General features: G+C 49.6%; 5 protein-coding genes and 1 pseudogene across 24 annotated transcripts; 1 reads left to right on the forward strand and 5 right to left on the reverse strand.

Moving 5' to 3' along the window:
• Positions 1–2,243: 2,243 nt before the first annotated feature.
• Positions 2,244–6,237, reverse strand: CALHM1 (calcium homeostasis modulator 1). The gene is made up of 2 exons (XM_061403332.1): positions 5,450–6,237; positions 2,244–3,009 (listed from the first exon to the last, which is right to left on the reverse strand). The coding sequence occupies exons 1-2, from the start codon at positions 5,999–6,001 to the stop codon at positions 2,527–2,529; spliced, it is 1,035 nt and encodes a 344-aa protein (XP_061259316.1). The 5' UTR covers positions 6,002–6,237; the 3' UTR covers positions 2,244–2,526.
• A 15,581-nt stretch (positions 6,238–21,818) lies between these two features.
• Positions 21,819–30,021, reverse strand: CALHM3 (calcium homeostasis modulator 3). Its single transcript, XM_061403336.1, has 3 exons — positions 27,664–30,021; positions 25,148–25,403; positions 21,819–22,697 (listed from the first exon to the last, which is right to left on the reverse strand). Exons 1-3 carry the CDS (start codon positions 27,948–27,950, stop codon positions 22,206–22,208), a joined length of 1,035 nt encoding a protein of 344 aa, XP_061259320.1. The 5' UTR covers positions 27,951–30,021; the 3' UTR covers positions 21,819–22,205.
• Positions 30,022–44,482: 14,461 nt separating this feature from the next.
• Positions 44,483–48,316, reverse strand: LOC133239370 (large ribosomal subunit protein eL6-like; annotated as a pseudogene).
• Positions 48,317–48,436: 120 nt separating this feature from the next.
• NEURL1 (neuralized E3 ubiquitin protein ligase 1) lies at positions 48,437–126,321 on the forward strand. Of its 3 annotated transcripts, XM_061403348.1 has the most exons (8): positions 48,437–49,072; positions 85,495–85,535; positions 85,862–86,000; positions 103,933–104,174; positions 104,601–104,922; positions 116,696–117,385; positions 119,837–119,983; positions 120,488–126,321. In XM_061403348.1, exons 3-8 carry the CDS (start codon positions 85,994–85,996, stop codon positions 120,724–120,726), a joined length of 1,647 nt encoding a protein of 548 aa, XP_061259332.1. In that variant the 5' UTR covers positions 48,437–49,072; positions 85,495–85,535; positions 85,862–85,993; the 3' UTR covers positions 120,727–126,321. The 3 variants fall into 3 exon arrangements, with proteins under 3 accessions (XP_061259332.1, XP_061259330.1, XP_061259331.1); XM_061403346.1 differs by lacking the exons at positions 85,495–85,535; positions 85,862–86,000; XM_061403347.1 differs by lacking the exons at positions 48,437–49,072; positions 85,495–85,535; positions 85,862–86,000 and adding an exon at positions 89,745–89,878.
• On the reverse strand, positions 123,983–373,256 carry SH3PXD2A (SH3 and PX domains 2A). Of its 8 annotated transcripts, XM_061403337.1 has the most exons (15): positions 372,732–373,252; positions 313,244–313,324; positions 276,482–276,557; positions 247,300–247,376; positions 237,033–237,124; positions 210,625–210,653; positions 188,116–188,160; positions 181,441–181,572; positions 152,138–152,251; positions 148,423–148,506; positions 143,348–143,465; positions 139,164–139,501; positions 138,148–138,197; positions 135,455–135,574; positions 123,983–133,340 (listed from the first exon to the last, which is right to left on the reverse strand). In XM_061403337.1, exons 1-15 carry the CDS (start codon positions 372,801–372,803, stop codon positions 131,367–131,369), a joined length of 3,402 nt encoding a protein of 1,133 aa, XP_061259321.1. In that variant the 5' UTR covers positions 372,804–373,252; the 3' UTR covers positions 123,983–131,366. The 8 variants fall into 8 exon arrangements, with proteins under 8 accessions (XP_061259321.1, XP_061259323.1, XP_061259322.1 ...); XM_061403339.1 differs by lacking the exon at positions 148,423–148,506 and having other exon boundaries at positions 372,732–373,256; XM_061403338.1 differs by lacking the exon at positions 188,116–188,160 and having other exon boundaries at positions 372,732–373,251.
• Positions 373,257–376,548: 3,292 nt separating this feature from the next.
• STN1 (STN1 subunit of CST complex) lies at positions 376,549–442,486 on the reverse strand. 11 transcript variants are annotated; one of them, XM_061403352.1, is made up of 11 exons: positions 442,260–442,354; positions 441,379–441,571; positions 434,515–434,610; positions 429,582–429,650; positions 424,190–424,354; positions 423,362–423,485; positions 421,909–422,083; positions 415,866–415,988; positions 413,301–413,373; positions 383,186–383,341; positions 376,549–377,871 (listed from the first exon to the last, which is right to left on the reverse strand). In XM_061403352.1, the coding sequence occupies exons 1-11, from the start codon at positions 442,338–442,340 to the stop codon at positions 377,777–377,779; spliced, it is 1,350 nt and encodes a 449-aa protein (XP_061259336.1). In that variant the 5' UTR covers positions 442,341–442,354; the 3' UTR covers positions 376,549–377,776. The 11 variants fall into 11 exon arrangements, with proteins under 11 accessions (XP_061259336.1, XP_061259341.1, XP_061259335.1 ...); XM_061403357.1 differs by lacking the exon at positions 383,186–383,341 and having other exon boundaries at positions 377,276–377,871; positions 442,260–442,348; XM_061403349.1 differs by lacking the exon at positions 376,549–377,871 and having other exon boundaries at positions 382,792–383,341; positions 442,260–442,472.
• Positions 442,487–479,493: the final 37,007 nt, after the last annotated feature.

Raw genomic sequence — 479,493 nt, forward strand, 5'->3', positions numbered from 1 at the left:
GGATTGAATCCTCTGTGGGACAGAGGATTGTGGGTCAAAGGACTTGCCAAAGGTCCTACAGCCCCAATATTTGAATGCAGGTTTGCCTGACCTAAAATTTTACTCTTTCCTTTAAAATTACTCATTTCTTTAAAATTTATTTTTATTTATATTTTGGCTGTGGTGGGTCTTTGCTGCTATGCACAGGCTTTCTTTAGTTGCAGCAAGTGGAGGCTACTCTTGGTTGCGGTGCTCGGGCTTCTTCATTGCAGTGGCTTCTCTTGATGCAGAGCACAGGCTCTAGGCGTGTGGGCTTCCCTAATTGCAGCGCATGGGCTCAGTAGTTGTGGTTCATGGGCTCTAGGGCGCAGGCTCAAGCAGTCGTGGCCCACGTTGCCCTGCGGCATGTGGGGTCTTCCTGCACCAGGGATCCAGCTGGTGTCCCTTGCATTGCAAGGCCGATTCTTAACTGCTGGATCTCTGGATCACCTTCCTTCACATTTATACTTCCCAATAACTCTGGGCTGGCTTTTTTCCTCTGGACAACAACCCTCCCCCCTCCACCGCCCACTCCCAGCTGTTAACACACCCCTGGTCTTCACTCATCTGAATCACCCCCTAGAGTAAGTCCCACCTCTTGGAGGAGGCCTCCAGCCTACCTAGGCTTCCAGGTTTCTCCCTCTTCCCAAATAATTAAAAGGAGAGAGACTGGGTCTCAGAAGTGGGAATAGAGGGAAGGATGCCTGAGGAAGAATGAAAATTATTAACCCAGTGTTGTAAGGCTCAAGATCAAAATGAATTCTCAGATAAAGGGGACTTAGGTCTCCAAGATGTCTTGGGGCAAGAAGCTCATCTTCTTGGCCCTCTGCTTCCCCCTGGACAAAGGAAGCTCTAGTTCCTTATGTCCCCACCTTCGGTCCAGGAGGAAGAAAAGCCCTCAGATTTGGAAATCAATACCCACGTTATCCGCCAAGTACTGAGTGCCTACCACGTGCCATGCACTTTACGTACCTCACCCATTTAATGCTCACACAATCCCATGAGGTAGGTGCCTCATCTCCCTTGTACAGATGAGGAAACTGAGGCAAAGTGAAGCAACTGGACACAGTTTGTAAGTAGTAGAGCCAGCATTTGACCCAGTTCTGTCTCACTTTTGAGTCTGGGCCATTTCCACACTAGGTAGCTCCCCTCCCTCTCCTCCACCCTCACCCACACCTCAGGACAGAGACCTTCAGCACTTTAGAACCCCCTGCCCAGGGGATGTGGTCTCTGGGAACATGGGAAGACATCAGCTTCCCTTTCTAAATGCTCTGGGGATGGTCTGATTTCCACCTGAGACCTGGATGTGAGGGACGTGGCAGGGCCATCTCCAAGGCCTCTCCATGGCATGTGCTATGGTCTGAATATGTCCCCTGCTCAAATTCATATGTTGAATCTTACCCCCAAAGGTGATGGGACTAACGAGTGGGACCTTTGGGAGGTGCTCAAGGCATGGGATTCATGCCTTATAAAAGAGGCTCCAGGGACTTCCCTGTGTGGTGCAGTGGTTAAGATTTTATGTTCCCAATGCAGGGGGCCTGAGTTCGATCCCTGGTCAGGAGACTCGAACCCATGTGCCACAACTAAGACCCAGTGCAGCCAAATAAATACATAAATAAAACGTTTAAAAAGAGACTCCAGAGAGCCCCCAGTCTCACCCACCACAGGACACAGTGAGCTGGCATGCTCTACCAACCAGGAAGAGGGCCTCTATCAGAACATGACCATGGCAGTGCCATGATCTTGGACTTCCAGTCTCCAGAATGCTGGGAGAGGCCTCTGTCATTTAGAAGCTACCCAGTCTGCTGTATTTGTTAGAACAATTCAAACAGACTAAGACAAGGGCCTTCCGTGCCAGTGCTAAGGAAGTGTGCAGTCCGCCTTGATGATGTTGAGTGACCTCCGTGGGGAGCCACACCCTGGCTTCTCCCAACTGGACCTAGCTTCTGATATCTTATCCCCTGTGACCATAGGCGTGTTCCATCAGATGGGGCTGTGTCAGGTCCTTATGGCCCACTTTGGTCTATTCAGCCTCACTCAGGAGACCAGCCAAAATCAGAGGATTCCTGCTTCATGAGGTGGCTGGACTTCCCTGAGCCTTGAGCATAAGGGAACTAAGATCTTAAAAAAGAATCACAGATGAGTGAACGCTGGGGCAAGGCGCTCACAGAGCCTGAGAGGAGATAGTGAACCAGGGGTGACGTGGCCTGGGAGGGGCTGGGCAGATGGGAGCTTGTCTCCCCCCAAAGGCAGTTCTGAATCCCTCTGACTAATACTGCTCGTGGCCCTGTAACTCCAGGACCTTCCAGGATAGTCCCATAGCTGGGGGACTGAGGTCCCCTTCCAACTCCAAATTTCCCGCCTCAAATGGGCAGGTGAGTGCCTGGGCATGCAGGTCTGCTCTGGAGCCTACAACCAGCACCTGCAGCCTTCATCTCTTCATCCACTTTGGGGGTCTGAGGAGCTGTGGGCTCACACCCCATTCCCACCTCTTCACCTGGCCACGGCTCACACTTTGCTGAAGTAGGTGGCCACCTCCTTGCGTGAAGGCCGGGGCCCGCCCCCAGCCCAGCCGTTGCCCACCAGTGGCTCCTCCTGGCCCAGCCGCAGGGGCGGCTTGCACTCATGCCAGCTCGTGAGCAGCCTGTTCATGGTGCCCTGATCGGTGATGCCACGCAGCTTCTCCCTCTCCTCATCCACCCCTTCTGTGGCAGCAGGGGCGGCCGAGCCAGTGGGGCCGGCAGCCAACGCCCCGTGGGCGTGACCCAGCTCCAGGTCGTGGTTCATGGCCTCGAAGAACTGCTGGATACAGACCTTGGCGAAGGCCTTGGCGTGCTCCGTGCATGTCTCATCAAAGAGCTTGCGCTCGATGTCGATGTAGTGGGACCAGTACTTGCTTTTAAGGAAGGCGGCCTGTGTGAAGCAGGGCCGCACAGAGCGCACGACAAATGCCAGCAGTGTGGTCAGCAGCACGAAGGACCAGCCCAGGGCCTGAGACGAGAGAAGACAGAGTCAGCCGGGCACTGCCCTCCGGCCTCCCGAGCCTGTCCAAGCCCCCAAACCACACTCTGTGCCAGGGCCTTTAGGGAAAAGAGCACTGACTACAAAGAGCAAATGCCAGCACCTCATGGCCTCCACTTCTCTCCTGTACAATGGGCACAGATATACCATCTCATGGAAATGAGACCGCTTGAGTGAAATGCCCGGTATGTAGGCCTGGCTCTCAATACACAGGACTTGGCTGGGCAGACCTTGGAACTAGAATGCCTGGGTTTGCCCATCTGCACTGCAGGCATATTCCAGAGATTTGTGGGATCTGCTCCAGGCTGTTACATTAAAGCAAACACGGCAATAAAGTGAGTCACACCATGTTTTTGGGAGCCCAGTGCACATAAAAGTTGTGTTTACACTAACATAACATGTGCAATAGCATTACGTATAAAAAATAATGTATACAACTTAATTAAAAAATGCTTTATTGCTGCAAAATGCTAGCCATTATTTGAGCTTTCAATGAGCAGTAGTAGTAAATCAAAGATCAGAGATCACAGATCACCATAACAAATATAATAATGAAAAAGTTTAAAATACTATGAGAATTGGCAAAATGTGACCCAGAGACAAGACGTGAGCAAAAGGTGTTAGAGAAACGGCACCAACAGACTTTCTCGATGCAGGGTGGCCAGGAACCTTCAACTTGTGAAACACGCAGTATCTGTGAAGCCTGATAGAGGGATGTGCAATAAAACAAGGTCTGCCTGTCCTTAACAGTTGACTGGGAGCAAAGTACCTGCCTTCTCTGTGCCTCAGTTTCCCCACCTACAAAATGGGGCTGTTGATCATAACCATCCCACTGGGTTGTTCTGAGGACTAAAACTGGCAATAAACAGCACAGTGCCTGGTACCTAGTTAGTGCTCAGTAACTGTTAGTCACTATTACTGGCCAACCAGCCCTCACTAACTATGCCTCTTCCTTCAGGAAGCCCTCCTTGACCTCCCATAGTGACGCTTCCTCCTCTGAGTCCTGTACCTCGCCTCTGGCTCCTGCTGCTGTCTGCCTTTCAGTCGCAGCTCTCAGTCAGTGCCTCCCGTGTGGGCTCCGAGCTGAGCCCTCAGGGGTCACAGAGACAAATCGGACAATTGCTCAAACTTGTGCTGAAGAGCACTGGACACTCAGGTGCTGGTTCTATTCTTCCAGTAACTCACTGTGGTGAAGGCTGCTCCCCCAGTTTCAACTTAGGGTCAACCCCAGTTGCACAGAGAAGCATTCGGCCAAATCAGGGTGAGCGAGGCAGGGCAACCACTGTCAGTAGTGGGGGTCAGTGGTTATGGTAGAGCACCCTGGGGCGGGGAAACTGCAGAGCATGTGCTGGATGAGGAAATGTGGGCCCTGCTGGGCTGAATCTCCAAAAGTTTCAGGTAAACCTGGAAATCTCATTTTTATGTGATAGTTTTCAGGTTTTAGATGATGTCAACTAATTCTAAAATTAAACTTTGAATTCAGCCCCTGAAGTCCAAATGACATACTGTAGGCCAGGCAGCCTGCCCTCTGGGGCCCCTTTTAGTCTATGAGGTAATTGTTTAAAGGTCAGGTGGAGGGTAAAGTGGATGACGGACAAGTGTTCAGACCAGAGGAGGCGCAGGCGGGAAGGAAAGCGCTCGGAGTGTGAAGTTCACAGGGGCACCCGGTGACAACGCAAGCCCCAGAGGGGAGAGTTCAGGCTGGAGGGGAAGCCGGGGCGTCTGGACTCATCGCAGCAGAGTGTGCATGCTTCTGTAGCCTTGTCCCCTCCCTGGTAGACCCCTGCCCAGGTCTTCCTGCCCACGCACCACAACTGCTGAGGAGTCCTGAGGGGCTCAGATGAGTGGCGGGCCAGAGTGGCAGATAGCGTGGAAGCAGGGCTCCAGAATCCCCTGTCAGTGGGCCCTCCAGCCCTGCCTTTGGGGCACATCCCAACAGTCCATCCCCTCACTCAAGCCTCCTTCCCCTGAGCAGGGAGTGCCAGCTGGGGCCATTTGCCAGGGAAATGTACCCAAATTGCGCAGCCACCCACCGGCCTCACCACTGTCCGGACCTGGAAGAGGAAAAGGATGCAAATTCCCCCAGGTTTCCAAACTGGAGCTCAGGCAGTTGGGTCCACTCAGGGGAACCTCGGACAGGGCCCAGGCCTCTTTCCCCAGGTGGCACTGACCTGAGGAAAGACACCTGCCTCCGCCTTCAGAAGCCCTGGCCCCCTTTGGGAAAATATGCCCCCACCCCAGGGAACTGCATCTGAGTGGACAGACCCAGCCCTGGCTTGGGGGCCCCCCATCTATTGGGGAAACATAAGCACGCCCTGCGGAAGCTCCACTTCAAGAGCGGGGAAGGAATACTTTCCGAGGGACCCAACCTGTGAGGGGAGCCCCAGCCCAAGGCCGTCTGGCCCCTCACCTGCGAGATGCAGCGCAGGTAGCGCACAGCCACCTCGCGGGCCAGCAGCCAGTCGCCCTCGTAGATCTCAGGGCAGGGTACCCGGGCCAGCAGGCGGGCAAGCTCTGGTGGGGGCAGGCCGGGCACCAGGCTGCCATTGCCCAGCAGGCTCACGGGCACCGCCGTGCAGAATGCGCAAAGGAAGCACTTGCCGTCGAGCAGCGTGACAGCCACCCAGACGACGGGCGCGATGAGGGCGCGCTGGGCCATGGAGCAGAACATGTAGCGCAGCACCGCGGGGTCCTTGGCCCGGTGGCCCTGAGGCCGCTTCCACTCTTCGGCCAGCATGGACACATTGTTGTTCATGACCAGGCCGAGCAGGAAGAGCACCAGGGGCGGCGCCAGCAGGATGCCGGCGCTGTAGGCAGCGTTGTAGCCCGGCAGGCAGGGGCAGTTGAAGTCGAAGGCGGAGTACATCTGGGCACTGGCCAGGGCCATGATACCGCAGATGCCATTCATGAAGGACTCCTGGTTGGACTGCAGGAACTGGAAGATCATCCGGAACTTGTCCATGGTGCCCCCACGGGGCCTGCTGGCCTCCTCCCGCCTCACCGCGGCCTCAGGATGGCCCCTGAGGCCCACTCTGCCCAGCGGGCGCCCACGTCATGGCTGAGACAGGCAGAGCTCTGGGCGGAGGCTGGGGCCGCTGTCTCTTTGAACCTTCTAAGTCAGGTGCTGGCCGGGAGGGCGCAGCTTGACCAATCCCGTGGGTGCAGCAGTCTGCCCTCCCCTGCTCCACCCTTCCTGGGTTTCTCTCTCTCTCCACAGCTGGCTCCACCACTGGGAAACCACGAGGACCACACCTGACTGGGACCAGTTCTCTGGCTGCTGGAGGAGGGTGGGGATGAAGGCTCCAACTCAGCTGGGAAGACAGGCCCTTGGGCAGGGTTGAAGTTTGGGAGAATCTAGGACTGCTGCAGAGGCCTGAGCTCCCGGGCCTTGACCCCTGGGCTCCTAGGAAGCGTGTCACCCTCTTTCTGTCCTTCCCATTGGGTCTTTCATCCATGCTGTGTCAGGATCCAAGAGGACTCCTCCATTAGTGCAGACAATGGTATGATGATGTAGTGAAGGCAGTCGTGGTGGCCCAGTCATAGGTGTGATAATGGTGGTGGGGATGCCAGTTATGATGGTGATGCTGCTGATGGTGGTGGGGATGCCAGTTATGATGGTGATGGTGCTGATGGTGCTGATGGTGGAGGTGATGCCAGTTATGATGGTGATGCTGCTGATGGTGGTGGGGATGCCAGTTATGATGGTGATGGTGCTGATGAGGGTGGGATGCCAGTCATGATGGTGATGGTGCTGATGGTGGTGGGATGCCAGTTATGATGGTGATGGTGCTGATGGTGGTGGGGATGCCAGTCATGATGGTGATGGTGCTGATGGTGGAGGTGATGCCAGTCATGATGCTGATGGTGCTGATGGTGCTGATGGTGGTGGGATGCCAGTTATGATGGTGATGGTGCTGATGGTGGAGGTGATGCCAGTCATGATGGTGATGGTGCTGATGATGGTGGGGATGCCATTTATGATGGTACTGGTCCTGATGGCTATGCTGTTGTTGCTGGTTGTGACGGTGGTAATATTGTGATGATGGTTGTGACAGTGGTCATGGTGGGGATGGATGGTGATGATGGTGGAGATAGTGCTAAAGGAATAAAATAGGAAGCTCTGAATTTGGAATCAGAGGATTTGGATCTGAGAGGTTGCTAGGGCCCCTTCTGCAAGGCAGAAGGAGCTGTGTCCGGTAAGCATAATGCAGGTATTTTTATGTCCTGTCTCCTTGTGTCTCGGTGATTGTGTCTGTGTGTTTGTGGATTACGGATGAAAAATCCTTTCCTGGCTCTCCCTCCTACCTCTACTTCCCCAGGTCAAAAAATAATGGAATGGGTGATGGGGTTTCATGCCTGGGGCTGAGGAACCCAGAGTGTCCATGGGAACCAAGCCAAGGCTCCACCATCAGCACAGCAAAGTGGAAGGGGCTTAGAGGGCTCCCTTTGATGCCACCAGCTCTCCCAGAAGAGTGGGTTAGATCCAGCTCCAACTAGATGGCTCCTGTCTGGAGCGAGATGGGGGGCTGTGGGGGCGGGACCGGAGGAGGGCTGGGACTGAAGTAAAGCAAGAGACTGGACAGGGCAGCTCCCTGGGACGCTCAGATCTGTGTGTCCCTGTGTGTCATGTGTCACGTGTCCATGTGTGAAATTTCTATGGATTTGGGCCTCAATGTCTGTGCGTCTACAGTGTGTATGTAACTATGACCATGCAGAACTCTATGGGTCTTTCTGAGACAGCACCGCCTCCCACCCCAACTCTACCATGTCCACCTACCTCCCATTTGTAGCAAAGCTTTAGTCTCCCAGGCCTCCCCTGAGTCTCAGATGGCTGACTCAGGAGTTCATTGTTATTATACATGGAGAGTTCAGTTCAGTTCAGTTGCTCAGTCGTGTCTGACTCTGTGACCCTATGGACTGCAGCACGCCAGGCCTCCCTGTCCATCACCAACTCCCGGAATTTACCCAAACTCATGTCCATTGAGTCGGTGATGCCATCCAACCATCTCATCCTCTGTCGTCCTCTTCTCCTCCTGCCTTCAATCTTTCCCAGCATCAGGGTCTTTTCAAATGAGTCAGCTCTGCACATCATGTAGCCAAAGTATTGGAATTTCAGCTTCAAAATCAGTCTGTCCAATGAACGCTCAGGACTGATCTCCTTTAGAATTGACTGGTTGGATCTCCTTGCAGTCCAAGGGACTCTCAAGAGTCTTCTCCAACACCATAGTTCAAAAGCATCAATTCTTTGGCACTTTCTTTATAGTCCAACTCTCACATCCATACATGACTACTGGAAAAACCATACCTTTGACTAAGTCTTTTGTTGGCAAAGTAATGTCTCTCCTTTTTAATATGCTGTCTAGCTTGGTCATAAATTTCCTGCCAAGGAGTAAGCATCTTTTAATTTCATGGCTACAGTCACCATCTGTAGTGATTTTGGAGCCCCCCAAAATAAAGTCTGCCACTGTTTCCACTATTTCCCCATCTATTTCCCGTGAAGTGATGGGACTGGATGCCATGATCTTAGTTTTCTGAATGTTGAGCTTTAAGCCAACTTTTTCACTCTCCTCTTTCACTTTCATCAAGAGGCTCTTTAGTTCTTCTTCACTTTCTGCCATAAGGGTGGTGTCATTTGCATATCTGAGGTTATTGATATTTTTCCTGGCAATCTTGATTCCAGCTTGTCCTTCATCCAGCCCAGCATTTCTCATGATGTACTCTCCATATAAGTTAAATAAGCAGGGTGACAATATACAGCCTTGAAGGACTCCTTTTCCTATTTGGAACCAGTCTGTTGTTCCATGCTGCTTCCTGGCCTGCATACAGATTTCTCAAGAGGCAGGTCAGGTGGTCTGGTATCCCCATCTCTTTCAGAATTTTCCACAGTTTATTGTGATCCACACAGTCAAAGGCTTTGGCGTAGTCAATAAAGCAGAAATAGATGTTTTTCTGGAACTCTCTTGCTTTTTCGATGATCCAGCAGACGCTGGCAATTTGATCTTTGGTTCCTCTGCCTTTTCTAAAACCAAATGGAGATGTAGAAACAAAGAATAGCTGGTAACAATTTAGAGAACAGACCAGTCACTAAGCAGTAACTGGACTCCCAGTTCCCTGAAAAATGTAGATAAAGGCCTGACCCACATTCCTAAGTTGCTTTAAGAGGAAGCAGACCCCCACCAGATGAAGACTGTTGACCACTCAGACCACAGACCAGCTGAAACCAGGATTAGTGACGCTTGAAACTTCACCTTGAGGCCAACCGATCTGAGAACCGTGCCCGAGCTAATCACATACCAGGCCCCGACCTCACACAGCCTAAAACTTTGTCCTCTGACCCACAACTTGGAGATGGTCTTAGGATATTAGTCCACCACCTTCCCAGATTGCTGGCCTCCTGAATAAAGCAGGAGGCCAACTTTTCCTTTTCCACCAACCCTTGTCCCTCAAGTATTGGCCTTTGATGCCAAGTACCAGCCTTTTCCTCTAATGTAATCACATGAATGGCCTTTGTGTCTGTGTATCTCCATGTGACCCACGAGGACTGGCACTGACCGGCACTTCCACTGGATAGGCCCTATACCAGCACTCCACACACGTCACCTCATGGGATCCTCATACAACGTCCCGGGGGAGCTGCTATCGTCCCCATGTCACAGAGGGCGGCACTCGGGCTCAGGGAAGTCAAGTCATGACTGTAGGTTCAGGACAGACCTCCTCAAGATGTGCTGCTGTTACCGAGTCCAAGCTCACTCTGCTCGCTGCCACAAAATAGGCCAATAAATCCCAGATGAGATGTCAAGACAAGTGAGTGAATGTTAGTAGCTCAGTTGTGTCCAACTCTTTGCCACCCCATGGACTGTAGCCTGCCAGGCTTTTCTGTCCATGGGATTCTCCAGGCAAGTATACTGGGGTGGGTTACCATTTCCTTCCAGGCTTCTTTGTCCATGGGATCCTCCAGGCAAGAATATTGGAGTGGGTTGCCATTTCCATCTCCAGGGGATCTTCCCAACCCAGGGATCTAACCCAGGTCTCCTGCATTGCAGGCAGATTCTTTACCACTGTGCCATGAGGGCTTCAGTGTTAAGACAAGGGAAGGACTTTATTTGATAGCCAGCTGATGGAGTAGACTGCAGGCTAGCACCTCAAAATAATCACCTTGTCGGGGCCTGGATGCCAGGTTCTTTTATGGATCAGAGATGGAGGTGAGGGGAGGAAATAAAGTAAAAAGACTATTCGGTCCTTGCAGATGTCCGTTAGAACATCACGTCTCAAGTAGGAGGATGTGTTCGTTTCACTTCCTTACAGTCCTTCACAGGTGGGCTGGCTCAGGGTATTTCCCCAAAGCAGGCCATTATGTATGCCTTCAAGAACAAAAGCCTTGAGAGTCCCTTGGACTGCAAGGAGATGCTACCAGGTCATCCTAAAGGAAATCAGTCCTGAATATTCATTAGAAGGACTGATGTTGAAGCTGAAATTCCAATACTTTGGCCACCTGATGTGAAGAACTGACTCATTGGAAAAGACCCTGATGCTGGGAAAGATTGAAGGCAGGAGAAGGGGACGACAGAGGATGAGATGGTTGGATGACATCACTGACTTAACGGACATGAGTTTGAGTGAGCTTCGGGAGTTGGTGATGGACAGGGAGGCCTGGCGTGCTGCAGTCCATGGGGTCGCAAAGAGTCTGAGACGACTGAGCGACTGAACTGAACTGAACAACAAAAGTGGCAAGATGAGGGTTAAAGTCACAGAAGCAGATCCAGCATGAATTCAAAATTAACCTTTTCCTGGTTACACTACTTTGGCATACAGGTTATTTTGAACTAATGGCAGTGGAGACTCTGTGGGCTCCAGAGAAACTACTGCCCCTCCCTTAACTAACTTGCAGAACTTAAACTGAGAATTTTTCCCAAAGAAATTTTTTTCCCTATACGTCAGGGCAAATCTCTGGTCACCGAACATCTGCACGTCTTCTTATGAAATCATACCCCCACAGACTTTACAGAAGCTAATGCTGTGATTAGTCACTCAGTCCAACTCTTTGAGACCCCATGGAGCCTGCCAGGCTCCTCTGTCCAAGGGGATTCTCCAGGCTAGAATACTGGAGTGGGTTGCCATGCCCTTCTCCAGTGGATCTTCCCAACCCAGGGATCGAACCCAGGTCTCCCGCATTGGAGGAGGATTCTTTACTGTCTGAGCCACCAGAGAAGGCCAAGAATACTAGAGTGGGTTGCCTATCCCTTCTCCAGGGGTCTTCCTGACCCAGGAATTGAACTGGGGTCTCCAGTATTGCAGGTGGATTCTGGTGGTGAACAGGAATTCTTGAGCTTGTCTTTCAGAGCAATAGACAGGGGAAGAGCCTGTAAAAACCCCTCTGCTTATAAACTGCCTTCACTTATTAAGCTTGCTTAGTTACTTTTTTCCCTCCTTAAAAAGAAATATTATTTATTTATTTACTTTTGGCTGTGCTGGGTCTTCGCTGCTGCACAGGCTTTCTCTAGTTGTCACTAACAGGGGCTATTCTCTAGTTGCAATGCTCAGGCTTCCCATTGCCATAGCGTCTCTTGTTGTGCAGCACGGGCTCTAGGGATGTGGGCTTCAGTAGCTGTGGCATGTGGGCTCAGTGTGGCTCTCCGGCTCTGGATCACAGGCTTAGTTGATCCTTGGCGTGTGGGATCTTGCCGGATCAAGGATTGAACCCTTGTCTCCTACAGTGGCAAGCGGATTCTTCACCACAGAGCCACTAGGGAAGCCCCCACTTTTTTCCTCTTTAATTGCATATCTTAGTGTCATGTAACCCAACTGACTTATGGAAACTTGGAGTCAGCTCTTTCCAGCGCAAGCCAGCTAAGGCTGGCTGGGACCACCAACCCGAAAACTGGGCCTGCACACAGGTGTTTAATGAAGGACTTTTTGACATCTGCTGCTGCTGCTGCTAAGTCACTTCAGTCATGTCCGACTCTGTGCGACCCCATAGATGGCAGCCCACCAGGCTCCCCCGTCCCTGGGATTCTCCAGGCAAGAACACTGGAGTGGGTTGCCATTTTCTTCTCCAATGCATGAAAGTGAAAAGTGAATGTGAAGTCGCTCAGTCGCGTCCGACTCTTCATTACCCCATGGACTGCAGCCTACCAGGCTCCTCCATTCATGGGATTTTCCAGGCAAGAGTACTGGACTGGGTTGCCATTGCCTTCTCCATCAGAGACTGGAAAACTTTACCCTCAGATCATGCTAAGTGCCTATACTTTTGAGTATTCAGAATCATATAACCCAGGTACACCTCTGTAGGACACCAGTTACCTCATGTTTCCCTTGCCTCCAATCACCTTTCCCCATGCCAAGACCACAGGCTTATTCCATAAATATCCCAACCCCCTTGACTTGGGGGACAGAGATCTGAGGCTTGTTCTCCCATCTCAATTGCCTTCCCTGTGGCAAAAACTCTTCCTCTGCTGCAGATCTTGTCATCTCAGTGTTTGGTTTGCTGTGTGTTGGGCAAACAGACCTGGTTTTGTAACACTTATTGTCCTGTGCATGACTATCCTGTCCTAGGAAGCCCCCAGGCTCCTACCCCATTCCTTAGCTCACAATGGTTGTTAAGTACCTCATTTTATCTTTCTGTCTCTGAATCTCTCATATATGTGAGATTCCCATACATATGTAATTAAATTTGATTTTCTCCTGTTAATTTGTCTTTAACAGGAGAAAATTTCAATTTAATTCTTAAACGAGTCAGAAGAACCAGAAGTGTAGAGGACAGGTTTCTTTCTCCCGGACACTAGTTAAAGGCTACACAACTTGTGGGTGGAAAAGGGGGATTTGAACCCAGGCCAGGTGGGAGTGGGGAGGAGAGGGAGGGGGCAGAGAAGCATTTTTTCTTTTTTTGGCTTTCTTCTTAATGCTAGCATGTCACAAGTAGGATACAGGTGGGGAAGGATATTGCTCCCATCAGCCCTCAAGCTGGGCCTTGGGTAACTGGAGCACTCAGGCTGGTGGCCACTGGAGGACCCTGTTAGAGGATGCTGAGGAGGGGCACTGGTGGGCAGCAGGTAAGAGAGACCCAGCAAAGGGGGTATCCACCCTTGTGCATCTACTGTGCATCAATGCAGACGGCTGACAAAAGGTCTGGGTGGCAGGCAGAGCCTGGCACACAGCCTCCGGTGTGGAATGTGGGGTGAGGTGACCCAGGAGGCTGGGAGCCCAGCAGGAGTGTGGCTCCAAGAGGCTGTCTGGAATCTCTGCCTTCCATCTGTAGTGGACATGGGTCTCTATTTGTAGCTGATGTACCATTTTCATGCTGCCCAAATTGACTTCAGGTGCCTGCTCTAAACACATATACACTCTCTGCAAATCCTAACTTCAGTGTGACTTTAAAATACTTGGAATAAAACAGCTTGATTGGATTCTAAATCCATTATTCTCTGATCACTAGAATTGTAATTACAGTTATTGAAAGTCAATGAATGTTAGAGTCTTTACATACCATTCAAGCCATTGTAGATGTTTATATGGCTGTAAAAATTGGTTTTAAGTTTACCATCCCCTTTGTTGTTGTTTAGTCACTCAGTTGTGTCCAACTCTGTGTGACCCCAAGGACTGCAGCACGCCAGGCTTCCCTGTCCATCGCCAGCTCCCGGAGCTTGCTCAAATTCATGTCCATTGAGCTGGCGATGCCATCCAACCATCTCATCTTCTGTCATTCCCTTCTCCACTTGCCTTCAATCTTTCCCAGCATCAGGGTCTTTTCCAATGTGTCAGCTCTTCGCATCAGGTGGTCAAAGTATTGGAGCTTCAGCTTCAGCATCAGTCCTTCCAATGAATTTCAGGACTGATTTCGTTTAGGTTTGACTGGCTTGATCTCCTTGCAGTTCAAGGGACTCTCAAGAGTCTTCTCCAACACCACAGTTCAAAAGCATCAATTCTTTGGCACTTTCTTTATAGTCCAACTCTCACATCCATGCATGACCACTGGAAAAACCATAGCTTTAACTAGACAGATCTTTGTGGGCAAACTAATGTCTCTCCTTTTTAATATGCTGTCTAGGTTGGTCATAGCTTTTCTTCCAAGGAGCAAGTGTATTTTAATTTCATGTCTGTAGTCACCATCTGCAGTGATTTTGGAGCCCCCAAAAATAAAGTCTGTCACTGTTTCTACTGTTTCCCCATGTATTTGCCATGAAGTGATGAGACCAGATGCCATGGTGACTATGGTTAATAATACTGTATTGTATGTTTGAAAGCTGCTAAGAGAGTAGATCTCAAAAGTTCTTATCATAAAAAAATTTTTTTTAACCATGCACAGTGATGGATGCTAAGTAGACTTATTGTGGGGAACATTTAACAATATACAAATAACTAATTATTATGTTTTACACCTGAAACTAACACAATGTTATCTGTTAATTTTAAGAAAGACCCTTAAAAAATAAAATTAAAAAATTTTGTAAAAGACCCTTGAATAAGAATTGCCTGAGGTCATTTCATGCAAGAAGTCCAATGTTAAAAAGCTGTGCTCACTGAAGAAAGCTCAAATTTCTCATTTTAAGAAGTCTGGGAGATTCCATTTTAATGTTTTGTATCAATTCAATATTTAATATCTTTCCTAATACTTTGTTTTACATCTTCCTTCTTATTCTCATAATTATATTAGATCAAGAAAATAGTAATATAATTGCCTTTTTCCCAACAGGCTTTCAAAAGGTATCTCCAAATTCCCTTGGTTTGCCCCAGTGTCATGTACCAAGGTGACCAATGTCATGATGCACTGGGATTTGAGGAAGGTCGAAGAAGGCAATGGCAACCCACTCCAGTACTCTTTCCTGGAAAATCCCATGGACAGAGGAGCCTGGTAGGCTGCAGTCCATGGGGTGGCTAAGAGTCGGACACGACTGAGAGACTTCACTTTCACTTTTCAGTTTCATGCATTGGAGAAGGAAATGGCAACCCACTCCAGTGTTCTTGCCTGGAGAATCCCAGGGACGGGGGAGCCTGGTGGGCTGCCATCTATGGGGTCGCACAGAGTCGGACACTACTGAAGCGACTTAGCAGCAGCAGCAGCAGGAACCTCCCACCTGGCTAATCTAGGATCGTCTCTTCATCTCAAGCTTTTCAGCAGAATCATATCTGCCAAGTCCCTATTGCAGGTAACACATTCTGGAGATAGGGGACCCTTGGTGGACTTTGGGAGCCCATTACCCTGCCGACTGTGGCAGGATATTTGGTAGTGACTTAGCAATGCTTTGTGTCTTCACCACTTCTCCCCTGAACTCCTTGAGCATGACTGGGGGTACATGGAGAGCAGGATATCAGCCCCACTCAAACGTTTCAATGCATTAACAGCAGACCCAACCACGGCCACTGCTGGGGTGTGCACCAGCTCCTTCTCCTCCTGCCCTCTGGAGTGCCATCTGGGCACCCATCCCAGTGCCAATGAGTCCCCTCCACCTTGAAAGAGTTAAGTGTCATGAAAAGCAGCATGCAAAGGGGGCCTCTGGAGAGCGGATGCTGTACTTTAGGAAAATGCCTCATTTGCATAGGACAGCATGAGTGTGTGTGTAGTGCACAGCGCTCATCCAGCAACTGGGGGGGACACCGAGCCATGAGTCAGATGGGGCTGCCGAGGTGGCTCAAGGACTGTCAGGCTGTTTTATCAGAGGTATGAGGGCTTTAACTGATAAGGACAGAGTGCTATTCTCTTCTGCATCAGTCAAACTGTACTGGAGGTTGTACATTGTGACAAAAAATGGCAGTGCCCAGCAAACATTTCATGGGCTTCCTTACAATTCCCGCCCGTTTCATGTGGCTTAGGGTCATGTGATTGAGTTCTGGCATAGAAGCCCCCACCTCTTACTATTGTCTCTGCTCTTTTTCATCTTTCTCTCTCTGACCCTAGACATCAGTGCAACAGGTGCCTCTGAGCTCCACCCATTCTTTTGTTTGTTTGTTTTTGAAGTATAGTTGACCAGCAACACTAGGTTAGTTCCTGGTACACAGCATAGTGATTTGATGTTTCTATACATTTCAAAACAATCACCATGGTAAGTTGTCCCCATCTGTCACCATACAAAGATATTTCACAATTATTGACTGTATTTCCCATACTGTACATTTCATACCCATGTACTTATTCTTCACAGCACTGATCTCAGTTAGTAATGTGTTTTGGAGGGTGTGTTGGTTTAATATCCAGAGCTCCCATTGGACCATAAAGGCCCACATCTGTTTTGTTTCCCTGCTACGTTCCTGGGGCTCAGAACAGTGTGCCTGGTGTAAGAGATGCTCAGTTAACAAGTGCTGAATATTTGAATGAATATTCATTTATTTTGCAGCTAAAAGTTTGCACCTCTTAATCTCCCTTCCCTATTTCTCCCCTCCCCTAAGTCCTCTCCCCTTAGGCACTATCTGTTTCCTATATCAATTACTTTCTTTCTGTTTGTGACATGTGTTCATTTGTTTTGCAGATTCTCCACATAAGTGAAATCATACTGTATTTGTCTTTCCTCTGACTTATTTCATTTAGCATAAAACTCTCTAGGCATATCCATGTTGTTGCAAATGGCAAGGTTTCATTCTTTTTTATGACTGAGTAATATTCCGTTATATATACATATTTCACATCTTCTTTATCCATTCATCTGTTGATGAGAACTTAGGTTGTTTCCATATCTTAACTCTTGTAAGTAATGTTGCAATGAACATAGGGATGTTGGCTCATGGAAATAAGTCTCAAAGATAAGAAATGCATGTAACTGAGTTCTGGTTCTTGTCACTCTAAAATATGAGAGTGTTTTTTTTTTTTTTTCAGATAAATACTCAAGAGTGGAATTGCTGGATCATATAGTAGTTCTATTTTTAACTTTTTGAGAAATCTCTCTTCTATTTCCCTAGTGGCTGCACTAACACTTACACCCTCACCAACACTTGTTATTTGTTGTCTTTTTGATAATAGCCATTCTGACACGTGTGAGGTGACATCTCATTGTGGGTTTGATGTGCCTTTTCCTGATTAGTCATAATGTTGAGCATCTTTTCATGTGCCTGTTGGCCATAGATATCTTTTCTTTGGAAAAATGTCTATTCAGGTCCTCTGCCCATTTTTTAAATCAGGTTGTTTGTTTTTTTGACTTTGAGTTGTGTAAGTTCTTTGTATCATTTGGATATTAACCCCTTACTGGGATATCATTTGTAAATATCTTCTATTCAGTAGGTTGCCTTTCTTGAGAGAAGATCCTGAACCCTTAGCTTAGTTGAGTCCTGCTGACAAAGGCTTTCATGCCCTCCGCCCGACCCATGTACTTCCTCTTCACAGCACTGATCTCAGTTAGTAATGTGTTTTAGAGGGTGTGTTTGTTTAATATCCAGAGCTCCCATCGGACCATAAAGGCCCACATCTGTTTTGTTTTCCTGCTATGTTCCTGGAGCTCAGAACAGTGTGCCTGGTGTAAGAGATGCTCAGTTAACAAGTGCTGAATATTGGAATGAATACTCGAGTAAGTGAATAAAGGAGAGAAGTGAGCCTTGGACCAAGATGAATTTGTGAGGAGGTAGGAATCTGGACACAAATAGGACATGACAGTCCTCACCGCTCTGGCTCTGTTAGCTTCTGTGAGCAGAGTAGGAAGGGCTGAAGAGCAGGTCCCCCTTTGTGTGCTGGCTGGGTGGGCAGGAAGGGCTGGTGTACATTCAAAGCTCACCACCATGGCGATAGCCACTGGCAGACCAATGTCACCTCTATTCTGCTACCATTGGCCACCCCAGCCATCTCCTACTGCTCTTCTCTAGAGCCTCAGGGCCACTCTCCTCTTTCCATAGCCCTCCGGCCCTCCCCGATGTGAGAGCTGATCAAGCTTCAGGGAGAACTCATTTCATTTGACCTCAAAGAGTTGGGCAGAGGTGGGCTCTCAGCAGAGAAGTATGGATTCCTTGACTCCCATCATAGTCTTTAGGTCCTGGTGCCCTCCTCCATATCAATATTCTAAATGGGAGCAGGCTGCAGACCTCCCACTCTTCCTTTATGAGGCTGGGTGGGGCAGGTGTCCAGGGATTTAGGTGATTCCTACAGAAACCCATCCATCTGCTTTGCCAGGACCACCTCCCTGGGGACGCATTCCCCTGCCCTGGAAGGTTACCAAGAACCTATGATTTTCACTCAGTCCCCTGTGCCTCCACCGCTGGTTTCCCTGAAGCTCTGGATTCATTGCTCATCCTTCCCTCATCTTTAGGGCTTCCCTGATAGCTCAGTTGGTAAAGAATCCACCTGCAATGCAGGAGATCCCAGTTTGATTCTGGGGTTGGGAAGATCCCCTGGAGAAGGAATAGGCTACCCACTCCAGTATTCTTGGGCTTCCCTTGTGGCTCAGCTGGTTAAAAATCCACCTGCAATGCAGGAGACCTGAGTTTGATCCCTGGGTTGGGAAGATTCCCTGGAGAAGGGAAAGGCTACCCACTCCAGTATTCTAGCCTGGAGAATTGCATGGACTGTATAGTCCATGCGGTCACAAAGAGTTGGACATTACTGAGCAACTTTCATTCATTCATTCCCTCATCTTGAAATTCACTCCTTCTTGGCATTCTTTTTTTTTCCTTAAAAAAGCTGCTTGCTTATTGATTGATTCTGTTCCCCAGAAAGTACAAATCTCTATGACTCTAATAATTATTTAGATATTACCAAGATTGGACTCTTACAACCATAGAAAACCAGTGTTGGGAAGGATCTTAGAGCCCATCTAGTAAAATCTTATTTCATCCAGGCATGGATTGAATGAAATAGTCAAAACTTGATCAGTTTTGGCTTTCAAAACGTAATTAAAATTTTTTTTCATTGGTGGATAATTGCTTTCCAGTGTTGTGTTGGTTTCTGCCATGCAACCACGTGAATCAGCCATAAGTATATGGATGTCCTAACACTCTTGAACCTCCCTCCCACCCACCACTCCATCCCACCCTTCTACGTTGTCACAGAGCACCAGGTTGCCCCCTGGCATTTTTACAGAACTTCTGTCCCTGTGATTTCTTATTCTCACTTGCTGCCCGGTCTTTCTCCCCCAAAGCTCTAAAGGTCTCAGTCTTTCCTCTTCTCACTCAGTCTCTCTCTCTCACTGGCATATCCATTCCTGCAGCTTCAGGGATCACTGCCAGGTGGAGTATCATTCTGCCTTCTGACTCTGCCTGGAAGCACTTGCCTGTAGGATAACCTCAAAGACCTGAGCAAAACCCTCAAGGATGCCACCGTCTTCCACTTCTCATGCAGAACCGCAGCTGCCCAGACCATGTGAGACAGGGGACTAACACAGCCAAAGTCACTCTTACAGTACATTTCTGCCTTGCCCAGCTAGTCACTGTGTCTCCCAGAAGAGAGGCCTTGTGTACAGGGTGTATTCAGAAGGACTGTCTCCCAGAGTTGAAGGAGACTTGGGCAATGAGCATGAGCACCCACGAGGGCTGCTCTCCTGGGAGGGGAGCAGGTGGCAGCCTGCCACCTGGGTCCCTCACCCCCAGGTGGAGTGGCATGAGCTACACACAGGATCTCTCCCAGGATATGAGTAAATGGTGGTGTGAAAGGATGATGGCAAAGAGGTTTGGGGTTTGAAACCATGTCATCTGGGGACTGAAGAGGGTAAGGAGGCATTTGAGGGCTCCAGGATCCAAGATGGTGTCACTGGGTGTGGGGCTCAGAAAGCATCTCTTGGTGGGATTCATTGGAACAGACTCCTCGGCCCTCTGGCAAAGGTCCTTCACTTTGCTCAGGCCGGACCACACACCCTGCACGCGGTTGTTTGTTCACTGGCTCACGTCTTATCTCCCCTTCAGACTGGAATCTCCACTAAGATAGGACGATGCCTTTCCTGCTCTTTGGTGCTCTAGGCATTCCATCAAAGTTTGCTGAGTGAATCAGTGAACCCCAATTCTTTGCTTTTGTTCTGTTTCCTCCTTGTAGATGCTCTGCTCCCCCATCCCCATCCCTCTCTACTTGTCAAACCCCCGCCCCCATCCTTTAAGGCCCATTGTAATGACATCCTTCTGATTCTCTCAGCTTGGAGCCACTACTCTTCATGCTGAATCTCTGTGGCACACAGCTTGGCGCTATCGTATCACTTTACACCTTTTGCTTTGGGTTGTAATGATTTCTGTACCCATCTCGGTCCCTCTAGTAGAGAGTGAGTTCCTTGGGGGTGGGGCAATATGCATCATCTGTGTATTCTTCCTTCCCTCCTCCCTGGCACAGGGCTTTCTATGCAGTAGGCTCAATATAAGAAGGCAAGTGGCCCTTTACTGGTCCAGATACTGCTTCTTTAAAGCCCAGGGTGGGGTCTCTGAGCCTCCTTTCCCTGGGCTGGGCACTCGGCCCTGCTGACTGGATCATGTCCAAGGTCTGCCTCCTCCCTCCCCCACCAATCCCTGCTAACACTTTGCCTAAATCTTGGCCTGCCCAGTACCATTTTAGACATTTGCATGGCCTGACCACAGCAAGGTAGCAGGGGAAAGACTGGGCTGTATGGATAGTCTGGTCCTCCTAGGCCCTTTGGCAAGCACCCAGGAGAGCAGAGATTGCCTGATACGGAGGGAGCTGGGCTCCAGGACCCCTGTACTGCCCCCATGCCCTCATTACCAGTAAAGCATAGAGTGAACCTACTGCATGTCTGTGGTCACCAAGCACTGTTGTGCTGACAGAGGCAATAACAGGATGTGTGTGCGCGGGGTGGGGGTGAGTGAGTCATCAGGGAAGGGCCGAGACCCAGAGGAGCTCACAGAATAGATCTTCCTCAACCTTTGCTGTTTGGGCTGCCAGAGACTCAGAGGCAGTTCTTCCAGGAAGATTTAACCCTGGTATTTCGAGGGTCTTCATCCCTGAGTCAGACCCCACACCCACACTTGGTCCAGAGGTTTTTAAACACTGGATTTTGCAGAATCACCTGGAGTGTTTGTTCAATGGAGATGTCTAGGGCTGCCTGGACACCTGATTTGCACCCTGACTTGTAGATCTGGTCCATTCCTCGTATCCCTAGGGAAATTCTTACCATGGTGTCAGCTTCTTGCTGAGGGCAGTGGGTAGATGCCCCTGGGATGCCTGGCAAAGGAGGCAGCCTTAGAAAGCAAGGTCAAGCTCAGGGGTCAGGCTGCAGGTGGTGAGGAGGGTGGTGAGTGGAGAGGTGACGGAGGAAGTGCTTGCTGGCTGGAGGTGAGCAGAAGGCTGGGCTGACAAACGAGCTGCACCTGAAGGCTGCTTGGCCTTGGTTGGTTAGAACAGAATTGGTGGAACCGGAGAAGATGGGAGCTGGAAGGGTCAGCTCTCCCTTGACATTCAGAAACAGAAAAATCCCCCTGAAAAGATATAAAGCTATTCGTCTGCAGTAGTCAGCAAGAGACACTAATTTGTACTTTTGAGAAGAATTCTCAAGCAGGGTTTGCTGAGTTCACTCAGAGAACCTTGTTGGAGGCTGCAGGAAACCCAGCCACGGCCCTGAAAACACACACACACAATCTAGAACATGCATGCGTGCATACACACACACACACACACACACACACAGCCTAGAGGATTAATGTAGTAGCTCAGAGCAGACTCTAGAGCTGATGTCCTGAGATCAAATTCCAGCTCTTATATGGGTGACCTCAGCCACCTTAACCTTTAATGCCTCACTTTCCTTCTCTAAAAAAAATGGGGCTAGTCATCATCCTACTTCATCAGATTATCATTAAGATTAAATGAGTTATATATAGAAAGAAGTTAGAGCAGTGCCTGGTACATAGTAAGCATCATACAAGCAGGTGCTGTTGCCATTATTATTATTTTAGATTTAGAATATGGACATCTAGGACCCAGCACCCAGGACAGATCTATTTAGACTCTTACTCGGAGTTTGGTCCACTGACCAGAAGCATCAGGAGCTCGTCAGCAATGCAGTCTTGGCCCTGGTCCTAGATGGACTGAATCAGAATCTGCATTTGACAAGAGTCCAGGTGAACACGTGAGCACAAGGAAGTTTGTGAAGCACAGCTTTAGAGCACACAAGAGGCCACGCCCAGAAGCTCGGCCAGGCACTGGGCTGTTTTGGGGAAGGAGGCTGACAAGGGTTAAGCTGCCCTGCCATGGGGTCCCCACTGCCTGGAAAGCCCCCACATCCTTGTCAGTGTGGGCATTTTACGTGAGGATGCGGTCTGGGTCCTTACACGTCAGTGTGTGGGGACTCCCTGGTGCCCGGGACCACTGTGGGGGCGCGATGGGTGAGGCCGCACCCCCAGAGCCCAGAGGATGCTGTGAGGTCAAGTGGTGGTTTGCTGGAGTACCAGGCGCTCAGGAGGCGGTCCACCTGCTCCTGACTGGAGACTGCGCGCAGGTGGGCCTTCCCGCTTCCACCGTCCAGGCCGTCTGGGGGCTCGGGCCTCTCAGGGGCCTCCGGACCCCTACCCGCAGAGTCCCGGCGCAGCCCCCGCGCCTGCATCTCGCTCTGCATGCTGGCGAAGAAGTGTAGCACGCAGCGGTGCGCAAAGTCCCGCGCGTGCTCACAGCACGTCTCGTCGAAGAGCTTCTGCTCCAGGTCCACGTAGTTGCTCCAGTATCTGCGCTGCAGGAAGACCGTCTGGTCGAAGCAGGGCCTCAAGCAGCGGGCCAGGAAGGCCAGGAGGATCAGCAGCAGGGTGAGACTCCAGCCAATGGCCTAGAGGGTGGGGAGCGCTAATGTAAGCGTTCAGACACACAGATATTGTACAGTGTGGCAAGGGTGTCCCCTTTACTTATCCCTTCCATCCATTTTCAGATCTACCCGCCTTCCAATTCAGTCATCCATTCTACCAACTACCTCCATCCATCCTCTCTCCCATTCATTCATTCCTCCTTCCATCCACTTTCTATCCAACTATCTCTCACCCATCCCGTCATCCATCCTCTTATCTGACTATATATCTATTGTCTTCCTATCAAGCCACCTTCTCAACCATGCTCCTATCTGTCCATATCCCTCTATCCAACCATCTATGCTCCCATCCATTCATGTTCCCATACTCTCATCCTTGTTTCCATTTATCTCTATCTAATCATCTATCCACTTGTTATTTATCCCCCCTGCCTTCCTCCTGAACAAACACACCTTACAATCCTTTTGTTTCCTCCCATGTATTTATTTATCTTCCCACAGTTTCCACCCTTGGAAGCATAAAGCTGCTTTCCTTTGTCCTGACATTTTTCTACAAAGGTATTGTTCATAGCTGAAGATGCTATATAAGCCGCAGTTCTAAGCCACCGCTTAGAGTGACTCTGTTTTAGGTTCCCCCTGCCTGATGAGCACTTCACACAATGCTAAACTGTTTATTTTCCTCCTGTTAATCATTCTTTTTGTTAGAGTCTCAGCTGAAAACCTAAGGTGGGTGGAGGTAACGTTTCGCCTTCTTGCACTCCCATCCATTCATCTGTGCATCCACCCATCATCCTTTCGTCTTTTTATCTGGTTCTTCATCCATGCTTATATATGTGCATGCATCCCATCTATGCATCCATCCATCCTATATTTTCAGGGAGATACTGAGGACTCAGTCTTTGCTCTCACAGAGCTAACACTGTAGTGGAAGTTACAATGACATAGGTGATGACTGGCTAAGTGCCATGTTGAGGGATGTATCTTGGGTCATGGAAATTCTGAGAGGGGACACCTGACCTGAATTTGAGGCCTCAGAGAACAGTGAAGTTGAGGCTGAGACCTAAAGGCTGATGATAGTTTACAAGATGTGAACAGGAAACAGTGTTCCAGGCCAAGAGTAAAGAGAAGCTGAAGTAATTCTGAGGCTGGAGCCCCAGCCTGGCTGCTCCTGGCCCTCCCCTCTGCCCAGCCAGAGGTATTGAGACATCACCTAGGACTAGAGCAACTTTATAGACCTGGAGCAGAAAAATCATCCTCTAAACCACAAGACTTACTTGAATCCTTATCATTTGTAGATGTGATTGACAAAGCTCTCTGCCTGGCCTCTCACGAGGCCCTCCCTTCCCCCCACTCTAAGTTTAAAATGCTTGTGTGAGTATTTTACTTGGAGGAGCATTTAATGTGACTGATCGTTTACAGCTGAGTCAGGACTCAAACCCTGGTCTGAGGATTCTGCACTCTTTCCAGGGATAGTGAACTAGTCTACAGTGTTTACATCCACAGGGACATCAAGGTGAGTAGACCGAACCTCCGTTTATTTTGCAGGAGAACCCGAGGCCCAGAGGGGAAGGGGCTCATGGCCGTGGTCACAGTCTGAAGCAGAATCAAGTGTGTCCCAAGCATGGTCTTCTCTTTGCCACTCCACGGGCCTGCATTCGCCATGAGCCTGTCCTGACACCCCAGAGAGCTAGGGTATATCTCCAGTGATGCTCTGCACGTGGTGGGACCATGTAAACACTTTTGGGGAGACACAGCCCAAGCAGGGCTCTGGCAGTGGTGAGGGTGGGATCTGGAGCTTGGGCTGGGGTTTGTCCCCAGGATAATGGATTCTGTGCTCTGTGGGGAGCCAAGCGTCTGGGGAGGACCTGCATAGTAGGGGAGGGTTTGGAGGAATGGCATTTTAGATTCCTGCCCAGCCTCTTACAAACTGTGTGCCTTTGGCCTTGTGAACTAAACTCTCAGAGCCTCAGTTTCCTCATCTGCAAAGTGGGACAATCATGATGGCATCTATCTCATAGGGCAGTTTTGAGAATTAAATGAAGTAATGCATGTGAAATGCTTAACAGTGCCTGACACATAAGTGCCTCATAAGTGGTAATTACTGTTATTTCTGAGGGGTGGGCAGAATGCATGTGTGGGGTGGGAGTAGGGTAGTGCAGTATATCTGCAGCGTTTCCTGCCATCCAACCTGGAGATGAGCCTAGCTGACTCCAGAAGGGTATGGACACCTGGTCTCCACCCTCAGGTGAGTCAGTGTTGATGGCAAAGTGCCCACGTCCTAGGCCTGACACTGTCCTGTGTATGGGTCATGTCTCTGATCACCCCCCCAGGGACCACATGCTCCGCGGTTGTGTCTCTAGCATTGGGAGGGGGCCTCAGGAAACCATGTATACCTCCTCACCCCGCACCCCTTGGAACCAGTGCAGGACATTTCCCAGGGCAGGGAGAAGAAACCCCCCAACCCCCCGAATTACCTGTGATAGGCACCGCAGGTAGCGAGACACCGCCTTCCGAGCGGGGCTGTTCCTGACCAGCTCATCCTCCTTGCAGGGCACCTTGGCCAGAAAGAGCTGCACCTGACTGGGGGTCATGTTGGTGAAGTCTAGAAACTTCTCAGGGTCCACGGAGCTGCTGAAGGCGCACACGAAGCACTTTCCATCGAGGAGGGCCAGCAGGATCCAGATGACGGGGGCGGCCAGCGCTCTCTGCAGTACAGAGGAGCACATGTACCTGGGAACAGAGGAAGGGAGCGGGAACACAGGGCAGCCAGAATTCAGCTGCAGCAGGAAGGCTACAGGGGGGATGCGAGGATGAACTTCCCAGGATGGTGCGTGGTTACCCCAAAGGGAGGGTTGCAGCTCTCACTGCAGAGGCCCGAGCAGCAGAGGGTTGGGGAGAAGCAGAGCTGGGGTCCTTGGAGCCCTGGGACTGGAACACTGGGGAGCTGGTATTCTTCCTGCCTGAGCCTTTGTAGCAGACTCTGTTAGTGCTCTGCTCAGGCCAGAAGCATCTAGAGCTTTGGTGGGTAGTTTCTATTCACGTGGAGAGCCTGAAGACCTCTGACCTCAGCCCCCTGCATGGCTCTGAGGCTTCAGAGGAGTCCCTGCTCCCAGTGTGGGGTGGCCTGGAGGGTTCACCTCAATCCCAGAGGGCAGGGCCTGGTAGTTTAATGCCCCAGCATCCGGGACCCTCAGTGGGATGATTCTGAAGTGGGTTCTACCCACTCCCTTAGGCCCCTCAAAGGACTGAGCCCCAGTTGCCTCCTTATTATCACTTCTTTCCAGAGCCTGCTTTTGGGGGGACCCTAAACTAAGAGGGTCCTGTGGAATAACCTGCCCAGAGACGGCATTACACACCTCCTGCAGTGTCCAGGGAGCCTCTGATTGTCCCCAGGTGCCTCTTTTGACCTACTATGTCTAGTGGCCTGAATTGGGTGTTGGTCACAGGACAGGAGCTCAGTGGAGCTGGAACCACAAGACTCCAGAGGAAAAGCCTCCCCGCGTGGCTGAATCACAGGGAGCCGGGAGCCCCTGGCAACATTAAAGAGAGGCTGCTTGTGCACAGAATGCAGGTGTTTTTAACTTGCGCGTGTGCTCAGTCGCTCAGTTGTGTCTGACTCATTGTGACCCCAGGACTGTAGCCCACCAGGCTCCTCTGTCCATGGGATTCTCCAGGCAAGAATCCTGGAATGGGTTACCACGCCCTCCTCCAGGGGATCTTCCCCACTCAGGAATCGAACCTGGGTCTCTTATGTCTCCTGCATTGGCAGGCTGGTTGTATACAAAACATAGGATGGTGTGCGCTGGCTGTGTGTATGTGTGTGTGCGTACATGGCCTACCTGGTGGTGAATTATAAATATGTTGTAGGCAGGGGTGGCTCCAGCATTTTCTATGGGGGCAAGGTGGTTAGAAGGTGGAAACAAAGACTTGTTACGAAGTTACATAATATGCCCTTGAGAACACCCCAGTTGTCTACATCAATAGGGGAGAGGAGAAGATCAGAAGTGAACTAAAACCCACCAAGTCCCTCCTACCACTGCCCGTGGATCTAGAGCACTTGGGTATTTTGTCTAAAACACTCAGGGCAGCGGTTCTGGGTTTGATTTGAATCTGAGCCTCTTCCTTGCTGTGGGAGCTCAGCCAAGTGACTTAACCTCTCTGTGCCTCAGGTCCCCCATCCTTAAAAATGGATCCAAGACAGGAAGAGACCCAGGGCCGAGGTAAGAATTCAGAGGCTGTGCACACACAGTACTTGGCACAGAGCTTGGCTGACTGTTGGCCAGGGAGTATTATGAATTGCTAAATTCTGTCAGCTTTTCTTCTCTCTCTCTCTCTTTTTTTCGGCGGTGTCACATGACTTGCAGGATCTGAGTTCCCTGAGCAGGGATTGAACACAGGCCACAGCAGTGAAAGAGTGAAAGTGTCGAGCCCTAACCACAGGACGGTCAGGGAATTCCCCATCAGCTTTTCTTGATACAGGGCACCGACCAGGGTCTGAGGACACAGTGATAGCATATGGGGTCTTTGCCCTCCGGGAGCTTGCAGGAGACAGGATGCAGCCTTCAAGCCAACCACGCCTCTCATATGTGCAATATGGTATGCACATCATGGGATGGTCCTTCATGCATGTGGGGAGTTATAATCCATGGCCAGCAGGACAGACATGACCTGGATAATTCTTAGGAGTCCTGTGTCATTCACGCATCTTTATCATTGGGCGTGGGAAGGTGACAGACAACGGGATCAGAAATATCTGTTTCCAGAGTGGAGACTGGCAAATCTGTCTCTGTGAACTGATGGTGCCTTGGTATCATTTTCTGGGGGAGAGCAGGGGGCACATCTGAAAGTAGGGTGCCTGTGGGGGTGCCTGGGGGAGCCCTGACCATACCCATGGGGGTCACTGGGGTTTGGGGAGCCCCTGGCAGTACTTATGCAGTTGGGGGAGCCCCTGACAATGCCCACGGGGAGCTGGAGGGGGGTGGGACCGCACCTGACAATGCCCGGGTCCTTCCTCCGGTGCCCGGCAGGCCGGCGCCACTCCTCCACCATCACCACGGACTGCCGGTTGGCCAGGAGGCCGCAGAGGAATAGGGCGATCGGGGGTGTGAACAGCAGGCCCAGTCCGTAGAGGGCATTGTAGCGCGCCAGGCAGGGGCAGTTGAAGTCAAACGAGGAGTACAGCTTGACGGTGACCATGGCCAGCAGCAGGCAGACGCCATTCATTACCGACTCGGAGCTGGACTGGAAGTGCAGGAAGAGTGTGCGGAATTTATCCATGGCCGCGGCCTGGGTGGGGGCAGGGAGGCTTCAGCTGCCTTCCTGGTCAATGCCACACTGGGGGCAAGCCAGGGGCTGCAAGAGGTTCTTCCTTCTCTCCCAAGGGCCTGAGGGGACCAGGAGGAGACGGCGTCCGGCCAAGGGTGTGAGGCAGAGGCAGGCTCTCTCTACAGGCTCCCAACTGTCCCCTACTGCTCCCCTCCTCTCTGGGAGATGAGTCACTGCTCTGTAACCAGCCAGCCCACAGCACCTCTAGGCAAATGGGCCCCACCCTGTCCTACCATCCCTCCCCAACTGATTCCTTCCTTTCTTCAGGGTTTGGATACTGATGCTGGACAGCTGGTGGGGCTGCCCGTGGAGGACAGGCAAATTCTGGGTGTGGTTGAGGCCATGGCACTGATGGAGCCAGTTACATTTTCCGGTTCTTGGTTAAGAACATGACTTAGCTCCGCTGAGCCCAGGGAGCTTTCACATTGGTTTTTGTGCTGGGAGGAGCCAGGAGGGGCGCCTTACTCTGCCTGAAGCCATCCTGCAAGAGAAGTCTCTTGAAGAGCATTGAAACTGTTTCAGTGTTTGCCCGGGTTGGGAAAGGGGAGGCCTTCTAGATGGAGGGTACTGCCTGGTCAAGGGCACGGAGGTGAGAAGCAGCCAGGTATGGGTTGGCAGTTTGGGGTTGCTTGACTGTAGTGTCAGATGGGGGGTGTTGGGACACGGGGTGGGGGCTCAGTGAGTGCCTGCGACTCTTTCCTCCACTTACTCTGCTGCCCTTCAGGTCTGGCCACTGGCCAGCCCAGGTCTCCCTATAAAGCAAAGGTCCCACTACATCACTCCTCTGCTCAAGTGTGGCTGGGCCCCCTCAGCCTCCTTATCGTGACATTCAAGGCCCTCCTGACAGTACTCACAAGTGTCTTCTCACCTCCACACATTTGCAAATGCCTCTTCCCCTGGAGAACCCATGCCCCTTCCTCGCACCTGCTCTGCAAGACGCAACTCGGATGAGGCCTTTCAGCAAGCTGCCCCTGGTGACCTCAGCTCTTGGGAGCCTCTCCTCCCATTTGGCCCTTGGAAAGGCCGCTCCTGCCTGCTGCTCCTGCCTCCCAGGTGTGGGGTGGATCTCCCAGCTAGGATGGGACCTGCACTCACACCTGCTCGTTCCTGCAGCCTCCAGCAGCGTGCCAAGCATACCGCAAGGGCAGCAGAGGTTTGTTCTCTGTGATGTTGACACTCATTCCCCCTGCTTCCGTCTCTAGCTTTGTCCTCTCTGCCCAGGCCTTGACCTGCACCTGCCCCTCTGTCTGCTCCCAGGAAGCAGATGGAACGAAGGTGCTGCCCTGAGCTCTCTCTGTCTCTCTCCCTCTCGTTCTGCTGGTCTCTCCATCTCTGACTCTGCCTTTCTCTGTGTTGTGACTCTGTGCGTCCCTCGGCGTGTGTGTCTGAGTCTTTCCGAGTGTCTTTCTGTCTCTGTCCCCCTCTCTGTCCTGCAGTCTCTTCCTATCTATCTTTCCCTCCCCCTCACCTGCAGCCCACCCCACAACACCCCATCTTCCTGGCCCCCAGTCCTGACCCAGGCAGTCTGACTTATGGAGGGGAGTGGAGGCAGCCACAGGAACTGCTCCTGGTCATAGATCCATGGGCGTGGCCTGAGCCTGGGCTGGGAGTGGGTGAAGCCCGGGCCCTTCCTCAATCTTCTCCCCTCTATCTCCCTCACTGGCAGCTCAGCGCTGCCCCTGAGCCAAGGAAAACCTCAGGGGCTGGGGTGCCCTTGACTCCACTGACGCCTGCTCCATCCAGCCTGGACCAGTGATGTCATCGGCACTTTGCTCACAGTCACGAGCGCCACTCCCATGAGCCCTCTGGAGCACGGGAGGCAAGTATCTTTCTGAGTCCTTCTGGGCCCAGGGTTGCAGCAACACTCTCCAGTCTCCACAGAGCCCATCGGCACTGTGGCAGCTGCGCTGACCGCCCTTCTTCCTGTAATTTCAAACAACGTTTAGAAAATGGAAATATCTCCATCTTTTTTTTCTGATTAAACACACCATTATGAAAAAGTTAAAAATAGAGAATATGAAAGTGTCCCCAAGACTGCCCTCCCACCCCCGCCCCGGGGCCCCGGAGTCTCCCTGTCACGTATCAGTGTGTGTTGCCCCACACTGGCGTGCCATGCCGTTGGCCTACCCGGCCTTCCTCTGGAGACTCCGGGGACCACTGAGTGAAGCTCTGGGCATGCTACTCACCCGCCCAGGAGCCCCGGGGGTGCTGGGAGAGGGGACTTCCATCTGAGGCCGGTCTCTCCCTTCTCTCAACCCTCATGATACAGGAGGACTTACTGTGTCTCCATTTCAGTTCCTCTGAAAAATGAGAGCCCGGCAGTTTGAGGGACCCCTGCTGCTGCTGCTGCTGCTGCTGCTGCTAAGTCACTTCAGTCGTGTCTGACTCTGTGCGACCCCATAGATGGCAGCCCACCAGGCTCCCCCGTCCCTGGGATTCTCCAGGCAAGAACACTGGAGTGGGGTGCCATTTCTGGGACCTGCCAAATGAATGCTGTGTAGATCATTTAGCCTGTAGTTTAAGTCAGACTGTCTGCAATATGTCCTGCAAACTTGCTAAGTTATCTGTGCAGTCTCTACCTCTGATGAAGTAGTAACAGACAGAGGCCTGGGTCCCATTCTTTGTAGTTTATCCAGTGATGTGCTGTCAGGACCTGTGTGAGGGAAGGGTGGGGGCGGGGAGGGAGAGGGCTGGAGTGTGACTCTGCAGGGAGGGGAAGGAAGAAGGGAGGGGAGGGGAGGAGAGGGAGAGGAGAGGCGGGGGAGGGGAGAGGGGAGACTTGAGGGGAGGGAGGAGGGAAGGGAGAGAGGGGAGGGGAGGGGAAGGGAGGGCGAAAGTTCTGGAGAAAACTTTCTAGCCTGTCACTAGCAGAGAACCGCAGCCACCACCACCAGATTCCTGGGGCAGGGGAGGGTGCAGGGCCCCGGAGAGGCTGGATGTCCTGACCTGGGTCACACAGCCTTGGTGGGGACAGGGCCAGGAAGGAAGCTGGGCTCCTCCTCTGTGCCTCCCAGCCCTGGTCAGCCTCGGGGCTGCTGCCAGGAGAGGGGACTGTCTGGCTAAGGCTGTGTTTCTCAACCCTGAACCACCTGAGAACAGAGGGGAGAGAGGTGGGCTGAGAGGATCTGAGCACACCTTGCTCCCATTCTACTCTGAGGGAGAGGGGAGTGGTCAAAGGGCCGCCAGCCAGTCGCCTCTAACCTTGGGAGTCTCCAGAAAAGAATGGACAATGGGGGCTTCCCTGGTCTTCCAGTGGTTAAGATTCTGTGCTCCCAACGCAGGGGACCGGGGGTTGGATCCCTGGTCGGGGAACTAAATCCCAGGTGCCACAACTAAGACCTGTGCAGCCAGATAAATAATTTTGAAAAAGAGAAAGAACGGACAATGCATCTGGGAGAACACTGCAGAAAACTGGGACAAGGTCTCTCCCAGGCCAGCCTGTTCATAGCTCCAACCTCTAGGAGGTGAGACAGCCCTCCCAGGTCAGCCTGGGCCCTGGGCCTCACAGGAAAGGAGAACCAACTGGTGTGACTGCACTGGCCCTTGCTGGGTATTTACTGGAAAACACTCAAGCAAAGAAAAAGGCAAAAAGGAAGCCCAGCACAGCTTAAAGGGATGTTACCTCTCAGGGTGAGCAGCTGGCTTTACATCTTAAAAAATTCTGTATTTTCTAAATTGTCTATTTTGTAATAATGATTTTTAAAATTTCCCAATAAAAACCATAAATGTTTTTTACTGGAAAAACTCAACGGGATTAAGGGACAAGGTAAAAGGGAGGAAGATCACCTTTTGTTGCCTGGAGCTTAGGCCTGCTGAACAAGGAAAGGCAGAAATAGAGGGAAGACAGAAGAAAGATTTGTTATTCCTGTGTGTGGAAAGCAAATTAACTTGTAGATGTGCTGCAGAATAATGCCTCAGATCTGATTCTTCTAAACTTCCTACCCCACCTTGGGGTGCCTCATCTTTTTTTTTTTTTTAAGATTTATTTGATGTGAACCATTTTTAAAGTCTTTACTGAATTTGTTACAATACTACTTCTGTCTTATGTTTTGGTTTTCCGGCCTCGAGGCACATGGGATCTCAGTTCCCCAACCAGGGACTGAACCAGCACCCTGTGCATTTGGAAGGCAAAGTCTTAACCATGGGACCACCAGGGAAGTCCCCAGATCTTTTAAATCTGGAAAATTTTTTAAAGTCAGATTTTCATTTTAATGTTGACTTAAATCTATTTAGCACTTTTAAATATGTGTTAATATGTGTTAACTTGCAATTCAGAGAAGGCAATGGCACCCCACTTCAGTACTCTTACCTGGAGAATCCCAAGGACGGAGGAGCCTGGTAGGCCGCAGTCCATGGGGTCGCTAAGAGTCGGACACGACTGAGCGACTTCACTTTGACTTTTCACTTTCATGCATTGGAGAAGGAAATGGCAACCCACTCCAGTGTTCTTGCCTGGAGAATCCCAGGGACAGGGGAGCCTGGTGGGCTGCCGTCTATGGGGTCACACAGAGTCGGACACGACTGAAGCGACTTAGCAGCAGCAGCAGCAACTTGCAATTGGAAGATCTTTATAGAATAAGTCTTTGGTTTCTTTTTTTTTCCTCAATGTGGGGTCTTACAGATATGTTATTGGGGGCCCTCCAGATTTTTATTTCCTTTCAAAAGGAAAAAGGAATCTGGGTGTTATTTGAGAAACACTGGTGTGACTGTTCTTGGAATTCCTGTGATGGAGAGGGCTCTTTAGGACAGGGTGCCCCCTGCTAGGGGAGTCGGTGTGTCTGATGTGTGTGTATGTGGGGCGGTGGTATTTGTGGGGATATGTGTAGTGTGTGTATAAGTGCGTGTGTCTTCAGAAACAAGTGTGGCTGTGTTTCTTCTTTCTGGATGGAGAGCACACCCTCCTGTGAGGTCTCCTTCAGAAGGAAGACACTGGGTGTGTGGCCCACTTTCCTGTCAGGACTGGGAGGCCATTGTTCCCTCGTGTCTCTCAGAGCTGTGGTGCCCTCTCCACCCTTGAGAGACCTGACCCTCTTCTACCAAATGACAGAGGTCTTCTGTGGGATCTGGATGACAGGCCTTTCTGGTCTGTCTCTGGCAGAGAGAGACAGAGCAACGTGGCACTTCTGTGGGCTCCACTCTGGTGACTTTGTAGAGTCACACAGCCCTGAGGGGCTGAAAAGAGAATGGAAAAAAAAGGGGGGAGACTCTGAAAAATGGCACCGGAACCACTGGCTAACCATTTAGGAAAATGCAGGTGAATTTCTTCACCATCAGAGGCAAGGGAAGGCCGTTGTGAACAGAACACAGAATTCGGTAGTTGTGAAGGAGAAGATGGTTAAAGTGTACCCCACAACTTCTGTGAGCAAAATGCCAATCAGCAAAGTAAAAATAACAAAAAGCTGAAAAAATGAATTTTTTCACAAGCTGCACAAAGCCCTATGTCCTTAATTTGTATATGCAGAGGAATCATATAATCAATAAAAAAAGGTGAACAAACCTATGAAAAAATGGGCAAAAGATGTGAACAGGCTATTCACAGAAAACGAAAGACAAGTGGCCCCAAATCCTGTGAAGATTCTAGTCCTTACTCATAATTAAATATGAATCTGAACATCCAGGTGTCTTTTCAAATTTACCAAGTTGTTAGAAACTAAAAGATTGGTAATACCCAATGTCAGTTCTGATGATGGGAAAATGGCGGCCTTAGGGTCACCGCTGTGCACTTGGTGAGGCCTTCTGTGGGATTTGCGCTTACTTAAACACGGCCACAGGCCAACCCTATCGTGACACCGTGGCCTATTGATGCCTCGTGAAAACTTTCTGCGCACGTTGGATCACCAGTGAGAAGCTGTGCAGAGCCCAGCATGATCTTCATTTCCAAGCTGCCACCTATCTCTGCCTTCTAGGCAGCATCCGAGAACATGTGGCCCTTCATTGAGAATTTCATGCCAAGGGGTCTTAGCCGGATGAGGTGTCTAACCAGTGCCCCCCTGCAGTGGAAGTACAGACTCTTAACCGCCAGACCACTATGGAATTACTCCAGAATTTGTTTTTTTTAACCTGTATTTAAATGAACAGAAATGATATTTATAAAATTTGGTATTAGGTAGGGCCACCCAAGACAGATGGTTCATGGTGGAGAGTTCTGACAAAACATGGTCCACTGGAGAAGAGAATGACAAACCACTTCAGTATTCTTGCCTTGAGAATCCCATGAATTAGTATGAAAAGGCAAAAAGAAATGACACTGAAAGATGAACTCCCCAGGTCAGTAGGTGCCCAATATGCCACTGGAGAAGAGTGGAGAAATAACTCCAGAAAGAATGGAGAGATGGAGCCAAAGTGAAAACAATGCTCAGTTGTGGATGTGACTGGTGATGGAAGTAAAAGTTTGATGCTGTAAAGAACAGTGTTGCATAGGAACCTGGAATGTTAGGTCCATGAATCAAGGTAAATTGGAAGTGGTCAAACAGGAGATGGCAAGAGTGAACATTGATATTTTAGGAATCAATGAACTAAAATGGACTGGAATGGGCAAATTTAATTCACATGAGCATTATATCTACTACTGTGGGCAAGAATTCCTTAGAAGAAATGGAGTAGCCCTCATAGTCAACTAAAGAGCCCAAAATGCAGTACTTGGGTGCAGTCTCAAAAATGACAGAATGATCTCCGTTCATTTCCAAGGCAAGCCATTCAATATCACAGTAATCCAAATCTATGCCCCAACCACTAATGCCAAAGAAGCTGAATGGTTCTATGATGACCTACAAGACCTTCTAGAACTAACACTAAAAAAAGATGTCCTTTTCACCAGAGGGGACTGGAATGCAAAAGTAGGAAGTCAAGAGATACCTGGAGTAACAGGCAAGTTTGGCCTTGGAGTACAAAATGAAGCTGGCCAAAGGCTAACAGAGTTTTGCCAAGAGAACGCACTGGTCATAGCAAACACCCTCTTCCAACAACACAAGAGACAACTCAACACATGGACATCACCAGATGGTCAACACCAAAATCAGATTGATTATATTCTTTGCAGCCAAAGATGAAGAAGCTCTATACAGTCAGCAAAAATAAGACCAGGAGCAGACTGTGGCTCAGATCATGAACTCCTTATTGCCAAATTCAGACTTAAATTGAAGAAAGCAGGGAAAACCACTAGACCATTCAGGTATAACCTAAATCAAATCCCTTAAGATTATACAGTGGAAGTGACAAATAGATTCAAGGGACTAGATATGATAGTGTGCCTGAAGGACTGTGGATGGAGGTTTGTGACATTGTACAGGAGGCATGATCAAGACCATCCCCAAGAAAATGGAATGCAAAAAGGCAAAATGGTTATCTGAGGAGGCCTGACAAATAACTGAGAAAAGAAGAGAAGCTAAAGGCAAAGGAGAAAATGAAAGATATACCCATCTGAATGCAGAGTTCCAAAGAATAGCAAGGAGATAAGAAAGCATTCCTAAGTGAGCAATGCAAAGAAATTGAGGAAAACAATAAAATGGGAACTTCTAGAGATCTCTTCAAGAAAATTAGAGATACCAAGGGAACAATTCACGCAAAGGTGGGCACAATAAAGGGCAGAAACTGTATGGACCTAACAGAAGCAAAATATTGAGGTGGCAAGAATATACAGAACTATACGAAAAAGATCTTAAGGACCCAGATAATCACGATGGTGTGATCACTCACCTAGAGCCAGACATCTTGGAATGTGAAGTCAAGTGGGCCTTAGAAAGCAACACTATGAACAAAGCTAGTGGAGGTGATGGAATTCCAGTTGAGCTATTTCAAACCCTAAAAGATGTTGCTATTAAAGTGCTGCACTCAATATACCAGCAAATTTGGAAAACTCAGCAATGGCCACCGGACTGGAAAAGGTCAGTTTTCATTCCAGTCCCAAAGAAAGGCAATGCCAAAGAATGTTCAAACTACTGCACAGTTGCACTCATCTCACACGCTAGCAAAGTGATGCTCAAAATTCTCCAAGCTAGGCTTCAACAGTATGTGAACCTCGAACTTCCAGATGTTCAAGCTGGATTTAGAAAAGGCAGAGAAACCAGATCAAATTGCCAACATCCATTGGATCATAGAAAAAGCAAGAGAGTTCCAGAAAAATATCTACTTATGTTTTATTGACTGTACCAAAGCCTTTGACTGTGTGGATCACAACAAACTGGAAAATTCCTCAAGAGATGGGAATACCAGACCACCTTGCCTGCCTCCTGAGAAATCTGCATGCAGGTTAAGAAACTACAGTTAGTTAGTTAGAATCCAGTTAGAACCGGATAAGATCTTAACTGGAACAACGGACTGGTTCCAAACTGGGAAAGGAGTACATCAAGGCTGTATATTGTCACCCTGGTTATTTAACTTATATGCAGAGTACATCATGCGAAATGCCGGGCTGGATGAAGCACAAGCTGGAATCAAGATTGCTGGGAGAAATATCAATAACCTCAGATATGTAGATGACACCACCCTTAAGGCAGAAAGTGAAGAGGAACTAAAGAGCCTCTTGATGAAAGTGAAAGAGGAGAGTGAAAAGCTGAGTGCTGAAGAATTGATGCTTTTGAACTGTCATATTGGAAAACACTTTTGAGAGTCCCCTGGACAGAAAGGAGATCAAACCAGTCAATCCTAAAGGAAATCAGTACTGAATATTCATTGGAAGGACTGATGCTAAAGCTGAAACTCCAATACTTTGGCCATCTGATGGGATGGGAAGAACCAACTCATTTGAAAAGACCCTGATGCTGGGAAAGATTGAAGGTAGGAGGATAAGGGGATGACAGAGGATGAGATAGTTGGATGGCATCACTGACTAAACGGACATGAGTTTGAGCAAGCTCCAGGAGTCGGTGATGGACAGGGAAGCCTGGCGTGCTGCAGTCCATGAGGTTGCAAAGAGTTAGACACTACTGAGCAACTGAAATGAACTGAATGTCAATGAGGGCTTAGGGAAGCAGTCACTTTCATACACTTATGGCTGGAGTACAAATTTGTATGAATTTTCCTAGAACAACTTGGCAATATATTTAAAGCAAAAATTTAAATATACATGCCCTTTTTATATTTTAAATATACATACCCTTTGACCTAAGAATTACATAGGTCTGTATTTGCTCTATTGATAGGTTTGCCAAGATAGACAAAGATAAACAAACAATATAAAACAAAGATAAATAATAGCCAAGATAAACAAACAAGAATGTTCATTACAGCTTCATTTTAATAGCAATGCAATTGGAAAGATCCTGAATTTCATCAACAGGGGATATTTAATAATTTTTGAAATAAATTATGGTACAGCCATAAAATGGGATCTATACAGCCGTTAAAAGAATGAATCAAATCTATGTGTGTTCATATGAAAAGACCTCTAATAGATTCTGATAAGCATTTAAAAAAAATATTTGGGTATACTGTACATAGTATAATCTTTCTGAATAAAAATGATATAAATATGTAAAAGTTTTGGTATTGTGCATACACTTTTTGCTGGAAGGATATATAAAATATGTAGACAGTTAATACTATTGGTTGCTAGCACAGGGGGCACTTTTTCCCCTGTTTTATACCTTTTTGTGCTGTTTGATGTTTCAAACAATGTGTACATAAAAACTTTATTTAAAAAAATCAACAGAACTATTCTGGGCAGTAAATTTATGGATTTAAAAAATTGTTTCCATATGTAAATAAATGTGCTTAGTCACTCAGTTGTGTCTGACTTTTTGTGACCCCATGGACTTATAGCCTGGCAGGGTCCTCTGCCCATGGGGATTCTGCAGGCAAGAATACTGGAGTGGGTTGCCATGTCTTCCTCCAGGGGATCTTCCCAATCCAGGAATCAAACCCAGGTCTCCTGCATTGCAAGCAGATTCTTTACTATCTGAGCCGCCAGGGAAGCCCATGTAAATAAATATTACTTTAAAAAAAAAAAAGGATTGAAATATATGACTGACACAAAACAAAATAACCAAGTTGAAACCTTAACATTCTTCCACACTGTAATTTTTGGTTCTCACCCTATAGGTTACAGAATGTGAAAAATTTCATTCATTCACAATACATTTCTAACTCCTTTTCTCAGAAGAAGAAACAGTTGAGCCTGGTTTTATAATATTTTCACCTTTTTCTTTTAAACATGACTGACAGTCTATAAAAATGGACTTTCTGACCAAAGTGAAATGAAGTGTTCCCAGATCCTCTGAGGGGGGCTGGTTTTCTGGTGTGGAGGTCCTGCTGGTGGTGGCATCAGACATGGGGATGCTGGGCCAAATGCACAGACTGGGGGTGCAAAAACAGGTGAGTTGCTCTCTGGGGAGGGGGGCACACATCCAGCTGGATTTTCCGAATTCTATTCTTACTCCATAAACACCAAAGACAGTACCTCTGGGCACCTGCCTTTTCCCTGTTGCAGCACTCACAAACTCATGAGACTTCTCAGACGTGTTTGGGACAGCCCTGGGCCATGAGTGGCAAGCCCCAGGTCTGAGAGTAATTGGGCGCAATGGCCTCACACCCTCAAGCTCTGCCCACATAACAACAGCTGCCCACTGGACATATGCAGTGCCCACAGCCAGGTGCTGTGCTGTGCTGGGCACACACAGGTGCCCACGTCAGGTACCAGACACAGGCAGTGGGGCAGCTCAGTGTGAGCTGAGGTGCTCTGAGGAGGACCTCCAGTTGCCTTAAGTTTGGGGAGATTCGCTCAAGTCCTGGGACAGTGTCTGCTGGAGATCCAGTCTCAGAATGAAAGATGACAAAGTGGCCTTAGGGAAGCAAATGTGCCCAGAGGGTAACCTCTGGGTGGCTAAAGAGCAGAGCTAATTTCTTCATTGACATATTTTCATTATAATGAAGTAGTTAATGGAAGCTATCAGGATGTATTTGCTCCCCAAATTCTCCTTCCGCTTTGAAAGAGGAAATCAAGCAACCTGTAAACATTTAAAAGGTGTGTTGATTGACTTGAGGTCCCCCTCCTCAAAAGCCTGACAGAGACAAAGCGGATTCTAATGGAGGTCTAGCGCCACCTCCTGGTGGCCTGAGAGAAACGGAGAGGGACAACTGGGAAGAGAAGATGGGACACGCAAGGCTGCTCACCCCACTGAGAGAAAACGTTCCACAGGCTGCTCTGGTTGGGAAGAGAGGAAGCTTTCCACAGTCTGAGGCGCCTTTGGGTGAAGGGTGAAGGAAGGTCGGAACAAGCGAGCGCCTCTGGCACCTCTCTTGGGAAAGGAGGATAGAAGTGAGAGGCTACCCAGGCAGCAGTAATGGAGAAACGTCTGTTTCCTGTTCTGCATCTGGAGATGCAGGGCGTTTGAACTGACTGAAGGCTTCTGACTTAGTGGAGGTGTGTCTCCCGGCCCTGAAAGTGTCTTCCAACTTTTACCATGAAGGAGTTTTAAATTTGTATAGAGTCTTACTTATCAGACTTTTCTTTTATGATGCTTGGATCATTGTAACATTCTTAGAAAAGATTTCTTGCCAGATAAAGTCATTCCTGGCTTCCCTGGTGGCTCAGACAGTAAAGATGCTGCCTGTAAAGTGGGAGACGTGGGTTCAATCCCTGGGTTGGGAAGATGCCCTAGAGAAGGAAATGGCAACCCACTCAAGTATTCTTGCCTGGAGAATCCCGTGGATAGAGGGGCCTGGTGGGTTATGGTCCATGGGGTCACAAACTGTCGGACACAACTGAGTGACTAACACAAGGTCATTTAAAATATCTCTGTAGGGAAAAGAAAATGCCGGGATATTACATCCACTTGGAGCTTTTCTTTGAGTTCAGTTTTGTTATTTTTAAATCTGTTTTGTGTTGATTAGTGGCCATGTGCTTCCTAACTTCTGGAGAGCTGAGCCAAAGCCCTGGGGAGTTTTAAGAGTCTCATCTGTAGGAGGGGGCTAGTTAGGGAACTCAAGGGAGGACACCTCCCTGGCGACAGGTGTCTTCCTCAAGCTGGCACCTAAAGGAATCCCACTCTGGGGCAGGGATTCGGACTCAGACTATCCTAGGACTGAACCTCAGTGCTTCACTTATCAGCTCCTAGTCAAGTATCTTAACTTTCCTAAGCTTCAGGATTTTCATCTTTAAAATGGGGACACTGTTGCTGCTGCTGCTAAATAATAATACCTACTTCACAGGGTTATTACCAGGCTCAAATGAATTAATACAGATGAAATGCTTAGACCAAGACCTTGTATATGTGACTATGTGCTCCATAAATATCTCCTGTAGGGACATCCCTGCTGGTCCAGTGGTTAAGAATCCGCCTGCCATTATAGGGCACATCCCTGGTCCAGGAAGATTCCACATGCCCTGGGGCAACTAAGCCCACAGGCCACAACTACTGAGCCCGTGCGCCTAGAGCCCATGTTCTGCAACAAGAGAAGCCATTGCAACAGAAGCCAGCACACTGCAACAGAGACTAGCTCCGGTTCACCACAGCTAAAGAGAGCCCACACTCAGCAACGAAGAGCCCGTGCAGCCACAAACAAACAAACAAATATCATCTGTCAGTATTACCTGAGCCAGGGACCCTGGGATGAGTCTAGGGATGCTGGACTCCTTTGAAATCACTAAACAAGTTTCCCAGGTAGGGAGATGTGTGGTCCTCTTTCTGGCATCGCACGTTTTTCTTTCTGCTTCTTGCAGGAATCTCCACCTGTCCTTTTGTGTGTGTTAGTCGCTTAGCCATGTCTGACTCTTTGCGACCCCATGGACTGTAGGCCACCAGGCTCCTTGGTCCATGGAGTTTTCCAGGCAAGAATACTGGAGTTGGTAGCCATTCCCTTCTCCAGGGATCGAATCCAGGTCTCCCGCATTGCAGGCAGATTCTTTACCATCTGAGCCACGAGGGAAACCCTTTTAGATCCAGTCTTAAGAATGCTTGGCCTCAGGCCTGGATTTTATCCATAGGCACTGTAAGTCCAGGACTTAGGTCTAAGGGTCTACATAAGACTGGAAAAAAAATCCAGTGGCTCCAAATTATGAAAGGAAAACTTCAAAATCAAAATTAAAAAATGTTTACTTAAATGTCTATAAAACAACATCGTGTCAACCTCATTAATCATTAAACGAGTACTCATAAATATTTCATTATATATGAAGGTTCCTCTGTGTCTTTTCATAGCTTGATAGCTCATTTCTTTTTAGCATTGAATAATATTCCATGTCTGGAAGTACCACAGTTTGTTCATTCATCTACTGAAGGACGTTTTGCTGCCTCCAAGTTTTGGCAATTATGAACAAAATGGTTAAAAACATGCACACGCGGGTTTTTTGTGGACATAAGTTCTCAATCCCTTTGAGTAAGTATGCAGGAATACAGCTGCTGGATAATATGCTAAGAGAACGGTTAGTTTTGCAAGAAACCACCAAACTGTCTTCCAAGGAGGCTGTACTATTTTGTATTCCCACCAGCAATGAATGAGAGTTCCCAGCGTCCTGCTTGGTGTTGCCAATGTTCTGGATTCTGGCCACTCTAATAGTTCTGCAGTGGCATCATCGTTTTGATTTACGTTTTCCTGATGACATAAGATATGGACCGTCTTCAGATGCTTATTTGCCATTTTCTTTGGTGAAGTGTCTGTTCAGGTCTTTGGATCATTTTAAAAATGAAGTTGTTTTCTTACTGTGGAGTTTGAAGTATTTTTTATGTATTTTGGATAACGGTCCTATCTCAGATATGTCTTTTGCAAATATTTTCTCCCAGTGTGTGGTTTGTCTTTTTATTCCCTTGACAGAGTCTTTTGGAGAGCAGAAGATTTAATTTTAATGAATCAAGCTTTTCAATTATTTCTTTTAAAAACCTTTTTATTTTATATTGGAGTAGAGTTGATTAACAATGTTGTGGTAGTTTCAGGTATAACATGAAGTGACTCAGTTATGTATATACATGTATATACTTCTAATCCAGTTCTTTTCCCATTTAGGTTGTCACTAAATAGAGCAAAGTCTCCTGTGCTAACAGTAGCAGTAAATTGTCACTACATTGAACAAAGTTCCCTGTGCTAACAGGAGGTCCTTGTTGGTTATCCATTTTAAATAAAACAGTGTGTACAAGTCAGACTCAAACTCCCTAACTGTCCTTTCCCCCAGTCCTTTCCCCCTGGTATTACCAGTTCTTTCTTTCTTGGTTCATACCTTTGTCATCTTTGCAAAAAGTCATTATCAAAGCTAAGGTCGTCTAGATTTCTCCTATGTTATCTTCTAGGAGTTTTATAGCTTTGCATTTAACATATAGGTCTGTGATCCATTTTGATTTAATTTTTGTGGGTGGGGGTGTAAGGCCCGTGTCTAGATTTACCCTTTTGCATGTGGATGTCCAGTCGTTCATGTAACCATTTGTTGAGAAGATTACCTTTGCTCCATTATATTCCTTTGCTCCTTCATCAAAGATTACTTGACTGTGTTTGTGTGAATCCATTTCTGGGCTCTTTATTCAGTTTCATTTATCTATTTGTCTATTTTTTCACTACTACCATACTGTCTTAATTACTGCAGCTTCATAGTAAATTTTGAAGTTGGCTAATGTCAGTCCTCCAACTTTGCTCTTCTTCAGTATACTGTTCATTACTCTGGGTTTTTTACCTCTCCACGGACACTTGAGAATCAGTTTGTTAACATCTACAAAATAACTTGCTGGGATTTTCCCTGGGATGTAGTGAATCTATAGTTCAAGTTGGGAAGAACGGACATCTTGACAATATGGAGACCTACTAGTGTGTTCAGCCCTAAACTTGGCCCTGGGAGGTAGGAAACTATACTGGAGTTAAGGAAAGCATAGGACAGGCTCCCTCATGGTGTTGGCAAGGAAACTGTACCCCACACAATGCTAGATGTACAGAGAGTGCTCAAAAGGGTCGCTGGGGCAATGAACGAAGCTGAATCCCAAAGTGCCTGGAAACAGGGCAGTAAGGTGCCCATTGCATGCTAAGATGGTTAGCACAGACTCCGGTCCTTCAGAGGAAAGACCTGGCCTCGAGGAAAACTTTGTGGCAAAGGTGCTGTAGAGAAGGGAGCCAGCCAGAAAGGCTGGTCTGGGCAAGGCTCTTGGGCTTACTGAGTGGCTGTATTGATAGGTTAATTCACTGACATTGATTCATTGATTTGTCAAATATTTATCAAGAATCTACTATGGTTCAGGCACTCAGGGATCTCCCATCTAACACGTCCAGCCACCCCCTGCAGTTCAGGCAGGACCACTTCTGTGTGTTTTCGGTTGGTGGTCTGATGATGTTAACTATGGGCTGGGCCTCAGAGCTGCCATATATCCTAGCCAGGGATGGCTGAGGCTGTTTCCTGTTTAAAGGCTAGCTTCTCAGCAGGGAGGGCGATGTCAGCTGTTAAAGTTTAAGGGAGCCCTGGCTCAGCCTAGATGAACTCCATCTTGTCTGCCCGGTGGGGGACCATCCTGTGGCTTGCTCTGGGCTCAGTCTCTAGGGGTTCAGGGAAGGAAGAAAGGAAGCTCTCCGTCAAATATTTTATTATTTTATCAACATGGAGACTCTTGAAGACTTGAACTGATCTGGGAGATGTGGAGAGTGAGAAAGGAGGGGAAGAGAGAGGTGAACCAGCAGGAGACTGAGCAAGGACCAGTAAGGGCAGAGAGATGGCAGGACAAGGGTGGAACAGGGAAGAGGGGGAAGAAGCGAGAAAGACAAGAGGAGGAAGGGAGAGAGAGGAAGAAGGAGCAAGAGAATGGAGCTGGTCAGAAGGGAGAGAAGCAAGGGAGAGAAGGGGTGATGGGGGCCAGAGCTGCTGCGGAAACTGTCCCTGGGTCCCCGCCTTGGGTCCCCCCCTTCTCCTGTGCATTGGTGTGAGCGCTCACAGCATCCACACGGACACACGTGTACACGCAGCCAAACACATATGCACTGACACCCACCCCCTTGGGCAGAGCTTTCAGAATCTACACTGCTGGGGAGGCGGGGTTGCCACGGTGACAGGTGCTGGAGCACCACCTTATGGGTATTAATAGCTTCCATTGAAGCCACCAAAACAGTGACTTCATCCAGACCTTCTTCCTGGCAGCCTCCTTCTCCCTCCTCGCTTTGTAATTGGGGCTGGGAAGGGCCCCCGGGGCCTCAGAGGCCACTTCCCTGCCTCCTGGCAGCCTCTTTGGTGAAGGATGCTTGAAGTCTCGGGGATTCCACCCAACGTCCAGGGGAAGAAGCGTGCTGTGGTTCTTTGCTCCTCTGAGCTGGGTCCAACCACCACCCCTGCCAGGAAAGGGTTTCTGAGGCACAGGTCCCCTGGAGGGGTCACCCTCAGCTGCTCTGGGTCCCGTGCAGCCACACCCACCTCCTCTAGGTCCCTGCCTGGCCAGAGACCTACAGTGAGTTGACAGTGGTGTCCCCCCCCCCCACCATAGCACAGAGCTCCTTGGGAAAACTAGGGCCAGTCTAGGGAGATGACATAAGGCGGCGGTCCCCAACATTTTTGGCACCAGGGACTGGGTTTGTGGAAGATAATTTTTTCACAGATAGGGTGGGGGAATGATTCAAGCACTTTACACTTATTGTGCACTTTATTATTATTACATTGTGATATAGAATGAAATAATTATACAATTCACCATAATGCAGAATCAGTGGGAGCCCTAAGCTTGTTTTTCTGCAGCTAAATGATCCCATCTGGGGGTGATGGGAGACAGTGAGAGTAGGGTTTGTGCTCCTCTGGGAATCTAATGCTGCTGCTGATCTGACAGGAGGCGGAGCTCAGGCAGTACCGTGAGGAAGCCCTGTGGTAAAAACAGATGAGGCTTCGATCACTCACTCACCACTTGCTCACCCACCACCCACTTCCTGCCATGCGGCCTGGTTCCTAACAAGCCATGGACTGGTACTGGTCCGTGGCCCACTGGTTGGGGACCCATGACATAGGGTACAAGATTTCAGAGGCATCACACTCAAGCCTGAGCAAGAGCAGGGTGGCTGTTCATTGCATGGTTCTAAGGGCAAGTGCCTCCTTACATTTCATCACACAGGGACGCCTCGCTCATCTCACCCTAATCTCAGCCTCGTGGATGCTCTCATTATCTTCTCAGCCTCTGAGATCAGGGGATGTTTCTGTCCTACCTTCAGTTCCCTGCCTCAGTCCCTAATGCCTCTGGCCCTCCTGTGCAGCTCCCTGGGGTCAGGTTGTCCTGAGCAGCAGAGCCTTGGACCCCTCAGGCAGGCACCAGTGTCTGGTCCCCTTGTCTCCCCTTCCCTGTGACCTTCTCCATTTCTCCCCTGCTTGGCCCAGAGCCCCAGGTTTAGACCACATGGGACCCATGACATCCCTGCCTCCCTACCATGGGGCCTCACCAGCCCCCATCCCTTCTATGTCCCAGCCCATCCCCCTAAGGAAGGGAAGGAGATGACAAGCTTCCCCCCCAGCCACTGTCAGTAAATCCTACCAAGGGCTTGCACTTCACACACTCTCCAGGGGAACTAGTCGCGTCTATACAGTCTTCAGATTTATTCTGATGCCAGCAGCAGCCTAGAGTGACCTCATTCCAGCAGGCTTCAGTGGGTATATGAGTGTGTGAGAGTGTGGATATTTGTGTAGAAGTGAGTGTGTGAGAGAGAGTAAAAGTGTGTGTGCAAATGGATGAGTGTGCTGCCATTCAGAGCCCATGGATTTCTGATGCATGAGTCATCAGCTGGCATGAGCCTTGGGGAAATACGCCCTTAAAAAGACAGCACCCCTGACCTGCCACATCCATTCTGCAGCTGGCTGGGCACGTGATCCTGGGCATCTAAGAGGCAGGGGGCGGAGAAGGGAGCTGTCTTTCCCTCCAGACCCCAGAGAGCAGCTGTCAAGGATATTTCTAGCTCGCCTGGAGTCCCAGACATTTAAGGATGTGATGCCTGCAATGGGGTGGGGGTGGAGGGCAGGAGAGGGGAAAAAGGGATAGTTCAGAGGCTTTCCTCCCACGCCTCTTGGTGGAATTCGCCTGGCAGCCAGGGGGATTTGTCCATTTCACAAGCAGTGTTGGACAGTCTGTCATGTACCAGGCACTCTCTTGGAGACTGGTGACATCATGGTGGATGGAGTTGACCTGCTACTCCACTCACCTTGGGGGGAGGTAGACCATAAACCAGGGGGGAAAGTCTACTTTCAAATTAATTCCAGAAGATAACACAGAGTAATGGTATGGAGCGTAACTGAGAGTTGGGGGGGTTCTCTGGCTGGGCTGGTCAGAGAAGGTCAGGAGGTGATACATGAACTGTGCCTGAATAATGAAGAGCTGTCACATGGAGACTTGCGGAAAGAACCACCCAGAAGAGGATGGATGGCATGCCCGAAGCCAGCCCGTGTCCTTGCTGGATTCTGGATCAGAGTTGTTGAAACCAGTCAGGGAGCTAGAGGTGGCGGAAAAGGAAGGCAGATTCCCTCTCCCAGCAGGACCTTGGCTCCTCTTCTAGCCCTGACCAGACAGGGAGAAGGACAGTACTGTAAACTACATGGGAAAATGATCTGAAAAAGAATGGACATATGTATATGTATAACTGAATCACTATGCTATACACTTGAAACTAACACAACATTGTAAATGAATTATACTCCAAAAAAAAAAAAAAAAGACAGGGACAAGAAGATGCCCCCCTGTCCAAGTAGGAGATGACTCCCTTCCCTTCCTGCAGGTCCTAGTATCAGTGCTGAGCTTCAGGATGGATGAGTCATTTGAACAGGTGACTTGCTGAAGGCCCTTTCCTCCAGGAAGCTTTCTTTGACTGCTGCAAGCCACAGAGGCCCCCCACCTCTTGGAGCTGACAGAACCACTCAGTTCAGAGTTGGTGGTTCTCTGACAGTTTGTTCCTGAGATTTGTCCCTGAGGCTTGGCCCTCCATCCAGTCTTCTAGGTCCAGTCTGTGTTCATCTAAAGGCTCCCCAAGCCTTTTTGTGTCCAGCAACTGAACAGCCTGGGGTTCTTGATCTGAGCCTTTGTCCCAGTGCCCCTTGGAGCTGACAGAGAGCAAAGGGTCAGGTGCTGGGTGGTTTTTTTTTTTTTTTTTTAATGGACAAGTTATTTAATTAGGTTCTTTGTAAGAAGTTCAGAACACTACTTTGTGAGGATAAATTCCATTTGTGAGAGCAAACACAGAGCGCAGGTAGCCCTGGAGCTGAGGGACAGCTTTGATTCTTTGCAGAATTTATGAGTCCACGGCTTTCTGATCAACCTTGCACTGCTCTGTGATCTCCTATTTCTCTCTGTGTTGAAGATCTCAGCCTTCTGGTGTCTGGGCTTATGCAGCTTCTTCTTCTTGAAGTAAGCGTCAGTGAGATGTTCTGGGATTTTCACACCAGTGATGTCGATTTTGGTGGAGGTGGCAGTGACAAATTTCTGGTGTGTTCTACGCAGAGGAACTCAATTGAGGGACAGAAGCCCAGTCACAAGTAACAAGCCACTGTCCAGATGCTTCAGGAAAATGACCCTCTTTCCTGTGTGGTGCCCTGTGAGGATGATCAGAATAGTCCCGGGAGAGATGCCGCTGGCACGCAGCTTTTTCACAAGCTTACTGAAGGGTTTTCTGCCGTGACTCAACAGCTTCTGAGGCACATCTTCAGTAGGGTAATACCTAGGCGTTTTGTGAAGTCTTACCACTCAGGTACCACCATTCTTGTTGCCACCAACTGGTTTTGTGACAGTAGCAAGAACTCGAACCTTTTTTTTTTTTTTCCTACCTTGGATTTAGCTGCTGAACACTGTCTCTTGTACAAGGCCTTCCTGGAGTATGTAGCTGATCGGAATATCTGCCAACTCCTCTGACCAGGACAGGGTTTCAGCTGCAGTGGGGCTTCCCCTTCTTAACCTTCTTCACCTTTTTAGCCTTGTCGCCAGCATCAGCCTTCTTGGTTTCAGGTTTTTTCTCCTTAGCATTCGGCTTCTCAGCCTTTTCAACCGCCATCTTGCAAGACAGGAAAGAGTGGGTGGGACTCTTAATCTCACTTCATTTATTCAGTCATCATCCACTTAAAAAAAAAAGTATATATATATATTTATTTTTTTCTGGAGCTTTTATTGTATGCCAGGCACTGTACCTGCTACTAGAGAAATCGGAAATAAGAGTTACTTCGTCCCGGGCCTGGTATCCAGGGAGCTCACCGTTCTTACTGTATGGTTTCCCTTGTTTTCAAGACCAAGCGCCACTGTTGGTGAGGGGAATAAACCCAACCCTTGGAGCCCCAGTCTCTGTCTGATATTTGACCCCTATCTGCTCCCCCGCCAGGCCAAGAAGGGCTAGTGTTGGCCGGAACGTCGCGCACCCGGCGCCACATCTGGCTGAGCGGGCGCGCGCGAGTCACTAAGACGCTCATTCACCGGCGCAGCTGTCACCATAACAACCGGAGCGAGGGAATCCTGGCGACGGCTGGGGGCGGGGGCGGCGGTCGCGCGGGGGACCCGGCGGGGGCGGGAGCGCGGCGTCGGGGGCGGGCGGGAGACCCACCACCGCGAGAGCGCCCAGCACACCCCGCGCTCCTCGGAGCCCCGCTCCATGTCGAGCCGCCGGCGGGAGGGCACCACGCACGTCGCCGCCTCGGTCGTCCCCGCGGGCGGGGACCCAGCCGGCCGCCAAGCCGCCGAGCCTCCGGGCAGGCCGAGCCGCTGAGCGCCCGCACCGAGAGCCCCGACTCTATGGCCGGGGGGAAGCGTGCCGGAGCCAACAGCCGGAACCCGAGCGCCAGCGGGAGGAAGAAGGGAGCCCCGGGCGCCGCCGGCCCCGGCCCAGGGGCGCGCCCGCCGCGAAAAATGGCAGGCAGGTAGCCGGCTCGCGCGAGGAACCCCCGCGGCGGGCAGGACCCGCCGAGGACCGCGGAGCCCAGACACAGAGAGGAGAGGAGCGGCCCGCCCGCCCCCCGCCGCAGCCCCACCAGGGCCCTCCCCCGGCGGCGCGCGCGCCGGCGCGCGCACACACTTGCACACCGTACCTCCGCTCCAGCCCAGCCTCGCCTGCCCCCTGCGAGTGCCGAACCCCACTGGGGCCGGATGCCATGGGTAACAACTTCTCCAGTATTCCCTCTCTACCCCGAGGAAACCCGAGCCGGGCGCCGCGGGCCCACCCCCAAAACCTCAAAGGTAAGGCTCCGCCGGGGCCGGGCTCAGCTGGCGGACTGGGGTGCAGGTGGAGGGGCAGGGAGAGGTGGAGAGGTGTGGTTGGGGAGGCCACACAGGTGCCACCTGTTGTGCTTCTTTGGAGACGGGAGATGAACCCCTGACCGTTGGGGGTGCGCTGGAGGTGGGGGCCTGCCGGTGATGATGGCGAAAATCAGGGAGGATGGCGTTCCGTGGGGTCTACGCAGTTCTCCCAGCTACACCAGAAACGTCACTGGAGTCCCCTCAGGCCACGGTGCTAGGCGAGCGTGCAGATGCAGGGAGTGAGGAAGGGCATTTGCCCGGTGGATGGGGAAGTGTGGCAGGGTGCTCAGGCCGGCCAGCTGTGCTTCCCAAGAGAAGTACCACGGTCTCCTTTTTCATCTAACCATGGCTGGAGAGGTGATGGCTGGAAACACTAGTTGCCTTTCCGATTGGAGGGTCTTAAAAATACAGGGCCGAATAATAACAGCCTGGAAGAAGGGACCAGAGCTGGTGGCCTCTGGAGTCCTCTGCAGCTACTGACTTTTTGTATCCACTGAATCAGCTTGGTTTCTGGTTCCCCAAAAGCTAGATGTCCAGTCAGAACTCTAGAAAGGATGGGCTGAGAGCCTTGAGACAGATCTCAAGGTCTTTGCCCTCTTAAGTCCACTGACCTACTCAGCACCCTAAGGGAGGTGCCAGGCCCTGTTCTTTGCTTTACCTCTTCAGTGCTGTCTCTGACCTTTTGAAGACTCACCTGGGCCTTCCCAGGCCCTCAGAGCCCACTGATTCCCTTCAGAAAGCTCCTTTTCTATCATCCTGAAAACCAGCCAGTACTGACTGGGCATTCGGATGACTAAGAGTTAGGAAGGGAAGCTCTTGGGCAAGTTTACAAAGAACTTTCACAAATACCTTTTCAAATGAGCAAGGAAACTGCTCTGCATGGTGCTCAGAGCTCGTCATACCCATTTCACAGTTAGGAGAAGCAATGCTTGTTTCAGGATCCCAAAGCCAGAGCGGCAGAGCTAGACTGCAGACCTGTATCTTGGGTCTTGGAATACTACCCTCTCTTATGCTGGACAGTTAACCTTCAGAACTGGGGAGAGGAGAGGAGACAGGACCACAATCCTGCATTCTAACTCCGACACTTCCAAAACCACCTCTCACTCACCTTGGGCACATCAGTGGGTTTGTTGTGTCTTTCTGAAAATTAATATGGTGGCACACATCAATCCCTTTTAAAATATCATTTTCATTGGCCTTGTGATTCTGCCTGCAGAATGGATCCTGAAGAAATGGAGATGAAGGCAAATACTTGTACACGAGCCTAGTATGCTATGGCAGTGTTGTTTGTACTAGAAAACAATCTAAATGCCCTGTAATCATGGTGAATCCTCTTGGTGGAGTATTATGCAACCTTTAAAATAGTATTTTTGAAGAGCATTTGATCACTTGGGAAAATGCTCACAGCAGCATAATGACAGTTGTAAGAAGCAGTGGCAAAGCTGCATAAACAGTAGAGCCCAATTTTGTTAAAATGTCATGGATGCCCCTCCCCCATAGAAATCAAGCAACCTTGGAAAGAAAGTTTCCAAAAGGTTAACCATGGTTTCCTCTGGGTAATGAGATCTTATTAGAGTTTTTCTTTTCTTTTTAATATTTTGCTCTTTTCTAAAATTTCTACAATAAGCAAATATTAATTTTAATCATCAGAAATAAGCTGTAAGTATTGCAGGCAAGTATCATTTTTAATCATCAGAAATAAGCTGTAAGTATTGCATGTATGATGACTTTCTGAACATTGAAAACAGATTCCTAATGATGGTGGAACTTGTGTTTGTCATCCAGTTCAATGTTCTCTCTTACAAGGGAGAGAAATGAGGGGAAGGGAGAATGATTTGCCCATTTACTCAATGGGCCAGTCAAGAGAAGGTGGCAAAGTCAGGCTGACTCCTTCAAGGGCAGGAGTTAGCTGGGGGCCAGTGAGCTGACTCGGCGCTGGAATGCTCATCAATTACCCTGAGAAGGCTGTGTTCCATCCATGACCCTAGGGAAGCCCAGAGAAGGCTTCCGTAATTGCACCGCTTTTTTAACCTACAGTTTGGGATTGTAGGGATGTGAAGTCTCTGGGACTGGAGTCTTTGACAAGGGAGGGAGTGGGCAGGACAGGGTCTGAGGCCCGCCTATCTCCCTGCTCCCACCCTGGCCTCCTCCTCTGCCTGACTCCCCACCTGTCTGGCCTGAGAAAGTCGCCTTGCGCTGCCTCCCTGATTGATAGGGATCAGTTCTTATTCAGTGGAAGTAAATGGGGGAGAAATTTTCCTCACCCCAGCAGTCTCCCTCTCCTGGCCATCTCCCTTCTGGCTTGGTTTTCCAGGATCCATTCTCCCCTGTCCCTAACCACACACCTACAGGAGGGGCCATGAGAATTTTGGTTCTGCTCCTACCGAGGCTGAGATGGATTAGAACATGCCAAGAAAGCTGACTTCCGTCCTTCGTCTAGGGTCTCCTGATTCGGCTTCTCAGCCTGACTTTTCCCCATCCTAAGAGAACCATCAGTTTTATTCTGTGATTGTTTTAATGTTCATTCCAAGTTCCTTTCTAACTATGTCAGCATTGAGCTAGGGGTCTTCTCTGATACATCAACGGTCATCCAGAATTCCACCCCCATTTTATTGGTATGACCTTGATACTGGCTGTGATTCTAAGACTGTCCACCCCAAATTCTCCTTTGTACTCACCCAGAATTTCAACTCTGCTTCTTATCAGTGTCCATCCAGAAATTTACTGGGGGCAGGGAACTCTCGATTGTTTTTTCTCCTTCCATAATTGCCATCTATTGATTTCTCACCGTTTTAATTAAAACAACTGGAAAGGACCTGGCATAATGGGGACCCTGGGACTCAGAGATCTAAGGTTGGTCTGGCTGTCAGGCTGACATGAAATGAAGCTCTTCCATCACCTGTCAGGTGGTAGACTTCGGTCTTCTTCCTGAAGACACCCTGACCTCACTCCACTGATGGTGATTCACACTGGGGTCTGAACAGTGTTGGTCTAGGAGTGTCCACGGGAGAGGTCCAAGGTATAGATCCTGGATAAGGACCAACAGATAGTTATGTAGAGCTGGTTATGTCCCTGGGTCAGGGGTGAGGGCTCGTGACATCCCTGGACATTCACAGAATAAAGATCTACTTGATAAGGTGGGGCTGAGGGAACGGATGGCATCAAATACTTGTTTGGATTGTTAAAATCCCAGATATGTGTGAGCAGAGGTCAGAAATGGGGAATCAGGGAAGAATTTGAGTTGGACATGGAAGGAACTGTAGAAATTGGGTAGATGGCAAGGGGTGCAGTGGGAGTCCTAGATATGGACAGGAGGGTAGGGCAAGGGACGTGCAGCAAAGGCTTGGGGCAGGGTGAGTAAATGTGTGTAGATATTCTCAGTGATGGGCCCAGGGTGACTGGAGTAGGGGGTTCATGCTTCATGGAGACAGATACAGAGAACAGAGATCTTCATCCTTCTCTCTTTCTGAGTGCCTGCCTACTTGGTGCTTGGTACTGGGGGGAAGGTAACTAGGAAAGCCTTCGGGGAGGCTTTCCTCCAACTCAGTCTGCCATGGTCACCCATAGATGGGATGGGGATGGGAAAGACCACCTTCTGTCATTTTTTTTTATTGTGGTAAAATTCACATAACATAAAATTCACCGTTTTAGCATTTTAAGTGGCATTTAGTACATTCACAATATTGTACAGCCACCACTCTATGTAGTTCCAGAACGTTTTCATCACCCCAGAAGGGAAGCCTGTACCCGTGAAGCAGTCAGTCCTCATTACTCCTTCGCCTGAATCCCCGGCAACCACTAGTCTGCTTTCTGTCTTTATGCATTTGCCCACACTGGACATTTCCCTTAGATGGACTCATAGTACATTTGTCCTTCTGAGTCTGGCTCCTTTCACTTAGCCTAAGTGCTTTCAAGGTTCGTCCATGTCCTAACGTGTACCTTCTTTCCTTTTTGTGGCTGAATAACATTCCACTGTGTAGATTTGCCGCATTTTGTTCATGCACTTCCCAGCTGATGGCTATTGAGATGGCTATTGAGATTGTTCTGCTTTTTGGTTATTGTGAATTTTGTGCTGTGAAGATTTGTGTTTAAGTTTTTGTTTGAACACCTGTTTTCGGTTCTTTTGGGTCTGTACCACGGAGTGAGCCTTCCATCTTTTTAAAGCTGGTGCTTTTGAATTGGACGTTTGATAAAGCCACTGGTTGTGACGGATGTAGGGGGGATCATCCCCCTCCGGCTTTGGCTGGGGGTTGTACCCACCAGACATCTGTTGTCTTCAAAGGCTTTTTTCTGTGGTGGCCGAGGCTCCTGGCAGGCAGAGGGGGGAGTATCTGAGGTTGACCGAGGAGCTTTGACTCTTTGAGGTGGACCAGAGTGAGCTACAGGAACTTGTCTGTCAGACTCTTAACCTCCTCACTGCTCTGGGGTGGGGTTGGGGGGTGCATTTGCCTAGGACAAGGTCCTAGCCATTTTTCAGCCTTCACAGCCTTGCTGGTACTCCCCCTCATCTGGGTCCCCAGTCCAGGTATTGCAGTAGCTGACCCCTCTGCCTCTCATTCCTCCTTTGATGCTGTGAAAGGGATCCTCCTAAAGTATTCCTTTCATCTGCCCCTCTCCTATCAATAGTCTTCAGCGTCATGACCCAGACTGCCATCATCGGAAATTCAAGGCCTCCATTCTTTGCTTGACCCACAGATATTCCCACAGCCCTTGTCTGGGCTCCTCACTTGGCTGTCATGACACTTGCATGTTGGGTTAGCTCATCTGTCCACCCCCCAGCCTTGCAGCAGACAGAGTTGGCGTTGTGAAGGGGTGGGGGCTGGGGGCCTCCTCTGCCACACCAAGACTTCAGAGAGCTGAGTTGAGACAGCCCCTATGCTGAACCTGGAGCATCTGTCCTGCACACCCTGTTGGGTTTTTATCTAGTCTGACCTTTGAACTCTGTACTGTTAACCATCACAGTAACATAAGAGCAGCCACATGTGTTGGGTGGTTATTGGGTGCCTAGTGCTTTTGTGTAGATTATTTCTGAGTGGGGAGCTATCGTTGTCACCATTATAGATGGGGAAAGAGAGGCTCAGAGAAGTTAAATAGCTAATCCCAGACCACACAGTTTGAAACTGATGGAACTGGGATTCAAACCCACGTCTCTCTGATTTTAGAGTTCACTCCTGCAACCACTATACATTTTGCCACCATAGAATTCACTCTGGGTAGGCCCTGTCTTCCATTGTGTTAGAGAAACTGGGGAGCAGTCTCCTGGCCTCTTTCCCAGAAGAGGGAAAGAGAGTACCATAGGGTTCTTGATGCTCCTTTCCAGCCCCCGACCCCACCCCTCCCACCTCCTCTGCAGACCCATCAGCCAGTCATCGGACACTTTCAAGGGAACTTTCTGTTCCTTTGGGCCAGTGTTTCTCAAAGTGAGGTTTTTCTCTCGCCTGCATCAGCATCAACTGAAAACACATCTAAAATGTAGGTTCCCAGCCCCCAGGCCAGACCAACTGTCTCAGAACACCTTGGTGATAGAACTCCCAAACCTGCATATTTAACAGGAGCCCCAGGTCATTCTGCCTCATTATGCCCCAGAGTCTGAGAACTATCAAGGCTGTGGGGCCTCAGAACACACCCATTCTGGTATTCTTGGAGTTGGTGAAATCAGGCTTCCCAGAGGAGAGGAGCCTGAAGTTGGATGGAGATTTGGAATGGACATTCAAGGGCATCTTGGTGAGGGCATGGAGGCAAAGGCACAGAAGCAGGAAAATACAAGGTGCTGGCAGAGACAATGAGCAGTCCTTCCCATCTGGGAGGTGAGACCCACAGTGGGGAGATGAACGGGTCGACCTCTGAAGATAGACTGAGGTTAGATCTCACAGGGCCTCGGATGCCAGAATGAGTTTGGGTCGATCCTGTCGGCAGTAGGAGCTATGGGTGGCTTTTGAGCAGATGAGTGTAGTGATTTCCTTTAAACTGCAGCATCCGCAGAGAAAAGAGGAGGAGCAAATGAAGCATCTTGAGCTGCTGGGAGGTTAATGGAGCTAAAGGGCTCTGTCCTAGGTCAAGCTGAAAGGGCTGGGTGGGACAGCCAAGCTCATGGACTCATCTAGGCTTCCCATGGGTGAATCTGGAAGCATTTCTGACCAATCGCTATGGCCAGGAGGGCTCTTATTCATCAGAAGAAAAAAAGGATTTTTAAGAAGTGTGAGACCTGATGCTTGGCACTATGCTGGGTGCATTCTTGTAGGTTAATTCATTTAATCATTCAGTAAGTGGAAAGAAGGTATTATTCCCATTTTATAGGCAAGAAAACTGAGACTCATGTGTTCTAAGAGGTCTGTCCAGAATAGGAAATGGCACAACTTGGATTTTTAACTGGGACACCAAAAGTTCATGAGGGAAAAAATTCATGAGGGAGAAAATTAGCCTTGGGGGGAATTTCTGCATATTGGGACTTTCTTCTCCCTGAGCATCTGGGATGACAAGCGCCTAGTTCTAAGATGTGTACATTGAGGTCCAGGCATTGGCTCTAAATCAGAGCCAAAGATGGTGGTGGTGTGGGCACCACCAGGGCAGTAACAGAGAAGGAAGAGGTGGGAGGAAGGAGGACAGGAGCGTGTGGGGCACTGCCCAGGGCACGCGGGAGCTGCCTCCACCTGGGTGTGCCAGCTGCCTGGGCCCATTTCCTGTTGGCCTGTGACTCTCTCACTCCTGCTTCTGCACACCCAGGGGCTGGAAGCCGAGGGGCTGCTCCTCACTGAGCTGGTTGCTTTGGCAACTCTGGGTAGGATGTGAGTGGTCTCCTTGGTAACGCCTGGGAAAACTGCCTGCAGGGCTGGAGGGAAGTGGACTGGCCAGTGGTCAGGCTGGGTGGCACAGGCAGACCCGGGCCAGGCTGCTGAGACTCCAGGCCGGTGGGGAGAGTCTGGCTTATGGAATAGCCGGGGCAGCCTGTTGGCCATTCCTCAGCAAGCCAGAGTCCAGGGGCCTTGGGGGCCTGAAGGTCTACCTGGTGAGACCAGAGGCATTAATGGGCCAGCCCAGGAAGTGGGAGGAGATGGCGGTGAGGGCAGGAAGTGAGGAGAATATAGCTTCTGGATGACAGATCCAGCTACAGGGTTTATTAAAAGATGTTTATCAGAGGTCATTACGCGAATCCTGCTGCTCTAGGAAATGAGCAGGTGCTGATGTCTGTGGGGCAGGGTGGAGAGAGAAGCAGGGCTCAGAGAGGAGGAAGAGTCACCGGAAGGCAGGTGGGAGGCTTTGGCTTTCTCTGCGCTCTAGCTGAAGATCTGGGGGTAGGCAGGGCTCTGCTCTGGGCTCCAGAACTGAAGTTCTCCCAGGGTGAGAGTTGGGGTTCCAAGGATACTCTGATGGGAAGGGCTCATTCTGTTGTTTAACAAACACAGACTAAGCATCAGTGATGAGGCAGCTGTTCTCCTAGGCTTGAGGATATGGTAAAACACAAGAAGATGAGGGCTTGCTGCCATGGAGCTCCCCTTCCAGTCTGGGAGTTAGCTCAGAACAAGAACAGCAAATGAACAAATGAATCAGAATATGATAGCAATTACTCACACTTATGTGCCAGAGACTATGCTAAGCTGTTTACACCTATTATCCCCTTTAACCTTTAAAACAGTCATGTGAAGTAAGTATGATTATTATCCCTATTTATAAATGCATAGATGGGCTTCCCTGGTGGCTCAGACAATAAAGAATCCCCCTGCAATGTGGGAGACCTGGATTTGATCCCTGGGTTGGGAAGATCCCCTGGAGGAGGTCATGGCAACCCGCTGTAGTATTCCTGCCTGGAGAATCTTCAAGGACAGAGGAGCCTGGCGGGCTACAGTCCATGGACTCGCAAAGAGTCAAACAAAACTGAGCAACTAAGCACAGCACATAGATGCAGAAACTGAGGCTCAGAAAGGTTAAGTAACTTGCCCAAACTCACATGGCTGGTATGAGGTGGAGCTGGGATTCTAGCCAAGATCTCTCTGACTTTGGCCCTACAACTCTTAAAAAAAAAAAAAAACACACACAGCTTTTCATTTAGAACAGTTTTAGATTTACCGAATTATTGCAGAATAGTAGAGTTTCCATGTAGTCCATGTCCGGTGGCCTTCATCCTTAGCATCTTACCTTAGTATGGAACATGTGTGACATTAGTGAGCCAGTATTGAAGATGGTCCTCAACTGATGTCTATACCTCACTCTGATTTCTTCAGTTCTCCCCCGTGTTCTTTTTCTGTACCAGGCTCCCATCCAAGATGCCACATTGTATTTATAGCTACTACATTTTATATATACAGTTGTGTTTTCTTAGGCTCCTCTTGGTTGTGACAGTTTCTCGTACGTTTCTTGTTTTGGATGACCTTGACAATTTTGAGGAGTGTTGGTTAGATATTTTGTAGACTGTCCTTTCACTGGGATTTGTCTGATATTCTCATGATTAGACTATGGTTATAGGTTTCGGAGAGAAAGACCATAGCGGTGAAGTCCCATTTTAGTTGCATCATATGAACAGTAAGTGTCATCAGCATGACTCATCGCTGGGGCTGAGGACCTTGATCACAGGCTGAGGTAGAGCTCATCAGGCTTCTCCACTGTGAAGCTGAAGGTGCACTTTCCTCTCCTCCACCTCGCACTCTTTGAAAGGACGTCGTGTGTGCAGCCCGCACTAGAGGCGGAGAGTTGTGTTCTACCCCTGGAGGCTGGGGCACGGCTTTAACTGTTCTGCCAACTCTTTAGTTTCTCGTCTTTGTCTTTCAGTTGCTCAGTCATGTCCGACTCTTGGCGACGCCATGGACCACGCCAGGCCTCCCTATCCTTCACCATCAGTTTCTTACACAAGCACTAATATTTGGATAAGGACTGTGAGAGAGAACACTGGGAACTTGGGGGAACGTGACCTGGTCTTGGGGGTCTGGGTAGTGAAATGACCAGGGAAGTGATCTGAAAATGAGTAGGGGTTGGCTTTGTGTTCCTGGGGGCAGGGCTGCTCCTGCCATGTTGGGTGTGGAACTATTCATTTAGCATCCGTGACCCCTGCCCATTAAATGTCACTGGTCACCTGTGTCATTAAAAAAACAACTCTCCAATATTTTAAAAAGCACCCCAGTAGGGGAGCTCCCTGGTGGTTCAGTGGTTAGGACCCTGTGCTCTCACTGCCGAGAGCCTGAGTTCAATCCCTGGTCAGGGAACTGAAATCCCGCAAGCTGCGAGGGGTGGCAAAACATAAAAAAGCCATCCAGAGAAGACAGTGCCACCCCAGTTGAGGATACTGAGCTGGGTGTGGGGCACAGAGAAGGGCGCTCCTGGAAGAGGTCTGACACAAGCCTGTGTTGAGGACAGAGCTGGCTCTGAGTATGTGTGTGCTAAGTCACTTCAGTTGTGTCCCACTCTTTGCTACCCTAGGGGCTATAGCCTCTGTCCATGAGATTCTCCAGGCAGAAACACTGGAGTGGGTTGCCATGCCCTCCTCCAGGGAATCTTCCGACCCAGGGATCGAACCTGGGTCTCCCGCACTGCAGGTGGATTCTTTACGACTGAGCCACTGGGGAGGGCTGAGTCCTGGCTGGTGTCATCCCAGCCCTCCAGGCCATGGAACTTCCTGCAGAAAATCACTGAATGGCTGCTCCCTTGCCTCTCTACCTGTGGAAGCAAGTTGCTGGTCCCACAGGCTGTCTGTGTGGGGGCGGGGCAGGAGGAGGAGAAACCCTCTTGGGATGATTGAGAAGGGAGGGAAGTATGTCTACTGGCTTTTCCAGATAGCATTCTTTGCCTCTGTTGCCCCGTCATGCCATGCTGGCTGCTCCAGAGGTTAGGTGGGGGCAGGAAAGGGAAAACATTGCCAGGGAGGTTTCTGTCCTTCGATGAGGGTGGTGGCACTTCCACATGCTCCTGGCTTTCATCTTCGTCTTTCCCCTTGGCTGACCCCTAGCCTCTGCCTGGCATCTACTGAAAGGCTGACCTCCAGGGAATGGGGCTGTGGGTGTGTCTAGGTGGGGGTGTCCGGGTACCCTTGAGAGCGAGGAGAGGAGACACTTTGCCCTTATCAGAGTTGAATGCAACTGTGAGGATGCTCCAGCTGATTCATTTCATGTGTTGATGCCCTCTGTGCTGGGCCTGGTGCTGGGCGTGAAGAATAGGGAGGGGGGCACTGGATGTCATCTCCACCCTTGAGATGCCCGTGGCCTATGAATTGCTCATCCGGTTCTGACAGCAGTGGCAGAAGGGGCCAGGAGCCCTTCTTCTCTGTGGTTGCTTTGCTTTGCTTTCCTTTCTAAACCCTGATCTTACCAGCAAATGTCCTTAGAATACATTTTCCCTGAAGCTGGTCAGGTATGTGCATGGGGGTGGTAGAAGAGGCATGGCCACTGACTTCTAACATCAGAACCCAAGTAGACCCTAGAGGTCGTTATGTCTTAGCTCCTTTCTCAGCCCAGGTCTAGAGTTCTCAGACCTGGAGAGAGGAAGTGACTTGTCCAAGGTCAGACACCTGGATGGACCAGGTGCTAATGAGGTCTTAAGGCTCTGACCTTGCTGGATGACCTCTTCTGGATGGCAGAAGTTAATTCCAGAGGGACACCTGAGGGGGACGAATGCTTGTGGCAACTGTGATGTGTACCATCCTGAGGGCAGCTATTGAAAGAAGAGAAGGCTTCCCAGGTGGCACTAGCGGTAAAGAATCCCCCTGCCAATGCAGGAGACGCAAGAGACTCAGGTTTGATCTCTGGGTGGGGAAGATCCCCTGGAGTAGGAAATGGCAACCTGCTCCAGTATTCTTGCCTGGAAAATTCCATGGACAGAGGAGCTACAGGCGTCACAAAGAGTCAGACATGACTGAGTGGCTGGGGTCACCAAGAGTCGGACACAACTGAGCAGCTGAGCACACACTGAGCAGAAGAGTGATAAGATCTTGTAGATGCTTTGGAAGGCTCTGGGACAAAAGAGAGGGGCAGGGGAGGACGAGGCTGGAGGTTCCTGTTCCTCCAGGGGAGGAGAGGTGTGGCTTTTCCCAGGGCAGGGCTGTGAGCAGCCAGGCAAGCAGATTGATTTGGGAGACACTTTAGAAGGTCGACTTGAAGATTTGGAGAGGTGCCACCTGTATGGATATGTGTTGGAGGATTCTGACCTCTGAGGCAGTGGTCAGTGAGGCATACAGGTGGCTCAGCTTGGAAGAGCTTGGCTGTGCATGGGGAGGGGGCATCTTGGGAAGTCAGGGGTGAGCGTGCTGATGTTTGAGTTTTCCCTTGCAAGCTGTGTCCTACCCAAGGCATTGAGACCTTAGAGCCAAGAGGAGAGAGCAGGACAGAGCTGGCTCTGAGCTCTTGGCTCCATCCCTACCCGCTGGGACACCATCAATAGTTAATGCCCCCTCTGTCTGTCACAGGTGGCTCCCAGGTGGGTGGAGGCGGGGCCCTGGCACCTGTGCTGTGATGTGCCTCTGGCTTCTGCCGTGGCTTTCAGTCCCAACCTGGCCAGGCTTTCTCAGGTGGCTCCTCGCTCTCCGTGGGGGCCAGTTCCCCTAGCATACACACACAAACCATAAAAGGTGGCCATAAATCAGCCCAGACAGGCCAAGGCTACTCTTGTTTTCCCAGAATTGAGATCAAAGCCCCAGACCCTCTCCCTGAGGCTCCGTACTTATTAAATTATTAAACTGTGAAGGGAAGGGAAAGCACAAAGGTCTGGATGGATGATCATAGAGTAAAAGAGAATGCGGAAAAATGGCTGAGAAATGAGGCAGCAGGTGGGAAAGGGGAAGAGAGGAGAGAAAAAAAGCTCTTTGTCTCTGCCCTGAGCTTGGAGACTTCACAGGGCTGTGAACCTTGCATTTGAACAGCCTCAAACCATTCCCTCCTACTTCTTCTTCTGATTTCTCATTGGGGCCCATGACCAGAATTCATGGCCCCACTTTACACAGGAGAAACTGAGGTGCAGATTGTCACAGGATTATCAAAGTCTGTACTTTTTAAAAAATATTTATTTATTTGGCTATGTTGTTCGCTTGCGGAATCTTTTATTGTGGCACGCAGGCTTCAGAGTGCATAGGTTTAGTGTTTGCGGTGCATGGGCTCAGTTGCCCCGAAGCATGTGGGGTCTTAATTCCTTGACTAGGGTTTGAACCTGCATCCTCTACTGTTAGAAGGCGGATTCCTAACCATTGGAGCACCAGAGAAGTCCCCCAAATCTGTACTTCTGAGTCCTGTTCCAGCCTCTTTCTAGGCCTCTTCATAGGTCCGGAATCAACATTAGGTTAATATCCGTTCTTGACCCTGGCTCTCAGGCTAGACTGGAGTTCGTGAAGAACCTCGTCCTGACCCCAGCAGGCCCAGCGAGGACCTCTTCCTGCCTGGAGACCCTGCACTTTCCTTTAGCTTCCTGGTGCAAAGACAGAGCTCGGACCCGAGGGAGTGCCTGTCCTGATGGAGGCAACAGATTCTGTCCTTGACTCCTGACTCCTCTTGATGGCAGGAAACAGCCTCCTCCCCCAACCCTGCTTCGTTGTAGTATAATTGGTAAATAAAATTGTAATGCACTTAGAGTGTACTGTGTGGTGATAGGTATATGTATATATTATGAAATCATTCCTGCAATCAAGTTAATTAACACATCCATCTTCTCACATAGTTACTTTTTTTTGTTTGTTTGGTAACACTTAAGATCTACTCTTAGCAAATTTCAAGTATACAAGTATTAGGAACCATAGTCAGCATGCTGTGCCTTAGGTACTCAGAACTTACCTTGTAACTGAAGTTTGTATTTTTAACCAACATTTCCATTTACTCTACCTCCCAGCCCTTGGCAACCACTATTATACTCTCTGTTTCTTTCAGTTCAACCCCTCCTTTTTTAGATCCACATATAAGTGATATTCAGTTCAGTTCAGTTGCTCAGTCATATCCGACTCTTTGTGACCCCATGGACTGCAGCACGCCAGGCTTCCCTATCTGTCACTAACTCCCAGAACTTGCTCAAACTCAAGTCCATCGAGTCAGTGATGCCATCCAACCATCTCATCCTCTGTCGTCCCCTTCTCCTCCTGCCTTCAATCTTTCCCAGCATCAGGGTCTTTTCCAGTGAGTATATTATATGGTATTTATTTTTCTTTATCTTTTCTGTGGCTTACTTCACTTAGTATTAGGCTCTCCATGTTCCTCCATGTTGCTCTAAATGGCAAGATTTCCTTCTTTTTATGACTGAATAATATTCCATTTATATACATGCAAACAGACATATCTGTGTATACATATATATATATATATACACACACTATATTTTCTTTATCCATTCATCCATCAGTAGACACTTTGGTTGTTACCATATCTTGGCTATCGTGGATAATGTGGCAATGACCTTGGGTGTATAAATTAGCTCCTCAAGAAAGTGATTTCGTTTCCTTTGGATATACACTCGGAAGTGGGACTGCTGGGTCATATATAGTCTACTTTTAATTTTTTGGGAAGCCTCTACACTGTTTTCCAAAATGGCTCTATCCAGTTTATACCACCAACAGTGTACAAGGGCTCCCTTTGCTCCACATCCTTGTCAGTATTTGTTTTCTCTTGTCTTTTTAATAGTAGACATCCTAACAGGTGTGAGATGTTACCTCATTGTGTCTTTTACAATCATTTTATTTATTTATTTTCGGCTCTGCTGGGGCTTTGTTGACGTGTGGTCTGATTGTGGCGAGTGGGGGCTACGCTCCAGTTGTGGTGTGCGGGCTTCTCACTGTGGTGGTTTCTCTTGTTGCAGAGCATGGGTTCTAGGGCACGTGGGTTGCAGTAGTTGTGGCTCCTGGGCTTCTAGAGCACAGGCTCAATAGTTGTGGCCCACGGGTTTAGCTGCTGCATGGCATAGTGGGCCTTCCTGGATCAGGGAGCGAACCCATGTCTGCTGCATTGGCAGGAGGTTCTTTACCACGTTCTGATCCGCACTGTGGTTCTGATTTGCATTTCCCTCATGATTAGTGATGTTGAGCACATTATCATGTACCTGCTGGCCATTTGTATGTTTTCTTTGGAAAAATGACTATTCGGGTCCCTTGCCTGTTTTTTGATCGAGTTGGTATTATTATTATTTTTGCTATTGAGTTGTAAGAGTTTCTTATGTATTTTTGGAAATTAGCCCCTTATCAGATATATAGCTTGCAAATACTTTCTCCCATTCCACAGAGTGCCTTTTCATTTTTTTTTTACCTTGCACACAAAACCTTTTTAATTCGAGTCTCACTTGTTTATATTTTCTTTTGTTGCCTCTGCTTTGAGTGTCAACCCCCCAAAATCGTTGCCAAGATCAGTGCCAAGAAGCTTAACTCTTATGTTTTCTTCCAGGATTTTCGTGATTTTAGGTCTTACATTTAGATCTTTAATTCATTTTGAGTTGATTTCTGTACCTGCTATGAGATGGGGGTCCATTTACTTTTTTTGCATGTGGATATCCAGTTTTCCTAGCACCTTTTATTGAAGAAACTATCCTTTCCCCATTGTATATCCTTGGCATCTTTGTTGAAAATTAGTGGACAGTGTATGTGTGGGTTTATTTCTATGCTGTCTATTTTTTTATGTTAACAGAGTATTGTTTTGATACTTATAGCTTTTTAGTTTAATTTGCAATTTGTCTTAGAAAAAATTGTCATGAAAAAAAGAAAGGAAGTGTGATGCCTCTGTTCTTGCTCAAGAATGCTTTAGCAAAAAAAAAAAAAAGAATGCTTTAGCAGTTCTCCAGGTTAGCCACAAAACAAGTCTTACCGTATTGAAAGAAGGTTGGAATTTCATTGAGTATTTTTTCTGACCACAATGATATGAAACTAGAAATCAATTATAGGAGGAAAATGAGAAAATTCACTAATATGATTAAACAACATGCTCCTGAACAGTCAAAAGGGAAATTTTAAAAGTCTCAAGACAAGTGAAAGTGGAAACCTAGCAAACCAATGGAATGTTAGGAGTTGCAGCACAAGCAGTTCTAACAGGGAAGTTTATAGTGATAAATACTCACATTAAGAAAAAAAAAAGAATGATTTCAAATAAATAACCTAATTTTATACCTCGGGGAATTAGAAAAAGAAAAACAAATTAAGCCCAAAGTTAGTAGAAGGAAGGGATTAAATGAAATAAAGACTAGAATGACAGTAGAAAAGATCAACAAAACTGTTTTGTTTTTTAAACAGATAAGCAAAATGGACAAGTCTTTAACTAGACTAAGAAAAAAGAGAGAAGGCTCAAATAAATAAAATCATTAATGAAAGAGGAGACATTGTAATGGATACCACATAAACCCAAAGAATTGTAGGGGGCTTTCCTCTTATATTTTCATCTACTGTGAACAATTATATGCCAACAAGTTGGATAACCTAGAAGAAATTCCTAGAAACATGCAACTTACCAAGACTGAATCACAATGAAAGAAAATCTGAACAGACCAAGAATGAATAAGGAAAACCCCTCTTTTGGGGGTGCAAAGAACCTAGCCAGTGCCTGAGAGATGCACAGGGGCTTTCTGCTCTCCTGAGCCAGGCGTGGCAGATCCTCTGGGGCTGAGGAGACAAGCCAGACATCCCGACCCCGGTGTGGAGCCAAGAGGATGGAGGAAGTGGTGGGATGAGGCTGTGAGTAACCAGGATGCCACTTACATGGAGCTTTCTGCATCAGAGTGCAGCCTTCCTCGAAACGGGGGTTTCCGTTGCGTGAGAGTCCTCTAGTTCTCCTACTACAAAATGTGAAAGGAAGTATTTTAGGGAGCTTGGGTTCCCCTCATCTGGTCCCCAAGTTGAGGTTGTGTTAAGGAAACAAAATATAAGAAGAGCCTGGACTGGTTTTGAGAACAGAATTTCCTAAAATTTAGGGCTTGTTCTGAAGATGGTGGGGCTTTGCTCTCTGGTGCTAACGGTTGATTCCCAGGGTTCAAGGTTCTATCTGGGAGATGAGGCTGCAATATATGAAGGCAGGATTTGGGGTAGGTATTGGTGCATCTGTCTGGGGAGTCTGAGTTCCACGCTGGGGTGAGGATTTTATCCCTAGGAGGAGTTTTCACTTTGGGGTCCAGAATTCACGATTGCAGTTGAGCATCGAGTCTTGGGGCCAAGAGTTCATTTGGGAGCTCCATATTCTAGGATTGGGTTGAGGTTCCAGTTTTAGGCTTGGAGGTTGATTATCAGATGGGAAGTCTTGTGCTCTGGGAGGAGAGGAAGAACTAGAACCCACTTTTTCTTCTGGGGAAGACTTTCTGGGACCATAAGCAGAGGAATGGACCAATACACTGATGATCAGGAAGCTGGATTCCAGCCCTTGCCTGGATATGAGACCAAGAATAAATCACTTATAAGCTCGAGGTCTCTGGCTGTAAGCTCGGCCAGGCAGTGGTGTTGACTCACAAAGCACCATCCAAGCTTGCTTGATCCTCCCAAAATGACACTAATGGTGGGCTCCATAGGCACCGACAGCCATTGCTTGGTGAGTCAAATCTCTGATGACAGTACTCAAGCTGCCCTGGGCACTGTCAGCTTGGTCCAATTAGTGCCAATCAGATCTTAACTTGTGCTGAGGGGCCCCCGGGACAGGGAGCGCACATGGAGTGAGATATGTTAAATCTGGGTCCCGGGGCTTGGAGTGTGGCTCTGGCAGGCCGGTGCAGGGCAGGGCTGGGCCCACGGCTTCTCTCCCTACGGGCCAGCTCCCACCCAGACTGACTGGCGGGGGAGACGTGATGTCGCTGTGATCAGGGGCCTTTCTCTCGTGTGCTTTGCAGGGCAGCTGGGAGGCAGAGAGTCATTGCTGGTGACCTCCTAGCGCCCCCGTCCACCCCCACGGCAGGCGGACTTTCTGGTCTTAGAGGTCCTCTTCCTTTTTGTCCAAAGAGGGCCAGCCCTGAATAATGCAGAGCAGTCAGGGTGGGGTCAGCAGGGAGCTTCCAGCTTGGGGTAGTTTCTCTAATGTTCCAGAAAAACTTCTCATTTGGGAAGGAGCCCTTTCTGGTGGCCCAGAAACCTGAGGAAACCTGAGAAGGTGGGGGAGTTTTCTCCACCACCAAGTCTGTCCTGGGGATGTAGGGATGGCTCTGTCTGGGTCTGCAGGGACCCTCCAGCCCCACTCTCTGGGCCTGGAAGGCCGAGAGGCCTGGGGGTCCTTCTGGGCTGTGGAATCGCAACCTAGACATTGAACTCTGGTGCTGTCCAGCAGGTCTCTGAAGTTCCCTTGGGGCATCTGGGGGCACCTAGGCCAGTGGTCACACCTCAGATGTGAGGAGGGAGGAGAGGGAGACAGGGTGGTTGAGGCCCAGGCTCTGGAATTGGACTTTATCTTTGCTGCCTGAGCCACCTGAGGCCACACGCTTCTTCTCCACACCCCAGCTCTTTATTGGAGGTAAAGCTAGACGAGTAATAAATGCATAATAAATACTTCTTCTCGTTGCCATCATTAGGCTCAACTGTTGGGTCTTGGCTTAGACATCACTTCCACCAGGAAGCCTTCTCAGACCACCCTGGCTAGTCAGATGGCCTCGGTGTCCTCGCTCCGTGCTGCCCTGTGTTTCCCTCATGAGACTGACCACACTGGCCATCAGGGCCTGTTTACTTGTTAGTTTCTTTTACTCCCTGGCTTGCTCACTGTATCGCTGTATCGCTGCCACCAGTGCCTGGCTCACACAGTGGGCACTTGATGGATATAATTTTAAAAAATGTTTATTTATTGGGCTTCCCTGGTAACTCAGCTGGTAAAGAATCTGCCTGCAATGCAGGAGACCTCAGTTAGATTCCTGGGTTGGGAAGATCCCCTGGAGAAGGGATGCCCACTCCAGTATTCTTCTGCTTCCCTGGTGGTTCAGACAGTAAGGAATCCACCTGCAATGTGGGAGACCTGGGCTCAACCCTGGGTTGGGAAGATCCCCTGGAGGAGGGCATGGCAACCCACTCCAGTATTCTTGCCTGGATAATTCCCACAGACAGAGGAGCCTGGCGGGCTACAGTCCATGGGGTCACATACAGTCCATGGGGTCACAAAGAGTTGGATGCGACTAAGCACAGCACATGTATTTATTTGGCTGTACTGCGTCTTAGTTGAGGCACACGGGGTCTTCAATCTTCACTGTGGCAGGCGAGTTCTTTTAATTGCAGCATCTGGGATCTAGTTCCCTGACCAGGGTTTGAACTCTGGATCCCCTGCATTGGGAGCGTGGAGATTTAGCCACTGGGCCACCAGGGAAGCCCCGAAAGATACTTTGAAATGAATGCAAGGATGGACTGATTCTCGGGAATTCAAACTTTTCTTCTATGGGCTCTTCAGAGCTGCTACAGCCTCACTTTTCTTTGTTGAAATGACATTTCTGCACACCAGGCCCTGGGGCAAGAGAAGGGGAGAGCAATATGGAAGTGATGGTTTGTGTGTTCATTCCCTGATGGCACAGGTGTTCTCTGAGTGCCTCCTGGGCGCAAGGCCTTGTGCTAGCCTCAGAACAGACATGGTCCTGCCCTCATAGCGCTTATGGTGCTGATCACTGCGGCTGAGGCAGATCACAGCAGAGGAGGGTAGTTAGTTAGGCTGAGTGGGGTCTGGGAGGGTTTCCAGGAGGAGCAACTTGCTTTGCGGAATGGTGGGAAGTGTGGATAAAGATGGCCAGCTCTCGGGTGGTGAGCAGGTAGCAGATGGAGCAGACAGAGCCATCTGTGTTTGGGCAGTAAAGCCAAGCTGGCCAATGACGGTGTGTTCAGTGTCCTTGACTATCAAGTTGAAGGAGGATTCAGAAGCTGTGGGTGCCACCAGCTCTGCCGTCCACAGACCAAAGACCTTGAGCAGTACTTGTCACTCCCTGAGTGCTGGTTCTAAGATGGAAACTGTGATGCCTTCCAGCCCCCTGGGGTTGTCAGATTGCAATGGCAAAGCACTTTGTAAATGGAGCTGGCCCAGGAATGGAGGGATCCAGGGGCAGGCCCTGACCAGTTAGGTAAAAGGCCTGTGGATCTGGAGGGAGCCAGTGGGAAAACAGGAAGGCAGCCCAGCTTCAGGCTTCTCTGTTTTGTAAATAATTAAATTCTTATCTCAGGTTTGTGGTATCCACATTGTGGGAGGCAGGTGGGGCCGCTGGGAGCAGGTGGCCGAATTATCCAGGAAGTGGAGCCCCTCTCCTCCCCCTAGCCTCCTGGTCACCCACCCCCGGCAGGTGGGGTTGGGGTAAGAGGAGCCTCCCAGGGTCTTCTGGTGGCTGGCTGCATCAGTCTTCCTCTGCATTTCCTTTTCTCTCTCCCTGTCTCCATGTTTGATCGTCTGGCCCCCCTCTCCACGATCCCACTGCTGCAGACACAAAGGGCCTCTTTCCCCCTCCACCCCAGCCCCTCGGCGCTGTTCCCCCAGTGCCTGCCCCGCATCGCTGCCTGTGGAAACCCTTCTCTTCCCGAGGGCCCCTCCTCAGACACCCCCACCTCCAGAAGGCCGGCACCCCCAAGTCTGCCAAGCCTGTTGAGGGCCTTAGGGGAGCACCGACCTCTCCCTCACCCCATGATCCAGAGACAAACCGTCGTTTTTTTTCATTTTTAGTGCTTAATACTGAAACTGTGAAGGTCTGTTTAGTCTTGTCCAGTTAACATAAACCAGCCGGAACTGGGCCGTGGCTGGGAACTGTGCTCTCAGTTCCCTTATTTGGAATGAAATTCACTGTTTTTTACTGGGAGGCAGTGGGGCCTTAGGGAGGCCCCGCCGCACCCCCTCCCCAGGGTGTGGCCTGAGTGGCCCCGCCAAAGGTCACCGGGGTGCCCATGACCCAGAACTTGGCCCTAAGATGCTAACCACATTCGGTGCTTCAGGGATGGAGAGGTTTGGGATCATAGTGTCCATTCCTGCCCTGTTACAGGGAGAAACTGAGGCTAGTATAGGAGAGGGTACCAACTCAGAGTCACAGGGCAGATCGAAGCAGAGGAGGTCTGGAACGCGGGGCTCCTGGTTCTCCGGCTCTCAGATCTCTCTGCTCCTCCAGGGCACCCTGAGTCTAGGAACTGGTGGGGGCGGGGCTGCGTGGTGGGGTGGGGGCTCATGAATCTGGCTGAAGTGGCCTGAGGTCTGGGAGTCTCCCCAGCCTTCTGGGGAAGCAGCTGAGCAAAGAGGCAGGGGCAGGGAAGAAAGGCAGTGGTTGGTGGGAGGAAAGGGAGAGGTGGCCGAGGGTCCAGGAGAGCTGGGTGCTGGTCCCGACTCTGCTGCTGTCACTGTGACTTTGGGCTCCCACCTGTCCTGGAGACTCAGCCGTGTTTTGTGCATCTCGCAGGTTGGGCCTTGGATGAACAGAGGTCGGGGGGTGTTCCTTGCCTGTGTTGGACTGTGGGAGCCAGCTCATTAGGCAGGTTACTATCCCTCCCTGTGCGCAGGGCTCCTCTGCCCTAGAAGGTGTGGTCTTTTTAAGATTTCTCTGCAAGAGCATGAGCTTTAGAGGCAGAACTTGGATTCTAGTCTTGACTCTGACACTTATTAGCTGCGCTACTAATTATGGACAGATTTCAAAACCCAGGGCTCTAGAAGGAGCAGTGAGGATCTTTGCAAGAATGACATGAACTCGATGATGATATGTAAAAGGTCTGTACCCAGTAACCAGAGCAAGGGGGCCGCTGACCTCTGAGCCGCACAGTGCACTCAGGCCAGCCTTGGGGCTCTGTGACCTGCTTCCTTTGCTCGACCCAGGTCCCTCCTCGAAAACCACCAAGGGCGTGTTTAGATATTCTTTCTAGAGGGAACCTCCCCACCCCACTCAACATCCTTTAAAATAGCTTCTCATTTATTCACTTATTCTTCTTACACAGACCACACAGCTGGGACCTAGGAAGCTGTCACTAACCAGTGTAGAAATTCCTGAGACTTTGAAAGAGGAAAGAGAAGTGTTAGAAATCGCAGGCCTGAGAAATCCTAAGCAGAAGCCCCTGGCGCTGGGGAACGGGGCCGGGAGACCTTGCATTGTTTACTATGAGCATTCCAGTCACTGCTCTCTTAGCACTAATGCCAGTGCTTGTATCCAAAGCTGTGTATAAAGATACATTGAACAGCTGCTCCTACGCGGTTAGTGAGGCACTCATTTACAAAAGATCACCTCGTTGCCAAGAGCAAACCATCACCTAGTAAAACAGTAACTCAGCATTAAAAGCAAAGGGAGATGATAGATGGACCAGTGTCCACACAAGCCGGGGGGTTCTCTGGGTGGTGGGAGCCATTAAAGGTTTTAGATTCATTTTCTGGATAGCTCATTCTAGCTGGTCCATGGAGGGTGGATTTAAGAGGGATACAGTGAGAGCTTCCCTGGTGGCTTAGAAGGTAAAGCGTCTGCCTACAATGCAGGAGACCCGGGTTCAATCCCTGGGTTGGGAAGATCTCCTGGAGAAGGAAATGGCAACCCACTCCAGTATTCTTGCCTGGAGAATCCCATGGATGGAGGAGCCTGGTAGGCTACAGTCCATGGGGTCACAAAGAGTCAGACACGACTGAGCGACTTCACTTTTACTTTTCACTTTCACAGTGGGAGCAGGGAGACCAGTTATGATGGGAGTGTAGCTGTCTGGCGGGGGTGGGACAGATGCCAAAAACTGAAGTGCAGTTTTGGTGAAAGAGAGGAAGGGACACATTTGAGACACACTTAGGAGGTGTGCCTGGCAGCACTGGTACATGAATGGAGGTGGGGGTAAGGGAGAGGGAAGAATCGGAGATGGTGCCGGGGTTTTCAAGTGTCTGGAAGGCTGGTGATCCCACAGGACACCGAGCAGGAGGGGAGGGTTGGAGGGGAAGAGGGTGGGTTGAGTTTGGGGATGTCAGAGAAGCCCCGAGGCATTCTGGGTGAGTCGTTGGGTTGGCAAGGCCATGTGTGAGCTTTAAACTCAGGGGAGAGGTTGTGGCTGCAATGGAAGGGCAGAGGGCTGGAGAGGCCGAGCAAGGTCCTGGTGGTAGAGTTTCGAGGTCGTGATATGGCGTAGCGCTGTGGTTCTCAGACCTTAATTGGCCTACAGATTGCCTAGAAGCTTGAAAATCTGCAGGTTCCTATCCCCCACCTCCTCCAGTTAACCTGGTTTAGTAAATCTGGGGGTGGGTGCCTAGGATCTGCTTCTTAAAACAAGAACATCAGGCCACACTGGTGTGAAGGATCCATACACCATTGGTTGTGAAACACTTGTCTGGGGTCAAATCTTGACTCTTGGATCTTGACTTTGGACACATCTCTTGATCTTCCAGACATGGATTTCTTTGTCAGTTACTAGGCATTCTAGTTCCTACCTCACAGGGCTGTGGTGTGAATTAAATGAAGTCATAGCTGTAGGTAATGTGGCTAAGGACCTGGTGCCTAGTAAGAGCTCAGTATGGAAGAAGTATTTCTTGTTTATTATTGGAAGTTTGGAGATGGTGAGCAATGGGGCAGGGCAGCTGCTGACCACACAGATGGGTCAGTCCCAGGCGAGTACTCTTGGTTTGAACTGGCCCCAAATTTCCATCTCCAAAGTGTCTTACCTGAGTTGATAGGGCTGGGGGCTCCTGACTCATCTGATCAAGTTCACAAAAACCCATGAATCAAATCAGAAGTCAGTTTACCACTTCTCACAGAAACAGACTGTGTCGACTATTGGCACATTTCCCCCCTGCAGAAAGCCACTGAAGTGCTGGGTGAACCTGGCACCTGACAGAGAGCTGGGGCCCCAATCTGAGGACTGAATGACCTTGGGCTCTGAACCCTGCCCAGGCCACTTCATTAAGAGAAATGTCTGCCAGGTGAACCTAACACTTGGACCAGCCTGGCAGGACGTCATCTCCCTGACCGTGCTCCATGGGCCCCACCACGGTTTGCCTTGGTGACACCCCTTTCCCCTGACACCTTGGTGGCCAGTGAACACGGCTTTGCTTTGGATTTGTTAATGCCTGTGGTCATGTCTCCTGTAAGTCCCACCACGTCTGGGGCTATTTTGTTTTGGCGGGTAACTTTGCATGCCCTGATCCTATGACCAACCACTTTCTTAGACTACAGTTCGGGGAAAGCTTATTGCTAAGTTCCATGGGGACACCTCACTGTGGCCTCCTCTCCACTAATTGCCCACAGGGCGTTTCAAGAAGGAGGGAGTAGGTTGAATCAATGATGGCATCTCTCATACTTCTGGGGGCTGGCTGGGTTGGGTTCCCCTCCATAGGAATTAAGGAACCCCTTAAAGACTTCTCTGGAAGACCCCAAATCCTCCTCCTGAACCTGTGTGTGGTTTTGGATCCCCTTGTCACAGACATCATATTGCATCCTCCTCATTTTTAAAATGATTTTATTTATTTATTGACTGTGCTGGGTCTTTGATGCTGTGTGAGCTTTTCTCTAGTTGTGGTGACCTGGGGCTACTCTCTTGTCGCGGAGTGCGGGCTCTAGGGCACACGGGTTTCAGGAGCTGTGATGCCAGGCTCAATAGTTGCTTCTCAGTGTGTGGGATCTTCCTGGATCAGGTATCGAACCTGAGTCTCCTGCACTGGCAGGCGGACTCTTTACCACTGAGCGACCAAAGGAGTCCCCTCATCATTTTTGTCACCGTTTGAAACTCTACCACTATCACCAACAACAGAAGATTTAGAAAGAGTTTATTAAATTATAAGAGTAATATACCTTTTGACTAACATCTCCTCATTTCCTCCATCCCTCAGTCTCTAGCAGCCACCAGTCTACTCTCTGCTTTAATGAGTTTGACTTGTTTTTTTGGAGTTGACTTGTTTTTTTGGAGTTGCCTTTTATTTTTTTAAAAATCTATTTGTTTTTAATTGAAGTGTGAGTTTGACTTCTAAGATTTCATATGTAAATAAGTTCATGCAGGACTTGTCTTTGTCTAGCTATTTTATTTAGCATAATGTCCTCTAGGTTCATCGATGTTGTCCCTAATGGTGGGACAACATTCTTAAAAAAGAAATATGATATTGTGGAATAATGTTCCATTGTATATATGTACAACATTTCCTTTACTGACTCATCTATAGACAGGCTGTTTCCATGTCTTGGCTATTGTGAATAGTGCTGCTGTGAACATGGGAATGCAGACAACTCTTTGAGAGAGTGATTTTATTTCCTTTGGATATATACTCAGAAGTGGGATTGCTTTTACTGCCTGGCTTGCTCACCGCTGTATTGCTGCCACCAGGGCCTGAATCAGCTTTACTGAAGTATAATAGATGCACAGTATGTATACTACATATATAATAAAGTACAGTTTTATGTGTTTTGACATATATATATATCCATTAGCCCTGTAAGTTCATGAACATCTGCATCACCCTGAAAAGTTTCCTGTGCCTTTAGAAACCCTCTCTCTCTGCCCCTCACCCCCAGATTCAAGTAATCATTGATCTGCTGTCACTAAAGGTTAGTTTTCATTTTTTGAGAATTCTGTGTAAATGGAATGATATCGAATATACCCACTTTTCCTCTGGCTTCTTTCACTCAGTATACTTATTTTGAGATACATCCATGTTGTGGTGTGTATTCATAGTTCGTTCCTTTTTATTGCTTAGTAATATTCCATGCTATGGGTGTACAATTTGTTTATCTGTTCATCTGATGATGGGCATTTGGGTTCTTTTCAATTTTATGCTATTACAAATAAAGATGCTAAGAACATTTGTGTATAGGTCTGTGCTCAGTCATGTCCGACTCTTTGTGACCCCTGCCAGGCTCCTCTGTCAATGGAATTTTCCACATAAGAATACTGGAGTGGGTTGCCGTTCTTCCTTCTCTAGGGGATCTTCCCAACCCGGGGATCAAACCCATGTCTCTTGTGTCTCCTGAGTTGGCAGGGGGATTCTTTACCACTGTGCCACCTGGGAAGCCCTTATGTATTCTGGGTGCTATATTAGATATGTGCTTTGTAATAATTTTTTTCCCTGTGGCTTTTCAGTTTATTCACTCTTTTCATTCTCTTAAAAGAGACTTTTGATACGTTTTATGTAATATTTAAATAAATGACATAGTTTTCCAGCATCTCAACCTGTCATAAACAAGTTCATAAACAACTTCTTGTATTATGCATACAGTTCAGCTGAGGAAGCAGCAGGTGCACGGAGACACCAGGGGACACCCCAATGGTTTTGAAGTCTGTGTGCTGTGGTGTCAGTCCTGTGTTCCAGAGGGAATGGAGCTCATCAGTGTGGCTGAGACCCTGTTTTTATTTGGGGTGGCAATGTGTCCAATGAAAAGACGGAATGTTCCACCTTCCCTTACGTCTTGGTTTAGCCATGTGACTACATTCTGGTCAATGGAATGTAAATTAGAATTGTTGGGCTGGCTTTGAGTAAGGCATCTTTAAAGAGGCGCAGATAGTTGGTGTAGTTCCTTTGATTTTGGTTTTCTGTGTTCCTTCTGCTTCCTACCTGGAAAATGGACAAGGTGGCTGGAGCTTCAGCAGCTAACTTGGACCAGGAGGCAACCTTGGAGTGTCTTGTGGAATGGTGGGGTAGAAAGATAAAAGAAGCCTGGTCCCTGATGACTTCAGAGCTGCCACACTAGACTTGGGCTGCATACATGCAGACTTCTTCTATGTGAGAGGAAATACCTTATGTGTTTAAAAATCTGTGTTATCTCTGTTTTTTTGTTACTAGCAACCAAATCCAGTTGCTAAAGCAATTTGGTTAATATGGCAGTGGGTCAAGGGGAAGTCATTTCTACTGAATATGTATTTATATCATCGTGATCATATTGTTATAATACTTTTTATTCCTGCTTTCCATACTTTATCACTACTACTGTTTTCTTCATCATCACACCATATTCAGCTTTATCATCATCTTGCTCATATTGTTATTATTTTGAATAGTAATTATTTTCATTATTGTAACAGTCTTTGAATTTGCTTCTTGTTGATGGAGGACTGTTTGTGTGTAAAATGTATTTCTCTTGTTTAATATTCCATAGTGATGGGACAGGTACAGAAAAGGGGGAGACTTTGCCACCAAAAACGTCTGTGGAAATGGGTAGAGTTGGTGCTCAGATCTTGTGCAGCTTCAGTGTTCATTGGGAATGAGCTGTGTCAGTCATTTCTGCTCTACTAATAGCCAGCATTGCTTCCACATGGGGCAGCCCTCCAGGCATGTAAGTGAAACAATAGGATTGGGTGGTGGGGCAGGTCTGAGTCAGCAGTTGCCTATAAAGAAAGGCAGAGGAAATTAAACTTGATGGTGTAGGAAATGAGAAGTGATTGAAGTTTTTTTGTTTGTTTTTTGCCTGCACTATGCAGCTTGCAGGATCTCAGACCTGACCCATGGCAGTTAAAGCCCCATATCTCTGGTGGGAGGCCACCAGGGAACTCCCAAGTGATTGAAGGTTTCTGGGTGGCAGTGGGGGGCAGCATGGCTAGTGTACGAAGGATTGGGGATGGGTGAAGGGGACTCAAAGGCGGGATGCCCACTTAGGAGACTCTCACGGTGGTCCAGGCATGACGTGGTGAATTTCCATTGTTAGGCAGGTCAGATGTTATTCAGTGACCATCAAGAGGCGAGTAAACATGCAAAAATAATTTTTAAAATTATCAGAGGATATGCTTGTATAAGGAAAAATAGGGAGAAAGTGAGGAGAGCCTGGACGAGCCATTAGACCTCACTGCTGGCGAGCCTGCATGAAGGAAGAGAGGTGAGGAAGGAAGTTTGGCAGAAACATTTTAGGCTGCAGGGCAAGTCTAGGGAAAGTTCTTCAAGGCCCTTGGGTCGTCCTCAGACCGAGCCATAGTCACTGGTCAGAGGAGTCCCACGTCCCCCAGGAATGGGCCTGCCTTACTTTCTCTGCCCCACGTAGTCATTGGCTGGGAGTGGCTATTGGAGGCAAGGCCGTGGAGCAAGGGCTGGAGTGGATTTCAGAGCTCCGGGGTGGGGCCCTCATTCAGTTATGCCTCCTGTAGGGAATGGTCTAAGAGGGCATGACGTGGGTGGGAGATATGGGGCAGGTGACTGCTCCTGTCTTGGGGTTCTGCTTGCAGATCACACACGTGGCCCTGGACTGACTTAAACACTGAGCAGCAGGCTGTACTATCTCAGGGCATAGGAGGCCCTGAGAGGAAGAAGTGGATGTCCTCCTGTGGACATCCACAGGAGGTGGATATCAGGCTTGGTGGTGTCTGGGCTCAACGATGAGGTGAAAGATGACACACTTTCCATCTCTCTGCTCTGCCACCCATGGGTTGGCTTCCTTTGGGGCTGGTAGTGACATGGCCATGGCAGGCCCCCAAATCATAGTCAGACCCAACAACATCTAGAGGAGGAAGAACAACCCCTCTTGTGTTTCTGCTTTCATGCACACTAAGTCATTTCAGTCCTGTCCGACTCTTTGCGACCTCCTGGACTGTAGTCCCCCAGGCTCCTCTGTCCATGGGATTTTCTCAGCAAGAATACTGGAGAGGGTTGCCATCTCCTCCTCCAGGGGATCTTCCCGACTCAGGGATCGAACCTGCGCCTCTTATGTCTCCTGCATTGGCAGGTGGGTTCTTTACCACTAATGCCACCTGGGAGGCCTTTTGTATTTCTAAGGAGCTAGCCAACCTTTCTGGAGAAGGCAATGGCATCCCACTCCAGTACTCTTGCCTGGAAAATCCCATGGACGGAGGAGCCTGGTAGGCTGCAGTCCATGGGGTCACTAGGAGTCGGACATGACTGAAGCGACTTAGCAGCAGCAGCAGCAGCAGCAGCAGCAAACCTTTCTCAGAGGGGCTTTGTAGATTCCCTACTATGCTTCATTGGCCAGAAGTGGGTCACCTGGCCATACTTGACCCAAGGGGGAATAGAACCGCTATGATTGGTTTATACTGGTGGATTGCAACTCTGGATACACATTAGAACCACCTGGAGAGCTTTTAGAAGCACACATGCCTGGGTCCCACCCTCAGAGTTTCCATATTAATTGGTCTGGAGTTGGGAGCTGGGCATCAGTAGCTTTATAACCTCCATGCTGCTGCTGCTGTTGCTAAGTCGCTTCAGTCGTGTCCGACTCTGTGCGACTCCATAGACGGCAGCTCATCAGGTTCCCCCGTCCCTGGGATTCTCTAGGCAAGAACACTGGAGTGGGTTGCCATTTCCTTCTCCAATATAACCTCCATGCTGCTGCTGCTGCTAAGTCGCTTCAGTCGTGTCCGACTCCGTGCGACCCCACAGACAGGCTCCCCCGTCCCTGGGATTCTACAGGCAAGAATACTGGAGTGGGTTGCCATTTCGTTCTCCAATGCATGAAAGTGAAAAGTGAAAGTGAAGTCGCTCAGTCGTGTCCGACTCTTAGCAACCCCATGGACTGCAGCCTACCAGGCTCCTCCATCCATGGGATTTTCCAGGCAAGCGTACTGAAGTGGGGTGCCATTGCCTTCCCCATAGGTGATGCTAATGTGTAGCCAGGGTGGAGAGTCCCTGTTGTTTTGGAGCAGAACAGATGCTGGGGAGTCAGCCGCAACGTCCACTCCAGTCACTTAGCAGTTTTGTGTGGCTTGGGCAAATCAGCCTCTTTGAACCTTAGTTTCCTCATCTATAAAATGGAGCCCGACAAGAACTGCCTCCTGCGTCACAGAGAAGACTGAATGAGCTCACAGATGCTCATAACTTTGCCGATTGTAAGTCCCTGACACCTGAGAGAGTTTGCACATCACTCCCCTTCCATGTGGAGGGAAAATTTAGCTCCTCCACTGCCTGGGGTAGCCAGGGTAGAGATTTCTCCTGAGCTTAGCTTCCTGCCATGAAAGTAGAAAACAGAAGAAAAGGGAGACTGGGGAGCCACAGGCAGTGGCAGCGGGCTTTTTCCTTCTTGGATGGCGTGGGTTTTGAATGCGCTGCTATAAATGGTTTATGCAAACGAGCTGGAGGGGCTCATCTCCCTGCCGCCTTAATGCGGGAGCGGCTGGGCTGGAGCCAGGTATGTGGTTTTTAGCACAGGCCTGCAGCCTGTGGTTAGGGGCCAGTGGTTGCTCTCTTGCTGCCTCCAGGGAAGATGGTCAGATAAGGCTGTGGTTCCTCAGTGTTCTGGGACACACCTGGCTGCTCTGCTTCTAGGCTGTTTCTACCGAAGTGAGCACTGGCTTGTACTGCCAGTAGAACTCAGGGAACAAGGAGAGCCACCCGGGGAATGTGAGATCATGGGTCAGGCAGTTTGTGACCTTCCAGTACCGCTGGGCCTGCCTGGGGCATTGTGGCTGGGCTGAGGCTCCATAGAGCCTGGAGAAGGGTCAGAGGGGATCAAGTAAAACCCCTCACCGTTAGCCTCGGCCTCTCTTCTTTCAGTATTCCAGTTCCTCTCCTTTTCTTGCTTCCTTCATAAAATATAGTTTGAGCAGACCCAGCGCCCACCACTTTAGGTGCTAGGGATCCAGAGCTAAAAAGACACCTGCCTGCTCTCAGGTTGCTCCCAGTATGGGAAGAGGACCCCTGGCGTCACTGCAGGACTGGGGCTGCACGAATGGATGGAAGTGCCTTGGAGGCAGAAGGCCTAGTCTTCCCACACCCCAAGGCTGGGATGACCTCAGAGGAAGGGGCCATCCAAGCTGAGAGATGAAGGCAAGGTGGGAGTTTTCGAGTGACTGGTGTGGTGCAGGGCACTCCAGGGAGAGGAGAGCGCCGCGGACCTGTGTGATGCAGCTGTGTTCTGGGGCTCGCATGGTTCAAGTGCACAGAGTGTGGCTGCTTGGGGCTGGGGAAGTCACAGCCTGAGGTGACGCCAGGTACCGTGGGCTGGGACCTTGGTTGCTTCCCAAAGGAGGGTGGAGCTTATCCACTGTGGGCTTTGAGCTGGGCAGTGCCCTAGCCGATGAGTCAGGCAGAAAGGTCAGCCTGCAGCCCTGAGGGGGACAGGCTGCTAGAAGAACTGTCCAGGTCAGGATGATGCTGGTGGCCTGAACTGTGGGAGTAGCCAGGGCATGGATCATAGAAGGACACGGTGATGGCCCACATGGGGAATCCAGGCTGACGCCAGACGTGTGGCCTGGCTGGTGGCACTCAAGGGGTAGACCAGGCAGGCCACAGAACCCTGGGGAGGTGCCCATGTCGGGTGGGGTCAGGAGGAAGACTGAGAGGCAGTAAGTTAGAGCGTGCTGGCTGGCCCATCCTTGGTTTTCCATTAGACCATGGTGGAAAGCAGGGCTGGGAGCGGTAAGGGGGGAGTGGAGATCCTTGATTGCTTCTCCCTAAAGGATTCCCCTCCCACATCCTGAAGATACACGAGTCCAATTCATCCATTTTACTGATGTGGAAACTGTGGTCCACAGAGGAGTTTGACTTGCCCCAGGTCACACAGAGAATTATTATGGAGGTGGTGTCATGACTAGTTAAAATGGGTCTCCAAGCAAAGGCTTATGTAGCCCACACCCCTTAATTGGTGCTGAGAACACTTGTTTTCCTGGCAGGAAAAGTGGGTTTGGGTAAGCAGAGTTGAGATTGTGAGGCCTGGGGCATTGTTTTAGGGAGGGGAGAGAGATCCTTGCTTCTTTTCACCTAAAGTGTGTGTGTCGCTCAGTCGTATCTGACTCTTTGCAATCCCATGGACTGTAGCCCTCCAGGGTCCTCTGTCCACGGGATTCTCCAGGCAAGAATACTGCAGTGGGTTGCCATTCCCTTCTCCAGGGGATCTTCCTGACCCAGGGGTTGAACCTGGGTCTCCTGCATTGCAGGCAGATTCTTTACTGTCTGAGCCACCAGGGAAGCCCATTCACTTAGTAGTGGGACCCAGCCCACCAGGAGCAACATTGACCCACCTCCTGGCGCCTTACCCCCACCAGAAGGAAGGAACCTGTGCAGACATTGTAAGAGACTGCCCTCCTTGAGTCTCCCCAAACCCAAGCAGGCTTCTTCAGACCTTCCTTGGCCTTGGTCAAGTTTTACCATGGACTGTAGGAGTCCTGGCTCCCAGGGAAAGCTTTATCCTCTAAACTCTGATGCTGGCAAGCCCACCTTGTGCATTGCTAGGGTGGCTGGTGGATTAACAGACCCCAGGCTCCAGCAGCTCGAGGGATGGAGGGAGGGAGAGGGTGGCATCTTGAAGGAGGAGCCTGAATATGTTAACTGAAGAGGGAGGCAAGAAAGGTGGGTGAGGCAAGGCCTCGGATGACGGTGCAAACTGGAAGATGGGGCAACTGCAGGAAGCAGCTGCAGGGAGGAAAAGGGGCTTTCTGTTATTGCATTCACCCTGGGGTGGCTGCCCTTCTGGGGCTGTCCTTTAGGTGGAAGACCATAGTCCCGACAGCCCCTTCCATTGGCTGCACCTGAGCTCTGGCTTCAGCAGGGGAGCAGCCAGCACTGAGGCAGCTGCAGGCTTGTGGTCACCCCTGGGCCTTTAGGGACAAGAGCCCCTGTTGCGGGCTGACTGATGATGCAATGTGAGGTTGTCTGGGTTTGGGATGAGGACCAAGGGCTGGAGGTGCAGGGGCAGGAAGTTGAGTCCCTCTGTGGGCTCTGTGGGCTCAGTGGGCTTGGAAGCCACAGGCGTCTCGTGACAGGCCCTGAACAGACCCCAGTACTCACAGGTGCCACCGTGCCTGGGTATCCTGCTCTCAGCTCTGCAGCCAGCATGGCTGATGTCCCCTGTGTTCCAGGTCATGGCCCCTGGTGGTGGGCACAGAGCTGGCATAGTTCAGTGGCTGGCCTTTAGGTCAGCCACTCACTCTGGCTCTGTGAGAACAGAAGCACCAATCTGAGACCCTGCTCCCCCAAAGGACCTGGCACCCCCTCTCTCTTTTCAGAATATTTTCAGGTTTTTGTCTTAGGCCTGTGAGGGTGGGTACTGCTCTGTGTTAATCCCCACTTCCCCTTTGGTCATGTACATGGTGTAAAGCTCTGGTCTCCAAAACTCAAGAGCCCCTGTCCACCTCCCAGTGTTGGGGTGGGCCCAGAACCTGCCTTGGGTGAGGTCTCTGGTGGTACAGGGCCCCAGGCAGGGTCGGATAGTGTCTGCGGGTACCGTATAGCCAAAGTCCAGAGTCAGCTAACCTTGGGATCAGCAGATTTTACATTTGCACCTTTGCTGACCAGGGCCCCTCTGACCAATGCTGCATTTATTGAATTGAAGGTGGCTTTTCTCAGGGCAGTGTTGTGTAGTAGACAAAGCCCAGCACCCTGGGCTCCGGAGTCTGAGATCTGGCTTCTGGACCCTGCTCTGGCACCTTGTAGCTTCTACAATTCATTTTTGTCTCCTTGAGCTTCTGTTTCTCTCATCTGTCAAAGGAGATGAGCAGCTGCCCTCTAGTACCTGATGGGGGCTTTTTGCAAATCCAGTAGGATATTTTTGTGAACATTTTCTCTGGCTTGTATGAGCTGGGTTTTTCCAAGAGGCCACATGGCAGAGAGGCCCGCGCTGGTACTCTGATACCAGGTCAGACGTGTCCAGATCTCAGTTTAGCTGCATGTTGACTGTGTGACCTGGCTGCGGTGTTCCACTTCCCAGGCCTCGGTTTCCTCATCTAGACCCGGAGTTCCCAGTGCCGCCCCTCCCTATGTGTGCTCAGAGCAGGTGTTTCAAGGTGCTGGCAGCTGATGTCATTTTCTTAATTGATCTGGATGCTTGCTTGTTTTAGTTTCTGCCTAGTTTCTGCAGCAGGAGGAGGTGGTACTGGGGCTCCCACTGATGGGGTAGTGGGGAGCCAGGTCAGAGGTCATGGTGAGGAGAGGGAGGCAGCCCAGCCCAGTGGTACTAAGGAACTCTGAGAGGCAGGAGCCCCCGGTGGCCAGCTGAGCTGCTGGGGATGGAGTTCTCTCCTTTGGATGGGATTCTGGGACTTCAGGGCCCACCTGCCCTCTGACAGTCCCTGGGACTCGCATTTCAGCCTCTCTGCTCTGCTGCATGGCTTCCTGGATACCAACTCCTCCTTTGCATCCTGGGCCCTGGGTGGTCACCAGCCTGGTCCTCACCAACGCTGCATCCATGACCATTCGCTTGACCAGTAGCCGTCTGTCCTGGGAGGGGCACCATGCAGGGCCTCAGTGCAGGCTCTGGAGGCCAACTGACCCGAGGTCAGATCCCACATCTCCCTGTTCCTACTCCGTGTCCCAGTTTCCCATCCTTAAGGCCCATCCACGATAGGGTCCCAGTTTCCCATCCTTAAGGCCCATCCACGATAGGGTCCCAGTTTCCCATCCTTAAGGCCCACCCACGATAGGGCCTTTGTGTCAGTTCAAGTCTTTAAGTATCTCATCAAGAGCACTCCCGAGGTCACGGCACTTCTGTGCATCCACCCTGTTCTGTACACACTACCTATGGGGATGTATTTCATACTTGAGGAGCCCTGTGAGGTCAGTGCTTTTATTGTCAACCTCATTTTCAGTTGATAAAACGGGCACCCAGTACATTTTATATCTGAGATTTGAACAAACCCAGGTTGTCTGGCTCAAAAGCTCGTCCTTTACCACTACCTCTGAAGCACCTAATGTCTGCAACCTCTGCATGATGCAGTGAGTAATATCTGGTGTTGTCAGATCCTTGGGGTCTGGCTGCCAGTGGCCCTTCTGGGAGTGCCCCAGAGCCTGGCCCCGTGGAGTCCTGCACCATCACCCTCGCTTGCCTGCTAATGCCCAAAGGAGAGGCCCTGGCAGTGGGCAGGAGGCAGGGTCAAGGCATAGAAGTCGAGGTGAGGGCCATGTCAGCTGGTCCTGGACTCTGCTATCCCACAGTAGACAGGATCTGGGAGGGGCATGAAGCAGGAGAGAGTCTGAGGAAGTGGACTCCTCAGAGGCAGGAAGGTGGGCTGGAGGAGGCGTGGGGTAGGGGAACTTCCCAGCCTGTGGGGGGCTTCAGATATCTGGGTGCTGAGATCAGAAAGGGTGGGCCCTGGGATTCCTGGCTGAACCACAAGGCCTGGAGGTGCGTGTATGAGTGTGTGGCAGGGAGGGGGTGGGGAGGGACAGGATGGGGGAGGGTGGACTCTGGCTGCAGAGGAGGGATTTAAACTCCTGCAGTCAGCTGCCAGCTTTCCTCGAAATCCAGCAGGATCAGTCGAGTGTGTTTACACATCTCTAGCGGACGAGGCTCTTGTCTTGCTCCAGCGCGTGTGTTCCATCTCCTGTGTCACCTGGGATCTCTCCATCTCTCTGCTTCCCCTTCCCCTTCAATGTCTTATTGTCTGCCCTTCCCCACCTTCCTCAGCAAGGTCGTAATTTAGGGACCAAACTTTATGAACTCAGGCCCTGATAATTTATCACTTGTGATCACTGGGATGGCTTTGAAATTTAGAATAGAGTGCTAACCTGGTGACAAAGGACGATGTTTATTCTGCTTGCTTAAAAGAACCCACATTTCACCTGGTACTCTGGGATGACATTTGCATGAAAGGCGAGCACGTCATAACACATGCAAAGCTTAGAACGGCGGCGAGAGCAAGGCGAGTGCTGAGTAAGTGGTCCATGATGGTGCTGAGGAAGGTCATTACCTATGGAGGCGGGTCCTCCTTTTCTTCTCCTTGGTGTACTATATACTCATAATCTGCACGTCCCAGGTCTCGCCTCTCTGAGGTTGGGGTGGAGATCCTAGCCTCTTCAGGTTCTACCCGGATTCCTGAGTTCTCTGGCTCTCTGAACCACATCATCAGCGTTACTGTTACTAGCCGAGCCCCAGGCCTCGGGAAAGCTCTGTAGCTTGCCCAGTCATGTGGTAGAGGAGCTTGCCTATCTGACCTCCAGATCAGAGCTCAAACTTCCACGCAGGTGGGTGGCAAGGCACCCACCCTTCCTGGCGGGGGTCATAGATCTTATCATGGGCAAATGGTTCCAGCTGGGGGCTCTGTGGATGTGGGCTCCGTCTGGCACACTGTGTTCTGGGAACTGAAACCTTGTTCTTCTTTGTTCTGTCCTTTCTGCCTGGCACGGACGGTGACCCCTCTGTCTAGTCCAGGCTGGGCACGCTGGCCCTGAGACCCAGACCGGGGGAGCAGGAGGAGGTGTGTTGAAGTCTCGGAGGGTCTGAGAAAGGGCTACTTGGCGTTGGGCCTGGGACCTGGGAGGGGTGCCTGACTCCAGGCTGTTTTCTCAGATTCCCTTTCAGTCCCCGCCCCAGCCTCTGCACCTGTTGTGTTCCCGTCATCCTGGGCGCTGGCAGCTGTCACTGCTGGGGCACCTGTCCCACCCCCGAGGACGCCCTGTGGGCTCCCTGGCTCCGGTTTCCTGCTCTCTGTCCCTGTGCAGCTTTGTCCTTGTCACCGCGTGCTTGCTCGCTCTCACAGCTTCTAGGCAGCAGCCTCCACTTTAGGTTCTGGGTGTGGGAGGCAGCTTTTGGGGGTTTTCTGCTCCCTGTTCTTCAGCACCAGGCCCCGTCTAATCAGGCAGGGACAATGGCCCTAGCAGGTCAGCCTTAAGCCCCAAATGCCAGGTGACTCATCAGCTCAAATTATCCCTTGTTCTTGATTAAAAAAAAAAAAAAAAGACATTAAAGCAGCCAGAAGTTGCCTCCCAACTCCTCCTAGCAGGGCCGCCTCCCCTTGCTGACCTCTCTTTATACCAGGTTCCTCTGTCTACCTCCCCCGCTGTAAAGAGAAGTTATCACCTCTCCTTGTCCAGTCTTGCATGTTGCCCAACGTCCCGACCTGTGTATTATATTAAACATCAGACGACATTAAACCTGAGTTTAGTGCTCCTGCCTTCCACCCGCTGTGCAACCAGGGGAAAGCCCACGATCTACTCGACCTCATTGCCGCAGCCGGAGGCAGTGGCTGGACCCAACACTCTCTCGCATTCCCTCCCCTTCAGAGAGCTTAGTCTCTGACTTAAATGGTTTCTCTTGTCCAGGGAACTTGTTCCAAGTTTTATTGTGCTGTTATTGGGTCTGTTCTAGACTTTACGTTCCGAGAGGTGCTGGGTCTTGGGAGATGTGGATGAAGAAGGATGTGGTGAGGGGAGGGTTGAGGTGGGGAGCTCGTTGTGGGGACCAAGAGGGGGCCCAGGAAGGAAGAGGAGCAGGTGGCAAGGGGTCAGGAGAGAGGAGGTGGCTGGGAGATGAGGGGGCTGCTAGCAGGGTGAGGGTCTCAGGAGCTGAATAGATTCAGAGAGGGGGAGTGTTCCCTGGACGGAGCTGGAGGGCAGAGGCAGCAGGGGGCTAGCTAGAGAGGGAGGGCTCCTTTCTGAAGCCTGGGCAGGCTTTCTGTCAGCCCAGTTGCTCCCCAAGGGCACACCCAGGCCTTCTGCCTGTGTGCTCAGAGAGACCACAGCCCCTTCCCTCCCCCACCCCCAACTTCAAGGATGGGTCTGCTTCCTCCAAGATCTCCAGGATGGGCTCTCGTGTTAGCAGATGGGAAGTCCAGGCTTGGGCAAGACCACAGTCTCCCTTGCCTTTATCCAAGCTCCATCCCTGGGATGTCACCCTTGGCCTACTGGACCATTCCTAGGCCCTGCCTCCACCTAGAATCCTTCAGATTCCTTAAGGAGATAATTGTCCCCTTGTCTTCTCTTCCCCAGGAAAGAAGCGCTCCTACCTTTTCATCTGTTCTGGATAAAGTGTGAGTTTTGAATGCCAGGCAGATCTGGGTTTGAACTCTGCCTTGAGTGTTACCCAGTTGAACTCTACTTCGAGTAGAGTTTGAACTCCATGTCAATGTAACCTTCTATCCTTGCTGTCTCAGCTTTATAGCCTGCAAGATGGGGATGATTGTAATCCTGCAGGGATGTGGTGGGGTGGGTAGGTGTGATTATGTGTGTGAAACACTTAGCACCGTGTCTGGGCCGTAGCAACTGTTCAATAAACGGTGGTGCTTGTAGTCACTTCTGTAGATTGGCTTGTAGATTCCCCTTTCACATCCTCTTCTCACATCCTTTCTGGCTACAGAACAAAGTACTGCAGATGTTCAGCCAGAGCCAAAGGAGCCTCCTTCCTTGATCCCAGCATGGCTCCTGCTTGGCTTCTGAAGGGCAGAGTTGGGTCTCACTCACTAGTGGGTCCATCGTTGGCACGCAGTGAATGCTGGGTGAGTAAATGAATGATGTAGGTCTGACAGAATTCTTTGGCCAAATGAAAATTTATGTGATGCCCCAACTGGGCATCACATAAAACTGGGAAGAGGGGCAGCACTGGCTCCCACGTCATCTGTACAGGCCTGGACACTGCCCTGGGAGGCAATGGGGGTAACCCTTAGTCACGGGACATTGCCACTTCCCATTTAAATTGGGGACGTGGATTTGTAGGAAACAGAACCCAGGGAATCTGCTAGAAAACTCCTCAGACAGTGGTGCCGTAAAGGCCTGGGGCCGCCCAGTTCTCTGTTCATTTTCTCTCATGTGGCTGGAGTGTGGACTGCCGTCAACTTGAAGGACCCTCCCTGCCCCCACCCACCCCCCATCTCCAGAGCGTCACACAGATTCAGTTCCTTGGGTGAGTGATCTTCTGAGAGCCCGCTCTGTGCAGGCACGAGGCTAGGCCCGAGGAGCAAGGGCAAGTCGAGGACCAGCCTGACCCTGTGGATGCCGCTGTTTTCGCCCCTGGTGCCTTCCTGCCTCCTCCGTGCGTTCTGCACACCAGATGGCAGGGTGGCCTTTTAGCAGTTCAGACCTGGTGTTGCCGCCTCCCTGATGAAGTCCGTCAGGAGTTCCCTATGGCTCTCAGAAAAAAGTCCAGATTCTTCGCCCTGCTCTTTGAGCCCTCCCTGATGTGTCCCCAGCTTCCCTGGTTTTGCCAGGGGAAAATCCCCCCAGGCTGCTCTTGCAGTCCCTGCTCCATCCTTGCTTCTTGAAAGGGCTGGGCTCCCTTCAGCCACAGGGCCTTTGCATGTGTCATGCTCACTCCCTGCCTCTAACCTACCTCTGCAACACAGGGATACGCATATAATTATCCTTCACAGTTGCTTTTCAGGAAAGCCTGCCCCGAGCCCTGCTTCTTCCAGAACACTTTCCTAGAATTGGGATAATCTTCCTCACTCTACCCCTTGACAAATGTCTGTTTCTCTCTAGACTGTAGGTCCATGAGAACCAGGGCCTGTCTACTGTCGATCACTGTGGCATCCCCAGCGCACAGCTTAGAGTCTGGCATGCCGTAGATGCTTAATAAGCGTTGCTGCTAAGTCACTTCAGTAGTGTCCGACTCTGTGCGACCCCACAGACGGCAGCCCACCAGGCTCCCCCATCCCTGGGATTCTCCAGGCAAGAACACTGGAGTGGGTTGCCATTTCCTTCTCCAGTGCATGAAAGTGAAAAGTGAAAGTGAAGTCGCTCAGTCATGTCTGACTCTGGCGACCCCATGGACTGCAGCCTACCAGGCTCCTCTGTCCATGGGATTTTCCAGGCAAGCGTACTGGAGTGGGGTGCCATTGCCTTCTCCATAATAAGTGTTAGTCATGTTGAATTGCTGAAATGCATGCAGGAAGCCAGGACAAGCAGACAAGGCCATGACTGTACCTGTGTAGGGTGGAGTAAGACAGCAGATTGGGAGAGGCATAACTCAGGCTCAGAGGAGAGACAAGGTCCAAGAAGGGGGACTCTGTCTGCAGTGGGGGCCCTAGTGGGGCTTCCAGAAGAGGGATTTCCAGTGCTGGGTGATGGTGGGTGATCAGGCTGCCCCAAGTGGGAAGGTTTGGTGAGGAAAGGCTTATCAACTGGTGCTTTTAAAGGCAGGTGTTTTGAAGGGGGTTGACTTCTGCTTTGTAGGAACAGCCTCCAGAGCAGCCTCTTTGCCTCAGTTTCCTCATCTGTAAAATGGGCATGAGAATGCAGTTGATCTCTCAGGGTTGTGGGAGAAGTGAACAGGTTAATAGGTGTCATGTGCTTAGGACTGCCTGCATACATTGAGGCCTTGTGTTTGCTATTTCTGTAATTATTTACCCTGGAAAAGTCTTTAAGTTGTTTGCTCTTGATCAGATTTTGACTTATCCTTCCAGAGGAACTGTGTGTACATGTGTCACGGAGTGTGTATGCATGTGTGTGGCCACATAGAGCCAAGCATGTGCCCGGAGAAAGGAAACACCCCGTGTAGAATCAGGTGTCACAGCTTCTCCCAGGGAGGAGCCTCAGGCCAGCCTCTGGTTTGGGGGGCTGTGACACTGTGTGCTTATGGGCTTGCCCAGCCCTCTGGCTTGGTGACCCTAGGTCCATACCGGATGCCCCTCCCCCCTCACTGCCCCTCCCCCAGGCCCACTCAGGAGACCCCCCCCCACTCAGTAGCAGGGTCCTGAGGTGAGGGCAGGATGCCCAGACCAGCCCCTTACAGTGCCTGGGCCTCTGAGTTCCATCTGACACCTTTCCTGTGGCTCCTTTCCTAGCCCCACCCCTCTGCCCCCTAGCCTTCCCTTCCCACTCAGATCTATCTCTGGGAGCCCACATCCCTAGGCCTGGAGACAGGAGCTGGGGCCAAGCCAGGGCCTGGGAGAAGGGGGTAGTCCTGTTCTCCTGGGAGAGACTCCGATGGTGATGGCTGGGAGATTGCTTGAATCCTGCCCCTGCCCCTGACCTGCTCGGTAACCTGAGCATTTCAGAACCTCCACTTTCTCTTCTGTAAAATGGACATAACAGAAGCTTATGCCACCTGGAATAGAAATCAGATCACACAGGCACTGCCTGCTACACACTTAGTGGCTGGTCTCTTGATGATGCCTTGGGGTCCCAGCATGCTTGCCCAGGGCTGGAGGGCCTGCCCTCCCACCACCCTCTGCTCTCTCGGGCCCCCTTCTGTCCCCCAAGGTACAAGGTTCTGCACGTCAGGATTTCTTCAGAGGCTTCGCAGTCTGTGGAAGTGAGGATCTGCCGTGTGTGTACCCTACGAGGTGTGTCTGTACAGGGGTGTGTCCTGGTGAGCAGGAGGTGACTAAATGTGCACAGTGGTGAGTGCTTTCAAGTGCTTGTGAGCCTGTGTTTGTGCATATACCTGTGATGTGGTATAGCAGGTAGTGTGGTGTGTATATGCTGGTGTGTGTGTTGTGTGTTTGTGATGAGAGTGAAGGTTTGGTGTGGGGGTAAAGGAATCTAACCCCCAGTCCTCCCAGCCCCGCAAGGCTGCCTGGGTTTGCCTCCTGGCCCTGTCACCTTCTGGGCAGGTAGCCTCTTTGTGCCTCTGTTCTCTCATCTCATTTCTCAGCAATAATGATGGTACCTATTGACAATAACCATGTACTGAGCTTATCGTTCAGCCTGTGAGGACCAAAGGGGTGAATATGCATGGAGCACTTGGAAGAGGCTAGGAGGATGTCAGCTCTTTGTTATTAAGCTGCATGAGTGAGATTGTAAGCCCCTTGAGGGAGAGACTAGGTCTGTCTTGCTCACCACAGTATCCCATCGTTTTCCCAGTGTCTGCATGTAAGTTAGGTGCATAACACGCATGGATGTCTGTAGCCTAGGTGAATGGCGAGGTTGTGTATGTGTGTGTGTGTCTGTGATGGGGAATGTGCATGTGTGCGTGCGTACATGAGTGCGTGTGTGTGTGTCTGTGTGTGTGTGTATGCGCTCTGGCTGGGGCATCTCCAGCGCTTTCTGGAGCTCGGCTATTTCAGGAAGCCTCTAGTCTCCTCCTCCTTATGTAAATAAACATGACAGATCCCATCGCCTGTACCAGTGCGGGGAGGTGGGGGAGGCTCTGGGAGTGGGTGGGAGCTGGGAGGCGGCTCTGAGCGGGGCCAGAGGGGCGTGCGTGCGTGTGTGGCCCGTCTTGCGGGCAGGGCGCCGTGTGTTGGGGGGTGCAGAAGGGGCGGGCTCGGCCCTGCCATGCCGGCTGCTGCTGGCCACGGAGGAGGAGGCGGGGGGGCAGGGGGAGGGGAGCTGGCTGCCAGGGCGGCTCAGTGACGAGGCCAGCCGGCCAAACGGAGGTGGCCGTGTTCCCCGCTGCCCGCGATGGGGGGACAGATCACCCGGAGCACCCTCCACGGTAAGGCCCTGGCTGACACCTGAGGGTCTGTCCATCCCCAGCCTGGGGACCACTTGGGGAGGCTGGGACCAAGAGGCACTGGGCTGAGGGCATGGCCATCCCCTTGCCTCTTGGGGAGGCTCTGGGACCTTGGAAGGGGGTGCCTTTGAGTGACAGGCACTGGGGCAGAGGGGACGGAAACAGGAGGTTGGGCAAAGCAGGAAGAGGGGTCTTTCCCCGGCAGTCGGTCAGGCAGCTGAGTCTCCCCACAAAGTCTCCTCATCCTCTTACCTCCCCAAGGTGCTGATCAGCGCCAGGTGGGATGCGAGGTCCGGGGTCCATAGGTCCCTCTCCTAGACCCGAGGCAACCCTCAGTTAGACAGCTGGGGGGATCTGTTTGTGGGTCCTGGGATATGGGCCATGGAGGTCAGTGCTGTGCTCCATGACGGAGCCATGGAGAGATGTGTGGGTACACACGTGTGTGCATGTCTGTGCCCATCGGAGGTGTCTGTGCGTGTGTACCTGTGCTGACTTGTGCCTAAGCACACAGGGGTGTACAAGTGACACCCCCACACTGCCTGATCTCAGTTCTGAAAGCGTGTGCTCTGCCGGGGAGGTCAATGAACTTCTGATTCCTGGAGTTCACGTCCGTGCTCACCTAGACCTCAGGCAGACCGGGAGGCTGGCAGGTGAAGGGGTGGGAGAGAGGACCGCTAGGTGGCTGCTGCCTGCCCCTACTCCTGTCTCCTCGTCTGCTTGGCTCCAGGGCTGTGGTCTTGGGAGGAACATGGCCGATGTGGCGCCAGACCCAGAAGGGGAAGTCTTCCCAGGGACTTGTTTTGTCATCGCTGGGCCCCAGGAGTTGGGGTTCCTGTGCAGACTGGCTGGTGCCAGAACAGTGTGGGCTGACCTTGGGGAGTCCCTGCTACACTCCCCTCTGTGTGCCTCCACCCTCCTCAGGCAGGGCATTAGGAGGTGGGGCTGCCTCCATCTGCTGGGTTCAGTGGGCACCGAGGAACGGGGAAGCACCTGGGATGGAAGGAGGGTGGTGGCAGGAGCGAGTGGGAAGCCGTGGCCAGGACTGGTGACCAGGTGACTTCCCCTTTCCGGGCCCTGGACTTTGACAGAGTAATTTCTAATTAAAAAAAGAAAAAGGCAGGGAAGGAAACGTGGGAAAAGCAAATCATTGGCTCTCTTAAAAGGAAATGAATTTTGTCCTGGGCCCAGAGGGCTAAGTGACAGATGGAAGGCCCTGGAAGACACATAATCCGGAGCCGGCCAGAGGCAGTGCCAGTGGCCTGGGCCTTGGCCTGAGACTTGGATTGGCCTGACCTGAGCCTGGCCCTGCCCGTCTGTGGGGCGGGGGCTCCTCTTGGGCTTGTTGGCCCCAGTGGGGCCTGCTGGCATAGGGTCTGGAGCCGACTGGCATTTTCCACTGGAGTCAGACTTGGGCAGGCCCGTGGCCTGGGAAGGACGAAGAGGCCCTCAGAACAGGCTCAGGACACAGCGTGCTATCTTCAGCTGCCTGGGAGCCCGGGGTTCAGAGGGGAGCGGGACCCCAAGAGTACCCGAGATGGTGTATGGCCATCAAGAACTCCTGCTCTGGAGGAGACAGACACGGTGGCAGCAAGGGCAAGCGTCCCCTCGAGCCTTGGTTTTCTCATCTGTCAATGGAGCTAGTGACAGTAGCCTCCTCACAGGAGTATTGTGAGGACCACAGGGGACAATGTGAATAAGGACTGGACCCAGGGAAGGCCTAACGGGCCTGGGGAGGCATTCTGGGGGTATGTCCTGTTCCTCCCTCTCTTGCGGGGAATGGGGATAGCTTGGCAGGGGTGCGCTGAGACTCCACAAGTCGGACCATTGGATGAGGGCCTTGGCCGCCAGCCCCTCACCTGGACCACTCTCCTCAGCCTGGGCCCCCGTGAGTGGACCCCAGCTCCGCCCCCAGCCTGCCATCAACACGAATAGATGGGGGGAGTTTGGGGGCGTGGAGTGTAAGTGTTTGCCTGTGCCCACAGAGCCCCTTAGCCAGGACCCTGCATGGGTGTCTGTACCCACGGGTCCCCACGCCTGGACCTTGGCTGCACCGGTGGCTCTGGTTTCACCCTCTTTTGGGAGGTGAGTTGGGGGAAGTGGGAGATGCCAGGGGCTTGCTCCTTCCTAGGGGTGCTGTCAGCCCTGCAACCTGACTCTGGAGCACAAGGTCCTTCGTTCCTGATTGGGTGCCCGGGGCTTGGTTTGGTTGGGGCTGAAGACTCTGGGTTGCTGGGTTACAGTGCGAGGTGAGGGGCTGTGTGGGGTTTTCCTAGTGGTATGCTTGTGGACGCGTCCTGGTGGTTTGTGTTTCTGGTGTCGGCTTATTGTACCTGAGTTTTAGACCTCCGTATGTGTGTGCCTGCATAACGTGTACCCACCTGTGTCATATTTAAGAGGCCGAACATTTTGTCTCTGGGTGTCCGTGTGTGAGCAGCCACATTTGTGAAAGTCTGTTATTTGGTAGAGGTCAGTGTTTCTGCACAAGTCGTGTGTATGTGTGTGTATGCGCGTGCGCGCGTGTGTGTGTGTGATCGGGCTGGTGGTGAGGAGTCGGGCTCCTCTGGGATCAGCCTGGCAGGGGACCCTTGGGAGAGATTAATTCTCATTTGGAAAATGGTTTCGGCAGTTACACGCTTGATCTCTTTCATGAGGCAGATTTCCAGAGCTGCTCCCTGTCTTGAGGGCAGGATGGGGTGGGGGAGAGCACAGAGGCCCCCCGTCCCTCTCCTTCCCACCCTCTCCTCCTCTTCCCTCCTGCCTCCTTCACTTTCTTCAGCGCTCCCCACCCCGCTGTGACCCAGGGCAAAGGATGGACCGGTTGCTGAGGGGCTGATGTGTGGAAGACACACACATATGCACCCAGACACACATGTCACCCTCAGGTTGGTCTCTGGACCAACAAACTCCAGATGCTGGGGTGCAGGGGCCTGAGAGATTGGCTCTCACTGTCCCTTTACAGAAGGGGATGCTGTGGCTCAGAAAGGGAAATGGCTGACTGAGGTCACGTAGCTGGCGGCTCAGAGGGAATCCAGACCTTGTCCCTTCCGCGGCTAACTCCCAGCTTCCCCTCCATGGTTCCTTAATTCTCACTCCGGCAGCAGGGGAGAGGCCATCACAGGGACTTAGGCGATCCGGGATTAGCATGGAAAGAGCCGCCTGTCTGCCGGCAGCAGCTCTGGAGGCTTTTAGGCCAAGGTGAACCCCCCAGAGCCTGGCAGGTGTGTCTGTGAACACAGGTGACACACACACTCACCCCACTTATGCCTGTGGGTGTGAGGAATTAGGCTAGTCCCTATCTGTTCTCTTCACCCAGCCCAGTATTTGGAACCCCACAGATGCTTGACCAATGAGGAAGGAGGAAGAATGTGGGGTTCGGGCCCTGGCTGCTGGACCACATCAACAGAGGTGGGGCAGGTGGTCTAGGGGAGCAGATAGGAGGGGAGACGTGAGCCCTGAGCTGGGCGACAGGCCAGGCAGGGCTGGAGAGGGGGTGAGACGGCTGTTCCTGGTGAGAGTTTGAATCCTGTTCTGCTCTTACTGGCTGTGTGACTCTGGGTCAGTGCCTTTATTTGTCTGAGTCCCAGTGGATGGGGGTGGTAAGGGTTACCTGGAAGGGTTGTGGAAAGAGTAAGTGAGCTAGCAGACATAAAGGGCAGCCCACCTGGGGCACAGCCAGCACAGTGTACATGCATGTGAGGGTCTCCACAGAGGCTCCTCCAGGCCTGTGTGCGCTCAAAAGTGTACACTCACACATACACACACCATACACCCCGGCTGCCTGTAAAGACCAAGACTGCATCTCTACCTCCTGCAGCCTTGGCAGGCCCCTGGCACAATGTGTCACCTGGACGCTGTCCCCGTTAGGCACACACCTGCTGTGAGTATATGCACACATGTGCATACAGAGGACAGCTGGGGGCGATGGTCTGTGTGGCACATGGACTAAGCCATGTGTCCCCTCATTCTCTCCGACCTGGCTTGGGGCACTTTGTGGGGTCACTGTGAAGACAGGGGCTCAGAAAGGTTATCATCTGGAATCCCCTTCTGGAATCTTGGGGTGAGGAGGGGGAGGAGGAGGGCTGGTTCCCTCCCTGCAGTGCCGGTATTGGGAGACACATCTGTATGTACATCTGGCTGCTGGAAACATCAGGGACTGGGATGCCGTGGAGTGAATGAGAGCAGGAGGCTCTGTGTGGAGATTAGCTTGGTTGTGAGGGTGCCCATCCTGCCCACGCCCACTCCCTGCCACTCTCTTTTGCCCACCTGGTCACTGGATCCATTTGGTGTTCCAGGGAGCAGCAGGACCTGCTCTGCCCATGGCCAAGCTCTATGGGTCAGATGGTCAGGTGCTAACATGTCCCTTAACCCTACACAACAAAGGGTGTGCATGGGGGCTGCAGAGATCATGGAGAAACTGACCAGGGTGGAGTGGAGGGTTCACACTGGGCAGAGTGGACCGAGCATGCTGGCTGGCTAGCTAGCTGCAGCCCGGTGAGGATGACTGCACAGCCGGACAGGTCTGCAAGTCAGAGCCCAGCTTCACTGCTTACTGTGTGACCCTGGGCAAATTACTGCCTCTCAGAGCCTCTGTCTCCTCATCTGTACCATGGAACTAAGTGATCTGTATTGATGCATAACAAATTACTCTGAAAGTTAGTGGCTTAAAACAGCAATGTGCATGCTCAGTCACTCAGTCATGTCCAACTCTTTGTGACCCCATGGACTGTAGCCCACAAGACTCCTCTGTCCATGGGATTTTCTAGGCAAGAATATTGAAGTGGATTGCCATTTCCTTCACCAGTAAAACAACAAACACACATTTAATTATCTCACATTTTCTGTGGGTCAGAAATCTTGACACTGTAGCTAAGGCCTCCAGTTTAATGTCCTTCTTGAAGTTAAAATCAAGTTGCTGGCTGGGGCTGCAGGCTCATCTGAAGGCTTGAGGGGGAGCCCCATCTAAGCTTACTTACTTGGTGATTGGTGGTCCCCAGTCCCTCCAATGTGGGCGTGTCCACAGGGCCACCTTACACTGAGGCTACTTTTCCCAGAGGGAGCAACCTGAGAGGCAAGGAAAAAAGATGGAGGCTAATGCTGGCCTGCATTTGTCATCCTGGGGACCCTCAGCGTATGTATGTGGGGGTGGCCTGTAAAACAAGCACATATGGTTAGTATAAATTCTAAAAATCATTCTAGTGTTTCCAAAGGCAGATGGATCTGAGGCCTGGGTTTGAAGCCCACTTTGCTGGTGACTAGCTGTCTACCCTGGAGAAGGCAATGGCAACCCACTCCAGTACTCTTGCCCAGGAAATTCCATGGATGGAGGAGCCTGGTGGGCTGCAGTCCATGGGGTTGCTAAGAGTCGGACACGACTGAGCAACTTCACTTTCACTTTTCACTTTCGTGCATTGGAGAAGGAGATGGCAACCCACTTCAGTATTCTTGCCTGGAGAATCCCAGGGACAGAGGAGCCTGTTGGGCTGCCGTCTATGGGGTTGCACAGAGTCGGACACGACTGATACGACTTAGCAGCAGTAGCAGCAAGGGCTTTTTACAACCCAGCCTTGGGAGTCCCATCCCATCACTTCAGCTGTATTCAATTTGTTGGAAGCTAGTTGCTAGGTCCACTCCACACCCTAGGGGAGAGGGTTACGAAGCGGCTTACAGAATTACAAAGGGATGGCCAGGAGGTGGAGGTAGGGATCACTGGGGACATCTTCAAGGCTGCTTCCCACAGATCCCTAACTGTCAGGGCTTGGCAGAGTGGGATGAGGCTGTACAGGAAAGGCATCTTGTGTCAGTTCCTGACACAGAAGAAAACAAATCAACCCTTGCAATTTTTCTCCTTCTTCCTGTAGGCAGGTGGGGAGTGCTGGAAGGTTCTGGAGCAGCCTGGACTGTAGTCAGGCATGGAGTGCAGGATTCTGGTTCTGGGCAAGGAAGGAAGCTGTGCCTTTAGTCCTCACTTTCTCTGATTTATCCACTGGGCACCAGAAAAAGCAAGGCACCAAGTGGGTGCTGCTTGATCATTAGCAAGTTTTCAGTGGACTGAAGAAGTGAACAGGGGCAGCTCATTCAGTGCTTTTATTGAGTACCTGCTTTGTGTGCTGAGCTAGGCGCTGGGGAAACAGCAGTAAAAAAGATAATGGTCTCTGCCCTCAGAAGGCTCACGGTCCATCAGGGAGACACATAAATAATCCCATAGCCTTTCCTAGCCAGAGAGCCGCAGAACACAGAAAATGGTCTGAGTGACTCTTTTCTCACATGCCCAGAACCATTCTGGGTGTGAGGAAGACAAGTCCATGCATTGCCTACAATGGGTGCCTCAAGGCATTTGGGCTAAATTCTGTGGAGGATCCAGATTTGACAAAGGCTGCTTGGGTGATGGAAGGTCTGTTAGGGACATAGGGGACCCCTGGACCTGGTTTGGGAATGAGAGAGACTTCCAGGAGAAGGTGGGCTTTAAAATCAAGGTCTGAAGGATGAGTGAGAGAAATTCAGGTTTATAGGTGGGAAGGAGGAAGGGATGGTTTCCAGAAGAGAAATAGGCTTGGGCCAGGCCTTGAGGCTAGAAGCAGGTGAGGGAGGTGGGCCCCTGGAGGGAACCCAGAGAAGTTCACATCTGGCCAGTTTTATAATCATCTCTCTCACTTGAAGCCCCTCCCCACCTGCTCTCTGGCTTCCTCTGAGTCTCCCCCAAAGAGGAATCCCTGTTCAGTGACTGTGTGTAAACTAGCCCAATCTAGGACCACTTTGCAATCTGGGTTTACGGTGTTTGGGGTAAATGAAAACAGAAGTGTCTGGCCTCCAACTGGTCTGAAGTGAACTGATCATTTCCTATGGTTGTGGTTGTTGCTTTTATAAGAAACAATAACACCTTATGTTGGGATCAGGTGTTAAAGTTTGAAAATTTCTTTTACATCCATGAAGTCACTGGGTTCTTACAATGGCCTGGAGAGGTGGGCAGGGCAGCTGTGATGACTCTGTTTTACAGAGAAAGCAATTAAGGTCCAGAGGGATGAAGCAACTTGCCCAGAGTCACACAGCAAATCTGTGGCATGGTCAGGGTTGAACCCAGGACCTCCTGCTTCCAGGGCTCCTGCTCTTTGCCCTGTTCCATACTGTCCAGAAAGTGAGACAAGCCTCCCTCGTTAGTGATGTAAATGATCATGCCAGCACTGGTATTCAGGTCCGCAGGTTCAGGATGAGGCTGTCTTAAACATAGTAGGATCCACCTGGGCCTTGAAAGATGGGTGGGATTTGGAGAGGCATGGGTGAGGCAGGGAGAGAAGATATGCAGGGAGGGGGAAATAGCTTGACCAGAGGTGTAGGAGAGCACAGATTGATGTTAATTGAAACAATAATATAATTATCTACAACTGTGGGCTTCCCTGGTGGCTCAGACCGTAACGAATCTGCCTGCAATGCAAGGAGACCCAGGTTTGATCTCTGAGTTGGTCAGATTCCCCTGGAGGAGGGCACGGCAATCTACTCCAGTATTCTTGCCTGGAGAATTCCATGGACAGAGGAGCCTGGTGGGCTACAGTCCACGGGGTTGCAAAGAGTCGGACACAACTGAGCGACTTAACACTTTCACTTTCACACTTTTATTTACAACTATTATTAGTAATAATAGAATTATTATTATAGCAACTACTTACTGGGTTTTGTTTTTTAATTAAAAAAATTGTATCGCAGTATAGTTGACTTAGAACGTTGTGATTGTTTCAAGTGCACAGCAGAGGAACTCAGGCATACATATACATGTGTCCATTATACATATACATGTATCCATTATACGTATACATGTGTCCATTATACATATACATGTGTCCAGTATACGTATACATGTGTCCATTATATGTATACGTGTCCATTATACGTATACATGTGTCCAGTATACGTATACATGTGTCCATTATACGTATACATGTGTCCATTATACATATACATGTGTCCATTCTCCTCCAAACTCCCCTCCCATTCAGGCTGCCATGTAACACTGAGCAGACTTCCCTGTGCTATACAGTAGGACCTTGTTAGTTATCCATTTTAAAATGTAGCAGTGTGTACCTTTCTATCCCAAACTCCCTAACATCCCTTCTCCCCATCCTTCTACCCTGGAAACCTTAAGTACATTTTCTAAGTCTGTGAATCTGTTTGTGTTTTGTAAATTCATTTTTTTTTTGGTAATGAATTTTTTTGCAGATTAATTTTTTGGTAAGTTCATTTGTATAATTTTAAAAATTGGACTCCACAGGTAAGTGATATCATATGTTATTTGTATGTCTCTGTCTGACCTACCTCACTTAGTGTAATAATCTCTAGATTCATCCATGTTGCTGCAAATGACATTATTTCCTTCTTTTTTATGGCTAAGTAATATTCCATTGTATATATGTGCCACATCTTTATCTATTCATCTGTTGATGGACATTTAGGTTATGTCCATGTCTTGGATATTGTAAAAAGTGCTGTAATGAACCTTGGGGTACATGTATCTTTTCGAATTATGGTTTGCTCTGGATATATGCCCTGGAGTGGGATTGCTGGTAAATATAGCATCTCTTTAATTCTTGTAAGAATGCCATGGAGGTCTGCTGTGGTCACCATTTTACAGATGAGAAAAATGAGGTCTCAGAGTTGGGTTTGGAGGCAGCAGGCCTGGGTTCGGATTTGGGCTCTTCACTCCGGCTGGGTGACCTTGGTGAGTAGCTTCACTTCTGAGGACCTGTGTCATTGGGAGTGTCATGAAGACACTGCCTGTTAAGCCACACACACAGAGGTTGGTTACTGTCATAAGTATTGAGCCAACACTCAACCTCTCCTCCCGGTTTCTCCTTGGCAGCCCAGCTCAGTGCAGCCTAGGTACCCAGGGCTCTGCCAGGATGGTCCTGGGGCAGGGTATGGGTGGGGGCAGTGGGGAGGTCACTCGGAGACTACACTGGGCATCCCCGCCTTGGACCCCACTGAGAGGCAGGAATGTGGTCTGGAGCTGACCGAGGGTCACCCAGAGGGCTGGCCAGGCTTGTTTCTGGCAGCTCATAAATGCCCAGGAGGAATGGGCTGGGGTGGGGCGGGCAGAGTTTCCATTGTGTCAGCACCAGCTTTGCCTGAGGGGGTGCTCCCACTATGACTCCCTAGAAGCTTGTAAACCTGTCACGAAGGGGAGCCTGCCTGGGAGCAGATGGCGAGACTGGGGCTCCACCCAGGACCACTGGTCACTGGGGGAGCAGTTGTGCAGCTCATAGGCCTCCTGGCATCTTCACACCTTTTGCTGTGGCTGCTCCCCTGACTGGACCTGACCAACACTTCCTCCACACAGCCTTTCAGCACTATGCCTGCCATCTTGGGCTCACGGGGAAAGTGATCTCTAGTGTCAGCCACTGAGTAGGGTAAAGGACCCCAAACATGACATTGGGAGATTGGGGTTCATGTCCCAGCTCTGCCACTTTATTGCTGTGTGACTTCAAACAAGTTGATTAACCAGTCTGATTGGCAGCTCATCCATGGAATGGGGGTTTTAAGGGGTCATACTGTATGTCGAAATGCACTGGGGAGAAGCCCTGCCCTCAGCTGCCCCTCTGGCCCTTGGCGTCAAAGCTGTGAAAGTGAAAGTGTGAGTTGCTCAGCCGCGTCTTAACTCTTTGGGACCCTTTGGACTGTAGCCTGCCAGGCTCCTCTGTCTGTGGAATCCTCCAGGCAAGAATGCTGGAGTGGGTTGCCATTTCCTTCTCCAGGGGATCCCTTTGTTCCTGCTTGTTGTATCATAGTGCTGTTCCTTTTTATTGCAGAGTTGTATTGATTGTGTGGGTGTACCATGTTTGATTTATCCATTCACCAGTTGGAGGGCATTTAAGCTATTACCAGCGTGGGGTTATTATGAATAAAGCTGCGGTACATTTGTGTACAGGTCACTGTGCAGATGTTTCATTTCTCTTGGGTAAGTGCCTGTGAATGCGATTGCTGGGTTATATGATCGGCGTTTAACTCATAAGGAACTGCCAAGCCATCTTCCACACTGGCTGTTCCATTTTGCATCCTAGCAGTGATGGATGAGGGCCACGTATGGAAACGGTTTGCGTCTCTGTGTTCTGGTGGCGTGCACACATGTACTGCAGAAGAGGCAAGATAATAGAAGGCCAGGTATCCCCCTGTGTGCCACATGAGATCATTTTAGGTTTGACCCAGGTGAATATTTTTTCAGGTTTCATCAGTCGTGACCATATTTTAAAGTGCATTAAAAAAAATGTATTCAAACCCTTGCTTTCTTGGCTGTAAATGCCGAGTAGTAAGACCTGGGCCCTGCAGTCAGATTGTCTGAGTTTGGCTCCAAGAACCCCATCCTGCTGGCTTTATGACTTTGGGCAAACCGCTCAATCCCTCAGAGGCTGATTCCTCATCAGGAAAATGGGCTTGTACTGTCTCTCCTACCTCATCATTTTGCTGTGAGGGTGAAACCAGTTAAGTATGTGTGAAGCTCGCAGTTCAGAGCCTAGCACGTGTTAGCACGTGATGTATGACTGCTATTATTATTAGATGGATGGCCCATGTGCAGAAGACATGTGTACTGTCTCGCACATCCATGTGTACATGAGTAGTCATGTATAAATGTGTGCGTAGGGAGAGAGAAAAGTCTCTCTCCTTCCTAAGTCTCCTAGGGTCTGGGTTACCCTCATATGCTCACAGATATGTGTGTGCTTTTTTGAGGTCACACGTCTGGATGCACACTGTGCCCCCAGGGACCAGGGTCTCCCCATTCTCCATCTGCTCAGCTGTCAGCCAGGGAGGCTGGCCCTGGGCTGCCCTCGCCCACCCACTGCCCTCCCTGTGGATGGGAGGCCCTGGGAATGGCCCTTTCAAGGGCCTGGGTGTTCAGTCCCTGGGAGTCCTCATTGTCTTTTCTCTGAGCCAATGTTTCCTAGATCTTTACCCAGGGCCCCAGGATCCCAACTAGGATACGTGGGGAGTGTCTTGAAGGAAGTTGAGGCCCTGCCGTTGGTCCATGGATTCTGAGTGGAGGCCGTAGCGGGGACCTCATAGAAGAGATTCTCAGCAGCTGCTGGGCTGGGCATCTTTAAAAACTGCTCTGTTGAAACTTAGTTGATACACACTAGACCAGGGGGGGATTAAAGTATATGACTGGGTACGTTTTGACACGTGCACACACCCCTGGAACCGTTTCCACAACCAGAGGGTGAACACACCTGTCGCTGTCACCCCAAGTATCCCCTTGCATTCCTTGGTGTTTCCCCCTCCTCCCACCTTCCGCATGCACCCGCCAATCTGCTTGTTATCACTCTAGCTTAGTTTGTGTTTTGAAGACTTAGTACCCTGTGGGGGAGGGTGGGAGGAGTGGAGGAAGAGTTTTGAAAGGAGTGGAGGCCCTGCCATTGCTCCATGGTCTATATCCAAATTTGGAAAAAAAACCGGCTTCACTCAGTGTGATGATTTTGTAATTCATCCATGTTGAGGCTCCTATCAGTAGTTCATTCTTTTTTCACTGCTGAGTAGTATTCTGTTTATAGATGGACTACATTTGTTACCATTCACCCAGCAGGTATTTCTTTTTTTTATGTTTTCATTTCTGCCTATGTATACAGCCCTGAACGGTGTGTGATGTTACTTTTCACCAGCAGTTTTTTTGAAAGCAAGAGTCAAGCTGTGTCTGAGGCTGGACTGAGCCCAGGGGGTACCTCTTCTAGATGGGGCAACTGTATTAAGTGCCACCGTTTGCTCTCACCTCAACTGTCCCTTTCTGTGGAATGACCTACCTTGCTCTACCCTCTTCAGGGGTCACTCAGCTTTTCTGGGGGCCTTCTCAGACGGGCAGGGTCTCCTCTGAGTAATTCCAGCTTTCACCACTTGGTGGCTTTCTAAGCCCTTGAGCACCATTCTGGATTCCTTAGAGCAAGGTGAGCCCCGCCTTGTAAGGTGCCCACCTCGTGGGCCTGGCATGCAGGAAGCTACACCATAGAAGCTAGGAGGCTGATGTTCAGGGTATCTGGCTGGTTCTGGACAGTGGATCCTGGTGTTTGGGGCCCTCTGGGAAGGAGAAAGGGGGAAGCAAAGATGCAAAGTGATGCAAACCAGAGCAAACACTGGACCAAAGTCTGGGCCTTTCCGCCTCCTGGGACTCTTCCCTCCTTCTCTCCCACCTCATTCCATCCCCTTCCTGGAAACCCCTCCTTTCCCTTTAGGGAGGGGAAGGCCTCTTGGATAACCAAACTTTATTATTAAATTCCTGCCTTGGAGGGACCAATTTTGAAACATCCTGGAAGGCCTTGGTCACATTATGTCACCCCCATCTTCCGCATCCCCCGTGCCTCTTCTCAAGACGACAGGCAGGAGCTGTCCTTCCTGATGGATGAGACACAGGTCTTGGGGAAGAAATGACCCTCCTGCCTGAGCCCCCAGCTGCCAGGACTTGTGCATTAGTGCTGCCAGGGCTGCTGACACGTGTCTCAGAGCCACAGAGTGGAGGCCACTTATTGTGTCGAAGGAGCTTCCCCAATGGCTCAGCAGGTAAAGAATCCACCTGTGATGCAGGAGACGCGGGAGACCTAGGTTCAGTCCCTGGATCAGGAAGATCCCCTGGAGGAGGAAATGGTAACCCACTCCAGTATTCTTGCCTGGAGAATGCTATGGACAGAGGAGCCTGGAGGGCTGCAGTCCATGGGGTCACACAGTCAGACACAACCTAACACATGGCATTGTGCCAGAGAGGAAAGTGACTTCCCCAGGGTCACATGGCCAGTTAGTGACAGACACGAGCTACCTGGCACCACATCCCGTGTTCTTTCCTCTCTTTGCCCTGTCTCCTGGGTGCCAACCTCACATGTTTGTATGGTACCTTCCGAACCCAGCTCTGTTAATGGAAGGAAGCACAGGCCGGGGTGCTTGAGGCAGCTCCGAGTTCCTTGGAAGCCTGGGTGAAGAGGCCTGCCTGTGTCCACGGTGTTGTGGGCGTGGGTGGTGTAAAGCAGGAAGGCAGCCTGGGTGGGGGGAGGTGGCCCTGAAGGAGGGAAGAGATGGGCATGGTCCTGCAGAGGCTGCCCCACCCACCCACCTTCCTGGTCTCCAATGGCAGCCCATGGTCACGTGTTGACTGCAGCCCAGCTTTGTCGGTTCAGCTCCAGTGCCTTCTCCTCCTCCTCCTCTCCTCCAAGAAGCCTTCCTGGGAAGTGACTTATCTGTACATCCTTTTGTGCTTCTCACTGTCTGCCATTTGTATTGCAATTTCTGTCCATGTCTTAACTCCCTCCTTGGACTGTTGGCATCTTGAGGACAGAATCCATGTATGTTTCATGCCTTATCTTCAGTGCCTAGGACAGGGCTTGGCATTCAGCAGATACATAATGAATATTTGTTGAATAAAATAAATGGCATTGGGAGTGAATGACAGTGAATGGTGGTAGATGTTGGTTGCAAATGATTGCTTACCATATGGTGGAGGTTGAAAGTAAATGGTCATAAATTCCAATGAGGAGCAGTAGATGTTAACTTGTGGTTGTGGGTGACACATGAGGGTAGATGATGGTGGTGGGAAGTGATGGGTGAAGGGTAGAGGTAGCTGGTGGTGGTGGAGGTGATGGGTAAAGGGTGGAGGTAGCTGGTGGTGGTGAGAGGTGATGGGTGAAGGGTGGGAGTAAATGGTGGGAGGTGATGGGTAGGTGGGGGTAGCTGGTGGTGGTGAGAGGTGACAGGTGAAGGGTGGGAGTATATGATGGTGGGAGATGATGGTGGGAGGTGGGTGGAGGGTTGGAGTAGATGGTGGTGGTGAGAGGTGACAGGTGAAGGGTGGGCACAGATGGTGGTGGATAACAAACAGTGGTAGGTGGTGGAGTGGGAAATGCAGTGGATGGTATCAGAAGGATAGTGGCAAGAGGTGGCGGTGGTGGTGAGGGGCGGTGGTGGTGGAAGTCCTGGGCAGTGGTGATTTCTCTTATACCCCGGCCCTCTGCCCTTCCCTAGGGGACCTTGGTCCAGCTCTCGGACTGTCAGATTCTCTAACGCTGTGGCTCGTTCCTTTGCAGACTCCACTGGGGGCCCCTGCCCTGTCCCCTCTCACCGATGCCACCACAAGCAGAAGCACTGCCCGCCGGTGCTGCCCGGCGGGGGGCTCCCGGCCACGCCGCTGCTCTTCCACCCCCACACCAAGGGCTCCCAGATCCTCATGGACCTCAGCCACAAGGCCGTCAAGAGGCAGGCCAGCTTCTGCAACGCCATCACCTTCAGTAACCGCCCGGTCCTCATCTATGAGCAAGTCAGGCTGAAGGTGGGGCGTCTCTCCCTGCTCCTGTGGTTGCACGGCCTGGGGCCTCTGGACTTCCCCACTTCTGCTTATGGCCGTCACCCTCCTTGCCCCTTCTCTTTCCTCTCTGCTGCCACTTCAGCTCTTCCTAATCTCTCCTCTCTCTCCTTACCCTTTTCTTAACCTTCCCTGTGTGACAAGGAAATAGAAAGGGGAGTGGCCACGGGGAGGTGATGGGAGAAGGATAAGGGTAGTTGGTGGGGGGGAGGTGAGGGCTCCTGGGGGAAGGAGAGGAGCCCCAGTTGTGGGTGAGCTGGGCAGGGTTACGTCCCATGGGAGTCTGCCTGGGGGTGGTCTGCAGAGAAGGGTGCCGTCCCTTCCCCTTGGGCTCGCTGATGGCCGGGGCGGGGAGGCTGGGCTGGGGGTCTGAGGCCACACCCCTGCCCCCAGATCACCAAGAAGCAGTGCTGCTGGAGTGGGGCGCTGCGGCTGGGCTTCACCAGCAAGGACCCGTCCCGCATCCACCCCGACTCGCTGCCCAAGTACGCCTGCCCCGACCTGGTGTCCCAGAGTGGCTTCTGGGCCAAGGCGCTGCCTGAGGAGTTTGCCAATGAGGGCAACATCATCGCCTTCTGGGTGGACAAGAAGGGCCGTGTCTTCTACCGCATCAATGACTCGGCCGCCATGCTCTTCTTCAACGGGGTCCGCACGGCCGACCCGCTCTGGGCCCTGGTGGATGTCTACGGCCTCACTCGAGGCGTCCAGCTGCTGGGTGAGTGCCTTTTCCCTCCGGCCCCTCAGACGCAGGGCACACCTCCAGGGGCTGTGGTCAGACTGGTTCCATCAGGTATGGGGCCACCCCCCACACTGGCAGCAGTCCTGGGGCCAAGTGGGAGCCTTGGAACTGCAGAGCATCCCTGCCTTCTGGCCCGCGGCTGTGGCCGTTGGAGCTTGGTGAGGTCTCTGCTCTCTGTGGCCCCACAGGTTGTGCCTTTGAGCTTCATAATCATATATGGCTGCCTCGAAGACACCCCCCGCCCCGATCCAGGAAGTAATTAATGTTAAGCATCGTGACTACTACAGTATACAGAGTACTTACTGTGTGCCAGGCACTTTGTTAGTGCCATTCTGCTAACAACTCTGGGAGGCTGACCCCATCGCTGGGCCCATGGAGGTGCGTCTCAAGCTCAGGGAGGTTGTCTTCATCCCTAGGAAGTGCTGCAGGTGAGCTGTAGAACCAGCACTCTGTCCCGAGTGAGCCCCGGCCCTGGGCTCTGCAGCCTTCCAGCAGGTCCAACCCTACCTTAGTGCTCTTTGCATGGATGGGGGTGGAAGGGGTAGTGGGGGAGAGCAGAAGGCACTTGGGGGGCCAAGACTCTTCTGGCTGCTCCCGGGCCCGCAGTGTGACTAAGGCTTCAGGGCAGTGAGAGGGCAGGCATCCTGTGGGCGATCCAGGAGGAGTAGCATTAGAGGCTATCCTGGGGTTGCTAAAGTACCAGGCTTCCTGGCGAGGGCACCTGCAGACCCCCAAATGCCAGGGCTGGAAGGGGCCTCCGAGTCTTAGACTTCCTTGAGTCTCACAGCAAGTTGGTGGCTGAGGACTGAGAATCCAGGTCACTGGACTCCCACTGGACTTGAGTGTGTGCCGGCAAGCATGTGTGTGCCTGTGTGCACAGACTGGGCACAGGCCAACCCAGGAGGAGCCTGGATGAACCTCAGCTTTCCCATCTGTACAATGGGTCAGTAGGAAGATGAAACCCAATTAAAGAGGCTGTGAGTAATGTGTCCAGCCTAGTCCTGGGTACCAAGTCAATGCTCAGCCAACACTTGCTCTTGTCACCTCCCCTCCCTTCACCATCTCTCTGCCTGCAGAGAAAGCTGCCATGGAGGTGGTGGGAAAATGTTTTTTTTTTTTTGTCCTTTCTGACTTCAGAGCCTAGAAACTGAAGCTTTTCTCTTCTAGTCAGTTTATAGTGGGGGGAAAAAAAAAGATGATGAAAGTAAAAACAAATGAGTAAACCCTTCTCTGAGAGGGAGGGATCCATGCCTTACCCACTGGGTTCCTCTCCGGAGTGGAATCTTGGGCCTGGTGTGTGGAGCATGCTGAGGATATTTGCAGAGTGAGGAGGGGAAAGTGGGGGATAGATGGTGACTTGTTAGATGAAGGAAAGGGTTGAGGGGTGGCTGAGGGAGACCCAGCCCTGCTCACAGACAGCCCCAGGCTCACTGGGAAACAAAGCAAACACAACTCCAGACACGATCCAGGCAGAGCCCAAGCGAGGACAGTAAATCGCTGGATGCTGTGGTCGCAGGATCTCGTCCGTCTGCCCAGATGGTTCCTTCCAGTCACCTTATTCACCCTTTCAGCCCCTGGCCCTGGAGGGAGTGATTATTATCCCCATTTGGCAGGGAGAAAATTGAGAGCTATGGAAGGCCTGGCTTGTGTGTGTAGGGATGTGGCAGAGCGGAGACTTGAACTGGGTATTCTGGTGCCCAAAGCGGTACATTTCACATTACCCACTGGGGGGTTTCAGCAGGAAGTCAGCGGAGGATGAAATTAGTGAGGGCAGGTGGAGTTCAGGAGGGCTTCTTGGTGGAGGAGGCCTAGGCTGGGCCTACAGCTCTGCAAGGGTGAGGACAAAACGGACACACCAGGTGAGATGAGGCTTCCTAATCTGCAGGGCTGAGGGAGAGGCCTGAAGAGCGATCCTGAAGGGCCACACCCAGGGCAGAGCCCAGGCACTGACCTGGCCTCTTTGACTATAAATAGGTTTTCACACAGTAATTTCAGTTGCATTTGAATTTCCCGTCAGGCTCCTTTCTGTACACCCTGTAAGGCCAAAGCCCTAGCTGATTCCCGTCACAGCTGTAAATCACCATAATCCCTGGGCATTTTTAAACACTGATTATGGCCCCTAAAATGAATTAGCAGATTAAAATATGTCCTCATTTTGTTCTTCCTAAATTGATTTTTTTTGTTAAAAAAAAAGAGAGAGAGAGTGAGAGAGACCCATCCAGGTTATCTTCGGAGGTGGGCCTGCTGCTCTGTGCCTGCATCCCACACCCCTGCCCCTGGGACATGCCCACTGCCCGTGTGGTCTCAGGGTCTACTTCCTTCCCCGCCCTCTTCCCTCTGCTCCCATCCGCCCATCTCCCCCTCCCTCCTCTCTGCCACATCACTGCACCCGTGTCTTTCTGGGCCTCCTCCTTCCACCTAGATCCCCCTGGCTCCTCTGCTTCCCCTTGTCTCCCTCCTCCGCTGAGTTTCTCCTCTGAAGAAGTCACTCCCTGTCTTGGTGGCTCTGAAGACGGGCCTATCTTTCCTGTGCTCATCTTTGTCCCCTAGATCAGTGTCTCATCTTTAGAGATTACCTGCCAGCCCTGTCTGCCTGCCCCCACCTGTCTGGAACCTGAGGCAAAGCCCTTCGAACCCCGCCTGGCCAGTGTCTGCTCCTCAGGCTAGAGACATCCTGGGGTCCAGGGCACAGAGTAGGCCTGCAAGGCAGGCCATGGGCAGATTGGCCATCTTCCCCAAAAGGGTGGAGGCAAGGGCTGGTGTCTTTCCCTGGTTGACACCGCCAAGTGGGGGCCCCATCCCTACCCCCCACAGCCCTAAACATCACCTGGGCTCCCCGCTGCCCAGGCCATGGCCCCAGCAGAGCTGCTTCAGGTCTTCCAGGCTCCCTGTTACACTGGAGTTCACAGCAGATCACCCTCTTCCCTCCGGGTGCCCTGGCCCAAGCCCTGGCTGGTATCTCCAAGAATAACAGCTTCCTACCTCCTGGAAGAAGGACCTGCCAGCAACTAAATAAACACAAGTTTTATGGGGTGATTAATACTTGGAGAGATAAGTTCCTAAACCAGTTTTCAAGGTCTCCCTGCGCCTCTCAGAAGTGTTGACTCAGGAAGAGTAGCTGTGGGTCCTGGCCAAAAGCTGGTGAGCCCGGATTCCACTTATAGGATGTTCCTGCAGCCTAGGTGCTGTGCAGTGGTCAGAGGGACACTAGAACTGGAAACCCAGCCCCTCACCTGAAAGAGTTTTTACACTGGGGGACATACCATATGACTGCTCTGAAGTGACCTAAATCCAATACTGCATAAAAGTGTGGCTGAAGAATAAAACTATGGGGGTGCAGCTGGGGAGCAATCCAGAAGGACTTCCTGTAGGAGGTGAGTTTTAAGTCAGGAACTAGAGGAGGTGGGAAGAATGGACCTCTTGAGGAGGAACAGTGTAGGCCAGACAGGAGGGGTGTGCATGGGCACAGAGATGGGGAACTGGCACTCAGTTGGGGAAAAGATCCTTCAGGGAAGGGGGTTAGGTGGGGAGGCTGTGGATGGCTTGTGGACTTGAGGAGAGTGGGTGTGCACAGGTGCGGATATGTGTGTGTATCACAGGGGACACTCAGCAAGAGAGTTGAGTTTCCAGCAGTTCTTACTGTCAGGTTTTTCAGTAAGAGGAAATGTGGCCCAGAGATGGGAAGGAGCCTACCCCAATTGTCCCTAGTCAGAAGCCAGGTTGGGTCCACAATTCAGACTTTCCAGCTGATCTGGGCCCAAGGTCAGTGTAAGAAGACTTATTGCTCACTCACGATGTGTGTGGCTGAGCCTAGGAGGCTGTTAAGAGGCCATGGGTATGGGTTAGGGTTAGGGTATGGGGGTACTCCCAAGGACTCATGATGTCATTTCAGGTCTTGGAAAAAGACCCCATCTGCCTACTGAGGAGAAGGATGTTTGGAGACTCTCAGGGTCGCTTTCTGGGGGCCAGGCTGCTGCTGTGCCAGTTTCTGGGGTGGTGGGCCAGCCTGGCTGCCCAGCAGTGAGAGGCCTGGACCTCTCTATAGATAAGGCCAGGGGTCGGGTCCTTATCCTGGCTGTGCCCAGCTTGTGGTACAGAGCGTGAGGCATCCTGGCCGGCTGAGGACCACACTGCCACCTGGGGTTTCCACTTCCCAGGCTAAACTAATATTTACCTTCAGCTGTGGCTGCCAGGGGCTGAGAGGCAAATATTAGCTCAAGGGGCCCAAGCCAAGCCCTCGGGATGAAGAGATGAGGATGCTGATCTTGGTGTCTTTCCCTTTGATGGTTTTCGTTTCATCTTAGTTAAAAAAAAAAATCTTGCTATTCCTTCTGCTTCACACTCTTCCAGTGCTTCTTTTTGACTCACCTAGAATTCTGCCAATTATATCAAGGCCCCGTACCAAACCCTCCCCTCCACTAGGAAGTCTCCCCTGACTACTCTGTTCTTCCTGACTCTCCCTCTTCCTGAAGCGAGTGGAGGTCTACTCCACAACAGGGGTTCTGTATCATGTGTTTGTCCCGCTCTTTAAGAATACAGTAGAGATCGTCTTTGATTACATTTTAAAGCAAGTTATTATTGTGCCTATTTTGCAGGTAAGGAAACTGAGGCTCAGAGAAGTCTGACAACTTGTCCATGGTCACACCGCTTAGTAGAGCTGGCGCTTGAGCTCAGAAGCATGGGCTACATTACTCCCCAGGCTCTGTAAACAGGAATCTCTCTGGTCTCCCTATTATGTCTAGATGCCCCCCAGGGGTGGGGATTTGGGCCCCCTATGTCTTCCAGAATAGAGCTTACAAGAGCTCAAGGCATCAGGGATCAGCCACATGTGTTGGACACAGATAGGCCACCAAAGGCCCTGGAAGAGACCAAGAGGGGTGGTGGGTACCCAGCGTCCTGTTTAGTGGTGACAGTGGGTCTGCCTGCCTTGTAGTTCCCTGAAGTCTTTTGAGGGCCTTGTTTGATCCCGTCATTCACAGTGTGCTCTAGTTTTCTACCAGAATGAACCTCCATAAAGTGCAAGCACATGTAATTGCCAATAGCAGGCTGTTTCTAATGTCCAGAAATGGCAGTTTTGTGTGTCCCCATCTAGTACCTCTTTGGCCCAAGATACAGTTCTGGGGAACTTGGAGAGGCCTGGTGGCCCCAGGAGGGGAGGAGCTAGGGTCTTGGCGACGAACTGGGGACGAAGCCCTCATTTGAGAAACAGGAGGCCCGACTGAATTAAGACTCCACTTGGCCGCTCACTGACTTCGGGCATGTCTCTCAGCATCTCTGTGCCTTGCCCACCTCTTCTGTTATTTGGACATAATTGTACATGCACCATTTACCTTACAGATAGTCTGTGAGGCTTCCGGATACATAAAAGTGTTTATACAAATGGGAAGGGCTGTTGTTTTTAGGTTAAAAAGGAATATCTAATTTAAAAACACCACCAAAGTAGACAATCCCCAACCTGTCCTCTCATTGAGAGGGAGGCAAGTGCCTGTGTCTGGATAAAAGTCAAACCACGCAATCTAAATTATTTCTTGGGTTAAGGCCTGTGGTTCTCCAGCTGGGTCCCTTGGAGCACTGGGGTTCCACAGAGGCATCTCTGCGGTGGCTGAGTGGCCGAGCTCTGTGGTCACCTCCTAGACATCAACCAGAGTTTTCTGTTCCTTTGGACGAACGATTCTATTGCTTGGGGGAAAAATAAAAGTTTGAGACCCACCAGACCAGATGATTCTGGGGATCTATCCATCTAAGATCCCGTGGCTTGAAGATTCTGTAAATCTAAAAATCTATGACTCTGAGGGCTTCTGGAACATTCTGCCCTTTGTTCCATGAGCCTCAGAAGTGTGTTTGTTTTTCCCAACTTTCTTGTGGTTGGGTTTATATGGAGAGGGTGGAGGTGGTGTGGGTTTATATGGAGAGGGTGGAGGTGTGGGTCTCAGGGCACTTCCCAGAAGGGTGGAGGAACTCTTTGCCCATCCCAGCCATGCACCCACCCTCCCGGCTCCTTCCCCTGCCCCGTGCCAGCTGCGAACCAGCAGGAGGATGTTTATGGACACAGTTAATGGGTTGGTGCGCCTTCCAAACGGGCCAGCAGAGGTCCGCCAGCCGGCTGGGTGGCCGCAGGCTGACCCGTGGTTAAAGATTATCCAGTGCTGTGGATGTGAGAGTCTAAACAAACAAGACTTGGACCGATGGCTGGCCCGCTTCCAAGGAGCCTCTGCTGCAGCGCCCAGGCCCCACTCATCCCACACTGACTGGCAGTGTGTAGATCTCTGGGCTAGAGCTGCCCGAATGCCCTCCGCCTGGCATCTCCCCCTCCTTTCCCTTCCTTTCTCCTTGCTGGTTTTGCTCACACTTTTCTCCCCAGGCATCTGCTAATGCAGTTTTCCCACCCGAGTGCCTCTTGCTTCTGTCAGTCCAAATGCTCTTGTCCTTCAGGGCCTGGGTCAAATCCTGTTTCTTCTGAGATGCCATCTTTGACTCACCCTGAAAAAGAAGTTCTTAGCCTCAGTTGGACAGCATTATCCTAACAGGGAGATTTATTCTAAAGAAGAAAAGGCTCAGAGTGGGCCCTAGGGAGTGGGTATGGGACACTTGCATCTATGAAAGGAGTTTTTTTCTAAGTCACAGGTGTCCAAAGACAGGGAATAGATAGCCTTGAGAAGTGGTGAGCTTCTCGTCCCCAGGGGCGTTCTAGCCAAGGCTGGGTGAGAGCTTGGCAGAGATAAACAGATTTCCTTATTCTCCTCTAAGGTCTTATCTAACCTGATATACTGAGAATTTTCATGACTCCAAGCTTCAAGTCTCCCAAGGGCTCCTGGCTCCGCAGGGCCTGGGTCCTGGCTGTCTCTCCTTAAACCCTGTCCAGGGCTGGGCACACAGGGCTCAATGGGTGGGTATGCCGGGTGCCTTCCCTAAGAGGGGAAGCCCAGGCCTCCTTGCCCTTTGCAGGGCCTGGCTCTTTCTGCCCTGGCCCAGGGGATCTGCCAAGCCAGCACCAGGTGCCAGACGAGGCAGGAGCTGAAGATGGACAAGTTCTTTCTTGCAAAACGGGCCACGAGAGGGGAGCCAGCTTTGCAGCTTCTCCTGTGGCCCTGTGCCACCTCTCCACCATAAACAACTCTCAAGTAGGCAGCCGCATGTCCCAGGCCCGGATTAAATAGCTCGTTGCTTCAAACATGGGGTCATCCACTGATGGAGGTTGCAGGCCGGCCGTCGGTGCCCCAGGGTGCAGTCCTGGGCTGAGGTGGGGCCATGGTGTTCTCCCCTAGCTTTGGGAGCCTAGCCCCTTCCCTGACCCCCAACTTGATGTGGACTCATTCTGCCAGGACCTTTGTTGTCCCCTCTGTAGAGGGTGCCCTGACCCACTCCTCTAGCTCAGGTTTCATCTATTTCAGGGCCTCGCGCAGACGGGCACACTGATGGGATGGTTATTTTGGAGCTTGCTGGCAGCTTGCAGCTGCTCCTGACCCTAGGAGTGGAGGGGATGGGAGAGGAGACATACTTGGGCTGGGCAGTGGCCCCAGGGGTTCTGTTTTTAGCTGGTTCCCAGTACCTCTTGTCTCTCCTCTCCCAACTCCTGTGATATTTCAAGCAAGGTCAAAGGAGTCACTTTCTTGCCCCTTCTCCTCTTTCTTTTCCCGCTGTTTCTCCTTCTTTCTCTTCCTTTGTCTCTAATCTCCACTTGAAGCTTCTCCTTCCTGGTCTTTAGTCAGTGAGGTCATTCAGCAATTCTGTCCCAGGTGCTTATGACTGATGCGAAGTCCTAGGTTCAAAGAGTTAGTCACCTGGGTGCACGTGGACCTGACTTTGACAAACTCAACCTGAGCAAATGCAAATAACAGAAGTTATCAAGTATCTAGGTGCCGGGGGCTTCGCACTCTACCTCTGGTCCCTTCAACAATATCGCAAAGCAGGTATTATTACCCCTGATCTCTAGGTGAGTGATCTGGGACTGGAGGAAAGTGGCTCACCCACAGGCCACCAGCCAAGTGCTGGGTCAGACATTTAAACCCAGGCCTGTATCACTCCAGGGCCCACACATATCCTTCTGAGCCAGGCAGCATGGAGACAGTAGCAAAGGCTCACAGTACCCTAGGGATCGTCTTGTACCAGGCACTCTAGTGCTTCATCCCACTCCATCTTCTTCACAGCATTCCTTCCAAACGGGATTTCAGATTTCATACTAATAAGGAAATGCTGATTTCACCACTATAGAAGAGAGGCCCAGAGGGCTTAAGCTGTTTATCCAAGGTCATACAGCCAGGAAATGACAGAGCTCAGATGGGAACCCAAACTGATGACTTCAGAGTCTTGCACTGGACTGTGTTCCTATCTTGCTGACCAGTTTATGGATTTTGGTTACCAAAACTCCTAAAACACTCTCAGGTTGCGAGAGTACTTATTAGGAGAGGTGTGATGGCCACACTGCGTCAAGCTGGTGAGAGTGTATCTGAGAGTGTACTGAGTCTGGAGCTGTTCATTGTCTACGAGGTGGGAAGGTGTGTGTGGAGTCTGAGTGTTCCCTGAGGAGAGCTGTCTTCAGTGTGGGGCTGAGAGGCAGCCCCAGAGGTAGTAGGTATAAATACAGGAAGGTTATAACCAAACGCACCCTGGAAAGTAGACTGTATATAGAGCAGCACGTGAGCTGACAGACAGTGTCGGGTGTGTTTATATGTACACGTTTGTGGGTAGCGATCATTTTATTTAGGTTGATACACAGTCTACTCATTTTTAATATCTAGTACTTTCATACAAAAATAGCAATTAATTTGTAAACACTACCAGAATATTATCTAGCTGGTTTGTAATTTTTTAAGAGTGTTATTTTGTGTTTGTTGTGGTGGTGGTAGTAGCTCTTGTGTTCATTTTTAAGTGTAGATCTGTAAATACAATTGCAGGATTTAAAGCTTTAGCATGACATCTTGTGTACACGAGAGGAGGGATTTGAAGGAAGATGCCTTGCAGAGTGAGTTGGGTGGCAATTGTTAGGTTAAGGGAATTTATTTTCCTATGGGGTACGTGATAGTGTCAAAAGGAAGCATTTCTCCTAAACTTGGGAATAGGCAAACTACTAATCGGTGTAGCTTTGCATAGTATACTAGTCTAAAAAAGACAATAGGTAATATAATGAAAAAGAAAAAAAAAGCTTTTATGATGGATTTTGTAAGGTTTGTTGTAGGATAACCTGTTTTCTTGTTGTGATCTTACCACTCAAATGAAGGTAATTTGAATAAATTTTGTGTGGTACAGGATCAATGAACTAATTTTTCCTAAGAGTTCAACAAACAAACAAAAAAGCAACTAGGGAGGTAGATTTCAGTTTAAGAGAAGGAAACATTTTCTTAAAGACAGAGTAGCTCAGCAATGGCCTGAGTTGTCTGGGAGGGAGTGGGCATATTCAGGCAGAAGAGGACTCCTGTGGGGGCAGAGAGCAGGAGAGCATACATCCAGCCCCATTCAGGAGTCTGTTTTGAGGGTCTGCCCAGCTCCATGGGCTCTGGCCTGATTGTCCTGAGTGTGGGGGTTGCGTGGGGTGGAAAGAGCAGCATGGGGTGTGTATGTGTGGCCCCCATGACAGCCTTGTTCATGTAAACCCTGGCTGGGCATCTCTGAGCCACTTCTTGCCTCCTTCCCCTGCTTCTCCATCCCTTCTCTTCTCTGTCCCCAACCCTCTTGGAGTCCCCAAGGGCCAGTCCCTGGAATCCTTGAGGGGTCAGGGGAGCAGGGCTGTTGCCTGGGGTCCAGGTCGGCCCACAGCCCTCCTCTGCCCCCTGCTATTGTCTCCCATGTCTTGCCCTCCTCGCCTCTGGCTCTCCGTAGCCCCCCAGCCTCTCTGCACCATTGCTGTCACAGAGTCAATTCCCTGGAATAATCACATTTTCCGGTTGGCTCCCTCCTCCTTACTAAACACGATGCTGGGAAATCCCGACCAGCCAGGCCTCGAGAGGCTTCTCCAGAGAAGCAGGAGACTTGTGGGGAGGGCTCAGCACCCTCTCCTTGCTGGGGCCCAAACAACACTGTTCCTGGATGGGGCAGAGGAGCTGGAGGAGAGCAAAGATAGGGAGGCATTAGAGAGCAAATCTAGATTCAGCTGGAGCTGAATTCTGGCTTCGCTATCCCTACCAGTCTGTTCCTCCAAACTTTGCTCTCATGCTGAGCACCCCTGCCATCCTTACTCAGTTCCTGGAGAGAAAGCACAGATTCTCCCTTGGGGAGGCTCAGAGAAAAGCCTCCTGAGAAGGGATTGGTCCATGGTAAGGCCAGCAGTGGCCCCAGCCAAATTTGGGGCCTCCCACGAAAAGGATCCAGTAAACCTATATGGCTTGAAAGTGGAGGGTGTGGGATAAGGAGTTGGGTGGATCACGCTTTAACCCTGGAGCTGCAGCTTGGTTGTCACAGAACATCTCCGAGCTTTATCCGTACAAAGGGAACACCTCTGTGGGATGCTTTAAGGAGGAAATGCAGCAGTAATTCATTGCACCTGATGACTTTTATTACAAATTATAGGACTCCATAAAGCAGACGTAACCAGCCATTAAGAAATTACGGTCTCAGAAACATGGTTATTAGTGTAAAAGGGTATACAGGACACGATAAATAGAAAAATTAGTTTTGAAAAGGAAATTTGTATAACAGAGTTCTTCACCTGGAGTCCATGGCCATGGATGCTCTGAAATTATCCACAGAATTTAGGGAGAATGTGCATTTTCCTGAGAAGATAGGTACAAGTTACATTTTCAAAGAGATTTGTTACCTGTAAAAGTTAAAGTTTAAAACTACTGATGTTTATATAGTATGATTCAATTTTTGTGTTAAAAAGAGAACTAAAATATATTCAAAAAAGGCTGGAAACTCACACATCTAAATATTAAGAGTATTTTCCTCTGGATGGCAGGCTGACAGGAGATTCCCATTTCTCTTTGCTGAACTGTCTTTTTTTTTTAAACAAAATACAGTCTGTATTACGTGTATGAATAAAAAGAGAAAGGGTTTGCTTTCCAGTTGTTGGTTTTGAAAGGAGGGCTTGGAAAAATTCACTTAGCGTCTCCACCTCAGCGTCCTTTGGTAGAAACAATATCAAAAGCTAATTTTTGCTATAAGATGAGACAATTTGTGCAGAGAGGTATTCTAGAGGGGAGGGTTCCCTCTGGGCTCCCAGAGGCATAGAGTATCAACATGCATTCAGCAAGTGTTTACTGCTTTCTTCTGAGTGCCAGGTGCTATCCTGGCTGCTAGGATAAAGAGCCAGGTCCCAGGAGTTCATTTTTTTAAATCCGACTTTTATAAGTGTACCATTTAGAAGTAATCGTGTTTTTAGTTTTGGTGTCTTTCCTGCCTGATGATCCTTTGCTTAAGCAGATAGGTAGTCTGAGGTCCTGCAGAATGTGTGATGTTCTTGTTCAGTGGTCTTTTGAGAACTCACATGGACTGTAGCCCGCCAGGTTCCTCTTCCATGGGGATTCTCCAGGCAAGAATACTGGAGTGGGTTGCCATTTCCTTCCCCATGGGTACCTTTCCATTCCAGGGATCCGACCCAGGGATCCAATCTGTGTCTTGTGCATTGGTAGGCGGATTCTTGACCACTGAGCTACCAGGGAAGCCCCTGTAAAATGTCCGAGCATTTTCTTTGCCGTTAGAAACTAGATGCGTCTTACTAGTGCCGGCTTTAACGACTAGTGGGAGGAGACTCACAGGCGATGGGACCCGGGGCTGTGGCCCGCCTGACGGTCGCCCTGTCCCCCTACCCCCGCAGACAGCGAGCTGGTGCTCCCAGACTGCCTGCGCCCGCGCTCCTTCACCGCCCTCCGGCGGCCGTCCCTGCGGCGCGAGGCGGACGAAGCGCGCCTCTCCGTGAGCTTGTGTGACCTCAACGTGCCGGGCTCTGACGGAGACGAGGGCACGCCAGCTGCCGGCTGCCCCATCCCGCAGAACTCGCTCAACTCGCAGCACAGCCGCGCGCTGCCCCCGCAGCTCGACGGCGACCTGCGCTTCCACGCGCTGCGCGCCGGCGCGCACGTCCGCATCCTGGACGAGCAGACGGTGGCGCGCCTGGAGCACGGGCGCGACGAGCGCGCGCTCGTCTTCACCAGTCGGCCTGTGCGTGTGGCTGAGACTATCTTCGTCAAGGTCACGCGCTCGAGCGGCGCGCGGCCCGGCGCGCTGTCCTTAGGTGTCACCACGTGCGACCCTGGCACGCTGAGGCCGGCCGACCTGCCCTTCAGCCCCGAGGCCCTGGTGGACCGCAAGGAGTTCTGGGCCGTGTGCCGCGTGCCCGGGCCCCTGCACAGCGGCGACATCCTCGGCCTTGTGGTCAACGCCGACGGCGAGCTGCACCTCAGCCACAACGGCGTCGCGGCGGGCATGCAGCTGTGCGTGGACGCCTCACAGCCGCTCTGGATGCTCTTCGGCCTGCACGGGTCCATCACACAGATCCGCATCCTTGGTGAGTGCCCCTGGCCACGTGCCCTCCTCCCTCGAGGCGCATCCTGAAGCTGGCGCCTCCAGGCCTAGCATCTCGTCTTCCCTGGAGGCAGAGTCTGTCTGGGTAGCGGGGAACAGCGCCCACCCTGCCCCTTATGGGTTCTAGTCAGAGTCACTCTTTTGATTAGTCCATGGTTCTCAGATTTCACCAGATAAACCCTGGGGAGGGGGAGAAAAGCAGGGAACACTGAGTTTCACGCTCAGAACCGGTTTCACCCACATGCCCACGTACATAAACAAGTCTCATACACATTGCCTAGTGGTTGTGGCCTTTTAAAAATGGGGAAAAAAAATTGTTTCCGCTAGCAGTGAACTTTTTGAGGTTCAGTTTCCATTTATCAAAAAATGGGAACGAAGACCTCTACCTCTAAGGACGGTTTTGTGTCTAAATAAGATAAAGAGGGTGGTGTGTCAGCGGCCAGGTATCTCTGAAGAGCAGTGCCTGGATTGGGGGCTTTTGGAGAATCCCTGGGCCTTGGAGGAAATGGGGTTGCAGATGTCTGGGCCTTCCTGGCTTTGAATGGAGAGTTTGAATGGACTGGGTGACGTGGATTTGTATAAGCCATATTTCGCAGAGTGTTCTGCAGGATGCTGGGCTCAGTCAGTCCCTCAGTTGTGTCAGATTCTTAAATCCCACCTCCAGAAATTTTGATTCTGTAGATTTCAAATTAGGTCCTGGGCATCTAAAGTTTTCTTCCTTAGCAAATTTGGTCAGACAAGTTTGGAGACCCCTGGGCCTCACAGCCCCCAACCTAGACCTCACCCCAGGAGACTTCATAGACATGATAAAGTGTGTATGTGAGTAAGCATGAGTAACACCGTAAGACTGGCATACCGTGTCTAGGCACATGTGAGTAAATGCATGGGTATTTGTGTATGCGGTGCTGTTGGTAATTGTGAGTGTATGAGAGTTTTGTGAAATCAGGTAAAATCAGTGGAGACTTCCTCCTCTGGAAAAAGACCAAATGAAGATGGAGCGGAAAATAAATTGGAAAAAGAATGAAAAGAAATGGGACTAGGGTGCTAAGAAATTAGGATTGAGGGAAGATAAGTCAGGGAAGAATGAAAAGAAATCAGGCTAGATAAAAAGACATCAGAAAGGAAGAAAATTGGCTTAAAAATTCAAGGTGGAATAAAAAGAAACCAGACTAGGGTGCAGAAAAAAAAAAAAAAATCAAGCTGAGGTACAAAGATATTTGGCTACAGTCATCAGGAGATACTGCTCCTCAGATAAAGGATATTACATAAGGGCAAGATAGTCTCTTGCATCAGCACCATCTAATAATAGTTAAGTAGCTTTTCAGTAAAGCTTCTGTTGCTCAAAGAGGCTTACTAGACTAGAGCAAAGGAGAAGCTTAAAAAACAAACAAAAACCCCAGGACTTAAATGTCCCCAGAGGGAAGTAGGCCAAGGTGGGCGTTGAAGATTAATCATTCAGAATTTAATATATGCTGAACAGTGTGCTCCTGAGCTGTTTGGAGAATTGGACATCTTGACTACCAAAGTGGTGATAGAGGATCCTGACTCTAAAGGAAAAACAAATCAGTAACAATGTATGGAAGGATGATTATTTACTTCATAGAAGAGTGCTTTGGTTTGTTGAAGGCCTAAGTGAACTAAGAATGAAAAGATATTTCCTTCACCCTAAAACTATAGCCAATTTCATGCTTCATGGTGAAACATTAGAAACATTATCATTAAAGTCGAGAATGTGATTAAGATGCCGTACAGTATCATTCTGAAAATGCTAACCAGTGCAATAAAGCAAGAAAAGCAAATAGGAGGTATAAATTTCTGAAAGAAGGAGATGATAGTTCACTTAAAACATGTTAACACTACTAAGAGAAATCCTGTGGACAGCTAATAAATATTCTTAGAAACAGTGACTATTAAGTGAATTAGATTGAATAAATTAGACTGAATAACTACTAATAAAAAAATATCTCATTGAGCACTTACTTGTGTGTAGGGCATTATGTTAGGGCCTGTGGGAAAGTCACAGGTGAGTCAGGCTTTCTGCTCTCCGGAAGCTCAGGGTTTAAATAGGGAAACATTACAAAGTTACATTCCTGGGCAAAGAACAAATAATTTCCCAGGCTCTGTGATTGCTTATTTCTATGCAAGGTGTGTATGACTGGTCAGTACTGGATAGAGATAGGTGGTGGTGGGGTGGGGGGAATCAAGGCTGGCTGGAGGAAGGGACTGAGGAGAGAGCCCCAAGAGACTCCCTGGACAGTTAGCTCTTTAAGGCAAAGACTCAGTCAGTCTCTGAGCCTAGTGGCTGGGCTGTGTGGTCAGGCTGCACCACCCGTTTCTCTCCTGGGAACCTAATGGAGGATGGAAACTCAAGCTTTCCAAGGTGGGCCTCTGAGTGTCTAGGTCCCACCTTCCCCCTCTCCCTCCCTTTCTGCAGGCTCCACCATCCTGGCAGAGCGGGGCATCCCATCACTCCCCTGCTCCCCCGCCTCCACACCAACCTCCCCCAGCACCCTGGGCATCCGCCTCTCTGACCCCTCGCTTGGCACCTGCAGCTCTGGCCCTCTGGGGAGCTCTGCTGGAGGTAAGTAGGCTGGCCTCTTTGGTTCCATGTGACCGTGCCAGCCCTTCCACCCTGAGGGACCTGCCCTCCACCCTGGCTGAGGCAGGTCTGCAGACGGGGCCCCAGAGGAGCTGGAGATGGGCCCAGTGAACCCACGTTGAGTGGTGATTCCTGGGCTGTGTCCCGTCCTGTCCCTCAGCTGGGTGGCTTTCTCCAGAGGACTTCTTGAGCACAAAGAACACCAGAGAGTAGCTCAGCGGGGCCTCCCCAAGTGGGTTTTGGGCCTCCATCCTTCCCGCCTCTTCTCATTGCTTCACGGACACCCTGGCCCCTGGTCTGGGCATGGAGGGGCTGGAAGTGGGGCTGTCCAGAGTGCATCCTCTTTCTTCTTGTGCCCAGGAGGTGGGTGGCAAGGTAGACAGGCTGATCCCAATCCATGGAGGAGGAGAGGCCGGGGCTTTCTTCATGAACCTGGGACCAGCCAGGTTCGTGCCTCCCCCCTCACTGCTGTCCCCGTGTCCCCAGGAACAGCCCCCAATTCACCAGTGAGTCTGCCCGAATCACCAGTGACCCCAGGCGGGGGCCCGTGGAGCGATGAGTGCACCATTTGCTATGAGCACGCGGTGGACACGGTCATCTACACGTGTGGCCATATGTGCCTCTGCTATGCCTGTGGCCTGCGCCTCAAGAAGGCTCTGCACGCCTGCTGCCCCATCTGCCGCCGGCCCATCAAGGACATCATCAAGACCTACCGCAGCTCCTAGCCGTCACGGACCCATCCGCTCCCCAGCTTCCTCCGAATCCGGCCCGGCTCCGGCTGAGGCGCAAGTCAACGGGGCCCCTTCTCTTCTTCCTCGTTTTGGAAATTCTTTCCCCTTCTCATTAAACTTGGGAAACAGCCCCTGAGGTCTGGGGAGGAAGGGGAGTCAGGCTGGGAGGTGGGGGCAGAAGCAAGTCTCAGCTCTTCCCTGCAGGCCGAGGGGCTAAAGCGGGGCGGGAGGGGGGTGGTCTCAGCCTGTCCTGGTCCTTTCCTGCCTGGGGTAGATTCCCAGGAGGTCTCTTTAGCCTGTGTGGCACCTTTGTGAACGTTAGAAAGTGTGTCTCATCCTCTGGGCAGATGCGGCCCTGAGTCCAGACACGTGGCCTGGCTAGTGGAGTGTGGCCCTGGACTTCAGCCTCTGTTTTCTCCCTCAGCCAGCTGCCCTTGAGCAGTGCACAGCCTGGGCTGCTGCCTTACTCTCTGACCTTCCCCCACTGTCTCCTTCCTTCTTTCCCTTCCCCTTGGGCCTGGCAGCCAAGGGTAAGACGGCCAGTGGATCCCTCTCATCCCAGGAGGGCTGCCACCTCTGTGCTGTGCCTGTTGCCTACTCACCCTGGATGGGTGGACAGACAGGCCACGGAAGCCTCTGGATTCTGGGTTGCTAGCCCCCTGGCCTGGTTGAGACGTGGAGGGCCCCTTCCTGGTCATGGCCTGTTTGCCTGAGTGGGCTTGGGGATGCTCTTGCCTGGGGGCAGCCCCTTGGCGTGGGCTGGAGAGCAGGGGAGGTCTTCTGTCAGGCTTTAGCATCCCTGGGAGAGGCCAGGATCCTGGGTTGGGAGTAGAGGACTTCCTGGAGCAAGAACGGCTTTTTTTTTTTCCCCTGTATTTTAATTTATTTATTTATTGGGTTTGTAGGGGTTAGTTTGGGCGGGGGGAGTGAATTCCCACCCCCCAGACTCCTATAAAGGCTGCCCTAGTAGGTGGAGTGCCTGGTTGGAGGGGCCAGCAGAGGTTGTCATCACTTAAACTCTGCCCTGAACTCCAGCACATGAGTGCATAGCCAGCTCTGCTTACCATGAAATAGAACTCCATAAAAAGGGGCCGAGTCGGGATGCCTTCTGGCAACTTGTGTCCACTTTCTAGAGAGGACAGCAGAACCTTTGCAGTGCCCTGGGACTAGCAGATCACCTGGAGCCACAGAATGCTCTTCTTCTTGGGCTGGAGCCTGGGTATCGTAACTGGCTCATATACATCGAGAGGCCCGAGTTCCCCACTCTGTAAGGACATGGAAAAGTCTGGCAGGCTGGGGGAGGGAAGGCCAGCAGGTCTTGTCATTGTAGGCGCTCTCTCCCCCAGGAGAAAGGAGAAGGGGTGGGTCCCAGCACCTCCAGGTTCTTGATCCTGATTTTGGAGTGAGGGGTACCCCCAGCTGCTCTTAGGTTACAGTCATCTCAGCCCCGCACACCTGTCCTGGTAGGCCATGGGCTGGGGCCAGCTCTCGGAGTCCTGGCAAGTCTCCCCGAGCCTCCAGCCCTCTGTCCCCTCAGATGGCTTTTTTTTACGCCCATTGGAGACTGCTTTGTTATATGGCCTGCAGAGCATGGGATTCTAGACCTGGCCACTGACCAGTTGTGTGGCCCTGGCCAGGTCACAGTCGCTCTGAGCCTCAGCTGCCACCTCTGTAAAATGATTGTTGGGGGTGTGGGAAGACTTTTTTTGTGACTCTCAGGGGGTTCTTTGGTGGTGGCTGCTATGGGGTGGGGTGGTGGGAAGCACAGGGAGGGGGGTCATGATGCCAGGCTGGCCCTGTCTGTACCTGCCTTGCAGGGCAACTTTGGGAAGTCACCATTCTGCCATGGGCCTCTGCTCCCCACTAACCCCGTAGACCTCTTCTGTGGGAGTGGGATGAGATGGGGCTGGTGGTGGCCCCAAGCAGTCAGGGCGCCCATCCCAGAGGCAAGGGAAGTTCACAAGTGCAGGGGCTGCATGGCCTGAGGGTCAGGGAGAAGAAGCCATCCATCCCATTGTCTCTGTTAGTGTGAGGGTAGCTGCTGCCTCCTTTGTGAACTTGGATCACCGTGATTGTGAATAAAGGTGATTTCGTACCAGCCTGAGGGCTGTGCTGTGCAGTTTGGAGGGCTGGAGCGGGGAGGAAGGGCGGGCCGGTGTGTGTGTGGCGGGGGCGGGTGGTGATGGTGATGGAGGTGTGGAGGAAGAGGGCCAGGTGTCCTGGTTTGGAGGGGAGCCAACAATCAGAAAGGACCCCCTGGAGATGGCAGGGGAGGGGGAGGTAGCTGGAGCATGGCCTGGGGCTTGTACAGCAGAGGCCAGAATGCCAGGCGACCCTCGCTGTAAGCCGAAAGGGAGAAGCCACTGCCCTTCCATGACTGCAGGTCTCTGGATCTATCAAGAGCAGGAGCTGCAGAAGTCCGTGAAGCTCCAAAACGCTGAGCCGGATCTGAACCTGTGTGCAACCTTTGTGGAGGGGCGGCGCCACCTAGGGGCTAAAGGGAGGATGGCAGGGGCTGTGCTGAGCTCCCCAGAACTGGGTCTGCCCATCCCTCACCCCAAGCCCAGACCTCTTGTCTCTGGCTGGGAGCTCAGCTGCGCTCCCACTGGTGGGTGCAGAGGCTTACGCCAAATGAGTGGCACAGCTAGTTAGAAAGGGAGGCCTCTGGCTAGGGGCCTTTGGAAAAACTTCTTAGGTGGGCTGAGTACATCTAGGTGGCTGTGAAAGCTGGAGTGCCAGAGGGGGTCCAGGCACGACATGGGGACCTAGCTCATTTGGCAGCCTGAGCCTCAGAGGGGCATGGGATGCTTGCCTTCCTGCCCTCTCTCCTGGGAGGATGCTCTGGCTGGCCAGCCTCTGCCTGGCCTTGAATGGCCATGGGCCACTTCCTACACCAGGACTGCTCAGCCCTGCTTACTGAAGTCCAGCAAAAGTAGGGGAGGGTCAGGGGCTCCAGGCTGAGGAGCCATGGAAGCCCACTGGATGTGGTCTTGGTGGCCCCAAGGTCTGTATCTCTAAAAGCCTGGGCCACTGGCCAGAAAGCCTTCCAAAGGTGGGGAAAAGGTGGGGAGCTTGAGCACGCTTCTCACCAGCAAGGGTGGCAGCTTACATGTTTCCTTCTACCCCTCCAGTGTCCTCAGAGGGCCCGGACCCTGAAGTTCATGCCTCATTTGGGCGTAATGTGACTTTTGCCACTCAGCTGGATGTTTTTTCTGGTGGCAGGGGAGAATCAGGAGGTGATTCTGTTCAGTTAAAAAGGCAAAAACTTTATTTAGTTTTTGGGGAAATACAAGATGCATGTAAACATAAAATACAAAACAAAACAACCCAAATCTTACAGTCTAGAAGCATGCCAAGACAGAACATTTTCTGCAGACCAGAGTCCCGTCAAAAGGATAAAGGACACCTGGAAAGTGGCAGGTCAAGGGGCTGGGTCCCTTCCCCAAGGACACTGCATTTTTGTGATGAGAACAACTGAAAAAAAACCAACCCACTATTAAAAATATTAGAAACATGGAGACAGTTTAGCACCACCATTGAGCCTGGAAATTTTTTAGCACTCGAACTGCACTGAATTCAATGTCCTTTTCTTCAGTTTCTCTGCTGAGGGGAGAAAGGGGAATGACCTCCGTCAGCCTCACAGGTCCCACTAGGAGCTGGGAGGGGTTGCGTGGACACTGTGAGGAGCACCCCAAAGACATCCAGCTAGCTTACGTGCAACCATGCAGTCCACAAACCCACGCTTCACAAACCTGCCACTCACACCTGCCTTCTTCAGAAGTCGCCTTCCTGCAGATTTCCTGTAAACTGTCAGGGAAACCCTTTTCCTATCCTGGGTCCTGGATTTAAAGAAGACCTCTTACAGAGACCAAGTTGCAGATCCAAGAATGGAGGCTCTGTTTACCTTTCTTTGAAATGCTCAAGAGCAGTATGCCTTGCTCACAGGCCACTAACATGATGACTGCATTGCACCGTCTTCTGAGTCACACTAGTGAGGCAGGCTCAGCAAACTGAAACACCATAGACATCGTTAGAGATACTCAAGAATAACTGGCGTCAACAGAAGAGCAAATGAGGTTGCCTTCCCCCCAGATATGCTGGATGGTGTCTGGACCCCGAGGTTTCAGTCTGGGGATGGTGGGTCCCTACTGCATGAACCATTCTGGTTACTGGTCTCTGGTTCAAGTAATTTGAGAGGCCAGTTCTAGATTGGACAAAGAAAGGTGGGCAAAATCAGCCTGGAAGCTAAGAGATGGAGGAATGTTCTCCAAAGATTGGTTTGTTGCTGGCAACTTTGGCTTTCTACTAAGTAAATCAGTGACCGTTAAGAACATGCTGGCGACCCAGCTTGTGGTCCAGCAACTAGCAGTTTCCTCTGGTCAGCTTCTTCTACAAACAAATCTTGAGACTTTCCCAGCCTATTCTGCTGGGCCCTTGGGTGTTGAATCATTGTTTCCTCCCTACTGGCTCGCTTCCCTCTGAAACACTCAGAATTCACTCCTTTCTTCTTTCTACTAAAGACAAAACTCCAGACTCTTAAATCCTGACTCAACTTCCTCACTCTTTTCCCTTTCTGCCTAGCAGACATCCTCTTCTGGGAGTCACCTTCCTGGGGAAGGGATGGAAAACCCCAGCCACCCCAGTCTCTCACACATTCATCTCGCCGACATGCCTCTCACTTACTTTCAACGTGCTCGACCCATACTTTTGCTTTAAAACGATAATTCTTTCTTCCTCTTTCTTGCCTCCTGAGGTCCAGCCCATTAGCCAGGATGGAAATGGGAGCAAAGGAGGGACCTTCATCGCAGGGACCTATTCTCTAAGGCCACTAAGTTCTGGGATGGGAGAGGAAGCTGATTGTCAAGTGCAAACTCAAGATTAGAAAGATAGGATTGGGGAACGGGGGATAGCGTGGTAAAACCAACTTTACATGCAGGTTGGGATCAAGGCCCAGGAAGGCAGAGCCCTTCACGCAGTCTATAAGCATCAGTGTGCCCGACTTGCGGCCTGAGGACCCAGGTGTACAGGACAAAATGGGGAGGGACTCCACCATCAGAGGGGCTGTCCTCCTGAAATGAAGCTGTAGGTCATGGCCCTGTTCTGTCCCTGGCTGTGATCACAGAACTTGAGAACCGGAGGCCACCCCCAGCCAGAGATCATAATCGAGGCAAGAAGCTCAGTAATGTCAAGGGGGAGCCCTCCACATGACCCCATGAAGTGTTCAGTTGGGGCCGGCGGTCTAGATCGGGGGTGATGTGCCTACACAGGCAGGTGAGAGAATTCTCACCCCGACCAGCCTGACCCACCCTCAGCCACACAAGAACCGAGGGCAAGCAGCTCTCAGGACACGGGGGTTCCCACAGTGGTGACATGCACGGCAGAGGCTGGGAGGCAGCCTGCTAGACACGCGTTTGCAGGTGGTGGCCCTGTCTGAACCCCTCAGCACTTCCACACCCAGCGGCGCCTCCTTTCCACATCTTCATTTTGGAGCCCGGGACAATGGCCTAGGCTGCTTCTGCTAGATCTGTTAATGCCAGTGTGAAGTTTCCAACTAAATACTTAATAAAATAATTACAAAAAAAAAAAAAAGACACATTGCACTCTCCAGCCAGAATTATGTGTGTGAGTAACACATACACTTGCTGCCAGAAGCTGTGAGTCCCATGGGGCCTGCCCAATGCCAAGGACTTGTTCAGTGGAGACAGCTTGCCCAGTATCTCTTTCCTCTAACCCCATGTTATTTAGTTCAAGTGGGAAATGACCAACACTCACACACATGCACTCACGCGCGCGCACACACTCACACCACATGCACAATGCACTTACTCAACAACACACAGCCCTCAAAAAAGTGAGGGAATCTTAATTCTTTAGCAATGTGGATGGTTCTCTTTCCAGAGAGCACTGCATCGTCTCGAAAATTGGACCTATAGACGTATCCACTCCAAGGAGACACACCCACCCACAGGGGCACAGTCCCACTCTGGGCACCAGATCCATATTTGTACAGAAATTCATCAAATGGGTTGGAGCAGCAAGTGTACAGTACTGGAGGGGGAAGGGATGAGCCAGCGAAGTTGCACCTGTCACCCTGAGGGGCAGAGCTCCCAGGGCTTGGACCCAGAGACTTCCCACCCTGCCCTCTCTACCCACACCTGGGTAGGAGGTGGGAGCTTGGTACCTGTCGGGGGAAGTTATGTCTGCAGGGACCTCCGCAGGCTTCTCCAACACGTTTTTTCGAGATCTTCTGGGAACTGTTGGGGTGTTGAGCAGAGGCAGGATCACGCCTCGCTCGGGCTGAAGTCATTGAGATGAATGGGTGGCCCCGGCTCAGCGCCAGGCCCAGCTGCAGGCTTGTGGGAACTGGTGTCACCGGAGGACGCTAGGCTCAAGGCACCCACATACCCCCCTGAAGGATTTGGTTACACTGAGGGTTCCTGCTCATAAAACTGAACTTGAGGTTACATAGTTTTAGAAAGACTCAAACATACATCAAAAGGATCATGGCCCAAACATCAAGAGATTGGGGTGAGAGAGGGCTGCTGAGGGTGATTTTTAGGACAGGTCTTTCTGAGCAGCTGGCTGAAAAAGAACGGAAATGAAAACAAGGAGAAGTTCCTGGAGGTCCTTGCTGTGCGCCGAGGGCTGGGGCCCTGGGAGGCCGAGCGCCCCATGCCACTTCCCTGAATCCCGTTCTTCTGGGTGGACAACACCCAGCAGAAGGGGCTGCCCTCTGGCAGAGACCCCTGCCATCTTGCCAGGGAAGGGGGAGGAGGGATAAAAGGTCACCTGTTGGCTCCACCGCTACTCCTTCCAAGAGCCCCACCTCCCCCAGCAAGCAGCACATGGGGCTGCTGGCCCTCCCCGCCACTGTCCTACAAGCCCTGGCATCCCTCTTGATAATATTGCACTTTTCCTGTCTCTCAGATTGTTTTCATTTTCGATTGAGAATGCAAAGTATTTGGAGGGGGAGGGGAAGTGAGTAACCTTATAGAAATTATATATTAGTTAAATACAAAAAACAGGAAACGTAGGGGTTACTTTTTCTTTTTTTCCTTAAAAACAAAACAAAAAACTACCAAACCAATGTCTAAACTTAAATAGTTCTACACCTATTCTGCAAATACTACTAATATGGAAATAATGCTTGACCGAAATTCCCTTGTCTTTTTTTTTTTTTTTCTTAGATGATAAAAGTAGTAACATGCCTTGCTGAGGAAAGCAATGGATATAAATGCCTGTAAAATATGCTGCTCTAACATCTGAAAGTGATTAAAACGATTCTATATAATGCCTTCGTCAAGATGGAGAACAGTGGAGGAAGAAAGAGGGGCCCATGGGGCCAGGCTTGGGGTGGAGGGGGCCGAGGGCTGGCGAGGGGGCCCGGTCACAGCTGGCACACCTGCAGTTCAGGTTGTCCCTTCCAACTCCCTCTTGCTGCCCTTGGGGTCCCTTGGCCTAGTGGGAATAGCATGATGGCTGCCAGAGACCCCAGCCAGGCCCCTGTTACAAAGTGGGAGAGAGATGAAGACATCTTTTTCCCTTGTAATAAAGTCTTTAAACTGAAAGAAAAAAGCACCAAAGGATGCATCTTCAGGCATTATATAAACCTCAATAATGACCTCAGAAGGGCTCATTATGATTAAAGTTGCAGTATACAGCAATACAACGTTATTTCACATTTTCAATCGCAACTAATGGAAAACTAGGTTTGGACACTGCTGAGATTTCTTTTTTTTTCCTTTTTTAGTCCGATCTGGTTTTCCTCCAGATGGGTCAGAGCCCCAGGCCCCTTCCCTCCTTTACCTGCTGCCAGCAGTACCCTCCAACATCACAAAGCAGCTCAGTAGCTCTAGGGAAAAGCCCTCTTGCCCTGGGCAGGGCTAGGAGTCCAGGGGCGCAAGCCCTGGCATCCCCTGGCCATGACTGAGAGGGACTGGCATGCACCCTTCTTGCTTCAAGTATTAATATTCTCTTTGGGTTTGCAGGGTTTGTGCTGTGCTGAGAGTCGGGGTGATGGCGAGGGGCAAGGGGTGAAGATGGGGCATGGCAATCCCTGTTCACTGCCCAAATCTATATGCTGTCACTAGGTGGCAGCACTCTCCACTTTTCCTGGATGCCTGAGCAGCCCCAGCCATCCTTAGGGCTGGATGTCACAATGTAAACATGATGACCACACTATACACTCTAACGGGGGTGGGAAGGTCTGCTGTCAACTATGTGATTTGGGAAAGCTAATTCCTGTCTTTGGGCTGCAGTTAACAGGAGGGTATGGCATGAAGTGATCCTGAAGGTCACTTATAATGACTCTATTACTTAAGAGCACTGGAGATTAAGGAGACGGGGTCCTTGGCAGGGCTAGGAGAGCCCCACAGGGCAGTACAGTGGAAGAGGAAGGGCAGGGAAAGGCAGGCTCTAGGGAGCACTGTGCTCCAGTCCAACTGAGATGCTCTGTGCTTGGCAGATGGGTCCTGCACTCCTTCCTGGCCTGGCTGGCATTGAACTGGCTCAGTGCAGACATTGAGGAGTGAAGCCGCTTGAGCCCTCCCCCTGGAAGATAGCTACGTGGAAGGTCCTTTAACCCGACAGTCACTCTACTTTTAAATTTTATTTTAAATAATCATAAATTACTTTTTTTCTTTTAATAAATATGTGCTGTTTAAAAATGAGAAAAGTATATACTGCATCTTTAAGTAATGCACTTTGCTCTCTGGGTTTCTTTCCATTCCACCTTATTAAAGTGCATTAATTAAAAAATAATGAACCACTTCTTTATCATTATTGTTCAAATAAGTCCAAATAATATTAATATAAAGACACTACAACACTACCATTAGTACTGCAATCTAGCAGATAACTCAACATCCTGCTCTATTTAATACTGTCCAGCAGAAGAAAATAACTAATTTTAATTTTAAACAAACAAAAGGAAGCAAAATCTCACCACGGCCCTTTCAACAAAGAACGGGAGCAGTTTGCTAGAGCTGCCAGGCATCAGTGTACGGTGAGGAAGGGGGAGGGGGGGCGGCTGGGGGCTGAGGGCACGAGGCACGGGTCCCGTGCTGTTTTTTCCAGCAACATACACTGCCTGGGTGGGGAACAGGGGCGGAGGGAGGGCTTTTCCTCCTCGATCCAGGATCTGGCAGCTAAATCAGTGGCTGTGAGCCTGATTTGTCCACAATCAAAGGCACGTGTGGAAATCTACTCCCAGCAAAGAGTGAGTCCTCAGGGAAGCCAGTGTGGCCTCTGAAATGTCGACTGAAAGATACCACCCAGAGTTGAGAGGGACTTCACGTTCTCTCTTCTCGCTTCACAGGGGCGCTGCCCCTGGGGAAGCCCGGGCTGGCTCCGGGCCCAGGGATCTTCGTCTTCTTGGGCACTGCTCGCAGGCCACGGATGGCTGGTGGTGTCTGCCCAGTGGGGTCCCCTCAGCCCAGGGTGGGGTGACCGCTGCTTCTCCACTGCCTACACGTGAGGCTTTGGGCCCTGCCTGGGCCGGAGAATGTACGCTGTTCCTCTCCTGAACGCCACCCTCCTCCCTGGGGAGGGTCCTGCCCTGCCGAGAGAGCAGCATCTTTGCTTCGCCACGTCCGGGGCTGAGGCTTCTCCCGCCTGAAATCCCTCTGGCCAGCGCTGGTGCCGTCCACACAGTGGAAACCAAATGAAGCGACTTCAGCTTGTGGAGAGGAAGAATGCAAAACACAAACCAACCAACCTCCCCACAAGAGTACGACAGAAATGCCACCTTCTCCCCATCCTGTCCCATGAGGCTAACTGCCCTTGGGCCCCCAAACAACCCCAAAATAAGGCCAAAAACCCAAGGCCTGACATAGAAGCCCCAAAGCAATACACCTCTCCCAAAACATGCAAAGGAATTGCCCACCCAGAAATACCCAAAAGAAAGTCTGTGAAGACTGATGAGACCGACGGCTCCACCCGCCCGCCCTCTCTGTGAGCTCTGGAGCTGGTGGTCCTCCACGGCATGCCCTGGGCAGGTGGGCACTCTTCCCAAGGCCAGCGGCAGTGACGGCTAAGAAAGGGGATCCTTGCTGGCACCTGGGCAACTGCCTTTTCTTCCGCAGACATGGATGGAGGCCCAGCCCAGGGACAGCCTGAGCTCACAAGAGATGTCTCCAAACCCCAGGGCCAGTGGTGTCTCCTACTACACCCACCCGTGGCGGGTGGTGGACCCTGGGAACCAGGATAATTCACAAATACAGGTTAGGACGATACAAGGGCCACTCTGGAGGCTAACAGCTACTGAAACCAGGCTAGGCAGGGGCAGGGCACGTGAGGCCCCTACAACCACATCTTTTCCAGATTGGCAGCCAAGGCACAAATTGGGTTTCCCACACGGCCTGTCCCAAATGGCGCCGAGTCCATCAGCAAAGTCCCCAAGGTGCACACTTGAGGCTCAGCTTTCTCGCCCCTGATCCCAGGCCCAGGGCACCCCTGCCCATTCCCTTTCCCTGCTCAATGTGGGCCCCCGCCAGACCCCACCTTCTAGCTGGGGTCTTCGAGGTCACACATTCTGCAGGTTTCATGTTGTCCTCCCCACCCCCTCCCATTTCCCCTTTCCCTTTTGTCTTATTCCCGCTCACCCACACTAAGGCTGGAAGGACCCACTCCCCCCCTTAGTTCTTTTTCTCCAGGTAGTTGGAGGGTACCCAGCCTTTGAAGGGCTTCACCCCATCCAGGATCTGACAGTACCACCAGCCGTTGGGGTTCCTCTCCAGGACCTCCATGGACACGCCCTCCTGGAAGCCCGCCGTCTCGTCGTCCCCCTCATAGTCTGCGATCGAGACGTACACATCTTTGAGGTTGTTGTGGATGAACTGGGACTTCTCAATGGGCTTGGGGCGCACGGGGGACACGGGGATGCCATTGCGCTGAGTGGGCAGGAGGGGGGGCTCCGAGCCCTGGCTGGCGGCACGTTCAGCCAGGCGGCCCTTGGCCTCTGCGGCTGCCGAGCGGGCGGCGCTGAAAGAGGAGTTCCGGCGGACGCCTCGGAGGTTGTCGGTGGCCGTGAGCGACTCGTTCCTCCTCAGGGCGCAGGACAGGTTGCTGTCCTTGGGTGGCGGGGACACGAACACCGACTGGGGCCTGACGGCCACCTGCCGCACACCGTTCCTCATCTTCACCGCCCCGGCGCCTGAGGTCTTGACGAAGCCCCCGGGCGGCTTGGAGGGGATGGGCGGCGTGGCCCTCTTGCTCTGGTTGACGGTGTTGAGCGCTTGGACGCGCTTCTCGATCTTTTCCAGGCTGTCTGACTTGCCCTCGTTTTGCTTGCTCTTGGGGGCCACTGTGTCTGTCTCTTTGCCAGGCAGGTCGGATGGCTCGTTCTCCCCGAGCACCAGATAGTGGGCGGGGGCCCAGCCCTCCAGCTCCCCAAACCTCACGTACCACCAGCCGCTCTCCAGCTTTTCAAGCACCTGTACCTCCACGCCCGCGGGGAAGCTGATCTCCGAGTCCTGGACCTTCTGGTAGGCACTGCATGTGGTGTAGGAGGTGGCCTGCCCTTCCCGACCCTTCTTGGTGGGACAGGGGGGCGAGGCAGCAGGGAGGGTGATGAGGTCGGCGGAGCCTCTCCTGGACCCCTCGCTGGGACCCTCGAAGGCCGTCTGGGGGGGTAGCTCAGAATCCTCGCTCTTGGAGCCCTTGAGGCCGCCCCGGAGCTGGCCAGTGGGCCTCAGCTGGCGCCGTAAAGTGCTGATGTCCATCTTCTCTTGACTCTGGGACTCTGCGCGGTTCAGGAACGGCTTGGGCCGAACGGACGGCTTGGCCCGGGCACAGGAGGTCAGCCCAACCTTCGGGTCGGCATCCTTCTTCGCCCCGACCTTGGGAGTGCCACGGATGCCCGCGTCCGAGGCGGAACGGGGCTTCAGGTCCCCGCTGTTCTTGGACAAGGATGAGGAGGAAGAAGAGGAGGAGGAGGAGCAGGTGGTGTTGATGGTGATGGACGAGGAAAAGGAGGCTGAGGAGTGGTTCTTCCCCAGTTCCGCCTGGGCGTTCTTCTCTGCCTTGAGCTTCAGAAGTGAGGATGATTTGGGGGAGTCCGATTTGGGGGAATTTTTCCTGGCAAGGGACAGCGGGGAGCCCCCTGGGGAGTCGCTGTCTCGGGAGGAGCGTCTGGCCGGCAGGCCGTCCTCTACACACGGCCGGAAGCCCTCGTTCTCGTAGATAGTCTCCTCCTCCAGGGCCACGTCCTCTGTGGATCCGCCCACCTTGAAGCGGGCGCGCTGCAGCGAGGAGGCCGGCGAGGGCCTGTGGGGCTGTGTGGGCCGCCTGTCCCCCGAGCCACCGTCCTCTGTGGGCTCTTCGGTCAGCTCCGGCTCTGAGTCGAAGCCAAAGGCAGGGATGTCGTACTCAGGCTCCTCGTACTTGAGCCTCAGAGGGGAGTCCTGGCTCTCGCCGGGGCCGGCTGGACCCTCGTCGGCCTCCTTGGGCTTGCTGGGTGGTGCCGGCGGGGGCACCTTGGGCCGCGTCAGAGTGCTCGTGCGGCGGCTCAGGTTGGGCTTCTTGCGCTTATCGATGTAGGACGCAGGGGCCCAGCCCTCCTTCTCACCAATCTGCACATACCACCAGCCACCTGAGTTCTTGTCGATGACCTGGGGGAAGGGGCAGATAGGCCGCTGAGCTGGGGGACTTGCCGGTGCCCGACCGTGTGTGGGCTGGGCCCTGACACTAGGCTCTAGAAGACAGCAGCTCCACTTCCCGGACAAGCTAACACCACTGACTAAGTGGCGCAGGACCCAGCGCAGGAAGTGATGGGCTGGCATTCAAACCCAGGTCTCTGTCATCTCCAGGGTGGGGGACTCCCTCTCTCCAAAGCCCCCGCCCCTGTTCTTCCAAGTCTCTGTCAACACCCTGGTGGAGCTGGCCTCCTGCACAGACCCTCACTTCCCTTCCTGCTGAGCCACTATGCTTAGAAAATGCCCTGTTCTCAGTCCCTACAAAACCCCACTCGCCAGGGACCCATCTGTACAGAAGATTGCCACTCCACCACTCCCATCCTCCAATCCCCCGTGCATTGCTGGCCCTCCCTTGGGGTCCCTGGAAAGGGTCTCTCAGGGCAGAAGAGAACAGGAGGGGGCAGGTGAACGGAACTCAGGTAAAGCCTGAGACCAGATCTCCCTGGCTTCCCCACTTCACGCCATTTCACGCCACTGAAATCCCACCACTGAGGAGCTCTCTTTGAGTTGGTTCCCCATGGGAAGGCTGGGGCTCTCAGTCATTCCCAAGAAGCTTCTTTCTAAACTGCTACTTGAGACTGGAGAAAGGCCAGGAGTGTGCTTGCCGGCTGTACCAAGGGCTTTCCACGTGTGCAAGCTCTGCATTCCAGGATACAGGGGCCAGCTGCATTCATTTTCCATGAGGGCATCGAGCATCCCAGGATCTGGGTCGTGGAACCAACCCCCCATGGATCCCGAGGGACAACTGTAATTTTGAACTGTGGAACACTCCTGGAAGAAGGGTCCCAGGGAGAAGGAGGGAGTCTCGAGAGCACTGGCTCTAGGGGCAGAGGGGGAAGGGAGGAAGGAGGAGATGGTCCTTCTGTGGCCAGCTCTCGGCAAACCCTGCCCTGCCTTGGGTCCTACATTTCATCCCTCGCTCTGCCCGCTCCACACTCAAGATGCCTGCCTGTGTAGATCCTAAGAATGTCAGTTCTCTTACACTATGAACTTTGTAGGCTCTTCTGGAAGCACAGGCACCACTGAGAGGATGATTTCTCTTAGAAATTTAGTTCTAAGTTCTAGGCATGTGATTTAAAACATCCACGTTGGGGATATCACTTCCTCAATAGGTAGAGACTGCCCAATTACTCTTTTGATGGTTTTACAGGAAGTATTGGATTTAACTCCATTACTACACAGAGCCATCCAAGAGAAATGACTGAGTCAGGGATCTTCTCTGGCCCCTGGAATGCCACGTGTAGCGCCGGCCACAGAGCGGGGTCTCATAAATGCTAGGAGATGGGCTGGGAGGAAGCAGGAAAGGGCCTATGACCCATCTGCAGAGAGAGCTCATTAAAACCTGGGGGAATAAATGCTAAGAGGATGGACTGGGAGGGAGCAGGACAGGGCCTATGACCCATCTGCAGAGAGAGCTCATTAAAGCCTGGGGGAGAAGTGCCTAAATCAAAGCTCAGAGGTGCCTGTGGTGTGGACATGGTCAGAAGTGGGGTCCTCAGTACCTTACTCTGGCTGCCTGCTCCACGCTCTCCCAGCAACAGCATTTCCTAATGTAGGTCTTGTGGAACCCTGGCCCCCAGGTGCTCCTGGGCGAGGAAGGTAGGTGATCTGGTCTATTCCAGTCCCCTCTTAGAGACACACACAGTGACACCCCTATATCTAGGTTCTGAGAAGTTCTGCAATTAACGCAACAAAGCTGGCTGGGTTTTGTTTAAGTCACTCTCCTCCAAAGTCATTCGACTCCAGAAGCCCTTTGTTTCAAGGCGTCTCCGTCACAGGCTCCTGTGATGAGCTTTGGAAAATGCTGGCGTGAGGGGAGCTGGGTGGAGACATGAGCTGTGGGTTCTAGTCCTGGCTGTGACACAGGCTTTAGGCGAATTCTCAGCCTTGCGGGTCCTGTTTCTGCACCTTTCCTGCCCACCCCTCAGGAATGTTTCCCCCCTGCCCCTACCCCCAGACATAAATGGGAAACACGGGAGGTCTCTGACCAGCATGAGTTATAACACTTAGCCTCATAGCCCAAGGCTCACCTCTGCCTTCTGTCCACCTCGAAAGCTGATCCCATCTGAAATGCATGACTGAAATTCAGCAATCGTGTAGTACTCCACCTCAACAGAAGGGGGCTCTGGCGGCTTCGGCAGCTGGAATCCCTGAGGCAGAGAAGGGCTCAGTGAGCAAGACCCACCTGATCAGAACGGTAACAGAGGTGAGTGTGGCACTTACAGCAGCTGGACAGCAGGTGACCTGAGGATTATCAATCACCTGAGTCTCAGGGTGTCTCCTTAAGAGACCATTCTCCTGCCCAGGCTCTCTAAGAATACCCAGGATTCAGTTGCAACTTGTTGGAGCTATGAAAATGACCCTCTAGTAAATCTCCACTCATATCTTCGGAATCCAGTTTTCAGGTCCCAAAGTGAACGTTAAAAAACAAAGAAACCGTTGTAACAAAGCCCTACACACTGCCCCCCGGGAGATGAAAGTCACATCCTTGAGTCTCAGGTGAAGGTCCACTGGGGTGACACCTCGCTACAGAGGTGTGGGGTGGGTGTCAGGGACTGTGGGGTTGGTGAGACAGCCCTTGGGTCGGTCATCATGATGGTGTCAATGGTCAGGCAAGCATGGAATAAAGCTCAGGATCACTTGCTCTGGGGTGGGGTGATCATGCTGGGCAGCCTAAATGCTTCCTAGATGCTGGCATGTTGATACCTAAGCCTGACATGCAGAGAAATTTAGAATGTGGCCCCAGCCCATGACCTGTGAGCCTCAATCATTCGTTTTACAAATGTTTGTTTTGTGTCTGCTGGGTGTCAGCCTCTGTTCCAAGGCACCAGGCAACCAAGAATGAACGAGCAGGACAACCCTCTTGACCTTGCGGAGAGGACATTCCAGCTTTGGCTGGTCTCATCTCTGATGAACGAGGACCTGGTGTCTCCCTATCACTTCCAGTATGTCCTGGGATCATACAAAGAGGTTAAAATAAAAAAGGTACATGTATTTGGGAGGCTAGTGTTGGGGAAGCAGCTTTTGAGGACAACCTCAAATGACCCTGCCTTGCAGATGGATACATGTGGGCTCCAAACCCAGGTCAGCAGTTCATCAGCTGTGTGACCCTGAGAAAGGCCCTTGACCTCTCTGAGCCTCAGCTTTCTCATCTGTAAACTGGAACTAATAACAGCATCAGGAGAGAATGAAAACTTCTGGTCTAGCCAGGGGCACAGGAAACACTCTATAAATACAAGCCAAAGTTGAACACCATCCTGAAACACCATCCTATTCCTCTTAACCTGCCTTGTCCTTCAAGGCTCAGCATGTTCTATTCCTACCAGTCACTGCGGAACTGTCTCAGGTCAGAGTGAGTGAAGGGTGGGGGAGGATGGTTTTGAGGGATTGGATATGATCCGGTCAACTTTCCCTGCCCTGGTGCCTGGCCCTGCTGTTGTGAGCATATGCATATGTGGCCCTGGTCCCAGCCCAGCGTGACCCCCAGCCTGGTGGGAGTCAGCCAGACCTCGCTGGAAAGAGCAGATCTGCCTCTATGGGCTCTGCTCTTGGTAGGTGTGGAAGGAATCACCCCATTCTTGCCAAAATCAAGTCTGCCTGAAAATAGTCAGTGGGGCTGAGAGAGATGGGAGAAGGGGAGCCAGGGGCAGGGGGAAACAAGACCGAAGGTCCACTGGGGCTGGTGGCCAGGGCCAGCACGGTCCCATCTCCAGGGCCCATACCTTCAAGGTCCTGTTTACAGAAGGGCCACCATTCCAGCGACTGCTGCTATCCCCCTCCCCAGGGCTTAGGTCACTGATCACAGTAAATCTTGCTGCTAAGCCCTGACATGACTGTGGAAGCCTTGTCCCCCAGCACACAGAGCTGACAGAGGACATGAAAAGCTGATGACCAGCCTTCTACACACACCACCTCATCCCATCCTCATAACAGCCCTAAGGGATGAGTGGCATGGTCCCCCTCTCTTATAAATAAGGAAACTGAGGCCCATGGCAGGTGAGCAACCTGCCCAGGGGCTCACTGCTCCTAAATGTCAGAAGTGGAGCGTGAATCCATGCCTGGCAAAGCCCCACTCTTTCCACTGCATCCCGCGGCCCCGGATGACATTTTTCGGTTCTAGGGCTCTCTGCCTGCCACCTCTCACCCCAAGCCCCAGCACCCTGAGAGCCTGCCGGCCTCCCTGACAGTCTGGGTGCCAGAAAACCCCACCCACACAGCAGTGCTGAGCCTCTTTGAGCTTCAGCCTATCCAGTCCCTGCCATTTGCTACCCTCCCACTGAGGCTACTCACTGATCTATCCTCTGCCCTCCCAGGCTCTGGCCTCCATCGCATCCGTCGGGCACTTCCAAGCAAGGAAGGCAAAGCTGAATGGCTTCCAGGCTCGCATGGAGAGCAGCCCTATTTCCAGCCTCTGGCAATGCCCTGGCTGGACACTCTCGCCAGCCAGTCTAAATGTTTATGTCTGCCAATGCCGTGGCCAGGGTGGATTTATTTAACTTTGGAGAGTGCAGTGCCTTTTCGATTAAAAACTGTCCAGCTAGGCCCAAGGAAGGCTGGGATCCCCTGGCTTTCCTCCCTGCCCCCAACCCCACAGAGCTGGAAGCCCCAGCATGGCCCTGGGAAAGCTCTGGACCAATAGGCTCTGCATGGAGATAGTCAACTACTGGAGGCTACGAGAGTGCACCCAGAAAGGGAACAAGAAAGACAAACTGAACACACATACCAGGCTGGACTCTCTGCGAGGAGGAGGCCTTGTCCTCAGGTTCGGGGAGCCTAGAAGAGGAAACAGGGCTTCAGAAATCCCAGCCAGGCAACAGTGCCTTCCCTGCCTTCTCTGGGCATGACCTCCTGATCCTGGAAGTCCCTGCTTCTGTCCCACGTTTATGGGGAAATTGTGCCCTCGGTCACCATAGACAGCACAGTTGGGCTTCTTCTGTGGGAAGTCAGATCTTTAAGCTTCCTTAGCTGTGTTTCAAGGGGATCTGTGAACCCTCTAAAACGATGCACACATTTCAAAATGTATGGACACAGGGGCATTTTTTTTCAGGGGAAAGGGTAGATAGCATGATCGGATTTTCAAAGTTAGGAGAAGAGACCATGTCTATCCACCAAATCTTTAGAAGCTAGCACAGTGCGAGACAAGAGGAAATGCCCCCAAAACCCTTCCCAAGTGACTGCTCAGAAGGTTTCAGGCATAGAACTAATTTAAACAAGTTCAGAACTAAACTGAAAAACAGCTTTCCTCCAGATTTTAAGAATGGCTGGACACAAACAGAAGCTGGCCTCATAATACAGAACAGTTTAACCCTCAACCACAGGCATCCCAGCCCCAGAGATGCCAGAGATTTGGAGGGGCCAGAAGCTGGGTTTCTCCTGTACGAAAGGAGGAGATTCTGGAAGAACACTGCTTGAAAGAGCTTGTGGAGGGAGGTACTCCCTCTAAGTATCTCAGATTTCCGGTAGCTGGAGGAAGGCAACAGGAAGAAGGGGTAAGGCTCAGCACGATGCTCTGTCAGCTCTCATTCACAGAGCAGGCTTGTGTTGAGGGCCCCATTTCACAGTTGGAAGGAACTGACTTGTCCACATGTGATCAGCACAAGACAAGCTGGCACAGCGAGCCTGGGGTCAGGGGAGAATAATCTGGGGGTCATGCACACCCACCTTGGGCTTGCCCTATACCTCATGCCCCTTCTCTAAAGAGCGGCATGGTGAGGACCTGGGGGTCCGAGAGGCTCTTACTGATCTGGGCCCTCTGAGGGGCAATCCTGGCCACGGCTGGGGAGCCCTGGGCCAGCTTGGAGACGGTCCTCTCGGGGATGCCCAGCGCGCTGCCATTGGAGGCGTTGCAGAGGATGGGCAGGCTGATCTCCTTCTTGGTGATGGGGGGCTCCGGGCCCTCGCCTTCGGCCGGGGGGGTCTCCTTGTCCCCGGACGCCTTCTTGTTCAGCAAGTTGCTGATCTCCATGATGTTCCCAATGATCTCCACTGGGCCTGCCAGATTCTTCTTCCGTGCTGGCAGCTCGTCCTTGGCTTTCTTCAGGTAGGATGCTGGCGCCCAGCCCTCTTTGCCCAGGTATCTGCAGGGAGGAGAGGGACCTGGCATCAAGGGGGAGCCCTGGCCAGACCCCAGGCTCCATCTGGCCTTGCCTGGCTGAGCTTTCTCTACTGCACCTGCAAGACACTTGGCAAAGCCACTACTCTGGAGAGAACTGAACGAGGGCCAGTGGAACGATGCCTAGAACACCCTTTCTTCCTCTCTGTCTCCTAGGTCTTTGCCTGATCCCTCTTGGTGTGGGCCCTCATGGTCTGCAAAGTCAGGCAAACATGGGACCTTGACATGAGAAGATTCTTCAGATTTTGGGTTGCCTAAAAGGTAGATTTTACCATGACCTGCTGCCTCACGACAGCAGAGGGCAATTCTAGAGATAAGAAAGGAGAAGATGGGGACTTCCCTGGTGGTCCAGTGGGTAAGACTCCACACTCCCAATGCAGGAGGCCCTGGTTCAATCCCTGGTCAGGGAACAATATCCCAATGCCACAACTAAGTGTTTGCATGCTGCAACTGAGACCTGGTGCAGCCAAATAAATACATAAATAAAAATAAATATTAAAAAAAATAAGAAATGAGAAAGCGAAGCTCCAATACTTTGGCCATCTGATGCAAAGAGCTGACTCACTGGAAAAGACCCTGATGCTGGGAAGAATTGAAGGCAGTCCATGGGTTTGCAAATAGTTGGACACAACTTTGTGACTGAACACACACACACAGAGTTAAATGCCCAGTTGGAGAGGAAAGTATGATCAGAGAGGTGAAGTGGCAGCACAGGGGACAGTCATGAAACCTGAGTTCTGGTCTATGGTACTTTGGAACACGATCCTCTCCTGGAGCTCAATTTTTTTTTTTTCTCTTCTGCAAGAGGCTGGGATAGAGTAGCTGCAAACATTTATTCAGAAGGACAGACATAGTGAGACCAACTGGGAAGATGTGTATAAAGAGTGCCCAAGTAGGGAACGCATCCACTGTAGGAGGAGCAGACAGATCAAGTTTACAGAGCAAGTCCACGAACAGACCAGTGCTCAAGGGGACAACTCAAAGGACTCAGGGGAGGACGGGTTACTCAGTGAGTGATCTGGGGACGACTGATGATCCATCAGGAAAATCCAGTGAGACTCTGGCCTTACAACTGTGTAGCAATGTTAAAAATGCAAGTTGTGAGTATCTCCTTAATCTTGGGGGTTGAGAAAATCCTTCTAAGTGGAACTCCAAAAGCAGAAACTATAAATGAAAGCCTAAATAAAGCACATGACTGGATAAAATTAAAGCCTTGGTATGGCAAAGCAAAAACAAAATGAAACAAAACAAAACGAAAACAAAACCCCAAACCCATAAACAAGAGCAAAAGGCAAATGACAGGGCCGACTTAATTTTAGGGGATTTGCTGACTTCTGAAAATAAGCTTTTCCCTTTTTCCCTCATGGTGTTGAGCTTCTACCCAAACCCACTGAGAGCTTACTTCCTGGTCCAGCAATTGCTGGCCAATGCCCCAGAGTCTGGGGTGCAATGTCCCTGCCTGCTCCCTGGGACATCTGGCTGTCTGGAATGGCTCCTCCATGCCAGATGTCTGACAACAGCACCCCCCACCCCCCACCGCCTGCCTCCCTGATCAGGCCTGGTTCTTGGGGGCTAATTAGGTAGGAGAAAAGGGAACGCGGAAGTTCAAGATTCTAACATGTTTGAGCTTTGCTGGAAAGCTCAGGTAGGAGGTGGCTTCTTACATTCACTCACATGAATGTGCGGGCAGACTGACCCAGGCTTGTCTGTCTGGCTCCGTTTTGGGGCTTGGAAGGCACGTATCAGTGAATAAATGGATGGAAGTCAGAGAGCTGGCAGACAGAAGCACAGTCTCAGGGGTAGATGGAAGCAACTAGCAACGGTGCGTCATTTTACGTATACCAACAACCAAGGCTCAGGAAAGCAAAGTGAGTAGCAGAGGGTAACACCGTGAGCAGCTGGCAGCATCCTGCCCAGAAGTGGGTGCCCTTCATCTAGGAAGATGATGAACCTCTGGCCACTGCGAGCACCCTGTGTGGAGAGGAGGGGCTGGGTCTCCTGGGGTGATGGGCAGGGCTGCTCACTGTTCAGAGGGCTCCTGTTCCAAACCCCAATGTGCTCATTTGGTGCTACATGGATAAAATTAGATTCCAGACGGGAGATGCGAGGGAATCAGGAGCGGCTGTGTGTGCTTGGGTCCAACTTTGCTCACATCTGCTTTCTAGCTCTGGAGCACGGAATGACTCCAGAGGGAAGCGAACTGGAAAAGGAGGATGGGGAGAGAGGGGGAAGAGAGGGGGAGAGAGAGAGAGAGAGAGAGAGAGAGAGAGAGAGAGAGAGAGAGAGAGTGTGTGTGTGTGTGGGGGGGGGGGGCGTGGAGAAGAAAGACAGGAAGTAAGGATCAACACAGAGCCTGGGATGCTGGGAAATGGCATATTTAAGGGGGTGTTGGCAACCTTCTTAAGGTGGAAACTTTCAGCAGGGTTTTCTCAGTTGAAGCTCCCACTGGCTGAATGGCCATGCCATAGGGACAACAGTTGACTAGATGAACCAACTCAGTGATTTCATTGGTCATTTTAGAAAACTAAGAAAAAACCCCAGCAGCCTTGTAGATAACCTCTGGGTGGATGATTTAGGTTCGCAGCCTGCTAGAATGTTCCCTGGCCTTCCCATGCAGGCTTGTGGCAGCTGGATTGTGGGCTTGGCACTAGTTTCCATTGTCCAGGCACACAGTCCTGAACCACCTAATGGGACAGAAATGGGCACCTCAGCCCCAGGACTGGTATGCACAGGGTGGAGGGGCAGAGGCGGCTATGTCCTGGCAGGTCACACTAAGGTTCAGGTGGCCGGCGATCTTCACCTCACCCGTCAGCACAGACCCCTCTTAACACTGCATGGTGCGCCATGTTACAAGCAACTGTCCTGTGAGTACCCCCACCACCTGGGCTACCTACGCCCTCGGTGGGAGAAGGCTCTCACAGCACCCTGCCCACAGAGGGTATGGGGTTCCCAGGTGTGGTGAGGTGGTCCTCATAGCCCACAACAGGGACTATTGGACATCAGGGTTACAGGCAGAGAAGAGAAACTGGGTAAAGTCATCACAGCTGAACTGCTTCTAAAGAACCCAAAAACATTTCCTGGGAGTAATCCCCTTAGCTGGCCTGGGCAGAGGGGCCTGGAGGGCAGGACCTGGTAGGAAGACGTGAGTGAAGCCTACAGGGTTGAGCCTTCTTCCCCGAGCGTCAGGAAGCTCCCCACTCCCCTTCTCACACCCCCAGATGGGTTTCTCAGCTGGGAAGCAGGATGAGGCCCAAGGAGAGGGAAGGGCAGAGCAAGAGGCCTCTGAAGCAGGCCTGGGCTCAGGCCTCATTTCCGCCCCAGCTCTCTCAACTATGGAGCCAGCCCTGCCGAGTGGAGCAGCTGGGGCCAGAGCTTGTGTCTGGGGACCCTGGTGCTGAGCCGTGGGCAGCAGGGGCCGCCCGCTGCGACTTCAGCAAGGCCTGTGGACGCCGGCATTCCAGGTGGCCCAGGCTGCAGAGCACGCCGGGCAGCCAAGGCCGGACACAGAAAACCAAGTTCAGATGTGCTGGAGCCTCTTGGCAGATGCCCAGGAAGGTATTGCACCACAGCCTGCAAGCCGAGCCGGGGCCCCTGCGCCCTGCTGGCCGTGGCTCGACTCTGCTTTACGTGTCCCATTTATGTGTCCCGGGAGGGAATCTGCAAGACGAGCCTCTCTGTCAGAGTGGTTCAGCTGTGTGGAGCTGAAGCAGACAGGCTGGGCCATGGGCGCCCAGCTTCGGTCAGGGTCTGCCTGCCGGCTGCTGCCCAGGACCGGCCTGGGGGCACCTCACTCCTCTGCTGCGGCTCCTACCTGATGTACCACCAGCCCTCCAAATTCTTCCGGATCACCTCCACGGTGACTCCCTTCTCAAAGCCAATCTCGTCCTTGCTTTGGCTGGCGTAAGGCTGCACGGTGACGTACTTCTCCTCTGCGGGTTGTGGGTGAAGCAACAAAGCATGATTATTTGCGGACAGGGTACAGGTCCTTTTCCCCATCTCCCTTTCTTCCCTGGCCTGGCCTCACTTAGTTGGTGCCTGGAGTGTGCTGGGTCAGCCTCTGGCTTTTCCAGGAAAGGGAGGAGAAGGGACCCAGCCTCACAGCTGCACCCTCAGGCAGCCCTGCAAGACCCAGGCCACACAGAGCTGGCTCTCCCAGCCTCCCAGTCCCATAATTTCAGCCAGGGTGCAGGGGCCTGGAGTCCTCAGGGCCCCCGAAAATCCCTGGACTAAAGCCAGGGCCATGAGGAATCTGGCCCTCATGGGGCCTGAGTTAGGGAGTCTGAGAACAAACCTGGATGTCCCCTCAATGTCCAGAGGCCCCTCAGCAAGCCCTCTCCTTCCTGAACATGCCATCCATGCCCCAGGCCTGCTCTCCCAGCCCTTTTCCAGCCGTAAACTCGTCCTCTGTCCAGCCTTCCCACAGCTCCAGAGGCGCCTCAGTCCCCCTTATGACTCAGCTGATCACCCGATCCCATCATTTCCCCAAGGGGACCCCATGGGCATGCTTATGCGTCTGGTTAAGGGTCCCGTGGCCACACGAGCAGCGGCCACACTGAGAGCAGCACGGTCAGGCAGGAGCCCCGAGCTGGCTAAGATGACCTCAGCACTTGGCGGAACCCCACTTGGAGCTGCCTGCCCTGGGCTCCCCGTAGCACTGCACCCCCTGCTTGGGGCTCCCCAGGAACTGGGAGAGGGGCTGAGGTGGAAGCTGAGGTGGAGCATGACGGGTAGGTGTGGGGAGGCTGGGCAATTCACATCTTCCTGGATTCCCTTGGGCCTCTCTCCTGGCAGGGACCCTATGCCTCCAAAGTCCTCGCTCAGGCTTCCAGGGAGGTGCTGGGGACAGGGAGACCCACCGCTGATGGGGCACAGACACCCTGCCTCCAGGGGGAGAGCCTCCCTAGAGGAAGGGCTGGGGAGGGAACACACAGCCCCACCCTCACCCTCACCAGAGAGAGAGAGAGTGGCAGAGACAGACAAGGACACTGACCCGCAGAATACCCTTTGGGAGGCTCACCCTGAACCTGTGCTGTCCTCTCAAACCTGGATTCTCCCTGGGGGCTGAGAGTGCCTGGCACACAGGAGGTGCTCCAAAGGGACTATGGAGTACACCGAGGAGGAAACTGGTGGGCCGAGCTGGGGCAGGATACTGGCACAGAGAGGCTGGCTCTGAGACGGCTGCCCCTCAGCCCCTCAGCTGGACAGTGACGGGCGGCCTGCTCAGGCTCTGGCAGCAGTGGAGGAGGGGGCAGCTGCCACCCTAACCCCTGGCTCAGGGGGGTCATCTGTTCATTCTGCCCTAGATTACTGGGGTCCTGTCTGCAGCCCTGTGCTGGTGGAGACAGCAGCTCCCTTTGGGGTGGAGGCAGCTGTCCTGCCCAGCTCCAAGGACAGAGCTGGCAGGCCACTGGGCGAATCTGAAAGGCTGACAAGGGGCCAGAGGTAGGCGATGCCCGCCCCCCTCAAGGAGCCTCCATAGTCCTGCGTGCTGTATTCAACTGCAAGCGTTTCTCAGCATCGACTCACTCCTGGAAGCTTTCAGATTCCAATCCAGCAATGCTGGGGAGAGCCGCCAAGACTGCCTGAGAACCTGGTCCGGCCAGATTCTGACTTGGGCTTTGAGAAGTTCCATGTCGTACAGTCCAGGCCCCTGCACTCCCACCCATTCCTGGTCTTGCTCCATTTTCCAGTGGGACACCGTAAATCCTGGCTCAGGCGGTGGGATCCAGGGTCCTGAGGTTGGGGGTGAGCCGAGGCCTGGCCTCCACATTTTGCCTTTGCTCAGTCGGGCTATTTTTAAAAGGCTGTGGTTCACGCAGGAAGCCATCATTACAGTTTCCCTAGGCAAAGCTGCTTTTGCAGAGAAAAATTACAGCTCTTCTCTTGGGCAGATGAGAGGAGCCCTGCCCTGCTGCACGGCAGAGGTCAGGCCGACACTGTATCGTGGGGGGCCAGGCTTCAGCACCAGCCCCCCCCCAGCCTGTGTGCTGAGGACAGAGCTCTGAGGGCCAGGTCAGAGTCCTGCTTTCTCCTGCCGCTCCTGGGGTGGGCAGTCCAGGGATATCGGTGTTACCCAGGGAAGCTGAGCTGCTCCTGCACAAAACCCTCTTCATGGTGGCCCTGCGGCTAACGTGAACACAGAGAGTTTATGCTCTGGGAACACATGGGAGTTTATGCTCCTGTAAGAGACCTGGCTGCCTCGGGGGCTTGTCCTGCCCCGTCACTAGAGGTTCCAGGAGGTGAGAATGCGGAGCCCTGATCCCAGGCAGGGCAACTCTGCCAACTGGTCTGTACGGGGGCTCTGTTTTCTGTCACATCTGGCTTGGATGATGAAAGTGTGGGCTACACCTCTGAGTGGACACATGGCCCACGATCTCAGTTCTTTTCTCCCAGGTTTCCCTGAGGCAGAGCAGCGCCGGTCCCTCCACTAAACAGGGGCCACAAATCCCACCTCAGGAGGCCAGAGAGGAGGATGCCCAGACTGATAGAAATGACCTGGGGCTGGGGGGGATGCAGATTGGGGTGCGACTGAGTCACTTGCATTGGTTGGGATCTTTAGAAAAGAAGTCCCTTAGGAATCAAGTTGAGAGAAGGGGTCCGGGAGTTCTGGGGGGCACCTCTGGGCTTCTTGGAAGTGCCGAGGCTGCGGTCACTCTGATATGCCATCAAAGGTTGGTTGCCATCTCGCCCCAGGGAGGGCTGGCCAGGCTGCCCACGGGGTGGGTGGGTGGGAGGTGGACAGGCCTGTTCTGGTTTTGGAGGCAGGGGCTGGAGAGCCTTGCAGTTTCCAAACCACAGACGCCTCCTCCTTCCAAACACTTTCCCCTCCGTCAGCAGTCTCCCTGGCTCCCCTCCCAGCCCCCACAACTTACTCAACCCCGCTGCAAGAGGCCTTTTGATTCCAAAGGCCTGGTTGGCTGCGGGACTCAGGGAGAGGAGGCCCCCCGGGGAAGCACTGCTTTTCTCTTGTCTAGTTAGGTACAGCCCACTGCCTGCTCCCCCCTCGGCCGTTCGGCTGTTAGCAGCGAAGCTTCTCCAGCCAACTTTCTGCGTTTTCCTTGGCTGCCTGACTTAACTTAGCCCTAATTTAACTTAGGGCAAAGACCGGGAAATGATGTTGTTGAGGTCTTTCATTTAAGAGAGAGAAGTCGTGGGCCTGTTTTGCTTGCATATTTGCATATGTACGGGTGGTCACAGAATGAATGCATTCAATTGGGTATTTGTGTCCACTTACATCATCGTATGTTTATAATGGTGACTACGCTGCGGACACACTTGTGATATAAGTTATGATATGTGAGTGCATATGCACCATATGTGTACTTGTGAGGTAGCTGCAGAGGAGTGCCCATGACGTGGTAGTGTGGATAATGCATTTGTGACTGTAAAAATAGTGCAGCTGTGGAAGGGTCTACACGAGGCTGCCGGAACGTGCATCTGTGAGCAGCCGCGTGCAGGGCACTGCAGGTATGCAGCTGTGTAGGGGCTGGACGGGCAGTGTGCTGAGGCCCTCAGGGTGGTGTGCTGCTGGTCGTGCTTCACCGACTGCAGTGTCCGTGAGTCCACGTGGTTGTGGAGACAGAGGTGTGCTTGGGGTTCAGTGTGTGTTGGTGTTTGGAGCGGACACAGAAGGGGATGGGGGAAGATAAAAACCTTCCTCCCTGCACTTCTGCCAGGCCAGTGTCCCACTGTCCTTTGCTGCTGAGGCTCAGGGCTGTGTCGCAGCCTGGCCCCCCACCTTCCTCCCTCTAGGGTGCCTTTGTTTCACATCCAGCCTGTTCTTTCTGCTTCAGTGACTTGGCCCCCTGCCCTGCGCCAGCACCCAGGGTCCAACCCGTGCTCCGCCCTCAGGACAAGCTGGGCTCCTCGCGGTCAGTGCTCTGGCCTGATGCGGAGCCAGCCCCAGTAGAGTTCAGGCTTGTTGCTGCTTGGGGCAGACACCAAAACCGAGTCTCACAGTCATTCAGAAACAAGCTTTAGGGGTGGAGTGTGAGACCTGGGGCATCCCTGCCATTCTGGAAAAGCCAGTGCTCACGACACACCCTCCAAGCTGCGCCGTCATTGTTCGGAACACGCCCTCCGCTCCCGAGGCAGGAGACATGGGCCACCCACTGGCCTCAGGGCTCTGGAGATGTTTAGAGGTTTGTTCAGAGGCCCACCCCTAATTTCCCTACCTCCCAAACTCCTGGTTTTCGGAAAGGCCCTAGATTGGGAAACGTCTGGGCTCTCAGTCAGCCTTTGTGGCAGGCCAGGGGCCTCTCTGGAATCATCTTGATAAGGCTAAGTCCCATTGGCCAGGGCTGGGGTGCTAGAGCCCCTGGCTGGACCTGCCCCACCCTTAGAGCTGGCAGGGGCTGTGCGCTTGGACCCACAGGGTTTAGACTTTGGTCCCTTCCAGTTTCCCTGGAACTGGAGGAGGTGGGAACGGCTCCACCTCCTTCCTAGTCTGTCCCTAAACCACTGCCAGGTCGGCTTTGGCCGAGGAAACCCCTCCTTAGAGGAAGGAGGCAGGGAACAGCTCGGGGTGAAGGCAGGGACCAGGCAGAGACTCAGACCCGCTCAGTTCTCTTATTCTGCTGTTTCAGGACCAACATGCCCCTTCTCAGAGTCCAGCTCCCCCACGATCCTGTATAAGTCCCATGACCCTGCCCCCAGGATGCTGGCCAAAGCCAGAGCCATCCCCAGTGTCACCCCGATTCCCAAGCAGCCCCTGCACCCTCCCAGGCCCCTCCCCGCCAGCTAGAGTAGGTGAGAGGACAGTCCGGCTGGTGAATCTAGGTGAGGAGGCCACGGGGCAGAGAGGAGCAGAGCCCAGAAAGGAGGAGGAGCGTTAGTGAGAGAGAGAGGCAGCAGCTGGGGGTGAGCAGAAGCTAGCTCCACGGTCACCTCGGCTGTGCTGCCTGTTGACCATCCCGCCCAGCGTCCACCGGCGATCCAGGCGCCGCAGGTGGGCCTTGCGTCTCTTGGACACTGGTGTGGGAGATGGCGATGGAGCACGCGGCCGACGGGCACCGGCGGAGAGAATGCAGATGAGGATGAGATGGGATGGGGGGAAGGGGCGGAGGGAGGGGAGGTGCACACCCCTAGGTCTCCACATGCCCAGACCAAGCCCCAGGGGCACAGACAGGGCTATATGGGTGAAGAACTGACCGGTGACATCGCTGGCAGGGGGCAAATAACTCAACCCAAGCCAAACTGTTTGGTTATGCCCCTCAGCCTGGGAGGGGCTAAGACTTTAGAATCCCAGCACCTGAGAGAGGAAGAGGCTCCATGGCTCCAGCCCAGTGCAAGGATGACCCTCGGAGGCAGCCCCAGAGGAAAACGTGCCTCCCACGATCCCTGGGCATTGATGGCTCCCAGGAGCATATGCCCCGCCTCCACCAGAGCTCACATCAGTCTCCCATCCCCACCCACTCACTCAGCAAGTCCTGCTTGTGAACCTGCCACCATGAGCCAGGCACCGCATGCAGAAGGATAAATGTGCCCCAGGTGGAGTCTTGGGGTCCCTTCCCTGGGGGACTTGCAATTCTCACCATCCTGGTTTGGATTTGTCTTTGCGTTTTCAGTAATCCCCAGTGGATCAAATCTGCTGAGGGCTAAGTCTCCATATCTCTGCATCCCCAGGGCTCAGCAGAGGCCTGACCCCCTCTGAAATGTTGCTGAGTGAAGCACAACACAGGAGGAGGCCACAGGCCTGGGTATGTTCCTGCCCCACACGCTGCCCACTGAATTCCAGACAGTGGGGGACCTGCCTCCCAGCTGCTCACTGCTCCACACCCCTCCTATCCACACAGGTCCTCTGGCTGCTGTGGACCAGCTCGACATGCCCCCTTGCCTTCCTAGGGGACACCAGGTGGGTCAACTCCCCCCCTCCCAACCCCAGGCACTGCAGGAGGAGGGAGCCAGGCTGCCCAGGTCTGGGGGAGGAAGGCTGGCAGCTAAGAATCAAACTGTCCAGACACACCCCAGCCACACCCCATCCAGGCCACCTGGGAAGTACTCGTTTTTCCAGAGGCAGGAGAGTAGCCTGTTTGACCTGCTTCCTGGAAGTGGGAGGCCTGAGGGATGGATTCAGTCCAGGCTGCACCGCCCGCTTACTATGTCACCATGGCAGGCTGCCAGCCCTCTGTAAGCCTCTGTTTCCTCATCTGTCTTTGGGGTGGACACCATCTGCCCCGGTGTGAAGTGAGACAAGGACTGAGTGGGCTCCATGGAAGAGAGATGAGGTCCTACGTGAGGTCACACTGGGAAGAACCCGAACAGCTGACCTCCCGGGGTGTCCACCTGGTTTCTCTGTGGGAAGAGGAGCTTCCCTCAGCTAATGCCCAGCCTTGGGCCACCTTAGCAATAAGTAATACTTACCCAGTTTAAACCAGGTGCCAAGACCATCCCACAAAGGCCCCAGGTAGTCAGCACTCTGCCCATTCTAGAAATGGGAGGCCAGAGGCACAAGCAAGGAACGTGAGCTGTTAGGGAAGCTCTGACGGGATGAAAGGGTCCAATTTCTATCTGCAGGACTCAGGGGATCTATAATGGGGTGGGAACAGGGCCAGGGCAGAGATGGCCTGAGAAGGGACTAGGGTGGTGGGACCAGCGTAGAGACTGGTAGACACAGCACAACTGCTGGGCCTAGGGCTGGGGGACTGAGCCTTGAGCCCTTCTGTAGAGCTGGGGGTAGATGCCCACAGTGTGATGATGGAATTCACAGCTGCCCAAACGTTGCTGGGGTACTGGCACACAGATCCTATCAGAGCGTGCAGAAGAACCTATTATCAGAAGGTTCGCCTTGAGCATACATGTGTGCACATACACACACACACACACACACACACACACGTCCTCTGAATGCAGAACCTGCACTGGCTGCCTGGTTCTTACTCCATCGAGGTCAGACGTCTACAACCCGCTACTGCTTGTTCTGTGAAAAGCACCCAATCTCTCTTCAAACCAGCTTGGCAGCAGTGCCCACGCAACCTCTCAGGCTCCTTCCTGCCCACTTGTGTCCTGGTCCTCCAGCATTTCCCAACGTCTGGCTCTCTTGCCATCACCTTTTCAGGAGGGGCTCCAATTCCATACACACTCTCTCCTAGAATTGCTCATAAGCAAAATGCATCACAGAGAGGCGTTCATGGTGGGAAGACCATCAGCAGGGAAGGCTGACCAGGGGCTCAGGCCTTATAAGGACAAACGTGTATCTAGATTCCCTGAAGCCTCAGTTACTGCACCGGGAAAATGGAGGTGGTACCAGAACCCTCCCTACCCTGGTCCCCAGTTAAAAGTAACAGGGCAGAAACCTAGGAGTGAGTGAGGCCTCAGGTCACTCTAGGGATGGTTACTTCCGAAAAGCCCTGGGGTGATCCCCAGGATGCGGAACTGGATAGGAGGTGAGTCTGAGTGACTGCGGACAAAACAGAGCAGATCCAACTCAGGGGTTGTGACCCTGCACCGCTGCAGTGATGAGATGGAGGACAGGCTCAGCCCCAGGGCTCGGGGAGCAGCCAGGAGGGACAAGCACCCGGACTGAACATGACGGCCCTGCCCGACGGGGCCAGGAACCTGTCACAAGGCAGACATGCACTGCAGGGGCTGTGGCACTGATCAAGGGACCGAAACGCAGCGTTTACAGGGGAGGAAGGGCAGGGCTCCAACTGCCCGGTAATCGACATTCGGGGGAAGGATGAATAAGGAGCTGGCGCTGGGCGGGCTGCTTATTTTGGCTTGGGCAGTGTGGAGTGGGGGTGGGGAGGGGCAGGCTTGGAGGTGGCCTGAGCCCTGGGCGGCGGGCATCCATCCCCCTGGCTCTCAGAGGTGCCCAACTGGACGATCTTCACTGACCGTTAGGGCAAGCATTCCTGCTGCCAGAACAAGGGAGGTTTGGAAGTCACCAGGAGCAGGCAGACTTGCTGGGCTCTGGCAGCCTGCTCTGGGGAATACCCAAGTCCACTGGACAGGCTGAGCAGGCCAGTGCTGGCTGCGGGGAAGGGGCAGGCTCTTGGAAATGCAACGGAGAAAACCCCAGAAAAACCTCTTAAGGCCAGAACTAATCAGGGAGGTTGATGGTGCAAGGGTTGAAGCCACCCCTGGGTTCCGGCAACACAGAGAAACGACTCCCCCACCTGCCCACCATGTCCGCACCCTGGGCTGGGCTAATAGGTGCCTGAAGGCGAGGCCTCCGAGCAGACTGTGAACAGCAGAAGTGCCGTGCACACAGCCCCTTTGGGGTCATCCCTGCCACAGAGAGCACAGTGCGGGATGGGGGAGGCAAAGGTGGATCTCGGTAGGGGGCCCCAGAGGAATCTAGGGCTTCTGGGGGGAGAGGGAGCTGTAGGGGATGAGCCCTGTTATCCCTAGTCTCTGACCCAAAGTTGTCAAAACCTGAGACCCAGACCCTAGGAGAATCTCCAATCTAGTTTGAGTCCCATCCAGGACCAGAGAGGACTGACGTGGATAGGAGGTGAGCTTGTGGGCTGGCCCCAGGGAGATGGGCCCCAGGGAAAGTAGGGGAACCATGATCCAGTCTTTTTAGAGTTTCTGATGGTCTTAGGGAGAAGGGTGGGAAAGCTGTATCACCACCCCGCCCCTTGAACCTGCAGGCCCTTACCTTCTCCAGTCTTGGAGGTGTTGATATCTGAGTCGTCCCGAGTACCATTCTGGGCCTCCAGGTAGGTGGCAGGGACCCAGCCCTGCTCCTCAGAGGTGCTCACGAACCACCAGCCTGCGGCAGGAACAAGAGAGAGTGCAGCCATGAGAGGCTGAGGTGGGGAGGGGGCCAGGACAAGGAGGAAGGAGCAGAGGAGGGCAGAGCACAGAGCCACACGGCCCCGGGCCCCAGCAAATGCCTGGCCCACATCCAGCCTCCTGGAGCCCAGGTTCCTGGCTGAGGAAGGACAGACCAACACAGTCCCTGAGAAGAGGGGGCCTGATGGACCACAACCCACCCACACAAACGTGTGATACATCTGAAAATGAAATGGACACAGTGATATGCCCAACACACGAAAGTCACCTTGCGGGAAAGGCCAAGGGGGCTCCAGCCAAACACAGAGACCACGTAGGGTCTTTCAAGCCCACTAGGACCACCAGTGTGGCCTGGAGCTTGACCATTTTCTCTGGTTTAACGATACCTGGCAGTCAAAAGGCCTCACGAAAACATTCACGGTCATTGCTCCCACTTGCAGGTCAGTGGTAATTTCACATCGGTGCTACTCACAGCTGCCTTCAGTGTGTTGACAACTCCATCACAGTAAGTGGGCACTGCACCCTCGAGTGACCCTCGACGGTCATGGCCAAGTGAGAGCAGTACATTCACTTTCTCTCCCAATTGTTGGCTCATTCATTCATCATTCAGACAAAAGCTGAGCCAAATACTCCAAACTCTGAAGCTGTGGCACTCCACTGTCTTTCATTCCTTCCTAGGAGGTACTTTTCACAGGAGCCTATCTCTGCTCGCCTCCCATTCTGATTCTTCCCTGCCTCCAAAGCCATCTGGCACCGACGCTCTTTTCTGTCTGTGACAGAGCTCACTCACCATTTCCAAATCTGGACTGCAACCTTTCAAGAGACTCCAGGGCTCCTCCCTAGGCAGCACACTGAGGCCCCATCACTGCCCACAGCAGTGAGCGGCTACCCAAGGAGGGGGCACATGGGGACCTCCAGGCTCTCCCAGCTGGGCTTAGCACTGGGAGGTGGAGAAGGCTGCCTGGGGGCTGCTATGACAACAGTGGAGAGGGGCAGAGGACAACAGTCCCACCCCTGCACAGGACCTCACACCCAGGGTCATCACTTAGGTCTTCAACTTCCAGTGCTCCGGGTCACAGGGCTGGGATAGCACACATCCTGTGGTCTACTCTTGAAGGCCCACTGCACCCTACCCTTTCCAAGAAATTCCACAACACTCTGCACGCAGCTCTGCAAAGCTTATGATCCGCCATGACATCTGTATGATACTGTAACATCGGATACAGTCCTTGTTCGTCTGTCCACACCCACAGAATGTCCAGCACAGAGAGTGGACCCTAAGTAGAACTCAGGACCCTGGGTGATTAGGATGTCCATGGAGGTCATCAGTTGTACCGAATGGACCACTCTGGTGGGGGATGTTGACGACAGGGCAAGCTGCTTGCGTGTGGGGGGACAGATGTATATGGGACCCCTCCCACTCAATTTTCCTTGACTTAAACTGCTCTAAAAACAAAAACAAAGTCTTAAGGAAAAGAAAAAGTTTCAGACAAGGGTTTGGACTTCTGAGGCCCAGCCCTTAGCTGGGTCACTGCCCCAGGGGACTCAGGGTGGAAGCCTTCATTCTCTCTGTGCCAGATTCAGGTCAATTCCCGCGCCCCTCACCCAAGGGGGATGGGTGTGGGCCATGTGCACACTCCGGGCCTACCCACCCGGGCAGCACTGCCATCCTCCCTAGAGCCTTGGCCATAACCGCATGGCTGCTCAGGAGGCTGTGGCTGAGAGACCCCAAAGCAGCCAGAAGGCATGGACTTGCAGGGGTCTCTGCCTGGGGTAGCTTCTCCCCTTCTCTCAGGCTGTGGGGGAACTTTCAGGAACCCCGACTGTTCCTGCCAATAGGCCCCAAGCCCAGTGTTCTTTCCCAGAGTCTGACTGGACGTCACAAAACTGCCCACCTCACAGACGTTCCCACCCTACGGCTCTGCCTCCTTGACCACAGGAGTGGGTGCGTCTGGCCACTGTGTTCCGACGGGCCTGTCACCTCCCCAGACACTGTAACGGTTCACGGGCTTCTCCTGGAATGGACATGGGTGCACTGGCGACCTGAACCCTAAGTCCCACATTAACCAGGAATCGCAGGGGTGTGGGGAAGAGACATCCTGAGAGTTAAGTCAATAAAGCCAAATCGGGCAATGGAGAAAGTCAGTCCCGATGACCATCACTTGACCCTGGGGCACAGAGTTGCTAAAGCTAGGCTGCCCTCATTACAGTGAGCCAGCAACCTTCCTGTGCTGTTCAAATGGGCCAGAGAGGGTTTCACACACGCACTTAGTCAGCAGGGTTCAAAACAGAAGGTCTGCCATCACGACTCAAGTTTGGAGAACAAAACCCAAGTCCGTTGGGCACCTGCCACCACAGACCTCATTGGGGAAGGATGGAGACCTCCGAGTCACTCTTGGTAAGCAGTCCTTCCCCAACCAAACTCCCCCTCACAGGATTAACCTCCAAGAGCCCAGAAAAACAGTCATCACAGTCCCCAGCCTGGAGTCATTTGGGGAGGGTCTGGAAGGCTGAGGCTCTCACATGCCTGTCCAGGTCCACCAGCAGAAGTTCACAGGCTGTGGTCACCACACCCTCCAGACCCCGTCAAACTGTGTCCAGGGAGATGAAAGACCAGTTCTAGCCCCCAGAACCAAGCCAAGTCCCAGAAGGCCAAGGTAGTGCCCTGAAGGCCTAGCCTCAAAGGGAAGCCCTTCTTCCCAGAAGAGGACTTCCCAGGATGGGCTCAGGGATCTTACGGTCATCAGACAGAACAGGGAATGTGTCTGGAGGAACAGAAGAGCTTGGATACATGTGTCTCCTTGAGGATTTTCTCAGATCTCTCCACCCAGCCCCTCCCAGCCTCTTCCTCTATACCAAGCTGTGTCCATTGCCACTCCACCCACTAAAACAACCTACTTGCTATCTCAGTGGCAGCATAGTCCCTCCTTTTTGAGCCCACAGCTTCCCAGGAAAGCAAGGAACTTGGCGGTCTCCTGGATGGCTGGGCTGACTGTCTTCTAAGCCTTCTCTCTATTTCGGGACTCTGGGCCCCAAAGGCATCCTCAGCAGAGGTGAAGGAGGCAAGCTCTTCCACGGGCACCGGGAGGACTTGTGGGGGTTCCTCCATCAGTCTCATCCGAGTTTGTCTATGTTCTCGCCTGTGAGTCTTCAAGCCTGCTGACCTCCTGGCGTCCTCTCTCCCAACCTCCCCCCATGGCAATTTCCAGACCAAAGCCCAGTGTGGACTTTTCTCATTGACTCCAAGGGCTTTACAGTCCCAGAATTTAGGGTTCTTCTCTGCTGGTGGCATCATTTCCCCTCCCGCCCAACTTCACCCTTCGAGAACCTTCCATGTACTTTCTGCTCCCTCCCTTCCCCCAGGAGCCCGGGATCTGGGGTGGAGGGATGGATCTGGACTTGTCTGTGTGGAGTGTCTCCCCAGGGCAGGGCCTGCCTCCTACCTCTGCCTGGCATAAGCCTGGCACTCAGGGCAAGCCGGGCAGGGATTTGCTGAGGGGCTGAGCATGTGGCTGAGGCGCCCAGTGGGCAGGAAGGCGTGATGGTCTGTGCCTCACACTGCTGGGTGCCCCTGGGATGTGCCAGCGCTGTCTCTCTGAGTCCTTTCGACCTCAAAACCTCTGCTGTATGCTAGGTTTCTGTGGAGCCTGGGCACACCACTGGCAGACTGTGATCATCTCACCCCAGGGCAGCAACTTAGAGTCCTATCGCCTGCTGCACCCCAGGACGTGGGGCTGAGACTCTCCTCTTCCTCACAGCTCCGAGGTCCTGCCAACCTTACCTGAGAATACTCCAGCCCTGACACATGCAGAGCTGGGCTGTGTGGCTCTGAGTCCCAGGTCCCTCCTGCAGCAGGCCCTGCAGAGAAGAGCCTGCCACTAGACAGGCTCAGCCACTGCCCACGAAGCAGAGATGGACAGGCTGTCACCACCCAGGCAGGTGTTGACTGAACATGGGCGGGGGTGCCCACCCAGCTCCACGCAGACCCCCCGGGAGCCCTGGCACGAGTCACACAGTTAGGCCTGTGGGGGTGGCTCCTTGGGCCTGCGCCTACCAATGGCTGCTGGCAGGCCTCTCCCAGACGCCAGCAGCTGCAACCCGGGCCCCTGACCAAAGTCACTGTGTCTTCACCATGGAGCAGTTAGAGCCTGAGCCACCCTGGGTGCAGCCCAGCTGGCCAAGATGGCTCAGGCGTCAGCCAGCCCGCAGGCATCCCCGGCTCCCCTCTAGTGCACACCGTGTTCTCGCTCCTGCAGAGGCGCACAGTGGCAGGCAGGCTGTGTCCACATACACAGGCATGGGTGGGTACCTGTGTGCATGGAACAGAGGTGCGTCTGTACATGTATCACGCGATGATGACAGCCAGGTGCTGAGAAGAGCACGCCGTGTCAGGAGCTAACATTATACACGTCACTTGATTTCATCTTCAAGGACCCTGTGAAATAACTTACCGTCGTCACTATCCCCACTTTACAGATGTGGAAACTGAGGCAGAAGAAATCACAACCAGAAGGAGGCAGAGTTGGGCTCAAAACCAGGCGCTCCAGCTTCAGGACCCACATTCTCACCACCGCAGAAGCGGGCCAGGCGCACCTCTGTGCCACGCACAAGGGCAGCAGTGACCCCTTGACGACGAGTGTCCCCAAACACGGAAGCTTTACACATGTCCGCCTGTGAGTCTGTCCACATCGCTGAGTGTGTGCTTTCTGTGCATACACCATGAGCAGAGTCTCAGGTTTGAGTGTCTATGTCTACATGTGAGGACCCTCTGGGGATAGAGGGTAATAACTGGGAGTCTGGAGTCAGAAAGACTCAAATTCAGCTGGAGTGCCTTGTACTGAGATGCTCCCCAGTTGGGGCAAGGGAGGACTGCTATGTCCATTGACTCTTTTGAATGGGAAACTGCGAACTGATGTCCAGGAGCCTGAGAGAGGAGCACTCAGATGCTGGATGTTCAGGAGAAGCCCCCAGGCTGGGGCAGTCCCTTCTGGGGTCCCCGGGCTGGGACAATCAATCATCTGGAAGAATCTAGAACTGCCCAAGCCCCCAAGCCTCACCCTGGCCTCTCCTTCTGTGAGGGCCACATATCTACAGTGCCAGAGAAGAAAGGACTTCAGCCAGGCCGGCCTACAGGCCAGGACCCAGCCCTCTGCAGGAGGCAAAGGCCCAGAGAGAACAGCAATGTCACCTGTTACAGCAGCCGACCTGCTCGGTAGGACTCACTGAAGCCCACTTCACCATGGCCAGGAGTGGAGGGCGAGAGAAAGCAGAGCCTGGCAGGCCTGGCCAGCACCTCCAGCTCAGGGTGGGGCAGGGAGACCCTCAGCCCATGTAGGAGAAAGCTCAGGTCCAGAAGTCAGTCTCTCTCTCTGTCCAGGCTAAGCATAATCATTAGCTGTTTGGTCACTTTCAAAGCCCTTTCAAACGGACTCTAATTGAGGCTTCCTAGGGGTGGCACTGGGGGAGGGGTGGAATGGTGGGGGGCAAGAAACTTATGAGTCGACAGATTCTCTCTCTCATGAAACACACACACACATACACGAGTCAGAGATGCAGACAGACAGACAGAAGGGATGGGAGGACCTGGGTGATGGGTGAGGGACGGAGGCTTCAGCCTCTCTAGAAGGGACCTGAGCCTGGCCAAGGGGCGGCAGGAAGTGGCGGGCACCCCCAGGCCACTGCTGTCCCCAGGGTGACCAGGCCACAATGGTCTCCTTAATGAGAGTGGATAATGAGCTCATTAGGGCCAGAGGAGGCCAGCTGCACACAATTAAGACATTAATAAAGCCTTCTGAGGTCACTCACAGCTCAGCCTGGGACAAAACAGCTGCTGGGGGCGGGGGACCCTGCTCCCTTCCTCTCCCTCTGAAACTCCCGCATGTCCTTCAAGGTTCGGTCCCCTATGACGTCTCCCCACCCTTCCCGTCCTGCTCACCCCAGGACTCAGTCCACAGGCACCTCTTATAGTCCCTCTTCTAAGACAGACCTCAGTTTGAATCCTGGCTTCACCTTGTGCTCACTGGTGACCAGGAACAGGTCTGACCTCCTTGGGCCTTATCACACCAGGGCAGTACGAGCTGCCCAGAGGGATGCCTGGCATCCTGTGGTGCCCTTGGTGTATTGGGGACACGTGGTGCCCTCAACAACCAGCCTTTACTGAGCGCCTTGTATGTGCCAGGCCTTGTTCCAGGCACGGGGATGCTGCAGAGAACAACCGCACTCAGGATGCAGGCTCTCCTTCCCCATCTGCCCCCGAATGGCACCCAGGATGGGTGCAAACACAACCTGCGCACTGGTGCTGTGGCCAGCGAGGGGGCTTGGCTGCCTCCCATCCGCCCTGGGTGCCCACTTGGAGGGTAGCGGGCAAGATGAGACAGGTGGGGCAGAGTTTGGAACACAGGAGCTTTTAGGTGCCCTCTGAGCCTTGCCTTTCCCTTCCCTCCAGGTCCCTCACATGGTCTAACCCACAGCTGGCATCTGTGGAGTGCTGCTCATGCCAGGCCTTCTTGGAGGGTTTCCGCATCCATGGCAGGAAGGAGATGATGGAGCTAGCAGCAGAGGCAGAGTCCAGGCCTCGCACACCTGCCTCCGCTCTCTGTGTACAGCCTCAGGCTCTGGCCCCCTCGTGAGACCGAAATGTCCGGACACTCTCCTATTCTTTCCTTGGAGCGGTTTGGAGAAGAGAAGGAGGAATTTGGGGCTACTTGGTGGTAGATGGAGGGAGATGCTGAGGAGGAAAGGGGCTGAAGGAGGCCTGGCCAGGCACATTTCACCAGCCCTGCCCATCTGGCCACACTACAACTGGCATGAGGCTGAGACCCAAGGGACCACTTCTGCCCTGATGCCCTTCCCATGACCTTGGGGCAGATCTGAGCCTTCTGCCTGAGAGCGAGCAGAGACGTGGGAAATGCAGGCCGTCCATGGCATGCTGTGCCTTTAAGAACAACGAAAGGCAGCCACCCTGGGCCAGGCCTCCCCTGGTCAGAAGGCTCTGTCACTGCGGCCTGTTGCCAAGACACACTCCAGCTCTCAGCACGTGGCCTCCGCGGTCCAAAGCAAACAGGAACGGGTGGGAGCCCTCCCCCGGCCGGTCCCTCCCAGGGTACCCCCACAGCCCCTGCCTTCCTACCTGGCCTGCTCTTCTCGTCCCACCTCTGACACCCACCCCCCTCTCTGTTGCCTATGGCCTCCCCCTCCCCCAGAGGGGGCTCTCAGGCCACGAGGGCCCCAGAACCTTCCCTGGGCGCCTGAGGCCTGAATTCCAAGACCATTAGCACAGGCTGCTACGTCACTGTTTGGAAGGCTCTGTGGAGTCTGTGGCAAGAAGACAGCGAGAGCTGGGCCACTGCCACCCCGCCCCCAACCCTGCTCCAGCCTGCCCACCCCACTGGATGGGCCCAAAAGCCCAGCGCTGGGTCCGGGCAGGCCAAGGGGGTGCGCTCTAAAATGATGGCTAGAGAAGAACCACGGCTCGAAGCAAGGGCTCTAGAGTGAGGTTGCCTGGGTTCAGATCCCAGCTCCGCTGTTTACTAGCAATCACCTCAATTTCCTCATCTGTAAAATGGACCTACAGTACACTTACATCTCACTGTGTTGGTGGATGAATAAATCTATGAAAAGCATTCAGCACAGTGCCGGGTGCCTAGCAAGATGCATTGAAGAGCTATTACTAAAGCTTAAGTAGACACTATGGTGAATTTTAAAGAACCAAGACCTCAAGGATTGGTGTCATGGTGGGCAGGGAGGCAGGTGGTCTCAGGTGTCTGGAGTCTCATGGAAAGAGAGCCTTTTGGTGTCACTGTCGTTTGGCCTCAACCTCAGAAAGTCGCTACTGAAGGTCTCATTCTGTGCTTGGCATGGGTTGGGGACAGGGAGGGGGACCCAGGCTGCCCCATGCCATAGATACAGTGCTGGCTGATGCACATTTGAAGAAACTGTAGATACCAGAGATGAAACTGAGTAGTCAGGAAGAACACTTAGAAGACAGGAGGCCTGAACTGAACCTCAGATTAAGTCTGGAGGGAAGGAGCGGGGGGAAGATGGAAACCTGGTGGAAGGAACAGGACAGGCAGGCGATGCGCGTCCACGTGGCCCTCACCAGTAATATTCACCATGCTTCATGGTGGGAATTCTTCCAGACAACAGGGCAGGGGGCAATTGCCTTCAACATCTCTGTCCTCCATCCACTCATGGAGCACTGCTGTGTGAGCCATGGCCAGAGGTTCCTGAACAGAAGGTGGCTCAGGAGGACAGGAGATGCAAAAAGGCAGTTTTCTAATATGATTATGAATGATGCAGATGGTGGGTGAGACATGGCTCCGCAGGGTGAGTGAGGCATTCAGATGGAGGGAGGGTGGCGGTGAGAAAAACAGAGGAGGAGGGTGTGGACCTCTCAGAACCAGCATGGAAAGGTTCAAGTCTCACAGGTGGACCCCTGAAAGAGGGCTCAGGACAGCAAAAGGGTTGTTTCCCCTGCTGCTCCAGGCAAGAGGTGGAATAAGAAAGAGGAGGTTTTGAGAGACTGAGCAAGGGTGCAGACCTTGGGGCTCTCTGGGGAAGAGGGTATGAAGGGCACGTGTCCGAGGCTCAGCCCCATATGGAGATGGAGACGGCATAGACAGCTGCCTTCTGTGAGCTCTCAGCCGGCCGAGAACCTTCCAGGCCACTGTAAGCAACCTGGGAAGCCACGGAGGTGGGAGCAAGGCCAGAGGACACAGAATCAGCCATGATCTCAACACTCATAGCAGAAGACAGATTCCAGAGTAGAGGCGACCTCAACGAAGGGAAATCTGGGTTCCCTGAGGGGTGGTTGGAGAGCAGTTCTGGGCATGACCAAGGCAGCACTGAGCAGAAACAACAGGAAAGATGGGGCCGAGACCACATGGGATTCTGATCAGATGTGAATGCTGGCCTGAGGGTCTGGGAAATGTCAGAGCTCAGCCACCCAGACCTTGGGGCTCTCATGGTCCTGCTGGGGGCTGCAGGGCTGCAGTAGTAGATCACAGCTGATAGTGACCACAGAGGTTACATCCAGAGAGGATCTGACGGCTTACTGGTTACACCCACTGGGAACCTGTGCCATTGGATGTTTTAATCAGTCATAGTATGAAGACAGAAGCTGTGTTGGCTGCACCGTCTCATTTAGTAAAAGTGGTGCCAGGATCAGGAGCCAAAACAGATCTCAACAGATGGTAATGACAGGTCAAATCTGACAAGATGAAAAGTATTATAGTAAGTGGAGAGACGAAAGGCCATGGCTTAGAACAGCGGTCTTATAACTCGCTATCTAAACTTTCTGGAGTACATGGGGGCATTATTCATCATTATACCAAATATTAGGTGCCAACTGGGAGTGTCTCGGGCACTTGGGTTGTATGGGTCACCCTACTTAGCAGCGAGGACGAGGAGGGTCCTGGCGTTTGGAATAGGGTAGAGAGTGCGCCTGTGAAATCCTAGGCTGCACTAGGGTTAGGAAGCACCTGGACTGGGTGACTTCCCAGACGCCTGGTTTACAAGGAGCAGTCCAGGATTGGTCCTCAGGCCTGACTCCTGGCGCAGCATCCCCTCGGCTCAGTTTAAAAATGACTCTTTGTGGCTCCCTTTGCAGAAGGAGGCCAACGCCGCCTGCTTTTTCCATTAGGTCCCCTAAATCTCCGTCTGACAGATGAACCAGGAAAGCAGCCCTTTCATCTGCTTCTCCTCCATTCTGTCGGTCTCCACCAAGTGGACCCAGCTCTCAGGAGAGTCATGGGCGTGGCTTCCCCCCTCTTGCCGTGCCCCGAGGAGGGGGCTAACAGGCAGATTTCTGCCTCTGTCTCTAGGTAGCTCTCCCTCACCCTCTCAGAGCCCACCCAGCTGACAGAGCTTTCTGGCACAAGATCTCATCTGAGGTCTTTGCCAGGAGAGAGTGACTTTGGATCAGCATTTCTCAAACCTCAGATATTTCCACACCACTGGCTGACTTTGGCCATATCTTAGAACTACGTATACTGTGGTTCACATAGTAAATATATATTTAAAGCAGTTCCCCCCTCTTTTTTTAACTTCAAGAAAATAATTTGTTTAGGAAACTTCAGATTGCCACCATGAATAAACAATGAGGACCACTGGTCCCAACCATGAAATTACAGAGAACAAAACAAGAGAGTAAATTTGAGCTGTTGCTATGACTGAAGAGGCCACATCTAGAGACTGCTTCCTTTTTGTTACAGAAGGAGGTTTGTGAGAGAGAGTCAGAGTTGACCATCGAGCGGAGGTACATCAGGCTTGTCAGAGAAACAGAACAAGATGGTTTTTTTTTTTCGCATGTGTTGTGGCACATACTGCCTCTCTGTGTCGTCTAAAGGCATTCCATGTGCCATGGTGTTGTGTGGGTGACATTTCCAAGAAAAAGACTGTGGGCTAGAATGATACTTGGCCATCCAAATCGGCTGGCGAAAGGCAGTGACGTGTCCTCACTAGTGAGATGAGGACAGTAAGTAGCATGGACTTCCCAGGGTTGTGCTGGGGAATCAGAAAGAAAGGAATAGGGGCCACCTAGCAATGCGTCTGCCGTGTGTATGCGGATATCCAGCTTGGAGGAAAAAGCTGAGGGAACCCTCTGTATCTGTTACACCAGTCGTTTCAAATATAAGGGGTTGTTTTTATTCTTTTAACTAGTTTACTCCAAGGCGAAGTATACATGAGTGAGTTTGTATACTTTCCCCCTTTTCTCTCTTGGCTAAAAGCAGAGGCTTCTTGGTCCCAGAACTGAATTGGTTTCAACTAAAAGCCTTAGATGGACAACCATCCCCTCCCTTCTAGCTGAGTTCAGCCCCTCTTGAACTGGTGCAAAAAATAAAAAATGGGCAATTTCAACTTTAAAGACCATGTCCATAAACAAGACAAACCCACTCCGCAATTTGTCTAGGGCATCCCTCCCTCCAAACCCTGCTTCTTCAATTTCTGGGGAATTTTAAATAGAGGTCTTACAAAAACCCGCACCGCCTGACGTCAGCAGCTCTCTGACAACGTGGATTCTTCCACGCGGTGTGGGGAGCAGCTGCCGCGAATGCTGATACTTTTCCAGGCTTCTTTCCCAGTTGGAATTTGGGAGCCACTGGTGCTGCCCTAGGAGACTGGGAGAAGAAAGGTACCAGGCAGTGTCCTGCCTGGGGACCTGTAACTGTGATTCCCAAACTTTGGGCGTTACAAAGTAGCAGTGCCTGCGTCTCCGGCGCACAGTTGTGTCTGATTCTTTGCCTGCCAGGCTTCTCTGTCCATGGGTTTTCCTGGCAAGAATACTGGAGTGGATAGCCTTTTCCTTCTCTAGGAGCTCTTCCTGACCCAGGGATAGAATCTCTCTCTTCTGCATTGCAGGTGGATTCTTTTATTGCTGAGCCATGAGGGAAGCCCTATAGAGCAGCGGGCATGCAGTTAATCTGAATAACCCCTGTACCACTGTTTAACAAACAAAAAATATGTTTCCAAAAACCACTTACTTATGTTACGCTAAATAGAAAACTTGTATCCCTTGGCACAGATAGAACATAGCTGAAAAAAATACAATGAAACAACAAGGCTATGGATTTCCAGCAAGATACTAAGGCACATTCTAGCCAACACACTGAGACTGGGGCTAGAATTCCCCTTGGTCAAACAAATAGCAGCAGCAAGTTTCAGCCACACCAAAGCCCCACATGGAAGCTTTCCTCAATGTGGAGCGAAATAACTGAAAGGAAATCAGCTTCTCCTGATGGGATTCAATGCCATTTAATGCTGGGTCTGCCGCTCACTTATAGGACCCACTCTCTGGGAAACACTGATCTTACAGAGGAGCCTTGGGTTAAGGATATGCAGCCCCTTGATTTATATCCAAGCTCAGCCACTAGCAAGCTTTGTGGTCTTGTGCAAGTCACCCAGTTTCCTCTTCTGAAATACGGGAACGAAGGCCTCTGCCCTACCTAGCCTTGCATAGCTATGCTGAGGAAGAGATGGGAAACAGGCTTTGAAAAGTCTCTGGATTGTAGGTGGATGGGGGTGGAGGGGGTCATTATTCTGAGCAGGTTGAGGAACTTGATGGACTCCTAACTTCCTCCTGCCCCCCACTCCCAGATGCAACTCACTGCCCAGACTGGATGGTGGCCCATCCCTGTCTGTTAGAGAAAAGAATAGGAAAATGTCACTTGACAATATTCTTGCACAGTAAACCTTCCCAATAGCCACATGGATTTCAAAATATTATCATCATTTTATAGATATGGGAATTGAGGAGCAAAATGGTTACATACAGCTACTCAGTGGCACAGTGGGATCTGAACACAAGCCTTTCGTGTGGTCTAGAAGGAAAGGCCCTCCATCATGCTTCTTTGTGCATACCCAACAGAGCTCAGAAGCCCCAGATACGATGGTCTTTCTGATCCATCGCTGCCCAGGCCTCATCTTTCAAAACCATTGCCTTTGTGAAGCTCCTGTGACTCTCTGTGAGCTGGCCTTCTGCTCTCCTGCCCTCATGCTCTCCCTGCACCCTAACCTTGGGTTTGGGTTGGCTGTCAGGCCAGCTAGACCAAGAGCTCCTTGAGGACAAAGGCCACGTCTTGCTCATCTTGGTATCCTGTCGAGCCCCTGCCTGGCTCAGTGTTTGACAAAGAAGGGACTCGGGGAGCAGCTGTTGAGCACGAAATGCAGTAACAAGATGGGCACAAGGCTTCTTTCACCTTGCCTGGCTTCTCCCTCCACACTAGCCCCCCTGCTTCCCTCAGCCTCAGTCTCTCTGAGTCCAGCTCCTAGGGTCAGCACTGGGCATTTGCTCTACAACTCCCATCCCTCTGGCCTGGCATCTTCTGCCAACTAGAGTCCAGTGCAGTTCTTCAGCCCCTGGGCAGTGTTCCTTCCTCTGGTCTCTTAAACTAGGGAGGTGCCTCTGATTCACAGTTCACCTGGAGGGATTTGCCCACAGGGACCTGAGGCCAGGAGATTTTTGTTGCTAGTTGCATAGTGCCCAGGATCACCCAGGAAGCTCACTCCCCCACCCATGAGCTCTCACAGTCCTCTGTGTGTGAGCACAGCACCTGATTGGGCCATTTTCATTTGGGCCTTTTCCATTCACAGGAATAGAAAAGCCAAGCTCAGGGAGGTCCCACAAGCCCAGCACCAGGGACAAGCCCACGCCCTGGGTGAGGCTTCTGGAAGAATGCAGAGGGAATTCTATGAACCAACAGCCCCTTCAAATTCAAAGCAGTTTCAAGGGCTGGCTGCAGGCCTCCACTGGGACTCTTGGAGCCACAGTGTCTCACACAGGGAACACACTGCCCTCTTCCACGGTGGGCGCAACTCATGGGGGCGCCTCTGCAAAGGGCAGCCCCAGAGCCCTGCTACATCCAACCCTCAGAGGATGGGTGGGGAAAGCTGCTAAGCTGCTAAGTCGCGTCAGTCGTGTCCGACTCTGTGCGACCCCATAGACGGCAGCCTACAAGGCTCTGCCATCCCTGGTATTCTCCAGGCAAGAACACTAGAGTGGGTTGCCATTTCCTTCTCCAATGAAAGCTACTCAGAGGAAATAGCTTCCCTCACCATGGTGCTTCTGCCTGAGGGAACCGCAGGAGATTAACCAAGAGGCAGCAGAGTGTACAGGGAAGAAGCTAGCTGTCTGAACTCTCTGGGCTTTCCGACCTGTGAAACAGAAGTCTTGCCACCGGTGGTTTCCAGGGCAAGGGTGGTGACTACACAATGGACGTTGTCTGGCTCACTGTTTGATATACAGGAGGAGCTTCAACCATTCCCTTCTTGCCTTTCCCACAGTTTCTGACATCAACGGTCTCCAAAAAGCAGAACTAGGTTTAAGTTGAGGTTGGAATACCCTGGGCGTGGGATGACCACCCTGAGCCCTAGTTGGGTTTGTGTAATTTAGGAAGGTTCTCTCCTTGAGCTGGGCTTCCCAAGGGCTCAGTGGTAAAGCCTGCCAATGCAGGAGATGTGGGTTTGATCTCTGGGTCGGCAAGATCCCCTGGAGGAGGAAATGGCAACCCACTCTAGTATTTCTGCCTAGAAAAATCCCATGGACAGAGGAGCCTGACAGGCTATAGTCCATGGGGTCACAAAGAGTCAGACACTACTGAGTGACTGAGTGTACACAAACACCATCTCCTTGAGCTTCTCCTACCTCAGGGCACCATCTTGTCTTCTTAGTTTCTAAGACATGAGGTCCAGTACGGCTCCTATCCCAATCCAAGGAGAAAAGGCCACACCCCTAGTTCAGCTGCCTCAGAGAGACTGCCTGGGGCCAACTGTCTCATTCTAGTCTCACCAGTTATAATGATTGGTCAGTCAGTAGTGACTGACATCCATGGACACCAATCAAGGCCCTGTCACTCTCTGGTGCCTCAGCCCCTCCTCCCCTAAGGGGAGGAGTCTGCAGAGTTACACTCTGCCCCCTTTTACACCAGCAATCCCAGTCCCCTCCTTTCCCTTGAGACTGAAGGCTCCATGACTGGGGATCAAGCCGTCCTTGATGATCTCTATGCCTCAGTGTGTGGCACACAGCAGGAGTTAAGTTGGGGAATGAATCAATGCCTCATCTCTAGCCCCTGATGACACACTCACTTAATTGCATGGTTTGGTTCTCCCCACTCTGAATGGGCTTCCCTAGTGGCTCAGATGGTAAAGACTCTGCCTGTAATGCAAGAGACCCTAATCCGATCCCTGGGTTGGGAGGATCCCCTGTAGAAGGGAATGGTAATCCACTCCAGTATTCCTGCCTGGAGAATTCCATGGACAGAGGAGACTGGTGGGCTATAATCCATGGGGGTCACAAAGAATCAGACACGACTGAGCAACTAACACATGCACTTTGAGAGCCTGCCTATGATCAACACCCCACCACAGTCAGCAGCAAGATTCTGGTACCTTATGGCAGAAAGACAGAGAGGAAGCTAGGAAGTCACTGACCGAGCCTGCCCTCCTGGCTTCTATGAGGTCATCCCACCACCACAGGGCCCTTGAGGAGAGACTGTTCTAGAAGTGGTTCTAAGGTGGGGAGGCCTGGATGGAACAGATGTCTGGGTGTTGAGGTGGGCCTTGAAGAGTTCCGCACTCCCAACCTCCCTTAAATATGTCTTTGCCCTGCCAGGCCCAAGTCAGCACAGCTGAGTCTGAGCCCTCGGCCACGGCAGGCTCTAACTTCACTCCCCAGGAAGTGAGCAATATCATCATCAGCTCCTGTTCCCCAACCCTGGCCTGTCCCTTAGCCTAGAATGTGGGTGTCTCCAACCCTGTTCTCTGTCCTGGTCTCTGGATCAGAGTTCCAAGCAAACCTGGCTCTGAATCCATCCAGGCAGTGGAGGGATGGCCCCATGGGGGCAGAGGGATCAGGGTATGGAGGGCAGGCCGGAATCTTCCTCCCAGCTACTACATTAGCAATGATAAAATACTCTGGCCCCAACAAAAGCAGAGGCCCTTTGATTCCAAAGAGGGGAGTTTGTGTCAGCTGTGTAGTGAGACCTGGGATGCAGGACTGGAGTGGAAGCAGAAGAGTGGAGTGAAGCCTTCATCGGGGAGGCGCTACAGCTACCTGGCTGCTCCCTCCCCTGGTGTGAAGCCCTGCTGAACAGGCATGCTTCCTCTCTGTCCTCCAGGGAACAGTCAATTACAATCCCTATCTCAAGTCTTAAGCTCAAAAGTCAGTCATAGAAGTTAGAAGTATATTGGAAATATAAATTGGGAAATAAATCCATAAGGGCATATTAATTCTTCAAAAGGGATAATTTTGACTGTCACCCATCTCATTGGCATCTGGGAGGGACAGCTTTCAGTGACGTGGGACAGCTGCTATAACTAGGAATGTTTGGCCTTTTTAAATATGAAGCAAGAAAGTGAAAAAACGTCACTTAGGAACAATTTTAATAAAATGATGAAGGTCTTAGATGTGCTCCAATCAACTCTTAGTGAAACACAATGAAGTAGTGTTGTTTAACGGGAATGGTGAATAAGCGAAAACATTTGTGAACAGGCTAGACTAGTAATTCAAACATCACAACTCTGTTGGCAAGGAGGTTCAGGTGTTCGCCAACTCTGGTCTTGCTCCCATTACCAAGGCCAGGGGAAGCATGCCCGTCAGTGTCAGTGCTCCTGGTTTAGTATTATTTATACCCAAGTGTGAAGGAGTTGATCTGGTTCTTGCCAAAGGGGCGCTGGGTGAGGCAAGGGGCGGGGCTTCCCAGGGCTAGGTGGGGCCAGAGGGGGCGAGAGCCCCATTATTCTGTTATCTTTACAGGCTGGTCAGAGTCTGCTCCAATGTGCTAAGCCATTTTCATTATATCCCCACCCCACTGTGCCAGGTACATGGTAGATACGCAGAATACACCAGCTTAAACATGCAGAAGGGTCAAGACACTTGGCTGGTAGGCAAGACGGAGGCAAGGATGCCCCAGGTAGACAAAAAAGACTCAGGGGAAATGGACTTCTCTAACTCATCACCTCAAAATGAACTGGGCTAGGCAAACCCCTGCCCCCAGACAAGTGGAGGCTGGTGGAAGCCTCCTATGCTGGGCCTTCAGGACTCTGCACTGGCTTGAATTTTGGCCTCTCTTTTTAAGTACCAGAGCGATCGATTTCACAGATCTCGTTTAACTTGAGAAGGATGGGGGAGGAGGAGCAGGGAAAACTGCATTCTTCCCCTTCAAAGCCAAGAGTCCAAAGTAATACTTCTGGTGGTAACTGATCCCGGCCTGTTTGTGATTACAGCCCCTTGCTCGCTTTCTGGCAGAAGGGCCTTGGAGCCCCACAGCACGGCTGATGGGGACAGACACCCTCGCTCACTTGGATAATCTTGTCCTCGTCTGACATGACCAAAAGCGTCTTTCAGCCACTCTGCTTTCAGCAGTTCCCCAGGGCAACTCTTCAAAACATCACTTTATTTTAAAAAGGGGAGGGGAGAAGCCACCCCTAACCCCTATCATGAAATTCCACAACACTAATCATATTCCTTCTGTTACCAGCACCAGCCTGGAAAACACAGCAGCACCAGCTGCCTCATTGGCTGATGCAAATTAAAGGAGAGAGGGAGGCTCACGAGTGGACAATCTTCCTCCTTTGCCTATCCCCTCCCTTTTATCAGTGGAGAACACACACACACACACACACACACACACACACACGTGCACACACACTCCCCTTTTGCTGTCATAGCACAGAAGTGGCTTAGCAAAGCTCAAGACTATTTCTCAGCTGTTCTTTCTCCGGAAATTTAATCTGTGGAGCATTTGGCCTCACAAAGCCCATTCCAAAGGTGTGCAGGAGCCCACGGGCCCTGTGATCATCATTACAATCCCAGGGATGTTTGTAGCCAATGACCCATTTGGCTGCTTGGAGAGCTGGCTGAAAGTTGCCAACATGGTCAGATTCCCCTTGCTTGCTCCCTCTAAGCTGAAACTGGCTTTTTTTTTTTTTGGAGCCCCATGGCTTAGAGGGGATCTCAGGAGTCCTGGCACTATGGAGATGAATGGGCTGCTTCCTGCCTGGCTTGGTACCAGTGCAATGGTCACGGGAAACAGGGGAGCCTGGTGTCTGGAAAGCAGCCGTGCCCACTGTCTTCACTCCTAACCACAGGTGAGGAAAGGCGATGCTCAGGAGGATGAGCAGCTTGCCTAAGATCACCTGGTTAGTGGGTGGCTCAACTTGGAACCTAGACTGACTGAGATTGACTTTTACACAAAGCTTGTCATTCCTCCCATGAGGCCACACGGCTGCTCTGCCCATTGAGATGACACCCTGAGCATGGTGCCAAGTGGCAACCCGCTGACCCAATGCCTTGAGCAAGAAGCAGGAGGCTGGAATTGGCAGAAAGCCCCCAACCCCAGGTGCCAGGAGGTCACTTGGCCAGCCCGGGGCTGGGGGTGGGGGGGAGGCCTGTGGCCAATACTGCAGTCACTGGTGCAGGGATGAGGTCCCAGGCTGTCCTGATTGCAGCAGCTCAACATTCTGCCTCAATCAAAAGATGGTGAGCCTGCTGAGCAGAGAGGAGGCTGGGGCTTTTGTGAGGGCGCTGGTTAGAAGTACAGAAAACAAATAAGAAAAGACAGAGTGTCCAGAAACACCAGGAGTGGAGGCCCGGCCAACCTCAACAGAGACCCCACCACCTTCCTGCGGGGAGGGAGGGACCTAAAGGATGGGGAAGGCAGCACTTTGGGCTGGAGCGGCAGCGGTGGGGAGGCGGGGAATGGGGGGCACCAGGGAACACAGCCAGCCAGTGTGATAGCCCCACCTGGGTCCTGAGAAGTGGTGTTGCTGAAAGGGGGTGTTTGCCTTCATGCCGAGGCATCTGAAGATGACCTTGCTGGGGGGATAGCACCTTGTCTGAAAAATAAGCCTGTCTGAACGCAGGTGGTTGGGGAGGATAAAGGAAAGAGGTCTCCCTCTTGGGCCTGCCTCTGCTCTCTGTGTCCTGGCTCCAGCTGTAGCAGCAGGCTGAGGGGTCCAGGGTGGGGAGCTGAAGAGCCCGCTCACCTCCTCCTTCACCTGGGGGACAGGCTGGGCCCCAGTCCATGAGTGGGTGGGTGGTGAGGCCTCGAAGGTGCCAGGAGATGCCAGTGTGCCTCAGAGACAGCTACCTGGGCACCTGCGGTCCCTGGCCCATGCAGCAGACCTGCCACAAACTCCATGGGACTCTGGGCAAATGACGTCAGGCCTCCATTCCCCCTCTGTCAAAGGGAGGTTTGGGCAGATGGTCAGAAATGTCTCCTGCAGCTTGTCTCCTTCTCTTGACATTTGAGGTCCTTGAGACCCGCAATACATCCCCTCGGCCTGTTTATCACTTAGGGGATGTCTCCTCTCTGGCAGCCCCAGAGCCTGGCCAGATCCCCCTTGTCTGTACCACTGCCATACCTCACACATGCCGTTTACTCGGCTTAGAGCACTTTTCTCCTTCAGCTCCTTGTTCATGGCCTGCTTCCTCCAGCCATGACCACCCACCCCAGGCGCTACCCCATCTCTGAAGCTGGAGCAGACCGTGCCTTATGGTCCCACTCTCCCAGCCCCTCAGTAACACTGGCCCCAGTGGCACTGGGCTTTCTGCCTCACATGTGGAAGTGCATTGTCAATATCATAGAGTTACTGCATCCAGGCCTTTACCCTGAGGGAAGAGAAAGCCCTAGAATACCATCTATGGGGAAGACAGGGATGGCTGCTTCTTGTCAACTGCTGCACCGAGTGCTGGGCACACAGTAGGTGCCCCGCATGTGTGGACTGAATGAGCAAACCGCATCCTACGGATGCAGTCCTTGCATATAAGAGGTCATTCAGATGGTGCTGAGACCACTGAGGGGAAGGAGGTGGGATGGAGCTCTTCACTGGATCATGAGGGGTTGGGGAAAGGGCCAGGGTAGGTCTATTTATTCTGACAAAGGGACGGCAGAGCAGGTTGGGGTCCTGACAAGCATGGCTCGGGCACAGTTCAGGCTCAGCTCTCACGCCCTTAGTCCTGGTAAGCAGATCTCCAGGGAGACCATAAGTGCCCTTGATCCATCCTCCCATCCAGTCCAGCCCCACCTCATGGACCTGGCTGAGCCAAATGCCAGAACACTCACAACTCTTCTGCAGGAAACCGGGTCAGCAAACATCCCTTCCCTTTCATATTCCCTCCACCCCACGCCTTGGCCTTGCTCCTACCCCAGCTGGGGCTTCAGCGGGACTGACCTCTGCTCTCCTGCTCTCTGTGGCCTGGAGAATTCACACAGCAGAGAGCTCTGGGGCTTGGCTTTTCAAAGAAGTAAAATCCACAAGGAAGAGAAACGCAAACATCCAGATTTCCCAACCCTGGATAAACAGCAGTGGATTAGTGTGGCAACCTGGGCCCCACCTCCCAGCTATGCAACCTCTGGGCAAGTCACTGACCCACTCTGGGCTTCAATTTCCACCTGAAAAGGAGCGGATGCCAACATCTACCATTCTTCTTTCTAAGGTGTTATACAAACACAGGGTTTTATGTCTTATAAAACATAAACTATTCTGATTCATACACAGGTCACCTTGAAAAATGTCCCAAATCCACCACTAGCTGGCATAAGTGAACACTTGCTCCCCAGGAGGGCTTGACATCCCCGATCACACCCTCTTCCCCAGACGAGTCTTCCCCAGAGAACAGACACACAGGCTTCAGAGCACTTAGGATATCCCTTAAACACTAAGGTTCTGGGACACCGGGATCCAAGGGGGGCCCGTGGCAATGCCGACAGGCCAGAGAGAACAGTGGGGAGGGCCCTGCAACCACAGCACACTGGCTCAGAGACCCCCTCACGGTTCGCTCACTTCGTGGACAGTCCCTGGCAGACTCCTCCTCTGAGTCTGGCTTTCTCTCACCTCTCACGATGCCTGGGCCATTCCCCCACCATCTAGTCCAATAACAGCTCAGGCAGGCAGATGCATTTTAGCCTGAGGCTGAGAGGTGCCTGACTAAGAAGGGAACGTGGAGCCAGGGCTGAGACGATTAAATGAAACCCCCCCTCCTGAGAGCTCCATAAAGCATGTTCCAAACATGAAGTTGGGGGTTACATGAGCCAGCAGCTTCTCTCCACTTCCTGGCATTTGACAGCTCAGCTCCCAGTGAACACTGGCTTCCACCAGGCTTCCCAACTGGGCTAACGGGGTCACCCTGCTGTTCCTCCACAGTGAGGCCAGGGAGTCCAGGTCAGCATCGGGAACCCAGAGGATGAGATTACAGAATCTGAAAAGATGCTGAGAGATGAGAGTGGCTAGTCGGGCAAACCTCACATCTACCAGAGTGATTACTAAAAGCCCAACCGCAGGAAATAAACAGGCACTATGATAATGATTAATCAGAGGAAGGAGGTGATAGAGTGTGGCTGGGAAAGGCCTCTCTGAAGAGGAGCTGGTGGAGCTGAGATGCTTGGAGCTTGGAGAATGGAGGAAGAATTAGAAGCAAGGCACTTTGGGGGTAAGAACAAGGGTAGCAATTTTTAAACCCAAATTCCCTGAGGTCCCTAACAAATTATATCCCAGAAAGCACTACAGTGAAGTCTATTTTAATTTAAGAATACAGGAAAGCTGTGGAGGGAACTTTGTCTTGCACTTCAGCAGGACTGTCACTTCTCCTGGGGACAAAGCCCGGTGTGAGTGTGTGTGAGTGTGTGAGTGTGTGAGTGTGTGTGTGTGTGTGTGTTGGGGGTGGACGGAGGGTCTCCAGTGTTGCCCGTTCCCCAGGCATCTGGGCCAGGATATGTCTGGGGAGCGGGGGCAGCGGCCACACCGCAAGACTCCCACCAAGTGAGTGGTGGTCACTGCCCCTAGAACAGCATGCCTTGGCCTGCTACCACGTGGCTTCTTCTCCTTCTCTGCCCTCACTCACTGCTTCTCCCCCAAAGCGCCTTGCTTCTAATTCTTCCTCCATTCTCCAAGCTCCAAGCATTCTCAGCTCCACCGACACCTCTTCAGAGAGGCCTTTCCCAGCCACACTCCATCACCTCCTTCCTCTGATTAATCGTTATCATAGTGCCCATTTATTTCCTGCACTGCACTTATCAAAATCTAGACTTATTTTCCTTTTTCACATGTGACTGTTTCTCTAGCACATGTAAGCCCTGTAAGTGTGGGACTCTGTTGGCCTCTGTCACCTCTGAGCACCACTCTGGAACTTAGCCAAGTAGTACGGACTCAGTGATGACTGATCACCTGAGGACCAGCCTTGTTGGGCTCTGGGCAGTGTGTGGTTCAACTGGTCCCTTGCTGTTCAAACCCAGAAAAGCAGCCTTTGAGATGCGGGTGAGAGGACTCAGTGCGATCTTGCTTTCTCTCCGCTCCACTCCCCTACAAAATGCGGGTAGCTAGGTGTTGCTGTGGGGCTGAGGCTGGGATGAGCTGGTGTCACTCTGGCACTTTCAGCTGGGTTTCCAAGGTCACCACGGATCCACATCTTTTGTTCAGAAATGTCTATTCAAGGAAAGGCTGTGGGACATGATTGGTCATAGAGCCAATGTGAGGTCAGGGTGACTGGCCACTCCACCTGTCCAACCTGAATAGATGGAGGTAAGACAGGGAGCGCCCAGGGGCCCAGTGCTCCACCCAGCCACCTGGCAGCTGGCTGGCAGCCCTTAGTGCTGGCAAGCCCCTGGATGCCTCCCTGACAACAGCCAGTGTAGATCTAGCTCAAGGGAAGATCTATTTCCAGGCCCCCAGTCCTGGACACACCTTCCCCTACCATCTGCCTCCCCACAGCCGGGACCGCTTGCCTCAAATACTCCTATTTTCAGGTCCCTCTTCTGCTCACCTATTTTCCATGGCCCCAGCCTGCCTCCCCACCTGCTGCTGGCTACCTTCCGCCTTCTTCATCAAGCCTTACCTCCTGGGGCAACTGTACACCTGCCTTCCCATCTTAGCCCCAGCGGGCTCTGCCTTCCACCTGGCACTCCACTCAGGTGCCTCAAGAATTCTTCCCCTCTCTCCTATCTATCCCCCCATCTCCTATATATCCCCACTTTCTCCAAGGCCCAGCTCAATGCCCTCAGCTCCTCGAGGCAGCCTTTCCCAACTATGCTAGACCCCGCCCCCAGCACGTCAGCTTTGTGCGTGCCACAGAGCCACTGAGTGACAGCCAGCATGGGGTATTACAGGTGGGCCTCTCCTCTCCCCAGCCTTGGCATGAAGCCCCTGATCCCACAAGGTCTACTCCTGGATCACCAAGGGGACTCTGACTCTAACTCTTCCTGACACACAGATGGGGGCCAAGAACAGCTGCCAAGCCAAGGCTCCAGAGGGACACTCAGGTCTCCAGCATGGTCTCCGGCTGCCATGCCCCATAGCAAGCTTCCTCTGCTGTACCTACCTCACAAACCATCAGGGCTGAGAGAATCCTCATACACCATGAAGTGCAACCTGTTTTCTAGCCAGGTGGGAAACTGACTCTGCAAAAGGGCAACTGACTAGCTGTGTGTTCCAAGGTCGGTTGGTGGCCGAGCTGCCCCAGTCCAGCCGTCTTAATGCCATGTAGTGGTGGCAGTTTAGTTGTTAAGTTGTGTCCTACTCTTGCAACCCCATAGACTGTAACCCACCAGGCTCTTCCCAGGCAAGAATTCTGGAGTAGGTTGTCATCCCCTTCTTCAGGGGATCTTCTCGACTGGGGGATCGAACCTGCATCTCCTTCACTGCAAGAGAAGTCTTTACTGCTGAGCCACCAGGGACGGAGCCACCAACAACTATCATGTACTGAGCACTTAATTCTTCTTGAACAAGTACACACTAACCCCACAGCTATTGGTACAATTAGCACCATTTTGCAGGCAAGGAGACCGAAGTTTACTTAGAACATTCAAGTAACTTCCCAGGCTCACCACTAGTAAGTACTAAATCAAGAACCAAATCAAGATTAAAACCAGGCTTATCTAAGTTGAACCCATACTTTTCATTGCTAGGCTATCGTGCAATCTTATTCTCAGAACCATCTCCAGCCAGGGTGACTAAAGCTGGGCTGAGGGCCCCAGATTGGATCAGAATGCTCACTTCTGTTCCTGACTGATGCTCGATGGCCCCTTGCCTTCCAGCCAGCTTCATGAAGTGGGCAACAACTGCCCCCCAGAGACAGCCTTGGAGCAGCATGGACTTTGGAATCGCTGATCAGGCTGACATTGCAAGAACATGCATGTGTTGTACTTAGGAAGAGAAGTGTGTCAGAGATCAAGGCTTTCTGTCAGCTGGGACAGTTACCACAGTTACCACAACCAAATATGGCTCACTCACCAGAACCAAACTCTTAAAAGGCTGTTGCACAGTTAAGAGTGTTAGTTCGCTTATCTGTAATACAGACTGCAAGAAATTTGTCCCTCTAGAAACAGCCTATCCTATCTTTATTTGGACATCTTTTCAAGAGCAGATTGGCAATATGAACTACTAATGAGCTGGCTCCTTAGTAAGCACAGAGTCTAACTAAAAGACAGAGGATATATAGAAGAAGTCCATTTAAGACATCGGAAAATCTGCAGAAGTAGCCCAGTCTCACAATACAGTCCACTCATGCTCACGCCAGTTAAGAGTTTAAAGTCCATAAAGGCAGGAACTGTATGGGTAGGCATGTAATCAGCATAGGGCCTGGGACACAACAGGTATTCAAGAACTGTGAAATAAATGGATAAGTGAAGAATATATACAGTGTATGTCTCACTTACAAAAAGCCTATGTAGAACCAGTTATAACAGTGTTCATGAAGAAATACCAAAGGAACAGAACAGGTACATCTTCAGTGTTAAAATGATTCCAACTCACAAAATATATGGCTGAAGAATGCATCATTTTTGACAACAAAAAATAATCATTAGGACATACAAATCTGAGAGGAAAGCTTATTAGTTTGTCTTATTGATAAAGATATTTGTCAAATAATAAATGGTTACATTTCATGGGAGGAAAAAAAAAAAAAAACAACCCATGTAGTATGTATCACTGTTCTCTTATACTCAGGAGGAAATGGATTCCTGCCTATATCACACAGGGTAGCATTAGATCTTAAACCTAACATTCAGACTCCTGGTTCTTTGCTCTCTCTACTACACACAGCCATTAAATAAGTAAAATAGATGCAGCCAACATGTTTTCAGATAACTTACCTCCCTAGATCTCTTTTCTTTAAAACATGTACTCCAAGCCACTGATAGAGGTTGGAAAGGCACCCATGTTTATACTCTATGACATTTCTCCTAGACACAGCTGATTGGCCCAGAGTTGGGCACCTGATCCAAAGTCTGCCAATCCATTGGCTGGCCAGGAACCAATCAGATTAAAGCTTCAAAGTTTGAACCTGTAGAACCAGAGACCATCCTCAGTTGATGTCTATTATCTTGACTGAAAAATCTGGTCCTGACAAACCAGCATCAGGTGAATGGGCCACTGTTATGAGTGAACAGGAAGAGAAGGAAGCCTGGTCTGCAGTTAGGAGATCACAGCTGGGCTTTCAATCCACCTGGTACCCAAGAGAGGGAGAAGGGTAGCTGCTGCTTTCTCTCCTGCCAGCTTTCTGGTTCCCAGTCCTTGTGAGGCTGGGGTGTCCTTCCCATCCTTGGGTTCTGGTGAGATTTTCCCGAATCCTTTGAGTAAATCTGAGTGGGTGTCTGTCCTCTGCTCACTACTCAATTGGGACTAAAGCACTGACTTTGGAGGGGACTGAAGATTCTCAAACTCCCCAAGGCTTAGTTTTCTCACCTATACAATTTCTCACTTCTGTGGACCAGGAGCTCAAAATTTCTTGCCCATACAATACTTTTACCTTATTCCTATAGCTATATGCCTCAAAGGAAGTATTGTATAATATCTCCCAAGGTTATCACACTAGTGCCAGGAAAGAAGCAAAGACTCAGAGTAGGAAAGCTGGATCAGGGAAAAAACTGAGCATCTGCTGACTCATATCCCCACATCCCCTGGCTGGCTCCTAGTCCTGAAAGAAGGAAACCATCCTGGAAAGTTGGAGGCAGCTTTGCTTAACACAGAAATCAGAGCAACTGCCATCAAGATTCTGCCAGAAGTCAGACCAGATTTTGCCTGCTGGAAGGTAAAGCCAATGTGGTCTTTGAGGCGTAAGAATGTCCTACCAAGGCAGCATCTCAGGCTCTGTTGCTTATGTCAAGGGTGGAGGGCTTTTCAAAGATAAGACAAAAATGGCTGGCAAATTTAACAAAACTGCTGAGTCTTTCTGCTATTTTTGTCCCTGTAGATCAATGGAGAAAGAGAGTCCTTTTCTGGCTGGGCCCCAGGCCCACTGTTTAATCAAAAATTTTCCCCTGAAGTCACCCAAGTCCACACTGTGGGCGTCTTTGACATCTATCCACTTGCATTCCCCAGAATATGCTTGTCCTTGGTGTTGGGAATTCACCACCCTTCTCAGATTCTCTTAGCTGTGGCTTATCCCCAAGCTCGACAATTAACAAGAAGAATTCCCACTACCAATGAGCACCACGCTGGAAGGAGGCACACAGAGCCATCCTCCTGCAACAATGCTCCAGGGAGCCTTGTCATCATCTCAGCCAGGCCATGTCTGTCCTTGACCTGCAGCATCGCCAACTCAGTGATGATCCCTCCTGGGATCAGCCCATTCTCACCCTCCCCCCACTTCCTCTGGAGAAGGGAGAGATCTCAGCTGTTGGGACTTTAGGAAAATGACTTAACCTCTTAACCTGTTACTTTAGACACAAAGTGCTTAAAGTGGCTTCTATCACACAGGGTTGTTCCATGATTCCAGTAAGATGATGCATATGAAGTGCACGGCCTGAACCTGTGTTTACTATTTACTGACTCTGAAATGCCTTCCAGACACATCTCTCTTTAGATGAATGAGATTACAGAGTATGGGCACAACCACACCTCCAAAATCCCCTGGAGGCTGTGGTCCCTTCCAGAGGGTTCTGACAAGTAAGCAGAGACAGAGGTGGCTGGGTCCCTCTGTGCACACCCTATTCAAGGAGCTTTCAGCCAAATAAGAAGGGGATACAGGAAGAGTCCTAGCTCCCAGAGGGCAAGGCCAGCCCCAAGGGGCAGAGTGGTGCTAACTGGAGCTGCTGCCCCAACAATTTGAGTGGAAATGCCTCACAACGCCCACCAGTCCTAAGGTCAAAGGCGTCACAATTGACTCTTTGTCCCGGAGTTCAAAAGCCTCACTCACCAGTCCTTCCAAAGCCAGTCTGCAGGATGCACAACACATTTCCCCTCCCCCACTGTCCGACTCTTGGACTGGGAAACCACTCTCCCAAGGATCTGCAGTTGGCCCTCTTCCTCTCTCCTCTTCACCCACTCAGTTTCTCCGGTTAAGCTGGTTTTACACTGGAGGAGGTCTCCTTGTTTCTGACGGCAACACAGTGTGGGTTTGTGTGGTGGACACAGCACTCCAAGGTCCTTGCATTCACCAAGGGGAGAGACATGAAGTCCAGGGAAGTGAGAAGACCATGTTCGGGGAGACTCTGTCTACCTGACACCCAGGGCCCTGGGGCATCTCCCAGCCGTGAAGCGGGCTTGGGGAGGTCATCTGCTCCAGGCCCTGTTTCGGAGCACCCACGAGGCTGTCTCCATTTCACAGAAGGGGCAGCAGAGGCCCAGAGGGAGGAAGGAACCTAAAGTCACCCAGCAGGTGGGTGGTGGGCAGAATCCCGCTTCTGGAGATGGCAGCTCCCTCAGAGGGTTGCTCTGGGGAGTCAGGCTGCCTGAGCCCCTCAGATAGCCATCGGGGACTCCTCAGGAGAGGAGTACCTTGCAGTTCCAGGTTTGCTGCAGAAGCCCCACTTTGTCAAGGTGCTCCCTCCTCCACTCCCAGGCAGGGTACTGGATGCGGGGTGACAGGGCACAGGGAACTAAGGAGTCTGATAACAGGCTGACTGCCTTTAGTTGGGGGGGTCTCCTCTGTAGCCATCCTGGCCAGCAGCTGGTACCCAGGGACACGGGGGCTCACTGCTCCCCATACAGACATAGAGCTGCACTGGTGCCATGAGGCAAGAGGGTCCCTAAGCCAGAAATCTACTTCTGAGCAGCCCTGACTTTATATGGAAAAGCCGACACACCTTCCTTTGGGCCACGCCCCCAAACAAACATGTCTCTACGTCCTCAGTGGATGTCTCCAATCCCACCAGTAGAGAGCCCTTTCTCTGGGTCTTCAGGTGCTTAGGGTTCCAGAGCCAGGCCTCTCAGACATGCAGCTTCTGTGGGGGCGGGGAGGCGGGGCTGGTACTGTGACAAAGGCCGAAAGCCCCCTTCCTTCCATGCAGGAAGGGGACTGGGCACCTGGGGTGAAGGGCCCAGGCCTTACCCTAGGGACAGTTGGGTGGGGACAACGGCTGCCAACCACGGCGGTGATGACTCCAGACACAATGGCAGAGCCTAACCTCTTGGAGGGGAACAAGCTCTGAAGACTCCACATGGGGAGGGCCATGAGTCAGGTCTATGTTGGCATCACAGCCCTGTTCTTAGCACAGTCCCCAAGCCTCCTGCAGCAGCAGCCTAACCTCACCTCCCCCAGGGGGTCTGCTGGGATATCCTCAGTATCTTTACTGCTACTTCTCTACTTGCTGCCCTTAGGCACATGAACCAGGGGCCCAAGAAATTCCTGTTCTGTTTTTGACTTAAGGTGTCTCACTTCCCCTCAGTTTTTCTGTGCCTCAGTTTTTCTCTCTATAGAGTGGGCACAGACGTCCTTTGGCCTGTCTTGCTGTTGGAGCTTAAAACACTGGGAAGAACAGCGTGGAACAGGGAAAGAAGAGCAGGCCCCTCCTCTCTGCGAGTGTCCTCCAAACACAACTCAGAGAGGCTCCAACACAAGCACGGCGCGGGGGCCTTCCCCCACAGCAAACCGAAACCAAAACAGAACGCCCCAGGAACCAACTCAAGTGCCAGCAGGTCACCAGCAAGCTGACGATGGGGGTCCTGGGCCAGAGTTCACCCCGGGCCCTGCAGGGGGTCACACGGGCCTGCACCTCAGACTGCCGGACTTGGGCCCTCCTCACTCCCCCAAGAGACTCCTGCTGTTGAGGCACTGAGGCCCACTCGGTGAGAACCCAGGAACCGGCAGCCCCCGGGACAACCAATCTGCCTGGCCCAGACAGGACAAAGCCTCAGTTCCCAATGACAGGGCGGCTGCTGTGGGACCCTCCCTGGGCCCAGGACCTGACTTCATCCCCCTGTCTGGGCCCTCTTCCCAGCTCAGCAGGGGGCAGTCAGCTCAGACACCAGCCAACCTCCACAGGCCTGGCCTTTCCTCAGACAATCCGCCCGAGGACCCTGGACCCCACAGTGACGTCATGACCTGCCTGTCCCACCAGCCAGCCAGGTTCTTCCACCCCTGCCTCGTTCCCAGCCTGGAATATGGTCCCAAGGGAGAAGATGCTGTAGGATGCCCCCGAGCTGGGCACTATCTGCCCCTGGGCCTTGGAGGGCACAGGGTCCCTCCACACAGGCTGGACGGTGGTGCCTGTGCCGCCACCCTGGCCTTGCATTAACACAAGCCAGTTAATTACCCCGAGCGCTGGAGACATTCTTCCACCACCAGGCAAACTGCTGGCCTGCAGCCCAAACCAACAGGGGAAACTTCAGCCTCCTCGGCCCTCTCCCCGCCAGATGGAAATAACGTATAGCTGCAGAGGTGGGGGAGGAGGAGGGGAACAAAAACCAGCCGGGCTCCTGGTCTCCGGGCCGGCCGGCCAGCCGGGCACTCACCGCTCTCGTTCTTCTCGATGACATCCACCACCTCCCCGGCCTGGAGGCTCAGCTCCGAGTTCTCCTGCTTCTTATAGTTGGACACCACCACGTACTGTTCCAGGATCATGGGTTCGGCGTTGGTGTCGGCACCTGGCGAGGGCAGAAAGCACGCGGTGAGCCAGCGGCCGGCCATGGCCCCGCGGCCGGGGCGCCCCCTGTCCATCGGCCTCGGGGGAGGCTGCTCGGTCGCCAGCGCCGCTCGGAGAGGCTGCCCGCAGCCAGGGTTCGCAGCTCGCCGGGCCCCAAGGACAGGCCATATAGCAGGGCCCCACACCGGCCCGCTGCGCCGCGGGGACCGGGGGACATGGGGAGCAAGGGGGCAGAGGAGGGGGCAGGGAGCGGGGAGAGACAGGCAGAAATGAGACAGAAGCGGAGGGGACTCAAAGCGAAAAAGCCCGTGGCTGCGATGAACTAATCACGGTCCAGCACAAGGCAGAGGGAGTCGGAGGAGAGGCCCGGGGTGGACGTGGTCTCTCCAGACCCCTCGGCCACAGGGGTGCGAGGGGAGGGCCGCGGGCAGGCGGGCTGGCGGCCCATGGGGGCTGATTCTGGAGTAGAGGAAAGAGGAAAGGCCAGGCGAGGAGGAGGGCTCGGGGCCTCTCCCCAACCCCTGTAAACCCAGAGAAAGAGAGTCAGCAGTCCTCCCCTCGGGAGGGAGAGGCCGAGAGCGGGAGAGGACGGCTCCACGGCCGGGCCCAGGCGAGAAGTCAAGAGGGTTTGAGGCCGCCAATCACTGGGGTTTACTCGCAGCCCTTAAATAGAAACACATGAGACCCATCGAATGAGGAGCCGGGGGTGGAGGCAGGGGAGGGGGAGGAGGGCCGAGACTGTTTACTTGAAACCCAAGAAGAAAGTCCCAGCGCCAGCGCCGCCGCTGGAGAGCCCAGCCCGCCCCCCGCCAACTTTTCCTCAAGTTCGGCTCCACTCTTGCCCCTCGGGCTCACCAAGGCGCGGCCACCGACCCGGCGGGCCTGGCGCCCAGGGACTGGCTTCAGGCTGTCGCCTCCAGCCCCGCTTCCCGTCGGGGCATCGTCTGGCCTGGCTGCCGCCCTCCAGCCACATGGAAACCGACGCAGCGTCCCTCTGCTTTTAAGCTCTGCTGGGGCTTGTGGTCAGGCTCCCGGAAGCCTCCCGCCGCCCTCTCCTGGCAGTTTCAGGAGCTTGAGGGGTCAGAAGGTGGGGCTCAGGGGGAGGAGGGCAGCAGGCCAGAGGTGCCCTGGAGCGAGCAGCGGCTCACTGGACTGGTAAGACACTGGACCAGTGTAATAGGCATTAAGCAAACACCGGGCTGGAAGGTGGACAGACCCCGTGCATCCCAGCTTACTGGCTGTATGGCATTGAATGTCCAGCTAAAACCTCTCTGCACCTCACTGTCGTCATCACTAGGGTGGAGTGTGGACCTAAGCACCTAAGACCACACGTGACCGGCTAGGAGCTGAAGGGATCCATGAACCAGAGACCCACTGGTCACCTCCTACAGGAAGCTTTCCCAGACCCCTCCCCTCTGATCTCCTCCGAAAAGGGAACTCCTAGCATACGTCTTAAACTACGTGTCTACTGCCCCACACATCTACCAATCTCCTGAAAAGCTGGGGGCTTCACACCACCAGCCTGGCTATAGAAATGGCTGAGAGGGTCCCCGGGCTCCACACGGCCCCCTTGGTGCTTCAGCCTGCAGTTACATTCCCCACATGCCTGAGTCTAACTTGGCAAATGTTCTGTACCAGGCATGTACCCTGTTGCACTTTTTATCCTCACAACAATCTTATTACCTTCCCATTTCACAAAGGACACCTCAGAGACCCAGAGCAGAGGCTTGAGCCAGCCCACACAGCCTTCATGGAGAGAACCAAATTCACTCCGTGTTTTAAGTTCAAGCCTGTCTCGTTCTGTTACAGAACCGCCCCTGATTTGTTTCCAGACATCCCATTCTCCTCACAACGAACCTCAACTTGATATCACAAGATCTGGGGAGCTTCTAAAGAACACGGATGCCCGAGTCCCCAGAGAGGCTGATTTAATTGGTCTCAGCTAGTTTTTTTTAAGACCCCTGCCCTACAACCTGTGGTTCTTACACAGAGCCAGGGTGAGAAACACTGCTTAGATCTTTGGGTCTTTCCCTCCGAGAGGCTCTATCCAACCGAGGGCAGGGGGCGATGTCGGGGAAAGAAATCCACCTCCCCTGCCAATTTTCTCCCCTGAGGTGGGGACCCTGCAGCCCCCGCTCAGCTCTTTGGAGAGGCAGGAGGGACCCTGTCCCAGCTGAGGCCTGCCACATGGCTATGCACACGCACTACCCCAGGCCCCTCCAAAGCCAGGATTGGGTTTCAGGCCGAAATGCAACCAACAGCTGGGCAGCAGGGCCGGCCTGGCTCTGCACTCAGATGGGGCCAGCCTCTGTGCCTGCCCCTGCCAGCCGGACAGAGGCAGCGCTGGGCACGGGGCTGGCAGAGACCACTTTCCACTGTGTCCCCGGAGGGGAGGGGGGTTGCTGGCAGGGCACCCCACACAAAAAGGGGGCCAGTCCCCAGCCTGTGGGACACAGAGGCTCCCCTGCCAGTTTGCGGGAGAGGAAAACTCAAGGTACAAAGAGAAGATGGGAATTCTCCAGCTGGTTAGAGAGCTCCAAAGCCCCAAGAACCCAGATGATGCTGACCATCAACAGCAAGCCTTCCTTACTGCCCACTCGGGATGCCCACCTAGCACAAATCATATTGCTGTCTCAGCGGAGCCTCAGAAGAACCCAAGAGTAGGCGTGTGTTAGTGTCCCATTTCACATACAGGCAGACTAAGGCTCATGAGGCAATTTTCTCAAGGTCACACAGCTGGGATCGGACCCCTGGGCCTACCTGACACCGCTGCTCATGTCCTGACTTCTGCCCTGCATGTGCCACTGCTCCCGAGGAGGGCCCCTGCCTCATCCAACCCCAACACGCTTGGCAAATAGTCAGTGCTTACTGAATTTGAGTATACTCATGGGAGAGAGTGAAGGACAGGGAAGCTTAGTGTGCTGCAGTTCATGGGGTCGCAAAGAGTCAGACATGACTTAGCGAACAACAACAATGGAGACTGGAGTGTGGGTTTCTTCTTCACTACGATACCTACTGACCAGACCCACAGTGCCCACTGCGGGTAGGGACTCTGTAACTGTTGGGTGAAATGAATGAATGAATGAGCAGATGGTTGAACAAGGTGATATAACGGCTTGCTTTGAGCCAATACAGATACACCAAGCAGGGCCTCACCTCCAAAATTTGGGGAAACTACAAATTCTGGGAGGCAGAAAAGGGGAGATGGGGAAACAGAGGCTGGGAGAAGTGAGGAGTGATGGGTTTGAGGCCAAAAGCTGTTTGAGAGGGTAAGCAGGGTGCCGGGGAATGGAGAGACTCACTTTAATCCAAGCCAAGGAAATCTGAGGCTAGGTTTCAAAGAGGGGAAAAATCCACACGCTGCTCCCACCTCCACCCCACCCCTTGGAAAACTGGCCTGAGCTTTCTGAAGACTTGACACTCTGGGACACAGGTAGAAAAGTTAAGAAAATGTTCTCCAGGCATTTCAGAGCACTGAGGACAGACAGTGGCCCGCAGGTTAGGGGACAAACAGATGGACACACAGACAGACACTCTGTCTTCCTGGCTGCCCCCCCTCCCCCAGCACATGCAAGCCCCCTGCTCACTCTGGCATCTGCTCTTAGGGTGTTGCCTCTTAGGGCTGCCCGGGCGGGCGTGAGCTGGGAGCAGGTATCCGGATGAGAAACCACTCGGCAGGCGGGCCTCTGGGTGATGTCATCCTACAGAGGCTGCTCTGGATCGCCTCCCAGCCCAGGCCTGGAAAATCGGGGGCTGAGGGAGTCAGTCCGAGGGAGGGAGAGATGCAGTGGAGGGAGCCTCCTGTCTTCAGATAGGAAGAATTTGGCGGAGGCATGGAGAAGGGGAGTACTCCTTTTAGAGAGAAGAGCCCCTCCCGGATTGGAAGGGGACTTTTCGCCAGCGTCTCCTCCTCCATCTCATTTTCGTGCCTTTCTCAGAGCCCCTGGCTGGATCTGCTGAGGCTCTGGCAGTTCCCCAGAGCCTTGCCCCACGCCTGCCTCACACCTGCATTCCTCCCGCTGCCACCTGGAGGGACCCCTGGCTCCTGTCTGATCTGGCTGCCGGCTTTAAGACTTCTACACGAGGCTTTTGCCAAATCATGCTCCCACACCTTCAGTGGGTCCCTGCTGATGAAAGAAGAAACGCTACATTCAAGCTCAGTCTTTCTTGACAACCTAAGTTCCCCAAGTTCCCTGACACACAATTCCTCTGACCCAGGCAACATTCAACACACCACACTGTTCTAGGCAGGTTCTTACATCCAAGCCTCTGCTCCAGCTATGGCCCCTTGCCTGGAATGCCTTCCCCTTTACCACCCCCAATTCTACCTGACCCTCCAGCAGCCCCTCAATCACTCAGCCACAGTGCTTGCACTGGATTTTCTTGTGGGGCACTGCTCCCCAACTAGACCATGTGGTTTAGACAAGAGTCGCCCCGATGTGGGTAGACAGGCACCCCAGGATTGGGGCCATGGGACACGGCACTGGACACAGTAATTGCCTGAGAGTCATGATGCAGAAGCATCCAGCTGGAGTCTGAGGTCTGGTCCTGATTTGTCCTTATTATTAACAGCTCTGTGACCCTGCAGAGGACACTTAACCTCTCTGAGCTTTAGCTTCCTCATCTATAAACAGGAACAACAACAGTACCTACTCTGTGGGGTTGTTCTGAGCATGGTATGAAGTGACAGGGTTAATACCCTATGTAAACTGTAGACAGTGTTTATAAAGCAAACAGGAAACAGGAGATTTGGGGAGGAAAGGAAGGGCTTAGGTTCCTCTGAAGCCTCAAAACCAGCAGGTAGGTTAGGGCAAGGGCCACAGGCGCCAGGTGAAGTGGCCATGGCTCTGTCCCTTCTCATGCCTTTCTCAGACCTCACCTCCTGGCAGGCAGCGGGCATTTGCCAGCTGGGCCCACTCATGGGTGGGTGCCTGCCTAAGCAGCTCAAAGCCCCTTATCTACAAGGGTCCCCAGCATCAGCCCCTTACCTCTGAATTTCCTGTTTCACTGAGCTTGCCAACATTCCAGATGGGGAAACCAAGGCCGGCCCAGAGAGACCTGGCGCCTTGCCCAAGACTCCGGCCCTGGACCCCCAGTCTGGCTGGTTTCTCCTGGCCCACGTGGCCTCCCCTCAGCCTCTCTCTCCGAACAGCTGGGTCCATCCTGAGAAGCCAAGCCCTACAGCGGCCCCACCCCCCACTCCCCACACTGTCCATGACCCCCCAAACCCTGGGCGTCCCACCAAGGTCCCTTCGGTCCCTCACAACGGATTCCTCCCAGGCCGGCCTCCGCCTGCTGGCCTCTCCATAGGCCCTCGGGCAGCCAGGCCATACGTTTGGTGAATAAAATGTATTGCTGTGGGCCAAGTGGGCTCTGGCTCACTGGCTCAGGAGAGAGGAAAAAGGGCTGGGAGCCCAGTGATTAGCTCAGGCCGAGGCCCTTGTCACAGGCAACACCAGAAGGATAGTTGCAAGGGGCCTGGGACAGGCAAGGGGTCCTCTGCCTGCTGCCTCCTCCTCTGCCCCCCGCCCTCACCAGTACGTTCACTCCCCCTTTCCAGCCTACAGCTGTGTGAGGATGGGGCTGGCCCAACCCCTTCCCCTTGACCTCTGACCTTTCTGTTTTGAGCCCCAAATCCAAGCCTCACCTCTGCTCTCAGGTTTGGGATGGGAGGGAGGGCCAGGTGCCACTCACAGAAATGGAGAGGCTTCTAGAAGACCTTTCTGGAAATCCCCGTCCCCACCTGACAACCACCCCCATCTCACAGCTGAGAACACAGCTCTCTAGGGTTTTCTGCCATCGTCCAGTAAGACAAAGGCAAAAAGCAAGCCTCTGACCCTGGGCCCAGCCCCACCTGGACACAGGGCACAAGCCCAAGTCCCTGAGGGCCATCAGTGGCCAGGCAGCCCCAGGTTTGGAAGGTCCCCGAGACCAGAGGCAGGTCCAAACTCTGGATCCCTGGGGCACAGGGGCTGTGACTTCACCACAGTTATAGGACTCCCCACCCACCTCACCGCCCACTGTCTCAGCTGGGGTGTGGGGACTCCAGCTCTCTGCCTGGGGTTAACAGCCTGGAGGAGGCTCATCACCTTCAGCTGGCCCCCCTCACATGGGTGGATGGGGTGGCAGTCTCAGCACCGCCTGGATACTTTCTGTGTGCCAGCTCCAGGGAGATGCTGCTGAATCCGCTTAGGGCGGCTGGAGAGGTTACGTAACCCGAGACCAGGACGCGGCACAGCCGGGATGTAAACCCACACATTCCAGGTCCAGGGAGCATCTGCTTCCACACTGTGCTGTGTGGTCATCACCCCTCCAAGGGCTCCAAGGCTGGATCTGGGACCTAAAAAAGGGTCGACGGGAAGGCAGAGGGGAAGGCCAGCGGGAAGGACAAGAGCGGGCTGAGGAGACGCCAGCATGCTGACAAAGAGCGGCTACACATCACGGGGAAGCAGGCAGAACGCTGCCGGCGGGCACCGGCTCCCACGCCCACACGCGGGGACACACATGTTCACATGCATGCGCTCACATGCACACCAGGCGGTACCTGTCACGTCCTTCTTGGGAGACTCAGCCCAGCTGGAGAGCCACACTTCCGAGTCCCCCCCGAGAGCAAGCAGCAGCAGGAGAGGAGAGAATCAGAGGAGGAGAGAGAACCGTTAGGCAGGCAGGAGGTCCACCGGCGAGTGGTTGCAGGCGCCGCATTGGGCCAGCGGCGGAAGGCGGGGGAGGGGAGGGGAGTGATTTCCTGGCCCTGGGACGGCTGCTGGGCGTGGGCCGGAGTGATTACAGAGGCGCTGGGACGCTGCCGGCCAGGACGGGGATAATGAGGTGTCTGCAAAACGCAGGAATCCTCTGGAGCACAGAGAATCCTCCACAATCCCAGCCTGGAATAGGGCCCGTGGGTTATCACTGCCCTGGAGAAGGCAGCCTGGACCTTCCTCCCTAGCCACGTGGGTGGCTGGCCCCACAGGGCCTGGTGGCTCCAAGGATCCTCACCAGGCCAGCAGGCTCGGCAGGCTGGGCCTGGAGCTTTAGCCATCAGGGCTGGAGAGCCCAAGGCCAGCCTCCAGCCTCTGGGCACCACACTACTGGGCCTCCATGTCTTGTCCAGCCCTTGCCCAAGCCCTGGTGGCTTAGATGGTAAAGAATCTGCCCACAATGCAGGAGACCTGGGTTCGATCTCTGGGCCAGGAAGATCCCTTGGAGTAGGAAATGGCAACCCACTCCAGTATGCTTGCCTGGAGAATTCCATGGACAGAGGAGCCTGGTGGGCTACAGTCCATGGGGCCAAAAAGAGTCGGACACGATTGAGCAACTCACACTTTCTTTCACTTTAGAAGACAGGCCCTGGCAGAATGGAAGGAAGCTTCATTTTAAAAAGTCCCAACTTCCCCACACCCTAACTCCAACTCAGAAGAATGGGGACCTTTAGAGACAAGAAAAAATGACGGCTCTTGTCCAGGCTCAGACAGTCATGTGGGATCTGGGCCTCAGTTTCCTCATCTGTCAGATGAGGTTAAAAGTCATCCTCCTGCCAAGAGGAACAAAATCAAAGCATCTAAAATAACTGAAGATCATGAGATGTGAAATAGTAATGGTGTGAACATTTCTGGACTATCAGAGGGTCAGCGCATAACGCTGACAGTTTACCTATAGGGTAAAGTGGCCTGTTTACACTCGAGAATCCTTGAGCTGGGTATGCCTCATTTTACACGGGTGGAATCTGAGCTCAGACAGGGGAAGGAACTGGCCTAAGTTCCAACGAGGCCACAGTAGTAGAGCAGAAATGGAACCAGGTCTGGGACACCACAGCTGGTGCTTCCTCTGCTGAACTGCTCACTGGTTCCAAGCAAGAATAGCATTGGACGCAGTGGCTGCAGTGGGAAGGAAATGTGGAGATGCAAGTCTGAGAGGCAAAGCCTTGGACTGCTTGCCCAGCGCCAGCCAGGAGAACACCTTCACAGATAGTCGTAATAGTCATCACAGCAGTGACACATATTCAGCACTGACTGTACACCAGGCATTGTGCTGAGCACTCTACATATAGTAACTCATCTCTTTTTCACACTAAACCTACAATAATAAGGAATTTCCTCCATTGTGCAAATGAAGAAGATGAACCAGAGAGGTTAAGTAACTTGGCCCAAGGTCACACAGCTAGTACAGTGTCCATCTCTTGTGGGGAAACCGGTTCAGGCTTCAGTTTGTAGCTATTCACCATTTAAAGCACCGGACTTTCCTTCGCTCAGCAAGCCACCTTCCAATTGCGGGTGGACACCCCATGTAGACCTGGGAGCCTGGCCCTTCCAGAGCTCACTGCAAAACCAACAAAGTGGGACTCTACTGGGGAGGTCTCTGGAGTCTGTCTGAATTTAAATCTAGGCTCTGCCCCTTTGATAGAGTCACTAAACCTCTCTGAACCTCTTCCCTGGGCATATCCCATGAGTTTGGTTCGGTCAGCTTTGGGGGAGCAGGAAAGTCAGACTCCTGGAGCTACGAGGATGAGAACCAGATGGCAATAAGATACTAGATGCACCAACAAGACGCTGGCACCCAGAGTTGCCTACCAAAGAGCCCGGGTCAACTGGAACTGGGGGGAGCGGGACGCTGCGGGAACTACACCCACAGACAAGCATCCTGCGGCCAGTCTCTTACTGGGCCTGCAGCCAGAAGCTTCCTGGGATAGCAGGAACCTGGCTGGCCCAGCTTTCACACCCTTGTAGGGCCATGACAAGACAGATACACTCCAAGGCTCAAGGCATTCAACGGCTGTAGCAGAGTGGGTCCAAGTTCAGAACGCAGGGATTCATTGTCTGGAGCCAGATCTTGCTGGGCTATGACTTCTTGCCACTGTGCCCCAGATAAGGCCCAGTGGGCTGCCACTCAGTAAGGCCACCCTCACCCCCTTGGGGCAAGCCTAGTGCCAGGCTCCTCCCAGTGCCATCCAGCCCCACTCAGCCCTGGGGGAGCCAGCTAACAGGTTGCCCACACCTCTCTGTATCTCTGCTGGCTTCACTACTTTATGCACTTTCCTTCGGGTTCTTCAGGAGGAAATGTTTGGGAAGTGCTAATGTCTGTCTGTGAGCCAAGGGAAATCATCTGCCCTGAGCCTGTTGAACCCAGGAAGATGTGTTCTGCTAAAACAGGTGGTCGACAGACTTTCTACAAAGGGCCAGAGAGTCAGTATTTGAGGCTTTGTGGGCCATGTGGTCTCTGTTGAGACGACTCACCTCTGATGTTACAACCTGTAGAGGAATGAGTGAGCCGTGTGCCAATAAAGCTTTATTTACAAAACCACATGGTGGGCTGGGCTTGGCCTGTGGGCAGTGATTTGCCAACCCCTAGGCTAGGAGATCGGAGAAGGCAATGGCACCCCACTCCAGTACTCTTGCCTGGAAAATCCCATGGATGGAGGAGACTGGTAGCCTGTAGTCCATGGGGTTGTGAGAAGTCGGACACGACTGAGCAACTTCACTTTTTACTTGCATGCACTGGAGAAGGAAATGGCAACCCACTCCAGTGTTCTTGCCTGGAGAATCCCAGGGACGGCAGAGCCTGGTGGGCTGCCGTCTATGGGGTTACAGAGAGACACAACTGAAGCGACTTAGCAGCAGCAGCATCAGCAGGCTAGGAGATGAGGTTGTCAGAGAAGGGGAGCTGTTCCAAACCCCCAGGAGACAGAAGTGGGTGCTGCTGTGGATTAAATACTCACAAGGCCTTTGCCAGTTGGTTGATCTTTTTTAAATTGTCATCTTGAAGGGTCTGATGCCCTTCCAGGCCTCTGGGGCATGGGCATCTGGGCAGGCCAGGACCAGTGGACAGGAAGAGGTCCCTTAGCCTCTGGAAATGGAGACCCCATGCCTAAACGTGGAACAACTCGAGCTCATGCCCACCCCCTCCCCCCTCAATAAGCAGGCCTTTCCTCTTTCCAAAGGAAAATGGGAAGCGGACCAGAAACGAGCCTGTCTTTAAAAAAAAAAAAAAAGTCTTTTAAAAACGTGATTTATTTCCCAGTCCCCGAGACCCACAGAATTAATCCAGTTCCGCAGCTCCCATCCCAAATCCCACCCCCCTTTGCAGTGCCTTCTCTCCAGCCCACCAGAGCAAGCCCTCTCCCAGGGTGGGAAGGATGCTCCCACCTCCCACCTCATTACAATGAACAGAGGAGGAGAGGCCCCTGGCTCACAAACCCTGGCCCCCCAGCCAGGAGGCAGACACGGCTGCAGGCTCAAGGCTGGGAAAATGGAGAGATGAAGGGTTGGGGTGAAGGAGCAAGAGGCAGGCGCAGCCAAATGAGCAGCTGTGAGTGACACAAACCAACTGCTTCCTGTCCTCCCTGCTGTCTCTACGCCCCCATCTCTGGTGACAGAACCAAGGGCCCTAAGAGCAGAGTCACGGGGCCTGGTGGAAAGCACAGGGCATGTAACCGGGAATCTGCACAGCTGGTTTTGCTGGCTGTGTGACCTTGGGCAAGTGGCCTGACTTCTCTGGGCCAATCCGTAAAATCAGGCATTTGGGGCCCACCGATCTCCAAGACACTGGTTTCATGTTCTAAGCTCTTCCAGTAGAAACCCGCTAGTCTCCATAATACAAGTGCACCACAGCTGAAACAAATCTTTCCAGAGAACCAGACTGCTTTTCCTGGGAAAACCACTTGAACACATGCTCAATATATGAAACTCAAATGAAGCAGGCCAACAGTTCAGGGGGCACGTAAGACAAAGAGGAATTGGAGCATGAATTTTTTAAAAATCTTGGTTCTTGTGCTTTCTCTGCCACTTTAGTTCACTGATTCTGGGCATTTAGCAAATCTCCAAGCCCCCTTTCCTTCTGTGAAATGGTGATAAAAATATCTACTTCGTCTTTTTCTTTCCAGGGTTGCTTTAAGAGCAAAGTGGCCTAGTCCTGTGAAAGGTTTCAGAGCAGGAGGAATTAGGCCTCTGGATACAGAAGGGGAGTGGGTGTCAGGGTCCCTCCTGAGGTCACCCCACAGGAGGTGGGGTCCCTGCCACAGCCACTCCTCCTGGCTTACTGGCAGCAAGAATCCAGGCCCAGAGGAAACCAGGCGTCAGCAAGTCCTGACACTTAGGTGCTGAACCTGACTCGGGTCAAGTCCAGGTGGTTATGAGAAGTCAAGAACAATACCACAGGGGCCCCCGACTTTACGGATGTTCCCCTTGAACACATGTACACCCACGGACTACATTATGAACACGTGGGTAGACTTCAGTTAGGAGAGGGACTCCTATTGGTTTGTAATAGGGTTTCTTTTAATGTTGAGTAACTCCAGAGCAGTGAGATTTGGGTTCAGTTTAACCAAATCTAGTCTCCAACCATGCTTCCAGGAATTCTCCCCTGGTGTAGAGCAAGTTCCACCCATCCAAACTAATAAATCCAGAGTGGGCTGTGAGCCCAGGTGGGAAAGACAGAAGAACAGCACAAACTCCTTGGAGAATGAAAGCAAATCACAGGCTCAGGGGGATCAGGGCAGGGTCACCCGCCTTATCGGCTTACACGGCCCCCGCCCTGGGCTCCTGGGCCGGGAGGAGGAGCTGGACCCCTGCCAGGAGTGAGCACTCCACTGTTTTCTCTGTGTCTTTCCACTCCTCAATATCTCAGCGTACTTGAACACTCAAGACCTCTCTCTTCGGGAACTTGATTGTTCGTACTGCACTGCAACCCCGAAGGGATTTCTAAATATCTGTGGTATTCGAGTCTTTTCTCTGCTTTTGTACGAGGGAACTATACACAGGGCTGGGTTTCTAAAGTTTCCTACGGACGCCACGTGCTTCTTTTCCCTTTTTGACTAGGCCACCAGGGAACTCAGCCACTGCTTTCAGGCCGTCAACTAATTGTCCTTAGTCGCTCAGTCACGTCCGACTCTTTGTGACCCTTAGGACTGTAGCCCACCAGGCTCCTCTGTCCATGGGATTTCCCAGGCAAGAATACTGGAGCGGGTTGCCATTTCCTCCTCCAGGGGATCTTCCTGACCCAGGGATTGAACCCGGGCACCCTGTATCTCCTGTACTGCAGGCAGACTCTTTACTCTCTGAGCCATACTAGCCCTGTAATTTAATCGTAGGAGGAGAAGGAACTACTTTTTCACTAGGAGACCATATATCCCTGTTGCGGGCAGTGTCCTGTCGTAGGCATGAAGTAACTCAAATCTTTACCAGAGCCCTCCAGGGCTAACGGGCCTTCACAAAGAAGGAGCAGCTTGACCTACATGATATATGGGGCCTGAAATAGGTCATCATGCTCAGAGCAGCGGAAACAGGCACGACAGTGTAAGTGGCATGAATGGCATCCGGAAAAAGCATGGCATGAATTAAGATGACCAAGACAGAGAACAAGTAACAGCTCAAACATGACTTCCAGTCCAAAGTCACAAAGGTACATGTTGGGGACGGTTTGTGTAAGGTGTGTGAGCTGCTGCCCACAGGGGGTCCCTCTCTGCAGCTTGCTCCAGGGTGAGCGGCAGCCTCCAGCTCGTCCTCAGTGCTTAACGGTATGGAAAGATCATACCCTTGGACTGGAGGGGTAAGAGACCAGGGCTGCCACAGTGACAGCCCAGCCGCCTGGCGCTGCCTCTGATGCCTGCAACCTCTGAGGCCGGGCTGGCTTCAGGGCGGTGTGACGTGCGACCCGCCCCGTGCTTGGTTTAACACTCTTCTGTCCTCAGTTTGAGATGTTTAGTAATTTATGAACAAGAAGCCCCATAAATTTTGTAGCTGGTCCTGCCCAAGGTCTGAGGGTTCTGAGCCAGAGAATTCTGAACTAAACAAACAAGGCTGGAAGGAGCATGTAGGCACTCAGGACCAGAGAGAAGAGTGCGTAAAATCACACAGCAAGTGAGTGGCAGGGCTGAGGCTGGATCAAACATGCTACCTCCCACTTCTTTAACACGCAAGACCGTTTGACGGGCACTATCTAGTTTAATCCGATGACAATCTGTACTTCACAGACATGGAAAGTGAGGCTCAAGAAAGTTAAGGTTTTCCCCAAGACCCCACAGCAAGTCGTGGGTCGGACTGGAGCCCAGGCAAGCTGGTGGGAATGGGGAACAAAGGGGTAGAAAAACGGGGGACCTCATTCTCTGGGTCCCCTACCACCACCACTGCGGCCATTGGCCAAGGGAGGCTCGTTTATTTTTGTTGGGCTTCCCTTGGTAAACACAGCCATATTCCTCTCATTTTGCTCTCAGTAGGAAGGGGCCTGACTTCTTCCCTGGGACCTGCCTTTCCCAGAATCCAGAGTCCACGTGGGGGCAGCCCAGCCTGGGGCAGGAATGCACTATTAAACCGCTGGCCACCGAGCCAGGCGGTCAGAGAACGGTCAGTCTCCCGGCTCAGGTGGGGAATGGGGTGGGGGGGCAGTGCTGGAGCCATTCCAGAGCCCCTTGGGGACTAAGTCCAAGGACACCCATACAGAGGCCAAGGTTGGGGCCAGCAGAGAGAGCCCAGCCCAGTGGGTGTGGACAGAGAGGCCAAGGCAGCTGCCCAGGGGGGCTGCCAGGCAGCCCTGCCTCCTCCTTCCACCCTGCTCTGAAGACCCTCAGCTTCCCGGAGGTTCAAGACAGGTGTTGTGGTCATCAGCTGCGCTGTGGGCGGACAGAGGGGTGCTGTGTGGGGAGGTCTCCTACAGCTGCTGCCTGACCCCACGGCTGCCCCTTGGGGTGATGGCCTCCGCCTCAGCTTTCTGGCCCTCACCTCTCCCCACGCCAAGGCACTAGCGTACATGGCAGACACAAACTCAACACTGTTCAGAGTTCCCGGATCCCAGCCACGCCCCCTCTCCCTGGGGTGGCCTGCCTTGGTGATCCTCCCCCACTTACTAGGATATCCCCTCTCCAATTCCCCCACCCACCGGCTCCCCCGGCCAAAGCCGGTGAGAATGAGGCAGTAGCAACAGCAGAAACAGAGGCCCAGAGATGAAGTGAGCGGCTGCTGGGTCTCCAAGCCCCTGCGCAGCAGTCCAGCCCCTCCCCTGGCTCCATCTCCACAAGAGCCTGGAGCGATGGCATAGACAGCAATGGACCCAGGACTGACAACGCCATCCCAGGGCCACACAAAAAATGCAATGCCTTCTTTTCTCCAGACTGGACTCCTGCCATCAGATTATCAATGAATCAATGAATCTAATGAGCATTTGCCACAGCTGGAGGCTCCCAGCTACGACACACTGACTCTCCAGCCTCAGCAATGGGGCACAGATATTTACAATCAAATACACTCTTCCAGGTATTCCTGACCGCTTCAGGGGTCATGGAGATCTGGGGGAGCCTGTTCGGCTCCCTCAGCCACCTGCCTGGCACCATTGAGGCTGCCACTCAAGTGAATCATTATTGTCCCAGGCTGCCCGGACCTGACCATTGAACAGGCTAGAGCCAGACACCGCAGGCAGGGCCCCGGGAGGGGATTCTTGGGGGTGGGGGGAGGGGGATGATGCAGCGGGGCTGAGACCTGGAGGCCGTGCATCTGCTGGACCCCACCCCTGGAGCAGGGCTCACAGTGACATCTGGCTGGACACTGTCAGGGGAATGTCTGGATAGCACTGTAGTCCTATCAAGCGTCCGAAGAGCAGGTGCTTCTTCAAAATTTGTTACGAGTCTCTCCAACCAGATCTGAAGTTCCTTCGGGGTCTTAACCCTCTCAGCCTCCTCACAGCACACTGAACACAGTAGGCGGTACACAGAAAGTCCCAGTGGCTGATGGAAGGACGTCTACTCAGTGTACTCAGTCCCCAAGGTTTCGTGGGCAAAGTGAGGTCTGGCTGACCCCACTGCTCCAGGGCCTTTTTGATCCCCAGGGCCCTGCACTCCCTCTAGCCTAGGTTTTGGCTGGGGTGGCCCAAGACACATACAGGCATCCTCAGGCTGGGAAAGACCCCAAGCCTAGTTGGTGCCGCACAAGGTAACTCACGGGCAGGCCAAGCCCGGCAGAACATCCCTGGAAGCTGCAGGCTTCCAGCATCTGCTGTAAAGCCCTTCAAAGAGATTTAAAAAAATTGTCCATGAGCAATATGGTCTATGGCAAGATGGATGTTGCAGGAAATGGGAGTCTGAGCAAAAACAACTGGCTTATCTATGATGTCTGGTGGGAGCAGGGCTCAGCAGAGCTCGGCACAGCCTCCCAGGGTGTGTGCCTGCAGCCTTAGGCCTCTCCTCACCCCCATCCCGCTCCTGCTCTGCGTGGGTCTGGACCAACCCCTTGAGCTTTCAGATGCCACGTAAACAGGGAAGGCTATGTGTGTGCATGCGAATGCATGCATGCTTTCTCTTTCTCACACACACACACACACACACACGCACACACACATAGTTTGGGAAATCCCCACATCTGGCTCTCACGTGACTGAGCTATGCCCAGGAGGCCGCAGCTGGGAGGGTCAGGAGTGTGCAAGCTCTCTGGGGGAGCATGAAGTTAACTCTTTGGCACCACAGCTCTGGGACTCTGAGGGAAAGCCAGGGAGGAGACCAGTGCTCAGAGAGCCCTGGCGTGGCTCACTGAGCAAGTGTGGGAAAGGTGGGGCCACTTCTCAAGGTCCCCCTGGTCTTCACCTGTGACTGGGAAGGGCTGCTCTTTCTTTGCCCCTGTCAATCCTGGTCAACCATCAGCTGCGAGGGAGACCCGGTAGATGAAGATTCCCTCCCCAACAGAGACCCATCTGTCAGTCAGGGATTTAATGAGCCCTTCCTAGTGCTGGGCCCCTGGCTGGGTGGGTTGTGGCCCTGGAATCGTATGGAAACGGGGTACGTGGCCCCCAGGAGACCACTGGAAGCCACAGTCCTCCTAACAATAAGGAACATGTCAGAGGGGGCCTTTGGTCTTTGGGGCACGTTCTCTCCAACTTAGGCACGTGTATTATTTTATAAATCAGAACTTTTTAAGCTTCAACAACTTTAGTGAATGAGTGACCATCTGCAGTGGTATCTCTGAAATAGCACCACCCAGAAGGTATCGGGGGACACGGAGGACGCACCCCAGTCCAGTGGCAAGGACGTGGCACGCTCTCACAGCCAATGCTGAGCCTGCCCAGATGCCTCTGCAGGCTGCTCTCCCTCTCCTCCAGGCTGACTCATTGAAAACCTCAGGGAACCAGGGGTGGAAGGCCTCACTCAGCACCCCACCCCCAAGCAGATCTATGCCTCCCCGGGGGAGGCTCCCTCCATCACCCCGCCTCCCATCGTAGCACTCGGACACCACACCGTAACTGCTGTTTACTTTCCCATCTCCCAGACCCAACCAGGACCCAGGCCTCAGGATGCCCACCTCAATATCCCTGGGCTTGGACCACAGGGCCTGGCACAGAGGGGATCCTGAGATGTTCACTGGACAAAATCTACATGACAGCCACAGCCAGTGCCAGGGAATCAGCTCTAGGTCTGGCAGGAACACCTAATCGTAGGGAGTCTGATACCAGCATCCATCGGGAAACTCACTTCTTATCAATCTAGCTAGCCCTTGAGGGTTCCTCCACCCCCACCTCTGGGAGAGCCGCCATGAGTGTCAGCGGAGCCCTGGGCTTAGAGCAGAGAGGGCAACTGAGGTCACTGAAGAAGTTGAGGAAGGGGCCCTCTTACTCAGAACCCTGTGACCAAATGCCAGGGAGGAACTGACAGAGGGCTCTCAGAGCCACTGGGCTCCAGGCAGGGATAGTGTGTGGCCAGGCCATGCGGACCAGGAGGCAGGCAAGGAGAAGCTGCCTGACCCGGACAGATCCGGGACAAAGGATGTTAAAATCTGCCCTGTTTGCAAGGTCTCCCCAGGGGAGCTGATGCCAACAGAGACAGTCTTAATTTAGCTTCTTGTCACTAGCTGTCATCACAGCTTTGCAAGGACTTCACCCTGCTGCCTGGAACAGTTATGTACCCAACCCTGACACACTGATCCAACACTCAGGGAGCCTAAGGTGGCCCAGGGCCAAGGGGTAGACCCTGGATAACAGGAAAGGCAGACACCTGTGGGGGGCTTTTCCTACACCACTGTATCCACTAGCCAAATGCAACATCAGGAGGAAGCATCTTGAAGAGGATGAGCACGGGGAAGTGAAGGGAATTTTTGACATGGCTCGGTTTTCCTGGTACAAGAATCCAGTTCTAATGTTAACAAAATCCATCTTCTTACCAGCTGCTTGGGTCACATGTGTCGATGACAAGATCCAGGGGGCAAAGCAGAAAGAGTTGGGGAAAAACACTTTTTTTCCTCGCAAAAGTCTAAGTTTCGCTGAAACGCTGGAAAATTTTTCTTTGCCGCCACATTTCAGGACTGACCAATTATAAAAATGTCACGAGCCAACTGAGTTACACACGCCACATTTCTGTTTCTAAACAAAGTAAAGTTCAGATCAGAAAAAGGTGCTAACACAATAAGTAATGCACATTTCCCCCGAATCTTTGTTTTTCCACTGGCTTTGTCGTTACTGGAAATGTTGCCTCTTTTGTCACATGTTTATAAACCAAAAAGCCCAAGCGGGGATTTGCTGGGCCACAATGTAGGCGTCTCTTCTCCTGAAGAAGAAGACCTTGTGGAAACAAAGCTGTCCTCTTAACTGCCCCCACCCCTCACCCCAGGGACATGGCCAAATGCACCCTCCAGGAGCAGCCCCATTGAGTCACAGTCCACCCTGGGGGTCCAAGCCTTCTGCCCCCTCACTCTCTGCCTACCCTGAATATGGCCATCAACCCATATGGATGACCCATCCCAAATTGAACCCAGCCTGGATCTCGGGGTATACCTGGGGAGCCCATCAAAGCTGGCTGGTGTTTCTGGGTAGATCTGGGTCTGAGAACCTGTGCTTCAACAAGCAGGCTCAGGACTCTCAGCGCACCCCTGGGCCTTAGCACATGCTGTCCCCTTCCAGACCATCTTCCCATCACGCCAGCAGGAGAGGTCAGCTGACAGGCCTGAGGGGCAGAAAGAAGCCAAGCAAGCAGGATGGAGGGGATCAAGGCTACCCACCCGCTAGTTGCCTCACTTCCCAAGTGTGAGATACGTACTCCCAGGATTCGGGGAGCCCTCCCCTCCCCCACCCCTGCTCCGTGTGTCCAGGCCAGTAGGGCAGTGGGACCACACTGCCTGTGGCCAGACACACACTTTCTCCATCACATCACTGCCACATAGGCTGGCGGTGGAACTGCCAAACCAATCAGCCTCCTTCATTCCCAATTAGTTGGCTTTGAACTCCAGGGGTGACATCAGGCTGGGGACCCAGAGCCACACAAATAAAAATTATTTAAAAACACCAGCCTGGGTGAGATGCGCCAGAAGGCAATGCCTTCACGAGACACGTTCACTCTTGGAACAGGCCGTCGGAGGGTGCCAGGAATGTCTTGGCCGTGTTCTCCAAGCAGCCTGGGCCTTTCTCCCTGAGGATGGATGGCTTGGGCAGAAAAGAAAGCTTTGGAAAAGGCTTGCTGATACACTCTCCCAGGTTTCCTTTCCAGACACATCTCCTGCCCTCCCGCTCTTCCTAGCCCTTCATGTTTGTCAGGCTAGACAACCTCTTCTTCCCTCAAACTTTCAAACACATCCCAGACCCAGAGTCCTTGCTCAGACCGAGCTCTTCTACCAGGAGTGTCTGGCCCCCTCTCTGCTCATACCCACCCCTTCCATCCTCCAGCAAGCATCTCCAGCCCCTCCCCTCTTGGCTGCTGCCCCCCACCCCGCCCTCAGCCCCTTCTGTTTGACTCCCATGCATCACAACCCATCCTGGCCCTCATTCATCAATGAATCCCCGGCACATCCTGCTTTCTCAGTTGAGCTGTGACCTCCATGAGGCCAGGAACCAGTAATCACTTAAAAGAAATGAAAGCCTCCAGGGGAGGACTGAAAGCTGCAGTCATCTGCTTTGTCTCTGCCCCTCTCCCTCTGTGGCTGGTAAGCAGGGCCGGCTGGGGTCTGAGAGAGGCTGGCCCTACTCTGCGTCCTGGGGTGGGCTAGGGGTGCATTCATCCCAGGGGAAGACGAGGCACCAGAGGCTTTTATAGACCTGCTTTCTCTGCTTCACCCTGGCCCTCCTCACACCCCTGCCTCATTCCAGGATTTGGTGGGAGTGCCATGAGCAGGAACCCAGGTTCTGCCTGCCCCTCCCCTTGGGAAGGCAGCGGCCTCTCTCTTAGTCACTTCCTCTGTCAAAGGAGGGCAGACTACCTTTTTATAGTAGTCAGAACCTACAGGCAGGTTTTGCTTTAAGCCAAATACACCGTGAAAATGAAGTTGCTCAGTCGTGTCCGACTCTTTGCGACCCCATGGACTGTAGCCTACCAGGCTCCTCCATGGGATTTTTCAGGCAAGAGTACTGGAGTGGGGTGCCATTTCCTTCTCCTTATTAAAGACCAAATTCATACAAAGAGAAAGAAGGGATACTAGTCACAGCCTGCAAAGGGACCCTTTACCTCAAGAAGAATCTCTTGCGCCCAATGGGTTCCCTCTATAGATACCACAGTGGGGTTGGGGGCTCTCTTGGGGCAGGCCCTCTCCTAGTCTGTGGAACTCCTGCCAGAGGTCTCCAGAGCCCAGTCCTGCTCTCTCTGGATTCCTCAGGTCTCAGGAAGGAACCGACTTCAGTGGAAAGAGGTTTGAATCAGAAGAACCAGATTTGAATCCTGTCCACTCGGCTAGGTGACCTTGGTGACCTGGACCTACCTCCCCTGGTCTATAAAAGGGGTAAGACCACCTGCCCAGGCTATCAGGAGGCTGGCTGGCAGCCACGAGATGGTGCACACACAGCCTTCCCACTCTGAAAGGAGTCTCCTGCAGGAGGTAAATGCCAAAGTCAGTAGTCCCTCCTGTTTAAGAGCTGCTCCTACTCAGAAATGGCTTAACCCTTGGTGTCTCTTGCACCTGACACTTCCCATGTATTAACTCCTATTCAAGCCTCAGACGACCTGTTGAAGTGCTATCATTATACTCATTTCATAGATGAGCAAACTGAGGCACAGGGAAGTTAGGACTTGCCCAAGACCACGTGGCTGGCAGAGCTGGGACACAAAACTAGGTGTTCCAGCTCCAGAGCCTGTCTTAACTCTACAGAATATTCTGAGACTAGATTCTGTCTCCTATGAGGCCAGGCCCTTGGCTCACAGAATGAAAATTATGCTTCAAGCCAGTCCTTTTTAACTCTGAAATCCCCTTGCTTTCTGAACCTATCAATAATTAAAAGAACAACAATGGCGGCTGCTATCATTGGGAGCATGCTATGCGCCACCCCCTGCTAGTTCAATCCTTACCATTCATAGAGGCAGGCACTATTTTTACCCCCGTTTTCCATATGGAGGCATGAGGTCAGAGGTCAAGCAGATTGCCAGTCACAGAGCCAACACGTGGCAGAACAGGAGCTCAGACCCCGACCGACACCAAAACAGAAATTCTGAAGTCCAGGTGACACGCTTCTCTGTCGTTAGACTACAGTAATATTGATCTCATGAACTCCATCCAGTGATGCAACCTGTGTGGTACTAAAATGGAAGCTGGGTGAGCTTGCCAAGGTTCCAAGGAAAAGCATAAAGTAAACAGGATTTCACGAGGAGCATCAACACTGACCTAAAAGAACAAACTTGCAACACACTTGAGCAACCTCATTTGCATTTAGATGAGCAGCAGCTCATCACAGGACTCCTGGGTGGGATGCCGCCTCAGACACAATCCCAGGGCCAGGATGATCCCAGAGGATCCATGGACGCCTGCGCCCCCTGGTGGAACTTCCTAGCCACCAGAACTGGAGCCAGGCAACCTACTAGAAGGGTGGGGGCCCCAGCCCATCTTTTCAGGGGTTGGGGGATGGGGGTCTCCTGCAGCAGTGCTCACCTGGGGGAGGCCAATCACCGACTGGCCCAGCCTACTGCTGGGCACAGCACAAAGCCCTCTAACTGCATTACGCCCTCGAACCTTCTGCATGTTCCTGCAGGTGGCCGCTACTCCATTTTCAAGGGCGTGCCCATCACTTGGGCTAGGCTACGATCCCCAGTTATCCAACCACACACTCATGCAGGAATGGCTCAGGAGGTATTATGCAGGGGTGATCAGGTTCAACATTAGCTGGCTTTCACGGATGTTACACTTGATACTCTGAGGGGCCCTGGGTCCCTCAGCTGAAATGCTTTAATGGGCACAGCTGAGGTGTTACTGCAGAAGAAATTTCACCTGTGGACTGCAACCCCAGCCTGCTCTTGGGTTTCGGACTTGCCTGACTGGCCCACAATTGCATAAGCCAGTTCTTTGCGTGAAATGTAATATACAGTGGCTTCTATGGGTCTGGCTTCTCCAGTTGAATCCGGCCAATACAACAGAAGAGGTGAGGGCATGGAGCTCTGGTGGAGATCTGCCCAAGGTCACGGGGCTGAGAACGGGACCCAGACAATCTGGCATAAGCTACCCCCCACGGCCCATGCCGTCCTCTGCTGCTGTCCTTGCCCCCTCGTTGCCAGTCTCCCCTCCTTGACCATCTCTACTCACTGGTCACAAAAAACCGTTCTGAGAGCTAAGGCAGATCATGTCCCCTTTCCTCAGAACGCCTCAGTGGCTCTTCATCTCTCTCACCGTGAAGGCCGAAACCCTTAGAAGGTCTGACGCTGTCTGAGCTGCTGCCCCACTCCCACATCTCTGCTCTCCCCCCAACACCTTGACCTCCCCTCCACTCCCCCCCAGTCACAGGCCTCCTGGCCATGCCTTGAGCAGGCAGACCAGCATGCTCCTACTCTGGGCCTTTGCACTGGTTGTGCCCTTGGCCTGGATGGCTCTTCCTTGGCTAACCATGCCACTTCCTTGCTTCCCTGTCCAACAGTATATTGTTGTCTGCACAGTTCATCACTAGAGTGGACTGCAAACCCCTCAAGGGCAGAAAGGCACATTCCAGTCACCTCAACACTTTACTGGCATACAGCTGGTGCTCAATAAGAGCAATTGCAATAGCTGGTCTCCAAACAAGCTGTGCTGGGTCCTGCTCCCCCACCTGTGTGCAAGTGCTATGTCTTGACTTGGCAAAGCCCCAGCTCTCTGCCCGTAATCACCAAAACTCCTCCTCTTTCCAGACAACATCCCTGACTTGAGGCCACAGCAACTCTCCTTCCTGACCTGCAGGGTCAGTTACGCGCCCAGGCCTTCTTCTTGAATGGTGCTGCCATTCAACCAGCACCAGAGGTTCCTGCTACCTGTGCGGGCCCTGCAGCTAGGTCTCTGCTTTCAAGGTGGTGGGACACAGATAACACAAGAAAACCCACAAGGTAATGAGAGTGTGGTCAGTGACATGCAGGGAAGAAGCAGGGTGACCTGAGGGGGGCAGCTAGATAGTGGATGATGGGGCAGCTTGACTGAGCAGAAATCTTAAGGGGCCAGCCACATAGAAGAACAGGGAACAGCATTAAGGCCAGGGGGAACAGCAAATGCAATTACCATGTGAAGAGAATGAGCCTGCTGTGTTTCATGAATGGAAGGTGACGGGCATGACAGTGCTGGGGTGGCAAAGAGGGGGCAGGGGTGAGGGTAGAGCCCAGGGTGGGATGGTAGGCAGGGGCCATAGCACACATAGCTCTCTGGGATCAGGGGTTTTTCTGGGTGGGTAGAAAATCCTTGGAATTTAAGCAGAAAGGCACATTCAGTTCAGTTTAGTTGCTTGGTTGTGCCCAACTCTTTGCAACCCCATGAATTGCAGCACGCCAGGCCTCCCTATCCATCACCAACTCCCAGAGTTTACTCAAACTCATGTCCATCGAGTCAGTGATGCCATCCAGCCATCTCATCCTCTGTCGTCCCCTTCTCCTCCTGCCCCCAATCCCTCCCAGCATCAGAGTCTTTTCCAATGAGTCAACTGTTCGCATGAGATGGCCAAAGTACTGGAGTTTCAGCTTTAGCATCATTCCTTCCAAAGAACACCCAGGACTGATCTCTTTTAGAATGGACTGGTTGGATCTCCTTGCAGTCTAAGGGACTCTCAAAAGTCTTCTCCAACTCCACAGTTCAAAAGCATCAATTCTTCAACGCTCAGCTTTCTTCACAGTCCAACTCTCACATCCATACATGACTACTGGAAAAACCATAACCTTGACTAGATGGACCTTTGTTGGCAAAGTAATGTCTCTGCTTTTGAATATGCTATCTAGGTTGGTCATAACTTTCCTTCCAAGGAGTAAGCGTCTTTTAATTTCATGGCTGCAATTACCATCTGCAGTGATTTTGGAGCCCCAAAAATAAAAGTCTGACACTGTTTCCACTGTTTCCCCATCTATTTCCCATGAAGTGATGGGACTGGATGCCATGATCTTCGTTTTCTGAATGTTGAGTTTTAAGTCAACTTTTTCACTCTCCTCTTTCACTTTCATCAAGAGGCTTTTTAGTTCCTCTTCACTTTCTGCCATAAGGGTGGTGTCATCTGCATATCTGAGGTTATTGATATTTCTCCCAGCAATCTTGGTTCCAGCTTGTGCTTCTTCCAGCCCAGCGTTTCTCATGATGTACTGTCATAGAAATTAAATAAGCAGGGTGACAATATACAGCCTTGAAGGACTCCTTTTCCTATTTGGAACCAGTCTGTTGTTCCATGGCCAGTTCTAACTGTTGCTTCCTGACCTGCATATAGGTTTCTCAAGAGACAGATCGGGTGGTCTGGTATTCCCATCTCTTCAAGAATTTTCCACAGTTTGTTGTGATCCACACAGTCAAAGGTTTTGGCATAGTCAATACAGCAGAAATAGATGTTTTTCTGGAACTCTCTTGCTTTTTTGATGATCCAGTGGATGTTGGCAATTTGATCTCTGGTTCCTCTGCCTTTTCTAAAACCAGCTTGAACATCAGGAAGTTCACAGTTCACGTATTGCTGAAGCCTGGCTTGGAGAATTTTGAGCATTACTTTACTAGCGTGTGAGATGACTACAACTGTGTGGTAGTTTGAGCATTTTTTGGTATTGCCTTTCTTTGGGATTGGAATGAAAAGTGACATTTTCCAGTCCTGTGGCCACTGCTGAGTTTTCCAAATTTGCTGGCATGTTGAGTGCAGCACTTTCACAGCATCATCTTTCAGGATTTGAAATAGCTCAACTGGAATTCCATCACTTCCACTAGCTTTGTTCATAGTGATGCTTTCTAAGGCCCACTTGACTTCACATTCCAGGATGTCTGGCTCTAGGTGAGTGATCACACCATCGTGATTATCTTGGTTGTGAAGATCTTTTGTGTACAGTTCTTCTGTGTATTCTTGCCACCTCTTCTTAATATCTTCTGCTTCTGTTAGGTCCATACCATTTCTGTCCTTTATCGAGCCCATCTTTGCATGAAATGTTCCCTTGGTATCTCCAATTTTCTTGAAGAGATCTCTAGTCTTTCCCATTCTGTTGTTTTCCTCTATTTCTTTGCACTGATCGCTGAGGAAGGCTTTCTTATCTCTTCTTGCTATTCTTTGGAACTCTGCATTCAGATGCTTATATCTTTCCTTTTCTCCTTTGCTTTTCACTTCTCTTCTTTTCACAGCTATTTGCAAGGCCTCCCCAGACAGCCATTTTGCTTTTTTGCATTTCTTTTCCACGGGGATGGTCTTGATCCCTGTCTCCTGTACAATGTCATGAACCTCGAACCTCTGTCGATAGTTCATCAGGCACTCTATCTATCAGATCTAGTGCCTTAAATCTCTTTCTCACTTCCACTGTATAATCATAAGGGATTTGATTTAGGTCATACCTGAATGGTCTAGTGGTTTTCCCTACTTTCTTCAATTTAAGTCTGAATTTGGCAATAAGGAATGCATGATCTGAGCCACACTAAAATGGACTGGAATGGGTGAATTTAACTCAGATGACTATTATATCTACTAGTGCGGGCAGGAATCCTTAAGAAGAAATGGAGTAGCCATCATGGTCAACAAGAGTCCAAAATGCAGTACTTGGATGCATTCTCAAAAACGACAGAATGATCTCTGTTCATTTCCAAGGCAAACCATTCAATATCACAGTAATCCAAATCTATGCCCCAACCAATAATGCTGAAGAAGCTGAAGTTGAACGGTTCTATGAAGACCTACAAGACCTTTTAGAACTAACACCCAAAAAAGATGTCCTTTTCATTACAGGGGACTGGAATGCAAAAGTAGGAAGTCAAGACACACCTGGGGTAACAGGCAAATTTGGCCTTGGAATACGGAATGTAGCAGGGCAAAAGCTAATAGAGTTTTGCCAAGAAAGGCACATTATATGTCCCATATTTGGAGGAGTTCACTCTGTGGCGTGGAGAAAAGTGTGGAGGGGCAACGGTGGGAGCAGACAGGCTGAGGAGGAAGCTGAGGTCCTCTGAGGGATGAAGGGGGCTTCTAACAGATGTGATGGTGGAGGTGGGAGAAGGGAATGGGTGTGGAGGGCAGGTGAGAGGAAGGGAGGAGTCAGGGATGACTTCCTGATGCTGGGCTTGAGCAACAGGGTGGGTGGTGGGAGGAGGAAGATGCGAGAAGGAGCAGGTTCCATGGAGGGAAGGAGCAGAGATAAATTTGAGGCTACACTGTCTTCTGGGTATCAAAGTCTCCAGTCCTGCCTCCTCTGTGAGGCTGCCCTCTGTCTGAGCACTTTCTTCCTGTTCACTCCACCCTCCCCAGGTCTGCCTGGTAGTCCTGGCTCTGTGCTCCACAGAAGATCCCTCCAGGAGATCCTCCAAGGGTGAGCCGGGGCTTTGGGGACTACAGTGTGATGAGAGGTGGCCAGGAAACAAGCATTTGTGTTCTTTACGCAAACATCCCTGACTGGAGTCACCCTGGGAAGCTTCGTGAGCTTCATCACAGAGTGAAACCCCAAACGTGAACACAGACCCCAACTTGGCCACAGACTCCAGGCAGCCACCCTTGGAGACGTAGCTTCTCATTTGTGAAATGGGAATCCCATGAGCCACCATGCAACGTGGCTCTGAGTAGGAAACGAAGAAATAGATACATAAAGTAGCCAGTACATAGTGAAAGTGAAAGTGAAATTGCTCAGTCGTGTCTGACTCTTTGCAACCCCATGGACTATAGCCTACCACACTTCTCCGTCCATGGGATTTTCCAGGCAAGAGTACTGGAGCAGGGTGCCATTTCCTTCGCCAGAGGATCTTCCTGACCCAGGGATCGAACCTGGGTCTCCCGCATTGTAAGCAGACGCTTTACCGTCTGAGCCACCAGGGAAGTCCTCCACCACACACTAGATGCTCACTAAATTATAATAGTAGCTAGCACTTCAGGAGAACTGTTCAGGGTGCAGGCAGTGTTCCAGGAAGACTTATATATATATATATATATATATATATATATATATATATAAGTTTATGTAATTTTCATTATAACCATGAGCTGTGTATTAGTCAGGATTCTCCAGATAAATAAAACAGAATATTGACAGAGAGAGAAAGAAGAGAGGGAGGAATTGGCTCTTGTGACTGTGGGGCCTTGATGAGCCCACAATCTGCTGGGGGTATACATATAGGCTGGAGACTCAAGGAAGAGCTGCAGTTCAAGTCCAAAGGTGCTGGCCGAATTCCTTCTTGCTTGGGGGAGGTCTTTCCCTTAAGGCCTTCAACTGATCGGATGAGACCAACCCACATTAGGGAGGGTAATCTGCTTTACTCAAGGTCCACTGATTTAAAAGTTAATCTAATTTAAAAAACATCTTCACAGAAACATCCAGAATAATGCTTGAGAAAATATCTGGGCACTGCAGCCTAGTCAGGTTGACACAGAAAATTAACTCTACAAGGTGGTAAGAATAGTATCCCCTAGTTTACAGAAGGTAAGGCAGGCACAGAGGGTAGGAGGAACGCCCAAGGTCTGAAGAGCCAGACTCTAAACTCCTGCCGTCTGGCTCCAGAGCTGACTCTTTTAACCATGACAGTAAGTGGCCATTATTATAAGCACAGCAGCATAAATTAAATTTCTCCATCCATCCTTTTCCTGGCCTGAGAGTGGAAGGCAGAGAAACCGGGGAAGCTTTCCCTGGGTGGGGCCCTGCCTTGCTTAGGAAGCAGCACAGACTCTGAGGCTCAGAGATTGAGGGCTGGTAGGTTATCTGGGCCAGTCCACAACTCTACGGAGGAGGAAACTGAGGCTGAGAGTAGAGAAGGGACTCACCAGGGGGTCCCAGGGCTTCAGAAAGTGATGATGACAACAATAAATCATGCTTCTCCAGCAGTTACTGTCTCCTAGGGACTTTTCTGCATTAACTTCTTGAATCTTCTACATGTGAGACAGAGAGCATCATTATCCCTGTTTTTTTAAGGAACGAGGAAACTGAGGCAGAGAAGTCATGAAACTGGTGCCAGAATCTCAGCCCAGGCTCAACCAATCACTGCATCTCTGAGGTTCGGGGCCGGTTTCTTGGGGAGGAGGGGATGTACCTGTGTGCTAAGTTACTTTGGTCATGTCCAACTCTTTGAGACCCTATGGACCATTAGCCCTCCAGCCTTCTCTGTCCATGGGATTCTCCAGGCATGAATACTGGAATGGGTTGCCATGCCCTCCTCCAGAGGATCTTCCTAACTTAGGGATCGAACCAGCGTCTCTTAAGTCTCCTGCATTGGGAGGCGGGTTCTTCACCCCTAGCACTACTCCCAGGCTTGCCCCTCCTTCCCAGTTCCCCAACCTGGGGCTCTGGCTACAAGGGACCGGTGAGAAGACGCTGCAGTTCATGAGGCAGCCTCAGCCTCCTGTTCACGCAGGAAATGCCCTGCCGTACAGCGGTGTGCACACCTGAAACACCCCTGCCCAGGTGACAGGCATGTGTGCGCATGTGTCTCATCCCACAGCTGGACACAAGCACACATGCCAACCCACAAATGGATACATGCCAACACACTGGCACACACACCTAAACAAGTAAACATCCTCAAGAGCACACAACTATGAAACCCCACGTGAACACACACGACTCCCCCCAACACATGCCCCCTATACAGGACACATCTTTCCTCATCCCAATTAACATATAAGCAAACACGGATACACACAAACCACACTCAGAAACACACCATGCAATCACAGCTACCCCGATTCACAGCCCATCTTTCACACACAGGCATGTTCCTCTACTGATCCAGGGGTCAAAGCACCTAGACACAAGTACCTGCCCACAAGGTGAGCCGCTAATGTGAGCCATGGATTCTTCCACGCTTCCCACACCCCAAGGGCCAGAACCGCCCCCCTCGGCTGTCCACCCCCACAACTCACCACCCCCATAAGTAGGAATAACACAGATCTTCCAATCCCTTCCCTACCGGGCAACTCCCAGTACACACTCATCCCTAAATACAAGGGACCACCCTCCCCCAATTAACTGCACCGCCCACGTGCAGGTACTTGCCCAGTTCCTCCCCCGACCCCCCCTCCCCCCGCGAGAATCCTGACCCCAGAGGGCAGCGCCCAGCACACAGAGTCCAAGGACTTGCTCTGCCGCTCCCTGTCTCCACCCCCTTCGCAAACTCGGGGTGAGCCCTGGCACCTGCCGGGCCAATGCCGGGGCGGGTCAGTGCCCTACCACCTGGTCTCCGAGGGCCACCGTGCAGAGCCCCCACCCCCGCAGCGTGGACCAGGCGCTCACAGTCCGGGGAGGAGGGGCAAGGCTGCTCCTCAGGCGTTAGAAACTCACAGTCACTCGGGCACGATCCCCGCCCCCCCCACCCCGCAACGCCCTGCTCCTGGATCTCACTTTCTCACGGGGGAAACGCAGCATCTCTATTAACCCTTCCGTGGCTGCCGCACCGCGGTAAGGACCCAGGGAGAAATCCCAGCAGTGCCCAGCAGTCGGCCGCACAGCCCCAGGAGGAGGATCCGGCTGCACACGTAGCGCGGATCTAGGGGGCTTAGGCCCCCCACTCTCCATGCACCCACTCCCATCAGCACCGGGGAGAACCCGAGGGACGCGGAAGGAGGAGGGGGTGCGAGTACCAGAGGTCTTAGGGGGCAGGAGCTGGGGATGGGGGCAACAGAAAGGGAGCAGGACCACGGGGCAGGCAGGCGAGGACAAGCCCCCAGAAAGTCCCCCGCAGGGTCAGAGCGGCGCGTGCACGAAGCGGGAGGGAAGGTTGGAGGGAAGAACGACCGGAGGCTCCCTTACCTGATTTCCTCTTGGAACTGCCGTAGTCTCTGAAAAAGAAGCAACAACACACAGACATGGTTAGGGTCGTGCGAGGGCGCGAGGCTACTGCGCTGCGGCTGCAGGGCACTCGCGGGCCGCTGCTCATGTGATTCCCGCTGCCGGCGAGCCGCGCGCTCCGCAGCCGCACGCACTGCGCGCCGCGCCAGCCCGCGGGGCCCCCGCCTGCTCTGCCTCCCCTCCGGCCGCGATCGGCCCGCCCCGCCCCGCCCGGCCGTCCGCACCCCGCCCCGCCCCGCCGCGGCTCGGTGGGCCACTCGCGCCCTTTACCAGGCACCTTCCCCCAAGCTCGGATTGGGGAGGACGAGGCAGGTTTCCAAGCACTTCATTAACAGGGAAACTGAGGCCCCAGGGAGTGGTCGCTAGAGCCCAGGCCCTGCAGCGCACCGGAAGCCTGCTCCCCACTCCTGCCAAACTTTCCCTCCCAGTGCTTTGACCACTCAGCCTTTAAAGTCACGATCGAAATGTTACCTCCTTCACCTGTCTTGCCTGACATCCTCCCCTTGCAGGCCCTGCAGTAATTATAGATTTGTGTGACCCTTTGAAGGAAGTCCGCCCCCACCCATGGGTCCCTGAGGTCACAATGTGCCTTGTTCCCTCCAACTGCACCCCTTGGCCAGGCAGTGGTGATGGACGAATAGGGACTGTAGGCTTAATGCTGACCTTCAGAAAGGCTCAGGCTGGGAACCGGAGGATTCAATAGGGGGTAGGCAGAGCATACTGCAGGAGAAGGCAATGGCACTCACTCCAATACTCCTGTCTGGAAAATCCCATGGATGGAGGAGCCTGGAAGGCTGCGGTCCATGGGGTCGCTGAGGGTCGGACATGACTGAGTGACTTCACTTTCACTTTTCACTTTCATGCATTGGAGAAGGAAATGGCAACCCACTCCAGTGTTCTTGCCTGGAGAATCCCAGGGCCGGGGGAGCCTGGTGTCGGACGCACAGAGTCGGACACGACTGAAGTGACCTAGCAGCAGCAGCAGCAGCAGCAGAGCATACTGCCAGGTATGGTGGCTAAACTTCCAGTGAGCACTGGGTTCAAATCCTGTTGCTAGAAATAACTGCTGGAGGACCAGAAGTATGTAACAGATTGTAACCTGCCAGGCTCCTCTGTTCATGGAATTTACCAGGCAAGAATACTGGAGCAGGTTGCCATTTCCTACTCCAGCTGATCTTCCTGACCCAGGGATCGAACCTGAGTCTCCTGCATAGGCAGGCAGATTCTTACCATGTGTCACCTGGGAAGTCTGTTAACAGCTTTACCTGCCCTGGTCTGCTCCAGCCTGGAGCCTGCTCTGCCCGTGAGCAAGGAGTTAACCCAGACTCAGCCACAGGCTCCCTCCCAGTCCTGCCCCCACTGCCTTCCTGCCCCTGCTCCTGCCTTTGGCCCCTCCCTACACCCTTGCAAAAAAGTAAAATGGCTCTCTGAGGAGGCCTTACAAATTGCTGTGAAAAGAAGAGAAAAACAAAGGAGAAAAGGAAAGATATACTCATTTGAATGCAGAGTTCCAAAGAATAGCAAGGAGAGATAAGAAAGCCTTCCTCAGTGTTCAGTGCAAAGAAATAGAGGAAAACAATAGAATGGGAAAGACTAGAGATCTCTTCAAGAAAATTAGAGATACCAAGGGAACTTTTCTTGCATAGATGGGCACAATAAAGGACAGAAATGGTATGGACCTAACAGAAGCAGAAGATATTAAGAAGAGGTGGCAAGAATACATAGAAGAACTGTACACAAAAGATCTTCACAACCCAGATGATCATGATGGTGCGATCACTCACCTAGAGCCAGACATACTGGAATTCGAAGTCAAGTGGGCCTTAGGAATCATCACCACAAACAAAGCTAGTGGAAGTGATGGAATTCCAGTTGAGCTATTTCAAATCCTGAAAGATGATGCTGTGAAAGTGCTGCACTCAATATGCCAGCAAATTTGGAAAACTCAGCAGTGGCCACAGGACTGGAAAAGGTCAGTTTTCATTCCAATCCCAAAGAAAGGCAATACCAAAAAATGCTCAAACTACCGCACAACTGCACTTATCTCACACGCTAGTAAAGTAATGCTCAAAATTCTCCAAGCCAGGCTTCAGCAATACGTGAACCGTGAACTTCCAGATGTTCAAGCTGGTTTTAGAAAAGGCAGAGGAATCAGAGATCAAATTGCCAACATCCACTGGATCATCAAAAAAGCAAGAGAGTTCCAGAAATACATCTATTTCTGCTGTATTGACTATGCCAAAGCCTTTGACTGTGTGGATCACAACAAACTGTGGAAAATTCTTGAAGAGATGGGAATACCAGATCACCTGACCTGCCTCTTGAGAAATCTGTATGCAGGTCAGGAAGCAACAGTTAGAACTGGACATGGAACAACAGACTGGTTTCAAATAGGAAAAGGAGTATGTCAGGCTGTATACTGTCACCCTGCTTATTTAACTTATATGCAGAGTACATCATGAGAAATGCTGGGCTGGAAGAAGCACAAGCTGGAATCAAGATTGCCAGGAGAAATATCAATAACCTCAGATATGCAGATGACACCACCCTTATGGCAGAAAGCGAAGAACTAAAGAGCCTCTTGATGAAAGTGAAAGAGGAGAGTGAAAAAGTTGGCTTAAAGCTCAACATTCAGAAAACGAAGATCATGGCATCCAGTCCCATCATTTCATGGGAAATAGATGGGGAAACAGCGGAAACAGTGGCAGATTTTATTTTTGGGGGGCTCGAAAATCACTGCAGATGGTGATTGCAGCCATGAAATTAAAAGATGCTTACTCCTTGGAAGGAAAGTTATGACCAACCTAGACAGCATATTCAAAAGCAGAGATATTACTTTGCCAACAAAGGTCCATCTAGTCAAGGCTATGGTTTTTCCAGTAGTCATGTATGGATGTTAGAGTTGGACTATAAAGAAAGCTGAGCGCCAAAGAACTGATGTTTTTGAACTGTGGTGTTGGAGAAGACTTTTGAGAGTCCCTTGGACTGCAAGGAGATCCAACCAGTCCATCCTAAGGGTAGATCAGTCCTAAGTGTTCACTGGAAGGACCAATGTTGAAGCTGAAACTCCAATACTTTGGCCACCTGATGTGAGGAACTGACTCATTGGAAAAGACCCTGATGCTGGGAAAGATTGAAGGCAGGAGGAGAAGGGGACGACAGAGGATGAGATGGTTGGATGGCATCACCAACTCAATGGACATGAGATTGGGTAAACTCTGGGAGTTGGTGATGGACAGGGAGGCCTGGCATGCTGCAGTCCTTAGGGTTGCAAAGAGTCGGACATGACTGAGCGACTGAACTGAATTGAACTGCACCCTTGCATCCACTGGTCCTCAGGGGAGCCTCTAAGACAGGTCTATTAAATGCTCAGGTAGGGCTGGATGGTGATCTATGTGGAGACCAGGGGAAATGCTCGTTTCCCTGGGGATCAAAGAAAATGCCAATTGCCCAGCTTCAGTCGAAGCGAACTGGTAGCTAGGTCTGCTGGCTGGAAAGAGGGAGTCTACTGGAAGAAAGGACAGCAGGTTCACTGGGAAGGGAATCACCTTCATAGACTCCCCAAGACTCCAATCCTGGGAGTCTAGGGGGTGACCTGGGCTTTGAGGCCATTTGTTAAGCTTCAAGGAGCTTTGCCTCCACAGCCTAGGATAAGCCCCTGTTTCCTAGGTTCGTAGGTTTCCCACAGAGGCCTGTGAGTAGGAATGCTGGGGCTGAGGCCCAGGAACCTCCATTTCTGATACCATCCCCTTCCCCCTCCCCACCAGCCCTCTTGTTTGAGAACCTCCTCAGTATCCCAAGCCTCTTTCAATCCTCACGTCCACACTAAGGAGGTTCTATCATCCACACCTTACAGATGAGGTTCAGCTACTGCCCAGGGTCATCCGAGCTGGGGAAGGGCTGTGGTTTATGAGCTCCCCTGCCCCCATGAAACTGCATCACGGATGGGGGATAACGGGGAACCTGCTGAATCTGTTGCCTTCAAAAGGCAGGTGGGAGAGTTCCCATTTGCCCCTGTCCCTGGCCCATCAGTCCAGGAAGGGCAGAGCCAGGGTCAGCTCTCTGGGGCAGAATGGAATGGGGAAGACTCTGTGTAGAAGTGCCTGGCTGTGACCACTGAAGCTCTGCTGTGGGGAGAATTCCCAGCGAGGAGGAGGAAGAGTGTTATATGGTGGCTACCTCCAACCCAGCAGACTTGCATCTCCCAAAGAGAAACTTTGTTTCTCAGGCCTTATTGCCGGGTAGGGCCTGAGGAAGGGCAGAGAGTGGAAGGCCAGGATCAGCTCCCCTCCCCTGCCCCACCACCTCCCAGCTGGTCCTGCAGGAGAAGCCTCTGGCCCGGGGACCACAGTGGCCCACTGCCCATCCCCTGGCGGCCAGCAGACCAGATGGGGGGCGTGGCTTCCTTGCAGTGATGGCCATTGCATTGTCCCCACTCTGTTTGTGCAGCTGCGCTGCCCATGATTCTCTTTGAGCTTGTCAACAGCCCCCAGGGGGAGACAGGCAGGTCATCACCGTGTGATGGGAGCATGTCGAGGCTCAGGAGTGGGAGACGGACATAGTTCACGGCTGCTGAGGCCGCTCTGTGCCAGGCCCCATCAGCGATTCTCAACCTGAGCATTCAACAGGGTCACCTGGGGAGCCGGAGTTACAAGTTCAGACGTGGCCCCCACCCCTGAGCTGACGAACCTAGTGTCTGCATCCTGGACGAGCCCCCAAGGCTGCCCCAGTGTTGGTTGAGAACCCCAGGTCCAGCACAGGCTCCGCTCAATCACTGAAATCCATGTAGGCAGCAGTGGTGCCAGGGGGCACTCCAGTCCCTGTACCACAACCTCCACTGGGACTCTAGCCACCCCCAAGAAAATCTTGCTTAGTAAGAACAATGAGCTTGCGGTGCCAAAGAAGCTTCCAGACAGCCCCTGCCCGCTCCCCTCAACCCACCCCAGCCAGCCTGTCCTTCAAATAGAGGATGAGCCCTTCCCTTCAAGGACTCCTGGGTCCTGTGGTCTCCTTTTTTGGGCAGGTGAGGACAGCAAAGCTTAGAGAAGCTGGACAACATGTTCAAGGTCACACAGTGAGTAGGTGAGGCTGGGAATGGAGGCTGGGAACCTGGCCTTCTCTGGGTCAAGACCAGATGCTGCCACCAGTGGGTGCAGGGGAGGAGGGCAATGCCAGCCCTGGGGGCCTGAGAAGCACATAGGTTAATGGGGTGGAGGCTGAGGCCCTGGCATGGGGGGCCCAGGCTGGGGCTGGATGGTGGGACTGGCAGGCCTAGGACTCCTTCCATAGGGTCTGGCCTCCAGCCCGAGTAGGGGCGGCCCTAATAGGAAACCTCTTGGAGGTTTCCGGTTGGGCACCTTTTAGCAAAGCCATTTCATATTTTTAGCCATTGAATGTGCTGAGAAGCAGCTTAGATATCCAGTGGCTGGGACTCCCCCATCCCTCACATACCAGGGCATGGGGCGGGGTGGGGAGAGGCAGGGATCTCCCACCTCCTGCTGCTCTGCAATCAGTCCTGGCCTGGGCAGGACAGCAGACCCTCCGTCAGAGTCCAGTTTCTCCCCAACTCGAGACCCCCTCCCCTCCTCCCCTCTTGCTCAGTCCTTGCCCAGAGCTGGTGCTGACAGCCCCCACGCCCCTGGCAATTCCACTCCTGGTAGGTCACAGTCTAGCCTGCTTCCGACTTGCTGCTGAATCACCATCTCCCGCGGAGTCACAGGAAGGGAGAAAGGGAGGGGAGGCGAGGCTGGCGTCTCCCTCTAGCGCCGCCAGAAGCTAATGTAATTGAAAAGGCCTCCCAGGCTGTCCTGACACGGCTCCGTCAGGCCACTCGGCCTTCTCTGCAACTGGTCCGGGGGTGACCAAGGCCACAGTGACCAACCATCCTGGGCAAAACTGGGACACAGGACTTTCAGAGCCCAAACTGGGAAGGTCACAGACAAACCAGGATGGTTGATCACCAGATGGTGTACAGGTCAGGCCTGGCTGGAGAAAAAGGGTGGGGTTCCTCCAACCCAGCATCACACCCTTCCCTCATTTAAACAGGGGACTCCCCCTCTGCAGCCTCTGTGATATAAACAGTTCACTTAGGATGTTGCTGTCTGCAGCATGAGGGAAAGTGCTGGAAGCAGATTCCAGTTCAACTTTCTGCTACTTGCTAGCTGGGTGGTCATATTGAGCTACTTACTTCCTTTACCTGGAGAGCCTCTATTTCTCTGTGTACAGAAGGAGGAGAGCAGCTGTAGCAACCCGTTAGGATTTGGGGAGCAGGAGACAGTGTTCTTAAAGAGGTCCACATGGAGCCTGGCACAGAAAAAGCTACAGAAATGCTTATTTTCTCACCCCTGGCCCTGACCCCACCTCTGTTGCTACCCAAATGGCAAAGTCCTGTTTGAACTTGGACCCTGCAGAACCCCTAAAACCAAAGGCAGCGACTTCTTTTTAAGGACCCCACCACGATGCTGGCGGCACAGTACCACGCAGAGGCGAGTCCAGACTACTCTGCAGTTTCAGGCTTTCAGACCCCAAACCGGCAATGGTGTCTGTCAAGTGCCGTCCACAAAGGGAAAGCCTGTTTGTACACACAATGTTTGAATAGGGCTTGTCTAGAAACAGCCACATTTTCAAGGTGACACTGATCCACAGGAATTGGCAAACTCTGGACTCATGTATTGGAAAGCATCTAACCTCCAAGGAGTGGCAAATGCTCAGAGCCCCGAACCAAGCGATGATCACGCTAAGGGCACTCAGAAAGGCCAGCTTTCCTTTTTGTTCTTTCATTTCTCTTGGTGAGACATGCTGTGCTCCTTCCCCGGACATTCCAGGGAAGGGGCTGGTGCTGGATACAGAAAAGAGGGAGAGGCTGCAGTGAGGGGGTGGGAAAGGCATTTAGCAGGTCCTGTGTCTGGGCCACCTGTTTTTGCACATGCTTCCCCTCCCTTTCTTGAACAGATATTTGCCCTGCAGTGCTCTGAAGTGGGCAGAGGTGGTGTTAATCCGTTTTATGTATGACGAGATTGAGGTCCTGAGGGCTTAAGTGGCTGGCCGGGGCTCATGAAGCTCCACTGACATCCTGACCCAGAGGGCTCCCCACGTCGAGGTCCACCGGGGACTGGGGTGCAAGGAGAGGACGCACAGGCAGGAGAAGCGGGCTCTCAATGGGGAAAGGAGGCAGCCATCCTGCCAGTGAGGGTTCCTGGAGTGAGAGGCAAAGCCAGGAAGAGCCCCCGAGACGGGAGAGACTAGGAGAGAAAGCCCAGTCAGGCGGACCGGCTGTGTGGAAGGATGCTGAGTCCCCACCAGTGGCATTCTGAGTGCTGCAGGGCTGTGCCCTTCCCTGCCTACTGCCCCTTCCCCCTGCCCCGTTGCTCCTGTCAGCGAGTGCCCTGGCAAAGGAGGACATGCACGCACTGCCAGCCTGATGTTCTTACCCCCTGTCTGCTGGCTGACATTGGCTGTTTGGCCCAGGATGCCTGTCTGCAGGGCTGCAGCTGCTGAGAACTGCAGGTTGCCAGATGGCTGTCGGTGACCTTGAGAGCCAAGCGGTCTTGGGGTCGTGGGTGGGACCTGGATCATTGGATCCAGGATCCAGGATCCCCTGGATCATGGGGACGGTGGTGGGGGCGGGGTGATGGTATGCAGCCCTGGCTAGGGGAGTGACGTGGAGCTCTTGAGGTGTGCAGCTATGGTTCTGACTGCTGTTACTAACCAGTAAGCACTTTGTGGCTCCTGCAGGAGGCAGCCTTGTGAAGGCCTGAGCAGGTGTGGGAGAAATACGCGACTTGTGCTTCTGGCCTGTGAGTCTGGGGTGAAATTAAGGGAACAAAAGTAGCTAGCACGGTAAGAAAGGTAACCTTCTGAGACAGCCCATGCTGAGAGTCACAGGAGAGGTTACCCACCAGGCGCAGAGGAGATAGAGATCCCAGGGCTGTAGGACATCCAAGGTGGCTTCCTGGAGGAGGAAGCTGTGAGCTGGGCCTTGGAGGAGCAGAGGAGTTTGGATCCATGGAGAGGGTAGAGAGGGGGAAAGTTCAAGAAGCAGGAACAAGGAGCTCTGAAGAGGAGGAGCTGAACTACTGGGGAGGGTTGGTGAGCAGAGGGACAGGCAGGGAAAGGCCAGGCTAGGGCTGGGGGGAGGGGGAGACTGGAGCGGGGAAGGATAGGGCTTTGAAGTCGGGCTCCCAAATCTGGAAGGTTTCAGAATGGAGGAGTGATAGGGTCAGGGCCTGGCTGGGGGACGGCTTTTTAAGAGGCTGAGGTGGACAGCTAGGGGGCGGGCAGGAGAGGCTGCGACGACTCTGAGCGTGGATGTCCACACCCCTTCCCCACCGTCCACCCCCACCCCTGCTGATTCTGGGCCTGGCTCTGCCCTTCCGTGGCTGGTAGACCTGGGCAAGACACTTCCAGCTAGCGCTTTTTGAATGCCAGGTTGCGACCCACGAGCGAGTTCTGAAACCAACTCGGTGCGTCCCCACCAGCATGTTTAAAAGGTAAAACAGCCATCTCCAAACTTTTGGACCCCAGGGACTGGTTTTGTGGAAGACAGTGTTTCCATCGACAGGCAGTGGGGGACAGGGGGTGTCTGCCACTCACCTCCTGTTGCGCAGCCTGGGGGTGGGTGTGGGTGGTGGGTGGGTTGGAGACCCCTGAGGTAGAAGAGGCAAAATGATCTTGTCACCCAGAGCTAAGATGAAATACGATTCGGTGAACCTTGGCTTCAGATGTCTGTCTACTCATCCCCTTGTCTGTCTGTATTGGATGGTGATGTGAAATTTCTGATCATGGCAGAAAAAGGTTTAGAAACACCAACCAATTCTCAAGCCCTCAGTTTCCCCATCCATGTAAGGGGGCCTCTCTGACTGTCCTCAGGAGCTGTTAACTCTTCTTCGTAAAGCCAAGACACTGAGACAGCAAATGTGGCTCCAGAGGCCGAACGAGGAGGATCTGGAGAGCTACAGCTTTCTACCCCGCGGAGCCCCAGCTGGGCTTCTGTGCTGGCTTTTGAGAGCCCTTGCACGGAATGGTGTTGAGGGGCAGCGACCTCTAGGGAAGACAGACGGGGGTTGGCGGGGGGCATGAAGCTGTTCTTTGCCCCCATGTGTGCCCTGGTCTAAATCATGGCACTGAGGGCCCTTGTGTCCAACAAGAATCCATCCTTTCTCCGCAGGGCCTGTTTGCTCCAGGGTTCTGAGAATGGGCCCCATTGTGCCATGTGGACAGTCCAGAGAGGCCGGAATTCCTGCCCCAGGCGAAAAAGCTGAATTCCTGGGGAGGGAAGAGGTCCCCCCCCAACCCCAGGCTGTGTCCCAGAGCGGCCCATGCCAGGCGATCGCAGACCCAGAAACCTCCAAGGTCTTGTGCTAGTCACTCGAACGCCCCAGAGGGTCTCTGCTGCTGCTCTGTCCACAGCAGAAGGACAAAGCCCCATCTGTCTGTCTGTCTCCTCAGGAAGACCGGACTCACCACTCTGGCAAAGGCCCTGAGCATGTCTCCAGCCCAGGGACGACTCCAGGCCTCCAGCAGAGGGTTGGGAGTGTGAGCGGGCTCGAGCCTGGTCCAGATGGCACTTTGTGACAGAGGCAAGTTTCTTAACCTCTCTGTATCGTCATTTGTCAAAAGGGATGAAATTAGAGCCTACATCTGCCGTTGTTGTGGGGATTACCTGGGATCATGCTCAAAGCTCTTAGAGTGGCATCGGGCATGTGGGGCCTGGCCAACAGCCTGGGTTCACGAGAGGGGCTGGGTTTGGAGTGTGGGCAGCAGCCAGGGTGGAGGAAGTGTTGCCTGGCCCCTCACCAGCATGGGCTTTGGAGGAGCCTGGCTCTGTTGTCCATGGTGCCAGCTCAGGACCGGGAAAACAAAGAGTGTGTGTACTCCCGGGTATCCCACCCAGATGTGACTGCTTGCAGTCTGTGGAGGAGAGGCAGAGTAGGGAACGGTGAAGGGGCAGAGTCTGTGATGGGGTTCCACCATGACATCCCCGGAGAGAAGGGCAAGGAGGGTCTTCCATGTTTGGAGGCCTTCCCTGTCTCTCTCCAAGTGCATTTGTCTATCCATCCATCCATCCATCTATCCATCCATCCACCCACTCATCCGTCAGTGTCTTAACTGAGCAGTTACTAGGGACACAGCCTTGCATCTGAGCAGAAGTGGTGGGAAGCACAGTTCTGCCCTCACAGGCCATACCATCTAGTTGGAGACACAAGACAAAAACCCAGCAAAAGAAAACATGCAAGTCACCCTGTGATTAGGTGCTACAAGGCCTGGTCAAAAGGACATGTTGTGGGGATCTTCCCTGGAAAAGGGAGGTCAGAGTGGGTTGAGGTGGGTGGGGAGGTCTACCCGGAAGGGGAAAGCCTACAGCTACCTGTGAAAGATGGATATTTAGAAAGAGCAGAGGCAGGAAGGAAAGCTGGAGTGGAAGGGATGATGTGAGCAAAGATGCAGGGATAGGAACGGATGTGGGATCCTGCATGTGTGTGTGTGTATGTGTGTGAGCATGTGGCCTCTGGGAGGCTGAATGCCTGGGGGGACAGGACATGCAGCTGGGGCTGGACCGCAAGCCAAGGCAAGTGGCTCAGACTTTAGAAGAAGGAACCCAGAGGCGATGTTTGTAACAAAAGACTTTCCCCTGGACAGCGGCGACACCAGCTCTGAGACTGAGAACTGGGTTCCCACCTGGTTCTGGTTCTCCCTGTTCAGGGAGCAGGATGGGGACTTCTTCAGGAGACAGAGACAGCTCCCAAGCTGCCATGGCCCTGACTGCAGAGGTGCATTGTTTTTGTGTGTGTGTGCGTGTGTGACAGACACCGGGGGCCCACTGCTGAGTACACCTCCGGCTTGCTCCTTGGCTGTGGGCCCCGCACTCCCCAGCCCTGGTCTAATTTGGAGCCGAGGTTGGAAAGTTGGGAGCTTGGGCCAATGGCTTCCTGCTTCCCACGGAGGCCCAGGAGCCCGTCCAAGGCCCAGCTGTGCCTGCTCCTACCTTGGCCGCTGTGGGAAAGAATGCTCAGAGGAGGGCCCCGAGCCTCTCGCAGGCGCCTGGCCCACCTGCACAGCCTAGGAGGGCAGGGGGTCTCGGAGCCTGCATGGTCACCTGAGACAGCGAGAGAACCGTCTCCCAGGCTTTCCAGAACTCTGTATCACAAATGTGTGAACACCGCGCACTCAGCCGGGCCCGGCCCCGTGACAGCTGCTTGATGTTGTTCCTGGGGCAGGTGCCTTAGGCCCCTTTTACAGATGAAGCTCAGACCGCTTAAGTAACTTGCCTGGTGCCACACGGCTAGCAACGAGGAAGCACAGCCGCAAACTCATGGTTGTCTGGGCCCACAGGAATCACTCGCACCTCCAGCCGTCTCTAGTTTCTCACAACCTTCCACGGCCTGGGGAGGGCCAGCTTGTTCAGAAAGCCCACTGATTTTTGACCTCCGATGGCCCCGAGTGTCCCAGTTTGGCCCCCGACACCTAGTACTGCCCTACCTGGAGCTGCCTGATGGAATTCCCTGTGATCACTGATGGAAAGGGCACCCGCAGTGCCCAGTACGGTGGTCACCGTAGCTGTTGAACACTTAGGAGCTGCCTAATGTGATCCAAGAACTAATTATTATTATTTTTTTGACCACGCCATATAGTTTATGGGATTTTATGGGATTTTATAGTTTATGGAATTCCCTGACCCGGAACTGAACCCAGGCCCTGGCATTGAAAGCCCATTAGCCTAACCACCAGGGGACTCCCCAAGAAATAAATTTCTAACCTTGAAAAAGTGAAAGTGTTAGTCACTCAGTCGTGTCCAGATCTTTGCGACCCCGTGGACTGTAGCCCGCCAGGCTCCTCTCTCTGTGGGATTCTCCAGGCAAGAATGCTGGAGTCGGTTGCCATGTCCTTTTCCAGGGGATCTTCCCAACCCAGGGATTGAAGCTGGGTCTCCCAGATTGCAGGCAGATTCTTTACCATTTGAGCAACCTAATTAAAATTAAAGACACCAAGCTGGACCACCCAGCGTGGGGTTCACGGGACCTGGGGGACAGCAGCCCTGTCTGTGCCTCAGTTTCCTTGACTGAAATACTCAGGGTGCTAGACTGGGCCCCACATGACTTCTGCCCAGAGGCTTCCAGCTCCTGGCCCCGGCCAGGTCAGGGTCCTCCTAGCTGCTGGAGGGGCAGCCTGGGAGCCCTGAGTACCGGCTTCCTGCTCCAGCCCTCCCCCAACCAGCCTTCCTGTCAGCACCGAACCTGCTCTCTCTCCTCTGGGTCAGCCTGGCTCCACTACAGCAAAGTCACCATTCAGCAGGACAGCCAAGGCAGCTCCCAGTGGGCCAGCCCTGGGCCACCTCCTCCAGCCTCTGCGTATACTGACGTCACCAACAAGTCCCCGGAGGCCCTGGAGCAGGCGGGAGCCCTTGGACCCCAGGGCATGGTGGGAAATGGGAGGGGGAATGGAGGGAGGGGATCAGGCCACCCCACCCCGAGTGAGGCCTTCCTCTCCAAGGCGGGAGGGAGAGGCGTACTATTATTGCTACTGCTATTGGTATTATCTGTTATCTATTATATTGTTATTATTATTGTTATTGGGCTTCCCTGGTGGCTCAGAGGTTAAAGCGTCTGCCTGCAATGCAGGAGACCTGGGTTCGATCCCTGGGTCGGGAAGATCCCCTGGAGAAGAAAATGGCAACCCACTCCAGTATTCTTGCCTGGAGAATCCCATGGACGGAGGAACCTGGTGGGCTACAGTCCATAGGGTGGCAAAGAGTTGGACACGACTGAGCGACTTCACTTTCACCACGGCTGACAAGAATGTCATGTTTTTCCAAGCATTCACATTATGCCAGGTACCAAACTAAGCTCGTGACACACATCAGCTCATTTGACCCTCATGTGTGGTAGGTTCTCTTATTTCTCCCACTTTACAGAAGAGAAATGGAGGATCAGAGAGGGCATGTCACTTGCCCAAGGTAACACAGCGTGCGAGCCCAAGTGGCCTTAGTCTAGCACTTAGATCATTCAGCATCTTGTGGTCAATAAGGACACCTATAAAATTCAGCCAGATAAGCTAGTTAGGAGTAGGTGGGAAGAGCAAAGGAAAACGAAGCTACAGAGCCAGAAATACCAAAAGGCCACCAAGTTCTAGACACTCTGTTATCACAGCCTCAGCTCGGTGTGAGCACAGCTGTGAGGAAGAGGAAGCCCGACGTGACCCGTGGCGAGCGTTCATGACTGCCTGGGCTTGGAGGCACAGTGGTTTCTGATCCTCATGGCCCCTCGTCTGCTGCCCAGGCCACGTGCCCTGCCACTTCTCGGAGGCTCTGCAGCTGAAGTGAGCCTTCAGGGCTCCGCGGAGCCAGGACGGCCTGGCTGCGTCTGGGGCCAGCTGACAGTGTCCACAGAGGCTGCTTCTCTCAAGGGAGTGTCCCTAAGTTCTGGGGACCGTGACACTGAGCTGACACTGTCCTGGGCTCTGCCTCCCTCTCTGACTTTTCTCTCCTTTCCCTCCTCCAGCGCCCGGCCCAGTGCTGATTCCCAACACCCCCAAACCCAGCCTACCACGGCACCCTCTCTTCTCCTTTGTAGCTCTTACTATTAATACCTGCGCTGCTTCCTCCCCCCCACTGTAGGCTCCTTGAGGCAGGAACTGTGATGTCGCTCCAGGCCTCGCACAGGGCTGGGCACCGTTGGCGTTTGCTAAGTGAGTGGGCACAGAGCCCTGACGACTGGCAACCGGGCTAAGGGCTGCTGGCTGGTTCTGAGGGACTGGCCCGAGCTGTGCTGTGATCCTGAGTTGTCCCGAAGGCAGATCGTGGGTCTCTGCCCTCCCCTCCTTCCCTTCCCCTCCAGTAAAGCCCAGTGGAAAATGCCACTTCCTTCAGGAGGTCTTCCCCGATAATTATAGATGGGTTAGAATCGTATGGACAGAGGAGTCTGGCAGGCTACAGTCCATGGGGTCACAAAGAGTTGGACACAACTGAGTGACTACCACCCCCCCACACACACACACAGAGCAAGTGCGGGTGTTAGTTTGTGTAAAATACAAGAGGGCTAGAGCAGTCTCGATGGGCAGAGCCCGCCCACGCCTCAGTGCGTTTTCTGTCCGCTGACGAGGATGGCCTGGGCCTCCCGTGCTCCATCCTCTGTCTGGGCCATCATCCCACCAAGTGCGTCTCTCTCCTCCCCCACCTGGCCACAGCATCTCACCACCTCCTTTGCCGTGTCCCCTGAGAACAAGGTCACGTGTGAGCTCAGAACTACCATCTGGGCACGGTTTGATGTGCTCTGGGCTTCCCTAGTGGCTCAGATGGGACAGAAACTGCCTGCAATGCGGGAGACCTGGGTTCAATCCCTGGGTTGGGAAGATCCCCTGGAGAAGGGAACAGCAACCCACTCCAGTACTCTTGCCTGGAGGACCCCACGGACAGAGGAGCCTGGCGGACTATAGTCCATGGCGTCTCAAAGAGTCGGACACGACTGAGCGACTAACACCTTCACTGCTTTCCTCTTGATGTGCTTCAGACACATCATTTCAAGGACCATTCTAAGAAGAAGCTTCTATCATTAGCCGCATTGTCAAGATGGGGAAATGGAGGCACAAAGCGCTCAGATCTGAACTGGGTGTCGGCTCACTCCTAAGCCTTTTCCATCTTTTCCATCACCATCTTTTCAGTCTCTTCTGGTCTTCTCATGCCACACCCACCCCCCCAAACCCCCACCCCTGCCTAACGCCCCTGCTTGGAAGCCTCCCTCAGCCCAGATGTCTCCCTCCCAATCTGTCTCTGAACCCTCCCCCAGCATCCAAGTCCAGGCGGAGGCCTGGCTCACTCTGGTGGCCTTCCCTGCCCACCTCCGCGCCCCCTCCCTGCAGGGGGGCTAGCTAGCTCCCTCTCCAAGTTCCCCTTGCCCTCCTGGTGTGAGCATCTACACCCAGCCTGCTTGGCCATCTCATACTCAATGACTGTCCCAGGTGTACTGGCCAGGCCCGCCCTGCTAGGAAGAGGGCTGCAGGGGACTGGCCCCTCCTCGCAGGCCCTCCTGAGTGTTTAGCCAGGGTGGCCCTCAGGCATGAAGCAGACTTACAGTCATGGTCATCTCCACTCTGCTTCCAGAACCTCAGTGCTTAGCGACACAGGGCCTAGTCCCGGAGCCCACAGCCGGGGTGGGGTGGTGCTCGCCCACCTTCCCTGCAGCTGCTCTTTCCTGTGATTGATTCCCTGCAGCAGCTCCACTGTCCAAAGCAAGAATGTGCCAGCGCCTCCTCGGTGCCAGGACTTGAGCTAAGTCCCGGAGACGGTGGAGGACAGGGAAGCCTTGGCGTGCTGCAGTCCATGGGGTCGCCAAGAGCTGGATACGACTTGGCGACTGAACGACAATTATGTGCCAGGCCCTGGGGCTTGCAGCATTGAGTAAGACAGGACTCATCCCCCACCCCAGGGAGGACAATGAACAACTGGATAAAGCCAAGTGATAAACTGGGTTAAGAGCTCTGAAGAAAGGGATAAGGATGCTAAAGTGCAGAAAGAAAGGGAGGGCTCTTGAGGAAGAGAGGATTAAAGGAGAACCTGAGGGCAGATGCAAAGGCTGCGGCAGGGCTGTGGGCTGGGGCAGGGGAAGGGGCTGGGGAGAGGGAGGGGGTTGGGGAGAGGGAGGGGGCTGGGGAGGGGTAGGAGGTGCGGGAAGGGGAGGGGCTGGAGAAGGGGAGGGGGCTGGGGCAGGGGAGGAGGTTGGAGCAGGGGAGCAGGTTGGGGCAGGGGAGGGAGCTGTGGCTGGAACAGAGACCAAGCCTTCCCAGTGACAGGCCACAGGGACACTCCCGGAAGTACTCCTAAGCACAGGGAAGACCATGTGGGTGTTGGCACATAGGCCTTCAGGAAGCTGTGTCCCCTGCTGTTTGGAGGTGGGTTGCGGGAGGGCACACAGGAGAAGGGAGCACCTGAGGAAGGCCCGGCAGTGGGTCCCAGCACCCAGGGTAGCTGTGCTGATGCTTCACTTGCAGCTGCTTGGCCTCTCCCGCCTCTCCTCACTCCCTCGCTGGTCTCTTCTCCCAAATAAGCTGCCTGGGCTCAGTCCTCTCCTCAGATCTACTGCTGGAGGATTCAGAACCAAGATTTCCATCTCCCTCTGCTCCCCCTCCCCACCTGCCCACCACGATTCCTGTGGCCACAACCCTGCCCTGCGTGGACACACAGCGGTGGCACGTGCCATGAGCCAGCAGGGGGTGACCCGTGCCCCCGGACCCCGAGGCGCCCGCCCTTGGCATCGCGGGGCCCTGTGGGCTTCCCAGGTGCCCGCTCCTGCTTGTGGCGGGGGCCGGGGCACTCCTGGCTCTTAAGCTTGAATTCTCTGGCTTGGCAGGCGCAGCCTTCTCTAATCAGGAGTCCTCCTCTGCCTAATTAAATCAGACCTGACCACAGCCCAGATCCCACTTCTCCAGCTATTCCGAGCAGGCCAGCAGCTGGTCCCTCCTCCCTGTCCCTCAGCCAGGCCCCGATTTAAGTCTGCACAAGGACCTCCAGGTGTCCTTCTGCACCAGCACTCAGGAAGCTCTGGAAATCAGCTGGGGGAGTTTCTGAGCGATGGAAAAAACACTGGGCTCTGGGTCAGAAACCCTGGTGCCAATCCAGTTTCTCTGGGTGACCTCAGGGAAGCCACGCCCCGCTCTGGGCTGCAGAACCTCAGTGCAACGTGCGTGGGGGCTGGGCCAGAGGGTGTCGGTGTAACACTGGGCTCTGAAGGCTGGGACTGCGGGCAACCTTCCCCTCCTGCCTCTGTGGATGCAGTCAGGGATGTCCAAGCAGTCTCTCCCATCCTGGCTGCATGCATGGAGAGGCAGGAGGGGCCTCACCCAACAGCCCGTATAGAGAGAGCCTCTGGCCATGTGTCCTGGGTTGGGAGCAGGGAGTTCACAATGACTTAGGATTCAAGCTATGTTTTTTCTAGTAATCATACATGGATGTGGGAGTTGGACCATAAAGAAGGCTGAGCACCAAAGAATTGATGCTTTCAAACTGTGGTGCTAAAGAAGACTCTTGAGAGTCCCTTGGACTGCAAGGAGATCAAACCAGTCAATTCTAAAGGAAATCAACCCTGAATATTCATTGGAAGGACTGATGCTGAAGCTTCAATACTTTGGCCATCTGATGCGAAGAACTGACTCATTGGAAAAGACCCTGATGCTGGTAAAGACTGAAGGCAGGAGGAGAAGGGGGACGAGATGGTTGGATGGCATCACCGACTCAATGGACATGAGTTGGAGCAAACTCCAGGAGTTGGTGAAGGACAGGAAAGCCTGGCATGTTGCAGTCCATGGGGTCACAAAGAGTCGGACACGACTGACAACCGGGTGCCTGGCTGGAGAGGCTTAGTCAGGGACTGGGGTCACAGCTACTGCCCTCAAGGTCAAAGTCAAGCCTCAGTTTGGTTGGGGGAAAGGAGACCTGCTTTTTTGATACTCCCAGAGCCAGCCTCACTGTGACCATCCTGAAAGGGGAGCTGGGCAGCACCCCTCCTCTGAGGTCTGACCCCAAAGCAGGAGGCCCTCAGTGGACACAGGCTGGACTGGCCCTGGCACTCCTAAGCCTTGCAGCTTCTCACCTGGGGAGAAGCCTGGAGTCCCCTTAAAGAGTCCCCAGGTGGGGAAAGTGCCCTCAACTGTACCTTCAGGGGCTCCCCACCCTGTGACCACAGCAACCATGAGTGCTGACTCAATTATTCATCCCTATGGTTGGATGAAAGGTCCCATCTTGCAATTTGGAAACTGTTGCATGGTCACAGCTCCTGTGTGGTTGTGGGGTGCAGACCTGGAGTGGGGAAGGATTTGGATTCGGCCTCTGATGCTTACCAGCTGAGAGATAACCAACCTAAGCCTAAGGTTTCTCATCTGCAAAAAGGAGGCATGAACCTCACAGGATTGTTGCTTGCTTGCTTCGCTTTAGTCATTTCCAACTCTTTGCAACCCTATGGACTGTACCTGCGAGGCTCCTCTGTCCATGGGATTCTCCAAGCAAGAATACTGGAGTGGGTAGACATTTCCTACTCCAGGGGATCTTCCCAACGCAGGGATCGAACCCACTTGTCTTTCGTCTCCTGCTTTGGCAAGTGGCTTCTTTACCACTAGCGTCATAGATGGTTAAACAAGGTAGACCAAGCTTAAACATCCAGAACAGCTTCAGGGGTCTGCAAACGCCTGCCTGGATGGGGGTTGGTGTAATATCCAGTGCTGCCACAAGAGGGAGCCAGACACACACAGATCCCGTGAACTAAGGCACTTGAGCGACTGAACTGAACTGAAGGCACTGTAAGTGACCCAGTTACGGAGGTGCCTAAACTCCAACCTACCATAGACCCAAATACACGGCTTGTGACGGGGGGTGGGTCACGTGATCTCCAGAATGGCTGCCTCTTTCACATCTGACTTGCTGTGATTGTCTTCCCTTCTCACAGCCCTTAGCGCCCACTCCAGACACTAGTGGTTACATGCTTGGACTATTACAAGAGCCAACCGGTTTTCATAAGATCACACAATGTCAGAGCCAGGAGGGATCCCAGAGACCCCCACATTCTGCCCCCTCATCTGATGCCCCAAATCACCAGCTGGACACTGCGTGCCCCAGGCCCATCTCCTCTGGCCCAGCTCAAGCCAACACTCTCATGTCCAGGCAGACAGACTTTCTTTCAATTCCTTGAAATGGCCCCAGTCCTGGCTCCTGGGCTCAGTCTGCTGCCTCCCACAGCAGCGAGCCAGGCCTCTCCCCTCAGACCACGAGGCTCCCCAGGGGCAGGGCCTGGCCTCGCCCACTTCCGTGGCTTTGTGCCTCACACCAAGAAGATGATGAAAAATGCTCGAATGAACCAGTGCTTCCTGCCTGGCCTCCAGGGCTGAAGACCTGGGTCCGAGGCTCAGCTCTGCCACAGACTCCCTGTGGAGGGGCAGCTAGCTGGCCAGGGAGCTGGCTATAATGCAGGGACAGCAATTGCAAGGCAGGGGCACCAAGAGTCCCCTGCACAGGACATAACAGCAAAGCAGACCTCAGGGGCTTGGTGGGGGGTGCACCCCTCCAGCTGGAGCCTCCAAGGGTGCCGTCACCCTGAGAAGGAGTGGGCACATGGGGCCTGGGCATCTGCACACAAGACCCCTCCTCCCGGGGCTGAAGTTTCAGGGAAACAAAGCAAGCACAAGCCTGAGAAAATAACGGGGACCCCGCCCCCTCCCCATACCAGGATACCCTTCCCCAGCCGGCGCCTCCTGTCCATCTTGCTTTGAGAACTGAAAGTCCTGTGCCAGGACTGACCACCGAGCCACCCTCCCCTCCTGGCCGTGGACCTCACACGCCCTTGCTGAGCTGGCTGGTTTAGAGTCGGCCTCCCACTCGCTCGCCCACCCAGCATGACAGACACACCCTCAGAAGTCCTCGTTTCCCAGAGCCGATGCCCCTTTCAAGTGGGTTGGACACAACTTCCTGTGGGCCCCTTCCTCCCACCTGCCCACCCAGGTTAAAGGTGGGCGTGGGCAGGGGCTCCTCACACAAAGTTCTGTGCTGTTCCAGCCCCGGGCCTCCTGGGGACCCACAGTCCCCTGTTCCAGCTGGCCCTCTCGCCCATCGGCATAAACAGGCTGTCTGTGCAGCTGCCAGAGGCAGAGAGGCTGGGAGGACAGTGTGGCCCGTGTCCCCGGCCAGACGGGAGCTGTCCCACTGCTGGGGGCCTGACCAGGACTCAGCAGAGCTGGGCAGTGGTGGGTGGACTACCCACTCTAACTCCCAAGCCACTCGTCCCTTAGGGAGCGTCAAGAGCATGGGTGCCTCAGAGGTCCTGGTGGCCATGGGGGGCCTGGTGGTGGAGGGGCAGCTTCACTTCACGGTCGGCACAAACCCTGGAGAGAATTCCCGGAGCTAAAAGGTGCTCAGGAGAAGTCAGCCCAGCTCCTGCCTTCAGCAGGAGTCCTCTAGTCTTTTCTGAGCAGCCACTGCACACCCAGGAGGGGTGAAGAGGGAAGGGGGAGACGAAGCAAAAGTTCCTGTGGACAGAGCATCTGTGATGCCAGGCACGCCTAAGGCATCAGAGCCCGTGAACCTCACGACTATTGTCCCAAGAGGGTCCTGGCCTCGTTTACAGAGATCTGAGAGGTGAAGGGACTTATTCAAGGCCACAGCAGAGCTGGGTGTTCTGGCTGTTGTCTCTGAGTTAGTTTAACTGAATTCAAAATTTTCACCTAGTGGTAGTAGCCTTGAGCCCTGAGTTTGTCTTCTATTTTCTTCTCCTAGCACGGAGCAGGTAGGTATGACTACGGAGAAGGTCACAGAGCTGTCAGCGGAAGCCTGGATCCTGAGATTGGGAGTCAGGCTCCCAAGTAAGGCTGATCTAGAGTTTGACCAGGATTGAGGTAGTGGGGGCTCCTGGAAGAGGCTCCCCTCATTCACAGGGCCATCCTGGCTGCACGGCCACCCACATGCTCCATCTTCCTGCTGGGTCCTGAGGCAGGGGTGGCAAAGCCCCTAAGCCCTGGACACTGCTTTCCCCTGAGGAGGCAGCCCCCTTCAGAATGGAGAGGGAGGCTGGGAGGCCTTTTCTGGGGTCTTTACTCACACCACCGCAGCCCCAGAGCGGCTCTGTCCTCTGCCCAGGGCCTCCAACTCTGGAAGCCTCGCTCAGCGCCCTTCACTTCAGCACCTGGGCCACCTTCACGAGGGGCCCGGATCCCAACCTAGCATGTGGCTCAGATCAGGTAGGACCGGCTCCCTACCGTGCTAGCCTGCCGGGCCAGGGACACACCGTGGTGGCAGGGGGGTGGACCCCGGGCCAGATGGAGGCTGGCCATTGGGACAGGCTGGGGCAGGGACGGAAGGTCCCTCTGAACATTGGGCCATTGTTTCAGGCCACAACAGAGGGTGGCTCTGTGGCCCTGGGGCTGAGAACAAAAACCTGTTTAGCAAGGCCCTGTTCCTCCCATGCAATTTCAAGAATTTAACCAGGGTCTGGCTGGCTTCAGTGGGAGAAAATGGGCTGAGGGGACAGGACCAAGCCTAGAGCTGAGGTGGGTGGCAGGGACCAGGAGACCTTCAGTCACTGTGTGAGCCCACTGTGTGCTGCTGGGGTGTGGGGGTTCCTGCGGGCTCCCGGGCCAATGGGCTGGCAGCAGGCCCATGAGTGGGAGGTGATGAGAGGGGGCCCCAGACCTGGCCTCTGTTCTCTCTGTGACACGGGGGCCAAACGTGTGCATGCCACCTGCCCACAGGCTCCGGCTGAGCGCAGAGGGCCACCACTGTCAGAGCAAGAGGAGGCTGTACCCCGACTCGTGGCAGACCTGTTCTGAGGGTGGAGGGCAATTCCCTTGCTGCAGTTCCCCCCAACCCAGGACTGCCATGACAACGATGAGCCTGGCCTTGGGTGGTGCTGACCACGTGTCAGGCCTGTTCTGGCACTTTCCATGCGCCATCCTCCCCATGGCCCCTGGAGGCAGGCACTGTTGTCATTCACACTGGACAGATAAGGAAACTGAGGCACAGAGGGGCCAGGGAACCCAGACCACCCAGCTCCAGGGGGTTGGGGAGTGCTGTTCACTCTGCAACCTGGACAGTGGGCCGTGCAAGTTTTAACCTTGTTAATCAGTCCTGACCTGGGTTCAGTCAACATTTACCAGGGGCCAGGCCCTGCGGAAGGTGGGGGTGGGCAGTCAGAGAATGTGGGTACCCGTGGTGGGGAGAGACCATAAACAATGTGGTGTGGCTAGTGCCACAGCCAAGGGCTTTTGCTGGGGGGCGGGGGGTAGGGGGTGGGGAGACGGCTTCCTGGAATGTCTGAGGGCTGAGAAGGACAGGGGCTGGGGTGGGTGGGGAGAGGGGTCAGGAGTGCTGTACGTGGAGGGGGAGGTTGGGCCTGGGCTCGGGGGCTGGGGACCGCAGGCTGCACCCCTGTGTGGGCACCTAAGGAAGAGGGCAGGGCCTGTGGGCCAGGAGGTGGGAGAGATGGGAAGGCGGGTCTCAGGCCCTCCGGCCTCATGGGGTTGCCTCCCTCCCACTCCCGTTCTCTGAGGGATATGCTACATGCTGGGGTCTGAGGACACGGCCACTAGACGGCCCTTTGAGAACCTTAGGTTCACTGTTTCAGTAATGGGAATCGAAACTTGAACAAAAAGAGGCTTTTGCAAGGTCACATGGTTGACTGAGTTGGGAGTCCAGCCTGGCAGCCTGGACTCCCGTTTCCATCACTGACACCACGGGAATCAGAGCTGAGGGACTGGCTGCCCGGAGGCTCCCCGGGGAAGCCAGGCCAGGGGACGCCTGCCTCCCTGGCTCACTGGCTCAGCACAGGGGTCTTGGGTGCTCAAACACGGCTAAGCCAGGGACAGCTGAGCCAGCAGATGTGGCCCCAGGACCAGGTGGCCACGTGCACAGCCCAGCAGGTCATCTTAGGTTCTGGGGTGTGGCCTGTATGGGGCCAGGCTCACCTGGTTGTCAGAGTTCACCCAGGACTCGCCCTGAGCTGAATCCCCATGCGTTCCAGGGGTGTGTCCTTATCTCCCTCCTTCAGGATCTGATGACCAGGGCCTCTCCCCACCCCAAGCCAGCTATGCGGCTGCCCCAGAATCCACACAGGAGGTGGGGGTCACGGCACCCCCAGCTTCTCTTGCCGGCCCCCCTGCCAGCTGGGTGACCTCCAGGGAGCCACGGCAGCTCTCTGTGCAGTCACGTCACAGCCTACCGCCCGTGGGGGACTAACACGGAGCCTGAGTAATAACACTCACCTGTCCTGCACGTCTCCTGCACACCTGCTCTGGGCACTGGCAATACCCTGATCAGAACAGTCCTGCTCTACCAGCCTGACAATAACTCAGGGAGGGAGCAGGGCATGTGGGAGGCAGTGATACGTTCCCTGCAGGAAGATGAAGTCAGGATAGGGAAGCCAGTGCTGGGGATTTTAAGCAGGAAAGCCAGGGGCAGCCTTGCTGGGCAGCTGTTTGAGTCAAGATTGCAAGGAGGTGCGGGACCAGGCTGGGGGCTCTCCTGGGGAGGGGCTGAGTGTTCCAGGTGGAGGGGAGAGCCAGTGTGAAGCCCCATGGCAGAACACGGCTGGAGGGTGCGAGAAGGGGCAGGAGGTGTGGCTGGAGCAGAGCCGGCTGGCAGAAGCAGCAGGTGCCACCAGGGGCAAGGGGGGAGCAGGCGGAAGGGCCTTGACTCTGAGCAACACCAGGGGCATGGAGGAATGTGACAGAAGAGGGACACGATCTGATGTACATTTTTAAGTGGTTGTTCCATCCTCTGTGTTGAAAATGGACCGTGGAGGGCAAGGGCAGAAACAGGAGAACAGTGAGGCCAGAATCCAGAGGAGGTAAGGCTTGCCCCCCCTGCCCCCGGGTAGCAGCCGGGGAGACCGTGAGATGCGGTCAGGGTTTGGGTGTATGCCGAAGGTGGTGCCTGACGTGAGATGTGGTCAGCGTTTGGGTGTATGCCGAAGGTGGTGCCTGAAGGATGTGGTGACGGGTTGGATGCAGGGGTGTGAATCTAGAATAATGCCAGGATCTGGGGCCTAAGCCAGAGCCCCCCGGGAAGAGTTCAGTGCTGCTGAAGGACCCTCTAGCCAGTAGTTCGAGCAGAGGAGGGCAGGGCACTGGAGCAACCTTTGCATTCTTAAGCAGCCACATAAGAAGGCAGAACCACCATGGCCGCCAGTGCCAGGCTTACCAAACGTCTCTATAAAGAACACCCTTTCTGTGTGGGGCCCATGGTCTCAGCAAAGGCTGGCAGCCCAGAGGTGGGCCCCGCTCTCCACCCACGGAAGCCAGCGAGTGGCCTGGGATCAAAGCCGAGGGGCTGGGGCCTGTTGCCCACCTCCCCCACCGAGCTGGGCTGTTTTGCAACCTTGTCTTCCTTGCAAGATGGAAAGGGCCACAGTCCCCCACCCCAGCCCCTTGAGCGCTCAGAGGTCCCGCAGCAGCGCACTTGAAAGAGGCCGGGGTTATCTGCAAAATTCCAATTAAATCCACAGGCTTTGATAATTTGATAAGCCACTCCACAGTCGCCCCAGAGTCAAAATACGCTGTTACTCGATCCCGTGTTTATGTTTCAGGATGGAGGGGGGAGGTGTATGGTGGTCTGGGATGGTGCATGCAGTCCTGAGAGGGAGGGATGGTGCACGCAGTCCTGAGAGGGAGTGATGCAAACGCTTGGCTGACAGATCATCAGCACGGGTCACCCTTGGGTCTGAGCTACGCTCTGCACGGAACACAGGTCTCTCTTTGCAGGTCCTGGAGGCCGAGAGGGGCCAGGGTGGAGAAAACTGTAACTCTGGGGCCACAGCCAAACCCACCTCCTGACCCTCAGACCTGTCTCGTGCTGGAGTGTTTCTGTTCTCAGGCCCTCTCTTGCCAGACGAGATGTGAATTGGCCCAGGTGGCCGGTACCACCTCAAGAAGAGGCAGATAACCCCTGTTGCCATGGAAACCTGGAGACTAAATTCCTTATGACTCCTCCCTGCAAAAGCCAGGCTGTGATCTGCAGAGGTGGAGTGTGCAAGGAGCCACGTTCCATTCTGTTCCACAACCTCCCATCCAATGGGCCAGTAGCACTGGCCAGGTTATCTCAGTACACGTGTCATCTCGGTAAGCCCCTGGACTGCCCAGGAGTCCGGCATTCCTGCTTTTCAGGGATAGAAACACAGAGAGGCTGGGCAAATGATCTGAGATCACAGAGACTTGAGTGGTGGGTATGGACTCCAGAGCCTGCCCTGCAAAGCCATGCCTGCAGCCTCACGAACACATAACTGTCTCCCCAAGCCTGGTTTCCACTGTTCCTTGAGGGCCTTCCAGGGGTGGGTAAAAGGCTAACCTATTGCCTTTAGTCCATTTCCCTGGTGGCTCAGTGGTAAAGAATCCACCTGTAATGCAGGAGTTACAGGAGATGCATGTTCGATCCCTGGGTTGGGAAGATCCCCTGGAGGAGGGCGTGTCAACCCACTCCATTATTCTTGCCTGGAGAATCCCATGGACAGAGAAGCCTAGAGGGCTACAGTCCATGGGGTTGCAAAGAGTCGGACACGACTGAAGCGACTGAGCACACACGCACACATTCCATTAGTGTACAGGTGAAATGAGACCAACTTATTTAGCTGACTGCCAGAGAGTGGGTGTAGGGTCACCAGTCAGAGGCAGGGTCAGCTGATTTTATGGCAATGCACCTGCTCCTTCACCCAACCAGTGACAATCCCTCTGGGCACACGATCATGTGTGACTCCAAGGATCAACCCACCTGGGGAGGGACATCTCCTCGTGGAAGGAAGGAGAACAAGAGGTTCTGAGAGGCCAGCACAACTGGGGAGTGGCGGGGCCAGGTGGACCCGGGGACTCTGCGGCCTAGGATGGAGTCTGGGCACATGTGTGAGATTCCAGCATGACCTAGTGGGTCATCTTGACCACCTGGCCCAGGGTATCCTGCTTCCAGAGAAGAAAAAAGACCCGCTTGGTTCCCTATTTCTCCCCAGCATGGAACATCGACCATCTCGGAACCATGAGGAATCAAAAGATTATGGTTCAAGTCTCGTGCCTGTCCCATACCCAACTAGCTGTATGGCTTCCGGAAAATCCTCCTAACCTCATGAGCCTCAGTTTCCTCCTCTGCAAACTGGGCTACCTTGTGTGCAAGCTAAGTTGCTCAGTCACATCCGCCTCTTTTCAACTCTGTGGACTGTAGCCCGCCAAGCTCCTCTGTCCATGGGATTCTCCAGGCAAGAATACTGGAGTGTGTTGCCCTGCCCTGCTCCAGGGGATCTTCCCGATCCAGGGATCGAACCCAGGTCTCCTGCATTGCAGGCAATTCTTTACTGCTGAGCCACTAGGGAAGCCCCCTGGGCTCCCTAAGTCTATTGTAAGATGCTACAGGTAAAAGCCATTTGGTGAACACTCTGCGTGCACTCATTGTTTTTGATAATAATTATAGGATCTGTTGCCAGATCCTATAATATAGGACCGCTGGGTTACTCAGTGGGTGAGGTTCGCCTGGGCAGCACATGCCCTCCTGGTACTACATGTCAGTTGGGCGCTCGGTAGTGTCAACAAATAAGAGCAACGACTGCTAATCCCATGTCTGAACAGCATGACCTTGTATTTTCTGTTATCTCGTCTGCTCCTGACAATAAGCTGTGAACCAGAAAGAGTTTGCACGAAAACCTGCTCCCCAGATGCAGAGACACCCGCCCTTGCCAGGTCTGGGGTCAGAGAAGTGAGGAACAAGCCCTGGTCACAGGCGTCTGGGGAGGCTGCTCTTCCTTCCTCTGGTCCACGCTTAGCCCGCTGGCCTGGCCAGCACTCCCTCCACTGCACCCCCACGTCTGGGGTCTCTCCAGGCCGGCCTCAGCATTGGCCTCATGGGAGAGGCTTGGGTGAGCACTTACTCTTTTGGGGGGTTGACGTCCTCTGGTCGGGCCTCAAAGAACCGAAAGACTTCATCACACTGTGAAATATGGGGCGGTAGCCGGACAAGGGCCTGTGGAAAGATGGGAAGAAAGGGCATTAGGCCTGATGACACTGGGAGCAGGAGAACCAAAAGCTAGGTCAGCTTGGCCAACAGTGACGGGGGGAGGTTCGAGGACTGTGCTGGGGAAGACATAGTGAACAGGTGCCACCAGCTACCCACCCACCACCCAGCCAGACAACTAACCAAGAAATGAACTAATCAGCTAACTAATGAAACAACTCTCCCTCCATCTATCCATCCGTCCCTCCCATCGACTAACCAACCATTCCATTAATGAACTAAGCACACAGTCAACTAATAAACCCGGCCCAGTCCAGTGTGGAGTGCTGGGGGTGCAGGGTGAGGTCAGGCAAAGCCCTGCTTCTTGGCCCCTCATTTAGGATGGAGAGAAGACAGTCAAAGCAATCAACCTGTCAACCATCCAGCCAACAATTCAACCAACCAACCATCTAATTAGCCAGTAACCAACTAAACAACTAGCCAACCAAATTAAAAAAAAAAAAAAGCGGGGGCGGGGGGAGGAGGCCAGTAAACCCTAGGTCTCAGGGTCCTTAGGAACATATTATTCTGCATGAACCCTGAAAGGGTTCTCTCTTGCCCACAGAATAAGTCCAAAATCCTTAACTCCACAATCCAAGGCCTTTTCCCTCCACCCTCATCCCCCACATTAGCCACACCCCAGCCTCATCAGATACGCACAGCCTCCAAGTACTCACTGCACCATTATTATTTAATGACAAGTCAGCTGGTCATTCTACCAAGGACAGTAGGGTGCTATGACAGAGTCTGATCAGACCTGGGAAGATTAGGAAAGGAGGTGGTTTTAGGAGAGTCTCTTTGAAGCTGATTTCTGAGAGACAGCTAAGAACTGACTGGTCAAGGGACTTCCCTCATGGTGCAGTGCCTAAGACTCCACACTCCCAATGCTGGGACCGAGGTTCGATCCCTGGTCAGGGAACTAGTTGCATGTCGCAACTAAGACCCGGTGCAGCAAAATAAATAATAAAAATACATAAATATTTAAAAAATAAAATGATGAATTAAAAAAAAAATAGAATTGACTGGTCAAGGTGAGGGTCGGGGGACCCTGCCAGAGGCTGGGTGTGATATGGTCTAACAGGGCCATACCCTGAATTGAGCCTGGAAGGAGCAGAATAAGCTGAAGGGTGTGGAAAGGCTTCTTAGAAGAGTGGGCAGGAGTTTGGCCCGAGGGGTGTGCAGGATTCGGGCAGGCGGGAGGAGGTGGGCATCCCCAGGAGCATGACTGTGCAGGCAGGGGTGAGGGGAGCTGTGAGCTGGTCATTCAGGAGGGGTGAGAGCCCCCTGCTGGACAGTGAGGGATGAGGGTCAGGAGTGGTCAGTTTCCTGCCAGCACAGATGCCACACCTTTCAGCCTGGGTACCTGGACCGCCGCTGACCCAGCCCAGTCCAGTGGAGTGGTGGGGGGATGTAGGGTAAGGCCAGGCAAAGCCCTGCTTTTGGGCCCCTCATTCAGCATGGAGAGAAGACACTGGGGTGATCCTTTAATACAGACAGACAGATGAGGTCAAAGTAGGGCTGGGGGACAGGGTCAGTCCTGGAACTTGGGCTAGAGCCAAGGGAAGAAAGACGGAAACCCTGGGCGACAGGAGTGTGAGGAACTGCTGATAAGCAGGCTCCGGAGCAGCGGCCAGCCAGAGGGGGGCCTGTGCCTCCCCAGCCTCCCTGCACTGGCGCTGCTTCAGGGGCAGTGACCTGACCCAGCAGCTCCCCTGTGCCCACCCTGCTGGGCCTCCATGAGTGTGGCCCCTGGGAACCTCATGATGGTCCTCACAAGGGCAGATCTCATTCCCGTGTTCCTGAGGAGGAGACCGAGAGTCAGGGAGGCCACGTGGCCTGCCCGCACGTGGGAAAGACCTTGCTAGAAAGGAAGTTCCATGCAGGCGGAGATTTTAGTCTGTTTTGTTGACTGCCCAGATTCTAGAAGAGGGCCTGGCACTCAGTGAATATTTGTTCAAATGAATAGATGAATAAGGCTCTGGTGTGTGGCCCTAATAGGACATAATAGAGGGGCAAGAAAAGCACATGTGGCCTTAGGTTGCGTTGACAGAGGTATAGTGTTCAGGAAGAGGGACGTGATCGTTTACTTCTTCGCTGAGCTGCTCAGGTAGTGATTCAAGTGTGGCATGGAGCACAGCGGCCTTTCCGGATGCCAAACCCACAGCCGGGCAAGAGGGGACAAGACCTGATCTTAGCAGGTAAGACACACTGCGCAACTCCCAGCTGTTCCTTCCAGAGCCTGCAGTTTTCCAAGAGTCTCTAACAGATCACACCCCCAAGACCAGGCAGGGAAAAACAAAAGAAAGAAAATTCACATTCAAAGAGCAACTACCACGTGTCAGGCACTGTTGTAGGACTCTCCAATCATCCAACAAGCAGGGAGCCTTTTGGTGTATGCCTGGGTGGTACAGGCATGAGCCAGACACAGCGCCTGCCCTCACAAGTATACATCTAGTGAGGCAGACCCCGTACTGTCCTGGAGGTGCCCATCACTGCTTCCATTTATGGTGGGGACACTGAGGCTCCCGGGGGTGAAGCCACAACTGAAGTAAGTGGCAGAATAAAGGTCTGTGCTCAGACACAGCCTGGGCGGATTTATCCCTATCGTGTTCAAGTTTTCATTTAACACACATGGTATGTGCTGCTTTGTTCCCCAGGAGAGAAGGGTAGAAGGAAAGAAAAACTGAGGAAGAAGAGAGAGAGGGACAGAGAGATGGGGGTGAGGAGAGAAAGATGCAGACAGAGACAGAGATGGAGGGAGAGGCGGAGACAAAGAGATACAGAGATGGGAAGAGAGAGAGGAGAGAGAAAGGCAGAGACAAAGGAGCAGACAGACAGAGAGATGGAGAGGGACAGGGAAACTGAGCAGCAGAGACAGAGAAATGGAACGCAGGCATGTGCAGAGAGCAAGGGCCCCTGGTGGCATATGGAGGCAGGAGGGGTCAGGAGGGAGCACTAATGGGCCGGGATGGGCAGGAGGGAAGCGTTCCCAGCGACCCAGGCTGTGTGCAGAGCTGCTGCCAGTGTGACCTCCCTGACAGCAGAGGGAGGGGGCCAGGGCAGGCGCCCTCCCACTCGGGCGCAGAGCGGCCGCCTGGCTCCCCCAGCGGCAGCGGTGAACACAGGGGCTCTTCATACCGACAGAGACCGGCATTCTCAGGGCAGAGGACGCGTGGGCTGGAAGGGCCTCAGACAAAGAGGCCTTTCGGGCAAACCACTGCGGCATCTTTATTTAACAGAGAGCCCTGAGGGGAGCCACATTGAGGGCTCATCCTGATTTCAGGCTGACAAGAGGCTCTTGGCTCAGAGCAGCTTCCATCAGAGACGCCGCCAAGCCCAGCTCCGGCCAAGATCATTTGGCAGGAGCGCTGGGTGCTGAGCAGTCAGTCCCCAAGGCCTGGGCTGGTGATGACAACCAGAGCGGGGAACCCCCAAACCTAGCTCTTCTTGCAGGAGCTGGTAGGGGCCGATCTGTGAGCACCTCAGGGGCATCACCCGTGGCTCAGACCTAAAATGCTGTCATTGGGCATTCAGCATGCACACCATGATGAGGTGGTTAAGTCAGGGACTCAGGGCTAGGCAGACGTGAGTTTGAGTCCTAGCTCTTCTGTTCACAGACTATGTGATACTGAATGCCTTGCTTGCCCTCTCTGGGCTCAGTACGATGGATCTCATAGGGTACCTGCCTATTAGGAGGTTAAATGAGATCGTGGATATGAGGAGCCTAGCACAGTGCTTGGCACTGAATTAACAGTAAAATTTAGGGACTTCCCTGGTGGTCCTGGCTTCCCTGGTGGCTCAGACAGTAAAGAATCTGCCTGCAATGCAGGAGTTCAGCTCAGTTCAGTCGCTTAGTCATGTCCAACTCTTTGCAACCCCATGGACTGCATGCAGCACTCCAGGCTTCCCTGTCCATCACTAACTCCCGGAGCTTACTCAAATTCATGTCCGTTGAGTCAGTGATGCCATCCAACCATCTCATCCTCTGTCATCCCCTTCTCCTCCCACCTTCAATCTTTCCCAGCATCAAGGGCTTTTCCAATGAGTCAGTTCTTCGCATCAAGTGGCCAAAGTATTGGAGTTTCAGCTTCAGCATCAGTCCTTCCATTGAATATTCAGGACTGATTTCCTTTAGGATGGACTGCTTGGATCTCCTTGCAGTCCAAGGGACTCTCAAGAGTCTTCTCCAACACCACAGTTCAAAAGCAGCAATTCTTCGGCACTCAGCTTTCTTTTGGGTTCAATCCCTGGGTTGGGAAGATCCCCTGGAGAAGGGAACAGCAACCCACTCCAGTATTCTCGCCTGGAGAATTTCATCAACAGAGGAGCCTGGTGGGCAATAGCCCATGGGGTCGCAAAGAGTCGGACACGACTGAGCGACCACAGTTTTACTTTCGCTGGTGGTCCAGTGGTTAACAATCTGACTTGTAATGCAAGGGACAGAGGTTCGATCCCTGGTCCTGGAACTAAGATCCCACTTGCCTCAGAACAACTAAGCCTGTGTGCCACAATTAGAGAGTCTGTGTATGACAACAAAAGGTTCTGAATGATACAACGAGGATTCTGCATGCTGCAACTAAGGCCTGACACACCAAATAAATAAATAAAAAATTCAAAATAGTGAACTTTAGTTATACTACTGTCTTCATTATCATTATCCATTAGGTGAGAGCAGTGAGGCATACTGGAAAGAACAAGAGTCAGGAGACTTCAGTTCTAGGTCCAATTCCGCTATTATGTACTGCTACATGACCTTGAGCAGCTCACCTCACCTCTCTGGTTGTTGCTCCTTTTAGGATAAAATAGACTAGCTTTACAATTTCAAACTGAGCTCACGGAACACATGTTGGATGAGATAAAATGAGTTCTGTGGGCACATGTGAAATGGTGCCTTGTAGATCCCTCTCTAGGTCTTGGTGGGCAACGTGTTTATCAGCACAGCAAAGGCAAGAGAGCTGCAGAGCTGTGTTCAGGCCAGTAGTTATGATAATAATGACGTCCTGGGAGACAGACTCATGTAATCATCACATTAAGAGATGGGTATGACTACGACTCCAATTTTACAGAAAAAGAAACTAAAGCACAGAGAGGTTAAAACATTTCTCAAGGCCACACAGCTACCAAGTAGCAAGATTTTGAATTAGGTGCTCTGAGTCCAGAGCCTATGCTCTGTCTCATCTGCAACTCTGTACCGCCTTCGGCATCGCCCACAGGTTGCTGATGGTGGAGCTGGTTTTCCAAACAATCCCTATTAACAGCCGGTGGAACACAGCTAGGCAAATCCAGGCTACAGACTTTCTGAAGTTTCTTCCAGCTTTAACAGTCATTGACTCTAGGGCTTTAAACGGCACCATGATCAGTGAACTCAGTGTCTAACCTACCACAAACCTGGTCTTTGCAAGTACAGCAGTGGCACAGGAAGGAGGCCCCAGGCAGACTCGGCTCAGACCCTGTGCTTCCAAATGACCCCCCTCCAAGAAGCCCACCATTCTGGGTAACGTCTGTCTACCCTAGAACAAAGCAACGAAAAAAAAGCAAAGTTCCGCATTTGTCAAAGCAACTGGGGGAGCCCTGCTCTTTCCACAGGATCAAACACTCTCCTATTTTTAGCAGCATCGTTTTGGCTTCTAATCAATGGAAATCTTATAGGTAAAAACCCAGGAACTCTTGATTGGGGCCGGGGAGGGGGGCTGGGGTCCCACCCATTTTGCCCCCACTCCCACCCCTGGGGCTGCTTCTAACCTGCTCAGATTATTCCTCTTAGATCAGCATCTCGGAAGCTGGGAGTTCACCGAACTTGCATAAATCAGAGTATTTCAAACGCATGAGTTCTCTTTTTGAAGGATCTAAGCAGCAAATTCTTTTGAAATGGAAATAGTGCTTAATTCGCAATTGCTGTTTAAGCCATTTCACAAGTGATCCTATTAAATTGGGGCCTCAGGAACATGTCACCCTCCTTGGAGGCTTCCTCTGCCTGTGTGTGATCTCTGCATCTTGTTGTCAGATACTGGCTGGACTCCCTCATGCTGGTTAGTGAAGACACAAAGACAGCAGATGGGGCCTTCGAGGGGCTCTTGCTCTGAAGAAGATGGACACACAGAAATTACCCGCTACAGAGGGTGGGTGTGCAGTGCAGAGCCTGCACGGAGTACTCAGGGTGGTCAGCTTTCCCTGGGGAGTGGGAGGCTTCTGGGAGGGGGGCCTGGGAGCTGAAAGCATGCCTAGGAAAGAGGCCAGCACAGACCAAGGGGTGGAGGAGACCTAGGGGAGTCTGGCTAGCTACGGATGGCTGCGCTTCTGCGGACTGGGCTGCAAGGCAGGGGGCCCATGGAACCAACCACAGAGGACCTGGCTGAGCCACTCAGCGGTTCTTCTGGGCAATGAGGCTCCTCAGAAGACCTCTCAGTGGAAAATGGACACTATCAGCTTGATCCCAGGCTGGAAATGTTTGTGTTTTTTTTTTCCCTGGGTCTGTCTGGACCAGAGGAGATGAAGAGATGCTGCCAGCTGGGTTTCCTCCGAGCACCAGACCTCTCAGAAGGCATGAATGCGTCAGTCCTGGCTCTGCCTCAGTCTCCCCCCATCAGCAACACTTCTAGCCCAGGCCTGCCTTAGCATAAGGGACACAGGAAAAAAGTAACTCTCCCGGTGTCTAGGACTGAGCTCGCCAGGTGCTGCTTTTGAGAAGACTGTTTCTGTTGCAACATGAATCTTTTTCTTTATTAACACCAGAGATAATGATGGGCCATGGTGGGAAACTCTCACAGTGGGAAGGGGAATGGCTGGAGCTAAGAACCTCCAAGTAATAGCCTCAGTTTTTGAATCTGGGAAGTGGGGCTGAAAATGAATGTGTCTGGGAAATGCAGAGGGTTGGGAGGGGGGCGTTTTCTTTACCCCAACAGGGCTGATTGCCTTGTTGGGCTTGGAGTCCTTCCCTCAGTCAAATTCCAGCCAAGCTCTCATCCCTCCAACAAAGGAAGTCCTTGATTCTGAAACCAAGTTGATGGTGGACCGCAGGATAATAGAAGGGAACTCAACTTTTGGGGTAACAAAAAATTCTAGTTGCATCCACCAGGAAATGGAGGCTTGTATAAACAGTGATACATGGCAGAGGGTGGGCTGACTATTCTCAAACACTCTTTCTCACTGTCCACCCCTTGGGATATTTATTTTATCCCATAGACAAACACTGCAAACATGTATTTCACACACAGGAATGGGGTACATGGAGTCATTTATGGGCTAGATTGTTCATCTGAGCCCCCAAAGTATAGCTCACGCTTGTTAGTGAGATGAAAGTCTTCAAATTGTTGAGGCCACAGAACCATTAAATATTAACCGCATAACCATTCTGCCCATTAAATTAATTTATGGGGTAACAGAAAAGCCTTTGGAACCCCTCTTGATAGACAGCGGCCCTCAAGAGCCACATAAAACAATCAGCTGACTGGCGCTTGGTAAATTTTCCGTGACGTTCATCCAATCTGCTTCATATATGTTTAAAATTAACACTGAGATCTGGGCTGTGAAACTGCCATCAGGTGGAGGTGCTGGCTGGCCAGCGAAGGCAGGGAGCCCTAAGTCTAGGGGAGATGGTCAGACTTTCCATATCTGAGTCCTGGCAGAGGAGCTGGCTATGCCGTGCACAAAGCCAGCTTCACAATCTTGGGCACATTTGAATCCCCAGCAAATCCCAGACTTGGAGCCCATGCTCTCTAGCAGGTCCAAGGAAGATTCTGGCCAGCCAAGCAGAGCTGCCTAGGCAGGTAGTGGAAATCAAACTCTAGAGGTTCTGAGTAGCATGTCCAAGGACAGGTGGAAGCAAGACAGGGCTGGCCGTGGAGTGGACCGCACATGGCCCTGACTGTGCGGCCGGCTTGGGGGGCGCAGTGATGCCAAGTGAAAGGCTGGACCCTGAGTGGCACAGACCAGACGACTGCGTGGCAGGGCTGTGACCTGTGAAGCTGGAAGGCAGTGACCACGGACTGCAGCTGGACTTATCACTAATGATCATTCCAAGGTCATTCCAAGGTCTCAGACAATCGGACCACAGATCCCAGCTTTCAAGTTCAGCAGAATTAAAGGTCACTTCTGCACTGCCCCACCCCCCTCTGCCATTCTCAGAGTAAATGACCGTCTCCAAGCCGCCTGGCGGCCTGGTGAACCCGTGACATTGCTCTTGTTGCCTGGCTCTGAGCAGTTCACATCTATGCTAATTAGGTTAGGGGGCCCCCTCTCCTCTTGCAGACCCCACTTAATGGTTTCCTAGCCAGCAGTAGCACCACTGGGGCCCCAGAGTCCTCATCCTGACTTAGGAGTCCTGTTCAAAGCCTGATCCCAGGAGATAAGATGTTATCACTTTCTTGCTCCAGACAACCCAGGAGACGGCATTTCCATGGAGCCCAACTGCAAATGCCCCGGGCTCCACCGGCTCAGGGAGGCCGAGGCTGATGTAAACCATAGGTCCCAGTGGCAAAAGGCTTCCTCCTGCCCTGTGCCCTTCCTCAAATAGCTCTGCCCATTTGTTTAACTGCTTGAGACAGGAATAAAGAGAAATAAACACGCAGGCTGCAGCCATCAATTTAACTGGAATTGGCGATTGCCCTTAAAAGAGAAAAATGGATATTGATCTGAAGAAGAGAAACTTCTAGCTTAAGGAAATTCATCAACAGGGCATCCTTTTACCTTAAAGGCAGAAAAAGTGACTGAGCATAATTTGCACAGTCACAAAATTCAAACTTAGGATAAGGAAGAATATTTGGGAGTGCTTGCTTCTCCGTCCTCTTGGGAACACAGTTACATAATTGAGCAACTAGGTTCTTATTTAAATATTTTATTATTGACAAGTACTCCAAATTACAAAATATTTATGCAGAAAGGAGCCTTATGGTAACAACTCCATGTAGGGACAGAACATTTCAGAAGTTACAAACGCTGTGAGATACATTCTCCTGCTCAACCCCTTCATGAACCCCGTGAGACAGTTATTTTTACCCCCCATCTTACAGATCAGGAAACGAGCTCAGAGAGGTATAGCAACTTGCCAGGGTCACACAGCTAGTCAGTGGGGCACTGGGATTCAACCCCAGCTCTTCTCACTCTAATACCAGCACTCACAACAAAACATTATCCTCCACTTGATTCTCCTCAAGATTCTTGAGTCAGACTCCACAATAGTTTTCACTTAACTAGGAAATTCCATCTCCATTAAAAGCCAGTAGTGCCCCGTGATAACACTGAATTGTTTGGGTGTTGTAATAATAATAACAAAAAGCCAGCATCCATCAAATGCTTCCTCTGTGCGGACACTCTGCACGGCTGCCTTGCGCCTGTCCGGTCACTGCATCCTCACGGCTACACTCTGCGAGGTACCAGTCTCCTTGCCATTGGACAAGTGTGGAAACTGAGGCTCCGGGAAGTTCAGTAAGTTGCCCGAGTTCACACAGCCAGCAGGCATTCAAACCCAGGTGGTCTGGCCATCTAGAGGTCATGTTCCAAGGCCACCGAACTGGCAGCCTCGCGTCCTCACTGCAGGGGTCCCAGGCTCTGGACAAAGTAGAAAGACAAACGGGTTCTGCTTCATGACCCTGCGGTCACTGCCTGTCTGTTTTGGGGCTTTGGCTGTTCTAATGTACGTACGTACGTGTGTGTGTGTCTGTGTGGTGAGTTTTTTCATCTATAAACATGTGTACATGAGCGTCTGTATTTACCAAGACTTCTGTGTATAAACAAATGTGCATTTCAGATGATACTGAACCCGAGACTGATTCCAAAATGTCCCAAAGAGAATTCAAAGAAAGAGTTCTCCTGTATCCAGCAAGATGCCACACACGAAATCCTTTCAGCGGAGGTCCCTGCACAGAGCCCCCAAGCTGGTGGAAGTGATTTAAAGGAGTGTTTTGTAAACACAGACGTATCCTGAAAGGAGTAGAGCCCATAGCCCTTGCGCCCCAGAGGCAGTCTAGTCCTGGGGTGACCCCTCCCTGAGGGACACCCACACCCACCCCTCTGGCCAGGAAACACCGGGCCTCAGGGTGCACTTGCTAAACTGCAGCAGAGAGTTTTGAATGGACAACCCTCTTTTTTAGATGCACAGAATCTCTGGCAGGTGGACCACCCCTCCCCAGCCTCAGACGCCCTCTTACCCGGCAGTACTCATCGATGGGTTTCAGCCTCTTCACAGCTACATCCCGGATGTGGCTCCTCCGGAAGAGGATTTTGCCTGGAAGAAGAGAAGCTCATGAGCGGGGTGATTCTGGGTGAAGCTGCCATAGGAACCTGGAACCCCACGTTCCCTCTCCCTCAGCTTCTCAGCATCTTAGCTGGCCACCAAACGCCCCCACCTCCGCCCGCTGCCAAGGAAACAAGAGAGGAGTGGTCACCTCTCCCTGGGGGCAGGAGACGCCCCAGGCTGAGGGTCCAGGACCTCTGGGGCAGGTGAGGAGCCCCAGAGGCTGCCATCTTGACCAAATCACCTTGTCTGGGTCTAATGGCAGGATCCATGCCCCAACATGGGTGCGGCTCTCCAGTGACCTCACGAATAAATACAAAGGGTGGCCCAACCCACACGCTATGCTTTGTTTTCAGGCCCATCCCTCCTTGAGAAATCTGCCTTCGTTCCTGCCAGCTGGGCAGGAATTCCTATTCTTAGCTTAGGTGGGTGGCTATTTCCAGGGCAGGCACAGGCCAGTACAAGGAAGAGCGGCTACCCCAGCCCAATGGACCCCTCAGCTGGGCTGGTAGATCCCTCTACAAGTATGGGCAAGGCTTCTGGGAAATGCCAGCTCCCAAACCTTCTCTATTGGTTACACTTAGAATCCGAACTCCTGGGTCTGATGCGTAGTGGCCATCAATGTCCAGGTCAGTGCCTCCTTTTTAGAAGACTTCCTTGATTGCCGAGCTGAGAGTAATTACCCTTTTTCCAGAACACCTACACATTTTGTCTAGTCCTAAGACACACACCACATTCTGCCGTGTACTGCTGACATTCGTGAGCCCCTCTACCAGGGGCCTGTCTGACTCATCTTAGGGCCCGAAGAGCCCAGCATGTGGTGAGGGGCTCACCTCATGGCTTTAACAGGCATCTGTTGTCCCAAGACCACCCAGTTCCCCTCTGGAGAGCCTCCTTCCTCCATTTCTAACCGTGTGGTTCAAGTGGAGCTGACAACACCCCCGTCAGCAATGGTAGGCATGTGACCCAGTCTAGCTACCCAGAGTCACAGTGATTGGCTCAGAGACGGGCAAGAGGACAGGATCTGGACCAACGAGGGTCGGCCCTGAGACCTCTGCTGGTGCCCTCTTCCTCCCAGTGTTTGCTCCCACGCTTGCTAAGCTGGCAGGATGAAGGCCTGGAGCTCCTAGTGACCATCTCTATCCTTGCCAGAGATGGAAACAAACCAAGAGAAAGGATCTGAGCCTGGGACAGAGCTGGTGCTCAATAATTTTTCCTTTTCTTTCCTCTTTTTCTCGGCTGTACCATGTGTCTTATGGGGTCTTTGTTCTCCAACCAAGGATTGAACCTGTGCCCTCAGCAGTGAAAGCGTGGAGTCCCAGCCACTGGACTACCAGAGAATTCCTTCAGCAAATGTTTCCTGAATGACTGAAAAGCAGAGCCAAGAGATGGTGAAGGGCAGACCCATTTGACATCATTTGAGCTGCTGGATATAGCTGTTCCTGAACCCAGGGTCTACCTGGGACTTTTCCCTTATATAAAATAATACAATTTTTTAACATTGAAACTTGTTGGAGATGCGTTTTAATCACTTGCATCTCATTTAGGAGTCCTAAATGAGATGATTCCCATTGAGTGAACAAATAAATAGACTGCAGGTTAAGATACTTAAGCTTCCTCTACTGTTATCCTTTGGTCACTAAGTTGGGTCTGACTCTTGTGCGACCTCATGGACTGCAGCCCACCAGGCTTCTCTGTCCATGGGACTTCCCAAGCAAGAACACTGCAGTAGTTGTCATTTCCTCCTCCAGGGGAATCTTCTCGACCCAGGGATCGAACCCACACCTCCTGCTTGGTAGGCAAATTCTTTACCACTGAGTCACCAAGCATGAGCCTTGTGTTGGTCTAGGTTGTCTCCCCAGAAGTGGACCCAGAGATGAGGAAGTGAGTGCAAGTTGTTTGGGAATTGATCTTGGGAATTAAGGCAGGTCAGGCAAGGAAGTGTCACCCTGCCAGTTAATCACCCGATGGCGGCAGCTCAGGTCTGTTGAGGAACTTGAGGCGCGTGTAGAACGCACTACAGAGGTATCCTCGACGAGGGCGAGGAGACTGGGGTGTTCACCGCCAACGCCCTGCTTGTCTGAGCTTCTGAGAGCACTGCTTCACAGGCGCTCCTGGCTGAGGATGTTCCCATGGCTAGGACAAAGCTCCCAGTTGTCCCCGTGAGCAGACTCTGGCAGGCAGAGTGGGATGGAAAGGGGCACTGGGGGCCCTGGAAGCAGCTGCTACAGTGCTCCCTGACTTCCCTGTCACCACAGGTACTGGTCACCAGCCCTTTTCCAGCCAGACTGCCGAGTACCTAACTCATTAAATCGCGTGTGACTTCTTGCTCATTTGTGTCCCTCACCCCTCCACGCTCAGCGTCAACCGGAGGCCCTGCAGCGGCTGCTTCCTCCTCTTTCACCACACCTGCACTGAGCACAAGCCTCTGCATACAGCAGGCGTCCAATAGGCCCTTGTTGATCCAAGCACCTCCCTCCCTCTCTCAGATACTCCCTCAAGCTCCCCTTCCTCCCTTTCTCATGGAAGCCTGGTAGAGGGGCCGCGTCCCAGGCAGAGAGGTGACACTGTGCAGACTGGACGGTGTCATCAAGATGAATGGGCTCCTCCATGTGCTCCTTTTGAAAGGAGATAAAATGTGATTTATCAAGACATGAGAGGCGACCGTCTTTCCTCGGGAGAAGATGTCACAGAGTTGGTATTCCTGGCCTCTTTGTCTCCTCCCCTTTTTTTAGCTGCCTGTCGATCTGTTGCCTGAGGGCCATAGGAAGTACACGTGTGCAGCCAGAGGGGATGGTGTGTGAGATAAACGTGCGGTGGGAGGAGACCCGCTCTCCAGACCTATGAAATGACAGGCGGCCCTGGGCAGGGTTCTGGGCCTTCTACCCGAGCCGGTTAGCTGTCAGGAGCTGGAGGCCACCCAGGCTCAGTGACACCAGCAGCCCAACGGTATCCCACAAGAACCTGGAGCACTTGCAGGGAGGTAGAGCACCTGGAGGGGCGGGGACCGGAGTTGGGGGCGGGCTGGCCCCCAGACCTGGCTCTGTCCTGTGCTTCTTTCAAAGGGGGAAAAAGTAACTGATCCACCCTCCAAAACTAGCACTCCTGCTCTTTCTCATCCTATCGCAGGACAAAAAAGAGCAGAGAGATGGGGAGACAAACTAGGTCCCTCTTCTGGACCTCCATCTCAGGGCTGGCCAAGCCTATGACTGGGTTTGGTATTCCTGAGATATACAGATACAGATACAGATATAGACATAGATACATCAGATAGGACCTGATCCAGTTGCTGAGACAGAACTAGCAAAAAAAAATTAATAGTTAAGGGACAGTTAAGGCCTCCAGACATGCAGAAATATAGAAGAGAGGGCTGGGGTAGCCGAAACAGGGAGGGGGCTGGGAGGGCTCCTCACCCTACCTTGCCCCTCAAGCCCACGCTCTGCAGTCATGCCTCCAGGCTGGACACCTCCCATCTCCCTCCCAAAGCTTGTGGGTCTGTTGCTCAGGTATAAAGTCAGAGGAGAATTTCTGTACAAGCTATTTCCCAGTTGAGTTTTTGGACTCCCAACAGGGCTTCCCTCCTTCTCACTGAAATCCTGACTGGAGCACTGTCTTCTTTTCTTGGGGCCTTGGCACAGGCTGCCGGGAGTCGGGGAGGGGAGGGGGAGGGAGGGCAGATCTGGAAGGGACTCTACGGTCTTGACTTCTCTGTTAGGAATCCAAACCACACTTGGAAGGCCAAACCGGTGACCATATTAAAAGGGAGAGAAAGAGAAAGGAGGAGGAGGAACATCCCCATTAAGGAAGTCGGGTTCACGGGGCATTAAAGGCCTCTTGTAAATGTAATTCAGCCCGTTTACGGCAAGGCCAGGAGAGGCCCCTGCCAGAGCCTTCAAAGCCAGGCAGATGCAGCCCCAGAAATATGATAAGCATCGTAAGGAAGATTACACTCAGGACCTGAGACAGACCTCAGGATTAACTCATTCCTGAAAGCAGAGAAGAGACCTGTTGAGCCCAATAGGGCCTGAGCCTGTGAGCCGAGGCCCCTCTTCCTGCCACTCTGGGCTGGGCTGAAAGGTTGAGGGGCACTCAGCTGGAGTCCTGGGCTCAAGTCGTGCCCGAGCGGCAGGCTGGCTGTGTGCACAGGCCCCTCCACACCAGGGCCTGTGCATTCTCATCTGGAGACTGAAGGGCCGGGTCTTGGTGGCTGCTCCCTTCACAGTCCTAAGATGCATGTTGGGGTGGGGTCGTTGAGGGGTCAGAGGAGGAGTGAGGGATAATAGGAGCTAGGTGGTTACTCCTGCCAGGCACAGGCTAAGAGTTTCCCATTGGGTTCTTTGACCTAATCCTCACCACTTTAATTTATTTTTAAATTTTTCTTGTAAGTTTTTTTTTTTTAAGTCTTTATTGAATCTGTTACAATATTGTTTCTGTTTTATGTTGGGTTTTTTTTTTTGTTTGTTTGTTTTTTGACTGTGAGGAATATGGGATCTTAGCTGCCTGACCAGGGATCGAACCCATACCTGCTGCATTGAAAGATGAAGTCTGAACCACTGGACCACCAGGGGAGTCCCTGTACCACGACTTTATTAAAGCAACTGCTTTTTCTATCCCCACTCTGCCCAGGAGGCAATGGTGGCTCAGAGAGGTTGAAGAACATGTCCTAAGTCACACAGCTATTAAGTGGCTGAGTTGGGATTTCAACCTGGGGTTTTGGAGCTAAGATAGAGCGAGAGAGAAGGCAACAAATCTCCAAAGAATTCCTTGGGCTCAGATCATGTAAGGCGGTGAGAGCCACTGAGGATGTTCTTGCGTGTGTGATGGGAATGTGATTCACATCTCCTCCACGCCAGGTGCTGGGCTGGCGATCTGGGGAGCAGCTGCCTTGGGGGCTGAGTGGGAATGAAGCAAGCAATGAAACAAGCACCGATTGTGGAGGATGCCCTGCGCTACAGGAGTCTCTGCTGATCAGACACAGGTGAATGAGTGAGTGGGTAAGAGTGAGCAAGGGAATGAGCAAAAGGACCAACAGACCAACGAGGCAGGGAAGGAGAGGTGACCCTAGTGGACTTGGGGAGGAAGAGCTCCCCGAAATGGCAAACCTCCCTGTCCTTTAAGGAGCCCTTAATGCCCCACCCCCATCCCCAGCCTGGCTGAGCAGGTGCCAGCCCAGTGGGAACAGGGGGATGCTCACCCTCATAAGCAGGAGGGCATCACATGGGGGAGGCTGGCTCTGCCTGACCCCCCACCCCCCTGCAATCTGGCCTGACCTTCTCACCATGAGTGTCCACTCTGGGCAGGGACACACAGGTGGGCATTGACTCAGGAGGTCCCTGCATTTAGGTGGCAGAGTGTTTCTCCCCCCCACACAGGATACCAGGCACTTAATGAAGCATCTTAGTGGCACGTGAGGGGTCTTGGTAGTTGGCATTTGCTTTTAAAGAATTAATTATTTCAAGGAGAGAGATGAGGACATGGCTCCTTCTCACTGGTCGGGAGAAGTGCTTAAAGAAAGGACTGAAACTTCTGAGAGCTGTTAACCCCAAGTTCCTCCTTGTGAAGTGTGGTAACTATAGGGATTCCTTGAGCAGGAGTTGGGGGTTCAGGCACATAGGAAGAGCAGAAACACCAGACATGGTACCCATTGTGGGGGATCCCCCACCCCAGCCATGCGGAGCCTGCGGGAAAACTCCATGAACCAGGCACGTGTTCTGACAAATGGGCAAGTACCCACTGCACGGGGGTAATGAGAGGGTACTGGCTACAGGGGAAATAGGAGAGGGCTGGCCTCATGTGGTCTGTCCAGGCTGATCTATTCTTGGCAGCCTCTCCTCTTCAAAATCCACAGCATATATGCATGCACGAATATATCCTCATATAACTCCCTCTTCCTTGCTATTTTTGTCATCTGAAATGCCATCCATCTACCCATCCCTCCTTCCAATCATCCATCCATCCATCACTGTCTTGATGGAGAGCCTGCTCCACTGATAACAGATGGGGGAGGCCCTGCTCTCAAGGTGTTTAGCTTCTAGGAGGGGAGGGGATGTGTATGGAAGGGATATAGTCTCTGATTTCCATGGAGACTGAGGAGGAGAAGAGCCAGCCACACAAAGCTCCAGGGCAAGAGGGCTCAGACAGAGGCAGACACAGAGCAAAGATGGAAGATGGAAAAGAGGCCATGAAGAGTCTTACAAGCCACAGAAAGGAGTCCGGTTTTCTTCTAAGTGCCATTGGGCCTGCTGACCCAAATCCCTCCCTATATAAGGCTCAATTTCTATCATCTAAGGTCTTCTCCAGGAAGCCTTCCTTGAATGCCTGCCTCGCCCTCCTTTACCAGCCTCCTGGACCACTGGCAGTCACCCCACTCTTGCCCTCCCCTCCTGCTGTCATGGGGAATTTGCGAGGGAACTACCCTCCTCAGGGGACCCCCTCACCTTCCCAGGGGTCCCTGATGCACAGGCCAGCTCCCCGCAGCCACCCTGCCCTCCGAGGACACAGGTGCTCCCAACCCTCTCTCTTCAGTGCAACCCAGAGAACTGGGGCATCAGAGGGACTTGCTTAAATTAGAGGGAGACCACAGGAGGCCCCAAGGTTCACAGACCACAGGACACAGAGTCCTCGTTTTCCATGAACATCACTCCTGCCTGTCTAATTGGATCTGAGGACAAAAAGGAAAGGAGAGTGACTCCGGCTCCCAGGGCTGCCAAAGCAAATGACCACAAACAACAGAAATGTGTTCTATCCCAGTTCTGAGGCCAGAAGTCTGAAATCAAAGTGTCAGCAGGGCTGCGCTCCCCTTGAAGGCTCTAGAGAACAATCCTTCTTCGACTCTCCCAGCTTCTGGGGCCCTAGGTGTTCCTTGGTTTGCAGCAGCATCACTCCAGTCTGTGCCTCAGCCTATGTCTCAAACCTCCCTCTGCCTTTCTCTTGTAAGGACACCTGTCTTTTGGTTTCAGTTCAGTTCAGTTCAGTCGCTCAGTTGTGCCCGACTCTTTGCGACCCCATGAATCGCAGCACGCCAGACCTCCCTGTCCATCACCAACTCCTGGAGTCTACCCAAACCCGTGTCCATCGAGTCGGTGATGCCATGCAGCCATCTCATTCTCTGTCATCCCCTTCTCCTCCTGCCCCCAATCCTTCCCAGCATTAGGGTCTTTTCCAATGAGTCAACTCTTCGCATGAGGTGGCCAAAGTATTGGAGTTTCAGCTTCAACATCAGTCCTTCCAATGAACACCCAGGACTTATCTCCTTTAGGATTTAGTGCCCATCTTAAATTCAGGATGACCTCATGTCAGGATCCTCAATTTAATTAATGGGTCTGCAAAGACCCATTTCCCAACTAAGGTCATGTTCACAGGTTCCAGGGGTTAGGAAGTGGACATATCTTTTGAGAGCTACTCTTCAACCCACTTACAAGGCTTATGGGAGAGTCCACAGGGCTGACCAGACACTTTAGAGAGTCTTGATCCCTACTTGGATTGTAATCATCCTGAGGTCAGGCATGACTTTCTCTACTCCCTTTAGCCCTGGCAATACTTGGCATGGAGCTGGGTGTAATGAATGTGGGTGTTGCCTGATACCCTTAGGAGGGATGGGGCAGTGTCTGGAGAGAGGGGGTCAAGGGTCTCTGGAACCTAAAATGGGAGAGACAAACTGCTAGTATCTGCAAGCTAAGTGAATGGGGGACAGGGGTCCTCTCTGGCTCTGTGGGCTGGTGTGGTACCCTGGGGAGAAGCGACAAATTTCCCAAAGCAATTAGAGGAAAGAAGATGTGAGGGTTACTAGAGGGACTCCCCACCCTAACCAAAATGCCATGTATGAACGTTTGTGCCCCTCAAAATTCATGTTGAAACCCTAATGCCCACCGTGATGGTAATTAGGAGGCAGGGCCTGTGGGAGGTGACGAGGTCATGAGGGTGGAGCGTTCATGAACAGGATTAGTGCCCTTACAAAGAGGGCCCTGCAGAGCTAGCCCTTCTGACATGTGAGATGCAGAGAGAAGTCTGCAGCCTGGAAGAGGGCCCTCACCTGACCATGCTGGAACCCTGATCTCAGACTTCCGGCCTCTAGAACTATGAGAAATCAATTTCTGTTGTTTACAAGCCACCCAGGCTGTGGTATTTTGTGATAACAGCCTGAACAGATAAGACAGGGTGACGAGGCACAGGCAATGCCTATGGAGAGGAAAAGGGAATAATTAATCTTCTACTCCCCCAGCTCTCTGCAGGCTCACGACCTGGCGTGGGTCCTTGGGTGAAGTGGGTCAGGCCAGAAAACGAACCCTGTGTCCGACAGCCCAGCTTGGGTGCCTTGCACGGCTGTGGTGCTGACAGACTGATGAAGACAGACGCTCTTAAATAAAAAGCCTTGGGCGGAGGAGGACCAAGAGAACCTAATGCCTGAACCTGCTCAGGGCTCTTCCTTCACCACGAAAAACAACAAAAAACACCCTTCCTTCATTTTCATGCCTTCAATTTCAAAGGGGCTAATACTACTAACCCCCAACTCCAGGAGTAACCCCAGCGGGCAGGGACCCAGACTGCTCTAGGGAGAATCAGCCTGGGACTTCATTAATCATTCAGACCTGAGTACAAAGAGGCATCAGCTTTTCACTGGACAACAGGGTCTGGTTAGGGGAGAGAACACAGAGGCTCTGAAGGAAGGGAACACAACACGTGGAGGGGAAGAGAATGGAGAAACAAGGTCAGCCTTTGCCGGCTCCCCAGGTTTCTGCAAGCTGATCCTGCCCTCGATGCTCAGCTGTTTGCTGACTGCAGCGGAAAGGCAGGCCCCTGCTTGTCTCTCCAGAGCTGCCCCTGAAGCCTGTATGCTGTCTCTGACCTGCTGCAGTCTGGGGACAGCTGGCCACCGGCTCACACCTGCTCTCAGCCTCTGATGTGGCCGAGACGACAGCCCCACTCTCTGCGGCCTTCTGCCTGGCTCAGTCTGCACTCTGCCCCCAAGCCTGCTTCTTACATGCTACACCTGGCCTTGCTTGCCCTTGACCCAGACCAGTAGAGACAAAAGGCCCTGTGGGCTGGGGGAAGGCTGGGGGGAAGCCCAGATGCTGAGGCCGGAAGCAGTAAGCACACACAAGTTCTGCAAGGACCTGGTCCCACTGAGGAAGGTCCACAGCCCAGGGAATCCTGACTCCATGCCCTGAGTTCTGGCTCCCACGAATCTTTTTCTTCTAAATTCATGCCAAGATCCCACCTTGGCTTAAAGTCTAGCATGGTAAGCATTTGTGGGTTTTGGCTGTCAGAATTTGTGCCTGTTTTCTTTGGAGGAATAACTTCTCCTTCATTCTCAGTCTGTGTGATTTTAGGAAGGCTCATCCTACCCTAAACTCCTGGAGTTACCAATTAGTATAGTCCAGCCACGGATGGGCATGTGACCCAAGTTGGTCGAGTGAGAATCAGAATGGGACTTTGGTAGAACCACCAGAAAGAGAAGTGCTCCTTCTACAGGGGCTGCTAACTCATCAACTGTAAGTCCCAAATCGCTAGGAAGCATCTTTGCACTTCCCCATCACCATTTGGGGAAAGCCTGAGAATGAAGTCACCAGAGAAGAAAGCAAAGCTGAGAGCTAGAGACCCAGCCATGCCTGAAGCCACTACCCCTGAGGTTTTCAGTTAGGTGAGTCAATAAACTTCCACTTTTTTCTTAAACCAGATGGAGATGGGTCTAGTCCTTGTCACCAGGAGGCTCCTTTTTTAGGTGGGTCCAAAAGTTCATGTCAGTTTTTCTGTAACATTTTATGAAAAAACCTCCATGAATTTTTGGCCAACCCAATACATCTAGTTCATTACATCATTTCAATACATCTAGCTCACACAACATTTACTGTTGTGTGATATGAGACAAGTCATAACCTAATTGAATCTCAGTCTCCTCAAACTGCAAAAGGGCACAGTAATGTCTAACTCAAAGGATTATCATGAGGAACCAATGAACAAGTGTATTAAAGCATTTAACGTGGAGCCCAGCCCATAATAAATGTTGAACGAATGGGATCTCTTAGGAGCCGACAAGTCCAGGTCAAGTAGGTGTGGGGTGGGGCGGGGCGGGGCGGGGCTAGGCACCACCTGGCCCGCCCACCTCCTCACTGGGCACGTGGGGTCCGGCGCTGCAGCGTTCCTTGTGCACCCTTCCACCTGGTTTCCCCACCCAAGGCCGAACGCTAACTCCCTTCAGCCTGTAGAACCTTTCCTGATTCAAACCCTGCCCCCTAAACACACCGTGTTTCCCCCATGGCTCCCGTTTCTCCTCTTCCTCCATCCACTCGATTCAAAGAGCAGAGCGTGACACAATGGGGGCAGGATTACTCACTCCATCCGCCCGCCTTGGGCACTCTGGGATGACTCACACAGGTGCGGCTGCCCCTCAGCACTCTCCGCCCCCGGTTCCACACACTCAGGGAAACAGAGTTACAAACTCCACTGGGGTTTTGTCACCAAGAAAAACCTTAACCCTCCTGCAGCCGCAGCACACTTACAGTAAGAACCGGCACGCCGAGGAGGGAACAGCCATCTCCCAAGTTCTGGCTTGGAGGCGCCCACTTCCAGTGCAGTCCAGGCTGAAGGGAACAAAATCACTCCTCCACCCTCAGTGGGGCTGGGGGCGGGGGGTGGTTTCTGGGTGTCTGTCAGAAAGCAAGCCCCAAGTCCTGGAGGATCAGAGGTTTTAACCTGACTTTACTGAACCAAATGGAATTGAAGGTTTTTTGAATAGTTTTATAGAGTTATGGGACCAGAACACTTTCTTCTTTATCTTCTATAAGAAAGCGCTTTTTGGGAAGGGAAATGTAAGGGTTGCAAAGAGTTGGACACGACTGAAGCGACTTAGTAGGCACATATAATATACATACAGCAAAGTGCATATGCATGTATAAAACTCAATGAATTTCACAAACTGAGCCCCCCAGTGTAACCAGAACCTAGGCCAAGAAATGGAGAACAACTTCATGGCACAGGAACAGATTTCAAGTGGGGGTTTTTTGGTACTTCGGGGCTGGCATGGATGTTAGACCTCTGGACTAACAGGGTGGGTCATATCTGTTGCAGAGAGGGGACACTAACACATTTATTGATTTTAGTGATATTTAATTTTATTTTAAAATACATGCTTTATCATTTAATTCAAGCTGCAACAAATTTAAATGCACAGTGAATGTAGATCCCTGATATGAGGGAAGTGTGAAATGTGAACGTTTGATTTGTTAATTGGCGTTAATTAGACAAGGAATAAATTACCTACAAGCTTAGCTATGGGAAGAACAGCGGAGATAGAAACAAAGCCTTTGAATTTGCTGACTTGTTCTCCCTTGAGTTGGAGAATACCCAGGGTAGTCTTTAGCCCTGACATAGGCTGGAGATATTTCATGAGCTATAAGGTCTTATTTTATTTATTTATTTGACAGCGCCAGGTCTTAATTGTGGCATATGGGATCTTTAGCTGGTGGCATGCGGGTTCAGGCTCCCTGCATTGGGAGCTCGGAGTTTTAACCACTGGACTGCCAGGGAAGTCCCTGTAAGAACTTAGTTTAGAGAAGCCCAGGTCTTATGAATTGCCTGTAAGGTAGCCGGCATCTCAGGATTTCCGACAGATATCAGCTCAGAGAAGGATGTTTGTCCCAATGGCGCCATGGATTGGCAGAGAATGTGGGCTGCCCCAGCTTGACTCTGGGAGGAGAGGGAACATTGCAAGGTGGCCCTGAGCCTCAGGGAAGGAAGAGGTTTTGTACTAAATATAATAGCATTTAAAGTGGCCACACTGAGGACAAATGTCACTTGGGTACCACTGAGGTTCCTCAGAGTGCAGGCTATGGCCTCATTCAGAGCTGAGCTTGGACAGGGCTGAACGCACCCTGGCAGGTACTTGGTAAACCATGTAATACTTACTCCAATGGTGGGACAGGTGGCAAAGGCCGAGGGCACTGGCCTTCCCAGCCACGCATGGTCACACTAGTCTGGTTTCACCTTTCAGCTGTATTTTTCTATTCTTGGTCTAGTGGAAACATTAAGAGAAACTAAAAATCTAGGACTGTTGAACTGCCAGCAGCAGGATCAGGGTGTGGGTTGTAGAGCTGAGAGGCCCAAGGTCTTTAAAATGTCTGTGTCCCACGCACCTTCAGCTGCCTGAACATCGGGGTTCTCATTTGGCAAGTGGGATCACAGGGCTGGGATGTGGATTGGAAACAGCACTTGGGGCAAACACAGCGCATGGTGCTGGGCATACGCGAGGAGCGATATAAGACACCTGCTGTTACAGAGAAGGACGAGGATGAAGCGTGACGCTTGGCCAATGGTCCCTAATCATAAGTCTGCCTGATTTCCAATTCCACCCCCATCCCACCCCCGCTCCTAGTACTTTTTTCCACCCAGAAGCCCAAATATTTTTTTAAATGAAATCTTTCCTGGGACTTCCCTGGTGCTCCAGTGGTTAGGACACCACCCTTAACACTGCCAAAAGTGGGGGCTCAATCCCTGGTCGGGGAACTAAGACCCTGCATGTGGCTTCCCAGCACACTGAGAATAAAATCTAAACTCCTCACTGCAATGGGCAGGATCTGACTCATGCCTCTCTCTCCATCTCACCTCCCCAGGCCAGCACCAGGCATGTGGGGATTTAATTAGCACCACAAACACATCCAGAGCCTTCTCACCTCGGGCCTGAATGCCTGCCATTCCCTCTCCTGGGACAATTCCCGCTGCCCTTTGCATGGCGAACGCCTTCTATCCTTTGGGTCACCTCATTTCGAGGCCTTGGCAGACCACTCTGCCTCCCTCTCCCAGGGCTTGATTGATTCTCTCCTAGATTTCACTGAGATTTGTAGTGATCTTGCCTCTCTACTTGCCTCTCTCAGTGAGATCCTATATGGGGTCTCCTTAAGGCCCAGCAGAAGGACAGGCAGGCAGTGGCCCTTGGTTGACATTTGCTGCTGCATAAGTGTGAGTGTGTGTGTTGACACACCTTTGCTCCAGACTGTCTCTTATTTTTACCCACACACACACACACACACACACACTAGTATACATAGCTCACCCCACACACACTGGGGCCTGCTGGACCAGACCGGGGCCACAGCAGGGACAGACTCACCCTCCAGGATGCAGACAGAGTGGGGCCAGAGAGTGTGGTTAGCTCAGAGCCCAGCATCGGGGCCAGGCGGTCCCCCACTCCGTGTGGGTGTGGGTGCGGCGGGCGTGGTGGGCATGGCTCAGCACCCTCCCTCTGGGAGCCCAGGAATAAAGGGCCCTATTCAGCCCTGGCAGTCGCAGCTCCTCCCTGCCAGGGGAGGCTGCCCTCAGGAAAGGGGACGGTGGGACGCTGGGCAGTGCTTCCCGGCAAGCTCTCCCTGTGGCATGGCCCACAGCAGGGACAGAGGGTTTAGGGGGGAGCAGGCAGTCAGGGATCCAGGGCCTCTGGGGCTTGAAGAGACAGAGCAGAAAGGCCCAGCCAGATGAGGAGGCTGTGGGGCAGGCCAGGGCAGTCCTGGTTCAGCGGGCAGTGCTGAAAGGCCTGGTTCACTGTCGATGCTCTGAAGTAGAGGAAAATCCCCAGGATGTGGAGGTCCATTGGATAATTGCCCCATAACCACAAGCCTGGCTGTGCCAGCCAGAGGGGTTCTTGTCTGGCATTCTGGAGTGGACACTGTTCCCAAAGCCGGCTTTTCTTGAGCTCTGGCTCTGTTGGTAGAACTGAGCCCAGACAATCAACTCTCTTCAGCAACCTCCTACCAATATCTTCCTGGATTCTAATCACCTCCTGCAATGGAGGTGAGGATGATATAAACAATAGCTCACATTCACTGAGTAGTTGGTGTGTACAAAGCACTGTGCTGGGTACTTTATATTTATTCTCTTATTTGATCTTCACATCAACCTATGATCTAGGTAACTGGGTCCCATCTTACAGGTAGGTAAACTGAAGGTCAGCAAAGTTGAGTGACCTGCCCAAGGTCACACAGCCAGTAAACGGCAGAGCTGGAACTGGATGTGTCATGGTCTCTCTTTGGCAGTCTGAAAGTTCCTGGCCTCTTAATTCTTTAGCTGTGTTCCTTCTTTTCTGTGCATGTTTCCCCAGGTGGTACATCCCAACCCTACTCCACCCCATAAACATGGTCAGGATGTATCATTCACTCACTCCCTAATCATTCAGCTTTCCCCGATGTGTGTGTTGACTGCGGGCTGGGACGTGATGGGGAACAGTATGCACAGCACGGGGCCCCTCCCCTCCAGAGAACAGGGTCTGGGTGGGTACTGTGCCGCAGAGCAATCAGTTATGATGGGGACATACAAGAGGGAGACAGGCCTGAAAGGCGATAGGAATGCACCAGGTTAAGGGTAGGGAAAAGAATGTTCCAGGAGGATGGGAGAATGTGAGCAAAGGGCCAGAGATAAAAGAAACCAGCTAGGGTGAGTTCAATGTGGCTGGCAGAGTGAGAGAAAAAGAGTGTATGTGTGAATGTGTGTGTGTGTGTGTGTGTGTGTGTCTGTGTCTGTGTATAAGTGTGTTGGGAGGTTATGAGATGTGGTACTTGAACAGACAATGGTAACAGGGGCTCAATCACATGGACCACACAGCAGAGGAGAGCCACTGACTTTATACATTGCAGAAACACACGTTCCTGAACTCTTATGGCCACAGACCACAGATTACTCCTGGGAAGACACAGTCCCCTTAGACCCTTCCGAAGCCCTTCTCCCTCAAGTTTGAACCCTGAGGGGGACACACTTGTCTGGCACGCATAGCACAAGCTCAAACCTGTGTTCTCACCAGTATCTGCACCTACCACAATCCAAATGGATCCTGGGGGGTAAAACCAGGAGATCCTGGAGGTCACTGTGCCCAGCTCCCTCACTTTCTGAGATCTAGGCTGAGCACAAAGAGGGCCATGTCTTGCTTGACTTCGCAGAGCAAGTTAGCAGCCAGGCTGGGACTCGGCAGGACTTGGGCTGGCAGCCTGGTTCCAGGGTGGAATTTGTAGCGTCTGCACTTAAAATTTACATTCCCCAGAGTCCCCAGCTCAGCTGTTTTTCTTACTTCCAATTTTTACCCCAATCCTAACCCAACAACAAGAGCTGCCACCATTGACACCATCTCACAGAACTGAGGACTCAAAGGAGCGTGTGGCAGTCTGCCTTCAAGGTGGTCCCCAGTGGCTCTGGCCTCCTGGTCCTCACGCCTTGTATCGCCCCCTCCCACAGTGAATAGGGCCAAGCTGTGGGGCCAATAGGACACTTTGGAAATGATGGTGTGACTCCCAAGACTAGGTTAGAAAAGGCACTGTGGCTTCCTTCTTGATCTTGCTCTGGGGTCACTCACACTGTGAAAAGACAGCCGTTGAGTCGTAAGGACACTCAAGCAGAGGTGCGCCTGGGAAGGGACCGAGGCCTCCTGCCAACAGCCAGCACCAGTCTGCAGGCCACCAGTCTGCAGTCTGAAGTGAGCCACCTTGCCAGTGGATCCTCCGGCCCCAGTCAAGCCTTCAGATGACATCTTGACTAAAAACGTCATGAGAGAGCCCAGGTCAAAACCATACACCTAAGCCATTTCTGAATCCCTGGCCTTAGAAACTGTGTGAGATAATAAATGTTTATTGTTTTATGCTGCTAAATTTGGGGGAGTTATATTTGTTATGCAGCAGTAGGTTACTGATACAGGGCCTGGCACTACTTTTGAGAGAATGAGAGTCCCTGGGTTACCTGAATCAGAGATATTAGGGGTATTGACTATAAATGCAGATTCCTGGGGTTTAGCCAGACCCTCTGAATTAGAGAGAGGGGTAAAAGTCTGCATTTTAAATAAACACCCTCCCCGTCCGCCCCCTCCCCACCCACCACACACACAAGTGAATCTCATGTACCTTTTAGGCTTAGACGCACTGAGCTAATCTAACTTACTTTACAGATCTAAAGAGGCTCAAAGAGCTGGTCACTTAATCTTTGTCACATAAGTAAGTTGAGGCAGGCTTGTGTTGAGAATTAACACTGGATTTCTGGTTTGGTGTTTTTTCTACTTATTTCCTCCTTTGTCCATTCCATTTTGCTTTTTTTGAGAAGTGTAGGCTTTGTTTCTTTTTCTTTTATCTATGTTAAAAACACTCACAAAGCAAAATTGAAAGCCACTCAATGGAGTCCGATTCTTTGTGACATTCTATGCAGTTCTATACATTCTACAGAATTCTACACAGTCCATGGAATTCTCCAGGCCAGAATACTGGAGTGGGCAGCCGCTCCCTTCTGGGGATCTTTCCAACCCAGGGAAGATCTGAAGAAACTGAAGCTCAGAGGTATCTTCTGACTTTCCCCAAGTCACATAGTCCTGGAGCTAAAGCCAGATCTGACTCCAGGCACTGTTACTTTGCTTCAGTGAATGCGCCTGGTCACAAAAAAAGATTTAGCAGAAGACGGGTACCAGGGCAGCAAACAACGAGGGCATTTCTAGAGCCCAGAAAGAGAAACGAGGCCCCAGCAACAAGTCTGAAGTATCCCAAGAGACATCAAGCAGACGAACAGGGCTTGCTCACTTCCAGGCCACCGTGATTTGTGACTGTCTACTGCTGGGCAGCGTTTGTGCCTCCAGATATTTGGGGGCAGCATTATTTATAGGCCATGTTTCTATTTATAGTTTCATTGAATTCTGCTCACCCTAGCTAGATTCCGCTCCCCCACCCCCAGAAAGGAGAGGATAAGAACTCTTTTACCAGTTGTGTCAGGGCAAAGGTGAAGGTCAAAGCCTTGGCTGTGTGTGCAGCCTTTCAGCAGGAGCTCTTCATGGGGAAGCATTCAAGACAAGGGGGCTTTCTACGCTTTCTAGAGGAAATGGGGGTTGGGGGGAGGACACAAAGCTGGCCTTATACAGAGACAGCCGCATTCTGCCAACACAGTAGGATTTGAGGTGGGCCTAGAAGACCTCTATTCCTCTAAAATGTTTTTTCCCTTTGCATGATATTTCACCGTTAGGCACTTGTTCTTTTGGTCTTAATGGCTATTAGATGACAAAATGTTGAGACTGTGTGTGAGAAAACCTAGACAGTATCAAGTCCAGTAATTTCACAGGTGGAGAAATTCGGGCTTACAGAGGGGCTACGACCTGTCCTCGTGGCGGGGGGGGGTGGGATCTGAATGAATAAGACGTGGTTTCTGCTCTTCAAAAACTTCAGTTTTCAAAATCCCCATGACCAAGGAAGAAGGAACTGAAGTTCAGAGGTATTTTCCGACTTGCCCTAAGTCACACACCGCTGGGACTAAAGCCAGGTCTGATTCCTTTCTGAATAAAGGGACATCCATTACCATACACAGGAAACCATCTCAATGTTGGAAGAGCCGTCAGGCACAGCACAAGAAACTGTGGACAGCAAAGCAGGCTCAGAATTTCTCTCTAACCCAGTTTTATGAATGAACAAGTCAAACCAAGTGACATTTCCTAAGGTTCTATTTGGTGCTCCAAATGAAAACTTCCTGGTTTCAGGGTTACATAGAAAAATAAAGATAAAGTGGGATTTCTTTCTTATTTTTAGTCCCCTGTTGAACCATGGTTTGGAAAATAGTTATCTGTGACGATTGTCACTACATGGTTCCTTTATACATTGATGTTTACAAAGCCAGCTGGCAGAAGTCATTCCTTCTGGGTACTATGCATGCAATTCCAGCATCGAACACTAGGTGGCTTGTTGAAGTTGGGTAGGTTAAATGAAAAGGGACAAAGTGTTATCTAGAGAAGACCTTTACTGTCGGAACACTTTATCAAAAGGACAACACTGATCAACCTCTAACTGACATAATTTAAAAAGCCCATAATATGAAACTTGAAACAAAATCTAAAGAAATGCAAACACTCTGGTGTGGGTGGCATACCTTTTCTAGCCAATGAGCCTTCATCTGCAAAGTGTGGTTGTTGTCATTGAAAGAGATGAATATAAGCACATGAAACCCTTTGCACAGTCTGACAAAAATAAGTACTTAATAAAGAGTAGCTATAATCCTTAAATAGAAATCTCTCAGTTACAACTGTTAATTCTGTTAAAAGTTCTAAACCTACACATAGTTCCTCAGAAAGCTGTCTGCAACTTTTCTCCTGTAGCCAATTAGTATCCCTGGGCTACTGGGCTCACATGTGAACTCCTTCTGCAACATGCCTTACTATTTAGAGAGAAGAGCTCTGCCCACTACAGAGATCTTACTTAAGCCATCTTCATCAATTACCAACTATTAAAGTTGTAAATTCATCTTTCAGATCAGAAACAAGAAGCTGAGAGTAAAAAAACTTGCCAATCAGAGAAGGCACCAAATTACCAGTCACTCTTCTGGCTTGTTTTGAAATTTAGGTCTGCAATAAATGCTTTATAAAGAAGAGCAAAAGATACTCCTTTAGAATCTCAGTTTATTGTATTTTATTATTTTTTTGTCTTTACCTTTTTGCTGGAGACTCCTTAAAAGAGACTCAAGCCTTTTCCCCTCCTAACAGTACAACACGACGGTACATGTAGACTCTAGATACCATGTTATCATCAAAACCACCAGTGAACGGTTCCTAGGCTAGTCTCTCCCATCTCCCATCTCCAGAGAGACTTTTGAAACAAAAACCTTAGCAATCACCTTGGCCCCAAAGTTCACCCCATCTTTGAAGGGAGGGGAGAGTGTTCCGACTTACTGACAACGAAGTGTGGCTGGGGCTTGAGCACCCTTCTGGTTAGGCTGGTGATGGGTGGGGAAGAGGGCTGTGCCGTGACATACACCCCCAACCAACAGGGACCCAGAAAACAGGCAGGCAATTCAGGTATGTATAGGGATTTGAGATCGATGAACCAGCCCTCACAGGTGTGATGCCTTGTCTCCCATGCACCTCTACTTTAGATCAGAAATTGACTTACCAACACAGGGCCAGTGGTTTATATTATGTGAATGGCCTGAATGTAACCAAACACCCAGGAAGTGCTGAAGACAATCAGCCAGTCTAAGGAAGGGCTCCACTGGACCTTAAAACAGTGCTTCTCCAGCTTTCCTACACATACAAATACCCTGTGCATCTCATTAGAATGCAGACTGTAACTTCGTGGGTCTGGCATGGAGCCAAGACTCTGCATATCTAACGAGCTCTCCGATGAAGCTTCGCTGCTGATCTGCCAGCTACATTTTGAACAGCAAACCTTGAAATGCACAGACCGCCTGTAAGACCTCACTCTTGGAAAGGAGCTGAGAGAGACAGCTCAGCCTTTTGTGTTGAGCCCCCCGAACTAGGACTCACCAAGTCACCATCAAGTATTGAGTGCTGGCTGTGTGCTTCATGGATAACATTTCATCTGATACTCTCAACAGCCCTGGGGGAATTTAACAGATGAAGGTCACCAGGGAGGTGCAGAGATGCAGCATAAGGCTAGCCCTGGATCACAGGCTAGGCTGTGGAGAGGTTGAAGTGAGGCCTCCAGTGCTGACTGACATGCAACACGCACCAGCTCCATCATGGAAAAAGCACAGTTTTGGACAACAAGCACCCAGGTGTAAACCCAGAGGCGTTTGAGCCCAAAGCTGGTGTTTGGAACCACGACGCTCTGGGGCTGGCAGAGCTGAGGAGTCACACAGTATATCCTTTAGCAATGCAGCTTTGGAAATTCTCCCTGAGATCTGCCCCTTCGTCCTCATTAAGGGGAAATCCAGCCCCTGGGCTCCAGCCTGGGGAGAAATAGAAGCGTGGCCCTTCTCCCTCCCTCCCTTCCCCTGAAGTGTAGACAGAGACTAGTGCTGCCAGCCCCGTGCCCACCCCTTGCAGTGCCCTCGCTTCCTCCTAAGCTTTCTGAAGGTGCATTCAAGTGAACAGACTCCACCTTCAGGCCATGCCAGTCCCTCAGGCCCACTGTGGTCTGGAGGCTGGGCTGTCTGGCATCCTGGGGCCCCCACGGTGGACACCAGTCCTTGCAGCTTGGAGGTGAAGGGGGAGGGGTGCTCTCAGGGCCCACAGCTCGGAGCAGGCGGCCCCTGGATGAATGGGGCATCAGTTCCTATGGGCCTGGGGCGTCTCCAAGAGCTAGCTCAGTTCTCACCAGGGAAGAGCTCTGGCTCAGGGCTCTGTCCTTGGGCTGGGTCCAGTTGGGGTGACCTTGAGCAAGCAGTGGAGGGGTCAGCCCAGGGACACCATGGAGATCTGCCACCAGCACCCTTACCTCCTAAGAAGGGGGGCCCTGAGCTCCCTCTCAATGGGCCTCAGTGTTCTTCCTGCACCATCACTACCCCGCCACCCCTCCTAACCCCTGGGCCCAGAAGCCAGAGCGCCTAATGCCTGGAGGCTCCTGGGGAGAGAGGCTGGTGGTGGGACTCCCCAGCACAAAGCATCTTTCATACGTGCCAGAGGCTTCAGCTAGCTCAGAGAGTGGGGGAAGCTTCCTTTCACCCCAGGGTGAAGTCCAAGGCCCACGGTGGGGGAAAGGTCCTGGGAAAACTGGGTCTGCATCTCGGGCTGGGCTGCCCCCAATACAACCTGCATGTCATCAGCCGTTCTCAATCCCTCCCTTACCCTCAGCTCTAGTCCATCAGCGAGGCCTCCTGGCTGTTCCTCTGAAATACACCTCAGGCCTTCTTCCCTCCACGCCATTGCCCAGCCCGGGCCAAGCCAGCCTCCTCTCTTGCTGGCCCCATCCAGCCTCCATGGGTCTCCCCACCCCACGCTCGCTCCTTTTCCCTTCTAGTCTATCCCAGATGCTCAGCTGAGAATCCTTTCAAAACAAAAATCAGATTATGGGTCCTCAGCCTAAGAACTTCAGAGATCTCTCACCACACTGAGGACAAATCCTCACCCCTCAGTCTGGCCCAGCACCGTGGCACAGCCTGGCTGGGTGTGGCAGCCACGCTGAAAGCTCAGTGACCAGGCTTCTCATGGTGCCCCTCCCGCACCCACCCAGGGGCCCAGCACCTGCTTTCTTCTCCGACTTCAGCTGCCCTCTTGCTCTCTCACCTGTATCACACCTGAGCTCAGGTAACTGACCTGGCATTTCCTGATAGTGTGTATTTCCTGATAGTGCCACTCCCAGGGCACACCTGAATGCCCTCTAAGCAGGAGTGAAAGGATGTGACCCTCGAAAAAGGGTGTTTGGGCATGGGGTAAGCACACCATTTATTTCTAGAGAGGAGGAGGTGGGGACATCAGGAATGTCACGGAGACTGGAAGTCACATCTCTCTGGTGACTTTGCCAACATGCAAGATGACCCCGGTTGCTCTACCAAACTTCTAGTTTTCCATGTGCAATGTGCCACAGTGATGAGCAAGAGTTACACTAGAATCCAGGACTCTGGCTCCTGCCCAGGGCACATTTCCCTGCACATTGCATTAGGCAAGCTGACTGAGACCATGTAAAGAATGCATTTCTGCTTAGATCAGAGGCTTCTTGTGGAAGATACCCCAGGACACACTCCACTGGGGGCTGAGGGTTTGGGGTGGATGTTCAAGAGGCTGATTCTCTCCTAGAATTATCTCTGGAAAAGAAGATACATGGCACATGGTAACAAAGTGACCTGACTCCTGCCTTGGTCTGGAAATGACGGAATGGCATGGGGGAAAGACGAGGGGGCCTGAGCCACACTGACATTTAAAAGTAAAAGGGGCCCTTGAGTGACTGCCTTCCCCAAAGCTCATTACCTCCAGGGAGACCTGGCTGGCGCGAAGCTCGAGACCCTGCTCTGTTATCACGGCATCAGTTCCAGAGATGCTCAGTCTCTTCCCACCTTTCTGCCCAGATCAACCGTCTGGATCTTCAGCTCTTCAGAAAGGAGCTCTCTGCAGCTTTGCAAGTGACCGCAGGGAGGGCGGGAGCAGCAGGAAGCGCAGCTGGGGCTGCTCTGTGGCGCTGACTCAGCACAGAGAGGGAGGGTGGGCAGAGGGTGGCGCACAGGAAACCCGCGTGTCCTGCAGCCAAGCTGCCCGAAGGAGAGGCAGGCTGGGAGCCCTGGAGTCTCTCCCTCGGCAGTTCACACTGTGAGTTCTAGGTACCACATGCTTGCACCACTGTCCCAAACCGTGATTAACCCATTTGACAGATGAGGAAACCGATCTGGGAGGCCTGTGACTGGGCCACGTGGCAGACCTTCCATGCTGACACACACGTGTGGAGCCCTCTCATTCCTGGGCAGCTCTGCCACGGAGACACGCTGTGGAATCCTTGGTTCCACAACTCCTGTCTGCCTGGTTCACTGTGGCCATTCCACCCCGACATTTTCCACCTGCTTTACACACTTCCTGCTGTTCTTAAACATCCACACTCAGTCACACTTAGCCTGCTGGCCCCTCAGCCTGACACCTGGGGCCCTGATCTGCCCACGTCTGGCTCAGTTCAGGTGTCACCTCTGTAAAGCAGCCTTTTGGGATCACGTAAGCTCAGGTGCAGGGCTTCCCCTGTGGCTCAGCGGTAGAGAATCCATGCAATGCAGGAGACACAGGAGGCAAGGGTTTGATCCCTGGGTCGGGAAGATCCCCTGGAGGAGAGCGTGGCAACGCACTTCAGTATTCTTGTCTGGAGAATCCTATTGTTAGAGGATCCTGGAGTTTATAGAGTCACAAAGAGTAGGACGTGACCAAAGTGACCGAGCATGCGTACACATATGGAGCCCCAGTGGCATGACCTGGCTGCTTTTCTTTCTGGCTCTTATCACTATTGGAAACTGCTCGCTGGTTTGCTTCCAGACTCCCCCGCTGGAAGGAAAGCTTCCTGAGAACAGCGGCCCAGTCTACCTTGCTCTTGGCTACGTCACCAGTGCCTACAGCTGAGCCTGGCACGTAGTAGGTGCTCAACTAATACCTGTGGCAGAAACAAACTCGGAACACTCTTCCACGTAGCGTTCAGAATCAGATGCCGAGAACAGGCCCGGGAACCACCCGCCCCAGATTACAGAGTGACAGGATGATTTTGAGGGGTGGGGGCAGTAATTACAGCAAGAGAAGACCCAGCACTTCCAGAGGAAATAGAGGAAAGTTGCTTTTAAAACAGCACACGGTGCTGTTCAGGCCTATAATCTTGTTGATCTTTTGGAAACCCTGGCATTACCAGCAGACCCTACTTTCCCTTCTGCATCACATAGAACCTTTGCCTTTTCCTGCCATCTCAGGTCATTGGTGGGGCTCAGAAACCTCTCAGGCCATCTCCCCTGGGGGCTGCAGCACCTGCCAGCATCTCTGAGCTGCTGATTCCCCCGCAGCCCTCCAGGCCCTTTGGGGAGGGTTTTTTCAGGCCTGCTGGGGATCAGCAGAACCACCGACAGCCCAGGGAGAGAGCTGACTCTTCCCCAAGCCACAGACCAACTCTAGCTAAACACATCCCTCCCCCTTGCTTCCTTCTGAGCTGGAACAAACACCGGATCTCCTGCACAGGGCTCTCGGGGGGCAGGGAGAGGAAGGACTCAGAGCCCGTGCTTGCAATTCCCCCAGCACCTACCCTGCATTGGGGCCCCAGACTGCCTCTTCACTAAGGGGCCAACATGTAAACTGGCGAGCGGGTACCAAAGGACGAAGCATGCTTGCTTTCTAAAAATACACTCCTCTAAGTTCGTGAGGTCATGAGGCTGTGGGCAGCCTGGCAGCACCTCTCTGATTAAGGTGATAGGCTCACTTTTCTTCCTAAGCTATCTAGCTTCTCCACGCCTCGCCAACCTGGGAGTATGTATACTGGTGGGTGGGACTGACTCTGATATGAAGGTGAAGGGGCTTTCTGGAAGTCCAGAGCCCAGCACCAGCCGTACAGAGACACAGATGGCTTGCAAGTGGGAGGAGACCTTGCACAGACTTTGCCAAGCGAGTTGACCTCTTTCTGCTCTGCTGCCTGGCTTCTGAAGCCCCTTGGTCCCTGGTCGCAATGGTTTGCTTTTTACATCAGCAGCTACACATTCTATTTCACTCTGTAATGACCATTTCCTCCCCGAGAGCCTCCTTGGGCTGGCAAACTCAAGATATACAGGAAATCTATTCCAATCCCAGAATGGGCAACAGGAGATGGATTTTCCACAATAGTCTTTTAAAACAAGGCAGAGAGTTCCATGTAAACAGTAGGCTGCCCTGAGAGGCTGCTGACCCCATCGTGCTTGGCCCAGTATCCTAAAGAACTTCACTTCTGTCCACTCCTCCCCAAAGCAGGAGACCTCAGAGAGATGTACTTGTGAGACAATTTTCTTTGGTTCTCTTGCATTTCCGTGTCTTGTCAACAAAGCACTGCCTGCCTTTTGTTCTGGATTATCTTTTCAAAGGTGCTTGTAGAGCAAACAGTTTTAAAAGACAGAGGCAGTGTCTTGCTCTGGAGTAATCAGCAGGTTTGCACAGAGCCTTGGGAGACTGGGACAGTCTCTTTCCAGAGCCAAAGGAGTAGGTTTGCTTACTGCCCCTTATAAAAGATGTGGGCTCCTTAAGATCTGGTTCCTCTCCTATAACGTAATGCATTGCACGTGCAGGCATTGTTCTGGGCCCATGGGGCCATGCCCTACGGGACTTGGAGGCAATGGGAGCTGATGCCAATGTGCTGTTGCTCATGCTGCTTGCAATGCCATCATGAAGCCTCCTGTCTCTGACCCAGGAGTCTCGTCTTTTCTGCTGGCATCCAGGAGTCTGGGGTAAGCTAATGTAATTGGCTTGAAAATACGGTAAAATCCCATATCTTACTCTAAAATCTCAAATCTGGTGGACTAGTGTTGCTCATACTGAGGTCAACACTGTTGACCAATCTCTGAGTTTCAGGTCTGTTTCCTGCTTCCAGCAAACTCAGAAGAAGTCCCAAATTATAAAAATATACATAAACCCAGAAAAGAATTACTTTAATAAAAAGTACGCTCTACTTTGCAAAAGGGTTTATTATGTGTCTCTTTTACAAAAATAGCATTTAGGATACCTAAAAGATGATGTGATTTGTCCCAAAGAGAAAAATTTACACAGAAGTTTTTAGGAATAAGCATTAAGATAAAACAAGGTTCACTCCTGCTTTCTGTTAGAGGTACGAATGCCAACGGGTCAGGATTGGGAGAGGAACTTCTCAGGGACAATTGTCAAACCGCCGTCTCCTTCCTAAGGATCAGCTGGCATGCTTGCTTACTAGTCCTCTCTACCTCATTATACTAAAAGTCAATTTCTGGAGTCTGTAATTGTAGATAACTGAGTCATCAATTTCCTGGGTTTGATAATGTTCTGTTGTTAAATAAGATATTACTACTGGGGAAGCTGGGCAGTGGGTACACAGCTCAGTGGCTATGTGATGACGGAAAGTGATGTGACCTGTCCATAAATTGGGACTAATGCCACCTAGCCTGTGGTTTGGTCGTGGAATTGGAGGGGAGGCATATAGAGTACCTAGGAGTTTTACAGGGTTTCCCAGGTGGTGCTAGCGGTAAAGAACCCGCCTGCCAAAGCAGGAGACATAAGAGATGTGGGTTCAATCCCTGCGTCGGGAAGATCCCCTGGAGGAGGGGATGGCAACCCACTCCAGTATTCTTGCCTGGACAATCCCATGGACAGAGGAGCCTGGCAGGGTATGATCCATGGGGTCACGGGTCACAAGAGTCGGACACAACTTAGTGACTAAACCACCAAAGGTCTATGAGCCTCCAGACAGGAGCCTGCAGCCAGAGCACAGCAGCTGGCCTAATGCTCCAAAGACACCCCCAGAGACCCTGCCTGGGCAGCAGAGAAGCACATCACGTCCCAGTCACTTCTAAAGCTAAAATTAAGGCACCTCTGGAGACCACAGGGGCGCCCTGCTTCCTGCCCTTGGATTCCCCTTGTTCTGAAATTCCAGGCAAGGCAAAGTGCTGGCGGAGCTGTTCCTGAACCTGGCTGCTGCCCTCCCGGCTGCCTGCCGGAGCACCCGCTGCTGGATTACCTCAGCGTCTTTGAGCACGGAGGTTCTGCTGAGTCACTGCCGCCAGGGCTCAGCCCTGGGGAATCAGCAGGTGACTGCAGACGCCCTCTCCAGAGGCAGGGAGGTGGGAACAGGGTCTCCAGCTGGTGTCAGGTAATACAGTCTACCTGTAGGCATCCTGTCCGGGGCCCCTTACCAGCTGATGCTCCCACCCTGCGCTCTGTGGGTGTTGGCTGCTAAGGGCTCACAGCTCCCCTTCTGTAGGGACACGCCCTCAGCCCTCAAGAGCACCTGTCCACATTTCACACTGCTGAGAGAGGGGGCAGCTCATGATAATAGTGGCTGATATACTTCCCTAAGATGGGACAACTCTGTGGTGCTGTCCACCCTCCAGAGCTCCTCACAGGATCAGGCTGAGGCCAGACTTAGCTGACCCCGTTCCTCGGCCCCTTGTCCTCCCCTGTCCTGTGCTGCTCCCCTCACTGACCTGGGATGTTTACCTGAGGGCAGTCCTCGGAAGTCATCTTGCCTAAGAACCCTCGTCTCAGGCTCTGCTTCCCAGAACCTGACCTAAGGCAGGCAACATTCATCACTGCCCTTCTCTGAAACCCTCATATCTGGGGGAGCTCCTTCGATTCAGGGTTGTGGGGTGGCTTTGGAACCCCCAGGCCCACTCCAACCCTTACTTGCTTGGTTCTGCTTCTCTTGTTTTTTTTTTTTTTTCCTTCAATCTTTTTCCTTCCTCTTCAAGCTAAGAACTGAGTCAAGTATGAGAGGGTTAAGGTAGCTCCTAGTGAGTGAGGGAAAAGCCAGTAACAGGGCCTGGGGATCTGAGGGTGGGACTCCAAATGTCCATTCTGAAGTTCTGGAGAGCAAGTGAGCAAAAGGGAAGATATGGAGAGAGAGCTCCGCTGAAGGAAGGGGAGAAATGCAGAAACACACAAGAAAAGGAAACTTCCTTCTGGATGGAGGGATGGGGTAGGCATGAGGGGCCAGTCAATCTCACTCCTCTAGACAATAACACACACAATGCACAGTATCCTCTCTTGGGGGCTGGCCGAGTCCAGTGCCTTCTCCCAGGAGTTGGATATTTTGGGTGGGGGGCGGGTAGGAGGGAGGGGCAGTCTTTTAAATTAATAGCTGCCATTTATTGAGCATTTACTATGGGACAGGCACTGTGCAAAGTATTTCACATGAATTCTTTTGATCTTCACCCCAATCCTAGAAGAGGAACCTGAAGTTCAGAGAGGTCTCTATCCTGCAGCAGGAGGCTTTTGATGCCTTGGGCTCACAATGAGCTCTTTTTCAGTCAAAATTGGAATTTCAGGGAATTCCCTGGCAGTCCAGTGGTTAGGACTTGGCACTTTCACTGTCAGGGCCTGGGTTTGATCCCTGGTCAGGGAACTAAGATTCTGCAAGCCGAGTGGCATGGCCAAAAAAAAAAAAAAAAAGGAATTTCACAGGGATAGGAAGGGTCACATTCTGCCTTCAGTGCGTCTATGATTAAGAAGTAGACCTTCCCTCTCTCTTAGCTTGAGGGTTCCTTTAGATGAAGGAAACAAATCCAGATCTCCCTGGATTCACCCAGCCACCCCAGTCCCTGGCCCTGGGGACTTATTCCTGGGCCCCGCACAGGCTGAGCCCCTCATAAACATCCAGTGAGTAAATAACAGTGACGTGCTTTCTCCTTGGATCACTGGTCACAAGTAGGGGAGAAACTGGTTCTTCTTGATAAACAGGCAGCCTTCATACCCCGAAGCTGGGTCCACTCAGCAACAGGGCCCAGCACTGGCTTCCTAGGCTCTTGGACACTAGCTGGGCTCCCAGGTCCTTGGTGGGTGAAGAATCTGACTGTATGGGAGCAACATCTAAGGTCACTACAAACCTGGGTGTTGGATGTCCCAATTGCCTCGAGGCTCAGCGGAAAGCCAGGCAGGGTGCAAAAGTCCCCCACGTTAACTCCTGGGCTGGGGAATGGAGGCAGTCTCCTGCCTCCATGGCAGGGGCCCAGGGCTGAGATTCCTGACACCCTCACTGACTCGTTCTCATCTTGTCTGTTCTGTAGGGATTAGAAGTTCTTTTTTTGTAGGTAAATCAATTCTCTACAGCTTTAGCATTAGGCGGGGAGGGCAGGCAGCAATGCCTGCTTTTGTCTTTCACTGATTTTGAGGATGGGGGTACACTTCTTAGAGAAGAACCACTCTCTGGGGGAGCTGCCCCACAGTAGGTTTTCAAGTCAACAAGCAGGTACTAACCACGGGCGGGCCACGTGCCAGGGATTAATGAGACGCAGATCTGCTACTTGCAATGGCCCCACTGATCCCTGTCATCCTGGGGGCTGGCCCCAGGAGGGCATGGAGGGTGAAGACCACTGGAGGGCAGCTCCCCAGGAACCAGCCCAGCCCACCAGCCTGGGGAAAGACAGGGCATCGGAGAGCCAGCAGGCAGTACCACCCACGCAGTTCAGGGCAAAGAGCCCAGTTTGGGGCAGGAAACCAAGCTCACACCTCAGCTCTGCCACTTTGATGGTCAGTTACTTAACATCTCTGAACCCCAGCATCTTCATCCCTCAAGCAGAAATCATAATGCATGCCTCAGTTTGGAGATTTGTATATGATCACAAATTTAAAAGCACTTTGTAAGCTATATATTCCTATACCAGTTGAAGACATCACAGTAATAGCAGGTTATGCCACCCTGAGAAGAGTCCCTCTCGATTACACAACATAATCAGTTGCCTTGAACATGCTCCAAAACGGTGTGATGGTTAACGGCCTTTATGATCAGACAAACCTGGGTTCAAATCCTCTCTCTGTCAGCTCACAGGCTGAGTTATGTAAGCTGGCAGGACCTCGCTGGATAACCGTGCCAGGAGGACTCAAACAGGGTGGGAGGGAAAGTGTGCTCGATTTAAGGTTATCTGTGATTACAACGGGAGCCAGTGGAGAGTTCAGTCTGCAGTTTTTCATCCTTTCATGGGAGAACTTGAGCTCTCTATGCTTTTTGTAAAAAGGACACCAAAGTCCCAGAGCTGAGAAGCTCCTCATAGGTTACACAGTCTGGGGCCAGCAGAGGTAGGAGAGGCCCCTGTGAAGGCAATGGCCTTCAAAATCAGGGACTTCCGATCCCCTGGGGGTTGTTAACATGCAGGTTGCTAGGCCCACCCTGAGCCAGAATTCTGGTAGAATTGCCAACCTTCTCTTGGCTTAGAGAATGCCCCTCTCCAGGGTACCCCCATCCCATCAGCAGGGACCATCCCAAGCTTACCTGGGAGGAAGGGGATGATTCTCTGCTTGGGGTCCTTCTGGCCACCTTCGATGGGAAACTTATCCAAAAGCTGCATCTGAGAAGCCAGACAGAGGGATAGGATTCAGAAGACTGGGACTACTCTGCTTCCCCTACTCCGCTCCACTGCTCCCGGCCCCACCGCCCTCACACGGATGAGCGACGCCTCAAATCCCTCATTTCACAGACGATTAACAAACCACATGGGGCATGAGTGCGCACAGGCAGAGCTTTCTGTGCATCAAAGGGGGTGCCTGAACCGTCTCAAGGAGGCCTGAGGGTGCAGGAGGGGAGGTATCCGGAGACGCCCCGGAGGAAGGCCGGTGTAGGGGCCAGCAAGATTTCAGGCCAGGCTGCAGGTGGGATTTCCAGAGGCTTCTGTGGACCCAGTTTTTTTCACACGTCATATGCTGGGTGAGCTCTTTAGTCATTCAACCCATCCCCCCCAACCCTGGGCCAGGATGCAGAAGGCCCCACCTGATACATCAGACAGACCACCCACCTTCCAGAACCACTCTGCAGAAACAGACCCAGATGTTATTTTAATTGCAAAACCAAGTCTAGCCCCTTGCCCCCTCTTCCGTCTCCTACCTTCCCACCCTGAGGTCGCTGCTGTTTTTCCAGGGACAGACCCATTGGAAGAGCTTCCAGGGTTCTGGAAGAACAGCTGTTTTTTCTTCCGCTATGCTGGGCTGAAATTCTGTATAAACTGGAAAAACACACAGGAGACGGGATGGACGAAGCCACAGCCCCTGTGTGTGTGTGCGTGTGTGTGTGTGTGTGTGTGTGGTTAGCCTCCCTTCCAAGGCAAGGGAGGGTGGGAGGTGGAGTGGAGTGGAGAGCCAGACCCAACCCACTGCCCCAGCTGCATGACCCTGGGCCAGGCTGCAAGCTTTTGCCTCATCGGTAAAATGAGGAAGATCCCTCACATGATGAATGAAAGTTCATCCCTTCTTTCTAATATCAATTAATATTTATTGAGCGTCTCCTTAGAGCACTGGGCACTTAGAAAAATCGGCAGTAAAGAAAAGAGACGAAGTTCCTGCCCTCAGGGAGTTTACATTCTAGTTGGTGAGACCACACAGTAACCAAATAAGTGCTATGCTGTGGGGATACGTGCTATAAAGAAAAATGAAGTAGGATAAAGTGGTGGGGCAGAACAGGAAGAAACAGTGATTTTATATAGCGTGGTGAGGGAATCCTCACAAATCAGATGGCAATTTGGCAGAGACCTGATGGAGAGGAAGCGAGCCACAGTGGAGGGGGAGAATAGTCCAGGCAAGGGAAGAGCCAGTGGAGTGGAGGCTGGAGAGGAGTGTGCAGGGCTGGAGGTACAGGTAATGGGATCCAGGCAGAGGCGGATCATGCAGAGGACGGCTGGAGCTACAGGGAAGTGAAGGGGCCACACTGGGGAAACAGGAGATCACTTAGGAGTCAACTGGGACCAAAGTGCTGCCTTGGAGGTGGTGACATGTGGTCCTACGCTAGATTTGACGTGTGCGTGGTATGTGTGCATGCGTGTATGTGTGTGCACACATGCCCGTGTGTGCATATTCCCATCTAGCCACCTGCCTGCCCAGTTCTAACGCATGATTTTAGGATCCTCTCTTGCACAGCCATAATCCAACACACACAGGCTATTTAGAGCCCACATGTGAAGGGTGGGTCGTTGTTGGATTCCATTCAAAACAACACAACTATTGCACCGTTATTAACTTTCACTTCCCTGAACACAGACTAAAATTTAACAAAAGCTGGCTCATGGGTTTTCAAACCCCAATGTTGTAAGTCCACCTCTCTACCATTTAATAATTGCCTGCTACGTGCAAATACAGACAACAGACCTAACACTATAAACTTGTACTTAGGATTTTTTAAATTAATAGATTTTCAAATAAATTCTACATGGAGTACAACTTTTACTTTTTTCTCTCCCCATCCCCTCAGCCATCTTCTACTTTGTAATTTTTTTTCTGTATTACACAAGTAATTCATATTCATTGAGGGAAAAAACTAGAAATTACAGAAGCAGTAATTGGACTGACTCATTGGAAAAGACCCTGATGCTGGGAAAGATTGAAGGCAGGAGGAGAAAAGGGATGACCGAGGATGAGATGGTTGAATGGCATCACCAACTCGATGGACGTGAGTTTGAGCAAGCTCTGGGAGTTGGTGACAGATAGGAAGCCTGGCATGCTGCAGTCCATGGGGTCACAAAGAGTCAGACATGACTGAGCGACTGAACTGAACTGAACTGACAGAAGCAGTAGATAAAAAAAGAGAGCAAGAGTCACTCACTATCCTTCCCCCTGAAAAAGCAACATTAATATTTGGGCTGTATATCCTTTCCAGATGTGCATTAGATAAAATAAGCTCATCCATGCATTATACTGTGTAATGGCATTGTCTCATGTCAGGATTATTTCCATACTAGCATTCTTCATTGTGACATAGAATTTCGATGTTTGAACGGGCCATGGTTGACTTACCTACACTCTACTGTTGGATGAGATGGTCAGATAGCATCACGGACTCAATGGACATGAACTTGAGCAAACTGCAGGAGATAGTGAAGGACAGGGAAGCCTGGCGTGCTGTAGTCCATGGGATCGCAAAGAGTCAGACACGACTGAGCAACTACTGTTGGGTATTCACTACTTACGTGTAACACCAGAGTGAACATCCTTTCCATGTACCTATGTACACCTTAATACTTCTATCCTTTGTTTCATCTCATTGAAATCTATGCAAATCTATAGGTGCCTTAAATCTCTTCTGGAAGAAGACTGAGGATAAATAGATGGATATAACTGACATGCTATAGGCCAGGCCTGGGGCCTCTGAGCAGCAGCTTCATAGGATTTCTGAGAAATGGCACAGAGAGGATGGGGAGAAAGGCAGGCCCGGCTCAGGGCCCGGTGTAGAGTAATTTGCCCTCATCAGATCACTTTTCTCCTGAAAAAGGGAGGCTTGCTATGCCTGGCAAGCCAAGAGACTTGCCCAAACTGCCCTGTCTCTTTGGGGCTCGCAGGAGTTAGGCTACAGAAACTTTAAGTTGCTTATCTGCTCTGATCTACATTTGTTCGCTGACTGCTAAATTCTTTTTCAGACCTAGGATTCTGAGATTCTCACCAACAATGCATAGGGAAGGTGGTGCCAAGAGAGGTGGGCAGAGAAAGATTCATGCGTTCCTTCCTTTCCTCTCAAAACATTTGCCGTGTGCCTTCTATATGCCAGCCCTCTGTGAGGTGCTAGAGATGAGTTACATCACAGTCTCTACACCAAGGAGCTCATGGTCTCGATCTAGAGCAGGGCTTCACTGCCTTCAACACACATACAGAGCACCTCTGCCAACATGTTAAAAGGCAGGTGCTGATTCAGTGGGTCCAGGCAGGGGCCCGAGATCCTCCATTTCTACGAAGCTCAGGTGAGGCCGAAACTGCTGGTCCACAGTCACATTCAGCAACAAAGCTCTAGAGCTGTCTCATGTTGCAGTCACCACCCACATGTGGCTGTTGAAATATGGCCCATCCAAATTGAGATGCCCTGTAAGTATAAAATATGTGCCAGGTTTCAAAGACTTAGTACGAAACAAAACAAGTGAAATATCTCATTAACAATGTCTGTACTGATTGTGTGTTGAAATGATAATATTCTGGATATGAAAGGTTAAGTAAAAATACTCTTAAAACAATTTCACCTGTCTTATGCTTTTACATAGCTACTAGAAGAATTTAAATTCTACATGTGGTTGATATTATATTTGGATATTATATTGATATTACATTATATACTATAGACAGGCTGCTGTAGAGCAAGATGGTTCTCAAAGCATAGCTTAAGGTCTGTTCAAACCCGACGCCCTGGTGGAGGGAGGCGTCTATTAAAAATGCAGTTTCCTGGGCTCTGCCCAGAGGTCTGTGAAGCTTTGTCCTGGTGCTAGAGACAGACAAGCAAGTTCTGGAGTGACGGGGAATGGTGAGGATGTATGAACAGCATCCTGTGGGACCTGAAGGGAGAGGTCAGGGAAGACTTCCTGTAGGAGGTGAGGCCAGCTCTGTCTTGGCAGAGCGATGGTCACGTTCCCTGTACCTTCCTTGCCAAGAGCAGCCTGACCTCTCCCCCTGGGTTCATGTGCCTCCTAGAAGGCAGGGGTCATCTGATAGCCTCGCAGATTTGAATTTTCCCTCAGAAGGCCTCTTGAGGATGCTAGGCAGCCGACCTCTCTCCCACCTCCTCCTTCTGTTACAGCTTTTCCGCTTCCCCCAACTCTGTCTTAATCTGGGTCCCTCTGAGGCCAAGACAAGCCCATATAATTAAAGTACTGGGTCAGTGGGCCCTCCCCAGAGCTGTAAGCACCCAGCTGACCGGCCGCTCTCAGGTGCGGATCCCAGCTACACCTGTCATCTGATCACACCACCACTGCTCAGCCTCGGCATCTGTCCTCCTGGTCTCCTCCAGGGCTTACTGGCCACAGGAAGGCGACGCACTGATAACCAGATGCTTGTGGCATTTTCTCTGCCTACAGGTCACTTTTCAAAGAAAGCAAATCCCCTGGCTCAGACTCCAGAGTAAACCAAATACAGGCAGCCAGCTGAGTTTACTCAGTATGGGGGGCTTGCAAGACCTCACCGGGCAGTGGCGTGGCCCGTGCACAGCACATTAAGGCTGGGGATGAACATCTGCCATCATGTGTAATACACAAGGTGAATGTCTGGGCCAGGTGGGCTGCAAAGTGGGTTCGATAACCTGTTGTTGTTTAGTCGCTAAACTCTTTTGCGACCCCTGGACTTAGCCCTCCAGGCTCCTCTGCCTGGGGGATTTCCCAGGCAAGAATACTGGAGAGGGTTGCCATTTCCTTCTCCAGGGAATCTTCCCACCTAGAGATTGAACCCATATCTGCTTTGCAGGAGGACTCTTTACCGCTGAGCTACCAGGGAAGCGGAGTTGTATAACCTGGTGGGTGTCTAATTTGCAGGACGGGGGTCTGATAGAGAAAAGTCACATGAAAGGAAGGCTGAGGGGGGCTGTCTGATGAAGAAGCTGCCCAGACCTTCCCTGGGGAGGAAGCCTGGGTGTGTGGGCCATGAGGAAGGAAGCTCCGCCCCTCAGAGAATACTGCTGCGGCCACCTTTTTGGGCAGGAAGTGGATTCTCCTGTCACTCCAGCAAGGGCCTGACTTGGGCTGGAGGAAAAGCAGGGCCCGTTGCCAGGGTCCCTCTCAGAGCAAGAGTGTTTGGCTGAGGAAGCCCTGAGCAACCACATCAGAGCTCTGCAGCGTGTGGAGGACGCCAGGCTGTTTATCTAAGGGGTGGATAGTGCGAGAGATACGGGACAGCTCGGCTCCAAGAGCCAGCCCCGGCCAGAGAAAGCTGATTCGGCCAGAGAAAGCTGATTCGGCAGCTCTCCCTGGGCAGGGCTGAGCAGCAATAAACACTGGGGAGGGAGAGGGGTGGGCCCCAGACCCAGCTGGGGCACATCTGTAACCCAAGAGTTCGGCTCCTCGCCCTTCCGAGTGGGTGGAGTTCCCAGCGACTCCGGCTCTGAGGCCCCAATGCTTATGACCATTTCCAGCTCAGGAACAAAGGGAACATTCGTTACTACAAGAGGCTGGTGGGTTCCCTGATCTAGAGATCCCACTTATAAAGAGGCAAAGTCACCTCATCTCCCTGGGGATTCAGAGATCATGGCTTGTCTGTTCACCAGGCCCTGTGTTAGACGCAGGACCACAGGAAGAATCACAGAAACAGACAGGGACGATAGCGATGCATCACGTGACTTTTCTTAAAGTTCTCATCCTTCGTGGTCTGAAATGTATGTCCCCATCCCTTCCTTCTTTGATGAAAGTATCAGGAAATATCTACACTGGGAAGCCCCTGACCATCCAGCCTAAGGTCACCCCTCCTCTCTGTGAATTCCAACAGTCCCTATTTCAGCACTTCATATAGTTTTTTGAGACGTTTTGGTACAAGTTTATCTCATTGCCCTCAAGAGGAGGGATCCTTCCTCTTGAATAGTCTTGGTGCCTTCGCAGAAAACCAGTTCAAGATAGATGTATGGGTTTATTCCGGGACTCTCAATTCTATCCCTTTGATCTATATATCTAGCCTATGTCTGTGCCACTCCATCTTGATAACTGTAGCTTTATAGAAGTTTTCTTTTTTAATAGACTTTTAAAGAGAAGTTTTAGGTTCAAAGCAAAATGAAGCAGGAAGTACAGAGAATTCTCATGGACTTCCTCACCAAGCACATTCCCAGTCTCCCCCATCAAAATCCCAGACCAGAGCAGCACATTAATTGTACTTGATGAACCTACAGTGACAAAGAACTATCATCCAAAGTCCATAGTTCACACTATGGTTTGTTTTTGATATTGTACATTTGATAGGTTTGGACAAATGTATCACGTGTGTCCACCATGACAGAATCATATAGAGTAGCTTCACAGTCCTGAGAAACCTCTGTGCTCCACCGACTCATCCCCTTTCCACTAATTCCAGCAACCACTGGAATTTACCATCTCCATAGTTTTGCCTTTACTACAAGATCACAGAGTTGGAATCATACACGATGTAGTCTTTTCAAAATAGATTCTTTAATTTTTAAAATGTACAATATGCATTTAAGTTTCCTCCATGTCTTCTCATGGCTTGATAGTTCATTTCTTGTTAACACTGACTAGTAAGATTCCATCATGTGGATGTACTACAGCTTATTTACCTGTTCACCTACTGAAGGACATCTCGGTTGTGTCTAAGTTTTGGCAATTATGAATGATGCTGCTGTAAACATCCATGTGCAGGTTTTTGTGTGGACATAGTTTTGAGCTCATTTGGAGGATGACTGCCGAACTGCATGGTAAGAGTATGTTTAGTTTTGTAAAAAAACTATCTTCCAAAGTGGCTGCAGCATCTTGCGTTGTGACCAGCAATGAATGCAAGCTCCTGTTGCTCTACATCCTTGCCAACATTTGGTATGGTCAGTGCCTTGGCTTCTCACTATTCTGATACAGGTGTGTCATGATAGGATTTTGTAGATTTAATTTGCAATTTCCTAATGACAGACAATGTTGAGCACTGCTTCATATGATTATCTGCCATCTATATATCTTCGGTGAGGCCTCTGTTAAGATCTTTGTTTATTTATTAGTCAGGCTGCTCATTTTCTTATTGTTAAATTTTAAGAGGTCTTTATATATTTTGGATAACAGTCATCTATCTGATATGTCTTTGCAAATATATACTCCCAGTCTGTAGCTTGTCTTGTCATTCTCTTGATGTAATAAGTTTTATGTGTTTTGAAACTGTTATTAACAGTGTTTGAAATTTTCATTTTCTAATTGTTTGCTGCTAGTAGCATACATTGGAGAAAGAAATGGCAACCCACTCCAGTGTTCTTGCCTGGAGAATCCCAGGGACGGGGGGGGCCTGGTGGGCTGCCGTCTATGGGGTCGCACAGAGTCGGACACGACTGAAGCGACTTAGCAGCAGCAGCAGCAGTAGTATACAGATATACAGTTGGCTTTTGCATACTGAACGTGTATCCTGCAACTTTGTTAAAATCATTTATTGATTCTAATAGGTATTTTTGTCTTTTGCAGATTTCTTAGCATTTTCTACATAGACAGTCATGTCAGGAGGAAAAAAAAAGACCATTGTATATCTTTCTATTTCCAACATGTATGTCTTTTCTTATTTCACTGGCTACAAGGTCCAGGACCATGCTGAATAAAAGAAGTAAAAGAGAACATTCTTGCCTTATTCCAGTCTATTTTGGGAGGTGCCATATGGAGTGGAATGCTGGATCTTAGTTCCCTGACCAGGACTGAAGCTGTGCACCCCCTGCAGTGGAAGCATAGGGTCTCAACAGCTGGACCATTAGGGAAGTCCTGCCTTATTCCAATCTTAAGAGGAAAATACTCAGGCTTTCACCACGAAGTACGATGATACTGGCAGGTTCTCTGTAGATGCCCAGGATAAGAAAGCTTTCTTTGATTTCTAGTTTACTTAGATGTTTTTTAAAAAATCATGCTTTTACTGAATCGACTGATGCATTTTTTCTCCTATATTCTGCCAATATAGTGAAATATACTGATAGATCTTGAAATGTTGAACCAATTTGCATTTTTGAGATAAATTCTACTTGGTTATGGTATAATTATCCTTTCTATACACTGCTGGACTTGATTTACTAAATATTTTTAAGAAAAAATCTGCATCCACGTTCATGGTATTCTGATATTTTCCTTTCTTATAGTGTTCTCATCAGGTTTTGATATCAAGATTATGCTCACTTTATACAGTGAGTTAGAAACTATTCCATCTTCTTGAGTGTAAGAATGGTATTATTTCATCCTTGAATGCTGGATAGAGTTCATGAGTGAAACTATGTGGATTTGGAGCTTTCCTTGCAGGAAAGTATTTGATTATGAATTCAATTTCTTTAACAGGTATAAAGGCACTTAACATTTTTCTTTTTCTTGTTGAGTCAGCTTTGAAAAAGTTGAGTTTTCCAAAGAATTTGCCCATGTTGTCTTATTGGATTTAATGACAAAAAACTGTTACTAACACTCCCTTATTATTATTTCACCTGAATTAGTATCTTCTCTTTCTCCTGATATGGGTAATGTGTCTTTTCTCTTTTTGGTTGTTCTTAGTAGGAGTTTATCAATTTTATTAATCTTTTCAAAGAGCAGACTTGGGTTCTATTAGTTTTCTTTACTATTTTCTACCTTTTATTTTATTGTTTTGTTCTCATAATATCTTTTCTTCTAATTAATTTAGGTTTAGGGTTTTTTTCTTAAAGTGAAAATTTAGATGATTGATTTTAAACTTTCTTTTAAAATTCACACATATCATGATGATAGTTTTCTCTCTAAACAGTACTTTAGCTGTGACCCACAAATTTTCATATGCTGTGTTTTCACTATGTTTAATGTTCAAAAATTTTTTAAATATCCTTTCTTCTTTGGACTCATAGACCCCTTCCCATGCAATTCAACTGCGAAGTCAAGAAACATAACGAAAACTATACCAAGGCACATCATAAGCAGGTTATTCAAAAATCAGTAATAAAGAGAAAATTCTTAAAAGCAACCATAGGAAAAAAGACATTTTTACATGCAGGGGAACAAAGCTAATGATGACTGTAGATTTCTTGTTGGAAAAAAATGCAAATAAGAAGACAAGGGAAAGTCTGAGATGCCTGCGGAGGCCAGAAAGTCCTCTATCTTGACACCAACCACAATTCTGCTTCACATTAGGGAACCTCAGCTACAAAGTCTATGCAGGTCCTCCACATGACACTGACCTCTTCATCTATCAGTTGGCGATCAAAAAATTTATCATCCAAAATGGAAAGCTACTGAGGGTGAAAAGGAACACTATTAATAATTATGTCAGGATACAAGGTACAAAATAGGACTTCCAAGACTGTACTGGTTAATGGAGCCATGTAGTTACCCTAACTCTGAGTTCCCAGCACCTACCACAGGTCCTGGTATAAACGCTTGATGATAAAAATAAGATTTATTGAGAACTTAGTTTGTGTTAGGCACTTGGTGGTGATTTAGTCTCTAAGCTGTATCCGACTCTCTCGACCCCATGGACCCACCAGGATCCTCAGTCCATGAGATTCTCCAGGCAAGAATACTGGAGTGGGTTGTCACTTCCTTCTTTCCTTCTCCAGGGGATATTCCTGATCCAGGGATTGAATCCAGGTCTCCTGCACTGCAGGCAGATTCTTTACCGACTGAGCTACCAGGGAAGCCCAAAGTATTAGTCGCTTAGTTGTGTCCGACTCTGCAACCCCATAGATTGTAGCCCACCAGGATCTCTGTCTATGGGATTCCCCAGGCAAGAATACCGGAGTGGGCAGCCATTCCCTTCTCCAGGGGATCTTCCCAACCCAGAGATTGAACCAGGGTCTCCTCCATTGCAGGCAGATTCTTTACATTTGAGCCACCAGGCAAGTGGTTAGGCACCTGCTCATCTCAATTCTCATACCAACTTTGAGGTAGGTACTATTAATACCCTATTTTCCAGACAAAGAAATGACCATACAGAAAGATTAAATAACCTGCCTAAAAAACAAGATGTGGAACTGGGATTTGAACCTAGGCAATCTGGCTACAGACACCGGTCTCTTGACTACCATAGTCTGAATGAATCAACTGAATGAAAGAAAGGATTCAGAAATTCTACCACTAGAGTTCCATTTCTATGAAATTTCACTGAAGGTGTAGGAATGACGCATACTTGGAAGATATCAATGTAATTTGCCACATTATCAGGTAAAGGATAAAAACTACATAATCATTCTTTGATAAAACTCAACACCTATTTATGATTTTCTTTTAATGTGGCAAACAGGAAATGGGAGCAAACTTTCTTGATCTGAGAACGTTTACCCACAACACTCCTCAGTGAAGAAACACTGGGATAAAACAAGCACGCTCTCCACTACTTCCATCTGTTATTGGATCTATGCTGCTTCCCAAGGTATTAACACAAGAGAAAGAAATGGGAGGCACAAAGACAGAAAGGGGGAAAAAGTCAGTACTCACAACCAATAGAAACTTATATATAGACTACAAATATAAAAACTGAAAGAAAAAAGAAGACCCCTCCAAAGATGCACGCTTTTGGCTCTTGAAGGGTTGTGACACTTTGATTAAAAAGGAACTAACCCCTAGAAGGTATAAGACACTAGAACTTGAAGGAGAAAGTAAGATGAAAAGTTGTGAAGTGTGGTGGTGATGGCCGCACATCAGGGTAAATGTACTTAATGCCGATGAACTGCACACTTAAAAAAGGTTAAAATGAGGGACTTTCCTTGTGGTCCAACGGTTAAGGTTTTGCCTTGCAATGCAATGGACACGGGTTCCATCCTGGGTTGGGGAACTAAGATCCCATATGCCACAGAGCAACGAAGCCCATGTGTCACAGCCACTGAGACCGTGCGCTCTAACAAAAGATCCTGCGTGATGAAACGGAGATCCCGAGTGCTGCAACCAAGACCCAATGCAGTCAAATAAATAAATAAAGATATTTGTTAAAAGATATCATTTTTAAAAAGGTGAAATGTTTTATATGTATTTTACCATACTACAAAAATGTTAAGATTGATGTTATGCATATTTTAGCACAATAAAAAAAGAAAGAATAAGATACCAGGGCTCTACAGCAGAGAGGAGTCAGGACAATTCTCTCTTTGTCACCCCAGGAGCAGCCGCACACAGAGCCCGGAGCACAGCATTCGAGTCTGGAGCCTGGGCTCCAAACGGCACTGGCTGCACAGTGGCCCTGTGCAAGGCACTGATTCTTGTCTGTGCAACGGGGGAAGATGATGCAACTCACAGGGAAGATATGAGGACCCAGAGAAGATGCTGCAGGAGACGTGCTCTGTACACAGAAAGGGGCAGCACAGCCATGAGGCAGCCTGGCAGCTGCTCAGAGAGCTCCCAAGATAAGGAGAGGTTGTGGGTGGATGGATAGGAAGGGTACAGGCTCTCTTGCCAAACCCACTAGAGTCTTCGGAGAACAGACTCGACACCTTAGGTATCCCGGAAGCAGCAGCAGAAGAGACAAAGGGTAGAGAGGACCCCTCCACCCCGGCAAGGAGCTCCCTTCCTTGGATGCCTTTGGTGGCTGGGGGATGGGAACAAGCCACACTGAAGACTCGGGGTGTTGGTACACACGCCAGCTTTGTGAGAGAGCCCACCCTGGGTTCCAGAGTCCTTAACAAGCCTAAGAAGTCGTCCTTGAATATTTTCTGGAAAGCGTGCAAGCTTTCATGACTTCAAATCCCTTCCCAACCAAGCCATTACCATGATGCTCCAGACACGCTTCCCAAATCGTGTACATCACGGTCCATGATGTGACTGGGAGCTGGGAAAGCCACACGGGCACAAGAGGCTTAGCCAGTAGTGTTAGATGAGTGCCAGGCTTCTGAGAGGCATCAAAAGCATGTGATGGGGCTCAGGGAAGCACAAGACTGGTATGGCTGGAGGAAGCAAAGCAGACTTCTTAGAGGAGGACACGTTAGATGTAGGGCTTGCGTAAATGGGGGGCGGGGAGAAAGGGGAAGAGGGCATTCCAGTGGGAAAAATGGCCAATACAAAGGCTCGGCAGTGGGAGTTTCAGGACTGCTAGAGGAAGCACTCAGACTGGAGTGCAGTGACTTGTCATGAATTCCATGAAATGCTGCCATGTGTTGGAGAAAGTGGTGGGATCTCGGGTGGAGGCCCCTGATCATTCATTCCAGTGATTTGGGGATGACCACACAGCTGGCCCCAGAGCAGGATACGGGCAGAGGCCCGGTGTCCCACTCCACAAGGATGGGGGCGGGCAGTCATGGCATCTGAAAGCATCTCAGAAAATGTGACGATGTGGAGAAGGAATCCATTCCAGAGCTCATCTCGAGGCTGGTACTGCATGTGGATGGAGACTCTGCAGGCGGGGATGGCAGGTGAGATGCCCCAGATGCCTGCTTGAGTAATAGCCCTTACTCACTAAACTGCTGTCTAAGTGCTGAGTCTGGAAACAGGTGGGCGCTTTGCTTTGTTGAGGGTCTGAGATGGACAACTCAGAGCAACAAAAGAGGCTTTGGGTACCACCAGGGCCCTCTCTACTTTCCCCCAACACCTTCCCACAGATGCTAAAGACATTCTCAACACATATTTCAAGACCACCGATTTGAAGGGAACGTCAAATTGTCATCCTCCCCAGGGAGCCCATGCACCTCAATTTGGCCTTGCTTACCCCAAGGTCCCCTCTCCAGGAAGCACCAGCTTGTCATCGTGTGCACATATACAACACACTCTCAAGCAAGGGTTCCTCGATTCTGAGTCTGACTCTGCAACACTGATGCTAGAGGCGCTCCTGCCCTCCCAGAGCTGAGGTCTGGTAACTAGGGAGACCCAGGGGTGGGGTGGTTCACAAGCTCACAAGTGCCCTGGCCTCTGTACCCACTATGAACAATCATGCAGAAGCAAGTGAAGAGCAGAAGCCAGGTGCTCAAAAATGATCCACAGATAGATCCTCCCCTACCTGCCTCTCAGGGCTGTTAAGAGAATCAGAGAAGGTTAGAATATTGAGCAATGATCGAGGCAAAACAGAGTGTCCTGCAAACCAAGTAGGTGTGATTCATCCTGTGTTTTATAGGCAAGGAGACAGGTGCACAGAGAAGTTAGGTAACTTGCTCAACAACACAGAGCAAAGGAGTGATAATAGGCTAGAGTGAAGCCCAGGCCGTGGGGTTTCCCCAAATGATGCAGTTCCCCCTGGAGGCAGGGCAGCACAGAGTCCCTCAAGTATAGGCACCAGCCCCCTTCCCTACATGGGATCGATGCTGCTACTATGATTTATCTATTACTTTTCTTTGAGTCCCTTTCTGGAAAAACTTAAATAGTTATTTTTGTTGTATATTAGTTTCCTGTGACTGCTATAACAACTTACTACAGCTCAGTGCCGTAAAACAACACAAACTAATTTTCTTAGAGCTCAGGTCAGAAGTGCAAAATGAGAACTAAGGGGCTAAAATTCCAGGTGTCAGCAGAGTGGTTTCCTTCCTGAAGCTCAGCGCGGAGACTTGGTTTCCTTGCCATTTTCAGCTTCCAGAGGCCACCCATACTTCTGGGCTCACAGCCCCATCCTCCATCTTCAAAGCACGCCAATCTCTGCTTTCACTGTCACATCTTCTCCTCTGAATCTCCTGCCCCTCTTGCTCACCTGGATAATCAAGAATACGCTCCCCTTTCAAGATCTAAAAAGCTCCTTTTACCACAGAAGGTAACAAGCCCAGGTTCCAGGAATTAGAATGGGGACATCTCTGTGGGGGAGCATTATTCAGCCTATCAAAAGTCACATCCAAAGCAATAATATCTATGAAATCATAAGCATGTTGGTGTGTGTGTGTGTGTGTGTACACAAACTATATGTGTGTGCTGTGCTTAGTTGCTCAGTCGTGTCCGACTCTTGCGACCCCATGACTGTAGCCCTCCAGGCTCTTCTGTCCATGGGGATTCTCCAGGCAAGAAGACTGGAGTGGGTTGCCATTTCCTTCTCCAGGGGATCTTCCCAACCCAGGGATGGAATCCAGGTATCCTGCATTGCAGGTGGATTCTTTACCATCTGAGCCACCAGGGAAGACCAAGAATACTGGAGTGAGTAACCTATCTCTTCTCCAGGGGATTGTCCTGACCCAGGAATCAAACCAGGGTCACCTGTATTGCAGGCAGATTCTTTACTAGCTGAGCTACCAGGGAACACTATGTGCACACACACACACACACACACACACACACACACACATACATTCATATTCTAACTGGATTAACTTGCTAGGGTCACCACAACAAAACATCACAAACTGAATGGCTTAAACAATGGAAATACATTGTTTCAGTTCTGGAGTCCAGAAGTCTGAGAACAAGGTGTTGGCAGGGCTAGCTCCCTCCGAGGTCTGTGCGAGAGGCTCTGTTCCATGCCTCTCTCCTAGTTTCTATGATTTGCTGGCAATCTTCAGTGTTCCTTGGCTTGTGGAAGCATCACCCCGTCTCTGGCTTCATCTTCACATGGCGTTCTCCCTGTGTGCCTGTGTGTGTCCAAATTTCTCCTTTTTATAAGGATATCAGTCATTGGATTAGGGGCCCACCAGCATGACCTCATCTTAACTAATTGCATCTGCAACAAGCCTATTTCCAAATAAGGTCACATTCTGAGGTGCTAGGGATTACAGCTTCAACATACGCATTTGGGGAGCACATAAGACTTCACCCCCTAACCCCAGCACACATTGAAACAATACATAACTATGAAAAGAGAAAGAATTAGCCCACGTATTACCCCAAAGCCTCTTCCTGCGCTCACAAGGTGCCTGCACAATGTTTTGGAAAATGTGAATAATAATAAACGGTACATAGCTACTCAGATCTGGATTCAAATCAGTCTCCTCATCTGCGAAATGAGGACAGTTGTAGAATCTGCCCGATGGGGTGGGTGAGAGGATTTGATGAGATAATGTGTGTCAAGTACTTGGCACAGAGCGTGCACAGACTAGCGGCCCCCACACGTGAGCTATTATTATCACCGCTGTCATCAGCATCACTCTTGGTATGGCGCTAGCCTGTATCCCCAGTGCCAGGAAAAGTGCTTGGGAACCTACAGCCCTGAGGTCACGGAGGCACAGAGCCCATGAGGGACAGACGGGTCTGGGAGGTGTCTGTGAGCCTCTAGGGGCCCCTGGGGAGCTGCCCAGCTGTTGTGCGTGGGCTGTTTGGGGAGGAGACCTCTGGCTTTCCCAGCAGCTCATTGGGTGCGTGGGAGCTGGCTGGGATGTATTTGACATTAACGTGGTGGGGCCTGCAACACCCACAGAGAGATGCAGAGTGAAGAAGCAGGGATGTGCACAATGGCCTTATCCTAGAAAGTATCCAACCAGAGGAGGCCCTGCTTTCCCCGTGAAACTACAAAGGGGGCTCCTTCCACACACCTCCACCATGCAGACCCACGACCTTTGGAGAAAAAGCATGGGGTGGGAGTCAAGGGCGGAGGGTTCCAGTTCCAACCCGTCCTGGCTATGTGACACTGACTGGATCACTTAACCTCTCTGGGATCCAGTTTTCTCATCTTTAAGGGGGTAGTGACTGAAAACAGCCTCCCCACCGTGGTGTGTGGATTGAATGAGATTACACAGGTGAGCACAGTGTTTGGCTTACATACATGCTTGACAAATGAGGTCGCCCTTTCCAAGGTGAAGAAGCTCCAGTGGGATGATCTTCCTATTCCTCCTCCAGCCCTTTCTGCTTTGAGGGAGCTGCTCCGGGCTGTCAGTCACACCCTGCCCTCACTATCGATGGCTGAGAGGACTTCAGGTCCCTCACCTGTAACTTCACAGTCCAACACACATGGCCCACGCTTCCCTGGACCAGGGAGGAAAGGAGTGTTGCTAAAGCAGCCAAACACCTGGAAAGCTAGGGACCAAAGACTGGGTCAGAGATTCTGGACTCTGTCAGCTCTAAGCCGGGCTCTGAGAATGAGCAGAGCTCCCCCAGGACTCACAGGGCCTGAGACGTGGTTTCCTGCCGTGGAATTGGAGCTACACCCCAATCTCCCAACACCCCTGTGCTGCTGTCTGGGTCCTCCTTCCTCTCACACCCAGGAAAGCAGCGGGGCTGTGGGAGCCGGGTGCTGGGGCTGCAAGAGTGAGTGCCGGGTGGTGTAAGAAGTTGGCTGGACAGTCATCTGACACAAGAAGGAAAAACTTGGACTTCCTCTTCAGGGCAAGAGGGAGCCCCTGGAGGATGCTGAGCAGAAGGAACCATGTGAAAGTGGAATTCTGGAAAGACAAGTCTGCCCGGGACATGGGATGGAGCAATGGGGAAAGAGACATCTGCGAGGGGATGAATTGCCAAAGAAAGCCTGGGACCGGTCCAGGGTGTCAGCACAGACACTCCCCACAGAGAATAAGGTCGCCTAAGGTGAGCCTGCCCACACTGGGGTGGCAGTTCCAGCGGGGTCCTGGCTAAGGTCACTCTGGTCTCTCCTGTGGAGAGGTGTCTTTCTATCCCCTAACCTCACCAGAGACCCCTCACAAGGTCTCAGAGCTGCCTGACACTTCTCTCTCCTGCCTGAACCCCTAAGGACTGTCAACAGAGTGAGAGGGGGGTTTCCCTGGTGGTTAAGAATCCACCTTGCAATGCAAGGGACACAGGTTCCATCCCTGGACCAGGAAGATCCCCACGAGCTGCGGAGCAACTAAGCCCATGTGCCACAGATACTGAGCCCACAATCTACAGCCCGCAAGCCACGACTACTGACGTCCGTGCACCGAGAGCCTGCGCTCCGCAACAAGAGAAGCCACCTCAATGAGAAGCCCATGCACGGCAATGAAGAGTGGACCCCGCTTGCCACAACTAGAGAAAGGCCACATTGCAGCAATGAAGACCCACCACAGCCTAAATTAATTAATTAATTTTAAAAACTAACAGTGAGAGGCCCGCAAGGAGGTGAGGAAGGAGGAAGGGGCCGAAGGAGGGCAGACCTCCACCTTCTCTGCCTGGCTGGACCACACCCCCAGCCCCAGTGTATCTTCATTCTCTCATCCTGATCATCCCTCCAAATGGCCCAGAATTGTGGTCTCCGACCAGCCATGGGATCAAAGTCAGGTCAAAGTCTGGGGCAAAGACAGCACATTCCTGGCAGAGATGAGACCGAGACAGACCCTCGGTGGTCCTGGGCCCGGGCTGCTGTTCAGGCAGTGAGATCTCAGAACAGGTGCCGTGGTGCTGCCTTAACCCTGCCTTCTGGGAAAGAAGCCACGTGGGATGCTCCCAGTGGACAATCCAACGTCCTTGCCTTCCTCTCCCTCCCCTTCTCCACGTGTCTTGTTTCCGTATTTTCTTCTCTCTTCCAAAAGGGTGAGGGTACTTCTGGACCCCATCCTCGCCTCTCCCCTCCCAGTCTTGTGTAAAAGGAAAACATGAAGAATTGGCTACAGAGGCTGAGATCACTGTGCAGAGTCCAGCTCTTCCCTGTGGCCTGGCCCTAGCAATATGGCACGCTCACTTCCCAAGAGCTTGACTCTCCCCTGCCTGAGTGACCCTAGAGCTACTGGAAGCCACTGGTGAGACCTGGGCTGTCGGGTGGACCTGGAAGAAGCCACACGGGCCCAGGGAGTGCCCAGGGGTGCTGCTGCAGCTGGTGCCTCGGGTCAGTCCCCTGCCCACCTTCCCATATCTTCCTCTGTCAGACACCCCACAGCACAGGAGGCCAAAACACATATAAAACCTCTCTAAAGGTTCTGATGAGGAGAGTGCTAAGCACTTACCATCCCTGATGTTGCTGTAATCCGCCTTCATCTGGCTGTTTCAGCTTTGAGCCCTTTGTTGGCTGTCAGCCTCCGGTGGGACACAAGCCCATTCACGACCTCTGCCCCGCCTGACCTCTCCAGTCTTGTGTCCTGCTACTACTGCACGTCCGCACACACTGCATGCCCTGCCAGCATCCTCCTTGGATACAACATGCTGTTCCAGAGCTCTGTGCTTTTGCACATTCTGTTCCTCTCTCCTGGAATCCAATCCACCACCTCTGAGGCCTTTAGCCCTCCTTGACTCCTCTAGATTGCTTCTGTGGTTCAGTCACACTTCTAGAGCCGCACTTACTACCATATGGTAATGATTTGTTCATACATCTGCCTCCTTTCAAAAGCCTGCGAGCCTCTTGTAAGCAACTGTGCCCACTGCTCATCACAATGTCTGACACATAGCTGGGCACACAACTAGACTACATCTCCCAGCCTTCTTTGCTGGGAATTACAGTCATGTGACTGAATTCTGATCAATGGAATATGAACAGGAGTGATGTGTACCTCCATCAGGCAACTCATAAAATCTCCCTGTAATTTTTCACACTCTCTCCTCCCTTTTTTGCTGGGTGGAAACAGATGCATGGGGAATTGAGTCACCAGATGGGAGAGTCTGGGTTCCCTGAGTGACTACTTGGAGTAGAGCTTGTTTTGGTCTATGACATGAGCAAGAAATAAACCTCCATTGTACTGAATCACTGAGAGTTTGTTACAATAAATCAAGGTCTGTTGAACCAAGCTGAAGGTGGGAAGACAATATAAAATGCAGAACCCCCTCCCACTCCTAGATCCAATCAAGTCAGGCATTACATTCCTACATGACTGAACTATTCCTGAAGCCTAGCCATCAACCCTTCTCCCCCTGCCCTGCCTACCAAATCACACATACGGTACTTAGAATGCCGATGGAAGGACTGAGAAGGGTGGGGATTGAAGCTTGCCAGATGACCTGTGAAAGTCACAGGTGAATGAGCCCCAACTTGAGATCCTGGTTCCACAAGTTTGTAGAAGGCACACAGAGGCACAAGGTGAAATTGTACGGAGGAGCCCCCTCGTCCCCACACAGGGCTCATGACACCTCCGACACATGACCATTTGAGCTCACAGGAACACCTCCAGTGACGAGCACACCATCCCTCTGAGGCCACTCACACTCACCCTTGGCAGCTCCTGGGAAGTGCTGGAGCAGTGTTCTTCACCAGACTCACCAGGTCAAATTCCCATCTGATCACAATGGACCATGGCCAAAGGGGAGATTGACCACATTTGAACAGAAGGAAGAAACAGCAACGGATGGAGAGGAGGGCTTCAAATGTATCTTTCCAATACTCCCTGGCCTCACTACTCAAGCTGTGATCCTGAAACTAACCTAAGAGCTGATGGAAATGCAGAATCTCAAACCCCCGGGAGACCTGCTGAATTAGGACCTGCATTTAAACGAGATGCTAAGTAGTTCGTGTACATTAAAACTTGAAAACCAGCAGTTTGTCGCAAGGATTTAAGCTAATCTTTCTCCCCACACCCCCCGACCCATAAACCAAAGATATACTTTATTTCCACACATAGACTTTTCTTTCATTTGGTATATTTCTTCCAAGACAAAAATCTTCTTTTATAGCATTATTTATTTTACAGCAATACACAAAAATATTTTGTGTAAGTAATATATATATACATGGCAACAAAATTTCAAGTTCTTTCAAAATAGAAGAGTTCAAACTGGAAAATAAAATTTTCCCCTAGAAAATATGACATGTATTCCTCTGTCACTAATTTGTGCTATCCCAAAGAAAACGTTACTAAAAACAAGAAGGGAAACAGGGAGAGAAAGAGGTACTTCAAACCTCATTCCCATCCTCTCTCTTATTAGAACATAATTTTTTAATCTTTTTTACAAAGATAATTAGCTATTTAATCATGCATTTCTTACAGATAAGAATATCTTCAAGTGGAAGATATTCTTGTTGAAACCTGTGATTCAGGATAAGCAGAGGGTTAAGGGTAGAGAAAACTGACTCTGTACTGAAAGAGGTAAAAAAGTCTCATTGCAAAAGTCATGTGGAACAGGAGATGTGGCCATCTTTGGAAAGATCAACCAGAAGTATTTAAAAGAACATTCAACCCAAAATACATACTATTTTCATTATTAGAGAACTTGCTTTCATTAATCTCTCTCCCTCTCTGTTATATTCTCTGTTCTCTCATGTAAGAACTCCTTTTCAACAGATATTGACTCTTCTGGGTTGATCATCTGTAACTTTTCTTCCAAGTTTTGTATTTTAATCTTTTAGAAAATTTCTTTATCCCTCCCCCCAGACCCTCTACTGAATGTCTTATGTTGCGATGACATTTTTGATTTCACGTTTAGTATTTAGTATTGCACTTTTAGTATTCTTTGCATATTTTTTCTTAGCATTATATTCTCGCTTTCCAGATGCACCTTGTTCTCGAATTTGTCACTGTTGTTTTCTAGTAGTTTTAAAGTTGAAAGTTACTTTCTGTTCCAGCTAATCCTTACAAGTGTTCCCAATGGCAAGTCCAGTCTACAAGCAAAGACGGGCACCCACCAGGGGGAATGGGAGCTACGCAGCAGATCTCATCTTTGGCATGGAGCAGAAGGCTGCGGGCCTGTCTCACCCATTCCCTTCTCTCAGTGCCAGCTCACCACACACCCAATCCATTCATTTGATGCCAATTTCCTGAATATCTGCTCTGTTTCAGGCACTGTTCTAGGCATTGGGAAAACAGAAGTTGCTGAACAAGCAAGATTTTGCTCTCCTCAAGCTCACATTCCAGCAAGGACGAGACATAAGCAATAGACAAAGAGTTAAGAAGATAATTTATCACAGAGATAAATGTCTTGAAGACAACAGAATGTGACAATGTGACAGGTGCATCTGTGCTAAGTCGCTTCAGTCATGTTGGACTCTGTGGGACCTCATGGACTGTAGCCTGCTGGGCTCTTCTATGGGATTCTCCAGGCAAGAATACTGGAGTGGGTTGCCATTGCTCCTCCAGGGGATCTTCCTGACCCAGGGATCGAACCCAAGTCTCTTGCATCTCCTGCATTGGCAGGTAGGTTCTTTACCACGAGTGCCACCTGGGAAGCCCAATGCAACAGGGCTGGGGGGCTTTCGGAGGAAGTGATCAAGGAAGGCCTGTCTGGGAGGTGCCACAGGAGGTCTGAAACCCAGAAAGAGTTGGCTGCTTGAAGACCTGGGGGAAGGGCATTCCAGGCAGTGGCAAGAGCAATGGCGAAGGCCCCAAGGCAGCACTGCACGGGTGCCCCAGGATCAAGCAGGTGATCTGAGAGCCAGGGAAAGAGGCGGCAGGGGACAGGTCTGGAAGAGCAGGTGGGTGGGGTAAGGAATTGGGAGTTCATTCCCAAAAGAAAGGAAGGCTTTCATAAGGTTATAAAAGGTGGGTGTTATACAATCTGATTTATTTTTAGAAGGATCTCTAATGGGTGGGAAGACAAGAGCACAAGTGGGGAGATCCCTAAGAAGGTTGGTTCAACTGCCAGGTGGAATGTGATGGGAATGTGATGGACCAGGGTGGGGGTTAGAGTGGACAGAGAGGAAGAGGGCGGAGCTGGGCTCATTTTGAGGATGTGCAGACTTGTCTTTGAGCAGGATATGGCATGGGGATGGGCCAGGTTGGGGGTGGTCCCAACTGGATTTGAATTCCTTTGGCACCTCAGGTACTCCTAACAGCTGCCCTGGGGGGCCCAAGTGCCCTGATCTGGCTGATGGCATCCAGGGCCAACACTGGGTCACTGCTCTGATGACTCCCTTCCTGGTCACTGAGGTTGGCCATTTAGCCCACAGGAGGCAGCAATCATATACAAATGTGAGAGCTGGACCATAAAGAAGGCTGAGCACTGAAGAATTGATGCTTTCAAACTGTGGTGTTGGAGAAGACTCTTGAGAGTCCCTTGGACAGCAAGGAGATCCAACTAATCCATCCTAAAGGAAATCAACCCTGAATATTCATTGGAAGGACTGATGGTAAAGCTGAAGTTCTAATACTTTGGCCACCTGATGCAAAGAGTTGACTCACTGGAAAAGACCCTGATGCTGGGTAAGATTGAGGCCAGGAGGAGAAGAGGGTGACAGAGGATGAGATGGTTGGATGGCATCACTGACTCGAGGGACATGAATTTGAGCAAACTCCAGGATACAGTGGAGGACAGAGGAGCCTGGCATGCTATAGTCCATGGGGTCACAGAAAGTCAGACATGACTTAGCAACTGAATAACAACAAGGCTTTTTCCCCCTTCTAGAGGCCCTTTAGGCCAAGGGTGTCCTAGTGTCTCTTCACAACTTGCAGAAGGGGAAGGCAAGTGGGGCCCAGAAGAAAAAGAGAAAAGTCCCCGAAGCAAAAACTCGCACTCAGGCAGAGTTGCCGGGGGAGCCTAGACAAGCAGCCCATGCAGTGAGGTGAGCCACCCAGGCCAGCCCTGCCCTCCCCAGGCTCTGTGGCCAGGCCAGCTGGTTTAATGAGGCTTTTCTGATGGGGAGAACCTGACTCCTGCCAGGGAACCAGGAAACGCAAGAGGAAGAGCTCCCCACAGAGCCCACCCTGGTGCCCAGCTGCAGGCTGCCTGTCCAGGTGGCGGTGCTGCTGCCGACCCAGGTGATGGCTTCCGCTCGCGACCTCATAAACTCGGCAGCTGCCCACTTAGCACCAGGTGCGGGAGGAGGAGGAAGGCCTGAGGGGGAAAGGGCTTGGCTGCTTGAGGCCTGCCGGCACCCGTGGCCCTCCCTGCCCAGCTCCGTCCTCCACGAAGCCAGGATCCCCCGACCGTGATAGGGGCAGGCAGTCCTGCCTCCACACCTTCACACACTCAGGGTCCACACAGGTGGACATCTTCTCAGCCCACCAAACCAGCCCTTCCCCTAGACCCACCTCCAGTTCCACCTTCTCAGTAAGACCCGAGGCAGGAGGACGGGAATCTAGCATTTATCCTCCTCTATTTATTTACCTCCTCTATTGGCACCATTTTATTTCCTGGAAAAAGAAGTATTTGATGTCAAGTATGTGAAGTGAAAGTCGCTCAGTAGTGTCTGACTCTCTGCAATCCCATGGACTGTATAGTCCATGGAATTCTCCAGGCCAGAATACTAGAGTGGGTAGCCTTTCCCTTCTCCAGGGGATCTTCCCAATCCAGGGATCAAACCCAGGTCTCCCGCATTGCAGGTGGATTCTTTACCAGCTGAGCCACAAGCGATGTCAAGTATACCTCCATTTAGAATAAGCGTGTGAATAAAGTGTGGCAAAATGTAAACATGTGTTAATGAGAAGATCCACTGATATAGTATTTTCTGCAGGATTAAAAAAATTCATAATTAAAAAAATAAACAATAGAAAAGAAGAGCTGACTGGCTGCAATGCTGAGAAACAGCTGGAAGGGGCCGGACTGGAGTGCTGGGAAGCCTGGTAACAAGGCTGTGGATGTGAGGGAAGAATCAGGAGGGCTTGGCCAAAGGGCCAGGGGCAGAGAGGAAGGCTCTGCAGGGGTGAGAGATGGTGCAGTGACTGAGAGAGGGAAGGAGGGAGGAGGGGAAGGAGGGAGGCACTTAGGTAGGGGCTGGGTGTGGAACATGCTGAGCTGCGGGCGTACGTGTGACTTATACGCGGAGAGGCCTCCAAGAGTCAGCCTGTGGTCAGCTCATGGTCATCTGTCTCCACCCCCTCAATCCCGCCCTGGACCCAGTGGCTGGCCCCTAGCAGGTGCTCAGCAAACACGGTCAGGTGCTCACCCCCACCTGCCTTCTAGCTGACAACAGAGGCTGGGCCCAGAGAACTTGCCCTCGCTGAGAGAAGAGGCCTGGGGAGAGTGGAGCTCTGCCCAAGCTATTCGTGGTGTCCTATCTAACCCCGATCCCTGACAGCTGGTGGGGTATTTTGGGGACCAGCCTGACCCTGCAAGGGCCACTCCCTGGTCTGGGCAAATGCCCCCTGCTCAGCTATTTCTAGTGGGGACAGCAGCAGGGGAGGGTGGCCCTGGAGGAACAGCTAGCACAGGGCAGGAAGGGATTAGGGGAGGGAACGGAGGAGAGAAGACCCTCTGTCCAGCCAGAGAAGGGGAGGAGCCAGCCTCCCTGGCACAGGTGGGCACTGCCCTCCCTGTGCCCACCCCAACCACAGGAACCTGGAGCCCAACTCTGGGCAGCCTGGGTGAGGGCTGTGATCAGGCAGGGGAAAGGGGGAGGAGCCAAGCTGGCCATCATGCATGCCCTCTGGAGGCAGGACAGCCCCCCAACCAGGGTGTCAAGGCTGTCACTGGATTCTATACATAAGCCATCATCAGGAAAAAGGTTAATTTTGAGGCCCCAGAGTCCCTGAGAAGGAAAGCAGCCCCACTCTCCACCACAGGCTTTTGCCCTTGGGGGTGCAGACTTGCCAAGCCCCCGCTCATTGCAGTCAGGTCTGACCCCATACAGACTAGGGTCAGGCCCTCACCTGCCCTTCTCCCACATGTTGGCTTGGGACCTGGTAGCATCCCCGAGGAAGAGATTCAGACAAGAGAGACCCAGAGACTGACAAAGACGTACCAGAGCCAGAGGAAACGCCTCCAGAAAGGAGGCTGGGGAAAGGCCACAGCGATGAACAGAGCCATGCCCAGAGACAGGCTGAGACTCAGAAACCCCTGGGAGACAGAGAGAGAGAGAACAGACAAACTGGGGAAAGAGAGAGACAGAGAGATTCCCCATTGGGGGGAATCCAAGACTCAAGGGAAAAGGAAACCAGCAGATGCAGAGAAATGGACAACCTCTCTCACTCTCACTCTTGGCCCAGCCCAGACCCTCCCCAGCCTGGGCAGGGGGTCAGGGCAGCACCCACCTCCAGCAGCCAGCTCAGCACCACCTGCTCTGAGGCAGAAGCCTTCCTGGCAAGTGAGGGAAAGGATCCCCCTCCGCTCTGAGGTGCTGGGGTCTCCCAGGCTGGCTCTGCAGTGCTCTGGCCCACGCAGGGGCCACATTAAAGTTACAGGTTAGAGTGGACAGAAGGGTTTAGAGCTTGGATCTCAGAGCTAGACTGCTGGTCTGGGTCCTGGCCCCTGTGGGCGGAGAACGTGGTTTTGCAGCTCCATCCGTCCTCACCTCAGTTCTCAACTACACAGCCAGGAAACCCAGGTATTTCAAACTGACGCAAAGTGTCCCCTTAATTCATTACATGATGGATAAAATCTAATGGTTTTGAGTCCTGCGTGTGGTAGATTTCCTGGCCGGGATACCCCGGTCCTTGTCCCTGCCCCAGTGCTCTGTGAGATAGAGGGAGGGGTGGGCAGGGCCCAGCACACACAGAGAGGGCTTCCTCTCCACCCTCCCACTGGGGATTCCTCCTCACAAGGTGGAGCCCTGGGAATCTCAGGATAAAAACAACCCGGTCTCCTTGGGGAGCCAGCCGGGACAGCCTTCACCAGAGATGGAGAGCAACTGCTCCTTAGGAGACCAGACCGGCACTGTCTCTCTAAGAGGGAAGAAAGGCCGCTTGTCGAAAACCAGAGCCTCCCAACTCCAGCTATACACCAGCCTCATGCTTCCTGTTTGGGTGGATTTTTTTAAAGGTATATCTGAATGTGGTCCATTTAGCCCCAGGGACGTCCCCGCACCCGCCCCATTCCTAGCCTCCGCCCCAGCAGCCCCCCCACACCCTCACTGAACTCAGCCTTCCAGCGTGGCTGAACCGGCCACTTTGTTCTGCTGGGCACCAGATAAACGTTCCCTAATTAGCAGATGGAGCCAGACCCTGGCTGGTGTGTGCGGCTGTCTCTTGGCCAGCCCTGGAGCACTTCTTTACTGCAGCTTGGGGGTGCCTAGGACCCTTTCGTGGCTGGGAAAATGTTTCCCCCGTCCAGGCTGGACAGGATCAGTGTTCACAGGGCAGTGATCGCCATCCTAGTGATGCTCCAGAGCTGCTCCAGGCTCAGCGGAAAGGTTGCCTGTGTCTTGTCTCCTGGAAGTGTCGTGAGGACTCTATGAGGCTACTTCTGCAATTAGAGTCATTAGCTCAGTCGGTAAAGAATCTGCCTGCAGTGCAGGAGACCTGGGTTCGATCCCTGGGTCAGGAAGATCCCCTGGAGAAGGAAATGGCAACCCACTCCAGTATCCTTGCCTGGAAAATCTCATGGACAGAAAAGCCTGGTGGGCTGCAGTCCGTGGGGTCACAAAGAGTTGAGCATGACTGGGTGACTAACAGTTAGCTTACTCAGCAGATGAGAAGGCTGAGTCTCTTGGAGGCCAGTAATGGCTCAGCGTCACACAGCTGATAAGAGGTGGGGCTGAGGTCACATTCATTTAAGTCTGTCTGACAACAAAGCCTGAGTGTCCCACCACCAGGACAAACTGCTCCACTCAGAAAGTGGGAGAGTTGGTTCTAGGAACCCCATGAGCTCTTCTGGAGCCTGATGTCACCACCCAACTGTGAAGGTCTCTGAGGAACTAAAATCTTTTTCCTTGGCTCTAGCTAAAATTTGAATAAAAAGGAAAGAACTCTAAGTCTCCAATAACTCGTACAATGGTCTGGCCTGAGGAAATGGCCCTGAGATGCTGGAATGGCAGCCCCTGACATCACGTGGGGGCTGGGGTCCACCAGAGTGGTGGGGAGCCAGTGAGGGAACCAGTGCAGCTGGCACCTCTGGCTCACCTGGGGTCTGTCTTCCCGCAAACAAGCCCATAGCTCAGGCTCCCACAGTTTACCCTGGCTACCCCAGGTCCCCAAGAGGCAAAAGCAAAACCAACTGCTGCTACTCGGGGGAGGGGTGCATGGATGCTGAGACCTCAGCAAGTCTGCTGGGATGCCCAAGTGGCAGGCCTGATCGCAGGCGTCCACACCAGGGGTTGCTCACTCATTCCATGCCTTCTGCCCTACCCTGATTCTCCCACCAGCTGACAGCTGTGGCTCAGGCCAAGGCTGCCAGCCTGGCTTTTCCACCCAGGATGACCCTGACTTTTCCCCTTGGGATCCCCGTAACCAGGCCTGTGCAGGCAGGTAGCTGGCACTCCTCCAAGGAGCCAAGATTAATCTGAAATTCCTTTCTGTGGGAAGGGAGTGACTTGGTCACAGCTAAAGGCTTCACAGAGCAAACACACACACCTAGCCACCACCATAGATCTTCCTTCCGTTCATTCTCCAGTTTGAGGGGGACATTTGCCCCCATCCATTTCCCAGCCAACTTTCCCATGGTTATACAAGAGGGGTCGATGGGGGTCTGGTAGGGGCAAAGCTGGGTTTTTCTAGGTCATATCTTGTAGCCTGAGACCAGAAGAGGAGGGAGGTGAGGGCAGCAAGGCCTAACGTAACACCCAAACACACCCTGCCATGACACCCTCGTGCCAGGAAAACAAGGTGCACACCTCAGAGCGGTCAGGCAGGTGGTGTGGCCTGACTCAGACGCTGCTTCTGGCAAAGCTGGGGTTTATTAGCCAATGAGAGAAGTGGGCAGCGGCAGGTAGGACATGGATTGAGCTCCAGGCAGCAGCAGGTTGGACCTTTCTGGGAGCTGGAGAGAAGTCTTCTGCTGTGCACAGGCCACCTCTCGCCGGGGAGGGTGAATGGTTGCCCTCCCCTGTGCCCCAGGAGCTCTCTTGATGATGCAGTGGGGGCTTCCTGCCCTCCTCAGCCAAAACAGAAAGAAAACTTCTGGAAGGGAGGCTAGAATTCCACACTGGAATGAGAACTAAAGCTAGAGCACCCGAGTCCTAGTCTTGCTGACACTTGCGGCCCCTGTGATGTAGAAGAGCCACTTCCCCCTTGTAGGGCCTCATTTCCTCATCTGTCAAACAAAGGAAATGGACTACACCAGGGGATGGCCAATAGTTTCATCTCAAGGTACCACTGCCAACTGATAGGTAGTGACTTCCTGAAGCTATTTGGGGTTTTGTTTTTAGAAAGACTCTGAGATCCAGATCGATGAACAATGTCAGTCATTGACAGAGGATGAGAATGTACCATAATCGATTAGTGATGCCTGTCATGGGCACCAGGCCAGAAAGTGGCAACATGAGTGCTAGATATGCTATCTTCCTGGTAGATGATTTCCACCCTAATTCTCCAGCAGATCTGGTTAAAGCTGGTTGGCAAGCATGTACCTCCCATTTTATGGTATTTGCACACAGCTGATTTCTCTCCCTGAAAGACACGTTTTCATCCACCCTGCAGGACAGTCACTGGGGGAGCAGGCAGCCCCCTCTAAGCCCCTCAGTGTCCACCCTCACCAGATTTCACCCAGAGGCTTAGAGCCAACTGTTCGTGCCAAGATTTACCATCTAGAGGACATTACAGCTTTTTTTTACAATTTTCATCAATGTCTACATTTTCCCTTGCCATGTGACAATCCCACCTTGACCCTGAAAGAGGATGAACCCAGAGAACAAGGCAGAGGTGGCTCCCGACTCCTTGGTGGTTCCAGGGAGGGTCTTGCCAGACATGGTTTGGTCCCTGAGGAACTCCTCTGGAGACGTGTGCCAAGATCACCTACAGATCATTGGTCAGGAAGACGAATTCACCAAACACATGCAGGTACCAAAACAGGCACTCACAGACCAAGTACTCATCTGTATAGGAAAAGATTAATTTCCCCAAGTCAGTGGCAGCATGGCGAGGACCCCACAGCTTTGGGCTGCTTCAGGCCTTCAGACAAGCTCCTCTCTTCTCATTGCACCCTTAGGCTCTGCCCAGGGCAGGCGGTGGGGGTGGCTGACAGCATGCACCTGGCACAGATGTGCAGAGACCCTCTCCTATGTACCCTGCCTGCGGCCACCTCTCCCCATCTATCCTGGACCTGCGAGAACCCTCCTGTACAAGGTCATTCCTAAACCCGTGGAGTTGGGGAAATTGCACAAGAAGGCATCATTGTACAAACTATGCAAATTCCATCTGCTTAGAGCAGAAAAAAATAAACCCGCCTTCAAGTTTATAGACAAATAGATAAATCCGTCAAGCAACCCAGGAGTCCAACTCAGTGGTCAACGGCTTTCCATCCTGAGCTGGCCTGGAGATGCCACTTCCCCAGGCCTTCCCGCCTAACACTCCCTGGAGAACAGACACCCCACCGCACCCCCCCCACCCTGCACATCCTCACCCCTATGCTAGGCAGAACTGCCAAAGTGGAAATCAGTAGAGACAGAGAGGAAGCTGGAGTTCACCCTCAGGCCACGGGGCCAGATGAAAGGGAGCTGCTGAGGCAGAGCCAGCTCCTGGGGGAGGGGAGGCCAGCCACAGAATTCTCAGGAGCTACTGGAATCCCCACAGGGCTCCCCTGAATCCCCCTGTGCCCGTCAGGAATCTGAAAGATGCCTCTTTCCGAGGGCAAGGAGAAACTGTTGATCAATTATTACTTTCTAAACAGCTGTGTTTTCCTAACAGAGGAAGGTGGGTTGGTATTAGTTACACTTTGGACGTGAAAGAGTTATCTGTGAAACCCTTACCACCACCACCTGCCTCTGTCACAGACAGAGGCGGCAGACATAACTACTTCGTGAAAGTGAAGTATAAACTTCATTTGGTGAAAGTGAAGTATAAATGGGGCACAGGAAGAAACCTTGGCCTCCAGCTAGAGTGGGGATGTCCAGCTATTTTTCTCTTGGAGTTACGTTTCTGAGGACATAACTGATGAAGGCTCAGCTTCTCTGTCTAGGGGTTTCACACCAGGCACTATTCTCAGAGCTTTCTTTACATGGATTGTCTCATTTCATTCCTTCTATCCTGCCCATGAGGCAGGTATTTTTATTATCCCCATCACACAGATGAGAAAACCGAGGTACAGAGAGGTTAAATAACTTACTGAGGGTTATACACAGCTAGTAAGTGATAGAGCTGGTCTTGGAATCTAACCTCCCTAGCCCTGGATTACCTACCCTCAACCACCACACTCCACAGCCATGAAGCTCTCAGTGTGGTTCATCATGACACAAGAACCACCACCCAAGCGTCTCTTGGCCCAATACACACATGTTCATGTGCTGTACGCAATATTTGAACACAGGATTCCAGTTTGACAAGATAATCTGGACACATCCCTGGGGTTTGCTGTAATGGAGTCTAATCAGTTTCATTCCACAGGAATGATCTAGAATGCTGGTTCAGTAAATATGAGGCAATATGATTTTAATCATCATTTTCACTTTATCTTGTTAGATATGTTCTTCATGTCTATTTTTTTTAACCTGTGTGTTTTCTGTCCCATTATACTATAGTGTATGCTATGGTTTTTCTAGTAGTCATGTACGGATGTGAGAGTTGGACCATAAAGAAGGCTGAACGCTGAAGAATTGATGCTTTTAAACTGTGGTGTTGGAGAAGACTCTTGAGAGTCCCTTGGACTGCAAGGAGATCAAACTAGTCAGTCCTAAAGGAAATCAATCCTGAATATTCACTGGAAGGACTGACGCTGAAGCCCCAATACTTTGGCCACCGGATCCAAAGAGCTGACTCTTTAGAAAAAACTCTGATGCTGGGAAAGATTGAAGGCGGGAGGAGAAGGGGACGACAGAGGACAAGATGGTTGGATGGCATCACTGACTCAATGGACATGAGTTTGAGCAAGCTCCAGGAGATGGTGAAGGACAGGGAAGCCTGGCGTGCTGCAGTCCATGGGGTCACAGAGTCAGACATGACTGAGGGATTGAACGACGACCTCCACAAACACTGTAACGACCAGGAGAGACATAGTTTATTTTAGACCTCCCGCTTTCCCCACCTCCTCCCACAGGTATCCTTTTAATTGTTACATATAATGTTGTAAAGAATATATGAACCCATTCTCCTTTTTTAAAAAAGTAAAACATTACAAAGAAAGCTAAGATTCCCCTTAAACCAAGCTCTTCCTCCTACCCATGTCCCCAAACCTCTTTCAGAGATAACTCCTTTACCAATTTGGAACGCATCCTTCCAGACCTTTTAAGAATAATTATGTATTTATTCTGTGTATGTATTTGTAAAAGATATATCTTGTTTTTGCCTAACTACTGTCATACAATTTTTTGAAACTTGCATCGGTCATTCATTAACATTTCTTAGCGCTCCATCCACAGGACAATTTCATTTTTTTGACTGCTGTACGAAGTGGTATGAGACAACAATTTACTTAGGCACCCTCTATGTTCCCATTTTTGCCGTGGCAAACAGTAGGAGGCTTCCTGGGATAGGGAACTGATCTCGGTTAAGGTCAATGTTCTTGTCTGTCTGGGGCCTGTGAGCAATCACAATGAGCCTCAGCTCATTGCACCGCTGGTTCTAGAACTGCCACACTAGGTGCCGGAACTCTCTAGAATCCTGGGTATAAAACTGTTCTTAGAACTTGGCAAGTTACCTCCTCCAGGCTTTAGTCTAGGGTCAATGATCTCAAACAACACAGGGCTTGCTTTGACGATTAAAAGAGCCGGCAAGAAAGACACCTCCCCCAGACACCTCTTCTACTCTCAAGTTGACCCCTGCACAGGATCACCCCAGTTTGACCCGAGCAGAGGCCTGCTCTGGACACCAAACTAAACTAAAGTTCATATAAATTTAAAGAATAGAAAAATAAGCATAGATGTTTACCAGTGAAATGATGCACTGGAAGTAGAATTTTAATTATAAAAATGCCGTGATCCTATGACTCTCCATACATTACATCAGAACATGTCCCCCCACACATACACATCCCTCCTAAGGTTGGTTATTAACGATTCAAGGATTATAGTTTTCCTCACCCATCATTAGCCTGGCTTTTGGAGGGCTGGGTGACCCTGGGTGGGTAAGAGGGTGGACAGGCTGGAGAGACGAATAAGGAAGAGAGATAAAAAAGATCTTCAAAACAGGTTAAGTCCTTTAGAGCAAACCTGAACAGCTTTCTTAACTCTATCTTCCAAACAGCGTGGGGGAGGCTAAAGGGCCTCTCCCTGGTCTGATCAAATATTGACCCTGTGCACTCACTGGCCGGAGTTCAGACTAAGGGGCCAGCAGCACTATGGAGTCAGTGTTTGCAGAGCAATTACTGCATCCCCGCGTCTTGTAATCGGATTGTGAAACAACCTTCGATGGAGCCGGAGCCTCAGAGAGCCTTCCGGTCCTTCCTCAATGGGGCCAGGCCTTGGAAAAGACACTTAACAGTGAAGGAGCTGTGCGAGGAAATTTACAGAGGCTGGAAATATGGTCCAGCGCCAAAAAGAAGGCAACTTAAGAGCATCTGCAGGCCTTCTCCCTCCTCCTTCTCCCCTTAACTCCACCTCCACGTCCACCTCCTATAACCCAAGCTCTTTATAACCAAACAGGCCTCCACATCAGACACTGTCCCCGCCGGCTCCCTCTGGGACAGGTCCCTTTCCTGGTCAGATAGGGCTGAGTGGTGAATTATTTTTAGAAGAAACCAATTTCCACTTGGAGACCAAGAGCCTCTCCTCTCTCTGTTCCCAGTGTGACATCTGAAATGCCCTTAGAAGCCCTCTCTAGTAACTGACCTGGTTTCCAGAAGAGGTGTTTGGAAGAGTTGTTGAATTTGAACTGTCTATGGATGGGGCAAGTCATGGTGGAATGCAGCCTCCCTCCTGCTGCAGGGGCCCTGGAAGATGTTAGAGGACAACTGGGGAGGCCTTGGGAAGTGGCAGAGCATGCCTGGGTGGGCATAAAGCCAGATGGAGCCTGTTGTGTGTCCCAGATGGTCAGAGGCAGCCCAGACAAGCAGAACCTCCTGAGATGATAGAAGAGTTCTGTATCTGCTGTAGAGCCCTGTGCTCTAGAGCCCAAGAGCTGTGACTCCTGAAGCCTGCGCACCTAAAGCCCATGCTGTGCAACAGGAGAAGTAACGGCAATGAGAAGCCTGAGCACTGCAACGAAGAACAGCCCCCGCGTGCCGCAACCAGAGAAAGCCTGCACAGCCGTGAAGACCCAGAACAGCCAGATAAACAAGTAAATGAAAAATTACTTAAAAAATTAAACTTAATTTTTCAAATTTAAGTTTTTTAATTAACTTCAATGTAGCTAGCCACATGTGGCTGGTGGCCACTGCGCTGGGTAGCACAGGTCTAAAGGCTCCGTATCTGGTGCTTCCCAGCGGGCAGGAGGAGGAGCTGGGCTCAGGGTGCAGCCTCCTGGGTGAGAAGGAAGGAGAACCACTGAGTCTGAAGGCTCAAGGCAGAAGACACAGGGAGAGAAGCCGTGGGGCAGAGTAGGGGGTCCTCTTCTAGTTCCCTTGGAAGGGTTTGAGGTGGGTGTGAATGACCAAGAAGGTGATCAGAATTGTATATGTACATTCATGCATGTCTGAAAGGATGTACAAAAGAAACTCTGATCCCCAAAATAAAGTATAAGAACTCACTGATTTGTCAGATAAACTAACTTCTTCAGGGAAGCCTGGTCTTCTAACAGAGTATAACGTTTCCCTATAACATGTCTATAGTGCTTTTCTTTGCAGCATTTAGCATAGTATAAAATAATATGTATGTATATTTTAAACTAAAACCTGTCTTCCCTCACTAAGCTGTAAGTCCCATAAAAGCAGCAACCAGATCTGCTTTTGCTCACCAATAAATCCCCACCCAGAGCCTGGCATCATGCCTGGGACATAGAAGGTAGGCACTTAAGACTGGATGGATTGAGGACGGATGGATGGATGGATGGATGAATGGACGGACACATGAAGAGCAGGCAGACAAGCAGACATAAATGAAAAAAATATGACATAAGTTAGGGACACATTTTACCCCAATAACTATAAATCTCAAAAAGCAACCAAATCCCCTCAACCTGGAGTGGGGGTGGTTGGCTCTTTCGCTCTTGGCTTCTGTCACCAATCAAAACCATATGTGCATCTTCTTAGCTGCCCCCTCCCAAGAATGTTCTTTCCTTCCTCCCCATCCCTCAGCATGTTACTTGTACCTCAATCTAGTATTCATTTCGTCTATAGTGGACTTAATTGCTTAAAAGCCTATTTCCCCTATCAGATACAGACCTCTAAAAGACAGGACCTTGTTCTCAACTGAGTGTCCCTCAGCCTGGGCCACTTCTGCTCTGCAAAAGTGCACATGTGGTGGAGGCCTTGCTTGCTTGCTAAGTCACTTCAGTCGTGTCCGACTCTGTGCAACCCCATGGACTGCAGCCCACCAGGCTCCTCCGTCCATGGGATTTTCCGGGCAAGAGTACTGGAGTGGGGTGCCATTGCCTTCTCTGGGTGGAGGCCTTATCAAAGGCCAATTCACTCCAGCCTTGGCTTCCTCATCTTTATACTTCCACTGTCACCATGCACAGTCAGCCTAAGGCTGCCAGATGTAGCAAGTGAAAATACAGGACAAAGGATAAAATATGAATCTCAGGTAAACAATGAATAACTTTTTAGTATATCTCCGGCAAATATCCTATATTTGGGATATAAAGTATATGATCCCCAGAAAAATCAGAACCATGAGGTAGTAAAGCCAGTTAAGCAGCTTTCCCCAGGCTGGCTTAGTCAGCCCAGGACTTCCAGGGTTCCATTGTGGAGCTCAGCCTACAAGGGGAGGAGCAGAAGGATTCTGAGAGCAGGCCCCTGTGGGCCACACCCCCACTCCCAACTCACTCCATCCTGCCTGAATGGCAAGCTCCAGAGAGAGCCGGTGGGGCTCTGAACACTCTGACAGAGGACTGGGCACTGCACAGCTCCTCAGCAGAGTGAAGCCAAGGGCGGGAAACAAGAAAGCAATACCATGACAGGAGGTACTAAGCCCGCACACTCTTCAACCAGGCATCCCAGCATTCTGGTCACCATTAACACTGAGTAACATACTAGACAACCATGTGTCTGGAGAAACATGGATTCACTCATTTAATCCTCACAACAACCCTACTGGGTAGGTACCGTTCGAATCTTCATTCTACAGATGAGAAAGTGGAGAAGTTAAGGAACCTGTCCGGAGTTACAGAGTGACAGAGCCAGCAACTGGCCTCAGGAAATGCGTCCCCAGGGCCTCAGCTCAGAACTGAGATCTGAGAGCCACCAGTGACCAGAGATGGAATGAGCAATGCTGTTTATTCTTCGTCTTTTAGGAGCCGCCATATTAAAATCAGAGATCTTGATAAATGAGAAAGGCTTTCTGAAATGAATGCCACTATATGTCCTTATGTCAAGTTCTGAAAGATACTTGGTTGAAAGGTTAAATTCCGAAGAACCACCCTTTCAAACTGCATCTACAGGGTGGTGATGACCCATGGGGACAGGCCTGGCCATGCTCATGACTAGGGCTAGCGCATCGCACAAGCGGCTTCATGCCCTGTGTCCCCTCTCGACACACAGGAAATGAGCCCTCCAGGCAAGGGAGAAGTGGGGGGAGCAGCATTCCTTCCTTGTGAGATTCTGTAACTAGGGAGGCGGTGGGGAAGTAGAACAGAAAAGGGGGGAAGAAAAGTTCTGATTTGAGAGTTTCCGCTGGCTCTCAGACCCCTTCTGGCTCATCAATGAGTCCTTTCAGGGTTCCCTCTCCCCAACTAAGTGATCATTTCCTGTCCAGCACACTATACCCATTGAAGGGGTATCAGCAAATTCCAACAGTTTACACCAGAAGGACACAAGGAGACTGGACAGGAATTGATGAGGGAAGAGGAGGAAGGGAGAAGGGTAAGGAGTGGCTTGCAATCCCATATTGTCGATTAAGAGAGGATTTGTAATGCAGGAAGCTGGCTCACCTCTGGCTCATCTCATAGGCAGAGCCATAAGGACAATGGGATAAAATCAAGTACTTGGAGGTAAACGTGCAAGCCTGGCATCTCCAAGATGACTCACCACCACAGGAAGAAGTGGAACTCGGTTGTGAGGGCCAGCGGTGGATGTCCCTTCTTTGTGTTTTTAATAGGCCTAAACCAGGCTCATGGCCCTAAGGAAGAGTCTGGAAGCTCTCAGCTTCTGATAAACAGGGGTGGGCCCGCTAGTGGCCATGTTGGTGTTCATGCCCCTCCAGCCTCGGCTGTAATGATTGGTGCAGAGAGGGCACCTGATCTAAGTCAGGCCAATCAGAGTCTTGCCTGGGGTTTTTCAATTTAGAACTGGGAGAGAGGCAGTCTCTGCTGTTGGAAACCACAAGGTAGGAAATTTGGGAGCCACTGACTGCCAAACTGCTGAGGACAGTGCCCAGAGAGAAGTCAAGACAAGACAGAGGGAGCACAGCCTTGTTTCAGGCATTCTTGGAGCCACTGTCTCACTCTCCCTTCCACCATCTGGTTGACTGCATAAGCTTCCCTGGTATATCTTTCCAACCAAGTCTCCTTTTCATCTAAGCCAGTATGAGTGCGAAACTGTTGCTTGTGACCTAAAGAAGCCTAGCCAAATTAACTGACATCAAGGGATGTGTCTACACTGGAGCTGTGGGACCCATGCTACCATCTGCCATGTGACATGCCTGGGTATGGGAAAGAGACACACATATTATATATGCATGCAAACAGGACAGCAGAGCCTTATTCAGTTAGACAGACACAGTGGTATGCCCAGTTTGTGTCTGTAGTTGAAGACATTGCTTATTTTCTGTTTCAGTCTTTTCTGTGTGTTTGCTTTTCTTTGCCTACAATGATGTGGTGGCTTGTGTCTCACTCTGTATGTTTATAGACACATGTCTGCTGAGGCACACAGCACCCACGGCCATCTTCCCAGCCTCCGAATGCGTCAGGGTGACAAGGCATGACTGTTAACAGTCATGTTAAGAAGTCAACATAGCCCCATGTGTCTGTCTGCAACATCCAAGACTGAGCTCAGCCTAGCTTGACTGCCAAGGTGCCCTCCTCCATCCCTCTGTTCTGCCTAAACTCTGATCCTGAGATTGCTGGAAGGGGGTCTCTGGATGAGTGAGGAATGAGACAGGCTAGCCCACCAGAGGCTCAGGCCACTTCATATGGAACCAGGCCCCACCTGAGCTCAGACTCACTCACCTGCAGGTCAAAGAACTTGCTGTACCTCCGGTAGATGGTCTGGGATGTGGAGTCGGACCAGGTCACGTTGATGATGTATACCTGTGGGGGACAGGTAAGAGAAGGTGAGTGGGTATCTAAGGCAGGGCCTCAAGCTGCACCAATCATCATTTCCCATGACTGTGGGTATTCTATACCAAGACCATTCTTTCTCTCATCTTTGTCCCCAGGGCTTTAGCATAGTGTCAGGTATACATGGATGCTACACACATGTCTAAACATACACACACACCTAGAAGGGTATTCAATAAAATGCTAAGGATGATTATATTAGGTGGGTAGGGTTACAAGTGGTTTTAATTTCCATCTTCTTGTTATGTACTTTATACAATGAACATAAATTTGGGCTTGTTTAAAAAAAATCTAAGTAGCTAATTTCCACTGATTCTCAAACTTTACGGTAAATGAGATCCTGCAAAGCATCTTCCAAAATCACAGATGTCAGAACCCCACCCTCTACAATTCTGCATAAGTAGACCTGGGTTTTGGAGGCTCAGCCATCTACATTTTCTTTTGTTAAACAATTTTTATAGAGCAGTTTTAGGTTCACAGAAAAACTGAGCAGAAGGTACACAGGGTTCCCTTCTATCCCCGCCTCCATACTTGCACAACCTCTCCCAGTATCAACACCCCTCACCAGAGCGGTATGTTTGTTGAAACTGGGTGTCTATGTTTTAAACAAACCACTCCAGCTGATTCTGCCTCAGTTGATCCTCGGAACCCACTCTAAACCTGCTTCAGGAGCCTGTGAGCATTTCAGAGATGTGTGATTCATCCCGGTGTCCCTGAGTCTTAGCTCTGTACCCGGCACAGAGTCAGTGCCTAGCAAACACTGTGCCCCATTGAATGACCACACTGGCCTTCTGGCTGAGACACAGATGTGCAGGAGGGAAGTTAGCGTGTGGAAGATCTGTAGACTTTTCTGAAATGAAGGCATTTCAGGACCCCATTCCCAGTGTCACCCCAGTTCCCAGTGCTCAGTCAGGCTCTGGACCACTGATGGCCTCAGGCCACCATGGAAGGCTGCCTGGCCCAGGAGGTGGGCAGGACTGCTGACCGGAGAAAACCCACACAATCTGGCCTATTGTTCGCACCATTTCTGTTCCTCTCACCTGAACCCACACCAAAGACACGCCTTCCTGGGCAAGGCCTCGGTTAGAGGGAGGGTCCCCCACACAACCTCAGAGCTACTCTGCTGAACTTCCCCCGGTGCCTGCTGTGAGGTCTCCGACCCAGCATTAAGATGTTTGCTCCTTCTGCCTTCAGAGCAGACCGGGCAGCTCTAGGCCCCATCACCAGTCCCCTTGCCAGGATGCCCTGTCCATCCGAATCACCTGGGGAGCTCAGTAAAAATCCCTATTCCCTGGCCTCTGCCTGGTGATTCTGATTCAGGAGGTGTGAGGGGAAATCCACCAGAGAGGGGAACAAAGTGGCCAGAGAAGCCAGGGTCGTGAAAAGGAAGGAACGGGAGCGAAGAGGAGGTGCATGCGGACACCCTGGCATCAGAGTGGTGGGCTTCACTGCCTGGAGCAGGGCTGTCTGATCTGTTTGGGCCACTGTAACAAAACTCCACAGACTGGGTGGCTTAGACAACAATGTTTATTTCTTACAGTCATGGAAGCTGGAAACCCCAGATCAAGGTTCCTGGTAGAACCTGCTTCCTGGTCACCTTGTCGTACCTTCGCACGGTGGAGACAAGAGCTCTGGTTTCCTTCTCTTCCTGTAAGGACACTAAACTCATCACTGGGGCTCTACCTTCATGACCGCATCTGGACCTAATTAATTCTCAAAGGCTCCACCTCGGATACCATCATACCGGGGATCTGGACTTTAACATGTGGACTTAGCAGGAGGGATTGGGGGAGGCACGAACACTGAGTCCACAGCAAGGGTTTTGCACACAGGAGTGTGAGGCTGTATGTTTGGCTGCTCAGTTCACAGCCAAGGAAACAAGCCCTGAATCTAGTTCCTTCTCCACTCCAATCTCTAAGTCACAGAGTTAGCCTCGTGCAGTGCAGAGTGTTTGTTCTGAAACGCACCCAAGGAGACAGCTATAAAGCAAAGCAAATACAGCTGAGTGTTGCCACCCTGAAATGGGGTATTTATGACATGTTTTATGTGATCCCAACAAGAAAGAACATTAAGTGAAAAGGCTGTCCCTGTCCTCACAAGCCCAAAATAAACTACTGACATAAATAAACATCCAGGGATATGCTTTACTTTATATCATATATAAACATATATCTCATACAATAAACTGTAGAAACCATTTAGGTAATGGTTACTATGTGCCAGCACGGTGTAAAGCACTCATATGCATTAGCTCATTTAATCTTCAGCTCAATGAGGTAGCTACCACTGCCACCCCCATTTTGCACAAGAGGAAGTTGAGATTCAGAGAAGCCAAATAACTTGCCCAAGGTCACACAGCTAGGAAAATACAGAGCAAAGGATTGAACCCAAGTCCAGCTGAGTTTAATCCCTATGCTCTTAACTACACTGGACTGTCTACCTATATGTAAATTCAGGAGCGGGGATATTTAATCAAACTTCGTGATCAAGACTGAATGGCATCTTTTTAAATAAAGTTTTGGGTGATCTGAGAAGTCTGTACAACCCTTGAGGAACATGGGGGAGGCAGACTAATTCTGAGAGCCTGAGACCAAGAAGAGACAGAACTTGTCCCAGACAGAAGTCAACAGTGAAGAATGCTACAAAACCAGACGGACACAGAGGAAACTCTCATACATAACCGGCTCCACCAACTGTGGCCGGATGCTCTGGGGTTTTTCTGGGGGTTATAGCCCACCCCATCCCCCCTGTTGACTTCCAGCTCCTTGAATCCCAAATCCTGCTGGCTACAACTGCCTTCCACCCACATCTCCCCTTCCTACAGACGTTATGCACAACACGCCAGAAGGAGGCCCCAAATGAGTGGGCCCTCTTGGAAAGAGCCTGCCCTCACTCGCAGGCCATCAGACAGCAGTCTTTCTCCCTGGCCAACCAAGCGGGACCCAGAGGAAGGGCTTAACTGGGCTTAGCATGACCCCTGCTCCATCCTCTCTAGTAATTAGGGGCTTCCCGTCACCTCCCAGGGAAAATTAATCACAGGCTCGCTGGCTCTGGCAGCTGGAAGGCCCCTCCTTTTGCAAAGGAGGAACGTAAGACCTAGGATGGCGATTCGCCAGGGAAGAGGCACAGACTCTGGAGTCAGCCACTCTTAGGACCTTCCTTATCATGGCTGTGAGACCTCAGCCCAGCCTCTCAGACCCTCAGGCTCTTCCTCTGCTCTGTGCACACAGCCTCAAAGCCACCAGCCTGACCCACTACGGTGGTTTCATCGCAGGTGTGCTCCCCCTGTAAGTGGCAGAGCGAGGACAGGAGACCAGGCTTCCTAACTCCTAGTCTAGGACTGATCAGCACAGGACCAAGAACGCCTGCCCTTCCTCCTTTACTATTCAAAACGGTCGAAGAGTCACAGGGCATTGTCGATATCTAAGACTTGACCTGAACCCACAAGAAAAACTGGCTCTCTGGTGACTGTCCCTTGGACAGCAAGGAGATCAAACCAGTAGATCCTAAAGGAAATCAACCCTATGTATTCATTGGAAGGACTGATGCTAAAGCTGAAGCTCCAATATTTCAGCCACATGATGTGAAAAGCCAGCTCACTGGAAGACTCTGACTTTGGGAAAGATTGAGGGCAGGAGGAGAAGGGGTGACAGGATAAGATGGTTGGATGGCATCACTGACTCAATAGACATGAGTTTGAGCAAACTCTGGGAGATAGTGAAGGACAGGGAAGCCTGGCGTGCTGCAGTTTAAGGGGTCACAAAGAGTCGGACACTGAGTGACTGAACAACTGGTGACTAGATGTGGGAGTGGGGAAATGAGCCCCCATTCCAGGTTCTCCCAGACCTCTGGGACTTGCCAGAGCCTCCCACCCTCATGCCCAGCCCACCCTCCTGGACAAACAGTGTAAACCCTGACCTAAAGAAAGGGTCAGAGGCCTCCCTGAAGGTAAGTCCAGAAGATCCACGGATACCCTCCAGGCCCCTTTACCTCGTTGTTTGCTGGTCTGCTTGCTTCCAAATCTCGATCATCCTAGATCATCAGCCCAGATGGGCACCCAGATCATCATAATTCCAGCCCTGCTCCCATTGCCTCACCCCCACATCAGAGTTTCTCAAGCCCACCTGAGCTGGCTGTGTGGGAAACCCTAGGGATGAACCGCAGAGAAGGAGCAGGTGGAGGGGAAGGGGACAGGGCAGAGGTCACTGGAGAAAGCCAGCTCTGTTCACCGGGTCTGCGTCAGGGGCCCAGGTAAACCCTCCTCTGGCTGCAGGAATGACCAGGATAAGGTTACCCAGCAGCCGGGTCTCAAGAAAGGTTTGCAATTAAACATTCTGCCTGCACGCACTTTACTTGGAGTCATGTTTCCCCAGGTGGAGTTTCCCTTCCTTCTGGATTAAAAAACGCATGGATTCTATTTCCCCATCTCTGGTCATTTCAGACAGATGGCAAGCATCTAGGGATTGCGTTCAGCCTCCCCCAGAGAGGAAGCCCTAGAGTCTCAAGTTCACCTGCCACGCTCACCCTCCTCCACAGACGCAACTACAGAAACTCTGCGATGCCTCCGTTCCACCAGCCCACCCACTCTGGGGCCATCTTGGGTCGCTTTCCATCTGCTCAGCTCATTAGGCCCAGAAATGTCTGTGGCTTCCAAGACTTCCAAGTCCTGCTCCTTTCAACAAGGAAACAGCCTTGATGCAAATCAGACCAGCAGCTCAGCTCCAGAGAACTGAGACTGAAGCCCAGCCCAGTTCCTGTGGAGGGAGAGCCATGCTCAGATCTGGACTGTGACCAATTAATGACCCAAAGCTATGGCCTAATCATTCCTAGAAGGCCTGGGACCTGCCCACGCTTAATTAGAAAGTGCCAGTAAGCACCCACTGCTCCCTATGCTGATGAAAAGTACAGTTAGAGGCAAGAAGCTAGGAAGTGTGGGGAAATCCTCTACTTGGGCACAGTGGCTCAGTTTACTGAGGAGGTCTTATTTTCCCTAAACCCCTGCCAGCTGCCCCTGGCCCTCGACCAAGTGGAAACCCAATGACAACCTTCCTTCACCTGCTTATACCAACACAGGGTGGGAATAGCTGGCAAAGACGAGGGCTGTTGCATATAGTTGTATAAGTTGTTTACTGTCCAAAGACTGCCCGGGACAAGTAGGGGCCAAAAGTTAGCCTATACTCTGCACCCCAAACTGTGCACCACAGCTCTGGGATGCAGGCACACAGAGAAAGGAGTCCCTCCTTCTAATGCATACAGAAACATTTTAGCCAGGACACAGCACCGTGTCCCCTGGGTAGGTTGTCACTGCCTTCCAGGTCCCTTGAGGTTACAGTATCTCCTCAGGACCCAGTTCCTCCACTTTCCCAGATCTTCCAGATGAACGGATGCTTAATGTTCGGGACAGGCTGCTAAAGGCTATGGCCACAGAGGTCTGAACGAATACATTCCAACAGCCAGGAAAGGGGAGTTCTCATTTAGGGAGCTGATTGCAGCTCTGGCTTCCTGCTGGAGAAGTTCATCATGCCAGCCCACCTAAGGTACCAATTGGATCTAACCTTCTATTCAAAGGGCCCCATATACTAAGTCCTATGACAGGCAGGGGAGTCTCAAATTAGAACGGGTTGATCCCCAAGATCCAGCTGACCCAGCAGGGCAGAGGATCCCAGGGCTGCTGCTGCCAAGGCAAGGGCTCCACCAATGCTGGGCTAATGCCCCTTCTCCTTCTGCCTGGGGCCCACTGACCCCCACTATTAAGTGGCAGAGACTCCAGTGTCAAAGACCCATCTTGATAACAGTTGGCTGCACCCAATTGGAAAGCCTCCCGGATTTCATCATCTGACCTGGGCCCACCAGCCTAGCAAGTCTGTGGTCCTCTCTTGCAGTGCTCATAGTCTGTTTCTCACAACTAGCCACTTACTAGATCTGCCTTTGTTTATTACTTGTTGACTGCCTTTGTTTATTACTTGTTGATAACAGTTGGCTGCATCCAATTTGAAAGCCTCCCGGATTTCATCATCTGACCTGGGCCCACCAGCCTAGCAAGTCTGTGGTCCTCTCTTGCAGTGCTCATAGTCTGTTTCTCACAACTAGCCACTTACTAGATCTGCCTTTGTTTATTACTTGTTAATACTTATTTATTACTTACTAGACTGCCTTTGTTTATTACTTGTTTATTACAGGATGACCCAGCACTGGACACATGCTGTCACCCTGTCCATTTCACTTGGGTGACTATGTCCTCCCAGTCTCCCCATGGGCAGCAACTGTGTTCTCTCACCCCTCTGAGGTATCCCAGGCCTGGCAGTCTGCTGGGCACCCTGAAATACAACTGGCTGGCTAATGACTGAAAACCTACTGGGTTTAAAGCGCCAAAGAGGTCGCTAGCAGCAACACCTGGGGACTACCCCCACCTCCAGAAGCAAATTCTCAGTGGCCAAGGGGCAGAATATAGATACGTCGGTACAAAAGCTTTGCCAACCCACAACCCTGCCAGCAAAATCACGTTCAATGGCCTGTGGCCACCTGGCTAACGTTTCTGAGCACCCTCAGGGTGTAGTCCTCTAAAATTCTGACATCTCCTCTGGAGTGGATGATTATTCATGGGGTGGGGAGGGTAGGTGACACTGCAGATTTGAGCAATAAGCAGCACTTAGAAGCCTGGACTTGGGGGCAACCTCCCCTCTAAAGCGTGCACATGCATGCATACACACACACACACACACACACACACACACACATACAGAGGTTCAGTATGGGTTCATGACCAGATGGTGGAGCCTTTCAGGCTTCAGACCACCCTAGCCAGGCTCCCTCTGGACCTCTATGGAGCAATCACAACAAACACAGCAGGAGTGAACCCCAGAAAGGCTTGTGAGAGACAAGGAGTGTGGCCCACAGAAGGCTCCTCCCAGAACCAGGATCCACCCACTCCTCCAAAACATGGCTGCCATGCACACGCTATAAACCTGTGCCAAAAGGCTCTCCTCTGGGAAAAGGGCTTTTCCCCTCCCAGTTTCATTGGGATATACTTGACATACAACACTGTATACATTTACGGTGTATGGCGTAATGATTTGACTTACATCCATCATGAAATGACTGCCATAATAAGCTTCACGAACATCCAGCATTTCATATGGATATAGCATCAAAGAAATAGAAAATTTTTTTCTTGTGATGAGAACTCTTAGGATTTACTCTCTTAACAACTTTCACATGTGATATACAGCAGTGTTAATTACATTTCTCATGTTGTACGTCATATTCCTAGTACTTACTTATCTCACAACTGGGAATTTTTATCCTTCATCTAATTCCCACTCCACCCACCCTTCTCTGGTAACCAGAAATCTGATCTCTTTTGCTACAAGTTTGTTTTTGAAGTAAATTGACCTATAACACTATGTTAGTTCCTGGCGCATAATATAGTGACTTGATATTGCTACACATTTCAAAATCATCACCACAATAAGTCTAGTTACTATCTGTCACCATACAAAAGTACTACATAATTACTGACAATATTTACTGCACTGTAATTTCATACCTATGACTCATTTATTTCTTAGCTGAAAGTTTGTACTTTTTAATCTCTCTCATCTGTTTTCTCCTCCCCTCGCCCCCTCTCCTCTGGCCACCCACTTGTTTGTTTTCTGTATCTATGACTTTGTTTCTGTTGTTTGTTCATTTCTGTTTGTTAGATTCCACATACAAGCGAAATCAAGTAGTATTTGTCTTTCTCCATCTGACTTACTTCACTTAGCAGAACATGCTGCTGCAGATGGTAAAATTCCATTCTCTGTATGGCTGAGTAATATTCCCTTATATATACACATGGAATATATATACATATATATACACACATGCATATATATGGGCTACCCTGGTGGCTCAGATGGTAAAGAACCTGCCTGCAATGTGGGAGACCCGGGTTTGATCCCTGGGTCAGGAAGATCCCCTGGAGAAGGGAATGGCTAACCACTCCAGTATTCTTGCCTGGAAAATTCCATGAACAGAGAGAGAAGCCTGACGAGCTACAGTCCATGGGGTCGCAAAGAGTGTGACACGACTGAATGACTACCACTTTCACTTTCATACATATGTGTGTCTCACACCTTCTTTATCTATTCATCTGTTGATAGGCACTTGGGTTGCTTCCCTGTCTTAGCTATCACATATAATGCTGCAATGAGCATAAAAGTGCATATATCTTTTCTAATCAATGTTTTCATTTTCTTTAGATAAACACCCAGAAGTGGAACTGCGGGATCATATGGCAGTTCTATTTTTAATTTTTTAAGGAAACTCCACACTGTTTTCCAGTATCTGCACCAATTTACATGCCCACCAACAGTTCCTGAGGGTTCCCGTTTCTCCACACCCTGGCCAACATTCATGATTTGTTGTCTTTCTGATAACAGCCATTCTGACAGGTGTGAAGTGACACCTCATTGTGGTTTTGACTTGCATTTGGGAAAGAGGGCTTTTTAAAGGGATGTGAAGGAGGGGATAGTCAGCAGGCTCCTAAACTGTATCAAACACCTTCAAGAATGTCTAGTGGGGATCCGTCACTCTCAGCACCTGCCATCATTTGAGTGCATCCCGGGCCTTTATTATTTAATTTGGAGGGCAGTGTGTAGGCAAGAGGGTTTGGAGGAAGCTTCCAATAGCTGGTTACTCCATTCGTTCCTCTGCAAGATGGGAAGAACTGTGGTCACCTCACTCTGGGGCTGTCTGAGGATGTTTGATCTACCCCATATCTCCCCATTAGAACAGAAGCTCCTTCAAGGCAGACCATGGCATTCTAACACCCAGCAAGACAATTTATACCTAAGAGGTGCTCATTTAATGTCCCCTACATAAGTGAAGGAACAAAGCAACCAGCTGATGTCAAGTGACATTAGTGCCTGCTGCTGGCTTTTGTGCCACACGACAGATGAGGCAGAGACCCCGACCTCCAGGCCCTCCAGCTCAGCTGGAGCAGCCAGACTCACACTGACCAATCAAGCAGGGAAACCAGCTGGAGCAATGGGGTACCAACAAATGAGGCTCAAAAAGCACCAAAGGGAGCACTGACATTGTAGAGGAGAAAGATGGCTTTTGAAGGCATTTGGTGGGTTTGAAGTTTAGCTTCCACACTTCACTGCTGTGTGGGCCTGAGCATGTGTCTTAGCCTCTCTGAGTAAGAGGGTCTCGTTAGCTGCAAAGTATGGTTTATAATGGGAGCTTCCCATTAAATGTGATGACACAAGGTGGGGGCTGGCACATGGTGAGTGCCCAAGTGGACCTTAGCTATTTGGATACTCAGGAAGAGGGAGGGGTGAACTGACTTCTTTCCATTTGCCCTGAGACTTGAATCATGACACCAGGAATAGGAGCAGCGGGGGGGAACAGGAAGTAAGAATCAGGGACACAGACGGACAGGAGCAGGGGAACGAACACACACACACACACTCTCTCTCTCTCTCTCTCTCTCTCCCCCAACACTACTAATAACAAGGCCGGCCTGGGAAAGTAGAAGAGTAAAAATAGCTCTGCTGCCCAGGGCCGGGAGAACAATGGCCATCCTTGGGAGCACCCCACTGAAAGGATGGATGGGCTGTGGCAGGCCCCTCGGGGTTGGAGGCGTTTTTTCTTCTTTTTTTCATGTTTCCTGGAGAGGAAATGAGTGTGCAAAGTAGAAGCTAGAAGGATTGACAAAATTTACACAGACCTTTACAAAGGTTCAGCTGCCGAAGCTCCATCCTTGCAGTGAGCAGAGCTAGGACAGCAGGATGAGCCAGTTTTTTGTTTTTTTTTTTTTTTTACAAACCTTTCTCTTCAATGCAGGAGCTTGTGGTTTCAGTAGGAATAAAAATGATAGCCATGCCCCCATATTGATCACTTAACTGCATTCCAGGCTTTGCTAAGCACTTTATCTTGATGATCTCATTTAATCCTGACATTGATTCTGTGGGGGAAAATGTTGTTATCATCTCCAGTTAACAAATGAAGAGACCTTGAGAAATAACAGATCTACCTGAAGTTCCTGAGTGATGAAGCTCAGGTTTAAGTGCGGTGTTGACCCCGCAGCTTGACCACTTCTCTTTTTGATAACTACACCAGACTGCCTTGAGCCCAGGCGGAGCCCCCAGCCGTGATGATCTGCTCTTCAATCGGTTGCTTTACCTGTATGTGACTCATCAGTCAGTATTGAGGCCACCCACGTGGCAGCGGGGTAGTGAGACCAGCTTGGGGACCAGGGCTCTATTTTGCATGGTTCAGACGCAATCCAATCTGGCTACTGGAGAAATTGTTTCTGTCTCTGAGCCGCCACTCCCCATCTGTAACATGGGTGTGGTAACACCTGCCCCACCATGAAGCTTAATGAGAACACGAGGGAAGCAGCAACCATGGTGCTGGGGTCGCTGCAGCTGCTGGCCACACATGACCTCTCTTCCCCCCTTCCCCTTCAAAGAGCCTAGCACAGTCTTTTGTGCTCCTGGAGTTTTTGCCTCTTTCCTAGAAGTTTCTGGAGGCACCAATGACCCTTCCTGGGTCAAGAAAGGAAGGCACTGCCCCTTCTAGGGCTCTGGGTGTCGCCCCCCACTGCTTGCTCTCCAGAGTACCTGAGGGCATGTGGTTGGACCTCTGCACCTCCCTCCTCCAGCCCTGCCACCTCCCTCTGGTACCAAGCCAGTTTATCAGAACAGACGCATCTGACCACCTTGGGCCAGCAGGTCCTCCGATGGAGAGGCCCAGAATAGGTGAGCATAGGTGTCTTGGGTAATGCCCAGGAGCTCAGAGAGGGTGCCGGGATGCCCGGGATAGGGGGAGGAGGCTTTCTCTATGGTAGAAATCGAGAAAAATTCTAGATGTATATTGACATTCAGGAGCTAGAGACCTGGAAACTTTAAACAACCATATACTCGCTTGAACCCTGGAAAGGACCATGGTCCTGGGTTTCCAAGGGGCTTGGATGCAGCCCAGCGATCTAGGACCAGGCCGGAAAGGACGATTCTAGCCCCACATTCTCCGAAATCAACGGCTGACCTGGGCCTGCTGACCTGGACACACACATCCTGTGAACGTGCCCCGCTCTCCCGTCACACCCTGGGGAGCAAGCAGAGGTTAACACACACGGGTTGGTTTCCTCTTCCTGGGAAACACAGCAGCCAGGCAAGGCCAGAGGCCAGCGGATTCCTCCACACACAACCTGAAGGGGAAGTGACCCCACTGCTTCCTCCCCGCCATCTGACACACTCACACCTTCCTCTCTGCTGTGCTCAGCAAAGCTTGACTTCTGACACAAGGCGAACTGCTGTTATTAGGAATTCTGTTGCATGGGATAGACAGGAACAATCATTTTAGACAGCATTTTAGCAATCTCTACTCCAAACCTGCATTCCCTTTGATACAGCAATTTTACTTCTAAGAACTTATCCACACAAGTGTGTGTATATGTGCATCTAGGCATGTGTGTGTGTGTGTGTGTGTATTTATATATATATATAAAGATGTTCATGCAGCTTTGTTTGAAACAGCAAAAAAATAAGGAAGGTTGACAGTCTATCGGTTTAAAAAATGGTCAAATTATGAGTCATATATCTATTAAAGATAAGGTGGCTCTTTCTGTGTCATCAAGGGAAAATGTTCATAGTATATTGAGAAAAGAAAAAATATTACAAAACAGTGTGTATACAATAAGATTAGATTTATTTTGGGGGAAGGGGAGTTATATATGGGGATTTGTGCATATATATGTGTGTGTGTGTGTGTGTGTGTACATTTAAAAAATTTGGGAAAATGTCACAAATTGATGATCATGGTTATTTGGGTTAAGAAAATAGAATAATTTCACTTTATACATCTCTATATTGTTTTATTGGACTGTGTTTGGCTTTCAAGTTTAAAATGAGATTCCCATCTTTACAAAACAGTTGTGTTCTCTCAGCCTGTACTCTGACTAGTGTCAGCTCCTAGATATTCTGCCAACATCCAGTATGTGCTCACTCTCGGGGAGCTGAAGGGGATTTCAAGTTCAAGGTGGAGCTCTTGAAGCCAAAGTCTGCAACCTGTCTATACATACCATCGCCTGGAGTGCTTTAAAAACATAGTCTGCCAGCGCTACTCATAGCATTTGAATTAGAATCCGGGAAGGCGGGGTGGACACTGGTAGTTTTCAGAGCTCCCAGGTAAGTCTACAGGTTGTTACAGGTTGAGAACCACTTGTTGACTAAAAAAAGAAAAGCACAACATAAGAGTTGCTAGTTTAGTTTTATTTAGAGTAAAATGAGGACTGCAGCCTGGGAGACAGCACCTCAGACAGCTCTGAAAAACTGCTCCAAAGAAGTAGGGGAAGGACAGTATATAAGTGACTCTAGTGAAGGGAGTGGAGAAGGCAGTGGCACCCCACTCCAGTACTCTTGCCTGTAAAGTCCCATGGGCGGAGGAGCCTGGTAGGCTACTGTCCATGGGGTTGCTAAGAGTCGGACACGACTGAGTGACTTCACTTTCACTTTTCACTTTCATGCATTGGAGAAGGAAATGGCAACCCACTCCAGTGTTCTTGCCTGGAGAATCCCAGGGACGGGGAGCCTGGTGGGCTGCCGTCTATGGGGTCGCACAGAGTCGGACACGACTGAAGTGACTTAGCAGCAGCAGCAGCAGCAGCAGTGTAGGGAGAATACACACAATCAAGTGCATATTTTCCCAGAAGGTTTCTGCTGGTCTCATGAAGCTTTCTGCTAGTCACGAGAAATAGCTGTCACCCTGAAGGATTTTAGTGCTTTTCTAGATATGAGGAGATAGGAGAACTGGACTCGTAAACTCAGCTCCTGTAAACATCTAACAATCTAAACACCTGTTCTACTAGTTCCGTACCCTCCCCTCCAGTCTCCACCTTGGACTCCTTTCAGGGGTTCTGAAGGTCAGCAGCTGCAGCAGCACATGACTTAATCCTTGTAGAGGTAGATGGCAAGTACCCATGGCCAGTGCCAACTTGTAGCTAACACACTCAAGGTGGACCTGGACCAGCACCAAACAGACCACCGGACTAGCTGAAAAAACACTTCAAGTAGCAAGCAGTATCATAAGTAATGGGTACTAGTAGAGAGTCAGCTCTGTCTTCAAGAGATCCAGTTAGGGAGTTTGTATTTAGTGGTTTTTCTCAAAATTCTGCCTCCAGTTTTGGAATGCACCAACTCAAGTGGGAGAAGAAAACAAGGGGACAGGGGTTCATCTGTTCTGAGCTGTGGCTGGGCCTTCGCTTCTACAGGAGCTCATGGCTGTCACCACCTCCATGGGGCCTGTATCAGCGACTCAGGGGTCAGAGTCCAGCCCTTTTCGGCTCCAGGAGGAACAGCTGAAAGAATTAGAGGTGCTGAGCCCAGAGAAGGCATTTAAGAGACACACAACAGCTGGTTTCAAATATTTAAAGGAGTATCAGTATGAGCGGGTCAACTCCAATTATACCGAAAGGAAGGTGGTGGACAGTGAATGCAAAACATAGAAAAGCGGGTCTTGCCCAATGTTGGGAAGAACTCGCCAACTAGAGCTGCCCAAGGATGGGACGGGCCGTCTTGTGAAGTAAGGGACCATCCAGGCAGAGATGAGTGATCACTTGCCTGTGATGTTGCTGGGAAACCCCTTTCCACTCAGCCCTCCAACTTCCAACTCCAGGAGGCCAGAAACACTAAGAAAGGTTTAGCAAAATCCACTGGGAATACAATTCCTTTAGCAAAAAGTCTTCCACTTGCAAAAAAATCGTCCTGAGCATCAGCTGAGTGTCAGACTCTGCAGAAGGTACCGGCCATACCAGAAGTGAGTCAGACAGTCTATCCTCATGGGGCTTCACACACAAATGCGATCATTTCTGATAGTCCAATAAAATGGAGTACAGTGACCAAAACTGACTTCAGGGGAGGTGGCTAAGTCAGACTGATGGTCAGGGAAGGCTTCTTTCAGGAGAAAATATTTGACGTGAGATCTAGATGCAAAGAGAAAAGCACTATTACCAGCTGGGGAGGTGGGGAGGATCTCCGTTTGATTCCATCCAAAATTAGAAGGGAACCCTACCTCACATCATATACAAAAATTAACCCCAAATGGATCAAATACCTCAGTGCGAGTGATAAAACTATACAAAAGTCTTAGAAGAAAACATGGGTGCAAATCTTCAAGACCTTGGACTAGACCATGGTTTCTAAGATACGACACCAAAAATACAGTAAACAAAGAAAGAAAGAAAGCAATAGATAAATTGGATTTCACCAAGATTAAAAACTTGTCCTTCAAAGGACACCAGCAAGAAAGTAAAAAGACAGTCTAAAGAATGGAAGAAAATATTTGCAATCCATGTATATAAAGAACTCTTTCAACTCAATAACAAAAAGACAACACAACTTAAAAATGGGCAAAGGATCTGAATAGACTTTTCTCCAAAGAAGATATACAAATGACTAATAAGTACAAAAAGAGACGCTCAACATTACTTAGCCATCTGCTGCTGCTGCTGTTTAGTCCCTAAGTCACGTCTGACTATTTTTCAACTCTATGCACTGTAGCCCATCAGGCTCCTCCGTCCATGGGATTGTCCAGGCAATAATACTGCAGTGTACTGCCATTTTCTTCTCCAGGGGATCTTCCTAACCCAGGGATTGAACTCAGGTCTCCTGTTTGGCAGGCAGATTCTTTCCTACTGAACCACCAGGGAAGCCCTTCCATTTAGCCACTGCTGCTGCTGCTAAGTCGCTTCAGTCGTGTCCGACTCTGTGCGACCCCACAGACGGCAGCCCACTAGGCTCCTCTGTCCCTGGGATTCTCTAGGCAAGAACACTGGAGTGGGTTGCCATTTCCTTCTCCAATGCATGAAAGTGAAAAGTGAAAGTGAAGGGGAATGCAAATCAAAACTATAATGAAGTATCATTTCACACCCACTAGGATGGCTATAATCAAACAGACAGATAATAATAAGTGTAGGCAAAAATTGCTGGCAAATCACAGGCAAAACTATCATTTTTCCCATAGTCATGTACAGATGTGAGAGTTGGACCATAAAGAAGGCTGATTACCAAAGAATTGATGTTTTCAAATTGCAGTGCTGGAGAAGACTCTTGAGAGTCCCCTGGACAGAAAGGAGATCAAACCAGTCAATCCTAAAGGAAATCAACCCTGAATATTCATTGGAAGGACTGTTGCTGAAGCTGAAAACCCTGAATATTCATTGGAAGGACTGTTGCTGAAGCTGAAGCTCCAGTACTTCAGTCACCTGATCTGAAGAGCCAATTCACTGGAAAAGACCTGGATGCTGGGGAAAGATGGAAGGCAAAAGGAGAAGGGGGTGGCAGAGGATGAGATGGTTAGATAGCATCACTGACTCAGTGGACGTGAATTTGAGCAAACTCTGGGAGACAGTGGAGGACAAAGGAGTCTGGCTTGCTGCACTCCATGGGGTCGCAAAGAGCTGGACACGACTTAGCGACTGAAAACAACAAAAAGATGTAGAGAAATTAAAACCTCCATACATTGTTGACAGAATAAATGGTTGTAAAATAGTGCAGCTGCTTTGGAAAATAGTCTGGCAGTTCCTCAAATGGTTAAACATAGAATTACCATACAAACCCAGCAATTATATTCCAAAGCATCTACCCAAGAGAAATGGAAACTCATGTCCACACCAAAACTTCTATGTGAATGTTCATAGCAGCCCTGAATTACAAAATATTATATATATTACATCATGGCCCCAAAGTGAGAACAACCCAAATGTCCAGCAACTAATGACTGGATAAATAAAATGATATATTATAGCCATACAATGAAAAACTGTTAAGTAATAAAAAGGAATAAAGTACTGATACCTGCTACAACATGGAGGAACCTTGACAACATCATGCTAAGTGAAAGAAGCTAGACACAAAAGACCACACATATGATTCCATTTCTACAAAATTCCCAGAACAGACAATTCTATAGAGACAGAAATAGATTACAACTAAGCATTTTTAAAAATATTAGGAGGGAAATGATGTCAGTCTCAGTTAAGGAGTTCTTGCCAGAAAAGGCTCCATCTCTCCCTCCTTTCAGTTTGTCTAATTTCCCCAAAGTTCAATCAAGACCCACCACCTCCTAGAAGCCTTCCTGGACCGCCTCAGCCCTGGGGCTCCCTCTGCCCCAGGGGACACAGCAAACCTACATATTGTGGGTCATGTCATGACCATTAGTCTTGGAGGAAACTGTGACCCCCGTGGTACAGATCACCAACACTGGCACACAGTAGGTGTGTCTAGCTGATTAATGAGAAAGACTGGTTTAAAATGCACCTGGTTTCCCAGACTCAGGAAGAAGAGACCAGGTTCCCTTCCAGTGATGACTAGAAAGAACCAACGCCAGAAACATCCCGCTCTCTGCCTGGAGAGTTTGCTGGCCCTGGCAGAACCTGGCCTGCAGTAAAAGTTTCCCAGTCAAGCAGCAAAACTGGAAACACAATCAGCTCCTGTTTGGCTTCCAGGACAGGGAAACTGTGCTTAAAATCCACTAATGCTGCTCTGATATTGGAAGCGCCCACAGAGGGTAATTGCAGAAATAGGTGAATCTGCTCACCTTCTCTAGAAACATGTTCTCTGCTCACACTCCTGACTCTGGAATTCGGCCCAGCCTTCTTTCATCTGATCCCACCCAGCCCTTGCCCTCCTCCAGCCCTCTCAGACCCTCTGCCCACAGTCTTCTCACCTTTTCCAAAACCCTTAAGGGCACCCGTAGCTATAGCACCCACTTCAGCATCGGAGATCTAGATTGCTAATTTCATATGTGGTCATTTCCTGAATCCATTCCCAATTCTGTTCTCAACTGGGTCACAGACTTCTCAAAAGCAAGTGTTTTATCCTGACTTCCCTTGTTTTCCTATAATAACTAAGGACATCGGGCAAGTGATTGATTTCTCTCTGACAAAATTCAGATCAGTCCTATAAAGTTTACTGCATGCTGAGCTCCTCATTTGACACTGGCAACCCAAAGTCAAATAAAATACCGCTCTGGTCCCAGGAGCTACTGGACCAAGAGAAAGAGCAGCACTAATAGCTAATTTGCTGTGGAGGCCATATTGAGAGGGGAATCAGAGGAGAGAGGCACCGAGCCAAGACAGCTTTCTGGAGAAGGCGATGTTGAAGGTGGGGTGAAGGATGAAAGATGAGGAAGGTCAGCGGGGCAAAGAGGTGAGAGCCAGGGTGGTGGTGGCAGAGGGTGTCTTACACAGAAGGAAGGGCACAGACAAACACTGGGGGGTTGGTCTACCATAGCCTGAGCTGGGTAGAGGACCAAGAGTAGCTGGGGCGGATGCATCCTGAAGCCCAAGGGGTGAGTGGGAGGAGATGGGCAAAGAGTCCCTGGCTCTGAGGCTGGAGGGAAAGATGAGGGCAGGACAGAGTAGGAAGGGAGGAAGCCAGAGAAACACAGGTCAAGCTAAAGCGTTTCTGGGGTCGGAAACTTGGGACAGTTTGGGATGGAAGAAGGACAGAAGAACAAGTGTGGGGAGATCTAAGGAACAAGGGAGAAGATATGAGGATGGAGGAGCCCAGGAGGAACAGAGGGGTCCCTGAGCCAGGAGTAGGCACCAGCAGGCTGGTGATAAGAACCAGGGCAGGAAAATGGGGTCTGGGAAGGGATACTTGGAGACTAAGTCCTGCCCCAAAGCTTCTGGGACCCCAGAGGGATCACAGTCAGGATGCCATGGCATGACTGGGAGAGAGCTCAGAGTTGGAAGCAGGGAGACCTCAGGTCCTGGCAGTGCCCGGGGAGCTTTGCTGCTCATTGGTGGACAGTGTGAAGAATGATGGACACCTAGAGATGACGGAGGATGGTGCAAAGAATGGCGGACACCTAGAGGCGGTCCGTGCTGAAAAAGCGTGAGCAGCTTTGCAAAAGGAGAGCGACCAAGCACTCGGAATCAGGCTTTGTTTTATGCTCACTTAGCTCCCAGGCCCCAGATCTGACGGCAAACCTTATAAACCTCCTGTCCCTCCCCCAAACTTGGCTCAGAAGGCAGAGCCATTGGGGCTGAGGGAAGAGGGTATCAGGTCACATCTTCTGGGTCCCTGACCTGCTTTCTCCCTGCCTCTGCCTGCTGCGTGGCCAGAGGAGACCCTGCTCTGCCGCAGCCAACTCTGGGACGTCATTTGCTCCCGGGTCCCCTCGGGGAGATAGTGAAGGGATCTGCCAAGCTGGCTAGAGAAGAGCTGCGCGCAGCGGCCAGGGAAGCCTGCCAGACGCTGCATCTGGCTCGGCTTCCCGCACCGATTCCCCATCTGGCTGAGGCGTGGAGGTGAGATGAGAAACACACAGTTGGCCTCCTCCCCCAGCGCCCCCCAAAGTCACGTCATCCAGGCATTCCCTCCGGGAGGGCGGCCCGCTCCCTCTGACCTCAGCCTGTTTCACTTGGCCAGAGCCCACCCCCAGGGAGCAGGCCCCCTCCCCACACCCACACTCACACCCAGGCCCAAGCAGGGCAAGCCGTGAGCTATCGATTCCAGCTCTCCCAGGCTGCACACCAAAGCCCCACATAAGGGCCCACCCCTCCCAGCCCTGTTTTCGCCAATGCCAGCTGGGCTGTGGAGGGCAGGGCCGGGGGTTGGGATGCTCGGCCAGGACACCGTGGGCCTGTCGTCTTCTAGCCTCTATGTAGAATCTCCCTCCAGCTTTAACCAAGGGGTCAGGGCTGGGGAGAAAAGACAAGCAAGTCCAGTGGGTGGTGTCCAACAGCTTAAGGTTCTAAATCCTAGCTTTGCCTCTATGTGCTGTAAGAAAATTAGGTGGACAAATTATCTCATTTCTCTGAGCCTCCATTTCCTTGCCTGCAAACGGAGGGTAATAAGAGGACATGCCTTGAAGAGTTTGAGTGATGATTAAAATGCAAGCAAAGTGCTCAGCACACGCCTCGCCCACAGCAAACACAGAGCATTTGGTCGCTCATTTACTTCTTGGCTTCCTCTGGGGGCAGTGCCAGAGGAGGCTTAGTCCCACCAAGCTCCGCTGGCCAGCTCCAGATACAAGTGGTAAATCTGTTATGGTTATAGTGACTTCATCTGTCTTATTTATTTTGATAGCTACTTACGCTGGGAAAGAGATGACTGACCTTTTCTGGGTGTTTTACATACTGTGCACAAAAGCAAGGTTAGTAAATTTGCTATTTGGAATACACTCACTAATGGGATGCTTCTTATGCAGATATAACCCCTAGAAGACCAAGCTCCCCAAAGAAATCCTGGGGCCCACACAACTACACACACACACACAGAGGTTCTTCCTTGGCATCCTGCCACACTCCCTACTCCCCTAATCCCAGAAGCAGTGCATCCAACATCAAGCCCTTCGCTCAGCTGTCCAATCATAAGCTCTGCCCTGACATGCTGGCCAGCACTGTGATGTAGAGAGAAGCAGCACTTTCACGCTTGTTAACAAAGAGAACCCTAGGAAGCTCAGAGCAAGCCCAGGGCAGCCACTTGGGTGGGGGCTGCAAAGAGGCTCACCTCCAACTCACAGCCTCAAAGGAAAGTGACGTCAACACCACCAAGCCCCCTCGGAGACTCCCTACCCACCCACCGGGGATAACCCTTTAAATCCAAATGAATGAGTTGAACCATCCAACAGAAAAATGTTTAATGGGCCAAGAATGTAAGTAGGCATTTACCAAAAAAGAAATACAAGTGACTGAACCATCCACGGAAAGATACTCAACCTTATGCAGAATTGAAAAAAAAATCAGAACTCTTTTTCTTAACTGACTGGCAAAACACTCAAGTTTGGTAGGTCCCAGAGCTGATGAAGGTACGAGGAAACAGACACGTCTGACACACTGCAGGAGGGACATGAAATCTTTTAAGAGGGCCATTTGCCAGTATATATCAAAATGAGAAATGCAAACTCTTTGACATACTTAGTTCCCCTGCTAGAAATTTATCCTGACTCACAAAATTTATCCTTGACTCATGAAAGTGTGTCAAGTTTTATGTTCAAGGGTGTTTGGGGCAAGATCCATCAAGTTGTTCTGGGACATCTTCAGAATTAAATACTTCACAACGATCCCAAGAGCAAGGTCTTCTAGTTTTGTCCAGAGCAAGGTTATGCCAAGCAAGAAGTAAGAGAAAACTATGGGAGAATCAATCCTTCTGCATAAATACTTCTTAAAGCAGTGCTGACTTTGTCTAAGAATGTGTCATTCCTCATTCTGCTTTCATCGGTCTGGCTTTAACCACTTCCCTTCCAGGACTGCACGCCTGGTCCCGGTCAGCCAAGTGCTGCAATTTTTATGGCACCTGAGGAAGGGACAGGAGCTCCAAGCAGGGTCTATGCTGGAGGCAGCCATATATACCAAGCTCAGGGGACCCATACACCAACCCTGCAAACAGGCACAAGGATCATCCCCATCCTACAGAGAAGGTGCTAAGTTTCTGAGAGGATAACAGATACCAAGCTCAGGGGATCTGTATGCCAGCCCTGGAAAAGGGCACAAGGATTGTCCCCATCTTACAGAAGATGATGTTGTTTCCAAGAGGGTAAGTGACTCGCTTGAGGTCACACAATCAGGATGTACTAAGCTTGGATTCCAACCTCTGTGCTCTTTCCTACCTTGTGACAGCCTCGGACCTCACACTACGCCTCGTGAACTCCCAGAGAGTTGAGGGAGCTTGGGGATGGGAGGCAGGAAAGAGGGTGCAGAAGCAGCTAAGCTGAGGGAAGGAGGTACAGCGGGCAGGGGCCAGGCCTCGGCCAGGACAGCCAAGTCAGGCCACTCAGCTTGCCGAGGCCTTACTCTTTCTTTACTGGCGTGAAAAGACATCTCAGCACCCACACTCCCTCCCTCCACCTCAGACTGCTACCCTAGGCTGTCCCCTGCCAGCTGGTGCCTACTCCTTGGCCCCTAGGAGGAAGCTCACAGGCCTGCGGGCTATTTTGAAAGCTGAAGCCTTGTGGAATGTGCCCATATGGCACTCTCCCATTGACTGTCAAGGACCAGATGCCCGCCCCTTCTGCAGTACCCTGCAGAGGCAGAGGAGACATCCAGTGGGTCCTAAGGGCAGAGAAGGGCCTCCCTGGTGGCTCAGATGGTAAAGAATCCACCTGAAGTGCAGGAGACCTGGGTTCGATCCCTGGGTTGGGAAGATCTCCTGGAGAAGGACATGGCAACCCATCCAGTATTCTTGCCTAGAAAATTTCATGGACAGAGGAGCCTGGAGGGCTACAGTCCATGCGGTTGCAAAAGGATCAGACACGAGTGAGTGACTGAGCATGCACACACGCAAGGGCAGGAGAGCAGGGATGGAATTTGGTTCTGTCCGTGGCTTTGGTCAACTCATTTCATCTGTGGGCCTCAGTTTCCTTGTCTTTGAAGTGGGAAGACATGAAAAAGGGCAGAGCTGGGATATGACTGCTGGTGTCCCTCCCCTCCCCCACCCCCAGCTTCTAAAATTCTCTGTTCTCTGGGCTTTTCTGTGGCTTTGGGAGGCTGCCTGTGCACAGGCTGGGTCAAATGCAAGGGAAAGGGGACCTGGAGCCAGAGGCTGGGGTTGGTATCCAGCATGGTCACCATGGGCTCTGTGGCCTTGGATCTAGAAATCCTCAGATTCTACAGGAGGTTCTGGGTACATACAAACATTCAGCAAGGCCGAGGCCAGACTGCTAGTGTAAAGGACGACCACTCACCCTGTCCCCACCCTCAGGCCCCGAGGCTCTGACACCATCACCTTCATGGACACAAATGGGAATCTCAATGGAGGGACTGAGGGAGGAAGAGCTGTGCCCCCCAGGTTTCGACCACACATGGAAAGAGCTAGTGTCAGCCCATCGGGGAATCAGACTCTTAGGACCAGAAGGGAACCCGAAAGGTCACCGAGCCTTGCCCTGCACTTGCATCCGTCCAGCGGGGGCAGGGAGGTGATGAGCAAAGCAGTCTGTGCAATCTCTGGGCATCTGAGCATCAGACTGTCCGTCTTTACACTGCTCTGAATCTCCTGCCTGCTGACTGCCACCCACACCTGCTAGCTCTGCCCCTGGAGCCACAGCGCTCAGATCAAACTCCTCTCCTGAAGGAGGGTGCTGCACAAACCCCCTCTTCAGGTGTCTCCTCTGTTCTGGGTGGACTGCCCCACTTCTGTTGCTCCCCATGACCAGCCTGTGTTCTCCTCCACCAGGCTCTCCTCCATGTACCCTGTCCTCACGCAGCGTGCACCCGGCCAGACCCACCCTCCCAAGTGCAGGCAGACCGAGATGGCGGGACAGAAGCACATTCTCACCACCTCCTTCCTCTAACTGTTCCAAACCCTGGCATTCTGAGCAGTCTAAGAACCATGAACTCTGTGAACGCGGATCTAGGGTTGGAGAGTCACTCACGTGGCTGTCTGCCGACCTCTCAGATGACCCAAACTCTAACATGTCACACTTCCTCTTCTACGAAAACCAAAACCAGCACTTGGGGCACTGGTTTCTATAATAAAAACAGGTTACATTTATGCCTATTTGATCCCAATCTTCTTCAAGTCATTTTTGGAAGCTGGCTTGTTGCCTGACACCGTCTTTCTCCTTCCTCTCTGGGTTGCCTATAGATGTGAGCAGTTCTGTTCAGTTCAGTTGCTCAGTCATGTCTGACTCTTTGCAACCCCATGAACTGTAGCATGCCAGGCTTCCCTGTCCATCACCAACTCCTGGAGCTTACTCAAACTCATGTCCATTGAGTTGGTGATGCCATCCAACCATCTCATCCTCTGTCATCCCCTTCTCCTCCCACCTTTAATCTTTTCCAACATCAGGTCTTTTCCAATGAGTCAGTTCTTCTTTGGCCAGGTGGCCAAAGGATTGGACCTTCAGCTTTAGCATCAGTCCTTCCAATGAATATTCAGAACTGATGTCCTTTACAATTGACTGGTTTGACTTCCTTGCTGTCCAAGGGACTTTCAAGAGTCTTCTCCAACACCACAGTTCAAAAGCATCAATTATTTGGTGCACAGCCTTCTCTATGGTCCAACTCTCACAACCATACATGATTGCTGGGCTTCCCTGGTGGCTCAGATGGTAAAGATGTGAGCATCATGACCTTAAAATCCCATCCAAGTCATGGACAAACACTTTGGGTCAGAAGCAGAGAGCACAGCCCTGTGGCACACACCTTCTCAGGTCAGTGCTGACACACTCAGCTCAGTTCTGAATGAAGCTGAGAACAAGGCGGGGAGGGGGGTGGCTCCCAGATAAAACACAGCTGTATATAAAACAAATTTATTTCCAAACTGTATGAGGAACTCTCTGTACAAAAGATTCATCAGCAGATTTGTTTAAAAAACAAGAAGTCCTCTTGAAAGGACTTCCCTAGCAGTCCATGGTTAAGACTCCACACTTACAATGCAGGGGTTGGGGGTTTGATCCCTGGTCAGGGAACTAAGATCCCACATGCCGAGTGGTGCAGCAAACACAAAACTAGTACAAACAAACAGAAAAAGAAGTCCCCTTGTAAATTAAAGAAATCACAAATTGGCCTGTTTTGCACACCCACCGTTTCATGAACTCTAGTCAGTAAAGATGCCAGTGCGTCCTCAGGTCTGACCACATGCCATACTCCCATCCGAGCATTTCAGGCACAAAGGTCATATCAGTAACACTGTCACTCCCATTGTGCAAGCAAGGGCACCTGGGCTTTGAGAGGTCACATGATTCACCTAAGGTCACACAGATGGAAACCCGGATGCACAGCCAGGTCTGGTGGACTCCAAAGCTTCTGCCCTTTCTACTGGACAATGCTGCCTCTCAGGTTTCCCTAAACAAGGCTCCACTTGATTCTGTCCTTTCTCTGCACTGAGCCCAGAATCCCCCAACCAGGCTCTTCATGTGTTCTCTAGCTCCTTCTCGTGATCAGAGAGCTTTAGATCTATTAGGAACGTGGCCAGCCTTTGAGTCCAGATGTGGGTGGAGCTGGCTCCTGATGCTAGGACTGTTTTCTCAGTGAGTCCAATGGCATCTGGTGCCCCAGGCATACTTTAGAACCTGGCAGCAACCTAGGCCCAACCCCAGGTTAGGAGAAAGTAGCATTCCTGGGCCTCACCTAACTACCTATACAATGGGAATCACAGTGGTAATAGGGAACTTCCCTCATGAGAATCCTGAAACACCTCCCTCCCTGCTACCCCACTGAGACTTTGTCAGTGCTGTTTGCTCTGCTTGGAACACCCTTCTCTTTCCTTCTAAATTTGCAGGGCTGCCTCCTGTTCATCTCATCCCATTCTATCTGAAATGGCTAGATAGCATCACCGACTCAATGGACATGAGTTTGAGCAAACTCCGGGAGATGGTGAAGGATATGGAAGCCTGGCGTGCTGCAGTCAATGGGGTTGCAAAGAGTCGGACGAGACTGAGTGACTAAACAACTGCTATTCGTGCTTCAGAGCATGCTGCTCCTCTCCTAATCTCAGTCCATCCCTGCAGGTCCACGCATGAAACTGTTCATAAAGCCGGTCTTCCCAGCCAGCCTGTAATCTCCTTCCTCTCCTGACTTGTAATTGTTTTGATTCATGCAGGAACTTGTAACACTTCAAAGGGTGCCTGGCACACAGCAGGCATTTAATAAATGCTTGTTGGATGAATGAAAGGTCAGATGAGAAAACAGATATGGGCATGCTTTCCTCAAGGACAGCATGGCTGAACCAGTGCAAGGGTTCTGCATGGACAGCATTAGGGAACTAGGAAAAGGTGCCTGGAGGGGGCTGGGGGTCAAGGACAGGTGAGTTTCCAATTGGGCAGGAAGTAGGGAGAAGCAGAGAGCATGCATGTGATCAAGGGACGAATCCAGTTCCTTCCCAACAAGGATGTCCCAGGGCTAACCAGTTATCCTGATAGGTCCACACCCACTGTGGTGACCACATTCATGAATTACCTGGGGAGCTCGGGTGGAGGAGGGATGGGGATCAGGCAAAGAGAATGTGCTTTGGAGTTCAGTGTGTGAGGTGTTTTTTTTTTAAGTATAGTTGCTGTACAATGTTATATAGGTTACAGGTACACAATACAGTGATTCACAATTTTTAAAAGGCTAAACTCCATTTATAGTTATTATGAAATATTAGACATGTGAGCTTGAGCCCAGATCCACCACCCATGAGCTGTATGGTGTCGAGTAAGTGACAAAACTTCTCTGATCCTCGGTCCTGTGAATCTCACAGGGTTGCTGTGAAAATTAAAAAGAAGTCATGGACACAAGGCATGTAGCACAGAGCCTGGCACATTGTATGCACCATAAATTCCTTCCACCCCCTCCTTAGAGCTCACCTGGAGTTTTTGCTACCAAATTGTCTTTCTAAAGACGAAGTGTTCACTCTCCACCTCAACTGTGAAGTGTTGAGGACAAGGCTGTGTCCTGGCCATCTCTGCACAGTCGTCAGACACAGGGGGCAGCGTTGAAAGACATGGGCCTAGGTGTAAACTCTGGGGTTTCCCTGATGGTTCAGGGGCAAAGAATCCACCTGCCAATGCAGGAGACGCAAGTTCAGTCTCTGGGTTGGGAAGATCCCCTGGAGAAGGGCATGGGAACCCACTCCAGTGTTCTTGCCTGGAGAATCCCATGCTCAGAGGAGACCAGCAGGCTATAGTCCTTGGGGCTGCAAAGAGCCAGAAAAGACTTTGTGACTAAACAACAGCAACAGGTGTAAATTACAGCCCTGCCACAGACCATCCATGTGACCGTGGGCAAACATTTCTATGCCTGCTGGAGCCTCTGTTTCCTCATCTGTTAAATGGAGTTAGCAAGAGTGGATGGTGATAGTCCTGCCTTTGTAGAGGGCTGGTGTGAGGCTTATAGTGAGGCCTGTGTTTACTGAGTTTTGAGAGACTTTATTTTTTTGGGCTCCAAAATCACCACAGATGGTGACTGCAGCCATAAAATTAAAAGACACTTGCTCCTTGGAAGAAAAGCTATGGCCAACCCAGACAGCATATTAAAAAGCAGAGACATTACTTTGCCAACAAAGGTCCATCTAGTCAAAGCTATGGTTTTTTCCTGTAGTCAAGTATTGATGTGAGACTTGGACTATAAAGAAAGTTGAATGTCGAAGACTTGATGCTTTTGAACTGTGGTGCTGCAGAAGACTCTTGAGAGTCCCTTGGACAAGGAGATCCAACCAGTGAATCCTAAAGGAAATCAGTCCTGAATATTCATTGGAAGGACTGATGCTGAAGCTGAAACTCCAATACTTTGGCCACCTAATGCAAAAAAATTGACTCATTAGAAATGACCGTGATGCTGAGAAAGACTGAAGGTGGGAGGAGAAGGGGTTGACAGAGGATGAGATGGTTGGATGACATCACTGACTCGACAGACACGAGTTTGAGCAAGCTTAGGGAGTTGGTGATGGACAGGGAAGCCTGGTGTGCTGCAGTCCACGGGGTTGCAAAGAGTCGGACACAACTGAGCGACTGAACTGACTGACTGACACAGTCCCTGGCTAGAATTCAGCAAGTGCCAGAGATGGTGGTCATCAGCCTGGCAGGGCCCAGCATGGTGGCACAGGACACTGGTATCTTTGGGGAGGGAGAGAGGGAGGGATGTCTTTGTAATAGTATGCTGTGGTCCTCCATCAGCTGATGTAGACCATCTTGGCAGCCACACCTGGCCGGGGACAGGAGACTTGTGCTCAGGAGAGGAAGCTGGGAAGCTCGTGAGTGTGTCGGGTCCCAAAGCAGCAGGAGGGACACGAGTCCACTTTCCGCACCTGGGAGTTCTTCCCAGTGAGTCAAGGACAACATTCTCAGGTTTAAAAACAACATTCTCATGTCTCAAGTCTGGTGAGCAATTTTACTGCTGCTCCTCACATGAGCTTCCCCCAGCTCATTAAAGTGGGCAGGCCAGCAGCTCAGCACTTGGTCAGCTTTGAAGCATCACCGTCCCTGGGGGAGAGCCCTGAGATAACCCAGCCTAACTTTTTAATAAAAGCAAGATGATTCCTGGTCTCTTTCCAATTAAAGTCAGGCCGCCTGGCCTTATGGCGCTCCCCCAGCTTCACAAGCTCAACCTGGCGAAGGGAGGTGGGCCGGGGAAGCCAGCGGGATCTCATCACTCAGATATTCCACTTCAGGGTCAGGGACCCTCCCTGGCCAACAGCCCAAAGGCAGGGCCTCTGCTAGAGCCATCAGCCCTATCTCCCAGGGTCCATCTTCATTCCAGGCCCACGAGGACTCTCTTCCTATGAATCTGCCGTTCGGGTCTTGCAAGAACAAAGACTGTTTCTGTTCAGCACGTCCTCCCCCTCCTCCTAAGCTCACCCCCAGGCCGAGTCACAGTTGGCCCATCGTTGGGGTGAGTCGAGATACAGACACCAGTGCAGTCGTTAATTTATTTCCCAGGTAAACAGTACAGTCACAACTTCTGCCATAGCATGTGGAAACACACACACACGCACGTACACACTTTCTTCTCTCAACAGGGCAGTCGCCCGTTGCCGCTCATGCTGTCTTGATAGTTCTTCTTCCTTATGAAGTCTCCACCACGTCTTTTGCCCACTGAGTGGGACGGTCCACACGGCCGGGTTCTTATTTTGTTAACACGATGGAAATATTTGGCCTTTTCCATAATATTTAGCTCTCCTGATGCAATACATAGGCAGCACTTTTTTTCACGTTGTGTTTTCAAGGGACTGTTTATTTAATGGCAATCCATAGGATACCGCACACTACTCTGGAAGGCAAGTCCTGCAGGCAGGGGTGGAGGTGGAGGGTGGAGGTGGGGGTGGTGAGCAGAGGAACCGTCTGAAATGTTGTGCTCCCCACCCCAATTCTGGGATACAAGCAGCTATCCAATCTTCTCTAAAGGATGTAATTTATTATGTCTCTTTTAAGAGGCTCTCAGAGTTACTCTCCCAAGAACCACTCCACCCCAAAGAGCAATAAATGAGCCTAAAATGAACATGTGCAAGAGTAAGAGGGTAATGCCACTTTTTAAAGGGAGGATTCTGTTTGTTTGTTTAAATAGGTCTGGTTTGAGACTTTGAAAACAATGGATTAACATGTAATCCAGTGTCAACCACCCAACAAGTATTTACCGAGCACCTGCTAAGTGTAAAGCTCTAGGAACAGGAGTTGGAGGGGCAGCAGTGGGGAGGGGCGGTGGGGGAGCGGGCAGGCAGGCTCTGCAGAGACAGAGGGTAAGAAGACCCTAGTCATCACCCTCCCAGAACGCACAGAGGACCTGGAGAAATCAGGCAAACATATAACATGTACCTAACATAGGACCTAAAGCCACATTTGTGCTTTGCTGGAACAAGGCAAGGTTGCAGACTTCAGTAATAGTCCACCCCAGCAACATAAGACGTCATAGAACAGGGAATTCCCTGGAGGAGCAGTGGTTAAGACTCCCCACTCTCCCTGGGAGGGCTCAGGTTCCATCCCTGGCCGGGGAACTAAGATCCCACAAGCTGTGCAGTGTGGCCCCAAAAACAAAAAAGATGTCATAGAACAGTTATGATTAACTATCCACTGAAACATTCAGGCCAAAAGTTGGATAGTATTAGGTAAGGGTCTTTTTCCCTATAATTATTCCGAGCAAATAAGCCCAACTGATTTCTGTTTGCAAACAAGGCTACAGGCCACATTTTTTAGAGAGAGTGAAATCCCAGACCTGGCTTCTGTGATGGGAGTGACATCCGGGGCAGGTCTGCAGTCCTACGCCCACCCATGGCACACACAGGTGAATGAAGCAGGACCTGTCCAAGGCCATTTCTGGGGCATTCACAAGAATGGCCCGTGAGGCTTGGAGGCACTGAGCAAAGGGGGAAAACGAGATAAGAGGGGCTTATTCCGGATTAACTCAAAAAACAAAGGAGGTTTAGTTTTGAAAAGCTGGCTGAGTTCTTAAGATAATTGAGAAAGGTTTTAGGTTTCTGGTCCCATTAGTGAGAACTGGGTGGGGAATTGTAAAAAGAACTTTCATTACAGGCAAGGGAGACAGGCCAGGAAGGAATGATATGAAGACATTAAAATGTACTATGTCTTCCAATCTTGGTTGGATTGGTCCATGGGGGAGAAGCACCAACAGCCTGGAAGACCCTCTCTGGAAAGGAGAGAGAAAAATCTACTCTTCTGAATAATATCAAATGTTGGTGAGGGTGTAGGGAGATAGAAGCCTGGTTCACTGCTGGGAGGCGAATAAACCGTATGTATAGCTGTTCTAAAGAAACAATAGGGTGGTGCTTAAACTCCGTTTGTATATGCCTGGGCCCTAGTGATCCCACCCCTGGGTGTCCGTGCTGGGAAATCTGTGCAGAGTGAAAGGGCTGAGTGTACAGGGATGTTTTTCTGCAGCAATGTTTGCAGTAGGAAGTGTTGGAGGTAAGCTAGGTGTCCATTAAGAATAGGGAGCCAGTAAACAAAATGTTGTGGCTGACAGTATGGAACACCACACAACAGACAGGAGCGATAAAGCAGACGCATACAACGACGTGAATAGATCTTGCAAACACTGTATTGAATAAAAAGGGAAACCACCCAACCAAACCTACAGCACAACACCATTTATGTAGATTACAAACCATACACACGAACAAAACAGCCTGTTTTCTAAGGATGTGTGTGTCGTGCTCAGCTGTGTCTGACTCCTCTGCCCATGGAATTCTCCTGGCAAGCATCCTGGAGTGGGTTGCCATTTCCTACTCCAGGAGATCCTCCTGACCCAGGGATCGAATCCCTGTCTCTTGCATCTCCTGCATAGGCAGGTGGATTCTTTACCACTAGCATCACCTGGGAAGAAGCCCCCTTCTGAGGACACATGGGCTTATGTTAAACCAGTTAGAGGGGATGTATAAGGGGGAAAGGATAGGAGTGAAGATTAGGGATGAAGAAGAAAAAATAAAAATAAAGCAGGAGGAGGGCATTGCAATGGGAAGATGTGCAATAAACTGAAAAACACAATTAACTTGCTGCACCTGAGGGCAGAAAAACGAGCATATGACCTACTCTTTCGGGAAGGAAAGGCAAGATACAGAGCCGAGACCAGCAAGTATTGACGGAGGGCACACTCAGAGTCCTCCAGAGCCTTTGTCCTAAGGAGTTTAGCATCTGGTGAGTAGCCTGGAGTGTAAGGACAAGGACCCTGTCTGCCCCTCCTCATCCTAAGTGTCTGGGTTAGTGCTTCACACATGCTTGTTCAATTAATCTTGCAGAGGGAAGAAATATGTAAACCAGTAGTTATTACAAGCTAGGAGTGGAGGAAGCCTATCTGTCTTGGGTGGATTTCAATGGTCCTTTAGAAGACACATCTGACGTGAGGCTTAATGGATTTCAGCAGGTGAGGGGGCAAGTTCCAGGCAATGAATGGCTTTGGGGCAAAGGTGCCGAGAGAGATGCTGGGTGACCACAAGGTGACCGTTCTGGTCTTGGCTGGCTGCAGTGCCCTGCAGAAGCCCATCTAAACTGCCACGTGGTCTAGAATTAGGGTGATGGAGAAAGGAGTGCAAGATGGAAGTGAAAGGCTAATGAATCCATGAGACAGCACAGAAGCAGACCTGGGCAGTAGTTCCAGCACTTCGCTCAGCATCAGAAGTTCCTGGAGAGCTTTGAAAAAGACATGGACTTTGGGTCCCGCCCTCACGCCCGGCTACCTGAATCAGCCTCCAGGTTTGGAGCACGTGATCCCAAAGAAAGAAATTCTTCACCAGCTTCCCAGGTATATCTGGGAACCACTACTCAGCAGATCACGGAATCCAAGTGAATGTCAGGGGAGAAGTCAAATGTCACTCTCAGATTTTGACTCTGGGGATTGGGAAAACGGTGGTGCTGTTAATTTAAATACTTGCGTGGTCAGGGAGTAGGGTAGGGTGAGTGGCGGGGGACAGTCTGCCCTTGGGGAGAAGGTGCTGGCTGTCTGGAGCCAGGAGAAGGTCCTCCTGGGGACACAGATCTGCCCTGAGGTCATAGATTAAGTGGAGAAGAAGATACAGAAGCAAAGAGTACAGAGAGGAGAAAATGGAAGTATAAGGTTTCATGACTGGACAAAATCTAGGGAAACATCTTTCTTTGGGAAGTGGAAAGGGGTTATCCCAGGAGATAAGAGGAATGATGAGAAGTGAGGAAAACCAGCACAGAGAAAGGCCACGAAGCCAGCAGCTGCAGTGGAATCTCACCGCTCTGGTGCTACCTTCACCTTCTGGGTCCACCCTCCTGACTACAACCCCCTAAAGGGGCTGAATTTAACTCAGACGATCCTTATATCTACTACTGTGGGCAAGAATCCCTTAGAAGAAATGAGAAGCCCTCATACTCAACAAAAGAGTTGGAAATGCAGTACTTGGGTGCAATTTCAAAAACAACAGACTGATTGATCTCTGTTCATTTCCAAGGCAAACCATTCAATATCACAGTAGTCCAACTCTATGCCCCAACCACTAATGCTGAAGAAGCTGAAGCTGAATCGTTCTATGAAGACCTACAAGAACTTCTAAAGAAAGATGTCCTTTTCATTACAGATGACTGGAATGCAAAAGTAGGAAGTCAAGAGATACCTGGAGTAACAGGCAAGTTTGGCCTTGGAGTACAAAATGAAGCAGGGCAAAGGCTAACAGATTTTGCCAAGAGAACACATTGGTCATGGCAAACACCCTCTTCCAACAACACAAGAGAAGACTCTAAACGTGGACATCACCAGATGGTCAATACCAAAATCAGATTGATTATATTCTTCATAGCCAAAGATGGAGAAGCTCCATACAGTCAGCAAAAACAAGACCAGGAGCTGACTGTGGCTCAGATCATGACCTCCTTATTGCAAAATTTAGACTTAAATTGAAGAAAGTAGGGAAAACCACTAGACCATTCAGGTATGAGCTAAGTGACAAATAGATTCAAGGGATTAGATCTGATAGATTAAAGTGCTTGAAGAACTACGGACGGAGGTTCACAGCATTGTATAGGAGGTGGTGATCAAGGTGATCCCCTTTCCTTGGGGAAAGGAAAGATACACCCATCTGAATGCAGAGTTCCAAAGAACAGGAAGGAGAGATAAGAAAGCCTTCCTAAGTGATCAATGCAAAGAAACAGAGGAAAACAATAGAATGGGGAAGACTAGAGATCTCTTCAAGAAAATTGGAGATACCAAGGGAACATTTCATGCAAAGATGGGCTCGATAAAGGACAGAAATGGTATGGACCTAACAGAAGCAGAAGATATTAAGAAGAGGTGGCAAGAGTATACAGAAGAACTGTACAAAAAAGATCTTCGTGACACAGATAACCACGATGGTGTGATCACGCACCTAGAGCCAGACATCCAGCAGTGCGAAGTCAAGTGGGCCTTAGGAAGCATCACTACGAACAAAGCTAGTGAAGGTGATGGAATTCCAGTTGAGCTATTCCAAATCCTAAAAGACGCTGCTGTGAAAGTGCTGCACTCAATATGCCAGCAAATTTGGAAAACTCAACAGTGGCCACAGGATGAGAAAAGGTCAGTTTTCATTCCACTCCCAAAGAAAGGCAATGCCAAAGAATGCTCAAACTACCGGACAATTGCACTCATCTCACACACACTAGTAAAATAATGCTCAAAATTCTCCAAGCCAGGCTTCAACAGTATGACAACCGTGAACTTCCAGATGTTCAAGCTGGATTTAGAAAAGGAAGAGGGACCAGAGATCAAATTGCCAACATCTGTTGGATCATCGAAAAAGCAAGAGAGTTCCAGAAAAACATCTACTTCTGCTTTATTGACTATGCCAAAGCCTTTGACAGTGTGGATCACAATAAAATTCTGTATAAAATTCTGAAACTGATGAGAATACCAGACCACCTGATCTGCCTCTTGAGAAATCTGTATGCAGGTCAAGAAGCAACAATTAGAACTGGACATGGAACAGCAGACTGGTTCCAAATTAGGAAAGGAGTAAGTCAAGGCTGTATATTGTCACCCTGCTTATTTAACTTATATGCAGAGTACATCATGAGAAATGCTGGGCTAGATGAAGCACAAGCTGGAATTAAGATTGCTAGGAAAAATATCAATAACCTCAGATATGCAGATGACACCATCCTTATGGCAGAAAGTGAAGAGGAACTAAAAAGCCTCTTGATGAAACTGAAAGAGGGGAGTGAAAAAGCTGGCTTGAAACTTCAGTTCAGTTCAGTTCAGTCTCTCAGTCGTGTCCAACTCTTTGTGAACCCATGAACCGCAGCACGCCAGGCATCCCTGTCCATCACCAACTCCCGGAGTTCACCTAAACCCATGTCCAGTGAGTTGGTGATGCCATCCAACCATCTCATCCTCTGTCATCCCCTTCTCCTGCCCTCAATCTTTCCCAGCATCAAGGGCTTTTCCAATGAGTCAGTTCTTCGCATCAGGTGGCCAAAGTACTGGAGTTTCAGCTTCAGCATCAGTCCTTCCAATGAATATTTAGGACTGATTTCCTTTAGGATGGACTGGTTGGATCTCCTTTTAGTCCAAGGGACTCTCAAGAGTCTTCTCCAACACCACAGTTCAAAACCATCAATTCTTCGGTGCTCAGCTTTCTTTATAGTCCAACTCTCACATCCATACATGACTACTGGAAAAACCATAGCCTTGACTAGATGGAGCTTTGTGGACAAAGTAATGTCTATGCTTTTGAATATGCTGTCTAGGTTGGTCATAACTTTCCTTCCAAGGAGTAAGTGTCTTTTAATTTCATGGCTGCAATCACCATCTGCAGTGATTTGGAGCTCAGAAAAATAAAGTTAGCCACTGTTTCCACTGTTTTCCCATCTATCTGCCATGAAATGATGGGACCAGATGCCATGATGTTAATTTTCTGAATGTTGAGCTTTAAGCCAACTTTTTCACTCTCCCCTTTCACTTTCATCAAGAGGCTCTTTAGTTCTTCTTCACTTTCTGCCATAAGGGTGGTATCATCTGCATATCTGAGGTTATTGATATTTCTCCCAGCAATCTTGATTCCAGCCTGTGCTTCCTCCAGCCCAGCGTTTCTCATGATGTACTCTGCATATAAGTTAAATAAGCAGGGTGACAATATACAGCCTTGACGTACTCCTTTTCCTATTTGGAACCAGTCTGTTGTTCCATGTCTGGTTCTAACTGTTGCTTCCTGACCTGCATACAGACTTGAAACTTAACATTCAAAAAACTAAGATCATGGCATCCAGTCCCATCACTTCATGGCAAATAGATGGGGAAACAATGGAAATAGTAACAGACTTTATTTTCTTGGGCTCCAAAATCACTGCAGATGGTGACTGCAGCCATGAAATTAAAAGATGCTTCCTCCTTGGAAGAAAAGCTATACCCCAACCCAGACAGTACCCCAACCCAGACAGCATGATAAAAAGCAGAGACATTACTTGACTGACAAAGGTCCATCTAGTCAAAGCTATGGTTTTTCCAGTAGTCATGTATGGATATGAGAGTCGGACCATAAAGAAATCTAAGTGCTGAAGAACTGATGCTTTTGAACTGTGGTGTTGGAGAAGACTCTTGAGAGTCCCCTGGACTGCAAGGAGATTCAACCAGTCAATCCTGAAGGAAATCAGTCCTGAATATTCATTGGAGGGACTGATGCTGAAGCTGAAACTGCAGTACTTTGGCCACCTGATGTGAAGAACTCACTTATTAGAAAAGACCCTGATGCTGAGAAAGATTGAAGGCGGGAGGAGAAGGGGAGGACAGAGGATGAGATGGTTGGATGGCATCACCAACTCAATGGACATGAGTTTGAGCAAGCTTAAGGAGTTGGTGATGGACAGGGAATGCTGCAGTGCTGCAGTCCATGGGGCTGCAAAGAGTCAGACACAACTGAGTGACTGAACTGAACTGAAAGGGGTTGCAGATTATCAAGGCTTAACCTTAAAGCAGAATGGAGTCAACTCTGTGGATGAACTGCAGCTACCTCCAACCTCTTATGTTACAGTCCAGCGAGGGCTATAGATCTGCCTTTTGTTTCTTTTACTCTAGTTCAGTGGTTCTGATGCTGCACAGAATCATGCACAAAGCACCCTCAGCACTGAACTGGGAGAGCAATTTAAGGGATGTTCAGTCCTCCTTGTTGGAGCCTGACCCACTCATCACGTGTTGCTGCATCACACTGCCATCCCCTCCCGGTCTTCCGGTTTCCTTAGTCCCTGAAGTCCAATCCATCCTTCACACCATGTGTGCAGTTACATCTTTAAACACATCCTGGGTCATGTCAAGCAACACCTCCAGGGGCTTCTTGTGCTTGCAGGGAAGTTTGAACACCCAAGCATGATGCTCCAGCCCCAGGCCCCAGTCTCTCTTCATGTCCCAAGGTCCCACAACCAGTCTCCTCAGGGCTCCCCATCATCTATTGGCTGCTCTGTCGCCACCTTCCCCAGAATTGTCTTTCCCTCACCCCTACCCGCTTAATAGCCTAAGGAATGAGAGCACGAGCTCCAGAGGCCAGGGCTCCTGGCTCTGATTCCCAGCCCACCAATCACTGACTCTGCCACCCTGGCTAAGACTCTTTCCTCTTTGGTAAGATGGTGATGCGATAACATGTCTACCTCCCAGAGTTGTGAGGATTAAAGGACAGGGAACTCAGAAGGCACTCAACAGTGCAGGGCACAGAGTAAGCAATCCGCTGGACATACACATGTGCTCATGGGCACACAGACGCACACATGCTCCTGTGCACATCTGCTCTTGTATCTCCACAAAGCATTCATTTCACGCTCAGTGCTCTAATATATGATACATCCCACCCAAGGCACTGAACAGATAAGCTCTACTCCCAGGTAGGGCTCACCCAGTGTGGTGGGCTCTGGGCGACTTTTGTAATTGCTACTTTTGCTATTTCAAGAGTCACTCAACCAAATTCTGTGTTGGAATCAAAGCTATGTTAAGATGCCCCTATCTTTCTTGCCCTTTTAAATTCTGATTTAGACCCAATTTCCATACCAATGACCAAGGCACCTGATTCTGAGTTTAATATTTTTCCTCAATAAATACAAAATGAATTTTTTTTAATATGAATTATTGCTTTATGGTAACTTTGCAAAATCATTAAATAAACAAAGAAGGAATACATTTAAACGTTAAAAAGTTTTAACTTTTTATTAACTTATCTTTTTAACTTGGGAATTGTATTATAATTTTTTACTTTGAAAAAGTAAAAAATTTGTTTTACATTTCATTGGAATATAAACTTGTTTTACATTTTTTACATTTCATTGTGTTTTTTTTTTTACATTTTTTTTTTTTAACATTTCATTGGAATATAAACTCCCTAGGACAGGGATTTTTGTCTGCTTTTGTGTGCTATATAGTCTTGAACCTAGAACAATGCCTGGCACATAGTAGGCATTTAACAAACCTTTGCTGAATGAGTGAATGAACAAGTGAAGAATACATGTAACATATAACAAATCCTTCTAGGCGGCAATCAAAATAAATAAAGGCTAAAATTTTAACATTTTTTAAATTAGAGAAACACATTATGGATAAAGTTTAAATACCTTGTTCTCCTCCCAGCCCCACTTCTCTCTCCCCATCTAGAAGTGGCCAGTTTCATGAATTTTTTTGTGTGTTTCCTTCTGATCTGTGTTTTTATACTTTTTCCACAAACATATGTAAACATGTATAAGGCACTATTTTCTTGGGAATAATTTTTAATTTATAGTAATGGTATGAAATTTAGATAAATAATATTTACATAAATGGTGCAAGAGATAATATTCTATTGCTTGCTTTTTCACTCAGTATTGTTCTGGGGATCATTCCAGGTTGACACTTGTAAATTTTATTCACATTAACTGCACAGAATTCCATCATATGAATATAGCATATTTATTTATCCATCCTCTTCTCCTGTGATTTTGTGTTATTCCAAGTGGCAGCCTTAATTCACAGAGTATTCCAGTTTTCTTCCTCCCCAGGCACATGGTAGGACTCTGCTTCCACCAGCAACATCTGAGGCTCCCCACTTCCTTATAGTCTAAACAATACTTGGTATTGTTAAGACATTTCCCCCTGTGCTTTCCAACAGGGAATCACATAATCTTTTGAACAAAACTGCTAAGTAGGGTACTCAGAGGACAGAATATACCAAATACTTGAGTTGACCAAAAAGCCCTTTGCATTGTGCCTTTTGCTTTTAAACATTACTTTAGCCTGATGCTCGGCCATAAATTGTGGACGGAGATGTAAGATAATACTATGTTCCTGAACTGATTTCACAAACATCAGGGATCCACAAGGGTCTTCATTGGAAATGTCAGTTCTCATTGTATGAAATTAGATACTGAAGGAATAGAAAAATGGATTAAATGTGGGCTGACCTACCTGTCCTAAATCCCAGACACTCTTTCCTACCAATGTCGCTTTGACAACGTATCCTACAAAAATAGTAGCCTAAGTTCCCAAATACACACACACACACACATATATATATACATATGGATGTTTAGGGCACTACTATCTATGGTGAAAATAAAAAAGTTGAAAATGACCTAAATGTTTATTAATCCTATAGTTTTTTAAATTATAATTTTTTTGCTATCTACTTCTGAACTGCCTTAAGAGTAAGATGATAAATTTCTATATAGCTGAAGATAGTTTTAGATGGGATTTAGTTACTTGCAGCCAAATGCCTCCTAACGGATTTCCAGTTTTGCACTGGACCAGCTCTAGCTAGAGGACAAACAAATGCTGTTTGAGTCCATATACGCAGAGGACTCCAAAACACTTGGCGACTTCCCCATCAGCTGCCCCCAAGAGATAAGTCCCATGACCCTGTGTCTCAAGGGAGGAGAGCCTGACCAGGAACCCAGGGACTTTCACCAGAATGTGGTAAGGGGGCTGGGAAGTTAGTCAACATTAAAAACAAATAAAGATGCTGTGTTGTCTCTCTCCCCATCCCCTCCCGGAAAGAGAGTCCCCCGGGACAGATAAGCAAAGACTTTGCACAGTTTCCACCCTGCCCCCACGCTGCTGACCAGGCCAGAGGAAGTAATGGAAATAAACTCTAGGCACATTCAACATTTTCCTACAAGATCCAGCCTCCACCAGCTTCAAAACAGGAGGGCAGCAGAGAAGAGCCAGATGCTCCAAAAGGTAGGGAGAGGAGATGCTCCAGGAGAACCTGTGCTTGGGGCCACAAGCCACCTGCCAAGGCTGTGGTGAGGCTCTGTGCCCTGGGCTCCTGGGCCAGCACAAAAAAAGAATCAAGCTTCTCCTATAAGCCATCAAAGGGCTGATGGTGGATGAACTTGGAAAGCCTTATATCAGTGAAAGAAAGTCAGTCACAAAAGTCCACATAGTTGTTGATTCTATTTATATAAAATGTCCAGAATAGGCAAATCCATAAGGACAGAAGGGAAATGAATTTCCAAGGGCTGGGGACCAGTGCAAGGGAGGAGGTTAGAAGTGATAGCTAAAGCATACTTGCTTCTTGGGGTAATAAAAGTGTTCCAAAATTGACTGTGCCACAATTCTATTAATATAAACATACTCCCAAACCACTGACCTGTGTACTTTAAATGGGTTGATTGTATGGTATGAGAATTATATCTCATAAAGCTGTGCCCCAAAAAGGGGGGCGGTGGGCTAAGAGCATCAATGTGGACTACCTGCAGCCATAACATGAGGATGCCCTGCTCCCACTGTTTCCTGTGTTTTTATCATTAATAATGCTTCGATGCCAGCCACCAGCTCTATGAGTATGTGCTGCTTTTATTATCCCTGAAGCTCAAGGAGATTAAAATAATTTCCCAGTCACATGGCTTATGGGGGACTCTGCCTCACCTGTAACTGCGGCACTCTGCCCCTCCTCCCTAATTCACATCAGCAATTGTTGTTGTTGTTCAGTCACTAAGTCATGTCCAACTGTCCAACTATATAACACGCCAGGCTTCCCTGTCCTTCACTATCTCCCAGAGTTTGTTCCAACATGTACATTGAGTCAGTGATGCCATATCAGCAGAGAGTCAAACAAGTCCACAGGGTTAACACCATAATAGTTTAACGCCTAATATTAATAGCATTGGTGCTGGGAATTTATTAAAGGATGGCTTTTGAAAATTTGGGCTACTGAGGCTGCCTTGCCTGAATCCACCTACTTCCTAGGGTATAGCCTGGCTGATGTTTGGGGCACATGGGTGAGGCAGAAGTGGCTCTTTACGGTTCTCAGGAACGCTGGCAGGAACTGTCTGCTCCTGAGGAGTTGTTTGGAATTGCTGAGCTGGCTGGGTACCAGGGAGTCCTCTCCCAGCAGCTCGGGGAACCCAAGGGTATCTGAGCTCCATGAATGAGTCCCAGGACACATATCTGGGACCTCGGCTTCTGTGGGATTTCCCACTAGTCTGACATGAGCTCTCATGGGTGGGAGTGGCCAGGCAAGCCCAGGGGCCCCACTGATTCTGTCTGTCAAGAATGCACACTGATGAAATGGCCGCCCTCTGCTCCTTCCAGGAATCCAGGCTAGGGAGGCCTGTTTCTCTGCATGTCACCTTATTAGAGGTTAGATCACATAACAGATAACATAGACACTTCCACACTACCCCAGCCGCATACACCTGGACACGTGACTGGCTCACCATAAAACAGGAGGTGGACATTTGCTCTTGAAGGGTAAAACCAAGTATAAGGTTCCTTACTCAGCAGAAGTGTGTACCTACCCTCTCCTTGAGGCCCGGGGATGAACCCAAGGACTCTTGCAGCTTCCTCCCCACCCCTTCTCAATTCCTTCCCCACTTCCTCAGTCTCTCCTCCATCTTTACCCCAGTCAGGGTCACAACAAGTCCTTCCTGGGATCAGGCCCTCTGGCGTGTCTACATCAGTCTGGTTCAGGCGGCCCTGCCTCACAGCCTTCCTCCAAGGCCTCTTCTGAAGCCAGAAGTCATGTTCCTGAAGCAAGTGCCCTAGATGGAGAGGAGGGCCCTTTCTGTGTGTGCAGAGTACGGTAGAATTCCACCCACCAGCTCACCCCACGTGGGTGGAGGGAGCAGGGGAGGGTAGACGTTAAGAGGTTGGTCAGACCCCAGTTCTACCACTTAATAGCGCTGTCACCGTGAGTCAGCGACTTAACCGTCCCCATCCCTAGTTTCCTTACCCATAAGATGGGAGTAATTCTATCTTTCTTCTGTGAGAGTGAAATGAGGTCTGCCAAACTCAGAAAAGGCACAGGAGAAAAGATAGTTATGGTAAATACATGTGAGAATCTATGAAACCATTTTATACTAAAATCTAAGTATTTCTGGACCCTTTAGCCTGATCATAAGGAACTTTCAAGGATACAAGATGGCCCCAGGAATATGCCTGATGAACAACGACCCAACAGCTTGTACTCCACATACACACACACACACATACATAAACATACCACATCCAAAACACACAGACACACACACACATAAACACACACTCCCAAACACACAGATATAAATACATCACCCAGACATATCCCCAAACACCCATAACATACACACATACACAAGATATCCCCAAATACACCCCCACAACACACCAACGCACACACACGTGCACCTAACACATCCCCACATACATGTGCATTCCACACTCACTCATACACACTCCTTTTTTTCTATCTTCTTAAAGATGCTTTCACCAACTCTAAGGATACCAAGTCTCACTCACCACAATTTCCAACACTGTTACAAGAAACTAGATTACAGCAATAAAAACAACAGAGTGTCTTGCTCGCATATGTCACCTTGCACCTGAGCACAGAGGCCAGAAACTCTCGTCCTTACTTCCTCAGACACACACTGCTGACCTATGCTCCGGGCCTGACCTATGATGGATAAAGACACTAGATTTCTGTTTATCCATAAGTCCCTTGTTTGTTTACTTCTGTCCTGAGACAAGTTTATATAAGGTCAGATTCCCACGTTTCTAAGGCCCTGCTTCTCTCCGTCAAGTTTGCATTGACTGGGCTCCTTCTCTGATGAGGTCTGCAGAAGCTGCTGTATTGATCAAGAATTCTTCAGCCCTGCCCATGATGACTCACTGCCTCTTATTAACTTAAAAAAAAACCCTGGATCGCATAAGGATCTTTTCCAACTCTTCTATAACAAGAACCCCAGGAACCTCCAGAAAGACAGCACGGCCTGGGGAACTGAGTCTCAGAGGTTCTCACTCCGGCTCCACCATTTGTCAGCAGGAGGAAGCCAGCTATCACAGTTTGGGTTCATCCCAAAGCAGACCCTGAGACAAGGCCTTGGGTGCAGGCTGTTTACCAGGGAGATGATTCCTGGAACCCCCAAGTGAGGAAGTAGGGAAAGTGAGACCAGAAAAGGATAGAAGCTGATTGTTGTGGTTGTGCAGTCGCCAAGTTGTGTCCAACTCTTTGCAACCCCATGGACTGCAGATGCCAGGCCTCCCTGTTCCTCAGCATCTCCTGGAGTTTGCCCAAGTTCATTTCCATTGAATTGGTGATGCCATCCAACCATCTCATCCCGCCACCCTCTTTTCCTTCTGCCTTCAATCTTTCCCAGCATCAGGGTCTTTTCCAATGAGTCGGCTATTTGCATCAGGTGGCCAGAGTGCTGGAGCTTCAGCATCAGTCCTTCCAATGAGTATTCAGGGTTGATTTCCTTTAGGATTGCCTAGTTTGATCTCCCTGCAGTCCAAGGGAGTCTCAAGAGTCTTCTCCAGCACCATAATTGGAGCTGCACTCTGCCATCTTTGTGGTCCAACTCTCACATGTGTACATGACTACTGGAAAGACCATAGCCTTGACTATACAGACCTTTGTCAGCAAAGTGATATCTTTGCTTTTTAATACACTGTCTAGGTTTGTCATAGCTTTCTTGCCAAGAAGCAATCGTCTTCTATAGAGGGTACTTAATGGGCATGTCACTGCTGTGGGCATCTGGGGCTCAGTCCTGCTGGGGATCCTCTGGGCCTCTGGCTAGAAATCACTTCCAAATTGTCCCAGTGGAGAGCAAGCAGCTGAGATATCAACTCCCAGGGATGATGGAATGATGGGATGACAACTTGCCTCCACTCCCTCCCCTGGCCTCCCTCGGCTGTACCTGCTTGGGTGGAGCAAAGCTCCCGTGGAGCCCTAGCTGGAGAAAGCCCTCCCCCAGAGAGGTGAAGTGGGGAGAGGGGACAGGGGGAAGCGGGAGCGGGGAGTTGCCAGCATGCTGGAAGCCACTGCAGGGGAACTCAGGTGAGCTCAGGGTATGGGGGACGGGCACTGACGGTGTCCTCCACATGTACAGTGCCTCTCCAAGCCTCTCTTACCTGCAAAACGGGCAGAAGACCTGCAGCCCTTCCTAGCAGGCCCCTCAGAGCCAGCAAGACCATTTGTGGGGAGTGTGACAACCTGGGACACCGCTGGTACCAGCAGGAGGCACCGCCACCCTCTGTGGGGGCTACCCTGCTGCAATAACCCCCTCCTCCCAGAAGCTGCTCATGAGAGAGAGGTGTGGGAAGAGTGTGATTCAAGGTTCCTGGTCAGCAAGGTCAGGCTGGAGTCCACCGACCCCCACCCCCGGTCCCCATGCCAAACCCCAAGGCTGTTTAAATGGCCACCAGAAGGAGAGTGGCCCTGAGATGCTTTCCCCGGTCTCAGGTTCTCAGAGTGACCCTACGAGGAAGGCCTGGGCACAGTCATCTGAGGAAACTGAGCTGGAGCGGTGAGCAGCAGGCTCAGCACTGGATAACCCCCTCCTCTAGAACATGCCGCGACCCCCAACCCAGATGCCTCTATCACACACGCCAGGTGGCTTCTCAAGGCTTCTCTATGTATATCTGTCAGGCCTGGATTGATGGGGAGCTGCCTACACCTGCCCTGCTGGCTCAGCTGACAACAGGGACCCTCAGGCAGCACTAACCCTGCCCCAGGCACTGTTCTAAGTGCCTTTATCATCATTATCTCATTTAATCCTCCCAACAATCCTATGAGGATGGCACTGTTATTATCCCCATTTTATAGAAGAGGAGACTGAAGAACAGAGAAGTTAAGTGACTTGTCTAAGGTCATACGGAAATAAATGGAAGAGGGGAAACTTGGATTTGGGCAATCTGGTTCCAGGGTCCTGCTCTAAACTACTTTGCTATGTTCCTTTCAAAAGTGCAGCCTCATTCTCATCACTGTCTATCAGAAAGTGTTACCCCAAATGTTGGGAATGAAACTGCCACTGACCTTTCTCCTGGGACAAGAACAGCACGGCGGAGACAAAACAGCACACTCAGCCTCCTTTTTAAAGATCAGGCTTCCAGGAAGACGGGGCAAATGCTCCATGCTGAGTGAGGGTCTCTTTTCTGGGGGCTTCATGTGCCCACAGTGGCATGTAGCACTGAAGTCAAACACAATTGGGGTCAAGTGCCTTTTTTTTCCTTTTTGAGAATGATAACTCTGGATGCTTTAATTGGGGCTCCCAATACAATCTTTCCACAAGGGAGGATAGATTGCAAGGAAGAGTCAAAAACACAAGAGTTTCCCGGAGTATGGAGCCAAGGCGAGCTGGCCCACAGGGAGGTTGTGGAGATCACATGAAAGAACATCTTGGGGCTCACACATCAGCAGAGATAACTGGTCAACCCCAGGGGATCTGCCCCACCAGTTGAAGGCAAGTCATGGCCTCAGACTCAGTCTTCTTTCCGTTTCTTATATTACATCAGCAGAACCACTGCCAAGTAGAACAGAAATCCCAGCTTTCCTTGCTTGTGCCTGCATCCTGCTTTATAACCAGTTCTGCCATCACCCCCGCTCCCCACCCTCAGCCTTTCAAGTGGAAGTTCTGAACACAGGCTAGAAACAAAGCCAAGTGAACGGGCACAGCCGTGCGAATCCAGCCCTTAGGAGAGGAGCCATTCTGTCAGTTCTTGAATGTGTGCCTGCAAATGACTCTTTCAGGGGGTGTTCTGTCTTATCTGTCAAAGGGAGCACACATTAGTCCATTCATCGAGCTCTTATTCTGTGCCTGGCACTGCTCATCTACTCCTCACCACCAGCCTGGGAGAGGCGTTTATTACCCATGTTGTCCAGATGAGAAACTTCGGTGGGGAAGGCTCCAGTACCTCCCTGGTAGGCACAAATTTCCTGAGTGCTAAAGAGAGGACTCAGCCAGTCTGGCTTCAATGGCAGAAGCCAGACAGCACTGTACCGTCTTAATCCTCACAGGATGCCAGGATATAGAACCCATGACCAGATTTTTGTCGTTGTTGTTTAGTCACTAAGTCACATCTAACTCTCTTGTGACACTGGACTGTAGCCCGCCAGGCTCCTCTGTCCATGGAATTTCCCCGGCAAGAATACTGGAGTGGGTTGCCATTTCCTTCTCCAGGGGATCTTCCCAACCCAGGGATTGAACCCACATCATCTGCATTGCAAGTGGATTCTTTTACCACTGAGCCACTGGGGCAGCACAGATTTTCACAGAGAAGGAAACTGAGGTTCAGAGTTAGGCTACCTGCCCGAAGTCAGCAGCTAAGCAGAAGAGCCAGGAGCAGAACTGATGTCAGAGTCTGGAGCCTGAGTTCTGTGATCACCATGAGCACCTGAAGGGCAGGAGGGGACAGTGCCAGCATGTGGCCAACAGGTCAGCACTGCCTGGGAGAGGGCATGCCAGGGCACACCAGCTGGCCACCAAGGCAGGCTCTGCAAAGTCCCCAATGCCCCATGCCATTAAACCCAAAAGAGGCAGGGCCAAACGAAAGCCAGTGGCTGTTGACAGACGGGCAGCGACAGAGACGATACAGCCAACAGCTGCTGTTTATTTTGGGGCCTGGGAAGAGAGGAAGGACTAGTTAGGGCCCAGCTCATTCCAACAATAAACCGGGCAGGGCAGATGGGGAGGTGCCCCCTCCCAGCTAAAGCAACAGCCCTGGCCACCTGCTGGGCTTTGCTGAGAGCTGAATGGCCTAGGTGTCAGAAACGTCTTGCCAGACGCTCTAATCTGGCCTCCACCAACCAACACATTGCTCCCCACTCCACCCCGCCCCCCTCCCCAGCCCCAAGTGCTGGACTTGTAAATGGCCCAGGAAGACAATGGCACACAGCAAACCCACCCCCTGAAGTGTCAGGTTCCAGGAACAAATGGTTTTTCCTGTTTCAGGGACAAAGAGGGCCGCTCCTGCCTGCCACCAGTGGTCTCTGTTCCCTGACTTCTATACTTGGTATCTAAGGTCTATGGACAACCTAGGCAGTGGCAAGACTGGCTGGCAGGATTCCCTGGAAGGCCAGGACATAAGATACAAGAGGCTTGTATCCCCATTGCCTGGCTCAGAACCCCAGGCCTGCCTCCTCCTAGCTTATAACCATTGGTAAATTAACCTCTCTGTGTCTCTGTTTTCTCATCAATAAAGTAAGGACTGTAAGAGTGCTTTTCTCATCAAGTTGTTGTAAGGATTCAATGAGCAAAGTGCTTAGCAGAATGACTGGTACATAATTCATGCTCCAAATATTATTAGTAGTATTATTATCATCATCATCACCATCGTCATCAATTAGCCTGGAAGTTTCCTTCTCACTGAACAGTGGAGGACACATGGACTAAGCTAGCCCGTGATACAGGTGAACTAGAGACATCTGGTTCTTGATGCTATAATTTCACCTACTCCATGGATGAGAAAGGTTTTGGGGACTGGCCTGAGGATCTGACCACACTTAGAATATTACAAGGATGCATGCTTAGTCACTAAGTTGTGTCCGACTTTTTGCAACCCCATAGACTGTAGACTGCCAGGCTCCTCTGTCCATGGGATTTCCCAGGCAAGAACAGGAATATATACTTGACATTTCAAATAACCAATTGCTACAATTGTAAGTTAAAAGCTGTGGTTCTTTTTTTAAAAAAAAAAAAAAAGGAGTTGGGTAGGAGGAAGGGGGTTTAATAGAATAAAGACTTCATCTACAGATTTATCTCATTGTTTGAGGACCCACTGTGATCCAGACCTTCCACTAGCATTAGGGAAGGGGTGTTAAAGACGGGAGGATGTGGGGGCTGCCGCCTTTGTAGGAGCTTGCCACCCTCGGGCTCCCAGTCGGAGAAACTGCTTTCAGCATGGTGGTGCCCTGCACGCAAGTAGGTATTTTTGGCCAGTTTCCATCTTCAGCAAGTCAAGAAGCCTTGCTGCTGAGCAGAGCACCCTGCTCGGTCTGGACCCAAACTGGATCCTTTACCTGTCTGACCTCACTGCCCACTGCTCTCCCGTTGCTCATGCCCTGGGGCCATACCAGCCCCCTGTTCCTCCCTGAAAGGGCCAGGCATGGTCTTAGCTCAGGGCTTTAGCACTTGCTATTCCCTCTCCATCAACCACTTCCCCTCCAAACATCTGCAGGCCTCACTTGTCCTCCTCCTTCAGATCTTATTCAAAAGTCACTATACTCGGGGGCTGTCCCTGGCCAAGCTCTAAAAGCTAACACAGCAACTCACACCATGGCTGCCACTCCCTGTCTCCCTCCCCCCACTCAGTTTTCTCTACAATGTTTATACCCCATCTACCACACTCCAGATTTCACCAATTTTTCATTTGTTTATTGTTTCCCTTCCCCTATCAGAATATGAGCTCCAAAAGGGCAGGGATTTTTAGCAGTCCTGCTATGTTCCCAGTGCCTGGCAAACAGTTAACATTCAAATGTTGATTGAGTAACTGAATGAATGAATTAGTATTAAAATGAATGAATAAATGAATATAAATAAGCATCAGATCAGAGTCCAGCCCTCAACAAGCTGCTTTTTAACCAGTCAAGACATAGGCTTGCCCCAAACGGAGCAACCCAAGGTCATTCTTGGTAAGAGTTACAGGAGAGGTAAAAACAATAAACATTATAAAAATTCACAGACAGGAGACATTGTAAGATGAGAAGTCAAAAAAGCTTCTGAGAGGTGACAGAAACTAAGCAAAACCATGAAGCATGAGGACTTTCCTGGAGGTACACTGGCCAGGAACCCACCAGCCAATGCAAGGGACATGGGTTCGATCCCCGGTCTGGGAAGACTCCACACGCCTTGGAGCAACTAAGCACCGTAAGTATGGAGTCTGTACTCTGGAGCCTGAAAACTGGAACTACTGAGCTCGCATCCCACAACTACTGAAGCCCGAGCACCCAGAACCTATGCTCCATAACAAAGAGAAGCCCCTGCCACCGCAGCAAGAGAAATCCCACACACAGCAACGAAGACCCAGTATAACCGAAAAAGGAAAAAACTAGAAAACAAAACAAAAAAACCCAACCAACCAACAAACAAAAAAGAACCATGAAGGATGACCAAGATAATAATAACAACAGCTGCCATTTATTGAAAAACTATCATGCGCCCAACATTATGTAGAGTAACAGCCTGGCGTGCTGCAGTCCATGGGGTCGCAAAGAGTCAGACACGACGGAGCGACTGAACTGAACTGATTTACATTTTACAGATGAGAAAGCTGAGGCCCATGGCAGAGAAGACATGTGAACAAGTGTAACAAGGCAGTAGGAGTTTCAGAGCTGAGCCCGTGGGGCAGAGGCGTTGTGCTCTGCTCCCATCCTCATGTCCTCAACTTCCAAATGCGGACACCTGAGGCCCTCTCCAGAGCTGTCCAGTTGCCAGAGCCTAGTTTAGCCAGAACAAGTAGCAGGCTGAAAGTGCCAGGGAAGTAAACCACTCCCTGCTCCCAGCCACGGTGCCATGCTAGCCCCCATCCTCCAGGAGACGATGGAGAGCCCCCGGCAGCTGGAGCTTCTGAAGGAGCAGGCTTTCAAAAGTGCTCTGGACAAGAGTCCGGGGGGAATAAAACTTTGAATCCCAAAATAGCGGCCAGACCTTGCTAGGGGTCCATTCTGGGTAGCAAGAGGCTTGTTATCTTATCCCAAGTGCCAGCTCCAACCACATCATGTGTCAATGGAGGGGCTTGGGGGGAAGGTCAGGGTGGGCAGATAACCAGGGTTTAGTCCAGACCCTTGAAGTTTTATCAGGGACCCACGTGATGTGTTCCCTAGGCCCCCAGCCTCTCGGGAAGCTCTTGAGAGACAAAACCACTATAAAGCTTCAGGGCCCCAGCCTTCCAAGGGAAGGCCTGCTGTACATAACCCTTTGGGTTCACTTCCCTTCTTCAGCCCAGGGCAGTGCTCTCAGCTGTCTGTACCCCAACAGAACCACAGATCATGGCTGGGATTCCCAAGGGTGCATGAAGCAGAGGGAGAAATACAGCCACGGAGACCAGAGTCTGATGAAGACCAGAGTGGGTAGAGAAAGACCCAGTGCAGCTAGTTTTTGATATGTGTGGATGTCTCCAGCTGGGGGCAAGGACAGAAGACTGATACTTCCAACTAGCTACCTAACCTTTGTGTGGCGGGGATGGGTGAGCCATCAAACCTGCACGGGCTTTGTCCCTGCAGACATCTGGGTTCAAACCCCGGCTCTCACTGTTCAGGGCCATTTGACGCAGGGTGAGAGGCTGCCCCTCCCACAGGGATGATGCTCAGGGTGGCGATGGGGATTCCAGAAGACAGCAGATAAGAAGCCCCAGCCCCATGCTTGTACCTAGAAGGGCTCTACTCACACATTCTCTGACTCAACTTCCCCACTTCCCCCACCCGGGAGCCGCGACGTCCAGTGATCATGGGAAAAATGAGGCTGCTTTTCTCCAACTGCCAGTGAGTGATGACTAAAGTCAATAATTAACCCCCGCTTGAGACCCAAGTCCAGACATTGCCTATTACAGGCCTTAGCTCTGCGAGAAAAGGATCAGTTTGCCAAGCTGCCTAGGCTTAGGCAAGCAAAAATCCCTGGGCAGCCACCTTCGGAAGCCCTGCCCTCATGGACAAGCAACTGGGTCCCTCCTGGGTGCCGGGGCCCTGTACTGGGAGCCCGCTGAGTCCTGCCCAGGAGGCAGAATTCAGGAAAGAACTGCATTCTCTCGGAGCCCCACTGCCAGCACCATGCCAGGCCTCCCTCCCTGTTGTTACAAAGAGAAATTCTCCCACACAGGCAAGGCCCTTAAAATAGCCCTTTGGGTCTGGGCCATCAGGAAACGGAATAAAGCTGGGTCAGAATGGGGCCTACCATGAAAGAGTTCACAGAGCAGCCGCTTCAAACACCAGAGACAATCCCTCAGTGCTCAGAACCCTCAGGTGGGCAAAGCCGCAAGGCAAGCCCTCTCCACGAGGAATACTACTCCCCAGGAGGACCCTGTGCTGAGCCCGGAGAAGCCCCCGATACCCTGGGGCAGCACCCCGGATCCCTCTGGGAGAGGGACCCACATGTGAGTCATAGTGACAGTGTGACACAGGCATCGCCTAGGGCGAGGGGCCCAACACACCTGGCCCTGTGCTTGACTAACAGTGCGACCTCAATTTTCTGAGTCAGTCTCTTTATGAACAAAACAGGGTTTAAAATGCACATCCGCTCCATCCCTTACCCCACTTGCTCCGCCCTGAAGTTCACTATCAGCATTGGGCAGCACCCCACCCCCCTACCCCCTGGAGTGATCAATTTCCGCCAGGTCTGAAGTTCACACTCCAGGGATCCCAGAGACAGACAGGAGGGCCCCCACAGAACCCTGCTGCATAATTTATGCTGCACTGATACACAGAGAGGAAGGGATCCGGCCCCCACCCCACCCACGCACTTCCACCCAGGCTCAGGGAGGGCGGCTTCCTCACCAGGCAAAGGAAATGACAGCAAAGGCTGGAGAGGGCAGCTCAGTGGACAGCAGAAAGTGCAGCTGCTTCCACATCACTAGCTCAGCCCCCTGGATGTCACCTCCTCCCCTCAGGTGACAGCAGGCAGAGATGGCACTGCAAATAGCTCTGTATTTCCCGTTCACAGAAATGACCAACTTGGAGAGAAGCAAAGTTCCCAGAGGTGGCTTTCTAGAGAACATCTTCACTAAGGGCCTAGAGTGGTCCTGAATTGACCCTGGCTACAACTGTGTGGATCACAATAAACTGTGGAAAATTCTGAAAGAGATGGGAATACCAGACCACCTGACCTGCCTCTTGAGAAACCTATATGCAGGTCAGGAAGCAACAGTTAGAACTGGACATGGAACAACAGACTGGTTCCAAATAGGAAAAGGAGTCCGTCAAGGCTGTATACTGTCACCCTGCTTCTTTAACTTATATGCAGAGTACATCATGAGAAACGCTGGGCTGGAAGAAACACAAGCTGGAATCAAGATTGCCAGAAGAAATATCAATAACCTCAGATATGCAGATGATACCACCCTTATGGCAGAAAGTGAAGAGGAACTAAAAAGCCTCTTGATGAAAGTAAAGAGGAGAGTGAAAAAGTTGGCTTAAAGCTCAACATTCAGAAAACTAAGATCATGGCATCTGGTCCCATCACTTCATGGGAAATACATGGGGAAACAGTGGAAACAGTGTCAGACTTTATTTTGGGGGGCTCCAAAATCACTGCAGATGGTAATTGCAGCCCTGAAATTAAAAGACACTTACTCCTTGGAAGGAAAGTTATAACCAACCTAGATAGCATATTCAAAAGCAGAGGCATTACTTTGCCAACTAAGGTCCGTCTAGTCAAGGCTATGGTTTTTCCAGTAGTCATGTATGGATGTGAGAGTTGGACTGTGAAGAAAGCTGAGCACCGAAGAATTGATGCTTTTGAACTGTGGTGTTGGAGAAGACTCTTGAGAGTCCCTTGGACGAAAAGGAGATCCAACCAGTCCATCCTAAAGGAGATCAGTCCTGGGTGTTCTTTGGAAGGACTGATGCTGAAGCTGAAACTCCAGTACTTTGGCCACCTCATACGAAGAGTTGACTCATTGGAAAAGACTCTGATGCTCGGAGGGATTGGGGGCAGGAGGAGAAGGGGATGACAGAGGATGAGATGGCTGGATGGCATCACTGACTTGGTGGACATGAGTTTGAGTGAACTCCGAGAGTTGGTGATGGACAGGGAGGCCTGGCGTGCTGCAATTCATGGGGTTGCAAAGAGTCAGACACAACTGAGTGACTGAACTGAGCTGAACAGGCTTCTTGGAGTAGAAGTACGGCAGAGGGACCTTGTCTAGAAACTTGCTTCAATCAGGAAGAGCTCCTTTTGGTAAAGCATCTCCTTCCCAAATTATTAAGAAACCAGACAGAGGGTTCTAGGACCCCTTCACACAGCTATTTTCGCTAGGCTCAGCATTTTCCAAAGCAGCTTTCATATCTACCCTCCCCTCTGCAAGGCAGCAGGCCAGAAAGGAAGCAATGAGCCCATTTTCTAGATGGGCAAATGGAGATCGAGTGGGGAAGGTGACATGTGGAAGGTTTCCCATCTTAAGGAGCCAACCAGCCAGCCCTCAAGTGGAATCTCCTTGGGGCTTGGTCTTCCCAGACGCGAAGAGAGATCAAGGGCTGTGAGGCTGCTGTGGGAACAAAGTCAGCTTTGGAGCTGGCAGGCCTGGGTCACCTTCTTAGCTGCATGGTGTTTGGCAATTCATTTTAAGCTCTCTGGACCTCCGCATCCTGGCCTGCGTGAAGCGGATGTTGGTAGTAACTACACACTTCAGCACGCTGTTTTGAGAGTTTCCATGTAAAACTCAGAACGTAAAAAACATTTAGAAATGTTAGCTGTTATTATTACATTTTCCCTAAAGAGTCAGGCTTACTGGGGCATCTGACAATGGGGTGAGGGTTAAATAAACCAAGAGGTAGTTTGAAGCACTGTCTTTCTAACTAAAACCAGTTGAGAGAGATGCTGAGATAGAAGACAACGCTGGCCTGAAAGTTTCAGGTGACGCTGAGACTTTGGAGACATCCTGGGCTCCCAGCAAGCTGTTCAGCATTAGCCCCCAGGCCCTCCAAGAACAAGGGTCTCCTCTCTTGCCACTGGGGTGCTTGAGTGGCAGCGCTGGGGACTGGAGATGGAAATGACCTCGCCGTGACATAAGGCCCTGGCAGCGGGCCCTCCACGGATGAGGCCCAAAGCAGTCAACACCTCACTTCTTGCTGCCCCTCCACCACCCTCATTCCCCAAGACCTCTGGGGTGCAATCAACTTTTATGAGGCAGCCTGACCTTTCCGAGTAAGAGCTATAAACAGAGAAGGGCCAGGCGCTGGCCTGCCAACTGTAGAGTCCCCAACACACAGAGATGGTTCCCATCCCTACATAGGTAGCTCTGTTCCCGCCATGGCTGCAACAATGACCCTAAAGCCAGTTCTGGGGCTCACCAGAAGGACCCCACAGTGACAATCAGGTCCCGTCCCCTGCAATCCTTGGGAGGAACGGAAGTTGCGGAGGTGAAGCCTCTTGATGCGTATGTGAGGCTCTCAACAGCTGGTCACCCTTGCTCCCTGTCCTTCCCGGCTTGGGTTTTGCCCGTGTTTTCCTTGCATGCTCCACCTCCAGCACCTTTGCTTTCCCTTTCTTGGCATGCCTTCCCCTCTTTTTCCCACCTAAATCCTATTCTTTCCCACCCCATCCCCAGTTACTCCTTGAGGCCCATCACAAAGCTGGCCTTCGCCAGTCAGTCTTCCCTGAAAAACTCCAGTTCACAGAGAACTCCTTCTGAAGCTCTGAAAGTAAAACTGTTGGTTGCTCAGTCGTGTCCAACTCTTTGCAACCCCATGGACTGTAGCCCACCAGGCTCCTCTGTCCATGGAATTCTCCAGGCAAGAATACTGGAGAGGTTGCCATTTCCTTCTCCAGGGGATATTCCCAATCCAGGGATTGAACCCAGGTCTCCCACATTGTAGGCAGATTCTTTACCATCTGAGCCCCCAGGGAAGTGGGTCTTAATATTAGTACAAATGCCTATGCAGCACTTAATATGTGCCAGCTACTGTTCTAAGCTCTTTACATTTATCGACTCATTTACTCTTCACCACAGCCCTTTGAGCTAGGTCCTATTTCCCCCTCATTTTTGTTTGTTTGTTTGGTTTGGTTTGTTTTTAACAGGTGAGGAAACTGAGGCACAGAGAGAGAAGGAACTTGCACCGAATCCCAGGGGAGTAAGTGGTAGAGACAGGATTCTGGCCTGGGGATAGCAGAGACCAGGAACTCTCCAACAATACAGCCTTCCAGACACACATCTTACTCTCAGGAGGTGTGGCCCAGACTCCTTGGTTCCTTTCACACTCCTCACATTTGACCTGGCTTTAATGGGGAAGAAAGTGACAAGCTCATAGACTCCGGTATCAGATGCCAGAGTAAGGATCCCAGCCCTGACACTGAATTACTCTGAGTGAGAGCTGCATAAACTTTCTGGGCCTCAGTTTCTACACCTGTAAAGTGGGGATAAAAACACTGACCTACTTCATGGGGAGGTTATGATGTTAAAATGAAATCCCCTCTGAAAGGTCTCTTCTGCACTGCCTGGCACATAGCAGGCACTCATATACTGGTTCTCCTCCTTCTCACTGCATCTCGACGTCCTCACTGGATTCTGCTCAGCACCCGCTGCTAATGTGAGCCACCTGGAGGCTCCTGGGGGCCTCCTTGTGGCCCAGTGTGCCACCCTCCCTCCCTCCTGTCCTGACTCCACTACACAGAGCAGCAGCCGAAGCAACCCGGTCCAGGCGAGAAGTCACACGCAGCCCTGGGAATCGCCTCCTGAAATGCTGATCACCCTCCTGGACTCTTCCGTTATTGTTGGCAATAGCCACGGCAGAGAACACCTCTGGCCCTGACTCAGAAACTGTTTCCAAAGCCAGAGTCTCCACCTCATTTCCCACACACACCCCTTGTCCTTCCTGTTCCCGGGATCCCTGTCCTCACCCATGATCCTGTTCCTGGACTCTGAGAACTCAAGAGGAGTAAGTGTGACTACCGTATGTATAACTCTATTACTTGTTTTATTTCATTTAATAAAGAGGCAAAAGAGAACAGAGTTGCCTGTTAGGCTTTTTCTGGCCAAGAAATAGTCTGGTCAGTGACTCAGGCTGAGGAAATTAGAAGGCAATTTCCAGGGACCGTGGTGCAAACCCCAAAGTCAGAAGTCCTAACAACACTCCTCTAATTCACTGCCTCCACCAACGATTAACTCATGCTGGCCTCGGAATATCTCTTTGGAAAATGCAGCAGCTGGCGCTTATATTTCTGGATCTGGAACCGGTCTCCAATGACATCAAATAGGTTTATTTTTCCCTTCCCTTTGCCTCCCCTCTGCCTGCCACCACACATGGTGATTCCAATCCCGATTTGTCCCCCCAAGCCCTCACTCGGCTGGCTCTAAAGAGGACCATGATAAATGGCTGACTGTGTTCCTTCTTCCATCAGCCTTGAAGGATGTGGTCGGTTGTTCCATGAGCAGGAATCTTTGTCAGACCCGTGAATCACCCCTAGATCACTTCCCTCCTTGGAGCAGGAGAAAAAACTTATGTGTGTGTGAGAGAGAGAGACAGACAGACAGACAGTAAGAAAACATGTATGTGTGCTCTGTCGCTTCAGTGGTGTCCAACTCTGCACCTCTATCAACTGTAGCCTACCAGGCTCCTCTGTCCATGGGATTTCCCAGGCAAGAATACTGGAGTGGGTTGCCATGCCCTCCTCTAGGGGATCTTCCTGACCCAGGGATAGAACCCATGTCTCCTACATTGCAGGCAGATTCTTGACCCTCTGAGCCACCTGGGGAGCCCAAAAGAAAGCAGGGAAGAGTGCTGACCCGTGTGTGGCACTGACTTTGGAGCTGGAATCCTATATGACCTTGCCCTCACCTGCAGTACCTCTCTACTCTGCTCCCCCAACACATGTTCCTTCCCAACACACCAGCAAGCCAACACTTGGACAGCTCCAGGAAGCCCTCCAGGTCTGAACAGCTGCTCCTTGTTTATCTGCTTCTTTTGTATGTTGAGTGTTTTCCACGGGGCATGTAGCCCACTTTCCCATCAGACTGTGAACAGCTGGCCTTCCTTTTTTGCCTCAGTCTTCCCTTCTCTCACAGCTTCGCCTATCAGATTCTAAATGTACTCACGGGTTTCAGTGATAAGGAGCACCAGACAGATGCTAGTATGTTGAGTACCCATGATGGGCGCCAGGTACTTACTTCAGTCGTGTCCAATTGTTTGTGACCCCATGGACTGTAGCTTGCCAGGCTCCTCTGTCCATGGGATTCTCCAGGCAAGAATACTGGAGTGGATTGCCATGTCCTCCTCCAGGGGATCTTCCCGACCCAGGGAGTGAACCCACATCTCTTCTGTCTCCTGCATTGGCAGGGGGACTCTTTACCACTAGCGCCACGAGGTAAGACACTAAAAGTAGAAGCTTTGCCCCCAAATTATCTCAGATCAATTTTCTAAAATCCTTGTAAGGTTACAGGTGAGGAAACTGAGACCCAGAGTGGCTGGCTCCAGGCTGCTCACCCAGGAAGAGTCAGAGCCAAGATTCAAACCCTGAACTGCCCAACACCAGTAATTCTACAGTGGGACTGGCCTGAGAAGACCCTGTCCATACTGCAGCTGCACATCCTTCTTCCCCTGGGGCTGGATCCACAGTCTAAGGACTTAAGGAAAAAAAATGAAAGGCAGAGAAATGAATGGGTCTATGCCCAATTCCTAAAAATGTAGCTCCCAGGACCAAGCCCCAAATCTGCGATGCTCTAAACACACAGGAGAATGTATTATTTCTCCAGGGTGGATCCTTCATTTATCAGCTCAGACATCACTGGAGAGCAGACATCATCTTGGGTTTGTTCTAATCCCCTGCCTCACAGTGACCTCCCCCCATTGCCTGTCACATGCTCTCCTCTGTGACACCAGGTCCCACATAGTGAGTGAGTTCTCAAACACCCCCTGGGATTGCTCTCTCGTTGTCCTGTAAATCTGAGCCTGGTCTCCACAACCAACTCCAGTGGAGGAGAAGGGCCTCACTGTAGGTTCGTATCTTCCTCTGGAGGTGAAGTGACCTGAGTGGACCCACATCTCTAACTGGGAGACCCTGAGCAACTTCTCACCTCTCCACGTCTCAGCTCACCCATCTGTATAAAGAAATCAAAGACTTTGCATGGACTGTAGGAATCACATGAAATCTTACACATTGAGCATCTGGCACCAATGACAGTAACTGCTCACACTGGCTATTATTTGCATTCCCTGAAGAGTCCTGTAGAGGATCAGAACATTCACGACTGGTATTTGTCTGAAATAAACAATCAGGAGAGGAAATGACTGCGAAAGCACAATGCCTCTCAAATCCAAACAAATAATTTCTTGTTTGCTTTAGATGCGCCAGCTCCTCTCCAACACCATATGACTTGACTTACACCTACACACGCGTGTGGGTGCAAAGAATGTGAACCAGAGCTCACATCCTTATGGAAAGTTGTCAAAGGTAACTGCAGTTTGCATCCAGCGTCATTAGGACCGTTTGAAAGACAAGTGGTCTGAGGCCAAAGCCAGTTTACCTAAGGTCTCTCCAGGGACAGCTCATAACAGCTGAGAGAGGAGCCCAACTCCAGGCATGGAGCCTGGTCTAAGCAGCAGCTGCCTACCTCCCCCAACACTCCTCCCTCCTAGCATCCCAAGCAAGGCCTTGGCAGAGAGGAAGGAAGCCAAGGGCTGACAGTACCACCCAAATGATGCAGGTCACCTGCCTGCCCTTTCATAAACAGGCCAAAACACAAGACCCTTGGTATCTAGGCGGCTCCACACCCATCCCAGAGACAAGCCTGCCTTTGGCTGGATGTCCTGAGAAGACCTCTGCAGTGTGTTCCCAGCGTTCTGGAGCCGGCAGAGCCCCTCCTGCTTGGGCCCCAGGCCTCTCATCAGCTAGCTCCGGCTAACGTGCATATCCCATAAAGCCACTCAGCTCTGCAATTTGCCAAACTGCAGACTCAGAATTCACCATCACCTCACCAGGAGAGGTGGGAAGAGGGCAAGCTTCTACAGTGCAGAACGGCTTCCAGGACATACATGACACGGGCGCAGTGTGTCCTGCCAGCTACCCACACCAAAGTGCCTTGGCCAGAACACTTGACCTTCTGGTGTGTGGTGTCGGCCTTGCAGAGGCCAAGGGAGGAGGCGACCCTAGGCTTCAGAGGTGCTGCCTCCCCGCCTGGCTTCTCCTGCCCTGTTGGCCCCATCGACACATTCTACTATCAGCCCCCTCTCCTGATGCATTAATGCCCCGCACATGCAGGAACCTCTTGCTATGACCAGATATTTGTCTTCCTCAGCAACCCCAACCAGCCTTCCAGGGCGCTTAGATGAACCCAACAAACATGATGGGCAGAAGGCCAGTTAGACCAAGGTGCTGTGACTTGCTGTGTCACAAGCGACTCTACCCCAACCGGTTCTCAGTTTCCTTGTCTGTAAAATAACGGGTGGAGTCTCAGGAGTCCTCAGGTCCCTGCCAGCTCCACAGTTCCATAACACACAACACTGTCTCTTTTAGCTGTTTTCCACAACCTGCGTTCAGGGCTCTGTATGCTCCCGTCTGCTCAGTGACATCACTCCCGGCCCACATATAGCATCATTGATTCTTAACAAGGGAAGCGGACACATCCCAGAAAACACTGTCCATGAAAAGGGAGGAAATGATCATGTCGATGGAACTGGACGGGACTTTTTTTTTGTATTTTTCACAGAGAACAAGTTATTAGCAATCTTAAAACCCCAAATCTTTCTTCCTTCTTGCCAGACCATTAATAGCTGCTTTTCAAAAGTGCTTTCTTAGTCAGAATCATGCCAATCATAAGCTACCATCTAATGAGTGCCTTATGTGCCAGGACCGCACTAAGTGCTTTGCATGGATGATCTCATATAATTCTCCAGACAATCCTATGAAGTAGATACTACTATTATCCTCATTTGAAAAATGAGGAAACTGAGGTACATGGAGGTTCAGTAAGTTGCCCAAAGTTGCACAGCTACTCAGTATGTGAGCCAGGCTTTGAACGAGAGCCTCTCACTCAAAGCCTCAGCACTAACCACCTCTCAACACTGCTCGCAGCGGGCCCCTAGTCCCTTTAGCAATGCTCCTGGCTAGTGTGTTCCACATCTGTATGTAACCTTGGACATCACTGGTCATAGCTAAGGTCTGATGTTTCACCTAAGATCCACAGAGAGTGCCATCTGTTGAAAGCAGTGCCTACCTTACCTGAGGACTAGAAAAGAAGCCCTAAAACTGCAACATTAGAGAAAAGAAGTTAGGAAGGCTGACTTCATAATAAGGGCTGGGATATGCCAATGGACATCTGCCTCAGAGGAGGACGACCACATGGGAACCCAAATCCTCCAAAGACAGCTTTCTCAAAAGGGCAGGGCGGGGGGATGCCTGCTGGGCCAGTGATAGGAAAGGATGAACCCTCCCACCAGCACCCACCTTTCCGTCCCCTCAGGAACCAGACTCCTTGGTTCACCTCCTCCCCAACCTGAGTCCAAGCTCATTTATTCCACTAAAAAGAAACCCGAAGATCAGAGCTATTGGGGATAAAGACAGAAAGAGTAGCCCGAGGCTGACATTAGCACAAATCCAGTCCCCTTCCAACAAGGAAATAAAAGGCAGAGATCAATGTGCTGTCTAGGGCAGCAACCCACAGCCTGTTTTAATTGTGAAAATTAATGCTTTGAGCATTCTAAATGCTCCTTTAAATGCCTAATTTGCAAATAAGATGCAGTCCTTGCTGTCTCTTCTGTCTCAAGAACAGGAGCAAAGCTGCTAGGACTGGCAGCCTCGGGAGCCAAGGACACCATTTACTTCCTAAGGTGGGAAGGATGGGAAGACGGGATGGGCTGAGATGAAGGGGCGTCGCGTCCTACTGGCCCCCAGCTCGGCTCGGTCAACCTTAGCCCCTTCTCATTAAGTCTGGGAAGGCAGGGGGAGGGGCAGCCGGCCGCTCCTCAGAGACCACAGCAAACATTTCCCTCCTCGTGTCGGAGACGGAGCATCACTTAAGAGGACATGAACCCCGGTTAAGGGTCACGTCCAGAGGAGGGATAAAAGGAAAAGCCACAATTTTCCTCACACCGACCGACACGAGGGCTTTAAGAAGGTAATCAAAGCTCAGGGCTGAGGGTGGAGGTAGGGCAGAAGCGGCGGCTTCTCTCGGCCCCCCAGACCCAAGCCTGGGGAGACAGAGACCAGGGCACAAGTAGGAGGCTCGTGCAAGGCGTCCGTCCCCAGGGTAACCTCTGAAAGCATCTCGATCTGCGTGCGCCTGAGCGACCCGAGCCCCCAGGGAGGGCCGGGAAGATGCTCTTTCCCAACGGAGCTTCCCAGCAAGGGTTTGAAGAACGTTCCCCCCACCATCCATCAAAGCTCAGGCGGACAGATGACTTCACCGTTGTAACAGACAAGGGCAGCCACTTGCCAATTCCAATGCCAAAAAAAGAAAACGGGCGTGGGGCGGGGGGTGGGGGGGAGCAGTGGAGGAAGGTCAGAAAAGGGTTCCCTGGAGATCACAGCCCTGCCAAGAGACTCCACCGCCAAAGGCTGCCCTGTAGGCGCTCAGCTCCGGGACTTAACACGGAGAGGGCTGAGGGGCCACCCAGGGGCCCTCAGGGGGTTCCTGGCCAGCCTCCCGCAGGGGTCGTGGGGGCGTACTCACATAGTGCTTGGAGGGGTTCCTCCGTTTCTCCACGTCCACCACGGTGGCATCTTGCACGCAGTAGGCGAGCATCTTCCCCCACAAAGCGAGTGGCGCCCCCCGGCGGCGTCACCTTCTCATCCCGGTCCGGCCCCGGCTCCTTGTCCCGCTTCCCGGGTTCCCGGGTCTCCCCAGCTACCTCGGGCCGGCGCGCCGCTGCCCGGGCTCCCCAAGCCCACAGGTACAGCCGCTGGACGGGGGCTGTTCAGAGGGCACGCGGGCTCCGTGCGCCCGGGAGGCTCCCCGTGGGCCTGCCGCGCTCCCCTTCCCTCCCGCGCCGCCGCAGCTCTCCGGCTCGCCCGCCCGCTCTCTCCGCCGCCCGGTGGGTCCGGCGGGAACTGGCGGAGCAGAGGAGGGGCGGGGGTGTGTCCCGCCGGCGAGGGGACGGGGCGGGGGCCCCGGAGCCTGCTGTCAGCGCGCTAGGGAGGGGCCGGCGGCGCCCCTTCTCTGCGCTCCGGCTCCGGGGGGCTCGGCGCTGACGGAGGCTGCGGGCGCAGGAGGCGGAGGCAGGGCCGGGCAGGCAGAGAAGGGAAGGGAGGGGAGAGAGGGGAAGCGCGCGGGGAGGGGCTCCGGGCCCGGGGGAGGGGCTCGGGGCGACGGGGAGGGGGGCTGCAGCCCGGCCGGAGAGGCCGGAGCGGGCCCGCGCGCCCCCACCGCGCAGAGAGCGCGGCCAGCGGCCTGGCGCGGCGCTGGGCGACTTGGCCAGGCACGGAAACTCGGGGTGGCTTCGGAGGGAGGAGGGGCGAGGGGGAATGAACCCAGAGCGCCCCCGCCCCGGCTTTCGGTCTGGGAGCGGATTTGTGCCTTTCGGCCCCCACCTTTACGGCCCCCTCCCACTCCTATCCCCCAGAGCTCTTTCATGAAAAGTAGTTTATTACCCCACCGTTTTCGCTCAGGCCCTCTGAGCTGGAGACAAGGACTGGGAAAGTAGGCGGCATTAAACCTTTCAAGCCAGAGCCTCTTTTGATAAACCACCTGCCCCCCTGCGGGTCACAAAGGGTATATTCTCCCCGGAAATGTGATCGATCCACTGCCTGAGTCGCTTATCGATCTGAGCCTGGATAACCAATCTGTGATATCATTCACCAGTGAGGTTACAAGACGATAACACTCCTGCCTTTAAGCCTAAGGCTTCCCTGGAACCCTCTCCTCCAGGTCGGGGAGGAGGGAAGGGAAAATCCACCACTGGGTTGGGGACCAGCTCATCACTGGCCCCAGACTCTGACTTTCTCACCACCTCTCCCTCTGGTTTGGAAAACCTACTGTTCAAGTCACTTGTCCACCCCTGGACTTGGGACACAATTACTATTTAATTCAATTTATACCCCACCCCCCCCACCCCCATCTGTTTCCAGCATTTTTCCATTCTAATTTCAAATATTTAAAGTAGTGTCTTCACAATTAATCCTATTGTTCACAATCACAATAAACTTTGTGACTGTGGAGCAATGCCAAGCATCTGAAATGGAGGCCAAGAGTTCTAACTGTGTTAATACTTTTTTCTCTGTACTGTCAGAACTCATGTAGATCCTAAGTTCTAAGACTGTCCACACAACTGCTTGGTACAGAGTAGCCTATTATCCTTCCAGCTTTCTTGAAGAAGGGTGCTAGGACACCAAAGGATGCTGCTATCTAATTAGTTGACCTGGAGCAAATCACTTAATACCACAGGCATTAGAGTCATTTTAAAGTTTTCTGTGAAATGGGGGTGCTGAACTAGATGGTCTTTTAAGACTTCTCCCTACATACATTCCAAACTCCTAGCAGTAGTTACTCCTTTGGAGACCATTTTGAGGGGGTTTTTTGTTTTGTTTTTCATAATTATCATGTATGGATATTGACATTTAAAAAATATATTTTTTTAATTTCTTCTCTAAAATTCTAGAAGTTTAGGCTTGATTGAGCACTTATTCTGTGCTCCTTTACAGGGCATTAAAAAACAAAAGAGAGAGAGTGAGAGAATTCAGGTGATGTTTGTGGAACTGAAGACTGAATCCAGTTGACAAATGCTTGTCCCTTCCCTCAAAGAGAAGAAAGTACACTCGAGAAACAGGGACACCATGAAGACAGTATGTAATAAAATGTCCATTGCATGCTCAGTTGCGTCCGACTCTGTGATCCCACAGACTGTAGCCTGCCAAGCTTCTCTGTCCATGGGATTATCCCAGCAAGAATACTGGGGCACTGGGTTGCCATTTCCTTCTATAGGGGATCTTACTGACTTAGGGATCGAACCTGCATCTCCTGCTTGGCAGGCAGAGTCTTAGCTCTGAGCCACCTGGGAATGTCCATTATTATTGTTGTTCAGTTGCTGAGTCATGTCCGACTCTGTGACCCCGGGGACTGCAGCATGCCAGGCTCCTGTGTCCTCCCCTGTCTCCCGGAGTTTGCTCAGATTCATGTCCATTGAGTCAGTGATGCTATCTGAACATCTCATCCTCTGCTACCCCTTCTCCTTTTGCCTTCAGTCTTTCCTAGCATCACAGTCTTTTCCGATGAGTCAGCTCTTTGCATTAGGTGGCCAAGGTATTGGAACTCCAGCCTCAGCATCAGTCCTTCTAATGAGTATTCAGGGTTGATTTCCTTTAGGATTGACTGGTTTCATCTCCTTGCTTCCAAGAGACTCCCAAGAGACTTCTCCAGTACCACAGATCAAAAGCATCGTTTCTTCGGTGCTCAGCCTTCTTTAAGGTCCAATTCTCACATCCCTATATGACTACTAGGAAAACCATAGCTTTGACTAGACGACCTTTGTCAGAGTGATGTCTCTACTTTTTACTATGCTGTCTAGGTTTGTCATAGCTTTCCTTCCAAGGAGCAAGCATCTTTTACTCTCATGGCTGCAGTCACTGTCCACAGTGATTTTTGGAGCCCAAGAAAGTAAAATTTGTTTCTGCTTCCAATTTTTCCCCCTTCTATTTGAAATGCCCTTTAGGATCCCAGAAAGTGGAGGCCTGGAATAATCCAGGAGAACTTCCTAGAGGAAACTGTCTGTGTTGTAGGGACTCTGTATGGTCTCTAAAGTCTCTATGGGCAGAGTTTAGAATACCTTGGAATACTCTGCCTCTTCTGAAGTCCTCCAGGTCAGTTGCACTTGCCACAAGCTGTTCAACGTGTGTGTATTTGTCCATAACACATTCATCTCTTCCGAGAGTGGCTGGTGCACAGGACTGGCTGTAAGTTATCTCCTACTTCTTTGCACTCCTCATGTAGCAAACCTTCACCTTATCCACACTAGTAGTCACTGTACGAGAATCTGTTGAATGAATGATTGGGGGAGAAGGAAAGGTAGAGCGAGGACACTGAAGCCTGAACCTGCAGTGATACACAGACGGCCAGGAGGATAGTGTGCACCTGGGGGAGAGTCAGGGAAGGGAGTGAGACACAGGAAGAGGAAGTGCCAGGGTCCTGCCCCGGCTGATCCAGGGTATTCGAAGGAGAGACGGCATAGGCGAGGATCAGGAAACAAATGCTTAATTAAACGTTAATTAAGGATATAAAGAGTGATAGAATGAGGATAGCTCAGTAGGAAAATTCAGTGGAGAAAGAGGCTGAGTAGCTTGGTTTACACGGGAGACCAATAAAACTTCAAGACAAAGTTTGCACCACTTACGTAGGCCACAGGCGTCCTTCCGTTCTCCCGAAGGAGAGGAGACACTGAGGCCTCCCGGTCGGATCTTGAAGCCCAGGCATAATTAGTAAGCATGGTGGGTTCCGCGCTCCAGATGGAGACTCAGCCAGAGTGAGAGAGAGAGAGACATGGGGAGACCAGTATTTCGAGAAACTGATCCCAATTCTTTATTTTCAGAGTCTGTTTTTATACACTGAGATGTTATACAAAAGTCACGTGGGGACAGCAGTCCTGACTTTTATTAAAGTCAGGTGCTTCACACAAATGTATACAGAGGTCTTAGGGTGTTACATCATCTTCTGGCCAGGGGGGCCTGCTGACAATTTACGACCCTCTCCTTGTGACAGCGGTCAGTCAATCAGACACTTATTTCTCAGGGCTGATTATTCTCAAAACAGACGCCATCCAAATAAAGTTACATTCCTACAGGTGAGTTGTAGTGGGTTTTAGTTAGGAAAGAATTTACTTAGCCTAAGGTCTAACGTGATTAATATCAAAGGTTAATACTTATTCCTTCTATATTCATTAATGTGTGTAAGGGCAGGGATATGGAACTTAGCAACAAACATTGGCTCAACAAATGAAAACCCTTCACCAACACAATTTCTAATCAGCCCATTATACTTATACTAATAGTTTTCTAACTTTCTAAGGAACCTGTTTTAGAAGGTTTAAAGCATCTCGTGCCTCTCACGGTTGGGAGGCTGTGAGCAATCACATGTGGCCGGACGAGCCTGTCAGGCAGGCTAGAGAACCTTCAGAGAGTTTGTAGGTTAAAACACTCTTGTCACACCCAGAGTTTTATTGACTGAGCTCTAGGTTAACTCCTTCTCCGAAAGAGGTGGTGGGGACAGCCCCCTGTAAAGTCAGAGGTGTAGGTAAGAGCACAAAGTAGTAAAGTAGGCAGGCTCTGGTTATGGGGGTAGACGCTCGAGGATTTCCAGGGGGACTCCTGAGGCTCGATCCCGCCTTGCGTATGTCGAGCCTCCTTCCTCATGACCTTTGTCACGGGTGGAGTACCTCACTCTGGCCCCCAACATCGAAGCAAGGAAGGAAGGGCGTAGGGGCTCCAGACCGTGAGAGATCTTGACACCAGGCAACGGGCTTCTGTATCAGAGAGGATGGTAGAAAAATCACTGTGGATGCTGGGCAGGCGTCCTGGGAGAAGAAGATCTGAAAGTGATGCCCAGTGCTGTGGAAAGGAGGAGACCAGGCATCACTGCCTTGAGCAAGTCCTGTTCCTTGTGGGAGTGGGAGGGAGGCCTGGACAGACCCTCAGTGCTGAGCTCTGCAAGGAAAGGGCTGGGCTGTAGGAAAATGGGAGGGCTGCTGGTAGAAAATCTGGACAACCCGTGGGTTCCTGGTCAAAAGATTCTTAACAGCACACAGCCACTCTTCTTCTGTGGACTGCAAGGTGTTCTGGAAGTGCTAGCGAAGCCTGAGAAGCCCCTAGTGAGGGGTGTTCAGCTGCTGGAGGGGAAAAAAAGGAGAGGGTTGGCTGTCCTGAGTCCCCTTGTGAGTCCAAGCACTCCCCCAAGAGGCACTGGTGGTTTTCTGCTCACCCTCCTCCTTCTGGATCAGGATTTGAACATGGACCTGAGGATAAGAGATCTAGGGAAGAGAGGGAGGATGCTTGGCTACAAGGTGACGGCCTTCTTCTGATTTAAGAAACCCCGACAACCTGACATCTCCTAAATTCAGGGTCTTGAAGCACAACTTGAGGACCCCCCACTTCTCCTTGTGCTCCCAATTACCTCAGTCGGAGGGAGCAACTGAGCACCAGCCCCTACCCAGCCCCATGGTGCCAAGATCTCTGGGGACTAGTTGCGTAGAAGTTATCAATCAATACCTGTGGGAGAAAATCTCCCTCTCCTGGGGCTATAGAGCCAAGAGACTGTAAGTATAAAATGGTACAGGCTCTCCCTTCTTCCCTGGGTATGTGTCAAGCTTATGCAGACTTCTTTCCCAACAGTGCCTTAGGCATGCCTTTCTGCTCAACACATGTTTACTGAGTGCCTCGCATGTGCCTGGCACTTTTCCAGCAATGACTGACACTAGCTGAAGGCTCCTTGGAGACAAGATGGTGTCTCATTTGTTCAATGTCCGGCATGCCTGGCACACAGTAGGTACACTGGGTGGTCTGTGTTGAAGACATCTGCTCAAGGAGTTAGTAGTGCTGAAGAGGACTAGCTAAACCCCTATTTTGCCACCTCCATCCATGAATTGGGGATGACTCCAATTCAAGGACATAATATGAGTTCTAATGACAAAGTATAATGTCATTTTTTTTGAAGTTTAGGATAAATAAGGGAAAGAGGACCCAAAATAAAGATACAAACTGACTGATACCTGAGAATCTGATTTTTCAGAAACAGAGAACTGTAGGATGCTTAGAACCAAAGAATTTTCCAACTGGAAGGGATCAGAGAGTTTACTTAGAGTCCTTAATTTTACAGAGGCACAAACTGAGGCCAACAGAAACTAAGCAAGCTGCCCAATGCCACACAGCTAGGGAGTACCAGATCTCCCATCTTTGTCCTTCACCACTCTCATAAGCCTATTCACATGCAAGAAGAAATCATTTAGAGCATTACAGATGCCTGCAGATCCAGAATGTTGCTCTCCCTTGACACTCCAATTCTCCATTCACACAAGCATCACAGGCTCCTTAGAACCCCCTCTCCTGCCTATTCCAGGCAGGATGCTCCTTAAGGTCAGGGACCATGTGTGTCTCCAAAGTCCCTTTGTGCACATGCAAATCCGATCAGCTCCCATATGCAGAGCCCAGCCAACCTCCTCTCCCGTGTAATCTTCATAACCACCTCAAAGATGACAACATACAGGAAAACGGTGAAAACAGTTAAATTACCAAACATTCATTTGGCTACTAATTGAAAATTGCCCTATGACAGTTCAGCCACTACTGTATTGAACCCTTATTAACATCTTTTAATTTTTTTTCAAACTTTGCTATGCTTAGTTAGGTTGTGCATTCTAAACCAGTAAGAAGCAGGTGAGGGTCTGAGAACCATGGACTTGGACTGTGGCACCACCTTTTCCCTCCCCACCGTGATGACAGCACCCCGGCCACCTGCCACATACACCCCCAACCCAGCAGAGAGCCTTATACATGCCAGGCACTCAATGAATGCTTGTATTTTAAAATTGGATATTTGTCGACGCTGCTGATGAAAATGATGCCTACATGCTGCAAAGAGTCCCCCATCCTGGGTTCTAGTCCTACTCAACCACAACCCAATCTTGTGACTTTGAAGTCACTGCCCATCTCTGGGTTTCTGGTGGTAGTCTGGTACCATGCACGCTCTAGGTTGGTAGACAAAGTGAGGTCTTATGGGTCTGAGACTCCGGGAGTTGGCAATGAACAGGGAGGCCTGGCGTACTGCAGTCCATGAGGTCGCAGAGTCAGACAGGCCTGAGCGACTGAACTGAACTGTACTGACCCAGAGATGTGCAAATTTTAGTGAGATTTGGAGCCCCCTCCTGGTCAAAGTGGTTTTAGCACCTTTAACTCAAAGCTGCTGGCCCTGCTCTGTATCCCTTTCTGTCCCTGGCTGACCTCTGGCAGGAACAGGCAGGTGGGCCTGGTACCAATAACCTGCCAGTTTACAGACTATAAGCAGTCCGGGGTGTATATGCATCTCTCTTGATTTTCCTTGTTCCTTTCTCTCTTTCTTTCAAATCAGCCCTAATAAACAACTGTTTGGGGAGCGTCTTGAGAATGGTTCCTCCGGAATCTGGAGTAGACAGTGAGATCAACTTCTGCTTTCACCAGAGGGGAGTAAATTACTGGCCAGACTTCTCCTCCCCTAGGTTGCTGGATAATGGGACCAGGATGAGACACCAGAATTGCCCTGTCTGCTTAGCCCTATTGTTCACTAATTGCAGCCGTAATAACAGGCCCCTCCTGCTTGCCAAACCACGAGGTGGTGGAAAGCACCTTTATTTGACTCCCAACACAGTAAGTTCATCAGCAAAATCTCAGCCAGCTTTTGTACAAGATGCGAGAGTCTCAGCCTCCTGTCTCAGCCTTGACTCTGAGGTTGAGGGTCCTTATGCAGCAGAATTATTTGATAGAACCAAATCAAGTTCCAGCCTTAGGAAATGACCATTGCCCTGGAATACCAGAGAGAAATCTGCCAACTTGCATATCCAAAGAAGCCAAGGACACAATTAGATTCACAACGGAAAAAAAAAAAATTATTCCATAACTCCAGACTACATCCCTAACACTGATGGGACATCTGGTCCCCAAACTAGCACATGGTGCTTTAAGACCTTCAGGGATGAGGGTGTGGATGGTCTATCTCAACTACTGAGAATGCCTTCAAGTATATTCCTGCCTGGTAGGGACTTACCAGCATCCTCTTGGTATAAAAGATCAGTGTACCTAGTTCCATTTTAACCATAAACCACCACAGATTTTCTTTTTCAAAATCCCCTGGATTTTCCAGAAGCCAGCAAACCCTGACTTGTCCACTGGATGACAAAAAAGAACAGGAAAGAAAAAATCCGTTGGGGAATTCAAAGGCAGTTTCTTAAAATAACCTGAAGCCACAAATAACCAAAATTATGAGTCTGGTTTTGGTTTGACCGCCTTTCTTTTTTTTTTTTCTTTTTTCTTCCAGTTCTCTATTGAGAAATGTTAGAAATTACTGATCTTTATCCTGTTTGAATCCACTTGCCTATTTCAGGTGAAAGATCCAAGACTCTTAAAAGTCAAGTCTGGCTTCGGTAATGTCTTGCCCCCTCTGTCTCATACAGATCAGATCGGATCAGATCAGTCATTCAGTCGTGTCCGACTCTTTGCAACCCCATGAATCGCAGCACGCCAGGCCTCCCTGTCCATCACCAACTCCCGGAGTTCACCCAGACTCACGTCTATCGAGTCAGTGATGCCATCCAGCCATCTCATCCTCTGTCGTCCCCTTCTCCTCTTGCCCCCATTCCCTCCCAGCATCAGAGTCTTTTCCAATGAGTCAACTCTTCGCATGAGGTGGCCAAAGTACTGGTGTTTCAGCTTTAGCATCATTCCTTCCAAAGAAATCCCAGGGCTGATCTCCTTTAGAATGGACTGGTTGGATCTCCTTGCAGTCCAAGGGACTCTCAAGAGTCTTCTCCAGCACCACAGCTCAAAAGCATCAATTCTTTGGCACTCAGCCTTCTTCACAGTCCAACTCTCACATCCATACATGACCACAGGATAAACCATAGCCTTGACTAGACGAACCTTTGTTGGCAAAGTAATGTCTCTGCTTTTGAATATGCTATCTAGGTTGGTCATAACTTTCCTTCCAAGGAGTAAGCATCTTTTAATTTCATGGCTGCAGTCACCATCTGCAGTGATTTTGGAGCCCAGAAAAATAAAGTCTGACACTGTTTCCACTGTTTCCCCATCTATTTCCCATGAAGTGATGGGACTGGATGCCATGATCTTCGTTTTATGAATGTTGAGCTTTAAGCCAACTTTTTCACTCTCCACTTTCACCTTCATCAAGAGGCTTTTGAGTTCCTCTTCACTTTCTGCCATAAAGGTGGTATCATCTGCATATCTGAGGTTATTAATATTTCTCCTGGCAATCTTGATTCCAGCTACCATAGTTGGTTCATTTCTTACCTGATAGACAATGGCAGGTTGAGGAAGACTTAGCTGGCTGGATTTTCCCACCTAGGTGAATCTGGCTGGGATTCTGACTGGCATCTACAAGGTGTTACCCCAGGAAGATTACTATGATCACTTTGATTAATCTTACTGCCTAATATATAAATAGCTCATGTTTCAGTTGAGACTCAGTTGGTTTACGAGTATTTGAGCTGAGCCGGCTGAAAGAAGGAGAAGGGGCTCAATTTCCAAGGTACAGTCCTATCTCATCCAAGGATGTCTGGACTTAGAGCCGAACCAGGAAGTAGCAAATCTTTAAGAACATGATACTTTCCTCCGTCTTTTATCTCTGCTTACCGGTGTGTCTGTTTTATTCTTCTTGAACTGCAGACTGCTTTTCTCTGTTACTTTACCCACATAGCAGGAGTCCCCTACTACCCAAATGTCTACCAGTCCCTTAATTTCAGACACTTGAGACTGGTTGCTTCTGTAGTCTAGATCCCAGTACCCAGGAGAAACACTCTGATTGGCCCAGCTTGGGTCATATGTCCACCCCGTTCCAGTCAATTATCAGGGGGTGGGGTCATGTAGCATGAGGATGACTATCAGAGCTAACCCACTGGACTGCGAATTAATTCGAACAAAGAGGGCTGGTGCGAGTGGCTCCCACACCCCGAAACACCCCTACTAAATTACTGTTTACTTTTTCAAGGACATTATTCATTCATTTATTCACTCAATGAATACTTAAGTTACCAATTATGTCACCCACTTTATTAGGAACTGGGGCTACACTTGGGGCAAACCAGACAAAGTCCTAGTCCTTAGGAAGTTTTACACTTTTAAGGAAGATACACATTGTTTTATGAATCATCCAAATAAATGTCATATTATAATTGTGGTAATGTTGTCAAGGTGGAGAAAACATACTAAAGTATAAATGTTGGTCATCTCTGGGGGTAGCGATACAAAGCTTTAAAATTAATTTATTTAAACCTTAAAAAATTCTATAGTGTACATTTCCTTTTGGAGAAAGACTGAGTTTTAAAATTTGCCTTTTAAAAGGATCATGATGGTTCCCTGGTGAAGAGGGCTGCCTGGAGGATAAGCGGGGGCATTTGGTGGGTTGGCAGTGAGATACAAGAGGCGATGACATTGACATACCCACACTACTACAGAGACAATAGTTGGACTTCTCTGGTAGCTCAGCTGGTAAAGAATCCACCTGCAATGCGGGAAACCTGGGTTTGATCCCTGGGTTGAGACGATCCCTGGAGGAGGGCATGGCAACCCACTCCAGCATTCTTTCCTGGAGAAACCCTGTGAACAGAGGAGGTGGTCAGGTTACATACAGTCCATGGGGTCGGAAAGAGTCGGACATGACGGAGGGACTAAGTGCAGCATAGCATATATAAAATAGATAACTCATAGGAGCCTACTGTACAGCAGGCCTCTGTAATGACCTATATGGGAAAAGGATCTTAAGAAGAGTGGATATGTATATGTATAACTGATTCACTTTGCTGTACAGCAGAAAGTAATGTAACATTGTAAATCAACTACATTCCAATAAAAAAAATTTTTAATTAAAAAAATTTTTTTTTGAGTGTTGGCCTAATTAAAAAAAGAGAGAGATGACAACAGTTTAGACTAGGCTGACAGTTCTGGGTGGAGTGAAGAGAACTTTAGAAGGTAGAGCATCCTCTGTCTGATGATATTGGTCAGGGATGAGGGAATCGGAGGTGCTGAGGACAATCAAAGGTTCTCAGCCTGCATACCTTGAGGGGATGATTATGCTATTTAGTATTCTGACTTTTTCTTAGCCTGCAATATACGGACGCTGTTCTAGTCAAGGTCAGAAGTTTCCTTTAGCTATAATAAAGATCATGATAATAATAACAATAATAAAAATAATATCAACAATTGTTTTTAAGCTCCTATGTGTTGTGCCAGGCACTCTGATGAGTAAGCATTGTGCTTGTGTATTCCATAAACGGGAATTTAATCACAAACAAGAATGCCCTCCCTTGTGGGGTTCACAGTCAAGGTAGAAGAAACAATGAATTAGACAAGAAAAAAACCAAGGCTTTGGGCCTCTTCAACTCTCTAGTATTTTTTAAAATTTTGTTCAGCATTTATTTAGTAAGGGCTGGAAGAAATAAATTTTCTACTAAATGTCCACTTTTCTCCCTGCATTGAAAGTAAGGCATTTATTATATGCACTGAAAGCAGTATTTTTTTTATTTCATGAGTTTTCATACCTGGATAATGTCACTTACATGCTTGCTATCAGTAAAAGTAACTTACATGGATACAGCTTCAAACTCATAAAAGATATTTTAAAAGTTTTCATTTTAATGGAAATCAGATGTTTCCTATTTGTCTGGAGTTCTTGTTTTCCCTTTAATTTGGGGAGGAAGAGGAGGAAGTTTCTTAATAGTTAACTTCTTGGGAAGTAAATTGAACGGTTTGAAGTTACTTAAAACAAATCATTTCTTCCAAGAAAACAGCACTAGACCCTACTGCTGCACGTTGACCTAGACCTTGAAGTCGGGGGGTGGGTTGGGGGGGGGGTGACTACTGCCGCCTGAAGGGCTGCCTGATGGAAGGAGTCCAAGTCCAGCTCAGCCCACAAGGGCAAAGCATCCTGCAGGAATACCCCACAGAGATGGGAGGCGTTAGAGAGGAGGGGCTGTGAATTTTCACTTGAGGATACTGTTTATTGTGGAAGGACCTAGACCATTTGTGCCAGGAGAGCCTTGGAAAACCCCAGTCTTTCAGGCCAATTTGTCTTCCTTGCCTAATACAAGAGGGGTTACCACTGCTCAGATTTTTAGAAACAAAATGGAAAATTCTCCCTGATGGACAGTTAAGAAATCCTGTAGATAAATGCCTGATGATTAATTCATGATATTACTGAAACATGAGGGGACTTCCCTGGTGGTCCGGTGGCTGGGACTCCGTGCTCCCAATGCAGAGGCCTGGGGTTTGATCCCTGGTTGAGGAGCTGGATCCCACATGCTGCAACTAAGAGTTCACACGTGGCAGCTAAGGCCTGGGACAGCCAAATAAATAAATATTCTTTAAAAAAAGAAACATGAGAATGCCAGCTCATAAGGACAGAAATGTTGGTCTGTTTTTTCACCATGATACACCCCCTGTGCTGAGAACAACAGCTGACACATGACAAGTTTTCCACTAACTGTTTGCTAAACCAACGATAGTCAATATTTTCAATTTGGGGGGCCATACAATCTCTGTTGCAGCTACTCAACTCTGTCTAATATACCTATACCATGACCCTGCAATTTCATTCAAGAGAAATTTCACCCAAGAGAAATCTGTACACATGTCCACCAAAAAAATATGAAAGCATTTATAGCAGCACTAATCATAATAACTCAAAACTGAAAGCCACTCTAATGTCCACCAATGCTGAGTGGGTCAGTAGAGGTGTTATGTTCATACAATAGAATACTATACACCAGTGACCAAAACCAAACAACAGCTTCAGACAGCAAACTGGTTGAAGTTCACAGACACATGTTGAGCAAATAGAGGCAGGTGCAAAGGATATAGGCATACTATATGGTTTCATCTACATAATGTTCAAAATAGCCTAAGTTAACTTGTAGTGCTAGAGGCCATATAAATGGGTGCCTCTGAGAAGTATGAGCTGAGACGGGCACAGAGGACTATGCTGGAAATGGTCTTTGTCCTGATCCATGTTGAAGTTTTGGCTGTGCCCTGACATTGTACACTTGAGTGTATATATTTTACAAGTCGCTCTGTGGATTGTTTATGTCTCCACAAAGTTCATACGTTCATTTAAATAAAAGAAGGATTTAGCTAATAACAGATTTTCTTGATCCAGATAGAGAGTAGTTTCTGGCAGTAATTTCTTTTCTCACTTGAAATGGTCATACCAGCATCTTGCTCTGGCCTGGAAAGTAAAAAATAAATCTCACTGCCCATATTATTATAACTCAGAAATGTCGGAAAAGTTTTCAATGTGAAGACAGCACCTCAGCATCACTGAGATGCTATATATAAAGTGCATTTTAAGATTCTCTTCTTGGAGTTTTCCTTGGTGGCTCAGTGCTCAAGAGTCCGCCTGCTAATGCAGGAGACACAGGTCTGATCCCTCATCCGGGATGATCCAACATGCCACAGAGCAACAAAGCCCGTGCGCCACAACTACTGAGCCTGTGCTCTAGAGCCCGGGAACTGCAACTACGGAGCCCACACGCCGCAGCTACTGAACCCTCATGCCCTAGAGCCCATGTTCTACAAGAGAAGCCACCGCATGAGAAGCCCACGCACTGCAGCTGGAGAGTAACCCCTGCTTGCTGCAACTAGAGAAATGCCTGTGCAGCGAAAAAGACCCAGTACAGCCAAAAATAACTAACTAAATAAAAATTATTTTTTAAAAAAGATTCTGTCTTCTTGATGATGGCTAATGCTTGACGTATGGATCATATAATGACAGCTTAACCCTGGCACAGGCACAACTTAATAGAAGCCACCACTTCCTCACTTTCCCCCATCACTGTTTTCTCCCCATCTGAATGTCACTACTACATTTTTGCTAACATTTCACGGCAGGTTAAAAAAAAAAAAGATCTTTCTTTTGATAGCTTTTCTGAATGCAAACACGGCAGAGGAAGGCGGTGGAAAGAGAGTGGCTCTAGGTTTGGGTTCCTGCTCGACCGCTATTCTCTGTGCAACTCTGAAAGCTGTTTCACCTTTCTAAGCTTCTGTTTCCAGCCTGTAAAATAGAGATAATAATGCCTACCTTACAGAGTCACTGTCAGGTGAACATGAGATCAGTCAGGTATTGGGTTGACCAAAAGCTCATTTGGATTTTTCTGTGAGATGTCATAGAAAAACCTAAATGGACTTTTTGGCCAACTCAATAAAATGGTGAGCACAGTGAGGTCACATGATAAATCCTCAGTATATGTTGACCATTATTATAATTATTAATATCATTTACTAAAATAAACACCATTTGTTCTCTGATCCCATTGGTCTGTAGATTGTCTATAACTTTAGCCTTCAAACTTCAAGCAAGTTGCAAGTTGGAGTATTAATTCATTCAATGAGTATTGAGTACGGTTGGACTTCCTTATCCACAGGGACAGAGGCCAACTCTACTGTGTGGTTTTACACACGGGACTTCAGCATCTTCGGATTTTGGAATCACCAGGTGTCCTGGTGCACAAGCTTGAATCTAGATTGCTGGGAGAAATATCAATAACCTCAGATACTCAGATAACACCACTCTTATGGCACAAAGCGAAGAACTAAAGAGCCTCTTGATGAAAATGAAAAAGGAGAGTGAAAAAGCTGGCTTAAAGCTCAACATTCAAAAAATGAAGATCATGGCATCCAGTCCCATCACTTCATGGCAAATAGATGGGGAAAAAATGAAAACAGTGACAGACTTTATTTTCTTGGGCTCCAAAATCACTGCAGATGGTAACTGCAGCCATGAAATTAAAAGACGCTTGCTCCTTGGGAGAAAAACTATGACCATCCTCAGTTCAGTTCAGTTCAGTCCCTCAGTCATGTCTAACTCTTTGTGACCCCATGAATCACAGCACACCAGGCTTCCCTGTCCATCACCAACTCCCAGAGTTTACCCAAACTCATGTCCATTGAGTTGGTGATGCCATCCAGTCATCTCATCCTCTGTAGTCCCCTTCTCCTCCTGCCCCCAACCCCTCCCAGCATCAGAGTCTTTTCCAATGAGTCAACTCTTCACATGAAGTGGCCAAAGTATTGGAGTTTCAGCTTTAGCATCAGTCCTTCCAATGAACACCCAGGACTGATCTCCTTTAGGATGGACTGTTTGGATCTCCTTGCAGTCCAAGGGACTCTCAAGAGTCTTCTCCAACACCACAGTTCAAAAGCATCCATTCTTTTGTGCTCAGCTTTCTTCATGGTCCAACTCTCACGTCCATACATGACCACAGGAAAAACCATAGCCTTGACTAGATGGACCTTTGTTGGCAAAGTAATATCTTTGCTTTTGAATATGCTATCTAGGTTGGTCATAACTTTCCTTCCAAGGAGTAAGCGTCTTTTATGGCTGCAATCACCATCTGCAGTGATTTTGGAGCCCCCCAAAATAAAGTCTGACATTGTTTCCACTGTTTCACCATCTATTTCTCATGAAGTGATGGGACCAGATGCCATGATCTTTGTTTTGTTAATGTTGAGCTTTAAGCCAACTTTTTCACTCTCCTCTTTCACTTTCATCAAGAGGCTTTTGAGTTCCTCTTCACTTTATGCCATAAGGGATCCAACCTAGATAGCCTATTAAAAAGCAGAGACATTACTTTGCCAACAAATGTCCATCTAGTCAAAGCTATGTATGGATGTGAGAGTTTTACTATAAAGAAAGCTGAGTGCCAAAGAATTGATGTCTTTGAACTGTGGTGTTGGAGAAGACTCTTGAGAGTCCCTTGGACTGCAAGGAGATCCAACCAATCACTCCTGAAGGAAATCAGTTCTGAATATTCTTTGGAAGGACTGATACTGAAGCTGAAACTCCAATACTTTGGCCACCTGATGCGAAGAGCTGACTCATTTGAAAAGACCCTGATGCTGGGAAAGATTGAAGGTGGGAGAAGGGGACGACAGAGGATGAGATGTTTGGATGGCATCACTGACTTGATGGACAGGAGTTGAGCAAGCTCTGGGAGTTGGTGATGGACAGGGAAGCCTGGTGTGCTGTAGTCTATGGGGTTGCAAAGAGTCAGACAAGACTAAGTGACCGAACTGATTGACTGGGTGTCCTGGAACCAATCCCCCAAGCAATCTGAGGAACAACCGCATTTACTCTGTGAATAAGGTAGACCAGAGCCTTGCCCTCAGGGAACTTGCATTTCTATTGAGATTTGTGCATTAGCAAACTTCTCTCTGGGCAGAATGATCTGCAGTGCTTCCACTCTTCCCCAGTAGCTTGTTCTTTCTGTGTTCTTATTGCCCGATTACTAATAGGTCTTATTAATTAACAGCTTGAGGTTTCCTAAGCTCTTCCTTAATAGTATGTTCTTCTCAAGACTTCATGTGCAATGTGTTGTTTATCTGTAGTACTGTACATTCATTTTCATCACCAGACTTTTTTGCATATGTTTTTATGAAAACATTAAGCTGTTCATTTTCCATGGAATGAATCGTAAAGCTTTGTTTTCATGCTCCACTGTATTTAGTCTCAAAATGGCATTGCTGCTTGGCAGGGTCTATAAAAATCAGGTGCAAAATTTACTACACAAAACATATTTAGGACTTGGGTAATTTTTATTGCTATAAAAGGTGACTTTTCCAAGCAACTAAATATCATTATTCTCTGTTGCCATTGAGTGGCTTTTTCTTTTTTTTGGCATGAGCATTTTTGACAGCTTTGTGGCTTTTCCCTTTATAAGCCCCTGCCTCCTCTACTCTGGAATATTCTTTCAGTTTTACTTGAATCAGTTTCTCCTGAATTGTAATTCCTAAGATCCCAATTAAACTTGTTTCATGTTTTGCGGCCTTCTTGGTCAACACAGTCAGAGATGTAGTCTTTACTCTGAGAGTGTGGCCCTTCCGTGGTTTCAATTGAAAGCTTGAGTTGTTTGCCAAAGCCCCATAACTTGGTAAGAAACCATCACCCCTGGGATGGGCAGTGGTTGAAGTCTCTGCTCCATCTCTTTCAGCCATCAACTGTTGTTTTCCCCTGGATTCCTTTGAGTCTCACTTGGACATGTACAATTCAAGAGTCGGTCAAGGATTCGAGGAGAATTTATACACATTTTGGGACTTCCTACTCTGTGACTCTCCTTTTCAGAATTTTCACCTCAATTTCCAGCCACTCTATTTGCAAACTCCTTCTCAGAAGCATCAGGCCACTAAGCCTGTGATTTTAGTCTTTCAATGACCTCTACCCTGTGTGAGCTGATTGTGGTTCTCTTAGTGTGGTCCTTCAACCAGTAATTAGCATCACATAGGGAATGGGTAAAATGCAAAATTTAGGGCGGCATCCCAGACCTAGTGAATTAGAAACTCAAGGTGGAGTCTAGCAATCTATATTTTAACAAGTTTTAGTTTGAGACTGACTGCCTTAGTGGTAAAGCTATACGAACGAGGGTCTCACCCAGAGTGGTTCCCATCCTTTACTGTCTGGATGCTCTTCAGTGCCATCAAATGAGGGGTTTTTTGTGTGTGTGTGAGGGGAGGGGTCCAGAATTTTGTAATATTATTTGTAGAAGGAATTAGCCTGAAACAAGCTACTGTACCAGATGGGAATTTGGGCATTCACTTTGTCGCATATATTCCATACTGTATACTGCTTGATTCCCCCACTTCCAAGCACATATATCTTTGTAATTTAAAAAATAAATTTAAATTCTTTTAAATTGAGATTTGAATAAAATGTTTGTGAAACCCTGGAAGCACCTTATAGTTTTATGGAACACGGCTTGAAAACCTCTAGTTGGTGTTGATTGACAGTATGGGTCAGGATTAGCCTCAACCATGCATAGGAGAATCTCCATAGCAACTGTCACCATAGCATCAAGCCTATGACAGAGGTGATAAATGAGCTTGTACAGAGTGGGGGAGAATGTAGTGTGGTATCTTCTGGTCTCCCTTCCAGCAAATCCCAAAGACATGCCTGTACCTTTGTTTCAGGAAGGGGGACCTCCTTCCAGGGCCCAAAACTGGGCTAGTCTAACACTTGGAAATGAATTGTCCGAGGAGACACATGTGCTGACAAAGCAAGAGCTTTTATTGGGAAAGGGCACCCGGGTGGAGAGCAGTAGGGTAAGGGAACCCAGGAGAACAGCTCTGCCACGTGGCTCGCAGCGCAGTCTCAGGTTTTATGGTGATGGGATTAGTTTCCGGGTTGTCTTTAGCCAATCATTCTGACTCATAGTCCATCCTGGTGGTGAATGCCTTGTTCAGCCAAGATGGATGCGAGAGAGAAGGATTCTGGGAGGTGGTCGGACAGGTGGTGTCTCCTTTTGACCTTTCCCGAACTCTTCCAGTTGGTGGAGGCTTATTAGTTCCATGTTCCTTACCGGGACCTCTTGTTGTAAAACAACTTATGCAAATGGTTACCATGGTGCCTGGCCAGGGTGGCCGGTTAAATCAGTGTGCTTCCCCTAACACCTTGAGAGAGAAAGCCTGCAGGTAATGACCAGGTGAAATGACCTGACATTCTCCAAAGTGCAAAGGGTCTCTGCTCCTCAATGAGAAGCAGGGACTCCCCCTCAAGAGGGAATTAACCCCTTACAACTTCAAGAAGAGGGAATACCTTCACAATACTGTCATCCTACCAACCCAGTAGAATGGAAAGTTCATCTAAAAACTCACTCTAGCTTCTCTCCCTTTCCCTGCCTCCACCCCCAGACAGACCCACTGGTGTTTTATCCCCTGGGGAGCAAGCCCTGGGCAGTACTTTTCCAACTTTAATGTGCGCTGGGGATCTTTTTCAAATGTAAATACTGATTTAGTAGGTGTTATAGGCTGAACTGCATCTCCTTCAACTTCATATGTTGAGATCCTAACCCCAGTATCTCAAACGTGACTGTATTTGGAGATACGGTCTTTAAAGAGGTGAGTAAAGTGAAATGAGGTCACTGAAGTGGTCTCTGACCTAATATGACTTGTAAGAAGACAAGACAGATAGACACAGAGGAAAGACCATGTGAAGATACCCAGAGACCCCGAAGAGAGAGATAGTAGAAGAAACTGACCCTGCTGACACCTTGACCTTGGACTTCAAGCCTCCAGAACTGTGAAAAATAAATTTCCATTGTTTAAGCCACCCAGTTTACTTTGTTAGTGCCCAGTGGGGCTTTGTTCTGGCAACCCTAGCAGACTAATGTAGTAGGTCTGGGGAGGGAACTGCGATGTTACATATCTAACATGTTCCCAGATGATGCTGATGCTGCTGGTCCAAGGACCAGACTTTGAGTAACAAAGATCTGGAGAATCAGGTTCCTTTTTGCTTGATGGCAGGCATGGTCAGCAGCTTCCCAAATCACCTTGCACATTGGAGAGGAGGACACTTTTTCTCCACCTCTGCTTTCTTTAGGATGGCTAAGGCAATTGTTCTCAGCCTTCTTATGTTTGCAGCACTTTGAAAAATATAGAGTGGCACCTTTCAGGGGATGAGGCACAGGTTAGGTTATGTAAATGAATGAAGTGGGCTGGATACAACACAGGACCTGATGGATGCAGTAGGTAAATGGGGAGCTCACGCCTCATGTGAAGTGGGCAGATCTACACTGTCTCCAGTCAGAATCTGAGCTTGGTGTACCCAGATTTTCCAAAATTTCCAGAGAAGATAGAAATTTGGATTTTTATATTAAATCTCCAGAGTTTTTAAATGTTGGCAACTCCGTTCATTTCTTTTTGAAATGTGAAACAAAGGAGCCCCTGAGGTCCTGGACAAGTTATTGATTTGTATCTTATTTTAGAAGTATACATATGTAAGGGCTTCCCAGGTGGCGCTAGTGGTAAAGAACCCAACTGCCAGTGTAGGAGACATAAGAGATGCGGGTTAGATTCCTGGGTCAGGAAGATTCCCTGGAGAAGGACATGGCAATCCACTCCAGTATTCTTGTCCAGAGAATCCCATGGACAGAGGAGCCTGGTGGGCTATAGTCCATGGTGTTGCAAAGAGTTGGACATGACTGAAGCAACTTAGCACGCATTCATATGTAAAAATTCATCAAACTGCAGGATTAAGATTTGCACCATTTACTGCTTTTAAGTTATGCCACAATAAAACACCTGCATCAGGGTGATGCACACCAGCTTCAAGTAGTCGTTATCTGTGGGAATGGAGGCAAAGGAGGACTGAAGTTGGCTTTATCCGTATCGTCAATGTTATGTTTCTCTCCAGAGGAGAACTGAAGCACAGGTGGGAAAAGAATAACAGCTGTCTCGTCTCAGTGGTATCTAGATTTTCTGCTTCATTATTTTCTGTATGTTTGGACTATTTCATCATTAAACATCTTAAATATTAAAAAAAAAACCAAAAAACCCGAGAGTACCAATACTGCATGGGCTAACCCAAACCCCTTGGAGGTTACTGAAACATATTCTCTTGGTCTTCCTCTGGGACCATATTGTTGTTTAGGTAGGAATGTTCTCTGCCTTGTCCCAGATCTCCTGCAGCTTCAGGAAACACCTGCTCCCTCCCTGCCATGGGTGTGACGTGATGTCACCCCACCCACTCAACCCATATAACCTCCATCTCCAGAAGTGGTGTTCTCAGTGCAGGCTCAGCCGGAGCAAAAATAAAATATAAACATCAACCTAAACCTGAAGACATTGTGTTGAGTTCCCAGTTCTGAGCCACCAGAGAACAGGCTTCTCTGATCCTGAAAGCAGTACAGCCTAGTGGTTAAGCTCACTGGGTAGAAATCTGGCTCTTCCACTTAGTCAGATCAGATCAGATCAGTCGCTCAGTCGTGTCCGACTCTTTGCAACCCCATGAATCGCAGCACGCCAGGCCTCCCTGTCCATCACCAACTCCCGGAGTTCACCCAGACTCACATCCATCGAGTCAGTGACGCCATCCAGCCATCTCATCCTCTGTCGTCTCCTTCTCCTCTTGCCCCCAATCCCTCCCAGCATCAGAGTCTTTTCCAATGAGTCAACTCTTCGAATGAGGTGGCCAAAGTGCTGGAGTTTCAGCTTCAGCATCATTCCTTCCAAAGAAATCCCAGGGCTGATCTCCTTCAGAATGGACTGGTTGGATCTCCTTGCAGTCCAAGGGACTCTCAGAGTCTTCTCCAACACCACAGTTCAAAAGCATCAATTCTTCGGCGCTCAGCCTTCTTCACAGTCCAACTCTCACATCCATACATGACCACAGGAAAAACCATAGCCTTGACTAGACGAACCTTTGTTGGCAAAGTAATGCTCTGGTTTTGAATATGCTATCTAGGTTGGTCATAACTTTCCTTCCAAGGAGTAAGCGTCTTTTAATTTCATGGCTGCAGTCACCATGTGCAGTGATTTTGGAGCCCAGAAAAATAAAGTCTGACACTGTTTCCACTGTTTCCCCATCTATTTCCCATGAAGTGGTGGGACCGGATGCCATGATCTTCGTTTTCTGAATGTTGAGCTTTAAGCCAACTTTTTCACTCTCCTCTTTCACTTTCATCAAGAGGCTTTTGAGTTCCTCTTCACTTTATGCCATAAGGATGGTGTCATCTGCATATCTGAGGTTATTGATATTTCTCCCAGCAAAATTGATTCCAGCTTGTGTTTCTTCCAGTCCAGCGTTTCTCATGATGTACTCTGCATATAAGTTAAATAAACAGGGTGACAATATACAGCCTTGACATACTCCTTTGCCTATTTATGTACTCCTTTCCTTCCACTTAGTAGGTAGTTACATATCCTTGGGCAAGGGAGTCAGTCCTGGCCTCAATTTCCTCATCTGTAAGGTGGGAATGATAATAGTATATACCTATTTAGGTTTATGTTAAGATTTAAGTTGGCTGGGTGGCTGGTGCAGAACTGTTCAATAGAAGTTAACTCTCATAACTGTTAGTATTATTAAGTACTTCCACTTTACTTTAAACATCTTTTATATGTCATGGACTAAGTCTGAGGTGAGGCCACGATGTTAATAAATTGGTATCTGACCACTGAGTCCCAAAGAGAAAGTATTTTCAACTGTGCTTCAAGTAGTAAATGTGATCAAGCTTTGTCATGCATAAGAAAGGAGAATCACAGAGGCTCCAGGCTGGTTCATTTGCTGCTTGCCTCCAGCCTCAGGGCTGGGGCACCTGCCCCTCCCCGTGGATGGTGGTGTTGCCAGGGCTACAGGGCTTGTTGATGCACGGGGTTGCTGTTTGGGGTTGGTTGCTCAAGGTAATCCTCCCAGGAACAGCATCCTACTGGAGGCTCAGTGACCCAAAAAAGGGCTTCAGAAGTGACTAATATCGCTGCAAAGGATGCACATAGATTCAAGAAAATGCATTCCCTAAAGGGATACGATTTCAACCACTTAGTTGGTGCTTCTTTGCCTTCTTTAACCATAAGCATTAAGCTTCTCTGTTTGAAATTCTAGTTTCCCCAGGTGGCATTCTTCAGAGGGGCCATTTTCTCTGGTAACTCACGGAGACTCTGACTACCTGGAATGGGGTGGGGAGGAATATTCTTTCCAAAATGTAAATCTGATGTCGGCTTTCAGCTTTAAATCTTTAATGCTGCCCTTCTCCCCACCTACACACTGCTTCCAGAGTAACTGTTCCCAGTACTGTTAGAATTCTTTGTCAAGAAAAATCCAGAAAGCTAGACTTTGGTCAGGACTTTCCCCATCCCTTTTTTATTTGTAGAGTTACAGCATTTTACACATCAAAAAATTACAAAACATTGCAATAAGTCTCCTACCCACTTCAGCCCCCAATTCCGTATCTGAAAAAGACACCCCTGATACAGTTTCTTCTGTCGTTTTTCAAACACATACACACCTTTTTTTTAATGTTGGTTTAATATTTTTACCAACAGGAAAGCATGGCGTGCTGCAGTCAGTCCATGGCGTCACAAAGAGTCAGACACGACTGAGCAACTGAACTGAACTGAGTATTTTTAAACTCTGAGGGTCAAACAAGACCATACGTATCCATGGGTTGTAAGTCATATAGACATGTGCTTATGATCCACTCTACTTCAAGTGTCCTGGAGACAGGGTTGGAGCTTTGCCTTGGCATCCCCCTCTACAACATGGCATGATGCCTAGCATACAGTTGACACTCAGTAAGTACAATGCACTGGCCAAATCCACTGAAACATTTATTAAGCACCATTCTGTCCCTACTGCTGGGTCTGTCACAGAATTCCAAGTGAACTGTGATGTGGGCAACCTCTGAGGGAATACATGGGAACGGTCAAGTCCAAGACCTCCACTGGCTATAGGTTCAGAACCTGTCCACCTCCTATTTTTCCTCATTACCTGGGTCCACAACAAATGGACAGGAATGGCAGATGCCTCCTCACCTCACCCTCAGGCTCACCCTAAGGGTGTGGTGTGTGGGCTTGTGCCCAGCCCTCGACGGAGTGCTGACACCACCATTCCCAAGCTGGCTCTTGTTCCCAGGAGTGGCGTGTCTACTTCTTGCCTTCCACCAGGTCAAGGCAAGCTGGGACTGGAAGGAAACCACACAGGCTGTTTGCTGACTCTTCCTGAGGCGCTGGGCTGGGCTGGGCTGGGCTGGGCTGGGCTGGCTGCTGGATGAGTCAGGCCTTTTCTTTTTTTTTTTTTTTCAGGCCTTTTCAAGCTTCTTCATGTTGGGAGAAGACTCGCTGCTCAGGTGGTTTGGGGCCTTCTAGGTTAGTCCTCTCTGATCGCTTGCCTGTGGTCCAGGTCACGTCCAGCTGGTCAGCATGCATGATGGTTGCAGAGAGGGTGACATTTTCAGTTCATGATAAGGTGGACCCCACTGATGATACATAACAAACTCATCATATGGCCCTCCCCATCTCCTGAGGCTGCGATTTCCAGTTGTTTCCACAGTGACGCAGGGCAAGTGGTTTTTGTATGCACGGTGCTCCTGCTAGAGTATTTGGGTTGGCCAAAAAGTTTGGGTTTTGCCATAACAGCTTACGGAGAAACCCAAATTAACTTTTTAGCCAACTTGATATTTTTTTCTTTCCCTTCCACTCAACAGACCGTTCTGGATGCAAAAGCGGGTGGGGTGGGAATGTGATCTTGTTCTAAAATTCACCTTGCCTTGATTCTCACTGCAGTGCATTAGGAATCTTACTCCTAAAACTCAGGGTGAGGGGGGCAACACATCATATGCCTTCTTTTTCTTTATTTCAAGTTAGCTGAGGCTTGGGAGCCCTCATTCTCTAGGCTGGAAAGAAAGTAATATTGGTGGTAATGGGGTGGGGCAGGCTCTCCCCTTCTCTTGGGATGCGTGAAAATCCGTCACATAGGAGGGTACATGGTGCCTGGAAAATGGGCGCTGTGTCCACTTTTCTGAGACCAAGTCTTATGCTCATGTCCCCAGGGTGTTCCTTTAGAGGACGCTTACAGAAGCTTCCTTTCCAAGCTTGAGAATCTCGGCTGAGGCTGGGGATCTTAAGTCAATGCTTAAGTCTGCAGGAGACACTGCAAAATCTCCCCACAGAAGTCCTGCCAACCTGCCACCTGCCGCAGGCACCCTGGGCAGCACATTCTGGTCTGCCAGGCCTGAAGCCCACTCATCTCCAGTCCCTCCCAGGCTCCAGGCTTCCAGAAAACATAAGCCAGCTTGTCTGCACAAACAACTTCTGGTTTCAGCCTCCAAACCAAACCTCCTGGAGGCAAGGCTGGCTTCTTGCTTGGAAGAAGAAATAGAAGACAGGAAATACAAATCCCATGCTAACAGCTCAATATATTATTCTGCCACCAAATTTATATTAGAATAATCATTCACAAATTTCAGTACATCAGAACACTGTGTACTTCTCACAGGTTACTTGTGCCACATATCACTGCTTATGTGACACCACTGTTGCTCTGCTCTAAAGTAAAGCTAAAAAAACCAAAAAAGAAAAACAGAAGCATTTTCTGTCTTCACCCCTGCTTTCTTTCCTCCATTCACTGACTGTCCTCAGAACAAAACTAAAAAGCCTTCTCCCTGAGGATGCAATTTCCAGCCAAGAAGATTATCCAAATGGGTGTTGCCCAGTGCCCCATGAACTGTACCAAACCTGGTCAATGATGAAAATGCAAGATCACCTTATTATGATAATTAGGCTATGCTGATTAAAGTGGAAGCATCATTAAGGCCATTTCTATTACTAAACCTATCTTCTCCACTTAATTAGCACTTTCTTAAAAACATCTTTAGTTTCTTACAGTTTATCTGACTGGGGACAGAGTCACTGAACCAGAGTTGAATGGCGTCTGGTTTATGAGAGGACTGAGTCTATAATATGGTGATTGGTTTTTAAAAGATTGCTGCCTTCATGTATTATATAACATTTGGGCAGGCATGTGTCCAAGCACTTGAAGTAGCAAATGGGGAAAATTGAGGTTTGAGTTCTTCAGGATGTTTATTCCAGCTGTGTATTAACTAGGACCTCAGCGTCCGGCCTTGGACTATTTCTGTGGCTGATATGACCAGGCCTCCCTCAGCTTCTGATGGAAGTAATGGCCAGTATCCAGGGCAGAACTACATTCGTCCAGAGGTTGCCTGTAATGAACTGATGCTAGATGCCACTCATATCTAAAGAAGTAGAAATGCAAGCAAAACCTACAAGTTGTTTTTACCAATCAGATAGACAGTGATTAAAACTACTAATAATATGTACAATTTTAATATGTACATTCTCAGTTGTGTCTGACTCTTTTCGACCCCACGGACTGTAGCCCTCCAGGCGCCTCTGTCCATGGGATTTCCCAGGCAAGAATATTGGAATGGGTTGCCATTTCCTTCTTCAAATATGTACAGTGTTGGTGAGCTTGTAAGCAAAGAGTAGGCTCATAAATAAAAGAAAATAGGACTTACTTCCCTGGTGGCCCATGGGCTAAGACTCCACACTCCCAATGCATGGGGCCCAGATATGACCCTTGGTCAGGGAACTAGATCCTACTTACTGCAACGAAGAGTCGCATGCTGCAACTAAGACTCAGCACAGCCAAATAAATAATAAAAATTTTAAAAATAAGTATTTTTTTAAAAAGAGAAGAGACAACAGATCAACCTTTCCAATGAATATTTTGAATTTTTAAATGTTCAAGACCTTTCTCCTGGTGGTTGTTAATAAAAATTTACCATACAGGGACTTCCCTGGTGGTTCGCAGTTAAGAATCTGCCTTGCAATGCCAGGGATGCTGTTTATGGAACTAAAATCCCACATTTCTGTGGAGCAACTAAGCCCCTGCACCACTAGAGAGTCTGTGCCCGCAATGAAGATCCCAATAACTGCAACTAAGACCCGTCACGGCAGCCAAATACATAAAAACAAAACAAAATGAAACTTACCTTACAAATATATGCAAACGTATGTCAAAGAAAAGGAAAATGTACGAGGATGTTTCCTGCATAATTGGTCACAATAGCAACAAACTGGTGACCAATTAAACATCTTTCATTAGAGGGTCTGGTTAAAAACCTTAAAGGATACATAAAAACGTTAAACATACAAAGGTATTATCTGACCATTTAAAAGAACGTAGTCAATCTTGCATGCTGAAGTGGAAAAAAAAAAAAAAAACCTGAATTTTAAGATATGTTATTAAACAAAAAAGCAAGGTGCATTTAAAATAATGACATATATTTTGGGCAAAATATTGTTATTTTTCTAAGTATACATATAATCTAAAAAAAAAAAAGAGTACCTGGGAAGTGATACACCAGTTTTTCTCCTTTCTTTGTACTTTTGGATATTAAGAAAATTTTTTTTAAAGAACAAGGCTGTGACAGGGACTTCTCTGGTGGTCCAATGGCTAGGACGCCATGCTCCCAATGCAGGGGGCCTGGTTTGATCCCTGGTCAGGGACCCAGATCTCACATACTGCAACTAAGACCCAGTGCAGCCAAATAAGTAAGTTGAAAAAAAGAATGAGGCTGTATGTATATAAAACCTGAAAGATTATCTGTGAGTGATTATATTTCCCCAGTGTGGCCACAGCAATATTCCCATTCTACATGCACTTCTCAGACAGTTCAGTCGCTCACTCATGTCCGACTCTTTGCGACCCCATGGACTGTAGCACTCCAGGCTTCCCTTTCCATCACCAACTCCCGGAGTTTACTCAAACTCATGTCCATTGAGTTGGTGATGCCATCCAACCATCTCATCCTCTGTCGTCCCCTTTTACTCCCGCCTTCAATCTTTCCCAGCATCAGGGTCTTTTCCAATGAGTCAGTTCTTTGCATCAGGTGGCCAAAGTATTGGAGTTTCAGCTTCAGCATCAGTCCTTCCAATGAATATTCAGGACTGCTTTCCTTTAGGATGGACTGGTTGGATCTCCTTGCAGATCTACGTGCACTTCTGGAGCCTTGTTACTCCCCATCAGGGGTAGTTTATTCCCTTCTTCTGGAGTCTGGGCAGCACTCGGTGACAGCCCTGACAATCAGAATGCTGCAGAAGTGACACTGTGCGGCTTCTGGGACTCTGCACAAAGTGGCCGTGCAGCTTCCGTGTGGGATGTGTTCTTCCTTGGGGTGCCTACCCTGGAACCCTGCTGCCATGCTGTGAGGAATCCCAACCTAACTCACAGTTCATTGAGTACATTCAGAGTTGTGCAAACACCATCACTACCTAATTCGAGAAAACTTCTGTCACCCCCAAAAGAAACCCTGGGCCGTAACTCTCCGCCTGCCCCGACTAATCCATTTTTTGTCTTCATGGATTTGCCTATTTTGGACATTTCCTATCAATGGAATCATAAAATATGTGGCCTCTTGTATCTGACATCTTTCACTGAGCACAATGTTTTCAAGGTTCATCATACTGTAATATTTATCGGTACTCTATTCCTTTTTTATGGCTGATTAATATTCCATTGTATGAATGTATCACATCCGTTTATCCACTTATTAGTGGTTGGTCATCTGGGTGGTTTCCAGTTTCTGGTTATTAGGAATAATAGTGCTGAGAACATTTGCGTACAATTTTTTGTATGGAAGTATGTTTTCAAATCTCTTAAATTCAAGTGCTATAAAATCACCTATTGATATTAAATGATATATAATACATAAAAATGACACAAAATACATAAAAAATTAAGTGATATTGAATAATAACAAATGATACATAATTTAAGTAATCATTCATTAGAGCAGCTTTCCTAAGAGCAGCAAACCTGTTCCCTCATAGTAATTCAGACATAGTATGATTCATTGGGTAGACCAGAAGTCACAAGATGGCACTATTTCAAGCCCAGGTTTTTCACTAACTTACACAAAGATTTCACCACATCAGTCTGAATTAATGAGACATCACTTTACTCTCTGTTTAAAAACAAAAAACAAAAAACCAGGGTATTTTGTGGTCTTCAAAATTCCTCTTTTGATGTTACAAAGTGAAAGCTATCATTTAAATTTGACATACAGGGAGAGGCTGGAGTCTTTTCAGGAATTTGGGATTTGATTTAGAATTCCTCTGAACATGGAAAACCTGGGACTGACCTGTTTGGGTTTACCTAATACAAGTTCAATAAAAATAAGTCATTAAAAAAAAAATTCTGGATTAAGTAAAAACTCACTTATGTGGGAGTCTGGGATCACATTTAGAGCCTCCACCTGTAATAGACTACTATGCAAATAAAAACTCTATTGCAAGGTTCTTCGTCTACGGACATGATTTCCCTTCAGGTTGCTCTACTTCTCTCCCAGCGCCTGCTGCCAGCTTCTCCAGCAAGCCTCATCACCGTCTTCCTGAGTGTGCCTGTATGCTTCATGTAAATCTAGTAAGGAAACAATGAGATGCTTTTTTCCAGCAGTTGCTCTAGAGGCCACTTGTAGAGAAGAGATGGCACTAATAAAAAAGTGCGGATGTTTTCTCCAGTGGAAAACTACAAGTTTGCTTGGTTTTAATCCTTGGCACCAAGTTTTGGGTTCCTCATCACTGAACAGACTTCTTTCTGCTTGGCTTTTTCCCAGCCAGTGTCCTGGCACACTATCAGAGGGGGAAATAATTAGAAAGAACTGTCTTATAGGGATGAGAAGCACTGGGCGCTTACCAGATGGGGATAATCAGGAGTCTTCAAACAAATCCTTGACCAGACAGAGCACCATGTGTCTTTTCGCTTACGTTAACTATAGGCAGTGTTCCTGGCTCCTGAAATGTGTGCATGGAAAGGGCAGGGGGACGTCTGCTCAGTTTCCCTCATTCCCAGGGGGATCCCTGGGTTGCTCTTCGGTTCATGAGCAGTGACCCAACTGTAGCCCCAGAGAGTTTTCTAGGAGCTTCCCTGATCTCACTATGGAGGGAAAAGTCTCATTGCATTCTTGGTTCACTGAGTGTGGGGTGGGGAGCGAGAGACAGCTTTGTTATTTCTGCATGACACTTGGGACTCTCCTGGTGTCCAGTGGTTAAGACTCTGCTCTTCCAACGCAGGAGGCACAGGTTTGATCCCTGGTTGAGAAATTAAGATCCTGCATGGTGCTTGCTGTGCCCCCAATTTTTTTAATTAAAAAGATGTTTGTGAGACAGTTGGGGAAGTGTATGACAACATTTACTAATTGTAACACTACTCAAGTATAGATATGTAGTTAAAAAGCATCTGACATCTCACCTTCCAGAGGTAACAAGTGTGTCACTTTGGGGAGCATTTCTAACAATCTGATGTGCATAATTATTCATTAGAATTTCAAATAAACTTGTGAGCATTTGTGTTGTGCTTGTTCAGAATCTGACCCTGAGACGAGAATCAAAAAGGAAGCCGTTCATTTGGGAGATGCAGCAAACAGTATTGGAGAGGGGTAAAGTAAGACAGGGTAAAGTAGCCGAGTGAGGGTGATTATCAAGTTAGCTGCTATTGTGGGCGGATGGAGCCTAACCCCACAGACAAACTCTGCGAAGTGCTGTAGAACATGAGCCTCAGATATATTTCACTGGAAGGGTGAGGGAACAGAAGTATTTTCACCCCAGGTCCCATTGGCTGAAGCTGGTAGGTGTTAATTCTGAGTACTTCCAGCCTGAACTGGAGAAAGTCCCCAGGAAAGAGAGGAAGCTCTTAGCAGGTGGAGGGGAGCCACACACACACACACACATAGTCGTGGTATCACTTGGAAGATGTGCTGGGCCCTGTTCTAGGTGCTGGGACCCAGCAGGAAATGAAAGAGAAAAAGTCTTGCTTTCATGGAGTATTTCTTCTGTTCGGGAGAATATAAGCAGGGTAAGTAAGAAACATACAGAGCGTGTTCCACGTGATGAGAAAAGCACTGTGGAGCAGGGCTGCTGTGCTCCGCTCCACAGTGGGAGCTGAAGAGGGGCCAGGGAGCAGAGAGGACAGTAGGAACCCCGCCATATTCCAGGCGTGGCAGTAGAGGAATGAGATGCCATTATGGGCAGGTAGGACATGGGATATGAGGAGAGGAGTCAATGGGCTTGGCCTGAGCAACTGGGAAAATGGAGCTGCCTCCTCCTGAACCAGGGAAAACTTCTGAAGGAGCACGTTTGGGGTCAGTGGTGGGTGGGGGCCTGGCTTTGGGTATCTTACGTTTGTGATGTCTGTTGGACACCTAAATGATGCTGTCAGCAGGAGGCTGATTGGAGGATCAGGAGTTCCAAGAGGTGTGAACTGGATGTAAACTGGGGTTTGTCAACATACAGATGGTCTGAGCCTTGGGACTGGTTGAGATTCCCATGGGAGCAAGCTAAACAGAAAAGAGGTTTGGGACTGAATCCTAGGAGTGGAGTGGTCAACTGTATGTATGCATATACTTGCCACATTTATATGGATGGATATGCAAAACACTCTCTTTTTAGAAACATACAGACACACACAGCGGGTTGCAGGTCAGTGGTATTATATAAATAGATTTCCAACTCAATTTTCTTCCCACTCAATCTCCCGGGGATACTGCTCCATGGCAACAGTATTTGTCTACTCCATTGACTTAATGGCTGCATAATAGTTCATTGTGTACATGTACCCTAACTAAGTTTTCCCTATAGAGGAATATTTACCCCAGTTTTACACAGCAGTGGGCACCCTGGACACTCTCTCCATCCTCTGTGATCACCTCCTTGGGGTTATAGCCCTCCTAGAAGCGGGGTGGTTGTGTGCAAGGATGTGTCCTTTTTTTTTTGTTTTTGGATGTGTCCTTTTTATGTTCCGACTCAAGACCCCTTCCTGGCAGCTCCGATAATCTGAGATGTGTTCAGCATGGAACAGCTGCTGACCTCAAGGAGGAACCATTGGGGTGTCATTACAGGTAAACCCTGTTCTATAGGAACCCTTCTAAATACAGGGCACCTATCTGGGTAATAACTGCTAGAAGCCGGGCAGAGGTTTGGGTCAAGTCAGGAAAGTCCAAGACAGGAAGTCGTCTGTCGGGACTCATTCCAGGACTCACACATGGAGCCACAGGCGACTTCTGAGTATAAAACCACTGTTTCCACACAGAGCAGAACAGACCAGGCCTGCAGGCTCTCCAGTAGAGCTGCTAAAAGCTTATTACATCAAATTCTAAGGATGCAGCCAAAGGCAGATGTGCTTTTGTGAAACGACTGTAATTAACTCCAAATCTTTCCCTGCACTTGCTTTTCGCTGGCTGGATTTGTCATCGAGCTGTTAGAACAAGCCTATGCTGTATGCCAGATTTCTTCCCTTTACCTGTCTTTCCCAGCAAAAGCATGACCCCATCACCTGTCTGGGCACATCCCGAGTGTTTAGAAGGTGTCAGGGCGTCCTGCACGTTCAATGGTAACCTTGAAAATAACATCTATCACTGCCAGGTAATTGGCCGGCAGCCTCGGAGAACTTCAGGGTATTAAGAGACGATGTGTTGAATTTAGTCAGTGTCCTCAAGCACAGGGACATGTACTGAAACGCCTTGTGATTCAGAAGGGAGAAAAGGAAAATGGCAAACACAGAGCCATGCCTTAGATCCTGTTTTATTCCCATCATTATAAACAATTCAACCCAAGACGGGACCCACTGCTGGGGTTTGATCCACAGAAATTATAGGTCAGCAACACTCATCCAGGGAGACCTAGTCCCCTACACCAGGGTCTTAACCACCAAGAGATGCCAAGAAAGTACCTGATAGTCTGAAGTTTTCAAAAGCGTCTGAGCTGGTGATCTGTACGCTCTTCTGTTCCCGCATCCAGGGGCCTTTACCATGGAAGGTCCCTTCCCACGGCAGAACCTCCATCCAGGCCAGCCACCAGCAGTTTCTTCCTCTTCTGCTCCGTGAGTGATGCTTGGTCCAGCCCAGAGTCCAATGAGGAGGGTTTTCTTGCATGTTGTAGCTGAGATAAGTCATTTTATCCAGGATACAGCAGGTAGAAGTGAAGAGCTGATTCATTAGAAAAGACCCTGATGCAGGGAAAGATTGAAGGCAGGAGGACAAGGGCACAACAGAGGATGACATGACTGGATGGCATTACTGACTCGATGGACAGGAGTTTGAGCAAGCTCTGGGAGTTGGATGGACAGGGAAGCCTGGCGTGCTACAGTCCCGAGAGTTGGACACAACTGAGTGACTGAACTGACGGCAGGTAGAAGGCAGCCTCCAGAATTTATGCCAAATTCCCATTCCTCAAATCACCAGATTTCATAGTTTGTTATGAGATAATTTCCCCCAGACCTATAAGCCTGGGCACGATGTTAAAACCAGAGCTTGGGAGTGAACACCAGCTGGTTTCCCTCCTCCCCGCTCTGCCTGTGCTGCCTGCTGGCCTCTGCTCAGAATGCCGTGTAGTATTTCTCCGTGGTGCTGACGATGTCACTCTGGTCCTCCAGCAGCTGCAGCACCTGCTGCAGCACAGGTTCACTCAGGCCTGGGCTGAGGCTCAGGCGGGCACAGGCCAGGATGTGCAGGAAGTGGCAGCCCTTCTCCACGTCTGTGGGAAAAAGGGAGTTGGCGAAGCTTGAACACACCCGTCAGACCCTCCTCTCTCCCCCACGTCCTCTCCTCTACATGGAAGTCCTTCTCTGTATTTCCTGAATCAGAACCTGCAGCTTCGTAAGACCTCCCCACCCGCCCGGTGATTCTTGTGCACATTAAAGAAGGAGATGCACCGGCCTACCTTACTGATGACAACAAACGAAATCACCTGTTCTCAGGTGTGTGCTAGGGACCACTGCTCAGGGACACAGGCCTTCAGCCTTCCAGGATTCCCAATCAGTAACTGTACACTCATAACCCCGTTGGGGTTTTAGCACTTGATCATCTTTTTCTCTCAGGAAGTCACATGTACAGGTGCACATGTTCAGTGCTAACCCCCTAGCTTCCCAGGTGGGAGCCTCCTGAGGTGGACAGCAGAGCCAGCCTGCAGCAGTCTCCTTATTCCTTCCATAAATCCTGGACCATGGGACTGCAATGGTGACCTCTGGCCTCTTCTGACTCCTCTCTGCCTAGGCTTCCAAACAGTCTGTCTGTGGTGGCTGTGTTCGAGGAACTTCTCACCCTCTACCAGAACAAATGGGACCATTTATGACAGTTCAGGGTGACTGACCGCCTTTCTAGCAGAAATCAATCATTTTGCAATAGTGGTATTCATACTGAAGTTATGACCACTAGAGGATCATGAAATCAATTTAGTGGGTTGTGAATAGCATTCTTTTCTTACCAAACAGACTGAGGCAGACCAGAATATGAGATTACAGAATGTATTGCATTTTAGGTAGGATAAATATTAAGGTAGACTAAATATTAATTTATATTCAATTATATATGTATATATATATAGTTGAATTAAAATGTATAATAAAATGATATAATTTACTGGGTCATGACACAAAACTTATTTGTAACATTGAGTCAAAGTCAAACCTCATTCCTGGAAACCAACCCTCCCCAGTTTTCAGCAGTCAGGTCTCTCACTGACATATGCCTAGCACTTGGCCCGCTAGTCCTCTGCACAGTCACTGAACATTGTTTTCAGATGACAGAATGCGTTAGGCTCCAGGAAAGTCCTGGAGAGGTTGTGGTGATGGGCAAAACATGGCTGTGGCTTTGGGCAAGTCACTGCATCTTCAAGCCTGGTTTTCTGATCAATAGGGAGTGGGACCGGAGGTGGGCGCACCTCTGAGGTCCTTCCCAGCTCTAAGGGTCAGGGCTGATCACAGGTAGTGGGCTAACAAAGACTTGTTAATTCTGACCTCTAGTGGCTACTCAACTCATTATTCCTACCAACCGGGGTTTACTGTTGGGAAACTCCACTGGTCTCCACATTTCCAGGCTGTTTCTTCAACATTTGTTTGATCAAAATTTCCTGAACACCTACTATTAATACATGTGCGGCACTAAGCAAGCGGGAACAGGTACAGAGGGCAGATGGAAAGCAGACTCTGGAGTCCAAAGGACCCAAATTCAAGTGCTGGCTCTATGACTGGGGCAAAGTGGTCCATGTTTCTCATCCCGCATCCTCATGTATAAAATGGGAAGAAAAGCACCTGCTTCACCTCTGGTTGTGTTGATGAAAGGAGACTGACGGTGCGTGCTTCATCTTTGGAGAATTTATTTATCGTTATATTCATAACCTAAGAAGATGCACAAAACCTAGTCCGTGCTCTAAAGAAGCTTCAACTTTTCCCAAGAGGAAGAGCTGATAATGCTGGGTAGAGAAGGACACCAAGCAAAAACGGGGTTGCTCACGGCAGAGAGGGAACACTGGGAATCCCAGCACTGCTCAGCTTGTAATCTTAGTTTTTATAAGACCTGGGTGCTCAGGCTCAGGGCAAGGTGATGTATACGCATGTATGTTCAGCAGTGCTGACTACCCCAGAGGTCTCAAAGGACTTCTTCACAAAGGCCATTCTGCCATCTGAGGGTTGTGTAGCAAGGCTGTTCATAGAGGGGTCTTCCTGTCAAGGCGGAAAAGGACTGGCATGAGTTCTTTAAATGTTTACAATTCACCGGTGAAACCATTAGGTCCAAACTTTTCTTTGTTGGGAGATTATTTATTACTGATTCAATCTCCTTACTGTAGATCTGTTCAGATTTTCCATGTCTTCATAATTTAGTCTTGGTAGGCTCTGTGTTTCTAGGAATTTGTCCATTTCATCTGGTTATACAATTTGTTGGCATACAAGTGTTTACAGTACTTTTTTATAATCCTTTTTATTTCTGTAGAAACAGTATTGATGTCCTCATTTTCATTTCTGATTTTAGTAATCTGAGTTTTATCTCTTTTTTTTAGTCTACCCAGCTAAATGTTTAGAAATTTTGATGATCTTTTCAAAGAAGCAATTTTTGGTTTCCTTGATTTTCTCTATTGTTTTTCTATTCTCTATTTCATTTATCTGTGCTCTAATTTTTATTATTTCCTTCCTTCTATTAGCTTTGAGCTACTTTGTTCTTCTTTTTTGGTTCCTTAAATTGTAAACCTATGTAAGTGTTCTTAGCTATAAAGTTCCCCTTTATACCCAGCTTTTGCTGTGTCCTGTAAGTTTTGGTATGCTGTGTTTTCGTTTTCATTCATCTCTAAGTATTTTCTAATTCCCCATGTGATTTCTTCTTTGGTCAATTGGTTAAGAGTGTGTTATTTAATTCTCACAAATCTGTAAAATTTTCAGCTTTTCTTCTGTTACTGTCTTCTAACTTCAAAAGATACTGGTCAGAGAGAAGATACTTTGTATGAGAGCTATCTTTTAAAATCTGTTGAGAATTGCTGATGGTCTAACATGTTCTGTCCTGGAGAAGGGCCCCGTATGCTGCTGTCAGGTGGTCTTCTGTGTGCACAGGTCAGATCTGGCTGACTTGTGGTCTTATTTAAGTCCTCTGCTTCCTTATCTTCTGTTCAGTTTTTCTATCCACTATTGAGAGTGGAGTACTGAAATCTCCAACTATTATCGTAGAACTATTTATTTCTCCTTTCAATTCTGTCAGTTTTTGCTTCATGTAATATTCCGATGGTCTGTCACTAAACACATAACATTTAAAATTGCTATGTCTTCTTATCGAGCCTTTTATTAACATATAATATCCTTCCTTGTTTCTTGTAACAGTTTGATTTAAAGGCTATTTTGTCTGATATTAGTATAACTGCCCCTGCTCTCTTCTTCTGAGACTCCCATAACACATACGTTGGTCCATTTGATGATGTCCCACGGGTCCCTTAGGTTCTGTTCATTTTTCTTCAGGGCCCTATTGATTCTTCTTCCTGTTCAAATCTGCCTTCGAATCACTAGTAAATGTTGCATTTCAGTTCCTGTCCTTGTCAGAATTTCTTTTTAGTTTTTCTCTTAATCAATATTTTCCATTTTATTCACCCATCATTTTCATGAGCATCTTTAAGACAGTTGTTTTAAAGCCTCTGTGTAATAGATAAGCCATCAGGTCTTTTCCAGGGATAGTTTCTGTTGCTATTTTCCCCGTTCCTTTGAATGGGTCATAGTTTCCTGTCTCTTTGTATATCTTTCACTTTTAGTTGAAAACTGGACACTTGAATCTAATAATGTGGTAATTCTGGAGATTAGATTCCTCCCCTTTCCTGGTGGTAGCTGTTTTTTTGTTATTGTTTCTAATTTATTTCAGTTGTTGAAGGCCGTCTCTGAGCCAAGAATAGCCTGAGATGGAAACCTAAGGTCTTCTCAGGTCTATTTCTGAGTCTGTGCCTTTTCCTGGGTATGTGAGGTCACTTTCTAATTTTCCCCATATATGCAGTTGATTTTGAATGTCTTAAGTCTTTCTCTTCTGGCTCCAAAAGGGGCAAAAAAAAAAAAGAAATGAAGGGTTTTTAAAAAGAAGGGTGCCAGTCTTTTAAAAATCCCTTGGAAGTCACCTCAGCTGTTGGGTGAGGCAGGCACAGCAATGGGAGGAGGTGCAACAACGGCCACCCACCTCTCTGTCCACAACTCTGTGATCAGAAGCAGTACTGAGTGACCAGAGCACAGACCCCTGACACAGAGAGGACTGGGCCCTTTCTGCCCACCCTAGATCCAGAAACACATGCACAGCTGCCTGCTGTGTAGTTGGAGGGATGGGATGGGCAGCTGCTACCAAGATTTGAATCTTGACTGGAAGCAAGCCGAATTACTGTCCAAACCTTCCTCTGGAAGTTGCCAGCCTTTACAGATACTCTAGAGTTCCAAAATAGCTATAGCAGACAGATGGGACTGCTGTCTAAGCGGAGGGAAGGGTTTTTGGTGTTTCTCACTCTTCCAGCTTCCTGAGAGTTTTATAAAACACCAGTTTATTTCATCCTTATAACAATCCACAATGTAGGTACCATTATTATCTATTTTGCGTATAAAGAAACTGAGCCACAGACTTACCCAAGGCCACATAGCTTCAAAGTGGCAGAACCAGGATTCAAACCCAGGTAACGTGGCTCCAACAGCTCGCTCTTTACAACTATGCCACACGGCCCATCTTTAGACAAGCCTAGTACCAGTGCTTTAGGGACTTAAAACTGGCCCGTATTTATGATCCTGTCATTATTGTAGGTTTACCCTTTGCTAAAATACTCATCAGTTCAGCTCAGTCACTCAGTCATGTCTGACTCTTTGTAACCTCGTAAGTGACTATAAAGATTTTAAGTTCTCCTACCAATCATTGATGCTTTAGAACTGTGGTGTTGGAGAAGACTCTTGAGAGTCCCTTGGACTGCAAGGAGATCCAACCAGTCCATCCTAAAGGAGATCAGTCCTGGATGTTCATTGGAAGGACTGATGCTGAAGCTGAAACTCCAATACTTTGGCCACCTCATGTGAAGAAATGACTCATTGGAAAAGACCCTGATGCTGGGAGGGATTGGGGGCAGGAGAAGGGGACAACAGAGGATGAGATGGCTGGATGGCATCACCAACTCAATGGACATGAGTTTCGGTAAACTCTGGGAGTTGGTGATGGACAGGGAGGCCTGGTGTGCTGTGATTCATGGGGTTGCAAAGAGTCGGACATGACTGAGCAACTGAACCAATCATCCTGTCAAGGAAAATTCAATTCTATGTTTTGTTTGAAAGGTTAGGAATGAACTAAAGGTTCAGTTGTTGTAGTTCAGTTGCTCAGTTATGTCCAACTCTTTGCGACCCCATGGACTGCAGCATGCCAGGCTTCCCTGTCCTTCACCATCTCCTGGAGCTTACTCTAACTCATGCCCATTGAATCAGTGATGCCATCCAACTATCTCATCCTCTGTCATCCCCTTCTCCTCCTGCCTTCAATATTTCCTAGTATCAAGGCCTTTTCTAATGAGTTGGCTCTTCACTTCAGGTGGCCAAAATATTGGAGCTTCAGTTTTAGCATCAGTCCTTCTAATGAATATTCAGGGCTGATTTCCTTTAGGATTGACTGGTTTGAACTCCTTGCAGTCCAAGGGACTCTCAAGAGTCTTCTCCAACACCACAGTTCAAAAGCATCAATTCCTTGGCATTCAGCCTTCTTTATGATCCAATTGTCACAGCCATGATTAAATAAATGGTCAAAAATCTGTCTATCAATACATATAGTGAAATATAAAGACAGCTATTAAAAAGACAGGTACTTAATACACATACTGTTGCTGAATAACCTCTAGATTTAAAATATAATGTACAGAACATTGAATATTATATGCTAAGCTTTATTTAGGCATTTTAGGAAGGATAAACTATACAAATGTGTTTTATAAATGCATATGACATCTCTAGGATACACCAGAAACCAATGACATCTACTACCTTGGAAAGGGAAACACAGAGCCTGTGGCTTGGTGCTGGGAGGAAGTCTGACTTTTCTCTGTGTGTTTTTGTACTTTTTTACCCTATGCATACAACATTCCGAATAACTTTTTAATGTCATAGGTATTTCTTATGAAAAGGGGTGGCTGCAACAGACTCTAAGTCCCTACATGATATTTTTGTTGGCATCCTGTTATTCATGTTCCAGAATTCGTCTCCTGGGAATTCACTAGTTTCAGGGAACTGGCTTATCATTTTTAGAGGCTCCCTTTTATAGACTGACTAGCAGAGCCTTGACAGACACACTCACCAAAGCAGGACCTGGCCTGTGGATTAGAAGTGGATATAAAACCTGCCACTTTATAGACCCTCAGGTCACCCAGGCTATTTGATTCTCTTAAGAAAGGTAGTGTGAATTACCTTCATTTGCTTCACCAGGCCCTAGGATTACTAATTCTTTATCCATCCTGTTCCTAATACACATCCAAATAGGAATCTGGCCAGATGGCTTGGGACTAGCATGAGTGGAGGAATGTCACCTGGGAAGCAGCCTCCCCTCTCATCCCTTCTTGGTGGAAGAAACGCGCATTTCATTGCTCTAAAAAGCTCTTCAGTTGTGGACAGGCAGTTTCCCCTCAATGCAACTAAAGGATACTTTTCCTTCTTGTTCTGAATGAAGTGAACAATAGTTAAGAAACCTTGCATCAAATAATAGATTGCTTTCAGTTTATTTTAAGAGCTGTTATCACACCACTCTGGGAGGTGACCTCATGGGTCCTCAAAGGCTAAACAGGGCTGCATACCATCACCACCAGGGCTAGAGACCTGGTCCTGCTCCACCCACTGACTCAGCCTGGAAAAGATCCAGGTCTCAGGCATATGTGGGCTTTAAGGACAGGAGGTGGACCTCTCTGGAAAGAAAGCAAGCAGGGGGAAGAGGCCTTCCTGTGCTCCTTAACCAGCCTTTCTACTCTTCTTCTGGCGTCATTTGTTGACATATGCTGACATTTGTTCTTAGCATATGTTTACAAAAGGTAGACTGTGAAAAGTCACCTTTAAGAGTGGTCAGTTTACACAGGATTTAAAGATAAGACAAATGCTTTATTTCTAACTTGTGTGAAAATGGCAATGTCTGTTGTCAGACTATCTACAATTTGAGTTTCCAACCACTAGGGGTTGACCTAACTCCACTAAAATCAACTCTTTTTCTAAACCATTTCTCTTGCAAATTATCAGGCTTCTAGGTGACTGAATTATACTCTTCATAAACTGTAATGTCTAGAACCACTCCCAACACTGAAGGGCTTAATGGTAGAAGAGAGGAAAATGTCAGGTTTGGGTTTAGAGACAAGAAGTCAGAGTGGAACAAGGAATAACACAAATTTGGTGGTGTTAGTGGTAAAGAACCCACCTGCCAATGCAGGAGACATAAGAGCTGTGGGTTCAATCCCTGGGCCGGGAAGATCCCCTGGAGGAGTGCATGGCAACCCACTCCAGTATTCTTGCCTGGAGAAGCCCATGAACAGAGGAGTTTGGCAGGCTACAGTCCATAGGGTCGCAAAGAGTTGGACACGACTGAACCAACTTAGCATGCACACAAGAGACTATGAAACCAGAAAGACGTCAAAAACTCCTAGCCTGACAACTTACCTCGCTGTATCAGAGTCACCTGAGGAGTTTACTGTCTAGCCCCCAGCCCAGCCCCGAGTGAATCAGAGTCCCTGGGGCTGGGACCTGAGCGTGGTATGTTCATAAAAGCTCCAAGGTTGACTCTTAGATGTGGCCCAGGTCAGAACAGCCGTGCGAGGCTAACATTCACTTGAGCCAGGAGAAACCTGAGCCTCCGAGAAGGCAGGTGTATGAACCAGTCACACCTCTAAGCTGTTACTGGGAAAAGCCCTAGGTTTCCTCACCCTCTGACCAGTGCCCTCCAGGAGGGAACATTTCCCCTTCCAAGACACTGGAATACACGGATATTACACCACTTACGATTTGGTTTCTGGCATTCTTCTTGAATGATCCGGTGGATCTTTCTGTGCAATTCTTTGTCTTCTCTCGTTACCTAAACAGGAAAAGAGAGTTTGGAGAGAAAGGTTAAGTGACAGAGAGGCTGTGTCACCTACCCTGCCAAATTAGTATTTAGGGTAGTTCCTAAAGAGTTCATAACAATCATCATCCATTCGCCATCAATGAGTGTGGTTTTCGAAATCAGACCTGTTGTCACGTCAGTTCTATCCCCAAGCAGCTTACTGCTGTGTGTGTGACCCACAGACATATTCCCATGGGAGGTGGTTCACTGGGGCCAGGATGGAAAGAAAATCTGGAATCCCTTGGTTTTGAGGAGCAACTTTCTTCTTAAATATTTATAACACATTCATAAAATTTCTCTTATTTGTTATATTTTTGAGGGAGGCACAGTGATCAAATCCCAGGACTCTTTCCTCCTGTGTTTCTTCTTGGGTTTCATGTTCCTTCACCCAACCATAGGGAAAAACAACAGAAATAAAACTGTGAGGAAAAGCTAGGAAGAGAGTAAGTCTAGCCTATAAACAGAAACACTGTATGTTCTCAGAGGCAAATATAACCTGGGTTCCTTTCTCAGCTAGCTCAGGTAACAGGGAAACAGCCACCAAATGGGCTTCACCATCACATTCAGTAGTAAATCTAATGACACACAAAAAAAGAGAAAGGAATAAAGAAAGGAAAAGAGGAAGAAAAAGAGAGGAAAAAAAAGAATGGAAGAAAAAAAAAGAAAGAAGTGGACAAACACATAACGTCAGGAATGCACCCTGGGCCGATGGGACGTGGAATGACCAGATTTAAGATGATGATACTGACAAGGACCCATCTGTGGACTCATGGGCTTGCTGGGAAGATTAAGGCAATGTGGGAGAGCTGCTGAAAGCTGGAAAGCACTAGACAGACAGAGGATAATGATGCCCCTGAGGCAATACCCTCAGGAAAACAGAAACCTAGGGCCAGGGTTGAGATGGGGGCAGGGAGTGAAATCAGCGAAGTGGGGTGGTTCTGCTGAGGAAAATATAGCTATTATAGCTGGATCACCTCACTCCAGCTCAGACTGATTCACAGGAGGAAGTGCCCCAGCCCTGCCACACCTCAGTGCTGGATGGCTGCCCACATCTGCTGTTCCTCAGGAAGAGCTGCTTCCTACCAACCCAGGAGGCCACGCAGAGCCTCATGGGAGAATGCGACAGTGGGGGTGGGGGTGGGGGCTGTTAGGGTGAGCTGCCCCACAAGAGGCAATCAACTTCCCTGCCCCCCCCAACCGCCCGCCCACCCTTATGCAGAACGGAATACCCTTTTCAAAAGTTACTGAAATAGTATTTAAAACATACCTTAATTTTTAAAAACTTTCTGAAACAGGGGAATCACTAGAGTAAATCAACATCAAGAAAATGTCCTGTTAAGGAAGGCTTCCCCTCAGGAATCACACTGTAGAGAGTAAGGCTCCTGGGTGTCCTCAGGGTTTTGCTCTGTCTTCAGGAGAATCATGTGCTGCTCAAGCCACATCTATGCTACTGACGTGGACATGGATATCACTGTCAGCTCTGTTCCTCCAGTATTAAAGTCAGGCAGTGGGAGGTGAATTTTAACTCTAAGTCTGAAGGAAATGGCAACCCACTCCAGTATTCTTGCCTAGAAAATCCCATCGACAGAGGAGCCTGACAGGCTACAGTCCATGGAGTTGCAAAGAGTCGGACATGACTGGGCGACTTTCATTCACTGAGACAGGCAAGTGCTTGTATCCCCGGTGGGAATGGTAACTGTTACCATCTTTGGCAGAGCCAAGCAGATTGTATTGACCCAAACCATAAAGGTACATGCCCTTTGCTCCAACCATTCCTCTTTTAAGAGTCAATCTCACAGAAATACTTACATAAGTCCACAAAAAGACAGACACAGCAGCAGTGTACTCGAGAACAGAAGATGGAAACAATATAAAAGTCCATCAGAGAGAAGTGGTTAAATAATTGATGGCAAGTACCCATAAGATAGACTACCATACAGATGTCAAAAAGAATGAGGTGGACATCCAAGGACTCATATGGAAAGAGGCCTGTGCTGTGCTGTTCTGGTATCCAAAAACTTACAGAGTGTTATTTAGAGCCGTGGTTCTCCACTGTCCCAAGGGATACTTGCAATGTCTGGAGACACTAAGGTTGCCACAACAGGGCCTGCTGCTACTGCTCTCAAGTGGGTGAAGACCAAGGACACTGCCAAACACCCTACAATACAAAGGACAGCCCCCCACAACAAGGAGTCAACTGGCCCAAGCAACTGAAGTTGAGAAATCCTGATTTAGAGGATGATCACATTTTTTTTTTTTTTTAATAACAGGAGCATATATTTAGAAGTGTGCAGAAGAATGTACTGCCAAAAATGATACCAGAGGAAAGACAAAGGCCGGCTTCCATTCCTTATGTACCTCCTTAATGACTGACTTTTAAAAACAGCAAATAAGTATTCCTAAGTAATACATATATTTGCAAATGGAAGCTAAGGGAAAAAAAAGTTAAGTTGCAGGTCTCTTACATAGAATAGGTTATCAAAACCACCATCTTTCTGGAAAACGAGTCCTTTTTCCTGCAGCAGCTTTACAGCATTCCTAAATATACTGTGAATTGCTCTGGAAGTGGTGTCATTCTTAAAACCCATCTGTAGGAAGGAAAAAAAAGAAGTCAGTCCCATCTTATAGCACTTGAGGGCAACTCCCTAGACCAACTGGTTATAAATTCACCCAACAGGCTTTTTATGGTAGAGTCAGAAAGATTCAGGTATGCACGGGCCTAGCAGGATAGTATTTAAGGAGGGCTGGGAAGTCTGCTCTGGCAGAATCACACTTGATAACTGTTCTGCTGCTGCTGCTGCTAAGTCACTTCAGTCGTGTCCGACTCTGTGCGACCCCATGGACGGCAGCCCACCAGGCTCCCCGTCCCTGGGATTCTCCAGGCAAGAACACTGGAGTGGGTTGCCATTTCCTCCTCCAATGCATGAAAGTGAAAAGTGAAAGTGAAGTCGCTCAGTCGTGTCTGACTCTTTGCCACCCCATGGACTGTAGCCTACCAGGCTCCTCCGTCCATGGGATTTTCCAAGCAAGAGTACTGGAGTAGGGTGCCATTGCCTTCTCCGGATAACTGTTCTACCCCTTAGTTTTTTGTTTAATTAATTTAACTCAATGATAGGTAATAGAAAAATCAAGATGAAAGTCTTTAATTTTTTTATACAGAACAAAAGATTCTATACATATTGGCTCACTTCTTTGATAAAAATTGTTTTATCAATTTTAATATGGTCAATATTAAATTTTGTAATAATTTATTTACAATATTAAAATTTGTAAATAATCAAATTTACATATGGCCACAATTTTAATCAAAAAAGTGATCCAATATGTATAGAATCTTTGGTTCTGTATAAAAAAAATTAAAGATTTTTCATATATGTATATATATTATATACATATGAATATATACATATATACATATAAGGGAAATCAACCCTGAATATTCATTGGAAGGACTGATGCTGAAGCTGAAGCTCCAATACTTTGGTCACCTGATGCAAAGAGCCGACTCATTGGAAAAGACCCTGATGCTGGCAAAGATAGAGGGCAAGAGTAGAAGAGGACGATAGAGGGTGTGATGGCTGGATGGCATCACGGACTCCATAGACTGGAGTCTGAACAAACTCCAGGAGACGGTTAAGGACAGGGAAGCCTGGTGTGCTGCAGTTCATGGGGTCGCAAAGAGATGGACACAACTTAGTCACTGAACAACAATAATACAACTTCTTCCTAAGGACATCAAAGAATTTTATACACATTGAAATAGGTTAGAGATTCCAACACAGAGAGAGTATTAAATAGACTCCTTATTTTAAATAGAGGATAGTGAAGGCAAACAGCTGTGCAGAGACCTATCAAAGGGGAGGGTCCATGGGCTGAAGGCAGACAGGGCCCCAGGGGAAGCAAGAGAGGCACGAGGCTGCTATCAGGTTGCTCTTTCTTCAACTTTGGTATCCCTTCCCTTCTCTAAGCGTGCCTACAGAGGTTGCCAGGTCATCCTACTTCTTATTTCAAGGAAGCCACGTTTTCCACCATGTCCCACCACGGTTAATCAGATTGTGGGCTTCTTGAATTGGGGACTCTGTGCTCCATCTCGGCCACCTGCTCCCTGACACACAGTGGGTGACCAAGAAAATGTATGTGCCATCAGTGGAAAGAAATACCCTGTAGAGATAGGAAGTAGCTTTCTAACTATTCCACTAGGGATTTTCAGTTCCTTCCTAAAACAAAGGAAGTGGTGAGTAATAACTGTCCTTCAAGGTACATACCCATTTTTTTTTTTTTTAAAGATGTGACCATTTTTTTTTTAAGTCTTTATTGAATTCGTTACAATGTTACATTTTTGGTTTTTTGGCCATGAGGCACATGGGATCCTAGCTCCTCGACCAGGGATCAAACCTACACCCTCTCCACTGGAAGGCAAAGTCTTAACCACTGGACCACCAGCGAAGTCCCCAGGTCCATTTTTAATGTGAGAGAAATCCGTAAAGATATTAAAAAGATCAGAGAGCCTAAAAAAGGAAAAACATGGCAAAGCGAAGGCGAAGTCCTGCCTCTTTAATGGGAGGACCTTATGGAGGCTGTCTGGACAGCACCCACAGATGCTGAAACAGAAAGTGTACCTCAGATTTTCTATGATGTTCCCTCAAAGTGACAGGTAGAGAAAATGCACCCCCACGTGGCCTCCGGTATTGACAATTCCATCTTGAAAGAAACCTTTGCTTCCTAGGAGAGGCCTCCCAGACAACATAGTTTGAATTCAATAGATCCTGGCAATGTTTTACCAACGTGCTCTCCTGGGCTGAAGAGAAGAGTCTAACTTCCTTGATTACATTCAGACTCGAGGTTTTTTTCCTCAACAGAACAGGCCTGGGGAACCTGGGCATTAGAACCTGGGTCTGAGAGTTGACAAGCATTCCAGATAATGACAGCATCCATTCTCTGAAGGGAGAATAAGGTTGAGAAATACTTGATGACTCCCACAGGCAGAAAAGCTATCTGGGTGTGTTTAGAATAAACACCTCATCCAGTCATCCTCGGCCACATGTCTTTTTACTCGGGGCGGGGAGGGCTGGGGGAGAGCTATTTCTAATTTCATACATGAGTGCTCACACTTAGGAAAAGCAATGATCAACCCAACACAGCCTCCCCCACCACAACTCTTCATCTTCAACAACTTCATCTTCATAATTCTAAGGTGATTCATCTTTAATAGAAAGATCCTAAGGGTTGAGTTTATTCCATCTCTTACCAATATAGAAGTAAATTGGAAATTGACTAGAAACGCTTTTACGTGGTTATTCCTGTCATTGAAAATGACTGTTGATTATCCCCAGACCATACAGGAAGCCCGGTTCCTCCTCCCCGAGTTCAGTGAGACGGAGCAGCAGGAAGGGAGGGTGCGAGGCATGGGAGAGTAACAGCAGTTTCGGCTGTGAACCAGGGGGGCCCAGCACAAAAGGCTCTCTGTAAATATCAACAATGTGTGAAGCTTCCTTTCCAAAAACATTTGCCTCAGCTGACCTTGGGACATAATTCCCTGCTGGTTGTAAAGACATGGTCCCGAGGACAAAACCCCCAGTGGTCCTTGTAGCTAGTAGGTTTCCCTGGGCTGAGAGGTATGTCTTTCTTGTCTTTTTCTAAAGAGCAGTGACAGACTCATCCCATTCAGGAAATCGAAACTGCTCAGAAACAAAAACAGTGAGTGACTGGCTGAACGGGCTGAGCCTCCGCAGGCCTCTCCTCGTGGCGGGTCAGGAACTGGGTGGATCTCTGAAGTATATATATAGTCTTCATTCCCAAACAAACTCAACATTTATCCAGCTGTCAAAGAAACAATGGTTTTGCAAGTTTGCTTATCATGTTTCTGGATGTGCTAAGATGGGCCACCATGGAAAAAAAGAAAGGAGGAAAACGTTCAAAGCCACTCTTCCTACTTTCTCAAATATAACATGATCACAATGATTTTTTGTTGTTGTTGTTAAGCTTTCATCTGTATGACTACACAAAGTGCCAAAGGATCTAGGGTTTCACTGTCATTGTGAAGTGTCTTAGGTCTCCCAGGCTCTATTAAACAGAATTCAATGTCATGACACTGACCTCCCCAACCAGAGCCATGTGAGAGAATAATTCATAATTGATGGAAAAATAGCTTCCAGAGACAAAACAGAGATAGCGCCATATTCATTGCTTTTTAAACATACAGCACCAGGCAGGCACGGATTTCTGCTCTGAACATTTACAAAAAGATAATCATGCCAGAAGTCCCCTTTGGAATGTTCTGAATGGAGGGGCTTTCTAGTCCTCAGTTCTCCCCACTTAATTCTCGCAGAAGAGCTGGCTCACAGGAAGAATGTGGTCTTTGCTAAGCTTCAAAGTTCCCTTCTAAACATGCCAAGAGAGTGCTCTGAAGTCCTGGGAGGCCAAGTTGGCACTGAGCCTCCTCTAAATGATTAAGTGGGAGAAGGTCACTGGTGCTGTCAGTGGACAGCTGGGGAGCTAGCCCTGTGCAGAAGCCACGGCGGTGCAGAACAAAGCGGCCAGTCCTGAGCCACCCCACCTCGGTGTTTCCTGAAACGGTATCCCTCACCTCCGTGTATGAAACTGCGGATCACTGGGCATGCGGCCTGGTGCCAGGAAGCGATAATTAGGTTCATGAACGAAACTGAGAAGCAGTGGTCGCACTCAGAAGGTGGGGATGGGGACTTGGTATCTGTTCCACCAGAATGCTGTTGTTGATTAGTCGCTCAGTCGTGTCTGACTCTTTGCGACCCCGTGAACTGTAGCCTGCCAGGCTCCTCTGTCCATGGGATTTCCCAGGCAAGAATAATGGAGTGGGTTGCCATCTCCTTCTCCAGGGGATCCTCTGGACCCAGGGACTGAACCCACATCTCCTGAATTGGCAGGCGGATTCTTTACCACTGAGCCACCAGGGAAGCCCTCCATCGGAATGGTGAAGAATAATCATGTTACCTCGCAAGGGTTATTACGCCAGCCCTGCTGCTAATGACAAAAGACTAGAAAACTCTGAACAGTCCAGGAATGACCAGACCCCTTATGGTACACATAAGAAAATTCTGGTACACATAGTAAAAGATTATTATGGAGTGGCAAGTATGTTCACATGGCTGGGAAAAGGACCTATAAGACACACACACAATGAAAAGCTACGTAGATATAGTGTTTAGTAGGATACCGTTTGTGTAAAAGAAAGGATACAACTACTTCTAGTTTATATGTGCAGATTATCTGCAGAAGGATATTCATGAGACTAGTAGGGGCACTTGTTTCTAGAAAAAGGGGAGGAGGAAGGAGGATGGGAAAACTAGATACTTTCAGGGACTATTTGGATTTTTATTTTCTATTTATTTTTGTTGCTTGTCTCCTTTTATTTTTTGGCTATGCAGTGAGGCTTGTGGGATCTTGGCTTCCCAATTAGGGACTGAACCCAGGCACTCGGCAGAAAAAGCTCCCAAGCCCTAACCACTGGATTGCCAGGGGATTAATTCCTGGGCTACGTGAATTTTTAAAACCATTCATTGTTTCTATCAACAAATAACTGTGGAGAACATACTTTATGCCAGCTCTGTTCCAGGCCCCCTTCTAGACAGCAAAGAAAGAGACAGACAAAGCCTCTGCTCTTGGAGAACTTAAATTCTGGTGGAGGAATAGGCAGCCAAACAAATAAATACCAGTGTTATCAAGAGATGTGGAAACAGGGTGATAACATGGTGAGGAAGCTAATGGCTATTAAAGGAGAAGGTCAGGGAGGGCAAGAAGGTGACATTCAAGCAGAGATTATTCCTGGTGGAATAAATAAATACAAGTTGTGTTACAACAACGAAAAAATTGAGGAACTGTGCTGACATGGAAAGCCTAAAAGCAAAGTCTCAGATAATTTTTAATTCCAGGCCAATAAGTAAAGACCAAACAACTTGAGTTCACCCTATAACACTATGGGTGAAAAAACGGGGATAGCTCTTTCTAGGACAAATAAAAAATTATTTGAGTGTTCCTTAAAATTTTTGCTTATTAACCAGACTGAATACAACTTGTTCTTTATTCAAACTCCTAAGACAGGACAAGTTAATCTTATTATGGAGAAGAGAGAGCAAGTCATTAAAAACCTTGGTTGAAGTTCAAGAATCATCTTGTTGTTCAAAAAATAATTTTGCAAGAATAATCAGTTCTTCTCATCTATTTCCCCCTTCTTTGGCTCCTGCTGAAATTAAATGCCCATCTTAGTAAATACCAAGTACTATGAACCTTAGACTTTTTTTTTTTTTCCTACCCAAAGATTAAGCTTCATGAGATTAAGGAGGGGAAAAGGGCACGTCCATTCTCCTTTCAAATTCTCAGTGGTCAGTGACCTTTCCAGAACAGAATCAACATAACCTCTACACTCTGAGTACACCCTGTGAGTCTTAATGCCACAGTCATGTCTACCCACACTTTCCAGCTGCAGATCTGGGGCAGGGGCCTTGATTTCTCACGTGGGCATACCGCACTTACTTGCCCAGAGCAGGCGCTGTGAATCACAGGCTGGTTGGCAAGGGACAGAAGGGACTCCACAGTTTCCAACTCCTGCTGGTAAAAGCTTTGCACTCTGTTCTCCACAAGGAACTCTTTGGCCTTTTCACTCAGTAGACATGTGAGACTGTCAAGGTCCAGGGTGCCAGGATTGCTGCTGGGGGAAAGTTTCAACAAGACTTGCAGAAAACCATTATGTTTGTTCCTTCTGAACATGCATGAACCTGAAACGGGATCCCCAAGTGGCACAGTGGTAAAGAATCCACCTGCCAATGCAGGAGATGTGGGTTCGATCCCTGGGTTGGGAAGATCCCCTGCAGAAAGAAATGGCAACCCCCTCCAGTATTCTTGCCTAGGAAATCCCATGGACAGAGGAGCCTGGCGAGCTATAGTCCAGACGTTTGCAAAGAGTCTGATGTGACTGAGCACGCACACACACAAATGGCTAGCAAATGCCATGTTATAAGGATGTGTGTTTTTCACAAAAGGGGCAACGCATGCAGGGAACACTGCACGGTTGTTTATAACTATGAGGCAGCACTATGGGAACTGATATTCGTGATTGATTTAGAAAAAAATCAAGCTGAAGAACAGTATGTGAAGGACAGTGCCGTTTTTGTCAAGAAGCAAATGACAACCCACAACATATGCAGGTGGATACGCAGGCTTGTGTGTGCGCAGAACGAACAAGTCTAACAGGATACACGCTGCGACCCTGCACAGTGGTAACCTCTGGGGAATGGTACGGAGGCGGGAGACAGGAAAATGGAGAACTTCCACTGTTTACACAGGTCTCTAGTCTGGGGATTTTTTAAAGTAATTTTTTGGAATATGTAATCTGTAAGTAAGTTTATAAGATTAAAGGATACATGGTAAAGAGTTTCTTTTCCACCCTCCTCCCAGCCCCCCATCTACCCATCCCCAGCAGCCACTATGGTTATTTCTGTCTTCTCTGAGTTCTTTGAGGCACAGAGTTACAAACACACATATATTCTTACTCCTCCTGTTTATTTTTCCCTCCCTCAAAGAGAATCAACTCCTCTCTGGCTGAGGTATTGTTTCCTTGATCACAGTGAGCCTTGGTGCAGTTTTCTTCAGATTTCTTGGGGTTCATGGACCTTCTTGGATCATCTGTGAGTGTTCAGTTCTTATCAGACTTGGAAAATTTTCATCCGTGAATTTTTCAAATATTTTTCCCCTGCTCCCCACTCCACTCCTTCAGAGATTCCAATTACACATGTCTTTTCCTTCCCACCACCTCAGAACACCTGCACTGCTGCCTCCTTCACGTTACAGATGAGGACACGGAGGCATCTGGAGGGCGACAGACTTGCCCGGAGCCCCACAGGGAGGGAGTGGACGGCTCAGGCCCACCCCAGCATCTGGGATCCCACTGGCTGGCCCACACCCACAGCAGTCGCAGTCCATAACTTACCTCAGTGCCTCATCTTCCTTTAGGGCAGGGCTGTGGAAGGGCTGGTCATACACTTTCCTGTAGATGGCAGGCAGCTCCAGCATCCTTGCGATCTGAACGTTGCACACTGGGTCATCCACTTTATCTACGAGCCACGGAAACAACACTGAGATTAGTTCTTTCCCAAGTCCAGACTGCTGCTGGGGCAACAGTAAATGGGGCCCTTGGTGAGCCTTCTTCCTTATGGATGCCCAGGATCACACGGTCTAGAAGCACTAAATGGTCTCCGGCCATCCCATGAAAGGGGAGGCGATGCCCTGAGTGTCATAGACATGACCAGAGTAGACCAAGGCGAGGGAAAGCATACAGACATATTCACGCATCTGGTACAGTGGTGGATAACTGGGGCTGTCCTTGAGATTTCCAAGTGCAAACCAGCCAGATCAGTGCAAAGGGCATGGCTCAGATGACAAAGAACTGTCATGCTTCCGATTAGCTGACTTCCTCAGTGGTGCTCCAGAAATCTCCCGTCATTTTGAAGACTATGAACACTCTTCCCTAAATGGATTCATACTAAAAACTTCAAAGTATTTTACAGACTCTACTATGTTGTCCAAATAAAATGTCAGTCATATATGATAAATCACTTATTTTCTTTCCCAATTTATTTAAAATTACTTCTCTTAAAAATAAATAAATGCTGATTTTCTTAAGGAATCATGTTGCAAATACAATTTTTTTCATTAAAGCTTTTTATTTGAATTTTTCAGATTTGACTTTTTACTAAATGAGCTTACTGGACACACACACAAAATAACAAGCAATTGGGCAGAGATACTGTATGCTTACAATAAGTCGTGGCATGAATCTCTCGCTCTCCTCTGAACATGCGGATGTGGCCTCTGACCCGGATAATGTCCCCAATTTCTAACTTTGCTCTCTGTGCAATGGTCTCTTGCAGCTTCTTAAGCTGAGAGGTTAAGCTCAGCTCTCTTGCACTTGGAGTGGCTGTAGCTGTTGGGGTCAGAAGGAAAGAAGGAAATGTACAACACGATCACTCCACCATCTTTGGGAGAGAGCTTGGGGTAAGACAGGCACAAGACATCTATTTATTCTACTTCTGACTTGTTGCTCGACTGTAGGAAGTCTGGGGCATCCTTCAAAATCCTCTACTGAATAAAAGGCATAAGCTGTAATTATCCAAAGGTCTGGGTGACGGGAACAGAGTCTGGTGGGAGGCTGGACAACCCAGTGTCCAGTGTCTTCTTTCCTCCCCCAGCACCACCTGTGCAAAGGCCTGAGCTGAATTCTGTGTGAGTTCAGCTGGGTTTGGTGGCAATAGCTCTAAACAACCCTTGAAAGTGTCCTTGCAGGGAGACAGAATATTGGCCTGAGGGGAAAGGGGCCCAAGAGTCTCCATTTGCAGTTGTTTATGGGGAAGGCAAATCTGCCCAAGGCTGGTGTTCCATTGAGGTACTCAATACCCTAATCTCTCTCACTTCTCTTCTTTGTTGAGTAACTAGGCTGACTTCTTGCTCTCTCCTGCTCTCGCTCACTTACTTACACACACACACACACACACACACACACACACGAACACTCACTCACACCACTTAAAAACTATAAATTTAAGCAACTTCAAGAATTTGCCTGCCAATGCAGGAGATGCAAGAGACAGAGATTCTGTCCCTGCATCCGGAATATCCCCTGCATGAGGAAATGGCAACCCACTCCAGCATTCTTGCTTGGGAAATCCCATGGACAGAGGAACCTGGCGGGCTACCATCCATGGATTTGCAAAGAGTCAGACACAACTGAGTGACTGAGCAAGCAACTTTATGGTGAAAAGAACCCAATGCACATTCAATTCTAAATAATTTCCATCACTTGAATTTACTTCCAAAATGTATTAGTTAAATAATGAAAATAAGAACAGCCATGAATGTTCAGGTACTGCCAGTGCTGTTTTGAAGACTTTATAACCTATCAGCACATCTAATCCTCACAACCACTCTTATTTATTATTAGCCCTATTTTACTAATGAGGAAACTGAGTTACAGAGACATCAAACAACTTGCCCACTGTAAAACGACTGGTTAGCAACAAAGTTGGAGTGTGAACTCAGGCAGTCTCTAACCCCAGAGCCTTCCTGCTTATTCTTTATTCTCAGCTGCTTGCGCCATGAATGTACTCATATTTTCCATAGTTACAGCTAGTGTGTATAAACAATTTTGTGTTGTTTTCCTGTCTAGCATCACTTCAAATACACACATGTATCCACAGAATCTATACAATCCAGCATTTGAAATAACAACACAGCATTCTGGCATGTTCATACGCCACGGTTTTAGATAGTCTCATTAGATGTTTCCTCTTTCTGCTTTGGTAAATTTTTTTGTTTTGGTTTTTATCACTAGCCCTGTACAGGGCTTTGAGGTCAGCACTTAGGTAATGGAGTCAGACAGACCTGGCTTGAACGTCAGGTCACTTCCTGTTAGCTGTGCGACCTTGGGCAGGCTGCTTAACCTCACTGTGCCTGTTTCCTCAGTTCTGTTGTGGATGCCACAGTCCCTCTCGCACGTGGACTTGTGTGTGTGGTCTTAGTTAATCCTTACATCATGAGCTTAGCATAATGCCAGATCCACCACAGGAAACATTCAAAAAATGTCAGATACTTATGAAAAATGAACAATTAGGCCCTCAAAACAAAAATTTTGTTTCCCTTGGGGTCTTTCATTTTTACTGGATAGAAAAGGACAAACAGGTTTAGAGTTCATTGCATATTATCAGAATGTGTGTCAGAAAATAAACAAACAATCACCATTCTCTTTTTACAAAGTGTCACCAGCAAGGCATGTAGCCTTATGGCTCCTACACTGGCTTCAGTCATTTGGGTTTTTAACACCTTAAAAAATACATAATGATTCTATAGCATTTCATTTGCTTTTAAATTGCCAGACAATTTGTTTTTATATAAGATGATCTACTCTCTGCATTTCTTTATGCATAAGCCCTTCATGTCTTGTGAACATTTTATGTTTATTTCTGAAAAAAATGCAGGGAAGCTTTATCAATAATGGTGATTACATCCCTTCTCCACATTCCAGTGCTTTTTTTTTTTTATGTTTATTTGATTTCATTTTCATACATACAAGTTTGAAAAAAAATCATTTAATCTATCTCTTGTCACCAGTGATAGCTTTCTTTGCTGTAACAGCTAAACATATATAAGAGCTTAACATAGATAGCCCCGTACTTATTGTGATAAATACGTAACTCTATCTTCTTCGGGTTATTTTATGTAAGTTGCAAGACAGTGGTCACAGTTACCTCTTTTTAAATATTGTTATCAACCTAAACCAACAACATTTGTTAAATGCTTACTTATTTCCTATTGTTGTATTATTTCTGCTTTGTCATATACTAGGGTTCCTGTAATGGAATGAATAATAGTCTATTGACCAAATTTTCTGCTTTTTAATCTAATACAACTGAGATAACCGTGGCTCTGTAACATACAAAGGCACTACTTTTCTTTTAATACACTGACTATACTAAGGGAAAAAGCAACCCAAAGAGCTCGGAGAACTCTTGTAGACCAGTAACCAGTAGCTTGGAATCTAGACACAATCAGCTTAATGTAACTCGACTTACTGGGTTTCTTCAGAAAATACCCGAGTTATTACTTTTTAAAAGGTTATTCTGTCTGGGTTCCTATCTTTAAGTCCTCTTCTATTTAGGCTGAATTTTAAACATATTTATAAATTTCACTGCCATGATTCAGACGTTATAGGTAATAATAAATGATTTGTATAGCACTGCTGAAATGATCAGACTGAGAGCTAGTCTGAGAAAAAGAGGCTCAGCTTTCATTTAAAGGGTGAACCAAACTGCTGAAAGAACGGCTCAAGCTGTGTAATTTAATGAGTATAATGAGATGGCTGGAGCCTGACAATTTCATTTTAAGTAGCCTATTCCACTCCGAAAGATAAATCCCCTTTAAAATTCTAATATTAAATGCCAAGCTTTCTTAACTTTTCTCATAAGCTGAGTCCAAATGGTACATTCAATGTGACATTTATAAGAGTTAATATTATATTTTTACATTGATACCAACTGGAACATGATTTTTGACTTAGACTAAATTTTGTTTAAAAAAATTAGTCTTCAATGGCCACTTTCCAGCAGAAAGCTTTAAAACTGAGGGCAATTAAATTAAAAGGAGAGAATGGGCTAGTTGGGAACAATTTTAAAATATCACTTCGTATATAACATGATGAGGATCACTTTCAGGCTTTCTCCTTGTACATTTACCCTCACTTTTATTCTCAAAGCAATTTCTAATTAAGGCTACCAACTGTGACTACTCATCTATTGGTCTACTTACAGTTATTTTTAAAATCTCACTTTCAGTATTAATAGACATTTTATCTTAAAAGTTACTAAGAGTTACATAATATATCTGATGATATCATTTTTTTTTTTTTAAAGAGTTGATTTTTAAAATGAAAACAATGTCTAAAAACAGCAGTGTATCAATGACAGCCCATGGACCAAATCCATCCACAATCTGTTTTTATAAATAAAGTTTTATTGAAACACAACCATGACCCTTTGTTTATGTACTGCCTGTAGTCACTTTGGTGTTACAATGGTGATGCTGAATGGTTGAGATGCAGACTATGGGGCCCACAAAGCAGAACACAATTATTGTCTGGCCCCGTATAGGAAAAGCATGCTGACCCTCAATCTAAAGACAGCACATTGAAACTACCCCTTCTGATTGAAGACCGTGTCAATACAACCACAAACCTGAAAGTAATTTTAATACCCTGGACATACATGAAAATTCAAATATATGATTATTTCATAGGTTTATTTCATACCTTGTGACGTATCTGCATAAAAAGCTGTTGTCTCCCTTCATTTTTTTTTTTTAATCTACAAAGCTTCCTCAGCTTAGTAGTACCACTGATACCAATGTTCCCAAATTAGGAAATGGGAATATCAAAGTGATATGAAAACAATGGCCAAATTCTAAATGTAAATACATCCAAAAATTAAGCAAAGGAGCATCCTTACTGGTCAGTAGAGTCAAAGTAGGGAGATGAGATTCTAACAGGTAATGTCAGGGGAAAAAAAGAGAAAAAACTACTCCAAGTGTTATACATTCTCACCATGTATAACAGAAGGACATAGATAGTACATGTTAGATATCAGAGCTGGCAATATTTATTGAATAACCCCAGTGTACATGGCACTATACTGCCTATGCTGCAAAAAGAGAGATATAAGAAATAAGCGAAATTTCCATCGCTTCTCTAGAACCAAAAATGATCACCACTATTGTACAATACATGTATTTTTTTAATATTATGAATTTAAGCAGCTCATAAACTACCTAAGGACTACTAAAACATATTCAACAAATTCCAAAAGATGTTTCAGTTATAGCCAATGAGTTCAATACAATTTTAAAGTTCTTCTTTAGTTTGTATTATTTAATGGCTAACTTCAAAGGAATCCTATCTTACCTTCTCATCAGTCTCAGAACTCCTGGCATGTCTGTATGAATAAGCTAGAGATTTCAGAAAATCCAGATCATGCTAACATAGAAGCTAGTGGCAACCATATCAGGGCAAAGGCTTTCAAAAGAGCATTGGTCAAATGATACATCCAGATCAAGGGGATTCTCACTTGATCAGCAATTAGGCTAAACCATCTTGACTTTTATAATAACTGGATGGTAAAAATGAAATGCTGAAACTTCTAGTTATCTATTTACATTCCTATAGGCTTAGGAGGAAGTGAGCATCAAAGAAATGGAAGCAAGAAAAGCAATGGGCTCCCCTATATCAGTTTACAGAGCAGCCAAAGTTCTGGGTATAGTGCTTCAAGTTATCAGTGTAATTCACCAATGGATAAATATGAAAATTAGCACTACCGCTGTTCACCTGAGCTAGCTTGAGTTACATCTGTTGGCCAGCTGTAAAAGTAAAGTGAAGTGAAGTGAAAGTCACTTAGTCGTGTCTGACTCTTTGTGACCCCATGGACTATATGGACTATACAGTCCGTGGAATTCTCCAGGCCAGAATACTGGAGTGGGTAGCCTTTCCTTCTGTAGAGGATCTTCCCAACCCAGGGATCAAACCCAGGTCTCCCATGTTGCAGGCAGATTCTCTACCAGCTGAGCCACCAGGGAAGCCCCGTAAAGTAAAGAAGCATGGCAAATAAAATTACCTGATGAGGATTTGGTATTATTCAGCCTTTTCCAGCAGATGCAGTTTATAACTCCAGTGCTATCATCCACTGCAATAGAAGTGTCAAAGAGTAAACAGAGACGTGGGCCACTACAGTGTGCAATAGCAGCACACTGCTACTGCATCCAGCCAAACTAAAAGATGACATTTTTCAACAGCCTGGTTAGGCAAATCCCTGATCAAACTTTTTTTCCACCCTTAGAAATAACTGCTTACCACACCCCAGTGGGAACTGATTCTCTGGAATGTCAATGTAATACATGAGCCCAGCAGAATGTAGTCAACGTTTCTCTTGCCCTATCTCAAGGGTATTAACTTCTGCCCAGGCCTTATCACTGCAGGGGATGTAAGGAAAGCTAAACATATCACAGACAGCCATGTTTTACTTTCATGATACAACATAATTATATCTTGGTCACACAAACAGTACTGGTCTGGCTTATTTTATCCACAGTGCAAAAGAAAAATAAAAGAATTTCCATTGTACTTGGATTTATAACTGCAGAGAAATTTAGAGATGTTTGATCAGGGATGGTAAGTGTTTCTCTTTGCCTAATTTCTGACAATCTCAGAACAGAGACGGATCAATAAGGGGTCATTGGGCTTAATGATTTTTTTAAAAAAACCAACAGCTAGACTGTTATAAAAGCACACTATGTAATACAGAAGAAATACATGGCAAAATCTTTTTATTGCTGGTTTAAATCTGTGTTTAAATCTGGTTTAACGCAGAATCTGAGAAGACTTCTTAAACTAAAATAAATTCTAGATGGATTTTATTTTATTAAATATAATACAGGTAAACTTCAGAAGATGAGAAGAAAATATGGGTGAATACTTTCAACCCTGGACTTAGAGTTGGTGGGGGGAAGACTACTTTAAGCAGACCTGAAAATCAGAATTCATTAAAAAAAAAAATCTGATATATTTGAACAACTAAAAACTAATTCTGTATAGCAATTTTACAAATGATGGGGTTAATATCTTAATATATAAAGAACTCACAGAAACTAATAAGGAAAAGATCAAGACTATAAGAGAAAAGGTGGCAAAGAAAAAAAATATGCCATTCATGGAAGGTATAAAAGTGACCAACAGACATATGTCAGTATGCTAAATCACTAGTTACCAGAAAAAAAGAAGAAAATTTAAATGATTTCTCAGATACTAGAATGACAAATATTAAAAATACTGATACCCTCACATGCTGTTAGTAGGAATGTAAATTCACACCAAATTTCTAAAGATTAAGTTTGGAAATATGTATCAAATTTTGAAGTGTTTATATTCTCTTAGTACTTACTTCTGTAATTTATGATGATGAGAACAACAAAACAAATATACACAGATACATACATCTTATATAAAGCTATTCATTGTAAGATCGTTTACAGTACTGAAAGCTGGAAACAACCTAAATGTTTGTAAATATCTAACTGGTTAAATGGCTACAGTCCATAAGGTCGCAAAGAGCTGGACAGGACTGAGCACACACACACTGGTTAAATAAATGACAACGGAGTGATGGACGAGAATACAAAGCACAGTGAAGATCTACAGTCACTGCGGGCTTCCCTGGTGGCTCAGCTGGTAGAGAATCTGCCCGCAACGCGGGAGACCTGGGTTTGATCCCTGGGTTGGGAAGATCCTCTGCAGAAGGAAAGGCTACCCACTCCAGTATTCTGGCCTGGAGAATTCCATGGACTGTACAGTCCATGGGATCGCAAAGAGTTGGACCCAACTGAGTGCCTTTCAGTTTCACAGTCACTGTTAAAAGTTATCTCATTGTAAAATAGAAATGATATGCTAAGTCGCTTCAGTCGTGTCCAACTCTGTGCGACCCCATAGACAGCAGCCCAGAAATGATATATATATAGACATATATGTCTTATATGTAATCTAATTTGCATAAAATATTAGTCTGTTTTGATAGAAATGATCTTAAGACACTAAAATATTTATGGAAGTTTCTTTTGGAGAATATAGAAGGAACCCCAAAGTCAATGTATACATTGACTGTAAGCTTAATTTCAGGAATATTAAAATGAGAAAGAAATATGCATAATAGCAATGAGGAAAGAAGGTATATCTATGTCTCTTCATACTGTGCTCAGTCATGTCTGACTCTTTGTGGTCCCATGGATTGTAGCCTGCCAGGCTCCTCTGTCCGTGGAATTTTCCAGGCAAGAATACCGGAATGGGTTGCCACTTCCTATTCCAGGGGATATTCCTGACCCAGGGATCAAACCCGTGTCTCTCATGTCTCCTTCATTGGCAGGTAGATTCTTCACCACTAGCGCCACCTGGGAAGCCCCATTTCTTCATATTAGGAACATGTTAAAAATATAGGAAGGATGTTCACCCAAACACTGACACTGTTTTTGCCTGATTGATAGATTTTCACAGGAATTTTATGAAAATTTATTAAAATTTTCTCTGGCTTTAAATTTTATCTTATAATGAGTATCATTTTAAGAAGCAAAAAAAAAAAAAATCAATAAAATGTATGACGCTTCTAGGCAACACTACTTTTCTGGCCAGTTTAAAACTCTTGATTTACCATGTTAAGTAAAAAAATATTAGCACCCAAGCATTTGTCCTAGAAAACGTGAGGTCATTCTGGTCTTAACTATAGTCTCCCTGGATTCTAGGTCTGAGCTTGAGTTGCTGCCAGGTGCTGGTGTGCTCAGGATCCCCCCACCAAGCTCTCTGACTTCCTGGTTTGTAACCTCTCCTGGCAGACCCTGTCCCGACGCCCTGAGGTCTCACTGCTGGAAGGCCCTAGAAGGGGAGCGTCCCTGCAGTGCTGGGCAGTCCTCCCACACTGGGCGCCATGACCTGGGCTGCTGACCTTTTGTTTCAGCCATGGGAAGAATCGGGCTAAGCAGGAAGCAAATCTAGCATATAGGAGTGGGGTGAGTCAGGAGGAACAAACAGGACCTGGGACAGCAGGAGTGGCCGCCTGGCAGGTAGCCCGAGAGCCAAGCTGGGCCTAAGAGTGTCAGGGAGTGTGTAGCTCTCTCTTGAGCAGGCCTCACGAGAATTAAAGTCGCAGAAGTGTTTCTACTCTCAACTTTCAAATGCTTTTCATGTCCCCACAAACCACAAATGTGTCACACTCTCACGATATCCAGTCTAAGAGAAAGGGTTATTGGGGAAGAGGCAGCCATATCATCTTCATCTTTTCATAATGAGAAAAGGGGTTAGATGAAGCCCTTTTAGGTCAGAGACATTATATCTGGCCTGGTTCTAGAGCCAGGACTAATGTCCTCAAATAGCCACATTTTGATCTAAAAATCAGAAAATTAAAAACCAGATGCAAGGACTTCACTGGTGGCCCAGTGGTTAGATCTTCACGGTCCCAAGCAGAGGGCCTGGGTTGTTTGATCCCTGGTCAGGAAACTAGATCCCACATGCCATAACTAAAAAAAAAAAAAAAATCCTGTATGCTGCAAATAAGACCTAAGCCAAATAAACAAGTTAAAAAAAAAAAAAAAAGGTGCAGCTGATCTTTTGGGGGGAGGGGTGTAGGAGAGAAAAAAACCACATTTGAGTTATACAGAGACTACAAGAACACTGGAGTCAGTAAAGAGATTGGATCATCAGTGGAACCTTGAACAAATAACTGAGCTTTAGTTTTCTCGTCTATAAGATGGCAATAATATTTGTCCTTTCGACTTCAAAAGATTAGGAGGAGAACAACATGAAATTATGCATGTAGAAGTGCTCTGTAAACTGAAAAATACTAATATTTCATCACTGGTACTTGGAGAGGAAGTACTATAACGTCTTACAGATAAGGTAGTAGCCAGTAGTTGAGAATGCTACAGGAACTTGGTGAATGTTTATTGAACTGTCTGGAGAAAAAGAGAACCAGTATCTTTGGTAAAATAAGGCACAGAAGAGATCCAGGATGGGGATATATGACACGATGATCTATTTTAGAGTTTAAAAAAATATATGTAGGCTGGGAAAAAGCAGAGGGTGTGAGAAATCTCCCCTCTCACATGTCATAAGCACAAGACAATCATCCCCAGGAAAATGAATATGTGTTGGAGAAACTGTATCTGTAAATTATCAACCAAACACAGATAGTCAAGGGGATGTTCTTGGTCACCTAGTTCAACTACCTTCTGTTTTTCCCCCAAGTAGAACAAGAATGCAAATCCAAGTCAGTACAACAAAAAGTGACAAAGTCAATTATAGCAAAGGTTTGGAATTCAAAGTTAAGGTTCCCACAAAACATTTAGCTTGGCCTCTTAACTATGAGAATTGTAGGCAATATACTAAAACGATGACATTAAATTCAATGAAAAAAAAAAAACCAAGACCAGTGACACTAAATCATATTCTAACAATTTGCTGGTGTTCAAACTATATAGAAACCCTTTATTTAGTTTCTGTCATCGTAAGGGAAGGGAAATTTTCTGATATTCTTTACACCTTTGGGTACCAAAATGTTTTTTTTAAAAACTGTTTTGGATATAAATCTTGTAAATTATTTTTCCATCTGTCCCCTCTTCTTTAAGTTTACTTTAATGTTAGTCTGGCCTTCTTACTTTAAAGGTTATCAATATAAACGTATACTACCATCGTCTGCTATTTATAGCTATGCCCTAGGTATCAGGTGTCTGGCCCTGATCAGCCAGTGACCCTGGACTGCATTTTACGTCTTCTGTCTCCCAGCTCCCAACAACTGTCACCTGACAGCATTCGTCAGTATCATTCCTACCTGTTGCTTCATTTGACACTTAGTCCATGTTGGTGGCTGCAAATGGTTCCCATTAGGGGCCAAGTACATAAGAGTTTGTGAGAGACCTCCTGCTCTGAAAGGCTGGGGTTTCTTTAGATTCAATGTCCAGCTAAGTATGGTCCTTCCGCATAAACTCAATGCCAGACAAAATTGTTCTTACCTCCGTAACTGTAGAATGCATCTTTTTCTCGCACTCCAATCACGGTTCCTAAGATATCCACCTGTTTTATTGGATGCCCATTGTAAAAAAATACACCTGAAATTAAAGGGAAGAAGAAGGCAAAGTCCATATAATGTATGATGACGTTTTCTGCTTCAGTAAATGTTAACTGTGTCAGAAACTCAATGGCATGCTGCTTGCTAAAATTTCAGACGGATCGGCTATTGACCAATGCCAAGCCCTAAGAAATGCAGATGTCTTTTCCTCAAGGGTTATAAGTGAAAGTTTGGTTTTTAAGAAGCTCGAGCGAGTACAGAAGAGAGAAAACCAATACTGCTAACTACATCTGGTTAATCTCTCCACCTGTGACAATGAAATGCACCTCCCTGTAGAACTCTCATAAGGGGCATAAAGACAGCCATGGTATTATGAGACCTGACACAGTACTTATATTTTGAGGGACTGGAAAAGGAAAGAGAGAGCAAACCACGAGAAAGGCTTCTTTGGCTTTTATAGGAAACCAGTCATCATTTCTACGAATTAGCAGGTTTTTTTTTTTTAAAGAAAAAGAGACAATAATTAGGTTACAAAACATGACCCTTTGGGGCCAGCAGATTACAACTCAAAAACTTCTCTTTTAAAAATTCTACTTCCAAAACTTAGGCAACAGACAGATGCCAGCAGGCAGGTTCCCCCCAGAGGAGAAACCTGAGAGGGAGAACCCTACCCACCAACAACCAGAGGCCTTTTCTGGACTCAGTGACAGAGACGGAACAGAGAGGGGGACTCCTGGCACTGGTGAGTCCCCTGTTCCCACCTGAGGCCCCAGTGCTGCCCCACCTCCTGGGAAACCCCCAACATCCTTACCTGAACTGCCTATTTGAGCTTAAGCTACCTGCACTGGGTTCTGGGGATTAAAATCTTTCCCAGCGTTTTTTTTTCCCCTCCCTATGAGGACTGAATTCTTTACTTTCAGAAAGAGGCTATAAACGGTGACTTCCTTTTCAAATACATACATGAACTGTAAACAAAGACTCAGTTATCACTCAGTTATCAGCATTTGGCCACCCTCACCCTCTCTGGTTCTTGCCAAGCCTGCTCAGAGCTTATCTTTTCCACATCGTCTGTGGGGAGGGGGCCCTGCACTGAACCCTGAAGCCCTTCAGAAACCACCAGAATGACTTTGCTGATGGTTCTCTTGTTTCCCACATGGATACAGGGGCTGGGAACCTGTCACCTGTGGTTCAGTCCCCAGGTGGGAGATGGACAAGGAGACTCTGAGCCTCAGTCAGCCTGCGATTTTAGGAGAGGGGGACATGGTTTGAAGGTGTCAAATTTAGCCGAAAGAAGGGCCATCTCCCTAGCAGAGGCAGACTTCTAAAGATGACTTAGCAGACTGGAGAGCCTGTGCAGAGGGCAACCTTGGGGGCCAAGAGCTGAAGTGTCGGGGCCACATGGGCTAAGGAGCCTGGATCCCTGCGTCACTCCTGGAACAGAGTCGCTTCCTCTAGGAACATCTGGATTGAACAGGGTTGAACTGACTCCGTGGAAAATCCACGAAATCTCCAGAGTAGGGCTGTACTTGAATGACTTCTGAGTTCTTACCATTGAAATCCAGTGATGAGCTGCGGGGAGACCCTCAGTCCCCCGGCCCTGCCTGCCTGCACTGACCAGACACAGAGGAGAGAGTGAGCCTTCAGAGGGAGCCAGGTCCCACAGGACCTTTGCTGGCAGGCTCAGGCTTCCTGTGGCAGAAGGGAAGTTTAAATGAGGGCGTGGGGCATGGCGTTCTCGGCACCACCCCCGTGCCAGGACATGCTCACACGCAGACAGGGGCCATGGCGGCAGACCTTGCTTTCATCCAGCTTTGCTGTAGGGCTGGATGGGGGTGATGGTGACCCAAGTTCCAGACTGGTCTCTGGCTGTGGTCAGCCCTTTCTGCTTCCCCAAATGCCCTGAACTTTCTATTTGAGTACTGAGCAGAGCTAACTTAGGGAGAACTCTCTTTTAGAACCTGACTGGCCTCTCCCTCCCCCAACCTAACTGAAGGTCGGTCCAGGTTGTCAGGCTTTAGAAATGGTGCGCTCCTGGTGCCATCAGAGATGCAACAGCCCACCGGGCTCTATGTGGTTGGCTGTGGCTCCCAGGACACCAGCAGTTAAGGGCAGAGCCATGGAGCCTTGTGGACCCCTGGAGGGCCTGCTGCCTGGCCCTGAAATGTCTTTCCAGCACCTTGAAGCCACGAAGGCTTGAAACAAGCCCCAGGACTCTTTGGGTCTTCCTGGGATAACCTGGTATGTACTGCTATGGTGGTTTTTATAACGAAGAGTGGATATATTTTAAGAAGGGGAGAAGCGCCAGCCAAAAGGTGTTCCACCTGGGCTGAAGTACACGGAAAAGCCAAGTACATGGAGTATACAGGATTGATGACACAAAGCCAACCAAGTCCTCAAGTTACCTGTGGTGGATGCCAGTCCTCTGACATTACCAACTCTGCATGGGGCAACACTTAAAAAATATCTGAACAGGTAGGCTTTCTTGAAAACAGATTGAAAAGAGAGCCCCCTAAACTTTCACCTCATAGACTGTCAATGCTTGTCTTCAAGGCCAAAGTCACTCAAAGATGCAAAATAACAAGGAAAAACATACAAGCAAGATAGAACAGTGAAGGACACATATAGCAGAAAATAACAGATGATTTGACTAAAATCATTCAGAGAAAATTGTTTGAAGAGGGAATACACTGCTTGGAAGTAGAGAAGGAAGTTCCCCCAGTGCATAGAAACTCAGATGATAGACTTCAGAAGCACAACCTCCACAAGGAGGAGGACATTGAAAAAGCAATGGAGAGAGCCACTTCCTTCTCTCAATACCAAGTCTCTTCTGTGAGAAAAGGAAGTTGGATGGCAGCTCCACGGACAGAGAGAAAGCCTGAGGAGCAAAGAAAAGAAAACCACCACCACAACAGATACTGGCTGACAATGAGTTTAACCTGCAGCCTTTGTGAAGTGGGCCTTTCACTCCTGGTGCCTTTGCTCCACATGCGGCTCCCAGAGCCCCAACCACCTCAGGGGATCCATTGCCTGGATCGTCAGGTCCCAGGAAGGAGGACGGTCATGCTGGGAGGGCTCAGGGACCCAGGGTCACAGGCAGCTTTGATTCAGCTTTCACAGCAGTGACCTGAACAGCCACACCCACTGCGAGACATCGGCCTTTATTCTCTTTCTTAAAAGCAACTTTGATTTATTTGTTGGTCTTGTTGTTGTTGTTCAGTCACTCAATAGTGTCTGGCTCTTTGAGACCCCCGTGGACTGCTGCACGCCAGGCTTCAACTCCCAGAGTTAACTCACGTCCATTGAGTTGATCTAACTCCTTTTATTTAATTGATGCTACAAACACTCTTCCCCAGTGGCTCAGACGGTAAAGCGTCTGCCTAAGGTGCGGGAGACCCGGGTTCAATCCCTGGGTCGGGAAGATCTCCTGGAGAAGGAAATGGCAACCCACCGCAGTACTCTTGCCTGGAAAATCCTATGGACAGAGGAGCCTGGTAGGCTACAGTCCATGGGGTCACAAAGAGTCAGACACGACTGAGTGACTTCACTTCACAGATACTCTTACTGAAGTCTGATAGCATTAAGATGCCTAAGATAATATTTTTTTAAATACATTATTCATTTAATATAATTCTTATAAATACATTATATCCATGTCATTGGGTCCTCTACAATTAGATAATATAAGCATCGTATTTTGATTCAAATAAAAGAGTCTCTATTATTTTATCCCATCAGTAAAGCTTGATATAGATAAGGAAATTCAGAATAATAAAGACCATTTCTGTATGCTATGAGCTGTAACAAACCAAATCAAACCAAACCAAAACCCCAAACCTAAGCATCATCACCACCATAGTCAAACTTCAGGACATCCTGTTAGTTTAACGCTAAATTCATAGGTTAATTTAGGGGAGCTGACAATTGGCAACCATTTTGCAAGGCAATTCTGATGCTGACTAGCCAGAGTAAAGTTGAACTTCCCAGGATAAGGGCAGAGTCTCTCATAAGAGACTCGTACTTCAGGCACCAGCCCCAAGTTTGAGGCTCCTCAGGCCATGCACACTTCTGACAACTGGCTACAAACACCCTCCACAGCAAACTCAGGTCTGATACTTTCATACAATGACACACGGGACTCGGGAAGGTGCTATACTTAAGACTATAGTTTTATAATGAAGGGGACAAACCGGGACCAGCCAAAGGAAGAGATACATTGGACAAGGTCTGGGAGAGACTAAGCATAAGACTGCCGGGTCCTCAGGACACATCGCCTTCACACATTGATGTAGGATTACCAACCAGGAAAGCTCACCCAAGCCTCAAGGTCCAGAGTCTTAATGAGGATTTCATTACACAAGCGAGACTGACTCAATCACTGCCCACTTGACAACTCCATCGCCAGTCCCCCTCCCCTCCCACAGGGTTGGATTGATGTCACCTGGCTCAAAACCAACCCTCTTAATCACTGGTTGGTTTTTCAGGCCTGAAAGGCCCCCACCCTGAAACTACCTAGGGGCCCAGCAGGAGGTTTCTCATTAGCATAAAATCAGATGTGGTTCAAGGAGTCTACCATGAATAACAAACACACTATCATTCCAGAAATCCAAAGATCTTCCAGGAGCCTCCCACAAAAGCCACCCGAATTCTTCATTATACATTTGTTTCTTTTTTTGAAGTCGTTTTTTGGTTAACTTTTGTTATTTTAAAATATTCTTTGCTGTTTAAGCATTTCTAAATTTTATGCGGTCAAAATAAAAGTTTTTTTCTTTATGACAACCAAACCAAACACAACAACAGCAAAACAACACAAAACTAAAACCTAGACTAGTAGTTACTTCCCACCCTTCAGGATGCTACAGTCTATAGAAGATCACTCTATGAAATTAGTTAATGACTTCTTCAACCATGAAGTTTTGAAACCAAGCTGGTTGGTTTGAACACCAACCATGAAGTTTTGAAACCAAGCAGGGCCCTGCAGGGGCTCTCCTGGGTACAAAAGCATTTCTGTGTCTGTGTCGATTTTTTTTTTTTGTAGAAAAAAAGGTTTCAGCCTCTTAGACCTTCCCTGAGTTCCAAAGGGCAGATTCAAGCAGTTACTAATTAAGGGAGTGGGGGATGCAGAAGCAAAGCCCAAGCAGTCAAGAAACAATAGTGCCTCAAACAAAACAGACTCCCAGTTCCCCCTTAAGGGGAATACCTAACAACCTGATTCACACCTTTGAGTTCTTCTGCAGGCACTAAGAACCCCCACCCAGGATGATGGTAACTACAAGCTGAGTGCCCAGACTGGTCAAAACCAGGAGACTGACGATTGCGATTCCGGTAATAGCAGCCTGTTACCTGACCACCAACCAATCAGAAGAAAGGCATACACCCCGTAGCCCTCATTCCAAATATTGCTTTTCAAAACTCTTCCCTGAAAACCACGAAGGGAGTTCAGGTTTTCTGAGCCTGAGATGCCTGTTCTCCTTGCCTTGGCCCTTACAATAAACCTTTCTCTGCTCCAAACCCCAACATTTTGGTTTCTTTGGTCTTGCTGTGCAAGTGGCACACAAACCTGGGTTTGGCAACAGTTTCGTTTTAAAAATGACATCTGAAACATTGCCACCAGTGACTGGGAGCAGTTTTCCATGATGTGTTAATACATTATAAAGTCCTTCACCCACAGGAAGAGTTTGGCCCCTGTCATGTCCCTGATACTTCCTTGAGCACCTACAGAAGACCTTTAAGCAAGACTGGCATCTGGTGTGAATTAATTTCTTCCCAAGGAGATGAGTTATGAAGAATACCAGACTGGTCTGAGAAACAGACAACAGAGAGGAAGGACGGCTGCCTTCCAAGGAAAAAACCAGATCATCTCCAACAATACTTAGAAAATAAAGGTGTGGTGAAAAAAATCTGTACAAAAGCCTTTGGTATAAGGTCATCCAAATATATTGGTAATGAGGATGGGAAACACACAAAACATGGTCTCATTAAAATTGTACATAGTTGAGATTCTTAACCACTTCTGACTCATAGCTTGCTATTCATTCAAAATAGCAAAGAGAGTTTAATCAAACTTCTCAGATAGCATAATAAACATGTGAAGATTCATCCACAGCTATGTGAATTACTTATTATCCTAAACTGTATTTGCTATACTTGGAGGTATGAAGATCCTACCTTTAGCGACCACCACTCTGATTTTAAAAATGATTTCTAACTTTATAATGCTTTGTTGCTCCAGTTACTATGATTCGAGAGCCCATTAGAGGCCAGGCACTGTTTAAGAGCTGGAATTACATAGATGAACAAGGCAGATGATGTCTTTCCTCTTGGGGAGTTTATATTATTTTGATTCTGATCTTGATTCTGATCTATTCAAACAAAACCAAACTCCACAAGAAAATCAGGCACAGTTAATCCTCTCTTTACAAAGAAAACTCTTAAGCTTTACAGGTGAGTCACATACCCATACCCAGGCCAGGTAAGTGGTTAGAAAAAGAAGCAAGGCCTAAGTTTTCTACCACAAACAGGTCCAGAGAAAAACAACTGAGCATTTTTAAATATGAAAGACCTCAAACCCAAGTAAAAACATTCTTCAGTACAAAGTTACTGCCCCAAACATCTATTTAAAAAAGATTTAGATTGTTTTGAACTTGCACAGAAATGAACTTGTCTAAGGATGCAGGTTAGGTCAGTTTCAAAGCTGCAACTGGAAAGGTTCTTCTAAGCCCCTAAGCCCCAAATTTCTGCAGCTTTGGGGGAAGGAAGGGTGGGGTACAGATGCAGCCCAGAGTAGCCACCTGGGTGACCAGCCACATACCTTGTACCTGGCCAGACTCCTTCAAGTCCAGGATGTCCCTGATGTAGAGTTTTGCAAAGGCTAGAAACACAGGATCCAAACCCCACAAGAGGGAAGGAGTTTCGTCTTCACACTGGCTGGAGTTAGACTCCATCTGGAGACTGGGCTGTGGCTTCCAGCCAGCCCTGAAAAGCTCAGCATCTAGAGCCCAGATCTAGATGGGAGACAAAAACCAGGACGCAAAGCTGGTAACTTGGGTATTGAAATCGTCACGGCCCCTAAGCTGTTCCCTGGGCAGGCATCCCGAACTCTGGGAGGGGTAAACCCAGGGCCCCGGGCCTGTTAAACTGCGCGCCAAGGGCTTGAGGAAGGAGGTATTCCTCCAGTGAGGGCCCCTGAGTTCCTCAAGGCTTTTTCTTCTGCCCCACGGCAGTGTTTCTCCTTCTCCAAGGTACCCATTTCTAAATGGCTAAACACCAACTTTTCACTTGGGGGACATAAGGCCATATATGCGTACCCCGAAGCCGCTTTAATACGTGGGTTCCAGAGAGGAATGGGCACCCTCGTGGCCAGACACGAGAGCGGGTAGAGTGGGTGGGACCGTTTGTAGCTAGGCCCCTGCATCTTCCGGTGTTGGGGATGAGACTGAGAAAGGGAGGAAAAGGAAACGAAAAACAGACCCGGTCGCGGCCCCTCCCGCCGCACCCGCGCCGTCGGCCCACAGGTCCTCGGAGCGCGCATGCCCGGCCCGTCCGGCGCTCAGAGGCCGCGGGCGCCCAAAGCCTGGAGGCGGCGCCGCCAACCCCGCCCGGAGCAGAAGCGCTAGGTCGAAGTCACCTCCTGTGCTCCCAGCTAAGGAGTTGGGGGGTTGGGCCCGACACCCTCCCGCGCGCGGGACCTACCACTGTGTCCCCGCCCAGGCCCTTCCTTCTTGCCGCCCGCGGCTCCGCCCCTTCCCAACGAGGCCGCGCCCCATTTTGCATCCCGCTGCGGCCTAGCCAGGTGCTCCTTTCCAGGTGGTGGCCGGCCTTGGCAAGGGCTGCGCGGGGCCCATTGCTTCTAGCAGCGACTTTCTTGAGTCTCCGCGGAAGTGCAGAACCCAAATCTCCGAGGCCTGGAAGCTGGCCCTAAAACTCCTGCTGCCCAATCCCCGCCTTCTTAAGTACCCCTTTCATCCCAACTTAGTGGTGGGACCCTGACCCATGACCTCCAAGAGGTTAGGACTGGGTCAGACTTTTTTCTTTCCCTGATATGTTAAATGAACAAATAAAGCAATACCAAAAGCAGGGTTACATTGTGGTATTTTAAATATTTATTTACACTTGATAAATGATTTACTAACACACCCACTCTTTGATACTATACAGTCTCACTTTAGATAATGTTGGTACCTAAACTCGAGTTCTTGAGTGAATGTGAGGCCTTGGCTCTGCCAGAGACTAGCCTTCTTTGCAAGAGCATGACAAATTTTGTCTCCTTTGCTCTTATTCTGTGTGTACTCCAGAATGTTGTGCGTTTAAGACTTTTGAAGACTGCCATTTTGGTAAATTATGGCCACCTTGATGGTGCTTGTCCCCTGTATCCCCAATTAAAAGTGAGAAAAGATAGCTATGTTACTCTCATAAATAAATAAGCCACATCATGACATTGCTTGAGATGGCAAGAGTTCTTCCTAACTTACAGGGACTCTGTAAAATGGCAGAAAGGGTACAGGTCATGCTGGAAGGCCATGCCTACGGGAGATAAGTGGTGGCCAAAGAGATAACTGCCAAACTATTTAGCAGAAAAGGAGCTTCAAGCAGCTGGAACGGAAAATGTGTGTCATTGAAACAATGGCATTTAATTACATCCCTGGCCACTGAAGAAGCTAAAAAACAGAATCCTTGGTAAAGAAGAGCATCCCCTGTGATGAACAGTTGAGTCTATCAAGATTGAGGTTTAATTAAGAGAAGTACTTTTCTAATAGGGGAAGGTTCTCTTCAAGGAAGGACACCCAATATGAGTAGGGTAGGATGAGTGCTTCCAGCTGACTTGTAAGGTGGGGAAAGACAGGTTGGGTGACATTTCTGACTGCATACATCTGTCCCAGGGTGGAACTCGAGAAGAAAATCACTATTGAGTGTAGGCAGAGCCCAAGATTTTAGGAATGACTCTTATGACTCTTAAGGGTTGGGTGCTAGAAACCAAGGCCCTTCAGGACTCCAAGCTTATTAATGACCTTGGGGACGGCCACATCCATTTGGTAGGTGTGGCCCCATACCCGGGGACAGACTGCCCCTGAAGTCATCATTTACCATGAAAGGACTCCTTGGAGTTTAAGGATGTTCCTTTTGATCCGAGCTCAAAATGTAGTTGGGTGTAGAATAGAATGTTCTAGACTGTTGAAGCATCTGGAAGAGTTTGCAAGGATCCTCTTCTCTGTTCCCTGGAGAAGGAAATGGCAACCCACTCCAGTACTATTGCCTGGAAAATCCCATGGACAGAGGAGCCTGGTAGGCTACAGTCTATGGGGTCGCAAAGAGTCGGACACGACTGAGCGACTTCACTGTCACTGTCTTCTCTGTTATCACCATCAGGAGAGATTCCAAGTTCCAAGTCATGCTTACACGTGCAGAGGGCCTGGAGGACTCTTGGCTGGGATTCCACAGCACTGCAAAGCAGACACTTTAAACCCAACCATCGACACAATGCTAGGAACCCTTCTCAGAGTGAAATAACTTGGTTTTGCAAGCATTTCTGACAGACCAGACAATCCTTTCCAGAAACTGAGACTTTAATAAATTCTTCTAGAAAATGAGGGGATTGAACTGCATATCTTCTACCTCAAAGCACAAACCATATTATCTTAACTGTTTTCTACACCTAACAGGTAGAATAGAGTGCTCTCTTGCACATTGACTTAAATTTGAAGTTTACGTTAGTAGAGTAGCAGTTAGAAGTTTATAATAAAGACAGCTTATCAATGCTATTCGGAGAAGGCAATGGCACCCCACTCCAGTACTCTTGCCTGGAAAATCCCATGGATGGAGGAGCCTGGTAGGCTGCAGTCCATGGGGTTGCATAGAGTCGGACACGACTGAGCGACTTCACTTTCACTTTTCACTTTCATGCATTGGAGGAGGAAATGGCAACCCACTCCAGTGTTCTTGCCTAGAGAATCCCAGGGACAGCGGGGCCTGGTGGGCTGCCGTCTATGGGGTCGCACAGAGTTGGACACGACTGAAGTGACTTAGCAGCAGCAGCAGCAGCATCAATGCTATTATGTTAATGTTATAACCCTGGGGGGTGGGGTGGCATTTTTGGCCACTCAGCCTACTTTAAATACTCTCTGCGTGCTATGGGGAAGCACTAGAAATTTTTATTTCACTGGAGCAAAAAGAGTAATATATTAAATAAAACAAGAGGCTAAATTGTGTGGCCTGACTAATAACTAATACGTGGGTTACAGAAGGTAAACTGGAAGGGAAGAGAAGGGGGCTTATCAAGTAAAATAATGTATGTAACCACTGGAACAAAGTAAGCACTCAAAGTATGTCCAGCTGTGATAGTGAGTGATGATAACATCTTATAAGCACATATAAGCTGTTATCATCTTTCACTATGGAGGGGGGATTTAAGCTGGATTTTGAGACTGTGGAGGAACGATTCATTCATTCATAAAATGTATTTGTCAAGCACTGTACTGGACACTGGTGGGTAAAAAGGAGATAAGACAGATTGAGTACAGCCCTCAGGGAGCTTCCATTCTGTTGGAGGGAAAGGGGAAAGACAGTAGACAAATAAATGAATAACACAAATACAGATTGGTCTTAGTGCTTTGAAGGAAATTGGAAGTATGTTATGATCACTTATAATGGGATGTGGGATCTGTGTTATATAGATCTGCTTTGATTGGATGAGAGGAGACCTGAAGGATGAGACAGAGTCAGCCATGAAAACTGCTAAGAGCATCCCAGGCAGTGGTCAAAGTAAGGGTGAATGGAGGTGGGAAAGGACTTCCCTCCTGGAGGAACAGAAGAGAGGATGGAGAGAAGAGTTGCATACGTAATTGGCACACGAGCAGAAGGCAGATCCCAGAGGGCCTCACAGGCCATAAGAGGTTGGAATTTTATTCTCAGTCTCCCTGTATGTAAAAAGAGGGATAATATAGTGATGGGCTGGGAGCAGGGTAAACACAGCAGGATGGCACATCTGTGAGCAAGCCAACAAGGCAGACTGACCCAGAAGAGCAGCTAGCAGGAACAGGCTGGAAATCAAGATTGTAGAAGGGCTTGAATTAGGTTCTATTTTTCTTCCCTGTAAGCAGTAAAGTGTTGTTATCTACCAGAGGAATGATTTAACATTTTTTTTTAATTGCAGAGGTTCCTGCTGAATCTAACATACTATGGTAAGGAACCCAAAAATATGTAAGAAGACTTCTCTACCCAATTTACTGAATCTATTCAAAAAATTGTGCCAAGGGATATTTACCAAATGATAATAAAAGACTAGAGTTAAAAAACACTACTGGCTATCTTGCTGGGGGCCTCACCTGTACCACTTGTCCTGCCTCCTCAGCAGTCTTGCTCAGTCCACCGCGATGTCACCGTCTCCCTCTCTCTGACTTCCCCTGGGCACATCCAAAGGCTCACCTCTCTCTTTTAAGCTTAAGAAAATAGCCTTTCTGAAAACCCCAGCCCTTGAACTACTGTTCTCGCACTCTCTTGCTCTCTGTTCAAAGTTTCTTGGAAGAGTCATACATATTCCCTATCCACACTTCCTCATCTCCAATTTGGTATATCATTGTTTGGCTCACCCTAACTTAACCTTCAGCTAACTCTACTCCAGCACACCACTCCACTGAAACTCCTCTCCTAAAGTTAACAATTATATTCAAATTCTCAAATGGTACTTTCCTTTCCTTATCATTCATTTTTTTCCTGATTTTCTAGCTTTGGAATGATGAGCTGATTATATTCCCTTCCTACCCACCTTGGTTTCCTGGTATCCTTTTGGGTGCCTCTTCTACCTTTCTATTGCTTCCTTTGCAATGTCCTCTTCCTCTGTTAATCTCTTATGTGTTGATGTTCCCCAGAGTTCAATGTCCTTTTCTAAAAACCGTATCTATTTTTGATTGTGCTGGGTCTTCATTACTGTGCATGGCTTTCTCTAGTGTAGGTGAGCGGGGTGGCTACTCTTCGTTGTGGTGTGCAGGCTTCCCATTGTGGTTCAGTTCAGTTCAGTTCAGTTGCTCAGTCGTGGCCGACTCTTTGTGACCCCATGGACTGCAGCACACCAGGCCTCCTGTCCATCACCAACTCCTGGAGTTTACCCAAACTCATGTCCATCGAGTTGGTGATGCCATCCAACCATCTCATCCTCTGTCATCTCCTTCTCCTCCTGCCCCCAATCCCTCCCAGCATCAGGGTCTTTTCCAGTGAGTCAACTCTGCATGAGGCGGCCAAAGTACTGGAGTTTCAGCTTCAACATCAGTCCTTCCAGTGAACACCCAGGACTGATCTCCTTTAGAATGGACTGGTTGGATCTCTTTGCAGTCCAAGGGACTCTCAAGAGTCTTCTCCAACACCACAGTTCAAAAGCATCCATTCTTCAGCACTCAGCTTTCTTCACAGTCCAACTCTCACATCCATACATGACCACTGGGAAAACCATAGCCTTGACTAGATGGACCTTTGTTGGCAAAGTAATGCCTCTGCTTTTGAATATGCTATCTAGGTTGGTCATAACTTTCCTTCCAAGGAGTAAGTGTCTTTTAATTTCATGGCTGCAGTCACCATCTGCAGTGATTTTGGAGCCCCCAAAAATAAAGTCAGCTGCTGTTTCCACTGTTTCCCCATCTGTTTCCCATTGTGGTGGCTTCTCTTATTTGTGGAGCACAGACTCTAGGATGTGTGGGCTTCAGTAGTTGCAGCACATGGGCTCTGGAGTGAGGGCTCAGCTGTGGCACAGGGGCTGTATTTGCCCCTCGGCATGTGGAATCTTCCTGGACCAGAGATCAAACCCATGTTCCCTGCATTGGCAAGCAGATTCTTATCCACTGCACCACCAGGGAAGTTCAAGTCCAGTTTCCTGCCCACTTCCTTGTCATCCCATGTCCTCTTACTGAGTAGCCTAATCCAAACCCATGGCTTCAACAGAACCATTGTTCTAGAGACTCTCCCCTCTTCAAATCTAGCCCAGAACTCTCCTCAGCTCCACATCTGAAGTTCCAACTGGACTCTCCTGGGTACTGCAGGCTAAACCTCTTGCCCCACAATTCTGTCTCTCTCTTTTCTGTCATGTGAATATTATCACCACCTGCCAACCATCTAAATCAGAAAACTGGAATGTTTTATGGATATCTCCATCTCTTTCACCCTTAATGCAATTAATCACAAAGACCTGTCAACTCTGCTTCCTAGATACGTGCTCTTAATTTAGTCCCTCTTCCCTGCTCCTGTTACCATAGCCTCAGTCCAGGCTTTCATCATTATGGCCTGGATCACTGCCACCACCTCCCAACTAGTCCTTCTGCCTCTAGGTGGGCCTCCCTCCAATTTATCACCTATGTTCCCGCCAGGATGATCCTTATAAAATGCAATTTAGACAATGTTTCTCCCTTTTCTAAAATCTTCCAATGACTATATGTAGTCTGCAAAATAAAGTTCAAATTTCCTTGTATTTCATACCTAGTTCCTCATTGCCTGGGTATAATCCAGCTCTATGGGCTGGGACCCCACCAATCCCTCATAGCTATACTTTCTACGTCGGCATCTTCATTGCTTTTCCTCAAGACATTAATAAAAATCTAGACAAATGAGATTGAGAACAAAAGAAAATAGATTTCACCTCAGTAATGGGCACTGAGAATGTCCAAGAAATTGACAGAGTAGGTCAAGTTTGAGCACCAGACTCTATTATTAATAACATCTCAAGGTGTTCAATTTGGGAAATTCTACTAAAGGCATCTGAACCAACTGAGAGTTCCTGGAATATGGAACTCTCTTTTGTTTCTCCCCTGTTTGCCTGATGCCATTCACCTATTAATTAACTTTTTGAAATGAACCCTATGTGCTAAGGAATTCTAGATACTAAGCATACAAACGGCAAAAAGGCTCTGAGTAAGCTAAGCAAGTAAACCCATGAATGCAATATGTCGTAATAAATGCTATGTAACTTCAGAGAATAAGTGGGGGACCAGAGTTGGTGGGATTAGGAAACAGTAACCTTGCTTCCCCCTTTTTCACTTGGGTTATCTCTGACATAGTTGTCAGTTTTCACTTCATGTGTTCTGAGTTCTAGTTAAGTGCACATCCATTTATAATTGTTAAATTTTCCTTACTACTCTTTTATCATTTTGAAATGTCCCTCTTAGTCTCGAGTAATATTTCTTAACGTCTATTTTGACTCATAGTAATATAATCGCTTCAGCTCTCAAATGGTAACTGTTAATGGAATATCTTTCTCCATCCTTTCACTTCCCATCTATTTATGTCTTTGCATAGGTGTGTCTTCTGTAGGCAGCGTAGTTGGATTTTGCCTTTTTATCCAGTCTGACAATCTCTTCATTTTGATTTGAGTGTTTAGACATTTCATAGGTAATGTAATTATTGATATGGTCAGATTTATATTCATCATTTATCTGTTTTCTATAGCTCAACTCACTTCTTCATTCTTCTGCTCTGTCTTGACTGGCTTCTTTTATGTTAAATATTTTCATTGTAACATTTAAATTCTGTTAATTTTCAAAAATGATTTAGTTTTTTAGGGATTTTAATATACATCTCAATTTTATCACAATCTACTTCAGATTAATACTAATTAAATTCTAGAAATATGTAGAAACTTTGCCTCAATATACCTCTATTCCCTTCTCCGTTTTTGTGCTATTATTGTCATATAGGGTACATCTATGTAAGTTATAAAACCAGCAACACAATGTTATAATTATTGCTTTAAATAATTGTATGTCTTTTAAAGAAGTTGAGGCATAAGAAATAGATAACTGCAGTCTTTTATACTGGCCCATATAATTATCATCTCTGGTCATCTTCATTTCTTCCTGGAGGTATGGGCACTTCAAAATGAATGAGCCCCTTCAACGGTGGCAGAGGTGCTTTTGGTACTGACAGCCTGCTCTGTCTGGACAGAACTTCTAGATTGACCAACCTGGATCTAAGAATGGGGAAGGAAATGGCAGGGGCCACAATGCCACAGACTTTCATTTTCTTACCTGAAGTCGAAGCATGAGCACTTTTCAGATAGTTGCATGCCTTTGATCTATTCTCATAGTGCTGATATGGTTGTTTTGGTCCATTCTTTTCTTTTTTTAGGTCACACCTTGTAGAACATGGGATCTTAGTTCCCCAACTGGGAATCAAACTCACGCCTCCTGAATTGGGAGCACAGAATCTTAAACACTAGACAGCAGGGAAGTCCTGTTTTGATCACTTTTGTCTAGTTTTCTGATTACATTTTAGAGAGATCATTGCTGATATTCTCAATGATCCCATTTTGGTTAATAGTAGATCAATCAAGCAGGATAAGGAAGCCAAGAAATAGGGATAAAGGACTGAACCTTAGAACAAGGTCAGAAATTTACCTAGTTGGAGAAAGCAGTTACTCACATTCCATCCTACTTTATGGAGTTTGAGAAGATGCCTAAGTCAGCAGAAGGCACTGTGCATACCAGTGCAAACCATTGGAGAACTTTCTGGAATGAGAAGAACTGGAATTGACATTAAGAGGTGGCTGAGGCTGAGACACTGTCTAGGTCCTTGCCTTTAAAACAAGTAGCTCCTCTTTCCTGCATATGTGGTCTAATTTCACTAAAGGGGATCCAAACCTTAGGAGCATGGCCTCTGGAAAGCTGAAGACAGCATGAGGTAATGAGCTTGGGTTCAGCCTAGAGGGCAGAGAATGACTTCTCATAAGTAAAACTTGTGTCCCAAGAGCCTGGCTTGAGTGCATAAGAAATAATTTTGAATTTTGTATTTTAAAAGTCTGTATCTCAAAGAAAGAAGGACAGTGGTTGCCAGGGACTGGGGGGAGGAGCAAAGAGGGAATTATTAGTGCATGAGTACAGAGTTTCAGACACGACTGAGAGTGCACACACGCACAGTTTCAGTTTTGCAAGATGAAAAGAGTTCTGGGGATGGATACTGGTGATGGTTGCCCAACAACATGAATGTACTTAGTATCACTGAACCATACACATAAAAATGATTAAGATGGTAAATTTTGTGTTTGTTACCACAATTTTGAAAACTGGGGAGAAAAGCGTATATCTCAGGACAATGCTAGGCACAGCTGTGGTTTGCGGTATGTAAACTTATGTGACAGTCACCTGTGTACTACTTTATGCCTGGTCAATTAAGCCACAAATCTACAGGATCTGTTGCCAAGGTTGGAGGTTCCTGGGCTTACCAGGTAGTTTATGAGCTAGATGGATGATTATGAATTGAACTCATAATGAGGTAAGTAAAAGCGATCCAATCTTGACTCTTGACCTTAAGTTTTAGATGTACACCCACTCTTCTGAGCAAGCCCTAGAGCGCCACTCTGACTGATGACAGGTGTCTTTGCAGGGGCAGAGCTGGCAACACAACCACTTCCCTAGAGGCAACCAGCTACCAGAGAGCACACCAGCTGGAAAATAAACTATCTGTGTCTTTTCTTATATTTCCCTTCTTATTATAAACATTCTGCAAGGATTGTGAAGCATTTGGAACTAAGGATTATGTTTTGGAGAAACGGGATTAATAGTTAATAATAATAGGCCAGCATAAAATCATTAATAAAAACATCAAAAGAAATGAGAACTTTTTGGGGGGAGGATAGGGATAAATTAGGGCTTTGAAATTAACAGATACACACTACTATATATAAAATAGATAAATGACAAGGACTTACTGTATAGCACAGGGAATTATATTTGATATCTTGTGATAACTTATAATGGAAAGGAATCTGAAAAAGAATATATATATTATATACATATATAAATGAATCATGTTGCTATACAGTGGAAATTAATACAACACTGAAATCAAGTATACTTCAATTTTAGGAAGATGGAGATATGCCATCTTTAAAAGTTTAAAAAATGAGAACTTTTAACGCAAGACTTGCGTAAAAGCTTATAATCTTGATCAAATAAATTATGTACAGACATTAAACGAATTAAAAATGATGGTGTGTTTTCCAATTTTTTACTGTCGAGTATATATTATTTAATAACAAAAGTCATTTTAAAATTAGCATCCCTTAAATTTCACAAATGTGATGTTGAGTGAAACAAGCCAGATACAAAAGAGAGTGTATACCGTATGTTTTATTTACAAAAAATGCAAACCAAGTGTAAGTATTCTATGTTGCTTGAAGTCAGGATAGTGGTTATTTTTGGGGGAGGGTGGTGCCTTTCCAGAAGGAAACATGAGGAGCTTCTGAGGATGTGTGTGTGAGTGCTCAGTCGCTCAATCGTGTCCAGCTCTTTGTGATCCCATGAACTGTAGCCCACCAGGCTCCTCTGTTCATGGGATCTCCCAGGCAAGAATACTGGAGTGGGTTGCCATTTCCTTCTCCACAGGATTTTCCTGTTCCAGGGATCAGACCTGGGTCTCCAGCATTGGCAGGTAGATTCTTTATCACTGAGCCACCTGGGAAGACTTCTTCTGAGGATACTGGTCATTTAATGTTTCTTCATCTATATTTTATTTCAATAAAATATTAACAGTTTTTTCATCCTTAGCTTTGAATTAATTGCATTTAAAGTTGAGAGGAATTAAAAAGTGAAAAGTTATTAAATTATAAGACCCCACATTTTGTGTTACTGTCACTTGTGTAGAAAAATAGACCATTTTTAATGTTAATGTAATTCAAGTGATAAGATACAGACAACATCAGCCTTCACTTTTCTTAATTATTTGACATGTGCCTATAGGCTCAGGTAGTCACAGCATTTCATAATCATTATCACAAAGCTGGCCAATGGAATAGAATTTTGTTTCTGTTATCGATTTATAATTCTCCCCAGGGCGACTTTCAATCAAGGAAAAATTGAACTCCCCAATGATGTCAAAGACAGCATATTGCAGAGGTTAATTAACGAGTCACCCGGAGAAGATTGAATAGCCATTGTGCTGACATGTTCAAGAGCTAATCGGTTCTGATGATGTAATTTGCGGTAGTGCTTGATGTCTATTAGCCTGATGGCTGACAGCTGCTGTGGACCCCTAAGATTAAAGTGTGAAGTATGCGGGATGAGTGCTTTCAATGGAGAGAAACTTACATAGAGCAAAGTGAATATGACCTGGTCATGCTGGTTATTCTACTTGGAAATCCTGCCCACTTCTTCCTTATTTATACAGATTGCTTTTACCAGGTCTAAGGCAATCTCAGCTCCAGGCTCACATTATCCAAGACCACCCCAGTCAACACAGACGCTCTGTTCTCTGAACTCTTGTGAAACTTACAGTCAGAATTATATGCTTTAGCACTTCCTGAATGTTTATCATGTACCCTCAACTTGACCATAGGCTACTAAGGATATCTTTCTTTTCTGTATCTCTCACAGTGTAGAACCTAATGGTTGGCACAAAATTTAAATAAAAATAATTGGGGCAAAATATTGATAATTGCCTAAGCAGAGGGATGGTTACATGTGGATTTCTGCTATTATTCTTGCTGCATCTGTGTGTTTGGAAATTCCCTCAATAGCAGGATTGACAGATTCAGCAAATAATAATGCAGGATGGCCCATGACATTTGAATTTCAGATAAACAGTGAAAATTTTCTTCTTATTAATAATTTATATTATATTTTATTATAGAACCCATAATTTTTCATACTATTAAATTTAATCATATAATTTATAATAATATTCTTGTATATTTTTATTAAACATTATATTACTATTCCATTATATTTTATATTACTATTTTATGTTCCTATGGGACATCTTTTTACCAAAATGTTATCTATTATTTATCTGAAATGCAAATTTAATTGGGTATCCTATACTTTATCTAGCAACCTGACTTTCTGGAAACTTAAAAACATAATTGGTGATTAGTCAATAGACTCAAAGAAGTGGGTGATAGAAAGAAGCAGTGCCTTTCTCTTAGACAGTGACCTGCTGTCACTTACTTATTAAAAAGGCAGTTCCCCAGGGTCTCCTCCCCAACCTTGGGGTGCCAAATCACTATTTCTGCTGGTGGGACTCTGCATCTGCAATCAGATCTCAGATGATTCTGATGCTATTGCTAGCCAACCTGATGCCTTTATTTTAAAACAGCCTGATGTTTTTAGTTTTTCTGATATGATATTAAAAAAAAATTTATGAAAATGTTTTTAAAAAATAAATGAAAAGTTTAAAACATTTAAACTTATTATTTATTTATAATTTATATTTAAGGATGAGCTTTAAATATAAATAATACATAAATAAATTACTTATTATTATTTGTTGGGTCTTAGTTGTGGCACTTAGTTGCGATCTTTGTTGCAGCGCATGGACTCTCAAGTTGTGGGGCATGGGCTCCAGAGCTCACAGGCTCTGTAGTTGTGGCGGGTGGGTTTATTTGCTCTGCTGCATGTGGGATCTTAGTTCCTTGACCAGGGATGAAACCACTGGACCACCAGGTAAGTCCCTGATATGACCTTTTATTTCCTTGTAATGGTCTTATTTGAGTAACTTCTCTGTTTTCATGTCAAGGACTTGACTGAAGAGATACTGATTTTCTTGTACCATGACTCAGCCACTAAAGTTACAAGTCAAATGCTGTCACAAATATTCTAGTAGCCTTTTGTAGTTAAGCTCATCCTTAAATATTCATCAAACCCAGCATCTTAACTACCGATTTTTATTTTCCTGGTACTATTCATTATTATTGAGAAATATGTCACTGGCAAGTTTGCAGCTCCCGTTAGTATTTTCAGGGATTCTAGAGTATCAAAATATCCTGATTTGTTTGGGACTATTCTAATTTCAGCATTGATGTTTGTGTGTCCTGGGAGGTCCCTCAGCCCTGGTTGCCCTGGCCATCCTACCTGAGTAGATGCCCCAGTATACCACCCAGATGCTCATGTCACAACTAGGGCACTCTTTTCACCAGTTGCTGGTAGTGTCAGCTTACAGTTGAGACTGTACTCAGGCAATTGCCTCACTCCAAATTATGGCCTGTCCCCAGGAGCTGTAAGCCATTGATGGAGCCCAGTCCTCAATTCAGGACATCTCTGATTGGCCATCCCTTCTCTGGAGATCCCTGTGGTGACAACTGAAGCCTCTGTTACAACTCCTTGCAATTCAACTTCTCCTTCTACACAATCCTGCTTCCCTAGCTCCCTTGCAGGGGCAACCCCTGCAGGCACTCCCTAATATACCGGCTACAGGCTGGTAATAAAAACCCCTCACTAGTGGTAGGTCACTCAAGTACTCTTGCCTGGAAAATCCCATGGACGGAGGAGCCTGGTAGGCTGCAGTCCATGGGGTCGCTAAGAGTCGGACACGACTGAGCGACTTCACTTTCACTTTTCACTTTCATACATTGGAGGAGGAAATGGCAACCCACTCCAGTGTTCTTGCCTGGAGAATCCCAGGGACAGCGGGGCCTGGTGGGCTGCCGTCTATGGGGTCGCACAGAGTTGGACAGACTGAAGCGACTTAGCAGCAGCAGTGGAAGGTAGTGGCGCTATTATTCCCAGGTGGCGCTGCTGCTGCTAAGTCGCTTCAGTCGTGTCCGACTCTGTGCAACCCCATAGACAGCAGCCCACCAGGCTCCATTGTCCCTGGGATTCTCCAGGCAAACACTGGAGTGGGTTGCCATTTCCTCCTCCAATGCACGAAAGTGAAAAGTGAAAGTGAAGTCGCTCAGTCATGTCCGACTCTTTGCGACCCCATGGACTGCAGCCTACCAGGCTCCTCCGTCCATGGGATTTTCCGGGCAAGAGTACTGGAGTGGGATGCCATTGCCTTCTCCTGCCAATCAATGCAAGAGATGTAAGAGTCACAGGTTCGATCCCTGGGTCAGGAAGATCCCCTGAAGAAGGGAATGGCAATCCACTCCAGTATGCTTGCCTGGAGAATCCCATGGACAGAGGAGCCTGACATGCTACGGTTCATGGGGTCGAAAAGAATCGGACACAACTGAAGCAACTTAGCATTAGCAGTGGTAGGTGGAATCACTGACAAAGTAGTGCAACTGTAAAACTTTGGCCAGCAGTGAACAGGAGTGGAACGCTAGTGGAAGGGAATGCACTGGAGGGAATGCCGCATCCCGGGCACCCAGAGATTCAGGGAAAGTAGTCATTTAAGGACAGTAAAACAATGGGTTTTACTGGCCACTATCAATGTATTAGGGAGAGACAAGAAAGGCTGAGAGTGATTAATCACCAATTTGAGAGGCGAGATCTCCTGGGGCTAAGGCCTAGAACTTAAATTACAAGGTAGCAGAGCTCCAGTGAAGACAGAATTCTCAGTCCTAACAAGTCAGCTGGAGAAGGCAATGGCAACCCACTCCAGTGCTCTTGCCTGGAAAATCCCATGGATGGAGGAGCCTGGTGGGCTGCAGTCCATGGGGTCGCTAGGAGTCGGACCCGACTGAGCGACTTCACTTTCACTTTTCACTTTCATGCACTGGAGAAGGAAATGGCAACCCACTCCAGTATTCTTGCCTGGAGGATCCCAGGGATGGGGGAGCCTGGTGGGCTACCATCTACGGGGTCGCACAGAGTCAGACATGACTAAAGTGCCTTAGCAGCAGCAGTAGCAACAGCAACAAGTCAGCTATGTCAAAGTCATGACCTTAATTGAAAAGGAATGAGATCCTGAGATATGGGATGAGGACCTGTGGGTCAATGTCCTTGTAAATCTTGACTCTCCAGGTGTCCTCTGAATCCTTTGGCCTCCAGAATGGGCCCGCTCTCCAGGTTAAAATTTAGCACTTCTAGCTTTTGAAGTTGATACAGAGATTTTTGCCTTATAAGAAAACACTTCCTATAGATATACACCACTGTGTATAAAATAAACAATAGATTTACTATACAGAACATAGAACTATATTCAACATCTTGTAATAATCTATAATGGAAAATAATCTGAAGCTGTACACCTGAAACTAACACAATATTTGAAATCAAGTAAAGTTTAATAAATAAAATTTAAAAAAATTTTTTTCCTCAAAGGATCTTAACCTACTCTGCCACCTTCACTCTCCACCCAAAAACCAATAACTTGAGTTAAGTCACAACATAAGCAATGAGAAGAAAAAGACATTATGTCTCAAAAAGCTGTATTGGTAGAAGCTGGAAGAATATAGAGAGAGCCTGGGTATATGTGGTCAAGAGGGGCTAAGAATATAAAGTTGGAGGAGGAAGAATTCATTCCAAAGAGAGCATTCACCTGTGACATAGGAGTTTATTCAGGCAAGAACCCCAGTTGTTGCCATCACACTGCTAGAACGACACTGGGAAGTTTGGAGAAAATATCCTAAATCAGTCTGCGGCATCAATGATAACATATTAATCACACTAGGTGAGCAGGAAGTGTCAGTAAACTGAAGGCCTTGGTGAGATGCTTGTGCATCAGAGGGTGGGAGTTAAGCCCTACAAAGATCCAGGGCTCTTCTATATCAGTGAAGTTTTTAGGGGTGTAGAGGATGGGCTATGCTGGGACATTCTCTCCAAAGTAAAGGACAAATTTTCATTTCATGCCTTCCACTACTGAGAAGGAAACACAATGCCTGGTAGGCCCTTAGGGCTCTTCAGGCAGCCTTATCCACGCTCATGAATACTGCTTTGGCCCTTTTGCTGGTAACTAAGAATTGATGCTTTTGAACTGTGGTGTTGGAGAAGACTCTTGAGAGTCCCTTGGACTGCAAGGAGATCCAACCAGTCCATTCTGAAGGTGATCAGCCCTGGGATTTCTTTGGAAGGAATGATGCTAAAGCTGAAACTCCAGTACTTTGGCCACCTCATGCAAAGAGTTGACTCATTGGAAAAGACTCTGATGCTGGGAGGGATTGGGGGCAGGAGGAGAAGGGGACGACAGAGGATGAGATGGCTGGATGGCATCACTGACTTGATGGACGTGAGTCTCAGTGAACTCCGGGAGTTGGTGATGGACAGGGAGGCCTGGCATGCTGTGATTCATGAGGTCGCAAAGAGTCGGACATGACTGAGCAACTGAACTGAACTGAACTGAAGAAGACTTCTAGGGCTTTCCTGGTGGCTCGGTGGTAAAGAATGCATCTGCCAATGTAAGAGACACAGGAGACCAGGGTTTGATTCCTGGGTCAAGAAGATCCCCTGGAGGAGGAAATGGCAACCCACTCCAATATTCTTGACTGGAAAATCCCATGGACAGAGGAGCCTGTGGACTGTGATCCCCACAGTCCACGGGGTCACAAAAAGTTAGACACGACTTAGTGACTAAATAACTACAACAGCAAGACTTCTAGCTTTGACTGGGGCTTTGAAACAAGTCCAGAATGTGGTGACTACAGTCCTGCCTCTTGAGCCTTTCTAGCCAGCAGACCAGTGCATTTGAAGTTGTTTGCATTGCCTTGGAAACCCCCTTTCCATCACCTTCTAGCATCTTCAATGAAGGGGTACCTCCTACCGCTGGGGCAGTGGAGTTTCATGTTCAGATTCTTGTGCTACAAAATGAAGACTCTAATATAAAAGTTAAACCCCCAGGCAACAGAGAACCTAAATACCCTGGAAACTTTCAGAAAACTAGAGAAATAGAGCCCAAATTGGATTGGGCAGAGGGACCTCAGCAGACAATAGGTTGCACGTCCAATTCCTCATTATTCATATTAGGAAGGCGGGGAGGAGCTGTTCAAAAAGAAAGAGCCAAATGAGTTATAAAAGGCAACAAAACATTAATGCTTTTCACAACTGTTCTCCAACAATTTGCATAGAAAATATAAAGGTGCTGCTAAAGCTTTAACCCACGTTTCCTGACTAGGGGGTAAAAATTGGGATCCTGATATAAAAATCATATTTCTCTGGCTCTTCTCCCAGATACCAGGTGGCATCACTGTTTCCCTCCTCTGGCTCTGTTCCACCTCCCTAGGATTCTGTCTGGCCAAGGCAGCCAATGCCGGGGACCCCAAAGCACTTGATTTCTACTGCAGATGCCCTTGCTGTCCCAGGGGCAGGGCAGCCCCTGCCAAGGCTGCCAGTCCCCACACTGCCACTGCAGCTGCTGCCCTTTGGGCTGTCAGAGCCCCACAGACAACCCAGCTAAACTGTCGTCACGGCCTTGACCTCCCTCCATCACAGCCTTCCCCCAAGACAGGAACTGAGCTACCCTGGGTAACCTATACTCACTTGTACTCAGCAGTACCGTACGTAATGATGTGATACCCAGAGGGGATCAGTTTTAATCACCCTTCCATCTGATCAAATTATTCTCAGTAATAATCATGAAACAGAACAAACAGTGATAATGGCCAGGAGAGAAATGCAGCAGGGAAAAGTTTCCTTTTTTTGTAGTTTGTATGTATCATAGGCCTGTCCTATAGATAAATACAGAAGGAAAACAGAAGGAAAGATTATAGCAAAAGAGAAAGATAAAAAGAATGTTTATAATCCCATAAACATATTTTTCCATTTTATTACAAATTTTTTCAAGCATATAGCAAAATTGAAGAAGTTTTAATGAACATATACACCTAGCACATAGATTTTTACCAGTAAAAATTTACAATCCTTGACTTATCAGATAGTTACCCACTTATCTGTTTCTCTCTCCACCTATCAATCTTATCTTTCATATTTAAATAAACTAGTTTAAACTGGTGTTAGATTTACAGAAAAGTTGTAAAAATAAGTACAGAGCTTTGCCATATACTCTCACCCATTTCCCCCTATTATTAACAGCTTACATTTGTATGATACATTTGTTAATGAGCAAATTTGGAAAACCCAGCAGTGGCCACAGGACTGGAAAAGGTCAGTTTTTATTCCAATCCCAAAGAAAGGCGATGCCAAAGAATGCTCAAACTACCGCACAATTGCACCCATCTCACACACTAGTAAAGTAATGCTCAAAATTCTCCAAGCCAGGCTTCAGCAATATGTGAACCGTGAACTTCCTGATGTTCAAGCTGGTTTTAGAAAAGGCAGAGGAACCAGAGATCAAATTGTCAACATCCACTGGATCATGGAAAAAGCAAGAGAGTTCCAGAAAAACATCTATTTCTGCTTTATTGACTATGCCAAAGCCTTTGACTGTGTGGATCACAATAAACTGTGGAAAATTCTGAAAGAGATGGGAATACCAGACCACCTGATCTGCCTCTTGAGAAATCAGTATGCAGGTCAGGAAGCAACAGTTAGAACTGGACATGGAACAACAGACTGGTTCCAAATAGGAAAAGGAGTTCGTCAAGGCTGTATATTGTCACCCTGTTTATTTAACTTTTATGCAGAGTACATCATGAGAAACGCTGGACTGGAAGAAACACAAGCTGGAATCAAGACTGCCGGGAGAAATATCATAACCTCAGATATGCAGATGACACCACCCTTATGGCAGAAGGTGAAGAGGAACTCAAAAGCCTCTTGATGAAGGTGAAAGTGGAGAGTGAAAAAGTTGGCTTAAAGCTCAACATTCAGAAAATGAAGATCATGGCATCCGGTCCCATCACTTCATGGGAAATAGATGGGGAAACAGTGGAAACAGTGTCAGACTTTATTTTTCTGGGCTCCAAAATCACTACAGATGGTGACTGCAGCCATGAAATTAAAAGACGCTTACTCCTTGGAAGGAAAGTTATGACCAACCTAGATAGCATATGCAAAAGCAGAGACATTACTTTGCCAACAAAGGTTCATCTAGTCAAGGCTATGGTTTTTCCTGTGGTCATGTATGGATGTGAGAGTTGGACTGTGAAGAAGGCTGAGCGCCGAAGAATGGATGCTTTTGAACTGTGGTGTTGGAGAAGACTTGAGAGTCCCTTGGACTGCAAGGAGATCCAACCAGTCCATTCTGAAGGAGATCAGCCCTGGGATTTCTTTGGAAGGAATGATGCTAAAGCTGAAAGTCCATTACTTTGGCCACCTCATGCGAAGAGTTGACTCACTGGAAAAGACTCTGATGCTGGGAGGGATTGGGGGCAGGAGGAGAAGGGGACAACAGGATGAGATGGCTGGATGGCATCACTGACTGGATGGACGTGAGTCTGAGTGAACTCCGGGAGTTGGTGATGGACAGGGAGGCCTGGCGTGCTTCGATTCATGGGGTCGCAAAGAGTCAGACAGGACTGAGCGACTGATCTGATCTGATCTGAATGGAAAAATATTGCCACATCTTTTTAAGCTAAACTCATACTTTATTCAGATTTTTTTCTAGTTTTTTCCATAATATCCTTTCTCTGTTCCAGGATCCTATTTATAATATTACATTACATTTAGTGGCCTTGTCTCCCTAGGCTCCTCTGGGCCATAACAGTTTCTCAGACTTTCCTTGTTTTCAATGACCTTGACAGTTTTGAGCAGTACTGGTCAGGTATTTTGTAGATTGTTCCCCAGTCTGATGTTTTTTCTCATGGTTCTCCTGGTGTTACAGGTTTTGGGGAAGAAGACCACAGAAATCAAGTCATTCTCAATACCTAATGATCAAAAGTCCATGCTATCCACATGATTTATTACTGATAGTGTTCACTCTGATCACCTGGCCAAAGTAGTGTTTGCTAGGTTTCTTCATTGTGGGGCTACTTTCCCCCCTCCTTTTTCTTTTTTTCTTTCTTTTTCAATATACATATATTTTGGCCACACTGTGAAGCATGTTGGATCTTAGTTCCCTGACCAGGGATCAAACCCTCGTCCTTTGCATTGGAAGCTTGGAGTCTTCACGTCTGGACCACCAGGGGAGTCTCCTTCCCTCTCCTTTTCATACTGTGCTCTTTGGAAGCAAATCACTTAGTGTAACCCACGCTTAACAAGTGGAAAGGGGATTATTTAGGATTCTTTTGTATGGGGGAGATTTGTCTCTTCTCACCCATTTTATTTATTCAATCATTTATTTATATTTGTATTATAGGCCCTTGGATATTTATTTTATGCTTTGGATTAAATCTTTTTTTTGCCCCAATTTTTCCAGCTTTGGCCTTTGGGAGCTCCTGCAATTAGCTTTGGTGTCCCTTTGATGTATACTCAGTTTTATTATTATTATTTTTTTGAGTGTTTCCTTATTTTCTAGCACTATAAGATGCCCCAGGCTCATCATATATATTCCCAGACTCAGTCCTAAAATCAGCCATTTTTCCAAGGAGTCCTGGTTCCTTTTTTTATAGAATGGTGTCAGAAACCAAGATCTGGGCACTGTGGCTGCTTGTTACTACTAAAATGTGGTTGTTTTAGAGCTGCTGAGCCCTTTCAGCAGACAGAGCTAAGAAATACATGCATGTGTACTAAACTGCATACAAGAACATATCTAGATATGTAGATATAGATTATTATGTTATGTCATATATATATGTATATATGTATGTATGTATATATATATATGGATACAAGTTTGGAGAAGGCAATGGCACCCCACTCTAGAACTCTTGCCTGGAAAATCCCATGGATGGAGGAGCCTGGTAGGCTGCAGTCCATGGGGTCGCTAGGAGTCGGACACGACTGAGCGACTTCACTTTCACTTTTCACTTTCATGCATTGAAGAAGGAAATGGCAACCCACTCCAGTGTTCTTGCCTGGAGCCTGGTGGGCTGCCGTCTCTAGGGTCGAACAGAGTCAAACATGACTGAAGCGACTTAGCAGCAGCAGGATACAAGTTAAATCTGTGTCCATCAATATCTACATTGAGATTATTAACATGAGTTCATATGAATGTCTCCCAGTCTAATCCAAAACCACAGGGCTCGTTCTAGCCTCCTCTCTTTGCTTATCTGTAACCTCTCTCACTGATAATGGGGACTGTGGCTCCCACCACTCGTCAGTCATTTAATTATTCTCTCACACACATATAGCAGTTTTGGAACTTGTTCCCCTGAAGAAGCACCTTTACCAACCATAACATAGTGTGATGTACTGTTTCTTCTGTCTTTAGTCTTTCAGTTTCCAGTCATTTCCAAAGCTAGGTAGGTCAGCATCTCTTTTCCCCCATTTCTGTAGTGAGGATATATTGCATAATAGTGATACAGTTAGACTCTCTGGTCACAGGCTATATTCCATCCCAGGATTCTCCCTCTCTTTTAGTTGATTTTTTAAAAATTTGTATACATTACGGTTCACACATGTTCTGTAAAGTTCTGTGTTAGTTGCTCAGTCCTGTCTGATTCTTTGCGACCCCATTGACTATAGCCCACCAGGCTCCTCTGTCCTAGGAATTCTTCAGGCATGAACACTGGAGTGGGTAGCCATTCCCTTCTCCAGGGGATCTTCCCGACCCAGGGATTGAACCCAGGTCTCCTGCATAGCAGGCAAATTCTTTACCATCTGATCCACCAGGGAAATTCCAAAGAAGTCATCTCCCTGTCATGGAATTGAACCCTGGTCTCACATGTGACAGGCGGGGATACCCATAGCTGCACGGGTGGCTCAGATGGTAAAGTTCTATGGGTTTCTACAAAGGGATAGTGCCATGTAGCTACCACTACAGTAACTCACAGAATAGTTTCATGGTCCTACAAATCCCCTTTTCATAACCTGCTTGGTCCTCCTCTCTTCCCAAATCCCTAGCAATGACCGGTTGACCTGTTTTCCATCTCTAAAGAGTTTTGCCTTTTCCAGAATGTAAACTACCGTTCTGGCTTCTTTCACTTGGCAATATGCATTTAAAATCCACTCATGTTGTTCCATGGATGAACTCTTGATCCTTTGGGAAAAAAAAAAAAAAAGGAAAAAGCATATGCCAATTTTTGTTCAAGCTCAATAATAAGTAATAACATTTTGAGACTTAATATCTGCAAATTGGTTAATGACTTCATCAAACTTGATCTGTGCTTCTTCATGTTCAAAAGACGGTACAACCTGATTTGACAATCTACCTACTCACAGTTGATCAAATAACACTTTTTATTCATTTTAACTTTGAAAAGTTTCTTTCACATAAAATATGTGCACATTTCACAGAAAATATGAAACCTTACCACTGTTAGAGCTATAGGAAAAGATGTTCAATTTCACTCTAAGAGAAATGCATGTTAGATCATGCAATTTACACTTCTCACATGGCCAAAGATCAAAGAGTTTGATGACATAAATGTAGGTGAGAAGGTGAGTAAGAAAGAACTTCAATATATTGTAGATAGAAGTGTAAACTGGAGTATCCTTTAGAATTATGACAATAGCTACCAAAATTGCAAACGCACATGCCTTTTGACTCTGTATTCTACCTATAGGATTTTTTTTTTCCTGTAGAGAAGCTTATCTATGTGTGAAGTGAGGTATGTAAAGATTATTTACTGTAGCATTTCTGTAATGGCCTGTAATTAGAAACAAGATAAATGTCCATCCATGAAGGACAGAATAATCAAATTAAGTCAAATCGGGTCAATTCAAATTACACACTGTCATTAAAAAGATTATATGAAAAGATCTTTCAGATATAACAAGTGAGGAATGCAAGGTGCAGAACAGTGAGTATAGTATTTGTACTAGGGCTTTTTAGAGAAATAGAACCAATAGGATGAATATACAGATAGATCAACGGACACGTATGAGAAGATTATAGGCACTGGCTCATGGGATTATGCAGGGTGTGAAATCCCATGATCTGCCATCTGCAAGCTGGAGAACCAAGAAAGCCGGTAGTGTGTGATTCTGTCTGAGCACAAAAACCTAAGCAATAGATGAGAAAAAACATTCTAAGAATATGGGAGGAATTTTTTTTATCGAGGATTGGGCCTGAAAGTCATCTTAGACCTTCTTTTTCTCTGCATCTACATATCTATGAATCATTCAATCTTAGCAATGTAACTATCAAAAGGTATCACATATCTCAACTTTCTTCCACAACTTCCCTGGTCTAATCTACCACCAGTCACTACCCCAGACTGGCAGCCCTGAATCCCTTCATTCTAAATTAGCATCCTTAGAAGTCTCTATTCTGTCTCACAGAACTCTTTATCTTCATAACTCTTGTCCATGTATAAAAATACTTATTGGTGTACTTGTTTGATTAATGCCTCTTTCCCCAAATGGACTATAAGCTCCAAGAAGTCAGAGAACATGTCTGTTTTGCTGATCACTATTTGCCCAGCTCAAACTTCTGTGTTGGGTAAATGAATGAACTTGATTATGGAACTCATTGAATAAACATAGTTGTGTATATAAGGGGAATACTTTATAACTGTGTTGAGGAGAATATTATTCTGACAATAAACTGTCAGAAGCAGCTGTGTATTTGGTCATGGAGGACAGTCTAGAAAAGACACTAGTTTTTGTCAGTTTCTGACCTCCGCAAGTGTGCCATGCTTTGAGAGCTGTCAGCCTAGATCCTCCAACAAAGTGTGGCTTCAATACCAGTAAAGTGAACAATTTTCCTTTTCGTTGTTTCACTCTATTCTGCCTTTGTGTGCAAGAGCAAAGAGCTTCTTATTTGAAGAAGTGAGGTCAAAGAAGGCTATATATATGTGTGTGTGTGTGTGTATACATATATATATATTTTTTTTTTTAGCAGCACCTCCCTTGCAAGTCTGTACAGGCTGAATATGAACTGGGTGGAGTTCATGGTGAAGTTTTGCTTCAGGAATTTCCTGAAATAACTCTCCACTAAAATTCGGCTCTCATAATTGAAGATTACATTGACCTCATGCACTGCTAGTGCACATTTAAAAATTTTCTGGGACTCAAAACCATCATGAAGAAGTTTCCAGCGAATTTGTTACCAGGTTTTAATGACCAAGAGAGCTTTGTACACATTTTTTCATGTTCCATTGTGATAACTGTAATGCGTTATAATAATTTATGTGTCAGTCTCTCCTACCTTTGTTCTGTGCCCTCTTCAAGGACAGGAATATAATGGGAACTCCATAAATATGTCTTAAATGAATAATCTGACTTTAGTACCTGAATTTGCCTCTGGGAGGAAAATTTTATTCTAGGGAGAACAGTTCTAGTCCAATTCACCACTTATTAGCTCTGTAACTCCGGATGGGTCATTTAATCTTTCTTCATTTTCCTCCCTTTTAAATAATTATGAAAAATGTAAAGCTACAGAAAAATATAAAGAATGATACAATGAACCCAGGTAATTTCTATCTACCACCCATTTTTTATAAAATTGTAATACTTTTATCAATTATAACGGAGAGAACACTATATGTTTATCAAATCCTATTTCATTTTCCTCTTCCTGGGACACTCAAAAAAACTTCATTTCTTAGCCTCCTTTGCAGGCAGATTGGGAGCAGAAGACTAGTTCTACCAGTGGGCTGTAAACAGATGTGGTGTGTGTATAAGTTCCAAAGTAAGCATCAGTTCAGTCGCTCAGTTGTGTCCGACTCTTTGTGACCCCATGAATTGCAGCATGCCAGGCCTCCCTGTCCATTACCAACTCCCAGAGTTCACTCAAACTCATGTCCATCGAGCCGGTGATGCCATCTAGCCATCTCATCCTCTGTCGTCCCCTTAATTCTCTGAGCTCTCTTTCCTGCTGCAGAGACTGTGGAAGCCATGCTTTAAAATGGTAGTACTGGAAGATCTGGATCCTCCATGAGCCTGGGTGATTGATGTAGCCCTGAATGACTATACAGATCAGTGTTTGAGAATCTCTCTTGCTCTATGTCTTCATCGACACTGAGTTTTCTTAGCTTTTAAAGCTTTTCTGCCAGTTTGAAGATATGGAATCAGTGTTTTAAATTGCGTTCTGCTGATTATGAGTGATGCTGGAGAATGTGATGGCACCCCACTCCAGTACTCTTGCCTAGAAAATCCCATGGATGGAGGAGCCTGGTAGGCTGCAGTCCAATGGGTCGCGAAGAGTAGGACACGACTGATCGATTTCACTTTCACTTTTCACTTTCATGCATTGGAGAAGGCAATGGCACCCCACTCCAGTACTCTTGCCTGGAAAATCCCATGGACGGAGGATCCTGGTAGGCTGCAGTCCATGGGGTCGCTAAGAGTCGGACACTACTGAGCGACTTCACTTTCTCTTTTCACCTTCATGCATTGGAGAAGAAAATGGCAACCCACTCCAGTGTTCTTGCCTGGAGAATCCCTGGGACGGGGGAGCTTGCTGGGCTGCCGTCTATGGGGTCGCACAGAGTCGGACACGACTGAAGTGACTTAGCATAGCATAGCATGTTATTAATCTACAGTTTCATGTCAAGAGAGACCGGTTGTGCTTCTCTTCCCGAACATTTCCACCTGTCACTTTCCTCCCACTTATCACAAACCCCTGACAATTTTTGCGCTAGAATATACAAAATTTGGAGCTTAAAAATAGAACTGTAAGGTGTGTGCCCTGGAAGGACACATTCATTTACTGCGAGGTAGGTGACCAGTGAAACACCTGAAAAGATCTGTGATTTTCCTGTGGTCCCTGATGCCTGTTATTTCTCACTTCTTGGTTCCTGGAGAAATGAACATGTTCCAACTTTGCACTCTGCTACTGGGCTTTTAGGAAATGTATCATAACATTAAAAAAATTCAGATGCTATTTTCTCCACCAACCAACTTTGCCAAAATCAAGCCTGGAGTCTTTTATGAAAGATTAACATTTCAAAGCTACCACTTTGCAGCAAAGGGCATATATCATTATTTTGTTCTAATCTGCAACCACCTGACAGGCTCAAGAAGCAATCATGGCTAAGAACCAGAATCTCAGATATTGTATAAGTCATTGTTGCTTTCCAATTTAGATTTAGCTGATTCAAAGCTAGCAAGAAAGGAAATTTGCATGAGCGAATATTATATGAAAACAGAGTTCACAGTAGTATGCTTTATATATATACACACACATACATATGTGTGTCTATATGACATTAGGCAAATTAGCCAAGGCCTCAAATTTCCTCTTCTGGAAAATGGAGATAATAGCATCCATCTATCTCATAGGATTACAAAAGTGAAAGCGTTAGTCACTCAGTTGTGTCCAACTCTTTGCAACCCCATGGACTGTAGCCCATCAGGCTCCTCCATCCATGGGATTTTCCAGACATAAGATTATGGTGGGTGTTAAATGAGATTATCTATGCCAAGTGCACAGCACAGCACCTGGTAAGAATGTGTACCATAATATATAGCTTATGTAGCAGTGTATAATTATCCATTTTTTAGAGCAAAGGTTGGATAGATATAAACCTAAGTCTTAACAATGGTTATTTGCAGGGGCGGGTATTACAGGTGATTTCTATTTTCTTTCCTTTGTTTTGATACTATTTCTAAAATTTCTCCCATGAGTCTATATTACTTTTTTTTTTTTTAAATAAGAAGTCAGTGTCCCTTTTGTATTGACTACCAAAGTAGTTAGGAGGTTCTCACTTACTGGAATTATGGGGCATATAAATGAGTGTCTGGAACTGCCTGTGGTGGGTCATCATAATGGTCCCCAATGAATCCAAGTGTCCATGTCCCTTTCCAAATGTGATTTTGCTGCTCCTCCCATCAACAAAATGAGTCCAATTTTCCACCACTTGAAACTGAGCTGGCTTTGTGACTTGCTCTGACTAATAGAACATGACAGAAGCAATGCTGTGTGAATTTCAGGACACAGATCTTAAGAGAACTTGCAGCTTCTGCCTTTGCTATCTTGCAACCCTGAGATGCTTCATGCTGTGCAGACGCCCAGTTTAGCACACCTGGAGGACAGCCATTGGGCCCCGAAATACAGCCAGCGTCAACTGCGAGACACGTGAGTGAGACCATCCTGGACTCTGTCGCTCCAGGCAAGTGGTCAGATGACTACAGCCACACAAGTGACCACAACTGAGCCTGAGAAGTAGACATCTATTCAATATACAATATTGAGAGACACAGTATAATATGGATATTTTAAATTGCCTTGTGTTGGGTTGATTTGTTACATAGCCATGGGTATCTGAAACACTGCTCTTCATAGATGCCTAGGTTGCCCTACTTCATAGTGGATGCTGCAGAAAGAAGGGTTTCTCTCCAAACATATTCATTGTATAGTTGCAGAGAGTAAAAAAAAAGTCTTCCTTTTATCTTTGCTTTGTTATCTGAAGTTAAGCTTGTGTGCGTGTGCCTGCTCAGTTGCTCAGTTGTGTCCAGCTCTTTGCAACTCCATGGACTGCAGCCTGCCAAGCTCCTGTGTCCATGGAGCTTTGCAGGCAAGAATATGGGAGTGGGTTGCCATTTCCTTCTCCAGGAGATCTTCCTGACCCAGGGATTGAGCCACATCTCTTGCATTGGCAGGTGGATTTTTTACCATTGGAGCCACCTGAATTTAAGCTTGCTGCTGCTGCTGCTAAGTCGCTTCAGTCGTGTCCGACTCTGTGTGACCCCATAGACGGCAGCCCACCAGGCTCCCTTGTCCCTGGGATTCTCCAGGCAAGAACACTGTTGTAAATCGATATGATTGTCCCTTAGTGTATGAAATTGAGGATTTCCTTAATCACCTATGCCAGGGGCAAGAGTGCTCATTGCTAGGGGTCAGTGTTGGAAACTTTTGATAAACGTTGTTTCACTCTTAATTTCTTGTGTGTCCCTCATTTTTTCTGGGGCTACCCTGACTTGGATATCAAGGGCCAAAACATTCATTCATTCGTTATAAGTTCAGTTCAGTTCAGTTGCTCAATTGTGTCCAACTCTTTGCGACCCCATGAATTGCAGCACGCCAGGCCTCCCTGTCTGCTGGGGTCCAGCCTCGGCTGATCCAGGGAGTTTGAAGCGGGGACGGCGTCGGTGAGGATCAGGATACAATAGCTTCAATTAGATATTAATTAAAGATGTAAAGAGTAATAGAATGAGGATAGCTCAGTAGGAAAATTCAGTGGAGAAAAGAGGCTGAGTAGCTTGGTTTTCACGGGAGACCAATAAAACTTCAAGACAAGAAGCTTGCACCACTTACGTAGGCCACAGGCGTCCTTCCGTTCTCCTGAAGGAGAGGAGATACTGAGGCCTCCCCGGTCGGATCTTAGAAGCCCAGGCAAAATTAGTAAGCTTGGTGGGTTCCGCGGTCCAGATGGAGACTCAGCCAGAGTGAGAGAGAGAGAGAGACATGGGGAGACTGGTATTTCGAGAAACTGATCCCAATTCTTTATTTTCCATGGTCTACTTTTATACACTGAGATGTTATGCAAAAGTCACGTGGGGTCAGCAGTCCTGACTTTTATCAAAGTCAGGTGCTTCATGCAAATGTATACAGAGGTCTTAGGGGTGTTACATCATCTTCTGGCCAGGGGGCCTGCTGACAATTTATGACCCTCTCCTTGTGACAGTGGTCAGTCAACCAGGACACTTATTTCTCCAGGGGTGATTATTCTTAAAACAGACGCCACCCAAATAAAGTTACATTCCTATAGGGTGAGGGTGTAGTGGGTTTTAGTTAAGGGAAGAATTTACTTAGCCTAAGGTCTAATGTGGTTAATATCAAAGGTTAATACTTATTTCTTCTATATATTCATTAATGTGTGTAAGGGCAGGGGATGTGGAGACTTAGCAACAAACATTGGCTCAACAAATGAAAAACCCTTCACCAATACAATTTCTAATCAGCCCATTATACTTATACTAATAGTTTTCTAACTTTTCTAAGGAACCTGTTCTTAGAAGGTTTAAAGCATCTCATGCCTCTCATGGTTGGGAGGCTGTGAGCAATCACATGTGGCCGGACAAGCCTGTCAGGCAGGCTAGAGAACCTTCAGAGGAGTTTGTAGGTTAAAACACTCTTGTCACTCCCAGGAGTTTTTATTAACTGGAGCTCTAAGTTAACTCCTTCTCTGAAAGAGGTGGTGGGGGACAGCCCCCCGTAAAGTCAGAGGTATAGATGAGCACAAAGTAGTAAAGTAGGCAGGCTCTGCTTATGGGGGCAGATGCTCGAGGATTTCCAGGGGGGCTCCTGAGGCTCGATCCTGCCTTTGCGTAAGTTGAGCCTCCTTCCTCATGACCTTTGCCATGGGCGGAGTGCCTCACTCTGGCCCCCAACACCTGTCCATCACTAACTCCCAGAGTTTACTCAAACTCACATCCATCGAGTCGGTGATGCCATCCAGCCATCTCATCCTCTGTCATCCCCTTTTTCTCCTGCCCCCAATCCCTCCCAGCATCAGTCTTTTCCAATGAGTCAACTCTTCACATGAGGTGGCCAAAGTACTGGAGTTTCAGCTTTAGCATCATTCCTTCCAAAGAACACCCAGGACTGATCTCCTTCAGAATGGACTGGTTGGATTTCCTTGCAGTCCAAAGGACTCTCAAGAGTATGCTACTCCTTAAATATTTGTTGAGCACACTGAGACTGGGTGAAGCAATAAAGGAAAACAGATGACTTTAAGGCATGGTCACTGGTCTCCAGGACAGGAAGACAAGATATGCAGATAATGTTACTAGAAACTAATACATGCTACAGCACAGAGTGAATTACATACAACTCATCCAGCATATGAGTGTAGGGGAGAAAGCCTTCCAATTATAAGGGTCCGGATTGGGTGTATAGGAAACAAACAATTTGACTTTAGCCTTAAAGACTGAATTAAGAATTTGGTGGAGGTGAGATAGTAAACATCCCTCTGGACAAGGAAATATTCACAAACAAAAGACAGGAAGGAGAGACATACAAGACACAAGAGAGGTGTCCAGAATACAAATTTAACTGAAGTGGAGGGTTCATTGACTGATTCATTTATTGATTTAACCAGTGTTTACTGAAGGCCTGCTAAGTGTCAGACACTCTGTTAGTCTCTGAAGAAAATATCTCTGAGATAAATGGCAGGTGGCTCATCTCTAAAGAATCTAGTATGCCTGCAGCAGTACACCATTGTAGTGGATAGGATGATAAGTATCAAGGCAGATAAGTCTGGAAAAGTAGGTCTGAGGCCTAACTATTGGAAGACCTTGAAAGCCAGGATTTCCCCCCTGTGGTTCAGAGAAAGCTCCACTTAAAAAAAAAGAAGGAAAAAGAAACTTTCTTTTTTTCACATTAAGCTTTCTTTGAACCATATAATAGATAAAAATGGAATTTTTCACTCTCCATCCTTTTCCTTATGGAAGCCCCAGGGTTCCTCTACAGTTTTAGAGAACACAGCTTCAAACATGATATTATTGTGCAGGCTATATAGAGGCTTATTGAAATTCTGTGGTTAGAATCAAGAGAGTCACATAATGTATGTACAATGTCCAGTCAAAATAGATCAAAATTGTTGAGCAATTTACTAGGTAGCAGGTATCATATCTAGGGTTTCTTGTATATCATTTAATCTTTACCACAACCCCATCAGGATGGTTCTATTATTATTAATATTATCCACATTTCAGAAGGGACAAGGGGTGTTCAGAGGTGAAGTAAATTCTCCAAGTTGCTTAGAGGCCAGAATAGAGTCAATGAGACCTCAGGCTGTGTATCAAAGTAAAGCTGGGCATGAGGCCTCTAGGCTATACTTTCTCTTAATCTACTCATCACACATCAGACACTTGATTACTGGTATTTCTTAGTATTGTCATTATTTCTAGAGTACTTAAGAGCATAAGTACCTAGGAATTGCTTCATACCTTTGGATACTATCATTTTTGGATATATAAAATTAGTTAAGGCAGCTCCAGGAGATGGTGAAGGACACGGAAATCTGACCTGCTGCAGTTCATGCGGTTGCAGAGTCAGACACGACCAAGTGACTGAACAACAAACGCAGAAGAGTTAATGGCTAAGAATCACTAAGTTTAAAGACAACTTGTTCCAATACAGTAAATAAGATAGCAAATGACCCATTATTTACTATTCATTTGTTCTATTGGGGTGTTATACAGAATCATGAGAATATCATCTTAGTGGGTTTTGAGGTACTTATAACCATTTTCTCCATAAAGAAAAATGAAAAAAAAAAAAAAAAAAGCCAAGAAAAGTACTAAGAATTGTATGGATATAACTCATAGTTAAAGAAATGTAATTTCAAACAATGAGTTTCCAGAGCTGCCAGGTGGAGTCGTTCAGCTTGGACAATGTGCAAAGGTGACTGACCAAGGGAGGAGCGGTGTGGAAATGGAGCCCTGAATGGAAAATTTTACACTCTGTTGTGGTTGGTGTGCATTTAGAAAGTTGGGGGTAGGGAGGGAACTTTTAAAATTCATTCACCCAGGCTGATGGACCAGCAGTAGCTACAAAAACTAACCCCAGATCCTACCTTGTTATTAAAAAGATTTTGGATGCTTAAAAAATTTTTTTTTTCATTCACCCAGAAGGGACATCTTTTTAAAAATTCAAAGAAATGCATTCTACAGGTGTAAAGTAATATTTCCCACCTATTATCATTGGCAAAGATGAAAACCTTTTTGTTAAGCCCACAATTGGTGAGAGTGCAAGGAAAAGGGGCAGTCTCTTGCATTGATTTTAGGAATTTCTGGAATTTAAATTGGGACTGCCTTTTAGGAAATCAGTTTGGCAATATCTTAGATTAAAAAAATGTTCTCACAGCATTGATCTAGGAATTCTACTTCTATGAATCTATGCTTTAGATATACTACACAAGTGGGCAAGGATAGCATTATAAAGTGTCCTTTGCAATGTTCGTGAAAAAAACAAAAACAAAAACCCAGAAAACTATCTACATATTAGTGTAGGAAAGTCTGATTAAAAAATTATCGGGACTTCCCTGGAGGTCCAGTGGTTAAGATCCTGTGCTTCCAATGCATGGGGTGTGGATTTGCTTCCTGGTCAGGGAACTAAGATCCTACATGCCTTGCAGTGCGGCCAAAAAAAAAAAAAAAAAAAAGGTGTGTCTATATAGTGGTGTAATATGGAGCCACTAGGAAGATATCTGTATGTACTAGTATGAAAGGATATATGGAATGTATCTAAATGAAACCAATCAGATTGCACAACATTTTACATATTATACTCTCATTTGTGCAAAAAAAAAAAAAGGGAACATACATGTGTGTGTTTGTGGAGCTACAGGACATTTCTGGAAGGATATATGAACAATAGTTAACAAATGATTCCTTCTGGGAAACTAGGAGAGTAGTGGTATGGATTTTAATCTTCCATTTTATATTCTGTTTGGTTGTTTATTAAAAAAAAAAAAAGATGAAAACAGACAGGAGGTGTTTTGGGTTCCATGTTCACTGACCATGAGGGTATTACATAAGGGAAATGAGTCAGAGAAAGACAAATACTGTGTGATATCACTTACACATGGAATCTAGGAGAGCTGAACTCACAGAAGGGAACAGAAGGATGGTTACCAGGGTTGGGGTGTGGGGGAAAATGGGGAGATATTGGTCAAAGAAGAACATACTTTCAACTGTAAGATGAGTAAGTTCTGAGGATCTAATGTACAGCTTTGTGATTATAGTTATTATTATATCATACACTGCTGCTGCTGCTGCTGCTAAGTCGCTTCAGTCGTGTCCAGCTCTGTGCGACCCCATAGACGGCAGCCCACCAGGCCCCCCCGGTCCCTGGGATTCTTTGGGCAAGAACACTGGAGTGGGTTGCCATTTCCTTCTCCAATGCATGAAATACACTAGAAACTTGCTAAGAGAGTAGATCTTAAATGTTCTTACCACAAACAAGGAAATGGTAATTATGTTACATGATGGTGGTGTTAGCTAGTGCTATGGTGGTAATCATTTTGCAATATGTATATATGTATATACTGGTCATACAGTGGATTTATACAATATGTCAATTATATCTACTACAGCTGGGAATAAGGGAGTTTGAGGGAAGCCAGCTGTGAGACAGAGATAACTGTGTTGCAAGTTTATTACTTGGCATGCACAGTTGTGTTCAGCTCCTGTGAAAGGGAAGGGAAGGAAGCAGGATTGGGCAGGAAGAAGGTGGGCTATGAAATTGTCTCAACAATACTCTCAACTAAGCCTTTTGGAATCTCTGGAGCTGGAATGGCTCTTCAGAGTTGTCCTGCATTGGAGTGAGAGGGCCAGGTAAGTCTTGATGTACCCTGGCATCAACCCGTCAACGGTAAGCCTGTCATAGGAAGATGTAACCTCGGGAGAGGAAACTCAGTGGCTGAGTCAAATCTGGTCTCCTATCATGCAAAGGAATAAGTCTCCCAGTAATTTTATTTTTGAAATTTATGGCATGCTAGATCTTAGTTTCCTGATCAGGGACTGATTGAACCTGGGCCCCCTGCAGGGGAAGTGTGGAGACTCAACCACTGGACTGCCAGGGAAGGTCCAGTCTCTTCCTCCTAAAGAAGGAACTGAGTGGTATATTTAACAGCGCTACCGTTGAAAAAAGGAGGGCGTGGCAACCCACTCCAGCATTCTTGCCTGGGGAATCCCATGGACAGAGGAGCCTGGAGAGCTACAGTCCTTAGGGTTGCAAAGCATTGGATACGACTAAAGCAACTTAGCACACACGCACGCTGTTGCAAAACCCATTTTTTTGCAGGCTCAATAACATTTTGAATTTGTTAGGAAAACGCCACATAGTTAACCCTTTTATAGACAGCTGATCCAGCTAAGAATGGCCCTGGCTTTTGGCTCTCATTCCTCAAACCTCGCCTTCTCATATTAAAATATCAACCAAAACCATATAATTGCTGGTCTTCCTGAGCCCTTAATTTCTCATATTCAGCAAGTTGTAAAAGATGAAATGTCTTCTATATTAGAAGCATCACTTTAAAAAAAAAAAAACACACCAAACTCTGCTTCCACCCACTCATTGCAGTGGTCTTAAATCCTCAGAATATGCTACCTGCCCTTGGGAATTAAGGGAATACTGCAAGCAGCAGCAGCAATGGCACCCCACTCCAGTACTCTTGCCTGGAAAATCCCATGGACGGAGGAGCCTGGTGGGCTGCAGTCCATGGGGTCGCTAGGAGTCGGACATGACTGAGCGACTTCATTTTCACTTTTCACTTTCATGCATTGGAGAAAGAAACGGCAACCCACTCCAGCGTTCTTGCCTGGAGAATCCCAGGGATGAGGGAGCCTGGTGGGCTGCCGTCTGTGGGGTCACACAGAGTCGGACACAACTGAAGCGACTTAGCAGCAGTAGCAGCAGCAGTAGTACACGTAGAAGTAATACTTTGACTACACAGAAACCCTCATTCTTTAACACAAATAATGTTTTATTGAAGCTGAAGAAGCATATCACCTTTCAGTGTTTTTATATTAATAATCAAGCTAGCTTGTTTTGCCTGTTCAATAAAGGGGCGAGTAATTTGAAAGTAATTAAGTTGGCCTGGTTTACAGGAGTGTACCACCTTGTAAATGAGTTTATCTGGAGAATCTGGATGCAATCAAAACATAATGGAACACAACCTCCCTTTGGGAAAGTAAATCATGTGGCTTGAGAGGAAGACAAAGGAAAGCTCTCTTGAAGGGAGCTTGTGCTTCTGAGTTTGTGGGTTTAGCAAGATCGGTTCTGGGGTTGGATGGCAATAATACTGGCTTCAAAGCAGTCTTTATCCTTTAGTAATTCCCTAATCCTTGTTGTTATGTGAACCAGCAAACATCTGAAAGGCAAAGCTGTAGAGTGGAATTAAGATGGTTTCCTGAGGCGGAGAGCTTCAGTGGGAGCAAAGAACTTGCAGGGTTCTGCTGGAAGCCTACATTTTGAGAAATTTAGTGAATGTCAATTAGAAACAAAACGTTCAATGAATCTCAGGATAATTATTGGAGCTAATCACAGGTATACAAACCACCAAAGTGGCTTCCACATTATAGAAAGAGTCACTAAAAGGGGGAGATCTCTCCCAGGGGTGACACGGAATTGTATGTGTTGGGAGCTTACTGGTTTGGAACTGGAGGCTGGAGGATTTACTTCCAACCATTTACAAAACGCTGAGAAAAACCATGTCTAAAACATTGGTCCACTTCAAAGAACGGAAGGTGTCATTGCCAATGGAGATGATGGATGCATCGAAGCCCGCTCAGGTCGCCCCTGAATGCTACCATTTTTCTTTTCTATAAAAATAAATATTCAGTGAACAAAGTTATCAAAAGACCATTTCTTAACGTTTTGCTTAGGGCCTCTGATTGTGAACTTAGTTGTATAGCTGTATATAAACCGGGGTTTATTATTACTATTACTAAGGAGAAACCCAGGAGTTGCCTTTAAATAAGATACAAGGTCATAATAATTGACTAAAATTACTGATTGATTGGATAACATCATTAAAAGGTAATTTTCAGATTCCTGAGGTGTAAAAAGCACAACAAATAGCACATATTTAAAGTGTACAGTCTGGTAAGTTTTGACATATAGATTCACCTATGAATCCATCATCATAATCAAAATAATGAACACACTTATCACCCCCCAACCCTGCGCAAGCTTCCACGTGTCCCTGAGTAATTCCTCTCCCTCCTCATTCTCAACAGCCATTGGCATGATTTTTATCACTATGGTTTAGTTTGCATCTTAGTTTCCATGTACTTTTTTTTTCTTCTCGGTCTGGCTTCTTTCACACTGTTCAGTTTTTGAGATTCGTTCGTGTCATTGTGTGCATCTCATAGTTCATTCCTTTTTGTTGCTAATTAGTATTCCATTGTATGACATGATGGTTAATTTTAGTGTCAACTTGACTGGGCTAAGGGACGTCCAGATAGCGGGTAAATCATCATTTCTGGGTATGTCTGTAGAGGTGTTTCAGAAGAGATTAGCATTTGAATTGGTAGACTGAGTAAAGAAGATCCACCCTCACCAATGCAGGTGGGTATCATCCATCTAATTTAGAGGGTCTGAAAAGTGAAAGTGAAAATCGCTCAGTTGTGTCCGACTCTTTGTGACCCCATGGACTATGCAGTCCGTGGAATTCTCCAGGCCAGAATACTGGAGGGGGTAGCCTTTCCTTTCTCCAGGGGATCTTCCCAACCCAGAGATCGAACCCAGGTCTCCTGCATTGTCTGGATAGAACTATAAGGCAGAGCAAGGGTGAATTCACTCTCTGAGCAAGAACATACAACATGTTAAAATTATTTTGTTTTCTATTAAAAAAACTAATTAAAAAGTAATCATAGCTTTCAACTTTTTTAAAAATTGTAATAGAAGTCAATAGGATTTACCTTTACAATTTGAGTGTTTGCACATTATATGTGAGGCTGTTAGAAAAGGGGATTATTTGGGGTGGGTTGGAAAGAACGGAAACTTCTGCTGCAGCAGGGAGTAGAGGACTGTAGAGAGTAGACTTCTCAGGTGGAGGGACAGGGCATTAAGTCCATAAGAAGAAGGGAGACAGGAGAAATGGAATATAGAATCATAGAACTTGAGGCACAAAATTCTTTAGAGGTCACCCAGTCGAATGTCTCATTTTTGAAAAAAATGTCTGAAATGCCATGGGATAGCACAGAGCCTAAGACAATAGAAAAGATGGAAAGGGAATATGGAATATTCTTGATGTTTAAATGATGACACCTGAGGTCTATGTTAGAGGCCGGTGATACCGTTACTTTCTAAATTATCTTTGTTAAAACCAGAAATGCCTTTGGGCTGATAGACTCATAGGCACCCAGCCTGGTTAAAAAAATGTGTGCTGGATTTCAGCCTTCTCCTACCCCTTGGGCAGTGTGCTTTCGTGAGGTGTGCAAAAGCCACACAAGTGTCCTTCCCCAAGCCAAAGAGAAATCTGGGAACCAGCATTTCTAACTTCTTTGGTTTGAGAGGGAGGTGATTAGAGTCAGTGCAGTTTGAACATGAAGGTTCAAACAAAAAATAACTTTTCCAGCAATCAGGCATAGATCGGGGTGGCTAAAACTTGACAGTAAGGCCAGTGGATTGATTTCAAGGCACTGAGGATCTAGGGTAATAGTGGATTAAAGGCAGACTGGAGAACTCTATTTGCAGAGGTCAGGTTCCAGCAGAGCATCTGAAAGGCTAAAGAAGGATGATCACAAGGTACCTGAGAAACTGGTTAGTATACTATTCTGAATGTAACTGTTCAGTCATTCAGTTGTGTCCGAATATTTGCGACCCCATGGACAGCAGCATGCTAGGCTTCCCTGTCCTTCACCATCTCCTGGAGCTTGCTCACACTCATGTCCATTGAATCAGTGATGCCATCCAACCATCTCATCCTTTGTCATTCCCTTCAAATCTTTCCCAGCATTAGGGTCTTTTCCAATAAATTGGCTCTTCACACTAGGTGGCCAAAGTATTGGAGTTTCAGCTTCAGCATCAGTCCTTCCAATAAATATTCAGGACTGGTTTCCTTTAGGATTGATTAACCAATCAATCCTTGTAAGGAGATCAAGGAGATCTCTTGATCTCCTTGCAGTCCAAGGGACTCTCAAGAGTCTTCTCCAACACCATCAATCATCATCTCCAAAAGCATCAATTCTTGGGCACTCAGCTTTCTTTATGGTCCAACTCTCACATCCATACATGACTACTGAAAAAAACAATAGCTTTGAATATACAGATCTCTGTCAGCAAAGTTATGTCTCTGCTTTTTAATATGCCGTCTAGGTTTGTCATAACTTTTCTCCCAAGGAGTAAATGTCTTTTAATTTCATGGCTGCAGTTATCATCCACAGTGATTTCGGAGCCCAAGAATATAGTCTGTCACTGTTTTCATTATTTCCCCAACTATTTGCCATGAAGTGATGGGACTGGATGCCATGATCTTAGTTTTTTGAATGTTGAGTTTTAAGCCAACTGACACTTTTAAGGCAGCTCCCCTCTTTCATCCTCAGCAAGAGGTTCTTTAGTTCCTCTTAGCTTTCTGCCATAAGGGTGGTATCATCTGCATATCTGAGGTTATTGGTATTTCTCCTGGAATCTTGATTCCATCTTGTGCTTCTTCCAGCCCAGCATTTTGCATGATGTACTCTGCATATAAGTTAAATAAGCAAGGTGACAATGTACAGCCTTGATGTATTCCTTTCCCAATTTTGAACCAGTCCTTTGTTCCATGTCTGGTTCTAACTGTTGTTTCTTGACCTGCATACAGGTTTCTCAGGAGGTAGGTAAGGTGATGTGGTATTCCTATGTCTTTAAGAATTTTCAGTTTGTCGTGATCCTCATAATAAGCAGAAGTAGATGTTTTTCTGAAATTCCCTTGCTTTTTCTATGATCCAATGGATGTTGGCACTTTGATCTCTGGTTCCTCTGC

The sequence above is a fragment of the Bos javanicus genome, chromosome 26 (assembly GCF_032452875.1).
Source record: "Bos javanicus breed banteng chromosome 26, ARS-OSU_banteng_1.0, whole genome shotgun sequence".
Lineage (NCBI taxonomy): Eukaryota > Metazoa > Chordata > Mammalia > Artiodactyla > Bovidae > Bos > Bos javanicus.

Excerpts from the sequence above, each read along its gene's own strand:
- CALHM1 (XM_061403332.1), bottom strand. The coding sequence starts at position 6,001 with ATGGACAAGTTCCGGATGATCTTCCAGTTCCTGCAGTCCAACCAGGAG. Across the intron at positions 3,010-5,449 it reads ACCTGCGCTGCATCTCGCAG|GCCCTGGGCTGGTCCTTCGT; the intron begins GTGAGGGGCCAG and ends CTCTCGTCTCAG.
- CALHM3 (XM_061403336.1), bottom strand. The coding sequence starts at position 27,950 with ATGGATAAATTCCGCACACTCTTCCTGCACTTCCAGTCCAGCTCCGAG. Across the intron at positions 25,404-27,663 it reads AAGGACCCGGGCATTGTCAG|GTACATGTGCTCCTCTGTAC; the intron begins GTGCGGTCCCAC and ends CTCTGTTCCCAG. Across the intron at positions 22,698-25,147 it reads ACCTGCGGTGCCTATCACAG|GCCATTGGCTGGAGTCTCAC; the intron begins GTAATTCGGGGG and ends CCCACCCTCTAG.
- NEURL1 (XM_061403346.1), top strand. The coding sequence starts at position 48,988 with ATGGGTAACAACTTCTCCAGTATTCCCTCTCTACCCCGAGGAAACCCG. Across the intron at positions 49,073-103,932 it reads CCACCCCCAAAACCTCAAAG|ACTCCACTGGGGGCCCCTGC; the intron begins GTAAGGCTCCGC and ends GTTCCTTTGCAG. Across the intron at positions 104,175-104,600 it reads ATGAGCAAGTCAGGCTGAAG|ATCACCAAGAAGCAGTGCTG; the intron begins GTGGGGCGTCTC and ends CCCTGCCCCCAG.
- SH3PXD2A (XM_061403337.1), bottom strand. The coding sequence starts at position 372,803 with ATGCTCGCCTACTGCGTGCAAGATGCCACCGTGGTGGACGTGGAGAAA. Across the intron at positions 188,161-210,624 it reads CAGTTCCAAGAGGAAATCAG|TGTGGCTCTCCAGCTGGGCT; the intron begins GTAAGGGAGCCT and ends GGGACTCGGAAG. Across the intron at positions 152,252-181,440 it reads CATCGAGAAGAACGAGAGCG|GCTGGTGGTTCGTGAGCACC; the intron begins GTGAGTGCCCGG and ends TTCCTGCCGCAG.
- STN1 (XM_061403349.1), bottom strand. The coding sequence starts at position 442,340 with ATGCAAAATGGGGCGCGGCCTCGTTGGGAAGGGGCGGAGCCGCGGGCG. Across the intron at positions 413,374-415,865 it reads GTTTTGATAACCTATTCTAT|GTAACGAGAGAAGACAAAGA; the intron begins GTAAGAGACCTG and ends TTTCCTGTTTAG. Across the intron at positions 383,342-413,300 it reads AGAATGCCAGAAACCAAATC|GGTTTCTCCAGGAAAGAATG; the intron begins GTAAGTGGTGTA and ends CTCTGTTCACAG.